General features: G+C 39.4%; 1 protein-coding gene and 1 non-coding gene across 2 annotated transcripts; one reads left to right on the plus strand and one right to left on the minus strand.

Moving 5' to 3' along the window:
* Positions 1-160940: 160940 nt before the first annotated feature.
* Rfx3 (regulatory factor X3) lies at positions 160941-410875 on the minus strand. Its single transcript, XM_038310780.1, has 18 exons — positions 410677-410875; positions 321263-321321; positions 294761-294885; positions 265641-265738; positions 252917-253175; positions 235243-235317; positions 225378-225559; positions 221018-221137; positions 210432-210553; positions 208537-208649; positions 201585-201700; positions 200988-201142; positions 197161-197258; positions 192787-192936; positions 186301-186509; positions 179958-180111; positions 163503-163545; positions 160941-161327 (listed from the first exon to the last, which is right to left on the minus strand). The coding sequence occupies exons 3-18, from the start codon at positions 294875-294877 to the stop codon at positions 161089-161091; spliced, it is 2250 nt and encodes a 749-aa protein (XP_038166708.1). The 5' UTR covers positions 294878-294885; positions 321263-321321; positions 410677-410875; the 3' UTR covers positions 160941-161088.
* Positions 410876-548527: 137652 nt separating this feature from the next.
* Positions 548528-548688, plus strand: LOC119806140. Its single transcript, XR_005284167.1, has one exon. It is a non-coding gene; the product is annotated as a U1 spliceosomal RNA (small nuclear RNA).
* Positions 548689-576716: the final 28028 nt, after the last annotated feature.

Genomic DNA, 576716 nt, shown 5'->3' on the forward strand with positions numbered 1-576716 from the left:
GTTAATTTTTCCTCTTAGTGCTTTGTCTCCACTTGGAAAGGTCTTGTCAGCATTCTTTGAAAGAGAGTGTCATACCAGATTCTCCTCAAACAATGGAACCCAGGAGCTCTGAGGAATGGAAAGCATTGTTCCAATCTCTTATCTAAGTCTTCCTTGCTGTAAACAGTCAAACCTGACTCAGAATACTCAGAAGGACTGTGAGAGAGTGTCTACACATCTGTCCCCGCTCCAAGACAACTTAAAATGACTGGACTCATGTCCTGTGGAGTAGAGACACGTTCTGATGGAGGAAGATACAAAATAATTCCACACTAATTCAGAATTACGTATAATAAAGGGTTATTTATTTAGGGAAGACTTACAGATCACTGTACTAAATCACAATCCTCTGCACAAACTGGGAACAGGAACAGAGTCTAGCAACTGGAAGTGAGAACCGGAAGCAAGAAAGCAAGCACAGGCTTTACAGCTGCATTTATAGTAATAAGAGACCACACGCAAGTGGGATGGTATCTTAAAGGCTATTGGCTGAAGGAGCTGAAGGAGCCGAAGGAGCTCCCACAGCAATGTTCCATGGTTCCATGAATGTCTCGACAGTAATGTGAATGGTTACCAGGTAAGATAAACAGCAACCCAAGAATTGGTAAAAAATAGTAATCCTCCGCATTTAGGGAGGCAAGAAAAGTAGTTTCCATTTGAATATTGAGTCAGGTTCAGGTCTCTAATCCCTGGGAGCTCCTACCTAGTATACTGGTTCTGATGCCCCGCCCATGCAGGGGAAGACCAAAAGCTTAAGAATGTCAGAGTCAGGACAGACATGGTGGCACATGCCTTTAACCCCAGTATTTGGGAGGCAGGAGCAAGTGGATTTCTGAGTTTGAGGTCAGCCTGGTCTATAGAGTGAGTTTCAGGACAGCCAGAGCTCTACAGGGAAACTCTGTCTTCAAACACACACACACACACACACACACACACACACACACACACACACACACACATATGCTGGAAGAACATCAGAGTCTCCCATAAGCTGATGGATCAGGGGTCAACGGTGGACAGAGAAAAGTGGGGAGCAAGAGAAAGAGAGAGACAGAGAGACAGAGAGAGACAGAGAGAGACAGAGACAGAGAGACAGAGAGAGACAGAGAGACAGAGAGACAGATACAGAGAGACAGAGAGAGAGACAGAGAGAGAGAAAGAGAGAAAGAGAGGATAAAGACAGGACAGAAAAAACATCTGGAAAAGCTACATCAGTGAAAACCGTTTTGCTGGGCCAGTGATAGAAAAGTGAAGTCTCGTCGAAGGAGAAGGAAACTCGTGGTACAAAGCTGCAACACACAGGATCAAATTCCACTTTCAAGAGCGGCTGTGGCCAGGAGCGCTTCAGCTGACTGCTGTTACAACTTGATCTACCTTGCTTGCTTGCCTTCGGCCTCCTTCCCCTTCTCTATTTCTCTTTTATCCTGGGTCTTAAACAGGTTTCCTCTTCAGAGTGCAGAAAACCACCAACAGCTTTAGGCTTCCACCAACCAGCTCATCAGCTCAGGTCTTTTGCTATGTCCCAAGACAAACTCCAGATTGTCTCGTTGATCCAGATAAAGTTATGGCTCCCTCTCTGTCTCTGTTTTTATGGCCAGGGATCAATGCCAATTGATTAGAGTTGCACCAACCCTATGTGAACCCAAAAGGAAATTTGGGTATTTCACCAAAAAGAAAGGAGAGATTAAAGAGAAAAAAGAAAACAGTGTGCAAAGTCGTCGTTGACTGCTACCAAAAAGAGGTAGAAACATTACAGAGAAAATAAAAACAGAGAAGGTAGGAATGAGAAACCCTGTGTAAGCTGAAGGAGACTGATCTATGCACAAGAGGTTTGGCTTCTTGGCCCTTGACTCTCAGAGTAACCTAAGCCCACATCAGCTCGCAGCAGCAGGGGCCATGGGAAGATGCCACTACAAAGCAATTGATGTACCATGTCTGCTTCTGTGCCATGACGAATCTTTGACCCCGCCACAGTTTTCAGCTCTAGTTCCGCAACCACACCAGCAAGCTCATGGCTCCGTATGCTGTTAACACTGGTGGACACAAGCCAACCAATAGCAATTGTCCAAGCAGTGGATGAGTTAAGGGTCAACTGTTGACCAAAGGGCAACTCAGCCTGGATCCAAAGACATAGGCTCTGTGATTAAACAGGGAAAAACCCAGGGCTCTAACCAAGGCAGTGAAGATTCTGTCTCCGTTTGCCTGGATGTCATAATTGATGCCTCTTTTCCTGGTGAAATGATTGACCCCACCCTTCACACTGCACACTGAATCATCCTGGCTAAGGACTATGAGGTAGTGACAGAGGAGCTGGTCATGCAGGGTAAGAACAAGACAAATAACTGAGGAAAACAGTGAGAGCTATGGACGGGGAGATGGTGTGAGGGCCAACAGAGAGTTCGAGAGAAGCAAGACCTGTGTTCTCACCGTTGTCCAACTGTACCCTGATTCTTGGTGGGTAAGATCTGGCATTCCGGAAGATATTTTATTACATATTGCTGTCTCATTTTGCCTTGAGCTCTTGTTTAGACTAATACAGATAGTTTCCAAATTAAAGTTGGTTTCAAGTCACTGACAATTATCCTGACTTGCTGAAATTGTCTATGCTTCCCATTGATAGTTTTGTGTTTTACACATGCTGAATGCTTTCAAAATCCAGACAATACTTTACTTTACCTTTACAGGTGAGAGTCCATAATCTCCAGCCCTTATTTTGGAACTTGACGCAGGGCGGTCTGCCCTGACCTTTGCTCACATCACTGGGATCAAGATTGCATGTCACCCATTTGTGTAATGACAAATGCTACCTTAGTTCAGTAAGTGAAGCCAGAACTCACCTTCTGGTGCGTTTGACGGCTGCTCATAGAGGGAAGAATTTGTTTATGCAGCAGCATGTTCCATTATTCAATTAGCAGTCATGGCTGCCTAAGGCTTCCCCCTGCCTCCCCGAAAGAGCAGCAGAGCCGGTGAGTACCAAACAGTGGCACAGAGGCACCTGTCCAAGTTCATTAGAACAAAAGTTCTTAAAATGACACCTGACAAGTGAAATCAGCATTTTTAGGACTTCTGGTATCATGTTCCCTACATTTCAAACAGATAACTTCAAGGAAGCCACAGTAATCCAACATAAAATTTAAAAAAATCGCAACATCAACTTATACCTTCGCTACATAATGTTGGGGCTACTTTCTTTTGCTGAGTGAACACTTTGCATAATAGGTAGCTTTAGATTGCTCCCCGGAGTTTCTCTTTATACTTTATCCATTGGCACATGAGACAAAACACCCTTAAACTAAGATAAAAAGTCCTGTTCCTGTTCCAGTGAAGAAGAAGGTATTTTGAACTTGGAAGATGAGGAATTTCAAGTCACATGAAGTATAAGTTTGGATGACAAGTACCTGTTTGTTAAGTTTTGTCATTTGATGTTTAAGAACCAGTCTGTTCTCAAGTGCACATTTAACAGTACCCCCCGATTAGGAGTACTGCATCCTGCTCAAGAAACAAATCTCGCCTTCATATCTCTGAGCCCCAAATGCATCTCTATATTTCTCGCTGAAATGTATCTAGGATAATCAGGTAAGAGCATGGATGCTCATGGACCTTAGCTCATTCCTCTTTAGCTTTCTCTTTCATATTTACATAGGTTATTGGCTGGGTGAAGATGGGCAGAGGTTAAATTCTGTCTATAGGCATGCTTTTAACATGACCATTTGTGTTTCAAAACTCAGAAAACACTGATAGTAATAGTAACAAGTGTCTGCCTAAAGTCATGTGACATGGAACACACCACTGGGCTTCTATGTCGGCTCAGTTCCTCCGGTGGCATCTTTGGAAAGGTCTGACATCCCCTGCCATGCCAGTTGTCCACATTCCCGGTTATTTGTGGTCAGCCATTTTCATGAGTTTTCTTCCCCTTCCTACCTTACCCTTGAGGCATCTGAGTCTACACCTCTCATCTATGCAAGTCCTTACAAATCTCAGTAAGTCTAAAGCTAACCGGGTCTCCTGTCCCCTTCCAAGCCACGTGAAATCACAGAAGCCAGCAGGAATTCTAGCTAAGCCCACCTTGTTACCTGTTCTCCTTTCGATTTAATGAGTAGTTTGTAGAAGTTGTAGAGTTTCTCGTCAATGGCTTTATTTAGTCATTTTGTGGGCTCATTAAGGGAGCTTCATCTCTAAAGCTGTGTGATAACTCTTAGACAATTGGCCGCCATCATTCGCAAACAACTTACAAAGTGACTATGTTGACCAGTGCTTAGTGAGATTTCATCTATAAAGGTCCCCAAGTCCTCCCTATAACCAGCAACAAACTATGGAGATTTGGAGTATGGCATCTACCACTACAGATGGATTAGAGAAGATGACCATAGCATCCACTGTATCGCCATCAGCCTGATTAGAGAAGATGCCCACAGAATTCACTGCATGATCAGCAATCCACAGACTCAACAACCAATGGACTCAACAACAGCTCAATTAATTCCTGGTTGACATCCACCTGTGTTCTCCTCTGTGAACCCAGGAAAATTAACCCAAAGATATTGCTTACCATTCAATATTTTAATTAAAAAGTTACATTTGTTTATGAATTTTTTGACATGCGTGTTTTGTTTTGTTGTGTTGTCATTGGGGGCTGTGCGCACGCATGCGTCATGGATTAATAATAATCCTCATGGGTCCTTTAATATTCAGGCTTATGTTTTAATTACCTCTTAGCCCCAGCCTTCTGTGGTTGCTCTATTTTATTGGACTTTAAACTTCATATTTTATTATATAGGTGTATGAAAAGCCTCAAAATCTCTGTGGTAGAAGTTAGGGCATGGTTACATAGCTGGGTAGATGGTTGGATAGATGGATGGTTGAATGAATGGGTGGAGAGAAGGCTGATCATCTACTTCCCTCTACAGTAAAGATGATACAGACCATGCTGCAAGTTTTTGCCTCCCTTCCACACAATAACCCACCCTGCTCTGAGCAGCAAACAGGAGGACTTTGGAAGCAACAGCCTTGGTCCCATATGCTGGAAGCAGATGGGAGCTACACTGTCTTCACAGTAGCAGCTGCCCAGGAACCAAAGCGAAGAGGATGAGGCCAGGGGAAGGAGGACCGAGGAAGAGAACACAAAAGAACAACCAGGAGGAAAGGCGAAGAGGAGTCCTGCTGCCAGTCTCAACCAGGGTCAGGAGTAGACACGCCTGGGCCAAATGCTCCTTAAAGCAACATTTGCACATTTATGGTACCCTATAATTGGATCCACTCTGCAGAGTGCCATGACACTGGAGAACAGATACAGGCTGTTCAGAGGGAAATCAGGCCAGTGTTCATTCCAGCACCAGATTTCAGAAAGTGGGAAATTCTGAAACATAGATGTCCCCAAGGGGACGGTTCTAACTTACTGATAAGCTGTCTGAGTATCAGAGAAGGATGGGGGAGAAGAAAAGCCTCAAGGACGAAATTAAAGTGTAGGAAAGCTAATAGGGATGTGTCTTCAGCTCCCACCAGAGGAATCAGCCAGACAGGGAAGAGCTTTTGATCAAAAGTGTAAGGAAGTGAACACAGCAAAAGGCTCTCGGTGTGGAGCGGCAGACAGTCCCTCTTCAGGGGTAACTCTTTGGACACTCGTTATCTATTATTCTAGGCTGGCCAAAATTTGCCAGGAAATTTATTTAAAAATATTCTCCATCTAAACTCTTACTGTCCTTAGAAGCCAGGTGCCTATCAATTGCATGCCCTGATCGATCACAAGTAAAGCCATGGAGGCATTACGTTTATATATAATATTAGACTTTAAAATGGTTTGTCTGTGGTCTATACACACACAAACACAAGAGAGAGAGAGAGAGAGAGAGAGAGAGAGAGAGAGAGAGAGAGGTAATGCAAAGTAAACAACTCATACTCCAACCTGGCTGTGTGGTTTGGGATAAGTTACTGGCCCCCACTTTTGTCTTTTCTAAAATGAGTATGATAATACCTATGCTATGTTTGTGAAAATATATTTACACATAGGCATGTACACACACATATTTACACACACAAGACATGCATGTGTGTCATATAGTAAGTAACCAGGTATTAGCTTAAATTTTGCTAAATTATCCAAGGGCCCCTAGGGGTGCCATCTACTGGGACTTTTTTGTTTTCTTTCTTTTCTTTCCCCCACAATTAACTAAAGTAGATTTTTTTTCCCTGTGAGTTTTTTCCTTTGAAGGTCTAGCATTGAAATTCATACCAGCTCTGTGGAAGAAAGCCAAGGCAGCTTTCCTTGGAAGGCTGCGTGCCACAGTACAACTGAGCCAAGGGCCAGAGCGCTGGCGGTGAGTCAGCTTCAGCTGCTTATTCAAAAGCATTTATTGATCACCTGCTGTGTGTGCTAGGCACAGGAGTGGGGGCTATGGAGGGGGCTACAAACAAAATTAGACATGGAGCTACCTCCCTCCAGGAGATGGGAGGAAGAGAGAAGTGGGGAGAGAGAGAAACTTATTTTATACAAACACTCCGACATGTAGGGTACATTGTATTCACAGAGTTGGAGGCCTTGCCTCTCATCAACATAGGCTGCTTAGAGGGCATAAACCTGAGTCCCGGACAGAGGGGCAGGCAGAAAGGGAAGAAGAGGAAAGTGGCCGGGGAAAAAAGCCTTCAGCAGGAGATCTGAGAATCTCTATGGCAGAAGTGTGGCCTGCTCTTCCAGTGTCAGCTAGCGGATAGCTGGAGTTTCTGAAGAAAATTTAAGGTGAGCAGCGAAGCCACTCGGTGACATGCTAACTGTGTGGTCATGCAGGCAATCTCCTGCAATTGGAGGTTTGTGTGGGTTTTCTGACAGTGATTTCAGCTTTGCATTCATTGCGCTTTGGTTCTGGCACACAGACCACTGTTGACCTTTTGGCTGATATTCATTAGGTTACAACTGCTACGAGGGAAGGACACCTGCTGCTGGCTTGTTCCACCATTGCATAGGGCAGTGACGGGCACATTGTAGGAAGTAATCACTCTTCAATGAATAAACACAATTCTCCCATCTCATATTTAAAATTCTTGGAAGAGGACTAGTGTCGCTGCCCCTTTATGGCTTCTCATTCTTCTCCCTTTCATCCTTATTCTTTTTCATGAGAGTGTTAGGATGCTTACCACTGCTAAAACAAAATGCCCAAGACTGGATCATGCACCAAAGGGAGAAAAATGCCTATTTAACTCACAGGCTTGGAGGCTGAAAATTAAGGACTGGAGAGCTCTATTGTTCAGCTTCTGATCAGCTCTTATATGGTGGACACTGGGTGAAAGGAACATGCACAAAGAGACCACATGGTGATACGGGAAGACAGAGGAAAGGTAGGGGCCAGTGTTATTCTCTTCTACCAATGCATGCTCGTGGGAACCAACTGGGATTCCACAAGAACTACTTACTGCTTTCTAAGGGCATGCCTGCCAATAACCTGCCAATAATCTAGTCACTCTACTCTAAATCCTGCCTCAAACATGTTCCACCATCTCTGAACATCATCACAGTGAGGACCCACTTTCTAAACAGGAACCCTTGGCAGGCATGGAAACCACCCCAGGGCTCAAAGGAGCCCTGAGCATCGGTCCAGGTTGGCTGCATCTTATCAGGCAAGTTGTACAGTACCCAACTCCAGACTGCAACATAGGCTATGGAGAGAATGGTATTCCTTGGAGTGGTGTCACAGAGCAGCCAAGTGCATCTTTTCATGCTGTCCCCAACCTGGAAGTTTCTTTCATACTTCAAAATTCTAGAATAAGCTCAAAAACCCATCCTGCCATCCCAGCAGAAGGCCCATCAAAGCGTCACTCCAGTAGAAAGGAACTGTAACAGTTCAAAAAAAAAAAATGAAGCAATTCCCAAGGTAACTGGCAGCACTGGGTATTTGAGTGTTAGAATAAAGGAATTTCCTAAAGAGTTTACCAAGAGAGAGGACAGAAAGATCACAGCTCTCAAAGCTGAGCCCGAGTAACGCTGTCAAAGGCAGAGACGGCTCTGTGATAGGCATAAAACACCCAACTCCAGCGCTTGAGAGGTCAACTCAGCACAGAACAGTGCAGGATCTGAACAGTGTGGCACGCAGAAGGAGTCACGGTGACGCAGATTCAGGAAGAACTCGGGAAACAAAGGCACGGTGGGAATGGGAAAGGTATCTTCCTGGGGAAGTCGTGGGCTGTTGGTATTTCTACATCACTTTTATAGCAATGGGTTCAAATGTCTTTTCTGTAGTCTACACATTATGTAAAAGAAAATGATGTAGAAATCTATATGCCATTAAAATATTTGTACTTAATGTTACATTAATTTATGGCACTGCACACTGTTATCTTTGGTCTTTAAGGGCTAAGGTTAAAAAAAAAAAAACTCTGTAACTTGCTGGACATGGTGACACATGGCTTTATCCCCAGCCTTCAGGAGGCAGAAACAGAGGCAGAGGCAGGGGCCTCTCTGAGTTCGAGGCCAGTCTGGTCTACACAGTGAGTTCCAGACCAGCAATGGCTACATAGTAAGACATAGCCTGTTTCAAAAAAAATGAAACTTCTGTAATATAAGACCAGAATTATTACAGGAGGTGTCCAGGTGATGAGCTCAGTTAGGATCCTGATTGGTAGTCAGATGGGTAGAACAAACACCCACACCCCAAATGAGAAGAGCAGCACTCACGTTTTAAGCAGAAGTTATGCAAATGAAATCGTAAATCGCCATGTCCGCCACCTTGTCTGCAAACAGCTTACCAACAACAGAGTGTGCGCGCTTTGTTAGAAGGCCTTTGCATCTGACAGAAAACATCAGTGGCGAAATATTCTTTGACAGAAACTTAGCAAGGCTGGGCTCCCTTCCAGAGTAAAGCAAAGCTGCACCGTTGTGACATCCCATGGTCTGGGAGCTGAGGGAAGAGCCTGGGGTGCTGGCAAAGGTAACTAGAAAGCCAGACTGGCCGTGGCAGTATGCGGCTGTGGAAATCAACAAAAGAGCCAGCATGGCCTCTCAGCGGCAGGCCTCAGCAGCTAGGATCTGTAGAGACAGAGCGCTAAATCTCACAGCCTTGCCAAACCCCAGGAAGCACCGCTGTGACAGGGAGATGACAAACTCTCCCTGCTGTGCCTTCCTCTCAGACCACATCACTCTCCTAAGTACACAGTGACTGAGGCTTAAGGCCACCCCCCTGCTAGTCTCCCAGCTCCTGAACAATCTGCTGTGTCTGGTTCACTTAAGAATCTCTCACTGTGTCAAGTCCACTACTGGGTCTACAGTGGACCCTCGGACTGTGTCAGGGCATCTACTTTCCCTTCCGTGATCTCATTAATCTGGGAGCTGTGTTGTGTATGCAAGCAAGGAGACCTGGGTTGAGCAAGATGGAGGGGCTGGTGGTAAGTTACATAGCTGGCCAGCAACAGTGCAGGATTTACACACACACACACACAGCACACACAGCACACACAATGCAAAACAAATGCTACACTTAGTTACCACATTATCTGTCTTCTAGATAAGGGGTTGATGGACAATGGCCTTTGGACCAAATCCTGTGCCTGTGTTCACACCACCTCTGAGCTAAGAATAGTTTCTATGTTTTACATGATCTGAGAAATTGAAACAAAAATATTTTGTGACAGATTAAAACCATATGAAATTCGGATGTCTGTGTCTCTAAGTGACGCTTCGTGGGAACACAGCCCACCCTTTTACTTACCAATGTTTATGCTCCCTTCAGCCTGCAGTGGTGAAGTTGAGAAAATGGAACAGAGAGCAAGGACCACAGAGCCCGGGGAATTTATTACACAATCCTTACTCCTAAGATTTGCCCAGCCCCGCCTTAGAGACAGACACACTCAGAGGCAGGTTTGCCTCTCTGCTCAGCAGTGTGGACTCAAAGAGAGACCCTGGAGGGCTGAATTCAGGTTAATCAGAAGCATGCCTAGTCCAAGTGCCAAGGCTGCAGACTGCCTACACCTGGAAGCGGTGAGGCAGGCAGCCTGGGCGTTTGACTTGGCTCAGCCCACTGTTGGCAACAGGGGGAGAACCGATCATAGCTCTGAAGGTTAGCGTGGATGCTCAATAAGCCACTGATTGATCTGGCCAACGCGCAAGCAAGACAGATCTTGCGGTTGAGTAGGCTCTGCAGCTGGTATGAAAATCAAACTTAGCCTTGAGTCAGCAACCTCCTTCCCCAGTGAGCCCTCTGAGGAGCAGCTGACAAGCTGCACAGTTGACAGATTTGAGGATCAGCACCTCTGCTAGAGATGCTAAATGAGGGGCACCATTGCCAGGAGGCAAACAGCAGAAAGGAGAAGGGAGGTGAGCCAGGTGCCTGAGTAGCCCAGGATCTAGAGATGAGAAGGCCCAGCTAAGCCTTCTCTATGGCCAGCCGTGACAACCCGAGGTTTCTGAAGATAAAACACCAGCCTGGGGTAGGGCTAAGGAGAGGAAAAGGGACACTCCCCTCTTTTGCCTATTGTTTAAGGTCTTGTGACAAACTGCAGCATCAAAGGAGTCTATCTAAGCAGAAGGTGGAACTCCTCACACCTCTTCTCAGGAGATGTCCCCTATAGAACATCAACCATCAAGCACGACAGCTACCTCTAAAATATGTAACAACAGAGAGAGGAGGCAGTGGAAATCACACCCTTAGATAAAGCTATCCAGCACACAGGCATGAGTTCTCAGCTTTGTTTCTGACACTATCCCCTCCTTCTAGAATCTTACCTAGTGTTTTCATTTTTTCAGATTCTCAGTAAAAGCTTCCATAGATGATGGCAGTTCCCTCTGCCATCAGCAGGAGCAAGTCTGTGTATATAACACAAAACAACTGGCTGAAATGGGTTAATAATTTCCGTTCATATGCAATAGGTCTAGCATCAAGTGACTCAGGGCTAGAACCACAATTGGATAGACGTGGGTGCTGTGAGCCCTTCTCCTCAGACACCTGTAGTGTGGTCTCCAGTCACAGTGTGTCATCTGTCACAGAGGATCTGTAGCTCTTATCACCTTATCTATCTTCCAGGCAACAAGAGGCTGGAAGGGGCAATGGATAAATGAGACTTTCTATCCAAATTAATTCCTGTTATGGCAAGTTCCCAGAAACATCATCCTGCTACCTTTAAGTGTGGGGTTGGATAGAAGACACCAACCTGGGTGTCTCTAACAAACCCAGGGATTCTCTTAGAAAGAAAGGAGAGAAGGAAAGAACGAGCAGACTTGGCTACAGATGTCTACTCCCAAAGCTGATGCTATTCTCATTGACTAGGGTACAAAGAGGACATCATGAGCATGCAGTTATGACACAAGGAAAACTCTTACCTACTGTGGTCTTTCCTATGATGGCCTCCCAGCCAGTTCCCATTCTGTTTCTGCCCAGCCTGGCCCTCTCCCGCTAGAAGTCACTTTGGAGTTCCAGGTTGGTTTAGAGTCTCTTTGCTGGACTCCCAGAGTGCTCTGGGCATTCTCATCATTCTTCTCTAATCTTGAAGCAACCAGCTCGTATCTCACTCCTTCCCAACAGGCACGCAGTGGCAAGTGCCATAGCCTCCCGCCACCTATGACAATGGCTCCCACAGCTTGTGGCTGTCTAGATGTTCATACCCCATTAAGTATAAAAATGAAATGACCCAGATTTCAGAAACACAGTACAAATGTAAAATGCTTTCATTTTCTATGCTGGTGTCATGTTTAAGTAATAACATTTTAGATGGACTGTGTTAATGAAGTATGGTATTAAAATGAGTTCCCCCATCATTTTTGACACTTAACATACATGTGTATATGAATGTCCAAATGTGGCATATACTTGTGACTCACATTGTATTTTTGGACCAGTACTGCTCTAGTGGTGGTTTCTTAAGGGCAAAGGTAAATTCTACTGACACTTGTCTCTAGTATATGAATGGTATTTGTTAGGCAGTAGTTGGCTCAACAAAATCCTATATCATATGATAATCCTGATGCCACTTATGGCAAAGGCAGGCAAGAGAGAAAGACAGCATCAGTGAAGGATATCAATCCATTGGAAATCAAATAGACCAAGAGAATTTCAGAGGAAGACAGCCATGGTATCTCTCTATAGACAGATGTCTATCCTAGACAGTTTTACTTATCAACTTGACACAGGACCTGGAATTCCTGCTGCGGGCAATGCTCTGTACACTGTCAAGATTTGTCACTCATATTAGTTTAATAAAATGCTGATTGCCCAGTAGCCAGGCAGGAAGCATAGGTAGGGTGACCAGACTAAGAGAATTCTAGAAAGCGGAAAGGCAGAGAGGCAGTCACCAGCCAGATGCATAGGAAGAAAGATGAGAATGTCTCACTGATAAAAGGTACCAAGACGTGGCTAAACATAGACAAGAATTATGGGTTGATTTAAGCTGTAAGAGCTAGTTAATAATAAGCTCAAGCAATAGGCCAAACAGTTTATAATTAATATAAGCCTCTGTGTGTTTGTTTGGGACTGAAAGGCTATGGGACCAGGCAAGAGAGAAACTCCCACCCACAAGTTACCAAGAAATATATCTCAATTGAAGGATTGTCTTGTTCTGATTGGCCTGTGGAAATGTCTGTGAAATATTGTCTTGGCTGTTAATTTATATAGAAAGGACCAGACTACTATGGGTAGCATTAATTCTCTGGGCCCATAGCCCCTAAATATATTAGTTACTTTTTGGTTGCTGTGAAAATAAAACCTCATGACCCAGGCAACTTGTAGAAGGAATAGCTTATTTGAGGCTTACAGTGCCAGAGGGATACGAGTGTATCACCGTCATGGTGGGGAACATGGCAGCAGGCAAACCAGTGACTAGAATGGCTGAGAGCTCACATCTCAAACCACAAGCCGGGAAGAGAGAGGGAAAAGTACAGATAGGCTTTGAAACCTCACAGCACTGTGGAGGGAGTGGGATTGAGTATTCAAATTCCCAAGACTATGATGGACCTTTCATTCAAACAACCCCCTTAAATGCAAGCCTGAGAGTGAGCCAGCCTTTCTCTCTGGTGTCTGCTTCAGGTTCCTGCTTGAGTGCCTGCCTTCACTTTCCTCAGGAAAGGATTGTAAGCTACCGGTGTAAGCTAAACAAACTCTTTCTTCCTCTAAGTTGCGTGGTATTTTTCACAGCAACAGAATGAAGCAGCACAGTGTCCTTTGTCACTCAGTGACTGGTGCCCTCCCGTTCCGGAATTCCACACAGTGTGATTCAGATCCTGATGCTGCTATTAAATAGTAAGACAAATGGGATTCATCTTGAGCCTCAGCTTCTTCATCTTAAACTGGGCATGGTTTACTACTGACCTCATCATCTTTTGAGGAGAAATACTGGAGACTATATCAGTAAGATGCTTGGCACAGTTCCTAACATATAATGAATGATCAATAAATGTTAGCTCTGTTTTATTAGTTTTTATGGGGTTGTTGCAAAGGAGAAGCAATTTTTTTAAAGCTGCCCGAAGCCAGCCAGCATTAAGTCGTTTCCATGATGAATATTAAAACAGAATTTTTAATCTGTGATGACAAAAATAATTTGAACTGGCAGATGGCATAGTGTTGTCACCCACTTTATTGCTCAGAATCAAATGGATCCTACATAAATACCATGCAACTCTTCCCGTGTTTGGAAAAGCGCCTACTCGGAGGGGCACTGCAAGGCTCTGGGTGTTAAAATGGCCCTGTGCTCAGATCCTGGGTAATATAGCCTCTCAGGACGGTGTTGGCCAGGTGCTGGCAGTCAGCATCTCTGGTTTGGTGGCCTAGGACTATGGATGAAGACTAAAGGAACAGGGTGATTCCTGCAGTCACTCTATGGTGTCTTCTACAGAAGTGACAGTCCTTGCGTTTATTGACCAAAGCAAACTGTGTCACACCTAACTTCAAGGCAGCAGGAAGGAAAACTCCCATCACAGGACTAAAGGGGCTGCTCTGACTGTCCCTGCCACAGGAGGAATCCTCCTGATGGTAGACAGATGATGTCCAATTGATGTCCCACGATCATACTTTGATATGCTAACAAAATCTTCCTTTGATTTCACACTAGTAGAGAAAAATGAAACTCAAATTTAAATGATATTCTGGCTTTGGGGTGTGTGTGTGGTGGGGGAGGAACCTGGGCTAGTAGACAGCTTTAAAAAAAAACTTTGACATCCTTTTTTTAATTTTAAAAATTTTACTTTACATTTTTTTTCAATGACACACCACACCTAATCATGGCTGGATGGAGTCATCACAGCTCACAGAGCAGAACCTGTGTTTTAGACAGCAGCTGGCTGTGTGCAATGGAGCAAGAAGCACAAGCCCATGCCCTCTGACACTAGCTCAGCTCTCAGGGACTGATGCGATGAAACCACCCAAAAGCTACAGCTCAAGGACGTTTGTCTACAATACACAATGTTACTTATTGTGATAGCAAAGAAATACAATAATTTATATATATATATATAAATTGCTTATAATAGACCTTTAATAGACTTTATAATAGACTAAAATGAAAGCTATTTAAATCTTCCACCACAGAGGATAGGCTAGGCAAATGACAATCATTCTCAAATACATCCTCAGGGCTGTTTATCAACTCTAATGGGGAAATAAGCTGATGGTTCAGTGCGGAATAAAAGGAAAAGCACGTAAAGAATGACCAAAAGAATTCCCAAATGCCTGCAAAACAAAACAAAAAGCCATCATCAAACCGAAGTGCTAGTAGTAGTTGTATTAAAATTATTTTAATCTTAAATGTAATAATGTAAAGGTGACTTTAAAAGGAACCCAAATAAACGACACTTCTCCCCAGCATAGAGACTCTGTGAAGTGGCAGTCTGAAGAGAGTGAATATTGGGAAGCCTTCATTGAGCACTTAGACATATCGCAGGGCCACATCAGGTCGGTGCTCAGAGCAGCTACTAGACAAACTACAAGGAAGGGACAAAGGAAACAAAGGAGAAAATGAATGCTGAACTGAAAAGAACTGAAAACATGTAAAAGGAAGGACCATCATTTTTATTTATATTTTTTGGGAATTTTATACATGAGTGCACTGTGTTTACATCATTTTACCCATTCCCCTCTCTCCCCCAGCATCTCATGTTATCAGACTCCCTCTTGAACTGACTCCTCTTCCATAATCCATTCTCTCTCTCTCTCTCTCTCTCTCTCTCTCTCTCTCTCTCTCTCTCTCTCTCTCTCTCTCTCTCTCTCTCTGTGTGTGTGTGTGTGTGTATGATCTATTAAGTCCAGTAAGTGTTACCCATATGTGCATGTATTTAGGGCTGACATTTTAGGACTGGGAAACCTATCATGGAGCCCAGGGGACCATCTTTTCTAAGAGCCCTAACTTGGTGATATTAGTCACTACTAAGTGAAATGGTTTCATGCCTATGAACAATAGTTAACCAGGGTGAGTTCTAACTGATCAAGAAAGTGCTAGCAGTTAAGAGTCTGGGGGGGGGGGTGTTCTTTTCCTCTCTTGACTTTCATTGCTCTATAAAAATCCAGATTAAAAAAGACAGGTCTCTTCTACATGCCTTCAAGCTTAATTTGAAACAAAATCACCCTGTAGGTCAAAGTATGACTCCTTCTGATAAATGTATCTTTTAGTCTGTCAGTTTGCAAGCGCTAGTGCTTGGTCAAATAAATGATGGGGGGAAGTGGGCAGGCTAGAATTCACCTGCTGTGCTTTCAACTTTATCTTTACATTGAGAACTTAAAACCTACAGAAATCTCAAAACCTCTCTAGAAGAATGATTCTCAGTCAGGAGTAGCTTTGCTCCCCATATTTGGTAATATCTGGTGACACTGTGCTGTCACACAGGGATAGGATGCCTCTAGGGTCTGATAAGTTTAAGTTAAGAATGAGGCTCATAGCCATGAGGACACAGAGGAGCCTCCACAATAAGGGATATCTACCCTGAAATGCCAGCGATGCCTAGGCTGAGAAACTCTGGTGTGAGTATTGGTGTGGAGATTTAAAACAAAAGGAGAACTATCAAAGCTTATAGCTTAGTGTGAACAGAAAGGTAAGGGCAGGAGATACGAGAAGGGTTGCCAATTTCTTGACTGAACACATTGAAAGGGAGAAGCGAGGATTATGAGAGTGAAGAATCACTAAGCAAATGCTCCTTGCACTCCACATTCCCTCCCCACCTCCTGACTGTGCCCACAGACTCCCAACTTCCTACATCTGTGAGCTGCGAGGAAAGGTTTTCCTAGCACATGCGCCATTGGATGAAGGGTTTTGGCATCTTAAGTCCTTGCCTCACAGGAATCTTTACCTGTCATACTATTTTTGCTGCTAAATAAGGACATTATGAAAATACTTGCTTATAAAGAGGCTGTGTAGTTTGCTTCAGGTCTACTGTGCTATTTACAGACTGGCCTGAATACGTGTCTTCAGCAAGTGACTTCAGGGGAGAAATAATTGATCGATTTCAAACTACCAGGAATAGATGTTAACTCCACTCTTTCCCAAGATTGGCAGTGACCACACATCCCAGGCAAGGCTGGGTACTATAAGTGGACACACAGCAGATTGCTGCATCAATAAATTCTTCGTGGAGAGCATCTTCTCTGAAGGGTTCATTTAAGCACACTCTCTGTTCATATATGATAAGTGGCCCACACAAACCATAATAAAGTGTCATGCAATTGATGAAGTGGTTTTTTCTATGGATTCCCACCATACCTTGGAACCAAAGGGTAGTATCTCCCACAAAGAGAAAATAAAATGCTTGCCAGATATGCTGGTTTGGTTAAAAAAAAAATCCTTAAAAAGAAAAGAAATTGGGGTGCATGCCTGTAATTGCAATGCTTAGAAGGTTGAGGAGAAGGGGTTACCACAAGTTCAAGGCCTATCTGCACTCCAAAGCAGACTCCTTTCTAAAGCTACCACCATCACCATTAAGCTATAAGAATAATGAAAAAATGGTTTGTTGCTGCCTCCCAATACAGGGATGAGGGCTACAGGTCTTTCAAACACTGGGTATATTATTGTCATATGTGTTTAAATTGAGAGTCTGCCTGTAAGTAAAAGCATGCAATATTATTTAAAAATAAAAAGCTCCATTCTGCAGGACCAGGCCCAGGCCAGTGACCTCAGCAGAAGCAGGCCCAAGCCAGGGACATCCTGTGGGACCAGGCCTGAGCCAGAGACCTCCATGGGAATAGGCCTGAGTGAGCAACCTCCACAGGACCAGGACCAGGCCAGCAACAATCTGTGGGAGTAGGCCAAAGCCAGGAACATCCATGGGAGCAGGCCTGAGCCAGTGATCTCCACCAGAGCAGGCCAGAGGCAGTGACTCCCCTGGAACAGACCTGAGTCAGTGACTTCCACAGGAGCAGGCCCGAGCCAGTGACCTCCAGGATTGCAGAGCAGCCTCTGGAAGCACTGAGTGACCTCCAGGAATGCTGAGTGACTTCCAGCTTGACTGGAACCATGACCCTGAATCTACCATGAGGAACAACCATCTGAGCCTGGATCCACTGGTACCTGGAAGAGGGATCACCAGAGACATGACCCCAACTACTCCAATCAGAGGAAAAGATGGGTAAACAAGGTAAGTCCACACTCAACACCACAAAGAGCAACATGACACCAACAAAAACTAGTGGCCCTACAAACAGCAAGACTTAAAAACCTCAATACAGATGAAACAGAAGAAATTTACCTAAAAATAACTTTAGGAGAATGTTTGAGGCCCTTAAAGAGGAAATGAAAAATTCTGTCAAAGAAATGGAGGAAAAGACAAACAAAAAATTCGAAGAAATCAACAAATTCCTTAAAGAAAACCAAGAAGAGCAATCAAACAGGTGAAAGAAACAATTCCAGACTTGAAACCAAAATGGAGACAATAAAGAAACACAAACCAGAATAAATCTGGAAACAGAAAATAAGGAAAAATGAGCAGGAGCCACAAGTTCAAGCATAAACAGCAGAATACAAGAGATGAAAGAGAAAATCGCAAGCGCTGAAGATACAATAGAGGAGTTAGACTCATCAGTCAAAGAAAACATTGAATCTAACAAAAACATAACACAAAATATCCAGGAAATATGGGACACCATATAAAGACAAAACCTAAGAATAATAGGGATAGAAGAAGTTCAACTCAAAAGCACAGAATGTATATTCAACAAAATCATAGAAGAAAACATTTCCAACCTAAAGAAAAATATGAATATGAAGATATAAGAAGCTTACAAAACACCAAATAGACTAGTCAAAAGAAGTTCCCTTGCCACATAATAATAAAACCACTAAACATACAGAATAAAGAAAGAATATTAAGAATTGCAAAGGAAAAAGGCTAAGTAACATATAGAGGCAGACCTATCAGAATTATGCCTGACTTCTCAATGGAAAAAATGAAAGCCAGAAGGTCCTCGTCAAGTATTATGCAGACAATAAGAGACCACTGATGTCAACCCAGGCTACTATACCCATCAAAATTTTCAATCACCATGGATGGACAAAACAAGATAACAGAACCAGATTTAACCAATACCTAGCCACAAACCCAGCCCTACACAAAGTACTAGAAGGAAACCTCCAACCCAAGGAAGTTAGCTACATCCACAAAAACACAGACAATAGATGATCTCATAGCAGCAAATCTCAAAGAAGGGGAAAATGCACACAATAACATCACAAATAATAAAAACTAAAATAATAGGAACTAGCAATCACTGGTCATTAATATTCCTTAATATAAATGGACTCAACTCACCTATAAAAAGACATAGGTTTACAGATTGGACATGAAAACAGAATCCATCCTTCTGTTTCATACAAGAGACACATCTCAAACTCAGAGAAAGACATCACTTCAAAGTAAAGAGTTGGGAAAAAACTTTCCATTCAAATGGACTAAGAAACAAGCTGGTGTAGCTATCCTAATATCTAACAAAATAGACTTCAAACTAAAATTAATCAAAAGAGAAAAAGAAGGACATTTCATATTAGTCACAGGAAAAATCCATCAAAAAGAAATCTCAATACTGAACATCTATGTCACCAACCCAAGGGTATCCTCATATTTAAAAGAAAGACTACTAAAGCTTAAATCACACACTAAACCCCACACACTAGTAGCGGGAGACTTCAACACCCTATTCACACCACTGAACAGGTTTTGCAGACAGAAAATTAACAGAGAAATAAGGGAATTAACAGATGTTATAACACAAATGGGCTTAACAGACATCTATAGAACATTCCATCCAAACATAAAAGAATATACCTTCTTCTCAGCACCTCATGGAACCTTCTCAAAAATTGACCACATGCTAGGTAACAAAGCAACCTTCAATAGATACAAAAAAAATGGGATAACTACATGTATCTTATTGTATCACCATGGCTTAAAAATAGAATTAAATAACAACACTAATTTTAGAAAGTTCACAAACACATGAAAATTAAACAATGCTCACCTGATTCACCAATGGGTCAAGGAAGTAATAAAGAAAGAAATTAAAGACTTCCTATAATTCAACGAAAATGACCATATAACATACCCAAATTTATGGGACACAATGAAAGCAGTGTTAAGAGGAAAGTTGATAGTACTAAATGCCTACATAAAGAAGCTAGAAAAACCCCACAGTAGTGAGTTAACAGAACATTTGTAAACTTTAGAACAAAAAGAAACAAATTCATCCAGGAGGAGTAAAAGAAAGGAAATAATCAAATTGAGAGCTAAAATCAACAAAATAGAAACAAAGAAAACAATACAAAGAGTCAATGAGACCAAGAGTTCTTTTTCAAGAAAATCAATCTAATACACAAAAATTTATCCAAACTAACCAAAAGGTAGAAAGAGAATATCCAAAGTAACAAAATCAGAAATGAAAAGGGGGACATAACTATAGACACCGAGGAAATCCACAGAATCATTAGTTCATACTTTGAAAGCCTGTATTCCACAAAATTGGAAAACATAAAGGAAATGACATTTTCTGGATAAATAATACTTACCAAAATAAAATCAAGACCAAATAAGGAAAGTAAATAGGCCTATATCTGCTAAAGAAATAGAAACAGTCATCAAAAGACTCCCAACCCCAAAAGCCCAGATGTTTTGGCACCAAGTTCTACAAGATTTTCAAAGAACTAATACCAATACCCCTCAAATTGTTTCACATAATAAAAACAGAAGGAACATTGCCAAACTCTTTTTATGAGTTTACAATTTCCTGATACTCAAACCACACAAAGACATTCCTAAGAAAAAGGATTACAGGCCAATCTCCCTCATGAACACTGGTATAAAAATACTCAAAATACTGGCAAACGGCCGGGCGGTGGTGGCGCATGCCTTTAATCCGCACTCGGGAGGCAGAGGCTGGCAGATCTCTGAGTTTGAGGCCAGCCTGGTCTACAAGAGCTAGTTCCAGAACAGACTCCAGAAACTACAGGGAAACCCTGTCTCAACAAAACAAAACAAAACAAAAATACTGGCAAACCAAATCCAAAAGCACATCAGAAAATCATCCACCATGATCAAGTAGGCTTCATTCCAGAAAGGCAGGGATGGTTCAACATATGAAAATCTGTCAATATAATTCACCATATAAACAAACTGAATAAAAACCCCACATGATCATCTCTTTAGATGCTAAAAAAGCCTTCGATGAAATACAACATCCCTTCGTGATAAAGGTTTTGCAGAGTAGCGATCTAAGAAACATACCTAAACATAATAAAGACAAAATAAAGCAAGTGAACAGCCAACATCAAACTAAATGGAGAAAAATTCAAAGCAATCCCACTGAAACCAGGAACAAGACAAGGTTATCCACTCTCTCTATATCTATTCAGTATAGTACTTGAGGTTCTAGCTAGAGCAATAAGACAACAAAAGGAGATCAAGGAGACACATATAGGAAAAGAAGAAGTCAAACTCTGACTATTTGCTGATGATATGATAGTTTACATAAGGGACCCCAAAAATTCTACCAAAGAACTTCTACTACTCATAAACACCTTCAGTAATGTAGCAGGATACAAGACTGACTCAAAAAAATTAGTAGCCCTCATTTATACTGATGATAAATGAGCTGAGAAAGAAATCAGAGAAATATCACTCTTCACAATAGCCACAAATAATATGAAATATCATTGAGTAACTCTAACCAAACAAGTGGAAAACCTGTATGACAAGAACTTTAAATCTTTGAAGAAAGAAATTGAAGAAGACACAAGAAAAATGGAAGGATCTCCCATGCTCTTGGGCAGGTAGAATTAACAGTAAAAATGGCAATCTTACCAAAAGCAATCTACAGATTCAATGCAATGCCCATCAAAATTCTAGGACCATGAAAGAACAGTATTCAACTTCATGTGGAAAAAGCAAAAAACCCAGGATAGCCAAAACAATCCTGTACAAGAAAGAAACTTCTGAAGGCAGCACAATCCCTGACTTCAAACTCTGCTACAGAGCTACAGTATTGTAAACAATCTGGTTTTGGTATAAAAATGACAAGAGGACCAATGGAACCAAATTGAAGACCCAGATATCAATCGACACACCTATGAACACCTGATTGTTGACAAAGAAGCAAAAAAATCAAATGGAAAAAAGAAAGCATTTTCAACAAATGGTGCAGGCATCATTGGATATCAACACGGAGAAGAATGAAAATAGATCCATATCTATCACTATACACAAAATTCAAGTGCAGATGGATCAAAAACCTCAACATAAAGTCCACACTGAACCTCATAGAAGAGAAAATGGGAAGTACACTTGAACACATTGGCACAGGAGACTACTTCCTAAATATAACCCCAGAAGCACAGACACTGAGAGAAACAATTAATAAATGGGACCTCCTGAAACTGAGAAGCTTCTATAAAGCAAAGGACATGGTCAAAAGACAAAATGGCAGTCTACAGAATCGGAACAGATTTTTACCAACCCCACATTGGAAAGAGGGCTGATCTCCAAAATATACAAAGAACTCAGGAAATTGGTCATCAAAAGAATAAATAATCCAATAAAAATGAGTACAGACCTAAACAGAAAGCTTTCAACAGATAAATCTAAAATGGCTGAAAGACATGTAAGAAAATGCTCAACATCCTTAGCCATCAGAGAAATGCAAATCAAAGCAACTCTGAGATTCCATCTTACACCTGTAAGAATGGCCAAAAACACTGATGACAACTTATGCTGGAGAGGTTGTGGGATAAATGGAACACTTCTGCATTGCTGGTGGGAGTACAAGCTGCTTCAGATCCTTTGGATGTCAGTGTGGCAATCTCTCAGAAAATTAGGAAACAACCTACCTCAAGACCCAGCAATATCACTTTTTGGTATATACCCAAAGGATGCTCAATCATACCACAAGGACAGTGCTCAACTATATTCATAGCAGCATTGTTTGTCATAATCAGAACCTGGAAATTACCTAAATGCTCCTGGACCAAAGAATGGATAAGAAAAATGTGGTACATTTACACATTGGTGTACTACACAGCATTAAAAAAAATAATGACACCTTGAAATTTGCAGGCAAATGGATGGATCTAGGAAACATCATATTGAGTGAGGTAACCCAGATCCAGAAAGACAAATATCATACGTACTCACTCATAAGTGACTTTTAGACATAAAGCAAAACCAGCTTACAATTCACAATCCCAGAAAACCTAGACAACAAAGAGGACCCTAAGAGAGATATACATGGATATAATCTACATGGGAAGTAGAAAAAGACAAGATCTCCTGAGTAAATTGGGAGCATGGGGACCATGGGAGATGGCAGAAGGGGAGGAGGGAAGAAGGGAAGGGAGCAGAGAAAAATATATAACTCAATGAAAACAATAAGAAAAAAGCTTCATACTCACATGTGCTCCTCCTTTCTTTGGGTCCCTCACCCCACATTGCTGTCTCTCTCCTATTTTCATGTCTCATATATGCTATTTTTATTAAATCTAGATTCTGCCCATGAGATAAATAGGATTTTTTAAGAGTCTTGTTTATGCTGCTTTACACAATGTTCTCTAGATCTATCCATTTTCCAGCTTAGAAATAATTCATTATTTATGACTGTAGAAACACAACTGGGATATTTCTTATATGATCTGAGGTATATCCAGTTAAAAACTCTTAATGAAAACTATTTTTGTCAAATGTGGGATATTCTCAACTGCCTTAATTGCCCATAGACTAAAGATAGATCATTTTTGTGGCTTTCAGCATTTTCCTACTACAGATGGTATGGGATTCCCCTCTGTATACTGTGAATACCATTGGTTAATAAAGAAGCTGGCTTGGCCTGATAGGGTAGAATAGAGCTAGGTGGGGGAAATTAAACTGAGTGCTGGGAAAAAGGAGGCGGATTAAAGAGAAGCCATAGAGCTGCTACCAGAGACACACATGCTGAAATTTTGTGTTAAGCCACAGCCTCGTGGCAATACACAGTACTAGAAATGGGTTAAATTAATATGTAATAGTTAGCCAATAAGAAGTTAGAGATAATGGGCCAAGCAGTGATTTAATTAATACAGTTTCTGTGTGGTTATTTTGGAAGTCTGGGTGGCCAGAAAATGAACAAGCGACCTCTCCTACAACATACATACAGTATTTAATGGTAATATTTTATAGAGTTATTATTTTAATAATATGGAAACATGTACAAAGGTTAATTTCATAGGCTGACATCCAAGAACACACCCATTTCTCTTTTGAAGAATCTCACCAGATTGCTCTCCACAGAGGCTGTGACAATTTCCATCTTGTAGGTTGTCACTAAGGTATTCTGTTAACTCCTTTTATATGATTAAATAAGTTTAAACAATATTTTATTGACACATTTTCTTTAGTGCTACCTTGTCATATAAGCCCCTTTTTCACTTAGACTGTTTCAATAGTGGAAAGATGTGTGCTTACTAGTGCTGGTCTGTTCAAAAGCAGACAGCTATGCTCAGGGTAGTCTAAGGTCTCTTGGTTGCGTGCAGAAGACCCTGTCTATGAGGATTTTAAGGTTCTATTACTCAGCCATACCAGCCCTCTACTGTAGCTGCCATAGTTGCAATGGGGCCTTCCTATGCTCCAAGATATTGCATTGTGAATGTCAGATGACTAGCAGAGGGTCAACCTGCCATTCGATGTGATTTGTTTTTCCATAGCTCATTATACACTTGTATTTCATGACCTTTCCAAATATATATGATTTATTATTATCATAAAATATTTAAAACATACATAAAGTAGAATAATATTGTGGTTATATTTTGTTTGTGCTATAACAAATAAAGCTTGCTGAAAGATCAGAGAAGCAGAGCAGTCAGCCACTAGTTCTTACCTCTACAAAATCCTCAGACAAAATGGGGTACTTTGTTTCTACAAGTCCTCAGACAGAATGCCTTGAGCTCCTATCTCCCCCCACCTTACATTCCTCTCTCTGCCCAGCCATATTCCTTCCTATCTCTGCCTCCCTAGTGTTAGGATTAAAGGCATGTGAATACCAAGAACTAGGATCAAAGGTATGAGTCACCATTGCCCTGTTCTGGTTCTCTTTGAGACTGAATCAATCTAGGGTAGCCCAGGGTGACCTTGAGCTCACAGAGATCCACTTGCCTCTGCCTCCCTGAGTACGAGTACTGGGATTAAAGGTGTGTGCCACCACTGCCTGACCTCTATGACTAACTAGAGGCTTGCTCCACACTCTGATCTTTAGGAAAGCTTTATTTGTTATTGTACAAACAAAATATCACCACAAATATAAAGACTTCCATTAACAGGATTTAAATTTTATTAAGATTTTGTCAAAACATGCTACCTCTACTGCCATGTACAATTATGATTGTGTGTGTGTGTGTTGGGTTATTTTGAAACTAATTCTAGCCAGCATGTCAAGTCACCCATAAATATTTCAGTACAATATAAATGTTTTATTCACATGCCAATGCGGGAACAGGGATTACAGTACATGGTTACTATAATAAACACCCAAATCAGGGGAACACAGGGTAGCCATGCTCCAGTTGGGATTAAGCATGGTATGTGTATTCCCACAAGAGGAAAAACATTAGAATGCAGTCCCTAGAAACTAGAATGGTTACTTTTGCTTTCTTGAGCCATTATCTAAAGTATAACCTGACAATATTCAATGGCACCAAACTTCTGCATATCAAAGGGTGTAAGGGGTACACAAACAGAGCTAGAGCTGTAATTTCAACTCTTGTCTCTCAATATCTTACAGAGAAAGTAAAATAAGGTCCATTATAAGGCATAACCCACCTGACTTTAGAGAATATTTCAAATATTAGAGAATAGTAAAAGTGCTCTATCCAAACACTCATAGAAGAGCAACCAAGATGGACAGACTTACAACTAGAAGGGAATAACAGTTTCAAACCCACTGATATCCTATGAACCATGTTCTCAGACAACTAGAAACCATGAAAGGTCAGTATGTAGAAAAACTCACATTTATTTGGAAATCAAGGAAAACACTTAGAAATAATATACAGTTCAAAAAGAATTCACAGGTCAAAGAACAAACACCAACCAACAAAATAGGCAAGGGATAAAAGATAATATTAGAACAATGTTAGAAGGGAATGGAGAGCATTAATGTATATAAGAAATATAAAAGAGCTTAGATTAATAATTTAAGCATCAGCATTTAAAAGGTAGAAAAGATCAAGTATGCAGTGACCAGAGGAAGGCACAGATATTACCATCAGTCTGTGTATTAAATGTTTTCTAAACAAGCCACTTGACATCACTATTAAATATCCCCACTGCTTTTGAAAGTATGCTGAGTCAAATTGTGTCTCATGGGCAAGCTGCCTTGTGGGTAAAGGCACTTGATGGACCTGAGTGGGACTTCCGGGACCCACATCAGGAAAAGGAAGAAGCTGTTCCCATCAGTTGCTCTGCCACATCCATGTGTGAAGCATGGCAGTGTGCACCTCTGGTGTGGGACAATGGTCTGTATTCTGTCAACTATATTTTAAATAAATGCTGATTGGTCAGTAGCCAGGCAAAAAGTATAGGCAGGACAACCAGACAAAAAGTAGAGGTGGGTCAATTAGAACAGGAGAATTCTGGGAAGAAGGAAGCCCATTCCTCTGCAGTCCTGGCCTAGCCACAGAAGAAGCAAGATGTGACTGCCTTACCAAAAAAGGTATCGAGCCACATGGCTAACATGGACAAGAATAATGGGCTAATATATGTTATAAGAGTTAATAAGAAGCCTGAGCTAATGGGCCAATCAGTTTATAGTTAATGTAGACCTCTGTGTGATTTCTTTGGGACTTACTGATTGCGGGAACTGGGCACGACAGAAACCCCAAGAACACACCCCTGCTCTGCCACATAAACAAAATAAAAGAAAATGTAAAGGAAATTGTAACATAGGTTTCAGTTTTAAGTTATCACAATAGTCTTTAGGATTACCATAGGTTAGTTATTTAGCATGTGACCCAGTCAGGGTTGAACTCACTGAGTCACAATCCTAAAGGAGGGAGGCTGGGAAGAGGCTCGCATTACAGAGATGAAGACCTAGTGGGATAGTAGATCGTTTTTCTCACCATGATCCCACATAATTCTCAATATGGCCACACCCCTGCGCTCATCGTACTGTTTTTCTCTAATCCTAACTTCCATTCCAGATGCATGGCAGCTGTTCCTTTGCCTGTAAATAAAATGAAAGCCTCACCCTTCAGGCTTGGCTTTGTCTGGTTCCACGAAGGGGGAACACATCCTGAAAACTCAGCAATTATATCTGATAGGCAGTGACACAGGACAGCCAGCCTCTGTCAACACCCCTGCTGACAAATGACAGTCAAGATTCCACTGCTGCCTGGGACCTGGGCCATTTGGGACCTTCCAAGTCATATCTCAAGATAAGACTCATCCTGGTTTTCATTATGGAAGGAGTTTCTTGTCTTTATTAAGAGCGACCCGAACATAACCCCCTCAGAACTACAGGCTGTCATATCTGAAGCACAAATACGGCTTTCTGTCTGGGAGTCCGTTGTGAAATCGGGACTCTATCACAGATTTTATGATTACAGACAAGACCCCACTCCATACTAAAAGTGTAGTTATTAAGTTTTCTTTGACTTTTAACATGGAAGCCCAACCGGAATGCCTACATAAATCTCTCCACTCAGGGCCACCAATGATGCTACTGTGGGATCTATGCTTAAAACATCCCTTATCCCAGACTGTCATCTCTGGCTTTTGGCATTGAGTCTCTGGGGTAAGTGGGATTTTGTACTTACTAAATCTCCTTCTAAATTATCTCTAGTTTATTGTAACCTGGATTTTTCATTTCATTTGTGCTTGAAACACACTAGAATTATTTTTGCATAACGGGTACTTGGTTCCCGCCAATAAATGAAAGCTTCCTAGAATTTGTGATTTATCCTAATTCATTGTTGTTTGGCCACAATTTTCAGGATATTTTGAAGGCTTAAAGTCAGAGAGATTTAAGTCTACCCAAGCATGAGGCCTGACCTAACTATTCTGCTGTGAAGTGGGCACTGTGTGATACTCACACCACCAAAACAGTGGAGTGTTCACTTGAGAAGAAACACTGGATTGTTCTGTCTGTTTTTATTAAAAAGACTGTTAACATATATGCTTGTATTTGATTTGACATAAGAATTATATATGTGTGTATATATATGTATATATATAATATGAAATTGGAGGTATATACATAATATCTCCCATTTATAGAGCATGGATTTTCAGCTAGTAAAGTCCATTTTTTAAAAATAGTCATAAAATCTCCAAAATCCTAGACATTTTTGGCCACGAGCATCTCTGATGAAAGGCAGTAACAGGTACCCATACTCTCTCTTGTGTTTATAAATGACAAAGTGTTCTCCCTCTCTCTGACAAAACAAACACATTCAGAGACATTCCTTCATGGGTTTATTACATCATTTTAACATATTTTTGAAAGTATAACACCATTTCTTTCTTCCCTTTCTTCCCTCCTGCCTCTCCTACTGGTATTAGATATGGGAGCTTTCCCAGGAAAACAAGTTCTTCCTCTCAGCATTCCTTAACTGCCCGTGGTTCTTTGTCGAGGGTTGGGGCCCTGCAAATGTCCTCCTTCCGTGTTATCATGTCCCTGGTACTATTCATGAGACTTCATGGGTTTAGGAGACACAGTCTCACAGAAAACTTTATGTTCCTCTGGCACTTACTACACAAGCTCTTGTTCTTTGTACTCTCTAAAAATTAGTTTTTATTTTTTGTAATTATAATATAACTTCATTATTCCCCCTCCCTTCTTCTCCCTCTAGACTTTCCCAGGTCCTCCCTTCACCTACTATGCCCTCTTTCAAATTCATGGTTTGCTTTTCTTTAATTGTTGTTTATTATATATAAATATAAATATATATACCCTATATAAATAAATATTATCTATATATGTATATTCTCTTTATACACACATATAGAGAGAGAATATTTATTTATATATAGGACATATACTATATATACATAAATACTATATATAAACATACATAGAAAATGTTCAGTTGTATAATGTTACTTGTATGTATATGTTTTTAAGACTGACCATTAGATACTGGATAACTAATTGGTATATTTTTCCCTGAGGAAGACTATTTCTCTAGCTCTCTGCTTTCCTTAGTTTCCTATAGTTCTTTGTCTAGGGATGAGTCTTCATGAATTTTCCCCCACCCACATCAGTATGTTTTATTGGCGTTGACCTTGTTCAAGTCACGTTTAGGTAGACTGTTGAAAGCTCATGGATGTAGCTTTGGACATTTATAGGAGACATTTCCATAGCAAACCCCATTCTCCTGGCTCTTATAATCTTTCTTCCCCCTCTTTCAAAATGATCCATAAGCCTTAGGTCAGGAGATGTGTTGTAGATGTATCAGTAGGGACTGAGCTCCATAACTTTGCATTTTGATTGGTGGTTTTCTGTAATATCCTCCATCTGTAGCAAAGAGGAGATGCTTTCTTGATGAAAGGTGAGAACTATACTTATCTGTGGGCATACAGATCAATAATTAGAATGTAGTTAAGGATTATGCTGGTTTAATAATGTGGTGGTTGTGGATTCTCCTACAAGATCCATGACTTCACTAGCTCTGGTTTCCAGTGCCAGACAAAATATTTAAATTATATATGTATGCTTATACACTGACTGACATGTATCATAGGTATTTTTAGGTAGATGGTTAATAGTATAATTCTTTATGATATTTTCAGACTTCCCTTGTATTGAGTGGATCTTAAGTTCAATTAGAGAGCTGTAGATTACCACTGAGGTATTATCACAATTATGAGACCCTTAGCATCACTGGGCCATGCTAGTGGTTGATGTGTTCCATAGGTATCATATCTGGGAAGGACTGTTGATTGATTTCCTCCTTTGGAAACTTGCATGCTGCCTTTTACTATCAGGAGAGTTAGCCTTCAAGGAGGAAGCATTCTGGTCAGTCTAACTCAGGACCTCTGAGTCCTGTGTCCAAAGTGCATGGTGTATTATGAAATGGGTACTTATCTTCCACCTCTGGAGGGCATTCAAGGGCAACAGCAACATCTTATAGTATTCTTGGAGTCCCTTGAATAACTCTGACCAACAATTCAGAAGAGGGTTTTTCATACCCGATGTTGGGGTTTTTGATAGATGGTCTATGGCTCTTGGGAGAAGCACTGTTGGCCCAAATGACAAATATTTGAACTATACACACATGTTTATACACTGACTGACATGTATTATAGGTATTTTTAAGTAGATGAGTAATAGTGTAATTCTTTTTGATATTTTAAGATATCCTTACCATTATTTTACCTCCCTTTTCTGTATTTATATCCCTTCTTCATCCCTAATTAGATCCCCCATTTTTTTCATATTCCCCTTCAGATCACTTAGGCTCTACCACTCCCCTCTCCATTGCTCATCCTACCCCTCCCCTGCAATGGTACCCATCTTTGTTAGGGTTTTTATTGCTGTAAAGAGACACCATGACCACAGCAACTCTTACAAAGAAAACATTTCATTGTGGTGGCTTGCTTCCAGTTTCAGAGGGTCAGTTCATTATCATCATGGTGAGGAGGATGGAGGCATGCAAGCAGACATGGTACTGGAGTGGTAGCTGAGATGAGATCCTGCATCTTGCATGCAACGGAAGTCAACTGAGACATTGGGTAGTATCCTGAGTACAGGAAACCTCAAATCCCACCCCCAAACAGTAAAACACCTCCTCCAACAAGGAAAACCCACTACTACAAAGCCACATTGTGCCACTTCCTATGAGATTATGGGAGCCAATTACATTCAAACTACCATAGTACCCTTTTACTTTCCTAGTTTTCGTGTTACTCCTGATTATATACTCAACTCTACAGATTTGTAACTAGGGTGTAATGTTTGTCTTTCTGGGTCTGGGTTGCCTCACTCAATATGATCTTCTCTAATTCCACCCATTTATCTTTTGGACAGCCTGAGAGATGTCTTGCTGAGCATGCTGGGAATACAAGGCTTTGGCTGCTTTTTGCCTGAGCTATTTCTCAGGTTTGCGTGTGTGAGAGACGAGCAACCTTGAAGGATAGAGTAATATCTTCATCTGAACAAAGACTATTGCTTGCTGCAACGTGGTCAGTTCTCAGGCTCAGTGTCTCACTATAAGGCAAAGGATGACACCAGCCCCTCCACAGCTTTTGTTCTCTGATTACTGTTCTTTCCTGAGTCACAAGCTCTCTCATTTCTGACCCAGGACTCTCTGTCATTTGTCAACACTTGTAACATAGCAGTGACCTAGTTCATTAACTTGCAGATGGGATACAGTAGACATCTCATAGCTCTTAGCTTATTTGATTGAAGTATGTATGGGGTGGTATAATGTGCATGTGAGTACAGGTGCCTGCTGAAGCCAAGAGAGGGCCTTAGATCAGCTTCCTTGGGGCAGGAGTTTATGGGTGGCTGTGAGCGCCCTAAGGTGGGTATGGGACCGGAACTCACGACCTCTGCAGCACTCATTCTTCAGTACGTACTCGTTTCTTCATTCCTTAAAAATTGAACTCTAGTATGATTTGAAATTATGGCTCCTGTGTGTTGGTAGGAAATAGTCTAAGATCATAGGATGATAAGAGCAATATCTTTCTACACGTGTCATAGTAATATTAAAGGTAAAATGGTAGATGCATGTTTTTGAAGAGAAGAGCTGGTAAATACTTTCTAAATGTGAATTCATCTGGCCCAGATTGGAGAAAAGATGCTTCTGGATTTTGGATTATGTAACAGTTACACAAATGAGATGAAATGTATGCCAGCATGAGAATATAGACGGAACAGACACATGGATTGCTTTATGACTGCCCAGGAACCCAAGAAATTGGGGAGCCAGGTTGGGGGCAGGACACACAAGTAAGAAGTTGAGAGTGAGTGCTGCTCTTGTAGAGGACTTGAGTGTGAGCCCCAGCACCCATACTAGATGGCTCCCACTTCACTTCCACCTTTAACTCCAGCTCCATGAGATCCAACACCCTCTTCCTGCCTCCATGGACAGCTGTATCTATGTGCACACATCCATACTCAGATACACACATACACATGATGAAAAACAAAACATAATCTTGAAAACCACAAAAAGACATCTGAAGTGTTGAGGACACAAATTGCTTTCTCTTTCACACACACGGAGGATTTCTGCTTATAACCGAAGGCTAGTTCCTACTATGCTTTTGTCATGGTTTGTAGGTAAAATGTCCTCTACAGGCTCATTCATGTGTTTGAACACCTTGTCACCGGCTGAGGGAGATCTGGGAACTTTAGGGACATTGGATCTGGGTGGCAGATGCAGGGTCCAGCCCTACTTTCAGTCCTGTGTTGAGCTTTCTGGTTGACCGCATTGTGACATAGTCCTGTGATTTCAAAACTCGCGCCACTGAGGCAGGAGGGTCGTGAGTGCAAATCCTCCTTGAGCTACATAGCGAGGGCACATATGGAAGGGGCTAGGGAAAGAGAGGAGGCTGCTAATGCAGCCATAGCTTCTCTCCACTGCTCCATGCTGCTAGGAGGCTCTGCCTTGCCCTCCCCAGCGTAAAGGACTGCGACCTCTGAAAGCATGCACCAAAATCAACCTTCTTCCTTTTAGTTGTTTTTCTCAGGTGACTAACATATTTACCACCCTGGATTGGGAAAGTTGTACTCTTAAAAATAACCTGTCTCAATTTTTACAGGGTGGGAAGGAGACTCAGTGAGGCCAAGAGCCTTTTCCTGGATCATACAATCAATGTGCACTAGAAAAACTGCAAGGCAGGGGAGCCTTTGCCAATCCACTTTCATCCCATGGCCAAGGCAATCCATGTGGAATGAGACACGATGTCTGCTCTTTCAAAGATCTGGACTGTGAAAAAGCCTACTTTCTCATACGCTTTTATATTTTTAATGCTACTAGTTTCTTTACATGTTTATATTCAAGTATAACAATAATATGAAGAAACTTGGTAAACACTTTAACCAACATCCCCCTAGTGACATTTCACAAAATGACAACACAGTGTCACACTGGATGCTGGCATCCACCCATCCTATTTGGATTATGTAAGCTGGTTTGTATTCATGCATACATGCCTTTGGGTTTAATGTATGACTCCCACTATCAAGAGACTGAAAAGTTTTTATCACTGCAAGTGTCCTTCACGCTGCCCCTGCTAACATCACTTCCTTCCTTACCCACCTTCTTCCCTAAGTGCCATTACCAACGGTCTTCTTTCCATTTCTAAAACACTGCCATATCACAATGTATATAAATGGAATCATCCAGTAGTGGCCTTTCAAGTTTGCTAATCTCCCTGGAGATTCATTGAAGATGTTGCGGGTATCAATCATTGGTTCTCGTTTTTCTCTGTTAAGTCCTATGCTATGATATAGAAGTACTACAGTTTTAGTACCATTCAAATATGAATTAGTCATATTTAAGTCATTTATCTAAGGCACTTCTGGCTTGGGGCTGCTAATACTAATAAAATCGTCATGGATATTCACATCTAAGTTTACATGGGTGTAAAATTTCATTAGATAATTGGGGTTCAGTTGCTAGGGTGATTGAATATAGATCTATCTATCTATCTATCTATCTATCTATCTATCTATCTATCTATCTATCTATCTATCTACTAAATCTGTCCACTTAGTTTCTCAAATGACCATATTATTTTTTTCCCTGCTGCAATAGATGCATGGCCCATGGATGTTGCTACTCTCTCTCATGGTAGACATTCTGATAGCTGTGTGGTAGAGCTTCATCGTGGAATGAGCTTGCATTTCCATGAGGAATAATAATGACAGACATCCTGTTATGATGGATAATGATGACGGATATCCCGTCATGAAGGATAATGATGACGGACATCCTGTGCTTTTTTGCCAGCTACAGATCTTTAGCGAATGTCTGTCCATTCATGTCTTTTACCCTCTTTGGGCTCGCATTGGTTCTAGACTATGGTCCACTGTCAAATATGTGGTTTCTCAGATGTTCTCCACTTTGTAGTTTGATTTTTCATCCTCAGGACGGAAACTTTCAGAGATCAGAGGTTTTAGTTTGGATGAAGGCCAACTTTGCAGTGTTTCTCTTTGATGGATCATGCTTTTGGTGTCAGGTCTAGAGAAGCCCACTCACTGGACAGTTGGGAGAGTGTCTCCCTCACTCCCTGGTAACTGCTTATGCCACTGAATGTGAGCTCAAGCCGCTGCAAACCTGTAGGTTACAAACAATGCAGCATGGCTGCCTTTACTCTGTTCCTCCCCTGAGGAGCCACTCCATGGCACTTTGACAAATATCTAGTGAAGTCCTCCAATAGTCTCACCACACAGAAAATGCCAGTGTCTCCTGCTGGAAGGCAAGATACCCAGCAACTTACACTAATTTTGCCAAAGCAGTTCCTACCCTCTAAACAGCCTCCCTACTCTGCCCAAAGCAGCTGTCAAGCACATGCAAATGGCGCGTAGTTACAGTAGTGACAAGAAGGGTGGCAGAGAAGTGGATCTGAATGCAGAGCACGTGGGTGCTCACGTGTGTGTATGTGTATGAAGGCTAGAGGTCAGGTACCTTCTTCTATCATTCTTAAGCTTACCTTTTCAGATGGTCTGCCACTGAGCCTGGAGGTCACTAATCCGGCAAGAACAGTCACACACCGCGTTCCAGACTCTCCGGTCTGTCCCTCCCCAGTGCTAGGAGCATAAGCACATGCTGATGTGCCTGGCTTTTTAATGTAGATAGCATGGGTTTGAACCTAAGCCTTCAGGCTTGTGTGGCAAGTACTTTACCAACTGAGCCCTTTTTCTGCCACAGAAAGTGTTGCCTAATTTAGCCGTCTTCACTCGGCATACCACCACCTCCAGGGAGCCTCCTGTGATTGCTCCTAAGTGCCATGTATTTGTCTCCTCATCTCACTAACTCAATAGTGCTGTGTACCCATCTCCTGTACCACTTGGTTTGTTCTTGCCTGGTCTTATCCATTTCCTAAAATGCCTGGATGCCCAAGGGCAAACATTGCATTCTTTTCTTCCTTGGTACCCCTGAAAGATCTGGCACACAGCAAAGACCAAATATCATTGAGTTAATAAGAAACAACATGGAATCAGTGCAAATACACATCCCACCATGCCCACTGTTCAGTCAAAGCAGATGCAAGCAGAGTTGTCTCAGTGATGTCTAATCAGTTTTAAGAGCTATCTTTCTAGAATCCTTTCTTTTCTTGGGTATCCACCCTGAACACCTGACAACAGCAGAAAGAAGGGCAACATGGAAACACTGAAACTAATTCCATCCTGGATACTTAAACTCTTCTGTGATCAGTATTCGGTGATAGCCATTCTTCCCATAATGAGCTGGCAGGCCGCATCCCCAACAGCTTGCTGAGGAGATACCTGACCCCTCAAATGTAATACCATGTCACGATATCAATTTTCCAGTGTTCTCTGAAACTGAAAAGTGACAGAGTCTAACTGTCGGGACTCCTCGGGAAAGGAGTAGCTCTTTTCAGATGGCAAATGTTTTCTATAAAATGCATGTCAATTGTTTACAACACATGGAATATACTTTGTATATGCTAGCTACATGAAACACCTAGATCAATACAGTCATGAAAGTCTTGTTAGCCTCCTAAACCATTTTATAAAGACAAAAAAAAAAACTCAGAGTTTTACAGATAACACAATGTTATTCAAAGCCCTGTTATATTTTTTTCTTAGTTGGTATTTGTTTTTTTCCACTTTGGCAAATGGCTTTGGATCTCCTGGTTTATTAAAATGTTTCTCTGATTATAATGATCAATAAAAGCCAAATTCCTCATGTCTTTTTAGAAGTTTTCATTTTATATATTGTTATGAAAATGTGTGCATGCACACACACAGCACACATATACATGTACACTTGCACACACATGCACGCATACATACACATGTACACATATACAAGCACAATGCACATGTTGTGGCATACGTGCAGAGTGTAACTTCGGGGGGTTAGTTTTCTTCTTCTTCCATGTGATCAAGTCCAGGTCATCATGCTTCTTTACCTGCTGAGTTATTGTACCCACCAATCTCATTCCTCCTTCGCTTTTCTTTTTCCTTTTTTATTTATTTCTTTTTTTTTCCCCAGACAGGTCTTGCTACATAGACCAGGATGGTCTCAAATTCAAGACAATTCCCGTGCCTTGCCTCCTCTAGGCTTGGGTTATAGGTGTGCATTCCGTGCCTGGCTCTCTTCATTTCTTTGTAGGGAGATAAGTAAAACTCTCGACTTTCCCACAAATGTCTGTTTTTCTCAGATTTTTGGGTGTTACCCTGAAGGTCTCTGTAAGGTAAACAAGTACCACAGTCTCTATCTTGTCTGGGTAAGACTTTCAGATCACTAGGGTTCTTGCTGCAGTTTCCAGATACTAGTAACTATCACCGCATAGACCCCAGTGAAAGAGAATGGCACTGATGCAGGTCCATCAGCCGCCATTCGAGGCCAGCCAGGTCTACAAAGTGGATTCCAGAACAGCCAGGGCTGTTCCACAGAGAACCCTTGAAACCCTGTCTTGGCAGAGGTGTGCAGGGAGAATACACAGTGGGAGCTTCCGCCAACAGATCACGAAATAAAGTCTGTTGTCAAGAGTTTCTCCAAGCTAGGCAGTGGTGGTACAGGTCTTTAATCCCAGCACTCGGGAGGCAGAGGCAGGCAGATCTCTTTGAGTTCGAGGCCAGCCTGGTCTACAAGAGCTAGTCCCAGGACAGGGTCCAAAGCTACAAAGAAACTCTGTCTCAAAAACAAACAAACAAACAAACAAACAAAAAAGAGCTGCTCTGGAATTTGTTCCCACCCTGCAGCAGCTGTGCACAGCAGCCACCTTTATTGGGGAATCATTTCATACATGCACTCACAGCTAACCGTTTTGAACATCTGTTATCTGCTCTTCACTATTTATTGCCACTAAGGGAAGATGCAAAAATAAATAAATTGTAGCCACAGCTTGCAGAGAGCTCACTCTGCAGAAAAATAAAGTTCTGAATGCTATGAACCCCCAGCAAAACACAAAAGCAATTTTAGCAATTTTGGCCTGGGAAGCCTTTCATTGGCATTATAGCACTGGCACTAAGTATTAGAAAGAACGTGAATGCTTGCCAAGTGGGAAGCAAAGAAGGGAGAGGGGTCAATCCAAGCAGGGGAAGCTGCTTGTGCAAAGGGCACTGAAGGAAAAAGTCATGACCAAAATGGCCAACCCAAGGATAAGGCTGGTGGAGGGTGGGGAGGGTGTGCCTGTAAGACATCCGAATGCACAGGTAGATTGGAGCAGGCATTTTAAAAGACTTTGATTTGCTGTTACTAATGATCCCATTTTGACCAACAACAGCTAATCACTATAACGGAATTCCCCTTGCTCTCTGAATGAATGGGGTACTGAGGCTTGGTTGTTCCAGGACTGCTGAAGCCTGCCCTTGTCTTTATTGCTGGGAAAGGCTGTTGGCATTACTCTCCATAACAATTCCCTCTCAGAGATGGAAAAACAAAAGGACTTCCAAAAATGTCCCATCCTCTGAGTTCTAGGAATCTGGTTGGTTGTTTTGTTTTTGTTTGTTTGTTTTGTTTTTGTTTTTGTTTTTTTTTCATGACAGGGTTTCTCTGTAGTTTTTGGAGCCTGTCCTGGAACTAGCTTTTGTAGCCTATGCTGGTCTCGAACTCACAAAGATCCACCTGCCTCTGCCACCTGAGTGCTGGGATTAAAGGCGTGCGCCACTACTGCTTGCCTAGGAATCTGTTTTCCATGTGTTTTGTTTGTGACTAAGTACAAAGGCTCCCTCCTCAACTCCATTTCAGCTACTGAAATCCCATTTTAAAGCCTTATTAGAAGGGGCTGGGGTCAATGGCCCACAAGAACCACCTTGTCAGGAGTGAATTAAAGTCAGTTTTCTTGGTAACTTCATTTGTTCCCTACACCCTTTAACTCCCCCTGCCCTCTCCTTCAAATCCAGCCTTATCTGCTGGCGATCCTACAGTGACTTATTAAAGGCCTTTGCTCCAACTCCCTTCCCTATCCCTTCCTATCTCATCGCTATACATAAGGAAAATGATGTTTCCATTATTCAAATCAAGACTCTGCCCTGGTTCTAAGAGGAAAAAATGAAATTCAGTAGAATTTTATCTAAGAGAATGTTGGAGCCCAAATAATTTTACAAGAAATATTTTATTCAATGTTTAAGAAACAGGCAATTTTTATTCTATTTAAGCTCTTTCAGAATAGACAAAAAGATGGAACATTCCCTAAATCATTTACTAAACCAATACAGCAGAATGATAAAATGATGAAAAACTTTCAAAGTAAAGTTGAACCTCCTCTATGAAACAGAGCAAAATGAAGACAGCCTAGATTTGAATCGGGGTTATCAAACTCACTTGGTTCATCTCCTCAGAAACACTTCTGTTTCATAGGTATTATTGTCATTAATAAGACAATAAAACCCAACAACAGAGCAACATAATATGCATTAAAGATTAAGAAAATTGATGATAATAATGCTTCAATTGGCTTCTTCCCAAGCAATGTACTAAGACCTTGCTATGCATTCATCCCGAATCTTTCCAATGCCCATGTAAGGGACTGTTATGTCCAAATCCACAAAGTCCCCCAAAAGCCAACAAGGAGACCTAGTGTTATTCTTTTGGCCCTTTAAGGGGCAAGCCACGCCCACTCCCAGCGGACCCCCCCCCCACCTCTTGCCGCCATCTTGAATCTCTCTCTTCCTGTCCTTTCTTGGCGTGTGCACATATATCTCTCTGTCTCTCTGTCCCCCCTCTCTCCTCTCTCTCTCTCTCTCTCTCTCTCTCTCTCTCTCTCTCTCTCTCTCTCTCTCTCTCTCTCTCTCCTTTCTCTTCTCTCTCTCTCTCTCTCTGTCTCTCTCTCTGTCTCTTTCTCGCTCTCCTCTAAGTAATAAATGTCCAGTTCTGTCTATGCCTGCCTACTGTGCCTTTTACCTGCCACATGTCCACTCCCGCCTCCCCCCCACCCCCCCAGCCAGCCGCTCCAGGGTTCCGCCGGGGACTCGCTAGCATTTCCCACCACGGGGCTCCCGCTGCTCTGTGAGCTCACTGCCTGCTCACATGGCCCCTGGGGATCTTGCAGGGACCCACATTGTCTCTGCCTTGGGACTGGCTGCTCCTAGAGTCCACTGCTTGCCTACAGCTGCCGCCTGGGACTTTATAGCATTTTTTAAAAAACAACACCTAGTCCTGTATGTAAAAGGCATAGTGCCTTTTTTTAAACGCAAGTTTGCAAACTCGGTCTCTCTGTATGTCCAACATATTGGAATAAAAGGAGAGCCCCGAGCTCAGTTGGAGTTGGGTTTTTATAGTAGTAAAGGTGGGGGTGAGGGATTTCTAAGGTTCAGGACCCCTGATTGGCTGACTTTTGTCTAGGGGTGTCATGGTGAGTATGTGCTGGCAAGTGGTCCTATCTACAGAGGTTGCAATGTTGCAATGTTAGGCATTTCCTTTGGATGGTCTGTTCTTGTGTGGTGCTCAGATAATCTCAGTTTGTGGTTCTTCCTGCAACCAGGTGTTGCTTCAGAGTAAACTACTGAGACTCAGGCCTCTATTAAACTTATCCATGGCTGAGTTCTACTCTGGCAGGTGAAAATGGTTGGAAGTAAAGAACTTCCTTTGGGTGATCTGTTTATATTTAGCTTATCATGGCTGGCTCCTACATGGACAATATGCTAATCTTAACTTTACAGGTGAATTAACCAAGACAGAAAGAAGAGAACCAGCAGAGTAACACAGCTTGTATTTGATAGAGCTTGCCTACAGGTAGAGAATATCAGTATTCTCCCTAAATACACATGCTGAAACTCGAGGAACCGAGTTGATAGTATTAAGAGATAGTGTCTATTGGACGTGATTAGATCATGCTATAATCTAAAGAAGAGACTGGCTAGAAGTCTGTGGGCAGTGAGAAGTGTAGGCAGAGGGTTGACTGCAGACTGTAGACTTTTGTTCTGCTTACTTTAAAGGCTGGTTCAGTCACACATGGTCCTGTGGTCAACAAAGCATTGTGAGGACTGCAGAAAGATTCAGCCCAGCCTTGAGAAAACACTTCACATTTTAATGCATATAGATAATCATCTATTTGAAAGTTGCTTAGCAATGAGGATTATGTTGTGTAGTTGGACTTTATTTTTGTCGGGACCGTCGGCTCCCCAATAATGACATGGAGATTTATTATTAATTATGAAAGCTCAGCTGATATCTTAGGCTTATTTCTAATTAACTCTCATAACTTAAATCTTTTAATCTAGGTACTTTTATGTGGCTCAGTCACCTTTACTCTGTATTGGCCATGCTGTTTGTTCTGCATCTTCTGGTATCTCTGTCCTTCTTCCCAGCATCCTCTATGCCTGGAAATCATGCCTAACTATTAACATTTAGCTTTTTATTAAACCAATCAGAGTAATACATCTTCATAGAGTGCACAAAGATTATTCCACAACAGTATAGCCTGTGCTATCTGGAGTAAGAAAAATTGAGCCATTTACTGGAAATAAAGGTCGTTAGTTATCTTCCTTTGGTAGTTTTATTCGCTAATTTTCCTGAAGGAAAGACAACATTACAAAAGATTTGCTTCAGCATGAAGACTTTTCTCCTCTCTGGAGACGCTAAGTGCTGAGTTTCATGAGCAATCCAGAAACAGGATCAGAAACTCCGTATGACATAAGGAAATCAGGGAATGACATCAGGAACTCAGGGAATGGCATTAGGAACTCAGGGAATGACATAAGGAATTTGGGGGATGACGTAAGGAACTCAGGGATGACATAAGGAATTTGGGGAATGGCATAGAAACTCAGGGGATGACATAGGGAACTCAGGGGATGACATAGGGAACTCAGGGGATGACATAAGGGACTCAGGGGATGACATAGGGACTCAGGGGATGACATAGGGAACTCGGGAAATGGCATCCACTACTACATGTCATAGGGAAACAGCTGGAGTGCATCTTATACTCTGAGATGGATGATACAGTGCAGACATTAAAATCTAGTACCAAAGAAACAAAGACAATTTAGAAAGTGGAACAAAACAAGATCTCTCGACTGGCATCACATTCAACTTCAAATGTGAAATGAATATAGTATCTGCAGAGGATGAAAACCAGCATAAACATAGAGAACATCAGGAAATAGGTGCTGTGTCTTCAGTTCCAGACAACTCAGAGAGCAGAAAGAGAGGTTAAATATCAAGAGACCAAAAACACACAGCAGAGGGAGGACTGACCATCAAAGAGATGAGGGGAACCCATGGAGACTCAAAGCACAATTAACACTGGACTCATCACTGGACAGTTTTACAGGCTAACTACACAGGAAGCCTTGGGTCTGCACTAAGTTCAAGTGTCAGGAAAAATCTTTCTTTCTTCCAGCATCCCACCAATAAAGTGCCAAGAAGCCATTATAAAAAGACCCCTAGTAGGACTGAAGTTAGGTGGTCTTGCGGTCAACAATCCCTCTTTACATATCTTACTCTGGGAATCTAGAGCAAATGTCTGACAATTGTTCTCAACTGATTTGCAGAAGCTCTCTGTCATAGGAGAAAAACTTTTGATTCAGAACCACGGAAAGACCCACATACCCTCACTTCCCTTCCCCAACATTAAAATAGGGACCTAGCTACCAAGCAAGAGGTGGAAGGGGGTGGGCAAGAAATGGCCAAGGAATACAGTCAGCAAAGTTTCAGAACCACTGTGCTCTAGCACAAGCAAGAACATTGAAGTAACCCCTCTGGTCCAGGAGGACAAATTATATATACCTCAAAGCTACATAACAACCCAACCACATAGTATATTGCAAATATTTCAACTGAAAGGATACAGTGATTTAAAATCCCACCAATGACTTAGTCCCAGATGTGCAGGTGCCAATACAGAAACACCCTAGGTGTGATAAATTAAGACAGTGTGACTCCCATAAAAGCAGGGTTGTGGTAATAGATTTCAAAGAGTATGAAGTCAACAAAATCCCAGGCAAAAAACTCAAAGAATGATTAAATGTTCAACAAGAAATCACAAATCGACTCCTGAATGTATTTAAAGAGAATGCAAGTGAACTACTGAATGAAATGCAGAACACAGTATAGGATGTTATAGTTATAGCCTATAAACATAGAAATACCAAGGAAAAGCCAAAATGAAATTTTGAAAATAAGAAGCTCAAGAAGTCAAATAAAAAGTTCAGTGGAAAGTCTGACCAAAAGAATGGATTAAGTAGAAGACAGAATATCAGAGCCTGAAGACAAGCCATGAAATAGAGCATTCAAAGAATAACATAATATAGTATAAGAGAATATGTAAGATCTTTGGAAAGCTTCTAATAGACAAAATTTATGAATCATAAGCATAGAACAGTGGAGGGGGTACAAACTAAAGAGTCAGAAAACATATTCAATAAAATATAGCAGAAAGTTTCCCAAATATGTAGAAAGAGATGTCCATCCAGGTAGAGGAATACTTTAGATACCAAAGTGTTAAGAGTAGAAAAGAATCTTCCTATTTCATAATACACTAAATATGCAGAACAGAGAAAAGAGCTTGAAAGCTATAAGCATGACATTATAAGAAAAACCCAATAGAACAATAGCAGGATTCTCAAGAGAAACTCTAAAGGTGAGGAGGGTACGCAATGATATATTTCAGTGTATATAAGAGAATAATTGTTTCCCCAGATTACTGTATTCAGCAAAGCCATCCCTCATAATTGAGAAAGAAATCTTTCACTATGAACAAAATCTAAAGAATTCATGATCACTAAGCTAACACTGCAGAAAATACATGAAAGAAGCTGACAACTGGAGAAAACAATAAAAGTCCATTAGGCCAGGGAGAAAGGGACCAAGGGGTGGGGTACATCGGAGGGGGTGGGGGGAAAGAAATGGAAAGAAGAAAATGACATATTTTTATAACATTTTAAAAAGAGTAAAACATATATGCATAAATAAATACTTAAAATAAACACTAAAAACCAATGCAATAAAAAAAGGATAAATTGTGCTAGATCACTAGGTAAGTACATGGTCATTAGGGTAATACTAAACAAAGACTACAGAACAACCAAATGACAGGAATAATGCATAACTTTTCAATGATAACTCTGAGTTTGATGTTCTTAATTTTTTCAGTCAAAAGATAGAAACTAGCATTATTGGATTAAAAACCTTGACCCACATTACATTGACATAAACAAATACAGCTGTAGAGTTAAAGGATGGAAAAAGATATTCCCAAGAAGTAGAACTCAAAAGTGAGTAGATGTAGATGCATTACTGCTTGAGAAAGCAGACATTAAGCCAAAATTAGTCATACAAGAAAGATCAGAGGATATAACAATTCTAAGCATGCATAGCAAATGTTAGTGTATACATTTCCACAGAAACAAATATTAATGAATGTAAAAGTACACGTTGACCTCAACACTATAATAGTGGCTGACTTCAATGTCCAAGTCACCAATAGACAGGTAATTCATACATAAAAGGGACAAGAAACATCAAAGTTATTAAGATCAAATGGATTTAATTGATAGTTACATAATATTTCATCAACAGCCACAACATACATTCTGTTCATCAGTACATGGAATTTTCTTCAAAAATAGATCATATTCAAGAAAAGAATAAACAAGTACAAGAAAATATCAAAAATAATATTTATGCAATAATAGCATGTCCCAATTTTAAAAAGCCAAGTGAACTGCTGGATCCTACCAGACACTTATGTAATAATTGTCACCAACTGTTTTCAAATTATTTTATGAAGCAGACAAAGAAATAATGCTACAAAACTCATTTTATAAACTTAGTATTATCCTAGTACCAAAACTGGATAGAGATGAAGCATAGAAGAAAAATACAGACCAATTTCCCTAATGAACATAGGCTCGACAATCCTCACTAAAATACCAGCAGACTGAAAAGTGTTCATCTTTTTCCATCCTAGGGATACAAGGATGGTCTAACACATAGAAATTAATTGCATTATAATATCCCAATAGGTCAGAAATCACATGACCATCTCGATAGTTTTATAAAAGGCCATCAACAAAGCTCAATATCCCTTCTTAATAGAATCCTTGGAAAAAAAATCAGAGACAGAAAGAGCACAGCTCAAGACAATAAATACTATCTGTGACAAATCCATAGCCAGTATTTCACTACAGGAGCAAAAGCTAAACGCATTTCCTCTAAAATTCGGAGTGAGACAGGCTGTCAGCTCGCTCTACTCTTATTCAATACACTGCTTGAAGTATCTGCTAGGACAATAGCAGGATAAAGAAACAGGGCTAGGAATAGGGATGAGAGAAGTCAAACGATCCCGTTTTATAGATGATGCATTATACTCAAGAGTCTTTACAGGCTCCCGCAGAACATGCTTAGAACTGATAAACACTTGCAGCAAAGTAGCAGCACACAAAAGCTGCAGCTTCCCTGCAGACTCGTAACAGCGATGCTGAGACAGAAACCTGGAAAATAAACACGTTCAGGATCATTTCAGAAAAGTACCCAGGAAGAAGCATAATTCAGAAAGTGAAAGACCTTTAAAATAAAAATCACAGAATACTAAAGGAGGGTGAATGAAGCAAATAGAGGAAAGTGGCACGAAAGTGACAGAGTTACTGCCATGAGGATGGCTGTCCTACCAGCTACAGGTGCAGAGCTAGGGCTCCTCACAGTCTCTGTCAAAACCCGGTGACATTCTCCACAGACTTAGAAAAAGCAACACTAAAATGCACATGGACGCAGAGACCCTGGAGGGCCAAAGCAATCCCGAGTGAAAGGAGCAAGGATGGAAGTATCACAATCCCCAAGTTCAGATTATACGCCTGAGCATAGTACCAAAAGTAACATTACAGGTCATAAAAGCAAAAGTACAGACCAAAGGGATAGAGTAGAGGTCCTAGAAGTAAATCCAACAGCTACAACCTGGTTTTTATAATTTGGGTTGAGAATTTCGTACACAAAATATGTGTTTTGATCAAATTCGCCCCCATTACCTTCTCTCCAATTCTTCCTTTACCTCCACACTTTTCCTTCTGAACTCTATGAGCTCCTTTTTAGAAACCACTGAGTCTATGGAGTGCTGCCCAGATGTGCATGCGTCCAGAAGAACCTCCTGGAGAGTGGGCAGCCTCTTAGTGACTACATCCCTGAGAAAACTTGACCTCACCAGGAGCCTCCAATTGTCAGTCGCTCCCCAGCAAGGGGAGGGACTTCATGAGCCCCTTTCTCATCCCTGCTGGGATTTTCATTGGCTTTGTTAGAAGATCATTTTTCTGAGTCACCTAGAGTGTGAAATGTAGAGCACTTTCAGCGTCCTTTCCCATTTAGGGGACGCTAGGAAGTGCTTTCCTCTTGTCCCCCACACTCCAGGTCTTTTCTCAGAACTTTCCAAGAAGTTCTAGGCTTGAAGGAAGGGTGACGGTGACCAGATGGCTCTCGGAGGGTCACACTAACAGCCAAATGATGTTTGTGCCACTTTTCACTTTAGAAGGGAATCGAGAGTCCTTTGCAAATGATTTCCTCTCCTATAGCACTTGGGTTTCCCCACAGCCACGAAAAGTTGCTTAACCACTTAGATCAGTACATTCTCACAGAACACAATCTGAGGTTCGCAGTGACTGGAATCACCTTTCAACTTTATAAAGTACAGATGAGATTACTTATTTAATTATTATGATGTGGCAATTGGATAATATCTGAGGAGTAGAAATTGTCACGTTTCTACCCATCACTGTCCCCCCACAAATACATAGCAGTAAAGGCTTATTGAAGAAGTTAAAAGTATTCCCCCCCCCCATATATATATGCAAGTAGCTATAAAACTGCAATATTTATATACAATTTGCAGGCATGGTAATACGGGAAACAACCATGAGAAACAAACCAAATGCATTGGCAAACATACTCTTGACAGTACACACATGGCAAGTTAAATCCAAAGAAGACCCTGAATATGTAGGCAGAGTGAGAGCTTTAGCGACTCATAAGAAATAATTCTTGTCTGCCAAATATGTAAAGATATTTTCAACGTGCTAGTGAGTGTGGTTAAGATACAGAGAGGCAGCACTCAAGTAGGAGGAAGGGCATAAAGTCAGAAACTTCCAGAAGGGCAATTTGCTAATATATATTGAAGGATTTTTTTTAAATAACCATGCCATTTGACTTCATAATTTCGATTTGGCGAGTGTATCCTTGGAATATAAAAAGATGTGTGGAGAGATTTAATTGCAGTTCTATTCATTACCATGTTGCTTGCACTTTTGAGAAATTGGAAAAAAATTAAATGTCAAGCAATAGGGGATTAATTAAATAGATTATAGTTCATGTGCATAAAGGAACACTATGAAATTGTAAAAATATGAACATGGAGAGTTGTTTCTCATGTGTTATAAAAGTAAAAAATGTTTTATGTAACCTAAAGTTTATAAAAATACATATAGTTAGAAGATATATATATTTATAAAATTATCTGGAAATATAGATGCTATAACTTTAATAACATTGTGGACTTTTAGTTGTAGAATTACAAGAATTACAGGTTATATTCTGCTTATCCCCATATTTTTATTTTCCTCAAGTAATTAATATGCATTGTTTGGTGGCAAGAAAAGATAATAATTTTTTTATGTGAAGCATGAGCACAGCATACACATCAGACGCTCTGGCTTGCTAATGACTTGGGACTGTCTTAAGCTGGAAACCACAGGAAATGAGCCACACGCATCCACCCAGCCCCATGGATCCTGAGTCTGGGGAATTAGTAGAATGTATTGGCACTGAATTTGCTAAGTGTCTCATAAAAAATGAGGGCACCAATGCTGTGTATGCCTGACTTCCTACATCACCCCAGAATTTGCATAGATTCCCATAGAAATTAAATGAGTGTGCATTCAAAAATACTGTTATATTTCTTCCAAGCTCACTACTATAAAAAATGGCAATGCAGTGCTATGTTTGATCTGCCTACTTTCTCTCTATATATCTTTTTAGTGAATATTTATCACAGAATTAATTCATCAGTCTAATACACAATCTTACTATCAATAGGAAAAATACCTTTAGTATGTATTTTATGTTTGACCTTAAGATCAAATTAAATTAACTAGATCTGATGATAGCCTCTCTAATCAATAATATTTTTATTTAACTGATCATCAAAATTGTATAGGTTCATGGCATATGCCATGATGTTCTGAGGTATGGTTACATTGTGCGCTGGATAAAATAAGCTGTTTAATGCAAGCATCATGTCATCATAATTATTTTTTTTGAATGCGGAACAAACATTCTTTTGAATATTCTTTACTCTCAACAGTTTTTACATATATACCACATATACATATATTTTACATATATATATATACATTCTGCATATACATATATACATATTTATAAATATTTATACATATACACAATTTTCACATATACACCAACACTGTTAGCTACAGTCACCTTGATATCCAACAAATCTCTTGAACTTGTTTCTGGAGGGGAGGACTGAGACAGTGTCTTATTCTGTAGACCAGGATGGACTCAAACTAACAGCATACCAAGAGCAGGAATTACAGGTATGAATCACCATGCCCAGTCAATACACTAATTGTAAACGAAAATTGATCAACTTTTCCCCAATGTCTCCAGTCTCCAGCCTCTGTAACTACCATTCTATCCTGAGTTTTTGAGACTGATTCTTTTGTTTGTTTGTTTGTTTTTGTTTTTGTTTTTTGTTTTTCCAAACAGGGTTTTACTGTAGATTTGGACTAGCTCTTGTTGACCGGGCTGGCCTGGAACTCACAGAGATCCACCTGCCTCTGCTTCCTGAGTGCTGGGATGGGATTAAAGGCCTCATACTTATCTACAAATCTTCCTGATAAAGCCAGACCTACTTGTGCCACTGGAAAGCCGTTGAGTATTCAGCCAAGCACAAACCAAAGAGCCTGGGTCGTCAGCTTGCTGACACTGTCCTGAAATACTGTCATCATCAATTTTTAAAGAAAAAAAAAGGGATTATTTTGACTAAGATTTCCTAGCTTCCATCCCATAATCCATTGGCTCTGCTGCTTTGAGTTTGTGACTGGTCAACCTAATCTTGGCAGAAGCATGGGGTTGAGAGAACCTATTCAGTGTGTGGCCAGAAAGCAAAAGAGATCAAAGCGGGGTCCATTGTCTTCCAATACCCTTGAAGAGAAGGCCCTCAATAATTAAAAGGCCTCTGACAACACCTACTTTTAAAGGTTCTACCTCCTCCCAACTGTGGCTACAAGGGGACAAAGAATTAACCCTTTAGCCTTTGGGCACACTCAAGATCCAAACTCTAGCAGCCACTGTCACAAATACTCCTCTACCCTATTTCCTCCTCTATGCCTTATTTCTGGTGAAGATTCTCTTTCATCAGGGTGACATATTGTAAAGACTAGGATATAAACACTAGATCCCTAATACCTGGAATGATGTGGTTTAAAAAATATATGCATGCATTAATATACATTTATATGAATAAAATATGCCTCTTATATAGGTCTAAAGTACTATTCAATAAATCAGAACTGACTGATAGAAACTTTGGGCATGTTTGCCATTGTTGAGTCATTTGAGTTGTTTTGAGATAGGGTCTCACTGTGTAGCCCTGCTTGGCACGGAACTCACTACTTAGACCAGGCTGGCCTAAAACTCACAGAGTTTTACACACCTGAGTAGTGGGGTTCACTACTATGCCTGGCTCACACAGACTTTTAATTCTAGGTTTCCTTAATATATTAGATGCTATCATTTGAGTAACTACATTAAATGTTTGATCTAATTTCACCCTATTCATTGATTGGTTGGAAACACCCCTCTTTCCTCATTGTAATTAGATTCTAAGTTACTCTAGAAGGAACAGATTTAAAAATATATATCTTTTTGACCAGCCCTACAAATAGAGCCTACACTTGACTTCTTTAACAGATGTTCTGGGGTTTTAATCTACTTTCTGGAAGTGGTCTTTCGTCTGTCTGTGACAGTTCACACACAGTCATAGCAATGCTCCCAGTCCAAGAACTGTTCTGGAAAGCAAGTGCTGAAGCGTCAGAATGCATCAGGTTTTGCTAAGAAGGACCGGGAGCAGCAGCAAGAAGTTTTGTCCCTAATCTAGTGTTACACCAACAGTGCTTCAAGGACAGTATGCTCAGAGGAAGCCACGCCTGAGTATGGAAAGGATGGCAGGCACCCCAGGAAACGACTCTAAATATAGGCTTAAAAAAAATGAGTAAGCAGGGAAATGACAAAGAATTTAGTCAGAATGGTAGTGGGTACAAAGGCAGAGCAGGCTGTAGGGGGCAATACCAGCACAGTAGGGAAGCAGGAAGGATGCCTATGGCTGGGGCAGGGAGGGATGTGTTAGTAGGAGCCTCCTGCACTGTGTTCATTTGTCTGACTGTAGTTGAAGGATGGGAAAACTTTCTAGTTAGATTAAATAGAGATACAATAAAGAGAGGGAGCTTTGTGTAAGAGTTATACAAGCACCTCCAATGCTCTGTTCAAGCATTGACCCCACAACTCCCTCTCCTTTACTCCCATGTACCCCCCCAGCAGAGCTCCCATAATGATGACCTGTACAATTCAGGGACACCTTCTGTAGTTGATGGCTCCAGGGCTGCACTCTTAGCTGTATTAGTGCCTGCCAAGTGGGTGCTTCCGTTCTACCTCCCAACACAGAAACTGAAGGCAAGAATCTGGGAATACGGTTGCCTCTATCACCAAAACACATACTGAATTTAAATCCCCAAATCTTCCATGATGGCAAAATTGGAAGGGATGACCTTGCATCATCTCTGAGTCCCCCAAACTTTCTCAGGTCCTCATGACTGAGGAGACTCCAGTCTTCTTGATGTGGAAGCATGCTGCAATCCAAACCATGATTTTCACTGCACCATGAAACATCCGGGTTTCATGCAGAATTTTTGTTTCAAATGCAATTCACCTGCTATAAAAGTCACCATTCTGAGCAGACAGCTCAGTGGAGCTTTTGTTCATAGGCTGTCTACCATCTAGCCCAATAACAGACTCCTCATGTCTGGTTACCCCAGCTCCTACAGGCCTCTCCCCTTCGATGTCTCTGTATGGTCACATTTCCTGAAAATTTCATGTCCGCAGAGCTACAAGTTCACATTATAGAATATTTGTGCCTGGCTTATTTTCACTTAGCATGTTGTCAAGGCTCAACTTTGACATATCATGTACCACCACCTCATTAATCTATAGCTTAATGTAGTAGTCAGAAAGAGACTGACCTCCTAACACTCATATGTTTGAATAGTTGGTCCCCACTCAGTGGAACTGTTTGAGAAGGACTGGGAGGTATGGCCTTGCTGGAGTAGGTGTGTCACTGGGGGTGGGCTTTGAGGTTATAAAAGGCCAGGCCATTTCCAGTGGGTCTCTTTCTCTGTCTTTATCCCTTTTTTTTTTTTTACCAAGATGTAAACTGTAAGCTGTTCCTGCTGCCATGCCTTTGCTCTACCACGAAGGACTTGACCCTTCTGGAGCCAAAAGTCCAAATCAAACATTTTCTTTCAGAAGTTGCCTTGTTCATGGTGTCTTATCACAATAGAAAAGTAGTATCTCATTACTTTACACAAACAATTTAAACTTGTTTCAGGATCACTTTGGGAGTCCTTGTAGTTAGGAGATAGGGGTACCCTAATGTGACGAACTTTTTGACCACTTCCAATAGTTTGTGGTTTGGGACAGAGACTCCCTAGATTTTATACATACACACACACACACACACACACACACACACACACACACACACACACACTGACTTCTTGTCAACATAATGCTTGATCAATTTTAACTTTTTTATCTGGCTGTCCTGGATGCTATCTCCAATATAATATTGAATGGAACAGGCAAAAGCAGACACCCTACCTCTCTCTCTTGGTCTTTGGGGAAATACTTTCAGTTTTTCTCCATTAAGCATGATGTCAACGGCAGTCACCAAGGATTTTCGCAGGAGATTGACAGGTTGGAAGATTAGGAGCGTGAAGAGTCAGGTTATTACCTGGGAGCTCACTTTCTCTGCTTCACAGACATCACGGGTTTGGCATGTACAGTCTTTCAAGTGTGCTGTATTTCTGCTCATCCTACTTATATACTCTTTGGACATTACAACATTATCTATAAAGTTGACACTTGATAACCACACAATTGAGCTATCAAGAAATAAACACACACACAAAACAAACCTCTTATCTTTTTAAGTCATTTCATGAATTTTTTGTGTTGGCTGCATTCATAACTATCCTAGCGCTCATGAAACCTGGGTCAGTCACAGGATGAACGTGTTTATGGGGAATCTATAAGAAAAGAACAATTCCCAACTTTCTGCTTCCAATGACATAATTTCTTTCCTATCCTACACTGCCTTTCCAAAACAAAAACAAAAAAAAAAAACAAAAAACCCCACAAAAAACAAAAAACCCACAAAAACCAAAAAAACAAATAATAACAAAAACAACCAACAACAACAACAACAAAACAACTAACAAAAGCGAGAGTGGTCCTGAAGGACTTTATGTATAATTTTGCCTGTCCATTTGCCTCACATTCAAGATCCATCTCACCACACATCCCATCCCTGTCCCTTCTTACATATTGGAATTTCAAGTCTCTTTGACTGTTCATCAACCTGACCCATCATCCCACAATTCCTAAGATTCTACTACCTTCTGGTACACCAGTGGCCTCTTCTTCCACATTACCATCATTTATCTAATGTTCTTTTCTTATTTTGTACCAGAAATCTGGCTGACTTGAACAAGTTAACATCTCGAATAAGCCCTCAAGTAAATGGTATTTTCTCTGACACTCCCAGTATATTACTTTTCTATTTCTCTGAAGCAAAGTGTTACAAACTCACCATTTTAAATCAATATAAACCCTTTTAATTGAATGCCATTGTTTCCTGGAGTCTTTGGTATATGACTCCCTTATTGCTACACAAACAAATTAATGGGGACTTGGCAGTCCATGTACCAGTGTGAGTTTCTTAGCTCATAGTTTTGTAGATGCAATGTCCTTTTCTATCACACATGACTGCCTCCTTTTTCCCCATTCAGATACAACCTTAACCACCAACCCTAAACGAAGACCCTCCCTGCCAGTTCGTTTGCAGCAGTCTCTCCTTTCAGAGTCTCCGTAGTATGTTGTAGTGGCGTTTCAATTTGTATTTTAATAAATGAAGACTGCCTGAAGATCTGAGATTTAAACAATCCCACTGGTCAGCCTTACCGACCAGGTTATAGTGACACATACCTTTAATCCCAGTAACCACAGTGACACGCAGCTTTAATCCCAGCAGCCACACTAGTTGCCATAGAAATCGGGTGGTGCACGCCTTTACTCCCGGCCCTAGAGAGGAGTATAAGACAGTCAGGGAGACAGCTCTCAGAGACAGTCTCATTCTGAGATTCCTGGAGGCAAGATTGCCATTTTCAGACTGAAGTCGAGGTAAGAGCCAGTGATTGGCTGTTTTGCTTTTCAGATCTTCGGGTAGAACGCCAGTTTCTGACCCTGAGCTTTTGTTAATAGTGCTTCAGTTTGAAGTCTCCAGGTGCCTTTATCATTATTCAATATCTTTAAATCATAGCATATGATAACGTCTTAATCATCTTAATCTAAGCTTCTGTGTGATCCTTTTATACATAGCATTGTTTTCAGTTGAGGCTCATGTTTTATAAATTAAAAAAGATCTGATCAAGCAATCATGATTTCTTTTCTACTTTTGCTGTATTACCTAGAATGCCAGCAACTATGACAAAGTCAGATTGTCAGTTTACTGACACAGCTGCCTATTTATTACCAATGCCTCTGACTCTAACCTCTAATCTTTCCTTATAGCACAGAAGTGCTATAATAATTTAATAGTAGTTAAAATATTCAGACTTAATTGATAAAATATGTAAAAATAAAAATTCATATTAACAAACATTTGTAATTCAATTTAATGAGAAAACAAACAACTTAAAATAACAATATTGGGACTGGAGAGAAGGCTCAGTAGTTAAGAGCTCTTTCAGAGGGACCAGACTTTGGTATTTACATCTGCAACTGACAACGCCTGTAACTCCAGCTGTATGGATTCAACATTGTGTTCTGGACTCTACAGGCATCTCACTCACATACACACATACCCCCTACAGACAGACAGACAGACAGACAGACACACACACACACACACACATACACACGCACATACACACATACGTGTATGTGCGTGTGTGTGTGTGTGCAAAAGCAGAACAAATCTTTTGAAAATAGCAATGTTGCTGGTAGGAAGAAAAATTCCCACAAAATAATAGCATCTTAACATGCTGAATTATATGTAAATGTGTTTTATATAATTTTGAACAGTTTTCTTGATTTTTATAAGCTAAACGTCACAAAGCACTCCCTTTAAGTCACAATGAATTCCCTCCCCCCACTTTGTCACAATGTACCCCTCCTTGATCACAATACACCCCCTTTAGTCACAATGCATCCTCCCGTAGACAGAATGCTCCCCCTTTCTCCAGAGTCAGGTCATAGTGATATGTTTGGGAAGGTCCCTTTGTTTACTCATATAAAATTCTCAAAAACCCACCGAGAGAACGAAGAGACAAGCTACAGACTAAAGAAAATTATTGTGAATGGCATATTTGAAAAAGGACTGTTGCCTAAACACACAAAGTTATCATAAGGTTGAATAGCAGCAGGTAAAGTATGTACCTGATGTCATTAAATAGTTTCCTAAGAAAATAATGAATAGCCTTACCTGTGAAGAGGAACTCCATGCCATGTTTTAAAAAGAAAATCAAACTAAATTGAGAAGGGGGAAGATTTATCCACTCCTCCTCTATTAGGGAGAACAAACTCCAGAGTCCCGACTGGATAGGAGATGGCAAGGCAGTGGAGCAACAGGAACTCCCAGTCTCTGTTGGGAAGTGTAAGAGACTACAGCCACTTTAGAAGGAAGTTCAATGACGTCACATGAAATGAAACATGCTTTCAAGAATTGCACTTCTTAGTACTCACAGAGGACTTGAAAATTATATCCACATAGAGCGCACACACAGGTGTTTGTACTTGGAGGCTAACAAAGAAACGTTTTAGGTGATCAGACAAATGGACTCTAGTGGATCAGCGAAGGGACCATTTACAGAGCTTTTAAAACAAAAACAAATGAGCTATAGGATTGAAAGATATAGTAGAAACTGAAATACTTATTACTAAGTGAAAGATGCCAGTCTGAAAGGGTTCCTTATAGCTCCAAGTAGACAGCAGTGTGAAAAGGCAGAAGGAACAAGAGCACTAGTGAGAGGGGAGAGAACAGAAAGAACGCAGATGGTTTTTATTGACAATAAACATATTCTGCATGATACTCCATATTCATTACACATTTGTCCCAACTCGGAATCACACCCCCAAGAGTACACTCTACCATGCACACTATAGATTTGGGGTGATGATGCAGCAATTTGGGGTTATTGGTCACAAACACTCTGGAGGAGAAGGTAATGGCAAGAGGACCTATGTAAGATGGGGCGGATGGCATACAGGAAGTCCCTGGAGTTTAGACCCAGTTCTTTGTAAACCTGAAAGTGTTGCAAAATATTGTCTTCAATTTAGAAATGAGAAGTTTTACACTAATAAAGAGCAGAACCAGCACACGAGGTTACAGAATGCTTCCCTGCATTATGAACCACAGTTCTACCACCTGAAAAACCAACAGCAAAATAGCAGAAACAAAGCACAATTCAATGACATCATGAAGTTACAGTTCATTTGCATCATATTTTAATATTACATTGATATCCGTTTGCTTAGTTTGCTATTCTCTGAAGGTTTACAACATAATTGTACTATATTATGCATTTATTTAAATTATATAGTGATTTGTCTACAAGAAGAGTTTCATAAGATATTTGTGAAAAAATCTAAGATTTAATATTTTAGATATAAAAGAAGAATGCTTGATTAGCTGTTGAAAATTTACTTAATGAATTTAACATTCATTTATAATAAATTATTAAATCTTTTTAAATTACATAACAAAACACTATATAATTTCTGTCTTAGCTGAGAGCAAACATGTGCGGATGAAGGGAAGCAATCCTTTGTAATTTCATAGGAACTATGAAGTTCTTCGTAGCAACTGTCTTCCTATGAAGGTAGTTCTATGCATTTTCACATCTTCAGTTCTGCTGAAGACTGGCCCGAGGTTGCTTTATTCTCCTATGTGATTCATCTAGGACTTCTCGTTTCTCTCTTGAGGATAAATTTGTGTGTGTGTCTTAGGAAGTTGAGCAAATGCCCGATGTAGAATGATTATAACAACACTGGTGTTACTTTTTCCTTAATGATTCTATGAAATATTCTCCCAGTAGACCCATTGGATCCAGTAAAAAAAAAAATAGCATTTAAAAGTTTCTTCAGAGTTACAGTCTTTTGTTTCATGTTGGGAAATGCAGCCTGATCTATATGATGATGTTGGCTTTGATGAAGTGATCAATTAGAGAGAGATTCTCCGATCAGCATTTTACCCAAGTGGAGAGGAGGAGGTGAGGGACAAGGAAGAAGAGCATGGTTGGTCCATAGAAAACCACGGTGTACTTTATCATCTCCAGAGAGTGTAAATGGGCAAATGTGGGGTCGCTGTGACTCCTGCTGCCTTCCTGGAATTGCCTTTTGGTCTAGATACCCAGATTAATTACAGGTTAAAAGTTACTTACTTTTTGTGCAGGGAGCTGGTTTCGGGTCATTTTGTTCAAACAACTAGGAGAAAATAAGGGTGTGAACAAGAGATTCCACTAACATATTTCCATAAATAAAAATATTTTTAACCTGGTTCTTTTTCAATTTTAAAAATCATGCCAGTTTGAAGTATCTATGTTTCTTTTTCCCTAATTATAATCAAGGTAGATGCTTTAATGAGAAAATGGTTGTGTGAAAAAATGCCATCACAGAGAAGCTTGAAGAATTTATGCCAAATATTTCTTTGGAGTACATTACCTATTTTGGATGGTTTGGTATCTGAACTTATATTTCACATCGGGAGTCAAGTCTGCCCAAACTTAGCCTTCTGTATGTTTTCATAAGTTATAGCCATTTTGTTACACCTACTATTATTTTTTAGACAAGAATTTATTTGGTCATGCTATACTGAATAGAACTTGCTATTTATCTGACCATATTAGCTTTAGTACAGTTGGAAAAGTTGATTCTTACAATAATATTGACCTACCTAAGGTGTCTAAGCCTCAAGTCTGTTGCATAAATCACCCTCAAGCAAATACACGTGCTTGAATGCACAGAAAGACACAGGACTGTTTAGGAGATTCAACTTTCTTTCTCATTGCCATTTTTGTAAGGAAATTTCAGTTACATCCTTGCATCAGTTGACAGTTAAACCATGGACATTTCACGGGATGCCATGCACCTCAGAAATTATCTTAGGAGCCCTAAATCCAATTCTCTTCAGGACCCCCCACTAGCTAGCCTAGATGCCGAATGAATGGTATGGAATTATTGACGTCAAGTTTGTGCCATTCTAATGTCTAGCTCTATACCATGCAAATTCATCAGAAATGTATCAACCATCCACCATTACTCCACTCTCCTTTCCTTCTGTTCTCCATTTCCTCCGTGAATTTGTTTTGTTGGTTTGTTTTTATCGTATATGGTATCTTGCTTGTACAGATGTGTGTGTTTGTTTGTGTGAGAGAGAGAGAGAGAGAGAGAGGAGAGGGAGAGGGAGAGAGAGAAAGGTTAGCTGCGAGGCGACCTTTCCGTCTGGATCGATCTTGTTTTCGTCCTTGTCTCTTTGCCTTCTCTCCTCTTGTCTTTTTGCTTTTGTCCGGTCTCTCGTATGTCTCTTTCTCTCTTTCTTCTTCTTCTCTTTCTCTGTCAGCTGTTGCTCTTTCTGGCTTTCTCTCTTTCTCTCTTTCTCTTTTCCTTTCTCTCTTTCCTTTTCCTTCCTTTCGTTCTTGCCCCTTCCTCTTGCTCTTTCTCTCTTTCCTCTTTGCTCATTTCCTCGCTCTTTCTTCTTTTTTTTCTGTCTTTCTTTTCTTTCTTTCATCTCTCCACGGCTCTCTCTCTCTTCTCTCGACTTCGCTCCCTTCTTGCCTCTACCATTTCTTCTCTCTCAGAGAGAGAACGCGCATGTGCATTGTAAATCTCATTAAGTTAATTTTGGAACTAGACAAGAGACAGGTGAAACAAAGAGCTTATCTGCCTGCTTTAAAGCAGCTTCCTAATAGGTCCCCTCCCCGTGGATGCCGAGTGCATTGCTAACACACACTATTTATTGTTACACTGCCCTTCTTAAAGGTCTCAGAAAGCTTTCTCTTATATAGAGAGCTGAGCTCAAGTTCATGGCACAGAGCCTCCAAGATCTTTTTCTCCAAAATGTTAATAAGATAGGAATCCAAATACTGGTATCAACAATGACCGTATCCTGGCAACTGTAAAAATTACAGTTCTTAGGTTTCTCTTTCTGTGAAAAGGCAATAACAGTAGCTACCATAATAGACTGTTGGGAGGATGAAGGGTTATGGGGGGCTGGGCGGTGGTAGCGCACGTCTTTAATCCCAGCACCCGGAAGGCTGAGGCAGGTGGATCTTGTGTGTTTGAGGCCAGCCTGGTCTACAAGAGTTAGTTCCAGGACAGGCACCAAAGCTACAGAGAAACCCTGTCTGGAAAAACAAAACAAAACAAACAAAAACAAAAACAAAAAACCCAAGAGTTATGAGTGGAAAACAGTGTCAATTTCTGAGCCCTTTCTCCACGCAGTATGGGCTATTGTTGCTGGACTTTATGCCTTTTCCTACCCTTTCCAATCTGTCTGTAACAGGCTACTCGAGTTCTCATTATGTTCATTCCTACAGGATGCCATGCTATCACCCTGGCCTTCCTACCACCATAACAGGTAGATGTCTACTTGGCCAAATTCAACAGAAGGCATTTACCTCTGCAAATATGCAAACACTGCCTGACTGCCTTGCCTTCCTGACCACCCCGCCCTTCTGACCATCCTGGCTGGGAAGCCCAGGTAAACTCTTTCTCACCACTTCACTTCCTTGATAAGTTTTTGTTTTTAAAGATCTTAGCTCACTTCACTTCAGTATTCATTTATTGGCCTCTATTACTGGACTTGGGACTTTCAGAAGCCCAAGACTGTGACCTAATTCCAATTATCTGCAGCAGCTTGCACTATTACTGGCACAGAATAAGCTATCAATAAATATTTGATAAGCTATGAATAAATAAATTAATAGATGAATGGTTTGGATGCTCATTCATCTGGTATTCTGTTAGGAATAAACAAAAGAAGGAACTCCAGAGAAAGGGTTTGGGGAAGGGTAATGAACGGTGTGAGAGGCCGCGAAGCAGATTACACTTTAACAAGCAGTTCAAACGTACACTGAGGCTTATGAAGATCAATTGCAGCCATGGACGTTTCGTTTCAAAGGCAGCACAGTCTTAAATGTGCACATTGGCTAAGTGCCTGCTCCCAGGTAATTTGAATTTGTATCTTGCTATATAGTACACATGATATGAGCTCTGCCTATATTAAAAATGTTAGATCCTTAAAAACAACTCAAAAATGCATGCTTAGAAATGTTTCTATGGGAAATGGAACAATTAACTATGACACGAGCTCATCTTTATAGAACTCTTATACAGCTACTGTCCTCAAGGGGAGAGTCACCCCAGCTTCACCCTGAGGCATAGATGTGTTTGCTGCTCCTGGAAGGTCATCATCTTCAAGGGAGATACAAAGGTTACCTACAGTCAAAACTAATTAAGATCATTGTTCCACCCAAGAACACAGTGTTCTTCAAACTACAGCCAATTTGTCTCATCCCATAGAACACCCCCTCAACCATCTACTGTAAAATCTGTCACAATAAAACCTTGGCTACCAGTGAGAGAACAAAAATATCCTGAGAGAACAAAAATATTGAAGAAGAGATAAATAATGAAAGGAAGATAAAAGAAATAAGAAGGTAAAATTCAGTCAAAAGTCTATCTTCATTTTATTAGCAGGATCAAAATACTTAATCTGGATCATGAGCTTCAAAGAAATCAATTATTAAAAAAAACAGGAAATGCAAGTACTCAAAATTGATCATCTCTATGGGAAACAAATCTCTATCAAAATTCATGTTGTACTTATTTATTTCTTCCATTTTCTGACTCGGGCCATGCACATTTCCTGAGGAATGAGAAAATACTTTTCCACAGAGTTTGAAGAGCTAAGAATTTCATTATCAAGCGAAAATTCTGAAAACATATCTCATCTTCTAGTCTAAGTAAATCCAAAATGTAACAAGAAAGAAATCCCAAGTACACAGCTCAGTGAATTTCCATGAGCTATGCCTGCCCCCATGGAGTATGTGATTGGCTAAACTGCCCAACAGTTTTCCTAATCAGGAGCAGCGTACGAGAGGCTGAGTCATTTCAGATGCGTGCTGCTCTATGTCACCTGTTGACATTCATCAGTTCCTCTATGTGCGCAATGAAATATTACTCTTGGCAATTTTTTGTTCCCTCAATTATTAGTGAGATGAAAATATCTCACCCCTTTGTTAGCAATGTGTGTCACTTCTTTTGTGAACAACCTATTGATGAACCTATGATCATTATTTATCTATTGAGGGGTCCACTTTTCAAATCAATTTGCACTTCTTCACAAACTTCAGACAAAAGACCTCTACTGGATATGTGGATTGCAAACACATGATGGTCACTCCCTGCTGCTGTGCCTAGGCTGCCCCTGTAGCTTGATGGATGCATCTCGTTGCTTTCTACCCACACTTTTGTGTCTCCTTACAGGGTAACTTGACTCATAAATGTGGTCAGTCCATGCCAAGGGTCAGCTACTGCAAGTGTAGATCAGCGTGGATGTGGGGCCAAGACAGCAGCTGTATCACCTCTCAGTCCTCAGAAATAAAATGCGGAAACATAGTCACTAGAATTTTTCACGGCATCTTGGGGACAGAATCAGACTTGCATCAGGAATGTTTAGCTTTCCCCTCTAGTACTGACCCTAACCCTAACCCTAACCCTAACTCTAACCCTAACCCTAACTCTAACCCTAACTCTAACCTAAACACTGGACAAGTCAAATCCAGGGCCACACACACACACACACACACACACACACACACACACACACACACACGGTGCTCTACCATAGACACCTCAGAGACTACCACAGGTTCTCTGTATTCTCTGGCTCATTTCCTAGCGCCACTGTTTGGGTTGCTTGTGTGTTCACTTTTGCTTTGCTCTGTTTTGGCAGAAGCTCGGTCCTCTAGTCAGTTTCCTTTTCCTTGTCTTCATTTCATCCCCACGTTCAGAAAAACTCACCCTAGGACCTCTTGCCTCTTCAGCCTGTTGGTGGCTTCTTCTACTAAGTTTTCAGTACACGTCTGTATACAGTTTAACTTGGTAAAATTGTTAGTAGCAAGTGTGGTTACTAGTTTTCTAACTTTTCTAATTTGCTTCACTTTCAAGTTTTATCAAAAAAAAAAAAAATCCCCACCCCAAATGCTTCCACAAAGACACTCTTTTGCTCATTCTCTATTCATAAATTGACAGTGTTCTCTCACACAAAGTAACTTACACTTGTCATTGGAAACATCAGGACAGAGTAGCTGACATAAGATGGCTCGTGACAAATAAACATGGTGTCATTGCTTCTCTAAGATCTCAGCAACAAACACCACAGCGACCACCAGCACTCAGTGTGGCGGCACAAGCAGCCAGCATCCTACTGGCAACCACTGCACCAGCAGACAGTGAGCTCTAATCTACACCCAGAACAGTTGCTTCCCAAGGCTGAGGATAGAAGCAAAGCCCCGTAGATCTTGAAGCTCTGCGATTGTACCAATAGTGTCAGCCTGGACTCTCATTTCAGAGAGAGCAGTGCTGAAGGCAGAGAGAACTCTGCAGCTTAATAACAACTCACTAATGACTCGAGAGAACAGAACTGTTTGTGCAATACTCTGTGTTTGTATGTGTGCACCAGGTTTGTGCACCCATCATGCACATGTGGCGGCTGGAGGCCCCTTACCTGTGTCTTCCTCTGTTGTGCTCCGTCTTGTTTTTTGAGACCTCTCACTTAACCTAGAGCTCATGGGCTGACGAGACTGGCCGACCCCAGACCCTACTGTCCTCAGCTTCCCAGGGCTGGGGTTTCAGGCGTGTCCTGCCACACTTGGCGTCTTGTGTAGATGCTGAAGATCCAAACACAGGTGGACCTGCTTCCTCAGCAAGACTTCCACTCACTAAGCTATCTCCCAGCTCTGGAATCACAGGTGTTTCTAACAATTTTTATAGCATAAGTAACAACCTAGACAAAAGGGTACTGAGTTTAAGATGAGATGCACAATTAAAGACAGTCTAACAGGCAATGTAGTGGATGAGAAGACAGGCATGTGTTTGTGAATCAGCTCCTTTTTCATGTTCGCATCCCCAGAATCTAGACTAGCTAGGTAAAAAACAGAAGATCCAAAAGAGATCTGTATTTCCAGTGGTTGCATTCTACAACTTACTTTGAAATGCCTAAGAAGAACAAAAAGATAGATTGGTGAAAAGCTATGGAAATGAATGCATAAAAAGGGATGAGATTTTTAAACATTATAAAATATTAATGATAAAAATTGATTAATACAGGCATTGGTTATAAGGATGCTCACTCATGATAGAAAACTGTTCTTATTTAAATGCAGGGGGAAAGAATTTATTGGACCAATGGAAATTTAAGTGAAAATGGTGTCATTTTTAAAATGTGAGAATTTGGGGTTTTCACAATTATTTTGCAGTCAAGGCATATTAATCTAGAATAAGCCTAAAAAATATATTTTAACATAGCTATGCTAGAATTATCTGACAGTTTCCCAAACCCATCAGAATGCCCAGACTGTATCTGCTGGTAGGAAGCAAGTTTGAAAGGAGTCATTTGGAACCCAGCTATGAATTGGTTTTGAAAAACCCTCTTTAAAGTAGGTAATTATTTACCTCAATTCAAACTTTTGAAATGCTTGTGTTAATTTTATTTTAAGATGCTCATATGCACAGGGGAACAATTTCTGTGTGTAAACATGTCATCTTAACAACTTTATCCTTGAGATGACAGGGAAAAGACAGTACAGATGTATAGTATATGCAGTACAGATATATAGTATATGCAGTACAGATATATAGTATATGCAGTACAGATGTATAGTACATGCAAGATGTGATGCTGTTTTTTCTCACATTTCCATGGCTGAGCAAACTCAAAACCCACCTGCCTGCCTCTCAGGATCAGCTGAGGGTCTGTTCTCTGGTTTACCCACATCACTTGTTCTTACTCTGAACCCTTATGTCAAAGAACAAGAAAAAGGGGGGAAGGATTATTTTTAATTCTTATACCCCTAGGGCTTCAACATTTTTTTTAAAAAAAACTTGAGACAGATTTTATTACTTTCTTATATATTTTTATTTTAAATATTTTTATTTGTAAAATTATCATGCAAGTTATTAGATATTACAGCATTTTAAATGGTTTGGATACTTCAATTAAAAAAAAAACTTAAAGATAGAAATTTATTGTACCCAGAACAAAGGTCAGACATTAGGGCATGCTCTGGGAAAGCATCGTAAAAGAGAAAAATCTATAGTTTTTGAAAAGTAGTTTTACAGAATCAAAAAGAAAAGATAAAAAGAAGGGAGAGGGGGAGGGGAGTGGGAGAGAGGGAGAAGGGAGGAGAGAAAGGGAGACAACAGGGAGAGAGAAAGTGAGGAAGGCAGGGAGAAGTGGTAAAGGATTAGAGGTAGTAGGGGAGGAAGAAGAGGAGAAAAAGGGAAGGAGGGAGGGCGAAAGGGAGGGAGGGAGGAAGGGAAGGAGGGAGGGAGGACCTACTGTAGAAAGAACTGCACAAGTCACAGCGTACACTGTTTTACTTGTAATGCACACACACACACACACACACACACACACACACACACACACACCCTCAGGAAAGATTCTACAAGTTCTTCCCCTAGAAAGATCAAGTAACTGGACTACTAATTCATCCAAATTCACACAGTTAGCAAATGAAACATAGGCCAGGGAACCCAGGCTTCCCACTCATATATCAGTTGGCTGTATGGCTCTTCTCTGAGCCAAGTCAAGTACACAAAATTGCATCTTACATAGTATTATGCCCTTATTATATATTTCCTGGAAATGGGCAATCAATTTGTATCAGATCTCTCTGGTAGATAGGCCAGGTATACAAAACAGGTAAACATAATCGGATGCTGGCACACAGTAGCTTGAAGATAAATATGTATCAGTTCCTTGTGGAAAGCAGAAATTCATAGAATAGCTTTTGAATTTTCACAAAGAGAACAGAGAGTAAGGAGGTGAACGAGACTTCTCGCACTGACGCAGACACCACCAAAGAAACCTTATACAGATTGTTACTTAGCATCGTTCTGCTGAAATTGGGGATTTCAAGACAAACTAATTTAAAAAAAAAATCTGTTACCCCAGAGCTCAGAATAATGTCTTCCAATGGTAAGTAACCCAATTTTACCCCAGACAAAGTTTAGTCTGTCTAGAACAGAGGATGGACTATTTTAGGTCCTGGTCTCTGTGAGTTTTGTTTTACATTGTTAAGTGGTGTAAACGCTGGGAATCTATGGTTGTAGATTTTTCTCTTAAAGAGATTAGAATGCACATAACTTTCCTGCTGAGAAGAGTGAAAAAATATGCATTAAATGGCAGACCAACAAAGTTGAAGTTGATGATGGACTGGGGCAGAACAGATGTACACAGAGGAAACAGCATGGTATTTGTTTTCACATAAAAAAGCAAACAAGGGCCCATATTTTTTCCAGAGAGTTTGGTTAAGATTGTTTCCGTTGGATACTTTTCAAAAACAGATGCTATCAACTGCAAGGGATGTAACTTCCCACCGAACACACTAATACGCTTGAGTTGTAAAATTAACTCTTCTGCAAGTCCTTGGCTTGACCTTTATAAACTTATGAAGTGGGAGCCAATTAAACAGTATAGAGTCTCTGCTAAAAATAATCGCCTTGGCTAAGGAGTAATTGATTGCAGCCATAGTAGATTCTAATGGTAATTAGATACCTAGAGGTCCAGCTGTCAATTAACTCTAGTCCTTCGTAGCGGTAATAAAACCATCTATCTTATCTTTTCCTTTGCTACTTAAGAAGACATGATCTTAAAATTGCATCTTTAAAATCAAGTTAAGGGGCTTGAAGTGTAGCTCGGTGATGGAGGGCTTCCTCGCATGCGTGTGGCCCTGGGTTCAAGTGCTTATCCCAAAGGGGCGCAGGATTCAAGTTAAAGAATTGACCAACAATTTTCCCAATTTTACAGCATACAGAAGTTAACATTTCTGTGTCATGGAGGCTGCTCTTTGTTCTGGTGTTTTGGGGGTGTCTAAGAGACATTGGTGCGCTCCTCAAAAGAACACACATCTTGTAGACATTGACTGCAATGTTTTGACCACCTAGGAACATGGTGCCACTGAAGTCGGTGTTGTTATTTTATTGCTGGATTACGATTTCTTCATTATGTCCTCGTTTTCTTCCTACATTTTAGGCCATTCAGTGTTAGATGCATATGTATTTATAATTTCTCTGTTTTCCCAGTGGGCTGATATTGTTTCACCATGAAACGTTCTTCGTCTCTGCACGTCTCTGCTATGCTTCTGTCCCCACCCATACAGGATATTTTCCCCTTCCTTTCACTTTAAGTTTGTATGTGTCCTTACATCAAAGTTAGTTTCTTTTGATTTTTAATGTCATTTTCGCACACATGTCATTATGTTTGGTTCCCATCCCCCCCCCCGTCCTACTACCCCCCAAGCTCAGTTTCTTAGCGATGTATTATTGAAGTCTTGCTTTGTTTTACGTATTGCATACGTCCCTTCTGCCACCAGATGTCTTTAATCGAATAGCTTAATCAATTAAAATGCAAACTCCTTATTAATGAGGAAGTGTTTACTATCGGCATTTTTGCCGATTGTCTCCCTGTTTGCGTGTGTTTTCTATTGCAGTTGTATATTTGATATATATAGGAAACTCTCATGGATACTCAATCCTGTTACATTTTAACAAACCATTGTGGATAATTAGTTGCATTGATGAGCATCCACAGATGGGAGAAACATCAGTCTTGGGTGTAAAGAAACACAGTTTCTAGAAAGGTCTTCGAAAAGGAGGCAAAGCTGCAGTGGACTCTGCTGAGCCCCAGAATTTCCAGTTCACAGACATAGCTCCACTGCAAAAGAGTTCAGTCTACCCCAGCTCTCCTTCACCCACCCGGATCTTCATGGAACATCCGTGATTCAGAGATATCTAAGGTTAGATGTGGAATGGTTGCTGGTGATTGTGGGAAGGTTCAGTTCCAATGGGCACTTCTGCTGCCGGCTGTTCTGAGTCTTGCTCAGCAGCCAAAAGAGCTCTGAACCAGAAGATTTTTACCTTGGATTCTAGTCATTTCATCTTCAGACAGACTGTGTCAATAGGATGGATAAGTAGTTTTAAAGCGTGTGTGTTTCTTGTGTTTTGTTGGTTTTTTGCTTGTTTGTTTTGTAAAGAGAGAGAAAGAAAGGTGTGGAGTTCAGCTGGTTGGGAAAATAGGGAGGATCTGGGAGGAGTTGTGGGGGAATGATCAAAATATATGAATTTTTTCAGTAATAGAAAAGGAAACAAAAAATGAGCTGAGTCATTGCACTAGAAACTACCAAGCAAGATGTGACCTGCCCCACTGAAAAATGTACCAAGTCATGTGGCTAACATAGTTAAGAATAATGGGTTAATATGTTATAAAAGTTAATAAGAAGCCTGAGCTAATGGGCCAATCAGTTTATAACCTAATGTAGACCTCTGTGTGATTTTCTTTGGGACATAACTACTGTGGGAACTGGGCACGATAGGAACCCCAACAAGCAGGCCTTCATGTTACACATCTGCTGTATGACTGTGTCTTCTAGAAATGACTTGATCTACACCCATGAAATCTCAGTGATATGGCTTCCCAACAGAGATCTAAACAGTGACAATACCAGTTGATATGTCAACACCTGACAGAAGGGGAGTTACTATATATACATACACACACACACACACACACACACACATATATATATATGTATATATATATACATATATATATATATATGCCATGCATTTGAGAAAAGACATGAGAGGGCTTAGAGAGGGCAGAAGGAGAGGGGAAAGTGATGTAATTATATTTTAATTAAAAATAAAATAAAATTTAAAAATAATATCTACTTATTTCCTTTTAAAACCTATTTTTTCAATAAACACACACAGTTCTTTAAGTCAGATATAACTATCAAATTTCCTCACTATGTATCAGTATCTAATTAGAAAAACAGTAAGAGAAATAGCATGAACTGAGGGCTTCTGGCAGAGTCCTAACAGTATAACTATTCGTACAACATGATGAAAAGCTAGAGAAAGGCAAGATTGGTTCATCAATAAAGCTTATTGAAGAGTGTGAAGAAGAGGACAAATATTCCTCTCTGCACAGCACATTCTTGTAGTTTAAAAATAGACAAAGGCATGATTAGCGATCTAACCCTCTCATTGATACTGGAGAAGGAGAAGAAAGAGACAGCCTCGTGTAAGCCTTACATTCACAGGGAAGGTGCATTTCCACACAACAGATGCCTGGGATGTCTCTGTGTTAGAGTCATTAGTGGTAGTTATCTGATCACTGATTATTCTTTAACACGAATTGCATCAACCTCCTCCATCATTCTCCTAGAATCAATCTGACATCCTTATTCATTGGAAATCATGGTTAATTTTTACCTTGAGAATTATTTCTAGAATTTCTAGAATTGCTGCTGGAATCACTGAATGTCATCTGCATATCACACACTAAGAATTGCAGTTGTGAGGTGATGAGAGAAATGTCACTGTTCATCATAGATCTCCCATCTATTCCAGCGGGTGTGGGTTACATGGTATAATCAATCAAATGAGATTACAGAGCTTCCTAGAGGGCCAGTTCCTCTTCCAAAGGATTCTTGGGTGATCTCGGGAAGTCCTGCATCTCAGAGTGTCAGAAACTTTGCAAACATCTCCAGTTACTTGGTAAGAGTTAAGGATCTACACAAACCCTGTCGTCCTGAATTGGGAAGTCACAAACATATATGTGAGTAGACTCCTTTCTACATCAAACCGAAACATGAAGAGGACACCTTAAGCTTCTACAGTATATAAGAGAGAAACGAAACACAGGAGATGTGACAAGCCAGCTTGGGAATCTAAGGACCCTGAACAAATTCCACAAACTCTCTACAAAATATGAAAGACTTTTCCCACATAGAATAATTTTTAAATGTTCTGTATGAGCCGGGCGGTGGTGGCGCACGTCTTTAATCCCAGCACTCGGGAGGCAGAGGCAGACGGATCTCTGTGAGTTCGAGGCCAGCCTGGTCTACATGAGCTAGTTCCAGGACAGGCTCCAAAGCCACAGAGAAACTCTGTCTCGAAAAACCAAAATAAATAAATAAATAAATAAATGTTCTGTATGGATAAGAGAGAGAAAAACTATCCCAAGCATATAATATTATATAACTATCCCAAGCAGGAGAAAGCTAGGAATAATGAAATAAAAATCACCTTTCTAAAATGGGTTTACTGAAAGAAAAGACTTTTAGCTATATACTTGCAAGTCTCAGTAAGATTAAAAGTTAGTATTACTCCTTCAAAATATAGCAAAGCATCTGTGATTTGAATAAGAAATGTCCCCCACAGTTTCACGTATAAAAACATTTTGACCCCAGTTGGTGGTGTTGTTGGAGAAGGTTCTGGAATCTTTAGGTGGTACACCCTTGATGGAAGAAGTGTGTCATTGGGAGGATGGGGACTAGGCTTTGGGGTTTTATAGCCTGGCCAAGATACCTGCTTGCTTCCCTCCTTTCCTCTTTCCTCTCCTCTATTAAATATAAAGCAAGGGCAAGTATTTAAATTTCTTTTCAAAACTTTGAAAATCATTCCTATTATCTGTTCTTGAATATACATCTTTGAAATCATTTTATTAAGAAGAGTTTCTAATAAATTTGGCTAAGGTCTTTGTTGAAATTTTACAATTGCTACTTAGCAGTTTTGAAAGTCAAATGTATATCTAAATGACATGGAGAATGTAGGAAGACAATAAAATATGAATGATGATAACCTTCATTCCAAATATTCTAAATTTCTTCTTGTGACTTGTATTTATGTCTCTTCTTCTTCCTCCTCCTCCATCTTTTTCTAACTTTGTACCAGATACATTTTTCTGTTTTAACTAATCTGCATGCGATCACATATTTAACATTAAAACAAACAACTCATGCTATTCTGCATTTAACTGAAGTATTGACATACTGGCCTTATTGCTTAGACAAATACAAACCCAGGATTGGATGACAGAATTCATAATAACAAATTTAGAGTAGATTGTGGACACGGAACAGTTGTTACATTAATTCTCTTACATTTATAAAATTCACATAACATTTTCTTTAGATTTGGCAATTATATAGTAGAGTTAATACATCTTCACATCTTAAAATGTGTCATTAAACACTTGAGATTTCTAATTTCCTAGATCTTTGAAGATGAAATATTATGAAGTCTTGCATGTATTGCCTACACTCCATGTATAAATTAAACATACTGAGCTATTCAATGAGACAAGAATCATTGGCTCCACATTGTAATTCTGAAGAGAAAGAACGATATTTTCTCTTCATATTTGAATTTATTGAAAAATATTTGAATTTGCATGTGTATGCACCTGACTCATTGACCTCCACATACTCCTATACACAAAAGTACCATAGAACAAACCACAATAACAGATGCACTCTGTGAAATCAGATACAAGGGTCTGTTGCTAAGGTGTCAATGCACTCCCATTGATGAGTCTACTAGCTATGGTTTGAAGTACATTTTAATAGCATCAACAGCAATGGATTTTCCCAGTAGACACTGGGCAGGTTGTTAATCAAGGGTTTTAGGCTTTTTGTAGATATGTAGACATATTTCAAGCTATGCCCAAAGATTTCAGTAGGAACGTAGGCAGAATATATCCACTACAAGCCCCAATACGTATCTGTTTATTTTTTTGTGCCACCGTTCGCTTTTGTCTATCAGTTTGAATCTGGACCCTTAGCTGAACTACCATAAAGATTTCTAGAATTGCATTTAAATGGAGCTGGGATTCTTTTTTAATCTTTAACTTTCTTTTTATTTATTGCGTCTTTCATGCCATGCATCTTGACCCCATTCTTTTCTTGTCCCTGCATAATATCTGCCCTCTGCCCTTGCAGCACTAACTCCTCATTCCAGATAAGTTAAGAGAAAAAAAAAGGAACAAAAATCTCATCACAGAAGCTGTAGTGTGACATGGTGCATGATACAATAAACACTTGTCCATATATCTTTACTTGCAAGTGTCGATTGCAAGGAGTCATTGGTTTGGTTTGAGGCCTCTGGTTTCTGCCACAGTGGTAATGCTGGACCCTCACTGGGACTCCTCTTGGTTATCCTGCTGTTGTTTTGTGCTGTGGAGATCCTGCAGCTTTGGATCTGCATGACCAATATTTTCATGTGCTCCAGCAAATCACAGATGGGATGGATATCGGTGTGGGTCAACCCATAACCCTGGTTCTGGGCCTAGATAGTTGCAGGGTTGGTCAGCCTTACAGTTCTCCCTTGTCCTCACCATCAGGGCTAGCTCTCCTGCTCTTATGACCTCAGGGACAGCTCTCCCACCTGCCTCAGACACTCAGGGTGCTTGCGGGGTTGGGGGGGAGTCTTGGGGAGAAGTCTCTCTCCCATTCATGCTGCCACATAACAGATGAGTAATGGTTACAACTCTTCCATGCTCACAGTATCGGGACTGATTTGCCCACACCTCTGTCAATGGGGTTGGTTCTAATGTGTTGCCCATACTAGGTGCAAGGCCTGCTCTCCGGAGTGTTGCAGCTGGTGGCAGGCATGGGCAATTCTCCTGCCCTTCTATCCTCAGGGACAACTATCCTACCTGCCTTAGGCATTGATGGGCAGAGGGTGGGGGAGGAGGGCTTCTCTCCCAGATTCATGCTGCTACATGATAGACGAAGAATACAGACCACCCTCCCATGCTCACAGCCTCAGGGCTGGCTCAACCACCACTCCACCACCAAGACTGGCTCTTTGTGCTGCCCAGGCAAGTTACAGGACCTGCTCTCCCGAGTGTTGGAGCAGGTGGTGGGCAGAGACAACTCTTGGAGCTGGGATTTTTTAAAGCATAGAAGAGCCATGCAATGACAAGGACAAAAATCATCTATTTGATGTACCTTCTAGAAACAAATATGCAAAAATAAATTACTTGCATCATATATGTACCAATTGCCCAGCTGGCTGGTCTTGTGTCTACCTTTTACCTTTAGTGTTTCTTAATCTCATTAAGATAAAATAGCTTTGTGTTGAAAATGAATCTAAATCAATATTCTCAAAAATGTTGAGGTTGTTTTCATATATGCAAATGATCAACTAGTTTTTAAAAGTAAAAAAAAAAAAAACTAAACTAAAAGCCCTGTCCCTGAAGTACAGCAGGAAGAAGACAGTGAAGGTCAGAGTCTTCATTCAGCACGGGTCAGAGGTTCTGAGAGCCCCTGTACATACCAAGCTCCACAGATGCTGCAGTCTCCTATTAAATGGCCTCACACCCTATGATGTACTGTGAATCATCTTGGATGACTTTATTATCTACTACAATATAATTGCTATACTATATTATATACTATATACTATAATTACTATACTATATACTATATATAATATACTATATTATACTATACTATATACTATAATTATGTACTATATTATCTAGTGGTAGTACCATAAATGTTTGTGTTTGATACAGGTGCATTTTTTTCTGATTGTTTTCAGTCCATGGTATGCAGAACTCATGGAGAGAGAAGGATACCAGTATTTATTTGTTATTTATACCCTTTCTTCCACATAATGAAGATTTAATGCTGTTTGCAAGAGGTCAAAAGAGGATAAACAAGGAGATGTCCTTGGAGAGCACAGGTGAACTTGGCATCATCCACTACAACGCTTTCATGATGTGCTATTTCCCTGTGTCCCTATGAATACCTGCCTCTCGTAACTACGGCAGGGAGTTGAGAGTCAAGGAGATGTTAAATACTGGCAGTATTATGAAAGTAGTAATTGTGCTGGGATGAAAATCAAACCGGCATTGATACTTGACATCACCTGAACTCGCCTTTTCTCTTTACCTCCTGGTTGGAAGGCTGGAAAACAATGTCTAATGAATCCCTTTTTTCTCAGTGTTGGTCTGCAAGTACTCCCGGGAAGAAATAAAGGTTTCAGGCTTCTCTGAGGCTTTCAGGTGGAACAAAGGGAAGAAAGGGACTATTCTCTACTTCGGAATCACAACACATACTTAATAGCCAGCAGGGGCCACGTGTTTCACAGCGAAGGGCTCTGGGCCCGGCGTACAGTCACTGCACACAGACAGATACATCAGCAAAAGCTCACAGGGAAGCCAGCCCCGAACCCAAGATATCACAAAATGACAGCTGAACTTCACAAGGCAGTCATGACATAATAATAATTTAATAAAAGTCATACAATCACATTGTATAAATACGGCATATTAGATTGTAAGTGTGCTTATATCTGAAAATATACTGCCATGTAACTTGTTTTTAAACCTGCCAAGTGGGAGTTAACTGAAGATTACTAAGCCATAGAAATAAGCTTTTGAGAAACTTGAGCTATTTTACTTTTCAATGATGATGACGATGATGACGACAATGGTGACGATGACACCCCCCTGCATGTACAGAGTTTAGCACATTATCAGTGTGTGGTTTCATAATCACAGTACAGCAGTGTGGGCATAAAGATCCAGACTATGCCATCCAACCAGGTACTTCATTTTTCTCTTTATTGTGGAGAACATTCTAAACAAAGTGTTTCAATGCTAGCCAGTACCCTTTCAAAACAAGAAGAGAGCTAGCTTAAACCCAGCAATCTTACAAAAACATTTCAAATTACTAGCAAATTGCCAAGGGAGCTAGCCAGGCAACTTAGAGGAATTGATGGCAGAACCCAGGACCACCGCTCCTTAACAAGCAGCTGGAAGGGCCAGCCGGATAATATGCTTTAAATGATTGGAGGTCACATGAGTAATGCGATTTTTAAAATGCTAATGGGAAAATGGGAAGCGGATGTATGTAACCATGAGAACTGACCAGTTGCATAATGTTCCTAGGCAAATGATCCTCCAAAAATCGAAATCACACCCCATGAAGCTATGTCCATGTGACTCAGGACACGTATTGAAGAAGCAGAAAGGGGCTCTCTTCTGGAAATCCCACCGCAGAGTTCTGCTTTCTGCACAGTCAGTGAAAGGCTGACCCACTAACGTCCCAGGGGAAGATGTAGCAGAGGACCCTGAATGGACTGGTGGTTTAAGAGCCTTGCTCTTTGCTGAGATATCTATCAGAGCTGCAGACTGGATTTCCATAAATAACCTCATTTTAATTTCACACTTGCTGTAATTTTCAGATCCCAAATCTAGAAGAGACTGGGACTAGAATCAAATCCTTTCATTAAGTCATTTGTTCACTCTTTATAAAAGCACCTGATGCTTTTATTTTTATTTTTTTAAAAAAGTCTTAAATTCAGGCAATAGCAGTGGAATAAGGATAGGATGGTGGTGTGGTTTGGACCTTGAAGCCTGTCAAATTCCCAGTCTGATGAAGGCCAGCCACCAGTCTGTAGCGCTACAGAGAGAAGGGGGAACATCCAAGGTGTGGCTTAATGGGAGAAAACTGAGTCACTGGACCCTGGGTTCAGGACCCCAGCCCCTTTTCTTCCTCAGGGATTGTCAAGCACCACAGTGAGCTGAATGACTCTGTTTCATCACCTGCTCCATGACGGACAGCTCCACCTCCGTGGAGGCTGAAAAACAGACCTAATGAAATCTCTGAAGTCAAAATAAAATTTTCTTTCTTTTATATTGATTTTACCAAGTATTTTGTGAAAGTAATGGAAATCTGACTGCCAAAAATAATGAAATAAAGGGCCTGATTGGGGAATATAAATTTAAAGAGAATATACCTAAAATGTAAAAGGACTCATGAAAAAATAAGCACCTCTACTCAGGACACTACCCTACTCGTTGACTAATTAAACTTTGCCATCTATGCCCTGCAAAGCAAAACCATCAGCTTCATTTTACAGAACATAAGAGAACAGATTCAAGAGATAATCTCCCCAGAGTCACAAACTCCTCTGGAGAGGAGCCTACACTCAAGCTCAGACCCACCTGACAGGCATCCAAGTTCTGAGTCTCCATGCTGAACCATGACCCATGTACACGGCCTACTTGGTCTTCCCCCAAAATCAAAGAACTTAAACATGATCTATTGTTTTGTTATCTTAGAGTCACCTAAACATGGTGTCTGCATGTTGTGAATTCCATGTCAAGAGGAAAAGTTATGAAGAAAGGTTTGCATTTGATGCTATAATGGGCAGGTGATTCTCTTTCAGTGGCTTCTTATTTAAATCTCATAGTAAACAAAGTTGAGTTCTCAGATAAAGAAATTGAGATTCCAAGGTTAAATCACCGGCTGAATTTCATGCTTCTCTGAGGTCAGACAACTGGAATTTCACAGGAGGTAAACCACTTCTCCATGCTGCTACCTACATTCCATTCTAAATTTATTTATTTATTTTTGTGTTTTTCTCTCTCTCTCTCCCTCCTTCCCTCCCTCCTTCCCTTCCTCCCTTCCTCCCTCCCTCCCTCCCTCCCTCCCTCCCTCCCTCCCTCCCTCTCTCTCTCTCTCTCTCTCTCTCTCTCTCTCTCTCTCTCTCTCTCTCTCTCTCGTGTGTGTGCATGCATCTACACACACACACGTCTTGATAGGCTTGTGGAGGTCAGAGGTCAATAGAATTTGAACTCATATCATAACATTTTGTGGCAAGCAGATTTACCATCTTACTGACCCGACACATTTTTTAAATTAATAAAATACTACAGCCAGTGAGCTGTCTCAGTGCATGAAGGAATTTGTCACTAAGCTTGATGACCTGAGTTCGATCCTCAAGACCCCCATGTCAGAAGGAGAGAGTCAACATTCATAAGTTGTCCTCTCACCTCCCTCTACACAAACATCATGGCAGACTGTCCTCACAAGACACACAGTCTAACATTCACAAATAAAATAAATAATATGATAAAAAGGGAGAGCTTGAATCTTTCGAGCATTGTAGAAATACTGGCTCCAGCCCATATTTACAAAATGACAACATATCAAAATCACCAACCCTGTTAGAATGCTCTCAGGCTGCTAAGGAAAACTGAATGATAGGAACAAATCCACACAAAAAAAGAATGAAAGAGAGACTTCCACTGAATTAGTTCCTGTTCATTTTCTGCAGAAGTCAGGAACAAACCTCATCGAGTTACTAGCTGGTAACACATTTTTCCAAATAAATATATTTCAAATCAAAGTACTACCCCCTGGCCAATACTTAAAACTTTTATGATTGATGGCTACAATGATTTATGCAAATATAGCCGAAGTTCTCATCACATTGGGTTTTGCACATTGTAAGCCATTCTAATCAATAGATTCATTACAATATGTTTTGTATCAGTAATTATGAAACTGCCACCGTATTAGTACATTTCATTATATTTTCAAGCACTAGCCTCTCAGGTTATTAAATTAGACACACTGCCACTGGGGAATCTGGCAATTTATCCCAATTAACAATGACAAAGAGAGATAAAGGGAAATATTGTTTCATGGTCCAAACACATTCCGAGAGCAATGTCTTCAAAGATCTACTTCCATGGATAATACTCATGAAATCACACACACACACACACACACACACACACACACACACAGAGAGAGAGAGAGAGAGAGAGAGAGAGAGAGAGAGAGAGAAAGAGCTCTACTTCTTTCACCCAACAGTATGCATAAAGCAGGCATTCAATAAAAGAGTTACACAAAATTGCTCTTTTTCCTCTCTTTGTCCTGCGGATGCTATTTTAACACAATTGCCACCAAAATGATCACTGAAGGAAATGTTACCAGTTGCATGTGATCTCTGACAAAATCAATGAGCTTCTTAAAGAGCAGCTCTAGAGAAATAGGTTATGCACATTTTTGCCATTGCAGTTCAATGATGCTCGAAACAAGAGCCCCATATGCATTCTTTACACAGGTATGTCTAGGTAGCAGTTAGTGACTTCAGAAGCAGGTTTTTATCAGTGAAGTTTCTGCTATTGTATGTGCATCTCAAAGTAAGGGGTTAAGACATGCTGTATAAATACATTGATTTGCTTAAAGCACTCAGGCTACAAACAGACTCTCCTCTCTGGGTTCTTCTGCCAATAAAGAAGGGTAAGGACTGAGGAGAAAGTCATGCAAAAGAGAGAGTTTTAAAACTATATCCAAATGTCACGAGTCTCAAAATGAGTTTTAAAATAAAAAAAATAAAAAATTACCTTTAAACTTCTTTTCTCTCCATACTTTTCAATGTAGTGTATCTTTCTAGGAATTTTAACAAAATAGATGTGAACAAGATTAAAAGTGAGGGATTGTAGTAGAAGGCTGCTTGTTCATTCCAGCCACCCAGAACCAAAATAACAACACAGAAACTGTATTAATTAAATCACTGCTTGGCCAATTTTCTCTAGCTTCTTATCGGATGACTCTTACATATTAATTTAACCCATTTCTATTAATCTGTGTATGGCTGCGGCTTACCGGCTAAGGTTCTATCTGGCTCCAGCAGGGCTACATGGCTTCTCTCTGGCACCACCCTTCTTTCTCCCAGCATTCAGTTTAGTTTTTTCGGCCTATCTCTGTTCTACACTATCAGGGCAAGCCAGTTTTCTTTATTCATTAACCAATCGTATTCACAACATACAAAGGGGAATCCCACATCAAGGGATTACAAGTTATGGGATTTATTATAAATTCCTCTAGAAATTATTATTATGGTACCTAACAATTTCCATGGGTGCTAAAAGCTAGGTGCTGAGACTTTTCCAAATTCTCAGTACACATGTGCTAGTCAGGACACAAGCACAGGCAGTGTGGTCCCAGGGTCTCTGCTCTAAAGACAAGAGTTGCTTAGTCCAGCCCAGAGGATGCTCTATGTTTGCATTTCCACTTGCTTGCCTGCCTCTCTCTCCCCCATGCTGGCCAGTCCCGCCTTCAGAGAAGGAGGATACTCTTGCCTATGGAACTGCTAATAAATGTCAGGTTCCTATGATGACAAGTACTGGTTCCTGGCATGTGGCTGGTCCTGGGTGAACACATAGAGGAGAGAGTAAATGTGACCATCTCTGAGCAGATCAGACATTCAGAAGGCCGTCTCTGCCTTTGAAGCACAGACATTGTTGATACATAAAATAGGACTGAAGAGAAAGAAGTCACCAAGAAACGAAGGTCAGAGAAGGCAGGAACTGGGCTTTACTGATCCATTCAGCTGATAATCATGCAGCAGCTCAATAACTGCTTAATTATTAAGCGATGTAAATGCAAGGCAAAGGCTCTTCTGGAAGAAAATAATTTGGCTAGAAGTCACCAAACAAATGCAGTACAATTGAGTCAATGTACAAAGGGAGAGAGACACAGAGATGAATCAACTTTGTGGGCTTCAGTTAGGATTGCTTCCAATAGTGCAGACAGCTCTTGCTCTGAGTAGGAGGTTGTCTTAGTCAATGCTCTATTTCTATGAAGAGATGTCATGACCACAGCAACTCTTACAAGAGAAAGCATTTAACTGGGACTTGCTTACAGCTTCAGAAATATAGTCCATTGTTCTCATGGCAGGGGTGGGAAGTCATGAGACCCTGCTTGTCATGCTAGGATTGATCTTGTGCATGTCTCATGCATGCAGTCACAGTCACTGTGAGTTCATGTGTGCAATGGCCTTATTGAGTCTAGTGAATACTGTTTGACCATATATAGATGTACAGACATATACTCCCCATGACACTAACAACCCTTTTGTTTCTTCTTCTGGAATCATCCCCGAACCTTAGAGGAAGAGGATGCCAATATAGATGACAGATTTAGTGTTGAACATTTTACAATCTCTCTTCTCTGTATATAAACTAGTTGTAGGTCTCTGTTGAACATTTTACAATCTCTCTTCTCTGTATGTAAACCAGTTGTAGGTCTCTGTTTTAATTACATCTACTTCAAAAAGAAGTTCCTATGAAGAGGACTGAGAGACACATTAATTAATGGGTATATAGATAAAAGTTTAGGGAGCCATTTAATACTATATCCATGTAGAAGAATCACAGTATTAGTGTCTTCTTTAGGTCCTGTAATCTAGCCATAGAGTTTTGGCCCAGTGAATAGTATCATGAATGATTTCTATCTTAAAGCATTGGAAACACAAATGACAGATGAGATAAATCAAGATCAGAAAAGAAATTAATGAAATAGAAATGAAAATAACATTACAAAAAAATCAATGAAGGCTTGAAGATCTGATTCTTTGAAAAGATTAACAAGATTGACACATCTTTGTCCAAATAAACCAAAAGAGAAGAGCCAAATGATTAAAATTAGAGATTACAAAGGAGATATTGCAACAGATACCAATGAACTCAGATGATCATAATGACATACTTAAAGCTGGAAAACCTTAGGAGAAATAGATCATATGAAATACCAAAATTAAAACAAAAAGCTATAAAAATGGAGTTAAACAGATTTCTCAAAAGCAACAAGATTGAAAGAGCAATTTTTAAATACCTCCAACCAGGGGCTGGGAGGTATTAGCTGTTCCTAGACCCCATATGACAGCTAACAACTGCCCAGAAAATCTGACTCTATCTTCTAGGCTCCATAGGAACAAGATAAGCTTGTAGTGCAATACACACACACACACACACACACACACACACACACACACACATGCAGGCAACCATGCATCCACAAAATAATACTAATGAGCCTCCAAACTGAAAAGAGATAAAAATAAATCCCATGTCCAGGTGGATTTACTACAGAATCCTTCCAGATCTTTAGAGAAGAACTAAAGTCAATGCTTCTTAAATTATTCCATTAAATAGAAAAGGAAACACTGCTTCTAAACTCTTTATAAGATGTTAATATTATTCTAATAACAAAATCAGATAAGGACACAACAAAAAATGAAAATTACAGACCAATTTCCCTGGTGAACATAAATGCAAAAGTTCTCAATAAAATAGTTTGTAACCTAAATTCAAATACACATTAAAGGGATTATCCACCAGGATTGAGTTCAGCTTCATCCCAGAGATGCAGGAATGATTCAACATACATAAATCAATGAACGTAACCCATAGGATAAATGAACAGGAGACAGAAATTTTGTAATCATCTCATTATACAAAACTCAATATCCCTTTGTGATAAAAGTCCTAGAGAATATAGGGTTACAGAGGATTATTTATCAACACAACAAAGGCAGTATACAGGAAGTCCATGGCAATCAACATCCTAAGTGGAGAAAAAAGTCATTTATACTAAAATAAAGAACAAGGCTGTCTTCATTATTGCTAATTACATCACTTGAAGTCTTAGCTAGAGCAATATGCCAAGATATGGAGATAACAGAAATAAAAAGGGAAAAGAAGAAGTTGAAGTGTCTTTATTCACAAATGATACGATTCTCTACATAAAAGACCCCAAAGACTCCACCAGAAAACGTCTACATCTGATAAATGCACAAAATAGCAGGATACAAAACTAATACACAAAGATCAGTAACTTTCCTATATACCATTTATAAATATAACAAGAAAAAAATTGGGAACAACACCATTCACAATATATAGATACACAAACACACGCACACACAGAGGCTCATTTGTATGTGTGTCTCTGGGTGTGTGTGTGTGTGTATGTGTGTGTGAATAACCAAGGAGGTAAAAGACTTGTGCAATCAGAAGCTCAAAAGACCTTCCACATTCATGAATTTGTAATATTAATATTATGAAAATAGCCATCCTACCAAAGGCAATCTATATGATCAATGTTGTAATAAAAATTCCAACATAATTCTTTACAAAAATCTAAAAATAATGTCAAAATTTATATGAAAACACAAATGACCCAAGAGAGAGAAAAAAAGACCAACTGAAAACTAACCAATAGGACCATGTGATACCCTAAAGAGTCTGTAAAGCATGCTATCATTCAAATGAAGAGGCAGCTTTCACCATGGGAGAATGTCTTCACCATCTATACATCTGAAGGGTTAGTTGCTAAAACATACAAAGAACTCAAAGAAAAAAAAAACGAGCACCAAGAAAACATTACAAGCAAACTCTGGGGCATGGAACTAAACAAAAAGTTCTTGATGTTCTCAAAGGAGTAAATAAAATGTCTGAGAGATGGCTTTCAAATATTTCAAATGTTCAAAATATTTAGGCATCAGAGAAATGCAAATCAAAACTACATTGAGATTTCATTTTAGCAATGACAGTGGATGCTGGTGTGGGTGTGGTGAAAGGAGGGTCACTTAGTCACTGTTGGTGGGAGTGCAAATTGGTGCTGCAACTCTGACAATCAGCTGAAGTTTCTTCCAAAAGGTAGAAATAGATGTACCATATGATCCGTCACTTCAGGGAGTATCCCCAAGGGACTCTCCTTCCTACTACAGAGATATCTGCTTATACATTTAGATCACTGCTGTCGTCAAAATAGCCAAGAAATGGAAACAGCCTAGATGTCCATAAGCTGATGACTAGATCATGAAAGGGTGGCACTTACGTACAATGGAATACTATTCAGTGGTTAGGGGATCATTCCTTTAAGGAAAACCTACAGTGTGGGAAGAAAAGAACCGAGAGAAGTCATCAGGAGATTGCAACTAGAAGTAATGTCAATCATTCTGTAGGCAGAAAGGATTATTTTGGAGGTTTTAGTATCCATAGAGCGATGAAAAAAGAGTATTATATCAAATGTTAGCCTGTAGTGATGAGACGAGCTGCGGGCAGGCCTGCTTTTCGTCCCGCCCAGCTCCCGACTGCCTGGCTAGCTTATGCCCCAAAATAACAACACACAAACTGTATTCATTTAAACACTGCCTGGCCCATTAGTTTCAGCCTCTTATTAGCTAATTCTCACTTCTTGCTTTAACTCATATTTAGTAATGTGTGTAGCACCAGGAGGTGGTGTCTTACCGGGAAAGATTCAGCATGTCTGACCTGGTGGCTGGCTCCATGGCGTCTGTCTCAGAGAGGAGAGGCATGATGACTGCCAGAGACATCTGCCTCATGCCCAGCATTCTGTTCTGTCTACTCCACCCACCTAAGGGCTGGCCTATCAAATGGGCCAAGGCAGTTTCTTTATTAACCAATGAAATCAATACAAACAGAAGACTCTCCCACATCATTAGCCGGGGTTGAATCTAGTTGTGTATTGGGAATTATGTTTACTCACCTTTTAATACATTTCTGTATTTAAAAACCTTTCATATCTAAGCACACAGCTGCAGTACCAGCTAGGTGATTGGCAGAAGACTAGGCCAATAGATCTGGAAGAGAACAGGAAGCCCAGAAACATGCCCACTTTGCTAGAGCCAGCTAACTTTGCAAAGGAACAAAGGCAACACAATGACAAATGGTGCTAGACCCATGGGTGTTTCCATGCAAAAAGAAAACCTAGAAAGACCTTAAACCTTTTTTAAAACCTAAAATAGATCACTGGATTAATGCAAAATATAAAACTCCATAGAGTATGAAATCTGGGTCTCTTTGAGTTTTGAGGATGACTTGTTAGTTGAAGCCACAAATACATGAAAGAACTGATAACATGGACTTTGTTGAAATTAAATATTTTTCCTTTAAGAAGCAAAACATAAGCCACAGTTAGGAAGATAATAACATCAAAGCAGAAGTCTGAAAAGGGACCGTTATTCAAAATACACCCCCCCCCCAAGTCAGAAAATTCAAAAATAAGAAATCAAGTTTGAAGTTAAGCAGAAGACTTTAACAGGCAATGCATGAAAAATATACTGAGGGCAAGCATATGAAAAGCTGTTTAATGGACTGAGAAGATTGCTCAGTGGTTAAGATTAAGGGTACATGCTATTCTTGCTGAAGACCTAGGTTTGGTTCCCAGAATCTTCATGGTGGCACACAACCATCTATAACTTCAATCCCAGAGGATCTGATACCTGCCATAGTCTCCTCAGTTACCAGGTACACATATGGTGCAATATACATATAGGCAAAACACATACACATATCATGAGAAATAAGGAAAGAAGGGAGGGAGGAATGGAGGGGGAGAGAGGAAAGCAGGAAGGAAGGAAGGAAGGAAGGAAGAAAGGAAGGAAGGATGGAAGGAAGGAAGGAAAAAAGCAAGGAAGGAAAAAAGCAAGGAAGGAAGGAAGAAGCAACCTATTTAATCTATGTTATCAAAAAAACCAACAGAAAATCCAAATGCAAGCAGATATGCTACTTTCTACTTACTAGAAGCGTCAAAAGTCAAAATCCTGACGCAACCAAACATGGTGAGGACAGGAGCCAAGGAGAACTCACACTCATTGGTGAGCAAAATGGGGAAAGGTCCACCACTCTGGAAGGCAGTTTGAAGACTCTCACAAAACTGGTCACACTTTATAGTGCCATCCAGTAAGAGTGTCCCCAAGGCTTTTCCAACAGAGTTGAAAACTTATCTGTACCCAATATCTTCACCAGATGCTCACAGCTACTTTAATTATCATTGCTCTGATGTGGAAGCAGCTGAGGTGTCCTTCAGTATGTGGACAATCTGTGGTTTCTAAGACAACGGCAATGAAAATTATTCAACACTAAGAAGAAATGAGCCCTGATCAGTAAAATGACTCAGCGGGTACAAGTGCTTGCCACTCAGGCCTGATGACCTGAGATCCATCACTGTGGACCCACCGTGGGAGGAGAGAGCTGACTTCCCAAAGTTGTCTTTGATCTCCGTACATTTGTTGTACATGTCCGTATACCACCTATGTTAATAAGAATTACCAGTAGAATGAATTTAAGAAATAAAATAGTGGCCACTGGAGAGATTTCTCAGTGCCTAAGAGCATTTGATGCTCTTTGCAAAAGACCTGGGTTCAATTGCTAGCACCCACACAGTGGCTCTCAACCTTCCATAACTCTAGATACAATGTATCCAATGTCCTATTCTGACCTCTGTGAGCAGTAGGCATACACATGGTGCATATATACACATGCAAGAAAAACACTTATACACATAAAATAAATAAATAAATAAATATAAAAAATTAACCCTCAAGACATGCATTAAATTCAAATACATATTATTAAATGAAATAGCTCAACTCTCAAAGAGAGAGCTCGTAATATATGACTTCAACTATACAACATTGTGAAAAGGCCAAAGATTGATGACTGTATGTGTAGTATGCATGCATGTGTGTATACATACTAATATGCACATATACACACACATATATGTTGTTGAACTAGAGAAAAGGGAGGTGAAAAGATGAGTCAGTAGAACAAAGAAAATCTTTAGGAAGAAAAATCTCTCTGCGTGATTCTATATTGGCAGGCCCACACCATTACACTTTTGTGCAAACTTACAGACTGTTCCCCACAGAGAAGGTGCCCGAGTGAAAACTATCAACTTTGGGTGATGATGTGTCAATCCAGGTCCATCAACTGTAATAAAGGCACCACTCTGGCAGGGATGTTGGTAATTGGGGAATCTGTACATGTGCAATGACAGGAGATACATGAGAAACTTCGGTTTCTTCCAATCAGCTTTGCTATAAACCTAAAATTGCTGTAAAAATAACCTAATGTAACAAAAGTCAGCAGGCCAAAGGATGTTCCATGCACAAAACAAGGGCAAAGACAAGCCACTGCTACTAAGGATCAGAAAACAACAGAGTTCTGAAATGTGACGATATGGTTGGTGCAATCACTAGGTCGAAAATACCCAAGGAAGCAAGGCCACCAAATGCTAAGGAAGAAAAGTTATCAGAATACGAACAAGGGAGTTGGTCTCATTAAAGTGAGATTTTAAAATGCTAAGTATAGAAAAAAAAAAAACTACAGAGGCAGGAAACAGATTTCCTATTAAGAAAGAAGATTTTGCAAAGCTGAGAATACAGTTCTCAATTTAATACTGAACACAAGAGCATGATGGGAAAAAGGATTCCAACATCTGAGGAAAAGAAGCCAGAATTCTATAATCAGTAAAGACAGAAATGAATTTGAGGGGAAAATAAGACTGTTTTGTCATTTGAGGCTCAGATAATTTGCCTCACAGGTATTTAGCACAAGACATAAAGGCAGCAAGAACTGAAGAAAGCAAGCTCAAAAGAAATGAAAGACAAGCAATGAGATCTTAGCATTGAGACATCATCCCTTGGTTGGCAAGGTTTACAGATGGAAATTCACATCTTGGTCCTGTTTTGAGTGAGTTCAGGTACTCGTAACACCATGCTTTTACTGAACTTAGAGACACAGCAAAGGGGAGCAAGGCATAAATGACCAAAGCATCAACGATAGGGAGAAAATACGTGCTTAGGAAAACAAATAGATTAAAAACATCTAAGCTAAGATCTTCCATAGCAAGCACTGTGAACAAAAATGAAAAACTGGATAGATGGCTCTGGGGTTAAGCGTGTGCACTACCTTGCAGAGGACCAGAGTTCGGTTCCCAGCAATCACATTGGGCTGCTCATACCTGCCTGTCACTCCAGCTCAAGGGGATTTGACACCCATTTCTTGCACTTATGGGTACTACAGTCATATGCTTAAAATACACACATAAGTTTTAATGAAAATATTTCTTCAAGAATTTTCTATTCATATCCATAGCCTTAACTTTATGCTTTTAATTACTTGTGTATTATGGATATTAACCCTCTATCAGATGTACAGCTGGCAAAGACTCTCTCTCACTCTGTAGACTTCCTCTTCACTCAATTGTTTCCTTTACTGCACAAAACCCTTTAAGTTTTATGAGGTCCTCATCCCATTTGTTGACTTTAGTCAGTAGAGTCTTATTCAGGATGTCTTTGCTAAACCTCAATCTTGTACTGCCAATGTATTCTTCTGGTTCAGCATTTTGGGTTTTAGATTAGGTCTTTGATCCATTTGGGGTTGATTTTTGTGCAGGGTGATAAATATGGGTCTAATCTCATTCTGCACATCTAATACATCTGCACATCCAAGCTTCTTGGGCACAATTCTATGGAGATGCTACTTATTCTGTAGTGTGTATTTGGGGGCATCATTGTCAAGTGTCAGAAGGCTCTAATGTACTCATTTTTGTGCCTTCTATTTTGTTCCATTGATCTACAAGACTGTTTTATGGCAGGACTATAATGTGCTCATTGCTATAGTTTAAGCTATATAAGTCAGTTGAGAGCTTGAAATCTGGTGTGATAATTCATCCTGCATTGTCCTTTCTTCTCTGGATCTCATTGACTACCTCAGATCTTTTATGACTTCATGTGTATTTTAGGAATTTTTGCTTTATCAGTGAAAAAAATGTTGTGGGGATTTAGATTAGGATTTTGAATTGTGAATTTGCTTTTGGTAGGATAATTATTCATTTCTACAATATTAATTGATAGAGGACTCTCATTGGTTAATAAAGAACTGCCTTGGCTTTTTGATAGGGCAGGATTTAGATAGGTGGAGTAGACAGAACAGAATGCTGGGAAGAAGGGAAGTTAGTCAGATGCTTCAGGCTATCGCCATGCCTCTCCTCTCTGAGAAAGTTGCCATGATTCTCCTCTCCGAGATGGATGCAGGCTAGAATCTTCCCAGTAAGCCACCCCTCGTGGTGCTACACACATTACTAAATATGGGTTAAAGCAAAATGTGAGAATTAGCTAATAAGAGGCTGAAATTAATGGGTCAGGCAGTGTTTAAATGAATACAGTTTGTGTGTTGTTATTTTGGGGCATAAGCTAGCCAGGCGGCCGGGAGCAGGGCGGGACCAAAAGCAGGCCTGGTGCCTCCTCACTACAATTAATTATATCAAGTTGTGAGCCTGGGAGGTCTTTAGATCTTCTAGTGTCTTCTCAGTCTCTTTCCTGAGGAACATAAAGTTTTCATTGTGGAGATCTTTACCTCTTTGGTTAGGCTTACTCCTAGATTTTTTTAAAAGGTTATTATGAATTGGAATGTTTTCATGATTTCTTTCTCAGCATATTTGATATTGATATATAGAAAGACAGCTAATTTATATAAATTGATTTCATATTCAGTCACTATGGTGAAAATAATCATTATGTCTGGAAGTTTGGGGATATCTTATGTATAATATCATATCATCTGCAAACAGGAATAATTTGACTTCTCCTATTTGCATCCTTGTAATTTCCTTCCTTGTCTTATTGCTCTAGCTAGTGATTCAAGCACCATGCTGAAAATGAGTGGAGATAACAGACGATCTTGTCTCACTCCAGATTTTCTCCATTTATGATGATGTTGGCTGTAGGAAATATCTTTAAAAGTATTCAACATCCCTAGAAATATAGGAAATGCAAATTAAAACTATTTTGAGATTTCATATTACCCGAGTCAGGATGGCAAAGATGAAGAAAACAATTGACAACAAATTCTGGCAAAAAGGGAAAAGGGAATCTTTGTTTATTGGTGAGGTTGCAAACTGGTGCAACCAGTGGGAAAATCAGTTTGGAGAATTCCCAAAGAGTCAAAAATAGATCTACCATAAGTCCCAGCTATACCACTCATTGGCATAGGCTCAAAGTACTCACCATCCTACTAAAGACACTTGTTCAGCCACACTCCTTACTGTTCCAGTCACAATAGCAAGGAAATGGACACATCTAAATGTCCTTCAGCTGATGGACAGGTAATTAAAATGTGATGCATATACACAATGGGATACTATTCTGCTATAAATAAAAATGTAACCATGAACTCTGCAGTAAATGGATGAAACCAGAGAATACTGAACAGAGTGAGGAAACCCAGGGCCAGGAAGACAAACACCACAGGTTCTCTCTTATTTGCGGATCCAACTCTGAATCTTTGGGTCTAAGTACATGACATAGTAATTGCTGAAATGGGCAATTGTAGGACACAGTTCCTATGACTGCTGAAATAGGAAAAATCAGAAAGAAGGTTTATTTGGAAATTAGGGAGGGAAGGCAACACAGAGGAAGAGGGATGAAGTGGGGATAAAGAATACCAAAGATGATTGGAAACACTATAGGGAGACATTATTTTATTTTGACTTAGTATATATATATATATATATATATATATATATATATATATATTATGCATACATGCTTGTATGTGTATACATATAGAAATTATTTAAATGAAGTAATGCCACTTGGGGTGTGATAATGCTCCTCTCAAGACTGTCTTACAGAATCCCAGTGACAACATGGAAAACCCTTCAAGGTGATGGCCAGGAGAATCCAGGAGATTCCTAAAGCAATACGCACTACTACCATTGCCCTGGTAGCTCTATCAGTTTAAGGTAAGAATCTATTCCCAAAGAAATTACACATTTCAGACACAGGATTTGGAGGAATCGCATTAGAACTGAACCCAAAGCCTCCTCCCTGAATAGTAACACACATAGTATCTATAGGCGCTGTTCAGCTGCCAAAATCATATTAAGCTAGAAAGCCTACAAACCACAACAATGACCAGCATAGCAAGGTATTCCCAAGAGTGCAATAGTGGCATTTACACATTGGAGGCCACCAACAGCTCTCTAATCAGACTTAAGGTCTGCTCAGTAGGAAGGAATTCATGCCTGGTACTGTAAACCTAGCCAGCTATCGATGGCTAGTGAAGGAATAAACCCTGGAAGAGAACCTATTACTGTATTTTCCTGAACCAGGATAATTCCCAAATTCATTCTAAATACAATATTCACATATAAGTGCATCTCCCACCTCAACAAAGAAGTTTTTTGTAGCATATGGAGATCATCACAGAAATTCACAAAGTGGTCAGAATGCATAGAATAACTGACCACTGGGGCCTATTCCTAATTGATACATCTAAACTGAAACCCCTATACTCAGAGGCTCAGAGAGTATCAAAGAAGAAAAGGTAGAAAGATTGCAAAAGGACAAAGATGCCTTCTCTAAGAGAACATCTTCTATAACCTGGCAGGGAGTTATGCTTAATGAAATCTTAACATCATGGTTTCCTAAACAAGACCAGCACAATGACAATACCAGCTGACATCCCAAAGTAAATGAGGAAGATCTCACAAAGCCACACCCAGAAATGAAGAGCTACAGGCAACTAAGGGTTGTTAAGAGAAAGGGAATTAGTCTTATTCAGGGAGAAGGTGCGAGAGGTTATACAGACAGTCCCAAAGTTGTCAATCCTAAACACATATATGCATGAACAACACTAAATGATCTCAGAAGGTTGCATTTACATATATGTATGTATGTATGTATGTATAAAACAATAATAATCATGACCTTAAGAGAGGAGAGCATGGAGTGTTAGGAATATTTCCTAATGCAAGCTCTCTGCCGATGCAAAATTCCCAATCAAGCCAAATCAAAACAAGCCAAATTAAGAAATATCCAGGTTTAGTGGGAGTTCTGCGCTCTCAGGTGGCCCTGGGGGGTGGGGGGGGGGGACTGGGAAGCCTCGGAAATGCAACTATCACCAGGAGGAAGGAAAAGGGACCATGTGTTCCTCTTTTGGGGGAATCACTTAAATACCCTGGGGAGTGGTCCTGACCCCCACCCCCAGGGAGGGGTCAGAACCTGGCCTGCTGGGATTTGGAGTCCAGACCAGGCCTGGGGGGTGGGGCCTAGGTTCCCAACTTGACAGAAGAAGATGAGAGAAATGATATAAATAAAAGACTTATGAATGAAATTCTAAAAATAATAAAATCAAACTAAAATGATACAGCTTCTGATAGTATTTTTAAATTTAATTTTGTTTGATCAAGGATAGTAAAGCAATTATTGTTTTGATGGGTTATTTTTATCTTTTTATCATGGTACCCTTTAGTATAGCATGACTAAACACAGGCTTTGTTTCACTATCTGATACAATTCATGGTAATATTAAAAATATATCCACAAATAAGTAAAAAGCAAAATCTGATCAAGAAATTTAAAAATTCAAGTTTGAACAGAAACTCTATAGATTTAATGACATTAAAACCATGAATTTTTGCTGTAATAGTGGGATGTGGACTATCAATTACTTTTAGTATGGTTTCATTATTATTTGGTTTTCCAAGATAGGGTTTTTCTGTAGACCAGGATGACCTCGAACTCAGAGAGATTCACCTGCCTTTGCCTCCCAAGTGCTGAAATTAAAGTCATGTGCCACTACTGCCAGGCACTAATTTTATTATTGAAACATGTTATTTTGCTTTGGACTGATTTCTGATGATCCGGGGGAAGGAAAACAGAATGAAGAAATAGAGAAATCTATTTGGTAATACTAGTGAATTGCTCATTTTTGTTGCCACTCAATTCAATTTAGGCATGCTAAAAAAATTCTCTACATTAAATGTACTATTTCCTGTAAAATATAAAAGTAGATTTATTTCCTCAGGCAAAGATAAAATAAAAATGTCTAAATGCAATAACCAAGTACGTGATTTGAAATCACAGTAAACGAAGAAGTTTGCCGATCAGGCATTAGACAAAGTGAAGGGTTTTATGATCATAGAGCTTGGAAGACAGTTCACTTTTTCAGATTTTATATGAAATGGACATATTGTAAAGTGAACTTACAAAAGAGAACATGAAGTGTTCATTTAAAAATATTTTCTCTTTTTTATATTTTTCATCCCAGGAAGTCTCAACACATTAGCAGGTGTATTTTACATAAATGACCAAAATATAACAATACAAGTACATCTCACATCTTGATCTCCATCTGCTTCCCTATTAGAACCATTAAACATTCTAGTGACAGATAATCCTTCCATGAATTATTCCTTCAGATGGCCTCGGTGTGTAGCACATTCCTGGGAACCGGCCGCAACTTCAAGTCAAATCGACCTCTTTAGATCTGGCTCTCAGGATGTCAGTGTTTTTCCAGCGTTAGGCTGCTTTGTGTGCTGCCAGCTGCCTACGAAATTCACCTGACTGCGCTGAAATCTGGCCTTCAAGAGGAGTTCAGGAGTTAACTGTTACTGAGAAATAAAATGTCTGTGGGAGGAACAGTCTGTCATGGTTAATGATATGATTTATTGCAATTACAGAAAACTACCCTGATTGTTCAAATTGCGGTCTGTAGGCCTCAGCCAGATTAAATGCCAGGCTGTGACGAGCACCAGGGAGGTAATCAAATAATTGCCTGTGCTAAATAACACTGTGCTTAATTCTCGCGGCAAACTTTTAAAAGTTTAAATTGATATGATGTGATTGAGAGAAACAAAACACCAGGATCTCAAAAATTAAACTGTGCAAAACAAAAAAATAGGTGTTTGCTAACTGACCCTAAGTGCTCTTTAGAACAATTTTTCAGATACTTGAAGCTTAGTTGTTTATAAGGAGCCGAAGATTATTCACGACCCCAGAACTGTAGTCTTTGCCATGTGCTGGAGTGTCAAGGAAGGTCATTGGTTAGGAAATGAGGAAATGGCAGGGATTTACCAAACTCCCCCTAGAGAAGAAAAGGAGGAAGCAACAAGCAAGGGTATTATATGTGCCGCAATGAAGGTCAATCCCAAGGTATCTATCTGGCCTAACAGGCCTAAGGAAGAGGGTGGGGAAACATAGTAGGAGGTTTATCAACTTCTGACAATTAACTTTTTCTAGATAACGAATCCAGTTCTTAGCAAAACATGGGTCTTAGCAATGTTGCTGCATGAGCACAGTTTTCAAGGTTTCTAAGATTCCATTCCCACAGTGCCATGCTCACCTCTGGTAGTATCTGTTTCCTGCCTTTTGGGTTCTTCTCCCGAAACAGCGTAAGTGGGCAATACAAAAGGTTTGTCTTCAGGAAGGCCGCAGGAAAGAAACCGGAGCTGACTGACTTCTCAGAAGTGCTTCTTGTTTAGAGACTTGGTGATTTTTCCCCTTGAACTTTCTTTAATAGAGCAATATTTATTTGCCTCCAGGAGGAGTTATTTCTGTTCTTCTGTGTGCTGGCTTATCAGTTCGAGTCTCTGTTGCAGCTCTTTTTATTCCTTGAGGTACTATCCGATAATTTACAAATAAAGACTCTCAGTGCTTTAAAAATGCTTCCACTAGGGAGTAACCAAGAGTAAATACTGAAGAAATCTCTGAACATAGATGGGAACATACCTTCTCAGGTTAAGGTAACTTAGCATGTCTAATTTTTCCCAATGAAGATGCTGTTAATAAGCAAGGTTTGTGTTCTCAGTTACAGAAATATATTGAATAAGTCACAATATCTGAATTTACTATGAAAAGCATCCAAGAACATCCCTGTAATCTCATTGCAGTGATGTATATATATAAATCATGTTTATTAAATATAACATCCTTAGGCATCCGGGCTTCAAGGGCCAAGTAGCTACTGGATTCTCAGCTTCTTGGGTCTGATTAAAATGTTGCTATAGTTTTAAAGCTGACTTAATAAGTTCTTATACACATTCGATGAACAAACCCATTGGTTTTGTTCCCCTAGATAGCTCTGACTAATACAATGTATTTGAACAGTTGATGCTGAAGGCAACCTGGCAAACTGGATTTAAGATGAAGGCTTTGGAGGAGAAATGAAAGACACAAACTGTTTCACTCTTGTCTTTCCGTGACAGAGTCAGGTGGCAACCTCAAAAGCATGAGGAGACAGTAGTGAGTGAAGTTTTAAAGACTGAAGGTGAACGATGCTGACGGACAACTGAGACCCCTCAGACGCCAGATGTGCAGCATCCTTACCCATTCAGCAGCTGTTTCCAACCCCTTCGCAGCCCCTAGTGGGTGTATCTGAGAAAGACGGCGAAGACCTTGTGACGCAGCGGTGCCATTCACTGCTCACGTGGGTGAGGACCTGACAAGCCATGAGAGAAATGAGCTGGACTGTTTGTACTGGGGGCCTCGTATGAGCACAGCATGTGACCAAGACAAACACAACTCCATCTGCACCCCAGATGTGGAGTAAAAGCCATCTGCCCTGGGGGAAGCAGAGGAAGAAATTCTGTTGATGGAAGGGATGTAAACACCTGGGGGAAAGGTGATGTGGGATTCTCCTTCTGGATGCTGTGAATATTATTGGTTAATAAAGGAATCACTTTGGGCCTACAGCAGAGCTACAGGGGAACAGAGCTAGGTGGGGGAAAACTAAACTGAATGCTGGGAAAAAGGAGACGGAGTCAGGGAGAAGCCATGACGCTGCCTGTAACTTTGCTGGTAGGCCACGACCTCGTGGTGATGCACAGATTAATGGAGATGGGTTAAACTAAGATGTAAGAGTTAGCCAATAAGAAACTAGAGCTAATGGGCCAAGCAGTGATTTAAATCATATAGTTTCTGTGTGATTATTTCTGTTCTGGGCAGCTGGGATGAACAAACAGCTCCTTCCTACAGGAAGGGACACGAAGTCTTAGGCAGATCATCTACCACTGCAGTGATGGCAAATGAGGGGAGGAGTCTATACAATGGCTGAAGCGAGACACTGGCGCTGGTGGAAACCATATGCAGACCACGCATCACCAAAATCCACGGGTACACAGAAGACTGTCATTGGTGAGATAAGTACTAAGCAGAAAGAAAAATGGTCTGACCCTGGTACAGGAGAATGAATGTTCTATACGTCCTGCCCCTGGACCTTGCTCAGCTTCACTCAGACCAGTCTCAAAGTCCGAGGCCGAAACAGGAGTGCTGGAAATCCGCCTCTTCACCCCAACCTGTATCCACTGCATCCTCCTGCTCACCCTACCCTGTATCCACTGCATCCTCCTGCTCACCCTACCCTGTATCCACTGCATCCCTCTCCTCACCCTACCCTGTACCCACTGCATCCTCCTGCCCACCCTACCCTGTACCCACTGCATCCCTCTCCTCACCCCACCCTGTACCCACTGCATCCTCCTGCTCACCCTACCCTGTATCCACTGCATCCCTCTCCTCACCCCACCCTGTACCCACTGCATCCTCCTGCTCACCCTACCCTGTATCCACTGCATCCTCCTGCTCACCCTACCCTGTACCCACTGCATTCTCATCCCACACAGTTCCCACTGCCTCATCCTCCTCACTACCCCATTGCAAAGAGCAGAGAGCAACAGCCATGCAATGAGATGCCCTCTGTGACACAGCCATGAGGCACAGAAAGCAAAAGATAAAAGACAATGAATAACCCATTTTAAGGGCTGCAGAAAAGTTTCATTTGGTGAAGTACATGCAGGGCAAACTGGAGGTCCTGAGTTCAGCTCTCCAGACCCGACATAAAAAGCCTTGATGGTCCATGACCATAATCTCAGCTGTGAAGAGGCGGAGACAGGAGGATTTGTAGGGCTTGCTGACCAGCCAGTCTGGCCAATTCACGAATTCCGGGTACAATGAGAGGTTTTGTCTTAAAAAAAATAAAGTGGAAAGACAGTTTGGACAATAAAGATCTGGCTCCCACATGAAGGCAAACACAGAAATTCTTAGTCACACACATGTACACACACACAACACCATGTGCAGACACAGTCAAATGACCTATTTCAAGGCACAAGAGCACCAGACTCGGGAACTACAGCCACACACTTCCACGTGGCCATGATGGAGACTGAAAAAGGGAGACATCAAGAACAAACTACTGTGAGGTGCCAGATGAGAGATGGACAAACAGAGCCCTGGAAAGAACCACCAAGTATGTCTATCAAGAGAAATTATCTAAATTCAAATACAAACTTAAAAACTACAGAGCACCCAAGAACAGAGAATGCATGGATTTGTATAACCCATGCACAGAGTTCAAAGCCAGAAAAAGAACAAACAAGGTCCCAAAAATATTTGAAAATGCTATGATTTCTCAATTAATCTAATAAATTAAAAAATTTAATGAAAAATGAAGATAAATTTAAATAACATCAAACTGATAAAACTATATATATGGAGCTAGAGAGATTGCTCCACAGTTAAGGGTACTTCCTGATCTTCTGTTTTTGCTGCTTTGGTTTGGTTTGATATAGTTTTTTAAGATAGGGTTTCTTTTTTTATTTTTTTAACCATTTCTTACTTATTTATTTATTTTTCCATTCAAAAATTTACACTTCCTCCCCTCCCATGCCCCTCCCGCTACCCCACTCACTCTCTTCCTTCCCCCTCCCTCCTTAAGAGAGGGCAGGGAACCCTGCCCTGTGGGAAGTCCAAGCCCCACCACCACATCCAGGCCTAGGAAGCTTTGCATCCAAATAGATTAAGGTCCCCAAAAGCCAGTACATGCAGCAGAAACAAGTCCCAGTGCCTTTATCAATGGCTTCTCAGTCAGCCCCCATTTTCAGCCACATTCAGAGTCCACTTTGATCGCATGCTCATTCAGTCCAGGTCCAGCTGGATTTGGTGAGCTCCCATTAGAACAGACACACTGTCTCAGTGGGTGGACCAACTCCTCGCAGTCCAGACTTCCTTGCTCATCTTCTCCCTCCTTCTGCTCTTCAACTGGACCTTGGGGGCTCAGTCTGTTGCTCTGATGAGGGACTTTGTCTGTAGCCTTTGGAGCCTGTCCTGGAACTAGCTCTTGGAGACAATGCTGGCCATACAGAGATTTTCTTGTCTCTGCCTCTGCTGGGATTAAAGGCGTGTGCCACCACCTGGTGAATACTTCCTGATCTTGAAGAGGAGCTGAGTTCTCAGCAACCAAGACAGGCAGATCACAACTGCCTATGACCCTAGCTTAGGGGGTCTAATGCCCTCTTCTGACCTTCATAAGCATCACACATTTGGCATACATTCACAGAAACGCACACATGCATATAAATAACAATTTTAAAAATTAAAGATAAGGTTGGTGAGAAAAGTGACTGTGGGGTAAAGCAGAAAACAGAATACAACAGATTTCTCAGCATGAATTATGAAGTCTAGAGGATGCTGGGGAAACATTGTAGTCTCTATACAAAACACACAACAAATTTGTCCCCTACGTATTTAAATGTTTATAGGACGAATAAAAATACATTTTAAAAAGTGTGTGACTTTTTTTTCTGACCCACAAAAGCAGAAATAATTCACTGCCAATATAACTGCATCATTAAAGTTCTCCAGGCAGAAAGAAAACAGCATGGGCAAATTTTGATTGACACAAGGGAGAGCACTAGAAATTTCTTTTTAAATATGAAGGACATCTTGAATAAAAATACTTCAGATGTCTTTTTAAAAGATAATAACAGTTTTCATAGCTAGTCATTGGGAAAAGCCAGCTGAAGAATTGTTCTAAGGAACAAAGCAGATAGCTCAACCCTAGCCTTTGTGTTCCCATTAACATCATGATCTAGCTTTTCATTTAAAGAAAGGCCACTGTGGGTCTGGAAAAAGGGCTCAGCAGTTACGAGCATTTGCTGTTCTTGTAGAGAACCCAAGTTTGGCTCCCAGCATCCGAGTCGGGTAGCTCACAACCGCCTGTAACTCCAGCTCCAAGAGACTCAATGCCTCTGGCCCCTGTGAGCAACCCACACAACTGTGACATTCATTCAATAGACTCACACAAATACCTAAATAAATCTTAGAGAGAAGATAATTGCTAATCCTTATGCCCAGCAAGGTATTGGCGTTATAGAGAATGATGGATGTTCCCACTCAGAAGAAAATTAAATTCAAAACTATCCTTAAGAAATTCATTTACCATTGAACAAAAAAAATAGTGAGACTAAATAAACAAGCAAGTGCATTCGTGACTGCCTTTGCTGACTGCTTTGAGCTCCTCTAGGCTGACACTCAGCACAGAGGAAGTAGGCATAGCCAACTCCCGGATGAAGGTAGTGGGTACAGAGAGCAAGACCACCAAAGCACCTAGAGTTGATAGTCTAGATTTCCAGAAAGCTACAAAGAGTAGGGAAAGGAGCCATAGGGCCTTTGTTAGCCTCACCTCCACCCACCCTGAGTTTTTGCCAGGTAGTCATTTCTGGAGGAAACCGCTTTCGACTCAGACAACAACATCCCAAAAGTCTCTGCGGCAACTGAATAGAAACGGGGCATGGCTGAGAGCTGAGAATAGGTTCTAATCTCACAGCTCACATGAGGAAAGCACAGTCTGTGGAACAGCGAGGAGAGTATTCAGAGCTCTCCCTAGTTAGTCACTCATCTCTGGCAGCTTTTGTTCCCGCCACCCCATGTTTGCTTAGCAGCAAGCAGAGGCAATGGGCAGGTGGAAGCAGCCGCAAGCAGCGCCCTCTAGTGTTACAGTCCTGGTGCAGAGGCGAGGTGCCAGGAACCAGCCCTCCCTGTATGTGCTCAACTCTCCAGGGATTCCGGGTTGCAGCTAGCATTGCGGCTTGCAGGAGGATCTTGCTTGTTATTGGAATTCCTCCACAGCCAGCAGTGTTAGAGCTCTTGTGTAGGTCTACAGTGTCAGGATTTCTTACCCCTTAAAGCCACCTAGTGATACAGCTCTTGGCCATGTGTCTGAAACACTTGGCCTCAATGACTGGACAGCTCTGTAAAACTCTTCGAGCAGCCAGAGCTTGCGGCTTCTCTTTTCTACCTCATCACAGCCTTAATTCTTCCAGGTCAGCTCTCTGCCCTTCCGGTTCTCTCTTTACATCTGCTGCCCACACTCCTTCTCAGCCTGCCAAACCAGCTACTGCAGCTATTCAGCCACCTCAGCCACAACTCTACTGCCACTGCTGTTTCTCTGTCATAACAGCACAGCCTGCACGACTAATACAAGAAAATATCATTCTAGAGAAGTACTTCGTTGGGTCTATTGCTACACCAGCGGAGAACACACAGGAGGGTCTCCCAACTGACTCATCAACTCCGCAGGAATTGCCTGCTTACGTAGCCTGGGAATGGATGTTTGGACACATCCAAACCTTCTCTCTCAACATCATTCACAGGCACTTCCATGAACACCAAAGATATTGACACTTTTTCAAGTATTTATTGGCTATTTGTATTTCTTCCCTGAGAATCATCTGTTCAGTATATTGAGCCATATACTGACACGATATATATATATATATATATATATATATATATATATATATGTTACATATATAGTATATTAATTCCTCATCTGATAAAGTTGACAAAGACTATTTTTCACTCTGTTTACTGTCTGCTCACTCTACTGATTGTTTCCCTTGCTGTGCTGAAGCTTTTTAATTTCATGCGATCACATTTTGACTTGGGGTTGTGTGTTGGGATATTTGTATACTATGTGAAAATGCATTGCTGTGATTGGTGTAATTAAAAGCCAAACAGCTAGGCAGGGAGAGGTTAGGTGGAACTTCTGAATTCTTTCTGGGGACAGAGAGGACTCAGGGAAGAAGAAGGCGGGGTCATCACCATCTTAACGCAGAGAGGAGACATGGAAAAAGCAGGATGGGCAGAAATTGGCAGAACATAGATTAATAGAAATAGGTTATTTTAAGTTATAGGAGTTAGTGCGACAAGCCTCAGCTAAGCCTGAGCTTTCATAGTTAATAATAAGTCTCCATGTTGTTATTTGTGACTGGTGGCCTAGAGAAAATTTTGATTACAGGGATGTTTCCGATAGTATTGGGGTTCTTTCAGAGAGTCCTTGCTTATGCTTCCATCGTGGAATGTTTCACTGTGTTTCCATCTAGGAGTTTCAGAGTTTGGTCTTACCTTATGATCTTTGATCCATTCTGAATTGAATTTTTTGTAGAACGTGAGCTATGGATCCAGTTTCATTCATCTACACGGGAAGATCCAGCTTTCTCAGCAGCATTTGTTACGTCCTTTTCCCTGATGTATTTTTGGCATCTTTGTCAGAAGATAGGTCCCGAATCTGGGTGGGTTTAGTGTTGGGTCTGCTGTTCTATTCTGTGAGTCTCTGTGCATGTTTTATCACTGTGGCTCTGTGATATAACTTGATATCAGAAATGGCAATATTTGCAGTATTGCTCTATCTGCTAATACTTTCTTTGGCTATCAAAGGCCTTTTATGTTTGCAAATGAATTTCAGTGTTTTGTTTCTAGTTTTCTAAGACTTGTCACAGAATTTTGACTGGGGCTGCTCTGTATCTGTTGGTCACTTTTGGTACCACAGCCATTTTCATCATGCTAAATCTGCCAGTCTAGGATCTTGAGGGGTCTAACAATTTTCTAGGGTCTTCAGTTCTTTCAATGACAAATAATTTTTACTGTAGAAATCTTTCGTCTTCTTGATTAGTTTTATTCCTATGTGTTAAAAACTGTGGCTTTTCTGACTCGCTAAGCCAGCAAATTTCTTATTTATTTATTGAAAAGTTGCTATGTTTTGTTGTTGTTTTCTTCTTAATGTTGATCTTGCATTGTGATAGTTTTCTATAAGTGCTTATGGGCTCCAGGAGATTTCTGATGGAGTTCTAAGGGCATCATATGTATAGGATTATGTTGTCTTTAAATATGACTAATTTTGTCACTGTGTCCTCAGTGTGTGTGCATGTGTATGTGTGTGTGTGTTCTCTCTATTCCTATTTTTCCAGGTTTTTATCAGATATGATTATTAGACTTTGACAGAATTCTTTAGTGCATAGATTAGGATGATCACATAATTTCTGTTCTTATGTCTACCTATACATTGTATTACACTTACTGAGTTATGTACCTTGAACCATCATTGCATGTCTGGGACAAAATCAGTTTGATTGGTAATGTATGAACATCTTCTCTAACTTGCTTTGCCAGAATTTTCCTGAGGAAATTTATACCTGTATTCATTTTAGCATAAAGGTTATGCTAGTTCCACAGCATGTTTGGTTCTATTCCTTTCCTGTCTGTCTTATGGAAGAATGAGGGATGTTGTCTCTGTTCTTCTTGAAGGGCCTGGTAGCATCCATCTATGAATTTGTCTGTAAGCAGAGACTGCTCATTTGTTTTCCAGCTGCACAGACCTAAATAATCACACAAAACTATATTAATTACAACACAGTCTGGCCTAATAACTCAGGCTTCTTATTAACTAGCTCTTACATTTTAAATTAACCCATTTCTATTAATCTGTGTATCAGCACAAGGCTGTGGCTTTCTGGTAAGGGTCCAGCGCCTTTCTTCCTCTGAAGCTATATGGCATCTCTTTGACTTTGCCTTCTTTCTCTATGTATCTCTGTTCAGATTTCCTGCCTTGCTATATTCTGCCCTGCCATAGCATAGGCCCAAATTAGCTGTTTTATTAACCAATGATATTTACAGCATACAGAGGAGAATCCCACATCATCTGTCCAGTTCTGGGCTTCATAACTTGTGGGAGGCTTTTACTTACTGTTTTCATCTCAGTGATTATTATATTTTTTCATTAAACTATTCACATTTTGTTGATTTAATTTTGGTAGGTAGTGTTTATCTCAAAATTTAACAATTTCTTCTAGATAGTCTATTTTTTATGGAATATGTTTCATTAAACCGTGTATGGCGTGGGAGGTCCCTCTGTCTATGTGTTGCTTTTATTGGCTAATGAATAAATGAACTGCTTTGGACCTGTAGTAGGGCAGAACTTAGGTAGGCAGGGAAGACAAAACTGAGTGCTGGGAGGAAGAAGACAGAGTCAGAGAGATGCCATGGAGCTGCCAGAGTCAGACATGGCTGGATCTTTGCTGGTAAGCCACTGCCATGTGGCCATATACAGATTAATAAAAATGGGTTAAATTAATATGTAAGAGTTAGCCAATAAGAAGCTAGAGCTAATTGGCCAAGCAGTGATTTAAATAATACAGTTTCTGTGTAATTATTTCAAGTCTAAACTAGCCGGGCAGCCGGGAAGAACAAGCAGGCCCTCCCCCAACACCTGTGGGCAGCCTCCCCTCCCTTCTCCAGTTCTATCAGTTTGGGTCTGCTTTGCTTAGCTTGTCTATTGTTTTCTCCATATTATTGTTCTTTTAAAAGAAACAATTGCTTTCTCCATACTATTGTTCTTTTAAAAGAAACAATTAATTGCTGTGTCCCATGAATTATTTTGAATTCTATGTCATCAGCCTCTGTCCTGATTTTATTATTCATTGCCAATGCTTTTTAGGTTTGGACTGCCCTTGCATCCATCGCTGTGTTATTTGAGACCTCTCTAATTTTGATGTGTGTACTCATAACTATAAATTTTCCTCATAGAACTGTATCAACTGTAGTTTAAACATCCTGGAAAGTTGTGCCTTTATTTTTGTTTGAGCCTAGAACATTTTAAATGTCTTCCCTGTTTTCTTTAATGATTTAATGACTCACTAATCACTCACTAATTTAATGACTGGACTAATATTGTCCAGTCTCTATGAATTCATATAATTTCCACAGCTTTTCTTTCTATTGACTTTTAGTCTTATTACACTATAATCTTATAAGATTATACAAACCATTTTAATTATTTTCTGTTTGGTAAGACTTGATTTGTGGGCTGGATGGTGGTCTTCTTTAGGGAAAGTTCTGTGGATTGCAGAGGAGGGTCTGCATTCTTCATCTGTTAGCAAGAATGTTCAGTATGTATTCCTAACTCTACTTCATCTAAGGTCTAGCTTAACTCTGAGGTTTCTTTGTTGATTTTTAGATTGGACAACATATCTAGAGATGAAAGCGGAACATTTCAATCGCCCACTATTGTTGCATTAGGTATTTTTCCCTGTTTGGGAATATATCAGGTTTTTTTTCTATTGTAACACTCACCTTCAGCAGTTCACGGGAGTCAGTCCCTACTTACCTACTTTCCCCAGAATCCTCTCTATATTTTTGTTTTATTCTTTTAAATTTAATTAATTGTTTGTATCTGTGTGCGCACATGTATGTGCCACAACATGTATGTATAGACATCCTGAAGGACACAGATCTCTCCTTCTATCATGTGAGTTCTGAGGATCAAGCTGTGATCTTCAGGCTTGTTAGAAGGTCCCTCTATTGAACCACCACACAAGCCCATTGCCTCTTGACCTTTGAGCAGTTCTAACCAGTGCCCTCTTCCCAAGGAAGTTCTAAGAAAGCACAAATGAAGTTCACTTCATCTTGCTAGCTATGAGAAGTTTTGAAAATAGCGAAATAAGGAAGAAAATATAGCTGTCAGCTAAACGAATTTAACTCACTAATTAGGTTAATGTTTCCTAAATACCTCCATGTGCTGTGTCTTGTTCCATGTGTGCCTGGTTCTAGGCAGCTCAACTTCTTGTGTCTGTTTTTGCCTTTTAGCTGCTGCCCCTTGGTGTTCTGGTTGTTGAGATTATTTACAGACTACTCCAACACCATGTGCTTCTATGAAATGCATATATGGTGGCCCCAAAAGGAAATGCCAACAGGAACCAGGCAAGGGATGCAGAGCCTGAGCCAAGACCCATGCAACAGACACAGTGAAGAGAAAAATGGCAGCAAGGGAAAACAGACCATCTCCTTCACATGACAGCACAAAAGCCAAAAGCAAGATGGTGAAGTTCCCAAGAGAATCTGCAAAGCTGGATTTGGGTGTGAAATTTCTCAACTGCTTTACATAAGTTCTACTTTTTGGAGCATTCAGTGGGTCAAACAAGACTCATCTTCAAGGGGCAGGCTGCCAACTGTAGTTGTCGGATCTCTGCATGACTTTTAAATTGGCTTTACATGAACACTCTCATATGTGATCTTTCTCATTGATTTTTTTAATTTGAGATAATTATAGATTTATATGCATATATTATAAGAAATATTATGAATAGAACCCATATACCTTATACCTAGTGCCCTGAAATGATTATAACTGGAAAAACAATGGTAAAATATCATAGCCAGACATTCTTCTGTAAGAATTCATACTTATATTACTTTAAAATACAGCAATTACCATGCAGACAAACAGATGATAGATATTCTGATTTGCCTAGTTGAATGATGACAGCGTTTTTAACAATATAAACTTTCTTTTCACTTTATTTTTAGCTAAATATACAACAGTGGGTATCAGCCTACAAAAGTGTGTGTGTATGCATATATGTATGCATGCATGCATGTTTGTATGTATGTGTATATGCATGTATGTATGTATTTGTGAGTATATGCATGCATGTATGTGTGTATGTATGCATGTTTCTGTGGGTGTGTATTCTGCATATCCCCCATACTTCTTGGTAGCTGCTTGGTATTCTTCTTTAATAATGTAGCTTTTCCAAGTATGCCTGTATTGATGACATTAACTTTTTTTAGCCACTTACTCTTAAAATAGTGCTGTGAAAAGTAGGTTAGGAATATGTCTTTTTAAAAATTGCCACTGTACCTGCCAGATAGATCTGTGTTCTGTGTTAAATCTGTATACTAAATTAGATGCACATGACCACTTCCTGAGCCTGTAGTCCTAGCAGCATGCTGCAGCTGCTCTCCTTTCTCCAAGGATGTATGTATATGTCACATTCTAGTACCCCAGACAAGTTGTGGGCATCACTGTGCACTGGGGCCTTGATATTTTCTTTTATACGGTTAACAGCACTATGGAGTCTGGATTAGTTACTTTTATAAAACACCATAACCAAAGCAACTTACAGAAGAAACATTTAACTTTGGTGTATGGTTCTGGGGGGGTGGAGCGCAGAATGGCAGGGCAGAGCCAGCAGGCAGACATGGGCTCAAGCAAGATGGCAGGAGATCACATCTTGAACAGGAAGCACAAAGCGGAAGGAGGAAAATGCAAGTAGGAGGCCCCGAGCCTCTCAAAGAAGCATCTGAATGCCCAAGGCTGTGGGGGACACTCCTCTTTCAAGCCAGAACCGAGTCTGCCCCTCTGGTTATTGTCTAGTTGCTTTAGTTTGCACGTGTGCTGGTAATCTATCTTTGGGCATTGTCTGACCTGCCAGCTAATGAGATTCCATGGATGGCAGCTATTCTCCCATTCATTCTGCCATGCTTTAGAGATAAGGGAGGACACCGTTTTACCTCCTTATTTCAGATGGTTATATTTAGACATCTTTCTCAGTTATTCTCATTGGCAAACACACTACGCTCATGATGAAGAGCCGTGGAGACGATAGTCATTGTCTCTTTCCCGGCTGTTACGGATCTGCCTCTTGCGTGTCCACATTCTCTGGTTTCTGAGCTGCAGTTATATGGGTAATATAACACAGGTTCTGTTTTATTGTATCTAGAAGGTTTTGTGTTGAACACTGTCTAATCTGCTCACTACTTCTGTGTTGACCATATAACTGCCCCTCAATAGCTCTATCAAATCAACAAGTTAATTATTTTATTTTCTAATACTCCAAGAATGAAACTTGTGGAACAATTAAAAATATGCCATTGGATAAAATCTGACATGTTGGCAAAAATCTTTAATCCCAGCACTGATGAGGGCAGAGGCAGGTGGATTTCTGAGCTGGAGGCTATCCTGATCTAAATTGTGAGTTCTAGGTCAGGCCAGCCAAGGCTACATAATGAGACCCTGCCTCAAAAACAAAAAATTAAACAAGAACAAATAACAAAAACAATAAATGTTTCACTGGAGTGTATTAAATATCTGTACAGTTTTTTATATCAGTAGTTATAACTAAGACTGGCTTACAGTTTTTAAGGACTCTTTATATTATGGAGGTCGATGATAATTTGTCTTATAAAGTTAACTTGTTTTAGTTACTAGAGTGTGGGAGTAGGAGGAGATGGGGGACACCAAGAGAACAAGTCTCCCTAAATCAACCTTATCAAAGCCCATGTGCACACACAGAGACAGGAGCAGCATGCACGGGGCCTGCATAGGCCTGTACCAACTTCTCTGCATATCTACTATGGCTTCCAGTTTAGTTTTGGTTTTCTAATAGGATTCCTAAGTATGTGAATAAGTGGGTCTCTGATTCTTGTGCCTTCTCTTGGGCTCATCTGTTTGTTTTGTCTGATGTGCTAGTGTTTCTTTTATCCTCTTTTATTTTATTATAATCCCTTAGAAGTCTGTCTCTTTTCTGATGAGAGACAGAAAAAGAGTGGATCCAGATGGGAGGGGTGGGGAACTGGGAGGAGTAGAAGGAGGGGAAACTGTAATCAGGTTATGTTATGTGGGGAAAAAAATCTATTTTCAATAAAAGGAAAATGAGGGTGGATGTCCAGCTGAAGCAACACTAGGCTTCTGTTCTTTGGTCTTCATGGGAAGCTGTATCCCCTTTATGTTCCTGAGCAACTTCCCATGTTAGAAGTTACAGGATATGTTTCCCCTTAATTTTAAAACAGAATTTTGCCATGTATCCCAAGATAACCTTCAGCTTGCCTCCTGTCGCAGCTGCTTCCCAGGTGCTGGGACTGCCAGGGTGTGTCACCACAACTGACCTACGCATTACAGGGAGCTTTGTGGAAATGGGTGCTAGTTACGAGCTGCAAAATTGTTTTGTTCCACAAGAACTGAGGTAACCAAAAGCACACGAACACATTTAGGGAAGAATGGGGAGGGGCACCCACAGGTCTTTTATAGCATCAAATGATACTTAGTGAAGGAGATGCTGCAAATTAGCATAACTGCGTCTCCTTGTTTGTCATATTATTGTTTGAAAGTTCAGACACATGTTCTAATTAGGAAGGATTTATCCCCAGAGGAACAAAATTAACTAATAAAAGCAAGAAGAACTTGATTAATTTATGAGAAAGGCTATAGACCAATTAGTTCATTACAATAGTGCTAAATAAAACTCCTAGAACCATATTTTCCAAGGAACAAAAACCTCCTTTCTGCTCTAAAAGTTGCACAGTTACTAGATTAGAGTATATGGGCCCTCTTGTGCATCTTCCTAGGAAGACAGAAGTGGTGGGGGCACAATCTCAGACCTGAAGAACCCGATGAGAAAGCTGAATCAGAATTCAGGGGTGTGCGAAGGAAGCAGGCAGTACCACTGAAATGTTCATCACCAGACAGCATATAACCCCTCACCCCCAGAAAGACCCAAGTCTTTTAGGGTTTTGGCGGAAAACTCAAGTTCATTCCCCAGCCCCCACAGGGGGCAGCCTGTAACTGCAGCTCCAGGGAGCCAACACCCTCTTCCAGCCTCTGCTGGAACCTTTAGTCTTCTGCACAAATCCATACATATGCACATAATCAAAAATAAAATAGGTAATTTCTTTTTAGAAATGCATGCATCTGAAACATATTTTCTGAGTAGTCTTTTGTAAGGTGGTGAAATCTGGATATTTAGTGGCTTGAGCACTAGTTTGTATTGTTTATGAACTATGTGATTCTGGAACTATCTTCCATCTCCTTGAGCCAAGTCTTCTAAAGCTATTATCTCATGAATTACAAGTTTAATATTCACATCCCCAGTTGTCTTGCTCTCTTTTCTCTGTTCTTTTGATATGCTATCCCTACAGCCTAAGGGAATAGATTCAAAACCAGTGAAAACAGGACAATAAAAATTCCCACTCAGAGAGGAGTGTCCTTGTGAGGAAAAACCAGCTTCATCAACAGAAAGTTCATAAAGAAATTGCATAAAGCCTTTTGTGTTCTCAGCCTAGAGCGGCATTGTCAGGGGTGAATCTGCACCTTGGCAGCTGGGGTACAGACTATCTTTGCTTTTTTTCTTCCTGATGTCTCAAGCCAGCTGCTTGTCTGGACCTAGGTCTTTTTCCAGACATGGCAGGAGTTTATAAACATAAGTTTATAGTATTTACAAATACCCTGGTATCTGGGGTGGGGCATCAGCTGGATATCTAAGCTGTGAACAGTGTTCACTATTCATATCCACAGTCCTGCTTATGGGTTTAACAATTGATTTTTCTGCCACCAAAGATCCAAGATAAGCATACTCTTCAAGCCTGTAACACAGTCCATCACTATCTCTTAAAATAAAAAAATAATATAAATCCATACTGGTGCAAAAGTCAAGATTTGTTGAAATAGGTTTGGGTTTGTTTGCTTGGGTGGCTTGTTTTTGTTTCCTCAGAGGAAAAAGTCTAGTGAGGGACCCAATGTCTTTGCCCCCTTCCTTCCTCTCTCTTTCTCTTTTTCCAGCCTGTACTGATTCCTATTGCAGCCTCTAAAGTTTCGCTTCAATGTCCAGGTTTCGAAACCACAGCTTATTCTGTGTCCCCGGCGAGTCACTTAATAAAAGCATTTCACACTGTGTTTGAACGTAAACACAAACCAAAACCTTCTCCGCAGACCACATGAAGACATGAGACTGTAGTGACATAAATCTGACAATGAATTAAGCTTGAGTTCCCTCAACATGGTCACTCTCTGCGTAAGCAAGGGCCTCCTACGCAGATCTCCAACTAGAGCAAAGGCAGGGGAACCAAAGGGATGCTCAGGCTCATTTTCTGTTCCGCTGATCCCTGCAGCTCTGTTGAGAGATACTCTGAGGGCTCAATATGCATCCTTTGGTTCTGAAGCTCAATGCCAGACCCCTGAGGGTCTCAGGGTAGACAGAATCTGATTACTGACTTCAAAAGAATGACTCTGCCCATGGCACTCAGCAACAGTTCTGCTAGAAGTACGAAACATGTTTTTTCTCAAATGGACTGGTAGGACGCTGTTCCCGATAAATGATGCTAATGCAGTCTGCATGGCTCTCGGACATAAGCCCTATAGAGCAGGTGCTTTGTTCCGTTCAATGCTCACAGCGGGTAGACTCTGAAGTAGTACTCAAAGAGCTAGCTCCTACTCAGATGCCCTTCCCAGTGAGTAAAGAAGAGAAAAAGGTTCTAGGATGATACTTTCATGATTGGGCTAATGTGGAACATTAGCTGAAGATGTGTTACATTTGTTTATGCTGAGGAATATTTGTTTGGTGATGCAAAGATGTGTTGCATTCTTTTATGCTACATTTGTTCAACTCTGTGAATCTGTGTTACTTTGCCTGTCTAAAACACCTGATTGGTCTAAGATAGAGCCGAACAGCCAATAGCTAGACAGGAGAGAACTGGGCAGGGCTGACAAACAGAGAGAATAAATAGGAAGAAAATAGAGAAGAAGGAGGGGAACAAGAAAAAGAGGAGAAGAGGTCACCAGAGGTCAGCCAACCAGCCACACAACCAGCTATGGTATAAGAAGTAAAGAACGGTATATAGAGTAAAGTAAAAGGCAGGTGGGATAACTTAAGAAATAGTGGCTAGAAACAAGCCAAGCTAAGGGCACATATTCCTAAGAAAGGATAAGTCTCTATGCATTTATTTAGGAGCTGGGTGGTGTGCCCCCAAAGAGTCAAAGAGTAAAAACAAAACCAAAACCAAAACACAACTACTGGCTAAGACCAAAGCTTCATGCTTGTGTCCTCAGTCTCTTTTAATCTCAATACCCTCCTTCCCTTCTCTTCCTGCCATTTTCCTGGCTTTGGTGAAAGAAGCTCTCATGTTGAACAAACCTATGTGCCTTAGTTAGGGATTCTAGTGCTTCATTGGTAATGCAAGGTGAGGTGGAAAGAGGTTATATCAGCGTACAATTTTCATGCTGTACTCCATGTGATGTTGGGGCAAGGAGTCAAGGCAGGGACCTGGGAGCAGGGCCTGAAGCAGATGCCATGTTGGAACACTAGTTGTTATCAGTTTGCTCTTATGGCCTCTTCAGCCTGATTTCTCATAGCGCTCAGGGCCACCTGACCAGGAGCAATATCACCCATACTGGGCTAGGTCCCTCCACATCAACCATTCATCAAGAAAATGGCCCCACAGGCTTGCCCATGGGACAGTCTGGTGGGCCATTTTCTCTACGGAGGTTATCTGGACTCTAGAGTATGTCAAGTTGACAAAACCCTAATAGATTACTATATGTTAGGATCTATATGTACTAGCAACCCATCAGGAAAAGCATTGAGACCCGCTCCAGGAAATAATCCATGAAACACTAATTTAAGTCAATAGCCACACCTACTCTTTCCTAAAGTTTACACAGACCTCACCACCACCTTCAACTTATGAGAGACCCTGCCACAAAGGATCCAGCTAAGGTTTGTCTAGAGTCCCTACCTAGAAACTGAAGTAATTGTGTACTGCTTTAAGCTTGTAGGTGTGTAGGTATTTGTGACCCAGCAATGGATAGTAACACATCACTCTTTTCAAACATAGTGTCTTAAACTGAGCCTGGCTCATGGTAGATGTGTATCAAGTGCAAGTTACAGGAATCAGGAAACGAACTCCACTCTGTCACTAGCTCGGAGTCCATACCGAAAAGCATTAGTAAGCTGTTCATCACAGCCCTGCAGCACACAACACAACAAGGTGATTAAATCCAATTTTCCACCACAAACACCCTAACACAGGCAATTTTCTAAGATAAACATGCCATCGGCAAATAGAGTTCCCCATCACAAACATGGTGAGCAAGCTTTTCAGTCATGAGAAAAGCCTCAAGGTCATCCTGTGCTTTCTCAGAGACAACAATAAACTTCTATAGTTACATTCAAAATACAGATGGAGACCTTTTTAGCTCTTTGTGCCAAAGAGACTGACCAGGAACTCAATTTCATCAAGACGACCTTCCAAATATGCATCGCGCGAGCCTTCGTGGTCCTTCCACCTCACCTGCTCCTGCCCTATTCTTTCTGCCTTTCTGGTCTCTAATTGAAAATGTGCTCCAACCTTGTTGGCAGCCTTTGGGTCAACCTCTTCTCTTTCTCTCAAGGTTTCTCATTACATGCACTTGTGATTTGTGGCTCGTGGTACTACAAGGTTTTAACCAAGCATGCATTTTTAAAAACTACTTTTCATGTCTCATTGCAAGTTGGGAAAATGGTTATGGAAGAAAAATGTCTGCAGTGCATGGTGATGAGGACAGCAGGAGCCATGCTTTTCATCCTGAGGGGTCCTTTCCATATAAGAAAGGACCGAAATTCACAAAGGCCAGGGAGAACGCATGCGCCTAGAACAGCACTGCAGACAGAAGGAACAGTACAGTGAAAGGACCAGAAGAAAATGGCTTCCACGGAGCTCGAATGGCAGCGATGGCCATCTGGCGAGTGTGGAAGAACTATGCACAGCAGGTCTGTGAGAGTCACAGATACAGGCACAGTGAGCCTAGTGCCACTCTAGAATCAAGCACATGGGTACTCTTTGAGTGACCCTAGAATATAAGGTCCATGAAAAGATCGAGATTGGGTCATAAATTGCACATAAATTTATCTTTACATTATTTTTATTAGGGTAACTTTTACTCCACTCACTTTTAAAATTGAAAGAAGTCTTTTGCATATTCACTTGTCATTATCCTAATTTTTACCTAAAAACTACACCAGTTTTCAAGAGAGAACTGATTTCTGGAAGGCTTTCTATATCTTTCAAGTTCACAAAGCTAGTCAATCTGACCTGCTGAGCTGCCCACCAGTTCCATCCCTCACAAAACAGGAGAGAAACTGGAGATAAGCCATTAATGTTGGAAGAAGTTAAGATTGGTTGTTTTCCCCTTCGCTATGATAAAACACTTAAGGAAGGAAGGAAGGGTTTATCTTGGCTCAGGATAAGGACATAGTCCATGATAGCCGGGACAGCACCATGGCAGGGAGTGAGGAAGCTGGTGATATTGTCAGGGAATGAGAGAGATGAATGCTCAGTTCAGCTCACTCCATCCTTTGTGTTCTGTCTGAGAACCAGTCCATGGATGGCCACCTGCGTTTAGAGTGGGTTTTCCCACCTTGGCTAACCCCACCTAGAAACTCCCTCACAGACACTCCATGGTGATTGCCGATCCTATTGGGTTGGCGGGTTAAATATTACAAAGGTTGTGTAAACGTTTTTGAATTGTAATGATATGTAGATTAGAAAACATGAATTCTGTCCCCAAATGTCAAGAGAGACACTGTCAGTCACTCTACCCTCTCATTAGGTTTCTAAGTACATTAGGCATTCCAGACTCTCCAAACATAGCCAGGCAAGGTTCTCTCAATCTGTGGGCAAACCAACTTTCTTGGGGGGGGGCAGGGATTATTGCCAAAAGCCCACCTCTATCTCAGGCTAAATATTGGGTGAACACAGGAGGTATTATGGAAAGGAAAGTGTAGTCAGATTTTTTTTTTTTTTTTTTTTTTTTTTTTGGTTTTTCGAGACAGGGTTTCTCTGCAGCTTTTTTTTTTTTTAGAGCCTGTCCTGGAACTAGCTCTTGTAGACCAGGCTGGCCTCGAACTCACAGAGATCCGCCTGCCTCTGCCTCCCGAGTGCTGGGATTAAAGGCGTGCGCCACCACCTCCCGGCTTTGTAGTCAGATTTTGAGGACAATATTCATGGGAGCAATGGACCAATGAAATGGTATCAATATTAGCTACTTTCCTAAACTCATGGAAGTCAGAAATAATGTGTCTGCCACCTAATACAAAGAAGTATCTTTGCTGAATGAACACAGATATGATGGTGTAAGAGTGATTTGGGGCCGGGTGTGATGGCACACACTTTTCATGCCAGCACTTGTGAGGCAGAGGCAGGCAGATGCCTGTGAGTTCGAGGTCAACCTATTGTACACAGTGAGTTCCAAAACAACCAGGGATACACAGACAAACCCTCTCTTAGAAAGGGGGAGGGAGAAATAAAAGAAAACAAGAAAAGAATAGAAAAGGAAAGGAACAAAAAAGCAAGAGTGACTTGGGAACCCTAGAAATCCCTCACACTCAAGAAAGAGAACTTCTTCAAAGACACCAGATCTTCCTTCTGAGTGAAGTTTGTCCCCCACTGAAAGCTGCTGCCCTGGGATACAAGTCCCTTTAGCCTGAACAGCAAATTTGGAGTGCAAGGCCTTGGCTACAGTGGAGGGGAATGGAGCTAGGTATGGCTTGATCCAGGGAATAAAAGAGGGGAAGTCACAAGGGAGATGAAATTGACGACAGCTGTGTCCCCGTGTACTTTGTGCGCATTACCTCCAACAGAAGGCTACGGCAGAAGGCCTCTTCATTCTCATAATTCCATATAATAAGTTAATTTTTCAAAAGTTCTTATGCAACTGTGAACCCTGTGAACAGCAGTAGTGGCCAGCATGGAGAGATAGGCACTGGGTACTATCGTGGCATGGATGATACGAGGAATGGAAAACATTTTCTGATTGGATTTAAGTCCCACTCCCTAGGAGGAAACACCAGTCTAAAACTGCTGGTCTGGGCAAGAACCCATAGCTGGCACACTCACAGGCCACAGGGGCAAATTGACGGTTATTATTCTACTAAGTTGGCATAGTACTAAACTATTCTCTAAATTTGTATTTCTCTATTCATAGATCAGTGTGACTCTCAGACTTCATCACAGAAGTGCTTTTGCACAGTGGTCAGTGGTTAATACAGAAATTCACACATGATCAAAACAGAATAAAAGTCAGTGGAGAGACAAGCCACAGATGGGGTACCTATCACACACACACACACACACCCAAACAAGACACACACACAAACAATACAACTCAGGGACCATCTCAAAGGAGGGGACAGAAAGGACGCACAAGTCAAAGATTAGGGAGGACCAAAACAATGTCTTCAGGACATGACAGACAGGAACTGGGAATGCCAAAGATCAACCACTCAACATTCTAGCCTGGAGCTGGGAGCTTAGAAGCCCCCCAGCCCTATCCAAGAAGCTTGGCAGGTGATACCTTAAAGGATAGATTTTTCTTTAAGCAGCACCTAGTAGATCCACAATGCTGCAGTGGCTAGTCTTACACCCACGAGTATATGGGCAGCACAGAGTGGGCTAGGTCGTTACTGAAAAGTCACACAAAGCTGGTGTGGGTGGACAGGTGGAGGTGTGATTGGAGAAGTCAGGGGAAGAAATAGAGGGTAAATATGATCAAAACATTTTTGGAATGACCAAAGAATTAATAAAAGTATTAGATTGCAAAAGTTTAATTGTACCTAATAAATCCTGAGGTTGAATTTTTTAAAATTATTCTTTAGTTCAGATACCCATGTAAGCCCCAAACTGCAATGTACATGAGGAGTGTACAGGTTAGTTTTTGTCAACTAGAGACAAAGAAGAGTCATTTGGAAAGAGGGAACCTTACATGAGAAGATACCTGTAACAGATTCACCTGTGGGCAAGTCTGTGAAGCATCTTCTTAGTTAATGACTGGCATGGGAGGACTCAGTCCACGGTGGGTAGGGCTAGCCCTGAGCAGACGCTCCTGAGTTATGTATAAGAAGCAGGCTGAGCAAGCCGGAGAGCAAACTGTAAGCGGCACTCCTCCATAGCGTTGATTCCTTCCTCCATGTTCCTTCCTTAAGTTTCTGCCCTGACTTTGCTTTGTGATAGAAGCTAAACTGGATCCTTTCCTCCCCAAGTTTCTGCTTGTGCTGTTTCATCACTACAGCAGAAACCAAACAAGGACAAGGAGTATGGCTAGCAATATTACTTAAAATTCACAGAGAGACTAGATATTCAGGACAGTTCCCCCCTACACACACACACACACACACACACACACACACACACACACAGGGAACTGTGGTAGATGTGCTCATTTGCTGGAGAAAAGTAATCATTTCACTGGATTGAATATATCAAACATCATGTTGTATACTTTAAGTACAAATAATAAAAACGAATCAAAACAATATCCCATGATCTCTTGTCACACAACGCACACATGCCTCACCCGATTGGTGTTTGACCATTTTGCTCAAATAACTTGATTTCCAGCAGTAGCTGTTAAATTGAAGAGAAACATGGTGATGCTAGCTTACACTTCCCATGAGGTCCCACACTGCTTTTCTCTTTCAAAGGGCATTTACTTACTGCCTGGCTTGCTCATCAGTGCTGACAACAGACCACAACTCTGGGCTTCTGTGGAAAATGGGAAAAGAAAAGAATTCTCAAGGCTCTTTATTTGGCCAGGAAAAACAAGCTTTTTAAAAACCTATTTTCCTGTCAATGTCATTAGAGTTGGCCACACAGGGCTTTGAACAGGCTTTCCTTTGTCACCCATTCAAGGTACCACTGCTGCCTGATGGAGGAAGAAAGGCTTTCTCATCCCTGAAACACATCCTGTAAGTCAGCACACAAGACCACGTCTGCTGCAAGTCTTGGCATAGCCACATTAAGCATCCTTCTTGGGAAGCTGTAATAAAGCCTGAAAGTATTGCTTTTTGTAAGCTAACAATAAAGGAAGAAACTTGCTTGGCAGGATTCTGGCTGCATTTCACATCCTTAAGAGCTCAGCTATGTCACGATGCCATCTAAATACTCCCTGGGATTAAACAGTAGCAAGGGACGAGAGACATAAGGAGCAGGAAAGTCTATGCAGATAATGACAGTGTTTTCCATATAGTTCATATGGAGAAGTGACAGTTGGGACTGAATTTGTGACTATAGAGGGAGAAGGGCTCATGGAGAAGGGCTCGGAGAACATGACTTGCCTTTACCCACACGGCCACATACTCAAGAGAGTTCTTCACTAAGGCACCAAGAGGAGTCAGAAGCCGCTGGCCTGGGCCCTGCAGTTAAGAATCACAGTAAAACCCATGTTCTCCCATCAGCTATTTCTGTTATCTTCATATGATATATTATGGGATATGTACGTGAGTGTGCATGTCTATTACATCATATATGAATTGGTTGGGCTGTAGCACTTATAAAACATGGGTCTTCACTCTTGGATTTAGCTGCTGAGCTAAACTTGACCTATCTAGCTAAACACAGTCTGCTCTGGCCTATGGAATAGGATGGAGATGACAGTAGTTGACTTCTAGTTAGGTCAGAAATAAGCAGTGCAGTTTCTGCCTTGTCTCTGGAAAATGCCACCTGAGAAGTACATGTGGGAAGCAGCTGTGGAGGGAAGAAGCCATGAAGGGGAAAGAAAAGTGTGTGAAGCTACATGCAAGCTTCCTATGAATAGCCGAGGCTCCCATTCACCTCAGCTCTATTAAGGTGGTGACAGGACCAACAGGAGGTGCGTATCTGTACAAAGAGACTTATGTAACAAGTGAGTTGCTACGGTCCTAAAGGTCGGCCAGTCTGAGCCCCAAGAAAGAGTAGTGCTGTAGTTCTTCAAGTCTTAAGGCCGACAGAACCCTTTCTTTTTAGCAAAGACCAGTTGTTCCACTGAGGCCTTCAACAGAAGGAATCAGGCCCACACCCACGATGAAGGGCAGAGTGAATGATCAGTCATCCACTATGAAGGGCAACCTGCTTTCACCTGACGTCATCCACTGTGAAGGACAGCCTGCTTTGCTCTGACGTCATCCACTATGAAGCAGAGCCTGCTTTCACCTGATGTCATCCACCATGAAGTTCAGCCTGCTTTCACCTGACGTCATCCACTGTGAAGGACAACCCACTTTCATCTGATGTCATCCACTATGAAGGACAGCCTGCTTTCACCTGATGTCATTCACCATGAAGGACAGCCTGCTTTCACCTGACATCATACACTATGAAGGACAGCCTGCTTTCACCTGACGTCATCCACTATGAAGGACAGCCTGCTTTGATCTGACGTCATACACTATGAAGGAAACCTGCTTTGATCTGACATCATCCACTATGAAGGAAACCTGCTTTGATCTGATGCCACTAAATTCAGTGTTAATATAATCCAAAACACACAGTCAGAGGAACACCAAGAATGTTTGACCAAATGCAAGGGACCATGACCCAGCTAAGTTGGCACAATAAATACCACACCAACTAAAGAGCAAACCTAAGTGAATAAGGCATTGCCCAGCTCCCACTAGACCAGCCACCAGATGAATCCAATAAATGACCCAGCCAATACCAAAAGGAATTGCCAGCCAAACCTTGCCTGGTTCCTGACTCACAGAGTTCAAGAATAGGCCAAGCTTATTATTTAAACTACCAGACTGTTACACGACTTGTTATGTTGCAGAGTAATGAGGACACTGGCTCCCATCACAATTCCTGTGGCCTTATTTCAGCTACCTAAACCATCTTGGGTTCACCAGCTCCTGCCTTTGCTTGGGGACCATCTACACGCCATTATCTTTTTTTTTTTTTTTTCTGCCTGCAGTATTTTCCCTCCAGCTTTTAGCTCCGCTGGATCTTTTCATCCATCCTACCTGCCTCAGGCCCAATACTAATGCCTTAGAAATCCATTCCAACTTCCCTAAGCTGGCCTCGCTCATCTCTTCCTCCATCCCTATCCCAGCTCGCTCTCTCTCTCTCTCTCTCTCTCTCTCTCTCTCTCTCTCTCTCTCTCTCTCTCCTGTCCATTTTCCTCAAAATATTTATCTTATTGTAAAATGAACTTGCTGTGTCTTTAGATCTGGTCCTGCTTACGGGAGAGGGCTTCATCTTAGCTCATTTACTGTTCCCAAAGTGTTCTGCACAAAATGTGTCCGGTGGGATATTTGCTGGACAAAAACCAAAAACCCAAACGATAGGCCTGTATCCTACATGGGTGACAGACTTCAGACTCCTGTTTACAGTCCTCAGTTCCCCCGCCCCCACCCCATGCAATGCCATGAAGGAAGATCACAGCGCTCCTGCCACACGAAGAATGTTTTTGCTTTGACTTTTCCTCTGCTGTTTTTCTCGTCTAATGAGATGAGCATTGGCGAGGGAATGAAAACCCAAACATCCCTGTACAATACCTCAGAGATAAAAACACTGCATTTTTATACTTGACTGTGTGCAGGAGGCTTATGTACACATGTTTCTAACTCTTCCACATTAATTAAGAGACCGTGCCAAACAGACAAAACGAAGAAGACATTTTCTCCCCCCTCTCTTAGAAACACAGGCCAATCCTTAGACACTGTGTTGAAACAGCTTCAGCCCTTGCTTTCTTCTGGAGCTCTGCAGCCTGGGGCTTACGGAGAGCTTTCGAGGCGAGTAGAAAGGCAAGCCTGCCCACTCGCCCAGTTTTGCCCCCTCTCTTTTCCAGGACTGGCTTGTTTACGCTTAGAAATATTCTTATCTAAAGCCTTTATCCACAAGCCTTGCTGGCACGTACTCACCCTGCTCTGCGTGGTACTGTCTTTCTGAATTCTGACATTCCCACATCATCATGTTGCTCAACATTCTGTAATGTGATGCCTTAGACCACTGGTACCTGGTTGACCCTGGAGACACTGCTGCTCCCCGAATCCTCCAATTCCTGGAGGTAAGGAACAGCTCTCCTTGGAAGATGCTTGCGAAAGGTTTCTCCTCCCTTGGGGACTCCCCACGCTCTGGACTGCTTGCCATCTGTTCTAACCACTCCGGGACCAGATCACTAACAAGCAGAGGCAGGCCGCGTACTCCAGAGCATCCCAAAGGCATCTGTGCTAAGCCTGCTTGCCCAATTTCACCTATAGGCCTTAAATCACCTGACGTTCCAACTCCCAGCTGACCTGGTACTTCTTCCCAGTCCCTTTCTGGCAGAGTGCACCTCCCTCTTGGCGCTGGGGGCAGGGTAAGCTATGTGCTCAGCAGAAAATATCCCCTAATCAATTGGCCTTTGCCATACCTCAAATTTTTCTATTAATACACTAAATTTTAAAACATCCCTCTAGACTGGAAGTAAAGCCAGTGTCTTAAACCTCTTTGAGAAATTCTGTTCTGTACTCTCCTCAGAGCTTTGGGTATTATTTTAGCAAGATTTTTTAAACCCTGACTTAGAGCGCCAGCTCACTAAGAAACAGTTACTGAGGCTTTCTGTGTATTCGTTATTCTTGAGAGTGCCAGGAATGGAAGGATGAATTAAACACTCTCTCAAGCAGGCTCCAGGCAGGAGCGGGACTCAAAAAGTATTTAAGAAGCAAAGAAATGACAGAGTGAGTGCCTTCCCAGAATTCACAAGCTAGAATGTCACTTGATGAATATCCTATGATGATATGTTCTCATCGTGAAATTGCTACCAATTTCATAGGGCTCCAAATTAGAAAAAAAAATCACTTTTTTCTATTTTATTCTTTTATATGACAAGCTATTGAATTTGGGAACCTAAAATATTCAAATTTTACAAGTTATTATTTACCAGATTTAATTATCTCTTTTATAATGTCTTCACAAAACAGAGCCTTGCTAGCCCTTCAAAACAGCCTAAGGGAATTATTATTTCAGGGGCAGAAAGAAAATATAATATGAATAACAATAGCTAGCATTTATTCAGCTCTTAATATATGCCAGGCATGGTCTCCAACAATGTTAGCATCACTTGTTCAATCATCATAATATGTATCATCTTCCTTGTTTTTGCAGATAAAAAAAAAACACACTGGAGATTAAATTAAATTAGGTGAGCAACTCTTCGCATGGCTCAAAAGAGGCAGAGCCTGGATTTGAGTGCAAGCAGTTGTCAGCATCCACTTACATAATAACTAATTCTAGATTGAGAAGATTCTTGAGTTAATAAATTGTAACTTCTCAAAATGCACTGCTTAGACGCCCTCCTAAAGTCCACTAAGCAGTTTGGAGCAATCTTCAGCCTAAAAGACAACCTAGCTATTTGAACTTCAGCCACTCCATCAATAACACTTGAGTGTACCTGGACTGTTCCTCTCGTAAACAGTTCCTTAATTTGCTCTGCCTAGCCACCACCCATAGGGTTGCCAGTACAATATGACAAATTGCTTTAAAGAAAAATTCCATAACAATTTTTTTTCTAAAACTTTCCACGCAATGGCACTAAATTCGAATAACTGCATTAGACTGCAGGTGTATCCTCTGCTTATATTATTGGTGAATACTTCTCAAGACATTCACTCAAAATCCATGGCTATGACAACCTACCTTAGCTTGAATTATCTTTCCTATTCCCACAGTCTGGTTTGAATTCCATTTATTGTACCAAGTGTAAGCCCATTACTCTCTGTAGAACAATCCTGTCCTCATAGAACAACGACTCTCAACCTTCCTAATGCTGTGACCCTTTAATACAGTTCCTCACGTTGTGGTGACCCCAACCATAAAATTACTTTTGTTGCTACTTCATAACTGTAACTTCACTCCTCTTATGAATTGCAATGGAAATATTTGGTATACAGGATATGTGATATGTGACCTCCGGGAAAGTGTTGTTTGACCCTCTAAGAGATTGCGACCCACAGGTTGACAACTGCCGTCACAGACAAAGTCTTATATATCATGTGGAAAAATCTACACCTCCAGTCACCTTGTGCCTCACATACTTTTGCTCTTACCACATGTTCATTACAAAAAGACACCAGGTGATGTTTAAATATTAACTAGTCTTCTGGGTTTCCATGTAGAATACAGTGACAGAGACACGGGCTTACTGCAGCAGACACACCCAAGTCGTCTCTGGAACCCTTAATTTCAGGATTTCCTGTAGAAACACCTTTGAAAATCTACTCCTTCCCTTTCTGTACTCAGGAGAAGTCTTTGAGCCCATGAGTAAAGTGAATTCCCTGCCCAACCTCAAGCTTCCTAAAACAGTAGTCTGATAGCATGCAATACTTATATTTCGGCAGCCAAACATTTGTATACTGTCTATGAAAGAGAGAGAGAAACACGCCAGGATGCTCTGTCAGCCCACAGGCATTAGTGAGTGTCCAGTGTGTGGTTTGGAGATTTAGCAGTTAACTTATGTACTATCTTCACTGGGGACCAAAACCACAATGCCTGGTATAGTTATTTGAAACCATCTCTAGGACCATTTGACAGCACACACCCTCTGCTCACACTTCGAGGTTGGCATGTAAGGAAATCCAGAGAGTTTTGGCCCTGTGACCACATAGGAAGCTCTGCTTCCCACATTCACTAGAAAGATGTCTACAATATTAAACTTAATACTGTAAAAATAAAAAAAAGTGTTGTTGCTTGTTTTTCCTGGACAATGACCCGAGACTCTTTGCTATGCCTGGGCTGTACTGCAGCTCACAGACCCAGCATGTCTGTTACAGCTCAGAACACGTCTGCTTGTACTTCATTGGTGAAACCTATGATTTGGAACTAAACTCTGGCCATGCCGTATCTTCCCAAACGTCACAGCTTCACGCACAGAGCATTTTAGAAATGAATGCCAGGAAGGCTCACTGCCCAGCAAAGAGAGCTGAAAAGAAATAGGTTGGAGTCCTAGTCCTGAGGACTGTTCAGTTGTAAAGTGGACTCACGGCAGGGAGATCACTTGTCATCAGGATGGGATCTCAGTTGGGGAATCTCTAAGCTGAGGCCAAAACTCAAGCCATTCATCTGCAGCTAGGAAGTTCTCTCAGCAACAAAGACACAGCTGGATGGACGTGAATTTTCCAAGCTGGAAAGCAGAGCTGTGTTTATTTTCAGAGATCGGTTTGGGGGCACACACCTGCCCCAGAAAACCAGGTGTTCGCAGTCCTTCTATAGGAACATGCCCCACCCACACACCCGAGATGCACGTGCGTGTGCAAGGCACACACACGCCCAACCCTGCACCCACATGCAGGGCACACAACCCTTGCTCATGCACTAGCGAGCCAGGCACACGCTCTCACCCAGCAAGTGCTGCAGATCTGTGGCTCCTCACCTCCCTCAAGTTCGCAGGAGACCTGAAGACTGCCCTGCCACCCCGCAGGGCAACAGCCCTGAACACACAAGTTTGGAGGAGCACCAGACACCTGAAGGCAGTTTAAGGATGGAAGGAGAAGAGTGACCCTTGCTGTTCTCTGAGACCCCTCTGCCCATCTGGGTGGAGTGCACTTGGTCATAGGATTTGGGGCCTATTGGCACTTGAGGATGAGTGATTTTAACAAGCATTATGTTCTTTCCTTTATATGGGTCCTCAAAGCAGCAATGATACAGTGGATCCACCTGGCCCATGTGCAGGAAAGACTAGGTCTGTCTGTCTCTCGTCCCTTAACTCAGAGTGGAAGTTTACCATGAGATTCTGGACTGTTTACCTTGAAATGTATCAAGAGAGCCAAGGATTCTGTCCTAAAGTGAATAATGCCAAGAGTTACTATGGCTCAGCTCCAAAAGGTGGTCTCCACAAACACATCAACCTGTTCGTACACTGTTAGCTTCTGTGGAGAAATTGGTTCTCTACGGCAGAGACCCATTAGTTCTTTTCCAGAGTCGCCCATGCTCAGACAGTGCTCAGACATAAAACCATTCTCAAATATGCATAAAACATGCATAAAACCATTCTCAAATTCTGAACCAGTTGTCACGTGCTCTTGTCTTTTCTATTGCTGTGATAAAACACCAATGACCAAGGAAGTGTTTGCTTGCGACTGTTTCCAGGGCTAGAGTCCACAGTCATCATGGAGGTGAGTTTGGGAGCAGGCAGGCAAGCATGACATTGGAGCAGTAGCTATAACTCACACCTTGAGTAGGAGATAGAGAAACTGGGACCAGTGTGAGCCTTTGAAACCCCAAAACTTCCCACGTGACACACCTCCTCCAACAAAGCCATGCTGTCCTAATCCTTCCCAGTTTCACCAACTGGGGACCCAGTATTCAAACCTAGGAGCCTGTGGTGCTGCTATTCACATTCAAACTGCAATTATTCTCCTCTGTGCCCTCATAATAGGAGGCATTTTAAAGAAGTTTGGTTGTTAAGCATAATGGCTTCCAACACTCACTTCCCTAGTGCTCTGGGGTCCCTAACTTCAGAATTCACACAGAACAATGTCAAACTATAAAAATCCCAGCTTTTATTCTCTCCTCATTCCTGCTTCTCCCACTTCCTCAATTCTTTGATGCCCTCCCCCACCCCTCCCCCACCCAGCCTCTCTTTCCTGGTTCTCCTGCAGCACCCCATCCTGTTTTTCATAGACCTTCTGTGTACTATCTGTTGCCTCCTGGCTTTGATGGAAGGAACTGGACTCTGATATTCTTTGGAGTTGGGGCTGAGGTTCTGGTCTCTTGCTGTGGCCACAGGACTTTACACCCTGGTCCTCCTCGTGCTGACCTTTCCCTCTCCTGCTCTGAGCTCCTCAGAGCAGTTTCCTGCCTTCTCTCTTCCCAAGCTCCGCCTTGAAGGCGCTAAGTACCGTCATGCTACCCTAAGTAGCTCTTGGACCTATTTATCTTCCTATCATGAATCCCGTTCATTATTTATATTATACTAATATTATGTTATATTAAAATTTGATTGGTGGCTAGAATAAGAACCATAAGCTTCTTTCATAGGGCTCTATGTTGATCTTAGAGGTACTCTCAGGAAACAAGTAAAGTTCTGTTGCTTAATAATGATTGTAATTCTCTCTCTCTCTCTCTCTCTCTCTCTCTCTCTCTCTCTCTCTCTCTCTCTCTCTCTCTCTCTGTTTCTTTTTTTTTCTTTCACTTCATTGCAAGGAATAAAATCTCAACTGTCCTGGTTAGCTTTGGCTATCAATTCGACATTTGAAGTCATGCGAAAGAGTCTCAACTGAGGAACTGTCAAGATCAGCAGTTCTTGCGCTGTGGGTTGTGGCCCTTTTGGGGGTCTCATGTCAGATAATCTGTATATCAGATATTTACATTATGATTCAAAAAGTAGCAAAATGCAGTTATGAAGTAGCAATGAAGTGATTTTACGGTTGTGGGTGACCACAGCATGAGGAACTAACTGCATTAAAGTGTCACAACATTTGGAAGGCTGAGAACTACTGGCCTACCTCAACCAGATCTGTCTGCTGCCACGTTTGTGAGAGGTTATTTTGACTGAGGATTGATGTGGAATAGCTCACATCAAACAGAGTTCATCCATGGCTTCTGCTTCAGTTCCTGCCCTGACTTTCCTGGAACAATGAATTTGGACCTGAACATGTAAACCAAATATGCTATTCCCTCCCCTTGATCAGAGTGGTTACTCACAGCCACAGAAACCAAACTAGAACACCAGCTTGAAGGATCTACCTCTCTCAGAGGTGGGAGATGACACTGTATCCATGTGTCCTGGGGAGGAAACTGGAATACAGGCTGATGACTTCGGCCAAGGTGACAGGTCAGAGTCAATGTTGATTCCCTGCAACAGTTCACACACAAAGCCAAACCCAGAAAAGGTATGCACTACCATGGTACAAAGGTTTCCATCCACAATCTAGGCAGACTAATGACTTTTAGGCCTCGGGTGCTGAGACACGTCACCCTAGTTGAGACTGTGACTTATGCAGCTAGTGAGAGACTTCCAAACGAAGAGACTATTATCAGTCCTTTCTGCATCTCACACAGCCTATGAAGCAACCCAAATTTTCATTATTGGCAGATTCCACATTTGCAAAGTTGCCTACTAGCCAAAATGTGTTTCTAAGTCCCCAAATAGAGATTAGTGGCACTGTCGTGGGCATTTGTAGAAACAAAGCAGGTGAAAATATCTTGAGTCACGTGAGGTTTGGGTCCCCAGAGGTAAACGAAAGTGCTTTTGCTTTCCGGTTATGGGTCTCTGAAGGGTGAAGGGTGTTCTTACCAAAGCCTCTTTACACATTGGTCTTTACACGCTGGTGCTGTTCATTGGTGGTTTTGCTGCTGAAAGTGTCCCCATACAGTGCATAAGTGCTCACTAGTATTCCTACATGGGACAGTGGCACCTGGGTGGGGGACCCGTGTGCCAGAGAAGGTTTGCTCAGGCACGATTTGCAGCATGTTCGTGTGGTGCATGACCCAGCGATAGAATAGATGAAGTGTCTAAACAGGAAGCCACATTAAAGGAGCTTTCGCATTGATCCGTTAATGCAAACGTGACCAGAGGTGCACAGGGGTACAGTCCCATTTTTCCCACTGGAGAGACACCATTGGCAGCTTCATTGGCAGAGCTGCCTCGGAGCTACTACAGTATTTAACTCTATTGTGGAGCAACTGCATTCTGCAAGTACTAAAGAATCTCTCAAAAGTTCAGAGTTCCAGCCTTAACCCCAAAGGACGGCTCCCCCGTGGCTAACCAGCTCACACAGCCTCAATAGGTGGTGTCTTTCAGCCCCTGGGCCTCCCAGGCTCCCAGATCAATTCACCAAACGTGACTCCACATAGTTAGATCTGCTTACATGGCTGTGGGCTCCTCACTAATACAGTTCCAGGCCCCCACTGGCAACTCCAGTGTGTGGTTACTGTGACCTCTCAAAACCCAAAACAATATAGGTGATTCAGAACCTATGCTGGCTTCCCCCAGATGTCCCTGACCCTCCACTCCTACCAGGGAGGCTTAGAGCTAAATCAGGACAGAACGTCTTTCCTCTTGGGGGTCTCTCAAAGCACATCGTTTACAATTCTTTAAGGTAATGTTAGCCTTATTCATTGATGAGAAAACTGGCTTATTGTATTCCATTTATTGTTTCTTTAAATGGAGGAACTGACTTCTGTAGAAGGAGCGGCGGGCTGTGTCCCACCACCCGGCTAGCTTTACCCAAAATAATTACACGGAAACTGCATTCTTTTAAATACTGCCTGGCCCATTATCTGTAGCTTCTTATTGGTTGATTCTCATATCTTGCTTTAACCCATATTTAGTAATTTATATAGCACCACGAGGTGTGGCTTACCAGGAGAGATCTTAACCTGCATCCATCTTGGAGAGGAGCATGGAGACTCACTATGGCGAGTGCCTGAAGCATCTCCCCAACTCCTGCTACCCAGCATTCTGTTCTGTCTACTCCGCCTACCTAATTTTCTGTCTCTTAAAGGGCCAAGGCAGTTTTCTTTATTAATTAACCAATGAAAGTAACATAGACAGATAACTCTCCTCCATCAGACTTCCCAGTAGCATGACTTTGTTCTCTGCCTCCTTTTGCCCTCCTCTTTCAACATCACTATCTTCCTTTCTTCTGGATCTCGTCGGGACATCTGTCTAGAGCTCATCTATGCACAAAGGAGGATCTCATCCAAAGATCCTTGACATAATTCCATATGCAAAGATGCTTTCTCCAAATATGGGCACACCCATGAGTTTGAGGATATATCAATCTGTTTATTGTCGGTTTTGTTTGCTATAATGAAATACCTGAAGCTGGTTAAATTTATTTTTTCAAAAGAGTTTTATCATCACACAGTTCTAGCGATTCAAAATCTAAAGCCAGTTTTAAGTTGAAGATGAAGAATAAATACAATTTCTGATAGTAAATGAGAAGCTTCGGGGCTAGAGGGATGCCTTGGTCTGCATCTGCCATGCAAGCATGCAAGCATGCAAGCATGGGGACTCGGGTTTAATTTTCAGACTACACAATAGAAAAAGCCAGGCATGGTTGAACATGGTGGTACATGCTCTGTTTGTAGATTTTGGCAGGCAGGCAGGAGGAGCTTTACAGCTCACTAGCCAGCCAGCTTAGCATGTTCAGTGAGCGACAGGCCACTGAGAAACCATGCCTCAGAAAGGAAGGAAGGAAGGAAGGAAGGAAGGAAGGAAGGAAAGAGAGAAAGAGAGAGAGGGAGGAGAGAGGGGGAGAAAGAGACAGAGAGAGAGAGAGAGAGAGAGAGAGAGAGAGGGAGGGAGGGGGAGAGAGAGAGAGAGAGAGAGAGACAGAAAGAGAGAGACAGAGAGAGAGAGAGAAGGGAAGGAGGGGGATGAGACAGGGGAATGGCAAAGTTGCACTCTAGCATCTATGTGCATGCACGCATCCTATCTATCTGCACACACATGTACCTGCACACATATATACACACCCGCATACATATAAACACATACAAAGAAGACATTATTTACACATTTTAATTACTGGTAAATATCGCATAAACCATATTATTTAAAGTCACTGGGTCCTTTTAAATGGATACAACTGGGCTTTATTTGTTTGTTACTTTGTTTAAGACAGCATCTCACTATGTAGCCCTGAGTGGCCTGGAACTCTCAATATAGACCAGGATGGCCTCAAACTCACAGAGATCTGCCTGCCTCTGCTTTTCAAGTGCTAGGATTAACGGTGTAGGCCACCACATTCTGTCCCAGCCCTGCCAAAAAAATAAAAATAAATAAATAAAAGAGATGTGAGCCCTGACTTTTCCAGCAGAGGACTTTTTTCCTCGAAGAATGTGTCCAGGATTTCTGTTGTGGAGGAAGATTACAAGGGAGACGTGGCAGGGAATTCCCAGTGGGTCGGAGTGCAAGGCATGGACCAAAATCACACTGAGGAATATTCCATAGGCCTAGAGAGAACAGATTTCTGCTTCAGGACCAGGCCATTAATATTTTGAAAGTATGGAAAGTTTTACAAGAAATCCTTTAAAATTCCAGAAGATCATGATGCAAAATAAACAGCATTTGCTGTAGAATGGCTCATTGTGTAGCAGCTGTCCTTGGCATCACTCTCCTCAGAAACAAATATGGAAAAGTACAAAGGCAAAGCTTGAATAGGGCACTTCCCTCACCCGAAGGCAGTCAGTGCGGCTACTGCCTTCTACTGCTATAGAATAGTGACTTCTGCTTTGCATTAGTCAGTTAATCTCTGCATAAAGTCCATTTTATTCAGTGAAAGCCCCCCAAAAGTGTAAATACCACATGTATAAGAAATGAATCTGGAACCATATTTAGTTTCTCCTAATGATAGAAAAAAGACTTATGAAATATGAAGTATGTGAGTCTGGGCTTTTACTTCTCTGTGCATCTGCTATTCTGTCGCTTTTTCGTCTTGTGGTTTATGCTATATTCATGCCCACAGGCACATGGTGTGTTTGTAAATCTACCAAATAAGTAAATAGCAAATCAATTTCCAGGTTTATTTGCGTGGAGGTGGAAACATTTTGGAAAGTGATGTGATTTTTATTAACCTGTCAATCTCCATTTGAACCCAGAGTGAGATTACCTTCAGGAAAGATCTACGTCCCTGAGTCTCAACTTTGAGTTCTCGAGAGAGGTGGTGAGTTTATCCGCAGTCTGTGCAAGAGTTTTCACAAGGCTCGTTTCTACCCCTCTGAGTAAGAATTAAGAGAGTCACAGTAAGCTTGGCGATTTACTTACTTGATCATCAGCTGGCCATAATCTAGAGGGGCTTTGCTTACTTGATTTAGAGATCATAGAGAAAGAAATACAGGTCCTGACTTAGTTCTTTTCTCATGGCTACAACATAACACCTGACAACGGCAACTCAAGGGAGAGGCATCTCTTGGCTCACAGTTTGATGATGCCTGAGGCCTCTGGTCACATTGCATCCGTAGTTAGCAAGCCGAGTGATGAGCACCGTCACACTTCATCTGCCGGCAGAAGGCAGAAGGATGCAGACAGGTGCTCAGCTCACTGCTCTTCATTCTGTCCAGCATCCCCACCCAACAGAACAATGCTGCCCACAGTAAGGGTTGGATCTTCCATTGCAACTAACCTGATCTAGAAACTCCCTCACAGACATGCGCAGAGGTTGGTCTCCAAGCATCTGAAATCCCATCAAGTTGGCAAGGTTAACTATTACAAGTACCAAAAAGGGAGACCACATCAGCATATAGTTCACTATCTATAAAGTAGGAATACATTGACAAGGAGTGTTGCTATATTATTCAATCTTAATACGTTCTTGTACAAATACCCTGTATATGTAGAAAGTAGTTGATATTCATTCATGTTCTGCATCACCCCCTTTGAACATATCACATACTACAGATTTACCTTTAAGCCAGTATCAACACTAGTCCAAGGCCAGTTAATATTTATCACATAAATGCAGCATCTAAAGAGACTGTTAAAATAGACGATGCTGTATCTGTGCACAGCAAGTTCTGATTCGGCATACCTAATGCTCGGTCCCAAAACTTTTCCCTTTTCTCTGGGGTATGGGGTGTGGGTATGTGTGTTTACTCACACACATAGGTGTTCCATCTGCAGGTGCTCACAGTGACCGCAATACCGCATCAGATACCTTGGAGCTGGAGCTACAGGCAGGTGTGAAAGGCCTGACTTGGGTGCTGGGAGACAAACTCAGGTCCTCAAGAAGAGCAGCAAGTACTCGCATCTCTCCGGCCCCAAGAACCTTCATTTCTAACTTCTGTCATCATCTTGGGTGCTACTGGTGCTGCTGTTTTGATGTGTGTGTGGGAGGCACAAAGCAACTCCTGCATAAGGGGGGCACTGTGTGTGAGGTCAGCCTGCATAAATCCTCGCAGGAGATGATTCAAGGGAACCGCATGTGGGTAGATCATAACCACCATGGTCTAGGTGTTTTCTCCATTTCTGTGTTGAAATCCTCACCCCAAACCAAGTCAGGCCCTCCAGGACAGACCCTGAACATTCTCTCCTATTTATATTTTTCGCTTTAGCTTTGGCATTAAAGTGAGAGAGGTTTGAGCATCATCCACTTCTAACAACTCTGACCCAGCTTTCTTCAGCGGAGATCTAACTGCTTGTGTGGCGTCCTCCTTCCTCCAGCGTTTGTAATAATCAAGCCCCAGGCCAGAGCACAATGGCCACAGGGCCTTGAGGAAGGGCTGTGGGGGCCTCTAGCTTCTTCACACAGCTGCAAAGACCAATATCCCTTGTTCTTCACGGTAGTCCTACCAGACAAAGAAATGCTTATACCCTGCTGAGCTCTTAGGTCAGCCTTCAGTGTTTAGGAATCTAATTTGTCTCTGATATTTATTTTGTAATTTGTTGCCACAGATTTTTTTTTTAATTTCTATGGCTTGATGAAAAGTTTAAGTAAATAACCATGTTAGAATTTACAAATGCAGATTTACAGTTCAATGACTTCTATTGATCCGCCAAATTTGTTAACTTTGATGTTGACAGAGCAAAGTAGGGGATTGCTCCTTTTGATTGCCAAGAATGCTGTCACGTACACAGAATGTCATGGCACACCTTCCAAGGAATAAAACAATTTTTGGTATGACAACATTATTAGTAGGTAAATTTGACTGTCCAAGTTAAAAATAAGGGTCACACAATAGGCACCATAGTCTTGGTTTCAGGAGCAGGCAATATGGATTTTTCTAAAAGTAGCCATTTCAGTTTCTGGGATAGAAGTTGCATAAGGCACATATACGCACATGCTAATTACAGAAATAAAATGTAATTTTAAGGCAGTTTTTACATTCACCTGCATGCTAAGTAGGCCAATGTAGACAACGTCCCTACACTTTGCCATCAGAACTAACGTTGCTGAGTCTGTGCCATTTGACACATGCTACATTCATATCTGAAGCTTCCAAAAGAGATGCACATCTGCAGTTATGTGGGCTTCTACTATTCATTTTTCACTTCTTAACTTTATAGATGTATGCAATTTATCTTGGTAATATCCATCCCCCATTGCTCCCTCCAGCTCCCTGCACACCCAGCACAGCTCCCGTCATCTGCCCAATTTTACATTGTTTTTTAGCGTCCACAAACTCCAATTAGTACTTTCTATATATGCACATGTTGGGTCATCCAGTAGGGCATCGGCAGCCTACCAACCATCATGTGCCCTCAAAGAAAAGTGACTATCCCTCCGCAGTCATCAACTCTCGTTAGCTCCTCGGGGCCTTCCTCCCCTTAGTGCTGGGATTTTTAACTCTCACGATCTTGTGGGGGTCTTGTAAGAAATCACTTGGGTTGTGAGCCCACGTGTGTGACAGCCATGCCATGTTTAAAGGCCAGCCCTCCATAGCATTCCTCCGCAACCTCCAGCTCTCGAGATTCTCTCAGTCTCCTTGTCAGAAGTCCTCCTTGACCCCTGGGTGGCAGGGCAGGAAATGATATAGATGTTGTCTCTGGCTGGGCACGCAGCCATGCACTGCCAACAGTCTGAACATTTCTAAGTCATCATCAACCACTACCCTCTGCAATAACAAACTTCTATGACCAAGGTTGAAAGCAACAATCTATAGCCATAAGCATAAATACTTAGAAAGGAGTTTGACAACAAGACCATTCAGCAAAACATCATCTATGGGTTCTCTCCTAAGGCCTATGACATCCCCAGCTATGGGTTTGACTATGTTTTCAGTACCAGACACAAGTTCCCTCCTGAGGTGCAGGTTTCAAATCCAACCAAGAGAGTGTTTGGCTATTCCTGTAAGCACTTTTGCTACTATTGAACCGATGGCCACATCTTGCTTGGCAGGTCTTCATCGTACCCTGCAGGATCTAGTGCTGGTTCAGACCATGGATGTCATTTTCCCCACAGCAGCCTACATGGCCATTCCTAGCTCTGTGAAAGCCAGACAGTAGGAAGATGGTTTCCCAGTCAGTTCAGGACACTTCTCTACCCTGTGATGGAGGAGTGTCTATGTGTTACTTTCATTATTAATAAAGATACTGCCTTGGCCCTTTAAGAGACAGAAAATTAGGTAGGTGGAGTAGACAGAACAGAATTCTGGGAAGGAGAGGGGAGACACTTCAGGCAGTCGTCATGCTTCTCCTCTCCGAGATGGACACAGGTTAAGATCTCTCCTGGTAAGCCACCCCTCGTGGTGCTATATAAATTACTAAATATGGGTTAAAGCAAGATATGAGAATCAACCAATAAGAAGCTACAGATAACGTGCCAGGGGCCAGGCAGTATTTAAAAGAATACAGTTTCCGTGTAATTATTTTGGGTAAAGCTAGCCGGCAGCTGGGTGGCGGCACACAGCCCCGCTGCTCCATCTACCCAAGTATGTTGTGTCTTCAGTAATAGAGTCTGGGCCTCTTCTTCTGATGGGCAAGTGAGAGTTATGGCAACAGACTGCCTTGTTTTGGGATGTTTCTGGGGCCTCCCTGAACAATAACTCCCAGGAGAGAAGCTTGTGTTTGTCACTGAGGTTTTCATTCAATAACCCATGTTTCCTGGGAGCAGCATTGTCTGCTCGTGCTGTGTGACTCTGTTCAGATCATCACTAATTAAGAAGAGGATTCCTAGGATAGGTTAAATCACACATAAATTTCAGTGATTATAAAATGCAAAGAGATCACTACGAAGGTAGACCCCGATTTTTCTCTTGTTACACAATACCTTCCTACCTCTGTAGGCCTGAAGTACACTCATCTTATAAAGGGAGGATAGCAACAAACAAAACAATAAAACAAATAGAGAAATAATTATAATAGAGAAACATGGCCTAGACTATTGTCTTCATTTTATTTATTTGGGTTAATTTAAAATCCGTTTCTAGTTCCCAAATAAGTACAGTTAGGTAAAATTAAGTAAGACATGGTAATGGTGAGCAAATTTTAAAAGTATCTAGTAATACTAAGAACCACACAAATAACTTTATTGATGATAGATATTTTCATCCCTCTGCAATAAGGAAGAAACATAACCACGGGTCCTCAGTAGAAATGGCTCAAATGGTCACTTGTGCAGTAAGATCCCTGCAGGAGTGCGGAGTCTGGGCCACCCGAGGTCTTTTAGAGTGAGCGGTGCCCCGTGTTTTGCATCAGCCTTCAGGAGCACCTGCCAATTATCTGCCTGAGGTACCTGCTAAGAGGGCCTCTCTCCAGAGCAGCTACAACCTCTGCTCTTTAAAAATAGAAAAGCACTTTGCCTTGTGTGGGCTTAACAGGGAGATGGGGCAGAGAGGCGCCTCCGCCGTGGTGCTGTCTAAGCTTCCTCCTCCTCCGCAGCAAAACAACCTACAGTTTTTCTAAGACAACATGGACCTTGTTCTCTGAAAATTGAAAAATGTGCTAATGACAATTAGCACGTTTATAGATGACAATTAGTCAATGACAACTAGCACATTTATTGGCAGATCAATTACAATGGAAAATTTGGAAAAGTGCTATTTTTTTAGTCTTCATTACCATAATTGAGAGAAAGAAGCATCCTGGAAGGTGATTTTTCCACAGGCTAAACATCCATTCACACAGCAGAGAGAAATATAAGGTCTGATGTGCAGGGCCGGGGAGGTGGCTTGGTGGCTGAGAGAGCACACTGCCCTTGCAGAGGACCTGAGTTTGGTCCCCATCATCCACATGGCATAACTGCCTGTTATTCCAGCTCCAGGGGCTCCTATGCGTCTGGCCCATAGGGCACATACTTACACACACACGTGCACGTGCGCACACACATGCATGCACACACATATATACATGTTAAACATAAAATATCAGATGCTCAAGCTTATTTAGTTTGTAAAATATGAAACAGATACTAAGAACTGGCTTTCCATTTTATAATCACACTTTCTGCACTGCATTGGTTAAGGACTGAAGAGTGACCATCACATTCAACATATGGAAGGAAAACTAACGAACCACTTCAGGGGATAGGAGCAGCCGAATTTCTGAATATGCATATCCTTTTTCCCAGCAGTCCCTTTGAAAAGGGACTACAGATGGACCTCGGTGAGAAGGCCAGGAGTTAAGGTGCAAATTAAGCAAAAGCAAAGCATTGTCCTCGGGTCCCTTCAAGGCACCCCAGAGACCAATGTCCCTGCACTGTGAGACTGTAACCCACAGGTAAGAAAGAGATTAATGGGCACAAGCGGGGCTTGCAGCGCGGTTGAACGGCGCTCCAGGTATCAAAGAATGAGACTGGAATAAAGATAGAGTTGGTCTGTTATTTCAGCGAAGGGGCCGTCTGTGGCTACGGAGCCTGCTCTGGTGGAGCGGGCTGCTGATCTCACTCTCTGCTCTGAAAGCCTTTAGTTCCCCTGGCAGGTTATCACAAGTGCTGCTTCCTTCACTGAAGGCTGATTCCCTCATGGAGCCTCACTGGGATGTAGGGATCTAGGGTCAAGTTGACGGAGTGAGGGTACCCGTGGCTGACTTCAGGAGGGAAAGGCTGTCGTCTACCAGTCTGCTCGGGAAGTCATGCTCTGTGTTGATCTCTCAGAGTATTCGGTTTCTTTAGTTATTCTTCAGAGATGGTGCTATTGTGAGCCCCTCTCGCGGCTCCTTGATTTCATGGCTGTAAAACTGTCTATCTTTTCCCGAATTTTGAAAAGAATCCTATTTTTATTTCTTGAGCTCAAATTAGGTTTGCATACTTGCTTGTTTGTTTGTGGCAGGGTCTTTCTCCTAAGTTTTCTGACTTTTAGGATTATAGGCAAATGCCACCTTGTCTCCTTGTTCAAATTACCACCCATCATCACTCACGTGTGTGTGTGTGTGTGTGTGTGTGTGTGTGTGTGTGTGGTTTAAGACAAGGCCTCACACTGTTGCCTGAGTGTACCTGGAATTCCCTAAGAAGCCCGGGATGGTCTCAAACTTATGGTGATCCATGAGCCATCAGAAGCCTTTCAGATGCCTTTTGACACAATCTGGTAAGCTCATGAAGGCAAGTGTAGACAAGGTATTCACGCCGAACAACCGGAGGAAGCCGATCACATTCCATTTATCGATTTATTTATTAATAGACCATGGAGTATAATGTAACTGTAGAAAAGGAGGGAAATGGCCTGAAGAGATGGCTCAGTGCATGAGGGCTTGCATAAGGACCTGAGTTGAGAATTAAGTGCCTCTATAAAAGTTGAATGTGGGACACACACATGCTATAACCTCAGTATTATAGGGGGCAGAGAAAGAAGGACCAGTGTGGCTTGCGGGCCACTAGCCTAGTTCCAGATTCCGTGAGAGACCCTGTATTGAAGAAATAGGGTGAAGTGTGATAAAGCGGGGTACTAAACGCTCTCCTCTGGCCTCTGCACATTGCTCCCAGTCATGCACATATGCATACACATGCGCTCATACACACATACTCATGCTGTAGTGTGAGGCTGTTATTGAGGAGACACAAGTGTCTATTCACCCCAGAGAGTGAACCATCACCCACACACCAAGGTAATGATTCTACCAATATCCAGCTTGGTGAACCAATGCTTCCATGAGGTTACTTAGGGACTGACGGAGAGGGGTTACCTATGGGAGCAAGGATGACTCAAAGACAGCTGTGCCACCTCAAAGTCCACCCTAACCTGGGTGACAGGTCGTGAAAGCTCTGTCCCTGGCACTCTGCAGGACTTGTAGGCAGTTTGACAGGTCAAAGCATCCCCTAGGCAGCTCGGCTGGTCCAGACAGGCTTCTTCTCAGCAACTGTTCACTACTTCTGTAACCCAGGAGAGGGGCCACGTGAATCTTGTTTTAATTTTTTAGGATCTAGTAGGCCATTTACTTTCTGAGTCTCATGGGCCTTTCTCTTTCCATGAGGGAATGTTTCATTTCCATGAAAATTGCTACTCAACGTATACATACACACACACACACACACACACACACACACACACACCAAGAGAGGAAAGATATGTGCTTCTACGGAACAAAAGAAAATTAATGAGAAAATCAATCAATGAGAAGGAAAGACAGATGGGGGGCACTGACTTGCCAAGGGTGCTGGCCTTCTTCCTTTGGGAAGGGAACCTGCGGGGTGGGGCTCTGTAAGAATCAGACCCACCCTCTTACAACCTGGGGTAGTCATAGGGCAGAAAGTGGCAAGAGGTCAAAGAATTCCCTTTTGGGCTAGCAGTTGACCATTGCTGGGGTAAACAGTATCCAGTTGAATACCGTCAGGTAATCCATAAATATCCCTCATGGCTGGCCATCACTGTGGTTCCATGGGCCGGGGCAGTCAAGAATCTAGAAGAGAAACTTACTTTCATTCTGGAAACTGAATGACTGTAGTTTCAGGAATTTTCAGAGTTCAACCAAAATAGAGGAGCTTTACGACATGGCATGGCCCTGGCTAACAAGAACAATATGACACAGGGGTGAGTAAAGGATTGTAAGGTGTAGTGCTGGGGAGAGCATGCTTTCCCGGCGTGCAGGGAGCATTGGTTTTGAGCCCCAGCACCATGTAAACTGGGCGTAGCAGGGTGGAGGTTGGTGCATGCTCTAATTCCTGGAAACAAAGGGTGAGAATAGGAGGATCAGAAGGTCACAGGAATCCCAAGGTTCATAGTGAGTTCCAGGAGGCCATGTCTTGAAAAAGAAAGAATACACGTCCACACGCGCGCACACACACACACGCCACGCACACACACACGCACACACATTCACGAGGGCATGCATGCACACAGGCCACCAAACCCAGCTCCTGTCTGTGCCTAGAAGGACTGGGTGGGAGCAGGGAAAGACTAGTCATTATCTCTAAAGAGGCAGTGGGAGGGAAAGCTGGAGATCCTTCTCCCTGCTGTGTGCACAGCAGCTGAGGACCTCTCCTCAGGGGCCTCCACTCAGGTGAAGCTGGGATCCTTGTCTTCACAGCAGGAAAGGATTTCAGAACGAATGGGTGGGAAGCAAGTTGGAGTTGATTAGGAAAAAGCTTTGGCAGAGATTTCAGCCCAGGTATTAATAAAAGGAGATTAGAGACACACCTAAAGGTGGCTGGCTGAGGGCTTCTCAAGAGAAAGTCATACTCAGGAGCCTTAGCAACAGCCATATGCTTTGGTGGCTTCTGGAAACGATTCTAAGGAACTCTTTTTCTTTATTTTAGAAATGAAATAATAGGGTAGTTCCTCAGAGGCACCGGGGAGACTGTCGGATTTCACCTGATACGTTGAAACCATAGGCCTCAAAGGTTGCAAAGGGACTCAAGATTCGTTTTACTAAAAAGAAAATGTATAGTCTTGTTTGTGAGGTTCTCAAAAACTTAGAGGTTTATGTCTCCGGGAGGAGAGGGCCATACCGGAAGAGCATACACATCTGGGCCTTGTACGTGGACCATTGCTACTCTTTTTTGACCTATCTCTATAGAAGAGGGATATTTTTACGAGACAGTCTTCACAGCATATTTTGTTAACTCTACTGGAATTCTTTATTTAGCTGATGAGAGGTTAGTGACTCATGTCCACCCCACTTAAAGAGGACCTAGGAGGCTTTGAATGTGGAGAGTAGAGGACCCCTCCCCTTTAAAAATGGGTGATACATAATACAGGACTGGAGAGATGGCTCAGTAATTAAGAGCACTGGCTGTTATTCCAGAGGTACTGAGTTCAGTTCCCAGCCACAATGGCTCACAACCTTCCATAATGAGATCTGGTGCCCTCTTCTGGTGTGCAGGCATACATACAGGCAGAATACTATATACATAATAAATAATAAATAGATCTTTTAAAAACAACTTACATGTATTTGTGGGTGATGCAATGTTTTGATACAGGCATATGTTGTGTCATGTCTAAAGCATGGCATATCTATGCTCAGCGTATCTACGTATCTATCTCCTTCAACACTTATCATCTTTACAGTGGACACATTCTGAATCCTTTCCTCTGGGATGCAGAAATGTGCTGTGTTGTCTCAGAATCAGTGGCTATAACAGGGATGATGTCGGTTTATAAGCCCGTACCCGCTGAAGTTAGTCGGACTGATAGAGGAAAATTAATTTACTTGCAATTTGGCAAAACAGAAAGGGAAAGGTCTCTAGTTCCTTCCCCACTCCCTCGGCAGCACTGCTGGAATTCCCATGGGAAGCTGAAACAAAAGCCAGGTCAGGTGTGTGCTCATTGTAGCCACCTGTGCCATGTGAAGTCTCTGCCAAGTGAAGCACGGGTATTAAAAACCCAGGGATAGAAATTGGGGTTCAACCTGAAGGTCAGAAAAAAAGATAGCTAGCCACTGGCTCTTACCTCTACCTCAGTATGTGATGGTGACCCTGCCTCCAGGAATCTCAGAATGAGACTGTGACTGAGAGCCGTCTCCTCCTGTTTTATATTCCTCTCTAGGGCTGGGATTAAAGGTGTGCCCTACTACTGCCCAGTTTTTATGGCAACTAGTGTAGCTACCGGGATTAAAGGTGTGTGCCACCACTGCCTGGTCTGTAAGGCTGACCAGCACAGCTGTTTTACTCCCTGATCTTCAAGCAAGCTTTATTTATTAAAATGCAAATGAAATATCACTACAGCGGAGAGTCAGGTGACTCCTCTTGGTGCCCCAGCCTTTCTGTTCTCCAGACAGGGAAATCCTGGAGGTCATTTTATTTTTGTTATTTATTAGTTAGCTAGTTAGTTAGTTAGTTAGTTAGTTAGTTTATTTTGAGACAGGGTTTCTTTGTGTAGCCCTTGCTGGTTTGGAACTCGCTCTGTACACCAGGCTGGCCTTGATCTGCCTACCTCTGCCTCTACCTCTGTGTGCACCACCATCACCCTGCTCTGGGGCTCATTTTAATACAATAGTCTGAAAACTGTCTGGAATATCTCCTCTCCTGCCCATGCAGTCACAAGCTCGTGCTATACTGTAATACCACACAGGGGCTTCTACTGCATGTCTAGCCTTAATGCATGCCTACTGCTGTCCTTACAGACCAGCCTATGTCCAAACCCCACAGGAAGCTTTAACACCCACAGGTCAACACATGTTTGGGGCGCCTTGGAGGGAGTTCAAGGGCAGTTGCCTGTTGTTCTGGGTCACTGACAAATTAGAGATGTGAGCCTCAGCCTAAAAGGAAGCAGTTATGACACTCATCTGGGGCTAAGGAGGGAAGGCACCTGTACTGAGACGCACAAGCTCCTGGGTATCTGAAATGGTACTTTAGGACATGAATACGGGTCACCTAATCTGATTCTCTCGCCTTTTAGAGAGGGAAATTAAGGCTTATGCATGGGCAGCAATAAGTCAGAAGAAAACAGAAGGTCAATATTCATAGAGAGAAATCTGGCTGGAGACATGGCTCAGTTGGTGAGGCGCTTACCATACGAGCATGAAGACTGAGTACCAGTCCCCGGCACCCATGGTAAGGAACCAGGCGTGGTAGCCCATGCCTGCTATGCCAGCTTGGGATCCCTGGTCACTGCTGGCCAGTGAATCTTGCCAAACTGGTAAGCTCTAGATTCAGTGAAAAATCCCATTTCATCATCATCGTCATCAGAATGATGATAATAACAATGATAAGGATAAGGCAGGGAGCTACAGAGGAAGACACCCACAGGGATTTCTGACCCTCCCCACACATGCGTACACACACAAATATGCCCATGGCCATAAACCACATACAACACAACAACAATAGAGGCATATATCTTCGACTCTAAATCTCACCTCTCTTGTTACTCATTAAACCTGCTTTTTAAATATGATTTCAGCTTGATTTCCTGCTTGCTTGCTTCGTTCACTTTTGTTTTGGTCAGTTTGACAAAAGCTGGTCAGCCAGGAAGAAGAAACTTCACTTGAGATGACACCTCCATCAGATTGGCCGGTAGGCAAGTCTATGTGTATGTGGGGGCATTGTCTTAATTAATGATTGATGGGGGGCAGTCTACTGGGGGCAATGCCACCACTGGGCAGGTGGTCCTGAGTTACATAGAAGAGCAGGCTGAATAAGCCATGAGGAACAAGCAACATTCATTCAAGATCTCTGCTTCAGTTCCTGCTTGGAAATCCCTGCCTTGAGTTCCTGGCCTGACAGCTCTCAAAAATGAACTATGACCCAGGATGCATAAGCCAAATAATCCTTTTTCTCTCCAGTTGCATTAGATCATAGTCTTTCTTACAGCAACAGAAAAGAAGCTAGAACATACTGTTCAAACACCAAAAAGGCTCTTTATCACCTCACACCATCAGGCCAAATCTCTCTCCTCTCATTCTCTCGACTGCCCTTGCTAATCTTGGGCAGAACTGTCCCACTCAGAAATCTCTGTATCCAGGGCTTTCCATCCCAGGACTGTCCACACCTGCGGGGGGTCTCACCTTGGGAATGCTCTGGGCGTATACAGTCTTCACAAATGTGAAGTGTGTTTTCCCCAAACAGCCTATTAGTTTGGTTGACGTAGTCACAAGTGTGTCTGTCAACACCTTCGGAATCAATGCCTCAAGGCTTCCAGCTACCTCCTCTTAACTGCTGCATGAGGCTGAGAAGCTAGGTAGGCTCTCCAGAGAGCTGCGGTGCAATTAGGACCACACTGAGAAAACTCATTAACTCAAAATACAGTGGAGCAGGAACAAAGTCTTGTCAGAATGACTGAAGTTTCCGGGGCTGCTTGAATAGATACAAACATTGGCGAAACAATATTGACAAGGTGTAAGCCCCCGTTAGATTGCCAAAGGTGCTGGAGGAGCAAAGTTTGACCAGTTTTCCGTTGGGTGTAGGTGGGCTGGATTAAGTAGGTGGATTTTTTTTTCAGTCTTGTTTAACTTTTAATGATCACATTGCATGGGCACTGTGGAAGAGGGGATGCTACCTAATGCGGAACAAGGCAAAGGAACGTCACAGTCTGTCTGTGCAACCATGTGCAATCCTTGTTAAGATTTTTGAATATATAACTTCACATCAGTCTCTGCACATCTGTAGATATGGCACTAAAATTCATTTTAATCATCAGCACTGACCTTTGGTTATTGTGATCATAACCCATTTCTTTAGTAGCTGCCTGCTGATTGCAAGGATGTTCCTGTAGCCCTTGCTCAGTGTTGGGCAGTTGGTTGTCCACACTTAACCATCTCACGGTAATGGCGGCTGTATGGCTACCCCCAAACGCTTGCTCTGTGCATGTGCCCAGTTACTGAAGAGTTTTATTGCCACTGTTCCTTATGTCAGGGGGGACCTGTCATTTGAGTGTGTGCTGGCTTGCCTCTGCTTCTGAAAGGGATTCTGGTTACTTTGGAAAGAGGGACTTTCTGATTTGTAAATATTATCAGGTCTGGTCTTTGGTGACAAAATAAATAAATAAACATCCAGAGTCATTCTTTGCATTAACCACAAAAGTTACCTCCAAATCTGGACGGAGATACTGCAGACTCAGGAGGCAGGCACCTGGCATTCTGTGGGAGCTTTAGCTCAATTGCTCTAGTTAGGCAAAATGTACTTGTAACAAATGCAGTTTATCCTGAATGACAGATGTATTATAGCCAACAGCCAGAGCGCAGATGACTGGAACAGAAGGCTTATGCTCATAGCTCCCAAGACTAGAAGTCCACAATCAATATCCTAGCCATTTTGGTTTCTGGTAAGGGTTCTCTTAGAGGCCCACCATGGTATCCTGTTGCTGAGACTTTACTTGGCATTTCCAGGGCCCCTGTATGTAGAGAGTATGAGATCTCTTATGCTCTCTGAGACGGGAATGTTAAATTGCCCAGACTGGCTTTGAACTCCTGGACTCAAGTGATCCTTATGCCTCAGCTTCCTAGAGGTTTGTCCCTATGCCCTGTTTAGGTGTCCCTCTTTTAATAAGGACATTAGCCATTTGATCCAGGACCCATATTTGTGACATCATTTAAATGAACATGAACATGGTAGGAGTTGGGAATCAGGGAAGGATGGCATCAGACACAACAGCAGATACTTTTTCCACAGCCTTGTTGGTACTGACTTCTTGGAGCAGAATCAATATTCTGATGCCTTTCTCTGGACTGCAGAAGCTTTTCCTGATAGATGACTATTCCAGTCAAGCTCAGCTGCTAAGTGGAACAGAGTCTGTTCCCTGCCTGGAAGTGGCCAGATGCTGAGAGTGCAAGAAACTCACTTTGTCTGTGTATAAGAACTCAGAAATGCCAAATGAGGCTATGAAGCAAGGGAATACCATTGGCAAGCCATGAAGAGAAACAGAATTATATCTAGAGTTTATGACATTGTTATTGATAGTCAAGAGGCACAGACATGTATTGCCATTGTTTCTGCCTCCTGTGGTATCTGTGAACATAGTCATTTGTCAGCTTACCAGATACCAGCTGAGGTCCCACTCTGGGTCCTGCATTGTTCTCCACCCTCTAAAGTCATCTTGACAAAGCCTAATACCATGTCCCACTGAAGCTTCCAGGGTAGAGGAGGAAACAAGCAGAATAAACAAATAAATCCTTGAAAGATTAGGGCATCAAAAGGACTGTGGGATAAATGAAGCAGCAGGAGGAGAGGGTACATGTTAAGACCATGTGGGCAGCCAAGAAAATATGTCAAGTACTGCTATGGGACAGTGGACTTGTACTCTGTAAAGATTTGTCACTTGTATTGGTTTAATAAAATGCTAATTGGCCAGTAGCCAAGCAGGAAGAATAGGCGGGGTGACCAGAACAGGAGAACTCTGGGAAGAGGAAAGGCTCAGTCTGTAGTCGTCACCAAGACCAAGTGGATGCAAGATGAGACTGTCTCACTGATAAAAGGTACCAAGCCACATAGCTAACACAGATAAGAATTATGGGTTAAGATGTAAGAATTAGTTAATAAGAAAGCCTGAGCTACTAGGCCAACTAGTTTATAATTAATGTAGACCTCTGTGTATTTCTTTGGGACTGGATGACTGCAGGCCCAGGAAGGGCTGAAGCCTCTGTCAACAAAGTACTAGCCCAAGCTTTTGGGGACTAGTGTCTCAAAGTTATCCTTCTATGTTTCTTCTTTTAATATAATTTTTTAGGTTTGTTTTATTTCATTTTGTCTTGACACAGGTATTATGCTATAGACCAGGCTACTCTGTAACTCACTACATAGCCCAGCCTGACTTCAAACTCAAGGTATGAACCCTCAGACTCAGGCAGTGAGATTATAGGTGTGTTACCAGGCTAGTTGTTATATTTTAAAAGACTCAAAAAGTGTGTTAACATGGAAGGGAGGAAATTTCATGGGGTAACACACCTAGACAAAGAACCAGAGGGGACTAATGACTGCTGGAAGAATGAAAATTAGTCTCTCCCAGAGATGAGACCTTTTATTGGTTATCTAATAAATAGAGTGGTCAACCCTGAAGCCATGTACAACAAAAATGTACTCAGCAGGTTTTATATATGTGTAATGTATATGTATGTATACATATTATGTATGTATGCATGTGTATATATGTCATATATATTTGTGCATACACATACATTTATATATATGAACAATAATAATAAATGAAAAAGGCTATAAACTTGAGAGTTGATGGGATGACATGGGAGAGGTTGGAGAAAGAAAAGGGATGTGGGAAAGTGATGGGTTCTATTTCAATTAAAAGTAATTTGCTGAGTGGTGATGGCGTATGCCTTTAATCCCAGTACTCGGGAGGCAGAGGCAGGTGGATCTCTGAGTTCAAGGTCAGACTGGTCTGCAGATCAAGTTCCAGGGCAGCCAGGGTTACACAGAGAAACCCTGTCTCAAAAACAAAATCAACAGTTTTTTTAATTCACATAAAATATTCATGATACCATTCGTGGAGTTTAGCTACTAATCACAGAACAAATATTGGCTCTCTTATTACCTACTAACTCAGATTTCCTATGCCAATGCTGACTTTTCTAACAGTGATGTGTGTGGAAGAAGATTAAAGAGCAGGAGAAGATAGTCAGGTAGAAGTATTAGGTAAAAAATGCAGGCAAGAAACCCTCTAAAATATGTCCTTGTTAATATAATGAATAGAGACTGACAATTACATGCAGAGTAGCCAGGAGCTGATCGTGTGTATGTATGTCTGTGTTCACAAGGTAGAAATGCTGAAAGTCTTTAATTGCTCTTCCTCAATAGGAACATCCTCCAGAGTAGCTTTGCTCTTCCTCTAGATTGCCCATATTTCTTGGACCTTCATAGTAAACACACAGCACTTTGCATAAGCTGCAATTTAAAAGTGATTTAGAGAGTAATGTTTTTTCATTAGCAAAAAATAAAGGGAATTCCCTTTAGGCTAGGCAACGATCCCTGTAGGAACCATCAGACACAACAGGCCGAAGGAATTCTGGGCAATATCCAAATACAGGTGTGTAAAAAAGTAGTGGCAGTGTGTGTGTGTGTGGTGTGTGTGTGTGTGTCTGTGTGTCTGTATGTGTGTATGTATGTATATGTGTGGTGTAGTGTGTGTGTTGTATATGTGTGGTCTGTGGTGTGTGTGTGGTATATGTGGTATATATGTGTGTGGTGTGTGTGGTATGTGTGTTTGTGTGATATGGTCTGCATGTAGGGGTCATGTATGTGTATTGTGTGTGTCTGTGTGGTGTAGTATGTATGTGTATGGTCTGTGGTGTGTGTGGTCTCAGTGTGTACATGTGGTGTATGTGATATATGTGTGATCTGTGTGTGGTATGTGTGTATGGTGGTGGGGTGTGTGGGGTATGTGTGATATATACGTGTGTAGCGTGCTTGGTATGTGTGTATGTGTATGTGTTTGTGTATTGTGATAGGTGTGTTTGTGTGGTGTGGTATGCATGTGGTGTGATGTGTATGTATTGTGCATGTGTGTGGTCTGTGGTGTGTGTGGTCTGTGTATGTGTGGTGTATATGTGGTTTGTGGTATGTGTCTATGTGTGTGTGTGGTGTGTGTTAACATTGGGACTAAATATTGGCCAGCAGCTGCATTTACCTGGGAGGAGAGATCAGGGCAGCTATACCACATAGCTCTATAGCATTGTTCTCAAGGTAGAGAAGGAAAGGAGGATAAAATGAACTAAAAGTTTGGGGTAAATGCTCCTCTCAAGCCATCGAGATAAAGAAGAAGAAACAGGCAGTGGCTGAGCACATCTACAGAGATCTCGCCATTAAACATAAAGCCAGCATTGATGGTCTAGGACAGTCCACTTGAGAATGGTATCTCTCCAGGACTGAGGGTCACGGAAACAAAGAATGGGATCTGACAAGTGAGGTGTTTAGCAATCAGCTCTTTTCATCGTTCATCCATCAGAAAAAAGGCGCACAAAGAAGTCTTCTATAGCTCACAAGGAACTGCCAGTTCTCCAAACAAAAGCAAATTATCTCATTGGAGGAACGAGCAGCACGTGAGAGCTGTGTGGGTTGTTTCACGGTATCCCTAGAGCACAATGCTGAGGTGTTTCCACAGGGAACGCAGAGTTCTAATTTTATGGGTTTGGACTTGGATATGACTTAGAAAAGAGTTTGTCCATTTTGTTTCTGCTCTCCATCATTTGCTGATGTTGTTAAGTTGTGGTGAATTAAGCTAAGAAAAATCCTTGGTCCTGCTTAATTCACCTGCGGTTTATCGCTATGTGGACTTGGAAGGAGAGGAGCCGCATACTCAGATAAGAGCACCCTTGGATGGCTCTTCGTATTTAATACTTACTGGAGTGTGGGGGGGGGGGGGGGAGGGAGGAATGAAGGGATATGCAAATGATTATGCAAAATTGTGCAATTTCCCTGCCCATCCTTTCTTGTTTTGTTTGTTGTTTGGTTGGTTTTGTTCTTGAGGGCGGGAATTGCCTTCTCCACCCTGTCAGCTAGTCCCAGTGCCTGCAGAGGGACTCTGTACAGAACTCTTTTCCTAGCTGACTTCCCAAAGAAGGACTTTAGGCCGCCTGTTCTTTCTCAAGAGCAAGTGCTCCGGGCCGTAGCCACTAGGCTTTTCAGGGCGCTGCCCTGGGCACCATCCTTGGCTTCTGTTCACTCAGGCACTTGTGCAGGTGGCCTGAGGCCTCACATCTCACGCTCAGAGGTGACAGTCCCTAATCGCTTCCATCTGACTTTCTAAATCAGTATCGCTTCTCTGTGCAGGAGCTGGTTACCCCTTCCTGTGGTATGAGGAGGATAGCCTGGGAAAGGATGAGGTGCCACGCAGAAGCGGGGAGCAGGCCGATGGAGAGAAAGAGGTTTTAAAAGGCTCTGATGAGGCGCAGACATGAGTCCTGCTCAGGTGCTTGTTCTTCATGAGCCGCTGCTTTCAAGACAGAAGACCGAGAAGTGTAGACTCCCAGAAACAGGCTGTGCCAAAGGACAAACAGATCCAAGCCCTTGCTATAGAGGCTGGAAGACAGAAAGTCTTTCCTAAGATCATGCAAGAATGTGGTTTCAAGAAGAGGTGATCCCTTTCTTCTTCAGTATAAGGGCGGGACGGTGGGAGCCAAGTTAGGGTAAGGCAAAGGCTTTATGTGTGTGTGTGTGTGTGTGTGTGTGTGTGTGTGTGTGTTTGTGTATGTGTGCGTGTGTGTGTTGAGGGGAGAGACTGATCACATAAAGGCAGCCATAGAAGTGTCTGCCTATGCCTTCTGTTGCTGTTACTGTTGTGTGTGCTTTGCTAAGCACAGGAGTCATCTCATTTGATTTCCAAACCTTATATTGTGGGTCTTACTAGTACCCTGTTTTTAGAAAGGATGAGACTGGTAGCTCAGCAGGTAAAAGAAATTGCTGTAAAAGCCAGAAAACCCAAGTTTCCTCCCCGGATGCCACGGTAGAAGGAAAAAAACTGAATTCTGACCGTTGTCTTCTGACTTCCACCTTGGCATCTGTGAATGGCGACTCATGTATACCTACCAGTCATCTCTCTCTCTCTCTCTCTCTCTCTCTCTCTCTCTCTCTCTCACACACACACACACACACACACACACACAGACACGCACGCACGCACGCACGCACGCATGCACGCACGCAAGCAGCATATTTTAAAGCCACACAGCCCCATGTGGGATAAGAGAAATGGAAGACAGGCAATTGCGCGGGGAAAACAGACCTGTCTTCCAAAACTACACCACCGGTTGCAGCAGTGAGTGTCCCCACAAAATCACTCAGGAACACTTGCTTCCCACAATGTTCTTTGTCCTTGGCACAGATAAAACTAGCAAAGACAACCTCACAGAAGCATATGGCACCAAGAATGACCTTTGGATAACTATTTCCAGAATGCCAACGTTCTCAAGTTATTGCCATCAGTCTGTCTATCTCAGGCACTCAGCAGGGCCCGTAACTGACAGCTAGAACAGCACTTGGCAGGTGTTTAGCTTCTCTCCAGACAAGAACTAATCCATAGGATATTCGATAGATAAATAAGTTAATACGTGAGGCTTCCTCAGCAACTAGGAAGCCAGCACTCAGAAACCGTCCCCATAAAACAAACACTTTCCCTCCTCCTCCAAGCAGTGCTTGCCCTGTTCCCTGTGTGTGTATCATCAGCCTCATCTTAGCAGAAAGAGTTGTCATGGTTTTCGATCCTCTCGGAGAAAAACTTGCCCAATTCTGGAGGTGGTGGGTGACCAAGCCAAACACACCTCACTACCGTTTACTTGGCTTCACCATGAGTATAACTTCCTTTAAGAATAAATAGCCCAAGACTGGGGAATGGAGACAAACGACTTTAATTCCAGCACTCAGGAGGCAGAGGCAGGCAGAATTTGAGGTCAGCCTGGTCAACACAATGAGTTTAAGGCCATCTGGAAATACATAATGAGGCCCTCTATCAAACTTAAATAAATAAAGATCTCCAGGCTTCTGGATTTTCCAACAAGATGACAAACTAAAGGGGGCTCTGTGTGAGCCTCAGTGAGTCTGCAAGGGAGACAGTCAGAATAAAAGAATAGCATTCCAATCCAAAGAGAGAGAGAGAAAGGACGATGTCCATTCCAAAGAAAGAATAGAAACAACAATGTCCAATCCAAAGAGAGAATAGAAACAACAATGTTCAATCCAAAGAGAGAGACAGACATGACAATGTTCAAGTTTCTTTTTTGTTGCTGTGATAGAGCAGTTTTATTAAAAGTAATTTAGTGGAGGAAAGAATTTACTTGACTTATGCTTCCAGGTCATACGGGGCAAGAACTTAAGCAGGAACTTGAAGCAGAATCCATGATGGAATGTTGACACCAGCCCCATGCTTAGTTAGTTTCCTTATATAGCTCAAGACCACCTGCCTAGGGATGGTGCTTCCATACTGGGCCAGGTCTTCCTATATCAATCAACAGTGAGGACAAACTCCTACAGACATGACCAGGCCAATCTACTTCAGGCAATCCCTCTGTCAGATGATCCTAGGCTCTGTCTCTTTGACAGGCCAAGCTAACTAAAAGAGAGAAGCTTTAGCAATACACAAAATAAAGAAAAGGAAGCCTGCAAAAAGACCAGATTTTTTTTTTTAAAAAAGATGGAAATTGCAGAGATGTGAGTTCAACAGAGTCATAGTCACAAAACCCCTGCCTAGGGGAGATCAAACAGAAGGCACATTTTTTTTTTCAGAAGCCACTTTTAAAAAGTAAGCCATATCAAAGATGCATGGTCCTAATCTCAGGGCAACTCATTGCCCTTACAAGCCTCAAAATTGGGTGGGAGATCTGGTGAGACAGTGTTTGCTCTCGTGGATGAGTCAATAGGAGGAGAGATCCCAATTGCTCTGCTGTGTGACTCCAAGTGGCAGAGCAAATCTGAGCCTGTCATTTACAATACAGCTAACTAAGAAGCCTGAAGATGGCCAGGCGGTGGTGGCGCACGCCTTTAATCCCAGCACTCGGGAGGCAGAGGCAGGCGGATCTCTGAGTTCGAGGCCAGCCTGGTCTACAAGAGCTAGTTCCAGGACAGGCTCTAGAAACTATAGGGAAACCCTGTCTCGAAAAACCAAAAAAAAAAAAAAAAAAAAAAAAAAAAAAAAAAAAAAAAAAAAGAAGAAGAAGAAGAAGAAGAAGAAGAAGAAGAAGCCTGAAGATTAGGGACCAAGAGGCCTGGGAGCTTCTGTTGGGTCTACGGCCTCAGGGTGCGGGAAGGTCCAGAGACAATGCTAGGAAAGCAGGAGGGATGGACCAGCACTGGGTACAAGGCTCATGCAGCAAGAGCCTGAGCTCAGGCTGGAGCACAAGGAGACAGACAGCTCTGCCTCAGTGCCTGGGATCAGGTTTTATCAACTGAGAATAACCCTTGAGTTTGGCAGCAGGGAACCCAAGATCATGATGGGGGATCAAATTGCATCATTCATTGTTGGAGATCCTAGGAACTTTGCAGTTCTAGGGAAGAACATGACGCCCACAGCTGTATGGGTGATTAATACTCAGGAGGCCTGGAAGAAGAAGGATAGGCTCTCTGCCTCCATCTATCTCAGTTGTGTAGTTAAGTCTCACTCCCCTGATGCACGTATCCCAGCTAAACATTAGCCACCCTGGGAGGTGCAATCTGGGAAATCTCAGGGTAAGTACACTGCTGAGTCCATAGACTCCATGGCAAGTATCCAGCAGAGGCCCTTGCTCCTTGAAGAAGGACAGCTGTTCAGTGAAGAGTTCTGGAGCCATCAGACACCTGTCCCATCTGGACTCAGCAACAGAAGGAGACGTAAGGGAGGCAAGAGCCCACAGTTCTATGTGCCCTCCCTGGATTCAGATAGACAACTTGCAGCCTCCAATTCCAAAGACCCAATAAGAAATTTCTCCAGTATCTCATTAAAATTATTTTCTGTATACATATACATTATACATACTATATATTATATAAGCCAGTGTTTATTTTGGAGGTCAACTTGAAAATAAGTCCTGCACAGAATCCCCCTGTGGGTATTTGGGACTAGCTGAAACAGTGGGAAAGATCTCCCACTGCACCCCACCCAAAAAAAGCAAGAAAAAAAAGAGTGAGCAGGGAAATTGTATAATTTTGCATAATCCCTTCATTACCTCTTAAGCATTAAATACAAAGAAACATCCAATGTTGCTCTGCTCTTGGGATCCACAGAATGCATATTTTGTCTTATCCAAGTACATATTTTTCTCCTTCTTCCATATATATGTGTGATATATATATATATATATATATATATATATATATATGAGACATGGGAGATATTAGAGAGAGGAAAGGAAGGGGGAAGTGATATAATTCATTCTAACTTAAAATATATTACAACTAAAATAAAAATTTAGTTCTCAGGTTCTTACCTTGGCTTCCTTGGACTGTGTAAGTCAAATAAGCCCTTTCCTACCAAACTTGCTTACAGTCATGATAGTTTAATCACAGCAATAGAAAACTATCTAAGATACCACTTTAATTAGAGGGGGTGGTAGAATATAAGCTACATGAAAGTAGGTGGGGAGTATTATGGGCTAAAGATTTAAGTGGGGAATCAGGGAAGGGGAGGAGAGGGGGAGACTTAGACAAAACTTCAGGGTATGTGAAGAAGCCACTGCTTGTATGATAATGCAATTATACTATATATTATTAGTTAAAATATTTTTAAAGGGTTTGAAGAGAAGTAACCTGCATGAGTAGATGCTACTGCTCACAGAGATGTGGGTTATTAGATGGTAATCGCAGTAATAAGCATGGGTTCTTATCCTACCAGTAAAATGATCAAGGATGTTGTAGAAAACCCCAAAATATAACAAGCTATTGCCAGTGCTCTTGGTTACCCACCATAACTGCATGGTAGGATGTTAGTGATGGAGATACTGGTTTTTTTTTTTTTTTTTTTTTTTTTTGATGAAGGACATGCAGATATAAGCCTCAACTGATCAGGAAACTCTCTCTCCACTGACTATCTTACATAAAGCAAGAAGGTGCTATGCAAGCTGTTGGGAGGGACCATCCAAATGGATTCCTGCATGCTACAATATTGGCTTTCTGTAAACAGAGTTTTCTGTACCAATCACCTGGTCCCAAATAACCTACTCGGAGGCTGACTATGAATTATATGCTGGGCTGATAGTTTAGGCTTATTACTAGCTGACTTTTACACTTAAATTAGCCCATAATTCTTATTTATGTTTAGCCACGTGGCTTGGTACCTTTTCTCAGTATGGCATTCTCATCTTGCTTTGCTTTGCTGGCAACTCTAATTCTGCCCTTTCTCTTCCCAGAATTCTCCTCGTTTGCCTCTTGTGCTCAACCTCTTCCTGCCCAGCTAGCAGCCAATCGACTTTTTTTTTAAAAAAAAATTAACAATGAGCATAATCCACAGCACTTTCCCAGCAAAAATCCACTGAAGCAATAATGGTATGGTGGTTATGGGGGCAACTAACTGTTTTCTGCTTGGAATTGAAACTTGAAACCCAAGAGGTATTGCATGCCTTATACCATAAGTCTTGTCAAAAGCCCACGACAGAGGAGAACACAAACTCTAGGTAGTGGTGGAGGTGGTGGTGGGCACATACTGTTGTTCTGCAAATGCAAAATTGCTTTCTAAATATTTATATTTACAATCACAGATGTTTTGTTCCTTTCAGCTTTGGTCAAAGAAGCTTCCTTTTTCAGTGGATAGCGGTTAAGGCCGAGACTCATAAGTGGTCAAAGTAGAGCATAAATAACTGAGAGCCTAGCAGCGGATGATTCATCTATATTAATCCTCCCCATGCAAGGCTGAGGGAACATCTCAGAATAGAGGTATGGTGGTTTGAAAGAAAATGGCCCCCAAAGGGAGTGGCACTCTTGGGAGGTGTGGCTTTGTTGGAGTAGGTGTGGCCTTGCTGGAGGAAAGAAGTCACTGTGAGGTGGGCTTTGCGCTCCAGCTTCCCTCAGTGTGACACTGGGGCTGTTTCTGTTTCCTGCGAGATGGCGGACTCTCAGGTACTTAGCCAGCACCGTGTCTCCCCGCCGTGATGATAATGGGCTGAACCTCTGAAAGTGTAAGCGAGCCACCCCATCAAATGCTTTCCTTATAACAACTGCCATGGTCATGGTGTCTCTTCACAGCGATGGAAACCCTAAGAGAAGCAGCAGAAAGAATGCAGGAACTGGCAGATGGGGACGAGGGCTGTGAAATACTGACTTCTGGGCATGATGCAGCTATTTCAAGTATCAACTTAAAACAGCTGTGCTTCTCTGTATAAGACATGCTCAAGATCAAGCCAGTCAGAATTCCAGTGTGGATGTGGGAAGGTCCCACTGTCGGTGAAGTAGCTGTTGGCAGTTGTTGGCTGCTGAGGGAGGAAGAAGCAGGCTCTTTGGGGTGCTTTGGCCACTAGTAGCTGCCTATGTCCCAGTGCAAGGCCCACAGCTATGTACATGCGGGCAGTACTAATTGTACCCAGGAGGTTATTAATAACAGCAACACTAGGAGGGCATGAAGTTGGGAGGGAGGTGGAATGGGGCCAAGAGGAGGAGTCAGAGGATGAGTGCTGGGTGGATGTGATCAAGATACATTGTATAAATGTATGAGATATTAGATTAAACAAAACCAAATTATTTTTTTTTAAAGAAAGAAAGCATAGCATACTAGAACCCTTGACATATAGCTAGGACAACTCTCAGAAGAAAGTTTATAACTGTGAATGCTTACATTTAAAAAGGAAGAAAAATGTCAAATAAATAACACAACGATACATTTTCAGGTCCTAGAAAAACCATCACAAACCGAGCTCAAAAGCCATGGAGCACAAGAAATAATAAAGATGAGAGTAGAAATGAGTGAAATGGAAAATAAAAGAAAGTTACACACAGTACATCAAAGAGTTGATTCTTTAAAAAAAGAAAAGAATGGCACCCCCCTACCCCCAGCCAAATAAATCAAAAGGAAGAAAGGGAAGACACAAATTAATAAAATTAGAGGTGAAGGTGGGCGGGCAAATACTCCAGGCTTTAATGAAATTCAGACAGTCATTAGGGAGTATTGTGAAAGGCACCCAGAGGGAGAGAGGATGTGGGAGAGGGCACGAGGCAGAGGACTGAACAAAAGTAAATTATAATGACGTATCCTTACGCTCGTGTGAATGGCATGGCGAAACCATTACCTTTAATTCTAATGTAAAAAATTAGAATTCTGTGAAACATGCCTGTAGATTATTTCATCCTTGTGACAATATCACCTACACAAAGACAGTGTCTACTGTACCACTGGACAATACATCTGCAGGACAATCATTATAGTTTGGTTTGTCATTGCCCAAAACATGACATGGTGCATGTGTGTATTTGCACATATATTCCTATGGTTGAAAAACTGTGACATATCTGATACTAGCGAGCCTGCCCTGGGTGGGAGACTAGAGGCTTTAGGTCACAGCAAGGGACTGTAACATACAGAAATGGCAGACGATTTGCATTCATATCTGTTCCCACAGTGTTGTGTCCTCCATCCCCCATTCCTAAACCCAAGGAAGTATGGAAGTCCAAGCAGGAACTGCCTAGGCTAGCTGTGTTAAATGTCACAGATGAGAAATGTCAAGATTAGGAAACCTCAATGACTTTAAAATGGAGTGGCAACAGCCTGTGTTTTCTGGTGCATCCCTGACTAATAACTGATAGTGAGCTATCCTGCACCCAGTACTGAGATTTTCATTTAATAACTAATATTTTCTGGGAGCAGAATTGCCCACATATGCAGGATACTTATTTTCAAATGTGTGGGTTTTTTTTTTTTTTTTGTATAGCATGTTTTAAAATTAGCTTACAAACTACTGCATTCCCATAAGGCCTCTTCATATATCCTTAGTTTTGGCTAACTTACACTTTCTGCTCCCCATCCCTACTTAAAATCTCCCCTTGGGGGCATATTATGGATCAAGTGCCATCTGCCCTAGAGGGAGCCATTATCTCTTCCAGCTTTCTGCTGAATAAATATATTAGGAAAGATTTTTTTTTTCCAGAATAAATGTGGCAATAAGCTGATACAAAGCAGGGTTCATCTGCATAGGAAAGCCAGGGTGTGAAGGGCACTTGAGCCGACACACTGTGTTTGCCATTCAATGTAATCATTCTAGAGCAGGGGTTCTCTTCTCTAGCTGCGACTCTTTCTTCAATACAGTTTCTCTTGTTGTGGTGACCCCTAACCATAACATTATTTTCGTTGCTACTTTGTAACTGGTATTTTGCTACTGTTATGAATCATAATGTAAATATTTTTGGAGACAGATGTTTGCCAAAGGGGTCGTGACCCACGGATTGAGAAGTGATGTTCACAGTATGGATAAATCTCATGCTTTACAAGTTGCATGATGAACAATCTTTTTGGCAAATACAACAGTTTATGGGACGTTCTTGAATTCTGTCATCTCAGAATACATGCCAAAACTGAAGGAAAACCAACTCCTAGTTGCTATTTGTCTCTTAGCAGTGAGAAAAAAATTGAAGTTTCTTTATTTTATGTGTATGGACATCTTGTTTGCATGGCTGTCTGTGTACCATCTGTTTGCATGGTGTTTTCAGAGACCAGGAGGCTGCATTGAATCCCCTAGGACTAGAGTTATGGATGGTTGTGAACTGTCATGTGGGTGCTAGGAATTGAACCTGAGTCCTCTGGATCTTAAGCACTGAGCCGTCTCTTCAGCCCCCAAGAACTTAGTTTTGAAGTAAAATCTGTCAGTTTGATTTTTCATACATTATATTTGAGGTTTATCTATTTTCCCAGTCAGTTTTCATACCTCACGCCCTGCTTACAAGATTTATCATTAATTTTTCATACCCTGTATTTGAAATTTTTTCCTCTGTGTTTTCTTTTCCTTTTCCTTTTCTGAACTTTTTTTACTTGGACACAGTATTTTCTTTTACACTTTTCCATTAGCATGCTTTTCCTTTTGTCTGGAGGACACATTATGTCTTCATCTCTGAGGATACAACACATATACAGCTTCCCATGTCCCCATCAAGTCTGGGATGCTTCCTACTCCTAGACCGGCAACACACTGATGTGAACCTGGTTTTATCAGCGCAGACAGCTATTGTGCTAGGAGTCTTTCAACCTAAAGACTGTTTACCATCTAAGTCCCATCTGTAGTGTGGATAAATCTTACGGGTTGCAAGTTATACACAAAACAATCTTTCAGTTAAATAAAACATTCTCTGGAACATTCTTCAATCAGAATTTGGTACATGATAAGCACTATTGTCATATTTTCTCTATATGTGGATGTCACTGACAGTTAGCCAACAGCCAACCCTTTAGCTGGAGGAGAGATGTTGCGAACAGCTGTTAACCCTTTTCTCCCTGGAGCACTGACATCAGAATGAACAGATGGTAGGTCACATAAAATTCTTTTGCCTTGATCTCTTAGACATAATTCTCATGATGAACTTTTTACTGAAAGAAAAGAAACCTGCTCACGAGTCCATAGACTTGAATCTGAATCTTTCCCTCTCAACCTTGTCAACGTTGTTTTTCACCAGCATTCAATATCCTATTTTACTAGATTAGATATAAAAGGAGGCCTTTGAACGGCAGTCCTATTTCTAAGAAATCAAGCTTCTCTATAGGCCTTCTATAAGAACAGAAGGACACCACCCCTTTGGTAGTGTTTCTAAAATATTTTATCCTAGACTCTTTAGACCTAGGATGAAAAGACTCAATTTATTTTTTTTTTTTAAAAAGAAGAAAAAGTTGTCCACTCCCAAGCCAGTAGCCTTCACTTTGAGACTTGTTTCATGACAAAGTTTCTAGTTCTGTCTTCTATGATAGACACCTGCTTTCTTCCTTGAATTAAGTAACAGCATGGCATAAACAAGGTACCCCATCTTTATCATATGTCTCAGTGAAGGACCAACTTTCAGAAGAGATTGTCAGACTTGTGAAAAACCCTGCGTTAAACAACCCGGACCTCTCTGTGAATCACTCCAGTGCAGCTAGCTGAGGTACAGGGAAATTCGGATACCTGGAGTAATAACAGTCTCATCCAAGGCAATTCATTCAGGTTGCCCCACCCTTAAGAGGTTGCCCTTCTGCAGGTGTGGAAGACCGATTCCTCCAAAACGCCCTAACTCCTGCCTTTGTTAGAACCGAAAGGACATATCAAAAGGCACCAATTTCAAATGCTACAGACTGAACCTTGGGCAGTAGGATGAAGGAGGAAGCATTCCGGGGAAGGATGTATTCTCCCACCCAATGGAAGCTATGGACAGAGAAGTCTCTTTTTCACCCGCCCATGCTGCTGGTGGATACCGGAGCCTAAGCTCCCTGCGGGGGGTGGGGGAGGGTTGGGGCTTTCCTTAACTACGCAGCTTAAAGCACACAGCGTAGGGCTCTTTCTCATCAGACACTGTGGATGTTACCTGTGACGATGACGGGCACCAAGGAGATCACATTCCTGCTCTCTCGTAGTGAGGATCGCACTTCAATCCTTGCTGGCTGAAAAAACAACAAAGCACACCTAGCAAAGATGTGCCAGCACCCACAGAATGTGAGCCATTAGCCAAAGCCTCCATACCTGAAGGGCGAGGTACGGCCAGAGTGAAGAGAAAGCAGCAATTGATGATCAACAGGTGTATGGAGGCAAGGCGCATAGAGACCCAGCTGCTCCGCCTTTAGGAACTGCCATGCAGTTAGTATTGTCAGGTTATCTGACTTTCCAGCATCAGAACTTCACAGCACAGAGGTGGAATTACCGTGAGATCTCCAGGCACAGGTATTTAGATTTTTCTAATAACAAACTTATTTTTTAAAAACTAATCTAAATAACTGTCCCTCCTCCCACACGGACACCTCTGTTTGTTCTGTCTAGTACTGCATAAGCTTATCACACTGTCCCGTGGTCCAGAGCCCTAATGCAGACCTGCTATAAAGTTGTGTGTTTTATGAGGTGCAGACAATCTGAGTGTAGAAGCAAGACAATTGCAAAGACAGACGAGCCGGCTCTAAAAATAGTCTGCAGAAAGCAACGGAGACACTCTATCTCAAATGTTGCTGGAGTATCTGGAAGTTTTAAAAGGAACTCTTGGAGAGTCGATGGCTATTTTTTGAATGCATAAAGAAAAAAAAATCCCAGGAGCATCTGTGCAAGTAGAGGAAATAATTTTACCTCCTGGAAATTTAAAAATGAGTGAATGAGAAAATCCGCATTGCCATTGACAGTTCTTTTGAGGCTATTAAAAAGAAATTAAGATCAAGGATAGATTTTGTTGGCACAACTTACTTGGTCATGGATAAATATGACCCCAGTTTCGTTGACCAAACTCCAATCTAGTGATGTTGCTCCCTGGAAATGACAAGACAAGCTCATTTTACAGGGCCACACTATTGTACAACTAGTAATAAAAACAGGCCAGGCACAGGATCTAGGTGAGAGGCACCTGCCACACACCTAGCAAATACTGCACAGCCTCATCCAGGTAACGTGGAGTTGGAGGTAGGTGGGGCTCATACCCACATCAGCCCCATGAATTCGGAAACTAAGTAGAAACGACTTGTTTCTCATTCGTTATTCTTTGGGCCAGCCATTGCGGCTAGGCTCTGCTGTCCGGTGTGTGGCTCATGCTGCTTTGCAGCTCTGACTCAGAAGTGCTCTGGGAAGAGTTGCTGAAAGGGACTCCCCCAAGTGGTGGTCAGAGCTTATGAGTTGTTTTTCTTCTGGACATGGACTGGAGAACTGACTTTCAGGCAGAACTGTGAATCCATGGCTAGCGACTCAACGGTCAGGGGTTTGAGTGAAACAGAGGGAGAGGCTGGTGACAGGAGGGTCTGGTAGGAAAACATGTGATAGGACCGCTCAGAGGGACAGTGGGTGGGAAGTACTTCTATGTTACATCAATGCCCAGCCCAGAAAGTATCCACCGCAGGAGAGACTTATAACCAGAGGGATCAGGGTAATGATCACCTCAGCTATCAGGGTACTGTTTCCATATTCTCTGTATGAAGGGGCCATAGCTGCATGCATGAGACGCAGCAGGAACTCCACAGCCCAGACTTCTTTCACCGAGACTGGCCTGGCAAATTGACCACTGAGCTGGGGAGGAGAACGTCCTGACGAGATACAAAAACGCAAAGATTCTGATACGGCGGTGCTTCTCAGGGGAGCACCTGGCAGCTCACGACATAAGACCTTGCTGTCCACTAAGGGGAAACTGCCGATGACCAGCTGGGAGCAGAAGCCTCTCAAGCTTCGCACGAATGATGGTGAACAAGAGACCCTGCCTCAAAGTGGAATGCTTGGACAGCTAAAGCTGTCACTGACCTCTGTGCGTGTGCTCTGGTATGTAAACCCACACAGCCATGCATGTACATACACATGTACAAGCAGGCACACACACACACAACACACACACAAACACACTGAGCAAGCGAGCAGTAGTCTAGATACGCTACGAACTAAGGTGTCAATTTTTTACCATCAACTACAGTTGATATCAAGCACGACGGTAGAGTCCCAAGAAGATATTCCCTTTTTATTTCTCTTTTACAGAACCCCTCAAAGTTGGCTATTCCCCACTTTAGAAGACTCTAGATACTATGATCTAAAAACAACCAAATGTCCAAAAGGTAAAAAAAAAAAAAAAAGTAATTTTGACCTTTCTGATGGCAGCGGCTACATGATCATTTTCATTCATCACCCACAAATGTACATCCAAGAAAATGTTTCTGCACATATTCAAAGAAAAAGATGGGCAGGGTATCTTCTTAAGCGCATTAAAATGAATTTTAATAAAGCTATTTCAATTTAAGCAAGGAACTTGAATGCCAAATATCAATGGGAAATGACATAAAACAAACACATTATGAACATGCAGAAATCTGGAACTACAATGGGAATGTTGACAGCGTCTAAAATCAAACAGCACTCAATCACTAATCTTCTCCGAGAGTAAGATTTGTCCCCTGCTGGGCCTATAATTTTGTTTTCTCTTTTTGTGCTGTTCATGTGTAAATATTGCCAATTTCATTTGACACAAAGAAGGAAAACAACTTAATTTTGTTTCTAAGCTAATGAATGACACAGAGTCCCCTCTAGGGGAGGTGGTGTGATATACGCTTCCTGACAATGGTTTGGGGGGAAAGACAAGCCATTTCAAATGTTTGTAACAAGGAAACAAATTTATTGATTTTTAAAAGACAAGACACCATTTTGTTTTGAAAAACACAAGAAAGCTAGCCTGAGTTCAAGTCTGAAATATTCAGAAAAAATCCTACTAATATCTTTAGTATGTTCCAGTCATTTGTTTAAACAACACACTAAAAGTTAATATATATTTTTATAATTATAAAAGTTCCCCAGTTATTGTACAGTACACAATACAAATCGCCCACAAACTAGTATTTAGCTCCTGCCAATCTTGAGAGGACATGGTATACTAAAAGATTTAGCGTTTCTCACAAAAATCACATCAGGAAATACGTATTTACAAAATCAAATACATTATACAAAAACCATCACATGTTATTCGGTAAAGATGTTTTTAAATAATTAAAAAGTTTATTCAACTGTAGTTCAAAACCTGGAAAAGAACATTACATTATCTCACGCGTACAATCTCTACAAAAGTTGCTTACCTCATTTACATAATATATTCAGTCGATTGTAAAATAAATGCTCAAATATCTCCTAGTGTTACTATGTTGTGTGCTTGTGGGACTGAAGAATGTAATCTGCCACTTACTAAGTGAAATTTAAATGATGGCACTTAAAAAAAATACAGTATTTAAAAAAAAAAAAAAAACACAACGAAAGAAGTTTTACCTAGAAGGTACGAAAGCCCTGAGTGATAGTGGAGTCACTGATTGGTAAGCGCTACAATTAACCTAATTAAAAGTTTCCCACCTCAGGCACAAATTCCCAAGTGTTCTCAAGGCACTCACTTAAGTTTCTGGAGCCAACGCATTGGTCGCTACCATAGGTCCAAATCGATGACGGAGATGAGCAGAGGAAAGAATCTGCTTTGGTACAGAAGATGCTTTTTAAACGAATAAAATTTAATACCTTCCTTAGCGGGTCATAGAAAATTGCGTATGGTAGGCTAAAACAAGGCAATCGTTTGCTCAGAAATGCTAATTTATTCCAGGAAAATTTACTTGGTCACCAAAAGTCAATCAGAGTTTTATTTTTGCTTTCCTCCCCCAAATCAAACTTCTCACAGAGATTTGTTATCATCATTACTGAACTACATAAATGATTCTTACCAAATATTTCATTACTCAGGGCTTCCAATCCCAACGTCATACTTTATTTAAAAAAAAGAAAAAAACAAAGGAAAGAAGGGGAAAAGATTCAAATATCAGAACCAAATAAAAGAGACAAAATATTTATTTTAAGAAGACATATCACCAATCCCTTTAAACAAAAGGAGAATCAATCCTAGGCAGTCACTTTGTAAGCGGCTTTTACTATTTAAGTAAAATTGGTAAACTAAACTCAGGTCTACTGGCACATAAAATCACTAGCAGCAATGGGCAAGGCATGCAAACTGAGAAGCATTTACAGTAAATCATCATGAAGAGTCAAAAGAAGAGAGCTAAAGGAAAACCCTTTGAGGATTGCATGTTGACACACGAGTAATTTGCATGGTCTGACTTCCTCAACTGCCTAAAAAGCAACGTGCGGACACTTGCTCTATGCTACAGATGTCAGCAGACATCGGAATAGGTTACACTCCCGTTTGTGCCCAGCGAGGGCAGTGCGGGCACATATGCAGACAACACTGCTCTGTGGTCTGTCACACAGGGGAGGACCAGATCAACTGTCCAGAAGTTCCCTCAGAGAAATCAGCAATGTTGTAAGCAGAATGACATTCAGAGATATCTGAAGCAGTAGTCACAGCATCTCCCGACAGAAGAGCTTAAAGCAAGGGAGTGCCTTGCTCGCCACTCTGTCTCTCTCTGACTTATTAGTATTAATGCATTGGAGCATAGATAAAATCATGCCCCGTAAGAATTTCCAAACAATATTTTATGACAGATGCAACTTCAAAGGCCTAACTGTCCCAAGTTCAGTTGTGTTTAAAGGAACTCATTTCTTCCTAAGGCTCCACTTACATTTGTACTTTCTAAAGCTAAATAAATGAGATCTTCTGTTTTGGGAAAAAAGAAATGTAACCCTTTCTTTTATTTTACCTTTTAAAGGCTATCAGGTACCTCCAGTGTGCAGAAATCAGTTACAACACAGGCCTGCACAGGCAATGTCTGTGGCCTCCTTTTCTAGAGAGTCACGTGATACTAGAAAAGCTGATTTTGTCTTCTGTAAACAGTACACTTACTTAGATGGCAGTGAATATTTGGGAATAAATATATCAAGCCCTCTTGAAGTAAAATTAAGAGTTGTATATAAAATGCAAGTGTTCGGCATGGAGACACTTTCTTTTCTGACCCCCCCATTTAAAAAACAGTGTAATTAGACATTTGGATATAGAGGCTATTTTACTTTTTTAAGTCTAAATAAATGATCTGAAAGGCTTTCATCCCCCATTGTATATCTTACAATGCTCAAAGGGTTAATACAAGGCATTACAGCAAAGGGCTTTTCTAAGACTAGAACTCAGCACCGAATTAATGCTTCAATTCCAGTCTTTTAAAAATCACCAGACTCGCAGAAATACTAGGGTTCTGTTAAGGGGTTTGCTGTGCCGTGGACGTGGAGGTGGCTCTGACCCAGTCACAGCCCAGTGTTCAACAACACTGCACGCCAGCCCTCCTCCCCCATACTCTGACATGATCCACAGAGATCAGAGAGTTCTGATTTTCATTTCTGGATGGTTTGATTTGCTCAAAAGAATTTGGGGAGAGGGAGGTTATGACAAAGTCAATCTGTTACAGATAACCACTGCCTCACCTCGTGTACAAATGTGACTAGTCAAGCTTTTGACTTCCTACTGTGTCCACGCAATGAGGACCATCACAGTCACACACTTGTTTGCTTTTACACCAATGCTGCAAGCACAGTGTTATTTTAGACATCTCAAATAATAATAATAATAATAATCTTTTAAAAACTGAAAATGCATTAAGCACTTCTAGAGAGTGTGTCCATGTAAAAAGGCCCATGAGGACAGCATGGGAGCAGTACTCACTCCTGATTGACATCTCCAGCATTCCGCAAGAACGTGCTCATTTCTGCACATCTACTACAAATCAAAGGCAGTTAATGTTGCACACTACTAACTTCATGTATGCAGCGCAAAAACCATCTGTGTATTTTACCTCTGTTTTTAAAGTACACCATCTAAAGAGAGGTGCATGAACCGTGCTATACAGTACAAGGGAAATCATGAAAAGGAACGCAGATTTCTGAAAAGGCAGTAAGACTCACACAGTCAATCCAAACAGGATTTGGATGCAAATCCTTAGTAACTTGGTATCCAAAGGAAATAAAACATCAAAAACTGGGCCCTGTGTTCCCAGGAGAAGGTTCACCCATTCCACTCATTGTTCACTGGTTTTGGAAGTGCAATCTTTTGGCTATAATTCTCCAAGTGTTTGCTGATACTAAACTATTCCTATAATATTCGATTGTATTACATGGAGATAGCTCTTCTGCAATGCACCAACAGCTCTTGCACCTCCTTCCCCTTTTCCTCACCAGAAGTGTAGCACTTAGTTCACACTCATGCATTTCAAGACTATCATTTGATTCCATTGTCAAGAAATACCAGAAGTCCTTAAAATCTGTATCATGTCAATAAGTCTACAATGAAGTCTCATTGTAATGCAGATTTTTAGAAAAGTCAGTTTTGGGGAATGGAAAATGGAAACAAATGTTAAATGACTACAACACATGTGATTGTTCTAGCTTATGCCTGCATATCAATTACTGTTTTGTTTGTCTAATATATTTCACAATTCAAATCCAAAATTGATGTGTGTTCAAGTGTGTACTACACATAGCTAGAAGTTTCATAAGCCATTGGTGTTCTGTTGAGTGCATTGGTTAAAACTAGCTACACTAGTGTAAAAGGATTAATGATCCTAAATATTTATAGAAGATTTCAGAATATTTTTGAGTCAATTCCAACCATAACAAGGCTTATTAATATCTACTCTGTCCTAATTTAGAACAAACCATGAACATGTGGAAGAAATGTGGAATTCTGGAGGGCCACTCAGTCCCTCACTCTGATGAGTCTCTATCTATCCATTGTTAGCAGATTCCTTTCATGATACAAGTATCTCCAACATTAAATTAAACTAAATGAAACAATGATACAAATACATTAAAAAAATCAACCAATAAACACAGTGAAATAAGTAAATACATTTGGTCCAATACAGACATGATGTCATCTGTTGATGACAGGTAGAGACAGGATACTGAAAGACCTCAGGAGGGAGAATTAAAATGAAGAGAGCTATGTGATGATTTCAATTTTATGTGTAAACATTTTCTAACTCACAATGAAGTAGATCCATGGTCTTCTGTAGCTTATGATGGATTATGCAGGGAGGGGTTTGCAAATTCATTGCCTTTGGGAATCTTCAGTAAATGAAGTGGCGCTTGGACGCCAGTGAAGCCTCAAGTGTGAGGAAGCTCCTCGATACGAAATCAGAACCCACTAAAAACTGTATTTATGACCTTCTAATTTAAGAAATGCTGTTGATCTTCAGAAGTTTGAGACAATGAGGCAATAACAGTTTCAATGCACTGTGTTTCCTGATAAGCCATTTGGTATTTTTAGCTTTCCAGATTGGCGCAGCCCTATCTCCTTAACCACACTCCTCACCCAACTCAACTGGAAAGATGAAGTCTTCAGTTTAATATAGGCCTCAGTAGTGACCTAAACATCATTTTGTGCTTTCCTTTTCTTTTTTGGCTTTATTGATTTCTTTATTTATTGACTTTCACTAATTAAACAAAAGAATGTGTCCTATTTTGATGTTGTTGTTGATAATTTGAGTTCTGAAAAGAACCTTGGTTTTTATGCAAAATAAAACATGATGAGCCTGTGCTCTTTAGGGTCTCGCCTTCTGACTGTAGCAGACTCCTGCTCCATGTGTGTGCGTGCATGCATGGGTGAGTGCGTGCGCATGTGTATGTGCATGTGTGTATGTGTATACAGAGACACACAGACACACAGACAGACATTTAGACTGAAAAGATGCACTTCAATAAGTACCTGCTCATTCTGTTAGCTTTCCAGAATTGTAACTAGATAAAAATGGTCTACAACATATGACCTTTATGTAATATGTTTGTATGAAAACTAGCCTGTCAGTCCACACCCTTAGCAATCTGATTTATAATCAAGTGATATTCAGCTCCAAGGATAAAACATAGACAAGTCCACTCACAGTCACTCAGAGAGAAACTGAAGTTTTTGTCTCTTTGTGTTGCTTCATTTTCCCCTCAATTCCCCTTGAAGAACATGCGGCCTGTTTTTACTTCAGGAGTCTGAGCACAACAGGCACACTTTACCAAATGGGTTGAAGAGTTATTCACGAACAAAATAAACCTTACTAAACCTTAGCTCAGTTCTGTTTTAAGGCACCATGTAATAGCCGAGGTACGATGATCCCTGATGTACATTCTTCAATGGCAATGGTCCATCCAGCCACCTATCCAAATCCTACAGAATCGGGGTCAGCAACAGTGAGGTGTGCCAGTCACACTGCCTTCAGGTTCTGTGTAAAATTTAAATCCATGTACTTTAGAAACCAGGAAATAACAATATGCAGGTCGCTACATTCCTTGCATTCTATACATTTTTTTTTATAATAGCAGCATATTGAACTACTATTAGAAAAAAGACCTGGAATAAAAGAAAGTCATCCAAATGGAATGGTTTCCTGTATGTCCAGCTCAGTATAAGTAGCATGTACACTTAAAAAAAAAGTCAAGTCATTTTTCAGCTTCAGTATCTAACTATAACAGCCCCACTTAACAGCAGAATCCATCTGTGCAGTGGTCCCAATACAGAATCAGTAGTCTTTAAACAGAGGAATTGGTATGTAAATAATAGTTAAAAGTCAATGTCTAACGGAAGCTTGCATTGTTAACATGGTTTAATAGTTATGTACACAAATTATGTACATATTAGCATAATCTCTTGCCATTCTGTCATTTACCCTGAACTGATAAATGCACAGCTCAATTTTTTTTTCAGAGAAAAATAGATGACCTTTCCAACCCTCTACCATTATAATAAAAACGCTCTGTATTCTCTCCATACTCCAAAATGTTATCAAAATAGTGTCTTATGGTTCTGTCCAATGAAAAGCACCTTCCAGAAGCAAATTTGATGCATCTGCTGCCAAATGGGCATGCCTCCAGTGTAAATCAAAGAAATTCATTTCTTTTGATATTTCACAGAAGTGCATCTAATTAAAAAACTTACACACAAAATCATACACCAAGACTAACAATCAACAATAAAATATTTTAAGCTATAAAATGTAAATTACTTTTTAAGTATGAGAAAACAAAAACAATGACATCACGTGTTGTAAAAATCCTTCTTGACACCTGAAACTAAGGGGGAGTGGGGGAGAAACTCCTATTATTAAAAGGCAAATAATTTGTGTTAAAAAAAAAAATCTGGAAAAACACATACACCCATTCCATTTCACAACTCCAAAAAGGTAATGTTCAGCACAGACAGACTTTTGACAACAGTCAACCTTTAGGCTTGTTAAAATTTCAGCTTAAGCCCAGGATAGTGGGGTAAAGTAAGCTGGAGACATTGTTTCGTGCTGTTAGACTGCCGTGTAGGTGTTGCCCGTGGCGCTGCACTGCCGGATCGTCTGCGTGCTTGTGACGATGTGTTCGCTGTGCACGGGGCTCAGGAGGCTGGGCTGCACACCACTCTCCAGGACTGGCTGCATGCAGCCCACTGGGAATGCCTGGCTCAGCTCTGTTTTCTCTCTTTTGGCCTGAGGCTCTGAGGAATCATCCAGGTCTTCATCCATCTCACTTTCTACTTCACTGCCTTCATCTGCACAAACACCACCAGAAGACATCAACGCATGGTTCAGGGTCACCCGAGTATAACAGCTCACTGAGAAACCTCGGCTTTCCCGAGGGGAGGAAACTTGTAGGCCCTCCTCTCGTGGGATTTTATTCCCATCAGTGCTACAGTGAGACAGCCACATTTCTTTCAGACATTTGGAATTTTATATAAAATTTATGTATTGAATAATAGCATAATTTGTGCCATCATAATATAGTCACTTTGGCATCTTAGGGCATGCAAAAATGTTTACTGTGTTTGGTCCATGCTGACTTAATGTAGATGAGGCCTGTGCTGCTCCACAGCACCACGACCACATTATGACTCATCATCTAACTACTGTGTAACGATTGCTCTACACATAGCAAACATCAAACTGAATAAATTCTTAATTCATATGCTAAGAAAAGGCAAACGAATGAAGTGGTAATGGGAGATTTTAAACATGCACAAAGGACATCTTTGCTGGCAGCATGAATTCTGTAAATACTTGTAATTTGTTTCTGGAAATTAAACATATATATTATTCAGTTGTGTTTCCAAATTTTATTACACTGATATAACTCATTTTTATGGAAAAACCCCACCAAACTTCATGTTCCACTTGTAGCCATGGGAAGTCCCAGGGTTAAGAGTAAATAGAACCAGCTGCACCCCATCAAAAAGATGATGGCAGATAACAAATTCTGGCCTCCACTCTCCTGAACTGAAAAACTCAACTGGAAAACATTCAAACCCATATAGGAGGCAGTAGCAACTCCACCATGAACAGGTCAGGAAAGGGATGAATGAAGGGTCCCTTTATCAATCTTGCTGTAGATAGAAATAGCTCTGCGAAAACCGTCTGAGTCAACTCCAGAGTTCTAGGTCTATCTGACTTGACCCTGTCATCTCTGGGTGACAGTGTTCCTTAGGAAGAACAGCAAAGCAGGCCCGTTCTCCAGGTCCACAGTGCGCTTCGACAGCCAGTTGTGCTCCATTCTGGAAACTCACTTGAGTTTTGTTGCACAAAAGCTATAGTGACGTACTCTTGGGGTTGATCAAATTCTTTGACTCTTCACTTTATGAAGAAGGCTGGAAGTAAGTGATCACCCACTTAATTTTCTGAGGTTACCACTGCAATTCCACAGGTTGTACCTCTGCAGCAATAACATGCTGGGGGAGACTAACCTTCTCATTTTCCTGCTCTGGTACTAAAATGGAAATTAAGCAGAGCAGTGGTAAGAGCATGTCAGAGAGGGATGTCCAGAGAGTGCTGATGCAGACAGGCACAGAAGGGGCACTCTGGGAATTCTGGGGCAGCACATTTGGGGAGACAGTGCTACACGTTTTTGCAGACTCCCAAGCCCTTCCCCTGACCTCAGTTTCTCTAGAGGCTCTCTGGTAAGAAGGTATAAATGTACTTCTTCCTAGAAAAGCCAATAACTATAACAGTTCTTCAAGTTTCAAGCAAGAAGATAGCTGTATTACTATGGTGTTGCTTTCCTGAAAGAAATGTTATGATTTAAAACTACATTGTCATTTTAAGAATTGTTCTTTTAAAGTTGGAGTGGATTTATGTGTTTTAGTCTTATTCAACTAACCTTTGACCCTTCTATTCTTTTTACTGCTTTGTCTTATTGACCATTAGGTTATTCAGGAGGGTACACCATGTATACATGGCAGCATACACTAGACTGACAACACCATCATAGAAATCTATTTACCCTTCTCAATTGAACTACTTGTCACTGTGGTTTTACAATACACAACACTGCTACCTCTGAGTTCTTTGCCATTGAAAAGTTAGCTGACTAGTAGATGGGTAAGCTAAGGGGTCTTTTTCTTGCCTGGCTTTGAATAAAACCCTCTGGTCCAATTTTAGAATATTCTCTCAGAATTATGGCCATGGTCAATAATTTTTTATTTATACTGAACTTCTGTGATGAAGTTTAAAGAAGTCTGGAATTGCATTTAAATTCAATCTTCTGCATTCAGTGTATTTCACATGAAGAAGACGCGAGGAAACACCCAGCAACATCACAAGGGATGCCCAAGACAGCTAGCTGCTGCTTTCCTCCGGGTCTGCACACTATGTCCAGAGGATCCCAGTGCTGCAGCCATGCTGTTTCCCCTCACAGGATCTCAGTCAAAAAGTCCTTCAAAGTTCTCAGTTCTTACCTTTATCCAGATTTCCAGGAGACACAGCATTTAAATCACCAAACTGCGGAATAACAGACATTTGTGCAATAGTTATTACTTGACAGAATAAAAGAACATTCTATCAGTCTGTGGTCAAAACACCACTCGGTGACTTTTTAAAAGTGTGAACTGCTGACCATTTTGCTCCCTAACTAGAAAGGCCACACAATTTTCCAATCAAATGTGTCAAATTTGAAGCTTAAAATATGTTGCAATTGAGCTGTCTTCACCTCTTTGAGAAAGGATAACAATTTTCTTTGGCTTCCATGCTCCATTTTACTTTTATTTCAGTTTAGCAATGAAGAAAGAGGCCTGGCTGACCTGGATGGTGATGGGTGTGATGAAATCATTTGGAAGCCCCAGTCAAACAGTATACATCAGCGTCTTTCCTTATGCTTGGCCAGTGAGTCTGGCTGGGACCGTCATGGCTGGATCACAGCCTTGCAGTTGTGGGGACTCTCATCAGTGAGAGACAGACACAATGGGAGCTCCAGAGCTGAAATAGTCTCTAGATCACATTGTAAAATTTGAGCCTTCTCAATTAATTGATACTCTTATTTACCAAGATACAATGGCTCCATTTTTTTTTTTTTTTTTTTTTTTTTTAAGAAAGGAAAGGCATTTGCTACAAGCAATGTGAACAAGAGTTCTCAACACTGTGGAACAATTAATAGCCACGGGCATAGATGTTCCTTTCTACTTTGGTTCAATAGCTTGATGATAATTTAACAGCAAGAAAGTACATTTTGAGTCTCTCAGGGGGAACAAAGATAGATACACTAAATAAAAAACTGACTAGCAGAGGTACAAAGCTAATCCAAAAGAAGCGACGTGAAACGTAAAGCGTCTGCTTTTAGAAAAGATTCCATGGCATTTTTTTTCAAAGCAGTTATTAGAAATTCAGATTTCTCAACAGACTTAAAAAGGATGAGACAGAAATTCTACTTACATTCGGAAGTTTGCTTATAAAGAGTTCCATGATAGGAGTATATTTTTCATCTACAAGGAATGTCTATAAAGTAATAAAACTGATCTTATTTTGCAAACATGTACATGTTGTTTCTTTTCCCACTTAAACAAACACTATGTCCACAGAAGCTACCTTGGGAGCACATACATCTGTTCTAAGGTAAGGGTTCTGGAACAGCCCTCTTTGACAGTCACTTTCAGAGTAAGTTTGTGCATAATTCCAGAAAGTTCGTACTGTCAGCTCACTTCCAATTATGACTCCATATTTATGTTCACTACATTCGGTCTTGGACTTTATTTGCTTATAAAGAGTTCCATATTCAAATCAAATTCATCTTTGTCACAGTTCAGGGTATTTATAATAATATACCCCTTACTCCTTGTGGTTCTTAGCATTACAAAATAAGATTAAGGAGAGGCATTCCACTCCATCGTTAAGCCACTGTTAAGCAGCTTTACTGGAATAAATGCATAGCTTTTCCAGGTGGCTGCTTCTAAGGGAAGGGGCCTCCTGAACATGCAACTCCTACTCCATTTGCTGGAGATGCTGCCCCACTACTTGACAGTTGTATTGTACTGGGCAAAAAATCATAGCTACTGAACTGCTGTTTTGAAGAAGACCCTGAGTACATGGGCCAAGGTCCTATGTACACTTAAACAAAATTCAAAGTATAAATTATATATGATTTTTGAATCACAGAATATAAAACAAGTAACAAATATTCAAAGGGATTATTTATCCACTTTGGGTCTTAGTTAAACATTTAGAACTATAGATAGAGGACATTCAAAATTAAGAATCAGTATATTATCATTTAATAATTTTTAGGATCTAGTTCTCGAAACGAGCTGGCAGTCATGACTCTAAGCACATCTCTGCTTATAAAAAGACGAGGATAGGTTGTATATCCCTTGTCGGAATGCTGGGGAGCAAAAGTGTTTCAGATTTCAGACTTTTTACAAATATTAGAATATTTGAAAACATAATGATTATGGATGGAACTTTACTATAAACATAAGATTCCTTGGTTTTATGTATAATTTATATACCTAGCCTGATGGCAATTGTACTATTTTTAATGCACATAATTTTTGAGTGTACCCCATCACATGATACTTGCAGTATTACGGTGGTACTCAAAACTGTCATATTTGAAATATTTTTAAGTTTTGGATTATAGTAGTTCAAATTATAATGTATTTGTTAATTTAAAAACCTTAAAGACACTTGTTACTACATATAAAGGTTTTTCTTAGAAACTCTGCTTAACTTGGATGTGTCTGACTATTCATAATGATGAAAACAAGCTGTCCAACCGGAAACCATCTACTGTTACTGTCATTAGCAAAATAGCATGCACATGCGCGCGCGCGCGCGCGCGCGCGCACACACACACACACACACACACACACAGCTTTTCAAAATGCTCCAGGCTGGATGATGTACAAATAGCAGCAAAGACACTGCCAATGTCCTCAGATATCTCTGGGATTAATGACAAAGTTGTACACACATAGCAAAAGGAGACAATAGATGAGAAATCAAAGAATCCAATGAAGAAGTGAAGAGATTTTAATAGACTAAAGAGAGAATTTTTAGGTGTATTTCATTTGTGAGAGCAATATACATGTACATATACATATGATATATAGAAGGAATTAATTTCAACCCTATAGCTAGGCTGGGTAAGATTTAGCATCAGTTCATCTGTTCAGTTATTAAATAAATATTTAATGAGCACCTACCACATTTTGAACACTGACCCAAACATTATCAGTCAGATCAAGTTAGAAAATCCTCTTATGGAAGTAACTATAAGAAGTTGCTTCCGGTATGAAGGCTGGGTAGGCTAGCAGGAAAAAGAGGCAGCCCAAGAAACCTTAGGGGTCAAAAATGAGAAATGGAAATCAATTGTACGGGTTTAAGGTTTCAGCAGCCGATCAAGGAAGTGGTAGAAAGGCATGAGAGGGTACAAAGAGGACAAGTATGGGAGAGCAGGCAGATGACACGGACCCTCATCAGGCCCGAAGAGAAGGAAGCAATACAAGATGTGAATAGAAATGAACAAGGGGACTCACGAGAAAGCCTGGGTTTTGTAAACCTCGAGTTGCAGAAATTGGTGAAACTTCTTTTGTAGAGTTTTCTGCTGTAGAAAGGACTGGAGCAGAGAGGAGCTACCATGCATTGATACGACAGTACATACACACAGAGTGCATTAATTAGTCCAGTATGTTTTCTTCCAAATAAGTGTGGCCTCATGGGTCACTTTCTGAAGATGCTTCCGTGAAGAAGCCTTTCCCAGAAGCTCTACCTAAAGGACCTCATTCCCCACCGCTCCCAATAACTGTACCAGATGCTTCCTTCCCAGGGCCTTCTGCGGGGAGCCTGCGGTGCTGACCTTGTCTGCTCATAGTATGTGTTTGAACTATAACATTGGTGCCACAGCATGAGGACTTTATCCTGTCACCAATTCATTCCAAACCTTAGCGTGGTGTCTGATCCCCTGTGAAGAGGAAATGAATGCTTACAGACACATTCACCCGTTCCTTCACTTTAGCCTCCCAAACAAAACTCAGTATGTGGCAAGGCAGAGGAACTGGATTCCATCCTATAACTACACACACACCAAAAAAGTGAGTTGATTTGACTACCACCACTTAGTAAACATGTGATGTTACATTTGAGGCCAGGTATTTTCATTTTAAAGTTATGAGAAAGAAAGAGATTTTGGAGGTGGGGGCAGCGAGAGGGATATAGAGATCTCATATTTTTTGTAAGAAATATAAATATATAAATTAAGGGATTTAAAAAGTGCTCTTGTAGAAAATGCATGGCATTCAGTGCGCAAAGGAATTAAAATTATGTCAACCAGACAAACAGGAAATTCTGTAAAGTCAAAACAAGCATGGATTATAGAAAAGGCATGGCATGGATGAAGGCAGAGTCTGCCTCAACTAGTTTTGTTGTTTATGAAGAGAAACACTTGTCTGCGAAACCAATTCGGTAGTAGATTCTAACCAGAGGTCCCAATACTGAATCCCCCAGAGAGGCACAGAAGCCCAAGAGTATATCTAAGCACTGCAGTCCGTGGCAGCCTGGCAGCCCACAGGGATATGAACAATGGTTATGCAGTGTGAGGGGCAGCACGGCAGGGGTACCTCTTCAGTAGGCCTCCGAGAGCCACTAAGCAGTTGAGGGGTCAGTGGCTCTTTGCAGGACACAGAGGCTTCATGTACCCAAGAAGTTTATTAAGATCAGAGGTGAGAACTGTCCGTGCAACACAAGGTAGTCAGTCCGGAGAATGAAGGAGAAACTAAAATTGAGACTGTGAATGTATGGGGCTGAAGACGAGAATACCTTTAAGTTCCTCATCCAGGGAGGGTCTAGAGAGCAACTCTAACACTGAAGCTCCACATTAAGGGATAGGACAGCCTGGTTTGTTAGCACCACCCCATGGTTCCACGAGGTCTATACTGTACAGAGGATGCAGTCAGATGCCCAGTTGCTGGCGTGTGAGCAGACCCAGCACTCCTACTGACCTTGAGCTTCAGCAGCTGACAGGCCCTGGAGTGAGGAAAGCTTCAGTTACCGAAGCTTCTTCCTCTACGAGTGTCAGTTACTGCAGGGAAATCTACACAGACCCAGGATGAGGGCATGCTGGCCTAGGGTGCAGGCCAGTCTTGAGCTATTTATCCGACGTTGGCCTTGAACTTTCTGCTGCCTGCTTCTACATCCCAAGTGCTGAGATTATAGGCATGTTCTCCCATGCACTCCCTGGTCTGTAGATAAAGTCTATATGGACTCCTTCCCTTACTCCTGCCATTTTACAATCACGTATGAAATTTTTCAATCATTCCTATTAGTTAACATTGGATTCAAGCCTGGCTATGATTGTCTAAACCTAATTATATTGATGCTCTTCCCTAACACTGGCATTTTCTTTCTAATTGACTTATTTCTCCATTCTATTTTGCTGGTCATGTTTTTCAAATCACTGAATTAATTTGCCTCTGATTATCACTTTGGCTACATACCAAAGAATGCTGCCGGATTCTTTGTGATTCTTTGGATTATTTGATTCAGTATTCAAAGACTGTAGGTTATTTTTTTCCTGTTACAATACAGCATTATTAAAGACTGCATTATGCTTTGTTATTTTTTTCTGTTTATTTTAGCGCCTGAGTTCACCTTTGTTGGGCCAAAAAGTGATGGTCTAATTATACAAATCATTGCTTGAAATTATAAGTACACAATCAATTAAATCTTAATAAAAGACAATCAAATACACTTTTGGGTAATGCATAGAATTTCAGTGTTTATAAACTTCTGCAAAAGGGATGGGAATGGAACTAAGAGCAAGTACTGTCTGTGTCTCTATCTCCCCTATTTACCTCACAATGCCAGCAACAGGGCACCTGGCTGCAGGACTCTGACAGTGCAGACCTCGCGGCATCACAGGGCAGTGCTAACACAAACAAGCTTTCCAAGGTCTTTGTTGCTGCAGCAGGTGATGTGGGGTGGTCCTCACGGAACTGGAAGCAAAGGCTGTAGTATCCTACTCCTTACTGTATGACTCCACCTTCACCTTACCGATTTAACCCTTGGAGTGGTTCCATAAATAAACTGTCTTCAGGCTTACTTTACAGATGACAAAACTAAGACTCAAGCAGGAACAAGCAGAACTTTGTAACTATTAATTTAAAGCGATGAGCACAGCAGAGCAAGAACACACAGGAAACGGACCAGCTTGACTGGATATAAATCACAATTCTGACACTGCAATCGATGTGATTCTGGGCCAATTATACTGTTGGCACTTCTGATTTCCTTATCTACGAGTCAGACAGGGTTAGCATCAAGATTGAATATGCACATTTACCCGAAGGTCTAGAACAGAGCCAGAGCCAGACTGTCTTCACACCCAGTTTCCTATCGCTGTGAATAGAACCCTAAACTTCCAGAACCGTTGGAAGATGATCTCGAAAGGAAGACCTCTCGGCTGAAGAGGGCTGTAGCAATCCCAGTCTGTTAGGCTTTGGCTTGAGGCTGCTGATACTATCCATTCCATGTAGGGTAGGGGCTGGAAGTGATTGTTTTTAATTATTAAGATTTTTATGTAAACAAATGCCATGAGAAGGGCTGTCCTGCAGAGGGACAGGACGCACATATGCTGAGTGTTTGCAGGGAAGGTGGAGATCATGCAACCCAATATGGCAAACAGCTCAGATGAGTTTTGGCTAATTTATTTACTTCCACTCTGAGAGGCGAGCAAAAGAATAAGACCCTTTAAAGTTTCCCACATTGAGGTAGGGAGATTGTCTACATGCAGGTTTAGAACTTCCAGAGTCAGTCATAATCTTTTCAACACTCTGATGCTGGTTGAATTTTGGAACATTCTGGATTTTACAAGCCACATAACACTCAACAATGGTTGTTGGTTTGTGCTTTGTTAACCAAGGATAGGGTTAGGTAGTGGCAACTATTTCTGATGCATTTGATGGGGGAGAGAAATGGTTTAAAATTTGAATTTTAAGATGTTCTGAGCATTACTTTCCTTAAATATCTCCCAAATGAGAACAAAGGTCATGAAGCCATTCTGCAATTAGCACTGGTACAAGGTTTCACAACCAGTGGGAGGAGCTGCTAATTTACAGTAACTTCCAACTTTATTCTGCTGGGAATACTGATGTTTACTGGGAAAGTACTGAGCTCCTTGGTGGCTTTCTCCTATGTGCACTTTTCTGTATATTTTCTTTTTTATTTTTGTTTTTTTTTTTTTGTTTGTTTTTCGAGACAGGGTTTCTCTGCAGCTTTTTTAGAGCCTGTCCTGGACCTAGCTCTTGTAGACCAGGCTGGCCTCGAACTCACAGAGATCCGCCTGCCTCTGCCTCCCGAGTGCTGGGATTAAAGGCGTGCGCCACCACCGCCCGGCTTCTGTATATTTTCTAATAGTTTTCACTGAAACTAGAAAACAGGATCAAGATTTCTGTCCATTTTCTCTGTATAAAGACAGCTTTCACTCTGACATTGCTAATGGCCCTGCTCTCTGGGGCTGGCCTGTTGCCCTGGCAATGTGCATATATGGCCCCACGCACTTGCATATTTAAGATGCAACTTTTTCTATTCAGGCTTTTTGTTCCCTGGGGATACAGCAGCATACTTATCTTCACACTGTTTCAAAAATCACTAAAACAGAGTCACCAGCGAGCAGCCAGGTAGTGAAGTATACAGCGATACAGGCGTAGCTGCTTTGGAAGAGAAGTAGTTTCGAACGTAGGAATGTTCACCATCATCATCAAGCCAAAACCAGAGCAGGGAGCAGTCTGCCCTGAGCTCACTCCAGTGTCCTGGTTTGCCTTTCCCTAGGTTGTTCCTCCCACCACCAAATTTGGGTAGAGGTTTCTTTTCCCTCCTAAAGTCTACCTTTCTGCCAAATTGCTGTTTTCTAGAATCTGAGAATTCCCTGCCCAGTGGCCCTGAGTTCCTTCCCAGGCCTGTGAAATCTCTTCAAGGCAAGTGTAAGTTTGTGTGTGCGCGCATGCGGCAGCCAATTCATTTGCAAGGTGCAAGAAAATCCTGACCACTGGGCTGAGGTGCTCACAAATGAGTGCACTAGAAGAGAAGTGTGTGAGGGTAGAGGTCAGCTGCATATGGGTCTCTGTTTCCTGGCATGGATGCTGGAAGAGGCAGAAAGTTAAATGTAAGCCACATGTCCTGAGTGATCAAGATATATCTGTTAAAAGTAGATGGATGGAGCTGACTTTATTTATAGTTGGCTCACAAACTCTCAAATATTTAGGCATGTAAAACCCCTGATCTTGTAAAGACACTTTATAAAAATAAAATAAAGAAAAACTATCTATAAAAGAGAAAGAACCCTGCTCCTGACCTGACTGGCTCCCACTGAAACCAGGTACAATGTCTAATAGCAAAGAACAACCTTACCTTTTTATAGGAGAAGGACTGGAGATGGTTAATAGCTGTCTTAGTCAGGGATTTGTTGCTGTAAAGAGACACTATGCCTACAACTCTTATAAGGGAGAATTTTAACTGGGGATGGTTACAGATCAGAACCTTAGTCCATCATCATCACGGTAGAAAGCATGGTGAGGGCAGGCAGACAAGGTGCTGGAGAGGCACTGAGAGTTCCACATCTGGCTCCACAGCCAGAGCCATTGATCTTTGAGCATTGGAAACCTCAAAGCCCACTTAAATGACACACTCTCTCCAAAAAGGCCACACATCTTAATCCTTTCAAATAATGCCTCTCCCTATGGGCCTGTGGGGGCCATTTTCATTCAAACCACAACACCAGCATTAATGATGCAGAGAGACAATGAGATTGAGCAGGAATGGAAACATGGTCTCTTCAAGACAAATGTGAGTTAGATTTGTAGAGCTTTCACAAGCTTCATTTTTGGCTCATATTCTTGTTGAGAACATCTTTCCTGACATTTTTAGCACTGTATTTTATTAAAACAATGGCATGAAGAAAAGGAGAAAAGAGTAGTTTCCCTAAGGAAAGAACTTTCCCACTCTACATCTGGTCTATATCTGCAGTCATGGCAGGAGGAGTGCCATAGCTGGAGGCCACAAAGCAAGTTCCTATTAAAAAACGGAAGAAATAAAGACATGAAGACCTTTCCCACACTCAACAGGGGCCGTTTACCTTTATCAGTGGACTAGTTACCACCACCTTCTCTACAACACAGACCCACAGAACAACAAAGGGTCACTTGCGTTAGCCCCAGGATCAAAGAAGCCAGTAGGTGGCACTGTCATGCTTAATCTTTCTTTCTTCAAGCAGTCACAGGTCAAAAGTTCTCTAAACAACCTAGGGAGAGGTACGCTGCAGATGTCTTTGGGGTCTACAATAACTAATTCAGATGTTGAGGTGTTTTAAGTAATCTTGAATTTCTATTTTTATTCCTTTTCCCATTTCCAGATTTCCAGGTTTAAGCATGTAAACAAAAACCTAACACCATGGAGAGGGGCTCTAAAATATTCTAGAAGGTACAATTGGTCTGGGCACTTTACTTTCTTGAGTGAGGAATCTCATCTATGAGTCATGAGAGCCAACAGGAAGTCCTTTCTTTATTCTTTTGCATTTCCCTCAGTGATTATTTTTCAATACTTTCTGTGGGATTCTCTCTGTGCGCATAGAGGAGGGAATGGAGAGGTTGTAGCTAGTAGCCAGCAGAGGAGACTGAACATAGGAAGCAGGCTGATGGGGGAGATTCTGAGGGGAGGTGGTGACTACACCTGGACTCGTGCTGTAAACAAAATTAAGCCCTTCCCCTGGCTGGACTAAACAGACAATAGTACTATATGCCAAGAGAAGAGGAACAGAATGCAAGCCTGGAGAAAGGCAGGAGACAATGGAAGAGCTTTCAAAGAGTCAATCCTAGGAATCTGGCAGATGGCCGTCCCTAAAAACAGCTTCTTCCATGGCTTCTCCAGGGTGTCACATTCATGATGTATTTTCAGGTTGTCTGAACTTACACTAGTATAGGAAAGCAGACTTAGGGCTGAAACCAAACTACAAAATCTCAAAATAAAAAATTTCATTTAGATCTGGTGTATTTGTGTGTGGGGTGCAAAGGAGGTGAGAGGTATAATTTGTTGTTTTCTAATACATTTGACCTTCTAATTGCAAGATTGCTTCAATTAATTCTGCATTTAGCTCACATATTCTAAATATCTAAGAGGAAAGAAAGGGCAGGGAATCAGGATGACCAAGAGACATCCATGAAAACCCAAGAAAGAAGCCCCGGAACAAAATGATAAAAATCTTATATACTAGGCATATGGCTTACATGTTATGAGAAAGAGGACGTGCACACGTTTATGTTTGGGTGCTGTATGCTATGGATACAAGGTTAATATCATAATTCCTACTTGGAAAACCATGAAAGCAGTTTATATGATAGCAAATTTAAGCAGGTGTTAGAGCCCTGGTTATTGGAGTGTGGCTGAAGCACTCTTGATGTAGGTGTGTCTTCTATCTATCTGATGATTTCATTGGTTAATTAATAAAGAAACTGCTTGGCCTAATAGGTTAGAACATATGTGGGTGGAGTAGACAGAACAGAATGCTGGGAAGAGGGAAGTGAGGCAGATGCCTCGGGCAATCACCATGCCTCTCCTCTCTGAGCCAGTCACCATGAAGCCAGCCACCAGGTCAGACATGCTGAATCTTTCCTGGTAAGACACCACTCGTGGTGTTACATAGATTATTAGATATGGGTTAAAGCAAGAGATGTGAGAATTAGCTAATAAGAGGCTGGAACTAATGGGCCAGGCAGTGTTGAAAAGAATACAGTTTCCGTGTAATTATTTCGGGTGTAAAGCTAGCCGGGTGGCGGGATGCAGCCCCGCCGCTCCATCTACACACTCTGTGATTTAACTTCAGCCCTTGCCGTTTCTACCTTGTGACTTTCCACTCCTGTTGGTCTTCGTGGTGAAAAGTGACACTAATACATCTTTTGCAAGGTTTGGAGCACTAATAAATGAGAATCTGAAACATCTAGCAAAGTGACAGGATCTGACTTCAATTAAAATAACAACATAGCTTTTGACAAGATTCCATAATTTCTCAGTTACTGCTATACACAGGTGTTTCTCCCTGCAAAAACTTCAACTTGTGATACAATTCCTTTTAAAATAGGTTTTAAAGTAAGTCTACCGGTCCACCGGCGTATATTCAGAGTACCAGTAACTGCCCTAGCATCCTGTGCACTGACATGGTTGTCTTTGGTTGACTTGAGCTTCCATGCTTATGTACATAGCTGTACTTCCTCCAAAGGGGACCCTTTCACTTTGTGATTACAACGTCTGCCAGCTGAATTCCTACCAATCCTTTGCTTTTTAGTTTTTCATTCTGAATAGATTAACTTTGATGAGTCCAGGAAAATCTTCTCCAGATGGTGTTATTATTAGATAAGTTGTTTTCCATATTTATGTTCAAACTGGACAATTAAAGAATCACTTTGTTTCTATTTTTAGATTTTTGAGTTAGGATTTCATTACCATAACCTAGGTTGACCTCAAACTCACAATTCATTGCCTCAGGCTTGAAATGCCACATTACAGGTATGTGACACCATGCCTAGGTCATATTTTCTAATATTTCTTTTGAAATGTTGGCTACAGAGGTGGTTTAGAGCTAATAATATCTGGGTATGGTTATGATTAAAAAGATGTCAAATATATTAATTTCAAATACATAATATAAAATGCTTGTCATGAAGAATCATTTTATGAGCCAACCCAAATTGTTTATATTCAGTGAATATGTTAATAAAATATATATTTAAGATGTAACACACATACAAACACACACCACAGACTACTAGACAGATTCTAAACAACCAAAAAATTCTTTTTTCAAAAAGGCTATTTTCTGCTCAATTTGCCTTGTCAGAGTTGCATGGAATACTTTATGGTTTTGAAATTTTCATTTGCCAGGTTTCACAGGTGCGCGACAGGTGTAACACATTTGTCTCATGTCCACTCCTAAAATCTCATTACTGTCAGAAAACCAATGGGCACTTAAAGTACTTACATAAACGTGAAAATTTCATGAATTCTGACTGTAAATTGTTTTCTATCATGTAGGAAAGAACAAAAATGAAAATCAATCAAATAAACAACAAAACAAAAGGGGGAAAAAGGAAGTCTATGATTGCTAATGTTACAAATGATATAGTAGGGCTATTATTCTAGTTGCAGACTGCCGTTCTGGAAGAGACTTAGAGGGGCTAGGTGGCAGCTTCTGTCTGGCGGACTAATTCGTGGTGGTCCTTACTGAAGCAACCAAAAGTACCGCACTAAGGGTGAACGTTAATGTGTTCAAAAATAGGTTTTGTCTATTTACTGTGTTTGTTGAAAAACATGTTGATCTCTAACCTGCTCAAATAATGCAACAATAATTTTAAGATTTATTTACAGAGCTACTATGAGTAAAAAGGTACACTGATTTGTTTTTCTCTTGTTGTTTTAAAAGGCTTTCCTTTTTTTTCAGACCAAGTTAGCGGTCTGAATCCTCCTCCCCACCGCCCCAAGGAAATCAGTAATAGAGACAAAGCAAATGTGCTCCAGAGTTGCCCTAGTGACTCTGAAGCGCCTGCCTTCCACCCCACCCAGCCCAGAGCAGGTAATGAGCACAGCATTAGCTGTGGAGTCAGTAGCACACCCTGCACTTTCCTAGCCATGTGGCTTTGGGAGATTACTCAACAGCTCTGGGTCTGACTTCATCACCGGCACAACAAACACAGCGTTTGTGGGGGATGGAGTCACTTGGAATCTTTGGCTCCTGCATGGCCCCAGTTCTCTCCACTTTGGAATGTGACAGTGTTTACCTGATATTTCTGCTACCTGAACCTCAGATTTCCCAAGAAAATTTCTCACTGGCCATGATCCCTGTCTCAGTTAGGTCTTCTATTGTTGTAAAGAGTCACCATGACCATGGCAATTCTTATAAAGAAGAACATTTAATTGAGGCTAGCTTAGAGCTTCAGAGGTTCAGCCCATTATCCTCACGGTGGGGCATGGCAGCGTGCAGGCGGACATGGTGATGGAGAAGGAGCTGAGAGTTCTACATCTTGATCTACAGGTGACAGGAAGTGAACTGTGTGCTACACTGAGCATAGTTTGAGCATAGGAACTCTCAAAGCCTACCCAACAACACACTTCCTCCCCCTAGGCCACACTTCCTAATAGTGTGGGGGCCATTTCCTTTCAGAGCATCACAGACCCCATTTCAGTTGTTCCACGTCACTTTTCACTGGGTCTCTGGGGATTGACACCAGGTTTCCAAATTCTCTAACTTCTTAGAATATTTTACTTCTCATCTCAATATTATTTCCTTGGGAAAAGCTTTCATGGCCTTCCCAGGCAAGAGTAACTGCCCCTTGCTTCAAGTACCCCCTAATTCCCTAAATTCTTTATTGATAGCACCAAGAATGTATAGCTATACAGTTACAGACACTTAATAAGTATGTATCTGCTATTGCAATATAATCTCCCTGAAGACATCCCTTTTGTTTACTGTCATAGTCAAATCATAATAGAGTTGTTAAGTAAATGAGTCAACTAATTCCAGAAAGAAGTAGTTTAGTTTTCAACACAGGGAAACGTGGCGCATCCCAAATTCAGTTCCTTTGACTTGAAAGTTCTGTGTTATCTTTAGGCATCAAATTTTCAGTTATACAGATCCTATGGAGAACCGTGCAATCACTACTGTGTAAGCTTTAGAACAAAAAGTGAAAGTCCAAACTAAAGAAAATAGTCTGTGAGGATTGGGCTCACTGAAAAACTGCTATTTAAACCATGCAGTGGGAATTAGAATGGGCACTGAAAGGTGGTGTGAGGGCTCCAGGAAGAAAGAACCACTTACGTAGTGGTCTAATGATGGAAAGGTACAAAAGGCTAGCATGGTTAAAAGAGGGGCAAGGGAAGTGAGAGGCTGAAGCCAATGGGGAGCCAGGCCCAGAGTTTAGATGCCTCTTGTACAAGGGGAGAATTTTCTTTCTTAACTAAGAGAAGAGTGATCTGCTGAGGAGCTTTAGATAGGGGATATCACAATTAGCTTTGTGTCTGCATAAGACAATATTGACTACACTATGAGCAATTTGAGATTGGGAAGGCTTGGTGAGTGGCTGGAGATGGGTCAAGACAGACATGCAAAGATGATGCTCAAGACAGTGTCTTATGCAGCAGAGGCTAGCCTTGAACTTGTTATAGAGATCAGGCTTGACTTGATCCTCTGTTCTTCCTGCCTCTACTTCACAAGCTCTGCCATGTCTAGCAGCAGTTTGTACAGAGTAATTAAGGGCAGAGAGAGGGTAAGTTTAGGGTACCATCTGAGAAGTCCATGAGGTGGCAGTGTGTGTGTGGGAGGCTTCTTGACTACCCATCTTCTTTCCACAGGAAAATAATTTTAGATAAGATAGTAGGATTAAGGCCAAAAGTACGTGTTAGCTAAAAGGCTTCTAAAGTATAGTGCTATGGAGGTTGAATAGAGAAAATTAGCCTTGGTTTTCTTTGTGGACTGAATGGTGTAATAATCAAGAAAGAAGGATTTTCTTACAGACTGGGTAAGGGTACAGTATGCAAACAGACTAGGATGTGCATTTAGAGCTCTGGTTTTACAGCAGCTAATTTATGTCTTATTGTTATACCTATATTTTATTACTGTATCTTTGCATTATGCTACAATTTATCTTATTCATTTACAACCTGTTCATGTAGTTAAGTATTTCTATTACAATGATTATGTGGCAGTGTTGAGAGTGTACCTCACTGGAATTTTGTAGAGCTACACTATTGGCTGCAGGCTCATGTGAGGAGGTAGTTAAAACTTCGCAGTGTGATGGGCTCATGCCTTTGTTCTTTAGACATGCAAGGGAAGCAAAGACCATGCAGAATACACCACATGGTGACAATAAGAATCTGTTTGCATTATCCTGTTCACTCTGGTAAAGATCTAGAACACAAGAGATGTCTGGCAAAGTATTCAATACACTAGCGGGCAGATCCATTTCAGAGTCTAGAGCCCTAAGGCAAGAAATGTTTCATTCCAACTGGGCATCTTGTAAGAGGATTATCTAGACAGCTAAAGGCCAAATTGAAGAAAAATCCAGATTGTTCTGCCTATTATTTAAAAACAACAGCAGTTCTTGCTCCATCTCACTCATATCTTTTAAACGCATTTAAACACAATCACACAACAATGTACGTATCAGAAAACTGCAAAGGATTCTCTAAAAAATGGAAAAGATTAATATTACAAATGATGTCAGAAATAACTGACATCAGGGCTGAAGAGATGGCTAGGCCATTAAGGGCACAGGCTGCTCTTCCAGAGGACCTGGATTCCATTCCAGCCCCACACGACAGCCGACAGCTGTCTATAACTCCAGTCTCAGGGGATCTGACCCTCTCTTTTGGCTTTCTTGGGCACCAGGCACACATGCGGTACAGAGACATCCTTACAAGCAAAGCACTCACTCACATACAAAACATTTAAGAAGGACTGTTTAATGTACATTTTACTTATATTAGAATACTTGTGGTTTACAGTGGAATTTACAAAGGTGCTTAAAGTATTTTAATGACTTGATTTCTTTTTTTATGCTTATTAGACAGCAATTTAGCAGCATTTATCTTCAACAACTCCTACCACCTCCTCTGTGTGTGTCTGTGTGTTCACGTGAGTTTATGTAGGCCAGCTCAACAGCTGATGCTTTCCACTAACACTATCTACCTTAATTTTTCCAAGCAAGGTTTCTTACTGACCTAGAGCTCACAGGTCAGCTAGACTGGCTTGCTAGTGAGCCTCTGAAGACTCTGTTTTCCTGTGTCTCAGCACTGTGATGACAGACGCACACAACCGTGCCTGGTTTCACATGCGTGCTGGGGATCTAAGCTCAGGTCCTCAGTCATGCACAAAAAACATTACCGCTAGGTGATTTCCCCTTATTTTCTTATCTTGAAAAAACAAACAAACAAATAAAAAATCCTCAAAACTTAACTATATAAACATAGATCAAAAATAAATATCTGTACTGCTTTGGGTATCTTGTGATTTTATGTCTGGCCTGGCATAATTTACTAATGTATAAAGTACCCCAATTCAATATAATAAAGTGAGCCTGAGCTGAATTATTTCAGCATTTGTACCTATTGTTCACTATATCAACTAATTCTCATTTGTATTATTGTAAGAAATACCACTTTCTGACACTAGGTATGGATAAGTCATTTTTATTATTACCTAGACAGGCTAGAAACAAAATTCACCCCATATTGTTAGTGACAAAGGCGTGGACTTGAAAATCAAACTGTTTTTTAGCAAAATGTCTCCAGGGTTTACTAGATACCATTGAATATCCCTGTACCCACGCTCTCTGCATTAGCCTCTGATGTACACTAATAAAGTAGAAAAAAAGGGAACTTCATCTCAACAGATTGTAATAAATTGTGAAGTGTTTTATTATATACACAAAGGGTGTAAAGCCATGCTTGTAGCACAGTAAAAAGTATCAGTCAGCATTGCCATCATCAGAGCCCTTCTGAAGCAAAACCATTCATTTCCTTCTTGAAGACTAGGGGAGAGCCCACAAAATAAACATTTAACTCTTTGTTTTATTTTTCTTGGTCCTTAGCTTTATCATTGGTATTGGTCTTTCTTGTCTCCTACTCAAAAGTTTTTCTTTTAAAACTTTTTAAAGTCTTATGTTCTTCAAAGTTTTATTTATTTACCTATTTTAATATGTGTACTTATAAAATGCAGCAAAGCATTCCGCTGACATGACAGATCTTCAATTTTAGACTTCTGTGATTAAAAACACACAATCAGTCCATTGTGGGACTGATGCTGCTTTAGTCAATCAATTACGTTCATAATTTGAAGTGTAATTAATAATCAAACGGTAATATATAGTCCTTGAAGCCTCTCTTACCTCGCCCATCACTGCTATTGGTGTCTCTCCTGTCGCTTGAGCCACACGATGCTCTACCAAGTAGAACATGTACTCATCATAGAGTAGCCGGATCAGGTGAAAGGAGCCAAAGCTAGCAGCACTGCGTAAGGTTAAGTCCCGAATTACCATTGAGCTGTTCAAGAGAAAGGGCAGATATGAAGCCAGAATTAGTGACAAGGATTAGAGTTAGTACTCTTAAAAGCCGTTATGCCAGGAGACTATATGAAAGCACTGGCGTTAGAGTATAAGATGCGCAATAAAACAATTTCATCGTTGAAAGAAGTTGGCCCAACTCATTTCAGTGGTGGGAAAGAGGTCATTCTCAGTAAGGTTTGACCCTGATCTTCACTAGAGCCAGGCAGGCCTGCATTAGAAAAGACCTTTCATTATTATAGGAATGTTTGCTTCCCCTTGTACTCATGAGTGATCACAACTGAACAGAAACAACTGTAGAAAGGCTGAAGACTCGTCCCCGCAATAAGGAAAATCAACTCAAAGCGAACATCTTATTGGTGATGGTGGATATTCTGTCACCTCTAAATGACAGTGAGTTTACTTTGTGCCAGATTTCATACAAAGATACGAAGCAAAGCTCCCTGAAGCAGTCAGTCTAAATGAAGGTGACTAGTGGGATTCCAGCATGTTCTGTTGGAGGGTAAACTTAATGATTCCAGTTTCTAGGTAAATTTCATTTAAATTAAGGCTATTTTTCCCCATTACAGAAGGAAATCATAGATGAATTAAGAAATGAGTAAAATTAAAAAGCATGAATATTAAATGCATGTATTATACAAATATGAGCCACATTGAAAGAATAATAACAATAAACTCTGTTATATTAAAAATAAAAATAAGTCCATATAAAACTGTGGCTTTACTAAAGTTGTATCAACTAATAAACTTCTTTTATACTTCAACTATAGATGTGAATCTGTGACTCACAGTGAGAATAATGTATGTATGTATTTATGCATGTGTATTTTATGCCAGTTTCTACTCAGATGCCTTTTTCTACAGCTTTTTGGCCTATAAATACTAAAATTGTCATTATATTCTCAGGAGGAAGAGGCAAAATGTCACAAATGAGAGCCTTATTTTTGTAATGACCAATTATAAAATTCCAGGCAATGAAAGAATAGTGAGTAGGCTTTGCTTTTGTTTTTCTGTTTCATTTTCAACCTTTTAAAAACAGAGATTTAAATACATCAGATTCCATACATCCACGGTGGCCAGTAACAGATCATGAAGTGACAGCTGAGGACAGAAGCTCTGGGTTCTGATGCTGGCTCCATGCTATTTGATTCTTAACCTAAAATACACAATTTCCTGGGGTTGTTTTCTCTAGGGAAAATGAAAGCAGTATTTTTTAGCTAACTTCCACAGTTATTCCAAGGGGAAAATAAACTAAAGAATATAAAAACAACGTACAAAGAATAGAATGCAACAAATATCATCATTATGTTTATAACATAACAGAAAATGCTATTTCAATTTGTATATAGAAGAATGAAAATCAGCAGGGCAGTGATGGTGCATGCCTTTAATCCTAGCATTCAGAGGCAAAGACAGGTCTACAAGAGCTAGTTCCAGGACAGCTAGGGCTGTTACGCAGAGAAACCCTGTCTTGAAAAATGAAAGAATGAAGATCATTATATGGAAAAGACTTTTTTCTTTTTTTCTTTTTAAAATCATTGTACAAACAGAAGAAAAGGTAAACCTTGGATGTCTAGGAGGCTCATTTATAGTATGCCTTAAGACAAACAAACATACAGAAAACCAAACCAGGGCCTCATTCTCTAGTCCAGGCTGGTCCACATCTCATCATGTAACTTAGACTGAATCTCCAGCCATCTTCCTGCCTCAGTCTCCTACATGTGGAGTTACAGGTGACCTTTGTAATCTGGCCTACAACCACACAACCATTTTTAGGGCTTAAAAGGTAGTGTGAGAGTCAGCTGATACGATACATAGTAGTTCCGTAGATCTACAGTTTTGATTTTCTTGGTTTCAGCCACTGCAGTCTAATAATGTGAAATTAAAATTCCAGAAACAATCAGCAATTTTCAGATCACATGTCCTTTTGTATAGAGCGATGAAATCTACTCTCTGGTTCCTGACCTCTGGGATACAGCTCATCTTTTTGCAAGTCCAAGCTCTATAAAAGTTCCCAGAGTTGACTACAGTGATGCTGGGGAACTAATAGACCAAATTCCTGCAAAATGGCTCCTTCAGTAAGAAGGTGGAGGTTGTTGACTTTAGGGGAAAATACTGAATTCCGAGAGGAGACTAGTGATAAGAGTGTATCTTCTACTGTCAACTGAGACGAGTGGAGAGAGACCCACTCTAGGTTTTCTGTTATACATCAAACTGCAAAAGTTATAGACACAACTTGCGGTAGGCACTGACATCAAGGTGTACAAGGCATTAAATCATAGGTCGAGTAATGTTGGTGGTTTCAAGCATCCACTGAGATGCTGGAATATAGCCTTTATGGATAATGTGGGTAAGTGTGTTCCAGCATAAATGAGCATTCAAAACATGGAAATGGCCATGTCAAGGATGTGAATACCTCAGGTTCAGGGAAGTGAATTGCAAGGCCTTGTCTCTGACTCAGGGGAAACAGCAAGACATTACTGAGTCAGGCTCAGGGAAACGGCAAGGCTTTCCTGTAGTCTGAGTACAGATGTTGGTTAACTATTGACTTTAAGTTAAAAAATAGTATGTTCAAAGAGTACTAGGCACAGTTTCCTCATTCTAGATAACTTCATGTTCATGTCCCCTGAGACTGCTCCCCCACAGAGACCCTTTCCTCCATATATATATATCTGAGTATCTGGGCTACTGGTGTGTCTGCATCTAAGGGTACAGTCTAACCAATCACATGTTTCAATTACTTGTGTCTCTCTTTCTTAATCTCCCATTGTTCCCAGTAAGGTTTCCAGGAACAAGCCATGAAGGTCAGGGCATCTAACATATGAGGGATCTTAACAAAACTGGTCATCACTACAGTACTACAGATGCTAGAAATAAAAGTATATTCATTACAATAAACAATTTCAGATAATGGTTTCTTTCTGTCAATTAAATACCTTAAACACTCCTTAAATGTTTGTAATGCTAATGTATAAATGAATTATTACAAATGGAAGAATGGTTTGATTTATGTGCCAAATCCGTAAAATTCGACGATACATCATCAACTTGTAAAATAATTTACAAGAATGTAATACAGTAATTTTTAAAAAGTATTTCTTTTTCCATAGGGAAATTTTAAGGCAGAGAATTTCCTATATATACATGTACAACAAAAACCCAAAACAATGTAACATAATGGTTAAACATCAAATACCACTGAACTCAAAGTCAGTAATCTTTAAAAGTGACCCAAGGGTGGAGTAGTCACTTATAACTCCATCCACCTTGCTGACCAAAGACAGCAGCTATCTAAAGTACAGTCCGGGAATGACAAGTGGTCAGCAAAGATACAAATATAACACTAATCTTATTCAAAAGGAAACATGTTCAAGCTGAAGAAAACATTTGTTACCTATTGCTCTATGAGATTGTATTATAGCCTGTAGGGGGTTGAGAAAGCAACTCTACTGTCTCTACAAGTGTTGAAGGAATGGGGCCATATTTATCTAAATGCCAGATCACTGAATGGTATAATTCTAACTCAAGAAATTCAGAGAATGAGCAAAGTTAGTTTTAATTGCATCAACCTCTTCCCCAGCACATATACCAGGAAAGATCGAATGACCTTCACTGTAGTTAGCAGGAACACTCTGTTGCCTTATTCACAAAGCACAGAAGAAAAGAAACAGTCCACATAATTTTTTTCATTTCTTGGCTTTCCAAAATCAACATCAGCCATTCAAAGCTATTTTAAGGTAGCAGACGGCTCTAGATGGAGCAGGGTTGGTCTGCAGCAACGAATCAACTGCTGTGATACTGCCAGTTTGTTTCTAAGCGTCTGGACAGGTAAATGCAAACACTATCTTAGAAATTACTAGATTAAATATCTGATTTTTAAACATGAAAGGACTGTATATATGGCTGTCAAATTTATAATATTCTTTGCAAATTTACAATTTACATTCACAGTGCTAAAAAAACATAAGCGCTCTTCTTCTGCTTCTCTGATGACTTATGCATCAGTTTTCATTACTCACCATGCTCTTGTGCCTCAGCAAACGGCAGTTCAGATATTGCTCTGCCTACCAGCAGGAGGTATGCATCTGCTTAAATGTCTCTTTCCTCTGTGGCCCTGAACTGTAAGCCTTCAAATCTTTTTGAAATGAAAATAATAACCATAATCGTGTCTAATAATAACAAGCCAATTATCCCCAACTCAGGGAGGACAGAGGGCAGGCAAGTGATGATCTACTGGGTTTGTGTATCTGCAGAGAACATGAAATACAAGCGAGTAATTTTCTTTCTTTTCAGGATTCCTGCAATAGATCTCTGTGGTGACAAAGGCTCTAGGGGTTTATTTCTAAAATGATTTCAACTAAATGCAGAGGAAAAAAACTCACAGGGAGAAGTGAGAGCAAGCCTGCCGCTACCACTCAACACAATAGGAGGAGGCTGAGCATCTTCTTTTCATGGCTATATAAGGTTGGGCACTCTGCCTCTGTCATGTGAGGCTTGGAAAGAGTCAGATAGTATAAGTGATGTTTGATCCACTCATCATGGGCACACAAATCACTTATATAATTTTCTGTGAAAATTCAGATGAATAAAATATTGGCTCTCAAGCAATCAAGGAAACATATTTTTGCTTTTAATCCCAGCATTCAGGAGGCAGAGCCAGACTGACCACTGTGAGCTCAAGGCCAACTTGATCTTCTCTATAGTCAGTTCCAGGAAATCCAGGGCTATTTAGACAGACCCTATCTCAAAAATGCCAAAAATCAAAACCACCACCAAAAAAGAAAATATATTTCCAAATTCAAGCCTTGAATTATATGACAGATGGACTCCTATTTCATGAGACAAGTTAGATAATTTAAAATTTTGACTTTGGCATTTGATCCTGTAGTTAAAATACAAGAGTTTGCTTCTTTGTTCAGGGTAATCCCACTGACTTGGGCCTGAAACATCTTTTTCTTGAGAGGTATAACTCGTTCCTGATATAGATTCCATAACAGAAATCTATCTAACCATTCCATCCTATTCAAATATTGCACAAGTCCTCATTAATACAGCTCATAAGTGCTCTTTTCAAACCCTGTTGTAGATTTGGTGTCAACAGCTTATTCCAAATTTGCCATTATATAACATATAATTAGTAAGCCCTTTCCATTTAGGGGTGCGTCTATGTCTACAAAAACATGTATTTCCTTCCATATTAAGTATTTTAGTCTAAAAGACATGTTACTACCTACTAGATACTAGCCATGCAATATAAATACCAGAAAGTGACTGATTCAAATTATCCTCCTAACTACTAACTACCTCCTAACTACCAAGAGAATGAGTTAGTGGATCTCAGAAGTAACCAAGGGTTAAAAAGAACAAATAAATTCTGCTTTCTGATATATAGCTCTGATATATTCTGAAAGTTAACAGAATTAAGAAATTAACTATGTAGTTCTGATTGTGAACTGGAAATACCCAGAGGATGTCAAAGCTTAGATTGCTAGGCTTTCCTCTATGGATTCAGACTCAAGTAGGCTTGGGAAGTGGCCTGTCGATGCATTTATAATGTATCTAAGTGGATGTGAGGCCATGGTCTAGTGACTGCAGTTTGAGGGCCATTGGAAAGGGAACAAAAGAATAGTAGTCATAACTCCACAAGAAGGCATCTCAATAAGGTAGAAGCAGAGGGAGGACAAGATACCTTTTCTGATTGTTGCTGAAAACATCACCTAGAGCAGTGGTTCTCACCCTTCCTGATGCTGAGACCCTTTAATACAGTTCCTCAAGCTGTGGTGACCCCAACTGTAAAATTACTTCCATTGCTATTTCATAACTGCAATTTTGCTACAGTATTGCAAATACCTGTGTTTTCTGATGGTATTAGGTGACCCCTGTGAAAGTGTCTTTTAACCCCCAAAGGGGTGGTGGCCCACAGGTTGGGAACTGCTATTCTAGATGGACTCTCAGAGATTACTATCTGAACATTTCTTGGCTTTGAGCGCAAGAGGGTCTCCTTTCCAAGCAAAAACTTCATTTTCATAATTTTTCTGCTTAGTTTCTATGCAGCACAATCATAGTTGGATATCCCACCAACACTAAGTTCATTTCTTTTTTCTGTGAATAGCATGCACACACACACATTTGCAGGACAGGAAGAAATGCAGTGAGCTTGGGGTGCTACCTGTAGAAAGACCATTTGAGCAGGAACTGCCTGGCGGCTTTTGGGAAGCTGGGTCTCCCTTCGTAGGGCTTCAGCGCCTGCATCATCACATTATCCAGCCACGCCGCCCACTGCTCCAGTGTGCTCTGCTGCTGAAGCGTCATCTTGAAGTCTGTCTCCAGCCTCTGAACCATGTTGTCGTCACACTGGCATACCCAGGAAGCCTGCTCCTGGGACGCATCACAGACAGAAAGGAAAGGTCAACTCAGCAGCCTCTCACTGAGTGTCAGCACAGAGCACATGTGGGGTGTCACACGGAAAGCCTCAGTGGGGACATGAACCAATCATGAACACGAACAATGGTTAGGCACACAATGCCTTTGTCATGTTTAGGGCTTAGCCTTTCTCCTTGATTATTACGTGAAGCAGTATTTAACTGTGACTTGGTTTTCTACTTGGGCTAGGCCTTGTGAGGGACGAGCACGGTTACTTAAGGCAGACAGATGTCGGAACCAGCAGCAGGCACTGTCCTGTTTTCACACTGCTTCAAAGTTTCCCCACCCCACCACATAAAACCTTAAAACCATTTTAGAAGACTTAGAATAACTCAGAGGAATAAATGGATTCAATTGGCCAAAAGTGGTCCCTAAAGATTAAAACAAAAACAAGCACTGACTGGTACCAGGAAGAAGCATATGCTGTGTGAGCTTGTAGATCAGGAGCAGAAATCTCCAGGGCTATCAAGGCAAACCAACTAATGCAAATTAATTCACAGAACTGAAAACAACAACAACAACAACAAAACCTCTTTTGAGAAAATGTAGACGTGCTACCTGCCAAGAAACCTGATTACTGTAATTTCCCTTCTGCTTCTGGTTGGGAAGTTTCATGTTTTGTAACAACAATGAAAATAGGAACTTTAAAGTTACTTTTCAGTGACGGTGTAGGTTTTATGATGTTTCTAGTGCTGTGCTGTATTTTAAGATTAAAAGAAAAAGATCTCTTCTCTCAGGATCAAAATGTAATTATTTGACAAAACTGCCTGATAATCAAAAGGCATACATTTTTGCTCAGGCCCTGATTTGTCAAACTAAGTTCAAACAGCTAATCAGATCAGTGAGGGCTTCAGTTTCCTAAGCACAAAATTCAACAAATGAGAATTATTGCGAGTTTTTAAGTATGATTCATTATGAGTTTCATTATGAGTTTCTTTGAAGGAGTGTCTGTAAAGTTCCAATACAAAGATATAGAATACACTGATATTTTCATGAAAACACTGTCTGCAGCCTTAATTCTATGCTATCTCAAAGGTCAAGCTGATTCAAATTGAAAACTTCAAATCAATACACCTCTAATCCCACCCTTCCAGCTCTAGCACCTCTGCTGACCCTACATTTTACCCATTCAAGGCTCACTTAATCTTAGAGGCACTTCAAATGCAAACTGTACCCACATCACTCTCTAATCTTCTAGGGAAACCTAGCTTCTTCCTTATCTCAGTTGATGAAAGCCTATCACCTCTATCTTCGTTTCTACATGCGATCTCTTAAACAGTACTTATAAATAGTTTAAATGGACTAAACTACAACCTAAACAAAAGCGACAAGAAAAGAATGTGAGGACAGAAGTTCAAGATAGCTACAATACATGGATACACTTGTCCTTCAAGTTTTCCACACATATATGCCATATTTTCTGTACATACATATTTGCATGTTTACATTTTCATTAATCATTTATTCATGCTGATTTGTCTTGTCATTTGTGCTTATACATAAATAGTTCTAATATAAATATAAAGTAAGTATATAAATATAATAAATACTATATATTCTACTCAATATTCTGCTTAACAATGATAATTCGTCTACCCTTCCAGATAGATGAATATGGAGCTGTACTTATTGCTCACTAATAAGCTTGTTTCATTGAATAAATATGTTATCATATGTATAATCATTTTCATACAGCTAGACATTTGTTCTAAATTTTTACTAGTATGAAGTTTGAATTAGCTATGCTGTTAACTACATTTTGCTCATATTTTCACTTATTTCTGTATAATAGACTTACATAATAATAATGATTAAAATCTTTTAATAGTATCAAATGGTTCCCAGGAATTTTGTATCAACTTAAGAGTCCCTGAGAACCAAGATAAGTTAAGCATTACAATAGTTAACAGGAGAGGATTTTGGTGCCCACCCCCCCACCCATTTAAGCTTTTATTTTATTACTTTTGACCCTTTCTCTGAATACAGTACAGCAATGTTAAATATCAGACTGTGTGGACCAACAGAGGTCTAGAATCTTTGTTGTGCAAATGAGTCTGTGCTCCCTGTATAGGAGATTTTTCTTGTTTGCACGGGTTCTAGAAAGAGGATCTTACCGATACACACAGAAGAATTTCACTTCTTAACAAAAATTCGAAATCACTATTTATGTGAAAATTATTTTTGGAAAGATAAGATGATAACCAGAAACCCAATTTGAAAAATAAGAGCACAGTTCCATAAGCCACTCTTCACACCTGTTTTTGATATACGTCAACCTACAGAGTTCACCTAACAGAGCCTTACTCCATAAACAGTCCCATTGTCAAGAAGAAAGCAGAAAACAAACATAATATTCAACATGTTACATAGTAAGGAAGTTCAAAATCATACTGTATCTTCAATAAAGAAACCCAAGCACCTGGGTGTGGTGGCACACACGTTTAATCCCAGTATTCAGGAGGCAGGAGGCAGAGACGATGGATCTGTGAGGTCAAAGACAGCCTGGTCTACAGAGAGTGTTCCAGAACAGTTAGGGCAAAGCAGAGAAACCTTGCCGTGAAAAAACAAAGAAAAAGACAAACAAAAAAGAAGAAAGGAAGGGAGGAAAGGAAGGAGGAAGAGAGGGAGGGAGGGAGGGAGGGAGAAAGGAAGGAGGAGAGAGAGAGAGAGAGAGAGAGAGAGAGAGAGAGAGAGAGAGAGAGAGAGAGAGAGAGAGAGAGAGAGAGAGAGAGAGAAATTAAGGAAGGAAGGAAGAAAGGAAGGAAGAAACTAACTCAAGTAATCAATGATCAGGTGATCAGATAAGACCGTCCAAATCTAATTCATTATGTAGAGAAAACACATCCATTTACACAGAGCATTTACAAACAATACCATTGTAAGATTATCAGTTAAATGAGAAAGAAAGCCCATTAAACTGCAATAGAAACACATGTCTTGAAATGCAAAGATATTTGTTTCCACAAGGATGAAATAGTGAAAAGAGATTTATGGATATACTGACAGGAACAACCAAGGTCTTGGTGTACTCTAATAATAATACTTGGAACTTATTTCAGCCCAAAGTTTCTTTTCTTTTTTTTTTTTTTTTCGGTTTTTCGAGACAAGGTTTCTCTGCAGCTTTTTTTTAGAGCCTGTCCTGGAACTAGCTCTTGTAGACCAGGCTGGCCTCAAACTCACAGAGATCCGCCTGCCTCTGCCTCCCGAGTGCTGGGATTAAAGGCGTGCGCCACCACCGCCCGGCCCCCAAAGTTTCTATATTGCAAGAGTTTTATCCTTTTATTTGTTAGTCTCACTAAGATTCATCTTAGAAGAGGCAGGAACAAGTTCCAAATGACAGGAAAAGGTCATGAAGAAGGAATGGGTAGCAGCACACACTAGAGAAGCCTGTCAGAGCTTGGAAGAGAAAGGTGCAAGAAAGGTAAAAAGCTGTGCTAGTTTGGGTATTCATCAGAATGTACAAAGAAGTAAAGTACAGGGTGAACTGAATGGCTCACCACTGTATTTATGATCTTCTGAGGAGAGGAAAGATGTTTTGGAGGACAGATGCTTAATTATACAGTTTCCAGTACTAATGACTGTCATGATGGACACATGACACAAAATTGACAGTTGACAACGTAGGAAGACCAATAGTGTCAACGTTGCTGTGTAAGGATGAGTAATAGATGTACAGCTGACTATTGACATTCACGATGTCCTCAAGAGAGATGTTTCTAACCAGTGAGTGGGCTCATTTGTATACAGATTCAGATCAATACAAATATTCATTAAGCCAGGATTGAGAAGACATAAATACATGTTAAAACAAAAACAATTAACACTTTTTTTCAAATATTAATTGAAATAGATCATTCTTTACAAAAATTTCTGTTACTGAGTTGAAATTATCAAGGAAACTGAAGTTGTCTTACTATTCTGACTTCAAGATTGTTTTACCTCAGCTTTTCTTAGGGTACTTTTCAAAATGAAGATCTGAAGAAAATATTAGAGTGCAGATCTGAAGGTGATTTGATTGCTTAATAATTTTGGTAAATGAGTTATTGTAACCCTATTGACATACACAGACCATTTTATAAATCCAAGAGTTTGTTATTGTAAAGGTTATATGATTGCATGTACGTATACACAACTATGTCTGTTTGAGTTTAGACTGTTTGTAGGTAGATGGATGGATACATGGAAAGAGACTGAAAAATTAGCTATCAGAAACATGAGCCTAGTTTGTGAAAGTCAGAATGAACACAGTTAATTTATTCTACTATAAATGAGCCAAGCTCTAATATTATTATGAATATGTTTTAAATAATAAACATGTTATGGGGGTTAAATTTCTTATAAATAATGATTTAACAGACAAATTAGCTACTTAAAATATTCTTCTTTACAAAAGGAAGTCCTGTATCTCATTCTCTGCACTATCCCAGCTCTACCCAGTAGGAATCTACTGTCTCTATTGGCTATCTAGGTCATCCCATGTAAATGGAAACATGTAACAGCTTCCCTTCACTTCACATGTTTCCAAGGCTCAATCAAGGCTTCAGAAGTTCCCTCCACTGCCCAGCAATGGTTCAGTGTATTGTTAAAGCATATTTCAGTTTCCAGGTAGACTCCTAGGCTGTCTAATTTTAACAATGATGCTATGAACACTGAAGTACAGATTGAGGCTCTCTAACCCGAAAATTCAAAATCTGGAATACACAGAGTGCTGAATGCTCAAAACTTTTGCATTTTAAAACATTTTAGAGTAGACTTTAGGGATAGTCATGTGGTAAAGTCTAGTAAATATTAAAAAATTCTCAAAAACACCCAAACATTCCAGCCCAAGGACTTTAGACAAGGATAGGTCAACTTGTGTGGCCATGTTTCCCTTGCTCCTGGATGTGTGCCAAGCAGTAGGCTGCTCAGTCACATGCTGAGTTTATATTTCTCTTTTGGAGGAGATGCCAGCCTGTCCCAGTGGTTGTGGCACTTTCCATTCCCACCATCAGCTCACGAAGTGTTAGTTTCTTCAGGTCTCCAGAGACCAAAGCTGGTATTTTCTCTCTTCAATCACATCCATTTTAGTGTGCACGCAATGATATTTCCTTGTGGTTTTAACTCCTGTTCCCATGGTGATCAATGCTGAGACTCCTTTCATGTGTTTATTGGGCACTTGTCTATTTGCCATTTTAAAATCAGGTGGTTTTTGATTAATGGGTTGCAGAGTGGTTCTTTACAGCTTCTGTGTATAGGGCATTAACAAGACATGAGCTTGTGACTTTCTTTGCAGTGCTGTTTTATTTTATTTATTTTATTTATTTTTTATTTTTTTTTTTTTTGTTTTTCGAGACAGAGTTTCTCTGTGGCTTTGGAGCCTGTCCTGGAACTAGCTCTTGTAGACCAGGCTGGCCTCGAACTCACAGAGATCCGTCTACCTCTGCCTCCTGAGTGCTGGGATTAAAGGCGTGCGCCACCATCGCCCGGCTTTATTTTATTTTTTTATGTAGTCTCTTGTTAACTCCAAAAGTTTTAAATTTTAACTGTGCTGAACTATGCATTTTTTACTTTGTTGCATATACTTCAGGGCATTATCATTTTTACACAGTAACAATTAACTTTGTTATTTTAATATTATAAATAAAATACTTGTTAGACTTTAATAAGGAACGTATATTAGTCATTTCTAAGTGTAAAGTACAGAGCAACAAGGGTTAGCAAAGAAATATATATATATATTTTTATTTGATCCAAGGTGTCCAGACTTACTTCAGTTAATTCTTTAAGTGAAAGAATTTTCTCAGGTATCTGCAATGTACATTGCAATAGAGGTGCTTAGCTCTTCAAGGTGGGTTACTGTAATAAAAGAAGTACCTGCTTGAAAGGGCACAGATCACTATTTAAACAACCTAAGGTAGTTGGTGCAGGTGGGAAAATGAAATACAGAGCAGTTAACAGTTGTTCAAATTCTCACAGACAAAGATTGTCTTATTTTTGGCATAACTTCAGTGACTGATATTTATTATCCTTTTAACTCCATTGCAAACATAGATGCATTCTATTACCTACTAGTTCATAAGCCTTAGCTGACTTTATCCATAAGACGAAGGGTTCAGTTTAGTCTGACGGGGGTAAAACCCCATCTTTGAGGAGATTGTGAACACAGATTCAACCATTGCATGTATCGGATGGTCCTATTTAGAATAACTGGCACCATTCTTTAAAAGATAGGATTTGCAAGGAGGCAGAGTACCTGGACATTGGCAAAGTCAACGCGATTGAGGTCGCTGAGCATCTGGTTGATCTGGGAAGTGTTCTGAAGGACGGCACGAGCTGCCTGGGCCAGGTGATTGAGCGATGTGTATCTTCGCAGAGTCTGGGCAAAGGCACTTACAGCGGCAACCTACAGAAACCCAAGCAAAGCAAGCTTCCCTTAGAAACATTTAAATTCATTTGGTAAGAGTTGACTTATAAGTTATATAGGATTTATCTGTGTAACAGTCCTAGCTGTTCTGGAACTAGCTCTTGTAGACCAGGCTGGCCTTGAACTCACAGAGATCTAACTGCCTTTGCCTCTAGAGTGCTGGGATTAAAGGCATGCACTACCACTGCCCAGCACATTTAAGATTCTTAAACAAAGAAATATTTGATTTTGAGTATACTGATGTCAACACTTACAACAAGCTCCCACATTTTTTGGCATTTGAGTACAGTAATCATTAAAGCAGTCTTGGAAGTGAATTACTCAACCACAATATGAAATTACATTGTCTACAAAAGTAGAAAATGTTTGCTTTCACCACCTCTCAACCCTTTTTAGGACAACTAGAAACTAGACAAGTAAGAATATTTCTTTCTATTTGGAAAAGTAAACTGTACAGAACTATTATTGTTAATTGAACAAAAACCACTTTCAGAGCAGCACCATCCTGGCTCACTGTTATAACATTTCGTTTACAAGTTGGCAGACGGGATGGTGAAACATGAGAGTTCAAAGTTTTTATGACCAGATACATTTATCAGACCAGCAAGTAGAAGAACCTATTTTTTTATTTAAAGTTCTTCAAGTGAAAAATTTCATTTACTCTTCAGAAATCACCTTTTCCTTTATGTCCATCATCCTTTCTGGCCAGAAAGGCCGTGTGTGTGGGGGGGGGGGGGGGGAGGGGAGGAAGGATATGACAGGAGCGCCTCCTTTGTCCTCCAGCTTCCAGCTGGATTTAATCAGGGATGGTGCATTGTTAGGAGATGGAAGCAGAAGACAACAGTGGTCAGAATGTTCACTCCTCCCAGACTATGTTCTTCCTTTTCCAAGGCTACCACTGAGGAAACTTAGAAGGAGGATTCCTGATGCTATGGCACCCACCCCTTATCTATTTCAGACCTAGATTGGGTGATGAGTTCTCACTATTGTAGCTGCGGGATGCGTAATCCTTGGTTTTCTCAACTCTGCTTATATGTTCAGAAAGAAATTCAGCTTTCCCCCACACCTTTGCCTTAAATCTTTTGTTTCTTTTCATTTTTTCCCCCACTACTCTAATGAATTGAACTTAGGACTTTTGTATACTGATCAAGGACTCTACCCTGAGCTCTGTCCTTCTAGCAGGGGAACATTTGTTTTTCAATGAGATACCAAATTGAATTAGCCTATGTTTGAAGATATGAAAGATAATTTAAAAAAACCTCTAAATAAATATCTATTTTTCATAGAAATTTTTGGCATCCAACTCGGGGCATTTGGGAGCCTTTAGCTCCAGACCCCAACGCCAGCCACACAGCGTTGGGCTTTTGATTGATTCAGCATTCACCCCAGCCCTGCTCGTACAGAGCACAGGACGCGCGCATGACTGCCTGCGTTCTGGTGTTCGAGCTTGGGCAGCTGCTTAATAAGCGCTGGTACTGCTGACTAGGTTTGGCTTTCGCCCATATTCCCAAATATTGTTTATATATGTTCTTTTACATTTAAAGGGGGATATGATATAGATATGAATAATTTACATTGGTATAAATTTTTGCTGTGTTGATATAAATTTAAGGTCAATTTTGTTATATATATATGTATTTCTGATATTGATTAAGGTATTTATGATTGTGTAGTTCATTTAAAATGCAATGTATAATTAGGAAATATAGGTTGTTAATGGATAATCATCAATAATAGTCAAGCTTGTTGTCATGTTAGTTAGATTTTCTAGATATATAGAGATATAGTTCAGTTAGACAGGCATTCTTCATATCTTTCAAAGACTACAGAACATGGCATTTAAGATGTTTTAATAACTCGGCTTTTCATGACAATGAGACACTTCTGCTCCTGGCAGCACCAATCTACTTCAAGAGGAAGATGGGCATCGAAGAGGCTTCTTATGGAGTTTGATAGCCATTTGAGCAAGAAACTGCTCTTGCCTGGACTGTTGCATAAACTGGACATAAAGAACCCGCAGAGAGAGGACTGCTGAACTTGCCTAAAGGTGAGATGGTCTTTCGGGGTTCCTGATTCGTGAAAGAGTCTGTGAGACGTTCTGCAGGACACAGCAGAAAGTGACTAAACTGTCTTTGGAATTTCCTGCTTCATGGAAATGTCTGCTGGACACTATGGGCCTGACGGCCGAAGATGGATGCCCCAACGGTACAGAGGAACTTGGGTGACTGTCCAGGCAGCGAGTTGTCTCTGTCATTTTTAAAGTTTGAAAGTTGCATATTTCTTGTTTACTTAGGTAGTATTATATCCTTCTGGAGTCTTTGATGGAGTTGAAGAATAAATAGTTATAGCTTTCCTTAGTTATGATAAAAGATAAAATATCTAAATATTGTAACTGTAATTCTTGCTTTATAACTGTTTTGTTATATGTAATTTTACTATGTTAAAGTTAAAGCCTTCCTTTTTGTTTAAACAGAAAAAGGGGAAATGATGGAGGAGAGTCATCTGTCTATGTGTTACTTTCATTGGTTAATAAAGAAACTGCCTTGGCCCTTTAATAGGACAGAAAATTAGGTAGGCGGAGTAGACAGAGCAGAATTCTGGGAGAGAGAAGGCGGACGCTTCAGGCAGTCGCCATAGGCAGTCGCCAGGCCTCTCCTCTCTGTGATGGACGCAGGTTAAGATCTCTCCTGGTAAGCCACCCCTCGTGGTGCTACACAGATTATTAAATCTGGGTTAAAGCAAGAAGTGAGAATTAGTCAATAAGAGGCTAGAACTAATGGGCCAGCCAGTGTTTAAATGAATACAGTTTCCATGTAATTATTTCCGGTGGAAAGCTAGCCGGGTGGCAGGATGCAGCCCCGCCGCACCATCTACAAATGTTAGATACACAGTAAATATGACCCTAGTCTTTCAAAATATGCCAAAACTCTTAACATATTTATAGGAACATATCATATTATACTGAGTTTTTTTGGGTACATAAATAGCATATACTGAAGAATCAGTTGGTTGAGTAGAATAATGTGTTGACGTTGCAAAAGTGGCTCATTTAAAAGTGACCTGTATTAGGACAGCCTGAAATATTTAAGCAAACTCACATACCCTTGAAGAGAAAATGTTTTTCCACTTTTGTGGTTTATATTTGCTGAGTACATATCACATGCCAGGCACCAGGTTAAGTGTCTCATATGTATGCCACATTGTTCAACTGTCATCTCAACATGCTGTGAGTTAGAGAGCTTAATACCTTGAGTAAGGTTGTACAGAAACTCATTTAAGTGGTAAGATTTGAACACAGGTATTTTAGTGATATTGCCACTGACCAGAAAGCTCTTCCCTAAGTCAGGTAAACTGTCTCAATATTTGAGAGCTCCTCAGAAATACAACTGCATATCAGCAAGAGCAGAAGAGCAGAAGTTATTCTCTGCAAGGGCAAACACCAGACTATTTCTGAAATTCAGCAAAATGACCAATGTTGCAGGCAATCTGCTGAGGCGTTCACCTTGATGACACGGAGAAGGGCAGTGATGTCAGCTATCAGGGGCATTAGTAGGACTACAACTGATTTTATTAATTGGAAAGGTTGTTCTGCCATAATCAAATAACATCTTTTATTTCTGTGATTTTTCAGACTAGAATCCAGGGTTTTGTTCATCTTACCACTGAGCTATTTTCCTAGTTTCTGGTTCTTACTAAGTAACTTGGACTCTCCTTGAGCTCCTTACATAGCCCAGGCTAGACTTGAACTCATGGTCCTCCTGTATCAGCCTCCACTGTGCAGAGCTTAAACCAAGATAGGAAGTGCTGGAGCTATTGTGGCTCCAGAGAGACTTGCTGGCTACAGGACCTCAACAGAGCCATACTACACACAAAACAAAGGAAAAGATATACTGCTGGAGTCTAATGGTGGATACAGTTGCTTACCAAAAGCCATAATATAAATTTTGGAAGCAGAATGAAAGTATAGTATCTATTCAAACTTGCCATGGGCATATACTCACAGATTAACCTAAACTAACAATGTGGAATCTAGGATCCTCTAGGCATGAAGAACAGCTCTGAAGCACAATATACATATGTTAGTTCTACATAACCTTGTGCTACTTATATATAAAGATCAGTTATGAGAAAAATAGTTGTAAAGAGATAGTTTCTTTAGCAAGCATGCACATGTGCCCTCCCCCATCAAAGGACATGACATACCTTGGTTTGTATCATTCTCTGTGGAATATTGTTCATGGCATTTGAAAGCCAACCTTCAAGGCTTTTTGCAAAATTTCGAATGGCTTGGGTCAAGGCACCTAAATAATAAAAAATAAAAGCAGAACAATAAAGATACCTAAGACCATTAATTTTTATGCTGGAACAAGGAAAATACATGTTTATACTACTTTTATAGCACTGAGCAGAAACTATATTATCTTCATTGATTAAAAAGAAACATCATTTCTAATTTCTTACAGCATCTAAAAGTAATATGTTTGGCTTCTAAAACTGTTTTGTTCTCAGACACTGATGACACCTGTGGGAAAATGAAAACATTCAAATCTGCCTGTTTATGGCAACATATACCAGTTGTGAATATACTTTATGGGGTTTTCTACCACGGACAAAACATCACACAGTGTTTTGTGATCAAGGGCTAAGATTTTCCATTTTGGTTTCAAACTTAAAGCTCATTTTACATTGTTAGCTAACATGAAATACAGTGCAAGGCTTTGTTTTTCTCTAGTTGATGTTTTACCATAGAACCTATGAATTGAAGTATTTATCTTTGCTGAAAGTAGAGGAAAAATAATTGTCGGAATGAAAGTTTCAGATGACTACTGCAATTTCACATGGAGAAGCTGAAAGATCAGTGTGATAAGATTGCTGTCACAGACAGCCATGTTTCTATGACATTATCGAAACAGCCAGACCTAACTTGTTAGAGCCTGGAATGGAACAGGTCTCACGAGAGAACTTTACAGTGGCCATGAAATGGCCACAAACATCTTCAGTCATCATTGCTAACTTTGTTACAAGAGAGCTGCTGCTCATTGAGTCTGCTCAGGGTGTTCCCCAGTCAATGGTCTTTTAACTTCTCTGTGCCCAGGCCTTCACACAGTGGGGAAAAGATTTAGGTGTTTAACAAATGTTTAAAGCACCAGTAACACAAACTACTCTCTGCAGATTCCATAGGGTCTGGGAGATACCCAGATCTGGGATATATTGTCAGTCAGAAGTTCTACTTAAGTCAGCTGCCCTGAGAACACATAGCAGGACCCAAGTCTTGGGTTTTCCTTTCTCCACTCAGGCAGGTCTGATACTTTACTTACTTCTGTTTGCTAAAACAAGTTTTAGAGGGAAACAGCATATTCAAATTATTTACAAAAAGATACAAAATTTAACACCTAATAATAAAACAACTGAGTCTTTTTTTAAAAAAAAAACTTATTTAACTGGATAGTAGAGCTGAAATTGCCTAAATATTGGTTAGGAGAGACTGCAGACTCTTAACCAGGCGGAACTGGAAATTTCTTGAGGGGAAATCTGAAATTTCCAAAGCATCCCACCTTGGTCAAAAGAGAAACACATCTCTCTGCTGTTTATGTCCTAGAATCATGGAGTACAAGCATGAATGGAAATGAAAGGAGTGAAAAAATTAACAGTCTTTCTTGAAACTCAGTAAAATTTTGTTCAAGGTTGAACTTGGCAACCTATATTTTCCATTTTGGTCTATAATTAGTATAATGATGATTTAATTTGAAAAGACCCCAATAACTTCTTATGTTATTTTTAAAGCATTTCATATATGCCCTATTTTATCTAGAAAAACTTGATGGAAAGGAAATTATAATATAAAAGGAAACACTGTGCATGTTAAAAAGTTTAGGTATTTACTTTTTTTATACTAAGTAATATTCTGGCCCACCTTTTATTATATTCCCAGTTGCCCATTTAAAGTGTTACCAGTCGAAATCTTATTCAATAATTCACACTTAATTTCCTTTTTCCATGTTTCGGGTGAATGTATTTTAGAATATAGGCATTTCAAGCTGACTTTAAATTAGTACGATGTGCAGACTTTTAGCTAAAAAAAGAAATCCCATCTGGACAGAAAATGGTAGAGTGAAGTACTAGTAGCCAAAAAATACAATTTTTAAAAATAAAATTAAGTTTGTTCTCTCTGTAGGGATTCATATAAAATCGAAATTGTGCAGACTGACTCTGACAGCTTCTAAAGACTCATAAATGGATGGTTTGATATTTAAAAATCTATTCCAAAGTGGAGCTCCTCAGCCTTCTCAAGATCAGTATTAAAAAGCATATAACCCAGCAATAGCTATCTACATTGTATTTTAAGCATTACATTGTTGAGCCTAATTGTAAAATGGAAATTGAATTTCCCAAATTTCTTTTGTAGCCTAGTACATTAATGTATCTTGTGATTTCAGAGAAATAAAATCATCCCATTTTCTGGTAAATGCAGAGAAAAACTACTGACAGAATAAACTATTCTTCTAACCACATTTTTTAAAAGGCAAAGGTCAAGTGAATTATATACTTAAAATTATAAGGCTTAAAGTAAACCAAAATTGATGCATGATTTAAACCAGGGACCTGTTAAATTCGTATGATGCTAAGACAAAAGCATATGGTTTCAGAATTGTTTAATGAATACTGATGCTGTTGACTTCTCTTGAAAAAGCAAGCACTCCCTGACACCTCCTTGTATCTCATGAGAGAAGCTGTATGTTGGGAGCCAGATGTCATAGGCTAATGAGCTAGCCTATGCAACTTCTTCTAAACATCTCTAGAGATTAACACTCGGAGCACAAGGAGCAGGGGCGTAGAAAAAAGGATCAAATTCTGAAACAAACGCCAGCAGAAACTGACATGGTGGAATTTCTATGACAACATCAACTTTATCAATCGTGTTAGTCAGGCAGCCTGGTGTAGACAGAGTGGAACATTAGCAATTTATAAAGTGTTAAGAGAATGCCGGTGGGACTTCTTTTGTTTCTGCTTTCTCCTCCATATATTAATGTAATTGATTGACATACTATGTAAATGTGTATAAGCATCTATTCTAGGGTAATGAATATATAAAAGAATTTATATTTTCCACTGTGTCTTTGTATTTGCAAGTATAAACATACAAACGTTAATACCTTCCTTTTCCCTTCTACTAAACCCTATTTATATGTTTTCCATAAACATAACAAATAATTGTGTTGGCATATTTAAAGTATATACTGCCAATGTCACTAGCTAAAATATCGCTTTGAATGTCAGAGTGGAAACAGTCCCATTTCTTTAAAACTTAAGGTCACTAGTATGGCTCATCCAGGTATAAGGCAGCTCCAACATCCTCTAACAATATGTGTAGTGGAATTTATACCAATAATTACAGAGAAAAGTTTATTTACTACAACTTGGTTACTGAAAAAGGTAAATGGAGTTCCCATTCACTTCATAGTGGGTCAAAATACTTGTGTAGTTATTAGATTCTTCTCTCAAAATACTAATTAACCAGTAGTGTTAATGGAAACTGAATTTGCAGTTCTGAAGATGGCACAGGTGACAGAGTAAATAATTTATAAAGGAATTCAACTCAACTGGAAACCACAATCAATTTATTTCAAATCCCAAGCAACCATGAGAGAGAATGGTCTGCAACTAGAGACTTGAATATTTTTTGGCTATATGCAGAGAACTTCAGTAGAATAATTCTACTTAAGTAGAATAATTTTGCATGGTTGGCTGAACTAACATTGTTCTTACAATTGGTTTATTGAGGGTGTCATAGCTGCACGCTGACTTTTAACAGTAATAGTAACGTAGAAGACTAGAGCACAGGCCATTTTCCTTCCACCGCAGTATCCCTGTAGGTTCTCTGCATGCAATGTTCTATATGCTGCATGTTTTTTTATCTGACAAATTTAAATGAAACTAGGATAATTCCTGATTGCAACATCAATCCCCAAAATTGCTTGGGTGGTATGTATGAGAACAAAAACATCCGTAGTCGTCTCCATTTAACTTACTAGGAATGGGTCTAAGGACGTCGGGGATGAGAATCTCCACCAAAGCCTGGTACATCCCATGGTCACAGTTACACATCCATTTCAGGATAGACTCATGTTTGCACAGAGTTATCAGCTTTGCTTTCGGAAGTCGACTTTCTATTTCACTCAGATTGCTGGTGTGAATAAATGTCGCAAATGAATAGATGGCAAATGAGGATAAAACAGAAAATGGACTTTAAAAATAGTTTATCAAATATTACTGAGGTTAGAACTATATTGCACTGGTGTCACATGGCTGGACATATATGTATGTATGTATATATATATATACAAACACACCCCCAGAGCTACCTATGTACATTAGTATTTTCTTATGGTCTGAAAGATAGGATAGTAATCCACTAGCATGACACAGATACACCATAGTCCCCCAAATCAATAAAATGGGAGCTACACACACTAAAACCTCAGGAGAGCAGTCTGGTGTCTTCCTGGGATGGTCAATCTACTCAGTGTTACCAGGTAAGGTTCACAACTGGTATACATATCTAACTTAATTAGCTGTGACATCTACTTCGTCATGAAAATGAATCAGAAAAGCATAGTGATCCTGACCTTGATTCAGTAATGGTAGTGCCGTCAGTTGGAGTAGAGGGAGAGTAGCGCCAGAATGTTTGCCATAATTTTTCTATCAGGCTAAACTGAAGATTCACAACAACGTCCAATATTGCCTAAAAACAAAATGACCAAACCGTCATACTTCCTTTACGTCCCCTTGTTCTTTCTCTTTAGCACCAGATGATTCTTCCACAGCGGCTACAGTTCCTCCATGGTCTGAAAAACCCCATACACATTTGACCCTTTCCACGCTGCCTTGTTTGCGGTGATTCACACCAGCCATGTGTGTCTACCGAGCCTTAGAAATCTGGTGACTCCAAAACAGCATCTAAAGATTGTAAGTACTAAAGAAACACTGCATAGCCAAGACATAGAAGACACAAAAGACAGACAATTAAAATAACTAGCTATTATATTAATTACATACGTTAATAATATATTGCCTTTCAAAGATATAGTAAAACAATGCAAAATAAAATAATAATTTCTTTAATCATTTGCAATCTGAAAAACTAACACTACTATATTTCAATAAATCAGCAACAAAAGAAAATAGATAGTAATGATTTGTCTATATGGTGTGTTCTTGTTGAAATGAAAGCAGACTGAATTTTAACAACTCCAAAAGTACAAACATTAGCTACTAATGTTTATATCATTTCTGTGTTGAAACAACACACTGCATTTCAGACTGCGTGGTGGTTTGTATTATATGCCCCGTAGTCTTGGGCACTTGGATACTTGGTCCTCAGTTGGTGGCACTGTTTGGGATGCTTAGGAGGTGTGGCCTTGTTGGAGGGCATATGTCACTGGAGATGAGCTTCTTCATGTTAAAGACTCGTGCTGTTACAAGTTTTCTACATCTGTTCCATGCTTGCAATTCAAGATGTGAGTCCTCAGCCCCTTGTTTCTGCTGTCCTGCCTCCTGCTGGCTTCAATGTCTCCCTGCCATGGCTGATTCTTAGCCCTTGGGGACTATAAGCCCAGATAAACCCTTTCTTCTGTAAGTGTTCCTGGTCGTGTTTTTTTTTTTTTATCACAGCAATAGAAAATAAACTAATATAGACTAATTAGGTAATCAACTGAATTTTATGTTTATTGTTTACATAGTGTATCAACTATACTTTAGAGGCCCAGAAAATAGAAAAATAATAATTAGTAAAAGAATACTTTGCTCTTATTCTTTCCATATTTTGGTGATACTAACTGCTCAGATTTAGAAAAGATGATACCATAACTGATAGAGTTTATGTATTGCATCTCCTTTATTGATATGGAACATTTCAAAGTTGGGAAAAGAAATGGAAAGTAGTAATCTGCTTTTATTCTTCATATTCTAGCTTTTAAATGACAAGGCATAACACAAGCAATGAATTAATTTATTTATTTATATTGCATTCATATTAGGTTACACTATTTTTCACACTCTGTTAAATTATTAAAATATAATCTAAATCTAATGTTTTCAGGACATTCCTACACAGACACTCCCACAGGACAACCTGTTCTAAACAATCCCTCAGTGAGACTCTTCCTGGGTAGTTCTAGAGGACTTGATAAGTTGACAATTGAACCAACCATCACCTCTCTCTACTCACACCTGATCAGCAAGGACACAGCATTCCAACATCTGAGTTCTTGGGTGGACAACCATTGCCCATCCAAAAAAACCAAGGGTTAAGAATGGTAATGCTCAAGTGTGGCAGATGGGGGTAAGGTTGATCTAATCTTCAAAGGCTGCTGATCATGGGTCCTAGTCAGGAAGAGGTAACCTATAAACTGGAGTCAAGAGGTCTCCAGACACTGATGCCTTTCTGGGAAACAAAGGGATAGGCATACAGTCATATTTGACTATATAATAACGTGAATTCCCTACCACATCATACAATTTTACTTTTGTATACTCCTATATAGATTAGTTTAAGATTACTGTTTTTTTTAACTGTGGGTCCATCTTGCCTTGAGTTTTAGTTTAAATTTAGTTTCCAGAACCATTTTCTAGAATTACCAAGTGTTCTTTTTCTTTTGTGATGATGTCAGCTTCTGTCACTTCCTCATCTAACTTTTGATGACCATATTTATTTTTAGTCTGTCACTCTAATCACTTTATAATAGGGCCTTCGGCTAACAGCAAACATGAAGCCAAAGAAAGTTTAAAGCTGTGATTATATTGAATATCAAAAGGCTGGTGTGTAGGCAGTATAATGGGTTTGATTCCATCAATAACTGAGAACTAAGAAGATTCCCATAAGGATCTATAGAAGTTCACAGAAGGCAGAGAGAATGGGGACAACCTAGAGTCCATCTGAGGATTTTAGGAAAAGTCAACTCTAACTTCACACCACTTGTCTAGATCTGGGCTGAAGCATGAGCTAGAGGAAGCCTTGAGGCTCACAGAGACACAAAGCACATGCACGAGGGACATGCTCTGAGAACCAGCAGGGGATGCTGCAAGTGGCAGACAGTGGAAGGGAAGTCAGTTCATTATAAAACTTTTCAATACGATTAAAATTTGCCGAAGGCAAGCTCTGGAAACAAAGTAAGCATAGTTTCCCCTCATCTCCTTCGAAACCAAAACCCTCTCCAGAAGGAAGTGTTTATATCTGCTTCTTTAGCTGCAGCTTAAGCATATTCCAAGTGATGTCTCTAAAGTATGAGGCAGTTAATACTTTACGTACCTCTGAGAATAAAACTAGTGATACTTAAAAATAGCTTGATAAATATATTACAAGAATTCCAAATAAAATAATCCTACCGTAAAAATATAAACTATAGAAAATATGAAGCAAAACGAGACAAGAATTTCAACACATCGCAAATCCAGTATCTTCAAATTAATCTCAAATAACTCTTTGAAATTGATACCAATACCAACATCATTTAAGGCAGTTTTGTAAGTGACTAAAATACTATTATTTTTAAATACATAGGCAAATAAAAATTAAAATAATCCATATTCTACTGACTATGGCAAATGACTACAGGATTGAATCTGAGAGCCAGGCAGCTTTATTTAAATTGTTCTGAGATGTAACAAAAAAGAATTAGAATTTTAATTTTCTAAATATACCACTCTGTTCTATGGGAGATGGCATGAGTATTGATAACTGAGAAACAAGTGAGGTTCATTTTTGTGAAGTGTCACTTCCTACACAGATTAATTTTTGAGTGCCCAATCTCTTCACATAAAACATATTTATTCATTACAATCAAAATTTTCATGAAAATTGTATAATCTATAGACTATTTTAATCTTATTGGAGGCATCTGTTGCTTAGCATGATCTCACTGTACACTCTTTAGCAATGTAAATAATTATACTCCAATTTACACTCTGAATAAATATGAGTCACTCAAAAAATCTGAATTATACTTGTACAAGCTAAGCTGCGTACAGAAGGCTTTATTTGGATACAGATAAATGAGGAATTGTTTAAAGAATTTTCACATAATTTTTATTGAACATGATAGGTATAATTTTTTTTTCATGTGTACAATGATAATGTAGAAATATTCCAATTCTCAGAAAAACATACTATTCAAAGGGTAATAAATACTAACTGGCTTATACCATGCAGAAGTATTGGCAATGAGTAAGACAGGTTAAGACCACTTTGTCAAGCAAAATGTTGAAAAGGAGAGGGCTTGTCCTTGGTTGTCAATACCTAGCATCTCTGACAACCTCTTGGGTTCACTCAAGTAATCTTATTTCTGGAGCAATGGGGAAAAACCTATATAATGCTTTAAATGAAAACTTCTTATTTCATTCTTTGCTGTCAACAGGCAAGAGGACTTGTCTAGAAATCACAGGTTACTCCTTAATTTGCCTGCTGACAGGCCACAAATCCTGAGATAAAGCTACTTATATCCTAAAACCACTTAAGAAAACTCTGCACAACATATTCTCCTTTCTACCAGGTAACAGATGCATTAAAGCACCGGAATGGAGAAACTTCCCTCCTATACAATGTCACCAATTCTGACACAAGAAGAAGAGTAGGAGTAGGGTCAAAAACATCAAGAGAAGCCTTAAGTAACCAAACCCTCAAACAGTCTTAACATGTTTTAAGCTGAGACTTATTATTTCATCCTTCACTGTCAACAGCCAAAAGAAATTCTCTAGAAATCACAGGGCAATCCTGAAATTGTAGGCAAATCATAAATACTCCTGAGATAAAGCTACTTCAATTCTAAAAATCAGTCGAAAGGATCCCTAAGAAGAACAAAGTTCTTACTAAAGTATGTTTAAATAGCAGCACATGTTTGTGGAATTCAAGAGGGTCCACTGAAAAACTGACTTTCTACTGATCATGGCCTCCAGTTTTTGTTTTGTGTGTATGTTTGTTTGTTTTTACAAGGGCACTGCATTAGTTACTTTTCTCTTGTTGTGATAAAACACCATGACCAAGGCAACTTACAGAAGAAAGTCTATTTGGGCTGATGGCTCCGGAGGGTTAGAGATAATAATGGCAGTGAAAAGTCACTGCAGCAGGAGCAAGAAAAAAAGGGCTAATTTGAAATGCAAGCACAAAACAGAGCAAAATCAAAATGGGGGGGAGGCTTTAAGATCTCAAGGCCCACCTCCAGTGACATATATTCTCCTAAGTAGCCTCCACAAACAAACAAACAAACAAACAAACAAAAAACCACCAACTACGGATCAAGTATTCAAATGCCTAATACTACATACAGGGACCATCTCACTGAAACCTATTCCCTGGCTCTCACAATAGCAGAGTTACATTATAAAGCAAAGTCCATTTAATTCAACTTTTAAATTCCCCATAGTTTTTCAGTCACTATACTGTTTCAAAGTTCAGAGTCTCTTGAGAATCAAGGCAAATCTTTTAATTTTAACACCTTATAAAATAAAAATTACATATGCATAACATATAATGGCACAGAATATACATTGCTATTCTAAGAGGAAAAATGGGATAATAACAAGGAAATATTGAACCAAAGAAAGACTGAAAGAATAGCAGGGGAAACATCAAATTTTCTAATGCCATATCTGATAACAAAGGGCTTAGATGGCTCAGCTCCTCTAACTCTGTGGCCTGAAACATACATCTTCATCTCTTGGGCTGGTTCCATGCCTCATGTGCAGGTATCTCATGGCTCTAAAATCTCTAACATCTTAGAGTCTCCAAAACAACCCAGGGTTCATTTACACAACTTCATTCAATGAACTTTCAGGGTATCTTCCCCTGTCAGAACCATTAGGCATGGACTCCCCTACCACTTGTTGCCTGGCCTCACTAAGCAGTCCTGTAAAACCACCTCCTTATCTTTCATGGCTCTGAAGCCATCACCACATGGACAACACTGAGGAGTCTGGCTGTCAGCTTGGGATGTACCGTGGCCCCTTAATCCACATTAGCAGCAGCTTTTAATTGAAGTGGCTTTCCAGAAGCTTAAGAAAACACCTCATATTTTATTTACAAATTGGAAGCTTAGCTGGATGAGGTCTTGCCCTGAGGGTACCTTCCCTTTATTGGATTGCAGATCTGACCTATCCTTAGTGGCCCCAATCTCTTTAACAACTGTAGCCTTGTAGGACAAGTCTTGACAACAGCATTAAACTAATCAGTATCCTTTGAATTTCTGTACAGTTTGTATTTACTTCTGAACCATTTTTATTATAGATCTACTTAAGAGTGACTACTAATAAGTAAGAGATTGAGTTGATATTAAACTGTCATGAAATATCCTCTACCAAAAAAAATGAGTTCACTACTTTTAAGTATTTATTTATTTATTCTTAGGCAAGTTCACAGGGTATGGGCAGAAAGTAGCCAATTCTTTGCCCAAACATCACGGGAAGAGACTATAGTCCAGTTACTAATTTTGTTCCACTCTGAAATCCTTTTCGCTGGGCCTCCACAGTCCACTCATCTCTCAGCACTACTGTCTTCCTACATCCTATTGGATTGGCCCCATCAGGCCCTATTTACAGCTTTCAACCATTTTTCTAGTGCAAAGTTCCAAAACCTTCCATATTCCTCCAAAAAACAACATGTTACGGCTCTTCACAGTAATAGCACACAGTCTGGAACTAATTTCTTTATTAGTTATCTTTCTATTGGTGTGATTATACAACATAACCAAGGCAACATATAGGAGAGTTTATTTGGGATTGTGGTTCCAGATGATTAGAGTCTAAGATAGCTGTCCAAAGGTAAGGAAGCAGGAACAGAAAGTGAAGGGCTCACATCTTGAATCACAGGTACAAAGCAGAAGGAACAAACTTGAAATGGTACAAGTCTTTAAACACTCAGAGTCCATCTCCAGTGACATACCACCGCTAATAAGGCCATGTTTTCTAGGCCTCCCTAAATAGGGCTATATGTTCATATACCCAAGAATATGAGGGATTCAAACAAACACAGATATTATTAACAATTTACTTTTCCTTGTGGAAATATATTTATGTAAGTTCAAAGGTCAATATGTTATATAAAATTTCTGTATCTTTTTTTTCTTTTTTGCTTTAACATTATACCTTGGAGCATATTTCCTTTTAGTACATTTAGAGTTTTCAGTCCTATGAGTGTATAGTAGTCCAACCTATAAATTATAGAAGACTTAATCTTTCTCAATTAGATACTATAAGCAACCTATTAAAGAATAATGCAATAAACTCCCTTGTACATTGGCTGTGTCACACATATGTACAATTTTTTTGTAGACAGACAGACCCAGAGAAGAATTGCTATATCAAAAGACACAAGGATCAGTTTAAGAAATGGATAATAAAACATGTTCTCACTTTTTTGTATTCCTTCACTTTGCACTGAGACAAGAAGGATTTTATTAGTGTTCAAAGAAATGCTCGAAATAACTAGAACTTCTCTATTCTCTAGGAAAAAAAATCTTTATTATTTTGTTTTTAACAAATTATGTGGCTAAACCTAGCATGTGCTCAGACTATGTTTGAAGGTCTTACCTCACAGTGCTCTCGATAAAGACTCTGCAGTGACTTGACATCTTCGAAGGTAGTTCCATCTGGCAGAGAAGAGATTTCAACTTCTCCAAACTCTGGAAGTGCTCGAGATGCATCTGTTACCATGACAACACAACAGAAAAAAGCTATTGTGGATGGTGTCAATTACAGATTAATGAGGGAAATTTTCAGAAGACTAAAAAGGAAAGAAAATTTAGAGATCAGAGTGCCAAAGATCACTGACTTTCAAATTAATATTTTCCAGCCAAACTTAGTAACATTATCAGCATGTAACATGCGAATGAATGGAGTATACATGTGAATTTCGTATAAACTAAGCTTTACTCTAATTAAAATGGGCATTGGATAGGTTCTTAGTAAAAGAAAAACAACCTGAGCTTGCCAGAATCAATTTTAGTTATTTTTATTATTATGCTATCCAACCATATAAAAATAAACATAGCCTTAAACTCATTATGTTCATACCTTTTACACAATCATAAAATGAAGGTTATAAAACTAAAAGCCAAAAAGTTAAAAAAAATAATATTAACAACAATAATTTGATGTGATGAATGATGCTATCCTATAATCAAATCGTCTCTAACACATGAATATGGTGTCAGCTGCTGTGCACCAGTCTTCTGATTATAACACCTACACCAATCTGCTCTTCCTGGGGGCTACCTGCCCCAATACAATTCTGCACCCAAATGACTATGACACATTCTGCTGCACAGAAACATCATGTATCCCTCTCTTGATGACACTATAATTCACACATCACACATGTTCTCTCGCTTTTTCTCTCCTTTTCTCATTAGCCATTGACAATTAGTAATGTACTTTGGTGAGTTCCTTACCATAAATTCAAAATTAAAGGAAGAATAATATTCATTTACAAGCTCTAGGAAACTTATGTATATTTTTAATTTTTTTGAGACAGGGTTTCTCTGTGTAGCCCTGTTTTTAATTTCTTTTTAAATATTAAACTCAACTACCACTACAAAAGAAAACATGATATTGTTTTAAAGCTCAATGGGGCACTTTGGCTTAGGAAATACTGCTATAACAGTGTCAAGAGCAGGAGCTTTCTAACCTGAAAGTCTATGCCAGCTGTCTCCATTGGCAAGTGCACATAAACACATACACACATGCACACACACACAGACACACAAACACACACATATGCACACACACGCAGACACATACATGTACATACGCACAGGCATGCATACACAGAGAGACACACACATACACACAGATACATAAACACACACACACATACATGTGTGCATACACAAACACCCCAATAGCAGTTCTATATATTGGCCTACTGTTTGGAGACTATGCATACTAATCGATGGAATAGCTGTCAACTGAACTACCACTTTTGCTCCTCTGGCTCCAGCTTAAATATTCAAATGTTCAATTTCTGCTTCTAAACATTTTCAGTATCAAGAAACGTGTATTCTTTCTATACAATTATAAAAATAGGAAGCACTGTAATCGATTTAAAAGAATAAGTTATTTAAAATGTTCATAATTTTTCTTATCTAAGACTATGGATATGTAACTTTGTATACAAGGAAATAAGAATTCGTTTGGACTGGACATTATTTCTGAAGTAAACACAAAAAAGTCACAAAAGTCAACTGTAATATAAACTCTTGAAAACACTTTCATAGCCCTGAGTTTTTAAGGCAGATGCATTCAAGATTTCATAGAGCTTAATACTTCAATAAAGATGAACTAGAACTATCATTTAAGGTTGTAGTTTCAGCACCAAACCTCCCCCTTTAAAGGAGTTAACATCCGAAGACATTCTATTCGGAGAATGTTCTCTTCAAGATCCTAAGAGCAACGACTATGCAGCTAGGCATTGCACCTTAACATACCTAAAAACTGTTGATGATGTTGACTTTGGGCAATTACAGTTTGCTCAACAGATGTGCCTGTCTGTTGGCCACTTCCTGTGAAACCATCTGCAACCCCATCCACTTTCTGCATAGGCTTGTACCTAAAAATATTAGACGGGAAAAAACAAACAAACCAAATTATTCCTTGCTTTATTGTACTCCCCAAACTTTTAAGGCATTCGGTTTTAATCTAGTTCTGTCAATGTCTCAAGATAACTGTCGAATGTTTCTTCTTGATACTCTCATGAAGTCATGTAGAGACCTTTTTTCCCAATTGGAAAAAGAAAAAGGGAAAGAGAAATCTGAAAGAAATTCATTTGTGAAAATCCAGAAATTTACATAAGATTGAAAGAATGAAAGAATTATGAGGCATTTCTTTGGACAACAGAGGCAAAGTTGCTCATGCCTATAGTCATAGTATATATTGTGAAAGAAACTTGTGGTGGCCATTGGCTTAAGGTAAAAAATGTAAATACACTGGAACTTCACTCTGAATGAAGATAAAAGACTTTGCAAAGAAATGAAGGGCTTTCAGTTAACATATTTAAAATAAGATCAATTTACAAATCTTATCACACTGCTCTTCGGATTTCTGAAAGCCTCTTAGGCATCTGAACACATTCATCGCCTTTGATTCTTATCAACATCTGCAAATACAAATGCCAGGCGCTTCAGTGTGCAACAAAATAATAATTCATCTACAAACCTAGTATATCTAATTAGAGATAAGAGGACTTGGTGGGATTTAACTCAGTGTAAGGGCACTTGACTAGCAAGCACAGGGCCCTAGGTTTCCCCCAAGGAAAAAAAATTATACCCACAAAAAGTATTCAGTATCAGAGAACAATAGGCTTTTAGGCTCTAGTTCTAGACTTCATGTACATTCGTTGCTACTAAAACAGAGAAAATGTGCTATAGTGTCAAAAAACAGACTTCTTGGAGGCCAAACATCACAAACATCATCACCTCACTGCCTCACCGGCACCACACCACCAGCAGAACCATCTCCATACCATCACACCATCTTTACTACCACCAGCAGCAACACGGCCATTATCATTACCACAGGCATCGGCGGCACCACCACATCTCCATCATACCAAGCATAAGCAAAAGCACACCTACCACAGCACCAGCACCCGTACCATCCGCACGTGCACCACCACCAGCACCACCAGAAGCCGCAACATCACCACCAGCATCAGCACCAGCACCTGCACCACCAGCACCTGCAACCATCACCATACCATCCTTACCAACGGCACCACCGTACCTGCATCACCATCACAGCATCAGTACTACCCAGTACTACCACCAAGAGCCCGTGCAAATCTCCCCAGACACTAAGCACAGACTAATATGCAGCAAGTATATTTTCTTTTGTTCAAAATGTACTTTCCTTCATTTTGGATATTTAAGAAAATGTGAAAACTAAAGATTATGAAGTTAAGTAGGAAGATCCTCGTTTACATTACAGTGTTTGTCTTTCAATCCCCCCCCTTTCTAACAGTATTTAAAAATTTGCATTTTCTCCACCCTGATATGTGGTCATTATGAATGACAATGTACCTAACACATGAGGAGGACACACTTAGAGACGTCTCAATTCTGTCTAAAGATAGTAAGTGATTGGACCTAGTGAGCACCATACACACAGTGCTCAGATGAAGTCACTGGGAAAGGACGCCACGGGGGCGGAGGATGAAAGAGGACACAGTAAGCGTCATCCTCACTATAGTTTCAGTCCTAGCCTCTTCAAGCAGAAATCACTGGTTGCTGTCCTCTAGAAAGGAACTCAAACCTGGTCTCATATTTAATGGGAAACCCTTCTGCTCCACAGTATCCTCCTGATACTTTCCTCCCTGCAGATCATGTTAGAGGAGTCTAGACACTCTTTTCCTGGCTGGTGGGCTGTGTACCTGAGTGGGGCAGCAGTGAGCTCGCCATTTTGTGCTAGGAGACTTGAATGATTTCATGCTTATCTCATGAGGAAAGTTTTGTTGGTTTGTTTCCTCATTGATTCATTTAGGGTTTAATTTGATTTTAGCTGAACTTCTCCATACACAAAAATTCATAGCAAAAATAAAATAGTATATTTGTTTAAGCATGTTTCCTCATGGTTAAGTACATTACCTTAGATAAAAATAGTTCAATTTCAATTATTTAATCTGGCAATATTTCCTATAAATTCAAAATTATTAAGTTTTAATATTAGATTATGAAATGACTGTGATTTCTGTCTATTTTTAATCATGCTCTTTTTATTCTACACAGCATTCAGTCCTATAGACATGAATATAAAGGGCAAGTGAGATTCAACCTGAAAGGAAATGCTGACAGCAACTACCCTTGTGCATTTTCCAAGGATACATACTACATCCCAGTCCACCTTCACAGACTGCATAGCAAACCTTCTACCTAAAGGCAAAATTATTTGCCTCCTTGGGAAGAAAGAGTTGACCAGTATCATAAGCAGTGGAGGGCTCTAAAATAAAGGGACATTACATCTTAAAATATGCAACCAAACTACAATGAATTACAATTAACACATGATTATGTACTAATAATGTTATTGAGTTGGAAGCACTATACAATATTATGTGGGAGATATAAAATCCATGAAAACAGCTTACAGGAAGAATGGAGCTATATATACATATACGTTCTAAAAATACTTTTGAGTCAATACTTAGAGGAAAAAAAGAGGACAATCAGAAAATGCAGTTAGAACTGGACAATGAGTGTTCCCATATAACCATAATAGTAATGATAGCGAGTGTTCCCATATAACCATAATAGTAATGATAGCAGAATAAACAGTGGATTGAAAGACAGACAAAGATGCCCTTCACATACTTTTCTTTCATTGTAATGGAAACTGGGTAAGCCAGAAACTCTGTGCCTCAGGCTGAAAGGTCTGGGGACAACTCTGGGAGGAGTTTGTGCCATGAGCTTCTCCAGGGCACCGACTGGCTTCTGCTCTCCTCATGTCTAAGGCAATGACCTCACAGTGCCACAGTCTCAGTTTATTGCTGAATAGCATTGGCTTGGTACTTGGAGGAAATCCCCAAAGTCATAAACTTTGGATTCAGGATGACCTGATGTTCATTCTCTTGATTCTAAGGGAAATATCCATCAATTATCTTAGGTGCCTGAGTTTTCCCAAAGCAGGAGGACCAAACACACTCAACGGATGCTAGACAAACACTCGTGATTGTTGATTCTTCCTAGAAGAGATGCCTAGAGGTGACATATATTGGTCATTCTGAAGCTTTATAACCAATAGCTAGGAAGTAGCCTTCCTACTCAACAGTACTTGAGTAGGGGGATTGGAGCTGGCTTTAGGAAAGAGATTTCCTAAGTAGCTTGCATATCCACAGGAACCTCTTATCTCTAGGCAGGCACCTTTAGCCCCATGTTGTAGAAATATATCCAACATTAGACACTGCACACTTCTCAAAAAATTCATAAATTAAAATATTCCTATAATATACATTAATTTAAAATGAACAACCAAGATCACACTATTAACTAGTCTTAACAGATAGTACATCAATTTATCACGTAGTCATTGAGTATTACATATGATATGGCCTTGTGCATGCTCAGTTTTAGCCAGATGAAAGGCAAACGTAATATTTTTAAGTTTTTAAATATTTTATTGATTTAACATAATAATTCTAAATTATCTTAAATCTGGATAAATTTCGTTATCCTTTTATTATTAAAAGATGATTTTTTTTCTTTTTTCTTCCTCAAATAAGCATCAAAAATACTACATTGTAAAAGGTAGGAAAATTGATTGAAAGCATAGTACTAGCAAAAGTGCATATTGAATCCTTTTGAAGTAAAGAGCTCTCAGTATTTAGAACTATACCCTCAAGTAACCCCATTTACTTTGCAAATTACTTCTAGGTTAAGTTTTCTCATAGTAGACTCAGGGTTGTTGGGTTATGCATGTTCATAGGAGAGACCAGCATTTTATTAAATGAGGCAGCAGCTCTTGGTTTCAAAATTAGTAAGGAGCAAATGATCATTTTAACAGCTTGCAGCTCCATGGGCAATCAGAGCTAACATTGTTAATGATTAAGAAATGAAAGACGCTCTGATGTCTTAATAGCTGAGTGTATGCTTGAAACCTGTCACTAACACAGAAAACTCGGGAAATTGTTAGGAATCTGCCCCCATGAGGTTAGCTGTAGCTGTTATTTAGGGCTTGGACAGCTGTGCTCTACTGTAGAAGTAATATTCTGTCAATATTCATGCAAGCACAGACACTGAAGCAGCCCAGTGAAGGCAGAGAGCATTACATAGTCATCATTACTGGAAAGAGTTTTCAGCACACCAAATGAAACAAAAGTCCTTTCAAAGCTGCTGAAAACTGTCCAAGCAAAAGTCAACAGAAGAACTACCTAGACAGTTATAAAAATAATTTCCATGAAGAAATAAAAATGCCCAGCTAACAATAATAGCAAGAAGTTAGAATATTCTCCTGGTTTCTTGTAATGTTCTTTGGAAAAATTTCCCTATATATTGAGATATATATTGGAAATGAGCCAAATGACATAAACATGAATGAATCAGAAGAAAATAGAATGTGGAGAGATCCATTCTTTTAGAGGAGCAAATGAATCTTAGAAGTCACACTAAATATTTAAATGACTTATAACACCACCCTCACTAACTAAAGATAGGATTTCTTTTCTCTTCTTCTTGGTAACTCAGAAAACTTGGCTATTCACTATTTTTACATTTGCAATAATGCAAAAAAATATAACAAATTCAAATGGGATGGTTGTCTTAAATGATAATGAATAATGAGGACCATTCATTTTTTTTTCTGAATATGGTCTTCTAGGTGTTGAGGATGTAATGTTTCAAGAAGTAAGCATAATCTACTGAATTTATTTACTGAGCCCTCCTAGCATCAGGAACTTACACAGGTAGAAGCCTAGAACAGTGATTCTTGCAAAACATAAATGTGTGTGTGCATGGGTGCATGCATGTGAGTGTGTGTCACTTCATTTCCAGCTAGCCCATCCTGTTACAGAGATTCTAAATATATGCCCTCCATCTCTTCTTCATTTAGAGAATTACCACCATCTTGCTCCACCTGTCTAGGAAAAAATGGATTGATAAGATTCTTGTATAAAGCACAATTAATGGGGCTAGTTTCTTGTAAGTAAATGAAATATAATTTCCAGATGAAACTTACCACATAAAATGAGACTGAGGAGCATTTTTAAGTTCAACAGACACTCAGAGCTGTATTAGGTGGTGACTATGACTATTTATTAAACTTTGTGTACATCCCTTGAGTTCAATAATTCTTGAGGAGTTGTTCTTTAGGATCCTCTTGACTATAGTGCAATGTGATCATGATGTCATGAACTAGAACGCCGGCAAACCAATGATAACTAACTACTTCACCAAGCAGTCTCATGCTTCCTTACTGATGTTCCAGAGTGAAGTGCACAGTTAGCAGTATCTGCTCACTAAAGAGTTCTGTCACTCTTAACCACCTCAGAGAAATGACCCGGTCCTCCAAGCATAGCTTTGTAATAATCCAAGATAATTTATGGTCTAAAAAAAGTACGATGAACTATTAACACTGACCAAAGCTGGGAACTAATATATTTGAAGTATATATAAGCCACACACATTACATTTTGAAGGTGCCTACTCTTCCAAATTTTGAAAAGAACTGTTAAAAGAGTTTTCTGTAGTGCTTATAACAGCATGCTATTATGAAGAAAAATAACACTTGAATGTTTCCAGCTATAAAATATTTTTTCCACTTGAACTATAAAATGATCTCTGAAGTTCATTTCCATTTTAAAAGAAACTGAGGCTCAAAGTCATACAAAATAGAAGTACCACTTTAAATAGAGCGCTTTTGTTTCACCTGTCCGAAGCTCCTGGCATTAAGAACAGTCCAATGACAAACGTCTTTGGATGTCCTCCCTCACATCTGAAGTAAAGGAGTCTTGCCACCCATTCCTACTAGACCTCTCTTATCTACTCATAGTGCCATAAAGGCTTATTCCTCTTCCTAGCAAGGGACCATTCAAATGGGTAGGTGACACATCTTCCCCTTACAACATTGTGATTTTGACCTGGATTTCATGTGCATTTTTGGCAGAGGTCTCACTATGTAGCTGAGGTTTGTTTGAGCTTGGAGCAATTCTTTTGCCTTAGTCTCCCATGTGAAAGGGAGAGGGAAATTCAAAGAGACGTGGAGAAGAAGGGAGGCAGAGAGGGGCATAAACCACCATACTTGGCTATCTGCTTTCTCTCGTAAATGCATATTTTTGTTTTTGTTTGTTTATTTGAGTTACTTGTGTCTTCAAAGATAGATTCCAAACAAGAATGGAGATGAGAGGGTCAGTTCTTGTCCAGGCTGCTATATGATGACTTACCTATCCCATATAGACACCATGTCCTTAGAAACCAAGTGATATCCTCTTCCTACCTTTCTGTCACCCTGTGTTCTTTTTTACATGTGATGTAAGCAACTGACGACTGTATGAAATTGTTGAGAAATTATAAATGTATTTTAATATTTTGAGAGTGGCTATTGGCACCAGATATGGTCAGGCACACTGTCAAGAGCACATGGCTCCTTTCCACCAGTTCTGAAACAAGAATCTAGAAGAACAGTTAAAATACACATGTCAAGACTTCTTATGTATTTCCTTAAGGGTTAAATATAAATGAAACAAACACTTTTGCATAATTTATAGACCTGGAAATTATTGATCTCTTTATTTTGGTGCTTGATGACCTATGTGTTGTCTAAATTAGTCAAGCAATTAGTACATGAGTAAATATTCTTAAAATCTGGAGATTACCTCATTTAACTGTAATGTTTATTTTCAACAGAAGATACTGTATACATTACTCACTTTTCTCCTTTTGATTACCCACAGTTGACAATATTTTCACAAGGCAGCTATCGTATTTTGTTATGCTAACTCTGATCATTAGAGTGACAGCACAAAGGGCTGATGGGAGTGCCTTAATTCATTTGTCCATTCACTGTCCACAGACCATGGTACAGAATAAGCCTCAAGGGGAGGCAAGACTATTATAATTTTTATGTCAGTAGTTATACCCCACAGTTGCTTGGAATCAAGCAGGCTCTAATCTGATCCTTTACTTTAGATAAATGATTTGAAGATGGATTCATCTTTGAAATATGGGAAAAGATATCTGCTCCTCAACCAGAACTTTTTCCATTTATCACTTGATGCATGGCTATGCTCCACGATAGCTTGGAAAGGCATCTGATTTACACAGAAGTAGAAACTGTCTCTATTGCCCAATCGAGTTTTCAAACTAGATATATAAAATCAAACACCCAAACTTAAACTATCAAAATAATCAACACATATACTTGACTTCTAATTACAAAAAATATGTGAAACATGTAGTTTAAACCATGTAAGATATGGAACTACAGATGCAGACAACGAATCATGGAATATTCAGTCCAAATATGCTGAAATATTAAAATCTACTACCTGTTATAAAATAATTTAAACCTTTCACATGCCATTTGAAGTTTAACAAGAGAGTATGTTTTCATAAATAAATTTTGATTTCATTAAAATATTCAAATCTTGGAATCATCCAGACATTAAAAACTTATCAGATAAATGATGAAAATAATTATTTTTCATCATTTTCACCAAATATTCTTAATGTGACCCTTATATCCAGACAAAAGGAAAGAAACACTGTGCAGTGGATATGCTCCTTCTGCAAGCTGAAGCCTCTTGAGAATCCCAAAGCCCACGTACTAAATAACAACACTGCCATCATTCATCGGGATGCCATCTGGAGAAGCAAGAGCCTAGCCAGCTGTGATGGCGCACACCTTTAATCTCAGTACCCAGACGGCAGGGACAGGAGGATCTCTGTGAGTCTGAAGCCAGTGGGCTGCATGGTAAATTCCAGGCCAGCTGAGACTAAATGGTGGACCCAGCTTCCAAAAAAAAGTGCTATCAGAAGAAAAGAAAATCCAGTTCTTCTTTGGTATTGTAACGCTTTTCATTCATAAGAAAGCAGACCCCATAAGACACTGGTATTGGTAGATTTTATTTATATAATAAGAATTCTATATCTCCATAAACATGTTTACATTTTATCTTTTTCTTTTAGCAATTGTCACCACCTGGAGATATGTATCAAAGGGTTTCATGGCCCCTTAGCCTTTACAGCTCTTGCATCTGTTTAATAGACGACAATAAAAAAAGGAAAAAATGAACAGAAACAGTATTTGCTTACCTAAGTCAAGCTTTTTATAAAGATCGTTTTTATGCAAGATTACTACATTTCCTCATAGGTAAATCACAGGATGAAACTGGCTTCACTTAGGTACAATTAATCAAGCTTTTGTTAGTACTAATGTTTAAATATGTTATTTCTTGATTTCATCATTATCACATTCTGCATTGCTGCTAAGCTTCGGGGAGGAAATCACATCAGAAAGTATATTCTATAAATTATGTTCTTAATAAGTGGAAAGATAGTAAAAACTTAAGATCATCATAGTTTATTATAATATAAACTATTGCTACCACGTATGGTACTAACCTATGTTTTATTTAACAGTCCTTCTAAATTCATTTTCCTACCTACAGACAAAAAATAACTAGCAATTAAAAACAAAACTGAGAATCTGTGGGTTAAAAATCTTCAAATAATGACCAGCCTTGACTTGTATCTCCAGGCTGGGACACACTGGAGGTTGTGAGCACACTGAAACTACACAGCAGGAGTTCATGTCCACACCGCCATCTCTTCCCATTAAGTATGTCTTGCCCAAATCAAAAAGTTATCTATCTAAAAAAATTCATTGTTTTGCTTCAAAGCTTGAAACAGCTTTAAAGCTATTTTCTACACACACAAAAGCAAACTTATTGCTTTCATGTAAACTAAATCATTTAACATGTGGCTCAAACTACTATATAAATTGTATCTCTCACTAGACAACTTGGCATCTTTTCTACTTTCCTTCTGCAGTAACAACTTAAGCAGTTCATGGGCCACTACAGACAGCATCATCCTTCACCTTGTGTGCTTTTGTGCACACTTCCCTTCTGCCTAGGCAGTCCTTGTTTTTCTCACTCTTGGTCCCTACTCAAATACACTTTGTTTCGATGAGGTTTTCTAGTCCTCCCTCTCCCAGAGTTTGCTTAATTACTCTGTATTCTATAGTTCATTGATTAAAACTGAATTTTGCACAACGGATTGCATTACTTTACCCTCTCATTCTTCACACACTTTGTCTTTTTAAAGGCAGAGACTGTCTTATCCTTGAATTTAGAGCCTAGCACAGAGTAGAGCTTCAATGAATATTTGCTGACTAGAAGAAAAGCTATTATGTAACATTTTCTTGCTATGACTTAGAAGTCACTGTGTGTACTACACTAGCTTGGATGAAATCTTGCCTATACAAATAACTACTCGATTGAAGAAGAACCTAATGAAATCATCCCTTTTTCTTAATTACTTCTACCACTTCAGTTGAAAAGAACAGTTGTAATTACAGAGCATAGGTAAGCTACACTAGCAAAATCAAAGTTTTTAAAATATTTATTTTCTGTAAATTGTGACAACAGTCATAAGTGACTGGAAGGGTTAACAACAGTGTAGTGGTATATATATTCCATCTGGCCTTTGTGAGACATTTGAAATCATGGCTGCTCATGCTTTCATTGTCAAGGATTATGAGCAGAGACCAGACAAAGTTGCTTTTTTAAATTCCAAGAAATATAATTCTGTCTACATCCACCTATTCATTCATCCACCCATGCATCCATTCATCCATCCACGAATGCATGATCTATTAAAGTTCTTACAATTCTATGTTCATAAAGATTAGATTAAAAATGTAAGAAGTCCCAAAGATCCTATAAGAACTCAGACTTAGTCAAAAGAATTAGTTGGGACAGGTAGGACTGTTCACAAAGTAAAGCTGCATGCTGTGCATGGCTGATGACCTCATTGATTGGAACCCATGGTGGAAGAAAAGAACCAAATCCTGAAAATTATTCTCTGACCTCCACCCACCAACCCTCACAAAGACATCAGACACAAGCATGCCCAGGTGTGAGTGCATGTGCACATGCGCGCGCGCACACACACACAATCTCTTTCTCACATACACATTCATACTTGCAATGTACAATAAATAAAGCTTGAAAAATGATTCGAAGGATGTAAAAATACTATGTCTTCTGAACACTAAAATTAAGTTTCTCCAAAGTACAACTTGCCTATGTGCACTCCTTACTCTTCATGTGTCATTCACTGTATGAGAAGTAGTTTGGGACATCACATTTAACTTTAGGGGCCCAACACATTCAAGGATAAGCTATGTTTTAAAAACTGCAAAAGGATCACTGAAATTCTCAATGACATTTAAACGCTATCCACAGTGAAAGCATGTCAACGGTAGCAGCAGTCCCGTGCATTTGTCTGTTCTATTTGTTCAGAAATAAGAAGACTATGGAGTTAAGATGTGTGGAGTGTTGACATAACAATAACTCAGAATGTACCTTTGCTTCTGTTGCATGGGTTGTTGTCTCATAGCCATATACTGCATATCTTCTTGTAGACGATTAAGAGGAGAATCTGGCTTCACACGAATCCCATAGTAATGGTACTTGGAGTTTCCTCTTCATAAAAGAACATTAAATATAGAAACACGAAAAGTCAGTAACAAAAATATTAACCATTAACTTCACACAGAAGAATTTGGTTGAAACATGCAAACACTTCACATTTAGAATTTATCTTTTCTGGATGCCTGTTATGTTTCTCTAGTGACATTCCAAAAGTCAAAATAAGATTCCAAAACGATCACCTCAAGGCAAACCTTTCCTTTAAACTTTAACTTCAATATTCACCACATAGCCCACTTGTCCCACTTGCATTAATTTATATTTTAACATCCACTTCAAGCTTAATTTAGAAGGGATAATGGCGGGGAAAGAGTTTGGGTCAGTCACAATTCAACCACAAAGCACTGTATACTGACAGCAACTTGCTATAAATACATTGAGAAAAAGTCTTTATTCTGTAGTCTTGGATTAATTCTTTGTGTGTTTATTTTAGAAATGATGGTGTAATAACATTTTTAGATGCTATGGTGGTTTGTTTAATGTTTTGAAACCTAAAAAGGAAGAAGGTACTTAACATATGTCTTTTAAATTACATTTTATTATTGATTTAATTGACTCATATCTGTTTTTAAAGATTAATATCTGTTGTATACTAATAAGATATACTATAAAAGATTAGGACATTTCCCTGTAAAAACCGTGAAGTCCCCCTGGCATAAAAGTTTTGGAACTTTTTAGTGTTCATGAAAAATACCATGCTTGATATTAGAAATGACAATTTTTATCCTGAATGGAACTTGCAAATTCTTGCAAAAATAACATTTTAAATATGTAAATTCTTGCAGAGAGACTAGTTTTCACAAGTCTATATATAGCATATGTCAGTGAGTGCTCTTCCAATTTTTTCTTTCATTTACAAAGAGAAATGTAAGTGGTGTGTGGATTAAATATTTTTAATGAAAATAGATAATTTTACTTCCAAGACTAACAAACATACATTAGATGAGCCATACATTTGAAGAGATATTAAAGCCATCAAATCCCTATGCTTGAGGAAAACGAAAGAAACAGAAGTGAAAACTTAATAACGGCAGAGAAACACCTTCTACCTGAGAAATTAGATCTTGTCTACAAAACCTACCAAGATTAGAGCAAAAACCTACAACAAAACCTACCAGGAACACACTGGGTAGTGTGCTATATGAAGTAGACGTTGTAGAAAGTAAAGGGAGGGGCAGGGAGCAGGAGGCATGAATCATAGGGAAGTTCACAAAGCAAACTGATGCTTTACTTCTGAGACTCAGTTTCCTACCAATCAGCTTCGGGCTTGGAGTAAGAGGAAGGTCTTTTATTTCCCCAGGAATGTCCTGGGAAGAGACCAGGGCCATCCTCAGTCAGATGTACTCTGCAGATGGGATCATTGGAAATGCAGCCTTTGCACTGCTTTTGTTAGAAATGCGCTGGGTTTATAGGCTTACTGTTTACATGAACGCCAAAAGGAGGCATGGTCTGGTTTGGATAATTTCACTAGACAATCCTCTTGACAGATAATGCTTCTAGAGACAGTTTACTTAAAAACAAACAACCAAACCCCATTCTCCCCCCCGCCAAAAAAACCCCATGAGATTTAATCTGCCTCTTGATCTATACTGATCTTCCTTCCATTCCTTGGAGCAAGAGTGAAAAGCTGGTATTAGTTTCCACAGCAGAAGAATCTCTGAGATTTCACCCCAACACCATGGGCTTCCTCTATTAGTACTCGCCCAGCTTCCTAACACTCTATTTGTTTAAACCCAACCCATAGCATTTATGCCCTCCTTATTCTCTTAGGCTTTCCTTTCCAACTCAACTGCAAACACCACATGCAATGTTAAAAGGATTAGGAGACAAAATCCTTGGGGGTAGGAAATCGAAAGTAAAAATTGCAATACTGCAGAATGTACTTGTAGAATATGGATTCTACTCATTCACAAACCCAAACAACCCCAATTTTGTCCCTTTCTATTTTAAAGATGTGTTTCAAGGTTTGAATAGAGCCTCAAAATAGGACCCATTGAAATCCTTTCTAGTAACAAAAGCAGCACAACAATACAGCTATTAGAATGTTGACTAAAGCCTAGAGTTTCAAAATATTGGCACCATATGTGTAACTACTGAGCCATCAGCTAGGAAATACTAGGTTAGGTCTCCAAATAATGATTTTCCTGGTTTTGGGGGGAGGATATACAAGAGAAACAAAAGTTCTTTTTTTCAAAGGAATGAAAGCTAGTTTCTTCAGTCTGAATAGACAATCACATTCTGCAATTTAAAATATACTACCTTTTGAAGTACCAAAAGAATATATTTATGAAAGAACTGAACCTCTGGCAATTTGAAAGTTGCACATTTGCTTCAAAGCAAGCAAAAGGAAAAATTCACAGTTCAAACACATACAAACTCTCCTAAAACTAACACAGTAATGAGTTTCTGGACATACTATCCTAAAATATGGTACTCAAAATTGGAGAAAACAGCAGAAACAGGCCATGGAGTAAAAAAAATTCTCTCACTTCTTCGCCAGTGAAATGCATGATAAACACAGCTGCTCCTCCTTGTTCTACCTTGATGTTTCTTAAGATCCCCATGCCAGAGGGACCTTCCTGCATCAGGAGGACGGGGCTACCTTTCTGCGTGAGGACACAGCATGGAATCTGAATGAAGGGCCTTCCTGGGCCACCACTCATCCTGTTTATAACTGCAAATCACACCACTTTGTCCAATCATGCTTCTCCAGGTTTGCCCACTTTTTCAGAGTTTGCATAAAATCACATCTTTTCATTTCTTTGATTCTTTATATATAGGCATCGTTTTTATAATTTTCTATAAAAATTATACTACAGAAATGGGTTCCTGCTTAACCTTTATTTTCTAGTTGGGTCTCCTGAAAAGAAAGCCCTCACTGAGAAACTGCCTAGATCAAATTGGCCTGTAGGCATGTCTTTGGGAGGATGTCTGGCGGGTCCAGTCCAGTGTGAAGTGATACTATGCAAAGGTAGGTGTGGTCTTGGGCTAAGCAAGAGCCTGTGAGTTAGGCAGCAAGAAGCATTCTTCCATGGCTCTGCCCTCCAGGTTTCCGTCTTTAGTTCCTGGTCCTGAATTCTATCAAAGGTGGATTGAGACTTGGAAGTGTAAACCAGCTAAGCTTTTTCCTCCCTGAGTTGTTTATCACAGTAACAGAAAGGAGGCCGGAGCTCATAAGTATGTGTTTCACATGTTAAACTGTGTTCTGCTATGAAGATCTGAGCCATTTGTCTGGAAATGGGTACAGGCAGGTTAATCTTTTCTCTCTGAAAATGTTCACTTCTCCCTTCCACATAATGTGTAAAGATGGTAATTACTAGTGCATTGCTTCTCTCACAGAGAGTAAAAAGAAAACCCTTTGTACTGTAAGTCTTGGAGGCCGTGCCCTATAACTAAAGGTCTATCACCTTTACAGCTCAGCATTGCTAATTTAATGTTGTGTGCATGATCCCTGTATGAGTCAGAAAGCCAACGGGAGCATAGATCTCTTCCTAACTGCTTAAAATATTAGTCTTCAACTTGTAAAAATCATTGAGAATAAAAATGAAGCTCAAAGGCTCTAAATTTTCTTTTCATCATAACGCTTAGTAGAAAGACTCATTGTTTCTGAAGGAAAGAAACCCATGAGACTGAGAGCTCCTCCACATCGCTGGTCTCTAAAATGGAAATATGACATAGTTTACTCCCACATATGACTATTTTCACAATCAAGAGCAAGAGAAATGTATAGAAAGCTTAGAAGGATATTAAGAGGTAAAACAGAACCATCAGCAAGGACTTCAAATATTCACAATTTGTAAGTTTACCAAATACCTTTAATTTGTCCCAGAATTACAGGATAAAGTGGAAACTTCCACCTTAACTACTTCTTTGAGTCAAAGTTTTCATAAAAATAATTAAACGTGTTTTAAAGCAGTAAGGAAATGCTTAGTTTCCCATTTACTATGTCACTTTATTCACATTTAATAGGTTTATTTTCAAAAAGCAATGGCAGTGGTATATGACAATTTTTAAAAAAAATCATATGCAAATCCTGCACAAACAGGTTGGCCTTCTAATTTCTATGTAGTCTGAAAACCAGCCTGATGATATTCACTGAATAGTAAGATTCCTTTTCCTATGAACTTGTAAAGTGACTTCATGCTATATTTATCTCCTTTATATTTTCTATAATCAAGTACATTTCTGCTCTCTGTATAACACTGCTGTAATTGTGTTGATTTTCAGTACTAACCTAGTTCCTAATCTCCTAGTTCGTAGACCCATAAAAATGGACCTTATGAGTTTTCCAAACGAGGCAGCGTTGACTGGGTCCAGTTTGTGCTCCTGACAGTGTCGAAGGTAGTGGTTGTACAGAGTGCTCCTTGGAAGGCTCACTCCTTCTGCTGTCTCATAATTGTCCAACAGCCACTGGAGCTGTTAAGATAAGAGAGAATAAGCAGAGATTTCACATAATTTGCCAAAGCTTCGGCAAGACACAGTATGTACAAATACTTGGAAGTACTTCCATTAACTGTCAGGATAAACAGGGATTATCTTGAAGTTGGTAAATCTGACTTTCTAAGCTCTGGGAAATGTCACAGCAGTTATCAGTTTAGAAAATATGTTATATTCAAATTTTCAAGCATAAGGAAAGATAATAATTTTCCCTATATTGATTATAATCCTGGAGTAACATACTTCTTTAAAAATTCAAATAATAGCATTCACTGGTCAAGATTAATAACATAAACATATCATTTATAATGTTATAAAATCAAGCACAGTACCTAAAACATTATAAACCTGGCAACACGGTACCTAACAACTAGCATGTTGGTCTGTTACAATAAGTAAACAGTAGACTTACTCATATGAAGTTTTATATTAGATTATATTCATTTTTACAGAAAATGAATTTACTTATCTCAAATTATCACCACATAATACAATAACATCATTATCTACTGGGACAAATAATTTATATATAAAACAGGCACTAATTTTTACAATCATCTCAATTTTCTACCTCAAAGTTGAGGTGTCTTTTTTCCTCAAAATTTTGGAAAGCATACTACCAAGATAAGCAGTAAATAATGTTTTCTCCACCTATAGTCTACATTTCAAAGTTTTATATTGTACTTTGTTTATTAAAAATATTTAAATTTAGAATGTATGAGAAAAATACCTGCCATATATATTTATATATATATATGTTTATTTATATATATGTATATTTATATATGTTTATATATATATATTTGTTACTAAATTTCGACTTACTCATTTACTTACTTATAAAAGAAGTGAAAGAAATGTAAACTGTTTTCCCAGGGTTATATAGTGTCTCAATGCTTGAGTATGGTTTCTAATTCTTGCTTTCTATACTCTAGACCAACAGGCAGTCAAAGCAGCAAATGTTTTATATTATTTGTCTTAACCATATCCATGGCATGTATAAATGGAATAATAAAGAACAAACATTGAACAAAAGATTGTAATTAAGTGTCAATTATGGAAGTAAAATAATTCAAATATGAATGCGGTTCCACCTGTCCTCTGGATATTTACTCAAAGGCTAAAATGATGATGGTCTAGACATTCAAGTAAATCAAAGAATTATTCTATCCTGTCTATAAAGTTTATGTGTCTCATTTAAGACGTTTCCGGAAACTTAGAAGCAGAACTTTTAGGTTTTTATTTAAAATATCAAAATATTTTGATTATTTTTAAACTATAACAGCTGAATTTCCCAGAGCATTTCAATTTCAAACATGCCTAAATAATCATTAAACAGTTAAACATATCACCATACTTGTAATAATTAATGGCTTTGAAAATATACCACAGGGCATATAAGATACTTTTAAACATAAAATTATGTCCTGTTCAGGAAGGTCTTCTAGTTCCCTAAGGAACATATATCTATGTGAGCACACAAAACACATATTAATGCTGTGCCACAAATAATTCAACACTATAGAACACTAAAAAGATTACACAAATTAGCTCTCCTTTTTAGAGTGACAGAAAAGTAAAAAAGTAAGAAAGTAAAAAAGGTCATAAAGATTTTTTCATAGCATTTATTTTTAAACTTCATATCAGTAAAATGTTTTCTAGAGACACCCAAATATGAGTGTTATGTATTGAAAATAATACACAAAATATATCCTTGATAAACATCTGTTTAGTATAAAACATCTGAGATAAACTCACACATGCATTAAGTCACTGACATCAAAACCAGTACTCTACAGTGGGCTGGCATGCTTCTTTTGAGATTTTTTTTTTAAATTTCAAGAATTTTAAAATATAAAACACAAGTAAGAAAGACAAAATACAGCAGTACAAACCTGACTCTTATTTCATCCATGAAACTCTGTAAAATGACCAGGATCTGAAAGCACTTCAAGTGGAATTCAAGTAGCCATTGTGAACCATATGGCATAAAAGTGAGCTACAGTCTTTCATACAGGGGCTAGTTAGAGCAAGACACAACTGCATTCTATGGGTGTTTTTAATATGTTAAAAATAGGAACATGGACCCTTGATAGCAAGGGTTAACAAGGAAATACTAAAAAAAAAAAAAAAAAGCTATTAGGAGGATTTGTATGAGGTGAATATTTTTAGCAGTTGCTCATGATGTAATATTTTTCTCATATCCACAAGCATACATCATAAAAAATATTTAAAAGTAGTGAAGGTGTATGTGTGTGCACGTGTGTGTGTGTGTGTGTGTGTGTGCGTGCATGTGCGTGTACCCTTATAAAAGGCATAATAAAATGAGTAAGAATAAGGAGTAAAATGACTCAATGCTCTTTTTTGTTAATGAGCAGGTGACAAATAGAAAATTTTAAAGGATATTTTCCCCAGAAATGAAGCAGACAACTTTAAAATGTGAACTTTATAATCTTAGTATGCATATAAAAGCAGATCAATCCAAATCAATAAGTCAACACAAATAAAAATTTTAATTCTACCATAGTTGTATACTAGTATCATTATAACATTTAACTAATTAGAAGTGAAAAATAACCAGGTACATTAACTTACTCATTTCTCACCGTCAAGGATAGTCTTTTAGAGATAAAATATTTTATGAAAGATTTTGAAAAAAATCTAAATATTTCATAAAAATATTTTAAAAGGTGTGTTTAATAAATGTGGAAACTAGCATAAGAAGCAAAGGTCAACATAAAATGTTTCAAGTTCAACAATGTGAGAGTTAATCAGGTCAATTATAATAACAACTTTTAAATATAGTAAAAAAATCTTTCTTTATGGCAAAAACAGTCTCTTTAATTATAGCAAAAGGCGGCATAAACTACTTAGAATCCTCAATGATGTCACCTCACCACAGCTGGAGAGAAGTCAGAGAAATGGAGCTTTTCTTCAGAATAGCTACTTATTCCTTTTATATACAAGTAAAAACTTTGGCTGGTTTTAAAAACTTGTTTTCTACCTATACTGTTTATATTCCTGCCAAATGTTGAATTTTTTTGTTATTTTTTATTTATGTGTGTGTGAGAGTTTATGTGTGCCAAATGAAGGTGCCCGCTGAGGCCAGAGTGTGTTGGATCTCCTGGGACTGGAGTTATAGGTGGTTGTGAGCTACCTGCTATGGGTGCTGGGAACTGAACCCAAGTCTCCTGCAAGAGCAATCTGCACTCTATAGTCAGGCTTTTTTGGGGGTCCACCAGCTCACAAAAAAAATGACATGGAGACTTATATTAATTATACAAGCTTGGTCCTAGCTTAAGCTTATTTCTAACTAACTCTGATAACTTAAATTAACCCATTTCTGTTTATTTTCTTTCTGCCTCGTGGCTTTATTATGTATCTCCAAACTGCCCAGCCTGAATAGTGAAGGGAACCCTGATGGCTCTTTGTCTTGGAGAGGGGTGGAGTGGGAGTATGGGTGGAAGGGAGGGGAGGGAAGGGGGAGGAGACGGGAAGGAGATGGAAATCTTTAATAAAAAAAAAAAAAAAAAAAAGAAGCTGAACAGCCAGCAGCAAGGCAGGATTTCCAGGCAGAGAGGATGCTGGGAAGAAGGCAGAGAAGCTAGGAGATGCAAATGTTGAATTTTTAAACAAATTTTGAAAATATGAATGTGACCAGTGTGAACACAGAAATAGGTACACACATGCACACTTCACAACACACAGCTATGGTCCAGAGGACAGCTGTCTTAGTGACTAGGACTTGACAATAGCAAAGCTAAATTTGTTTCTACCTCCATCTTACCAAAAGGAGGAACTTTATTCCTCCAAGAAGCAAGGAGAGCATGTGAGAGGAGAGAAGAGGTCAACAGAGACAAAACCCCTGAAAACAGAGGGGCCTGGTCTGCTGACATGGGGTCCCAATCGGAAGCTGGTCAACAACCACATCACCTGTGGTTATTACCCAAGAAACTTAATATATAAACAATACACCATCTAGAATATGCCAGAAAAGGCTTTGGGATACAGCTGGTATATCTAATCAACATACTACATACTAGTATTTAATTTTCTGATTTTGACTCATGATGAAACAAAAAATCAGATATTACGTCTAAACCATAGGATTAGATAGCATGTTTTTTATTATTAGAGGAACTTGGAAGTTACATTTCTGTACTGTAATGTAAAGATTATGCTTTGTCCTACATGCTACCTACCCAAAGGAAATGGGTATCTCTTATAAGGTACATTATTTCTTGCTATTAACAGAATGTAGTTGGACATTAGAATTCAATCGCCTTAACAATTAGTAGTTCAAAAAGCAACTATCTCTTTCTTATTTTATTCTTTTAATAAAGTATCTTATATAAAGTGACTATATTTACAAATTTTACAGCTTCTAAAATATCATAGAAACTTGGACCATTATCTTTAAAACCAAATTATTCTAATTAATAAGCTAAAAATACTCATCTAAGGGTAGAAAGCAAGGTAACTGCATCTTTCAACTTTGCATGTAATCTGTATTAATCAGAACAGATTATAAAGGATGAAGAGTTCCTATTTTTCCTAAAGGGAAACATTAATTGATAAATAAAAATAAATAATCTGCTGCCCTATTAACATCTAAATGTAATATTTGGCCTTTTACAGATGGGTTATTATCAATTAGGAATCACTTTAAGTTCAGTGAACCTAAGCTATGCATTTGACAGGTCTATAGTAACTTTTATTTAGAATAGCATCAAGCCAGTGGTGGGTGAATGACTATTAACCAAGATTTTATTTTAAGCTGAATATATTTCAGTAGCTTAATCTTGTAAGAATTATGAATCAATTGTCTGCTATATTGTGAAAATTCTGACCATAAATGCCTAGAGGTTTTCATATACTTTAAGTGGAATTAAAAGTGTACTACACAAAAGCAACAATTAACAATAACTCTATGTGGAAATTTAAAATCCAAAATATCCTAAATTAGATACAATAAAATACTAAGTGAAAATGTGTTTTAATTACAGTTGAGAGTACAAAGCAAGCGGGAGTCAGTAACTAAAAGAACTAGATAATATTTGGACTTAGGCATATTATAAGATTATTAAGAGCATCTTGACATATATATAAATTAAAAATAAAATACATGCATAAAAGTATTATATAAAATAATATAAAACTAAAATCAAAGCACATTATAAAATACAAAAAGATGAATCATATCACTCTGGGGTACAACTTTTTAAAGGATTAAACAGGAAGAAAAGAAAGCTACTCTGAATCTTAAAGATGAATGTAGGAAATTATAAAGTGACCCACATATTCTTCATTCAGTTAGAATGACATAAGAGAGAACCCTGTACTAATACATATGCACTGATTGAATATTTGGGGACAAAAAGAGAAATTAATACAGTCTTTGTATGAGTTTCAAATAGACATTTATGTTACTGTGAAAGGAACCCTAAAACACTAAAGATAGGGTTTGTCCCTTCTACTGTTTCTGATATTCATCTGCTCAGCAAATATTTAGTATGCATCCACTATGTACCAGCACTGTTCTAGGCACTAGGGCTGTGTCAGAAGACAAACCATAAAAGTCCTTATTCTTTTACATCTTTTACTAGGCAATAAATATTTATTGACTGTCTATGGTTCTATTGCTGACATAATGCCACCAGGTTATGGAGACTAAAGCACTGCACGCAATATAACTAAGCCATAGCTGGAACACAGTATCGTGTACCAAACATAGAAATTTCACTTGCATTTTAATTTGGATGATAATAGCATATTGAAATTAACAAATAAGGCTTGGTAGCATAAAATAGCCTTTAAAATACACTGGAAGGGGCTGGGAACATACTGTGGTTAGAATGCTGGCTGCTGTCCTAAAGGACCGGGGTTCAGTTACCAGTACCTACATGGGATATCAGAACTGTCTTCAGTTTCAGGGGATACAGTGTCCTCCTCTTGCTTCTCTGGGCACCAGGAATACATGTAGCACACATACAAACATTCAGGCCAACAGTAAACATAAGCAACTCTTTTAAAAAAGATATACTCAGAGAATGGATATAAAACGAAATATTGCTTCATCATCAAATGTGTGAAACGAAGGGGAAACGGAGACAAGCTTGATTCTATTAGAAAGGGATTATTTACTTAATTTGTATGCAATAATATTTTATGAATTACTGTTAATATTTAAATGCATATGGATAAATCAGGAAATAATTTCCAGACTGTATCACCAAATAAAGTAATATTTATGCTCAAAACTTACTATTACCATCCATTTTTAGAAGTTTGAATATGCATGCACACTAGATAATGTTTCCTAATTCCTTCCTAATGAGACTGATCTTTGCAGAAACTGACAATTCAAAGAACTAATCATCATAAAGTTGAACTCCTCAACTACCACAAAGAATCCTATAATCTCAAATAATTCTTTATTATATTCTCATGACGGGTAATGGTAACAGCTCATTAGCATTTAAAATGTGGGCAACAGAAGATATGTACTAAGTAGCATTTTATTTATTCTTTATTATTTTTATTTCTATATTTTACTTTATTATACATTATTTTGTATTTGTTTGTTCATTCAGCAGTTGATGAAAATCCAATGAAAGTCAGGAGCATCATGACCTTTCTAAGGGAAAGACAATGCAAATATTTCCTGAGTTTAAGAAGAAGGTAACCAAATGGGCATCCGTAGAACTGACCCTGCTTGCTTCTGTTCACAAGCCGTCTCTAGAATTATTCCTATTCCTAAAGACTGAATTATCAATGCAGTTTTGAACAAAGCTGACCACTGTATAGATGTAATAAAAATGAGAGAAGCCAGGAGACAAAGATTATCACCACACAAGCAACATTTGTGTCCACTCTTCCTACAGATTGAAACACAGCTAGTAGGTTCAAGCATATAGATTTTCTATAGTACACAATGAAAACACAAAACCAGGGAAGACTATGTAATTGTGTTGTTTGAGCAGGCTCATTCATTCAGTTATTGACAATAAATTTTAATTCACAAGTTCTAATTGAAGAAAATTATTTTTTAAAACATCCCAAAGTATCTCAAAAGTTTCAAACAAACAGAAATATTAAAAATTCTTAAACATACATTATTGTTCAGGAAAAAAATCAATAAAGTTGGGTGATTGAAGTTAAATTCAAACAACATGTTATAGCATATTTCATATCTCAAAAGTGAAATAACAATTGACTTTGAGAGCCAATCTAGAAATCTGAAAATTTGAAAGGAGCAACTACAAAATTCTATTTATTTTTAAAAATACTTATATTCCTGCACACGTCTGGTTGGAAGTGATAAGCATTTTCACTTGCTCTTTTCCATATCCTAACTGGCAAATGCATACTAATAGCATATGGTAAACTGGCCTTTAGCATGACCACAGACTCATTCCAAGAAGCAGGATCTATTTAACAACGAAGAGTGGAAAATTGTGTTCAAATTGTTTTTTAAAAAGGTGACAAAAGGGTGGATATGAGAGCAGTGAAGCATATATCTGAATTTAAGGAGCTACCTGAGGGTTGTCAAGAGACTTGACCCTAGAGGGGTTCCCAGGTTTCCAGGGAGACGCCCCCAGTTAGTTCCTTGGGCAGCTGAGGAGAGGGAGCCTGAAAAGGCCAGTTCCTATAGCCATACTGATGAATTTCTTGCATATCACCATAGAACCTCCACCTGACGATAGATGAAGAAAATGACAGAGCCCCACATTGGAGCACCGGACTGAGCTCCCAAGGTCCTGATGAGGAGCAGAAGGAGAGAGAACATGAGAAAGAAAGTCAGGACCGTGAGGGAACCTCCAGCTGGCGACAGATGGGGAAGGTGACTGAGCCCCACATTGGAGCACTGGACTGAGCTCCCAAGGTCCCGATGAGGAGCAGAAGGAGCGAGAACATGAGGGAGAAAGTCAGGAACGAGAGGGGTGCGTTCACTCATGGAGACGGTGGGACAGAACTAATGGGAGATCACCAACTCCAGTTGGAATGGGACTGATGGATCATGCGACCAAACCCGTCTCTCTGAGTGTGGCCAACAGCGGGGGCTGACTGAGAAGCAAAGGACAATGGCTCTGGGCTCTGATTCTTCTCCATGGACGGGCTCTGTGGGAGCCTTCTCAGCTTGGTCGATCACCTTCCTGGACCTGGGGGGAGTTGGGAGGACCTTGGTCTTAGCATAGAGTGGGGAACCCTGATGGCTCCTTGGCCTTGAGAGGGAGGGAGGGGAGGTATGGGTGGAGGGGAGGGGAGGGAAGGGGGAGAAGGAGGGGAGAGAAAGGGGAGAAGGAGGGGAGGGAGGGGGGAGGAGGAGGGAAGGAGATGGAAATTTTTAAATATAAAAAAAAAATAAACCATGAGAGAAAAAAAAAAAAAAAAAAAAAAAAAAAAAAAAAGGTGACAAAATATATATCCTTATTTTAAAGTTTCTATCTATAATTTTCACCAAAATTATAGGCCTTCTGCAAATTGGCTAACATGCTTGTGTTTGCCAAGAAACCTCTCTTGAAAGAACAAATCAAAACGCCTCCTCTAAAACCAAACATTAGAACATCAAAAAGAACTGTATTCCAGAATACAAATCTTAAATAGTTCAACGTATAAATATATTTTTAAAAAATCAGTAAGACATTTTCTATAAACCATATGATTGTTAAAAATACTACAGTCTTTTTGAAAATTAATGAAATTTAATGAAAATATTTCAGTGATCTTAATTTTAAATCTCTTAGACATAAAAATATTACAAAAAATTAAGAAATCACAATAGATTATCCCTAAATTTAAAAAAGTACAGTTTTAGAAGAAATTTCTAATTCTTACTCAAATGTCACTAATACTAATTTAGCACATCTACCTACAACAGGCTTAAGTCATGGATCTACGAACATCCCCCATACATTCAGAAATCACCTTCTAAAAATAACTGTAACAAACATTTTCATTTGCTCAACTCTGAACAGACATTGAGAAGGTTTATTTCACACCACTTACCAGTATTAGGGTGACGCTGTACCTGGTGACAGTGACAGCTCCAAGAAGTAATGAGGCCACTCTGCTTGCCTCAGGTACTAGCAACTGACAGCTTACACACAACTTCACTTTTGGCCCATTCTCATTTCTCTTCATTTAAGACTTGAGTTCATCCATGACTGTGACCTGCCTACCTTACAGTCTTACCAGAAAATACATTTTAAATAGTTTCTTAGTGCTTTTGGTACTAGTGACTATGTCTTCACTTAAAGACTCATACCAATTATACGGTGGACATGGTTGCTTCAATGTCTCGTACATAAAGATGTGTATTACAAAGTTTTACTTCAGAGGAAATAAATACGTAGCTAAAAATCTTTAAATTTCTAAAACCACTATTAATTACATTTTAGAAATACATGGTGGCTTCTTGTCAATTTTTAATTTTGTTTATATGAACAAAAATACAAACACCCAGTAAAGCAGTAAACTGTGGTTCTGTTTTGGGATATCCCACTGCGTAAAATGGGCAGTAAAAGGTTAGAGTCTGAAGAAGCTTGAGAAAGGAAGGTTAAGAAGCAAAATAAATAAGTAAATAAATAAAACAAGCACTTAGAGGCAAGCAACACATGCAGAACAAGCAAGAGATTAGTGTACACAAACAGGCAACTTACATGGCTGTTGAGAAGAGAGCTCCTGTGAGTGGACAGACCGTCAGACTTTTGCAGCGTCTCAATCGCCATTTCAATCTGATAATAGATGTCATTAAGAAAAGGGCTCAAGACAAGATAGTAATAAAAGGCTGACCAGAGAATTTTTGATCGATTCTTAAAGTCTAATTCATTCTTCAATGATGGTTACTGAATAGCTATCACTAAATGTGTTTTCCCCAGCTTTCCCATCCCTACAGAATGAAATATAATATGCACATTAATAATAAGCTCAATTATAATAGTAAACCTTTCTGAACACTTTGTAATTTATATTCAGTTTGGAGATCCAAGGATCAAGAACCCTGGTAGATTGTCCTAGTTATAAAAATTTATTTTCACTTGCATACTTCAAGATGTGGGATATTGGCCCCTCTTTATATAGCCTCAGTCCTAACGCATATTTAATACTTGTTCCATTCTGTCACAAAATAAAAATCACAAAACAGAATCTGAGTTTAATATGCATTAGTATTTTAATGCAGGTTACAAAACCCTTCATTACACCTAAAAGCTAGTAAATCTACACACCCCTCTTCCACTCTTGCATTAAAATTTGGAAGGGAAAGGTCAGTCAGGGGAACATCCGGATGTGACGATGGTCTCTACATTATATTTTAGGACAAGATGATGAAGCAGAAATATTAGAATTAACAGCAGAAAAAAAAAGTAGAAGAGAAAATAACTCAGAGCAAATAAAAAAATGGCCAAGAACAGAATCAGTTACATTCGCTGTAATCCCAGCACACCAAGGGCAATCATAAAAGTCTTCTTAAGCAACAGCGTCCAGGAACAAACCTGAGGCACTTTTGATGACCTTGCATGTAAGAGAGCTGTCCTTCAGTGCTGGGAGATACTGCACATCCTACTGAACCAGGGCCTAAATAGCACGCTTTTGGGAACTGAGTGATGCTAATATTAACTAATTAAAGATATCATTATGTAATTTGAGAAGATGAATTTCATTACTTTTAACACTATGAATGCATCAACAATTCAGTATAAACAGTTATCAATTCATAAAAATATGCAACAATTTATTCTATAGTTAGATTTTTTTTTTTTTTTTTTTTTTTGGTTTTTCGAGACAGGGTTTCTCTGTAGCTTTGGAGCCTGTCCTGGAACTAGCTCTTGTAGACCAGGCTGGTCTCGAACTCACAGAGATCCGCCTGCCTCTGCTTCCCGAGTGCTGGGATTAAAGGCGTGCGCCACCGCCGCCCGGCTTTTTTTTTTTTTTTTTAAATGTGTAGCCCAGGCTGGCCTCGAACTCGTGATCCTCCTGCCTCTGCCTCCTTCAGCAAATCCTACCGGCGTGCGCCACCACAACCGGCGCTGTTTTTGAGATCATAAAACTATGCAAAGTGGCTTTTTTTCCATTTTCTCCATCAGCTGAGATGCTAACAGTTAATATTAAACTCGAAAATAAAGAAAAAAGTGATCCTGTGTATGCTAAAAATGATTACATTTTAGAATACACAATGTAAACGTAAGGAGTAAATGTTTTTTGCTAAAATGCTCAACTAAAGCAGTTTAGTATTGTATCTCATAAAAGGGATCAGTAAGTTTTCTTGTTTTCAAAGGGAAAGACAGCATAAGATAGCTGAAAACATTCATGTAACAAGAATTTCTCAGAAGAATTTGCTCAAAATTGTACTTTGCCAAAATGTCCACAATTTCTTTAAAGTCTGAGAGTAGAAATTTTGAGGTTAAACTGCATTTTAATAAACAAATATAAAATGATCCATAATTTTTAATTTTATAGGATTAATTGAAAGGTAAAAAATACCAGAATTCTAACAGCTGAATCACACTTAGGAACAAATCCTTTCAAGGGGTTTGTGAGGCAGCAGTCTTAGGTAGATCAGCCAGCATTGGGTTTCCTGGGGAACTATTTGCGTTACTGACATGGCTACAATGGTGTCACCTGATTTCCAGCGGATGCCCTACAGGGTCAGGTTGTCAGAAAATGAGTCATTCCTCTCTGACTATTTTCTGGTTTTGTCTGATAGTCTGTGTAGGTTGAAGATTGCTCCCAGCCCTTCTACACAGCTATATAAGGTCCCCTCAAGCCAGTTAGCAAGGAACTCTGTTGGAAAGGAGGCGAGATGACAAGGGGAAACATAGGTCCAAATGCATCCACCAGGACAGATAAACGGGCTGTCTAGGTGGTACTGGTCCTTCAGAATACAACTTCTGAGAACATGATCAAAACTGTGAACTCTGTATTCAGACAGACTGTATTTAAGAAAAGTTATAAACCTGTACACATTTTTTCATTGTTTAATTTTCCCTGAATTTAAAATTCATATTAAAAGATATATATTCCCTAGTGAAAAGCTTGAGGGAAATATTGGAGGAAGCAAGAGCTGAAGTAAGTTAGGGAACAAAACAGCAAAGGGTGTGCTCATATTAGAGAAAAGAAAATGAAGGTAGCACACACCCACTCAAACACAAACACACACACCAACACACACACACACACACACACACACACACACACACACACTTCTATGAGTGAAACCGAGAAAAGTCATTAATATTTTGAGGGAAAATCTATGACTGAAAGACAGTTTCAGATCAAGGCAGAAAGAGGGTTGTAATGGGAATACCAGGTTTTGTTAGTCGTGGGCTAGTCATACCTTTCAAATGTTAATGAATTGAACAGAAACATTAAGCTCGACTAACATGGAAAGCTAAATTCATATTCCTGATTTCTAACACATCATGACAGGAAAACTGAACATTTTCTTTATATCGTGACATTAAAAAAAAAAGGCAGGGCACAGTTAGAGAACCGAAGCTATCTGAAAAAGCAGTTAAGACTGGTTCACAAGGATCCCAATCAGAGAAACTAGTCTCCAACAGAAAACACCAGCATAGATAGCCCCCCACGTTAGTTTTATTGTGACTGACTCAATTGGTGTGAAAAGAGAAGTTTCATAAAATATTGTATTTGGATTGGGGTACCTGGAGGATCAGGGTTGGGGGATTTATGCACATACAGGTGTGACTTGCCTTCTTCATCAAACATGAATTCTCAAAATACACGACTCCACTGAACACTTCAACAGGTTTTCCCTTGAGTTGGAACAGGAGCCATTAGGAGCCTGGAGCACTTGTCAAAAGCTACACTGGTTTCTTTGTTTCCAGGATAGAAACCCGAACAGTTGCCGTGATGGAACCTTGACTGTTAACTGGCTGTACTGAGAAGCACCTGGCATAGTCAAGTGCACCTCTAGGGTTTCTGTGAGGCTGTTAACAGAGGAAGAGCCAAGGAAGAGACAAACTTGAACCTTAACAGGCAAACCATAGTCCAGATAGAATAAAACAGGAGAACTGAGAAAGCTTCCACTAACACAGGCAATCTTTCTCTCCTGTTCACTATAAGGAAGATTGTTCAAACACACTCTCCCACACACGATCAAATGCCAACACTCACACAGAAAGGCAGGCATGGCTGCCTGTCACTCTAGTGCTGTCAGGACTGGAGACCCGAGGATTCCTGGGTTTGCTGCTGAGAAACTGTTTCTAAGGAATAAGACAAGAGAATGATAGAGCAGGACACCCAGTGGCATTTTCCAGCCTATGTGGGAATAAGAAGCACTCACACTTGAAAACACATGTGCGTATATACCATACATACGAACATAAACCCACACACATACATACATACCCACGTCACCACCATCACTACCACCAGCAGCACCAAACAACAACAATAATGACAACAATAAAATTGAAACACAAAAACAAAAGAAGCTATGCATTTTCATTTGGAAAATAGGATGTGTGAGCCCATCTAAGGAATTAGCCAGACCCCACCCATTCTAAGGCTCAAGAATAGGAATGCTTCAACTCCTTGAAAGGTGTGAGGACACAACTCCAGTGCCCTTGCAGCACAGGACTTCCAAGGAAAGAAGTTTGGCTTTTATCCAGTCCTCTGGGCATTCTGAAGCTACTATAACTGCAGTACAAGAGACCCAGGCCGGTATCAGACCTTGATGCTCCCACATGAGACTAGCTTTGCAGGCATACAAAATACAAGAGTTCCAAAGTCATGGAGGATTCTAACCAAATTTCAACCAGACCTGGGAAGTCAGACAAATGTGTAGCAGGGTCAGAATCACTACAGGTAGCTCTTGAGGGGACAAATTATGTGAAGCAATGATGGAGAAGATGAAATGGGGACCCTGAAAGTATGCTATTCTAGGAACATGAAACGTCTACAGAAGAAAGCTTCCAGCCAATGAGTCAGCAAGGAGCGAGGTTGTAGGGTCAAGGTTACTTGAGTGCTTTCCAGCTTACATCATCATACAGATGCCGAAGATGATGGATATGGGAGCTACAGGACTTGATGTTTGCCATGCTGGGTTTCAGATTTGTTCGGGTCCTATCCCTATTTTCTGTGCTCTCATTTGTGCAACTGCATGCAGAAAGCAGTTACTTCAGAGTTCAGTCACAGCAAAGAGTTTGCCTTTAGCCTCAGAGCCATTAAACTTGGACTTTTGAGCAATCTTAGAACTATTGACTTTGGAGACTTTTGTGGCTAGAGTAACTGCATTTCAGATTATGAGGCAGCCGTGAGCTTTTGGGGAACAGAGACAGAATGTAATAATTTGATTATAAAATGTCTCCAGACGCTCAAGTGCTGACTTCTTGGTTATCAGCTACTGGCCTTGTTTTGAAAAGTGGTGGAAATGTGAAGGAATAGAATGTAAAGAAAGAAGGAAAGTGTTCATTCTTGAAGGTGTTAAGTGGTTTTGATTGCCTACTCTTTCTGCTTCCTGGCCATCATGAGGTAATTTCCTCAGTCATAATCTTCTGGCATCACAGGACCAGGGGACCGCAGGCTCAAACTGTAAGTTATAATAAATTTCCCCTTGTTCTCTATCTCCTTTTCTTTCAAGTGTTTGTCATAGCAACAAGATTTTTACAACCATCTCATAAAATAGGATAGGCATATTTTCATATTAGATGGGCATATTTCCATGAAATATGTTTATTTGCTTATAAGGAAACTAAGGCTCTCAGGAACTGAGGGACTGTCTTGAGATTGTGTGGGCAATGAATTTGATTGGAATCCAAGAACTTATTACTCTAAATTCAAACTATTTTTCTTTATATTTGTGAATTTATGTTGATTATCAACTTGACAGGATCTAAAAACCAACTGGAAGACAAGCCCTGGGCATGTCTATAGGGGATGATCTCAACCAGGTTAGCCCCTTGGCATGCCTATAGGGAAATATCTAGATCAGGCTAGCCTCTGGGCATGCCTTTAAAGGGTCATCTAGATCACATAATGGAGACTCTGTAACCATGGGGAGCACCTCATAGGTTGAGGTAATGGACTGAGTGAAAAGAGGAGGTGGATCCGGAGTGAGTGTGCATCTCCATTTGCTTCCTGACTCTGGGTGCAATATGATCAGCTACCTCAAGTTCCTGCCATTATCACTGCCCTGGTATGATGGACTGTGAGTCAAAACCAAGCCTTTCTTCCCCGAGCTGCCTTTTAAGCTTCTGGATGCTGCAAGTAAAGAGTAATGCGCTGTTTGACGGCAGCTGGAGGATAAGATGCTTGGGACAGAAAGGTGGGCTGGGGCTGAATCAGGAGTTAGGAGTACTGGCTGCTCTTCTAGAGGACCCTGGCTCAATTCCCAGACCACATGGCAGCTTACAACTGTCTGTAACTCCAGTGTCAGGGAATTTGACACCCTCGCACAGACATACATGCAGGCAAAACACCAATGCACATAAAATAAAGCAATTTCTTTTTTTTTTTTTCAAAAAAAAAAAGGATACTTGAGAGATAGGGGAATAGGAGATTCCTGGATCATGAGATTTCAGAGGTTGTAAGGACTGTACTAGAAACCACTCAGGTTATATGCTAAAAAAGAATATGACTGTATTTTGCTTTAGTAGAGAAACCTTAAGCAGAGATAAATTTAAAATGAAAGGCTAATGTGTTTGGGGTAAGAAATTTTAAGGTAGGAAAGAATTCAGTTTGAGGCATGGTAATTATTCAGCATACTTAACCTCCGCTGACAGTGAGAAAGCCATGGGGCTAGAGAGGGGGCTTAGAATTCAAGAGTAGACTCTGCTATTGCAGAGGATCTGACTTCAGTTCTGAGAGCCCACAGCAGGCAGCTTTAAATCCTAAGTCTAGCTCTGACTTCTCTGGCCTCTGTGGAAGCCTGAACTCATGTGCATACACACCCACACACAAACCACCTACATACACATAATCAAAAGTAGAAAAAATAAATCTCAAAATCCAAAGCTACAAGAGGGCAGAGAGGTCTTTTTTAAATGTGCAGCTTGTCAAGAAGAACTCAAACTGGTTTAAAATTGCAGCCAAGGCATGCAATAAAACAAAGAGGCTGTAATAATGAAAAGAAACTATCCTCCAAGCACTGGGGCAACAGCAGAGGTAACCTGAGGATAAGACCCACCAATCAAAGAATAGAACTTGGGAAAATGTAAATGCATTTGAAAAGATCAGGACTAAACTCAGAAAGACACTGAAGGGGCTCCCTGACCATAGAAAGTGTTCCCTTAGGGTCAGCACACAGAGGCTGACACAGCTAGGTTCCAGCCAAAGTCAGCAGCAGAATGCAGTAGCATCTTCTACATGGCAGTGGTATTCCTGGCATGAAAGATGTAAGGATGAGGGAGCCAACAAGTCTTGTACCATTGTTCCAGATATCTATTGATTACAAAGTGTATGGCAGGGTCAGACTCCCTTTAGAGAGGCCCGAAGAGAGCACTAGGTAAAGATGTAAAAGCAGAGCTTAAGGTGCCATGGACAATCAGAAACTGGAGGTGCCAGCACCATGGGATGTCTGCCAGGAAAGCCACAGCACAGAGTAGAGGATGCCCAGCAGTGTGGCTACGTGTTTAAAGAGAGTAAACGGAGAAAAAGCAAGCATGACTCTGCACATGATATAGGAGCTTTGATTTTGGTCATCTAGGTGTCCACACTGGCATAGACAGTCATAGATGAGGGCATACTGATATGCATTCATGAACACAAGTCCTGGGTATCAACGTAAAGGCATGTCTCACAGAAACTGAAAAGTTGTAAATGCCTTGCATGAAGTAGTTAAATCATCATCAGTTTAGGTCAAGTGACTGAGTATTTTCTAAATGTCTATGCTGAGTCTTTTTTTTTTCTCCTTCAAGAGGCCCGAGAAATGCACAAAGGACTACCTACCTTCATTAGGGAAAATGTTAATCAATATTCAATACTGATAAGATATTAAAAGGAAGCCTAGCTGAGAGAGATTCAAAATAGGCTGTTTAACTCTTTTAAAAAATAGCCTGAAATTGTCCAGAAAACATCCACACAGTTTTACTTTACATCTTGGTTCAGAAACAATCAAGGGTGACAAAGTGACTATTACAGTTAAAGCATTTAGAACAAACAGATTTTAGGGTTTACAAACAGTGCAATATATAAACTCTTCCAATTCTATTCATTGATACTTTTAAATGACTTTAGAGAATCTGTAAAATTTATGAACACATTTTGGTGGTTTGAACAGATATGGTCCCCACAGACTCACGTCTTTGAATGCCTGGCCCATAGGAAGTGGCACTATTAGGAGCTATGGCCTTGTTGAGCAGGTGTGGTTATGTTGGAGGAAGTGTGTCACTAGAGGCAGGCTCTGAGGTCTCATATAAGCTCAAGCAATGCCCAGTGTGTTAGTTCACTTCTGCTCCCTGGAGATCAAGATGTAGAACTCTCAGGTCTTTCTCCAGAACCATATCTGCTTGCATGCCACCCACCATGATGATAATGAACTAAATTTCTGAACTGTAAGTTAGCCGCAATTAAATGTTTTTCTGTATAAGAGTTGCCATGTCATGATGTCTCTTTACAGCAATAAAAACCCTAAGACACATGTTTGACCTGAAAGGTGATATTATTTTATTATTATTACCTGAAGTTCTTCTGAAAGTATTAGGAGAAAAAGAAGAAAATATTTGGATCAGAAATGTATATAAATCAGATGTGTTCTGATAACAGTTGGTGTTTAAATTTAGATGGTGGACTGGAACCAAAGCATTGTCTTTGCTGGACGTGATTACTCTGTGAACTTATAGCTTCACCTTCTATGAGGCTGATATATATATAATCAGTTTATGATGATATGCCCACTAGAGAAGCCAGGGGCTAGAATTACCCTTTAGGACTCTGCTGAGTTAGCATTAAGTGACAGAGTTAAAGATCAAGCTTATATTTGAAAATGGACCTAGCCTTTTCTAGTTTATTCTAAGTGGTAAGAACATCTTCACTATTGTATATAGTCTATATAATCCCTGCAATAGCAGTGATTACTATAATTTGTTAGGACTGCAAATTCTGGGCCCTTTGCCAACAGTCATTAAGTCAGAACTCTGGGAACAGGGCTCAGGGATGCTCCCTAGAGTACATACTCACATTTGAGGACCGCTTCACTAAAATGCAGTCAAAGGTTGTTTTTCCCCTTTGCCAGAATCAGAGTGTCACTATTACCGAAGCAGCATAAATGGGCAAGTGCTCTATTTAAAGAGAGACTTTGAAGTCTAAGTATTATTTGATTTTTGTGCCTTTCTAAGGCAACCTTGAACTTACATTAGCAAAATTACTAGCAGACAACCAGGATTTTGCTGACTCAAAAATTAACCAATAAAAATTTTAAAAAATTAACATTCTAATTTTAAAATGATTTGAGGGGATAAAACTAACCAAAAATACTTTTAAAAAAATAAAACCTGAGGTGTTAGCTTTAGATTTTAACTCTAGTCTCAAAGGACAAGCTTTCAGTGACAGAGCCAGTTCCATTGACATATTCTAAGGAAACACGCACCAGGTCATTAAATTCACGGTTGATGAGAGCAGCTAATAATAATTCAGAGGTCTATGGAGAGAAAATTGTAGGATTGTTCAGAGGTAGTGCACAGTTTTATGCATGTGACCCTAATTCCAGAACACACACATACACATGTCTCTCTGAAATGATACAAATATGGAATAAGAGGATAATTCAAACTCAGATACATGAATACAAACACATAACATTCACTGTCAAGGCAAAATTTGGGGTACAAATAGTTTTAAGTCTGTAATTAAATTAAGAGCTCATTTCATTCTCAAAACTTCCAAAAGTCTGAAACTTGGGATCAAGGTTTAATGTTAATCTTAATACCTCAGAGTCAATCGCTTTTTTGTTTGTTTGTTTCTCTGTAGCTTTGGTGTCTGTCCTAGAACTAGCTCTTGTAGACCAGGCTGGCCTGCCTCTGACTCATAAGTGCTGGGATTAAAGGCATGCACCATCACCGCCTGGCTGAGACAAGCCCTTTTCAACTGTAAACTATAACTTTGTTCTGATTATATTTGCTAACACTGCTTACATCTAGGAACTGTTAATGCCAGAATTTGAAGCTACCTCACTAAATCTCTTAAATGGTTTCATCTGATTCTCTGTAATGTATCAGATACCACCACATCAACTCAAATTCTGATTTTTTAATTTCTCTTTAATTTTCATGTTTTGTGGCAATCTCTTGCTTTTTGCATCTTTCCTGTACTTTTGAAAGCATATTAAGGAAATCACATTATGTACGTGTATCTAGATTTATACATATGCATAAATCTAGCATCCAGGGCTCTGAAGCCAGGGGATCAATAACCTGAGGCCATCTTGGCTATACAATAAGTATATTAAGAGAAGAGTAATCTTATCTTTCTTTCTTATAAGACAAATGGAAAACTCATTAAACCTACACCAAAAAGTTTGAAAATGAATGTTTAAAATTATTTCTAATAATCTGTGAATATATAACAAACCTTCTAGCCTATGAAATTTACTGCAGTTAGAATTGAACCCGGGCTACAGAAGGAAAATATCACAGAATAAGGAGCTACTTCTGCGGGTGGCAAGCACAACTGTAACTATGTACACAGTAAATGGAGTCGCACTCGGTGTTGTGGAAGCTGAACTCATAAACATGAGCACATGAGAAAATCCCACTCTCTGGAGAACTGCTAATTATTCACATGTGTGCGTTGCGTTTCTCCCCCAAATCAGGAAGAAGTATTAAGCTTTGTGGGTCTAACATGGACTTAAATGTTATAAAAAACAGTGTGTTTTAATATATGTATTTCACACTTTAGCTATATACCAAATTTTTATGAATGAAATATTAAGTTAGTATTCAACAAGTAGATTTGAAGTTTGATTTGTAAATTGAAGGAATATCAAGACAAAAACAATACAAGCAGCCATGAGGGACACAACTTACTTTACTATTTACCAGTGCTAATAACCTTTTTAATTCAGAGTTTATACAAAATAAAATGTAGCTATTTCTGAAATATTGCAATAGACTTTGTCTGAAATGCAGCTACAATATGAAATACCTCCCTCCCCAAATAAACTAGTCATTACTGTAACGTCTTTAAAAATTCAGGGAATTGTTTCTTTAAGAGACCGGAGGCCATCATTTCATTTGTCTTAACCTTCTGGTTTATCAAGATCTCTAGGAGTGGAATGGTCTAAGCCTTAAGTGGAGAATTACTGCCTCTGGCTCTTATGTGCTGGAGGAGGGAGCTGCCGGATGGAACACAGAAGCATAGATGGAGACTACAAGCAAGCAAAAGTCCCCTTTAATTAAAAACTTTAAAACGAGGTCCCAGAGCCTTCAGTCATTTTATGATTTTGTGCTGGAAGCAGAAGATTCCTGGTATTCTATCTGAAAATTTCACTTAAAAGCTCAGTTTGGTCTTAGCAAAAAAGAAATGCTAAGATTACGTGTGCTTCTGCTCATATAAGTTACTGCTTTCTTAAACACGCTAGCTGGGACGCTAAATCATTTTAATACAGTAAGAAATTTGACTTATATACAATTATACATATTTCCAACTTTAAAATTATTTTCTCCCCAGCTTACCATTACAGAAGACAAATAAAATTTGTTGTTATGTGACTACATTGTTTTATGTAACTATAAAGCTATAGTTCAAAGACCAATAGGTAAGACAGACAAATCAGCTATTTTTAACCTAATTATTTTTTAAAAATGTAAGAAAGTCATCGATACACATGGTATGAAAAAAGTTCTCTTGTCATCGTTAGAGGTAAAAAAATTCAAGATTATTTTGTTTCCATTTGTGTAAAAAATTGAACTATTTTGCTTGTATATTTATGGGAAATTTCTAGAATGAAACCTAAAGACTTAGCAGGAGTGACTGCTTCTGAGAAGACAAAAAGGCCAGAGAAAGAGAGGCAGACATAGCATGCTTGTTATTTGACCTATTCAATGTACAATTTAAGAATGGTTGAGTAATTCATATAAAAATTAACAAAATTTGAAATAAAACAAATGGCCAATACTACAACAGCCAGAAGGGACTAAGAAGGCAAATGGTTTTCTGTGCAGTTAAAAATACTCGTTTAGAAAGAGCATACGTTACATGGACTCATGAACACTTAAAGCACAGGAAAAAGAAATAAGAACACCTAAAATTCTAAAATGAATCAGAGTTCTCTACATTATATAAAGTAAGCTAAGTTTTATTCATATCAAATAGTTAAGGTATATTTTACATTAATTAGAAGAGATATTATAATCAACATATTTTATTTAGCTTTTTTGGCAGAATGTAATTCTACTAAAAGCTTTTAAATGTTTATCATTATTATTATATATAGGTCCTAAAAATTAATTTTATAGCACAGCCTCAAAATGCCTAATGCAATGTTATATATTTATGAAGAACAAAAATAACTAAATAAAAATTACAAATAATATTTTGCTTAATAGAGGACTGAGTAACGGTTCTTAAATCATATTGCCATTTACTGTCTAGGAAGGTTTAAGATATAATATGCTGTTGTGAGCAAAAAATATCACTGCAGTCACAAGTTTTAGCTTTGTACATGAAAATTGGTTCATTTTCAAAGTTCTTAAATTCTATAAATGAGGATGCTATCAAAACAAGCAAACAAACAAACCAAAAATTTCCAATAAAATGAATGAAAGAGAGTGACACAGCCAGAGGGAAGGAGTGTGATGAGTCCAGACTCACGACAGTAACAACTCCCATACCTTACAGTCCGTGACACAGCAACAATAGATCCCTAATTTCAGTTGAATTAAATCTAAAACACTTATCTACATCACTACTCAATTAAACTAATATCTAATGGTGACCCAACAAAACGGTTAATATTTCTTAAAATTCTTAGTATCAGCATAAAATGTCTTATGTATGTTTTTATAATATATATATATTATATATATTACATATAGATATACACATATATAATTTATAAAAATATAGGTTCTTTATGTTCTTATTGGGTTGTTTTGTTTTGTTTTTAGTGACAGGGTTTCTCTGTAGCTTTGGCACCTGTCCTGGAACTAGCTCTTGTAGACCAGGCTGACTTTGAACTCACAGAGATCCGTCTGCCTCTGCCTCCCGAGTGCTGGAAAAAAAGCCTGTGGCACCACCGCCCGGCTGATATGGGTTCTTAATAACCACATGATATAATAGGTAAAAAGAAAAGTACTGTTGTCATCAAATAGGAATACTAATAGTTTGCCACATAATATATTTATAATATAAAATTCATTACCATTATAGCAAGCCATATATGAAATATTAAATCACCCTAATAAAGGTTTTTTTCGCTAAAGTTATAAAGTTAAAGCAAATAATACTTGAAATAAAAATTCTGCAGATAATCCAGATGTCTGTAGTAGAGCAAAGATGATTCTGATAAGATGTTTTAGGCTAGGCATCAAAGTATTCCAGGAGATGATCTTTGATTTTTCTCCACTGGGGTTTTTATGTAAAATCACCAACCTTCTTCCATAGCATGCCAAAAGAGGCTGTTTGCACATTAAAATTCTGAGGACACAGTGTTCTTCCTAACAATTCTAAGTACAAATATTTCTGTACAGACACAAGTGAACCACGTACGAGCATCATCTGAGGATGGAGGTAGGACACTCCCAGCCTGGAAGTGTGTTGTGGTGCTCAGCTGTCTTTCAAGGACCTTGATCAGTTTCTTATCAACTGAATGAGGTGAGCTGGTGGCTCCACAGCACTTCTTGCTCTGCTCGTCAGCAATGCCAGGCTGACTAGGGCTGCCCCTTGTTTTTCATGAATGTTCATCAGATACCAGATGTCCCTTATTTAAGATACAATCTATCAGGACACTTGTGTACTTTCTTTTAACAGAAGTGAGGTGTGTGGGGGTGTATGTATGTGCATGTTCATATATGGAGGTAAGAGGGTAACTTCTGAGAGTCAGTTTTTTCTCTCTCCGTGTGAGTCTTGAGGACTGCATGCAGGTTATGAGGCTTGGTGGAATGTACCTTTATTGTTGAGCTATCTTGCATGCCAGAATGCTTATATTGTCTCTAGATTATTGATAAAACCTAACACAACATAAACATGCTTGAAAATAGTTAATATTCTACATCTTTTGGGGGAAGAATGGCAAGCAAAAAGTATGTACACATACTGTAATTTTATCCCAAGCATTTTCTGTGAGGTTGGTTGAATCCACAGAAGAGAGATCTGCAGATGTAGAGAGGTCTCTCTCTTTTCTGCACTCAGGCATTTTGGCTAAGACACCAGCAATTTCTATAGTTGATTATATTAGCTATGCTACATGTTAGAGGCACAACAAGACCAGTCAGAGAAACTGAACTTAAATGGCATATAGCATATGGCCTAGTGTGGAAAGGCATGCTGCCAGACACTGTACTCACAGACATGCCTACGGTTCTACGGGGACTGAAAAAGACACATGGCAGCAAGAAGCACCTACTGGAAGCATGCTGATTTCCAGTCATCAAAACAATGAAGAAATGTATTGATTTTCAGGATTTGGCAAGAGAAGAATAGTTTGAAAAGTTCCAGGGGTAAATAACACTTAATTTCGCTAATTTGCTATAATAAATAAAACTGAAAAGTGATAAAAGAAATCACACACTGTGATTTGAACTAACATGTTCAGCATTATTGAGGTGAGATGTAAATTAAATATATAGCTTGTTAATGCATTTCAAGAAACCTAGTAAACACTGACAGATGTATACAGATAGGTTTAGATAACTCATAACTAAACCTATCAGTGAGGGCCCGCATACACAAAATTTCTCCGTAAACTTTTACATGTTTTCAGTTAAAAAGAAAGTACTGATGTAAAAAGAAAACAACCCTAACTGGAAACACATCAGACTCATAACTCCCCAGAAATGGATATTGAGTGCAAATCTATACCTATATTTATTTATACCTATAATAAATTGCTATTTTAAAAATAGTACCAAGCATTCTTACTTGCTATAACTCAGTTATTTATGGGTCCATTTGATAAACTGATATAATAATAAATGATTTCAAAGTTGTATAGTGGAAGAACTAGGAGTAATGTCATCTTGCATATTCTGTATACAAAAACAAAGGCATCCACTGGTTAAAAAATTATAAAATTAATCATTTTAATGCCTTTAAATACATAAATGACATAAAATATAATGTTTAGTTAATTTAGCAACAGAACTTGCAAATTAAGTAAACATTAATCAATTAATATATATTGGGTAGCTAGAATTGTTGTGAAGGCAAATGGGAATGGCCACAAGAGATGAAGTGGGAAAGGATGAGGTCAGAAGGAAGGCATTTCAGCATGAGAGAGTAGATGAAGTGAAAAAGAGACAGCTCACAAAGCCTTGAGAAATCATTCCCTGCCACTGGAAATGACATTTAACATGTATCGCAATAGGCATCTATAAACTACCAGTACCATTTTTCTTTTGTGATAAATATAAACTTACTGTTTTTCTTATGCTATTTCATAATTTTTTGTAATTGTCATGATTTTGAATAAAAAAATTACTTAGTATAGCACTTTGTTTTACTGATAGAGTAACAAGGCTAGAGAGGATATGGCTGATTATTCTGATATAGATATGAATAATTTGCATTGGTATGGATTTTAAGGTCTATTTTGTTATATGTATATGTATTTCTGATATTGATTAAGGTATTGTGATTGTGTAGTTCATTTAAAAATGTAATGTATAATTAAGAAATATAGGTTGTTAATGGATAATCATCAATAATAGTCAAGCTTGTAGTCATGTTAGTTAGATTTTCTAGATATATAGAGATACAATTCAGTTAGATAGGCATTCTTCATATCTTTCAAAGACTACAGAATATCACATTTTAAATGTTTTAATAATTTAGGGTTTTTCATGACAATGAGACACATCTGCTCCTGGCAGCACCAATCTACTTCAAGAGGATGATGGGCATCAAAGAGGATCCCTATGGAGTTTGATAGCCATTTGGGCAAGAAACTCCTCTTGCCTGGGCTGTTGCATAAACTGGACATAAAGAACCCGCAGGGAGAGGACTGCTAAACTTGCCTAAAGGTGAGATGGTCTTTTGGGGTTCCTGATTCAAGAAAGAGCCTGTGAGACATTCTGCAGGACACAGCAGATAGTGACTGAACTGTCTTTGAAATTTCCTGCTTTATGGAAAAGTCTGCTGGATACTATGGGCCTGAAGGCTGAAGATAGATGCCCCAACAGTATAGAGGAACTTTGGGTAACTGTTCAGGCAGAGCGATGTCTCTGTTATTTCTAGAGTTTTGGAAGTTGCTTACTTCTTGTTTACTTAGGTAATATTATAACCTTCTAGAGTCTTTGATGAAGTTGAAGAATGGTTATTTATAGTTTTCCTTAGTTATGATAAAAGATAAAATAGATATAAATATTATAACTGTAATTCTTGCTTTATAACTGTTTTGCTATATGTAATTTTACTATGTTAAAGTTAAAACCTTTCTTTTTGTTTAAACAGAAAAAGGGGAAATGATGGGGGAGGGTCATCTGTCTATGTTACTTTCATTGGTTAAGAAAGAAACTGCCTTGGCCCTTTAATAGGACAGAAAATTAGGTAGGCAGAGTAGACAGAACAGAATTGTGTAAGAAAGATAGTCAGGCAGATGCCTCAGGCAGACGCCATAGCTCTCCTCTCCGAGATGGACACAGGCTAAGATCTTTCCTGGTAAGGCACCACCTCGTGGTGCTACACAGATTACTAAATATGGGTTAAAGCAAGATATGATAATTAGCCAAAAAGAGGCTGAAACTAATGGGCCAGGCAGTTTTTAAAAGAAGTCTGTATAAACATGTATATGATTGAAAAATTTAGAAATATAAGATTATTAAAAGCAAGAGCCAATACATATAAAAAAACTATGTACAAAATGCAAAAAAATCTACTCAGAACAGCTGTTCTGGTATTAAAAAAAACACTGAAGTCAATAAAAATAGAGGGTTCTAAAATTTGATGAGGGAAAGGTCAATAATGATGAGAGAATGGACAAATCAGTACACAAGTACACAAGAGTAACGCGAAGTACATAGAACTTCCTGAAGAAAATCCATAAGGTGAAAACTAGAGGCCTCATTCCGCCATTGTTTTCTCTCTAATTCACTACTTCCTCATTTCACTTCAAGAACAAAATACACGGTAACAACATGAGAAAAGTGTGTATGCACTTAATTCAAAATCCTGTCACTACACTCTCCACCGTTTCGCAGGCTTAGGGGTAGAACTCAGGACTCTGAACACACAGCACTGTCACAATGCTACTGAACAACCCTAGCCCACAACCACTATTTCATATGAATCAAGTAAGAAGTCAATTCCATTGCTATTTTGACTTAGGTGATCATTCTCCCTTTTATACATAGTTGACCTTACAGCTTGATGATATCAAATAGTATAGTATGTAACTTCCTATATTCCTGAAACCACTTCAGCAAATTAATACTCTCATCCTGGCAAGCCATCCTTCTCTGTCAAAATGCATGTTCAAATTTAAATGTTCGAGAAGTGCTATATGAAGAGTATCTTCATCCATCATTTGGTCACGGCACCAACACAAGTGTCTTACATATGAATCACTTGTCACAGGGCTTCCCAGAGCTTTCTTTGGTAGATGCAATGTGACTCTGACTAATTAAATTAGCGCAGGGCAACACATCTCCTGACAGGGCCACACAACATAGCCCTGTCTGGCCTCAAACTCACAATCCTCCCCCTGCCTCTCATGAACCAAGAAAACAGGCATGTATCCACATAATTTTTTTAAAAAAAATTAAATACTAGCATCAATATGAATTTGATAAAACAAGTACATGTGATTTTCTATTGTAAAAGCAAACCAGTTTTTTAAATGGATAAACAAACTATAGTACAGTTTATATAATTCAGTCTGGCCTTGAATTCACAACACTCCTTCTGCCTCAATCTCTGTCTACTAATATTCCAGGCAGGAGCCCAAAAATATAGCAAAGTCAGTGTTCACATTAGGAAAATTCATTTCTCTGTATCTAGCTTCCAATTACTGATAAAGACTTTCTAATTACTGAATTAGGGCATACATGTCAGTAACGTTCTTCATAATGCTTCCTGTTACACCCTGTAAAGTGGCAGGATATGAAAACTGCATAATACAATTTGCCCCACTTGAGTCTGTGTGGTTTGCTTCCCTCCATAAAGGAAAACATTACAATACAAGCCACAGAAGCTAACGGAAATAAAATGGGAAACACTTACTGTCGCTGGGGAGGCCCGAGTTGTGTGTGTCACTGAGTGACCAGAATTCTCCATTGAATTGCCAATCAGATAGGTTCCTCCAGAGCTGCTGATGAGCTGTCCTCCCGTGACGCCCATCTGAATACCACCAGTACCCACCATACTGTGGGAGGATACCACGGTTGTCACCTGTGCTGAACTTCCTTGAGTATCAAAGTAATTTCCTCCAGTGTTTTGGCTGTACATCTGTGTCTCTGTATAGGGGTAAGTTGTTGTTCGGCTTTAGAAGGAAAAGAAAAACAAAGAAATTTACTAGCTTGTTTATATCAAGATTGCGCTCTCTCCCTCCCTCCTTCCCTCTCCCCCCCCCCTCTGGTTTTTCTGGTTTTTCGAGACAGGGTTTCTCTGTGTAACAGCTAGCTGTCCTAGAACTAACTCTTGTAGACCAGGCTGGCCTTGAACTCACAGAGATCCACCTGCCTCTGTCTCCTGAGTGCTGGGATTAAAGGCATGCTTGGAAAGATTGTTTTAATACAAATATTTTTAAAAACACATTATTAATGTCCTGCCTGTGAAACCAGGTACCTTCTGTATTCTTCTATGAAATACTATACCCACCAATAGATGGAATGAGTTCCTCTCCCAGAACCGTAACTTGTTTCTGTAGTGTAGCATATCTACCCTGCATAGGAACTCATCTCCATCCCATCAACAGGTCAGCTTGCTGCAAGAAATCTGTTCACAAATTCTTCCCTTGCATTCAAGTATGAGCTACTGTTAGGAAGACTGAGATCTGCCACGATTGGGACCTGACCAGTCAGTCTCTCGTGCCACTTCCCATCCATGGAAAACTAGTGACTACCCTTTATGTATGAAGAAGTTTCTGTGGGTTCCTTCCTTAACAACAAAGAGGTCTTGAGCTAAGACACTATTCATGTCTTTGCAGGAGCTCCCCCCTTCGTTAATGACTGTGCCAGCTCTTCACGTACTCACTTTCCACCTCCCCCAAAGTCTGGTCAAGCTTCTGCCCTTAGCCTTTCAGTGAAGTGGCTTTTAATAAGGTCACTCGTGATCAAATGCAAATACCAGGCTAAAAGGCTCCTCCAGCCCGTGTCTCTTTTTGACCTCTTTGCAGTATGATGCTGCTGACCACTCCATGTTGCCCTTTTCTTCTGTCTGTTCTGATTAAGTTTATCCGATTTGTCATTTTCAGTTGATGACATCTTACATTATAGGATGCCTTCAAGCTTTTTAAAATTTTTTTTTAATGTGTAAAAGCTCATAAAAAGTTATAAGGCTACAGAAATATAAAAACGTAGTGACAAACACTTCACTTGCTTATGTCTTTAAAATTTCAAATGATAAATTAACATTTCCAGGACTTGCTGTTCTCTAACTCCACCCCCACATGTGGCCAAGCCTGGCACCTGGGTATCAACTAGCCTGGTGCTTTACTTTCTGTGGTATTTCATTTCCACTCTTTACTCTCACTGTTATCCCTCAGCCCCCTTTGCTAATCATGTTTCTGGTATGTTTGATATGCCAAGGTTATTGTGGTACTGCTTTTCTTGTTACTTTAACTTAGACCACAGGCATTCACCATGTACTGCATGATACATGTATGCTCAGGGTACGCTATCACAGATATGGGATACTATTCTTTTTATTTTCTAGTTCTAATTTAAGAATTTTAACATCTGAATTTCTAATAGCCAACAGTTATTTATAAATATCTACACAACTCATTGAACCTGGAGATGTTGTGCTGGTGCCAATATGGAGCCTGGATCTCTCTATTCTATCTTTGGTGTGGTAACGCACTCCGAAGACTACTAAAGGAGAAATGTAAACACCAGTCCAGCCACAAACCCTGTCTCCTACAATTGCTCCTGCATGCCACACATGCTAGGGCAATGGAGCCATGGAACTTGTCAGAGTAGCCAAACAATGCCCTATTTTATGTAAGGCCCACTTCATAAAAATGAACTTGACAGTGCTTGGTGAACAAGGACCAGAGGCTAGATAGCCCAGAGACCTAAAGTAATCTCAAACACAGCGGATCTTTTAAAAAAAAAGTATCAATAAATGACTCCTACTGATATTCTGCAATACTCATAAATCAGCGTCTTTTTTCATCATCAGAAAAGCTTCCTCCTGCAGCAGATGGGAAGAGATGCAGAGATCCATAGCCAGACATTATGGAGAGAGAGAGAGAGAGAGAGAGAGAGAGAGAGAGAGAGAGAGAGAGAGAGAGAGAGAGAGAGAGAGAGAGAGAGAGAGAGAGAGTGTCTTTGGAACATGCAACTCTAAATAGGATGTCTTCATCAAATCTCTCACCTCAGAGCTTAGGGATTTCCATTGAAGAGGAAGGGGAAAGAGTGTAAGAGCCAGAGGGCATGGAGGACAGCAGCAGAACAAGGACGTCTAAACCAACTGAGCAAGGCTCATATGAACTGAGAGGCTGAAGCAGTAAGCTCTGGGCCATTGTGGGTCTACATCAGGTCCTTTGCATATATATTATATCTTTCAGCTTAGTATTTTATATGGGACTCCTGAGTGTGTGAACAAGAGGTCTCTGATTCTTGTACCTGCTCTTAGGGATCTTTTCCTTCTGTTGAGTTGCCTTGTTCAGCCTTGATGTGATGACTTTTGCTTTATCTTAATATATTTTATTTTGCCATGTTTGTTATCTCTGACAAGTCTGTTCTTTTCTAAAGGGAGACAGGAAGGGAGTAGATCCAGAGGGGAGGGGAAGTGGTAGGAACTGGAAGGAGTAGAGGAAGGGGAACCGTAATCAGCATACATTCTATGAGGGAATAATCTATTTTCAATCAAAGGAAAAATGAAGAAAAAAGGAATGGTATGCTACACGGGCAGCTGCAGAGGTTTTTATTCTTCTATACCCTTCACCTGGGCAGAGAACCACACTTCCACCTCCAGTTTTTGAAATTAAAGCTAATGCTTCTCTTATATTGATCCAAGCCAGTTAAGTCTAAGAATTCTCTTCTAAACAAAATGTGAAACTCTACAATTCTCATTTCCGTTCTCATAATCTTTAATTCACAATGTTATTTATTATAGTTGTACTCTGATGGGTTTTCTTTCTTCAAACCTGGCTCTCTTCCAATTTGCCTTCAATTTTGCTGCCATGGGAATTTTTTTAAGATACAAATGTGGAAAGAAAATTTTGCTAAAATAAATCTTGTTATGATTCTTGCTTTCAAAATTCTCCTTTTCCTTCAAAAATGCTCAAAACCTTATAGGAAGAACCAGGGATGGTTTGTACATAATCTCAGGACTTGGGTATGGTCACATTCTTAAAAGCTTTCTTCAGTAATAACACATTGGACATTTTGTGCATCAGTTTTCTCTAGGAGATACCAGTTTCTCCACCCTTCTTGCTTTACTTGGAAAGCTTTCTTATTATCCCTGTCTCTCTTCCTTTGGCCTAGCCTTTAGCAGTTCACCTTAAGCTCTTCATCTCAGATTGATTTCATGTGTATGTCCTAACCACAGGCACTTCTCACAGGCCTTACATTTCATTATCTTTATTTTCCTAACATTCTTCTGCACTGCTAAAATATAGCTTCCAATATTCTTACTGTCAAGTTCGTCATATATCTGTAATCCCATGAAACTGAACTCACTTCTATCTATTATCGCAACATAATCCAGTTATATGTTCATAGTGAGTACAAGGAATAGCCAATAACTTAAAACACAATTTCTATTGGCCATAGAACCCAGCTTTATAAACTTTAATAAACATTTTTTATGTTTTGTTAAATCATGAGAAATTGTGTGAAATTTTCTAAGACTTAAAATTTAAGTGAGAAAATTTAAACCATCAAAAGACTTGCAATTCACAACATAAATTACAGTAAGATAAGAGTTTTTGTGACTCCTCATGACATTCTGCTCCACCATAGATCAGTGTCTCACTTAGCTAGCTTCAGAGGAGCTTTTCCTTGTAGTAGAAACTACTGAAGTTTATGGGAACTAACACAGAGACTGGAAAATATTCAACGAGTGACTTTGCAGCAGTCAGTACTACATGAGATGTCTTCATCAAACCCTCCAGCTCAGGGCCCAGGCACCTATGCGGAAGAGGGTGCAGAAAGACTGTAAGAGCCAGAGGGGATGGATGACCGCATGGAAACAGTGGCTTCCAGACACAACAGGACTGAGGCACGTGTGAACTCACAGACTGTGGCAGCACGCACAAGGCCCTTAACAAGTTCAAGCCAGTTGGGGTCCAGCAATGAGAAGGGAAAGTGAACACAGGCCTGCATCCCTAACCAAGAAGCTATCCACAACCAGTATCTGCTTGCAAAGAAAAAATTAGTTCTCATCAATAGCGTCTCATTGGGCATATTAACTACACTTCAGGGTAGGCCCCATGCCCATGAGTAGAAAGCCAACATAAAAAGAACTCAGTGGTATTTCTTTAGACCTTTTGCCTCATATTGCTTTCTTTGTGTACTTTTTGTCTCATTTTGGTAACTGATTTTGTGCTTTTGTGTGTCTTGTCTGTTTCCTGGTTTTTGTTTGTTTGTTTAAAAAGTGAGAGACAGAGAGAGAAAAGTGTGGCATTGGGTTGATGTGGATGTGGAGGGATCTGTTGAGGGAGGGCAAAAGTTTGATTAGAATATATTATATGAAAACACTTTTCTAATAAAAAAAACAGCACCAAAGAGGAATAACAGTCTTCAGGAAGTATTCCACACTAAAAAAATTATACCCTCCACAAATAACTACAAAAGATCCAGGTATAAATTTTAGTTTAGGACAATGATATAAACAATCACAGAACACATTTTCAAAAAACTGAAAAAATACTATTAAAAATATATGCAAAATTCTTATCATTGCTATAATTTCCCAAATTAAAAATCTTGTTTATATAATAAAATAAAAATAGCCATTTTAATATCACATTTAGATTAAAAGAAAAAGGAGTTCATGCTAATTTGTGTTCACTAAATACACAGTAGCTTCATTTAACAATAAATAAAATAAGACAATTTGAGGTTGGTATTAAAGTAAAGTTGAGTGAGCTGTATAAATATGCATAGGGTAATAAATATCAATACATGCAAGACATAGTTCTGGTTCTCTTTTAGGAACTCGGCCCATGTTCTGAATTATGTCAAATGGAAAAAGCAAGGTTCTAGACACATCCATAGTATCTATGAACAACTAAGAAGGAATCATCCTGAAAGACAATGAAGGGGGTTTAGGTTTTCTGTTGCGATTTAAAATTGTATTGCCTCAACTTATTAGGACCACACTACTTGTCTTAGAGTGGGGCCTTTGATGATGAAGAAGGGCTGATGGAAAAGCCAAAGCCACGTCTGAAGAGACCAACCAACATATGTTAATTTCAGCAGTTCTATCAATGAAGACATTATTAGTAGAGATTAAGAGAAACATATCAAGGGACTGGAATCATTCCATCTTCCAGATGTGCCTTCTTCATGCAATTCTCAATAGACATCAGTAATATACATGCACTGCAAATAAATCTATGAAATCCACATAACCCCCAGGCAGGCATGAAAAGAGGCAGTGAAAAGCAAGTTACTTCAGTTTTCACATTTTCTTCTAGTTGGAAATGATTCATGAACTAGAAAATAAGCACAGAGCAAGAGAAGGGGACAGGCACTGGAGATCAAGCTAAAGCCGCAGAGCATCATACTCCGAACTGTACAGTTGGCTTAGCTGTTTCACAGATGCACCATGGCTATGACTGTAAGAAGGGACACAATTAGGAAAGGCGGGATGTGGATTATCTGAACTTGATTTTGACAAAAAATCTCATATATTTAAATAGAAAATGGAGGAGACTTTCAAATGCTGGGTTGATACGAGAAGTAGGCCATGATAGCCATGCATGGCTTTTAATCTTTGGGAAGGAAACATTACTTTGATGGTATCCCTGGAGCCCTAGTCAAGTCATACACAAGTAATGCTTAAGCTCCTGAATCAATATCAAAAATATATGATTGTTATTATTATTATTATTAGTAGTAGTAGTAGTAGTAGTAGTAGTAGTAATAGTAGTAGTAGAAGCAGCAGCAACAGCAGCAGTAGTAGTAGTAGAAGCAGCAGCAGCAACAGCAGCAGTATTTGGTCTGTATAGTTATGGTATTCATGAGACCATGCATGTCTCACAATGCAGTCCAGGATAGACCGGACTCAAGAATCTCCTATCTCAGCCTCCCACCTGCCAGACAGGCATGTGCTACCACACCCTGCTTTGAAGAATGTATTTAAAAAAAAGACACACCAAGAGAAAAGCAAAGAGTTCTTGTCACTATAAACACTGAATGCATCCTTCATTTCTTGTTTCAGTACTATTTTCCCAGAAATCTCCTGAACATTCTGCAAATAGCAAACTTTCTAGGCAGTTTTATGCATATTTAAAGAGGTGCTCTGTGTTCATTTTGTTTGTTTCACACAAACTGCTAAAGGTTAAGAGTCATGAAATTATTTGTCATATTATTTCTACAGCCAAAGCAAAACTTTGCTATTATTCTCCATATGCATGAGTAATGGATGTGGTTGCGGGAATATGTACATATTTGCTGGCAGAAGCTTCTTCAGAGCTGAACTAACAGTTCTATGTAAATTCCAGGACTCTCACCCATTTAATTCAGCTAGTTAATGTTATCTGCAACCATCATGCCTTGGTGTGCACGCTGTGGCTAAGTATAACCCTGACTATTCTCTCCTTTTCTTTTTCATTAGAAAGACTGAGATAATCGAGCTAAACTTTAACCATAACCCTGAATATTCTCTCCTTACTTATTCATTAGGATGACAGCTCATGGAGCTCAACTCTAACCACTTCGCGTCCTTCTTTCAGCATCGAGTGCCTCATGTATGAGGCCATACACACAATCCCTCTCATGTGTTTTGCATTTTATCAAGGTGTTTGGATATCACATCAACAATAAGCTTGACATTATAAAATCCAACAAGGTTATGGGAGGAATAAATTAAGGAAATAAAATAGCTTGTAAATTTTACACCATAAATCACATTATAAAAATATAGTAACATGAGAATGTATTACATTACTGTATCTGATGCTGTAGACTCAGTAAAGGTAGGCTTTCCTGCATATTCTAATTCTACTTAAATAATGCATTCATTTTCCTTGAATATGTATAAAATAGATCATATAAATATAAAAAATTAGACTAATTTAATAAAAACCATAAAAACATTCATGGGAATAATAATGAACTATTTAATAATTAGCCATTAAAATTACAAGTTTCTTTTCTTTCTACAAGAACTATGCAAATACTTCATATAATTTTAAAAAGAAACAAAACAAAACAGAAAGCCTGGCAGTGGTGGTGCATGCCTTTAATCTTAGTACTCAGGAAGCTGAGGTAGGTGGATCTCTGTGAGTTCAAGGCCAGCCTGATCTACAAAGCAAGTTCCAGGACAGACTACAAAGCTACAGAGAAATCATGTCTCAAAAAAGAAAGGAAGGAAGGAAGGAAAGAAATCATCCCCCTCCACACACACACCAGAAACCAGAATTCTCCTCCTCTAAACTCCAAATAAGGTACAATCAAAAGGCTGCATTTCATTGAACAGCACTGCATGCTGGAGGTAAGAAAATGTGGATTCTATCTATCTGAGCTGCACTTTATTTGTCTGTAAAAGAAATGGGGATAAATGCTGTCTATCTTTCCACCTTTGACATTCTAGGAAGCTACATTTGAATGTCTTTCATCTTTGAAGAGACAGGAATTTTTTTATGTAGCTAACATTAGAAGCCTTTCTTTAATTAGAAAGAAACACCCAAGCTCCTTTCCCAGACGGTCAATTTTTTTCTCCAAGGTCTCCTATGGAACCAGCTATGCTGGGTGAGCTCTAAATGGGAAGTGGATTTGACACCCATTCCTGTGCATCAGTTGAAGGCCACTGCAGACAGCATCCTCACTCCTTAGTCACGGTGAGTCTACAGATTCATTTTTTCTAAGGAAAGAGGATTTTAAAGATAATAAGAAAACATAATTTCACCTGCAAATTCTGAAACTTAGCTGTGTCACTTGAGGAGGAAAAGAATAACCTGAAGTGGTTTCTTATTAATCATCTGAAGTATATGAGAGAAGGAAGTGGAGGCCTTCAGAAAATGTACTAACCACAGGATTTTCAAGAAGTGACTTTTAGAAAATTGAGTCCCAATTCTGTTCACATGCTTATGGATTTTGAATAAATTACAAATGTCAAACGTCTCACCTCCAAAAGTGTAGTGTGTAAAAGTTTTGGAAATACTTAGTTTCTTTCCTAAATTCTGACTTTCTTTTGTCCTAAATACAGGACTTTAAAAAAAACTTTTTAAAACCTCGAAAGCTCTATTAGGAACCGGGATCCTCTCCATCTATGTAACCACAGTATGCTTTTAAGGGACTCAAATTTTGTGAAACATGGTTTGGGAAATTTCACACTTGAGCTGATGATAATGTACCCTCAAACAAAAAGAGCTGAGAAGGCGTCAATCCACATACTGCACAGATATGAACACACAGACACCTCTGTGTCCTAAAAGCTGATCACCTCTAAACAACAGATGTTCCACTTAACGGCTTACACAGAAAACCCCTTGTAAAACAGACGTCTTAACTTTGACATAGGATAGGTTATATCATTCTTTCCTCTCTGACGAATGGAGTGTAGGAATGAGCTGGAGGGGTAAAAGTCAGGAGATGTGATGAAGAAAAGTAACTGTATTTTTAAAAACCTGATTATGAAAACCGAGAGATTGTGAATGCAACGGACTCTCCTTTGGTATGTGACATTCCTCAGTTAGTTCAACCATGGTAACACATACGACTAGAACATGAAATTGTACAAATAGAGATAACTAGGACCTAAATTTTGCAGAAATGTCTTTGGGAGAACCACTGCAAGGAAATAAACAAATTATACAACTTAGGTACCTAAAGAACAAGGATAAAACGAGCAGGAGAGGAATGAACTGTGTTACCTTTTCCCTTGAGTAAAAAGTGATTCTGTGCCAACACCCAGCACTGCAAAGTAGTCTCAATTGTTCAACTGAATTATAGGCCTACTTACTAACCCACACCGCTAAGCCTGTTATGCTAGCAGTAATTGTCAATATTCACAGCGAGAACCAGGAAAACACTTTAGTTTCAGAAATGATGGTGATTACACATTCTCATGAGTGATTACTCGCATCTGAGAGTGCTGTCATCACCTCTTGAGTGAGACCCCATGCTTATGTCTACACGACACGGGAGTGCTGGTAACACGGGCATAGAGAACCAGAAGTACTGAGCATGTGCGGGTTGTAGGGTCATGTACTGGGTGCTTGAAAGTTCATGACAATGATCAGAGTCCCTCTCCCCTAAGACGATCATTAGCAAAATGTGGTTATTATCACACAGAAGTGGGGCTCTGGGGTCTAAGTCAGAGATCAAATATTAGCTGCCTATTAATTCTGTGTGACACATTAGAAGAATAGAGATTTTCCTTCCTAATACATAAGGAAATCTCCTGAACACAAAGAGAGAATCCAGGTATTCTCAGATGGGCATTGGATACACAAACTGTGTGCAGTCTAATGGCAACAGTGTAAAAGGACAAAACAGATTCTAACAGCTTATGGTGAAAAAGTAATTATTTTGATGCCTGAGAAAAATATTCGTAGTCATCTACTCACTACAATCCTGAATATAATTCATAGCAACATAATGATATTTCCTTATTGAGTATAGAAGTGATACTTTAGAACTTCTATTCAAAGTGTATATTTGCCAGTAACAAGGGATCTTAGAAGCATGTCTTATCTATCTTGACCAAAAGTGCTCATTGTCACGATACTCGGAATTGAAGATGCAATCTAGGCCCACACAGTCCAGATCAAAGCTAACTAGACTTTGTAGCAAGTGAACTCATGACCTAGATCTCATTAGTCATGATCTAATCAACTCAGCTAGTGGCCACAGAAAATAAGTGTTGGCACTAGACAGTTCCTGGGGAATCATTTCTGCACTTATACAAGTCCCACAATTTTAAAGAATCAACTTCAGAGATACTGTTTTTCTAAGGCTTTACAAGTACACAAAACCATTAACTCATATTTATTACGTGGGACAGTTACTTATATACAAGGAAGAGCAAAGGGCCAAGGTGGTTTAGCAGGCAAGGGCTATGTCTTCATGCTTGATAACTAGTTCAATTCCTGAACTGATAAATGGGATCTGAATAGGACTCTAATAACAAAGGAAACAACTCTAAGAGCTGATAAAATCAACTACATGGGATTAAAAAGGTTTGAAAGCCAAGAAACTGTCAGCAGAGTGAACAGACAGCCTACAGATTGGTAGAAAATTCTGCCAGTTATACTTCACAAAGGGTATTATTATTACTTAGAATATATAAGGAACTGCAAAAATTAAACACACACATATATGTGCAACCAATCAATATATAATCTAATGAACCAAATACTCATTTCCAAGAAGAAAAAAATTGACAACAAATATTTTTTCATGTGTTTCAATATAATCAAGAACCAGAGAAATGCAAATCAAAGCTACATTGAGAGTCCCTCACCTATCAGTCAGTATGGTTATCACTAAAAGAGCAAAATATATCAAGTATGATCAAGAGTATGAGAGAATAACATTAATTCACTGCTAGTACAAGGTACCCTGACTCAGATACTATGGAAATTAGTGCTGAATTTTCTACAAAAAATCTAAAACTACCATGAGATAGAGCTATTCCACAACACAGCATACACCCGAAGAAAGAACTCTACCTCAGTGAGACATGCACACAAATCTTGCCAATTCTTTTTTTTTGGCAAATTATTAAAATATAAACAATGGTAAATATACACAATGGCATTTTATTCAGCCGTAAAGAATAGCAAGTTACAAAACCTACAGGAAAAAAAAATAGATTAATTTGGAAGCATATCAGATAAGATAACCTGAACTTGGAAACAAAAATGTTGCATAGTCTCTCTCCAATGCAGATTCAAGTTTTATTTTTTTAATTAAATTTTTTTTCTGCATGTGAATGTTTTGGATTTATGTATCTTGTGCATACCTAGTGATCACAGAGGCTAAAAAAGGCCTTTCTCCTGGAATGCAAGTTATAGAAGATTATGAGCTGCCACTTGGAGAATGGTAATCAAACCTGATTCTATGGAAAAGCAGCCAATGCTCTTAACTGCTAAACCTTCCCTTCATCCCCTAATTGTGTGTGTGTTGGTGTGTGTGACAGAGAGCGTGAGAGAGAGAGAGAGAGAGAGAGAGAGAGGGAGGGAGGGAGGGAGGGAGGAAGTATAATTGAGTGTGAGAGTAAACACAAACCATCAAACCAGGAAGGGGACAAGATGAAAAACAGTTTCAGAAGCAGGGAAGAGTACTGCCATATATGGAAAGGTATAAGGGAGGGTACCGTCACAAGAGAGAAGGAATAGGGGATGAGTACAAATGCCAGAATGAAATCGTGACTTTGTATTCTAACTAAAAATAGAAAAAGACAAAGAAAAGCTTTCTTTCCGTCTTCCACTCTCTATCATGATGCAGACCCCAGGTCATGAACACTAAATGCATCCTGGAATCTTCTGACAACTAAATTTGGTTAGAGCATACCCCACTCTAATTTAAAGGAATAGCAACAAGTTCAGAATATTTTACATGTATCACTCATAATACTAACACACAATTAAGCCAAATATAAGCTTTTAGTCATAACAGCATGAGACATGACTTCAACTGTACTCTGTCATGCATGCTCGTCTTTTGACAGTTACTGTAGTGAGTAAAATCCAGGCTTCCTGAGAGCTCACAGGGTGATATCATTGGGATCAGTGGAAGTAACCATGGGGGAAAAAAAGCAAAGACAGCAGCGTTATCTTGAGGAGCAGTCACACTGCAGAGATGCAAGAAGCATCCACTCAGCAGTGATGTGAGGAGTGCCCACCCTGTAGGGATGCGAGGAGCAAATTTCCTGCAGGAACACACATACTCCAGGGATGCAAGGAACAGAGACACTACAGGGCCAAAAGCAAGACACTAAGAGAATCTAAATTCACTTAGGGACATTCAGAAACTCTGCTAACAAAAACCCAGGATGAAATCACTGATGACAACTTGGAGAAATTTTTAGTTTCTTCATTTATAATAATACACCAACTTGCAATTCAAAATGGCTGAAAAAGCCAATAAATTTGCAAATTGCTACTACTGCTGAGTCAAAGAAGATAAGACAGTTGTGAGTGGACAGACTTAGGTAGGAAAATACGATTCATAGAAGATCATTATTCTCATACAGATTTAACTGTGAAGAAGTCTACAAAATTCCCAAAATGATTTTTTAAAAATTTACAGATGAACACACTTTTCATCTTAACATTTAGAAAATCACAGATGTTAAGGCATTATTAAAGCATGGCCATAAATAACAAGAAATACAAGCTTTTCTTAATTTACAGAAAATTATTAAAGTACATGCAATTTCAACAATCTAAAATATTCTGGGAAAGCTAAGTAAGAGGAAAATATGAGTGCATTTAGTAACAAATACAGACAAAGTTTTAAATATCAGTTTAATTGAAATAACTCTGCTCTGGTTTAAAAAATGTTAAAATCATGCAAACAATCGCTGGAGCAGAGGACAGTGTTAGACAGGACAGTATTGCCCTGAGCTGGAAGAATTAACCCAACCTCAGCATCCGACTTACATTGCTCCATTGGTATAGACTGTGTCACTTCCTTCCACATACTGCACCTGAGCTGGGTAGACATGTTGGACCTGCTGAACTGTCTGTACCTGCTGCACCTGAAAAAAAGTATGAGTAACATGTTAGGTGGTAGACATAAAAAAGGCACAGCACACTAGATCCATGGGAAGTGGTAGACATAGAAAAGGTATGCAACACTAGACCCACGGGAAGTGGTAGACGTAAATCCATGGTAAACAATAATCCTAGAAAGGGTATACTATATTAGACCCATGGTAAATACAAAGAGTATATAATTATTAGATCCATCTCAGATTTTCCAGAATATTGGTTAGCAGGAGATGGCTAGGGATGAAATCTCTTAGGTTTATGCTACGTTCAAGTTAAGAAACTTATATGTTTAGATCAAATATAGCACTTACCCAAATAGTTCATCAATTGCTTGTCAGTGTACATGTACACACAGTTTTATGCTTAACATCCTGCAAGTTTCTCCCTGATTTTGATGATTTATAAAATTCTACTCCACTTTAATTGTTAAATAATTATAAAGCTAAATTTATTTTTGATTAAAATCAACCCCCTTAGTCTGTATAATGTTACTCATACATATTCTTTTCAGAGCTGATCATTTGGTATTGGACTGATAAGCTCTTTAGACCTGAAAACATATCACATACAAGGAACATTACATGAGCTAAACAAGGTTGTATTTCACATATTTAGAAATACATATACACATATGTGGAATATTCCTTTACACTATGTGAATATATGTTACTGTAATTGGTTTAATAAAGAATCTTTCTAGCCTATAGCTGGCAGGATAGGTTAGGCAGGAGAATGAGACTAAGAGAATTCTGGGAAGAAGGAGGAACTAAAGGTATCTCAAGGAGCCTCGAAAAGAAGGAAATGAACCTGCTGTGCTAAGAAAAGGTAACAAGCCCCATAGAAATAGAAAACAAAACATATGACTGTGGTGCCTACTAACTTATCAAAGGCATGGAATCCCCTAGAAATGAAATTTCAGGTACTAGGGTGCCACCCAACATGGGTTCTTTCTTAATAAATATAGATTATAAAGCCACTGAAATACTCCTCTCCACCCAACATCACAGTTACTGAAATCAAAGGCAAAGTGAAATCCACAAAGGTCTATTCCGACCAATGAACACTGTCATACAATGCAAATTGAGAACTCAGCCCATTCCATTTTATTTGCAAATTATTATTATATTTGCCCAAAGATCTAAACAGGTTAAACCAACTGTAAATGCCAAATAATTGCTCAGTAGTTAAATAATGCACTGTACCTGGCGAATGAATTGCCAATAAATATTTATGAAAAATATATTATTTTCTAACTTTTGGCATCAACTTTTTATTGAAGAATAATGAAGTTACTAAGGAACACATATTTTTCAAAAGCAAACAAGACCACTTTATAAAAGACATATTTTTTTATATTTATGTAGATATATCTGTGTGAATGTATGCCATTTGCATGCAAGTGTCTACAGAGGACACTGGAGCTGGAGTTACAAGCAATTGCAAGCTGTCTGATATGCGTGCTAGGAAGTAGACTCAAGTCTACTGGAAAAACTGCACGTGCTCTTAACTGATAAGCCATCTCTCCATTCTCCCAATAAGACCACTTTAAATGCTGTTTAATGCAGCACTAAAGATGAGAGGTGAAATTTTCATATTACATATTATTTTCACTCTCTAAAACAACCAGGATTCAAAATTATACAAATATCATTTGATATTCTATTAAACATCAAGTGATGTTTGGATCCATGTTAAAAGGTTATACATTAGAAGCTGATTTCCTATTTTAATTTTCACTAGTTTAATGTGGGAACATTCGAGTAGGTATTGAGAATGTTCATCTCCAATAGCTTTGTTTCCTGTACGTTTTGTGAACTCTCTAACCCGTATCATCTGTTGCTATTTGTCCCCACCCACGTTCTTAGAAAAGGAAATTATCAAATAAAGTCTACATGAAATTGATTATATATTTTGATTTTATTTACTTCACAAAATAAATCCCCAAAAAATGTTTGTAAAAAAATAGTAAATATTTTTCACCATTTTTTAATTTTAGTAGAGTTAAGTTGTCAAAATACAAATTAGAAAAAAGCAAGAAAGGTAGATTTAACATTTTTAAAGGTAGAATTAACAAAATTTTTATAATTAACTATTCATTGAATAAAAGTGACTCTAAAATATGAAACTCAAAATGGCCTTGGATCAGCTTTTAAAAGCTTAGAAAGTTGGCAGTAATGAGGGTCTCATTATAACAATATTCAACACCAGAGAGTTATCCTGTCCATTAATCAAAAATATAGTGCCAAAATGTAAATATATGAAATAAAACATTTATATTCATTGTGACTAGGTGTAGAAAAAAACCTAACACTTTCACATGAATATATATTTAAAACAGAAGTACTCATATCACCATTCAAAGCATAGCACTCTGAGCTTATTTACTTATTTAATGTACATGTTTTATGATTTGAATTATTTACAATAAAAGTGAATTTCAAAGCAAATTACACACCACAGGAACATGTGCTAGTTCAACAGAATCAATTAGTATATTTTAAGGACAAATTTACACAATATGTTATTTTGGATATATTTCAAGAAAAAGAACATGAATCATACTTCAAAGCAGAAATCCTTCTCAATGGTAAATGAAACCATGTATAATTGTTAAGTTCATTATTCAGCTAAGAAGCTTTCTAGTATCTTTGTAAAACAAAAAAGTCTTTCTCCTGTCAAGATAATTATCTTGCTCATAATAGCATTCCTTATACATTTAGTTGGCGCCAAGTGTTCTAAGTATTCAACCTAAGAACTACATAAAGCTGCATTAACAGCATACTCAGGCCTACAAGAGACACAAGAGAGCTCTATGCAGATTGAAAAGGTGAGTTGGCACCGGACTGAGCTCCCAAGGTCCTGATGAGGAGCAGAAGGAGAGAGAACATGAGAAAGAAAGTCAGGACCGTGAGGGAACCTCCAGCTGGCGACAGATGGGGAAGGTGACTGAGCCCCACATTGGAGCACTGGACTGAGCTCCCAAGGTCCCGATGAGGAGCAGAAGGAGCGAGAACATGAGGGAGAAAGTCAGGAACGAGAGGGGTGCGTTCACTCATGGAGACGGTGGGACAGAACTAATGGGAGATCACCAACTCCAGTTGGAATGGGACTGATGGATCATGCGACCAAACCCGTCTCTCTGAGTGTGGCCAACAGCGGGGGCTGACTGAGAAGCAAAGGACAATGGCTCAGGGCTCTGATTCTTCTTCATGGACGGGCTCTGTGGGAGCCTTCTCAGCTTGGTCGATCACCTTCCTGGACCTGGGGGGAGTTGGGAGGACCTTGGTCTTAGCATAGAGTGGGGAACCCTGATGGCTCCTTGGCCTTGAGAGGGAGGGAGGGGAGGTATGGGTGGAGGGGAGGGGGGGGAAGGGGGAGAAGGAGGGGAGAGAAAGGGGAGAAGGAGGGGAGGGAGGGGGGAGGAGGAGGGAAGGAGATGGAAATTTTTAAATATAAAAAAAAATAAACCATGAGAAAAAAAAAAAAAACAAACAAACAAAAAAAAAATAAAATCTAGCACGATCAAGAACGTCAAAAAAAAAAAAAAAAAAAAAAAAAAAAAAAAAAAAAGAAAAGGTGAGTTGGAAGAGCAGTTAGGCAAAAGGCTGCTATGCGACCGGCAATAAAGATGCCAAAAAAAAAAAAAAAAAAAAAAAGGCACAAAGGGAAAAGCTGCTTGTCTAATGAGCAGAGAGTTAGGAAAATAAAAATCATAAACATGTAACACACGCACAAACACACACATACATTGTCTCAGCTCTGGTTAAAAGTAATATAAATTCTGCCAGGTGGTGGTGGCGCATGAATTTATTCCCAGCCTTTGGGAGGCAAAGGCAGATGGATCGCTGTGAGTTTGAGGCCAGCCTGGTCTACATGAGCTAGTTTCAGGATAGACTCCAAAGCTACAAAGAAACCCTGTCTCAAAAAACTAAAACAAAACAACGAAAACAAAAAAGTAATATAAATTCTGCCGTAAGCTTTTTAATACATCTTACCAAGAAGACTCCTACCATCATTGTGACTATCAGAGTAACTGTAGGTAAAGAGTATTGATTCATGAGCACCAAATGACGTTGAACAGGACACTCTAGGGGGGGGGGGGGGGGGGGGGGGGAAGTTATTTAAATTCTCTCCTGTTGCATTTTTTGAGGAAAAGGACCTTCTCCACAATGTTAATATCTACAGGCTTCATCCTAGGACAGTCAATGTTAGCCAAAAGAAGACTTTCAGTCTCCTTAGTGTGGTTGCCCCTTCACAAAGAAGACGGAAAAATGGACGGCAGGAAAACTTGAATTTGTTTCCTTATATCATAAATCTACTCTGTGGTCTGAGGTTGGCTGGCTTGTCCACTCACACACTGTGTAGCTTCTCGTTGGAAGGAAATTTCGGGTCTTTAGATACAGTTTCTTGAAGTAGACTTTAAGTGAATCTTCTTCAATTCAACCCAGTAAAATTCCCGAAAAGCTCATTTCTGTGGCAGGACTAGAGAAGACGGAAGCACAAGCTCCAGAAGATTGTTTGCTAAACCATTCAACTGCTATGGTAAACCTGGCGAAGTTACATTTGGGCTTCAAATACAACCAGAGAGTAGTATACTCCTGATGAATTCAGTCTCCTTCTGACTACACAAGAAACTGGGAAGTCAAATAGTAGAGAATTAACTTCATAAGATAATCCTAACTGCCTATCATCCATCACACCCTCAAACAGACTAACAGCAGAACATAGAAGCCACTAGAAAGAGATGAAGTGTTCAAAGGCAAGGAGGAAAGCTCAGGGAGTAGAGATGAAAGGCAGGAAAGTTCGTTTACACAATTTTCAATCATAAAATACAATGGATGTTATGTAAACAAACTTATTTTTTGTCATTAAATATGAATATAGTAATTGCTTTCTACAAAGAATAATATTTAATCATGGTTATAATAAGTTCTTAAACATTATTTCTCTCAAGGCCCACTAGAACACACCACTAACATCTACAACAAGTAATATTTTTAAAAATGAGAATATACTTTTTACCGTAATTCCTTGTGATAACGCCTATATACAAATTCCTCACTGGATCCAGGATCTCCTGGAGTGATGTCTATGCGGTTCCTGTAGGGTTCTTGCGCTAAGAACATGTGTTATTAAGCTTAAGTGTTAACATTCTAGTTTTCCTCTAGTGTTTTTCCAAATTTGGGAAAATCTAAATAACTAAGATATAATGTGCTTGTACTAATTGGGTTTCTTTACTCAATAATATATCTTAGAGCTGGTGTGTGTATGTGTGTGTGTGTGTGTGTGTGTGTGTGTGTGTGTGTGTGTGACTGTATGTACATCCACCTAAAGCTACTGTTAGTTGACTTTAGAGTATTCTACAACATAGATTATTTAACTGTTTTACTTTTAGGGAGTATTTAGGTTACCTTTAATATTATAAAGTACTCTAAATAAATAAAGGGCTGTGGATATAGCTTAGTGGTAAAGTGTTTCCCTAGCATATATGAGACAGTGAATTCCACCTCAACACTAAAAAACAAAACAAAACCCACTTGTTTTAGAGTGAAAATTATATTTATGTTAAGTTGTGTTTGGTGTAATGGCTGCAATTCTAGGGCTAGGAACAGAAAGGAAGACCATAAGAACAAGGGCTACACTTAGCAGTGTGTCTGGCTACATTCTCTCATAGGTTTACTGGCCATTTGTTTTCATGCTTTGTGAAGAGTTATTCACAACCTTTGTGCACTAATCAATGGCACTGATTTCTCATCCATTACTGATTTTGAAGGTTCTTGTAAACAACGCTTCTCTTTCCATATACTCAATGTCATGCTACCTTTAGATTTATTTGTGTTGTTTGCTAATACATGTTGTTATTTATAATGTTGAGGATGGCCTTGAATTTAAGAGTCCTCCTGAATCAGCTTTCCTAATGATGGGATTTTAAGGGTACACTACTATGCACAGTATGTCAATAGTTATCAGATAAAATACGACAAACTAGTTCTTAGATGCCTAGTGGTGTTTTATATTCTATGTAAGCCGATTTTCCTTTTCTAAAATCAGGACATAGAAGTTTGCCTTTATATTTTCATTCTTTTGAACACTAATTCTATAGTCCTTTAGTGCTATCAAATCAAAGGTAAAACTCTAGCTTTTTAAAATGCAGGCATTTATTTTTTTTCTTAAAATGATCCCAGTAAACAAAATTCTAAATTTATACAAGGATGTGCTTATTACTTACTGGTCTGTTATTGCTCATGTTTGTGTGTCTATGTATGTGTGTGTGTTTAGTATTATTCAGGTTCGCATAGGTAAATATGCATATCTATGTGGAAGTAAGTCAGAGCACAACCCTACGTGTAATTCCTCAAATACTATTCATTTCATTTGTGTGCTCATTTTCTCTCTCTCTCTCTCTCCCCCCCCCCCCCCCTCTCTCTTTCTCTCTTTCCAGGCTCTCCCACTGGTATGGAACTTACCTAGTAGGTTAGACTAACTGACCAATAACCCCCAGGGATCAACTTCCCCAATGCTAGATTTTAAGCAAGAATCACCCTGGCTCCCCTGTGCATTCTTACATGGATTTTTGGATTTTGAAAATGGAACTCATATTGTTATACTTCAAGGCATGAATTTAAAAACAGAACTACATCTCTAGGCTACCATGCAGTTTTTATTACCATAGATTTTGTAGAACAGGTTTTTCTCTCAACACTATTCCATTTTGAGCAAACATTCCAGGAATATTAGAATCAAGAGATTCTTCTTTCAAGGAAACACTGAAAAACTTCAGTTTAATAATACTGAAACTAAGACAGGCAATGGTGGTGCATGCCTTTAATCCCAGCACTCGGGAGGCAGAGGCAGGTGGATCTTTGTGAGTTCGAGGCTAACCTGGTTTACAATAGCTAGTTCCAGGATAGATTCCAGAGCTACAGAGAAACGCTGTCTCAAGAAACCAATAATAATAATAATAATAATAATAATACTGAAACTATACAGTGATTTGGAACAGATATAAATTACTTGCAATACCGAATCTTCCCATCCTCTTCCCATCCAGGAGGAAAGTATTTTTATTATATATCCTCTGCAACAAGGCTCTCTTTTTAGTTTTAGAATTGATAACTCCTTAATGCAAATTTTCATATGTGAGTTGGGCATTTCATTCTAGAGTGCAGTAATGAATGAACTATTATGAAGACTTCAAAGGTTCTACTAGGCAGAGTTGCCAAAAGTATCTTCCCACAAGATTACAAATCCTAATTCTTGCAACCTGAGAATGTGATGCAAATGAGGGTACAGGTATCTGCTGCCAGGAGTCCTAAAAAAAGATGAGTGCTGGCCTAGCTGGGAGCAGAAGAGGAAGTGAGAATCTGAAGATGGAATGAGAGGAAGGGAGTACAGGGAGCACCTAGAAGCACAAAGCAAGCCCAGCAGATGTACAGCAAAGAAACAGTCAGCCATACAATTGAAAAAAAATGCCAGAAATCTGACAGCCACCTAAATCATTTTGGACTGATTTATTCTCCAAGAACTCTGTAAAGAAAACACCCAATGTGACAGATGAAATTCACTGTGAGGGGTATGCAACAGAGAAATCAGTGCAGCCCAGCCAGACTTACCTACAACCTGCAGAAATGGAGATAATGGTACTACCATGAGCTACAGAACTTGCTGCAATTTCTTACAAGGCAAGTACCTTAGTTAGGGCTTCTATTGCTATGATAAAACACCATGACCAAAAGCAACTTAGAGAGGAAAAGATTTGTTTCGGCTGACAAGTTTTCATTCTCATTCCACGATGGAGAAAAGTAGAGCAGAAGATCAAAGCAGGAACCTAGAGGCAGGAACTGAATTAGAGACGGTGACAGAAAACTACTCGCTGTATTGTTTCCCATGGCTTTGCTTGCTTTCTTATGAGACTCAGGTTCACCTGTCCAGGATGGCACCGCCTCACCCACCCCCACACCCAAGGCTGAGGCAGCACTCACCAACTATTAATGAAGAAAATACTGTATACACTTGCCTATGGGTAATTTTCACAAAGGCATTTTCTGCACTCAGGTTCCTCTTTCCAGGTAACTCTAATTGGTGTCAAGTTGGCAAAAGATTAGCATTAGCCAGTACAGCAAGACAAAACGCATTCAGACACGATCCAGACCAATTAATCATTGCCAGGATTAGGCAAGTGCATGGTTCTTTGACTCATTCCTGGAAGAGGGGTGAGGGGACACAGGACATGACAGGACCCTTTTTCCCCTTCATTTGTATTCTCATTGCTGTTTCCTAATTAGGACTAACACATACAGAGCTCATCACTGAAGCTCCTGTTAAAATTAAGGCTTTGCTAAGATAGAAGGATGGTTTATTCTCAATTCGGGTAACATCTGAATATTACAGGTTCAGAGAAAACTGACACAGCTATTCAGACACCACATGTCACATAATAAGGCAAGAAAAAAATCTCAGCTTCACTAACTAAAACCTGGTAAAAACTTAACATAAATAATAATATGATCAAGCTCTCAAACTCCAAGCCAATTTCACAAGTGGGAAAGATATATAGTAAAGAAGAATATTTTAATATTTTACCTAGATACATGCAGTAAATATAATTTTTGTAGGAGAACTCAATATTTTGGTAAAATAATAATTAAGCAGTATTCTCAATCTCATTAGCATAAACTTCCCCATTAATATAACACCTTATATCTGGAAGGGAAAAATAATTTATTTCATAATATATTAAATTTCTAAATTTTTTCTTACTCTAAGAAACACTAAATTATATTCTGATATATAGCTGAACTAAGCAAACTTTTAAAAATATATTTTGAAAGGAAATTTATAATAGTAGGATAGCAAGACTTAAAATAAGCTTTATGTTTTCCCTATGGAATCCTCTTAATAATTATGCTATACTTAGCACTTGAATACAGTTATCTTTAAGGGTAATAAGTTAAAGCCATGAAGCCAGCCACCAGGTCAGACATGCTGAATCTTTCCCGGTAAGACACCCCTTTGTGGTGTTACACAGATTATTCGATATGGGTTAGTCAAGATGTGAGTAAGAAGCTGAAACTAATGGGCCAGGCAGTATTTAAATGAATATAGTTTGTGTGTTGTTATTTCGGGGCATAAGCTAGCCAGGCGGCTGGGAGCAGGGTGGGATAAAAAGCAGGCCGGCCTGCAGCTCTCACTACAGAAGGATAATTATTTCATTTACAAGAAAATTGTAGAATTTGTAAAAATACACAAAATAACATAGACAAGAATTAGGGTTAAAAAACAACAAAGAATGATTAAATACTTATTTGGATTGTTAAAACATTGAGCTGTCAAAAAAAGAAAGTATATTTACTTCAAATATTCATTGATTAGATGGAATTGGATCTCTAGACCTTAACTGACTTTCTTGATTTTTTTTAATACTTGTCCTCATTAACTTCTAATAGCCTAGATCACACGAAAAAGAAGTCTCTTGGTCCTGACTGTGAAGGACTGTTTTGAATGTTAATTAATGTAGGATGGATGGTAGTACCATTCCCTGGGTATGTGGGCCTGGGCTATACAAGGAAGCTAGTTGTTCATGAGCCAAAGAATGTGCCAGCAAGAATGTGCTTGCAATCCAGCAAGCAGTCCTTCCCTGGTTTCTTCTTCAAGTTCTTGAGTTGCTGTCCTGACTTCCTTCAATAATAGGATGTGATCTGGAAATGAAATCAAATAAAGCTTTTCTTCCATAACTTGCTTTTGGTCACAGTATTGATTTACAAAGAGAAAGTTATCACTTACCTAGCTGTCATGGTACCCCTAAGTGTGTCCAGCATGTGTTTCAGTTAAACGTCATTCATTAAGAAAGCCTAACTTCTTACTATCTTTTGCCCACTTGCCTGCCAGTGTTCCTGAAGCTCACAGTAGAGATGAATTTTTTTTTAACTAATGCTTTCCTCATTCATAAACACTGTTTTATAGATGAGGATTGCATGGAGAGCCAACTCCATATCTTGTCATTCACTTGCATCTCAATATAAATAGCTTTCCCTCATAATCAATGTTAGATCTAAAATGAAGGAAAAGAAAAATTTTGTATCTGTGAGTAAGCTCCAGGAACAAAGGAATAACATCTACTTTTTTATTACTACAACCACAAGAACGTAAGTAGTTAAAGCATGAGTACAGAATTGGGAAAGGAGAGAAAGTAGTCACAAACAAAACATAACACACAGCTTTAAGGTTTCCTGAAAAAGATATAACTCAAGCAGATGACATAGCAAAGCAAGAAGATAGAGGAAGGACAATAGTGAGGGAAGAAGGAAAATTTCGTTCTCGTGGTATTCCAGCCTTAGTCCATTTGGGAGAAAGAAAATATAAACTGGGGCTCTTAAAAACAACAGAAACTTTTTCTTAAGAGTTCTAAAGATTGGGAAGTCGAAGATAATGCAACATCAGTAACCGATAAGAACCTCTGATTCATAGATTGTAACTTCATGCTGTGTCCCCAGCTAAGGGAGTTAGCTGTCCCTTGGCATTCTTTTAAAGCACACTGATGATCTCCACAAGGGTTCTCCCTTTGCTTCCTGATCCCAGGATTGGGGGAGATTTGCTTCTAAACACAAAGAAACATTTGGATCATAGCAAAAAACCCTTTTATTCCTCTTTATAGCCATTTAATAGCTCTACTCATCTATAAAAATACATAGTAGAATTAAAATTCTACTAGGATTGCTTCCAAGCAATAATTATACAAAGATCACTGTAAAAAGGTGAGTAGGGTAGATAAATACTTACTTAGATGAATTAACTTTTACACAAACAGAAGCAAGCCTTTCTGTTCTAAAGCAAAGAACAAATGACCAAAGAGAGGTCACAAATTGTTGATGACTAATTTCAGTCTGGACTACTAACTAATTATAAATATACATAATTCATTTAAGAAACCAGTTAAGACACTGCAAATGATCAGATGTTTTAAGTGACCATTACAGTAAATTATGAAGTAGAGTAAGTTAGAAAAGACAAATTATTATATTAGATACTGATTTATTGATTTGATTAGTGATTTACTTAAAGTACTGTTTGTACTGCCTGTCTGCCAAGCATGACTTCACTGGATACATGAAACGGAATGACCTGCTGAAACAATGGGTCGTTGCCCTTAACAGCCTGCTGACTGTCACTTATGCTTTGTAAAATCTCACTTGCTTGTTTGTCCCATCTCGTGGTTTTAGATCATAACATGAGAAAACAAACTGGACCAGCACTGAGACCTTCCAGGAGCTTTACTAACTTTGGTTGACTGGTGACCTCTCCTCTCTTCAACTCTTATTGCTCTTGAAGTGCTTATTCCAGAAAGACTCCTGAGCAGTTGTCCAGCGAGCACATGGAATTCTGGTTTCAATGTGAAATTAGTCAAATTTCAAACACCTTTCTAAGGCCAACAAGTAAATAAAAATAGATAAAAATTAGAGTGTGCTTTCCTGATTACATTACGGAGTTATATCAGTTCAGCCCTTTACGTAACTAGTGGCTCAAGGCAGTATTTAAGAAACCAACAGAGGGATTGGGGCATGCATGGATCCACAGGTAAATATTTGTTTGCTTCAAAATCATTTGGACTTGAGTTCAAACTATCAGCACCCAAACAAAAAGCTAGATGTTCTCACCCCCTGGACGGAGCATCTCCTGCACCAGTCTTAGGAGTCAACGGCAATGACTTTGGCAGCCTCCAGTTTTCAGGCTCCTGCCGCTAGATTCAGAACTTGCTAAGACTTCACAGTGGCATGAACTTATTCCTATGCCATCCTATTGGCTCCATATCGGTGGAAGGTTCTAACAAATCTATTTCCCCTGTGCTCTCTGCCTCAAGATTGGATTTGTGAAAGCACAGGACACTGGGAGCCCTTGGACTGCTTGCCTCCCTTTGCATGCCTAGCTGATGAGCAGGACTTCAGAGACTAATTACAGTGTGCTTTGCCCATGGCTTGCTGGTGAGTACAACAGAGTAAAGATGAAGAGGCCAAATAGCACATGGACCCAGGAAAATAAAGGCCAAGGTTCCCCAAGAGAGAAGAGCAAGGCAGCGGGATAGCAACATTTCAAAGCTGCCACACCAAGGAAGTCCTCGGGTCAGTGATCCTATATAGCTCTTCCTTTTTTTTTTTAAAGTTTAATGTTATTTTTTCCCCTCAGCAATGTTCTTGGTGTTGTAGTTTTTGTTTTTCTGTAAGTATTGGATTTGTTTACCAGACCTGAACAATTTAAATATTTGCATATGATTTTTAACAGTCCTAAAAATATTTTCTCATTTCTTTCTCTTTTACATTTATGTTACCAGCATCATAAGCTTTGCCCACATCAGCTGGATCTTAAAATTTAAAGGGATTTTTGTTTTTGGCTTTGGTGTATTTTTGTTGTTGTTGTTGTTTTTAAGGGTTTTGGTTTCTTATGTAGTCTTGCTATTTAGACCTGACTGGCACAGAACTCAATGTGTAGAGTAGGCTTGCCTTGTTTGAACTTAGAAAGATCCTCTCCTCTCTACTGGAATTACAGAGCGATGCTACTACCACACTAAAGGTTCTGATGATCTGCTTTCTTTTTCTACTCTTAAAATTTTTAAATTATCTTTTCTCTTAAATTAAATCAGTTATGTTTATCTTGTTACTTATCTTTATTTTTTTCCTCTTTAAACAATAGCAACAAGAACAAAAACCGAAGGTGGTGCTGGACATAACTTAAAGGTTAAGAACATTTGCTGCACCCTGAAGAACACTTGGGTTCAGTTCACAAGTGTCTGTAGCTCTAGTTCTTGGAATCTAGTGCCAATAGTAACCTACCCTAGTGATAGTGAGGGACTCCAACGAATGAATATAAGAACGATCAATGCCACCCACATTCAGAGGTTCTAGTTTGGTCCCTGTCCAGTTGGAATTGGTGAGCTCCCATTAGCTCAGATAAACTGTTTCATTGGGTGTCCCCATCATGGTCTTGACCTCTTTGCTCATATTCTCACTCTTCCCACTCTTCAACAGGACAGTGTTTTGCTGCGTGTCTCTACTGTTTCCATCAGTTGCTGGATGAAGGTTCTATGGTGGCATTTAAGATATTCATCAGTCTGACTACAGGGCAAAGCCAACTGCTTAGGGTCTTAGCTGGGGTCATTCTTGTGGATTCCTAAGAATTTCTCTAGTGCCAGGTTTCTTGCTAGCCCCATAATGGCTTCCTCAATCAAAATATCTCTTTCCTTGCTCTCATCTTTGTCCTTTTTTCATCTGAACTATCCCATTCCCTCAAGTTCTCCTCTCCCTTTCCCTTCTCCCCTTCTCTTTCTCTTCCACCCTCCCTTTTCCCTTCACCTCCATGTTTCCAATTTTGTTTGGTGATCTTGTCTATTTCTCCTTTCCAGGTGGATCTATGTATGTTTTTTCTTATGGTTCACCTTGTTACTTAGGTTCTCTAGAATAATGAACTATTGGCTTGTTTATCCTTTGCTTTACAGCTAGAATCCACTTATGAGTGAGTACATACCATGTTCATCTTTCTGGTTCTGAGTTACCTCACTCAGGATGATTTTTTTCTAGTTCTATCCATTTCATGCATATTTCAAGATGGACCCTCCAAATGTGGGTGACAGTTGCATGGCTGGGGCAGACTACGGGGCCACTGGCTGTGACATCAGGATTTATCCCTAAGGCTTGTACTGGCTTTTTGAGAACCCATTTTCTTTGGATGGATATCTTGCTCAGCCTGGATATGGTAGGGAGGACCTTGGACCTTCCCCAAAGCAATGTGCCCTACCCTCTCTGAGGAGTGGATAGGGGTGGGGTGGGTGGAGAGTAGGTGGAAGGATAAGGGAGGAGGGGAGAGAGTGGGAACTGGGTTTGGTATGTAAAATGAAAAACAGATAGTTTTATTTTTTTAAAAAAGAAAAGAATGATCAATGATCAAAGACCCAAACATATGAACAAAACCAATGAGGATATTAATAAATGTTGGAATGAAACAGGGAAGACAAGTCAGGGTAGAAAAGAATACAAGGAAATTACGTTCTGGAAAAATCAGATGTAAAATTGGGAAACAAATTCAGGAAGTCAAATAAAAATGCTCAGTTGAAATCCTTAACCAATGCACTATATTATTGGAAACAGACAAACGGGGCTTGAACACATTTCAATGACTAGGCTGCAAGTTGTGCACAGAGAAAGGAAAAGTACAAGCTAAAGCAGTGTTTCTCCACCTGTGTGGAGACTCCTTACCAGATCAATAGATCTTTATATTAAAATTTGTAACAGTAGGAAAATCACTGTTATGAAGTAGCAACAAAATAATTTTATGGCTAGTGGTCACCACAACACGAGGAACTGTATTAAAGGGCTGCAGCATTAGGAAGGTTGAGTAACACTGAGATAAAGGCATGAAAAACATATTCACAAAGTAAAAAAAAAAAAAATCCTCAAATCTTGTGAGATAAAGACATTGAGAGGACTCTTGGGACCCTAATCAGATAGGACCAGAAAATATTTTCTACTTGTGATTTTAAAGTTACAAAAGCTCAAGTATACAAAAAGCAGAAAATGAAGGTCTGAGTGAGACCTCATGACACACATGCAGACAAACAGAATAACAGCAGATGTCTCAAAAGAAAAAAGTAAACACATGAACACTAAAATGACATGGGATAATGCCCTTCATGCCCTGGAATGAAAGAGCTGCCAACCAACTACTTTATCCACCAACATTATACTGGGGTAGTCAGAGGATAAAGAGGTATTTTTCATGAGACGTACAAACCAAAGGAATACATGACCATTACTCTAGTCCAGTGGAAGACTCAGAAAGGAATCTGTAGTGGTTAAGTTTAATTGTCAACTTGATGCTATTTAGAATTTCTAGGAAAACAAATTGCTGAGCATGTATGTGGAAATTTTTCTATATTAAGGTAATTGAGGTAGGAAGACCCACTGTAATGTGTGCAACACCATCCCGTGCTCTCAGGTCTTGAAGTGACAGAATAAAAAGAAGAAAGAGAACTGAGCAGCAGCGTTCATCTTACTCTGCTTCTTGACTGTGAGTGCACTGTGAGCTGCATTGAGCACAGGCCCTCATGAGCTCACCGCCAATGTAGACTACACCTTTGAGAAGCATGTCAGAATAACCCCTCTCTCCTGGAGATCCTTTTGTCAAGTCAGTGAGTAAGACAGATTCCTACAGACAGAAGGGAAGGTAAACACCACATGAAATGGGAGAGAGTAACTCTTCCTAGAGGTGTAGAGAAGCAAACACAAAAACAACAAAAATGAAAGAAATTAGTACATATCTTTCATCCATAACAGTTAATGATGATGCTCTCAACTCTTGAATTAAAAGGCTCATACGCTGGGCCTGATGAGATAGCTCAGTGGAAAGTGCCTGCTTCCAACCATGAGACTCTGAGAAGAAATCCCCTGGAAACGTGTAAAAATAAGAAGGGAAACAGCCAGATCAAGAGTGTTGGTGGGGCAATGAGGTGGTTAAACATGCGATTATTCTATATACGTGTAGCAGTTTCAATGTAATTGGCCCCACAGTCTCAGAGGGAGTGTCACTATTAGGATGTGTGGCTTTGTTGGAAGTTTTTTGTTGTTGTTGTTGTGGCCTTGGTAGAAGGAAGTGTGTCACTGTGGGGTTGGAGAGGAAACCGCCCAGTGTCTCAGTCGACTTCCATTGCCTGCAAGATGTAGGACTCTCAGCTATAGCTCCAGCACCACACCTGCCTGCACACCACCATGCTGCTGCCATGATGGCAATGGATTGGACCTCTGAAACTAAGTAACCCACCCTAATTAAATATTTTCATTTTATAAGAGCTGCCATGGTATGGTGTCTTTTCACACAATAGAAACCCTAAGACAATACATGTATGAAATGTCATAATGAAACCTGTTAATTTTTTAGCACATACTAGTAAAAACCAAAAAAGCAAATCTGATATTTCTCCACTATGTATAAAGCATATTTATTGAATCAATTTCAAGCTGAGATGCAACATTTTATTTTTCATGTCCAGATAAGAAACTCACTCTGGTAAGTGTCTTTATGTGTGGGACGGTGTACGTGTCTGCATGCATGTGCATGTAAGAAAAGCATGTTTCCCTGAGAAAGGTAAAATAATTAAGTTTCAAAAAATGTCATTTATTAATAATTGTAAGATAAACACTGAGATGATGACCAAATATATAATGCAAAGAAAGATTATTTTAATATAGAATAAATCTTTCTTAACTAGACAAAAATTATTGAATTATTTTACTCTACTTAAGAGAAAGTCTTATCAGAAGTAGTCGATCAGTTTATTTGCAACTGTGTGTGTGTGACTGAAATGTGATATTATTAGTTGTTATCAGGACAACAATACTTTGTGACAGCTTTCACAGATTGGATTTTTAAAGAGTCAGATAGTTCTGTTTTCACAGTAGCAAAAGTGCCCCTCCTACTGCCAATGGAGTTAATCAGATAAAGCAAATGAATTTAGAGACTGGTAAAATAATTCAATTTCACTAGCAACATATTCAATTCCTACTGTTTAATTTTAATACTTTATTTATATTAGAGCAAAGTGCTTAGGATTAAATCAGTGTTTCCACTGACACAGCTTTAAGATATGTTATAACTTAGGTGATTGATGCAGATATACTACGACTGTTAGAATAATTTCAGTGATTTGTAGATTCTCATATCCTTTAAATTTCAACTTGATGAAGTAATGATAAATTATTAATCAAGTATAAAGTTTTACTGATGACCAGAAATTTAAATTATGTAGCACATCTCTTTAACAAATGTATAATATTGAGAAAGTAGTTAAAGAAAATAGACCATCAACTTGCAAAAGATAAACTGGAGAACATCCAAGAAGAAGTAGCATCAATTAGTAAGTGATGGAAATAGTTTTGCTAAAAAAGCCTAAACTAACAGCTTATAGAGGACAGAGGCTAAGGAGGAAGTGTCAGCATGAGAGCAGAGACTGTCAATACTCTCTGCCTTGATGAAAGAGTCTAAGATAAACTTGATCAGCGAATCAAAAAGTTAAATTTAGGCACTAAAATAATATATATTTGCAGTTTCAATACTTCAGACTCTGCTCTCAAAGATGACTGTCAAGTGGCATCTTAGGTTGTTAAGCCACAGTCGAGATTACGAAAGGTAGCCACGCTTCTGACAAGTGCACAGAGTAAATGTTGTGCGCACTGTATTATAGACTCACCTAGACCACCCGTGTACATTTCACCGAGAAGCCTCAAGACAGCACCTACTACGCTCCCTAGCACTGCACTTCACTGCCTGCATTATAGCCCCAAAAGTCAGGATATTATGGACATCTAGAAATATTCCTCTGGACATGACTGACAGGAGTCAGACTATGAATGAACCAGGAGTCTTCTCAACTCAAATAAGTTAAATGAAATATCTTAGGTATTCTTCCTCCAGGTACCTTGGGCTAACATTTTATTATGAATGTTTTTTAAATGTTCTGAATATACTGATGCTTATTCCTAGGATCTGTGTTTAGATCAGATATAGAAGTTTCAAGATTCCTATTTTTTATTTGACACTTATCTTGATCAAATAATCCTTTATATTCCAGGTGTTATCATTTACTTTATTAGTTTGGCTGAGGGGATTGTTAAAAAAATGCATGGAGATTGGTAGAGCTAGAATTGATCCTTGACATAAATATACCATGTTCTTTGCCACAGGGCTGTCATGTTTAGCCCTTCAGTGTTATTGGGTTTATCCTGCTTAACAGTTTATCTTGTTAGTCATCTGATTACTTTATCTTTAGGAGTATAGCTTAAGAGCTCCAGTCCCGAACCCAGATGACATGAATTGAACTCTTGGTTTTAAACAATCATGGCTGTACTAACCATCAAACTCAGGATTCAGCACTGAGCTACTAAGCAGTAATGACAAGAAAGTGATACCGTTTTGCCTTAAACACGTTTTGAATAAAATGAAAAGGTATATACCTTTCTAAAATATTTCGAGATAAAAGAAATGGCAAAATAATCACTTTTTACGGATAAAAAGATATGCAAATGTTCTAAAAAACTAACCTTGTAAGTTTGTTTGATATATATAATTTTGCTTGAATAGTTTTGCTGAACAATTCATCTGACTACAAAAAGATACAGAAAGAAGATGATTCCAAAACTGTGTCCTAAATCCTTACCTAGTTCCATCAGGAGCTGCTATTCAGAGAAAGAAGAATCTACCAGATGGATCCGTTACCCCTTTCTACTCCAACACAAGACTTCACAGAACAGTCCCTATGTTTAATTATTAAGTACATTCCTTCACTATATATTGAGGAACTTACTATTACTTGCCAAGAATTTATGGGTTTTATCAAATAAGTTTTTGCTGGGTTGATAATACAGATATGCCCCAATCTTAAAAGAACTGTACGTGAAGAACAAGTTGTCATGGCCAAGTGACTATTAACAAAAACAAGTGGTTTCAGTTTCTTGAGCCCCAGTTTGGCTGGAAAAGGAGGTTAAATCCATTGACCCTGAACAGTTGCTTCAAGTTTAGAAATATTCACAAGAAGGAAAGAGCACCTGCCCAGTGGGCAGTAGCTGGCAGCTTCTGTCATGGTAGCTGTAGGGAAAACGGGCCAGGAGAAGAACATCCTGACACTGACTAGACTCCAAGCACCCATGCCAAGGGAAGAACACACACACACACTATCCCTGACTTGACCTGGAGCTCTGAGACTTGAAAATCCCCACCCCCATGACTCTGCATTAACAGCCAAACAATGTTTCCGATCTCACTAACATGCTCCAAAACCCCTAAAAAAGCCTTTCCCTTTATCCAGTCTCTGCTGTCTCTCTGCCCATTTGGAGGCAGCCGCACTTCTGTTTTTCTACCCAATAAATCGTTTGTGTGAGGTTTGTTGAGTGGTGTGAGTTGTGGTATTACTTGGCTCCTGATTGCCAAGATACCCCTGTGCCGGAAAACCCCTTACATTGATGTCATGATTCAGATAGACTCTCCTGGTGCCTGTGCCCCACTCTGGTCTAAGCCACACCAGGACCCTATCCCTCACCTCTAGTCTACCTGCAACAAACTCCCCTTCCAGCTCAACAACTGCTCACGATTCCCATCCACCAATGGTAATTCAGTAAGTTTACCCTCCAGTGGGTATAAATGTTTCCCTGAGTCCAAGGAAGTGACCTTTGAGTGTCCAATATCCCTCTGGTACTAGCCCCAGGCATAGTCTTTAGGGCTGGCCTTCTTCACCACACCCACCCCCCACTCTCAGAGCTGCTCTTGCAGCTTCCTTTGGCCTGACTGAGCTGAGACCCTTTCCTCCCTCTTCCCTTTTCCACCTCCTCCTTGGATATGCCAGTATTCCCACAGCCTCTCTATTAGCTCATAGTTTTTACTATGTAATCCCATTCCTTGTCATCTCCCTTGATGAGCTCAGTCTTTCACCACCTTCTGGCAAGCCATGGGGGCTCGTCAAAGCCCTGGTACCAGGTGCCAAGCCTTTTCAGGCAGCTAGACCTGACTCTTGTTAAGTATAGTGAAGACCACTAAATAGCTTGGTCTTGGTTGCTTCCTCTCTGAGTCCTGGAACATCCTCGACTACAGGCAGCTGTGACCTTCTTCCTCCCCACTTTCATCCATGGGATTGGTGACTTCTATACCTTCTCACTTCTCCTTGGGATAACCCTTAGAAAACCTCCAGCCTCTCCACTCAGACCAGACCCGAAGAGCCCCAGAATAATTTGCTTTTGTAATCAAATTTTGTCTCAATATTCCTTAGATAAGTAATCTAAATGGCCACCTAATGGCACCCTAGATCCTAATATTACAAGGGATCTCTACAACTACTATGAGCGATCAGGGAAATGGAAAAGGATTTCCTATGTCCAAGTTTTCTATTCCCTCTACTCCAAGCCCTCTCTCTGCTCTTCCTTTCCCCACACCCAGCTGCTCTAGCTATGAAGCCCGATGACTGCTTTCAATTCAGCTAGCTAGCCTCCCCTCTATGGCCTCAACCCACAGCTTCTATATCAACCAACTGCATATTGTAAAAGACAAGATCTGACAACTCCAGACGGGTCTTTAGAAATGTAAGAAACAGCTTGAGATCTCTGGCTGGTGGATCACTGATGGTACAATACGGAATGGGATACTGCCTTTCTTAACTCATTTTCTTCTCCTTTTCCTAATTCTATTAATTGTACCCTGTCTTATAAATTTTTTGCCTGTATTTTCCTTTTTAAAAATAAAAATAAATAACAACAACAGAAACCCTTTCTTCTAGTCTACCTAAAATATTAACAAATCTTGGCTTAAAAAATCATTCCCTCTGGGAAAATGTCCTTGATAAGTTCTAATATGACAGGTACTTTGAAACTATTTTTTGCTTGAAAGGCATTGATTCTTCACTTGAACCCACAAGATAACAAAAAGCAGGATGAAAGCCTGGCATGTCTACTCTAATTTCCTGTCTCTCTGTCTGTCACCTTGAATAAGATCCCTGCTTGATTCTTAATTCCGCATAAACATGTTAAATACTCAAGGATTATGTGTGTCACCTCCCCTATCATATCGCTCTTCAAGGCTGTAGGTACAGGGCTCTGGCTTTTGTCCTAAACCTGCTGTCACCATGCATTTAAGAAACAGCAAAGCCTGAACCCCCAAACGAGGTCAAGCATCTGTGATGATGTGGCTACCCTTCAGAGTTGATCCTATTATAGGAACAGGATTGGTTCTCTAAAGGAATAGGTACTTCTTCAGATTACCTAGTAGAATAAAGTCAACTACACCTTAATCAGGGCTAGTTAATTATGCATACTTCTTTCACACTTGCCCTAATTATATCTTTATTTAAACCTAAAGCTAATTTCAATATACTAAATATGAACATAGGGTCACTGGATCCCATTATTTGTTTATTTTCCAAATGTGCTGACTCAGTCTTCCCTATTTGTTTTTACTCACTCACCTCATTAGCAGGCATGTTGGTCCAGGTGCTCCAGTGATGTGGGATGTCCTTCTTTTATATGTGCTGCTTTTATTGACTAATGAATAAAGCAGTTGGGCCAGTGGCTTAGAGAGTAAAGCCAGGCTGGAAATCTGAACAGAGATATATGGAGAGAGTATATGGAGTCTAAGAGACACCATGTAACTGTGAAAGGAGAACCTTACCGGTAGTCCACAGACTCACAGTATTTCACAGATTAATAGAAATAGGTTAATTTAAGATGTAAGAGCTAGCTAGATATATGCCTGAGTCATTGGCCAAGCAGTGTTCTAATTAATATAGTTTCTGTGTGATTATTTGGCTCAGGATAGCTGGGAAACAATGAGCAATCTCTGTTTACATAATATTGCCCAACATGGGTCATGGAGCCACAAAGAACTGAAAACAGCTTAAGAAAAAAAGAGGACTTCTAGGTCCACAGAAACGGGAGCCAAGTACAGCTTCTTGAGAGCCATAGTTTTTGCAGATAGGCTCTGTTTACTGGCAGCAAGCAGAGGCATGGCTCCTTTAAGAGTCTTAGCATTAGCAACATTCGCATTAGCAACATTTGCATTAGCAGCAAAAACTGCATGGCTTCTTTAAGAGCCGGCTTCCTGGTTTGTACTGGCAGCATGAATTCTTGCTCTTTTGGGAGGTTCTGCACTTAAATGAGTGTCTATGAGTAGCATGCTACAAATTGTTTAATGGCAACATAGACCAGTTGAGTCCCTGAACCTGGGGTGGTGAACATACCTCCAACATGTTGGAGGGAGTGGAGCCAATAGGCAGGGCTGCGGAGTTAGTTCTAGTCATGCCTGCTTAGTAGTAATAATTTTAAAAAAGGTGTACCAGGTCAGAAAATGATTACAGATACAGTTATGCAATAAAGACAGATTCAACCATAAAAGACCTCTAAATAAGACACAGCATATTTAAAAATATACATAGGCTTGGGAAACAGAAGAAAAAGAGTAAAGAGACAATAAAAGTAATGTAAAAGATTAAGACATAAATTCAAGGAGTAAAGATAATTAAATATTAAAAAGTAATAGAGTAAAAAAGAAGCCACATAAAAATGGAAAATACACAGAGTCTGGGTTTTGTATTATTGTGCTTGCTTTGAATTTTTTGACTGCAGAGAGACATTTGATTCTGGGGACTGCTAAGAAAAAACCAACATATATATATTCAAGGTATCTTGACTTCAAATTTTGAGTTTAGGATCTGTTACTTTGGAAAAGAGGTTCTAATTTTGTTTCCACAGAAGATGAGAACCTGTGGATTCCTTCCAGGCTAATGTGGTTTGATGGAACAACACCCTCCCGAAAGATCTCCATGAACCCTAACATACTTTACCCAACAAACAGCAGGAAGCAGTTTAGAGAAAACTACACCCAAATTCCCAAAAATATTGTTTATAAATGTTTGTTTACATTTAAAGGAGGTTGATTATAACTGTTTAATGGTCAGTTTCTAAAAAAGGGGGGATTAGATATGATATAGAGATAAATATTTTACATTGGTATGGATCTTGGTCTACAGATACAAATTTAACATCAATTTTGTTATATGTATATTTCTATTCTTGTTTAAGGCTTATGTATATACATCTCAATTAAAATGTAATACATAAGGGCTGGAGAGATGGCTCAGAGGTTAAGAGCATTGCCTGCTCTTCCAAAGGTACTGAGTTCAATTCCTAGCAACCACATGGTGGCTCACAACCATCTGTAATGGGGTCTGGTTGCCATCTTCTGGCCTTCAGGCATACACACAGACAGAATATTGTATACATAATAAATAAATATTTTTAAAAATGTAATACATAATTAAAAATACAGATTAATAGTCATTTAAAATAATCAAACTTGTCATGTTAATTAGGTTTTCTCGATATACAGAGATATATTTCAGTTTGATAAATAATTTTCAACACTTCAAAGACCTACAGAATAGGGCATTTAAGATGTTCTAAGAACTTACACTTTTCTCAACAGTCAGACATGTCTGCTTCTGGTAGCACCAATTAGTTCAGAGAGGTTGATGGCACTGAAGAAACTCATGGAATTTGTCTTCTATTTGTCAACAAGGCTAGCCATTTGGGCAAGAAGCTGCTCTTGCCTGGACTGCTTGATGGTTGCTGTATGAACTGGACATGGAGGACCCCAGAAAAGTGACTGCTGAACTTTCCAAAGGAAAGGATGGTCCTTCAGGGTTCCTGGTATAGGAGTCCCTTCTGTATTTGTGTTGCTTTCATTGGTTAATAAAGAATCTGCTTTGGGCCTAGTGATAGGGCAGAATTTAGGTAGGTGGGGAGACAGAACTGAATTCTGGGAGGAAGAAAGCAGAGTCAGAGAGAACCGCCATGGAGCTGCCAGAGTCAGACATGCCGAGTCTTTCCCGGTAAGCCATGACCTCAAGGTGATAGACAGATTATTAGAAATGGGTTAAATCAAGATGAAAGATTTAGCCAATAAGAGGCTAGAGATAATGGGCCAGGCAGTGATTTAAACAATAGTTTCTGTGTGATTATGTCAGGGGTTAAGCTAGCTGGGAGGCTGGGACAAAAAGCAGGCCCTCCCTTCATCAACAGGTGTTGTGGTACATTTACACAATGCCATATTATTCAGTGGTAAAAACAATGATGTCATAAATCTGTAGGCAAATGAATAGAACTGACAAACATGGTATGTATGCATTCATAAGGGGATATTCGCTGTAAACTAAAGGATAATCATGTTATGATCCATAGCCCTAGAGAAGCCAGGTAAGGAGGGCCCAAAGAGAGATGCATGGATCTCACCGGGAAGGGGAAATAGAACAGATCTCCTGGGCAAACTGGGATGATGTGGGAGGGTCTTCTGTTTGAGTTGATTTCATTGGTTAATAAAGAACCTGCCTGGCTCATTTGATTGGCCAGCCCTTAGGTGGGCGGAGTAGACAGAACAGAATGCTGGGAAGGGAAGTTAATAAATCGCCATGCCTCGCCTCTCTGGGGCAGACTGCCATGCCTCTCCTCAGGGAGAGAGACGCAATGAAGCTCCAGCCCAAGATGGTACACTAGAATCTTCCCGGTAAGGCACCACTTCGTGGTGCTACACAGATTATTAGATATGGGTTAATCAAGATGTGAGTAAGAGGCTGGAACTAATGGGTCAGGCAGTGTTTAAATGAATGCAGTTTGTGTGTTGTTATTTCGGGGCATAAGCTAGCCAGGCGGCTGGGACCCGGGCGGGAATGCAGCCTGCAGCTCCTCACTACACTGCTTCATGAAACAGTCTGCCAGACATTCTGCAGAACACAGAAGAAAGTGACTGACAAACTACCAATAGAGGTGAAAGAGTCTTTCAAATTTCCTACTTCATGGAAAAGTCTACCAGATACTATGAGCCTGTAGGCTGAAGATGGATACCCTAATGTTACAGAAAAAAATTGGGTGACTACCCAGGCAGCAGGATGTCTCTGTCAATTTTAGAGTTATAGAAGTTGTTTACAATGCACTTCCTGTTTACTTAGGTAATATTATATCCTTCTGGGGTCTTTGACAGAGTTGAAGACTAGATAGTAATAATTATAGTTTCCCTTAATTATGATAAAAGATAAATTATATATACAACTTTAGACTCACAAAAAATAATATAACTGTAATTCTTGCTTGACACCTGTTTTGATATATGTAATTTTACTGTGTTAAAGTTAAAACCTTTTATTTTAATTAGACAGAAAAGAAGATTATGTGGGATGTCCTTCTGTATATGTGTTGCTTTTATTGGTTAGTAGACATAGCTGTTTTGGCCAAAGATTTGGTAAAGTAAAGCCAGACAGGAAATCTGAACAGAGATATAGAGAGAGAGTAGGTGGAATCTAAGTGATGCCATGTAGCTGCCAAAGGAGAAAGACACTGTTACCTTACCAGTAAGCCACATCCTCATGGTGATACACAGATTAATAGAAATTGGTTAATTTAAGATGCAAGAATTAGCTAGAAATATGCCTAAACTGTGGGCCAAACAGTGTTGTAATTAATATAGTTTCTGTGTGATTATTTGGATCTGGGCAGCCAGGAAATGAACAAGCAACCCCCATATACACTCCAACCAAGCCTTTATAATATGTATATATGTACATATGCATGCATTTCTTGAACTCATTTTAATCCCAGGACCCTTCTAAAAGGTACAATTAAGTGATGACATGTAGTGATGAGGTGGCAGGCTGCATCCCGCCACCCGGCTCCTGCACAGCTAGCTTTACACGCGAAATAACAACACACAAATTGTATTCTTTTAAACACTGCTTGGCCCATTAGCTTCAGCCTATTACTGGCTAACTCTCACATTTTGATTAACCCATATTTAGTAATTTATGTAGCACCACGAGGGGAGGCTTACCGGGAAGATTCTAGCCTACGTCCATCTTGGGTCAGAGCTTCATTGCATCTACCCCACTTCCCTTCTTCCTAGCATTCTATTCTGTCTACTCCACCCACCTATGTTCTAATCTATCAGGCCAAGCAGTTTTCTTTATTAATTAACCAATGAAATCAACAGATTGATAGGAGACACACCTACATCAATAACATGCTTGCTGATTTGGGGAGAAAAAGGTATGTACATGCCTTTCTCCAAAGAAAATATAAGACAGGGTTAGAGTATTACAGCTGCAAAGGTACCTGGGAGATTTGAAAGAGGGGGAAACCTTTGTGAGTCTTACATCCAATGGTTTAAGAACATCATCAAGGTCTGCAATGTTTGTGGATAACTAGGATCCAGGAGTAGAATAAGGATTAAAATTCTGTCTTTTGTTATGGTTCTAAAGTTAAAAAAATCTGATCTGGCTAAGATACATTCTCTGTCGTAGAAGTTTAATTCTGTTAGACTTAGGAGGATTAGAAGATCTCCTAGAAACAGATATGAAATGACCACTGTGAAGAACAAGCTATGAAAAACTCTCAAACAAAACTTCCACAGCAGAAAGACAAAGATGACAGAAGGGCAAAGTCCATCCACATCTAGCCATAATTATAAAATATCTACTGGTCAAAGCAGCATCCTTTTAATTTTTGGTTTTTTGAGACAAGGTTTCTCTGTAGCTTTGGATCCTGTCCTGGAACTCACTCTTGTAGACCAGGTTGGCATCGAACTCACAGAGATCCTCCTGCCTCTGCCTCCCGAGTACTGTGATTAAAGGCATGCACCATCACTGCCCGGCACAAGAAATATTTTTATAAAGACAAGATGGGTATTTTAAAATTTTCACTCTAATCAACTTACACTAAAAAGTTAAAACAGCAGAATTAACTATATTTAACACCAATAACCTTATTTCTGTATCCCTCAATATCCACCAGAGTCACAAACAAAAGCTAAAAGCATTCAACAGCATTATAATACAGTTTGCAAACTCAGGAAACATTAAATTTTTAAACATTACAGAGATGTTAGAACACTGGGAAATTATCACAGTACTATTATTATCAGTTATGGATGGTTGCATCCCTGTCCCACAAGGACAACCTCAAGGAACTTCGAACCAAAAATTCTTCTAGTAGGCCAGGAGAGAAGGAGAATAGGAAAGGAAAAGAAAAAAATGACAAAGAAGAAAAAATTCCTTCCAAATAGGGCCAGCAGGAAAATATAACAAGTGTTTCTAACAAATCTAACACTAGCCAACTATGTGATATAAAACAGTGTTGACAAAAAGAAAATGAGAATTCTCACCTTTTCTGCTCTGTGCAAGCAAAAGGAAGGTATCACCTGCCTTGAGCACCCCAGAGGAAAGCACTTGAGGAACAGAAAAATATGCCTGCCAAAGGAGCCACACAGAAGTGCTCAGCAGTTTCTAAAGAATGGTCCAGGCATACAAGAGACTATTTTTTTCCTGTAGGATAAGAATGAAAGGTTTGTGTGCATGAACCATCCAAGTGCTGGGAATACAAACACATTTTTTGTTTTTGTTAAACACACACACACACACACACACACACACACACGTTCTATTTAAGAAATAGATCCTATGAACCCCATGAAGTAAAGTCAAAGATGTTCCTTACTTTGTTGAAATGTTGAGAGGTTTATTATTTTGTCTCATTATCTACACTGAGTAAGACTCTCACCTCTGATACCACATCAGCCTTGTCTACACTGAGGAAGACTCTCACCTCTGATACCACATCAGCCTTGTCTACACTGAGGAAGACACTCACCTCTGATACCACATCAGCCTTGTCTACACTGAGGAAGACACTCACCTCTGATATCGTATCAGGCTTGGAGGTTTGGAAAGGAAGTGCAAACACTGGGCAGTACATGTGAAATAGAAGTTCTGTACACCAGAGACTGCAGTCCTGCTAACATACTAGAAGAAGGCTGCGGATCTACATCATTGGTAAAGTACTAACGCAGTTCTACAATCAGTACTGCAAAATCAAACAAAACCAAAAAACATACTAAAACACTAGTAGCATGAAGAATGGGAAGTGTGTAGGGGCTGTGTGTGTGTGTGTGTGTGTGTGTGTGTGTGTGTGAGAGAGAGAGAGAGAGAGAGAGAGAGAGAGAGAGAGAGAGAGAGATCATTTATTGCATATCCAAATGAAGCAGCTTAACATAATGCTAAACACAAAAAATTCAAGACATAGCAAAGTAGTAAGAGTAAGCTATGTTTAAACCCCATGAAAGTACATATAAAATAATGAATTAAAAGAGATAAAGCACCCTTTGGGAGATGGATGGTACATGCAAAAAGAGGGAGGCTGAGTTCCGCTACATTTATTTCAGCAACAAACTCACTGAATTATTGGATTCTTTCCTCTATTATGTACACTCTTTATAAACTGTAGTAAGCATTGGGCAATATACAAGTTTAATAAAAAAAAAAAACAAAGGAAAGAAGACAGGAAGAAAGTCAGACATATACTACAGGCCTGCCACTATCTTAAGAGGGTACGTTCTGGAACTAGGAACCTCTGGCACATTCTATACTCACTCGAACAGCCATTTTTCCATGGGTAAGATTGAAACTTAATCAGAGAGCTGACTTGCTCAGCAATTGCTTAATAGTAACAGATTAGTGTCAGCTTTCTAAAGGCAGAAATACAGACCAGGGTCTCAATAACTTTTGGAGCAAGCCCTGCTTCTCTGAACAGTGTTAAATTGTGAAGTTGGTAACGGTGTCAGTAATCCCAGTGGCTTTCAAGGCACTATTTGTGGAAGTTCCTTTTTAGTAGTAGTGGAAAAAAAGGTAAGAGGGGTAGGGAGGGAGAGAGGAAGGAAGGAATAAATTACAAAGAAAGATAAACATAACTAGTATATTGAAATACGCAAGTTCTTGCCACTATTTGGGAAAAAAATGACATGCCAGTGTGCTCACAATCCACACACAGAATTGTTCATTGGCATGGATAACATTACTTTGTCTTTCCAAAACAAGCCAAATTCCCTAAGCATGAATAAGACCTGTACTAAGCATCTGGTGATTAATTCTTCTGTACTTCTTTAAATGGGATGAGTCAGAACTCCAGACCTTTAAGATAATTTTATTTTCATTAAATAGTATTTAACAGCCAACTAGTGCAAAGGCAATTTCTAAAGCACCACAAAGGCAAAATCCTTGCCTATAAAGTATATTATTCTTTCCACTATTAAGTACAACTCTAAAGCTATGTAAAAAATGCCATCGGTTTGGAAGTTCTACTAAGCAGTGGGAAGAAAAGAGAAGAAAACAGGTGGACAGGTCAGAAAAGTCACCTCCCTTTAAGAGATGGGAGGAGCTCTTAGAAGAGGAATAGGGCCTGCACATATGTCCCATTAGCTCTGCAATTCAACAAGGAAAGGACCTGGTACAAACACAGGAAATATCCAAGAAATGTTTGCCGAGCTGACCCAGAAGGGTACGGTGCCCATCTCCATCCTCCAGGAAGCGAGAAAGTAAAATCCTCATGATGGTGAAGTAAGCTCTGTTAGATGACATAAGGAACAGCACCTCTCGGGATGCCATGTGTCCTTACCTGCTGCTGGACGGGCACTTGCTGTACCACCTGGGTAGGCACCGCTGCTTGGCTAGCCACAGATGTCTGTAGAGTCACTGTCGAACCTGTGTCTGAACCCGTCTCTGAAGTCTGCATGATGGTCTCTGGAAAATACAAAAACAGTTTATAATGTTGCCCTTGCATTATAAGCTCCATTGCAGCATTCTTAATATCAAAAACTGAGGCTTGCAAACATGTAATACAACTCAGTCCAACACTGTCACATTAACTCATGCATGTTTTAGTCATTTTGATAAGTTTTTAACTAACTAAACGGTAAGAATATAAATATTAATAAATTAATAATATTTACTTTTATAAAAGTCTTTATTAGTGCCTCTTGACCTGAGACTAAAGAGGCAGAACTTCACTAAAAGCTACTGTCCTTTGATCCCAATTGTTAAAAGTATTTCAATTCTTTTTCTTTTTAAAGATTTATTTATTTACTATGTATACTGAATGCTGTCTGCATGTAGCCTTCAGGCCAGAAGAGGGCACCAGATTTCATTACAGATGGTTGTGAACCACCATGTGGTTGCTGGGAACTGAACTAAGGACCCCTAGAAGAGCAGGCAGTTCTCTTAGCCACTGAGCCATCTCTCCAGCCACTAGTATTTCAATTCTTTAATGAACTATGAACTTAAATACTAAAGCTACTCAATCTGAAATAGATGCTCATGTAATGTACTATACTTTCTAGACACTTTTTGAGGCTATCAGGTTACAATAAAAAAGCATAATATAGACTAAATCATTTCTAAACTATAAAGTAATTATTCAAATGTTTTATATATATCCTAATATACTCTAAATTCAGCCACAGGATCACATTGTCTAATTTTCTTAGGCTTCCATAGTTTGATGTCTTCTTTTTGCCACTTACAAATTCAATAAAAAATAAATGTGAACTTTATAATGTGGATAAAGGTAGGATACACTATTTAATTCTTACCCTATGAAAAGTAATATATTGCAATTTAAACCAGTAAAGAACACCGTGAGCATTTATGTTTCTTAAGAAAATTAAATTCTCAACTATTCAGCTATCTGGAGGAGACAATTAATTCTAATCAAAATCTTTGTCACAGTGTGATCAATCTAATTCTTTTTTCCACAACAGGTTTAGAAATAGACCTTGGAAAATAACAAATCCATTCTTATTTTATAAATGCAAAATGCCCAAAGATGTTAAGAAACATAGTCAACGGGCAAGAGAAAAGCTGCGGCTGTGCTTTTCATTTTAACATCAGTGATGTTCTCGAGAGTTTCATAGTGGCTCTTCTGTAGGTGATGTGTGACTTTCTCACCGCTTTCTCTGTCAAAGTCCTAAAGCTACACAAATCTCTTTAGATACAAAAGTCTGGAAGTGATAGCTGCCACCAACTGTTCAAGACATGTAAAGGGCTCTTCCGAGGGTTTTTCATAAATACATTTACTCTAGAATAGATTAACCCATGAAACAATCTGACTTTCACTTTTAATTGAGTTATACTGAGGAAGGAGAAGGTGGGTGAAAGGTTGAGACCGAGGCTACGGCATCATTTGCACAGAGAGGCTAACATTCAGCTCCAGGACTTTCTGGATACATGGGAGGCCAAGCTGTAGAAAACTGTTGTGATTTTTTTTTTCAAAAGAAGCTGAAAAACAATCAAGATTTTTATGTGCAATATTACAAACTGTGGGTCTATTAAATGTAACAAGTGTGTTAGATAAATGTGCATCTGGACTAGCATTATAACCATGGAGATACCTAAGATAAATGAGAATGACATCATTCACTACACAAAATTCTTGCTTGATTAGGGTGATGGAAGACACTAATGCTCCACATTTTGGGAGCCAAAGCCAGGTTACAGTGCAGTGAAAGAGTGCTTAATTATGCCTAGGGTAGATCCCAGGACTGGCCATTCTCTTCAAAATTATCCTTTCTTTAAAGAATAAATAAATTAGGAACAGTATCTTTTCCTTTTTTTTTTTCTTCCATGACAAATAGGGAGTTAAACAGCAATCCAAAACTGAAAGAAAAACCTTTCAGGTCCTCTGATTTATTAAGTATACAGAGTATTGATTACATTTTGTGCTACAACAAAGGAGCTAAATATGTATGTAAGGCTTGCTTCTGTGCAAGGAACAAGGAATGGACCAGATACTGGATAGCATCTGCTACGAAGGTTTTCAGTTTCATAAGCTCCAGGGTGAGCAGTAGACCTTTGTTTGATGAATACATACAGAAGCCACATGTAGCCAACTAGTGCTCCTCCTTTACTCTGCTCCATCAGTAGAATGTGGGTTCCCACAGTGAGTCTTTTGCACTAACACTCCCTCTTGTTTACCACAGAGCCAGTGGGAAGCTTTGCCAGGACTAGCTTATGTGCCAATAATTTATGATAATGATTAAAACTACAATGTTCTTATTTTATAGGAGAGTAGTGTGCGGCTTGGGATATCAAATCACACATCACTTACACACACATAGAAAACAGAAAAGAAGGATTTGATGTCAGAATAAAGTTTATGCTCTTAACTTCGCAGGATACATTGGGAGCTGAGTTTAATAATACGTAGTGTACAGGTAAATATAATGAGACTAACAGAGTGGTAACATTCTAGAATAAAGAAACAATAAAGGAAGCAAAAATATGTCAACTATTCAACAACAGTAAACTAAATAAGTACTGGAAAATGATTGCTTTTAAATTTAAAGCTAAAGACTAGGAGAGAACTTTCTATTGGGCCTCCAGCTGTCTATTCAAAATCAAAACTGGCACAAAGAGCCCTATCTAGTATACCCAAGTATTAATCAAACCCCAGAATACTTTCTGCTAATTCTAATTTCTGTTCATTTGACTAGTTTTTTTTAAAAAAATATTAGATTTGTGTGTATTAGTGTTTTGCATGTATGTCTATCTGTTGTCAAATATATGTCTGGTTCTCAAGGAGGTCCAAAGAGGGTTTTGAATCCACTGGGACTGGATTTATGGATGGTTGTTGGCCACCATGTGGAGACTGGGAACATCCTCTATAAGAACAGCCAATGTTCTTAAATGTTGAGCATCTCCCAAGACCATCTGACAGACACAGTTTCATTCCTCTCTAATCCCACCACCTCCATCAGCCCTGAAGAAGGGACTCTCTAGCAGCCTCCTGCCTTTCATAAACATCCTTGAATGGCTATGACTACAATTTGGTCTATCATTTACTAAGTCTTTTCCTTATGCTAGAAACCAGTCTACTTAAACTGTGTTAAATACAACTGGCAGTTTAATTTCCAAAGGAAGACCATCATGCGATGTTACGCTTATCAAACAAGTGTGGAAACAGACCTGGATGGATTTTAAAATTTGCTAAAAGCATGCAGCTAGAAAGAGGAGAATCTGAATTCACTCTAATTCTGTGTGGCTTGAAAACCCATGCTTAGAACCACTGGGTGTACTGTGTTGCAGACTCATGACAGAATAGCTTCCAAACAAAAATCCAGACACTGGGAATGAGAACAGTAATTTGGGGTTCTAATGTATGTTTTCTTAATGTACATTTCCAACAATCATGGAGAAAGATCCATTCCACCACTATCCCTAAGACATGAAATTATTTCCTTTACTGAAGCAATACTAATTCCCAACTAATAAATGTTTTTCCAGAGCCACTTTACATTCCCTGACTCTGGAGACCTAATCTTAATGCAGAACAGTGACAATATAAAGCATATTGAAAGACTATAATCATCTACACAAAGTCTGTTAGACACACTGACATACTAAAAGTATTCTGGGGAATCCCCAACATTTGTGCAAAGTGAAGCTCATTCCAGGAGGGCAGTGTCCAGAACCTGCTACCCTAGGGAGCTGAACAAGAGTTGGGTGCTTATAAGGCATTCTCATTCACCAGCAGAAGTTTCTGAGACTTTGTTTGTGTCTGGGGTAATTTGGTTCATTTTGTCCCTTTGGTGCCTGTTAAATGATATTTGTTTATCAATCACAAGTGTAGTCACATTAATCTATTTTGATAAGCTAAATAACCCCCTGCAGTTTGACTCTGATGCAGCCCACATGTAAATGACTTCTTATAGGAGAGACATGCACAATTTCCGTCTAGTCATCCTTGCCTAATGTGACTGTCAGGTGTGTCGTGAGCAACAGATGCTTGTTTGACAAAGGGCCTTTTTATTCTGGCTAATTAAGCAGTTGGACACACCCGCCTGCTAAGGGTTCTGCTTTGTACAGCCAGCTCTGGATGAGTCATGAGAATCTAAGGCTAAATAGGCCACATTTTGAAAGAAGGTTAATTAGCCCCTAGGAGGAGGAGAAGAATATTGCAAAACCCAGCTGCTGAATGCAACAAATTAGCATTTTTCAAGCTGATGGGCAAACCTAGGCAAATCAAGTGTGTTTGGTACAAACATGCCTTATTGCAAGTTTCAAAGCATTCAAATGTCCTTTGGGGAACTTCCTGAAATTATTTAATGCACATAAATTCACAGTTGGATTCTTTTTAGCACATACAATGTGCATGCCAAATTAATTGGTTTAATAATCTGACCTCGTCAATCACTTATCCAGCAGAACTTTATAAGCTTATACCAAGCTGGATTCACCTGATGCTTACTGGGATCTTCCATTTTGAAATACTTTCTCTTCCATAAAGCAAAGCCTCATGTCTCCTTCCACTAAACTGACTTTTAGTTTTCTATATGAACTGTGATAAAGAGCTACAGTTTTCAAATTGCTTTTCCTTTTACCTTACCATAGGAAGACCAAGATGCTAATTCCACTTTTGGCTTAAACCAACTTAACCAAAATTATTATACTCGTTACTTTATGGTAAAATAAGTTATATCTAAATACAGCTGTACTCAACACAAATTATAAGAATTTTAGAAGCCTAATTCAACATAAGATCATAAGAATGCTATTTGATAATTTTAAATTACTATTTTTAAACTAGAGAACAAGTAGTTTAACAATAGTATATTTTTACAAGAAGAAAGAACCAAAATCATTCTAAAGATTCTGAAACATAGAACTCTTTATTACTAATACTCAAATTCAGTTAAACCTCCATTAACTAAAATTATGGTATAATGGGGCTAGAGAGATCGCTCAGTGGTAAAGCATATTTAGTGCTCTATTTATTAGAGGGCTGGCTCCTAGCACCCGCATTGGTCAGTTCACAACTCCCTTTAACTCCAGCTCCAAAGGATATGTCCACACCTTTTTTTGCCCCCACCCCCACAGACACAGAGAGAGAATAAGAGAGAGACTGACTTGAATAAAAATTAAGATTTTAAAAACATAAATTTAGAGAATTAAAGTGAGCATTACTTTTAGAGAAAAATATTGTTAACATTTACATTCCTGAACAGAAATCTTTGAAGTTGATTATTAAAAGATTATTTCAAAACAAATATGGCTATTTATTTTCAAAAAGCATAATACAAAATAATGCATTAAATAACCACATAATTTTTTAAAACCTTAACAAAACATTCTTAGATGATTATTTTACCTGCACAGACAAAACAGAAAAGTTGATTTTTCACTTTTCTGTGCAAGAAGAAAGCAAATGGAGGAAATATTTACTGCAGTCATAGCCCACATTTTCCCTCTTTAAAAAAACAAAAACAAAAAGCAAAAAAAAGCAAAAAGAAAGTATTTCTAAGGAAAGTTTATACACTGCAAAATGCAACCTTATCACATTAACAGATAATGTAATTGAGGGATATAAGAAGAAAATTCATGACTTTCTCTATGATGACAGTCCTCCTTTAGGTTTGATGTATTAATTCTTAAGCGTGTGTATAGTAAATCTTTTATGCTAAATTCATTCTTAGAAAAGGTGAGGATTGATAGTAGTGGATGCAGACTGTCCTGTGTCCTGTAGTCATCTTTCTGTGATAATCAATGACAATGATTAATGCTGGAGATGGTTAATCAGCCTACTTGTCGCATACACAGGTTGCCTGGGTAACTTTTATCACTTTTCAACAAAGGCTTTCATTTATCTAATTCTTCCTGTGACTCAGAATAGATTTCAAAACATGGTTTCTTCAAAAATAAAATACAAAAGTAACTGTTAACAGTTTTTATCTTGAAGAACTAATTACCTAAGAATTAAAATAAAACCACCCATGAACACTGAAACCAAAATGATGAAATGATGTGAAAACTGTTTTGCCATTTGTTTTGCTCCTGGTTATCAAGAGAAGCCGTCATCAGGCAAAGGTGGCTCGGCAGCTTTTTCTCTCACTTGTGTTCATGAATTAATAGTCAGGTCAGTCTTGTATAGATGACAGAAGCCAAATAACAACCACAAAACAGTGTCCAGCTAACAGTAGGGGGCAGAGAAGGGAGGCAAGCCAGAAAGCAAACAAACTCCCTAAGGATGCTAACTCTATTCTTGTCCCTGGAAACAGAATAGCATAATATACAAAGATTCCTACAAAAATTTATGAGCCAGAGTAATACATTTCCCTACTGAAAAACCCAATCTTAAGAATAACCTGAATCTATCAAATTAACAATTCCTGTTAGAAATCAAAAGAAAATGAACACTGATTATTTTATCATAAACTTATTATCACTATTCATGCAGATACCAGGACAAGTTACTATGTTTGTCACTTATGGCATAGGTGATTTGTATACATTTAATTCTAATTTTGCCCATGAAATACATATTCCTAGTTATAGCACTGGGAAATTAAGTCTAAAGAGATTAAATAAGCTTAATTATTTAATAATTAATAGCAAAGAACTATTAATAAAAAAATTTCAAGTCCAAGGCTGCCTCAATTTGATAATAATGGTCAGTCAAAATTTGGGCACTAAAGGAAAGAATTACAGTTTTGAGCACATGAACATATCAAAATAATTGAATATGTATCATGCTTCATGGAATCAGTCAATACAATGTTTTATAGTTATAAATTTTTTTATTTAGGAAAGCATATTGTAGCTGTCTCGGAGACCCTAAAATAATATAGGCTGTTGTCATTGCTTTAGGCTGTCCACCAGAACTTGGAAATATAACTCCATTGCTAAAGATACTATACATTTTGGTCATAGGATTTGGCAAGACCAAGGAGTTAATGAACAGGAAGTTCACCCTGTTGGCCAGATTTCATAGTCCTGGAGGGTACTATGCTGGCTATTCTAAGGAAAAAATCATTAGCGCTCTACCTAGCTGTAAACCCCATGAGTCACAACAATGAACACTGTAGAAAGATATGCCCAAGGGAGCAAAAGTAGCAGGAATGTTATGGAGTTGAACAACGCTTTCTGATTGAATGTAAGGCCCACTTAACAGAGGAAAAAAATACATGCCTGGTACTATAAATCTGACCCACATGTTTGTGGCCTGAGAGGGTTCTCTGCTAAAATTCTGTTAATGAACACAGTATCAACCTGCCATTTAAATTCCTATCTCTATACCTTTAGATTAATGCAGCTCTCAGATCTCACCATACAAGCTTCTTTGTGCAAGGATAACAGTCAGTCCAAAAGCTCACAACTGGTCAGTGTGCAAACAGTGTCTTTGGAATACTCAGCTGTAACTGTGACTATTACACTACTTCCCCAAAAGATGCAGGTAGAAGGGAGATACCCAGAGAAAAACAGTGTCCTCTCGACATGACAGAAATGTTGTACTCATGTACTCATGACTGTATGCAGAGGACCTGTATAAGATCAAGCCAGTCAACATTCCAACATGGGGGTGGCGTTTATATTTCCTTCCATGCAGCTAAGGAGCTACTGAGAGCTGAAGGCTGCTGAAGAAACACAGCTTTATGTGCATGTGTGATTCCCAGTAGGTGGACAATGTTCCAGTATGTGGGCTGTATAAATACACTGAGTGGTTAATTTTTAAAAAAGAAAGAAAAAATAAAAGCACATGAAGTTAGGAGGGGTAAGCAGCAGGTCTTAGAAAATATTAGGATCCAAATATACTGTGGATGCATGAAATTCTCAAAAACTACACAGATTTTTAATATATATATATATATATATACATATATAATCTTTAAAATTTTGTTTAAGAAATACTTATCTGTATGTTTTGGGAGCATCTTGGGTACTATACTGCATAACTGCTGATCTCTCACACTCATATTAATTGGTGACAGGAAATAAACTCATCTCAACTATCAAAAAAACCCTCTAATATCCCAGTAATAGATTATGACAAGGGTATATGAGACAGCACAGATACACTACCATAAGCCTAAAAATCAGTTTCTCAATTAGTAGGCAATTATTATGCAAATTTTTCAGATACACAATCACTTACTTAATGAAACGTTCTTGACATATATATTATACATGATCATAGGTGAGGACAATGTTATCATTGTAACTTCCAAGAGACCAATGAATAAAAACTTGGAGTAGTCTCAAGCTAGACCTAGAATTGCTGGTCAAAAACAATATGGGTTGTGCAAGGGATGGTAGCACATATCTAAACTCAATGTTTGAGAAATTGAGGCAAGAAAATCAGGTGTTCAATGCTACAGAATAAGTTCTAGGTCACCTAGTCTATAGGAGACACATGTATCCAAACAATAGATCCTAGAAACCTACCTCAGCACGGACTGATGAACCTCCCCAGTATGGAACAATGAACTCTCCTCAGAATAAACAATGAACCCATCTCAACATGGAACAATGCAAATTAGTCTGTCATAACTTCTGTAACCCAACACAGCTTTTCATATCAAGTAAATACCTATTAATTTAGTGGTTCTGATATGTTCAGTTTCTGGTCAAGAGTTCTGCCTCTGTCTTTTTACTGCTAAGAAATTCAACTCTCTCAAACACTTCTTAAGAAACCCAGGATAGCCAAAACAATCTTATACAATAAAGGTACTTCTGGAGGCATTACCATCCCTGACTTCAAACTCTATTACAGAGCTACAGTATTGAAAACAGCTTGGTATTGTCATAAAAATAGAGAAGTCGACCAATGGAATCGAATAGAAGACCCAGATCTTAACCCACAAATCTATGAACACCTGATTTTTGATAAAGGAGCTAAAAGCACACAATGGAAGAAAGAAAGCATCTTCAACAAATGGTGCTAGCATAACTGGATGTCAACCTGTAGAAGAATGAAAGTAGATCCGTGTCTATCACCATGCACAAAACTCAAGTCCAAATGGATTAAAGACCTCAATATCAATCTGAACACACTGAACCTGTTAGAGGAGAAAGTGGGAAGTACTCTACAACATCTGGGCACAGGAGACCGCTTCCTACGTATAGCCCCAGCAGCACAGACATTAAGGGCAACGTTGAATAAATGGGACCTCCTGAAGCTGAGCAGCTTCTGTAAAGCAAAGGACACTGTCACTAAGACAAAAAGGCAGCCTACTGACTGGGAAAAGATCTTCACCAACCCCGCAACAGACAAAGGCCTGATCTCCAAAATATATAAGGAACTCAAGAGACTAGACTTTAAAATGTTAATTAACCCAATTGAAAAATGGGGCACTGAACTGAACAGAGAATTCTCAACAGAAGAAGTTCGAATGGCCAAAAGACACTTAAGGGCATGCTCAACCTCCTTAGCAATCAGGGAAATGCAAATCAAAACAACGCTGAGATACCATCTTACACCTGTCAGAATGGCTAAAATCAAAAACACCAATGATAGCCTTTGCTGGAGAGGATGTGGAGTAAGGGGTACACTCATCCATTGCTGGTGGGAATGCAAACTTGTGCAACCACTTTGGAAAGCAGTGTGGAGGTTTCTCAGGAAATTTGGGATCAACCTACCCCAGGACCCAGCAATCCCACTATTGGGAATTTACCCAAGAGATGCCCAATCATATTACAAAAGCATTTGTTCAACTATGTTTATAGCAGCATTATTTGTAATAGCCAGAACCTGGAAACAACCTAGATGCCCTTCAGTGGAAGAATGGATGAAGAAAGTGTGGAATATATACATATTAGAGTACTATTCAGCGGTAAAAAACAATGACATCTTGAATTTTGCATGCAAATGGATGGAAATAGAAAACACCATCCTGAGCGAGGTAACCCAGGCCCAAAAAGATGAACATGGGATGTACTCACTCATAATTGGTTTCTAGCCATAAATAAAGGACATCGAGCCTATAATTCATAAAAAATCCTAGAGAACCTATATAAGAAGGTGAACCCAAAGAAAAACATATAGTTATCCTCCTGGATATTGGAAGTAGACAAGATTGCCGGACAAAAAATGGGAATATGGGGGTGGGGGGGATGGAGGGATTGGGGGATGGGGAGAGAAAAGTGTGAAGTGGAGGATGGGAAGAGCTTGGGGGAATAGGATGGTTGGGATATAGGAAGGGTGGATATGGGAACAAGGAATTATATATCTTAGTTAAGGGAGCCATTCTAGGGTTGGCAGAGACTTGACTCTAGAGGGGTTCCCAGGTGTCCAGGAAGACGCCCCCAGCTAGTTCCTTGGGCAGCTGAGGAGAGGGTGCCAGAAATGTCCAGATCCTATTGTCATACTCATGAATATCTTGCATATCACCATAGAACCTTCACCTGGCATTGGATGGAGAAAATGACAGAGCCCCACATAGGAGCACCAGACTGAGCTCTCAAGGTCCTGATGAGGAGCAAAAGGAGGGAGATCATGAGCAAGGAAGCCAGGACCGCGAGGAGTGCTTTTACCCATTGAGACAGTGGGACAGATCTAACGGGAGACCACCAAGTCCAGTCGGAATGGGACTGATGGAACAGGGGACCAAACCGGACTCTCTGAATGTGGCTGACGGTGGAGGAGGACTGAGAAACCAAGGACAATGGCAATGAACATGAACTCTACAGCATGGACGGGCTCACTGTGAGCCTTGTCAGTTTGGTTGCTCACCTTCCTGGACTTAGGGGGAGCTGGGAGGATCTTGGACTAAACATAGTGAAGGGAACCCTGATGGCTCTTTGTCTTTGGAGAGGGGTGGAGTGGGGGTAGGGGTGGAAGGGAGGGGAGGGAAGGGGGAGGAGAAGGGGAGGAGATGGAAATCTTGAATAAAAAAATGAGAAAAAAAAGAATACTTTACATGGTCTTAATAGAATAGGCTATGTTTTAAAAATATTGCCAGATGCCAGAAATAGTAGTGCTTGCCTGTAATCTAAGGACATGACCAAGGCAGGAGAATCTCAAATTCAGGCCAGTTTGGACTATATGCTATATTATACAGCAGTCTGAAACTACATCTGAAAACATAGTATCTGAAGAGAGTCCCTAGAGTCACTCTTGGTAGTTGCCCAGTCATTGTCGTTTGTGCTGAAGGAAGGAAATCTATATTTATATATTTTCAAATATAATATAACCCCTTTTATGATACTGTCCAAACCTAATGTCCAATTAAGAATTAAAGCATGAAGTTAATATCTGAACACATTAATAACAACTGATAAGAGCAAAGATACCTCTAACAAAGGTTTGGATTGTAATACTGGAAAATACACAACAATGTACTTAGTTCCATCAAGAAAATGGTTTCTGATTTGTTTTTGTAGTTCTGGGGATAAATTACATTCAGGACTTCATGTATGCAAGGCTAACATCTCCAGCCCTCAACCATCTCATTTCAAAACTGGCATTGGTGTCACGTGTGCATTCTTCCTACAAACTCCACACACAATAAGGATCCATCCTATCTCATGTTTTGGGTAGATGACCAAGAATATGCTTGCCAAGTAGGGCTTCTCTATGTTAGGATGGCAACAAAGGAAAGGCAAACATTGTCTTAAAAGGCACAGAGACTACAAGAACCACTGGAGAATTATGCTTGCAATACTATCCCCAAACAGGAAGGCTGTGGTTGCCTTTTATAGCGACTATAAAACAAGAACAGGAATTCTTACTTTTCTTCACACCCCAATGACAATTTTCCTCCTAAATTTCTTGCCCACACAAGAATTTTCCCCATCTTTTTTTCCTTTTATAAAGAGAATAGACTCTTTTGCAGTTCCTAACTATTCTAATGACAGGCTCAAAGAAATCAACACCATCTAAAAAGGGAAAAGAATACTGTATAATAACACTGATAATAATGGGAACAATATATCCCATTTTAAGTGTACAATATCTTAACTGAATTCTCATCACTGACATTTTTGGCAAAAAAGTGAATATGAGTGGGTGGAGTGGGTGGATCCCCTCAAAAAAGCCCTCCCTTTTTCACCCACCCACACACACACACACAGACACACACACACACACACACACACACACACTAAAACATTTGCTGCAAAACATAATGCTAGTAATCAAACAAAACATTACACCATCTTTCATTACAGAAATGCACTTGGAATACACTGAAGTATTTAGCCAACTTCAAAATATCATTTAGATATTTAACATCTAAATAGATATTTAAATATAGATAGACATGATGTCTTTATATAGATAAGTAAAATTTATAATAATTGCAATTATCATGTCCTCATGAAGTTAACATTTTGAGGATTGGCAATACACTCTCTATATGGTTGACCTTACAAAAATGACCTTAGTCTAAAGCATTTTCTTGACTTCAAAACAATAATTTCTTCTAAAACTCCCTTTTAACTAGTACTACAACAAGAAGTGATTTCTTATGTCATTTTATAAACGTTTAATACCTGTAACAGAAATAAATGATGTTTAAGATCAACTCAATTCTTTATGATTGGCAGAAGCTGATGTTAGACAACATTTTAAGAATGAAAATCCACACAAATGAGTTTCATCTCTCTCCCTCTTCCCATCACTAAACTTTGCTAGTCTTTTGTGGGAGTACAGTTAATGTAATAGAAGTCTTCATCTTTTATAAATACATTGATGGTTAAATATTCTTAATCCAGCAATTCTTTTCCTAACCAAATTTGTTCACAAGAGTAACCTCTTTTTTCCAAAGATGTTAAAAGAAACATCTTATTCTACAAATTGCATGGCTTTTCTTACTTTCAGTCTGGATTAATAACAACCTCTTATCTCTCAAACAGCTCTTTCATGACATTCTGTATTTCTGCTTTTATCCCAATCTGCCTGCCCAGTCTTACCTCCCTCAAAGGTTTAGTTTCTTCCCCTTTTAACACACACACACACACACACACACACACACACACACACGGGGGAGGGGGGCTGGGTTTGGGATATATGTTCTACATTTCTACATTTCCAACACTCAGTTTTAAAGGATTCAACCATTTATAGCAACTGTAAGCAATTAACTTCCTTATAATTAGGCACAGTCAATAATTCTACTGAATTGTTGTTCTAAATTTTCAACTACCTGTTGAATTATTTTTAACAGCATATCATCATTACAAGTCTAAATTTTAAAATTTAATCATCAAAGCGAAGCTTAAATTTTTATCATACTAATTAAATTCCTGCTAATAACTGCTCTTATAAGATGTGCAACTTAGTCAGTTCTCAGTGAGTTCAAGATCAATTGATCCCTTCAGACAAGAGTAACTACCTTGATTTTAGTAACTTTGGTATCTCTATTTCTCAAAGAACATTATAAATAAGAGACAGACTTTTCTCACATACCCCAAGTTTAATCAATTACCCACTCCAAAGATTTAGCTCTAATAAGCCCTCAAATCTCTCCTTAGGCTCCATTCTACCACACAGGTGACTGGAGTTCTACTCTCGGGATAAACTGCAAGCTTCCTATCAGGACTTCAGGGTCTCTAGCATGCAGCTCCAGCTTACACGTACCGAGTTTCTACCATCTAAGTAGATGGGGTTTCCTCAGTGCTACAACAGTTTACTCTGCTTCAAATATTGTTTTCCTCCTCACTTCTCATTTCTTCAACTTTTAGGGCTACAATAAATTCCACTTCCTTAATGCTCCCAAACAACTATCACTTTCCCCTTCCTTTTAACAATTCTGGGCCTGTGGTCCTCCCAGTGTTCATGTAGAAATGTGTCATTATTCCACATGGGACAGTTATCATATTGTGGACATTATTCATCTTGGCATGGACAGAATAAAGGGTATGAGCACATAGAGTATGATGACCTCATCACCTACAAATATGCCACAATGTCTAATACACACAGGATGTTCAATAAGTTGAATACAAATATGAATCTCCAAAGATTGTGATTTTAAGACCCTGTTGAGACACTTCTATGCTTTCTCAGAAATATCTAATACTTAAAATTCTGTAAAAGTATAATTGTCCACAAAAGCCATCTGCAATAGTGGCATTCATTAAGAACGTACTTTTATGTTCATAGCCACATTGTTTGTCATAGCCAGAACCTAGAAACAACCTAAATGCCTCTCGACCAAAGAATGGATAAGGAAAATGTGGTACATTTACACAGTGGAGTACTACACAGCAGAAAAAATAATGACATCTTAAAATTTGCACACAAAAGGATTGATCTAGAAAACACCATATTGAGTGAGGTAACCCAGACCCAGAAAGACAAATATCATATGTACTCACTCATAAGTGGTTTTTAGACAGAAAGCAAAGAAAACCAGTCTGCAAATCACAATCCCAGAGAAACTAGACAACAAAGAGCCCCCTAAGAGAGACATACATGGATCTAATCTACATGGGAAGTAGAAAAAGACAAGAGAGGGAAGGGAGCAGAGAAAAATGTAAAGCTCAATAAAATCAATAAAAAAGAACATACATTTATTTCTAATATGAATTTAATTTCAATTGCTAAATTATTATTCTATTGTATAAATCATTATAACTGCCTTTTGTTTCAAATGAATTTGTATATAATTTTTAAAATAAAGAAACAAGGATTAACTCAATGTTAATGAGCAAATCAAATCTTTTGCTACTGCTCTGAACCTTCTAGCACACCATTTCCGGCTCTAGAAAGCACAAATGCTTCCCTGAACTGCAGTTTCAGACCCAGGGCTCTACCCATATCATCACAGAACTGCTGGCCCGACACTTACAGAACTTAAATTTTCACAGAGGAAACGTGAAGATTATGTAGTAATTGTCTGACTTCATCAGTAGTTAATCATTTGAAATTTATTTGAGCTTAGTAATACTCAGCTGATATTATCATAAGTTTTCTATGTAAATACTGAAACTTTCTACAGGAAAAGGTATTCCAGGAAGATTCTAAGTACTAATCAGTTAACAATTTATCTACAGAATTTAAGTACAAAGAATCTTAAAATAAATAAATGACAGATAGAAAAAGAATTAAAGTATATTATTTTCATCTTTCTGGAAATCCTGGGAGGAATATACAATTATTATTCCACTTTTTCTATGGAAGAAAAAAGTATATAGTATTTAAATAATCTTACCAATACCAAGGTTGTGTAACTAGGAAAGAAAAGAATGAGAATGTAATGCAATATAGGATTCCCTATGGTTTGAAAGACAAGTTATCTTGAGTTCCTTTTAATTATCTATCCATATGTCATATTAGGTTCAACATATGACACCAGAAATGTTCGACAGATCAACAGTTCTGTTCCTGCATTATAGTAACTGCACATGCTGTGAGTTTTTAACTCAGTTAATAATCTTCCACGATATATCACCCTCTTAAACAGTCTTCATCCTAGTTCAGCAGCTCACAGGACCTAACAAGGTGGTTGTCTGTTCTATTCTATCTGTCTCAGCTAAAACTAATAAAAAATAACTAAATCCAGGGCTGGAGAAAGGAGCTTGGTAGTAAGGCACCTGTCTAGTAGGGTCTTGAACTCCAGCATTACCCTCCACCCAACACACACACACACACACACACACACACACACACACACACACACACACTACACACATAGAGAGAGACAGGCACACACAGGCTTTAATTGTGTGGCTACTATAACCCTCTGCTGGGGCAGAAACCATTGGAATTTGAATCAGGGCTTGAAGACATATTTTTTTTTCTGAAATCACAGCATCGAGCTCTCAATTGCCCACTTCAATCCTTCTACAGGAAGGAGACTGACCTGCAGTTTCTTAAATGCCAAAGCAAAGGAGTCTCAGTTAGTGGTCTTCAGCATAGGCACCAAAGTCTGTAGCTCCTCTTTTCTTCAGTAACAAACTGCCTACCAGCAAGTGCCAGAGAAAGATACTTAATGTCTACAATCTAATTGCATTGCAATTAAAGGTAATAATTGAGAAGCTGTAGGATATAGATCAATAATAGATAAAACCAAAAAATGAATAAAATGACCTCTAGAATATCTAGCTGCACTGCAATGCCACAATGAGGTAGTCTATTTCAATTTTGTCTCTCCCCTGTTGAGCACAAGCCCATCTTTTCTTGTCATATACCAAGAACTTCTTGCACAGCTTACTATATTGATTCAGCTGTCCAAATGCACAAATAGAACATATTCACAGCAGTGGTAAGACATGGGAAGTGTAAAAAGGAATTTTTTGGTTCTCATCCAGGTCTTTTTAACCTCTTTGGTTTAGCAAACAGTCCATGGTAGTTCTGTCTCGTACATATATCTATCGACACACAAATACTGAGACACAGACATAAAACTTAAATATGGTTTGAATTCTAGTTACATGTGGCTGAGGGAAAAAAAAACTCTTTTATTCTAAAGACAGGAAGGGTCCCCTAGCTCTATGCCACACACCCAGCCTGCTCCATGTCAGGCAGAGATGATAATAAGGAAGCGAGATGGCTAGGTTTACAATGCCAAACGTCAACTCACTTCGTTAAACAACAAATTTACCAGTTAACCCAAAACTTTTAAAAAAAACTTTCTTTAAACTATGTGTGATATTGTCAGTTATCTGTACTAAATTACTAGCTTTAATGATATTTGGAGTAGTTATTTGGTGTTTTAAACTGATAAGTCCAAGGTTTATCATGAATGTACTGCAATCTTGCTCTATGTCTATCCAAGACTGTATCTGAGAAATATGTTATTCTTTGGTACAGTAATTTCTGGGAATGAGGATGCTTATTTTAGATCAAATTATAAGCGAACTTATTGAATACTTATGAGTTTATAAGTGACAGTATGTGTGCCTTGTTTCTTTAAAAATATCTTTTTTCAACTTAATTCTTTATGACCCTCAATTCATTCCTTTCTTACTTAGTTCAGTTGGTCATAACTTTGTTTTAAGTGACTAAAAAGCATTAAAATTACTACATTCAGTTATCAAATACACATGATAAACTTAGCATATAGCTGAGGAGAACTGATAAATAATTCTATTATAAAATATCTGAGGTGAAACGGTTATGTAAAGAAATATTAAAAGCAAATTGAAACTTAATACTTGCCTACTTGCCACTAAAAATTCCAGTCTTTTGCAACTATTCTATACAGAGTGGTTTGTGATAAATTTTAAACAGATTTAATATAAACACATTTCATGAAATTAATAATTTGTCATTAGGAAAATTGATGCATAATACTAGTTGGTACATTAAACAAAATGAATAGTGAGTGAATTCATGCTTCAGTAAATTTATTTCAAGGGAAACATTCATTGGTAAATGAATCACTCAATAAATGTTCTTTGGGCTAGGAGAACAATTATCAGATAACTGACCTCTTTACCAATAGCAACATTTAAAGTTAAGAAGTACTCAGGCTCCCAATTCAGAGTCTGAGACCAATATTCAAAATTATCCCTTTGGTTGGTATTAGAGTTGGCATTAAAACTCAGGACTTCAGTTCCCAGTTTGTTTTGTTTTTTGTTTTTGTTTTTTTTTTTTTTTTTAAAGCTTTAACAGAGCATAGCTTAGAAACAGCAAGAAGACTGTCACAAAGAACAGGGAATGCTGCCAGGAGCTCCCGCACTTATTGCATAGTGGAAGAAACACTCATATCACATGGAGAATAGAATCCCACGATCAGAGGCTCGCCTAGAAGTTTCCAATTGTCTTTCTTACATAAATGAATCAAGCACTTTTTTAGGGCATTTAACAAAAACTCAAGTAAAGCAAACTACGCAAATGTGTGTGATAATGCCAACTAAATGCTTATACATTGTATATACTCGGAAGATTTTTATTTGCTATGTTGTGTTATCCCAGATACTTGGTAATCTGGGTTCATGACTTCTGAATGTAGCCTACAGTATACATTGTGTTTTTATTGCAATAAAGAAACCTAAAAGACTAATTTCTAGTTCACCAGAAAGCAAAAATCAACACATCAGTAATTGCAATCAAAATAAACAGGGAACAGATTCTGAATTTTCTCTTGAAGCGAGTAAGTGTAATTTCAGGGTGTGAGAAGGAAACCTTTCAAATGAAATGGTTTGTGTAACAGCTTTTACAAGGTGTACTTTTCACTGTCAAGCTGCATGAAATGCTCGCAAGGATAATCGGTTTAGTGTGGCAATTTACAGGTTCCCCACAGCACACACTAGATGTCCTTATTTTGAAGTTGCTTCTATGCTTTATTATGCTTAGATTTATATCTTCTATTATAAATAAGCACATTTTATTAAAATTAGGTGTCTTATATGGAAAAATGTGCTCAATTAAAAAACAAATTCCAACCTGAAAGATAAAGGAAACACATTTATATTACTAAGCAAAGAAAACTATAAATTTCCTTTCTGAAAGTTCAGCTGAAGTATGGCTAAAGAAAGTGTGGCACATTTACACATTAGAGTACTACTCAGCTGTAAAAAAAAAAAAACTGCCATCTTGAAATTTACATGCAAATTGATGGAACTACAAAAACCATGAGTAAAGTAATCCAGATCCAAAAAGATGAACATGGTATGTACTCACTCATAAGTGGATACTAGCTGTAAAGCAAAGGATACTGAGCCTATAGTTCATGATTCTAGAGAACCTAAGTAACAAGGTGAACCCTAAGAAAAACATACATAGATCCACCTGACAAAATTGGAAGCATGGGGGTTGAGGAGTAGGGAGGGCAGAAGAAATGAAGACTGGAGATGGGAAGGGTGGATCAGAACTTGAGGAAAGGGGTTGTTGAGATGGAGGAAGGACAGAGATGAGAGCAAGGAATGAGATATTTTGATTGAGGGAGCTATTATGGAGCTAGCAAGAAACCTGGCACTAGACAAATTCCCAGGATTCCACAAGGATGACCCCAGTTAAGACATTTGAGGAGAGGGTGCCCTACCTGGCCTTGCCCTGTAGTCAGACTGATGAATATCTAAATATCACCATAGAGCCTTCATCCATCAACTGATGGAAATTGAGGCAGAAACTCCCAGCGGAGCACTGGACTGAGCTCCCAACGTCAAGTTGAAGAGTGGAAGGAGTGAGAATATGAGCAAAGAGGTCAAGACATGATGGGTACACCCACTAGACATATTTTTAAAGGATTTAAAATTTCTACTGTGTGAGAGTAATGTCTGACCTAACATAGATAAAAACTATTGACAGATTTTAAAGCAACATTGAAACAAATACATTATAATTTTTTTGATGTACATGTAGTATTTATTATGAAGATATTATCAACTATTCTTTTGTTATACAGCAACATTAATCTAATTTATATATCTAAAATCTCATGTCAGAGATAATATTTAAGCCATAGTTACATGTGGTCATTTTTCTTATACCTAGATTTATAAAACTGTTTCCTAAACACAACTGAATAGCTAATTATGGAAAAACATATTTCTTTTCATTATAATAAATTTTGTTACACTTAACAAGAGTTTTCTTATTGTGAGAATGACTAGTCCTTCTTCCTCTTTTTCTTTACTCCATCTCTTTCTCTGCTGCCCATTCCAAATAAAAGGACTCCATATAAATAAACAGTAGTGACAAGATAGCACCTCCAAATTGTTCCATGTAGATAAACTGTCACTAACACAGCTTAATTATACCATTTATTCTATTCTTCAAATATTTTGGCATATCCTGACAACTAATTTTCACACTAACTATAGGAACCCAGTCATAATCTGAACACTGTAGATATTAAAAATCCAGGGAAAGCTCAAAATAATAGGAACATGTGTAATGGCCCTCCCTATTTGGGAGGAGAATGAAGGGCGACCAAGAGGACAAGCTCATCTTCAACTTTATAATCCAGTCTGGGTTATATGAGAATTTATCTCAGAAACACAAAACTAAATTTAACTTACACAGGCAAACTACAATGTTATATACGCAAACATGCCACATTAACAAAATGTTTGGTTCTGTAAATAACACTATCATCATGATATAAAATACACGGTGTTATATATTCTTAGCTTGTACAGTCAGCACTAGGGCAGAACTGCACTATAGCAAGACCACTAAAGGTCAAAATTCATCTTGTGTTACTAGAATTGACTATGTTCAGAGAAACACAAGGTCAGAGAGCAGGGCTAAACATGTACTTCAGGCAATGGTCCCGAGTCATGGTTTATACCCGGATTAATTTGGACCTCCACAATGAAAAATCTACTGTATCATGTTACGAGTAATGCTATGAGTTGCAAAATTTGCTCTCAACATGACCCGAAGATGATTCTATTTTTGTTTCCAAGTCCATAAAGAGTAATTAATAGGAGAAAGATAAAAGCAAAAGTTTCTAACAAATTAATAAGAAAAAATTATTCACTAGATTGTTTTCTTCTTGAGAGTGCCCTAAAGTATTTTTAGAAAGTAAACATTTTTAGTAAAAAGTTAATGAAGAATGGTGGGGAAGACTGGCATTTCTGAAGCTGCTTCTCTAAATCCAGCCAACTGGGGAAGCCTGAGGAGCTCTCGGGCCGCTTCAGTAGATACAATGATATCTGCAGAAACCACACAACCGGATCAAAACCCAAACAAAAGAAAACAAAAGAAATCAAGAGGCAGTGTATACTTTAATTGTACCAGACATAAATTTGTATAGATAAGGAATTTTATGGTTATCTGAAAGTCCAGGAAAAAAAAACGCAAATCTCTGAATTGGCACAGAAAATTCTACAGATAAATTCCTTTTTTTCTTCCAAATTGGGTAATTATTCATACAAATGTTGGAATATCTGTTTATTTAAACATAAGTGGAACAAAGACTTGGTAAATAAAGAATAATGTAATTTAGAAATAAGATTCTAGTGTGTTTTACACTGATGAGTCTAAAAATCTCATGATAAATGAATAAAAGTTTCCCCAGTTTAAGAGAAAGAAAGCAAAATCTACAAACCAAAACAACAAAGGAAATGCAAACAAACCAAAACCTTTACTTCTGTAAAATGCATATATTTATTGAAACATCAATTTTTTTCAGTTATAATAACCTTTTTTATTATCTAATTTATCAAAATGCTAAGTTTCTTTTTAAGTAAACATTATAAAAATTCTTCTTAAAGCACAATTGTGCACACATTAAGCAAAAGTCTTTAAAAGCACACCCAATTCATCTAAGGAGTCATACTGTAAAATTTTATTAAAACTCAGCAATTATTATTGATGTTGCTTATGTTCTCCTCCAAGAATATTTAATAAACTTATTTTATAAATATAAGTTTAAAATTTGGAACATATTATAGCTAATAATTTTTCTGTGTAGCTCAAAAGTGAACACTTAAAATTTACTTTTAAATACCCTACCCTCCTTATTTAGATTATGCCTTGTTTTGATTAAATTTACAAAAGAAGAAGAAAGGAGGAGAAGGAAAGGAAAGGGGAGGAGGGAGAGGGTGAGAGGAAGGAAGTGGGAGAGGGGGAGAGGATGAGGAAGGAGAGGCAGAGGAGTCTAGTCCTAGGCCTTGGATGTGGAGGGTAAGCTATCTGAAGTTCAAGGTCATACTCAGCTAGGTGCTCAGCTACCTAGGGTATGCCAGGAAAGACTGGGCTATTGCGACCCTGTCTACAATCTACATCTAAACAAAACAAACAGAAACTAGCATTTATTGAGCACCTACCATGCAGCTGCCAGACAATTAACACATTATTTGTTAGTACAGTCTTGTACAATGTACCTTGCTCTCCACTGGGAATGCTCAGTTCTCCGTTCCCAAGACACACTTAGGAATAAGTAACCTATAAAACTACACGCTTAGCACGCTCATCTCTTTACACATTTTCTTGCTTTTGATTTCAATGTTAATAAAAAAATTGCTTCATATTTGAAATTTGCAACAAGAATGAGGGCACTCTTAAGAGTAAAATCATGTTATTGCAGAGAGACAGTGGGAAATTGGTAAAAATGCTTTTTTAAAATGTACTTTTCATTAGTTATGCCAACCTGAATGGCCCAGTGCAGATTTGCTATCTTACTGAAAGAGATAGGAGCATTAACTACCACTAACATTTCATAGGCAATTATGATTTTAATCTGTTTAGGATAAACTTTTAAAAATTTACATCAACTCCAAATTAAAATTAACTCCCTTAATCTAAGTCACTGCTGAGAGACTCAAGTAATGCTCCCTAGACCTGAAAAGCATGGCTGCCCTCGGCTGCCTCTTTTGTCTTCACTACAGAAGACCCCCCCCCCCTTGCTCTTCTGTGTCCTGAGCATGCAGTGCCCCTGAAAGAATATTTTAATTTTTAACTTTCACTAGTAAATTGTGAAGACTTTTAGATCCACTCTCCGAGGTCCTTTTCATTTACCCAAACTCCAGTTCCATTAATATGACCTGCTTCCTTTTGAATGTAACACATGAGACCCAGATGACCTTCCTTCTCACTGTATCATAGCTGCTAGTAATCGTCACATTCTCCTTCCGTGGACGATAAAGCAGTGATACTCCTGAACGTCTCCACCACTTACAGTAGGTGAAGTTTCCTTAATGGCTGCCACTAGACTTACAGGGACTTACTTGATACCTGTATCTCCCCAACTCTTGAACATATTTGGATTATCAAATTCACACACAGTAATCTCATCTACATTAATGATCTTGTCTAACATGTGAGAAAACTGTCTCAAAGTGGAAAGGAATGGTCAAAGTTGGAAGAATTTAAAAAAAAAAAAAAAAAAAAAAAAACAAGAGCACAGACTTGTGAGTCAGCCAGTAATTTCTAGAATCTTTACATGACAAGTCACTATTAAATACTACAATCATTTTTTATTTACAAATAAATACTAACGCACTGAATTGTGACAGCCAAGATAGGAGTCAAATGCTTAAACACACAGGACAAGAGTTGTTTTGGGTGATTCATATCCACTTTGGAGGTCTGAAAACTGGCAGGTGATAGAGTGCCAGAATTTGAATACAAACCTAAGAGATTTCAATAACTGTATTTGTTACATTATGCTGTTTGGCATATTTCTGCCATTTAAAGTCATTTTAATCTGAGCCTCATTCAGGGGAAGCAAAACAGAAGTTACCATTATGCCTATAAAAAGAATAAGCCAGTAGGAAAATTTGTGAAATCAGTGTTCTTCAAAATTCTCAAAAAGTACACAAACATAAATGTTCCCTACTGCCCAGAGCCGTTGACAACCACAGGCTAGTCTTAGACTATACATGCAGTAGCATGTATGAGAAAGAATCCTGTGGCAGACTAAAGAGGCAGAGTCCAAGTCTATTCTAACCAAAACCAAGATAAAACAATAAGCAAAGAACGTAAAATAGATTACAGAAATTACTGCATTTAAATAAGAATATAGTTCTCAAAGCAATAACTATCGGCTCTAGTTAACTAACTCTAATGACAAAGGAGTTAATTTATTAAGAAAACACAGAGATCATAAATGTTGTGTACCTATTTTCAGAACTACTAAATAATGCAAAGAATGAGATGTGAAAATAGTAATATTCTACGATAAATGGAGACTTTAATACCTTCCGTCAAAATTAATTAACAAAAAATCAGCAAAGACAGATGGACTGAACAATATTAACCATACTAACCTAGCAGCATTGATCGGACACCACAATCAACAATACCCACACATACACCCTTCTCAAGAACAGATCACAATGTCAAAAACTCTATCGTATCAAAATTAAGTTGAACGTCAGTAGCATGGCTGGTGTTAACCAGTCAAGCATGAGTGAGACCCTGAATTTTACTCCCAATACCAACAAAAATTAAAAAAGAAATTGATCATTTGAAAAAATAAATATATATACTCCTAATTAATTAAGGTGTAGTCAAAGAAGAAATAAAAGGATAACTGAAAATTCTTTTAAACTGAATAAAAATGAAAATATAACATACTGTACGCTGTGAAGGGCAGAAGCCTTCCACAAACACGAGTAAAGATAGCACAAATAAATGACTCATTAACTCAATGTTTAGCAGTAAACTCGAGTGGATTTTAAATAAAAAAGGTTTGTGATCAATAAAATGTTAAATATGGGAAAATTCTAGGGCTATTTCTAAACAGTAAAACCAAAATATTTACAGAAATATAAAAATCAGTTCTAGAAGGTGTACAACTTGCTTAATAGCATTTAAAATAGTAAATATTTTTTAAATGAGCCATCTCTGCTATAGGAGTTATATATTAATATCTGAATACTTATAGTTTTTATTTCTATCTAATAAAATCAGATACAGATGTACATATGTCAGCCTTTATCTAATTAACTTAAGAAATCTGTGTGTTATCAATTGTCTGTATTCATATAAGTAGCATAAAGGTTAGGAATGCTGAATTCTCCATCCATTGTCTGGAATCATACCCTGGTTTATCTGTACTGGTAGCCATGAGAATGAGGAAGATATTTAACAATCACAGCCTGAGTTTTCTCAACAAACAAGTGGAGAACCAGTAATTCCTACCTCCTCGAGTGATCGTAAGAACTGGAGACAGAGCATTTTGGCTTACAAATTAAGAGTTAAATAAGTATCAACGACTATTAGGTTGTATTGATTTATAATTACTTGAAGTTTGTAGTCATGGCATGGCTTGAATAGTTTAAGTAAAAATAGGATATAATCACAGAAAACTGGAAGCTCTTTAAGTAATTTAAAAATCAGTGTCAAAACAAAAAGAGGTAGACTTTCTTTCCAAAGTAAGGAAAATGAGTCAATAAAGAATTCCATATTTAATGGGCTGTTTTTGGATCAAAAATGTAACAATTCAGCACTTCAAGCAATATGGAAGTTCCTGTTAGCTCTGGCCTGTTGCCTTCAGCTACTCCTTCCTATGTACTGCATTCAACCAGCCCATGGGCTTGAATGTTACATCTTACAGAATAGAACGTTTGTTTCTAAATTGGTTTTAAATGGATAAGAAGCCAGCAATATAGTACCTGAACATTTTATTTCATATTAAAAAAATAAAAATAAATGTGAAAGACATGTATTTTGTATGCTTCATCAGTACGAGTATAAATGAATTTGTAAATAAAATATTAAATAAGGTAGGTTATTGTAATAAACTATTTTAAGTACTAAGTGGAGGGTCTTGTTAACTGCACGCTTCATAACTGAAAGTTCACCCACAACCCTTTCTAGGATATGAGGAAGTTTGCCACTGTGAACCTGACTGCAAGGAGACAAACTATCAGAGAGAGCAAATCCATGTGATCAGAAACACAAGAGGTCGCATGCTGCCATACACATTTGCCTTGAACTACACCAAATAACAGCATTTAGCCCTTGAAAGAGAAGGCCAGAACAATGTGAAACATTAGTTAAATATGAATGAGATATTTGATATTCACAGAGCCTATTAAGAAGACAGAGGGTGAATACTTAAACCCAGAACAAAATAAGAAAACCAACAGTTTTGAAAGCAGACTTAGGTCATCAATATGAACATCACCAGAAATTTACCTGGGGCTACTTAGCAAGACTGATGTAAGACTACTTACATCAGAAAGCATAAAAAATTTTTGTAATACTTGTAGCAAATACTTCACACACAGAAAAATTTACTATAAGCCTAAAGTGTCAGCTTGAACACTGATTTTAAGCTTTATAACATCTTTGGTTTTCATGTGTTTGTTCATATGGGTATGTATGGAAGTGTTGTGTGCTAACCCAGGACACCTAGATCCACAACCCTGGATATTTTATTTTTGTATATGTTTTTGATTCCTATAAATGATTTTGTCAGTATCAATAAAATCAATAAAGCAATGAAATAAATAAATGTATTACTCCAGTTCTCTTATTTCATTACAATGTTACATTCTTAACTTTCGAAAGTCCTATCTTCTTTATTTCATAACTATATTAGTCTTCAATTTTTACCCACTCTTTTAAACTTTTTAATATTTTATAAAGACTTCACTTGGATCACAGATTACAAGATAAATGTGGATTCTAATTCTTGAATTGGTGAGGTAAGAACAGGAAATGCCACCTTTATTGTCAGTCTAACAAGATCGATTAGGGCAACACATCAACTTTGGGATGTGGTTTGTTTATCTGGAAAAAGATGGGGCCAGGTGAAGAGTGCCATGAGGCTAGCCTCCTGCCCGCCCACTCCTTTTATTGTTGACCATAACTCCAGGTACTAAATGAATCAAACACATTAGGAACACAAACACAGAACTGCTAATAGCCAGACTCTAAAATTATCAGATGTGTAAGCACTGGAATTGATGTCGCTTGTCATTTTAAATATTTCAGTAAAGAACTATAGAGAAAAATTACAACTAAATATTGGTAAGAAAAGACTTAATTGGTCTCACTTACCACTTTGGGATTTTGAGAACCATTGCAGATTCCAGTCTACATTCCTCTGATAAAAATCTCTGGATGAAAAAGAAACAGGAGGCTGTCTTTCGGTGAACTTCAGGTGCAAAAACACTTCAATTTCATTTTTTAAATATCATTTAAATGAGAAAAAAATTAATACACATAGGTGTATCCCTGAAAATTTTTAGCACAGCAATCGCTTCAAAGAGTGGAAAGAGTAATAAACATCAACAATTCAGAAATTCTAATACATAACTGAATGTCTTATCAATTGAGATAGAAATTCTATATTCAGGTTTCATGAAATAGAAACAGAAGGTAGAAGCAATTTTTATCTCAGCAATTCATTTCTCATCTAAACTGGCATAGCTTCAAATATACACATACATATACACACATTTATATATTATATTTAGGCTGAATTTACCATGAACTTTTACCATAAAAGAGATTTTAAGATCAACTTAAAATAAAAATTACATGTAAAGATCAGATTTTAAGGCTTATTTTATTATGTGATAGCCTTAGTCACAAATAGTGGTCCATGCCTGTTATCCCAACGTCTGGGTGATAAGAGGCAAGAGAATCACCAAAAATTTTAATTCGCCTGGGCTACACACAAAGACCTTGCCTCAACAATAATAATAAATTGTAATTAATAATATGGTTATATAAAATAGTAGTATGCTCCCATTAGAAAACTACTTTTAAAAATGATACTCTATTGCCTAATAAATGAACAAAATAAAAACATGAGATCAAACGGTCAAGAGTCATGAGATCCAAAGCAACTTTTCATTTTATATCTACATGGTTCTGTATGGTTTATCTAATGGGCCTGCATGCTTCTTATAATCTGAAATATCATATTATTCTTAAATTAACACATACATGCAGACTTAATGACTCAGTATTTTTAAATACATAAATTAGAGAAAGTTGGTAGCTTCTTCGGGAATGGTAGTATTAACACTTAAAAGTTCCTTATTATTTTCTTCAAGCTGAACAAGGTGGCACATATCTTTAATACCAATACTTTATATGAGTTTGAGGCTACTCTACACAGAGAGTTCTAGGTCTCAAATTTTTTTTTCTTCATTATCATTGTAACGGTTATTAGCTATTTTGGCAGTTTAATATGAAACATTATATACAGTCATTTTATACTTGGGGCTTGCTAAGCTTGACATTTTCTTATTTAAAATGGTACATTTTCAACCTAAGTATTTTATATTCCCCTCATGCTCCTCTCTTGCTATGACTGCAGTTATTATACATCTGTGAACCGTCAGATGTGTCTGTTCAGCCCCCTCCATCGGGCACTGCCCATTCCCTGCAACCTCTTATCCCTAGGTTCTCCAGAAGGATACGAATGAAATTAGTTTTCCTTAATATCTTAATGGAGATGTTAAAACAAATACATTTGATTATTGTTCATTCCAATTTGAGAATTTTCACTTATTTTAATTATTTCATTTTATGCCTATGATTTTTTACCTTTTCGTTTACTAATATCACAATTACCCTACTGTGTGTTTTTGTCTTTAAGTCTTTGCAAGGGTGCTTGCACATGACCTTTTGGCCACTAAGGTCGGCATCTAGGCCATCTTAAGGTTCATTCTATACTTTTTCTCCTTACCAGAGGCTACACTTTCCTTTGACATGTCTAGAATAATGGTTTTAATTATATATTGAGCATTGTAACAATAAAATGTAGGTAACCTAGATTCTAGACTTATGTTCCTTCAGAGAGTGACAATATTTGGTCTCAACCAGTAAAATCATCAGTTGAACAAGTAGAACTGATTTTATGATGCTGGGATGAGTTTGAGAAAGGCCCAATGTATTTATCAAAATTCTTCCAGTTTGGCAGGTTAAAACCTATTTCTCCTCCAAATTTTGTTGAGATTTATTTAAATTTTGTTAGGGTAAAGAGAACGTGAGCTGTACACCAGGATGCTGCTTTGGTTTGAATGGATGGCCTATAAATTTCAAGAGATGAAAATGTAAAAGATAGAATAATGGGATAGATAGTCAATCAACTGATAAGGGCTGTCATGATTCCGACTATGGACTGTATGGCAATGGCTCCATAAATGAGGACGGTCCCTTGCATCTTCTGCCATGTGGAGACACAGAACCCTTCTCCTCCAGGAAGAGGAGCATTCAAAGCACCATGTGTGGGTAAGAACAGACTTAACCAGACAACTGAATCAGATGTGGCATAAATCTCAGACTTTTCAGAATATACAACTTATGAAAATAAAATTAAGTTCCTTATGAATTTCAGCCTTGGGGATTTTCTTATAGTAGCAAAAACAGACTGAGGCAGGGGTCCTTGCTTATTTCAACTGGATGGCTAGAGCGTCACAAACGGTGCTGGGTACAGAGCGCCAGAGTCCAGCAGGAACCGTTAACACAGATGTAGACATTCACAGAGCCCATGCAGATTCTCGGTAAGATCAGCAGTCTCAATGGCGCATGTGCAGACAATCACTTAGCCAGAGAATTCGGAACCTGGTTCTGGACAGCTCTTTTCTTCCACACTTTGCTCCACACCTCAGCCCTCTTCAGAGTTCTAACATTTGATCTCTGCCGTCTCCGCCAACAGACACCAGTTTCTTCTAACACTCTCAGTCCTTGTCACACAGTCAGGACAATGACGTTAAAAAGAAAGCCAGAGTAAATGTGAGGCTTTTCTTTTTCTCCCTGCCTTTACCTCCCGAGTGCTGAGATTAAAGGCGGGTGCCAGCACTGCCAATAAATGTGAGGCTTTTCTTACAAATGTCTTCTGCACAGTTTCCTGTCCAACTCTTGAAAAACCTACCTCAAAATTAGGAGAATTTGCAATTTTCTGTGGCAAGGGGATTCCAATACCAGCAACAGAAATTATTCTCAACATTGCTTTAAACTGTTCTGCTCCCTCCTCATTCCAATTCATAGTTCTCTTCTCTCCTAGTACCCAGTTAGGTATTCTGAATCTGGGTTGAATACACACAAAATGCTTCTTAAAACTTGAATAAAGTTAGCTGGGCACGGCATTGCAAGCCTTATCTCAACATTCAAAATCAGAGGAGAGAACATTTCAGGTTCCAGGGCTAGCCTTGCTCTATGTTGAGATCCTATGTTAAAAAACAAAAAATCTTAAAACTTCAAGTATTGTAATCATGATGATATGAAAATATTTATTGTAAATCACATAGTTTCTAACATGAAAAGAAAACTGTCTTCAATAGAACCTTCGGTACATCAGTGCTGACTGAACTTTTCGTAACCTTTAAGGACTTAAGTAAAATAGCACCGCAGCCTGCTACCTACTGATCTGCCTTCGTGTCCTTCCTTCCTGAACTTTGCCTTCCTATTTTCCTTCATGTCAAATGAAAATAGACAATTCAGAACACTTTAACTTGTCATAATTCTCTTCTCTTGCCAACTATAGCATCCATTTTTTTCCCTTGTTAAGTATAAATATCATTATATTTATATTTAAAATTTATAGAAACATCTCTTTCCAGGGAATTATGAGAGATTTAAATGAGAAATCAGTATAAAGACAAACACCTTTATATTTTAAAAAAACATTTTGATAAAATTGATAATATCCCAAATAAAAACATATTTGCTGAGCACCAACTTCTCAACTGACCGATATTAGATATACTTATACAAACCAAAGCTTAGACATACTCAAGGCCCAGGGCCTAGAGACCATGGCTTTTTATCTTAAAAATGTGAAGAATAATTGAAAATGAATGAGTATTACACAGCTGACGTTAATAATACAGTATCAGAGCCAAAAAACCTAATTATGTGTTTGTAGTATGTATGGATAGATACAATCGGTAAGTATTCCCAGAGTTGCTGCTAGGAACTTCACTCTTTGACTATACCTGGCTGATTCTAGAATGTGAGACGCCAGGTATTTCCCACCAGGAGAGATAGGCATTCTTTTCTATAGGTACTCTCCAAGAAAACAATCTACCCCTAATACTTCACACACACACACACACACACACACACACACACACACACACACACACATTTTGTATTCACAAAAACTTCATTCACTTCCAAAGTACTCATGTGAGCCAACATTTAGAAACTATTGGACAAGCAGTGCTCTGGGTCCCACTCATCTCCAGATGCTTTCACTGAACTTGTTAGCTCAGAGTCCCCAATCTGTTGAAGCAGTTTATAAAACCACAAGTTCCTGTCTAGGTGACAGCTTCCAACCACAGCCACATGCAGAAAAGAGATAAAATCATTCTGAGAACCCACAAAGTCCCCAACCTAGCTCAATTAGACTCTTCCAGATTTTTTTTTTTGAAGCAGGGTTTCTCCATGGAAAAGCTTGGTTGGTATTCGTTCTGTAGACCAGGCTGGCATTGAACTCAGACATATCTGCCTGCCACTTTAAATTTTTTTCTTTAAAAATAAGCAAGATAGATATATATTATTTCATTTTTTTTACTTCATTATAATCCTGAATGCTGGGTTTAAAGGCGTGAGCCGCTACTGTCCAGCTCACCACAGCTTCTTAGTAAGAATAATATTCAGTGTTTTAAATGACCAATATTTTTATTTACAAAGGAACATTAAGACAACAATATGTTTTCAACCACACAAAAGAAAAGTGATGTGCTGTAAGCCTTGAATGTTGCAGGGATTGCATTCCTTTAACCACGAACGGCGTATAAATCCATCCCCTTGCTTATGTTCAACATAGTTTAATCAGAAGTACTGTCTTCATTCCAGCTCCACCGCTGGCATATTCTCATTGGCAGATGCCTTTGCCTAAGTATAGTCTCCTAGGTACATATAGAAGTAAACTGATAGGCCATTACAGTTCACAAAAGACAATTACTATTAAATGACAAATTTGCCTGAGAAGAACTGGGCAACTTTTATAAATATAATAAATTATTTCAATGTAGCAGCAGACACTTACAGTGCCAGTTAATTGGTAGGGTGGAACAGGAAGATTATTTGACTATATGATTTGATGCCACCAGATTAGGAAGTAGCATGAGGCCCTGTCTATAAACATTTTTCTTTAAAAATAAGCAAGATAAATATATATTTTTCCATTTTTATTTCATTATGATAGTCATAATTTTCTCAAATTTCATAAGTATGATCTCCATTATCATACCTATATTATCATTTTTACTCATTTTTTAAATGTTTAAGTGTTTTATATGCTAGTCTTCCAAGTATTTAACTTGGATTACATATTGAAAGGCAAAAATGTGTTAACTCACTACTTCCCAGAGCAATTCAAACACTGATAAGACCTAAAGCTGCTTATAATCAATAAGGTAAAGTCAGTTTCCATCATGCATGCCAAAATCTGCTTATGCTCTAGAGGGGGCAGTGCAACAATGCCATAAAGGTTTGAGCAGTAAATACCTTAGGCTTTGTCGGCACAAATGTCTCTGGGGCAAACAGTAAATATCTGCTGTGAAAGCGGTCCCACAGAAGTTGTAAATAAATGTAAATGGGTAACACATGGATGAGAAATACATGCATACTAAAGTGGTCTTTAAACAATGTGTGTGAATATGTGTGTATATAACACATATATAACTATATATATATCAACATTAATACATATGCATTTTTCTGTTTTTAAGTAGTAAAATATTTTTAGGTGCTAGGGATCAAGTCCAGGGCCTCAAAATTGCTAGGGATGTATGCTTCCATTGAGCCACATCCCCAACCAACTTTTTTTTCAAAATAAATTTTAAATACTATTTCAAAGAGGACTGTAAAGATATCTCAGCGTTAGGAGCACTTTCTGCTTTTACAGAGGACCTGGGTTCATTTCCCCAAACCTACATAATGGCTTATAATTATCTCTTAGTCCAGATCTAAAATATCCAATGCCCTCTCTGGTTTCCAAGGGCACCAGGAATGCACCTGGTGCACATATATACACGCAGGACACTCATGTTAATAAGAATAAATCTTCAAACATTTATCTAAAACAATGAGCTATCAGTGGAACTCCCCCACCCCAAACCATAAGCCACTTCTGCTCTAAAATACTGCTTCTCAACTACAAAATGCTTTTTAACTGCATGGTGCTCTTAATGGAGAGGCTGATTCATTAAGACCACGTAGGATCTAAGAGTCTGAAATTTCACTAGTCTCCTACTTGAGTAAGATTAAAGGGCTGAAGAAAAGGCTCAGCAATTAAGAGGAAAGGCTACTCTTGTAAAGGACCTGTCTTAGTTTCCAGAACCCACATAAGGTAGCTTACAACCACATGTACCTTGAGCTTCAGGGTATCCGATATCCTCTTCTAGCCTCTGCAGGCAACAGTTATCATGTGCACATACCCCCGTAGAAACATATGTGCACATGGTTTCACAAAATCCTTTTTTTAAAGTTGAAGCTCAGCACAGGATGTTTTGGGTAGCAGAAATTTGATAAAGTCCATGTGAAGGGGCCTCCTAGCTATTTATTTGATAACCATGATGACTAAAACTTTCTAATACATAATAAATTGCTAAATAAATATTTGTGTAAGTGATCACATAAATAAACAAGGGAGAAGCTTTGAAGGCAATGCTAAGCTCTTTCTTATAACATTATGATGTTATCCTGTATGAGTTTACCACTCAAATGCCCATCTTAATATTATGTTTGCTGAAAATAACAGTGCCTTTAACATTCATTATACATTTTCTTCTAACTATTACTCAGATCACATACTTGGTATACAGAGAGAGTACAAACACTAGTCCTTAGAAATTGACAAATAACTTTTAGGAATTAAAAAATGTATTCAGATTATTTTTCTTTGTTAATCACAATGGCCATCTTCTGTTTGCATCGCTATGCCATGCTTATTGCACATCAAGGCCTTCACAGATTCTGCTTTTCCAGATTAACACATAGCCCTCACTACTTCAAGTTTAAACAGTTTCACCTGTTTAGCAGGAAGAGCGTAAAATAAGCAAACTTATCCTCTCCAGACCTACTTCCCTCAGGAAAACACTGTTTTCCCTTTAAGCAGTGAGGCTTCAAAGCACTTACTATATTTATTTATATTATATAATTCATTCTTCGGGGCTAATTCTTTTATTTTTCTCTTATGTGTATGAATGATTTACCTATATGTACAGCCATTCTCCAGTGCATACAGTACCCACAGCGACCAAAGGAGGGTACTGTAACCTCTGTAACTAGGTTACAGATTTTTAGCCTCCATGTGGATGCTGCTAACCCAAACCATGTCTACTCCAAGAGCAGCAAGTGTGGTGCACTGCTCAAGCCATCTCTCTAGAATGAATTAATTTGTTCAAGGCTGTGGACTTTCCCAATATCTATTCAATGCAGTACTTAAAGTTCTAGTTAGAGCAATAAGACAACTGAGGGAGATCAAGGGATACAAATTAGAAAGGAAGAAATTGAAGTATTGTCATTTGCAGACAATAAGATGGTATAATAAGCAACTCAAAAATTCTACCAAGAAACTCCTATGGCTGATAAACACCTTCAGTGACGTGGCTGGAGACAAGATTAATTTAAAAAATTAAATAAAATAATTAGTAGCCTTCCAATATACTAATGACAAACAGATCGAGAGAGAAATCAGAGAAACAACATCCTTTACAATAGCCACAAGCAATATAAAATATCTTCGGAGTAACTCTAACCAAGCAAGTGAAAGAACTGTAGGACAAAAACTTCAAGGATTTGAAAATGAAATTGAAGAAAATATCAGAAGATAGAAAGATCTCCCTTGCTCAGGATCTGTAGGATTAAAATAGTTAAAACAGCCATCTTACCAAAATCAATCTACATATTCAAAGCAATGCCCATCAAAATTCCAGCACAATTCTTTAGAGACCTTAAAAGCACAACATTCAACCTCAGATGGAAAAAGTTAAAACCCAGGATAGCGAAAACAATCCTGTATATAATAAAAGGAATCTTAAATGGCTAAGAAGCACTTAAAAGGAATGTTCAACACCCTTAGCCATTAGAAAATACAAATCAAAACTACTTTGAAATTCCATTTTACATCTGTCAGAATGGCTAAGATCAACAACGCAAGTTACAGCTAATGATGGCAAGACTGTAGAACAAGTGGAACACTCCTCCATTGCTGGTAGGAGTACAAACTTGTACAGCACCTATGGAAATCAATATGGCAGTTACTCAGAGAATTGGGAATCATTCTGCTTTGAGAACCCAGCTACACTACTATGGTGGTTTGAGAGAAAATGGTCCCCATAGTGAGTGGCACTGTTAGGATACGTGGCTATTTTTGGAGTAGACAGCCTTGATGGAGGAAGTATGTCACTGTAGGGATTGTCTTTGAGGCCTCCTATCCTCAAGTTACACTCAGTGTTACACACAGTTACTTATTCTGCCTGTGGATCAAGATGTAGAACTCTCAGTTCCTTCTCCAGCACCATGTATGTATGCTGCCATGTCCCATCATGAACATAATGGACTCAACCTATGAAACTGTAAACCAACCCCAATTAAATGTTTTCCTTTATACAACTTGCTGTGGTCATGCTGTCTCTCACAGTACTAGAAACCCTAAGACAACCAGTCTTGGGCATATACCCAAAGAACACTCCCTCCTACAAGGACACTTGCTCAATTATGTTGATAGTAGCCAGAAACTGGAAGCAACCTAGATATTCCTCAACTGAACAATGGATAAATAATATGTACATTCACATAATGGAGTACTACTCAGTTGTTAAAAAAATCATTATAAAATATGCAGACAATTGGATGGAACTATAAAAAAAATCACCCTGAGTGAGGTAACCCAGAAAGACAAACATGGTATGTACTCAGTTATAAATAAATATTAGCTGTAAAGTAAAAGATAATCATGCTAAGTAACAAGGAGGGGAGTAGGGAGGATGCTTGGATTTCCATGGGAAGGGGAAATAGAATAGATTCTGAAGGTAGACTAGGGGTAGGTAAGGATGGGCACAGGAAGGACCAAGTGAGGGGGATGATGAGAGAGTATGAGGAGAGATGACTAGAAGTAGAGGGCATGGAGCGGGGGAGCAATGTGGAAACCTAGAGCAATCAAAACTCCCTGGAATCTATGACGGTAAGGTGACCCTATTGTGGACTCCTAGCAATGGGAGATACCAAGCCTGAACAAACCTTCCATCTTCTGTTACCAGGCAAGGCTTCCAATGATGGGACCGAGACTCTAAACCAACCACAAAACCTAAAATCTACAATCTGTTTGCCTGAAAGATGTGTTGGAATAATGGTGGCCCAGAACTTGTGGGAGTGGCCACTCAATGCCTGGTCTAATTTGAAGTCCATTAAACAAGAAGGAGCCTATGCCCCAGACACTTCCTGGATGGCCAAGAACGGGAGGCTATATAGCCCAGAGACCTAGAGTAGAACCAACTATGGTTGCGGGGAAAAACAGTGAAATGATTCCTTAACGATTACGCTATTATCATAGATCAACGCCTAAACCAATGGTCACCAGAGAGGCTTCAGCTGATGGGAGCAGATGAAGAGACCCCACATATAAACATTAAGTAGAGAGAAACTCATGGTGAAGACCTCCAGCAGGTAGCCTCCCCTTGGAGCTCAGGGAACCCTGTGGAAGAAGAGGAGGAGTTGTGAGAGACAGAGGGGTAAAGAATATCCAGGAGAGCATGGCCCATGGAATCAAATAAACAATACTCATGAGGGCTCACAAAGACTGCAGCAGCGATCATGGAGCCTGAGTGGGTCTGGGCTAGACCCTCTGATATATGTTATAGTTGTTGGCTTAGTGTTCTGAGGGGACTTCTGATATTGAGGGTTGGGGTATCTCTTACTCTTTTGCCTGCTGTTTGGACCCCTTATTCTCTACTGGGTTTCCTCATCCTGGCTTGATTTGAGGGTTTGTGCCTGGTGTTGTATCTTATTGTGCTCTGCTAAGTTGATGTCCCTGAGAAGCCTGCTATTTTCTGGGAAGAGGAGATGGGTTAAGGGGGAGTTAATCTGGGGAAGAGGAAAGGTCAGCTGGGAACTGGGAGAAGGGAAGGAAAAGGAAGTAGTAGTTGTGATGTTTTGTATGAGAGAAGAGTAAATAAAAAATAAAATAAAACTCCACATTTACTAGTGTGTAAGCTTCTCAATATTTAGAACTGCACTTCCCTTATTGACCACCAAATCTCTGCCAATAGCAGTTTCCAAGCATATTTATTGATTGAATAAACATATTTATGTTTATACACCCAGTAAAATAGATGAGTCCCCTCCCCGCTTAAATTCCCCATCTGGCACAGGATGGCCTTCAGTTTCTGAGTCTCCTGCTTAAACCTCCTGAGTGCTAAAATTACAGGACTGTGTCGCCATACTTTGTTGTTGTTGTTGTTGTTGTTGTTTCTAGTGAGATACCAAACTCAGAGCTTCCTGTATTCTAGGCAAACACTCTACCAACATTTCCAACCACTTACACTGCCCTTAACTGGGAGGGCAGCAGACAAGCTTGTCATTTGTGACACTGGCCTTGGACTACTGTATGTTTTTACAACCAGTTACAACACTATGCAGGATGAGCCACATTCTCTTTTCCAGGACTGTTGGAGCCAGAACTAAACTCTAGCCTCTCCATCCATGCTGGTCTCTCTATCTCTGCTGGTCTCTCTATCTCTGCTGGTCCCTCTAGCTGAGTAGTGGTGGTATGATGGCCTGGTGTATCTGAGAGTGCTAAGCATCGAATGTACAAAGAGTGAAGAAGAAGGAGCCTAAATGAAGAGAAGGGCAATACCTGAGCTCCTAGTGATGGGACCTAGTGATGGGACTGAGAGCACACTTCCAGCACTCCATGAGTCAGTCACGTGTTTTGGTGGGATTTCAGAAGTTAGCACAAGAGTCTTCTGCACTTGGATTTTGAGAAAGACTGAAATTGGTTTCTGACAGTTAAAAAACAAAAGAAAGTTAAAATAATAATACTCTTCTGGGTAAACTTGTCCAATATTATAACCACAAGATGCCTTAAAACTGCAGAAGGGAAAGTACTGTGTAATAAAGAGCTTAGTCAATGTATGACTATTATGAAAGATTATTAATAAAAAGTATTAAAATTAAAGCATTTATATGAAGACTAACATATCATGAAACAAAGACTTCTACAATGACTGTAGAAAAAAATTTACCAACAATAGCCCCTTCTAACATTATTCAAAATACTTCCTATAAAATGGTTAGCAGCAAGTACATTTTAAGCTAAAAAATTAACAACTGAAATGAAATGATTAATATAAACAAATATAATTTAACCCAAAATAAATAGGAGCAGAGCAGGAAATGGTATATAGCATAAAGAGCAGAGGTGAGCTTGAAAACACTACCTGCCATCCTACTACTTACACACGCATGGAAGAAAACAACAAAATAGATCAGAGCCAATAGACTCTCCAAGAGTCTCCTACAAGACTGTCGCTTCAAAATGTGAATCAATTCTAGTCACTCCTGTTGTCAATTAATCCTATTAAATTAAAAAATAAACCCTGCTAATTGAGTGATCTACATTTTTAAAAAGTTATAATGGAAATTAAAAAATTTTCTTTCATAGTGCAATTCAAAATATTCATTATTTTCGAAGCAGAAAATGCAAATGTCAAAAACAGTTTTGCTGTAGATATTTAGTTGTTTTCTGCCAAATTAATGAAAGGAAAATATTGCACTTTGAGTTGGTTAATTACCATGAATCCTTCTGCAAAAGGCTCCTGTTTGCAGAACTAAGCCAGCTTCAGTTGGCACACTTCCCTAATATTCATGGAGACTAGGCTATAGGCTCCCCTGTCATCATGCACCAGCTTACTAATCAGCCCTAACCACTCTGCACTCAACTGTCTGGATCTACTGGGAAAAGACAGCACCTGCACGATAGGGACACAGCACATTGATGTTTTGAAAGCTTAAGAACTAGCTTTGGAATATGTAATGATCAAGGATACCATGATTTTTAATCTTCTAGAAACTAGAGGCACTTTAAGAAAAATTCTCTGTGGCAATGCTACTTAAACAAACCCTCCAGGCACAAAGCAGTAGATGGAAGGAAATTCCTAAATCAAATGATCGTTATATACCAATTTCAGTATTTATATCTTTCACATCTAAATATAATAACCAATAAAAAATTAGCAAGGAGAGATTAAAAAACATAATTCCTAAAATATCCTAGCCAAAATATTTTAAAACATTACTCAGACAATAAGGCAGTGACAATGTCTGACACAAAATGTCATATATGCCTTTAGATAAATAGTAGCTAGCCCAGGGGCACAGGATGTTTAAAAGGGCTAGTGATTATGAAGAAAATCGGAATAAATATAAGCAAAAATAAAACGAAGAAAAAAGTAAAGTAGGTTTAAAAAGGTAAGACAAAAATGGAATACTCAAATAAATGACTATAATAAATGTGAGTGATCAAAATATTCAAGTTAAAGTGCATAGATTAACAGACTCCTAGGAATAAATGGCATAACATACTGGTTTAAAATGTATATTAAGTATAAACCCACAAAGATTAAAAGCAAAGTATAATAAGACGTAACACACTAACACCAATCAGAGAAACTTTGAGTCACTATAACATCAGAGAAAAACCACTACAGAAAGAACTGTTACCAGAAAAAAAGAGAATTTCATGACAAGACTGTCAATCTATCAAGAGCTCAAATAATCCTAAATCATTATGCACCTAAATACTGAGCTTCAAAACATGAGTACAGGATGCAAAACAACAGGTTAACATATTTACACTAGTGTCACCATAAAGCAAGCCTCAAATTTAAAACAGGTTAACATATTTACACTAGTGTCACCATAAAGCAAGCCTCAAATTTAAAACAGGTTAACATATTTACACTAGTGTCACCATAAAGCAAGCCTCAAATTTAAAAAGGCCTAAAACAACATAGAGCATGGTATCTATTAACAATTATCTAGATTAAAATACAGTACAAAAGGTTGTTGAGAAACCATAAACTACTCAAGCTAAATTACCAAAGGGTAAAGAAAAATCAAAAGTGGAATTAGAGAAATTTTAAAATAAATAAAAAAGAAAACATGTCACATCAAAATAAATGCCACTGAAACAATATTGACAAGAAAATTTGCGGCATTAAATATCTATAACTCTGTGTCCTAAGAAATAAGAAATAAACCAAATCAAATTAAGATATACCTTAAAGAAAATGGATCATAGAGTTTAAGGGATAAGAAATATAGAACAGAAGAAAACAAACTGAAGGTGCAATTCATTCTTTTCAAAGGTCAGCAAAATCCCTAACCTCTGAAACAAGCAGACCAGAAAGTAAAGCTGTAAATAAGCAATTTCAGAACTGAAAGGTGATATGACTACAGAATCTATATATAATGTAGTTATATTAGAAAAATTCTATGCCAATAAATTTGACAATGTAAAATAACTTCTTGTAAACTTCAGATTAAATTTGTTTATGAATAAGCAAATAAAAACCCCAGGAATAGACAAATTTACTCTACATTCTACTACACCCTTAAAAGGAATAAATGTCTACACTCCTCAAACTATTCCATAAAACAGTTCATTCTATTAAGCCAGTTATGTTGATGCTCAAAATGTAAGGGTGCAACAACAACAAAAAAAATGTATCATGATTGGGCATAGGAAATGACTCTAAATATGAACAACTGTATGACAAATAGGATTTTGACAATTTAAACGGTTTCTAAAAACACTAAAAAATATATAAATAACCAAGAGAAGGGACAACCTACAGGAAAGATGGCCTAATATCGACAATATAAAGTCAAAACATTAAACCCCTTAAGCCTATAATCTAATCCAACCAACAACTGGCCAAATGAACTAAACAGACACCTTTCAAATGAACTACAAATGACCAATAAATTCATTTTTTTAAATGCTCAAAAATCTTAGCAATCAAGGAATATCCATGAATTCGTCATTGAGATCCAACTCACCTCTGTCAGAATCGCTATTATCAAGAAGGAAATGGGGGAGATGCTGTTGGGTATGTACTAGTAAAAAAAACCTTATTCATTGTTGGCAGGAATGCAAATACGTTCAGTCATTATGGAAATCAGTATGAAGAATCTCTAAAAACACAGATACTAGATAATTCAGCTATTCTACTTCTGTTTATGTACACAAAAGATTCAAAACTGGTGAACTTAGATTCTTGTATACCCATGCTTATCAGGGCCATATTCAGAACAGTAATGGCAACAATCTATGCGCTCATCAACCAATTATCAGATAAAGACAGTGTGGTATATATACACCAAAGACTTTCAGTTCTTTATAAACTGAAATTATGCTGTTTGTCGAAAACTGAATGGAACTAGAAAACATTATATTAAATAAAATAAGCCAACAACAGACAGACACACATGCCCTGTTATTTTCTGCGTAGGTGAAATGTGTGCATGGGGGGAGACATAAAGAAGGTATAGCAAATGGCAACTGAAGCTATAAAAATGAGCTATACAAATGAACAACAATTAAGGGAAAAAGAGGCCATGAATTTGAAAGAGACTGGGGAGGGTTTTATGGGAGTGTTTAGAGGGAGGAAAGGGAAAATGATATAATTTCATATAATATCCAAAATAAAAAAATTTAAAAATTAATTGGACCAAAATCCTTATCCCTGTAAGCTTTTAAATTTATTTGTGGTTTTTTCAATCTGTTTTCTGAGACAAGATCTCAAGTAGCTCACTCAGGCAGGCCTCAATTTGCTGTGTAACCAAAGATGATTTTCAAATCCTTACCCTCTTACCTCAACTGGGATTACAGACAGAAGCCATCAAGATGGCTATTGGCAAGCTTTCCTGAATAGGTATTGGTATGCTAATTTCAAATTCCAATTGGAAATCCTGATGACTTTGACTACCAAAACAACTTCAACAGAAAAAAAGAAAATTAGATTACCACTACCTGACTTGAAGACTTTTTATAAGTCAGCAATAATCAAGTCAATATGATACCAAGATAGAAAAATACAATAAAGAATTCCAAAACTGACTCACACAAAAATGAGCAACCAATTTTCAACGAATATTCAAAGGCAAGACAGTGAAATAAAGATATTTTTAAACAAATAACATGAGAACTAGATATCCAAATTTTTTTTAAAAAAATAAAATTTAAGTATAAGCATACATGAAATTCTTAAAATCATTGTAGTACAGAAAATAAACTTTGATAATATCTTATATGATATATAAAAATTAACCAAGAAAGGGATTTCATGTTACATATTAACAATTCTGAAGCTGAAATATATGTTGCTGAGATTCAAAGCCTAAGAAATGGATTATAGGGGCTATTTCTATCACTATTGGAAACTGACATCACAGATAATCAATCATGATAAAACAAAATCCCTTGTAGCAAATTAGAATCAGAAACTTAAGTAGCCATTCACATTTAAATAACACAAATGCCATAATAACCACAAATATCAGTATAGAAGAGTTACATGTATGTTCTGATTCTGTCAAGAAACTAGACATATGGCTTCAGCAGCAGCAAACCAGCTAACCATCCAGGCTGCGGACCCCGGTTGTAAAGAACATGCTCAATAAGCAGGAACCAGGGGTCCTTTAAGAAATGTTTAAAGCAGTAAAACACAGAAAAGAAAAATAATCGTTACTTATCATCATATAACGTCAGAATGCAAAGAAATCCTCAAATCAATAAATAAAAGAAGCTAGTAAGTCAAGGAAATCTTGGAGCCATCAAAAAGGGCTCCCACTGACAAACTGAGCAATAAAATAAATATTACCATAGAACATGTATATGACCTATGGTATGAAATAAATATATATGGTTTCACACTGACATAATAAATAAATAATTAAGGTAGAAAAGATAAATCTTTCTTACAGAATTTCAAATAACATGTTGCTGTTTCTCTATATATAATTACCTCCTCTTCATTCCCCTTATTTCTAGGCTAGATTTAATGACTTGCTTCCAAAGAACATAATATAGAAAGGGTAAAAATAAATTAACTTTATACTCAGGTAATCAAGATCAACAAGAATGACAAGGCAAATTGATTCCCTTGCACACAGCTCTCAACTTTCACCCTCCTCAACCCCCACAGATATACACACACAAACACATACAGATACACATACATACACACATACATGCCCACACACACACACACACACACACCAGCCTCAAGTACAACATGACGAGAATGACACTTTGTCAGGTAGGTGGGGGAATATAGTCTCACTGTATCACACATGCTGGGCTCAAAATCCTGTTGCTTCTACCTCCCAAGTGCTGGCATTCCTGGTATACATCATAACACTAGGTGAAAGAGTGTACCTCAAAGTTCATTTGGATTATGAGGAAAACATCACATAAACCCATCTTAAAAGAAAATTCTCCCAAATGCATAGTCAATACAACTCAAAACTTCTATAGTCACGAAAAACATATAATACAAAAATGAAACTATCATGGTTCAGAGTAGAAGATGGAAACATTAGAACTAAGACAAGGTGGAATTCAAAACGGAAAGATGAGCTTTATAAGAAACATTGGTGAAATCCAAATAAAGACTGCAGTTAATTGAAATGTACAATTCCAGTGCTTGGTTTTGATAAATTCGTCAGGGTTATGTAAGGTGTTAATAATAGGAGAAAGTAGGTGAGGGGTATGCAGGAACTCTTTGTACTACCTTAGCAACTTTTCAAGTCTAAAATTATCCTAAAGTAAAAAGTTTATTATAATAATGGGTTACAAACTTGAGTGTAAAAAAGCAAAGCTACAAATCTTCCTGACTATAAGAAATTACATTTGATGTTTAGTTTGGCAAAATGCTAGCAACAGTAAAACCCATAAATGATAAAAATCAGTAATCCTGATTGAATCAAATGGAAAATGTATATCCTCTGAAAGGTACTTTATAGGAATTGAAAAAGTAAGCAAAAAATAATAAATAAGCAAACTAGAATCTAGAAAGCATAATACCTAACAAAGGAATTATATTTATAATGTATATAGAACTCCCAAAACTCTAACAATTTGATTAAAATTTCATAAAATATTTGAACAGCCCCCAAAGAAAATACACAATAAAACATGCCCCAAATTACCAACTACAAGGAAGAATGCAATAAAATATCACAAATTGAAGTCATTACACACATGGCTAAAATGTGAAAGACTTGGGAAGTTTTGGCAAGGGTGCCCAGGAAGTGAAATTCTCTTCCAATTATGGGTAGAATATAAAATTCGTATGTTTAAAAAGCAGCTTAGGAGTTTCATAAAGATTTCAACATAGACCTGTCATTTAATCTAAGCCTGATACTTCTAGGTACTTACTCAAAGGCAAACAAAAGTTATTACTGGTCATAGCGGTCTTCAACAAAATAGTTAATAATTGGATGACTGACATTTTATACTCATGTTGCTATTAACAGATACAGGATAAAACAACTTCAATATATGACTCAGCATTTAAACAAATGTTACAAGCAAAAACAAAGATGAATCTTATGTTGAGGAAAGAAGCAGACATGATGAATAAATAATGCATGATTTCATTTCTATAATGCTCTAGGAAATTTTTTAAAAATCTGGTGTTAAAAAAGACAGGCAAGTAACTGCAGGAGTGAAATTGGGCTGTCTGTGACCAAGACAAGCAGGAGAAAGACAGATTCAAACACAGCAGGTGAAATGCTGATTCAAGGTGTCTTATGTAGAGTCTTAAGTTAATTAATATTCACAGAAGACACATTCAAAAGAACACTGCATCAACTACAACATCAAAATATACTACAAGGTTTATTTTTTACACAAAAAGTTATTTATTACACAAGGTTAAACACATAAGAATTTACTAAAATAATAATGCTTACTAATTAAAATTGAATAGTAGGGTCTAGAAATTTGAGCAGGGAATCTATTTCACACATGAACTTTATAACATTTCTAGATATCTATTATCTCCATTTTACAGATGAACATTAGATTAAGGAACATTGGGAGGCCATCATAGAGAGAACTCTCAGTCACTCTTTGTGGCTCACAATTTAATGCTATTTGAATGCTTCCTGGTTTGCTGAAGAAATGAAGGCCAACTGATGACTGTTACCCTGAAATACTTCCTATAATCTCATCTAATTTATTACTTTAAAAAATCGTTAAGATTCATGTTCAGTTCTTTTGGTGCCTGCTAACTCTTTACAGTACATGATAAACAAGGGCTATACCAACCCACACCAGAAATTAATGGAGAGGTGAAGATGATATATGTAGTATATAGAAGGGATAAGCTAGTTAGCAAAATAATAACATAGCTATATCAATTCTGTAGGATTTAGTCTCCGTATGTCTTAACTGAAGCAACTATTTTTACCTAGACTACGTGATTGTACAATCTGTTAAAGCAGTTTATTTAATCAAAAGTAAAAGCAATATATAATTTGATACAACATTTTTCAAGTCTTTAAAATGGTTAGAAACCAGAAGATCTGTGAACTCCTCTGATTGCTTGTCACAAAGAAACCAGAGAAACCTTTCCATGACCTCCTCCTACAAATAAAACTATTCACAGATCATACTGTTTCAAGACACAACCTTGTTTAGTACTTTCCTTGGATGGATAATGAAACATCACTAAATGAAGAAGGAAAAAAATCCATCATCTGATATTTTAGGTTCCTTCCTCTTCATTCTTGGTGATTTAAAATTAAAATATTCTTACACCTAGACAAAGTATGTATCAATAGTTTCCTTAGATCATCCCAAATATAGCTGGAGTAATCCACAATGCACTTTGGTTTAAGGGCTTCTATCATCATCTCGTTCTCTTGCCCAGACTTGACAAGCAAAGAGCTTTGGTTCTTTTTGGATACAGATGCTTTATAGTAAAATTTATAAAATAGGTGTGATTACTTATAACACAGAAAAAGGTAAAAGTAGAAAAATAATCTGTCCTCGGCCAGATGAACCATTCTCTCAATGCACCAGAACTGTTCAGGAGTGATCTGCACCAAAGAAAGCATCTTTTCCACCACAGGGAAGGCCCCCCTAAGGAGGCATTCTCCTGATGGAAGCACTTCCAGGGAATCCAATCTCCTATGCATGGAGGTAGACCAAGACAGTTCACACTCTAGCAATTTTACTTCGAAACGCTGTCTCGTGATAGCAATAACATTTTGATTTATTCTATAAGGGCTCCATTCTAAAGAAAAACCAAAACTCCGTTTAAGACACCAAAGGACAGAAAAAAAGCCTTTGGAGTAAGATACACACAGCATGAGCAGCAGGGGACATGGCTTCCAGAGGACAAAGGAAGGGACAGATTGAAACCATGTTAAATACATCCACTTTTTCTGAAACATGATAGTAAAGTGGGAATAACTGAATAATTTCAGAGCAGAGAAGTGCAAACTTAGGGAACTAATAAGGAGACAAAACTAAAATCTTGGGCTAAGAAACCCACTAACCAAAGAAAAGTACCTCTCCAAAACTGATAAACTTTTCTCACATTTGCCTCAGAACTCAGAACATACAATTTGCTTTAATTCTTCCATTTCTATTTTGAACCTGACTACTGAGTTTCCTTCCATAAACAAGCAGGTTAACATAGAAGGTTAACTGATTTTTTTTTAATGTATCACATTGAGATCTTTCAAGGGAAACATTTCATTTTTTCAAGACCTGGCTCCTCTAAGCAGCTTTCGCATGTCCTGCACAAGCAGATAATATTCCATAAACAGATGCCATGAATGAATTAAGAAGGGCTTCTTGAGAGAACCAGAATCTAATTACATAAACACACTTCCCTACAGGTAGATATAAATTTCAAAAATCTCTGAAATCTTATCTTTAAAGGCTGGCAGACCTTTTTTAATTATGCTAAAAGTCCCTTGTCTGCTTGATCTCTTGTGAACAATTTTAATCAGGCCAGCTTAATACACTCTGTCTCACAGACAACTTAACAGAGCTCTCAACTATGAGCTAATGGGAAGGCAAGGAACCACAAGGATTTTTACAAAAAGGAAAAAATGGCTAGCCTAGAGATTTGGCCAGCCATAAAGCAAGATTAAATCATGCTTTCCCCTCACCTAACCTACTTAAATTCAAGAACTACAGACATTTAATTAATTTGCTCTTGAGATTTACTCTGCAAATGTAAACATGCTGTTTTTGTAATTATCTTAAAATTCAGTGAATTTGGTTATTTCTTTTTTTCCCCCTTTACAAATGGACTAGTGTTCTAACAACCAGTTTGTCAGAGTCTAAAGCAGAATCCAAACCTCACTTCCAGGATCTGGACAAAGGATCCTGTGTCAAATGGGTGCTCAATAGCTAACCCGACTAAAGAGCCTCGCGGGCACGCTTCTCCATCTGCCAGCACCTCCGGAGACACAGGTGAGTTATCTAAACCTAACAGCCACTACAACCAACTTCTCTTAAACAACTAGACACAGAAACTCCTACCGATATCAATGGTTGCCCCGACCCGAAGAGTCTGCGCCTGTGCTTAGTTAGTTGATTTTCTGTCGACTGCCACACTACCCTGAAACTAAACATGGTACCCCGGTTTTATCTCTGATTTCTTCAAATGAGCTTGGTATCATGTTCTCCACTCCTCTGTGCCCCATTCCTTGATGTCCCTCTGTAATAGTTAAGAGCCACTCCTCAAAGGGTTGACAAGAATTAAATGATATAAAACACTGGAAAGAAGGCACACCGTTGACACACCCTGGGCACACAAGATGTAAGCTTTGCTGAAAACCACTGTTCTAGACTTTAGACGCACTGGCTTCAGGATTTATGTACAATCACAAATGACATACTCAGGTCCCCATGTTTTCCCTGACAATGCGGGCCAGTCTCAACACACCTCTACCTCTTTTCTTCTTTTCACCTGATACTCCGCACCATCCAGCTGTTCTCATTACAGGGCTCTGGGCATCTCCTCACACGTCCCATGCACCGATTCTTAAAAAATGAGTTGTTTCTCTGATTCATGTTTATTCCTTGGGTCCTATAATTTTACTGCTTTCATTTCTAAGCTTCACAGATTCAGTCAGTTTGATGAAATGGTGTACACCAAAGAGTAAGAGAGAAAATGTGATCCCAAGGTATCTCAGAACTGTTCGGTTTTTTACTGGTATTGCAAGGTTACAAATACAAACACATAGGTTTCTATCGAGCCTCTAAACAGTTATCTGCTCTGTGTAAAACCACCCAGGTTAATAAACTCTCCATTCTAACAATGGAAGGCAGAATCTATACAGATAACGTGTAGAACAATAAAAACTAGTTAGTGATACTGTCCAGGTATTTTAAAATGTTGGAAGCTTTTCTCTCTTTTTAATCGTTTTCCCCTTTTCTCAGCAAAATATTCTCTAACCTCTTTTGAATATAAAACATAAAGTGATTACTAATATAAAACAAAATATTATCGATAACCACATATATATTTTTCCAGAATCTATGCCTGTTAATTTTCCTAATAGAATATAGAGTCCATTCAATAGCACAGTTAATCTCATACTCTTCAAATTACCATGTTTTAAGGTTTTGCCTCAGATTTTCTGTTCAAGAACACATACACAAAAAAGATGTATATAACAAACTGACGTTAAAAAATTAAAAGATGTAATAAAATTTCTGAGACTTTTTCATTTAAAAAATCTTACTACTACTTCATTTAATTAAGTAAAGCAAATTTACTGAAATTTACATTTCAGAAGAATTTAATTATTACAATGACCTAATTTAGTATTACTTGCAACAATGGCTCAGCATTTGGATTTAAAGAGCTGCAATTACATCTGGCGCTGGGTTTTTGGCTTCCAATATTTGTTTTCAGTAAAAGGAACCAGGGCTCTTAGGAGAGAGAGCTGATTCTAGAAGTGGGTTAGGATACAATCACATAAAATTTGAAATATTCTCTAGTATCAGAAAAAAGAAAGTTCTCAATAAAAATCACAACAATGAGGGTATATCAGTGAGAAACAGAAGACAAAAGAGCTTGTAATGAGCAAACAGGAAAAATTTGAACATTAAGGAATTAATGGGTGATGACTTAATAATCTACAAAAGTACACGTGTATAGATAAATAATTGAATAAACAAATAGAGAAGCGATAAATCCCTCCTGTGGAAGTTTTTTAAATAATTTACTTTTACATTCTACTGCAAGAGATGCAACATCTCTGCCTATCCCTTGAGCATGGGCTCTACAGTGACACCCTTCTGGAGAACAATACGGGGTGTATGGTAATATGCAGCTGTTCACCCGAAGCAATCACTGAGGAAGCTGTAATACAAGAGGAATACGGCGTATGAGAACAGCATACTAGCCACACAGTTTCTGTAAAATAACAAGGGTAGAAGGCAGAAGGGAGGGAGGAGAAGAGAGGGTAGGTTGGCTTTGGTTCTTTCATGTCTTCTCCTAGTACACCTGTAGAAGTTTAGTGAATTCAGATCACTTCAACTATGTAATTCTTCCTAATAGTCCAATTAAGGCACTCACACTGCATCAGGATGGAGAGGCAGCATACTTATACGAGTTTTTTCTCTAACTGCAACCATACATACACCTTAAATAACCTATTTCCTCATTGATAGTGCAGGACAGGCAAGTCTGCTAGGAGGCCTTTGTTACCCTATGTAAAGAGGACCTAGTCTTCCAATCATAGGAATTTCATCAAAGAGTTTTCATTTAGATAAACAGACATGATGTATCGCAGTCACATCTGTGAAAGCAGAAGACACACGTGGCAAGTTCCGGAACAAGGCACTACTGATTAAAGCACCAGAAAGAGGGCTAAAAAACAAAAACTGACAGAGTCACTGGGCCCTTGCCACTGTGAAGACAGTATTTCACATTAGATGAAGAAAAACAAGAATAAAATACAATCAAAAGCAACAAGAATGTAACATAAAGCATGGCTACAACTGTTGACATGAGGATCAGGCATGTTGTCCCGTTTCTCTGGTTTTGGTCTGTACTTCAGCACTCAGATGGGGAGTCCTAGTTTTCCCAGTCTCATCAGGAGATAGTAACAGGTTTCTCCCCATCATCATCATCAACATCATCATCATCATCATCAACAACAACATCATCATCATTATCACTACTTATCATTATTAAATAGCCACATAGTGGCAATATTGAAGGGAAAAATCTATTAAAACATGTTGACTTAAAAACATGGTAAGAGATCAAGTGGAATCTCATTTTTGACTTCTAGTATCCTGGTATGAAAGCAAAACTTTACCAGCTTTTTTACAGGGGCTGTGACAAGCCAGATGATGGAAGATACAGGTTAAGAAAACCAAAAAATATGAAGAAAGTTGATGTGGGAGTCCCCTCTGTGTACTGTGATTACCATTAATAAATAAAGAGAAACTGCTTTGGACCTATAGCAGGACAGAATTTAGCTGGGCAGTGAAAACTAAGCTGAATGCTGGGAGAAAGAAGGGCAGAGTCAGAGAAAAGTGATATAGCCACCGGAGACAGACACTGGAAACTTTAGCCAGTAAGCCACTGTCACATGGCCATATACAGATTATTAGAAATGGGTTAAATTCAGATGTAAGAGTTAGCCAATAAGAAGCTAGAGCTAATGGGCCAAGCAGTAATTTAATTAATACAGTTTCTGTGTGATTATTTCAGGGCTAAGTGGCTGGGAACCAACAAGCGGCCTCCTCCCAACAGAAAGTAGAAGACTATAAAACTGAATCTTAGTACAGTAACTATACACATCAAAATTCCAATTTTTTATAATGAAACCAAAATCAAAATAAACAAGGATTCAATTATATCACTAGAGACAAAAATTGTTATGCCTCAATGAAACTGGGTAAAACTAACCTATTTGCCATCAGTGTCACATAAAAATATACTTGTGTTCTCCTGCCTCAAAGCAATGTGATAGACTTTGTTGACTCCCCATAGGAAACCTTACCCTCTCTGAGGAGTAGATGGGAAGTGGGATGGGAGGAAAAGTGGAGGAAATGGGAGGAGGGGAGGAAGTGGGAACTGGGGTGGTAAAATGAGGAAAAATTAGTTTTCTTTAAAAAATAATTAATTAGTTAATTAATTAGAAGAAAATACTCATGTTCAGTCATCATCTTGATATTGTAAAGTTTCTCGAAATCTGATGTAGTCATCAGATAAACATATTAGAACATTTTTGAAAACCCCAAAATAGAATTTTCAATGCTCAATTTCAGTTTCCTCGGCAATTAAACTTGAAATTGACATTCTAAAATCATGATAAACTGTTTTATGCATCAATTAGTCATTTTACTCTTGTACACCTTATGCTGAGGCAAGACTTCACAGAATCTCTTTACCTCCCTAAACAAAGGTGGGTTCAGGAAGAATATTAGGGATGTGGTAAAATTCTCATGCAATACTTTGCATTAACAATTAGTTTCACTAATTAGGATATACTAATTACAAGTCACATATACCAAAAAAAAAAACCCAACTCCAAAGCCCAGCTAACTGCTCACCATTCCCAAAACACGCGTTTGTTTCTACAGTGAGAAAGGAAGGAGATTTGTGATCATTCACATTTGTAATAGAGTCTATGTGTACTATATATACAACAGAGAGCTATGCACGTCTTTCAAAATCCCAGAGTCTGACTTTAATGCTCGCTCTCACGGATGAGTTTTCCATAAGACAACAGGTTATAAGATAGATGACAGGTTATCAAAATTTATCAAATCCAACACTTTTAGTTAGAACATCCAGCTGAGATTTACAATTTCTTTCTTATTTCTTCCTCTTTATTTATTTAAAATACGCAGTATAGTAGTAGCCCCATGTCTGCCATTAGAAGAGTAACTGGTTCCTGGCTTTTTAAGTCACTCCATATAGTAAAGCAATGCAAATGCAGCTCATGCTGTGAGATACTTCATAAAACGTAGCCATGCAAAGTATCAACAATGCATTTAATGATTTAGTTACAGGTGCTGATTCATATTATAGCATTATGTAGGTGGTATCCACTTCAAAGAGAACATTAGCAAATTTACTCAGGAAAGAAAATTCAAGTTCATGGCTGTTATAAGAAGGAAAATGAAGAATCTATTTAAGCACCCTATGAAATCCCATTTTATGTAATTTAAAATTTTCACATAGTTTTAGCTGCTTGTTATTTTATTATATGATATTCAATATTTATCAAAGCAAGAATGTACCATAAGATTTATGGGGTAGAAAGCTTCTTCTGGAGGAAGAATCAAGCGTCTCAATAAGACATAAACAAAAATGTAACTAACAGATGTTTACAAAGCTCTTGGGAAAGCTTAATTTCTAATATTTAAGTGTGTTAAAAGCAATAAATTATTTTGTCTCATCAGTATACTTTATTATCTAATATTTCTATTCATTTAATCCAAATTTAAAACTCTACATAAGAACATTAACAAATATTAGCTCAATCAATAAGTAGTATCCATCATCCTTATTCAAAATTTCACAAAATGTGTTTTGAGTGTGAATACAATGGTCTTAATATCAACATGTAAAAGGCATCCCAAGAGGTCAAGGCAAACTGGTAACGAAACAGTGGAATATATCTACAAGTCTTCTCAATAATATCACTTAAAACTAGTTTTAAATGTAAAGGTTTTGTTTATAATGGGGTAAATTTTGGTTGTTGTCTGTTTCTTCTGGGGTATATCATCCTGAACTTGAACTTGCTATGTAGCTGAGGGTGACATGAACTTCTGATCCTCCTGCCTCTACCTCCCAATTACTGCAGTTACAGGTGTACACCTCTATACTCAGTTCATCTGATGGCAGGAATCAAATCTAGGCCTTATGCATTGTAGGCAAGCACTCAACCAACTCTGGCAAATTCCAACCAACAAATATTTGTTTGTTTGTTTTTATTTTTGTTATGTAAAAATGTGAAGAGAATTGAAGGGTTGTTTGTTTGCTTTTGTTTTTTGAGACAGGTTCTCTCTAGATAGCTCTGGTTGTCCTGGAACTTACTCACTGTGTAGACCAGACTGACCTCCTATTTACAGACATCCACCTACCTCTGTATTCCAAGTGCTGAGCTGAAAGGCATTAGCTACTATGCCTGGCAAAAGGGAATATTTTAAATTTGTTATACCATAATATGAACAATCAACTCCTTCCCAAACTACAAACATACCATGGGAGCACATCCAGTGCTTCCTGGCTAGTCTGGTGAGTCCTGTGGACACTACCTTGCCTGCACCTTTTCTGGTGTCCAGGCTTGACCGGGGCCACACATCTTGTGTTTGCACTAAGCCAGTCTGAAAGTCTCCCTGAACTTAGCCCATCTGTGCAGTATATACTCACCAAGCCTATCACAGGACTTAACACCCAGTGCTTCAATGTGTTCCCTGACTCTAATCTGCCTACATCTTCCCAAACCACAAAATTTAGCCCTGATTGCACATCTTGCACACTGAACTAGTCTAGTGAGTCGTTTGGATTCTACTCTGCTTGTCCCTTTCCCAATATATATGCTTAGCACCTGTCATCAGCCCAACCTGCAGAGTCCATGAATTTCACCTGCCCATGTTATCTCAGGCCCTCAGGCTTAGCCTTAATCACATATCCTATCTAAAAGAATATGAAAAAATTAAACCATATGAAAGAACATGTAGGTATTAGTGACAACTAAGAGAATATCAAATTAACAAATTATATGCATATAAGAAAGAGAAGAATCACAAATCAATGGCATAAATATGGCTTTCAACAGGATCATAGAAGAAAACTCTCCCAAATTAAGTAAAGATAAACCCATAACTTATCAGAAGCACTCCAAAGAGATAAGACTAGAAGAGAATCTCTCCACAGCATTCTAAAGCAAAAACACTAAGTACACAGAACAAAGAGAGAACAGAAGGCTATAAGAAACACACACACACACAATTTGTATATAGAAGAAAACCAATCAGAATAACATCTAATTTCTCAATGGAAATTTTTAAAGTCAGAAAACCCTGAAGCAAAGAACTTTGAGCTCTAAGAGAATACATTTCCTAAATGTATGAACAAAAGTACACCAAACAAAAATGTTTAGTAGACAGTGGTGCGGGAGAATTGTCTGTAATCTGTCAATCATGTTTTAAATAAAACACTGATTGGCCAGGCAGGAGGTAAAGGTGGGAAAACCAGACAAGAAGTAGAAATGATGTAATGAGAACAGGAGAATTCTGGGAAGGAGGAAGTTGATTCCTCCCACTCCTGCCCAGATCACCGAAGCAGCAAGATGTGATCTGCAACCACTGAAAAAGGTACTGAGCCATATGGCTAACATAGATCAAAAAAATGTGTTAATTAAAATGTAAGAGTTAGCCAGTGAGAGGTTAGAGCTAATGGGCCAATCAGCTTTATAACTTATAGAAATTTCTGTGTTATTTTCTTTGGGGTTTGCCGGCTGTGGGGTACCAGGCGGGACAGAAACTACCACAAACAAGCAGGCCTGGCCCCTTCATGTTACAGATAGGAAAAAATAAAAATAATCTTAGAAGAAAGAAATGAAAGAGAAACTGAAAACTAAGAGCTGATTCTGTGAGCAGACAGATGAGACTGATAGACCCATGGACAAGTTGATCAAAAGAAAAAGAAAACACAAATGAGCAGAATCAGTGATGGACAGAAAGCATAACAACAGACAGTAAAACAGTCACAATATTACACAAGAATCATCATAGCCTGCTTCTCACTAGATTTAAAATCTGAAAGAACTGGACAAGTTTCTAGATCAATGCAAACCAACAAAGGTAAACCAAAAGAGATCAACAACACAGACCCAAACCAAATATGGAGATTAAAATAGTAATGAAAATCCTTCTGACTAAAAGCAGACCAGGCCTAGACAGACTCACAAAAATTTCTGTGAGATTTTTTAAAAAAGATTTACAAGCAATATTTTTTAAATTATTAAAAATAGAAACAGAAATTACACTTCCAACCTTTTTCTATAAAGCCAGTATTACTATAATACATAAAACAGCTAAATGCACAACAAAAAAGAAAATTACAGGCAATATTACTAATAAATATGGATGCAAAAATCCTCATTAAAATATTTCTATGTCAAATAGAAGCATATATTAAAAAAAATCACCCACCATGATCATGGTGACTTTATCCCAGAGATACGATGATGGTTCAACATATGTAAGTCAATATACATAATAAACCAGGTAAATGGACTTAAAGAGATTAAAAAAGGAAAGAAAAAACATTATCAACACAGCAGCTACAGAAAAGGCCTGACAAGATCCAACATGTCTTCATGATAAAATCGCTAGAGAAAGTAGGACTGGAGGGAATATACCTCAATATAATAAACGCTATATATGACAAGTCCACAGTCAACATAATCTTAGATGGAAAAAGAAAAGAGAAAATACTGAAGCAATCCTATTAAATTCAGGACAAAACAGGGCTGTCCACTATCTCACTCACTTTCAACATAGTACTTGAAGCACTAGCTAGAATAACAACAAGAGAATGGAATTAAAGTGATACAAAGACAGAAAATATAAAATTATCTTTATTTGTAGATATTATGTTATATATAAGAGATACCCAAAATTTCACCAGAAATGTCTAGAAATGATCAATATTTCAGCAAAGTAGCACTATATATAATTCACTTACAAAAATCAGTAGTTTCTATCTATTAATAACCGCACTGAGAAGAGCATCATGGATACACTCACATTCACAACAGCCTCCAAGAAAGTAACAGAATCAATGAAGTGAAAGTTTCTACAATGAGAACTTTAACTCTGAAATTGAAGATTACACTACAAGACAGAAACGTCTCCCATTCCATGGATTTGGGGAGTTAATAGTATGAAAACGACCGTCCTATCAAAAGCAATTACAGATTCAATGCAATCTCATTGAAAATCTACATGACATTCTTCAGAGATAGAAAACAAATATTAAATTTCACAGCAAATAACAATATAGATAGCCAAAGAAATCCTGCACCATTCCAGGACAGGCACCAAAGCTACAGAGAAACCCTGTCTCAAAAAAAAAAAAAAGAAAGAAAGAAAGAAAGAAAGAAAGAAAGAAAGAAAGAAAGAAAGAAAGAAGAAAGAAATCCTGCACCAAAAGAGCATGGATCATTAGTCTAGATTTCAAGCTGTATTACAGAGTTATAGCAATGAAAGTAGTATGGTGCTGGCAGAAAAGCTGACATGTAGAACAATGAAACAGAGAAAACAAAACATGAATACACACAACTGCATCCACAGTTCCATCAACATATACCATTCAGTATATCAAACACAACAGGGGTAAACATTTGTGGAAATACATTCAGTAAATTTATACTAAAGCCGGACGGTGGTGGCACACGCCTTTAATCCCAGCACTCGGGAGGCAGAGGCAGGCGGCTCTCTGTGAGTTCGAGACCAGCCTGGTCTACAAGAGCTAGTTCCAGGACAGGCTCCAAAGCCACAGAGAAACCCTGTCTCGAAAAAAACCAAAAAAAAAAAAAAAAAAAAAAAAAATTTATACTAAAGACTTCCAAACAGTGAGAGATACTACAGAATATTTAAGTAAATCAGGAAATACAACATTTTCCTGGATCATTACATGCAGTCCTGTGAAAAAATGAAGCATATCTATAGTAAATAAAATAATAATAGACATAAATTTTTATATGAAACTAACCTTAGTGGCATAGACTTTATGAAGGTGAGAAAGAAGATTATCATTGAAGACCTGCTTAGGCTACAAAATGAGTTCAAGGCCAATCTGGACAATTTAGGGACTCTCTCTAAAAATAAAGCATAAAAACATGGCTATGGATATAATTCAGTTGTAGAGCATTGTGGGGCATATGTGAGACACTAGGGTGAATTCCTATTACCATGGTGTAGGAGGTCCTTCTGTTTATGTATTGCTTTCATTGGTTAATCAATAAAGAAATTGCTTGGCCTGATAGGGCAGAACTTAGGTAGGTGGAGAAGACAGAACTGAATTCTGGGAGGAAGAAAGCAGAGTTTGAGAGCAGCCATGGAACTGCCAGGAAAGACATGCTTTCCCGGTAAGCCTCGACCTCGCGGTGATATGCAGATTAACAGAAATGGGTTAAATCAAGATGTGAGAGTTAGCCAATAAGAGGCTAGAATAATGGGCCAAGCAGTAATTTAATTAATACAATTTCTTTGTGGTTATTTTGGGTGTAAGTTAGCCGGGCGGCCAGGACCAAAAGCAGGCCCTCTCTCCTTGCAACAACCATAAGAAACTTAACTAAAAATTTATATGTAAAATTGCAAAATGTTAAGGTAAGTAAAACAATTTTGAAATGCAAGATAAAATAGAGGCATTTATACACTACCTAATGTTAAGTATATAAAACTTCACAGGAATTAAGGGAAAACGGTATTGACACAGAGACGGTAACAAAAATAGAGAGAAATAAAGCCACATGTATTTACAGTCAATTTTCAAAGACAATCTCAATGTAATTAAATGGTGAAATTATAAACTTTTCAACAAATGGTCCTGTACCTGGATACCCACCCATATCATAATGTCATAAACAATGATTTGTTACCTAATACTGTATATAATAGTCAACTCAAACAATATCTACTTCTAAGAACAAGATTATAAACTCCTAGAAAAAAATAATACAATATAAATGACACTGGATAAGACACAAAAAAATTTAATATAAAAACCCAAAGGGGAAAAAACTGAATTTCACCTAAATTAAACACTCTTAGCCTTTAAAAATACAAGTTACATAAATAAAAACATGCCCATAGATTTGGATGGAAGGCTGGGAGATGCTTTTAAAATATGATTCTATAAAAGAACATGTACCCAAAATACATAGAAACATGCACACAGACAATAAAGAAACAAAATCCTATTGAAATATCAGTTATTTCAGAGAAATACAAATTAACACTGTAGTAAATTACCATTGTGCTTCATTGGAAAGAATGTACATTAATTACAACCTACATATTACCCATGACAATGCAAAATAGTACAGGTACAGTGGAAAACATTTTGGAAGTTACTTGTTATGATAAGAACTTATTATGATAGGTTTTCTTATCATAATACTTAGATATTTGTTTTATGAATTGATCTGGGTGAGATTAAAAAATATGGCCCTATAAATACTTATACTGAATTTTGTGTAACAACTTTATTCATACCATTATAAACAGGAAACAATCTAATTCCCATCACCTACTACAAAGAATAAACAAATCGTAGTATTGCCATACAGTGAACTACTACCCAGTAATAAGAAGGAACAAATTACTGACTTATGTATGGGAAAGAGTCAGAGAAGAAAAGTATAAAAACTACATACTGTATACTTCTATACTCGGGGTCAGTGGGAAGAGGCTCACATCAAGCATATGTGAGGCCCTTAGTTGGATTCCTGGCACCACAAAAGAAAAGCAGAATAACCCTACATTTATATGAAATTTCTAAAATGGGCACAAGACTAGCGGTAGGGAAATGGGACACAAGATCAATCTTTTGGCAAGCAAAGGAAATGACATCTCTTCCCACCTCTCCTCTTCTCCCTGCCCCCCACAAAAACTCACTATTCTGCCCAAATAGTCAATCCTTCCACTCAGCTCCCGAGTAGCTGGGCCTGCAGACACATATAACCATGTTCAGATATGAACATTATGTTGACTAGGACAATATTGACTATGCCAATTGTGACAATGTGCTATAATTTACACACTTGTCAAGATTCATTAAATGTATAACATTAGTAAACTACACTATAATTATAATCAAAAAAAATCAACAAATAAAATAAAGATACAAGTTGTAGTGAATTACACTTCTAAATCCCAGCATTTGGGAGGCTGAGACAGGAGAATTATGAGTTTAAAGTCAGTCTGAGGTACACATGAGGATTTGTCTCAATTAACTAGTTACAAGCAATCAAATATACAGTGAAGACAAATGCACTGGTGAGAATGCCTGATAACTCACCTACCGCAATTTGTGTAAGAAAAGACACAGTGGAAAACTAATGTGAACCTGTCCCAGTGGCACAGCCTCTCCCACCTCTACCACCTGTAATACCTTCTTACACGATCTTTGCGTTTCTTTACGATGAGCCATGCATGGAAGCACATAAGCGCCTGGCTGCCAATCAAGGTATTTTAAAGGGGTGTTTCAATAAAATAATCACTGCAATGAAAATAACCCCTGGGTCATTCTTTTCCAAAGACTTTCCTCAAAGGCCTTAAAATTTGAATTTCATCTCTATACGTCAGAACATTGGTGATTCATCAGCAGGTCAATACCCTTATTCTCTGAGTTCTCATTCAAATTCTATAAACTCAATAAATAAATCCTTAAGTAGTAACTACAAAAGCAAAAGTATTATCCTATTCTGCAGAAGTTTGCATTACAAAGAGAAGATATGCACAGGACTTTTTCATCGATAATAAAAGACATCATATGCAGTAAAATTGAGTGGCAAGACATTGCTGTCATGCATGGCGGCTGGAGGGGAGCAAAATTAAATTAGAAGGAGAAAAGACTTGATGACTTTTGAACAACACAGTTTGAGAAAGATAAACACCACTTTAGTTTCTGCCAATGTTATAAACATCATGACCAGAAGCGATATGGGGAGGAACTGGGCTTGTTGGCTTACACTTGCACATCCCAGTCCAACACTGAGAGAAGACATGACAGAATTGAAGCAAAGACCAGGCAGGAATGCTGCTTACTGGCTCGCTCTTGTTTATTGCTCAGCCTGCTTTCTTCTACAACCCAAGACCACCTGCCCAGGGTGGCACTGATCTCAGTGAGTTGGGTTCTCCCACAGCAAGTGTCAATCAAGAAAATTGCAATCCCATCACCAACCCCGAGGAATTTTGAATATTTGAATAGAAAATTTTAGTTGTTTGTTTCGATGGTTAAAACTTACTTGCCTACAGGGCAATATGATAAGGCTCATTTTCTCAGTTGATCCTCACTTGCTTCACAAAAACCAACCAACCAACAAACAAACAAAAACCCTAACCAGCATAAGCACAGCTGAGCAGAGCAGAGAGAAAAGGATCCCACCGAAGAGAACATGGGATGAATAGTTTTCAGTGGGAAGAAGAAGATGGCTTACTTCAGTTGGAAGACTGGAAGACTATGGAAAATAATAAAAGTTTTTAAATATAAGACACATGTAGTAGGTTTTATTATATGCCAAGAGCAGTAAGATATGGTACTGTTTAAAAAGATTCTAAATTGAAAGCTTTGGCACTTCAGACTGTAGCTGAGAAACGCAGAGAATACTGCACAGCTAATAGCAATTCTGCACACCAACAAATAATTTTCACAACAAATACTCTTTATAAAGAAGGGAACAAGAGCAGCAAAAGTGTGATTATGACAGCTATAGGAGTAGAATGAGGAACAGACTCTACATGTTCCTACTCTTAGCCCAGTGTTCCCTGCCTCCATTCGCACACCACTCAACTTTCTTTTTTCTTTTTCTAAAGCTAACAAAAATTAAGTTATTGGGATTTTTTTCTCAATGTAAGATGTAATAAAAGCAATGTTTTATGAAATACAGATAGTCAAGTTATAGAGTCTGAATTAGAAGTCAGCAAACATGAAGAATAGAAAACTAGAATTCTATAATATTCAAGAAATATTCAGAGAAAGAAATAAGAGGTCTTATATAAAAAGAATTTATCAGGTATCTTTTATGAAAACATAAAGTCATTCAGAATTAAGTATATATTAACAAGGTAACTAACAAAATTGAAATAACAAAAGACAGACCCAATTTTGGGGGGAAGTTATTTATTATAATCAAATTAGTCTATAAAAGAAAAGTTCTCAGGTTAAATAGCACAGAAGTCTCTAATTTTCAAAAATTAAAGCAACCTAAAATTTGCTGCCATTCTTGGATTTTGATTTAGTTTCCTGCAACTATCTAGACTGAAACTCTAAAGCCCACTTCCCCTCTCAGAGTTATTCTCACTCATAAAACACAGAAAGAATTTGTTCCCACTTTCTAAAAACACCTGAAGTAATTAGTTCATATAAATCAAACATATAAAGTGTTTGTTTAATCAACTCTATCACTGATCAAAGCTTTGCTTCAGGGGATGAGGGTTATCTGTCAATCACAAGTCAATAGCTAGTCTCTGGATTGAACCAAAAGACTTTTAATGGAGAAAGTATTATAAACTTTATGAATATCAATTTGTCTTACCTATTAAAATATTTCACAAGCAGAGTTATAATCACAACTCCTTCCCAAAGTTCTAAAACTACCCACCAATTATAGATGTTATTTTTTGAAAAAAATTAGAAGAGCAGCCTTTTTAATAACTATAGATGAAGTGATTGAACCGATGAAGCAGTCTTCCAAAGACAACTATAATGAGAGCTAAGAAAAACAGCACTAGCAGGGCGGTGGTGGTGCAGCCTTTTAATCCCAGCACTTGGGAGACAGAGGTAGTGGACCTGTGTGAGTTCAAGGCCAGCCTGGTCTACAAAGCCAGTTCCATTTAAGCCAGAGCTATTACACAGAGAAACCCTGTCTCTAAAAACCAAAACAAACACAAAACAACAATAAAACAAACAAAAAAAATTGATAAAGAACACAATCCTGATATAGGAATGGAAAGAGGAGAGGTCAATGCTATATTTCAGACTGGTCAATAGAGGCTGCCAGCACAAAGGGCCGTCGGTTTCCCTCCCTTCCACAGCCACACAGAGCACTGACCTGATAAGCTATGAAGGCCAACACCCTGGTCTCTTACTCAACACCAATCCTTCTCCTTGCATCTCCTAGGTTTGTGCCACAGCAACTAAAAACATGTAGACAGTTTTGAGGATTTTCAAACATGATTACTTAGCTACTGTAACCAAAGAAACCACCAACCACATGTGATTATCTGCACAGAACTTAAGACATCAGAAAATGGGTATTTTCACTGGAGAATAGCTCAATTTATGTCCCTCAAGTCCTTCATTGAATAATTTGGTTCTGTTCCTTTAAATAGTAACTCAATTAGAGATGAAGAAAACTTTCAGTTGCTGTAAATAAAATCCTAACTTGCTGTAGAATTTGGATCAATCGAGCTACAACCCTAATGTATCTGAAATCCTTCCTGTACACCAGTCAGGTGACAGTGTCCAACTGAGCCCTCTACCTAGAACCAAGGGAAGAGCGGCACCAACACACACCAGGTGACAAACTGCTTTCTAAAACTCACTCCAGGAATCTGCACCATGGTTTTAGGAATTGTAAGTCTGCCCTCTGTGCTTCACAGCACAGCACTGTGGTTTCTTGGAGGAAAGCTTACTATCAGTCCCTGCACTCTTCTGCTACACAGAGATGCTCTGCAGCTCTCACTTGTCACCCCCATTGTGTGCATTGTAGGCGGCTTAGCACCGAATCAACTTAAGGAACTGCAGAAGTTAAATACATTCATTATTGTTATGATGACAGAGAAGGCAATGAACTACTTGCAGCTCCATTTGGTTTCTTTGTTAAAGAGAAAAAGCTAATTATCTGCAGCTGTCAACCATGAAAACCTAGATCTATTTAAGTCAATATTAGCCTTGGACAACTGAAAACATTTCTCATATTTTTGTCTGATTATTTTCTTCTTGCAAAAAAAAATCCACATAATTTCATTATAAAACACTAAACATTCTGAAGGACAAAGTAAAAACACAGTAGAAAATCAAAACCACACACTTGTATTATAACTAATTCAGAAAAACTGCCTGCCGTTTTTTGTGATATTCATTTTGTAATTAGCAAAGGCAAAACTTAGACAGATGCAAGGCATCTCCATATAAATTTACATAAAAAGCATCCAAGTGAAAGCTCAGACTACTGACCATCAAAGGAGAAGTCTGTTCCTTTATTTAGCAAGAAGAGAAAGAAAGGAAAATAGACTCCAAAGTTGAATTGCTGCAGAAAACCCCCAGACTTCCGGACTCCCATGCTTTACTACAGTCTACCACCAATCTTCCACTTCTAGTCTGGCCCCATTAGAATCCAAGGAAACAACTCAGCACTTCTGACTTTTTTTCAAACATAAAGAGCAAATTAGATTTCCAGGCTATCAGATGAATAAAAGATTTTTTTTAATAAGTCAAAGAGAGAGTCAATATAAAAACTATAGAACTGACCAGAAAGATGGCTCAGTAGGTTAGGATGCAGCTGCTCAAGCGTGCTACCCAATGGAACCTACATAAAAGCTGAGTGTGGCTGCCTATATCTGTAATCTTAACACAGCAAGGCGGGAGGCAGAGACAGGACAGTCACCGCGAAGCTCACTGGATAGCTGGCCTGGAGCATGCAGCAGAGCAACAGAAGCATCGCGAGAGGTCTCACCTTAGTATGGAAGGTGAGAACCAACTCAGGAAGGCTGTCCTCTGAGAGCCACATATATCCTCTCTCTCTCTCTCTCTCTCTCTCTCTCTCTCTTTCTTTCTCTCTCTCTCTCTCTCTCTCTCTCTCTCTCTCTCTCTCTCACACACACACACACACACACACTCACACTCACACTAAACAATAATATTTAAAAAGTTCATGGACTCTCTCCAACATTGTATTCTACAATGTACACAAAAGTGATTGTTCATAATTATGATTATAAAAGTTCTTTGATTCTGATTTTGCTCAGTGTTCGGTTACTAAACACTATTTTGAGCAAGAACTCTTCTGATAGGAGCACACTTAATTGTATTTTTCCACATAAAAGTCCTTTTACTTTCTAGTTAATATTAATACACATGAAACTCTTAATTACAAGGGAATTAACAAAGGTATAATCAAATTACAAAATCAACAAGGTAAGCAAAACATTGATATCCAACAAGATTATGGTTTTAAAGTTATAGCTCTCTCTTGGGGACCCCCAGTCAGCTTCACAGGGCACACTCCTGCTGACCTAGAACACCAATACTTTGACTCTTCACAAACAGCCTCTGCAATCTTGACTAAGCGATATCACATTCTCCTATCTCAAATTTGCTCTAAAAGGGGTTAAGGTCAAGAATTTATCAGTATATCGTAAAACCAAATAAATCCTAGATCCAAAGATCATGTGTGAAAATGGAATGTCAATCCTGTTAACGACTATACATGAGCAGGTAAAAAAAGATGGGGCTAAGTGGTCACAATACAGCCAACACTAAGCCAGTTCTCATTGGCACAAACTGGCAGCATCAATATTTCACCTAAGCTTCTGCAAATACAACCAGAGCCGTGTACTACCACCAGAGCTCTTACATCCTCACAGTTCCCATGAGTGTGATTCTCCACTCATATTAGCACAGCAGAAAAAAAGCAAATAAAACACTAAAAAGCAATCGCAGCTTTACATTTTAGAATTCTACAACTTATATGGTTAAGATATTTGACGACAAATGTCACAGGGCACTTCAGAAGTACAGCAGGCAGTGCCCACAGCAACCCTGCCGCCTTTGACAATAAGCGAGAAAAGTCCCAGCTTTATGGGCCTTGGTGCTCAAGGAGAAACAGTCCACTGTGGACAATGGAGTTCTACTGAAGCCACAGAGAGATGGATAAGTTCTTGGCCCATGATGCAAAAGTGGATGTGGCCTGGAGCTAGGCTGGATTTCACTCAGCCTACAGATTCTTGGATAAGACTACCAGGGTCTTCTTGCTGGAGAAAGGCCTATTGGTCAAAGTAACAGCTACAGGATGTGGAGATAGTGTCAATCAGTTTTGTTGGCATCCAAGTAACCCTGACCCCTTTGTCACTTCATCTGGAGATACATTCCCATCTGGGATATGAGGACTACAAAATGTATAGGCAATGAACTTTAAAGGAGAGAGCATTAATATCTGCTAAAGTCCCAATGGGTAGACCGTTGCTGTAGGCAGCAAGGAAGAAGTTGTGACCCTTAATGATGACTTCCAAACCAGAAACACTCTTTGAGTTCGCAGTCATCAAAATTCCTGGAACAATGCTAATGACGATACCCCTGGCAAACAGCAAGAGCCATATCACTGTTCTCAGCTATGCAGAACTTATGCATATAAACCCTATCGATGCGCATCCTTCTAAATTCATCTGTTTCAGCTTTAAGCCCATGGGGAAATCCTTTGGGAAGGAAGAACAGGTGATTTGGTCAACTTCAGGGGCATGGATGAATGACTGTGCGGAGTGCTTTTCCACTTCCACAGTGCAGAATACTAGCACTGCCATCAGAGGGTCACATGAACACAGCTCAAGTCCAGACAGGAGCTGGGAGTAAAGTCTGAGTCCCAGACAGCCACTGTGACTTAGCTTTCCTAAAGGTCTCTACTGGTATCTGCCTATGACGACATGGGCAGCAAATATGACCCCAGTCAGGAAGCTGGGACTGTGAAGAGGAGAACCGAACACAGGAGGAGGCCGGATATAACCCCCCTGCCCCTCAACCCTCACCTTTTAATAATTTTAGTCTCTTGGGATTTGGGGGTACCCTCAATGATTATAAACTGGTATAAAACACAAAAATCTCTGGTCAAGGTGTCCATCCCTTACCCACTTTGTGGTACTTAGGATTAGACCAACCTTGTGCATGGTAAGCAGGTACCCTACCACTGAATTACATCTCAAACATCTTTCTGGATTTCATTTTAGTGTACGTGCATTATTGTTTCCATCTATCCCCCAAAACAGTTATCTAAAGGAACTCTGCGAGTACAGGTCATGACTCCAGCATATCACGACTTTCAGGAGTCACCTGGTCTTTACAATTTTCTATACACAGCAGTGTTTATTAAACATGATGTTGCTTTGGCAATACCTATTTAAAGGGAAGGCAGGACAGAGTTTTTTTTAATAATTAAAAACATATATGTAACCTTGAAACTTAATCATTTAATAAAACTTACCTTTTATTATGAGTCTTCTGGAACTTTTAAAATTACAATATTACTACTCTATTACCACAGTAGATACTGCCCATATTTGGTTTGGGGGACTATTTTAGTTTGTTTTTGTTGAAATCAGAAGTAAAGATGACAATTATAATTCAACTTAATGCTTTAACCAAAAACTCTCTGAAATACTGGACAAAACTATTAGCATGGGCTATGCAATCCTTTAAAGTTACTTGTATACATAGTGTATATAGGCCTGCCCTCATTCTATATAGATTTGAAAGCTAAAAAAAAGTTGTAAAAACAGAAATAAACACAAAGTAGGGTTAAAAGAAATATAAATTAGAATAAATAGTCAAAATTGTGAAGTTAAGGAGAAATATGTGAAGAAAAAGAACCAACATGAATGATTTAAATGAGTTTTGACTTCACGTTCCCTTTATGGCAATAACAAGAAGATTAAATCAGTTTACTAATTCTTCTTTTCTGTTTTGTTTTGATAAATTCTCACTATGTTGCCCAAACTGGCCTGGAACTTACTAAGTAGGCTAGATTGGCCTTGACCTCACAATCCTGCCCCAGCTTCCTGCATACTCACCTTACAAACATAGCACATGCCTAGCTTACTTTTTATTAGGAAAAAAACGTAGCAGAGCTGGCAAGAGGGTTCAACATGTAAACATAAATGCTTCCAAGCTTGACCATCTGAATTTAATTCCCAGGACTAAAATTTTGGAAGGAAAAAAATTTCTAGGCTCTAAAAGTACTCTACTGTAAGCAAGCTAACACCCCATGTATGTGCATAAACATGCACACACACGCACATGTGTGTACACACACACAAATAAAAAATGTAACTTACTTGAAAAAAACCATGAGAATTATTTGCTCTTAAAGAGAACTCACTCAGTTCTGGTTCCTAGTGCAAACACTGCCTGTAACTCGAGGTTCGGGGGATCCAACACCCTCTTCTGGCCTCCACACGCACCAGGCATGAATGTAATACACTTACATACATTCAGGCAAAACACACACACACATTCACACATGCACCCACACATATAAACAAATCTTTAAAAAACAGAAAAGGATACGCAAACGCCATACCCAACCAGAGATTTATGAATTGCTGCTCCAATTATAATAGCAATGAAATTATAACAGCCTAGACATCCACCAACAGACACGGAATGAAATTTTACATATTTACTATAGAATATCACTAGCTATAAAAAAATCAGATTAGCAGGAAAATGGATGGCCCTGGAAAGTAGAATGTTAAGGGAAGTGATCCAGACCTAGAAGAAAGCCACATGCTCGCCCTCATTTGTGTATCTTAGTCTATGTGAGAATACAATATAACAATTAGAAAGGAGACCAAGAGAGGGTATGGTGGGGTGATGAGGGATAGAATGCAGGCAAAAGAATTCTCAAAAAAGGATGTAATGCTAATTAAATTCTAGTTTCAACTCCATAAGATTTTTCTTCTTTTTGATGCGTGTATTCAGCTTTCTGTGTAGTGAAGTAGCAACAATTACATTTGCATCCAAAAGAATAGCTCTGATAATCCTCTGGGGCAGTTGTTAGGAAAGTTGGGCAAATACTTTTTAGTTTCATTGACCATTAATAGAACAGACATTTGGGACACATCACAAATTAAACACTACTATATAGACAGCACATGATGGTAATATAGTGATAAATTTATCATGTCCTTAACTTTGCCTCAGAATAACCTGGCAGTGTAACAAGGCAATAATTATTTAAACATTATTTTCAAATAACAAAACTAAGATCTTGAACATTCTCATTACATGCTCAGTGTCCTGTATTGATCATGTATTCTGCGTGATAAGTACGGATTCTTGAACTCTTTTCATCATTTCTATGACTACCCTGTGTACCTCCATCTCTCCCAGTCTGAAATTCTCTAAGAGTGACTGAGCTTGTAGAGGTGCTGTGTTTGATTATGCATGACAGACCACCTTAGGTAAAATTATTTTTTAAGTATATCTGCATAATATTGCCAAGAAAATTCCCATTTACATTTTGAATGGTCAAGAATGAAATTTTTGTGCTGGTAAAAGGTTGAGCAGGTAAAGGCCCATGTGATGTAAGACTGCTGGCCTAAGCTCAAGCCCCTGAACACATGTACAGGTAAAAGGAAAGAAGAAAGCCCACAAAGTTATCCTCTGACCGCTACATATATGCCCTGTCATTCATGCAAGCAAACATTATGCGTGCACACAAAATCAAAATAATTTTTAAAGAATGAAATTGCTGATAATTAGAAAAATCCTCCCAAATCCCTAAAGGAAAAAACACCAAAAAGAGAAGTATAACATGCAGGTTTATTAAATTATAAATCTGCCATCCCCTTGCTCACATCAACTTAACAAAACCACAGGATTATCTGTCAATTCCTCAAATCTTTCTACCAAATCCATAATGATTACTAAAGGCCAAAATAAATGCATGTAGTAAACCCTGCTTCTTGCCTTTTCATTAGACTCTAAAGTGTGGTATAAAGACATGGGCTATCTGCTTCTGACTGGCTCACGATAAAGGGCACTGGCTGGCCATGAGGCCTGATGAGGTCCTGGGACCCAGAAGCAGCTTTTTTTTTTTTTTTTTTTTTTTTTGGACGTTATCAAACAGAGAACAGGCAATTTATTTTGAGCCAGAAAAATAAAATATAATCTTGGGCCATCTGGTTCTGTAACACTCTATATTTGTTTAGAAAGGTCACTGTTGTCAAGTTATTGAATGTTATCTCTGGAATTGACAGGAAGAGGGACGGTTTTGAAAGAAAGCCAGGAATACTAAAGCACCGGATATTAATGTGTAAAATTGTAAAGTAGTATTTAAAAGGTTGGTCTTCAGTGATAAACAGACCACAGTTCAAATCTAAGCTTCACCACCTTTAAATGACCTGAGGAATGTTATCAGATTTCTTAATTCAATGTTCCCATCTATAAAGTCTAAATAACAGTACCCTGGTGGGCGGATACAAACAGAGAGAGAGAAAGAGAGAGACAGAGACAGAGACAGAGAGAATAGACACACATGTATGTGATTACCTCAGTTACCATTCAAAATATAATAATTACTAATTTAAATATAATTCTGATATAACTTTTCCTTAACTTTGTATGGCATTAAATATTTATATTTATCTACTTATTATGCATGTATGTGTATGTCCACTCCCTTGTTATTTTTTTATTATAGATTTGACCCACCCCAGAGTCATCTAAGAAAGTCTTGATTGTGGAATTGACTCAATCAAACTGACCAGTAGACATGTCTCTAGTGAACTGTCTTAATTGAACTGATAGAGGAAGTCCAGACCACTGGGGGTGGGACCATCCCCAGACAGGTCCTGAACAGTAAAGAGCTAGTGACCAAAGAGCTGGTCAGCAAGCAGCACTCCTCCACAGTTTCAGCTTTAAGTTCCTAGCCTGAGTCCCTGCTCAGATTTCCTTCGTTGATGAACTATGCCCTAAAAGTGTGGGCCAAATAAATCCTTTCCTCCCCTTAATTGCTTTAAGCTGGAGTGCTTTATCAGAGAAACCAGATAAAACTAGAACACTATGCTCGTGTAGGGAGGGCGGGGGACAACATGCAGAAGTCTGCTCTCTCCTTCTAGGACATGGGTTCCAAGTATTAAATTTAGGGTGTCGGGCTGGCAGCAAGCACCCTTACCTACAGAGTCAGCTTGTCAATCTGACATGTCAAACATTAAAAATTTTTATTAATGCTATGAACATTTCCCCAGAGAGCAAAATAGATTTCAAATATAGAACCACAGTTTATGCTTACATACCAATTATATGGGTTTGGAGTCTATACATGAAAAAACAACAAACAAACAAACAAACAAAAACCAAACAAAATAAAACTTTTTTAAAAATGAAGAAGGAAAAGAGAAAATCAACTCTATGAAAACTTCAACAATCTTCCTGTTGGCAAAAAGTAAAGTTTTTACTTCACCAGAGCAGAGTGCGAGCCAATGATGGATCTCCAGGGAGGATAAATACTTCTGTTTCACTTTACTAGGTAGGACCACCACACAACTGTCCCCAGTACCAAAGCAAGCTGAGAGAAGACTGGAGTCAGGCTAGGAAAGGCTTTCCTCTTTCCCTTCTCTCAATGGTGAGCTGGTACACTTCTCCCCAGGAAGTGCTGGGTTATCTAATTCCTCCATAATACTGTCCAGGGAGATCTGAGAATTATTACAAACAAATTTCAAACCCTGGTACCTAATGGCTAATAACAAATACCTAAGACACATACACTAGACTAGATAAATGAATCAAAGAAACGCATACACCTAAATATAAAGAGGAAGAGTGGTTGATCATCCTTCATCTACCCAGCATGCTATGTGAGCTCAAACCCACCACTTCCTCTTAAAGCACACTGACTGAAATTCAAAGTCTATAGTCTTTTCCAGTTTGCTTCTCATTTCTGATCCCAGATGCTCACATGTATGTTCAGTCAAAAGAGTATTATTTGCTTCTAAACCTTGGGAATCTTGCTTTATTCTTACCTTCTCTGTACAGATTCAAGAAACAAAGCATAAAACTAGACCTATAAGCACATCTTTCTGGCCCTTGGTCCCAATCAAAACAGTTAATTCATACTTTAAATTAAAATGCTAGTGGGAATGTATGTTTTATTTTTGTAAGACTGTTTCTGATTTTTCTACATAATATTCAAGAGAGGGAATATCAGAGCCAATCCCTTGTCAAGGACAAATGGTGACGGTGCAGCTGCCGTTTGAAAGCCCCTTTCCCTTCAGCATTCCTGAAGAACACGGATTTCACAAGATGTCCACATTAAACTGAGGATAGAGCTCTGCGGTAGAACACCTTAGCACGTGCAAGACAATGAATTCAGTTCTCAGCATCAGGCAAAAGACTTTCACCAAACACAAATTCACAATAGTAATGAAGCCTTTGAAATAGATGTCAAAATAACAAGTATTACTATCTCCAGCTCACAAGTCAGGTTTCACTCAGAAAGAATAAGAAATGCAACTCAAAGCAGATCAGCCAACAAAAGGCAGAGTCGTGACTACAGATGTGCCTCCAAATGCACCTTTCCTTTCTTAATTCTCTTCCAAACATACAACACTACAGTTCAGTCCTTAAGATAGTTAAAAACAAGCCAGAAACCATATCATACTAGACGGACAATAAATGTAAAGGCCTGAAAATCTTTAAATGGCCAAATTTAAATATTCACAACTACATGAGTAAAATCATGACCTTCAATGTAAACACCATAAATACCACCGATAAGCTGAACTAATTAAATGGTTAGAAAAGTTCATAACATATAGAATACCAGGTGATAGCAAGTCTACCACAATTCTACAGCAAATGTTTGAGAACAGAATCAAACTCTGACAAAGAAACCCATGAAGAAACAGGTTCACAGGAAGACACAGAGTTAAATGACATGGAGATTACCAGGTTCGGAGAGCACTGAGGCAGTGGCACAGAGTGGAGCCTCACAGGGGGGGCATCTATGGAATGCGTGGAAACAGAAGCAGAAAACGGGCTCCAGTGATGCAAATCACCATAGCGAAGCTAAAGGCATAGACGCAACAGCAGCTCTCTCTGCCTACTGATGTCTCGGGTACAGTCTCATAGATTCTACAACAGGACCACTGCTGTTAAACTGAGAAGAATCCACATGTTCAGTCCTACACATTCATTCTAGTATGTTTAGAATGCCCAGCTCCAATATTCTACTGTAGGGAGCCACTTCTACGTTCCTTAGACAGGAAAAGGACTGCTGGTCTGCAGCATGAGGATGATGATCTGAGTAACGGCTGAGGGGCCACTATCAGAACATCAGGAAAGAACGACGCTGATGAGGACCTGGGCAAACTGACGCTGGTTTACAGGACACAAAATTATGCAATCACCATGCATTTAGTGTCATATTTTTAAATCTATTGAGAAATACCTGACAAACTGCTGATCTATGAACCAATGTGTTCCATGGGTAGCTTTTCTCTTCAACTATTATCTGAGCATTTATTAATTTAACATGGAATTCACATATTAACATTGCTGTAAACATATGCTGAAGCCGTGACAGGAGAGGAGGCAGTCTAAAGCAAGATGCATGTGATCCCCACTTCCACAAACCCAAAGAACTAAGTTTTCTCCATGTGCTCCTACTGGGAAAGAGCCTAAAGCCCTGCACCCAAAGAGGCTTCAAAGAAAGAGATTCATAGTTTTGACAGAGTAACTAACATGCATATTTCCTAAATGTGGTTTTGTCTTTTCCAAAAACTGTGACATTGTTTCAGGAAAAACAGAGAAATAAAAGACTCTTCAGGATTGACCAAACTGTAATACATTCCATTTCCTTACAAATTTTTGTTTCCTAATTTGTCTTTTTTTTTTCAATTTTTTAAAGATTTATTTATTATGTATACGATGTTCTGCCTGCATATGTCCCTGCAGGCCAAAAATTGGCACCAAATCTTATTACAGGTGGTTGTGAGCCACCATGTGGTTGCTGGGAATTGAACTCAGGACCTCTGGAAGAATAATCAGTGCTCTTAACCGCTAAGCCATTTCTCCAGCCCCTTCTAATTTGTCTTAATCAGTGTGAAAGGCACGGGATATATAACTCAGCAGTTAAAAGCATAAACTACTCTTAAACCAGACCTGAATTTGAGTCCAAGCACTCATTGTACCACAGTTACCTATTAACTACAGTTCAAGGGGATCTAGCGCCCTCTTCTGGCATTCACAGGAAGCTGCACTCATCTGCACATACCAAACATAATTTATTTATTAAAGGGAAATTCTATATTTATAAATCGAATGTCCTATATGCCTACTATCTTAGTTTATGAGAATACATCTGAGCTATATAAAATCTCCAATTCCAAATCTTTTTTTACTGTGTCAAATACTTTCAGATATATTTTTATATGCCTATGTTGTTTCTTTTACTGTATTTTCTTTGATTTAGTTTCCTAGTGGTCCCCTGAGGATCACAATTAGTATTTTTCCTAAATTATTCCTTCCTGGGTTGAAACAAATTTATTAAACTATTACTAAGACAATTTTATAATTTTGTGTTAGCTGTAGTTTAGAGAAAAATAGAAGGAAAATTATATTTCATGTATTGTATTTTTATACCTGTCTTTCATAAATCTAGTGTCACCTTTACAATTTCCCTTTTTTTCACGTGACATCTTGTGACTTGTCATTTGAACCATTGGGTCTCCCCTTACAATTACTTAGAGAGGTCTCTTAGTGACACTCTTCTAGTTTTGCTTGTTTGGAAATATCTTCTAGCTTTTAGAGTTTGGCTAACCACAAAACTCCTGGATGACACAGTCATTTCCATTCAATTCAGCAAATGTCTTCTCACTTAAGCACTGTAAATCAGCTGATTATTACTGAGGACCTCACATGAGGGAAGCCACATTTCCCTCCTGCTTTCAAGACTTTGCTACCACTCACTTCCATAAAAGTAAATGTGCATCTAGATATGGTAGCTTGGTATCTGTTCCATTCAGATTATACTGAATTCTTTGAATATATAAATCAATATAGTTTAACTTGCTTTGGAAATTTTCTGTAATCATCCTTTTATCTTGCCTTTCTCTTCTGGAGCTGTTTATGCACATGTTGCTACACGCGATGGTGTCTCTTGAGTTCCTTGTGTTCTGCTTGGGGGTTGGTTTCTCCTCACACTAGGTGGTCTCTATGGGCGTATCTCCATGTGAGTTGGCTGCCTCCCCTGTCAGCTCATGTATGCTGCTGAGTCCCTCTAATAATGTGCTTGCTTTTTTTAAACTCCAGAATACCTGTGTGGCTATTTTAAAAATCTGTATCATTCTATTCTCTCTTGATAAAACATCATTTTTCTTTCATTTAGTCCTTTAGACATGTTTCACTAAGTTCTTTGAGGTTCACAGTTATAACAGCTAACTTTATAAATCTTTTAAATATAATATGCCAGAGCCAGGCATAGTAAAGCACACCTACAATTCCAGCACTCCAGAGGCAGAAAGAGAGTGATGGCTGTAAGTTCCAGTCCAGCCTGATATAACCAGTAAGATCCAAGTCAGCAAAGGATACATAGGAAGACCCTGTCTAAAGACATTAAAATCAATTTTTTAAAAAGTCAATGGACTGGCTAAGAACAGGTTTCTGTTGGCGGTGTTTGCTTAGTTCTTTCCTTTTGTCCTGTGTGTGTTGTGTCCTGTGACGAGGCCAAAGCTGAGAAGCCAGAAAACGCCAACCCAACCAATGCAGAATGGCGGGACAGACCAGAATTACTGGATACCACAATGCCACTTCATCTGCATGGCACAAGTGCATGGGTAGGAACTGCTCCCCTAAACCAAATTACCATAGGCAAGCAGTTCTTTGATTACTGCAGTGCCTGCTGCTCCAGCAGGTACACGAAACTTTTTACTTCTTGTCTAAAGGGTGAATTCTTTCACCATAGGCAAGACAAATTCCCTGACATAGCTTCTATTTCTTTGAAGTTTAAATATTTTGTATGAAACTGAACATTTTATATAGCATATTTCAATGCCCTGATGTATTATACCCCCAGTGATCTGGAATTTTTTTCAAAAGTTTCTAACTTAGCACTTACATAGATTCTACTACCTAAGAACGGCTATCAACTTTTCTGCTCGCTTTTCTTTTTAAATTCCAGAGTTTAATTTGTAAGCTATGTAAATACAATACCGTGTTCAACGACTGTTCACATGATTTCCTCAAGTGCCCTGGTCATGTATGTTCTATCCTTTGCCAAGGGCATCTTTATGAGGTGCCAACTAACTCCAACTTTAAAGAGCTTCAAAGGAGCCCTTGCTTTCACTTTCTAATGACACAGAGCCTCAAGATCGCACAGAGGTGCGATTTTTCAGGTCTTTCCTAGGCAAGTATCACAGCCTTAAGTATTAGGCAGACTTAGATATCAAGGCACACACAGAGCCTATGTTCTATGATTGGCTAGTTCTCCAAGACTTCCTTTAAAATTCTTAACCAGGCTCTGGTTTGTACCAAATCAAGTTATAGCCTTAAGCAGTAGAAATCTTGCCAAGAGTTGGCTATTGTCTCTGTAATAGCCTGGAAAATGAGCTTTTTCCTTCTCCAAGCACAGTCCAAGTCAACCAACTAGCTAAACGTTCTCTGAGTTTTCCCAGGGAGCTGCCAGTTCAGACAAAACACTGACTATGCTCTTGGGACGAAGATTATTTTTATGATGGAGTTACAAAGACAGTAAGATTCATATTCATTTATATTCTCCCCTTCCCCCTCATTCACACCCACTCAGTTGCCAGGTTGTGGCTACACCACTACGGTGGCACAGAGGGGACATGGGAATATCATTCAGTTCCACAGACCTCATTGTCTTCCAAAGGTTCCCTCTTTTTTTTCAATTTCTCTTTTTTTTTTTTTCCAGTGCATCCTCCAGCTTTGAAAATTATCAGAATCCTAAAGGTAGCTTGATTTTCATTATTTTACTCATATTTTGTTATTTTCATTATCCATAGTTCTGGATGTCAACCATGCTCTTATTCTAAAGCTACCTTCTAGTTTTGGGAAATCTGGCTGTAACTTTTAGAATATTGATTCTAATCTATAGACAAAATTATGGGGAAAATTTCATTGTAGCGTTAAAAACAAATAAAAAATAGAAACACTGCCCTCCAAGGGAGTAAAAATAGGACTATGTGTAAAGCCTTACCACACTCTGATTTTTTTCTATTAAAATAAATGTTATTTGAGGTCTTTGCTCATTAACAGCATTCCGAATCCTTTCTATAAAGTAGAAAAAACTCAGAGAAAGAAAAGCTGCTCCATCTTACCTTACTTGGCATATCCAATTCAACTGTGACAGATAGAAAGAAATTGAAAAATACAAAAGAAAAAAGGAAACAAACAAAAAGCACAGAAATCTGGAGTGGGAAGTTTAAAAGGAGAGAGAGAGAGCAAGAAGAAGACATCCCTAAGCCTGTTCGTGGACAGCTATCCCTCTCCCAAGACTCCTCTGAAGAGACTCAATACAGAATACTTCAGATTCGCACAACTTTAGTTAAATCTGTGGCACTGAAGTCAAATAATAAAGAACTTCTGAAGAATAATTATTCATCACTACATTTCTATTTAACATCACACTTATATAAGCCACGTGAAGATCACAACTATCCAAGGAGGCCAAAGAAAATCAACGCCTGCACAAGAATCATGCTGGGCATTTTTTCTGTTGTACAACACATGAAACCAAGACTATCTGGCTCAGGATGACTCTCATATATTTCTCAGTTCCCATATTGGGGCAGAGAGGCCTCACAAGAGACCTTATGACTGCTTGCTGCCTGCAGGTGACACAGGCGAATCAAGAGACAAGGCTAGCTATCTTCGCTCTCCAGATCCTTATCAAGCCTATCTCTTTTCATTTGGCCAGTTTTCCACGTGGTCTTTCCAGAAGGCTAAGGAAATTTGTTATAAGACTTGGTCTCCTAAACACACAAACACTGAAGCTGCCAGGCCCTCCTAAAGATCACATATAGACCCAGAGCAGCTTTTAATTCTATGTTGTGTTTGTGAAATATTCTTGTGCATATTTGTTAAAGCTCAAATGAAAAAGAAAAGGACTTTGCAAGAGCTCTGAATACTATCAATGTAACCAATTACTGCAACAGTAAGGCAGATGTTCACATGATCAAAATGGAATCAAATATAAGAAATGCAGGAAATGGCAAAGCTGAATGAAGATCAGAAATTATAGTCAGAGGCTATGTTCTGTTCCTTCTCACAGGGAGGGTCAATGTAGGTTCAGCTAGTAGCTTAATTCTAAGTGAGTTCATAAATCACTCATAAGCTGAACAACCTTGGCCAAGTCGATTAATCTCTCCACATATCAGCTCTTCATTTATTCACTAAGCAAAATCATATTGCTGCATTTTACAGGAATGTGGTATAAACAAGTAAGGAAATGTTTTAAAAGCCACAAACTGTTATACAAATATGAGATGGTACTATATACCTGAGAACATGCTAATTTCAATATATGTACACAGATTCTAACAATAAATTATAATTATTTCATGCAAAATACTATGTTATTAGCTAAAATTACACAAAATTTTACTACAGATAATCAAGAACACTATAATTTCCTGTCCAACTATACATCAAGTGATATATATCCCATATATATATATATACACATATATATATATATCACTAATATATTCATCAACAATCTTTAAAATAATAGGCCTTATATTTGTCACTACACTAAGCAAATAAAGGTAAGATTATGTGACTTAAATGCAAGATCTTCCAAATAAATTTCACCCATATTTGTGTTCTTTTTTCATAACTATATTTTCACATACATCTACGAAAACTGTAATCACAGTGTTGTGGTTTGAATGTGTAATGATCCCCATAGGCTCTTGTTTGAATTTTTGATCCCCAGCTGAAAATGATGTTCAGGGAAGTGTGGCAAGAGGTGGAGCCTCTCTGGTTGAAGTGGGTCACTGGAAATGGACTTAAAGGACACTCTTGAGGGAGGGTCACTCTCAGCTTCCTGGTGTGGACATAATGTGACTAACCAGCCTAATGCTCGTGCCACCATGCATTCCAATCCTGAGTCAATGATGGACACATCCCTCTGGACTGTAAGCTAAAATAAACCCTTTCTCCTTAAATGACTCGAGGTCATCAGCGCAACAGAAGAGTAGCTAGACAGAAATTACAAGTGTGGCTGCTGTCCGGTTAAACTTCACCAGGTGGGTCTTAGGCTCTAGGCATGGTTTGTGGGGGAAATGTAGAAGAGTTTGGGACTCTGGGGGGAAAAAAGCCCTAAAATGCCATAAGCAGAGCCTAAGTGGGCCATTCCAGTGGGAGTTGTGAAGACAAGAAAGCTAACAAAAATGCTAACTGTGAAGGCCTGGCTCATAAAGTTTCAGAGGGGAACAAGGACACTATTGGGATCGAGGCCAGTGGCTAATTGGGTTATATTCTGTCGGTGAATACTGGCTGCAATCTGCCTGTGTCTTTAGAACCTGACTGAAGCTGAATTCAAAAGAAATGGCCTAACTATGTGACAGAGAAATTTTCAAGTTACAATACTGAGGCTGTGTCATGGTTATTGCTCACTGCTCTCATTCACATGTATAGTCAAAGACAACAACAAATAGAAAAAAATTTAATGACAAAGCATCTGTAACTCCTTAGAAATATTAGCATTATTAAAGAAACCCTCCCTGCTCGGCACTGGGACAATAAGGAGACCTTGAAGGCAAGACACAACCAGGAAAGGCTCAGCTGCTAAGGAACACACAGAAACTCAGAGCGCCACAGGGCAACCTGTTCCTGAAAAGCAAGAAAAAGGAAACTACAGCAGACAGCAATAGATATTCACTACTACAACGTGTCACCTTTCTCATCTATAAAATGTCTTCACATCAGAAAGTAGCCTTCTTTCTTTTAAAGGCCTAACTTTGTTGGGTGTGGTGGCAAAGGCCGGTAAATTTAGCACTTGAGAGGCTGAGGCAGAAAAACTGAAAATTTTAGTGCAGATTTAAATTTAAGCTACAGAGTGAGTGTTCCATGCCAGTCAGGGCTACCGAATGTGACCCTGACTCACATAAAATATGATAAATAATAATGTCAACAAACACACATACAACTAATTTTTATCCCACATGGTTTTCATAAGTCACAACAGCCACGTTATGAGAACACCAGCTGGGAAAAACAATAAACATCCACATTTACATGCAAAGAAGTCATGAGAACAAAACCACAAAAGAGCAGAGCAAAATTTGTGCTCCTGTAGCTATGTGTCCTTCTGCACACAGTCTAGCACTGAGTCTCTAGGTACAACTTATTTTAAGTGTTTAAGAAACATAAGCAGTTTTAATGACATTCTGGCTGGCAAGTATTAGTTGGTGGGGAAGAAGTGCTGCACGAGGGACTCTACACAAGCCAGCCATCTTGAAATTTAAGAGGGGAAAGAAGAAAGAAAAAATCTGCCCAAAAGACAGTAAAATCAATGAAAGAAATATTGTCTTAGTATATTTGGTACTATTATAGACTATTACAAACTGGGTGATTTATAAAGAATTATTTCTGGCCTGTGAATGGCTTAAAGAGGAAAGGCTGACAATCCCTGGGATCCACCTGGTGGACCGGAGAGCTGACTCCCATCCTGTAGGTTGGCCGCTCACCTGAATATCTGCATTATGATCTGTGCATATATATGCACACACTCCAAAACACACACAAAATCCACTGACAAATTATTTGTAATTTGAAAAAAAATTACTTCTGATGGTTCTGGGAACAAGGTAGTCCAAGGTGAAGAGGGATGAATACAAAATGTTCCCCACAGACTCAAGCCCTCTTCCCGAGACATCCCAAAGGCAGAAAGCAGAAAGGCTGGACTCTAAGAAGCAACACGGTAAGGTTCAAACTCACTTTTATTTTAACAAATTCTCATAACTGTCCCATTTCTGAGATGGCATAAACATTGGGCCTATTGTCAATCATGGCTCAACATTGGGAGAGCCATTCAAATGACAGCAGATGTGGCACACCTTCGAAAGTCATTTGTCAGTTGTCAGAAATACAAGTTCATGATGTTACTTTTCAAGTGATGTGCAAATTTTTAATTAAAAAGATTGATCACACTTAGTATCAAACAACCAACAAAGAAACACAAAATTAAAGTAGAATTATTGGTAGTAAAGAGTGACATGTTTGCTAAAGCAATATTTCAATTGATTAAAATATTCCTAAACCACTTACCTTTATGAACTAATTCTATTCTTAAGAATTCTTATTAACAATTAGATGCACAAACTTGGTGTGCAATTAATAATTAGTACCAAAATATGTAGGATATCATCTATATGTTTAGAGGATTGCTTCAATAAATGATATATTCATACAAAGTCATATATAAATAATAAAAAATTTACTTCACTCTCATGGAAATATAGTGATGATGAGTGTTTAAAAAATTGTGGACAAAAGATACAGACAGGTGTAAAAAAATCCTTCTTTATAGCCCATAACATATATATATCCATATATATGGATATAATACTCAAGAAAACTCAAAATGTTGATGATAATGTTATCAGTTCAGTTCTAAGACTAAAGACTTAATAATGCCAATGTACAATTGCCAAGACATATTATACCAGTATTCTAGCTTTCATGTGGTAGATGATTTAATACCCTTTTAATTTCTTAGGGGATTTTACGATCAGAAATATGTTTACAAAACACACATACAGAAACATTCAAAGGCAGAAAGTAGAAACACAAATTAGAAGATAATCTTCCTTTAGAAATATCCAAGTATATGCTTTCCCTACTAAAGATCAACAACTGTGTCAATCAATTCAAGGCATATATACTGGTATTCTCCCTTACCTGGCAATTGGGTGGCAAAACCACCAGAGTTAACATAGTATGGGCTTAAAGTACAAATGTTACATTTGAGTTTTACTTTGTCATGTGCTTAACTCAGTAAATTGACATCTTAATATAATATTTATATTTAGCAAATTTACCTAACATTTTCTAGGACCAATCTTCAACTTAAAAATGACATGATGAACAGGATTGTAACCTGGTCTAGAGCTTTACCCAGGTGTCTCACGGCTGAATTCAATGAATTTTAGAAAAAAAATTTAATATCTCTGAAGTCCTAGGACAACCCATAAAAATGCATGTTGGTGTTTCTGGGGCAGAATAAACAAATGTTTCAATTACAGGTAAAGAATATTAAGTAGTCTCATGTTATTTACTTCAGGTTTGACAACCAGATTAGTTTACCTAGAACTCAAGGAAATGGGATTTTCAGACCATTTTCAATATGAAAAATAAAAAGTAAAGAACCTAAAATCTCAGGTATCCATTTCATTTGGAGAGTTAATGTGAAGATTATAGGAGTTTAACAAGGTGTGTTCCTCAGGGCCTGACATACAGTATCTGTTAGTGATCAATGTTATGAAATGTTAACTAGTTACCAACATATGATGCAAGACTATCCAAGAAAGCATCATTCTTGACTCATATTTCATTTCGTCTATATTCTATTATTTTCAAAAAATACTTATAGTAACATGGATTTTATCCTTTTAAGTTTTTCATAAGGATGTGTGTATGAATGTTAGTCTGCATATATGTAATGTGTACTACATGCATACCTGGTGCCAAGGAGACCAAGGAAGGGAGTTAGATCCTCTGGAACAGGAGTTACAGACAGTTGAGAGTTGCCATATGGGTGCTGGAACTGAACTTGGGTCCTCTGTGAGAAGAGCATCTCTCCAGCCCCAACATGAAGTTTCTTTCACGTAACAAAGGAATTTTAGTACCATAAATCAAAAGTACTCAGTTTTTAATCTTAATGTATCTGTAATGGTTTGAAAGAAAATGGTCTACAAAGGGAGTGACCCTGTTGAAGGAAGTGTATGGGGGCAGAATTTCGGGTCTTTTACCCCAAGCTTCCCTCAGTGTGACATTCAACTACTTCCTGCTGGCTTCTGCTCAAGATATAGCCAGCTCCATGTCTGCCTGCATGCTGCCATACTCCCTGTCAAGATTATAATGGGCTGAACCTCTAAAACTATAAGCCATTACCTCAATTAAATGTTATCTTTTATTTTTTTTCCAAGACAGGGTTTCTCTGTAGTCTTGGAGCATGTCCTGGGACTAACTCTTGTTGACCAGGCTGGCTTTGAACTCACAGATATCCACCCTCCTCTTCCTCCCGAGTGCTGGGATTAAAGGCGTATGCCACCACTGCCTGGCTTAAATGTTATCTTTTTAAGAGTTACCATGGTCATAGTGTCTCTTCACAGCAATCGAAAACACTAACTAAGACAAATCTAAGAAAATAATTTATACATCCCCATAATTTGCATATATAATTCTTAGTTATGATCACAAAAGGAATACGGCATCAAATTATCAGCATGATCATAACGTGAACTATAAGGCTGGCAGAGACTTAAAGAATACACATATTATTTAGTTGAACAACTAATCGTAGGGATACAGATTTGAGTCACCACATTATGAAGCCGTGCAGTGGTACAAACCTTTGCTCACTCCTATCAAGAGCATTTTGTTGTTACTCTGGAGGCCCTCCCAATAATTCCATGTCCAGAACAGACTGTGGGGGGGAGGGAAACGTTGAATAGTATCACCTAGGGGTGTTTAGCTTAGCATGCTAAACTAAAAGCTCATTAACTAGTTTGAGAAAAACAGATGTCACTGCCTTCTTAGAACATAAACTCCAGACACACATTCAATTTGTACAATGAATTGAGTCTAAACAATTCAATTACATTTCAGTCTAAATAGCTATGTTTAACTTCAATTTGTATATTTTATGATTAATTCTTATTAAATTTCATGTTTTTAAAGAACCACTGATTTTAGGATTTCTTCCTGTGTTTGTAGGAAAGAAACTTCATAGATTACTACAATACAGTAAGAATTAATGCATATTTGTATATCATGAAAACCCAACTTGAAACTTACATATGAAACTTACATATGAACTGTACAATTCTCTGATGTGAAGGAATCATTCCTAGTAATTCTACTACTATTACTGAAGATTACCATAACCCAGCGTTTTTACTCTAGAAACAGACATAGGTCATAAAAATTACTTTGACAAACCTAAATGTGTTTAACTACCAGGGTTAGTGTAATGAAATTCAATAAACATTACAAATACCAGAAAGAATGATATACTAACTAATGTTACATTTTACTTCATTTAATATATTAAATATATTTAATAAGGGAGTCTTATGTATTTAACTTTTTTGTATTTTTGAACTAGTATAAAAACAAACTACTACAGGGCCCGATTTTTTTTAATAATTTTTATTTCCTGTATAGTGTGTAAAAATCCAGAAACATTCAGAGAGAGACAGAGACAGAGAGAGAGAGAGAGAACATCAAGTCTAATTCTTATTTCTAGATCCACAATGGGCAGTAAGAAAAGATATAAACCTGATCACCACTTTTACCAAAATAAATAACAGAGAGATATAGTTATCTACTCTTAGTTTACAGACAACCATTGAGAGCTGTGAATAGCTGTGAAGCTTTGTAACTCAAGGCCCCAAGTGAAAGAAACCAAGATGAATCTGTTATACAGACCAGTTTGACTTAACAAAAATCCCTGTGACCATAGTTCCCACAGAATGTCTTTAATTTGAAAACAATCTGAAACTTCCTGACATGATGGATAGAATATTTCAGAGCCATATCAGAGTTCACAGACACACCATCAACATGAGAATTACATTACTCGAATTGTGTTTCTTTACCTGTCAGTCAATGTTTCCCCATTAACATCAAGGAGACAATGGCTACACCATAAACTTACCAATTAGAACAAGTTCTTACAATTACTAAACACACACACACACACACACACAAATCACATAAATTGTGGCCTACTATGTAAATGAGCTACATTATAATTGCTTACTTCTATACAAACTTGCTTACTTTCCACCAGTTCCCCTTTCCAATAACCTCATTCATTTTGCATATAACAGAAGAGATTAATGCTACCCAAACTCAAGGAGGTCTAAATATCAGAATAAAGGGAAAAGTGGTGTAAGGAGAAACACATGTGAAAGTGTTCTCTGCTGCTTTCCTTGGGATGACGGAAGGATGCTTCCTCCACATCTTTTCATAACGAAAAGTTTTACCAGCACATTCACTGTTTTATTTCCTTTATATTATTTCTAAAAATATACTGCAACCACCTTTACAAATTCACCTAAGTTTATATAATTATTAGATATACAATGTCTATAGTCACATACTCTCAATTATGGAAATCAGTCAGTAAAATGAGTATCAGATTGATTTGATTAACAACTTTAATGGTTTGAAAAATACAAGAAAATTGTGATATTTCCTAGGAAACTATCTGAAAGAAAAAGCTGATACTTTAAATATACTTTGATAAAAGTATACTCTTAAATTATAACTCCTACACATAAATGCATGGTTATGTTTCAAATCATGTTGTGAGGGCTTAGACACAAAATTAATCACCATTCTTAAAACCTTATTGTAACCTTATATCCATGATAAAATTTCGAGAAATGCACTGGGGAACTTTTGGTGCAACCTCTGGAGGACATTTACAAAAACACAGTCTGAAATGGAGGCTACAGCATCAGAGACTACAACTGTAATCCCAGCAATTCCAGTATTTGGGAGGCAGAGACAAAGTTCTCCGTGTCTGTCTCTCTCTGTATGTCTCTATCTGATTCTGTCTAGCTTTCTCATTCTCTCCTCTCTCTCTCTCTCTCTCTCTCTCTCTCTCTCTCTCTCTCTCTCTCTCTCTCTCTCTCTCTCTCCCCCCTCTCTCTCTCTCTCACACACACACACACACATATGTGGGTGGGGGTGGTGGCGTATAGTTTTGGTGTCTCTTTAGCTCTGAGATGATGAGAAAGTTCTTATTTCTCTTTGGTCTTGTTCCCAAATTAGCAGCCAGTACATTCATTTTCCCACAGAAACTGAAGATTTTCTTCAGTAAGCAAGGCTACTTAATGAACCCAGAACTTTCATAGATTCTACCTTATCACCACATCTTCCAATGGAAATATATAAAGGTTCATAGGACTATGAAATAAACTTGAAAGGTAGCTTTTAAAGACTAATTGAACGGGTAGTGTAACTCAGAGACAGGCCATGTGCTTGGGCCTGAGAGACACTAGGTCTAATCCACATCACAGCAAAAGCAAGCATATTAGGACAGAATCAGGACAGAGAATTTGCCTAGTATGCATGAAGCCCTGGGTTCAAAAACCAGCACCATGGGGGAAATATAAACTACATTTAAAACCATTAAAACACATTTAATTAGTAAATCATTAGATCACCAACTACAAGGTAAACCATATAATTATTTGAAAATGCTAACTTTAAGTTTCCTTTTGAAAAAGAAATGGCAAAATAATGTTTTATCAACTTTAATGGGCTGGCAAATGAATTTCAACAATTCAGAAAGGTAAGAAAATAGCTGAATGCAAACACCGTCTCAGAGAGCAATGATGAACTGCTAATAAGTGCTCAGACACTAAACCTATTCCCCAACATCACGCATCCACCCCTGCTCGTTTTATGTTTCTACACAATAAAGGAAAGGCTCTCTTTAAAGAACTGTTTGCAATGAACGCAAAGGCTCACATAACCCAAATGCAGTAACCAACCCATTAATGAGTGGAGGAATTATGACATCATCAGTAACATGTTAGCCAATTACTCACCACATATTCATACCCACTGGTCTAAGTGTTATCATGTCATTGAACTTCAGAAAGTGACTGCTATTTTTCTGCCTTCAAGTAGATTCTGCTATGTGCACGATGTCTGGTAATTTAACTAGTATAGAAATGCAGAAAGTATATGCAATTATTTGGCTACCATTTTAGAATACCCAATCCAGACAATACGGAGGTTGACACATGGGTACCAAAGCAAAGTAAAAAGACTGCACCTTCTATTTTTTGTCTCTTTAAACTGGTCTAAGCTTCTAAAGTACTTGATTATCTCACAAAAAGGGGTGAGGATGCTTTCTCATTACTTCCTAGAAACTGAGTGATAGCTATATGAAGTTTCAGTACAGCATGCCTTTATTCCTACCTGAGACAGCTGGAGGTGACAGAGGGGCTAGGTGATAGACAGCAGAGAGCAGTTCTCTTATAGTTTCCATAGCACCACGGACAAACAGGGTTCCTGAAGCATTTAAAAGAATTACATGACACAACCTAATGATGACTCCAGTACATATAGTTGTGAAAGAATAAAGTTCCTCACCATATCCATTGTCAACCACCAAGAAAAGCATATTTCAAAATTTTAAATATACACTTTTGAAAACTTTCAGACATGAGATCCTGTACATGAAAGACTGTAGTACTTTACTCTTCGTGTATCTCTGTGTTACATGGTAATAGAGGACGTGATCAAGTTAGTCCTAGTCTTTCAACCATCCAAACTCAAGGTATTTGTTTCATAAAATGTCAGAAATACCAAAAGTTCAAATATATTAAAAGATAAATTAGATTAACATAAAAATTATTTTTAAAAATCTTGAAACTGTTGATTATTTTAAATTACTGTGCTTGAGGATAAATACTACTATATGTCTCAATTACTTAAAAGTACTCTCTGTAATTAAATCTCTATTTTTTAATTTCTTTTTAAGACAAAAAGAATATTGGTTTTGATTTTACAGGAAACAATGGGAATGTCTTAATAAATTGAAATTCAATGAATAAATCTAATGTTTTAATTATCAGAAAAATATAAATGAGGAAAAATAAGAAAAGGCGGTTTCTTAAATGTTTGCTTTACAACATGAAAAGGAAAGACCAAACAACTCTAAAAATCATCTGCTAACTCTCTGTATTTAAAGAAATAAAAATGAGACAAGATTAACAGGTAACATATATTAGCTCAAATCACAAAATCAATATGATTTCTTGGAAATAAAGAAGCAAAGTGGAAATGAACAGACCATAAAGCTGAAATATTAGTAAAATACACACATAATTATATATATATATATATATATATATATATATATATATATATATATAACTTCTGAGATAGTATCTTACTATGCATATTAAGTTGGCCTCAGACTCAACACAACAGACCATCCCACCCCTGCCTTCTGAGTACTGGGATTAAAGGTGTATTACTGTATTTTTTCAGAGGGTTTTGTTTTGTTTTGTTTTTAAGAAATCTCTGGTTCATAGTAAAAAACAAGAAAGGTTACTTTGAAACCAGTAATCTTTATTTCCAATACAGTCAACTTACAGTGACAAGCACAACACAACACACACTTATGTATCTGTTTATATTCCTATTCAGGCTATTTTTTCTGGCCTAACTTTGTTCCATGATATCACAGGTCAGTTTAGCATCATGTGTCCTTATCGTCAACTAGAACAGCAGTACAGTTCTCTAGCATGGTTCAGTTTTGTTTTCATTTTCCTTAAAGGTAGAAGTGACATTAACTGACAGTTGCCATAAATTTTTATATTGGTCCATTAAACTTGGAAAAATAACAAAGCAAACAGGCACAGCTGGGTCTATATGAACAGGCAGCAAATCTAAATACATGTATTTCAGACTATCAAATGACAAAGCCCAAAAATAATCACAGGTGTTTGTGTATCTAGAAGATTACAAGTCAGACTCGGCAAAATGAAATAATCTACACTAATTAGTACATCCACTTTCTCTAAAAGAACTGGACATTTAAACTTTATTATCAGATATGTCTGTTACACTGTGACTATTTCTGAAATGAGTGTTTTGAATATATTACAAATGAAGTGACTACAAGTTTCACAATGATTTTAAGTAACATAACTACGAATATACTATAACTACTATGATAAGCATATAACTACATATTTTTAGCCTTCTAAGTATTCCTTTAATTATTTTCTCCAACTACCCTTCCCTGCATCAGCCTTGTGATCATCCAAGTCCAGGATAAATAACAGTCAATTTATCTTTGCCAATCCCTCCTCTTCAAACAGGCTAAACACAAACTCCACTTGGAACAGCTGGTTCTGTTTCCCACTAACTCTGATACAATTGCTCAGATCTTTGAAGACATTGCAAGTTCTTCAGCTACCACACTAGTTCACTGATACAAGTGTGCCTTTACAGTGTGTCACTTTAACATCAAACCTAAGTTCTTCCTCGAGAGCCTGTTCATATACAATGATTCAATTAAAAAGAACTATGTTGGGTATAATATACACACATTAAGCATATACGATAATGAACTACCATGTGAACAAAATGCCCTCCCTGGGTTCTTAAGCTCTATGTGGACTTTCAATAATTTATTTACCTCTTGCTGTATTATTCTATGATGACTTCATCATCTCTGGTAAAGTGGTTAGCAATATGTGAGAAAGTGACTAGATGCAAGCAAACATGGTGATAAGCAAGACCTGGCTACTTCCCATTCTTACTGCATCCAAATACAGTCTTTCTCAACTGCTTTACAAACCACCAGGAGCCCAGCTGTCTTTAGCTTTTTCCATTCTTATGGTACTTCACAATACAGTAAGTCCTGCTGATCTGTCACCATGTCAAATGGTCACTTCCAGCACCAACTTGAAAACAGGCAAGAGAAACTATTGTTCCAAGTTCTTGAACTTGTGTATTGGGGTGGGGGGTGAGGTATTCTGCCTGCATGTGTGTCTGTGCGGCACATGCGTGCAGTGTCCAGGGAGGCCAGAAAAAATTCGGAACCTCTGAAACTAAAATTATGGATGGTTCTGAGCTGCCATGTGGGTTCAGGCACATGAATCCACCACCTCAGGAAAAGCAACAAGTATTCTTAACCACTGAGCCATCTCTACAGCCTCTCCTTGCACTTCTGGATGTAGGTTCTGACTATCCTGGCATAAGCTCATGGGACAAGAAGTTTGTTTAGTTCAGTGTCATGCTGAGTTTTAAAACTCTTTACTTGAGCAGATCCCGCGGACCCAGAGTGCAGTCATGGACAATCATTCCCAGTGCAGGTGAGAGAGACGTACTTACTGACTTCTAGCACCAAGAGCTGTTGGGAAGAGAGCTTGCAGAGGGCAGAGCAAGGCTAAAGTAGACTACACACGTGGGCAAGCTATAAGAAAGCACCTGGGCCATTGAGAAAGAGGTGAACTACAAACTGGGGGCAGGATGATGAATCAGTTCTCCTTTTGCCACGGTTCTACAAAAGAACTGGTCAGGTTACAATGCTAAAGCATGTTCCATCTGCTTCTTGGTAAACGGTCAGATATCAAGAAATATGGTTCGCAACCTTTGGCTTTTGCTCTTTATTGATGTAGGGCAGTAGTTCTCAAGCTTCCTAATGCTGCAACCGTTTCATACAGTTCCTCATGTTGTGGTGAACCCCATCCATAAAATTATTTTAGTTGCTACTTCATAATTGTAATTTTGCTAAGGCTACTAATACTTTTGTAGACACAAGTTTTCCAAAGTGTTCACGACCCACAGGTTGAGAACCACTGATGTAGGGCTTAGCATGATTCCCGTATCATTTTTATATAAATGTTTCCACAGCCTCACTCTTTATTACAACACAACTGATAATTATGGCACCATCACTTGTGTTAGTGCCAATAAAGTGCTACACTGGCAATATAGTTCACTGTCATGGTACTGGCATACAGCTGGAATCATGCTTGTTCAAACTTTGCAACACAACTTCAATGAGTAGTAGTTATCCGTATCACCCATGAACTCATGTGATACAAGGACAAAAGGCCTTACCTTTTTTTTCTCAACACAAGGTTTCTCTGTAGCTTTAAAGCCTATCCTGGAACTAGCTCTTGTAGACCAGGCTGGCCTAAACTCACAGAGATTGGCCTGCCTCTGCCTCCCAAGTGCTGTTAAAGGTTTGCACCACCACTGCCTGGCCAAAGGGTATTTCTTAATTAAAAGCAAGAACCCTGGTTTACGGGTCTTTATGCTCGATGTCTTATCTATTCTATCTATATCTGCCAAATTCATCTCAGTGAAGACCACTTTCATCTTCACAGTGGATCCTTTCTTAAATGTACACTGGCTGGTTGTGTTCTAACCATGTTTTAAACGCTATGTCGTTTTCTTGTCGATTTCATCTGTTCCACTATTTCAAATGAATGTCTCAACTCTACATACTTGGCTCTACATCTATAGTGTGAATAGCCCTCACAACTATAAAATACAAATCATGGTATTACCTTATCCCTTAAAATGTCTCTACTCAAAACACAGAATCTTTCTTTTTTTTCTGTTCTTCTCTATTCACACAGTACTAAGGTCTTATCTAAAAGTAATTAAGCTATGCACTTAGTATGATAAGAAGCAGAGAAGATATCTTTTGACTTAAAATCTCTTTATGTTGTCAATCTTGTAGAAAGGCATTACAGGAAAAATACAAAATAACTCCAGAAACACAATACCTAGCAGTAGTTTTGTGAGCGTGAAGGAGTTTGGAGCATTCGTCCCTAATTGTGATGCCTATCAAACCCTTCCTCTCAAGGCTTGGGGATCTATTCATAAGAGCCAGAGTTGGTGGACAACGCCAATGAAACAGCATTTTAAGGATACAACAGGACTGAAAAACATGACTCACAGGGACTGTGACAGCATGCATGAGTCCTGCACAGGTTCAAACCAGGCAAAATTCCAACACTGAGGAGACGAAGCAGACACAAATTCCCACCCATGACCAGCTGATACCTGCTAGGAAAGGAAACTCAGTTTTCTCCAAAGGAGTGTCACTCAGTATATCCCACACTCCATGGAAGGCCAGCACAAGACAGATCCCATGTTTTTGTTTTGTTTGTGCATGTGTCTGTGTGCTTTTTCTTTTGGTATTTTGAGAGAGAGAGAGAGAGAGAGAGAGAGAGAGAGAGAGAGAGAGAGAGAGAGAGAGCACACAAACATAGCTGGATGGGTAAAGAGGTAGGATGGGACTGGGAAGAGTTGGGAAAGAGAAAAGAATATTATCAAAATATGTTACATGAAAAGTTTTAAATAAAACATTAATTTTTAAAAGTTTACAATTATAAAACATTCTGAATTTAGTATTTTTAGCAATGTTTTATTCTTTAAAATTTCAGTAAAGAGTCAACAATATTAGCATACAAATTGTTCTTGAGAAAAAATAACTTGTGGTCTACAGAAACCACAAGTAACGGTTAGTGGTTTTACTGCAGACTTAATGCTACTTCCTAACATTAAGTGTTCTTTGCACTGGCTCTAGATCATCACTTTATCCATGTTTTCTTCTTACTTGTTAAGCAAATCCCATACCCTTGCCTTTTCTTAAACATGGGCAGGAATTACCTTCCTCAAAAATATGAAGTCAGACAGTCACTTCCTATACCTAGTATAATCTGACTAGCTACTTCTATTATATTTCAAGCCATTTGTATTCATTGAATACACTACCTTCTCATTAAATCAAATACCTTCATCACATTTATAACAGAATACGGCATTAACAACAGAATATAGTAAAATATAAATGATTTTTAACAAATTAAGTATAAAAAAGTTGAACATTCTGTGAACTAGATCAAACAGTACCAAAGGTAATCAATGAATTTACAATGCCTCCAATGTTGCATTAATTCTTAACAGATTCTGATCACTGTCAATTCTCTTACCACCACAAAAGACACTAAACCTAGCCAGTTTAGGCACATCTTCACATCATTTTCACATGGAAAAAATGTTACAGAGAAGTTCTTTGTACATATTTACATATTACGGAGAGGCCTCACTGTACATATTTACCAAAACAACAAAAGTATGGCCTGTTCTTTGAAATTCTATCAAAATTGTGGATAGGTTAACATTTAACATGTTAGCATACACTTTTCGGCTCTCATAATTTTTAAAAATGTGGCCCCAGGGTGTAGACAAGAGAGGTCACTTTATCCATAAATCTTCACTACTAACCAGTACTGAAGCAATGACTTGCTGAAGTCTAGGTCTGTGGTTACCTTCAGCTACTGCTCTCTCCTAAAAACTTTCCTTACAACGCAGCACACTGATGAGACACAATGCAAATGATGATATCGGGGCTGGAGAGACGGCTCTGTGGTTAACAGCACGGGCTGCTGCTCCAGATGACCGTTCCCAAGCGCACACACAGTAGCTCACAAACATCTATAACTCCTGCTCCAGGGATCAAATACCTTCTTCTGGCTTCCATGGGTACTGCATGCAGACGGACCACAGATATACATGGCAGGCAAAGCACCCATACACACAAAATAAAATGTAGAAAAAATTAAATTTAAAAGAAAGATTATCAATTTTCAAATTAGCTACATGGACCTAAGTTTTTCTATTCTTAATTTATGTTATCTTTTACTTATCTGTCATTTTATAGCCCTCTTGAGTACATAGCATGCCCATTTTTACATTTTTAAAAACCTGAAATCAAAGGAATATATACTTAAGCAATCTGCTACCAAACAACAAACTGGGGCTTAAGTTTCTATTTAAAAACAAAAAACAAAAAACAAAACAAAACAAAAAAAAAAACAACTAGGCCTTACTTTCTTCTCTTTGAATTATGTAAGACAGCAAAACACTTCCAACTTGGGACAGATATTTATTAAGCTGAAAACCCAACTTGTTTGCAACCAGAATTAATCATGAGTGTCTTATATAGCTTAGTTTAGGTATTTATGGAAATTACACAGCTCCATATACATACAACAGCTTTCTATTAATACTGTGAATTCTAACAAGTCATACATCTATTTCATTCAAAGTCTGTGTTTGTGTCTTCAACAGTGAAATATAATTTGGTATTCACAGAATTTTCTACACAGTGATTGTCCCATACATGATGGTATAGAAGACAGAGTCAAAAAAACAAAAACAAAAACAAAAACAAACAAAAAAAAAGAATTGGTAGGTATACTGTGTTTTCCAAAGCAAGCAGAAATAGTACCAAAGTTAAAAAGAGCCAAAGAAGGGCTGGAGAGATGGCTCAGTGGTTAAGAGCTCCGCCTGCTCTTCCAAAGGTCCTGAGTTCAATTCCCAGCAACCACATGGTGGCTTACAACCATCTGTAATGAGATCGGCTGACCTCTTCTGGCCTGCAGGCAGAGCACTGAGAATACTGTATACATAATAAATAAAGAAATTAAAAAAGAAAAAAAGAGCCAAAGAAGATGAAAAAGAAGAGAAAGCAAACAAATCATTACTGTGAAGGGGATGCCTAAAGTTCAAGTATTGAACTCATTGGGGCTAATCTGGCTTGAAATAAAGAACACTTAGAATATTATAGAAGTAACCTAGTAATGGAGCTTCTAAAGTCTGAGTTGTGCTTGGGGTGGGGGCAGAAAAAAATACTGCTTACTTGAAGCCATGCTGCTCCCTAGACTGTCTAGGAGAAAGCTAGTGTGATCCTAGATGAGCGTTGTAAACATCTCAGTGGAAAATCCCGTTGGGCTCTTCCAAGATGAATGCTAACGCAGTGCACTACTTAGCCACTGACAAACATTTCTCCCAAAAGCAAATGTATTGTTTAAAAATGACTTTATTCTATATCATTTATTTATTCTAAGCTATAAGCTTGCTTAAGAGGTTGGTTTTACCTTTAGCTGAAACTGTGTGTTTTCTAATCTGTTTTGGGCAGCTGTCAAGTAATCAGAGTAAGCAGTGCCATTTTAATAAGGAAGTCTTTTAATGAAATATAATAGGTCACAAATACCTAATTTCTGCTCTTTAGTGTAATTGCTAGTCTTTACTACAACTGCCACTTTAACCATCTTTTCCAAATGCTGACACAAAAGATGAACAAATCAGGGGTATTAGCATGTGTGTATATTTACAGCTTATTGCTGTCAAAGGCTGTAGTTCTACCCTCAACTCCAGCAGCTATATGAGCCTCTTTGATGGCAGCATCCTTCTTCAGACTGGGAATGTAAAGTTCCTTTACACAGCGACATTAGTAAACACACAACTAATGGCTGAAAAGAAAGAATGCTGAGAAGTTAGAAGACATTACATTTTTAGACAAACCACAGTGCTTTTACTATCACTGCGAAAGATTAAATACTTTACTTCTTTATTGTTTCATTAATAAATACTGTGCTTCAGTTCGTTTACATCTACAAAGCAGTTCAATTAACCTGGGATTTTTTTTAATGTTTTGAAGTTTGTAAATGATCAGTTTTATATGAATGTTCAATTATATCACAACATAAAACTACAGGTAATTGCCAACAAAATAAAAATAGAATATCAAAAAGAGAAAGCATAAATAACATGTTTTTATTTTTAAAAGGGGTACTAGGATTATTTGGTTCTGATTCTAATTTAAGTTTATGATAATGTGCTTTTAAAAACTTCCCCTGAAAACTTTAGATAATAATTTTTGTAACATTTATTTTATTATGGGCATATTATTAATCCATGACTCTTAAATTTTGGTATCACTATTGCTACGGTAATACCAAAAGTCCTATGCACAAACAGTAAAAGTTTTATTAGAAGTTTGCCCATTTGTGAAAAGCTTAGCTTCCCTAAATCAAACTAGCTTGCTGTGAAAAGAAAACCATGACAACTGTTTGTACCTCTTGCCTTATTATTACATCCGGCCCAGTCACTCTTAGAAATTCAATCTATTATGGTTGCTAGGAGTCTGTTGCTGTGCAACCTAAAAGGGTATGCGGTGCTTTCAGGCCAAGCAGTGCTAATAAACCTGTAGGCTTCCCTCTGTGGGGCTGACCAGTGTATTTAAAGGGCTTAATACTTTTCAAGAGTGATTGGTCTACAATTCAAGACACATCCTATTAAAAACAAGTCACACTGAGAGATTTCTAACAAAGAGATGAAATGCTAAAGATACACAAATATTCAAAATGTATCCTCAGAACCCCTAACTAATTTGGTAAAACAAACAGAGATTATGATCTACATTTCAATTATACCACCTACTACTCGAAGTTTTTCTTTCCATATAATCACCTAAAAAGGATATAATTTATATAAAAGAACTCAGTAAGCTTTGGCGGGGAGGGGGGGTAGAATAGTGCCAAGTCTGAGTTTTCAAAATCTACTATAGGTCCAACAATAGAAAAGTAAACTGAGCAAGCCAATAGTTACAAAAGTAGTAGCAATGAATTATAAAAAAGAAATTCTAAATTTCACTTTACTCTATTCATCTCAATTGATCAGTAATGTGTTTACATTAATTCCAGAATCTACTGTATTCTATCACAAAGTTTCTATACTTTTAAGATTAATGGTGAATAAGTTATTCACACAAATTTCACTGCATTAGACAACATCATTTTATTTACATTCAATTAGAGAAGGAAATCATGGAGTCTGTCAATAAAATTCTACTAAACGAATTATGTGAAGCACACTGAGAAGTGGCATAAAGTAGGTAAGCTATCAGCACCCTCAAAAGAAGACATTTTACTACCTGTGTGCTTACACGTGTGAGGCCTTTTTCATGAAGTATTGGGAGAAAAATATAAAGGTGTAGTATTAAAAAATAACAAAGACTATACAGGAAAAAGTAAGTTACTTAATAGCAACCCAACTTTTAAAAATGTATTCAGGCTTTTCCAGTGACATTTTGGTTAAATTAATATTGCCCACAATTTTTTATCCTTAAAAACAAATTTGAAAAACTTAAGATGGGCACTTTCTCCATGTTCATCACAACCTCGGTCCTTCTACTGACACGTAGGGCTGGGAATGTTCCCATCTGTCAATGCCCCACCTCACTCACTCTCAGGATTCTGCCACGGTTCTCTCTCAGGATTCCTTTCATTTCTTCTCATTACACACTACGGGAACAACACAAAGGAAACTGTTTCTCTCAGAGCATCCAGAAGCAACAAGCAAGAGAATGTGGAACAACTGTCTCAGAACAAAGGACGGTGGATCCAGCAGAAGAGCTGCAGGAAACTGAGATGGAAGAGCAATGTCTGACCAAAGAATTCTGCCTGAGCCTAGAGATGAGCTAAGATTTAGAACTGACAGTTTGTAAATAGAGCCAACCTGAAAACAGAACAAATGAGAAGTCAGCCAAAAAAGGGTGATAGAGACAACACACACTAGGAAGGGAATGAGGAAAAGAGAACTGGTAGAAAGACACACAGAGATTCGCTTTACAAACATGAAGCTAAAGGAAAACAAACAGAAAGCATACATCCAATAATGTGATATTTCTTGTGCCATTCTTACTTCTTAAGGTACAACAACTCAGATAATCCTCATTTCCAGGACTCAGGGATATCAGGAGACACATGATATAAAAACCAAGTATAGACTCTACTTAATTTCCAAAGAAATAACTGGAATGCTTTCGAACGGTCTTGCCTAATAAATTTTTAATTCTAAAGCTAAAGAGACTGATAATATGAAAATATTTTTGAAGATATTTCAATACTGATTCCATAAGTAAAATCAAAACATTAAAATACATACATTACAAATATACATACATAGTAACCAATAGTTACTAAAGCCACATATGACTTAGAAACATATAATTTACAGGGCATGTGTTAGCAAATTTACTAAGTTCCAAAGCAGTTATTTAATTCTTGGCCAATTATTTGACAAATATAATACATTGTTCCAATCTGTTCAGAAACAAAAAAACTGATCTAATGTAGACGTAAATGACAAAATAATCCCACACCAGTTTGGAATTATGATTAATAAAAGGGTTATTTATTTAAGGGGAAAGCTTACAGAACACTGTCCTAGACAACAGCCCTCTGCGTGACCAGGAACAGAGTCTAGTAACCGGAAGCAGAACTGGAAGCAAGAGAGAGCAGGGCTACTACTGCTTTTTAAAGCAAAAGAGACCATGCCCAAGTGGGCTGGTATCTTAAAGGCTATTGGCTGAAGGAGCAGAAGGAGCTCCCGCAGCAATCTAATAGAAGTGAAGTTCTAAATTAGGTGTATGACATTTTGATATTCAGGATCTTGTTAAGTAGAATTAACGAAAAGACAGTAGGATCAACATAAAATAAGTGAGGTACATATGCTGGAGAGTGTTCTCTGGTACTCCCTGGTCCCTGCCTCATGAGGCGATACAGCTGTGGTGTGAAACTTGACATCATTAAAGGAAACTAAGCCATGAAGCTTTGAAAACATGGTGCACTATGCAATTCTCCCTTCTTTTATAAATCCTGGCTTTGTCACCCTATCATATTTCATACCCAAATATCTACCTTTCTATTTTACTTTCTATAAATCAAATATCTTCAGTAAATGTTAACTAGAACTAAGTTCTACATGGATATTGTTTTCATAATTGTTTTTAAATAGAGAACTCTCTGCCTTTGATAAATCACCTAAGTACGGTGGGTGACCAACGAGTTGAAGGTGAGAGTTCCTCTCAGTACTAATTATATCTTTTCAACTATAAAGAAAAAAGAAAAGACATCACAAGGGACATACATACAAGGTTTCTCCTTCCTTCTAACAGTTGTGAAGCTGAACCCAAGGTTTCCTATCTCAGAAAACAATGTTTCCTCAGTTTGCTTCTTCAAATTATTTCACTAGGACCCACATGGTGGAAGGAAATAACCTACTCTCTCAAGTTGTCCTTTGACCTCCATAGCATGCAGGGGCATGTACATTTGTAGGTACATAAACAACAAAATAAAAATGTAATAAAAATTTAAATAATATTGCATATATAATCACAGAAGTTCATAAAAAGGCTTTGGTTTAATGTTGAACAAAAATTCCACTAATTTTTACTTACATGCTATAAAATACATATTTCCCTCATATTAAATATATGTACCGAAGCTGTGTATTTCACAATGGCAAATAATGCTGAATATTTTCCAATGAATTAAATGAAAATATGATTTTAACATGAGCACACTGAAAATTCTACAGTTAAAAATATCAAATGACTTAAAATATCTACACTTAAAATTATCAAATGAAAATCATTAGGCAAAATATCAAAATTCAAGAAAACATGCCTCCAAAAGTAACAGTAACTTTTATGTCTAAATAATCATTTGTCTATTTGCATATCCAAAGTTTTATAAATAAACTTATCTCATGACTGTAATTAAAGATGAGATACAATGGCTTTACCACATAAGCAATGATCTTAAAATTCTAGGACAGGAGTGGTACTTTTAACATAAATTCATAATAAACAAACTTTTTTATCCAGGTTAAAGTTATATATAAGCAAATTGAGGAAACAACCAATCAAGTTGTAGACTGGCCATTGTAGTACTCACAGTTTTTACATTTTCTCCTTTGCACATGAGTTCTGTTTAGGTATTTAGAATACATTTTAGCAATAGTTATAGGTTTTTCAGAAGAACCCTGAACTTGGATACATGAAGGATTTATTTTTCAAGTCTCTCAAGTGCCAATTTCTTTAAAAACTTGTATTTCTAGTAAATAACCACACACACACACACACACACACACACACACACACACAAAACTTTTTCAGAGAAAGACATATAAAACTTTAAATCAAAGGCCCAAACGGAAAAGCAAAATATCATGAGAACAAATGAAAGACAAAATAGAACTGCTAATACAGCAAAAAGTCTAACATCAATCAAGCATCAATAGTCTAACACACAGAGTCACATTTGAAGAAATACCCAAAGGCCCACCTCTGGTGTCTTTGTTCAGAGGTCTGCCAAGTCTGCATGGCCCTATTTAACCCAGATGGTCTAATCTGTCTAATCTGTCTCTAGCATCCTTCCTTACCATATCCCTCTCCATAATTTTTACAACCAGCCACTATCATCTATTCCCATTAACTTTCTTTCTCCTTTAACTACAGTTGTTTGATAACTCTTCCATGACAAGAGGCCTAATCAATTTTGTTCACTACTCGATCAACAGCAGTTCATTTCTTGATTCACTGTGTCAGTAATTGCTCAATAGATGCAAGGATATAAAGTGGAAATGAGGGCTAGGGAAATGATTCAGTAAGTGATGTGGGATTCCCCTCTGCATGCTGTGAATGTGTTTTATTACCATTGGTTAATAAAGAATCTGCTTTGGGCCTATGGCAGCACAGAATAGAGCAAGGCAGGAATTCCAAGCAGAGATAGAGGGGAAAAGTACCAGAGTCAGGGAGATGCCATGTAGTTGCCGAAAGAGACGGAACTTTACCCCATAAGCCACAGCCTTGTGGCAATACATAGAATAATAGAAATTTAAAATATAAGAGTTAGTTAATAAGAAGCCTGAGCTAATAGGCCAAGCAGTGCTGTAATTGATATAGTTTCTGCGTGATTATTTTGGGTATGGGCAGTCTCTGTCTACATTAAGTGGCTGGGGGACCAGAGCTGGATCCTCAGAGCCCACACAAACCAAAGAGCACAGAGGTGTACACTGACAATGCCAGGGATGGCAAAATTCTGGAACCTACCCTGGCAACATGCCAGGCCAATGAGACCCTGTCTCAAACAAAAGGTAGGTGTCTCAGGGATGATCCCAGAGGCTGTTCTCTTACCTTCACACCCACTACAACATATGTACCCACACCTGCACACAAATGTACATTTTACACACATATTCTTCATTTTTAAAGACTAAAAGAGGCTGGGGAGAAAGTTCAAAGGAAAAAGCACTCGCCCTACAAGTGCATAGCTGGAGTTAGGATCCCCAAATTCATAAACAATACAGGCAGGCATGCTCTGCCTGCAATTCCAGCAGTGGAGAGGCTGTTTCTGCTGCTATCCCAGTGGATACAGTTAAGTTAGGCAGCAGAGAGAGACACAGAGGGTTGGAGTATACAGAGTGGCGTCCCAAAGGCAAAATCCCCCAATACCCCAAATTCTCATATGGTAAACAGAATTAGAAATATATGCGCCTACTACAACCAGACTTGATAAAGCATTCCATAACTGCTAATATTTCTTTGCGAAGATGCTATAGAAAACGCACAGGCAGATGGAATTCATATGTGCATATAGAGTGAGGGAACAAAAAGACAGAAAGAGACAAAGTCAATTCAAATCTACTGTTAACTAAGTGGTATTGTATTTAACAAAATGTCAAAAATTTATCCATTTATGCCAAAAGTAAATATATAAATGATTTATTTATCAGAAAAACTAAACCTATGAAATGATATTCATACAAATGTATTATTCTAATAGCAATTAAATGTTTTGGATATAATAAGTGATGAAACAGTTGATTACAAATTACAATCTGAGGCTTAGCCAACAAACTAATGATTGGCTTCTACTAGGAAAGAACACTACAGAATCAAACTTATAGAATTGAATATATAATCTTTGCCCTCAAGAAGCTTACAATTTGAAAATGTCAAATATTTATAAAACAAAACTATAAAACACAATTCCTAATTAGCACCCTGGAAAACAAGTTTGTTACAAGTGAGCCCATTAAGTTAGGGATCACTCTTAACCGTCCATAAGAAAAATTAATTAGGGAGCAAAATACATTCTAGACAAGATGAAGACTGAGAACAAAGTGTTAAAGAGAAGAGAATTAGCAGAACACCCTTCAGGAGACCATGCAGGCAGGGACAGCAACTCTCCCTCACTTGCTCCCTTCCATGTCAAGCACAGTGATTTTATTTGCATCATATAATGGGGCCCCCTAAACAATCTTTCAAGGCAGAACTGTCAGTTCTATCTCAGACATGAAGAAGTCTGCCATGGGTTGGACTCCTGTCAGTAGTGGACCCTGGAATTCTAATGCAGGTGTGTTCGTTTCAAGATTCATGTTCCTAATCAGTTCCTAGTACAGTTGAGCCAGGCTGGCTGGGGAAAGGGCACTGCAGGGCAGAGTGGTAAAGTGTCGGCTTGAACGCACAGGAGACTACTACTACCTCCACATGGCCAAAGCTAAGCAGTTCTGAAGCACAATGTAGAATGGAATAAATGCTTTGTAGTTATTCTGGTAAATAGGTAAGGAGGAATCATTAAAACAGTGATTCTCAATCTGTTTTGTGTCATGACCCCTTTGGGGTTGCATATCAGATATTCTATAGATAGGTATTTACATTACAATTCATAGCAGTAGCAAAATTACAATGAAGTAAACTTTTTGGTTGGGGGACTTCACAACATGAGGAGCTGTTTTAAAGGACTGCAGCGTTGGAAAGGTTGAGAACTACTGCCTTAAAAGATTCTGACCCAGAGAAATATAAAACTATAAGTTATATTTTAAAATAAAGAAAAACTGCTGGGCGACAGTAGAGCATGCCTTTAACCCCAGCACTCGGGAATCAGAGGCAGGAGGATTTCTTTGAGTTTGAGGCCAGCATGGTATACAAAAGGAGTTCCAGGACAACCAGGACTGAGAAGCCCTGTCTCGAAAAAGGAAGGAAGGAAGGAAGGAAGGAAGGAAGGAAGGAAGGAAAGAAGGAAGGAAGGAAGGAAGGAAGGAAGGAAGGAAGAAAAACTGTTAACTGTTAGAAGACACACTAATATAAATATGCACTAAACTGAAGAAAATAACCCAGGTTCTAAATTAATGATATAAGAGCACATTTCCTGTTTTAAACTCTCCCCCTGTATACATAATAGACTCAACAGTTTCGTATGAACTCTTTTCTGTTTAGACTTTAATTCACTGCCTGAAAGGATCTGGCCCTCTTTTCATCTGAATTATACTTCTAATTTCCACCTTATGGCCCAGTAAATACACTATCAACAAAGACACATTTAAATGTAAACATAAATTGTTCTGATCACTTTCCACAAAACAAGATCATCAGTTAAGCACAAATCAACATTGTGTACTCTATTCTGAGTCCCACTTAATTCATATGAAATGGTACTGTTTTAAACCTCAGAGAGTAAGAACTGGGGACTTTCCAACAAAAATGCAAGAGCTCACTAATATTTCGTCATACCTTTGTTTACCATATCTCCCTTTTTATTGAAGGTGAGAATAAATCCAATGGGAACCATTTTACAAGAAGGTCTGTCTATGGGGATTTACCTTGTTAAGAGCAAATGACAAATGGTTTTCCCCCATAGGAAACCTGCTCTTGCTTTATATAAATGTATCTTTCAGATTTGGTGCCACAAATTAGACTGCAGAGAAATCAGTTTGTGCTGGAAAGCTCACTTGTCAACCTTCTTGGTGAATCTTAGATGGAGTGTTTCATATAACTAACAGTACTAACACTCAAATTATGCACCTTTATTACAAAAAGGAGAGCAGATTCAGTTCAAGCTCGAGATCAAAGATTTAATAATTCTACAACAGGGAGGCAGGAGGAGTAATCCAAAGTCTTGGTAATGGCTTATTCCTGCCATACTAGTCTCATACTAGTAACTGGTAAACAAAGTATTCTTCCAAAACCTCAAGTTACAAAAGTAAACATGAGAAAACACTTTGGCTGAATACGTTGCTCCCCACTGCTGTGGAGCTAGGGCAGTCTGTTCACAGATGTATTCTCTTGCTGTGTTCATTCATATCTAAGAGTACTGTGACACCTTTAAAGCCCAGCTTGGCAAGTCTCAGCATGTGTGAACTATATCAAGTGTCAAATAGATAGATAGATAGATAGATAGATAGATAGATAGATAGATAGATAGATAGATAGATAGATAGATAGATAGATAGATAGAGATATAGATAAAGAAATAGAAATAGAAATAGATATAGAGATAGAGATAGAGATATATCAATAAGTCAAAGTGTCACTTTGGCTTCACTATAGAGTAACCCACAAGAACAAGCATTTCCATTTTTTAAATTAACAAACTGATTTTCATACTAATCCTCGGAATGATTCGAATCAGAAGAGCTGGCGGAGGGGAGGGAAGAGTAACTCAGTGACAGAGAGGATGTGAAGTGGATGAGATCCTAGACTCCACTGTCATGTGCAAATGTGAAAATAAGCACACCAAGCTTGAGAACTTCACACACAAAAAAATTTACAAACAACAGGGACAAAAGTATAGTTTTCAATACTGTATTTTCCTTTATTATGTAACATTAAAGGGACTTTAAAAGATATAATTTACTTCCAAACAATCACAAAACAAAACAACTAAATGATTCTTATACCCAAACTTACAAATGGAATTTTTTTAAGTACTCAAATTTAGAATGTAGATTTCTGAATATTTGCATTCTCTAGAAAATAGGGAAATGAAAAATATAAAGTATAAGTATAGAATTTTAAAAGCACCACACTTGTGGTGTTTGCCTGCAAGAAAAGTTTTACACTAGCTATAAGAAATGTGTCAGAGCAAAGTGTATGAGATTCATCATAGAAGTCACTTACTCTTAGCTTTTCTTACCTTTAAAGCACCTGGGAGGAGATAGGGAAGGGGTTCATCCAGATAACCTTTGAAGTGCACATGAAATGTACACACTCCGATTTTAAGATGAAGATATCCTAGCTATGTCTCTAGCAGGACTGGCATATGTATGTCATCTGAAAACACGTGCAACTGTATTAAGAGACACATTCACTGGGCAGTGGTGATGCACACCTTTAATCCCAGTTCTCAGGAGGCAGAGGCAGGCAGATCTCTGTGAGTCTTAGGCCAGCCTGATCTACAAGAGCTAGCTCCAGGACAGCTACAACTGTTACACAGAGAAACCCTGTCTTGAAAAACGAAAAAGGGAGAGAGGGAGGGAGAGAGGGAGAGAGAGATTCATCTCTTGTCTTCACTATAGTCCACCTTGTTTCTTAACTTGAAGAAAATGACAGTAGAATAACTAAACTGAGACGGGACTCAAGTTGAGCATAAAAGAAATAAGGCATTCATCATATGGCATTTGAGGTTCCAGATACAAAATCTGTCAGGTTCTAAAACACCCAAATGAATTTTTTGACTAATGTTCCTCTTTATATATGAAAAGAAAGTAATTCCTCCAAATTACAGCTGTTTGGTGTTAGGTGGTTACTCCAAAATAGAATAAATATCCATCAGTGTTATTCTCACATTAGAAACACCTGCCTTTTAAATTATATCACATCCCAGTAGCAGTCATATTTAAAAGAGAAGATGGGAGAGACTTGTAAAGGTTAATCAGAATAAAGTTTCCTTCCTATTCTTTTTTTTTTTTTTTTTTTTTTTTTTTTTTTTGATTTTTCAAGACAGGATTTCTCTGTAGCTTTGAAGCCTGTCCTGGAACTAGCTCTTGTAGACAAGGCTGGCCTCGAACTCACAGAGATCCACCTGCCTCTGCCTCCCGAGTGCTGGGATTAAAGGCGTGCGCCACCACCGCCTGGCTTCCTTCCTATTCTTTATTGATATTTCTGCAATGTAAAATAATAAAAACCAAATAAAATTATGCTTTCTGTACCTGGTTTCCAAATGCACAGAAAGTTACTACAACTAGTGCTTCTGTTGGCACTGCATTACTTTCATAATGAAATCCTCTAAAATACCACATTAATTAACATTATAATACATGATCAGTTGTTTGCTGGGTTATATTACACAAGGCAAATATTCTATCCATGAATGGATAGAATATTTCTATCTCTAGCCCTAGCTATTTAAATTTTTCCTTATGGAAGTTTAGTTACTGGACAAGATCATGTAATCACAACATAGCTTTAGTTATTTTGTATCACTGTACTACATAGCCTGGATACTTACTATATAATAAATATATTTTAAAAGATGCTACAAAATATTTTAAGTCATAGACATTTTCACTAAAACCTTTAGATCAGAAAAGTTTAGCAATTAAAGTTATTATGTAAGTTAAAATATCAAACCTTAGTCAATATATGTATTTGATAATCTGATACAAAAAAATCAGCTTTTAAATAAAGATTCATGTCTACATTTTGTATTGTTCATTCAAATGTCAATAATTACAACCTGTAACACATGTTATTCCATCACAGATTATGTTCCAAAAGAAGGGTAATCTAGAGATGGGAAGCAGCTTTTTGTTTTTGCTCTAAACTTTAACATGGGAAAATGTTTCATTCATGACTATATTACCTCAGTCAAATAAAAACATATAAAAGAAAAAATAAGCCTATGCATTATATGAAGATACGGAATTCCAAAAACATCACTGTTTTGAACCATACCACTAAGTAGTACATCAGTTTCTAGATGTCCCTTCCTTCATGATGTACCACAAATAATTTAAAACATGGCACTGAGTAGCTAACTTCAGTCTTCCAAAACGGAGTATCATGTACCCAGGATGGTCTTAAAACTCACTATATAGCTGAGAATGACATCAAACTTCTGATCCTCCTACCTCTACCTCTCCAGTGCTAAACAGATCCCAGGGCTTTGCACATACTAGGCAAACACCCTACCAACTGACATCACAACGGAGCAACACATCTGTCCCAGCATGTTGAGTATTCCAGAGAGCAGCTGCTTCTCTTCCCTTGACAACTTACAAATGGCTCTTAACTGTTTAATTCAAACCTTCCCATAAACAAGTTGGAATAAGGACAGATCAGATATGAACTCCATCACATCTGGAAGGTTTATCTCAAGACTTTTCTCTACCTTTAAAACATGTGCTTCTGTCCTTGGGCTCACTCCCTTTCCACTAAATCAAATTTCAAGTAGAGAAGCCTGGTATTACTAAACAAATTACTTAACCTAACAGCTTAACAGCAAGCAAAAACAAATTTCCTAATTTTATGTTCTTGGAAGAAGCAATATGAAGGTCAATCATGTTAAAATACTTTGTATCAGTGTTTCAAAATCCATTGAAACTGTTCTTAAATTGTAAATTTCTTCTAAGCATCAAAGAATAAGGAGGGGTTGGAGTTACTTTCAGTAACAAATCTTTAAATTATGTACCTTTAATTTACTGAGCTCAAGTGAGCCACCCACCTCAACCTCCAGGGTAGCTGGGACTACAGGCATGTACCAAGGCACACTACAATTGCATAGCTTTAATAACAGATAATATTAATTGTAAAGTCCATTGTGAAGTGATAAGTACACAAAGTTCATTATACTCTTCTACGTGGATATCTTTTACATATTCTGAAATATAAAGTTTAAATATATTTATAATACATATACAATATACTATATTCTCAAGTGCACAGTTTAATATGAGATAATCAGAGATTCCAATTGGAGATGTGAATTTTGATTACTTTGTATACTAACACTGTATTTCTTTTATAATAATAAAAACAAGATGCTGATGCAACACCTTAAGCTGTTCCTTTTCTATACATAACTTTTAGAAATAGTTCAATTTTACACAACAAAAATGAAGGTACCAAAGCCTTATTGTAAGTAGTTGTGAAAAAATTTTAAATGTGGTACCACACACACACACAAAAAAAAAAACCCACAAAACCTAGGGACTCTCTTCCTCGCCTTCTCCTACTAGTTAAAATTCATAGTCTATATCTATAGACAAATCTACCTATAGATATCTCATTTAACTGATTATTCCACTATTCTTAGTGATTTATTCACCTACCTTTGTTTAATCTTTAATTATAATTTTTCTACTAATTTCATCCATTTTTCATTACCTCCTACCATTTTTATCCTGTCATATGCCCAAGCATCATTCATCATTTTTGTAGCCTTCTATAATTTAAACAATAAAACTATATTCACATAATTGGAGAAATGCAATTTTGTATCTAACATACTCCTTTATTGACTTTTCAAACTACATCTTAAAATCTAATAGAAATCTAGGCCAGTTCATATTTCCTAAATTAACCAAAATAATAATGGCACCAAATATTCAACTTACATAAATCCTTTATTAAACAACTGATAAAGATTAAAAACTGATATACTGACATATCCAACTATGTCTTATATTCTGAGAGAATGTTTTACAATCAAACACCATTGGCAGTATTAGGTTTGCTGTATATGGCAAGCTGGGAATCACATACAGCCCTCAAATGAACAACACCTCTTTTCCTCTCTGTATTGCAGTGCTTCCAACTGCACAATCCCATTCCCACTTACTCTCATTTTTACTCCATTTCCTCAGACCAAAGTGGTGTTCTGAGCACGGGGTGCTGCCTATGGGCAATCATTTCAAAGGTTTTTAAATCATAAGGTAAACTACAACATCCAAAGTTTTCATATAATGTATCCAAGGGAAATTCTAGACAGCAAGGAAACTGACCTAAGCACAACTTTACAAAAAGGCTCACACTGTGTACAAAAGAAATCTTACTTTACTGCTATCTAGGACTACAGGAAAAAGGGGGAGTTGGGTATCAGGATCAAAACACTAGCCTCCTCTCACAAATTACTCTGATCGTCATCTCCAGTCCCTGGTCACTTGCATTTCTTTAAACTCCAAATAAAATAAGTCTGCTCATGCAATCTTAAAACTAATCAAAATATTCTCTTTCCAAATCAAAGACAAAAGAATCACACCCCACGTGGAGGGCAGCTGGCCCCAGCCTTTTCTTGGAGATAAGACATCTATCGTAGTTACTCACTCAGTACCATTTAAAAGTTTCAAAACTTCCACCACTCAGCAAACTTCCGAAGCACAGAATGGTGGGATGTTAATCCAGCCACATACTGTTGAAGCCTACTGTAACTGAAATAAACTGTACTTTTCATCTCTATCAACTCTGCACACGTACCCTTAGCCAATAGAGCCTCTAAGATTTACCACACAATGGGAAACACTAATAAAAACTGGTACCAACCTCACACAGAGGTCACCTGGGAAACTTAACATCTGTCCTAAATCCTCTGGCGTGACTCCGAAATGACGACGGGACATGGGGCAGTGAGGAGAGAACTACCGATGGGGTTCTGCAGCCCGCAACAAAATGTGGATTAAAACAACTTTCTAAATCTGCACAATATACGCACTCATAAAGTATCTAAGCCAAATTCCACTTTTACTAGCATCTTAAAAATGTAATTTTTTAAAACAAGACATTTAAATGCCCTTTAGAGATATGCAATATAATCACAAAATCAAAATTTATTTCATCCTTCATATATTAAATGTACATAATATACATTCTCCATACCACATTAAAATATGTGCTGTAAGTACATTTAAAGTTTTAAAGGAGACTGCTATTATAATAACTTTTTTATTAATAACCCTATGGATGATACTTTATCAAAACTTGTTGTCAAGATATGCATCAGACATAACCAGAAGCTAATAAGTAAAAGTCTCATGTTACAGACTCTTTGGCTCTTTGAAATGTCAGCACAAAAAGCTGGGTGGTGGTGGCGCACGCCTTTAATCCCAGCACTCAGGAAGCAGAGGCAGGCGGATCTCTTTGAGTTCGAGGCCAGCCTGCTCTACAAGAGCTAGTTCCAGGGCAGGCTCCGAAGCAACAAAGAAAAGCCCTGTCTGGAAAAATTAAAAAAAAAAAAGTCACCACAAATAGAAGAAAATGTTACATTGTGTTATTCAAAGATATATCCACAAATGCATCTATACAAAGTATAAAGAGCTAGATTAAGAAATCACTTGCCACTTGGAAACAGGTGTGATAGCACACCATACCTTTAATCCCAAATCTTGGAAGGCTGAGGCGGGATGTTCAAAAGTTCAGTGCCAGCGTTCACTTAAAATGAATGAATGAATGAATGAGTAAATAAATACAAAGACAAAAACTAAAAAAAAAAAAAATCACGCATGAACATTCCTAAAGCACAATGCTAGCTCTTGAAAAAGATTTTTTAGTCTAATAATGTACTAATGAATAGAAATTTTCAGATACTTTATCTTGAAGATAAAATAATTTAATGAACTAAAAAAATTTTAGTAAAGTAATATTTATCCTCAAGAAGTATATGTACGCTGTACAATACTGCAACAGAAAAGGTATAAGATCCAGGAGAAATCACACTGCTTTGACCACTTCTGACTCCCATCTCCCCAAACACTGTGCCCTTGCAACATCCACCCCAACCAGGACTTCACAATGTAGTAAAAAATGGGAAATATACAAGTCACTGGTATTTAAAAAAATGAGATATGGTCTCTAAATGTGCATGTTTCTTGTTCCCCTTCAGCACCCACTCCCATTCCTCCACAGTTACAGTATGAAAGGAAAGAGAATTTTCAAGACATGCTCCCATTGCAGCCCTATCCTCCCAACTTCCAATTCCCCTACCTCAACTTCCTGGGGCTTTGGATTGCAGGTGTGTGCCACTGTACATAGCTTGAAGAAGCCCAACAAGCAAAGAGTCTCTAAACTGATTTGGCACAGTAAAATAAACTGTACAAACACAGAGGGCAGAAAATCAGATCCATTTTAGGAATAATAGCTATGTGACATATACACAAATGTTAGTAAGCATACAAATCCAAATGAGAGCCAGAAACTTGAATCTGCTTATATTAACCAGTTAAAATATCATTCAAAACGTTTAAATAATAAGAATTACACTCCCTATCTTTCACACACTTCCCTATATAAGCTGGTGAGAGTTGTGATACAGCAAAATATATGCTCTTTCCTAAGTACAAAAATGTTTCCTGCCTTAGCGCCTGCCTCTCCCCACACCCTCCCACCCTGTCCTCTGTCTATCCACACACTGGGGAAATTATGTCCTGTTTTAAATATCTCACTGGTGAGCAACAGGAGCCCCAACTGTCAGACACTTGTCTGGCACACATACTTAGAGAAGCTAGTTCCAGCAGGAGCTCAAGCTGTGAGGCTCAGCTCAGTCTCATGTGGGTGAGGAAATCAGAGCACTTGGCCACCAGTCTCTAAAGAAAGCACCAAAATGGTAGAACTTTGAGACCTTGCCATAGCATTGCATTATCACTGGGCTCTGGGTTTCCTTTGTTGCTCTCAAAAAAAAAAAAAAAATGGCAAGCCTACATGTAAGTAAAATGCTACATTTTACACTTGAAGACCTTAGAGAAATAGCACACCAATTCCTGGTTCCATGTCACTGGCATACTGTCTTCCCAGGCTAATGCTGCCATGGACATACAGTTTGCAAAGGGTTTTGGAGATCACACAGTCTCACTGTTTATCTCACAGATGGAGAAACTGAGATCCACATATTTTATGTAACTAGCCTGCAGTTTCAATAATCAGCAAACTGGGTACTTCTGTCCTCTTCTTTATGCTACTCTGGCCACACTCTGAGCCCTTTGCTTCCCAGACTAGTAACCGATTTCCTTTCTTCTCTATCATTGCTGAATGTATCTGTCTTCCCTAGCTTTTACTCAGGCTGTTGCCTCACTGTTTTAATGTTCCTGGTTAAGTGTCTGTTACGCCTTTACTTAGGTTTGCCTAAGCAGGAAATATAAGAACCCTTGGGAATCCCTGACCAGGCTCTATAAAACAAAGGCAAGCAGTACTGACTGGCCATACCTGCTTCTATAAAAGAAAGAACACTGGAGTTAAGAGTCACCATAGGCATTGGCAACTGTGTAAACATATTAATTTTGGATTAGCCTGAACATTTAACCCTTAAGTACTTTGCCAAAGGACAACACATAACCAGAAATAAGAAAACTTCCCCCACCCCCAAGACATTTGCTTCTCTGTATTGTAGCCCTGATTATCCTGAACTAGATTTGTAGACCAGGCTGGGCTTGAACTCACACAGATCTGCCTGCCTCTGCCTCCCAAATGCTTGGGATTAAAGGCCTGTGCTACCAGGCCCAGGGCAAGAAGCCTTTTAAAGAAAAACAATACCCAGATTACATCACTAGTAAAATAATGTTACATTTCTGTTCAAGAAGGCAGACATTTTCAAGAAGAAACAGATGTTTGGAAGGAATACAGTATATCCATTTAAATCACTTTTCCTAGCCTTCCTCCAGGCTCCTTTGAAAGTCTGTCACATCTGAACTGGGCACAGTAGCAAGGCATAGCTCATCGCCACACCCAGAAAACTGAGGCAAGAGGATCATGAGTTTAAGGGTGGCCTGGACTACAAAGAGAATAAATAAATCATATTTCCAGTTTAAGATTAGTACTATTTAAATAACTCTAAAATGAGAGAAATACTTTATTACTAGTCAAATTGCCCAGAGAAGAGAAATACAGCTATTCAATATAAGTACTGAACAGCCCCATTATATGTGGCAGCCAACTTGGAAATGTTATTTGAAACGTCTTAACATCTAAAGAGACCGAAGATAGCATTTTATTGTGTAATAGTTCACATTTTAAGTTATCCTGTTATCCTGGGTTACGTTTCGAAGTTACTTCACTACCTAAGTAGACTTAGTAAATTATGCATCAGTGCTAAATGAATGTATCAGAGGTAACCTGTATTCTCTCTAGTAATAGAGTTAAGCAGCACATTAAGATTGTAGAATAACTGCTAATGAATTCATGTTTTAAAACTGTCTAGACTATTTATTGTCAGTACATATAAAGATTGCATGTAGCATAAAGCTGATGAAGAAAACTCCAGATATTTTCAAATATGTTAATATGTAACGTGAAGAGAAAATATAAATGGGACAATGAAATAAGCAATGAAAGAGTAAGACATGATGAAATATTATATCATTAGTTCTACATAAAAATCTCTAGGCCAGAAAAAGTGTGTGAACAGAGTAAAGGGCCATTAGAGGCCTGAAGAAAAACTAACACATAGATTGAAATGAAAAAAATGAAAAACTGATTATGAAATGGTAATCCAAGCCTTTGGCTGATGGCTTCAGATCTTTGTTTTAATTTTTCAAATTAAGAAAAGAGGATAATTATTTAATGACAGTAGATTAGTGGGGAAAGTTTTCAAAACTCAAGTCCTATGCCAAAGGAATAGTTAGATCAAGATGATTCTTAGGAAGCAAAAAGACTGGAAGAAATATCTTCTCAATATTTGCTAATTGAAATATCCAATAGACATTAAGTATGTGTTCTCAAACTGACCAATATCTCTGACACTGCATATATGTCAGGGGCGAGTCTAAATGAAAGCAACTAACTTGTCCCCAGTCACACAGTTAATGCGATTAACCGAACTTTGACTCTAAAGCCTCTGCATTTAGCCTAGAACACGATGTCCCATCCGTCTATTATTCTAATAATACAAGTTATTTCCTCAACTTTCATTACATATACTTTAATATGAAATATAAGAATTCAAATACAAAGAGTTTTAATATATCCACAAATATTAAAACATCAGTTGTATAAAATGGCAAACTACATAGATTGTATCTTAGAAAAATGACTAAACTATTGTAGTTTAAAGAAAAAATACTAAACTACTGTAGTAAGACCCATGTGTGGGGAAAAATGCTACTCTCTTTTGAAGTTCTGGGATCAAGGTGCTCCTCCACACAAATTGTTACTTATAGTTTCTTTTCAAAAATATCACGATTAAATATCATAGCTGAGTTGGGGATAGAAGTGTATCATTACCCAGACTGAAGTTTGTACAATTTAACTATACTTTTCCAAGCTTTCTTGAATAAAATACTACTGTTTTAAAGACTGCCACTGAGTATATATTGTGTAAAAGTATATTCAGTAAGGGAAGAAGCCACTCAAAAGATGGAAAATGACACTAAAGAAAAACCTCAGGGTAGGAGGGATAGTTCAGCATTGAGAGCACAGGTTCAGCTTCCAGCAACCACACGTGGGTTCTCAACCATTGGTGACTCTAGTTCCAGGGCATAAGACTGAAATAGCCTCATAATATAACCAATGTTAATAACAACTATAAGATTAAGTATTAACCTTAGACTGTGCCAAGACTGTGCTCTCAGAGATCATCTCCATAGCTCATTACCAGACCTGATGTGTTACACATACTCTCTCTGTATAGACAAGTTCAGCTTTCCCCAAAAAACTGCCAAGAAAAGCAGTATATTAAATGTTAAACTTCATAAAAGTAAGCCAGATGCTTAAATGCACAAGTGGCTAAGATTTTCTTTACATAACTGTTCTAATCAATTCACATTTTAGTGAAAATAATCTTATACTGCAAACAGCACAGCACCCTCTGGTGTATCCATTATAAGATATATAAAATTTCCACAATAAAAGGATAAAATTGTAAGTCAAAAATAAACTTATGAGATCAATAGGGTGATACTTTCTGAATTTATTCCGGCACATATACTTGACATGTTTAAACAAAAACAAATTTAATTTTTAAAATAACACTATAAAATGTATAGCAATTCCGGTCAGAAATTTTGTTTCAGCTTTAAAATACTGAACCAACTAAAATAATATGTTTTCCGATATGTTAAATTAAGATAATGCTATCAATAAAATTCTTGAAGTAAGGAATGGTAAAATTTTAGAAGTTATGTAAGCTAAATATCATTTTACCCAAACCCACCTGTTTTTGCTATAGATAAATTTGACTTGAATATATAGTGTTGCTATATGTTTTTTCTGGATTCAAAGTCAACTTATCATTAGTTATAAGGATGGAAAGATAGATGCAAATGAATCTACAATTTCTACAGTTTGAAAAGCTAGTGAGCTGGGTTACAAATCTGAAGCACTTCAAAGACCAGGAGTGCTCAAGTTTCCATAGAAAAAGAACCCTCTCCCTATGAAATAATTAACTAAAAGAGGCTATAACAAACTCAACATGATGCCACCTGCTTTGGACAGCCCTTTGTGACCCACTGCAAGTTCCAAAACAATGCAGAAAAAAAGTGAGGCTGACACCTGTTTAAAGCAGCCATCTGTCTCTAACAAGTTAAATTTAGTCAAATCCACTTAATCTTGCTTTTCCAAAATAAGGGAACACTATGCACCTGTGAAGAGAAAAATAATTTAAAATCTATTTTGTGATTGACAACTGAGAATACATACTTAAAGAGTTAAAGAGCTAAGGCACAAAATTCGTAAGGGAAACTATGTTTAATGTACCTGCAAGTGAAATAAAGGCTATTTAGCCAAATGCTCAGCATAAAAACAAAGTAGCAAATTTCACAATTTAAAACGTGACTGACTTCTCTGTTTCTTGTAATAGAGTCTCCCTATAAGGCTCAGAGTAATGCTACTGGAGTATTCAGGAAAACTGAACTCTTCCCACATATCTGGTTCTATGAGCCATCCTTTTAAGCATGTGTGACCTGAAAACCTTTGCTTTTCAGGTTTTTAAAAAAGAGCCATAACTAACCTATTTAGAGTTTTAAAAGATTGTTTGAGGAAAGTTAAAGAATATCTCACTATCTCACTTATAAACTATAAGCCTTGTGAGAGCCTTCACAAAATACAAGAGTATTTGAATATTGTATTTAAAAAAACAGTATTTTAGAAATTAGGTCTAAATACCTCATGCCAAGAAAGCAGTGTGAAATGATAAAAAAGCTTCTGGGAATGCATTCATTTATTATACATAAATATATAAATTTACTATGTCTAGTCCCTATACAGTTTAATAGAAGTGTATATGGAAAAAGGTGTAATTTTAAAAAGCCTGAGATAGGCATCATGGCACACGCTCAATCACAAATAGTCACTCAAAATGTTAGTTTAATATGTTTAATTTTAAAGCTCGCAGATTCGTTAGTCTAAAAAACTGAAAACAAAGAATGCCGATGCAGAGTACAGTCCCTCCTAGGAAAAATAGTATGGAAAATGAACTAAATGGTTTTTAACTTTGCATTTAACGATCAATTATTACAATTCCAAATCAATCCATGACACTAATTTTATTTTATCTGAAGCCAAAGCATATGTAATATCAACTCTTAGAACACAAAGATTTGTTTCAAATCCAATGTTACATTCATTTTTAAATGAACTTATGAACAGAAAAAATATATATATATATTTGGGGAAACTTGACAGATGCTTCATGAGTGAAATGTCTCTGAAACATTCTCGGACATTGCAAGTCAAAATATTAAGCAAAGACATTTTAGCATAAACAATCTATTCAGCCGAAGGATATATATATGGCATAAGATCTAAACTGTCCCAAGACAGCAAAACTCTTTTTAAGTTCAGAGCCAAGAGATTTACCATCCAAAAGTATTCAGGCATTTGACACTCATGTGAACAGGAAAAAAAGAAAAAGGAAAAGGAAAGGAAGAAGAAATAAAGGAAAGGAAAGGAAAAAAATACAAGTTAGAATTTGAGATGTACATTGAAGACAGGTTGGGGAAGGGATGTACCTATTGTAGATCCAAACAGACTTCTTTCAGAATCTAATATCTCCTTCATTCAAAACAACGATCATACGGAAATGAATTAAAAAGTAGGTTTTTTCTAATCCCCCCAACTCTTATTTTACAAAATATTAGCCTTAATGGCATTATAATTACTCAACCTCTTCATTGACAACCTCAAGAATAATTAATACTGTCACATTATTCACAGGCTGTTCTGTCAGTTAAATCAATAAATGTTTGCTGTTAAAAGATTATTTAAATAAGCACTTTAAAATCTGAATTGGAATTTCATATGTATAACTATAATAGTACATTTTATTTGTTTTAGTTCACAGTCACTATCAATTTTTTGTTGTTGATAATCTATTAGGTATTAGGCTGAAAATGAGCAAAATTAAAGGATCTGTAAAACCCGGTTAGCTCCAATCAAGAAGACACTACTTGAGAACTGGTATTCAAATATACAGGGGGCAACTATTTTCTCCAAAGAAATACTTTAAAAGGAAGTTTTTTCTCCTGAGCAGGTTTAAATCATTGTCTAAAGAAAAGCAGAAAGTCAACAAAAAGACTACGTTAAAAGCACACACAAGCCTAGATCTTAACAGTCACAAAGAAAGTGAAATATACACACGTTTCAAGTTGAGAAGCTTCATACATTCTTTATGAACAACTTGACTTCAATTTCAACTCTCCAAGGGAAACGAACAGAGATGAAGATTGGAGAGAAAAAAAACTCTCAAAGTATCATAACTGTCACAAATAGCGTTGTGAACTGAGTTCTCACAAAGCTTCCTTGTGTCCTTTTCCTGTTCATCACAGACAAAGTCTCAAAACCACAATGAAAATTGCTAACACTCTCCTGTGGGGAGGGAGGTGCATCAAAGTGAAACAGAACCTCAGGACTACCCCTCCCATCTCCACATGAAGGATAAAGCGCTGTCAGGAACCACTAACCCAAGTAGCACAGATGCCCTGCATCCGGTTTAAATCACAAGCGCGCGCGCACACGCACACATACACACACACACACACACACACACGCCGAAAAGGAGGGGGAAGCGGGGAGAGAGAGACAGAGAGATAGAGAGAGCGAAAGGAGAGGGAAGAGAAACAGAGACTTAAAAAAAAATCTCAGAGCAGCAGAGGCCCCTGGTTTCAATGTGTGTGCAAAGGGGGGGAAGGGGGGAGGGAAGACTGCTGAATGGATATTAAGACTGTTTGCTGCACAAAGAAAAATACAGTTTTAAAAGAAAAAAAGAATCCCGTGAGACCAGTGATGGTCAAAGAAGTGCAGCCCGTTTAGCGGCAGGCAAAGAGGGGCCAAGACGAAGGGAGCGGGCTGGCTGCGGGAAAAGTTCACCGAGCTACGAGGATAAAAATAACAAAACCCCCAACAAGGCCCCGCAAGTGAACAACAACAACAGCACAGCACCTTTCGGGGTCCCCCCTGCTCACTGCTGTCTGTTTCGATTTGGACAAGCAGCGGCAGCCACCAGGCAGCTTTGGCAAAGCAGCGAAATTAAAGAAAGAGAGAGGGAGAAAGCAAGCCCCTTCTCTCCACCTGCCCCTCCTCCGGAGTGCCCGCAGACCCGGGGGCGACGCTCCGACACCCGCGACGGACAGCGGCGGCTTCCCAGCCTAGCCCGCTCTCTTGCTCGCTCGCCCCGCAGCCCCGGCTCCCGCTCCATCCCAGAGCGCCGAGGCCGGGCGGGCAGGCGCGCGGCGCCCACACCCCCGAGCCCGCCGCGCGCGGGTCCATTGTAAACAAGCCCCGGGGACCGAGCCCCTCCAGCGGCCGCAGCCGGTGTCAGGAGGGAGACCCCCGCACAGCCACGCTCGCTCGCACACACGAACACACGCACGGACACACACGCTCCCACACACATGTAGAGACCGAAGAATATTCACCTTGGCTGTGGATTATTGTGGTGTTGTTGGTGGGTGATGGAGGTGGTGGTGGTGGGGAGGAGGAGGAGGAGGAAGAGGAGGAGGAGGAGGAGAGGAGTAGTTGTTGTTGATGGGTAACAGTCGCCAGGACTACGGTGACTATGGCGCTTGATTCACAAGGCAACGGTTGCTATAACTCACAAAAGAGAGAGAGAGGGAGAGAGAGAGGGAGCGAGGGAGAGGGAGACACTCGCGCGGGGAGGGGCGGGGGAGGGAGGAGGAGAGAGGGCGGGCCCGAGAGCGCCGGAAGACGCGGCTTCGGCGCCGTGACTGACAGCTCGGAGCCCGGGCGGGGGGCCGCGGTCGGGATTCCGACGTCGCTTCCCCGAGGTGCGCTTAGACTTGGCGGGCCCGCCCCGGGTCAGTGCGCGGCGGGCTGCAGGAACGCCACTGCGGACGCCGGACGGCCGGGGCCGCTGGGGCTCTAGACGCCAGGGCTACTGTCCGGGAAACGAGCCCCGCCTGCCTCCGCAGCCAGCCCTGTGCCCGGGAGCCCCGCAGCCCCGAGAGGGAAACCGCGAAGCCGGGGAGGGGGAGTGACGACGGCCCCAGCACTGTGGGAGACGCGCGCTACTGCGGGGGCAGACCCCGCTTTCAGGAGCGGGCTCCGCCCCTGGCGACGTCATTTCCGGGGCGTGTCAGAGGAAGGGCCCGGATGTGCTGCGCTCCTCCCCCTTATTTCCACCCCCCCCCTCGCGATTTTTTTTTTTTTTTTTTTTTCTTCCTTCCCCCTTCTCGCCATGCTCGCCGGTGGTGTTCCCCGGTCGTTTGTGCCTCGCGGGCGATCCCTTTTCCCAGGCTCTCTGCGGCCGGCGCGGGCCCCGACCATGCTCTCCCCTCCGTCGCCCGCGCCCTCGCCTCCCTGCGCCTCCCGAGGCCGCAGCTCCGGGAGCGCGGGCGGCGGGGTGTGAGCGGTGCCTCGGCCGCCATCTTAGGGAGCGAGAGCCTGAGCGCGCGAACCGTGGCTCGTCCGGCTCGGCGCGGCGGAGCCCTCCCTGCGGTACCGAGAGGCCACGTTATCACCCCGCAGGACCTGGAGGAAGTGCTCACGAGAAGGGGATTTGTGCTTCCCGGGGATGAGGGTCCACGCAGGGGTGGGCTGGACCTTCCAGGGAAACGCTTGGGTAGTCCGTACGGTGCTCGACCCCCCCCCCCCCCCTTCAGAGTTGAGGGCAGGGATTTGAGCAGGACCCAGGACCCTATTCCTGGTCTCCGGTTCCCCTACAGCCTAGGCTAGCCAAGGCTCTTGAGCTGTTTCTGGCCGGTTTTGAGACAGGCATGGCTTCCGTCCATGAAGAACATGATAAGCACACAACCTGGTACCTCAAACTCCGGTTGATAAGGCACAGCTTCTAATACCTCCTGGTTCAAGCATATTCGTCCAATTCTCGCGCTGGAGTTCAGCAGGCACGTGCCCCCGGGCTCGCCAATACCCCAAAGCTCCAACATTTGCAGCTAAGCAGCTTATCCAAGACAATAACATATTGGAAGTAGAGCCTTAAGAAGTCAGTTCTCTTGAGGCTTAATTTTTGCACCTGCAAATAAGGGATTTGGGCCGGCATGAGTTCACTGTTAAAAGAAAAAAAAAAAAAGACTGAGCTCTTTTTCTGTGTCCTGGACCTTGTGCTAAGTGTTTTACATACATTATCTCATTTAATCCTGACACCTGTTCCATCGGATACATACTATTCTCATTTTAAGGAAAACAAGCCGTCGTTTTATCTTGCCTCTGAGTGTGCCATGAAATACTAGGCAAAGACATCCTAGGAACCAACTATTAGAACAATAGGTTTAAGAGTAATACTGAAGGCTTTGATAATTTCATAATGATGTGGAGTCTTGTAAGTTACAACACAGGAGCTAACAGTACAAACAAGCACGGGGCTAAAGTTACACGAGGTCCTGAGCCTTTGTGGTGGTAGACAAAAATGACATCGTGGTGACCTAACAGCAGTTAAAACTCTTCCAATTTAGAATACTCCTTTTGCAGCATTTACAGCTCAAGTCCTCTGCTATGATGTTGGTTAGGACTGCTGGATGACAGCTTTGCTGCCGTAGCCCATTGTCTGTTAGGGCGCCTGTTTCCCCACTCAGCTGTTGCTTCTTACTGCTGTCAGTGAGCAGAGTTCTATTATCCTCCCCACCCTTTTAATTTACTGCTTTTAATCTTCACGAAAGGAAACCACATAATGAAGCTTGTGCAAAACTGTCTCGAGGGTATAAATAGATACTTGGAGGCAGTGTCCTTTAGGAAAAGTGTGACCTTTGCGCTTAGAACATTGTTAACATCAGTTTCAAGCAATTGAGAGCCTTCTTTATTCCTGGCTTCTGGTACTATCTTTTTATGCTTTCAGATTGCATACTTTTATTTATATGAATTGTTACAAAGTTAGGATATTTTTCCTTTTATAATAATTAGAGGTATGTCTTCCAATTGTAGTAAGGTTAATATTAAATTCAGTCTTACCATTATACTAGTTCAAATAACCAAGCTACAATGCAAGCTATAGAATTCAAAACATGTTAGATTATTGTTTGTATAGTTTATGTATATACATGCAATGTATGATGTGTATGTGTAAATACACACTAAGTAAACCCTTTGCTTCTCAATTGTCAGTTGACAGGAATTCTTTTCAGATCGTCTTTAAAGCTGTGTGGTTGTATCTTATGTATCATACATGTATTTCAGAAATAACTTGTTAGGGAGTCTTAGGAAAGACACAGCAGGGGTTAACTACTACTGCTTTTAATAATGAAACATATAATCTGAACTCAAGGAAGGCATCTTACATTTCTTGACAATTCAATACACTATCAATACATTTCTTTAACTGAATTTCCAATATGAGGCAGACATAGTTCCTTTCCAAATAATTCTCAGTTTTTCTTGTGATTTTTAATCATTTCCTTTGAACTTTGTTTCCACTCTAAGACTGTAGTTATTGGGAAAGACATAGGTGAACACGGTCATGTCTAAAACACTTGAAGAAAAGCTGATTTTTCTGTCTATACAAATTGCTCTAACATATCCTTAAATTTAAACTTCATTTTCAATATCAATCTGTTAGGATATTTCCTCCTGTCCACACTCAAGAACTAATAAAGAACTTCCATATTAATGCTTGGGAAAGTGTATACAAAGATAAAATGCTGACATGCCATGCGTTGCTTCCAAAAAAAAATTGTGTAGGAGAGTTTTCAAGTGTACAGTATAGTAGCTTACCATTAAATTTGCAGCAAATCTTTTCTAAAGCAGAAATCACACCTGTTTTAAAATCGTGCATTTGGCTGCCAGTTTGACTGAGACACACAATGGAATCTTGCTCCCATATGAGAAATGAAGGTTTCCTTGCTGCTAATGTTCACTAAGTAATACAGTGTACACACTGCTAGTGAGGCGGGAAACTGAGCGACTTCTCTGGATCCAAAATTCTGTGACCACATGATAATTATCAATGACAAGAGAGCGCTAGAGGTCAAAGTGATTCAAGCACGGCACAGTGGCTTGGGGTCCTCCTCCAGCAAATAAGTATGAACATCATTTCTAACCATCCTCTGGGGCACCCCTCAGAAAGCATGCTTTTATTTCGAAAACAGTGCAGTAAGTAACTGTTTTGGTCAATTGCTCTTTATAATTGTGTTTTCATTAAGTACTGCAAATCAGCTGATTATTCAGCCAGCCTGAAGTCCGTCTATTTTTGTATATCTTGAAATTAGACTTTCACTCCAGTGCTAAAGATGATCACAGAATTGTAAATTGACTACCATTGTTCAAGACTAAAGTAAAATTTATACATGCATACAGCTTTTCAATTAATTCAGATCAAGTACAGCATTTGCACCATTAAACCCAAATATCTGGCAACAATCCAAATGTCAGATGTCTATCAGCTAAAGGATGCATAAACAAATTGTGATATATAGTCACACATGGTAATGCAACAGTGGAAAAGACTGTTGCTATACAAAACTACATGAATACATCTCAGAATCATTATGTGCAACAGAAGAGGCCGGGTGCAAATGTGCAAACCCACTTATACGTAGTCCAAGGGAAACTGGTGTTTCCCTGTGATGGCAGCGCCAACAGAGAGGGATTTATTGACAGAGCGGGTGAGAATTTCTAGGGTGACAGGAATGTCCCACACACTTCAAGTTGTTTGCCACTCTCCATGTGCTACTTAAATTTAATTGTAAATTAATTTCTTGAAAAATTGATACAGCCACATTTTGAAGTTCTCAGTAACCACATGTGGCAAGGGCAACAAATTTGGACAATATACACACAATTGTTGTGTTTCAGAATTTCTACTGAAGGATGCTGTCCCTTTTCTCTTTTAAAGTAATGGGTATATAGATGTTTATATTTGTCAAAATTGTGATTAATGAATATTCTATGTTGATTTTACCTACCCCCTAAATCTCAAAAAATCACTAGCCTACTTTTTAATACATCACTAATTTGATTAACCAACCTTTTCATTGTTTTTATTCAGTTCAGGAAAAGAATAAGAAAATTATCCCTGGCAATTTTTTCAAAGATGTAGGTTTGCCATGAAGTAGAGGATGTTGATTTGCTGCTCAGAGAAATAAATTCTGACACTTTAAAACCGGCAGTATCCTGAGAAAAAAGGAAACACTTTTGATGACTCAAAGTGCACTCTAGAATACTGTGAAGAAAATTTTCCTTTTGCCCCCTGGGAACCTTGGTATATGGAAAGGTAATAAAGACCACATAACCTTGTGAGGTAACATAGAACAACTTGGGAGAAGCAGGTATTCTGATTACATTATAAAAGTCAAGTAAGTTCTTTAGATCACTCTTGAGAGTCAAAGGAGGCCAACAAAATGGCTCAGTGGCAAAAGCGCTTGCCAATCCTGATGACTTAAGCTTGATCCCCAGCTCCCACATGGTAGAGAAAAAAAACCAACTACCACAAATTGTTCTTAGATCTCCACACACAGGCAGTGGCACTCATGTAACTATCCCCTCTACTGCCACACACACACACACACACACACACACACACACACACACACGTAAAAAATAAAAATCCACGGGTTTTTGTGATTGAAGGAAATTAAGTTTGCATCACAGATCAAAGATTTCTGATCTCAAGCTCTGAATTCTAAACTCCATTTACCTTAAAGATATAAAAAACAGATTCAACATATTCAGTAGAAAAATACTCAGTAAATATGTTAAGCTAATACTTTTAAAAGAGAGAAAAATGGATAAAAATATTGTCTCTAAATATAGATAGTAAGTAGGTCCACTGGAGTTTAAGCAGTTTGTGAACACCACGTAGATTTTTACGAGACGATGAATATGAATTATTAACAATTGAGTCATAGCCATCAATTAATGTCAGTATTTCATAATGAAAGTCACTTTAATTTTATCAATTATCAGTGGTCAAAAAAGAGATTTTAATTGGGCTAAATTATTTAACTGAACTAAATTATTTAACAGACAAGTTCTTAAATTGTCTTCCTCTTCCTCCACCAAGCTGGAATAAAATCTGAAAGAGACAGCTCGCAGGTCTGGGCTGGGCCATTATGCCTTTCAAGTATACAAATACTGCCTCAGTCTTCCTTTAGATTGTTATTTAACAATTATGCTGACTGTTACAGGCTGGAACTTCAGGATTTCATACCTACAAGTATTTTTAAACAGTGAACCATAGATAGCCATGAGAGAAGAAAAAAAAAATCACTGATTCAAAGTGTATGTATTTATCTATTTTTGTATTTTTCTTTTTATGCCTTCCATTTTGTTTTGTTTTAATACAGTTTTATGCTCATGTAATATTTTTCTAAACTTTTGTTTAGCATATTATCAGCTTTGTTTGGAGGAGAAACACACGCATGCACGCACACGCACACACAGTTTGCTGAGGGGTGATAGCCCACGATCTGAGCATTGTTTGAAGCTTTATTGACTACTTTCATTCATAAAAGATCGTGGTCATTTTTTAAGACCTTCATGGATCTAATTTTGGATACCTTTAACCCAATATAATAGGTCATATGCCATATTAAATATATACAACTAAGAATTGTTTACAAGTAGCCTGTGATAGGTTTTTCTAGACATCTAATATTTAAATTGTATTTGCAGCTATTCATGGTCAATAGTTTCAGATATCTAACATCTTCAAAGGCTCTTGAGATACATGTAAATCCTATAAAGTTTGAGATATAAATGACCTTGAGAGTAGATTAAAAATTCAAATTTGATATAATTTGTATTTACTTTGTTTTTCTCTTTTTTCTCTGTGTGAGGATTAATTAGAAAGCCTCGAGAGTCACTGAGATGGAATCATGACAAACTCTGAGTACTGCTTTCACAAAGATCAGGAAAATAAATTATTTTCCCAGATGATTAGTGCATTTTGTTCAGTACTCTTGTTTGGCACTACAACCTTTGCCTCACTCTGAAATTATAAAATAAGCTACAGACGATTTGAATATGCTTTATAGGATTGCCCTATTTGTAGCTTCCAATGTGTGACATGGTAATTACAGACTTCTTGTTAAATGTTATATCATTCTTCACTCAGAAAAAAAATAATACTTAATGAACACTAATTTGTGCCGAAGATTGGTGGAAGAAGAAATTTTGATGTGAATCATTCAGAAAAGATACATAAAAATGTATGACAAAGAATTTTTAATCAGGTTAAGCATGCATATTTTGAAATTAAGTATTTTTTAAATTTAAACTAATAAGGCTGCATGAACAGGTCATGTCTTTTCCTTGATGTCAACACTGGCTCAGAGACCCCCGACTCACAGCATTGCTTTTCTAGAACACCCAAACTGCATCAGTTTCTGAGGATCCAGCCACAGAGGGGGAAGCACTGAGTGACGCCTGGCTAAGTGGATGGAAAAGGGAGCCTAATGTTAAGTGGGAGTTCTGCCTGCCGAAAGCGAACCAGAGAGCACCCAACAGAAGTATGAGTAATTTCATAAAAATATTTTAAGTCAGTCGTTTAATCAAAACATTACAACTTGTTAGCAACTCTTCAAAAATCCACACCTCTATATTTGGCAGTTGTGTTTGGGAAAGAAATATAATCATATAATTGTGGAAGTTTATTGTAGACTTCAGAAGCTGTAATGCTTCTGCATCAGAAACAGGTAAGGGAGGCTCAAGCTGCAACACTTTAAGGAAGCTGACCGGGCACTAGCAAGTCTCCACAATCTAAATAGGGAGTAAAGGCTAACAGTGCAACATTATGAGAAATAGGGAAAGTGTAACCATTAAGTATAAGCAGTTGAGATGGCTACTGCAGAGTATCGATGATGTTTTTGAAGCTTCTGGTTTAGCGGAGTTCATTGGCTGAGATTGCTTTGGTTTTGTTGGGTTGTTGCTGCTGCTGCTGCCGCTGTTTCTGCTGCCTGTTTTAATTTGTGGAGAATGATGAAAAGAAGCTGAGAAGGGGACAAAGCAGTCATAGAGGTAACATTAATTAAGGTACAGTTAAGGTTCTCCAAGAAGAGGAAGACAAAATCTAGATGAAACATCGATAATCATTTCAAATTACTGAATCTAAAAAATACTGAGCTACCTAATATAAATGGTGCTTGGCTTGTGTGTGCAGTGCTAGCTGCCATGGCCACACGGGGGTATGGAACATGAGAGGGAGACACAGAGGAGCTGAAACTCAGTCTCCCCATACCAGCTTCTCTCTCTCTACAGTTTCACTCTCTCTACTGCCTTCCTGACATCCATGGGCCACACCATCGCATGGTCTTCCGTGGGTAGGACGGGCACAGAAATTACTGTAAAAGAAGAGTGAGTAAGGCCAGGTCATTTATTAGAAGACACTGGGCTAACCATTCTATTGAAGTCTCCTTCCCCTCTGCTGCTCTCTGAGCTAACACACTATTCTTTCAGTTCTCCTGTACCTACACATTGGTAAACAGACCCTTTGAACTTAAATCCCATCTCCTTATGTAGATGGATTTTATATTGGGCTGCCAGCTCACAAATAATGACCCAGTGACTTATTATTAAGAAAGCTCAGCCTTAGCTTAGGCTTCTTCTAGGTCTTATAACTTAAATTAACCTGCTTTTATTAATGTACATTTTACGATGTGGTTTTTTTACCTTTCTTTGATTCTATACCACTGACTTGTTCTGCATCTTCTGTCATATCTATGCCTAGATTTCTCCCCAGTTCCTCTATTTGCCTGGAAGTCATGCCTATTCCTTCTGCCTACTTACTGTTTTGTTTTTTTTATTAAACCAATCACAGTGATACATCTTTATAAGTGTAATCAAATGTCTTGAAATATTTCCCTCTTTTTGTCTAACTGAATAATGAAAGGTTTTAACTCTAACACAGTAAAACTATATACAATAAGAGCAATTATAAAGTAAGAATTATATTCACAATGTCCAGTACATTTGTATTTGGCATATTCAGAGGAAATAGTCTATTACCTATATTATCTTGATGAGTTTAAAGTTTTATACTAAACCATTTGTATCATAATTTGAATTACCATCCTAAAACTATCTTTTTAGAACTAACAACATTGTCTTAGAAAAACAATTTCAGTTTTTATGTCTCTTTACCTTGTATACTTCATATTTCTTTTGTAATTTTTTTTAATTTAGTAACATGGAAAACTGTAACTATAACTTGTCTTCAACGCCATCAGAGATCCAAGAAGAATATAATGTTATATGAGCAAACAGTAAGAGCAGAGCAAACAACTTCCCAAACTACAGAAATGACAAAGACAGCTGGTGGCCTGGACAGTCACCCAAGGTTCATCTGCAACATTGGGGCATCCAACTTTGGCCTATGGTCCTAGAGTATCTGATAGACTTTTTTGTGAAGCAGAAATTTTGGAGGATTATCCTACCTTGTTTTGGCAAATTTCAGCAGTCTGTTTCTCTGTGTCCTGCTTATTCAGTTTAGACAGCATACTGTCAGTAATCAAGACAAGGACAATTTCTTGCCCAGTGGCTTACTTTGCCACAATAAAAGCAAACTCCATATGGAGGTATTTTAATGCCCATCATCATTTTTTGAAGTAAATTGGTGCTGCCAGGAGCAGACATGTGTCATTATCATGAGACTCCTCAGGTTATTAAACATCTTAAATGCTATATTCTGTAGGTCTCCAGAGTGTTTGAAGACCATCTATCTAAAATATATGTTTAACCCTGAAAACATAATTAACATGACTAGAAGTTTGATAATTTTAGATGACTAATTACTAGACTGTATTTTTTAATAATACATTACATTTTTAAATTAGTTGCATAGGTACAATACCGTACACAAGTGTAGAAACTTGTATATGGTATCACAAAAATAACCTTAAATTTGTATCAATATACAAAAATACCTTAAAACAAGAATAGGAATATATAGAGAGTATGTTCAAAGAAAAATAACATTAAATTTATATCAATATACAACAGTCCATATCAATGAAAAATAATTTAGATTAATAATTACTTTTTAGTTTAAAGTACACTCAGTAATCTCCCCTTTTATTCTTTATCCTATCTTTTCCATACCCCCTTTCCTTGAATCCAACTTCCCTTGCTTAGTTTTAGCTCTCAGCATAACTAGTAACAATTTGCACCCAAGCCCACTAAACAATGACAAACATTCATAACACACCAAATGATCAAAAACCATTTATCTACATCTTGGGAATATGAGTATCCTGTTCTCTAGGCTGCTTCCTGTTTTCTGGGGGCAAAAGCATCTTTAGGGAACTCTGAGAAAATTGGGATAATGGTCAAGTCTGTACTATTTTTTGTTTAGTCTCTGTGTGATGGAAAAGTGTAAAGTTTATCTGAAGTCATAGCTGGATAGTCTGTGAGGCTGGACCATCTCAGCCAGCAGCTTTGAAGTTGTTCTGGATGCAGAATTTTGTGGAAACTGCAACAGGGGCATTCTGAGAGACTGAAGTACCTGGGCTATTAGTCTTGTCTTTGTTGGTTTTTGGTTCTTTTTTTCCTGAAAACACACAAATTTTTAAAGGTAACATATACATCTGTATTAACACAAGTATGGAATGTGTGGTATGTACAAGTTAAAGACAATTTTTTGTCCTATGTTTGAGCAGATAAAAGGCATCTGTTAACTTTATAACTCAGGTTGGACTATATATCCTAATTGTAATATAAATCATTATCCATGTCATATGAAAGCATAGCATGTAATAATAAGTCACGGGGATTCTGTAGCCAATACGATCTATCATGTCTCATCCAGTCTCAGAGCTGTTGAGGGATCACCATATTCGTTGTCTGTTCTGTAGTCTTTTTGACTTTTTTCCTCACGTCTGTAGCCAAGATCCTCAGGAGGTCTCCACCAAACAAATTTGATCTTCATTAATTTAAAAGAGAACCATAACCTCTTCCCCAACACAACATATAAATTCTTAAAAAATAGATAGGTTGGTTTACTTTAGCACTTTCCATAATTCAGTGTCTCGGCAGTTATTTTTTTATACATTAGCATTTTAAAAATTCCAAGTCAGTGAAACAACGTACAGGATCCATGCATATTTCCCATGTATGTGGCTCACTTTTTATATTACTTTAATCTCTCTTTAAAGATTTTGTTATTGTAAAACTATTTACTCTATGACTGTGTATACCTATTTTCTTTTCTTTCGTCAGCATATAAGTACATATTTTTAAACATACTATATCTCTTTAGAGGTTTTCTGTGTCTGGATCTCGCTTTACTAAGCACCTATAGTATTCTCTGGCCAAGTGACAAGTGAGACAAATCTTAACCATGTCAGTTGCCTCTCTGCTCACCTTAGCACACGGCACTGACATTGGCAGACGGCTCCAGCCTGCAGGCAGAAGCCAGCAGCCATGTTTATGTACACCACTGCCTGCCTGAGAGACTGCAGGACTAGGAAGCCTTGTCTGGCTCCATGTTTGTGTGTCTGAAACTTTTTTTTAAAGGTTTCTCAGGTCCTGTGTGGAAATATGTGCCCCATGTTAGACACCATATGTAAACAGATTTTTCTTTGGGCCAACAACTCACAAATAATGATCTAGAGACTTATTGTTATTTATGGAAGCTTGGCCTTAGCTTAGGCTTGTCCCACTAGCTCTTATAACTTAAATTATTATTAATCTTTTATTAATCTACATTTTACCTTATGACTTTTTTACCTTTCTTTCATTCTGTACCTCAAACTTTTTTTTTTGCATCTCCTGGCATCTCCTCTGCACCTAGATGAGTTTCCAGTTCCTCTCTTTACCTGGAAACCCCACCTATTTTTCCTGTCTAACTATGGCCATTTAGATTTTATTAAACCAATCACAGTAACACATCTTTATACAGTGTAATAAAATATCTCTCAACATCCTTACCCTCTCTCCATATCTAATCTACCTTTTTTGAGACCCTAACGGCATCCAGCAAGCTAACGGATTACTTATTCTACCAGTTAGGATTGTCTTAACAAAACACTACATACTGGCTGGCTTCAATAGCAGAAATTTTTCTCACAATTCTAGATACTAGATTCTGGAGATAAAAGAATGACAGAATTGTTTTATTCTTCAGCATCTCACTTGGGCTTGTAGACACTCATAATGTACCCTTGACTTCATATGATAATTTTTCCGTGGGTTCTTGTTCTAATAACAAATTCCCAAAAGACTCCAAATGTAGTGAATAAGGGCCCTAATAATGACCTCATTTTAATTGAATTATTTCTTTAAGTACCTTGTCTCCCATGCCAATTACATTCTGGAGCACATACAAAGTAGGAGGAGGGGCTATAATAAGACTTGCTTGACATGTTGATAAAAGCACAGATTGAATTATAAATATCACCCCAAGATTATGTGTGTAAACATAAGGGAAGGATAGCATTGCATTTGCCCTAACACAACATGTTTAAAAGGAGCACAGCTTTATAAATACACAAATTCCAATCACAGAGCCAAGCGTTAGAGAGACTGAAGTGGGTTCCATCTAAGCAACAGAACAAATGTAAGAACTAACAGCAATGGAGCATTCTGATAGATACTGGTTACCTGTGTCCTTCCTATATGAGTAAAGCAACCTGTGTTTGAGGCTTGCCCTGAAGATTTCCTTTTCCTTTAATGTAAGATGAAGTCTCGTGACAAATCTGAACAAAGATATATACTAAGAGACAATGATGGGGCAGCTTCCAGTAAATCCTTCTTGAAAAGCAGTTTATATCCTTTACCTCTTCATCCTTTCATTTCCACACCCTTCTCTATCGTGCCCCTTAAAGCCAGGGTACCACCAAGCCAAGTGCATGGAATGATGGAACAGGAGACTAAGTCCTTAATTCCAAGATCAATACACCGCTCTGCATTTTGTTCATTGGTAAAAGATACATCAAACACGCTAGCTTACCCAAGTCTCGATTAATGTAACCCTTGTTTTTACTACACCCTGCTTTCAATTTTTACATGATTTGTTTAGCTTTTTCTTTGTAACAGTTCTATAGTACATTAACCTTGCCATTGTTTATTTAAAAAAAAATCCTAGCTGGTATACCTCACATAAGTAGTAATTCAAATTTGAACCAGTTTACCAGATCCCTAACCAGCCCTTTTAACCACAAGCTAAGTCCCATCTCCACTTTTTAATCCCACAAGAAATCCAAACTCATCTGGAAAACAAGATTTTTTTAAAAGGTACAGCTGAACAAGAGGAGCACACTTGGTTTTGAGATAGTGTCAGAATTATCAAGGGAAGAAAGGCAAACTAAATGGGAAAACTCTAGTAAAAATACCTATATTCCAGAGCCTTCATTTTCCTTCTTAAAATGTAGCCTAAAATTTTCAAAAGTTTCACCTGTGCTTTAAATATCAACAATTTTCCTTTAAATCTTTGAAAAGATTTTCCTCCTAAGAGTCTCTTGTGAAGCTCTGTCAACCTGAAATGCATTTGCTCCCGAGTTATCTGGCCATGATCAACTGCATCTGGCTAAGTAAGATATCTAAGATCGGGGCCCCAAAAGGGGCTTCTCTTTGGCCATATTCTGCCAGAGTCCATTTCAGAACCCCAGCTGGGATAATCTTTGGTGCAATCTGGGGACACGTTCTGCACTTAATTGTCAGTTTTCTCTTGAGAAAGACGCAGCTCTCAGCCAGGAGCCGATCCTTATGGCGGCAGGCTCTGTTGCTCTCCTGCAACCAGCAGGAGAGCTTTAAGAGTGTTGAGGCTTTGTTAACCCTCTTAAAGAAACTACAGGGAAGGAGATTTTTAAGGATATCTTGATCTTTTTTCATGTTTAGGGGCACAACCCTCCCTCTCCCCTCAGAAATTTGGACCAGTGGAAATTTTCTATTTCCTTCCCATCTGGCATATAAACAGCTTTGGAAGGGCCATTGGATCTACACAAAGAATGTGAATGCATTCAAATCCCTTAAAATAATAATGTAATAAAGAGGACATCCATTTATTCATGTGCAGTGGAAGTTTTGAAGGCACAACACAGAAGGCAAGGACTTACAATGTCTCTGGCATGATTTACTTCCAGGCTATAACCAAACCTGGCTATCATGCATACTTTGTTAGAATGGAGTTGTCAAAATAATTCTATCCTTGTGTTTTTAATTCCTACTCCCTGCAATCATTTTTTCAGTCAATAAAGACAATTCAAATGTATGTTTATTATCGATATCATCATGCCAACTTGGGATAGAAATAACTTCCCATTCCTTTTCAAAAACAGCTTGACTGAGGATAATTCACAGTGAATTCACTCATATTAAAAAATATGCAATTCAGTAAATATTCACAATGTATTGCAGTCTTTTGATGACTACCTTATCAATACAATTGACATTTCTATCGGTTATTGTCAAAGACACCCCCCTCCGTGGCTTTCTAGTTTATTCTCTTTTATCCTTCTTCTGGTGCTATGAAAGCCTGGATCTATTGTTAATGTATTTATTTCACTTATTAGAATGTCATAATTAAATGGAGCACATTATTTAAGACTTCTTTTTGGGGTCTGGTTTCTTTTATATGACAGAATATTTTTCATATTGTTATCAATATTTGCAATACGGGGCCGAGCAGTAGTATATTGAATGGATATACCACAATTTCTTTCCAGGTTTTTGAGATAAACAAGACTGCTATAAGCATGTATATATAAGCATGTATATATAAGCATGTATATATAAGCATGTATATATAAGCATGTATATATAAGCATGTATATATAAATGTTCTTGTAGACAGCCATTTTCATTTCACTTTGGTAGACACTGGGGAGTGAAATTGCAGAGCCCTGACTTCATATGACGTTGCCAAAGTTCTTTCTCTGTGCCTTTATTGTATTATGGTTTCTACTTCCATTGACAGCTTTCATCGCATGTTTAATATGTATTTTCCTAATGATTAGTACTGTTCAGCATCATTCAATGAACTTGTTGGCCATTCTCTTATCTTCTGTGTGAACTATCTGTTCATATTCTGGCCTTGCCCAATGTTTGCAGCTGTCATCTTCCTAGCAATGGGAGTCATTACCATAGATGTAAATCTTTTCTTTCTTTTTTTTTTTTTTTTGAAAGAGGGTTTCTTTGTGTATCCCTGGCTGTCCCGAAACTTGCTTTGTAGACCAGGCTGGCCTCACCTGCCTATGCCTCCTCAGCACTGGAATTGAAGGCATGTGTTGCCACCACCCAGCTAGATTTAAATCTCTCGCCAGATGCACATTGCACAAATATTTCTCGTACTGACTCGCTTGCCTTTCAAAGAGGAAACGATTTTAATTTTGATGAAGTTTAACTTAGTGATATGATATTTCTTAGCTTATATCATTTTTATTTTATCTAAAATATGTTTCTTTGATTTAACCTTTTTTTCTTTTTCCTGTTTTTATACAGAGTTTTATTATTTTTGCGCTTTAGTTTAGGTCAATACACTATTTTGAATTAAGTTTTGTAGAAGATGTGAGATATGGGCCATGGTTCAGAAATCTCACAATTCCACTTGTCCAGCAGTCTGCTGAAAGGACAGTTCTTCCTGCTCCAGCTTCTGTCACGTCGACAAAACACCCAGCACAAATGTGCAGTCCTTTTCGTCTCGGTCACACTTAGTCCTAATGCCACGAATGTGCAGCCTTCCCATCTGGGTCACACTGAGTCCTAATGCCACGAGTGTGCAGCCTTCCTGGGTCACACTTAGTCCTAATATCTTGGTATTTGACACCATAGTAAGTGATGTGACTTTTAGATTCCTTTGCTTCACTGCTGATATGCAGGAATATAATTGATTTTCATATTGACCTATGTCCTAGGTCTTTGTGAATGTCACTTATTATTTCCAGTAGCTTCTGTGAGTCTTTTAGAGGTTGATCATAACCATATCAGTCTGTCAGTCATGATTAAAGATATATATATATATACTTTTGGGAACTGAACCCAGGTCTTTGGCCAGAGGGCTTGCTAGCAAGCACTCTACCATTGAACTAAATTTTCCACCACCAAAGAATTTAATTTCACCTTTTCAAAAAGTAAAAGGTTTCCTTTCCCAGCATGTAGTACTTAGTATCAGAGATAAACTGTTTTCAATTTTTTAATGTTTGGGTTTAGTCTGCTTTCAGTTACTCTATCATTCACATTAGGCTTTAGAATCAGGTAGTATGTTTCAGTACTCCATAAGAAAAAATGAAAAATTGTAACATTTTTCCTTCCTTCCTCTTACTGTTATCTCTCTGATACCTGTTTTTCAAACTAGACCATACTTTTACATTCTCTTATATTTATAAGTGTTTCTGTTTAGGACCCTTAGGGGGTGTAAAGAAATTGAATAACGTTCCTTTAACAAACAGGGGCATGTTTTGGACAAAGTATTTGGACAGCTTGTTAAGCACATCCCAGAGCTGGTTAGAACTGAAGGGAATCTCATGAACAAGAACATGCCTAACCAGTGCTGACCAAGGCAAGCGACTACCAGTAGTAAGTTAGACTTTCTATTTTGATGCTCTCTTGGAACTTGCATACACACATTACATAAATAAAAATGTTTAAAAATAGATAGAAGTGAAGCTTTGCTTCAGTTTTAGAATGCTTTTGTACCTTCTGAAGAAGTTAGAATAATATCGCTTGATTTTTTTTTTTTTGCCAGACTGAAAATCTGAAATACGAAACAGAATACATCATTCATTATCTACTAATATATGGCCTTTGATTTTATAAAAGCCTTAGTTTCTATGACATAAGGCAAATGAAAACTCAATTCTTAACTACTTTGAAAAATATGTTAAGAATTAAGAGCAAAGAAATAAAATACTAAAAAAAATTTTAATTGATTTTTTTAAAAAAAACTTTTTCTTCCTTTGAAATTTGCTTCCTTAATGCTTGATATATTTTTAGTCTTGCTTCTCCATGATTTGATTTATGAATTTTCCCCACAGAAATTCTAAGGTTTTTTTTTTTTTTTTTTTTTTTTTTTTTTTGTACCGGGAACTGAATCTAGCATTCCACTCCCACTAGGCAAACAGTAGTATCACTCAGCTGCACTCCCCACTCTCCCAGCCCTTTTATACCTGTTCGTGTTAAGAAAGACTGTCACTAAGTTGCCCAGGCTAATCTTGACCTTTTTACTACCCATCCTACCTCAGTCTCCTGAGTAGGAAGGACTGTAGGACTACATTACCAGGCCAACTGAAAGGTCTCTTAATTTCTAATTTCTTACTGTTCTGTGCTGTATTTTTTTTCATGAGGCATTTATATGCTTTGTGAACTATAAATGAGTTTTAGGGAGTCATAGAAGTTACATCATTAGATATTTTTCTGTGTCTAGTTCAGAACTACACAAATGGGAGCCTCTGAAGGAAGAAGAAAACATCCTTTTCATCTGAACCATTTTAACTTGCACTTTTTACCAATGCATAACATAATTAGAAACTTCTTGTAGTGCCACAGCTGTTTTCAGGATCGTGTTATTGTGAGCAATGCAGCTATGAGCATGGCTAGCTAACATCATGGGAGTCTAACCAGCTTATTTGAATGTGTGTTTTAGACCAGCTTTAGTAACATGATTTTGAGGAAATCGCTTCACCTCACTGGGCTTCATTGTTGAGTCTATAAAAGGATTAGACTTTCCTTTAGCTGTAGGAAGAGTCTACTTTGATGTGGATCACTCTGAGAACCGTGAACGATGCTGCTGCAACCATTTGTGGCTTGAAAAGGGCTGTTTAGTTGTTGATGAAACAGCCTGGAAGCAATGGTGTTTGAGCTCCTGAGTGGATACATACATTCCAGTGAGATTTTACTGTTAATAGCATTTCAATTTTTATTCGCCATTTGGGATCCACATTCCAGTTTTTATTAGTAAGAGTGAATTTTAAGAAGAAAAAGAAAAAGTGATACAGCGTGATATGGGTGGATGTGGAAAACAATGTCCAAGAACCACGATAAATAAAAACATGATAAATAAAAACCATGATAGATAAAAACATGATAAATAAAAACACAAGCAGTGGGAAAAAAAAGAGGCTATGGAAAGACTGGGTCCGGGAATGAGTTGGAGTGTCGGAGGGTATGCTCTCCATCTAATATAACAATTCAAGCTTAGGAAAAATTTTGTTGATGAAATAATTATTAAAACGATGAAAGAGAATCTTCATTTCTCCCCATAAATAAAGCTCAGATCTACCTGATGTCACTGAGTTAAACTGAAGCAAGCTGTTTTTAGACCATCATTTCTTTCTGTAATGTTTAGCTTAAGCAACCACATTTGAACATTGCCGTAGGATGGATTTTGAAATATTACTGAGACCATTTAAATGTTCAGAAAAAAATAGACTAAGGAAGTGCTTTGGACCTTTAAAAATATAACAAATAGAAATAGGATGTGCCTTTAATCCCAGCACTCGGGAGGCAGAGGCAGGCGGATCTCTGAGTTCGAGGCCAGCCTGGTCTACAAGAGCTAGATTCAGGACAGGCTCTAGAAACTACAGAGAAACCCTGTCTCGAAAAACCAAAAAAAAAAAAAAAAAAAAAAAGAAATAGGATGTGAATTTGAAAGAGACAGATGTAAGTACATGGAAGGTTTGGGAGGGAGGAATTGAGAAATTACACTCTCAAAATATAAAAAAAATAAAATATATATAGGCTGCTGGTATTAGTAGAGTATTCTTAACATATCTCCACCTTGGTCATGCTTGTGGCTGTGTTTCTCTATGTTTCTACTTCTCAGTGTGTATACTGCTATTAATGTGACATACATGTTAAAACTTTATTGTTAGTTAAAAATTAGTGCTTTAAAAAAATTCCAAACAAGGTTTAATTTTATGTTTATGATATCTGTGATTTTAGTTAATTGAAACAAAATTTTTGCAGGAAGAGTGATGCTTCACTCTGCGCTCTTATGGATTATCATAGGTACGGTGATATCCATGATATCATAGAGATGGTGATAGCTCATATTTACTGAGGTTTACTTTACACTTGTGATTATTCTATAAACTCCCTGAATCCTTATAAAAACAGATCTTACCTTAATATCTGTTTTAGATATTGAAAAAACATGTATCTAAGAAACTGAGTAATTTTTGCTAAGTCAGAAATTAGTAGATAGTAGAGCCATTATGCCTTCCGAGTTAATGGTTTGTACATACGTCACACTTTCCCTGCAGGGGAACAGTGATTATAAAGTTGACAGACTTAGAGATCCCCTTCTGTCAAAATAAATGCACAAACTGACTTCAACTATAATAGCGCAGATCTTTGAAATACATATTTAGCTATGTCTACAAATGCAGTAGAAAGCAAGAGTATGGTAGCTGCCCCTCTTAGAACCGCTCAGTTAGTCGTCGGCTGTAGTAGCACATGCTGGGAACCTTACCACATCCTCTCTCTCCAGCACCCTTGCAAATGGGCATGATGTGGGAGGGTCTTCTGTTTTAATAAAGAAACTGCCTTGGCCAGCCCTTAAGTGGGTGGAGCAGACAGAACAGGAAGAAGGAAGTGAGGTAGATGACTCAGTCAGATGCCACGCCTCTCCTAAGTGAGGCAGACTGACGTGCCTCTGCTCAGGGGCCAGATGCGATGAAGCTCCAGCCCAAGATGGACGTATGCTAGAAACTAAACGGTAAGGCACCACTTCATGGTGCTACACAGATTATTAGAAATGGGTTAAAGCAAGATGTGAGAATTAGACAATAAGAGGCTAGAAATAATGGGCCAGGCAGTATTTAAAAGAATACAATTTGTGTGTTGTTATTTCGCGTGTAAAGAAAGCTAAGCATGCGGGAGCAGGGCGGCTGGAAGCCGGCCCACAGCTCCTCACTACATGGGCACACAGTGATTTCTAGAACAAAATTAGTGATGCTTTTGTTCTTTGTTTTAAAGGCAGAGTCACTTTGCTTTGCTGGCCTTGAACTCAGAGATCCTCCTGCGAAATCCTGGAAATAAAAGTATGCATAATGAGAATAATAATAAATGATACATGGAGAGAGAAAGTTTGTATTTCAAAAACAAGAACTATCCTCTTCTAAAGCATATGTTTTCTCTTTTTTGTTAAAAAAATCTAAACATTCATCTAGATCCCAAACTCCATACTCCTCTGACGACTTCTGTCTCCATATAGATGTCCTATAACCAACTTCAGTTTAAAATACCCCAAACTGGTATCCATTACTTTCATCCTAAATTTTAAGTTTTGATGATGCTTTCCTTTTTTTTTTTCAGTGATGACAGCATCCCTCCCTCAGCGTCTGATCTAGGAATCTGGTCCACCCTTGGCACTTCTGTCTCTTACTCTGCTACACAAATTATTTATCACAGAATGCAGGCCATCTTCTCTCAGGGATGCCTCTCATACCCACAGTTGTGCTTCTCCATCGCCACTATGGGAGGAGTTTCTGGATCCCAGGAATCATCTCAGGAGTACCTCCCAATGCTTCGTCCTGCCTCTGATAAGAAACTTTACAGGAGATGTCATCTGGAAGTGAAAGTCTGATCATGTCTGTTCTTTATTTAATCTCTTAGAACATCTTAGCATAGCTTTTAGGGAAAATATTTAATTCCTAAACTGAGCACACAAAACTCATTTCTATTTAGCTCTGGATGCTCTTATAGAAGATCATCATGTCATTTTCCATGTGTGGTGACTCAGTAGTATCATTGCAGGGACAGGCAGGGGAACACACAGGAGGAGGACTGGGGTGCCTATGCAGAGCGTGTCTCAGCCACGGGTTAATGCAAAGCTCCAGTGGACAAGCACCAGACTGTGTATCCTTTGGTAGCATCCAGTCTGGTCTGCAGGTTTTTGTTTGGTCTTGTTTGTTTTCTGATTTGGTTTTGTTTTTTAAAGGTGGGGTGGGTGGTCTGAGAATAGACTAAGGGCAGAAGCCAGATAAAGAGCCAATCTCAATTAAAGAAGCAGAGGAATGAAACGAAGGAGCTATAGTTGAATGAGTTTCTGAGGTGGGATGCAAACTTTTCTATGCCATCCATAAGCAAACCGGGAAGGCATACTTGGTTTAATAAAAGTAAATCATATTAGAACATATCTAACCACTTGCTGTGACTCAGAGATCATGTCTCTCTGCCTGTCACAGGTCGTTGCCTCCCCTGAATGTCTGCTTCTACTCCCTTAATCTCTAACTCTATTCATTCCATAAATTGAGTTCAAATATCCTCCCAACGCAAATTGAGCATTTACAGTCTCTAGGCGTTATGCTAAATACATAATCTCACTTAAACCTCGTTAGGAAAGGTGCCTCTGTTTTCCTCATGTTGCAGATTATGAAATTGATGCCTAGAGAGATGACTCAATTTGTATAAGATCAAATAACAATTATGGAAGAAAGAATAAAGCTCAAAGAGTCAGACTCAAGATTGAGCTTGTTGTAACCATTGGCCTCCACCAATTCCCCAGGCTCATTTGAGATTCCTTTCTCTATGCTTGTATCACCATACCCCATCCCTCACTAATATCTTCTGTTCGTCCATTCTCAGTGGTTGAGAAGGGACTAACAATTAGGACTCAAATGCTGACTACAAAAGGAGAATTCCAATATATGTGTTTATGTCATGAATTTCTTATTATTATACATCAAGTTGCGTGGGAGTGCTATTCAGAACGTTGAGTGCTGCATTAAGGAAAGCCATGCCATTCATACCAGTTACATTTGACTTATTACCTCAGTTAATCTTCTGTCCTTCCGAGAAGTTTCTTTCATAAAATGTGGGGTCAATGAACAAGAATCATGCATGATATCCTCTCCCAGAGATAAGTACACATAGCTAAAATATTTTCTGTGTCTTTCTTAATCTCTACGTAGTAGCTGTTTGCTCCTCATAATCATCATACCACAACTTCAAGATAGTTCTCATGTTGTATGCAGCACATTGCAGAAAAACCTTCTTCACCATCCATTCTTGGTTTTTGCTCATGTTTGCCTTTGAGATTTTATCTCTTATCTCCATTCTCCTTGTGCAGTTATTTTGGTGAGACCTTAGAGACCAATGCTACTTTTCAACTTACAGGTGAGTAACTATATTAGACGGAGAACATCTGTGTCTGGAGCAAAGAAATTTTTTACAACCCATTATTTAAAATAGATAGATTGAGGTTTGTTCTGTCCATCAGCAAATACCCCTCAATCTTTGAAGGGAAATAAAAGAGGGAGGAGAGAAAGCTAAAATGTACTAAAGAGATGTGTTCTCACTGTTTCAAATAGGCCCAAGAAACCCGACTCTGTCAAATGCTGCAAGACACTGATGAATGAACCAAGAAATTCTGCCACAAGGAGACCAGCAGAAGGTCTGCCAGGCTCCACCTAGCTTCCCATCCATGAATCTGGGGTAGTGCAAGCTGCTTTATAACCTGCTACAAGACAATTAGAAGAGCATGAGGAGCTTTGTCTTATTTGCTTCTAGATCACCATCAGCCAAGTTCCAACAAAACAGTATGGTGAAGCAGGAATAGTGACCCAGATAAACTTCAATAAACAAAAAGAAAATGTCTTGACCATTCTGAAAGCGAATTACAGCACCTCCATTAGTAGAAGAAATTGAACGATAGAAGATAGTCAGCTGAGAACGCCTGTAATCTGAGCATTCTGGAATCTGAGACAGTGGAATTGCAATGAGTTCCAGGCCCATATGGGTAACACAGTGAGACTCTTGTCTCAAAAAATAATGAGAAAAGAATAAAATAATTGAAGATAACCAGTTTCACGAGGACAACTTGCCACATTTTAAGGTAAGAAGAATGTAGCACCAGCTACCTCAATGTGGGCTACAGTGGATCCTGCCTAAAACCATAGGCTTCGTTTATCTTCCATCTCTGCTCCTGTGTTTCTAGCACTCTCTGTCACAGCAATTGTAATATGGTCCATCACAATCCTCCAGCCTTTGATGCACAGGGATTCCTGGCTCATCCTGCAGGCTGCATGTAAACACTAACATCTAGAAGGGTATGATTGAGGGACCAGGTGAAATCCAGGAGCTAGCAGGGAATCCTCATTGATTGTGTCTGACTTCTGAGACTTTTGTTTTCCTGATACAGCACTTATCTTACCCTGCTAACACTGGGTTTCCATGTTAGCAATAGTTTTTGAATCAGATCATCTAGGTCTCCTTCAATTATCTATTCTTTGAGAAAAAGCATTTAAGAGAGTCAGTCTTTCTCCGTTTTGTACCAAAAAGATCACAGCTTTGGGTCTGCTAAGAGTGAAACAAATTTGTGGGAAGAGCATTAATTGGAGACAGACATCAACAGACCCGTGACTCTTGTGGGGAAAAAAAGAGAACTACACAGTCCAGCTTTCTCCCAAAGATTTCCTTTTGAGTTTCAACCCTGGAAAATATATTTTTTTGTTTTTATCAATTTTTATTATTAAAAAGATTTATTTTGTGTGGATATATGTGTATATATTTATGTGTGCCACTCATGCAGTGCCCTTGGAAGTGAGAAGATGTCAGATCCCCTAAAAGTTTTAAGCGATGGTGATGTATCATGAAGGTGCTGGGATCTGAACCTGTGTCCTCTGAAGAGCAGCAAAGTACTCTTACCCACTGAGCAATCTCTTCCGCCCCTATTTGTCTTAGAGTTTCTTGTTTCCTGAAACTTTTATTTCTATGAAGGAAAATGGAATGCTCTTATTAAGAGCCTGACGTGACTTTATACACACCTTAAAATGTAAATACCTGGCTTTGAAGCATCGCTGTGCATTACTAATGACAGGGATATAATTCTGAGACGTGTATCAGTCAGTGGTTTCCTCACTGTGTAAACATGAGAGTGCACTTACTGAGACGGCTTCTTCAACATAAGTAGTGACATCTTCTGCAACACAGTGTATTCAGTGGATGACCAAACCCTCATACAACACACAACTAATTTTACAGTGGAAGATAAATATTTTTTTAAGTAGGTTACATTTGTATTGAAATAATTTTTGTAATTTTAGTCACACAGCTCAAAGATAAACACTTAAAGATGATATCTATTCATTGTGATTTCTGGTAAGTATTTAAGGAAGAACTTGGGATGGGAGTATAACGTCATGCTTTTTTATCATTAAAGAAAAGAGGATCATATGCCCCTTTAAACTCCCAAAGTACTAGACTTTTATTTCACACAGCTCATCTTTTCAACTGAGATATACTACAAGTTGGTGTGGTTTAGTCACTTTGTTTTCAATATGACCAACTATCACCAAAATACTTTAGTATTGGTTGTTCAGATGGTTCTGTGTCCAACAAAGACTGATGACCTGAGTTCCACTCTATAGTCACACATGGTAGAAAGAGAGAACTGACTCTTGCAAGTTGTGCTCTGATCTCTACATGCATGCCATGGCATATAAATGTACACATGTACTCACCTATTTATTCACACATGTGTGAATAAATGCTTTTATTGCATGTATGTATGTGTACCGTGTGTGTGTGTGTGTGTGTGGTACCATGGAAGTCAGAAGAGGGCATTAATCCCCTGGAACTGAAGTTACACTTAGTTGTGAGCTATCATTGAGGTTCTAAGAATCAAGCACTGCAAAAAATCAAACTACCAAGAGGTAGTCTAAACCACTGAAGCATCTTTCCAGGTCCTAATCAATTTTTTTTTTTTAAAAAAATCTTTAGTATGAGATCAACAAGGTAGACAAATAAATGTGAGAAATTAATGAACCTTTATAATAATTATATGAAAGTTAGTTGGCAAAAAGTATAAAAAATGTGTGAACAAAATGTAACTTTTGCATACAAAATTAATGTGGAAGAATAAAAAAAGTCAGGGGAGGAGAGGCTTCCAGAAATGAATGATAGCTGTGATTCCTCAGCAAAAGGCAAAGTCAACCAAATGGATAACAGAAAGAATGTGTGTCTTTAAGTTAAGGCTGAAACGGGGTAATCAGGAAATGGAGCAGCATCAGAACTACAAGTTTACAGAGGAGAAAGCATGCAAGACTCAGACAGAATCATGAAAAAGTTACCTCCTGGGCAGCAAACATCTTGCAAGAATAATTTTCTTTTCTGAGGAATTAGAAAGAACTAGTTCCTGACTTTCTACAAAATCTTTTGATTTGGAGTAATAATGCTTCTCCAGAGCTAAACATGAGCTAGAGATATTTCAGAAAGGAACAGAAACATTCATTCATGTCGTCCAAGAGATAGTCGCTTGTACCAGATGCACAAGTTGACCAGTGCAAAGTAAGACCTGACATAGTGAAGCCTCGGGCTACAGCGTTATTTTCTAATGGACAAATCCTGAATGCAGTTAGCTGCTTGTTTTCGGGTTTAAGTCAGGCCCCTCCACTTTTTCAGAAGACACCAGCAGCCGAAGCAACCGAGAAAACAAGAGACACTCCAATCTACACAGATTTCCACTTAACGGCAATGGTTCCTTTGTCTTTTATACATCCCTGAAACGAAGAATACTGCTAATTAATGGTGAAGCATGCTCCAGCAATCTATTCATATTTGCTGGCATGCTGCTCCGGAGGTGGCGAGCAGGAAAGTGTTGATAACTGTATTGACTCAGTTTGGAAAGAGATTAAGAGTCTCAGTGGGCCAACAAATACGAATTTTCCTGCTATAGAAACATTTCGCTCTTCTGTTCACAGTCTACCGTGGTTTTCTCAGTCTTTTTTACATAAGACTCAAGCCCTGTTACCCATTGTCAGTTTATACCTATCCATCTCTACTTGTTTGTTCAAGATTCCACTACATTTTCTACCTCCACCCTTCTTCCCTCTCTGTCCTTCTGCCCCTCAATTTCTCATCCCCCTTCTCCTCCTCCCTTTTGCACAAATCCCTTTTGTATAATCAAGTTTCTTCCAATCTCTCCTTCTATTAATGTCCACTCCATCTATTCTGTGAATTTAAGCCCCAAATCAACTAATCAACTGTCCTTACTGCAATCAGTGGAGGTTGCTAGCCAGAAGTAGTGAATGACCCTCTATTGTTTACCTAATGGCCTTTAATGATGTTTGCGGTAGCCAACACTGGTTGCCCACCTAATAGCACTCTCTCTTCTTTCTTGATAGCAAGATTCCAATTTTGCTAGAGTAGCAGCCACTTTTCTAAATATACTTCTCCTGACTCCCTGATGCTAAGGGCCATCAACTGTCACAATCATGGACAAGGCATAAGTTAAAGGCTACATAGGATGTTGCGGTTTTTTGTAGTGAGACCCTCTTACGTACTCCTTCCTGTCTTTGCCTAGAACATTGATGCAATACCTAGAGTTGTAGTAACAATGAGCTAAGACCACGTTGGGGCATTAATAACACGGAGAACAAAAACCGAATATCTGTCTATCTATCTATCTATCTATCTATCATCTATATATGATATATATATTATATGGATATGTGTACCTGGGGAGGCTAGAAGAGAGTGGTAGATCTCCTGGTTCTACTGTTACAGGCAGTTGGGAGCCACTTGGCATGGGTGCTAGGAACTGAACATGGATCCTCTGCATGAGCACCAAGTCCTCTCAACTCCTGAGCCATCTCTGAAGCCCCAGAAATTGCATCTTGTTATCATTGTTGTTGTTTTGAGACAGAGTTTCTCTGTGTAGCCCTGGCTATTGTGGAATTTACCCTGTAGACCAAGCTGACCTGGAACTTAGAGATTTGCCTGTGTCTGCCTCCCGAGTGCTGGAATTAAAAGCATGTGCCACCACTGCCCAGCTTCAGAAACTTCATCTTTACTATGACTGTTCCCACTGTACAGATGAGGGCATAGACACCAGGATCTGTTGAGTAAGTTGCCAAAGGACAATCAGTATGCAAGAAAATCTGTACTCCCACTTAGTCTCTTGTGAATCCAAAGATCAACTCTTTTATGTTTCATTCCTTCCTTCCTCTTTCTTTCTTCTTCCTTCCTTTCTTTCTTTCCCTCTTTCTTTTTTTAAATGTGCATTGGTATTTTGCCTGTATGTTATGTCTGTGTGCGGGTGTTAAATCCCCTGGAACTGGAGTTAGAGACAGTTGTGGGCTGCCATGAGGGTGTGGGAAATTGAACCTGAGTCCGCTGGAAGAGCAGCCAGTGTTTTTAATGTTTTTAATGGCTGAGACATCTCTCCAGCCCCTGTGGGCTTTTTTTTCATATTCAACATGTCATTATTAGTATGTCACTGTGAAAGGAACATGTTTGTTTGGGTTGAGAAATTCTAAGCATGCTACCATAAGGAATGAGCTTGTCTGAAATGGCACCTGCTGTGTCTTTTAGCATTTGGGCTTGATTTCGACGAGGATAGAAATGCACTTGGTTTATCTAGAGATAAGACTAGGGGTGAAGGTCCGATGGGAAAGGTAGAATTTCTCATCTTGAAGGAAGCAATCTTTGACAGATTAAATGGGGCAATATGAGAGTACGTGGTATATGTACAGCCCCCAAACCCAATGCCTGCAATAAATCATCTGAAGGATTTCTCAGGGAACCACATTGTTCTCATGTCTGAAGTTTCTAATCTCTTCAGTGAATTACGTTCCTAAAGAGTCCCAAATACAGATGTTGGCACATATGAAGCTAGGACTGAGTCTGACAGCTTTATAAAAGACATGCATGAAAATTTCAAGCTCTTTTGCTCTTAGCTCATGTCTTCTAGCCTTCCTTACTGAGGCCTCACTTGGCTTCCCAGGGTCCCCATTTTGATGGTCTCCAGGCTTATTTTCCCTACAAGCTGGGTCACCACAGCACTTCAACTGTCAGATCTCAAGCCTTAAGAACTCTGCTGAACGGGGGAGGGTTAGTGGACTGAGAAATGGAACCCTTGTGAGTTCCTAGTCTCTGGTAAAGGCTTAATTAGTGCATCATTCCTTCTTCTAAGGTGTTCCGTTTTGAACAGACAGTCTGGTCGCTTCTGTGTTCCCACCCTACTCCCCTTTTCTCAAGATAGGGTTCCTCTTTTTAGCTGTTCTGGAACCTGTTCTGTAGACAAGACTGGCCTTGAACTCATAGAGATCCCTCTGCCTTTGCCTCCTGAGTGCTGGGGTTAAAGGTGTGAATCCCCACTACCTGGCAAAGATTTATTTTTCTGTTCCTCAGTGTTTCACCTCCCTCTATGTGTGTCTGTGTGAGGGTACCATATCCCCGGGAACTGGAGTTGCAGACAATTGAGAACAGCCATGTGGGTGCTGGGTATTGAACCCCGGTCCTCTGGAAGAACAGTCAGTGCTCTTAACCACTGAGCCATCTCCTCAGTACCCCTACCCCCACCCCAGCTTTTGTGCTTTAACTCAAAGAAGTTATTTTTTACAGTTGCATTATTACGCTTGTATGTTAATAATGAAAATATTTAAGTTTTCTAATAATGAAAGAGTTAAGTTCATACACTCAGTATATGCTTTTGGATCCCGTAACTTTATCCTCAGATCGGTCTGCTCTACCAACACAGAGTTAACTGTGCTCAGAACAGTGTAAACACTGGTTTCCTGGAGACCTGGCCATGTTAATTCACCTCACCATGCAGAGGTCTGGGGGTAGAACAAGGCGTTATAAGCATAAAACCAAACAAAGCACGTTTAGTAAGTGGAAATAATGTAGGAACACAGACCCACACTTCTACCCTCAAACCTTGCCTGGAGTTGTACCTCTTGTGTTGGGAACCTAAGAACACTTGAAAGCGGCCATTTCACAAAAACATGTAGGCAAATCTGCACTCAGTGGGAACATGCTGGACTTGTTCTTAGAAAAAGCAGTTTCATCCAGCGGTGGTACCCTCAACGAGAGTTTGTTTTTTAAACAAAATGACAACAGAGATTCAAACTGGTCTTACTACAAAGTTTCAGTGCGTAGCATATTTGTTCTTTATGGGAATACAGATGCTATGGGGATTCCCTGTATTGCTCTTTTATTTTAGATGATTTAGTTTACTCAATGTGTATGTTTTGCCTACCTGTATGTCTGCCCACCACCTATGTGCCTGGGGCCCTCGGAGGCCCAAACATCCCATCAGATCTCCTGGAACTGGAGCAGAGGATGGCTACGAGTCAGCACATGGGCACTGGGAACCCAACCTGGGTTCTTTGAAAGAGCAATAAGTGCTGTTAACTGCCGAGCCACCTATCTAGGCCCTGTCACTTAGTCTTTACAGAACACCATGTCCCTTCACAGAGATAAAATAGGCAAGCACCCCCTCCGCCTATGCCTCACATGTAGACCATACTGTCAGGCTACAGGAAGCCTGCTGCCTCTTTCTGATGAGTTACAGACACTATATATGTGGAGAAAACCAAAAAGCTTAATCCTATATCTGACCCGGGGTATCACCACCTTACAGTACTTGAAAACCCCTTTGCTAGTTGGGAGCCCCCTCTCTAGCCAATGCATAAGACACTATGCTAAAAAAAATGTAGTGGACACAAAGAATCACTTCATTTCTGAAAAGTTCTTATTTCTCTGCTGGAAAGGCAAGGTAGCACAATGTGGTGAAGGAGGTGATCCAAAACATCAGGCTGTCCAACTCCAGCCCAAAAGTCAGCTACGGGCTTATATTTACATTACTTGTGGGCTAAGAAAATGGAAAAAAAAGTGTTTTTATAGTAATGGATAAAGAATATACCAAGGATATATGACAGAGAGAGGGACCTAAGATATTTGCCATTCGGCACTTTACAAGGAGAATCAAGCTTGCTTATCCGTGCTCCAGACAGTTCTAGATAATGCTAATAGGACACTGTGTTGCTAGGAGCAAAAGCTAGGCATTTTCTCATGGTCTTCAAAGGGCACACATACTGCACAACTATCTTCATTGTTTGTCCCTAAGGGTCGCGTGTGCTTCCCTACGAGGGGAAGGAACTTCAGTCTGTCCGGGTTGTCTCCCAGGGCTGCAGGGGGCAGGTGTAGGAGAATGGTAGTAGCACTCATGATCAGTAGCATAACCTAAAGCATAGAATCTCAGTGAAAGCAGAGCGAGAGGGCAGTTCTCAGCATGAGCCCTCTACATTCTGCCACGGAGGAACCCAAAGTTTCAGAGTCTTCGCCTTCGGCTCCCACAGGCTTTGTCAGTATCTTCCAGCTATTCCAATTCTCACCCTCCTTCTGAGAAAGGATTCTGTTCATACTTGAGGACCTATATTGGCATCCTTTAAAGCAAAATCTAGTTGCTAAGAAATGTTGGCTTGTAATAGATTCTGAGCTTGAATTCATTACTCAATGCTCAAAGCACAGAAGTATTTGTATAATGAATTAAGATCCCTCAGAACTCTGATTAGATGGAGCTGAGTGAAAACTACCAATTACTGAAGGCATAAGGCTTCAAATGACCATTTCCTATCATCTCCTAGACCCCGATACTTAGTGTGTACATTGCTACAGATCATCACAATAAGGTTCAGATAACTAGTTTGAGTTAGTTCCTCAGTCCATACAATTGACTTTGCAACTCCTGTTTAAAATTCAGGACAGGAACAAGATCCACTTCAGACCCACTGCGATAGCTGTTGGCAAACCCCAAAGAGAGAGAGTCAGAGGCGAGAAAGTTGGGAAGAAACGAAAACATTTAGACACAACTGGTGTCATACAAAGAGTTGTGGCCATTATGTGAACAGCACGACAGTTCCTAAAAGCTTTCAAATAGAATTATTTTATGATCCAGTAATTCCACTTTTATCTACATTCCCAGAGGAACCTCAGGCATAGACTTGAGCAGATATTCACACACCTATGTTTATAATAGCCTTATTAACAATGGGCAAGATGTGGGGACAACAGGTCATCACCAGCAGATTGTGGGTATACAGAATGAGATACGTACATAGGATGGAATATATGCTTCAGTGTGAAAGAACCTTTCACTGTGCTAGTGAACCGCAAGGCAGCCACAACAGGAGAAACGCTGCATGAGTTTACTTGGGTGAAGTTCCTAGCTGAGTCTGATTCCGAAACAGAGAGAGTGGTTCTCACAGAATTAGAGAAAGGAGGAAATGAAGAGTTACCAGGCAGTGTGGGTACCAGTTTAAGCTTTGCAGAAGTTGAAAAATGTTCTGGAAATAGACGGTGCTGATGGCTGCCAAACAGGGAGAATATATTTAATGACATGGAACTGTATACTTAAAATGGTTAAAATGCAAGTATGATTTTTTGCAATTTTAATAAGAAAGATTGTCTCAAAATTCATACCCCTTTATTTGAAAGTATTGGATTGATATTTGATTGATATCATTTGATAATTTTATGATTCTGGACCCGAAGTAATCCTAATTTTAAAAACTGATTTATCTGTATATGTATTTGTGAGTATGTTCATGCGTGTGTGTGTGTGTGTGTGTGTGTGTGTGTGTGTAAGTATGACAGGTAGGCCTGCTCTTTAGTGAATAGTCAGTCACACTCCAGGTAGAAATAATGCCATGGGACTGCTAAACTCAAATGCAAAAATTGCATGGACTTTGCCACTTCTAGTGATCTTTTGAGAAACATTTGAGCTGAAGGTAACGGCACAGGGAGACATTTGAAGCAGAGGGAGAGACCTCTTTAAAGTGCTTGAAATGGATAAATAAATGGTGCATTTGAGAAAAGTGTTTGAGAAAAGCGACAGGTGAAAAAGCGAGACAAAGAAGCAGGGGTCAATGCTTGGAGCACTCACCTAAGACACTTAAACTTTCATTGAGTAGTGAATGGGAATCTCTCTCTCTCTCTCTCTCTGTGTGTGTGTGTGTGTGTGTGTATGTTTTCTCTTCCTGTCTTTCTGTCTCTCTCTCTCTGTATCTATGAGTGTGTGTGTGTGTGTGTGTGTGTTGTACGTGTGTATGTGCATGCATGTGCTTGTAGAGGCCAGAGATCAATATTGGTTGCTCTCTCCAATCCCTCCCCACCTTATTGTTTGAAACCAAATCTCCTACTGAACCTGGAGTTTGCCAGTTTGACTAGAATGGCTGTAAGCTGTAAGCCTGGGCAGTAAGCCCAGGGACCCTCATGTCTCTGCTTCTTTAACATTTGGATCACAAGCACGGACCACCATGCTTGACTTTTAAGTGGGTGTTGGAGGTGCAAGGTCAGGTCATCATGCTTGAGCAGTAGGCCCTGTACTCACTCAGCCCTTTCCTCCAGCCCAGCCAGGGTTATTTTTAAGCCTAGTAGAGCCTTGTCAACACTATTGCAGACATACGCAAGTAACATTGTACTACAGACAGACAGACATAAGAGCTTAATTAAAAGTTATGAAAGTGTTTAAGTCATGACCTCCTCCTGACTAAGTTAATTTGACAAAGAAAGTCGAAAGTATCTGATTTGAGACATCAGAGCAAAAAGAAAGCCTGAACAGTTTATATTACCCTGTCATTGATTTAAAGCCTTGAGGAATTCTCAAACTAATAAGTGTTGCTAGATGATCAGACACCTAGTCCCCAGGACTCTGAATCATACTTCCTCCACATTGTCCATGTTTCCATTTGAGTGTTCTTCAGGCTCTCTAATTAAGTGGTCATTCTTGACTTTACAAACTTATTTATTTTTAAGATTTCTGATTTTTTTTAAAAGAAATAACAACATTTATGCTTGTACACACACAGAAACATTTAGAAATGTCATTGCATTATCAAAAAAACCCCACAAAATAAACCTACTTTTAATACTACTTAAAAAATTTGACAAATATATTTCATAAACCTATTTATGGTCTTTAACCATATGACTAACTTTCAAATAAAAAAACTACCATTAAATCTACATGCTACATTGTAACTCAGTTTTATAATTTTCATAAGCAACTTCACCAAGACCGTTTTACGCAAGTCAATCATTAACCATGTGATCTTGAGTAAACTAATCTTTTAGTTCTATAATCTGAACTCCTTAATGGATATGCTCATTCTTAGCTCATGTGATTGCAATAAGGCTGTGGTTCCTAAATTCTGCTGCATGTTAAGAGTTGCATGAAGAACTTTTATATTTTTTAGATTTTATTGATCTACTTATTTAATGTGTGTGCGCGTGTGTGCATGTGTGTCTGTACATGTGTGCGTGTGTGTGTGTGTGTGTGTGTGTGTGTGCATGGGTAGTGGTAAGAGGAGAACTTGTAGGATTCAGAAACTGATTCCCTCCCAGCGAATGAATCCCAGGGATCTGCCTCAGGCTGTCAGGTGCCTCTACAAGCACCGGAGCCTGCTCAGCCATTTCAACAGCCTGGTCCAGAGCTCTTCTAATGTCCCAAACTATAGGCCGTCATTCAGAGTCTGAGGAGAGCAGGCAGGCATTAGTAATACTTGAGCTTCTGTAAATACAAATTTAGAGAAAGTCAAAGAATCACGTGTGTCCGAGTGATGCGCGATCACATACAGCAAGCTGGTGGTGGGACTGGAGAGATGACTCCAAGTTAAGAGCACCTGGGGCTCTTGCAGCCGATCTGGGGTTCGATTCAACCCACATGGTAGCTTGCAACCATCACTAACTCCAGCTTCAGAGAGTCCGATGCCCACTTGGAGCCTCTGTGAGCACCAGGTACTCACATGGTGCAATACATATATGCGGCCAAAAGCCTACACACAAAAAAATCCAATAATAGCTGTTATGAAATGACTTCAATACCAACCTCTGTGATGCCCCGAATGTTTCCTGAACCTCTGCACCCCCACCAGCTGTAGGGAGTGTTTCATTCACCTTTAGCCATCTCCTATGCTGCTCCACTAGCCTAATTTCACAACGAAACTGAATGTTTAATTGTGAGCTTGTACTTTGTCACACAGCTCCCAGTTAAGGAAATCGGATTCAGCCCAGGCTGGCCAGACTACATCCCGGGCCATTTCGCGAGACCCAACTTTCCATTTCCTTCCTAGCTTCCTCCATCCTTTTTAGACCATTTCATCAGCACTACTGGAGCTGGTTAAATTTCACGTTAAGAAATCTAGGATACGCATTTTTTGTGGATTTCTGGTCATACGTTTTACAATTTTAACAATTATATTTTTAACCAAAGAGAATGGGATTCATTTATATGACAAGAGAAAAAGTGTGAATGCCTTTTTAAAATATATTATGTTAACTTTACTTAATATATAGGATTTGTTCTTTTATCTAGCGTTCCATTAACAATGAAAGGATAGGACGCGCTATTCACAGATCATAGCCAAATCTAATTCAGCCATCATTCACATATGTGACGTTTACTAATAGGGAACCGGCACTGCTTACACTCAACTAGTCACCACTGTGGCGAAACTAGCCACAAGCATACACATTTTATATACAATGTAATTGTTTTGCAACAGACAGAATTCCTGGCTCCAGCCAGGCTATTCTGGGCCCCTAACCATGTCTCTGTTCTGCGAGCTGTTCCGTTCTGTTCCGTTAGCAGAGCGCTTCCATCTGTACATGCTTAGAAACCCTGTCAGTTTTTATCATGTAGTAAGACACAGTCAAATTATTTCCATAACTTTGGAAGTTACTCATTCCACATTTTCTTTATTATTTTTTTTTCCTCCTGGCATTTAAGCCTATTTTATTGCTCCGACCAAATGTCTCTGTCTCGATAGCAAAAACATTTGCTTTTATCCCATCTTACGTGATATTTTTGGAGGAACAACTTGACAGCTCCCCAGCATGATTGTGAGTTTAGTAGGGCAGCATCTGTTGTAGCTAGCTCTTCCTCCTCTGATGATCACTGAGATGCCGAGCTCCTCATTTCAAAGCCAAAGTGTTGCCTTCTCCAGCATCAGTATCTTCATCGTTCTCCCCCAGGAAACCTCCAAGTGTTAATGTTCCATTGGTAGGGGTGTTAACAAATGCTACCTCCACTGATAATGCACCCCCAGAAACAGCCCCTGTACCGTCTGCCCTGTCACTTATTTGGGACTTGACATTTGTGTTTGACGGTTTGCTGTCCAGGGTGACTTCTATTTTAAAGTTTTGTAAGTAGTGGGCAGAGGCATACATTCACTGCATTTGATAAGACTCCCATGCACTCTCAGGAAAGGAATTATTTTCTCAAAGGACTTATCATCCCTTAGTAATGGCAAATGGATTCATTTCTCCACTGTGCTTGCATTGAATTTTCGTCAACCATGATTTAATTTTCTCAGCGTTATTTTACTGGTCCTTTTACATTTATTCTATTGACTGGATTTTTTTTAGAAAGATAAAGCTATCGTTAAATATCTTTGGGAAAATGTTCAAAAATGTTAAAATGATGGGCTTCGTAAAATTATGACAGGCAACATAAGCCAGATTGAGAATTATCCTGCCAAAGAGTATTTCTCAGCAAGCCATTTGGAGAGACTAAACATTTTTTAAGTAGTTGATACCTTGATAAAAATTTATATATAATTTCTCTTTTCTTCATTTTTCAACATTAGCATTCTTGTATGCATACTAATCTTTATGTGGCTATAATTCTAAAATATTCCTTTAAAGACTATTTGATAATTAATTAATTAAATATAAATAATGGTTTTTGGAGAATATAAAGAAAGATAGAAATTCACAGTGGCACAAATCTATTATCTTTAGGAAATTAATTTCATATTATATTCTACTCTTTGGGCTCTGAAGCTGCAGCGCATCACGCCCATCTGTGCTCTATGCGCTGCCATACAGTTCGTGAACCGGGCAGGGGGCTGGAGATTGAACACACAAAACTCACAGACACAGACACAGGTTATCCTTAAAACAGAAATGCCCTAAGAATGCCCCCTTTATTGTGTCCAGAGCAGCTTATATAAGGATATACACGCCCCAGCCAAACGCACCAGAAACCATTCCCCTGCCATCAGGGACTCCTGAGGGTCTCATGCTCAGAGCAGCTGTAGGCACTCAGATCAGTGGAAAACAAGGTGTTTACAAGAAATTCAGGATCTGGAGGATCACAGCTCCCAACAGAAGCCATGTACTCTTAACACTGATGAGAAGAGTAGATAATTCTCTTGACTGATCAACCAGATTTTTACCTTGAGAGGAAAATATGTTAGCTTGGCTTCTGGCTTCTATCTAAAACCTCTCTGACAGCTGGATGAGAATGTCTCTGCTATCAAAGGTGTCGGAGAAATCATCTGAATAGGGCAGTCAGGGAATGATTCCTATGTGCAAATTTTGGAACCCAAGCTCTGAAGCAAGAAAAGCTTGAAGGGACAGGAAGGGACAGCACAGGGAATATCCCCTGTACCTGAGGCTTGGGCAGTCTCTCTACATGTCTAAGATAAAGTGTTGAAGGAAACACGGAGCTGCAGTGAGCAACACAGACCATTAGGCTCCTTTTAGACACAGTTAAAGAGGTTGCATTTTATGTTTTCATTAGGTTTAAGAGAACTGGTGGCATAATTTAACTTCATATTTAAGTAGCTTAGCCACTAGATTACACACAGGAGGAGGCAAAACCAATTCAAAAGCTATTACAAAACAAAAATGACCCTTACGGATTCTACAAGTATGAAAAAAATCACAATGGTTAAAGAGTCTACAAGAATAATGTTAGAGATGATTTCTTTCTCACCACCGATGAGTATATATTTGCTTTTGGTTCATAAATTCTCATCTAGATAATATCATAAAGACCTTCCAACTGAGTTTAGAATTGCCTTATAAAAACATTGTTGGCAGAGTTTTCCTGTCCCAACCACCTGCTCCCAAATAACCACCAGCCTCTTCCCAAATAACTGACTTGGAGATTTAATATAAATTGTATATGATTGGTCAATGGCTCAGGCTTATTACTAACTAGCTCTTACAACTCAGCCCATTTCTAATAATCTATGTGCTGCCCCAAGGCTCATGGCTTTTACCTATACCCCATTTTGTGTGCCTGGCTCATTCTCCATTTGGCTGGCAACTCTCCTGACTCTGCCCTTCCTCATCCCATCATTTTCAGTTTGGCTTTCCCGCCTAACTTTATCCTGTTCATCGATTGGCCAGTCTGCTTGTTTAGTAAGCGAATCATAGTGACCTATAGTCACATAGTGTACAGAAGAATTATTCTACAGCCAAACATGATGAAAGATAGCAGACCAAAACCTCTGGGGTTGGGAGTGTAACTCTGTGGTAGTTACATTGCGTTTGCGCAAGGCCCAGTTATAATAAGCAGTGTAACACACACACACACGATACACACATACATACATACATACATACATACACACACAAGCACAAATGCACATACACACATGCATACATATATACACATACACACACAGAGCAATAGTGCAAGTGAGCAAGAGAGATTTTTCTCTTTGGAGGGAAGGCTTCCATCAAGATAATGCAACACATAATGGTTAGAGCAAGTAAACCATGCTGACTACATCAATGATTATCCTTGAGTCGTTTAATAAAAATTCATCACCTATTCCTAAACAAAATCTGGGAATACTGGGAATAAAAGAAAACTCCCCAGTTTTAGGAGCCAGAGGAAGAGGTGGTTTTGGGGAGTTTACTCACTACTATGAGAAAATACTTTCTTTCTCTGTCCAGTCTGTTTTACCTGTGGTCCCTGCTGTGAGGCCGACAAGTCTGGACACCTTCAGCTCGACAATGACTCCAGTCCAAATCTAGCAGAGCCGGCACTGCCACTCCCAGCTGCAGGGCTACAAGAGCCGGCTCCTTGCTCTTCTCAGCCTGGCCAGGCCCACCTTCTCACACAGGGCTTAGATTTTCTTCAGTTAGGTTCAGAGCTCCCTTTCCTGTGCCGGGCAGCTTCTGTTACTGTAAAAAAAAAAAAAAAAAAAGCAAAATGCTGAGACAATCCACTTAAAGAAAGAAGAGCATTTTCCATTTCAGAGGTTTTCATGTATGATTGTGCGGCCCCACTGCTGGGGAGGATGGCAGAGGAAAACTGCTCAGTTCATGGTGATCATGGAGCAGAAAGACAGGGCAAGCTGTACCCCAAAAGGTAATGCTCCCAAGGAGCCATCTCCTGAAGTACAGCCGGCCTTGTAAGTGTCCGTCACTTCCCAGTATCCCATCAGATTATAAACCGGTCACTGGATGAATTCATCAGTGAGGTCATAGCACCCATAATACAATTCCTCTAAGCCCCACTTCGTCATGGATCAAGTCTTCAACACATGAACTTTTAAAGCCTACTTCATACTCATGCTCCCATTGTAAGAGTTTTCAGGGTTCGGTGAAGCCTAGCTTTTCAACTTTAGCACTACTAACATTGGGGTCACATATTTATCATGAAGAACTGTCTCCCCATTGTGGGATTTTCAACGGTACAAGTGGCTTTACTGTTAACTACCAGTAGACACACACACCTCTCCTCTTTCCCTACTTCCATTCGTCCTACCTATGACAAGCAAAAATGTCATCAGTCATTGTCAGTCAACAGGGTTGAGAAGCGCTAAATAGCAATGTCATGATTGTGCCATCATTTAAGGTTTTGTAGGACTGAGTTTACCAACAAACTCTCAGTTGTAGGAGGGTGACTGCATTAGTCAGTTCTACTGTAGCCTGGGTGGCTTTAATATCAAACTCAATCTGTCATTTTCTGAAAGCTGGAAACCTGAGATCAGGGCAGCAGCATCGTTAGACTCTGGTGAGGGTCCCCTCCCTGACATCCACACGGACACCCTCCATCTGTGTCATACATACATGGAGGAGAGGACGAGAGCTTTGGTATGAAGTCCCGCTGGACACTGACTGACCCACTCTCTGAATGCATTGAACTCTAACCATCCCCTTAAAGGTCCTGTCTTCAGTAAAGAAATATGGAGGTTAGATAACCAAAATATGAAATTCAGGGAGACATGATTCATTACCTAGAACCATCTAAGTAAGATTTTAAAAGTTTCTCTCTACCTAAACCTAGCAATTACATTATATTTGGCAACTATTTCTTATTTCATAAGTAGTAAGCCAGGGGTTCCTGATATTATCACTATTCTTTAAAAAGCTGTGTAGATTATAAGAGCCAAAAATAAAAAAACAGCTTAAATATAAAAAAATGAGAAAGAATTTCATCTTGACATGAAGTTTGTATGATAATATACTTAGAATATACAAGATTAACTACTCAAAATCTTTTTCAGTTAATAAGAGAATTTGTTCATAAGACAAGACAGATAGGAAGTTAATAGCTTTTCTTCCTATTAATATTATGTAACTGAAATTGGAAAGGAAAATATCCTATCATAAGTATAATAAAAAGGAAAAATTACTGGAAATAAAACAAGAAAACAGGAATTAGGCCGTAGTCTGGGAGTTCCTGGTATGAACCTGACCAGTATCTGTGGACACGGCCACGATTTAAAAAAAATGCTTCAAATTTGACTCAAAAATAAAAGGCAAGAATTAGATCTAAATGAAGAAAATGATAGCATTTTATTGAAAGACATAAAACAAGACCTGTGACCTGGAAAGATGGGTTTCTTACATTAATACATAAATTTATTGTACTTCTAATTAGAATTCCATCAGAGTTTTTCCCCCCAAACTGATCAAATTATTTTTAAATATTTATGGAAGGATATATGCAATTAATTTCCACCTAGAAATAGTATCAAGGATGGACTTTTCCAGATATGAAAATACTATTTTCTACTCTCATTAAAATATTATTTAATAATAGTAAAAACATAGTTGATTAAAAATGAAATAAAATGATAAAGTTGACATTTTGATTTGATAGAAAAAATTTCTCCTCTTAGATGATAGTAACATTTCTGGCTAGTTACCTAAATGAACACAAATGCTTATTATTCTGACTATAGATATAAAATTAACAAAAATTATAAGATAAAAATATCAGAAGAAAATTAAAAACCTTAAAAAAACCCTCAAAATTTTCAAAGTAAGGAAGTAAAGTCTTGAAAACATATAGAAACAGCAACCAACTTGGCTACATGAAATTAGATTTTTTTTTTTTTTCAGGACAGAGAGGCAAAATCAGTTGCCACAACAGTGGTGGCAGTAGAGATGGGAAGAATAGAAAATATTGAACTATATTTTGAGGTTGAAAGTACAGAGTTTTTTCATAGATCAGATAGGCATGTAAAAGACAGTGAGAAGTAGGACTGCATCCAGGTTTTGTACGATCATTTTAAAGAAAGAAACTCAAAATTACTCATGCCGAATTAGATAAAGTTTTTCTTTCGAATGAGAAAAGAAACCACAATAAATTACGATTTTTCTCAAAGCTGCCAAATACTATAAACATTACCAAATCCTCAAAAAAAAAAAAAGCACACTATTTTTAATCAATCAACTGCTTTAAATGTTTTGGCAGTAAAATTGATTTTGCCATTTATATGACAGTGATCTTGCAAGTTCCTTTAGTAAATGAAGACTGGAGGAATGACTCAGAATTCATGCTGGCCTGGTTATCAACATTTGTGATTTTACCACTGAGATTTGGCATGTATAAGATTTGTGACGTCACACGTAGAAACACTTGCTCTCTGGTGGTGCAGCTTTCAACTTCTATTAAAACAATTTCGATAAATTCAATGCCATATAATTTTCATCTAAAAAGTATGGAATGCCCACCACTATATATCTGACAGTACTGAATATACAGAAATCCATATTGAACAGGCATTATCTATCTCAAGACTGGAAGAATCATTCTTGGATTTACTTCGAGAATGTTTGATTGCTAACATTTGTCCTCTCTAGACAATACTAAGTGAGACTCGTTGTGTTATTTTTGCAAGACAGCCAGGGGAGGTCCTGAACCTTTGGGGTGGGGCTTCCCCCAGAAGCTGCCCCTGCAAGAAGGATGAGCCATAATTCAACTGCCTACAGGTGTGACTCTGAACAGCCTAAGATCATTCTGCTGGACCCAAGGTAAAATTATCTCTAACATGGCTTCCCCTTAGTCAGACAGCAAAGGTGCCTGGTGCAATGTCTTTAGGGAAATGGGAAAGAGCAAAAGTCAGAACAGGAAAAAAAAAAAGGTATAATCTAAACTAATTACAATTCAAAGGTGCTATCGTGGCAAAGTTTTCCGCATACAAAACACAGTGACTACGTGAATGCACTTAGATTCCAGGGTCCTAAAAGCGTGTTGACCCAGAAATTTATGATTCATAAATTCTCAGTCAATTTCCCTCAGTTTAACAGTGGGAAAAGCTGAGGATCGTCCCAGGCTTCAGACCTGGTCAAGTCAAATCCAGCTTCTCTGTAAATATTGCCTTACTCATGGTTCTTAACATATAACCAATATGGTTTCAGGAAAATAAAAAAGCCAGGCAAAATTAGTTGTCTGGCCCAAGAAGCTTTTTCTCTTGGGCTAGAGATTCCCTTTTCCCTGAAGGGAGATCAGACTGCTCAGTCTAGGGACAGGTTTTCTCTCTCTACAACATCACTCGTGAGATGAATCAAGTGAATGAAATTTTCATGAAAGCTATGAAAATTAAATTGCCATTGGAGGCACAGCCCACAGAAGCAGATGAAGATGTTCGTGCTAAACCTAAACAGGATTATTTCATATTGCCAGTGTCCTCTTCCTTGCCTTTCTCTAGTCTGGTTCCACACTAATATAGACGACTTCATTAAGCAATCAAAACCTCATTAGTCTCTTTATGCCTGCATGATTACAAGCACCAGAAGGGTCATTGTTCCTTCCCTAGTTCCGCCTCTCCATCTACCACCTCCTCTCTTTTATAAGGAACTTTTACTATCATGTTTTCTTTTTCTATAACATTATCAGTTCCACTTGGTTGGATCCATCCAAACTGAAACATGCTTTAAATTACCCATTGAGACAACCCAGAGAACAGGGGACAGATGACTGTGTCCCTTTGATGTAATATTTCAGTTACCTTTTAGCCCTCTGCTGTCCCTTGTAGAAATAATGGGACACTGTGCGTACTTACTGTCTCCACTTCTTTACCCATTGTGATCTCAAAATCACCCTGGTAGGAATTCCTTCTGACCTCACTGATAAAGAGGGCCTTATCTCACCAATGATCTCATCTTGAGAAAGCGAAAGGCTGCTTCTCTGAGATCATCTCCCTGAAGGCTTAACAATTGATACCCTGTGCTCTTTGCCCGGTCCCTTCACCCCACTGGTGATGTGGTTTCCTGAATCTCGGACGTTTGCCGCCTTTGAAGCTACTTCACCTCAGATTCCCTCACCTTCTCCCTCGACCTCTAAGTGTCTTGATGACAAAGGCCACTCTCTTTGGCTCTCTCACCCCACTATGATCTCATGTGGACCATTTCAATGGGTCCCAGGCCAGCCTTGGCAGCTAACTCAAATTTGTATGGCCAGCCAGGAGAGGTCCTGAACCTCTGGGGTGGGGCTTCCCCCAGAAGCTGCCCCTCCAAGAAGGATGAGCCATGATTCAACTGCCTACAGTTATATGGAGCCAAACGTCCATATACTACCCCTTTTCACTTTGAATATCTAGTAAATTTGCCCTCACAAGAAAGTGACCAGTCAGAATTAGTAACTTCCTTTTAAAATTGGCTGTTCCAGACCCTTTCATTTCTCAAAAAACAGATTTACCATCTACCTTAAAAGAAAGGTAGGTTTCAGAATCCCAGATTCTTCTTTCACAATCTATAAACAGTCCTTAGGTAGTATTATCTGTGCCGCTCTGGGATGCTCCACATCTGTTCAGTCACTACTGTCCCCATGGCTGGGATGCATATCAGCATCATCTACTTATCTCACACTTAATAATTAACCTAATTTTTGAAGTTAGGGAAATATACATAAAATATAAGTATCAAACATAATGTGGAATATATTGGATTTGACAGGTTTATTATAAGGATCGGTTCACAGGATAATGAGGGTAAGAAAGTCTCAGTAAGGCTTGTGTGTTTAGGTCCCCGTTCAAGCCTACAGATCTGCAAACAAGGGGAACTGATGGTGTAGGTTTTAGTTTAAGGGCAAGAAAAAAGCAAAACAAACAAAAGAAGGGAAACAGCTGACTTCCTTATTGCACTTAAAGAGACAGGACGGTAGGAAATATTAAAATAGACATACGTTGAACTTCTCTAGGGTGGCATATTGTGCTGGAACTTTTAAATCTGGGTTTTGATGATAGTTCATGGAGAGACAATTTCGAACATTAGTTTAGAAATATTTGAAGGCATGATTGTTTTTAAAAGGAATGGGAAACATAAAGAAGAATGGATAATCAAGGGTGAATTTAACATATTTTAATGAGTGTTTAAAAATAATCTAAGACATATGACTTATGGAGCCAAGGCTTGTATAAAATCACAAGGGTAAAGAAGGATTTTAAAAGTTATGTTCATGATCAAGAAGAGCAAGCAGGAAGGGGGAGGCCCTCTGTTTGAGACAGATGGCGGTAACAGACGACAAAAACAAAGCAGGGTGACTCTGTTGCCACACTGCCTAGCTCCTGCGTCAAAGACAATGCTCCCCAGGATGGAGAGGGCAGAACAAGCTCAAGAGGGAATGGGTGTCAATAGGTGGGCAAGAGAACATGGAGTGCCCTGGCTGAGATGTGCACCCTCACAGGGTGGAGGAGCCAGGCAATGAGTTAGCAAGGCAGAAAGGTGCTGGGGGTTTGGGGAGGCAGAGAGGAGGTGGAAAAGGGGAGATGGAGAGGGAGAGAGAAGCGGGGAGTAATCACAAAGCACAATTTAAATGAAATGGAAGTGTGAGTGCTCTGTGTGTAGATCAGTGAGCCTGACATTAAACTCTGCACAAAATTACAGAATGGGTTATTAAAATGGATGGTTACTCCAAAGTGACGAATGGGAGCATGGAAATTCTTAGGCAGAAAAGTGGTGTTTCCCAGGACTGTGTACAGGCTCCTGAGGTTTGAGCCATGCCAGGTTAACCTCAAACTCTTTTCAGGGCAGGTTAACAACCACTGTTAACAGCCTATATCTCTCCAACCTGTTTTAATATTTGGTTCTAGGTCAAATACCTTACATGTGTTTTCTCATCTCTTCTTCAGCGCTATCCTCTCTCATCTCTCCCTTAAACACATGAGACACGATTCATCAGCACTTTGGGCAATATCTAAAGCTGTTCAAATGTGCTATGAATTATAGGACAAAAAAATTCCCAGAATCACAATTAATGATCGCAGTGTAAAAACCAAAGAGGCTAAGGTGAGTCAGTGCCACAGTAGGAAATTTATAATGCACAGAAAAAAAAAAAAAACCATCATTTGTCTACACACTCAAGCTCAGTGCAGACGAAGTCTTGGTTCTGACCAGGATAGTGGAGAATTTGAAAGAATGTCATAATAGAAACTCTGAAAGAGAGGGACATTCCCTTCCTGGAGAAGATATTAGTTATGGTTTGCTAATTTATGAAATTGGCTACAGTAATAATTGTTTATGAGAGCAAATAGAAAATTCTGAGTGTTTACCAAAAAGAATGCAGTGTGGGAGCTGAAAGCAAGGGCTCTGGGATTAGCCAGTCATGCTTAGAGGCCAAGCTCAGCACTTACTAGCCATTTAGCTGTATCTAGATTACTTAAACTGCCCTGTACAGCAGCTTCTCCATCTATAAAATGATCAAAATAACAGCACAACATTAGAATCAAATGAGTTAACTAAGATAAAAGCACTTACTATGAAAAGTGCTTAGTAATTTTGCCTATGGATAACATAAAATATAAAAACTTCCTCTGGCTGAATAGCAGTGAATTAGTGAGTCCACATTTGGTGATGGTTAATTGGGAAGGAAATGATGAGAGAGCCAGCCTTGAGAGTCCATATTTGGTGATGGTTAATTGGGAAGGAAATGTCAAGAGAGCCAGCCTTGAGAACTGGAGTTGTATGTGCTGATCATGAGTTAGATTTAGCTAAGGAAAGAGAGCACTGTAATCACTTACATGACAGAATCTTCAAGCATCTAGTAGGGCTCCATCTTCTAGAAAAGCAAAGCACAAACTGATTACTAATTTATTTTAAGAAATTGAAGTGTCACAGATCTAAGCAATCAAAAAAGAAGAAAAGAAGAAGAATATAAACTATACAGCAGGCTTCTAAAACCTCTTGGGCTTAACATAAAAATCCAAGTTAAGAAGACACACGTTGAGAGCATTCTCCCAAAAGTATCCTAAAGCTACTTCTCAACCATAGACACATATCACCCTGGAGTTACTATACCTGTGTGTTATCTGTAGTAGAAAAATGTGCATAGAAAAAATGCTTCTACTATGACGTTAATTTATTTGATGCCTAGACAATTGATATTTGGTCCCTTCTGCATGTCTTGTTATAAATATTCTCCTCTCACACGTCACATTTTAGAAACAGGCGTTTCCTAGTTGACAAAGGGTGGGAACTAAGAGTTATATCCAAGTAACTGAATTTAGTTGTACAAAAGAATAATGCAACTTCAAACAAGATTTTAACAGCTAAAACAAGGACACAAATTTGAATGATGAGGAAATTGATCTTGACCAGCTTGACTATTTCTTAGAAGATTAGGTCTCAGGATCTCCTTCATTCATTTCTTCAGCAGATTTCGAATGAGCACACACTACGTGGCTATTTCTTTTCTAGGCTTCAATGTGGAGTAAGAAAGTGTGACGTCAGCCCTACTGGTTTCATATCAGTGGGAGGCAAATTCACCAATAAGAAAAATCCCAGAAAGTGGTCAGCGTTAGTAATCCAGAAGGACATAGGTGCGGGACACCATGAGATGGCTACTGTGAACTGAATGTCAAGGGAGGTGCCTCCCTGAAGAGCTGATGTCTCAACTCAGAAATGACTAAGACGTCAGAACTGGGAGGATAAGAAGAAAACACTACCTCAAGAGAAAAGGGAACAGCTAACTCAAAGATTCTAAGATGACTGAAGAGTTGAGGGCAAGGTACACGATGTTTACGAGCTGATCAGAGACATAGGTGCTGGCGTCCATGATGCAATGGGACAAGGTAAATTCAGGGGAACCGACATGAGGGGATTTGTACATCTGGTTGTGAGTCCAACCAGGTGATCTTGGAAGTACCTGTTATGTAATGATGTTCTAGGATTCTTTTACTGTGTGGCATTATCTAAAATTGCTCTCTTACCTGTCTAAATTGTCAGCGCTCTGGCCTCCACTTGCTCTCTTTGCAACCTTATCAACGATAGGTAAATTATTTCATTAGGCTTCATAAGATACTGGAAATAGCTCTTGAATTTTTATTACTCTCTCAGTAGACTCAAGATTGGGGAAAAATTGATCTTATTCAGCTGTCTCATAGTGGAGATAAGACAAGTATCTCTGAAAATTGAAATGATTGGTCAACATAAAATTCAAAGATAATAACAAAGCTTGGACTAGAACCTAAGTCTCCTGGTTTCATTTCAGATCATCTTGGGACATCTTTATTTTTGCTTCAGATAATTTTCTATCTGAAAAAAAAAAACAGAAACAAAAACAAAACCTTTACTTTTCAAATTAGTTGTTAAAAATCTCAAAACAAACCTAAAACAAGACCAAAGAGTAGACACTCCTGTGTTCTTAGCATCAGAACATTGGTGATGGTCTCTTTTCAAGAATGAGCTGGAGCATTCATTTCTTCAGGTGCTGAATACGGGCAGGCGATGGCTGTCAGCCCAGCCCTCTGAACAGGCAAGCCTCACAGTGAGGCAGACATAGCTAGTCATCCATCATAAGACAGAAGTGTTACATCTGGGATCAGGCAGACACAGGGTGTGAGGGTACAATGAAGCCCAGTGTCACCTCTCCCTCAGCAAGGACTTGATCTGTTTCAGGTTTTCCATGTGATCTGCTGACACAGGAAGCAAAAAAGACAGATGTGATTCTCACAGTTGTCCAAAAATGGGGTCAAGGCTAGCACTGGACAGATGTTGCACTGTGACTCCACTTAGGATGTTTATGAAAGCAAAATCCTCACAGTGGCCAAGCTTCAGACAGAGTACCAGTTCTCAAAACTCTAGCGGAAAGAACAGTCAACCAAAGTAGCAAGCTATACTTATTCATGAGCAGAGGAAAATTATTTAGCTTATTGTCAAGGGACTAGGGAAAGAAAACATGAGAAAATAGGCAGCAAGCATCCTTGGGGAAGAACGCTTGTGGGTGGCCTATGGGAACAAACCCAAATGGGAAAACCTTTGGGTGTTAATTTACACCAAAGCACATGCTACAAGTTACCAAGAAACCCTAAACAGAATGGTTTGACTGGTCTCTGTGTTAATCATTTAAATGCTGGCCCAATGGTCATTTAAACAGAGTATGTAAACACAGTGGCCAGAACAGAGCATATGCATAGGCCCAACAACATGGATCTCACTTACCAAGGCTAATCTAGCTCTGTCTATTGCCCCAAATACTACCCACAAACAACAGAGACCAATGTCAAGCAACAGTGTGGTATAATTTTCAAGAACACAAACCAAATACTCGGTGGTTACTTGTGTTCACAGAACCCAGATTTCAACCTTGTAGCAATCTCAACTGGTAGAAAACCCTCCATAGGTTCCAGGTTTGGGTTTGCTATTAAGGTCTACATCCCCACCCAGCACCACTATGCAAGTCCCCAGAGAACATTAGACCCACTGACATGAGATACTGTTGTACACTGAGACCCAAGTGATGGCTTATGACAGTGAACACATTCCCATGAAGTTCTCTGCTCCCATCACTAAAGCCAACCTGGAGTGATAGAACAACCTTTGCAAAGTGTGAGACACCATCTGCATATAAGGTTCAGTGACAATGAGGTGCAATATGATACCCTGTCCCCAGTGATTAGAGCGGCTGAGACCGAGATTCAAAGGAAAGAAGCAGGTGTACCCTGTAGCTTGAATTCTAATTGTTCTTAATAAAAACTCAGAGTCAGTGATCATGGAGTAAAAGCTGAAGATCAGAGAAGCAGTGTGGACAGTCACCTTTTACTTCTACCAACACTCAGACCAAAGGGGCAATCTGTCCTCAGACTGCATCCTCAGACTGTCTCCTCAGACTGCATTCTCAGATTGCAGGGATGATCCTCAGACTGCACTGAGCTCTTATCTCCTCCTGCCTTACATTCCTCTCTGTGTCCAGCCATATCACTCCTGTCTGCAACTCCCTAGTGCTGGGATTAAAGGTGTGGGATCCCAAGGGCTGGGATCACCTTTGTGTGAGCTCTGTTTCTCTTTTAGACAGAGTCAATCTCATGTAGCCCAGGGTGGCCTCAAAGTAACAGAGACTTCTCTGTCTCTGCCTCCCAAATCCTGGGATTAAAGATGTGTGCCACCACTGCCTGCCTTCTAGTGGTTTAGCTCTGCACTCTGAGCTTCAGATAAGCTTGATTTGTTAAAACACAAACAAAATATCACTACAGTACCCTGTCTAATATCCCTCCAAGAGACTAATTTGTAGACTTTGTGTTTAACTCTAGACAACTCAGATCTATATATTCTGTTTCCCATAAGGGAGAATGTTTATGTTTTCCTTAATGGACACAATAAGAGTCTCATTCATTACACTTTACAATTAGAATTGCTGCTTTGGAGTGATCATGATAAGAAGAATTCAAAGGGAATTGTATATAGGAAGAGGCCGCCATCGAGCAAGGATGTTTGTCTCTGTAGAGCTCCATTTACAGTAAGGACAGGGCAAAGTAAGTTTGACACCTATGGAATTCACTGGAGCATTGATTTACTCTACAAGCCATAATTTTGACAATGACAGAGTAAGTAACACAGCTACCGTGTGAGAAAGTCATGATGACCAAGAATCAAACCATTAAAAACTGAGGGTTCACCTCACCCCACCTTGTAATGCTTTTAGAAAAGCAATGAATGCAATCAAGAACATTTAGATGAGAACTGAAATCGTGAAAACCTAGCAAAACCTGCAAGTGGCTTCCAGTGATGTAAGGGATGGATTCTAGAAAACAGTGTGCTATTCTGCTCTTCCTCTTCGGGACTGAGGATTTCAATTCCTCGGGTTCTGGGAGCATGGCTGACTGACGACTCTCACCCCAGTTCTTACTGTGGAGTTTCTTTCAGCCCAAAGGAGCTACCTAGCTCAGGCCCATAACTCTCCCATAGGCCCAGTTCCTATGCGGAGGCACAGCCGCCTTGTCTCAAGAAGCAACAATTCTTGAAGGGCTATCTCAACTCCACATTGAATTGAGTATTATCACAACTTCATAGCAACTGCACTCCTTCCTCTGCACAGCCTGACTACCTTCACCTGCTTCTGAACCCTAAAATTGGCCATGCTCCTGCTTCGGCCTCCCCAGTGCTGGGATTTCAGGCTTGAGCCAGCACACTCAGTTTAGGTTTTACCTTTGACTCAAACCTTTTCTTTGCGGCATGTAGTGTTTGTCCCAGGCTTTCTCTCTGCCAGACAGGCGCTCTACAATGAAGGTACATTTCCCCCCTCCTTTTTATTTATCAATAAACTATCCAGCAACACACTTGCCACAACCAGAGTATTTTGGTTGCATTAAAAATACAATATAATTTTTATAAGATGCCCTGAGAATAGACACCAGGAAAATTACTACACATAACATACATCTCTTTCTAGAATCTGTCTCTCAGAAACAACTAGTTCAGAAAGCATCTAGCTCATCAATATGAGATAAACATCTGTGGTCAGGAGACTGACATTGCAGTGGTGTTTTTCATGAAATCAGAAATATCAAATTAAGAAAACTGTGCAGTGCTTGCTTGTACTTAAAATAGATGTACTTAGAAATTTGAGAATATGACTTGAGAAACATAATAAAGTAGCAAAATATTAAGAAGTGATAAGATTTGCCTATTAGGATTGATATCTCTCTATATTCTAAAATATCACTAATCGTAGGCAGAGTTTTCCCATCCTAACAGCCACTTCCAAGTTACCATGCTGAGGCTTATTAGTATTTATAAATGCTCAGCCAATAGCTGTGACATATTACTACCTAACTCTTACATTTAAATTCACCCATAATTCTATTTATACTTTGCCACGTGACTCATGGCTTTTTACCTCATTTCCTACACATCCTGTTTGTTCCACCCTTCTTCACGCAATCATTCCCACTTTGGCTTTCCCACCAAACTTTATTCTGTTTAGCTATTGACCAGGCAGCTTGTTATTAAACCAATCACAGTGACATATATTCACACAGTGTAAAGGAATATTTATTCCACAGCAACTAATGCTAACACTTAAATATGTTATCATTTTCCATTTAGCACATCATTAGTAAAAATGTTAAATGTTTATAATATACTATACAACTTTCTGAGGAGCGGATGGAGGGAGGGTGGGGGAAGGGAGGGGAAGCAGAGGAGGGAGGGAGTAAGGACGGGGATAACTATGTAAAATGAGAAGAGATTGTATAGAAACTTCTTAAGAAAAAAAGAAAATTAGAAAGTTAAGTCTAAAACAAAAGTGGAAAAAAACTCAGAGTTCAATGTAATTAGTGTAGTCCGGAGATCTTAATATAAGAATGACAGAGGATTTGATCTCTTTCTCCTAATTCACTCTCTGGACTAATTAAAGCTATTAGATGAAGTGGACAAAAAGGAAATAAATGTCCAGGGTCCAACTTGCTGGGGTGGTAAATGTATTTTAGCGATTGAAACAGATGTAATGATGTATCCTCAGGCAGTGTAAACCAAGGTTATTATAAACCACTTTAGATAGCTACCTAATTCAAGCAGGCTTTTCTAAGAGTCTGCATTTTCAGCAAGAAGCGAAATAATTCTCTCTCTTACGTGGTTCCATGCAGGGTCCTAATCAAGCCAAAGACTAGAAAAAGCCAAAGCAACTGAGTTGTTTCCCAAGATTTCAAGTCAGAGTAAGTCACCTGTATCAGTCGTAGACACTAACACTAAACCCTCGCAACACTTCTCCTACTGTTCTGCTCATCCCTACTGGTGCCATGTTGATTGGCGCAATCCACTCAAGAACCAAGAACCAGGCACAATGGTCCAGACCTATAATCCCAACCGCTTGAGCAGGTGAGGCAGTGGTTGGGATATTAGGTCTGTACCAGTAAACACAATGGACTGGACAGTGAGTTCAAGGCAGGCCTGGATAGCTTGATGGTAAATAAAATGGAAGACTGGGGTGTACCTTCATTGTAGAGAACCTGTCTGGCAGGTAGGAGGCCTGGGACAAATACTGAGTGTTGCAAAGAAAATGGCTGAGTCAAAAGTGAGCCCTGAACTTGGTGTGGTGCCTCGTGCCTGTAATCACAGCACTGGGGAGGCCAAGGCAGGAGAATCACTAGCATCCAAGCCAGGATGCTCTATGAGCCCACCCAAGCCAAATGGACGAAGGAATAAATAAATACACCAAAATTTCCTCATTGGCCTCTTTCTTTCGTAGACCCCCTCCAAGGAAGGTTCATTCATAATTGTTATTTGCTCAGTTACTTTACCTCCCACAGAGAGCAAATTTTAACAAAACTCAGAAATTGTGCAGACTGCTATCCAAAACAAGAGTATTTTGGTTGTATTAAAAATGCAATTTAAATTGTGTAAAAGGTGATATTCATCTTCCTCTTTTCTCAAGGCTAGAGGACCCCCCAAAATTGGTAATAAAAAAAAACCTATATGCAATGGTTGAATACTATTTTCAACCCCACAGTTCTTGGCAGCAATTCTCATCTGACAAGAAGCATACATTTAAAAAAAATACATTTTCTGTTACAAAAATTTAATGGAAAATTATGATTTATACAAGTGCCTTGAAGGAGCCACTTCTATAAATCAATGATCACCATGTTTTTTAACAGGTTTATAGAAAAATATAGACGCATTCTTCAAGTGGGTGTTCCTTGATCAACTCTAAACAAAGCCAGATGAAAAACACCAGAGTGTATTTTCTGTGAAGATTATTCTTTGAAGAAGTTAATTGAGTGAAGTTCAAGAGCAATGTGGCCACATTTAATGTGATTTTGAACTTTGGTGATTTGAAGTAGTGTGGCATGAAACATTTTAGAAGTCTTTAGTTATATATTCTGAAATAGTTTATTTCCTCTCCAACCACAAAACACAATGAAGAGTTACATAATTCAAGGCTGACTAACTGAATAAATCGTGAACTCTGCCTTCGCCATTTCCATTAAGAGATAGTAAACTTGCTTCCAATCAGACACCACCATCTTCTGTCGGAAAAGGGAGGTTTTCAGAAGTGTATTGATCATATGGTCCAGTGGCTATGCCTCTAGCTGTTTGGTACCATCTCTCTATAAAACAAAAATTTGTTAATCCCTTAGCAATAAGACATGTGCGTGTCACATGCCACCTCTTTGCATGCTATATTATTATGTTGTATGTTTTATAGTTCTTGGATGGCAGTTAAAATTCTCACCAGAGTCTCACAGTTATTATTTAAAAATGTTTTGACATGCCCTTTATAGAGATACTACTGTCTTTAGTTATTTGGAACACAGTACTTTTACTAAGCTAAAATTTCAAAAGGTGCAAGCAATGTTTACACAGGGAAGTTCTGTCTCCCAGCATCCACTTCTTCTCTCTAGAGCCAACCCATTACCATCAGCTGCTTGTGTAATCGTCTGGAAATATTTTGTGCGTATGGAACTGAGTATGTATTTGCATCCTTTCTCAACAGTACTGTTAAATATGTAAACACTATTTGTCACTTAATAAAAACATCTGGAAAACTGGCTCCTATCCATACATAAAGAGGATTCTCCTTACTTTTTTGCATATGAGTTGCACTATGGATATACCCAACTTTCTTAATCAGTATACTTGAGAAGTTCTAGGAATACACACACACACATATATATGTGTGTGTGTGTGTGTGTGTGTGTGTGTATATATATATATATATATATATATATATATATATATATATTCCATTGATCTGTGGGATAAAAATGTATGGGCCAGAATTTAAGGATATATTTTTAAATGGCTCCACTTGAATGTTATCCAAGAAGTCTGAAATCTTTTGACAGATTGATTTTCAAGAATCACTATGTATTTCCTTTTTAATATTTATTTAGTTTTATCTATTTTATATGTGTGGGTGTTTTGTCGGCTTGCATGTCTAAGAGAATGTCTGATCCTCTCTGGAACTGGAATTAGAGACAGTCGTGAGATGCATTGGGGATGCCAGGAAGTGAAGCGCAGGGAAGGTCCTCAAGAAGAGCTGTCAGTGCTCTTAACGGCTGAGTCCTCTCGTCATCCCCCACCATGCATTTCTTAAAGAACCTACCAATTAATCTGAGCAACCCCTGCATTTCATTTTGTTTGGTCAATATTTTGGATAGACATAGATCTGAACTTATACAACTTACCTAAAAAAAAGAAAGTGGGAAATCATTTGAAAATATACAAAGGGTAGTTTTGATGTGTAGCACGTGCAAGCTATTTGTGATTCTTCTCGCACAAGCTCCACAGCTCACCAACCCTCGGCAGAACCCTTTCATGTCTTTCATGTTTGCTTGCTTCAGTTTTATCAGGCTCATTATCAATGGGAAAGCAAAAGTAAAATGGCTCATCAACTGGGTTTGCCTGGAGGCTTTGCAAGGAGAGTGTTAGCGATCTGCTGTAATTGATGTGTTGTTTTGGTTTGGGCAATTTGAAAACATGAATCAATTGTTTAAAACAACTGAAATAGAAGATGGAGTGCTCCTCACTGCTTTGGATGCTAATGGGGCATGGAGTCTCAGCATTTTAATCAATGATCGTCACTTTTCATAAGGATTTCATGGAAGTGGGCAAGGAAGAACTAACCAGCATCGATTGTATTCTCAATAGATCAATCACTCAGAGCAGCTGTACAAGGAATAATCATAGGCCTCCATCTGATAGACAAAGAAGCCGAGACTCAGAGGTTAAATAACGTACCTGAGTTGCACAGCTGCTAAGAGGTGTAACTGGGGCTGAAAGCTAGCTCTGACTCCAGATACTATCCTAAGCCATATTTAACACTCAAACAGCACAATTTAGAGCCACATTTACGAGAGAATTATCAACAACTTTAGATAAAACTTATTTGACATTTCATTATGAATCTATAAAGCTAGAAACTGAAGGGATTCAGTTTCCTAGGTATTTCTGCTGCTGTTGGAGGACTAGAAAATCACGAGTGCCACCGGATCATTTTGGTCATATGCTACTGAAGAGAGGGACTATGTGTGATATTGTACCACACATACATATAGTACCACAAAAGAGTACATTCTACACCATCAAAGTTACTCTTATGACAATTTGGTTGAAACAGCATATTACTTCATGATGGCATATCTAAGTTAAAAATAATTGACCCTTATTATTATTATTAATGGGTTGCTTGTCCTATTCCAATCAATCCTACATGTAGATATGTATAGGTATAAATATACTAATCACTTCCAAACACACCTGAAATGTGTTTCATTACTAGGGGGAAAAATCTGGCCTAAAAAGGACTAGGTTTTTCAAAGAAGCTGCCTTTCTATTCTGATCTCTCTGAGTTTTAGAATATTCACTGAGAGTTTGTCCAGGCTAAGAATGTATAGCAAAATCTGGAGCTGTTATCAGAGTTTCATGAAAACAAGAAAATAACTCGTTCCTAAGAAAGAGCCAATCTATAGTAATTTGTGAGAGCAATGCATATTCTAATTTCACTATATGTATGCACATATGTGCATGTGTATGTGCTTGTGAATGTGTTACACAACGGGTAGTCTGTCACTCCACCCTTGGTTAGGCCAGTGAAGCATCTATGCTGTAGTCTGGCCTGGATCTATCTCCCCAGTCTTCTAAAACCCCTGCCTTTCATTCTGAGGTCTTATTTTCATTATTTATTCATTTAAAATAGTTCTCTCGAAATACAGTCACACAATTTTGCAATATTTTGACATACTTAAAATTATAGGGTATAATAGAAATCTTGTACTCAGTTTCTAGGTCCATTGTATTTAATATTTACTTCATGTTCTTTCCCCTCTGAACTGAAAAATGTAATGGATATAGCCGAAGCTCTGTGAAACTCTTCAACAAGCCTGTGCCCCCCTCTCGTCCTATGTGCCTGTCACGAGCAAGCTTTAACTTACTTAGCAGTTTTAAATAAAGGCCCAAGTCAAACATGCCAAGCTGAACACACACATTCATCTTCAGCCTTTCCAGGACACCCATGTCAGAGGCCACGAAGGCCTAATCGCGCCGAGAGAACAGAAGAGGGTATATTTTGCCCCACTGACGTGGAGACTATATGGAGGAAGGATTTACATTCCATCAAGACAGGACAAAGGAGCACGAACTGTCTGTCTCGTCTACCAATGATGAAAGCTTGCCCAGATGTGACCTGTTGACTTTTTCTTCTTTGTGTCATTGGTGAAAACCAGTCATGTGACCACCACCGTCTAAAAGGATTCTAGGGTTTGTAAGGATAACAAATATTTGGCTTCTCTACCATCAAGGCAAGGCATGCCTGGTGGATCTGTGCCTTTTAAGCCAAACATTCCGATTTTCCATATGGTTCAAGTACCCTTATTTGTTTGAGAAGAGGAATTGGAACTAACTGGGAGAATCTAGGAGGTGCTGCCTTCTGTAAGTTCCATAGAAAGTTACATGCCTGTTTGCACGTCAGCATTGTCTGGCTCAGATTCCCCAGTGTGTTCTGGGAATAGGGATTCAGAAAATATTTTGCATGCATGCTTTCAACAGGATTTGGTCAAATAAGCTTAAAAAATTTAGAATTGACCCAGCATACACTTTTAACCATCTAAATCCTCTCAAATTCAAAATTCTGGTTTCCAGTGTATTTCTTGGCAGGGAGTTATTCCTCCTTATTGATTTTCTTTTTTTTTTCCTTTGGTCCATGAATGTTAAATTAAATCTTATATGAAATTATAGCATGTCAAACCTCTTAACTCCAGTTTCTTTCCCTTTATTCCAATTCCCTTAAGTAATATAGAAGCAATCAATGATTTTATTACCATTTGGGATTAAAAGTATAGAATTTTAAATATCTTTTCAAAAGCTATTGTATATGTGCATTTTATTGTAATAAACATCTTACGAAATCAAACCGTTGCCAAGTGTTTACAGCGATCCCGTCAGGCCTCCAGCTCACCTTCCATCTTGTGACTCTCACCTTGGCATGTCTCTGCACCGACAACACGCACGTGTCACTGTCGTCTTTCTTACTTTCCAACTCTTGTTTTGATTTATATTTTGGGAATTTTCAAACATTATTAATAGGAAAGAAAGTAGTGAAAACAGAAAACAGTCCGCTCTTGCCCATCACTACATCAGCCGTTCCCTTTGTGACCGAGCTTGTGGCATTGAAATTCTTACCCATTTTCTTTTCTCCGGGCTGTTTCTTTTTCTCTGTAAAGAATTTCTCTTGAAGTAGAATGTATAGATGGAAATGCACAGGTCCCAAAGGGATGCTTCTTAAATTTTCAAAAGAACACCCCACCTAAGCAGTACCCAGGAACTCAGCGTTCCCCGGGGCTTCTACCGTGTTCCCAGCTGTTTATCTCTCCGCTGTCTTCTAACAGCATAGGAGAGTTTCTTCCATGTCTGCACATTCCATAAATGGAATTATTCACTGTATACTTTTTAATCTGACTTAGCTCATTCGCTGTTATATTTCTTTTGTTGACTGCTACGGCTGCCACTGAAAGCTGGCCTTTTCCATTACTGCTTAGTGTCCCATCTTGTAATCACACCACACTCTATTCAGACACACGAAGGTCGGGCATCTCAGGAAGTTCTGTCTTTAGTTATCTCAGCGTGCTGGAACTTTTCCTTTGATATTGTCAGTATTTTTATTATGAACAGCAGGCACAGCAAAGACAGTGATACAGGTGTGTGTGGCTGCTGTGAGAAGCATCGGGAGTGAGAATGTGCCTTTCTGTTTCTGGATACGCGCCTAGGTTAGTATCACTGGGCCAAAGAGTAGGTGGCCAATCCCCTAAGTACACACACTTGTAAAAAAGACTTCCAAAACTCATTATCCAAATATAAATTCTATCAGTCACTCCATTTTGGTCAACCATTTCATTATTGCCAACACTCGGCACTTTCTGCCTCTTTATTTTAGTCACTCTGGTGGTCTTGCCATGGCACGGGGTCATGGTTTTAATCTGGACTCTGTGGGCTAAGGCTGTCATACACGATTTCATTGTTGTGGTAGGCATGTGGCCATCTGCTCTGATGCAGTCAAGACTCTCATCAGTAAGCAGCCTTTACTGACTTGCAAAATTCTAATCTACTTTACACGTGAGCTCCTTTTCAGACGTATGTGTTGCGAATACCTTCCCCCACCGTGTAGGTTGCCTTTTTATAACCATAATGATATCTTTTGATGAACAGAAGTTTCAAATTTTAAAATAGTAGCATTATTCATATTTTAAACTTGGCTAATGTTTTCTATGTTCTGTTGAAGTAATCTTTGCCTTCTCTAGTGTCTCAATGCACTCCTCTGTCTTATTCTAAATTCTTTATTTTTTTGCACATTTGGAAATGAGATATTTTCTAATTGAATATAGTTCATGATGTGGGATTGGAAGAAAGCAAGACTCGCTTTTTTTCATGGCTATATAACAAACTTCTCTGGCATGAAATGTCATGCCTTATGTATTTTTTTAGTGAATTAGGACAAATTATTTGTCAACTTCAAGTGTTTTCTGCGTGAGTCTATGGTTGTCACCTTCTCCAGATCCAGTCAGTGCCATGAATTCTTTTATCACACATTGTAACAATGGCATCAGGCAGTATACATTCATTTGTGCCTAGTGTGTCATTCAGCATGGCTTTAGACAGTCTTCACACTGTTGTACATTAAAGTATTGAATTCCTTCCTTTTCGTGACTGAATAATATTTCACCAAACAAATCTATTACCATTTTAAAAATCTATTCAAAATGTATTCTGTCGACAAACATTCACTTATTACAGACAAACCTGCTATGAACATTCTGGTTTGTATCTTATGTCCATATGCTTTTATAGCTTTTGAGTAAGTACAAAAACACTGACCTATTTCATGATGCCACTAGATTATTATGCAGTTTTCAACAACTTGTAAGAGTTCATGCTGCCCTTATCCTCACCAGCAGTTGGAATAATGAATTCATCCATGTAGCCATTCTGGTCATGATGGTTGATCTTATATATTAACGAGATGAGTTCATGGGATGTCCAGGTAGTTGGCTAAATATTATCTGTGGTTTTGTCTCTGAGAGTAGTTATGGATGAGATGAAAATCTGAATTGGTGGATTAAATGAAATAGTTTGACTAATGTTGGAGGGGTATATCATACAGACTCATTGAAAGCCTTAGGACAGTAAGAGGCTGGGGGGGTGGATAAAATCTTTTTTGCATGTGAATTCTGACTAGAACTTGTACCATTGCCTCTGCCCTGAACCAATTCTTTATAAAAAAAAAAATCACACAATCACACAATCACTGACACACCCGCACACAGGTCAATCACGGACACACATGCACACCTGCACACAGGTCAATCACGGACACACATGCATACCCGCACACAGGTCAATCACGGACACACATGCACACCCGCACACAGGTCAATCACGGACACACATGCACACCCGCACACAGGTCAATCACGGACACACATGCACACCCGCACACAGGTCAGTCACGGACACACATGCACACCCGCACACAGGTCAATCACGGACACACATGCACACCCGCACACAGGTCAGTCACGGACACACATGCACACCCGCACACAGGTCAATCATGGACACACATGCACACCCGCACACAGGTCTATTGGTTCTATTTCATAGAGGTCCCTCATTAGCTCCCTAGTGGATGTGTACTGCTATTTCATTGTGCTTTTAATATCTTCGATAACTAAGGACACTGAGCACATTTAACTCTTTTTCAAAAAATTGCAAACCTTCCACTTGGAAATGCCTCTCAAATCTGTTGCCCGTTTGACCTTTAAACATCGTTTGCCCACAAAATTGGGACTGTTTTATTATCCCCTTATTATCAGATTAGAGGAATTCTTTGAGACGTTTGTTCATTCTTGCATTGCTGGGGGCTGAACTTGGGCTACATGAATTTTGGGCAAGCTTTCTACTACTGAGCCATATTCCCTTCTCACTCCTGTCTTTTTCCTCCCACTCCTCTCTTTTTGAGATAGACTCTGACTCTATTGCTCAGACTGACTTCAAACCACTCCTCAGGCCCTGGTATCCTGAACAGCTCAGACTACTGGCATGTGCCACTGAGACAGGTTGCTACTTAATCTATTAATGGTGATCTTTCTATTGATTTTTATTTTGATCAAGTTCCATTTTGCTTTGTGGTTAGTAATCTCTCTGCCCTCTGAAAGGATCCCATACCTATCCTAAGGTTAAGATGATTTTCTTCCAGATTACCCATTGGTGTATTGCCTAAGTGGAATATTTTTGAATAGCGTGAACTAGAGATCAGCGTCATTTCCCCTTACCGATACCTGGTTATTTCAGTGCTGTTTGTTGAAGACGATTCTTCCTTTCATTGAATTTCTTTGATACCACTTAAAAATCTAACATGATCGCTAAAGTATAAATCTATTTTTAGGCTCTATTCTGTTATATACCAGTCCCCTTGCTGTTGTTCAGTTTCTATCAATTTGTCTTTCTTTGTTGTCTTCAGATTGGATATTTTTAATTAGTCTATCTTAAAGTTCTGTGGTACTTTCTTCGTGGTTATCAAATTGGTTTTTAAGACCACTCTGATTTTTTTTTTTACATTTCAGATACTATATTTTTTCAGTTTCAAAAATCCTCATTTGCTTTTTTCTTTTCTATTTCTTTACTGAGACTTTCAGTTTCCTTTCGTTATGCTAACATTTTACTTTGTATCTTTGAGATATTCATCTTAACATCCCAGTCTGATAATACATAGCTTCTATCATTTATATGCCTTATTATTATTGAATGATTTTCTGCTAAATTATAGGCTTCTTTATCTGACTTCTCTCCATATCCAGTGGAGACTAATTTTTTTCAAGTTTGATTTTGGACAATTTTATAGATTTGTATAAGCTTTCATATGGCAGGTCTAGTCCAAGGCACATGAGGTTTATTTAGCAGATCTTTTTTTTTCTTCGGCATCACATGAGGGCTGATTTACTGAGGGCCCTCACGCTGGCAGAACCCCAGCCTCCCCTAGCTCCACACCAGCTCTGGAACCCCCACACAGCTTTCCCTGCCTAGACACAGTCTTTCTCCTCATTGGCACTTGAAAGTCTTAGGCAGGGATTTAAGGGCATCAAACTCAGATTTGGAGAACTCAAGCCCTTGTGATTTTCTTCTCTCTGCTTAGGATTCCATCCATCTCAACAACAGCTATTGTTTTCTTTGTTTCTCTCTTGTCTTACGGTAACATTAGGTTCATCTGTGGTTCTTGCTTATTCCTCACTGTAGTGAAAAGCGTTCGTTAGACTCTGGAATGCACGAGGGGCTCAGAAGTGGCTGTTTAGCTCCCAGAGCCCCTTTCTATTTTTTCCATGAGCAAAAGACACACACGCCCTTAGTTCTCATCTCTTCTCCTATTTTATCAAGACTTTCTCTTTCCTTTCTCCACTGCCTCAGTTGGGTTTAAATTGGTGTCTAAACTCTTATATGTGACCTTGTCCCAATAGCGGCTTGGGTAGTTTAGTCTTTAGTGTCCTGGAAACCGTACAAATCTAACATCTCAGATTCTACTGTCTTCCCTGTCCTTAAGTACTAAGCTCAAGCTTTTCTGTTTCAGAGTGTGTTTTCAGAGCCTATTCTGGCCCCTTCCATGGGGTACCTGCTGCTGATTTTGCAGTTCTAGTCTAAGGGCCCCCACTACCCTCTCCAACTTTCTCCTGAACAGATGTTGACAGATCTTGCACAGTGTGTTTTTTATTTTGTTTCATTTTGTTATCACATGTTTGTATTTTAGGACCTGAAAACACTTACCATACTTCATTATAGATGTCATGGTTGGGTTTTTCCCCCTATTTCTTTTACTTTGCTATTTCTATTTTATTAACCACTTGGGCATATTCACTACCGAGGCCAATCACCTTAAACTCTTTATATAATTCTTAACACAAATACATAGTCTTTGTCATGCAAGAACAGAAGATAGTCATCAATTCTTGCACTAAATTTTAAAACCTCCAACATTGCACTGAGTAATTTTTAAAATTCTATCTAGAATTAAAGATAAAAATTGTTTAGCAAGTATTTTAAATTTATATTCCCTATCAGGATTGGAATGTATGTACATAAGAATGAACATCAGTTAAAAAAGACACCGACCATTGTCCTTTTTACTGGGAGATCTCTAGAGGCCTGGGAAGTCCTGACAAATCTCAGTGTCTTTGTTTGCCAGGGGCTTTCACCAGCAAATACTCTGACAATGTAATTTGTGACTGGAATTTTGGAATACTTCACTTTGGACTAGACTTCCTGAGGGATTAGAGGTTAAGGTATTAATGGATGCAAGATGGGATTAAGAAAAAAGAAAGCCACATGAATAGTTATCTAGTCTAAATAATTATTCTAGATACCAGCGATTTGGAGGAGGTTTTCTGGTTGGCCGTTCTGTGTCCATTGTGGCCTATTGTATGCTGGGAGGACAGTGTGTTCCAGGGGATGATGGAAGTCTGGAGAACACAGCCCTCAAGGATCTTGCCTGATGCATTTTCCTTTAGCAGGTTCTGAGTTGTATCCCTTTTGTTACAATAAAACTGTGTTTTGTGAGTCATCCTAGCATTTTATTGAAACTTGAATAGGTAGAAAAGAACCTCGACTTTTCGGGCAGCTGCCACAACAAAGGTTCCTTGGTGCTATGGTTTGCTAGCAAACCTCCAGAAAAAGTTACAGTCAATGTAATGGCACTTATGAAAAGGTGAGGCCTTCGAGAAATTACTAAGGCATGAGGGCTCCTCCTACATGAATAAGATGAAAGCCCTCTTCAAAGAGGCTCCCCATTGCATTCTGCCTCTCTTATCCTTCTGCCTTCAACTGTATGAGGACTCAGAGTTCTCCACTCCAGAGGATGCAGCAACAAAGTACCATTTGGAAAGCAGAGAGCATCCCTCATAGGACAATTGATTCCACCATCCTTCTGATTCTGAGCTTCCTGCTCTGCAGACTGGGAAGAAATAAATTTCTGTCCTTTGTGAATTACTCAGTCTCAAGAATTTTCTCTCAACAGTACAAACAGAACCAAGACTTTTGCAGAGTTCCATAGAATGATGAGAAAGTGGAGTCTCAAGCTAGGTCATTCTTGCAAAATATTACACCAGCTACCTGTGGAATGTGGCCTTATTCCTGGGCACAAGGTGTTGTAATTTTAGCAAAAACCTTTAAGCATATTTGACAAATAAACATAGCTATATCATGTACTGATACAAACCAATTTAAAAGGTGTGCACTAAAATGACATATTGGGACAAGAAATTTGCAACAATGAGAGAATTTAAAGGACACAGAGATTACAATAGGATTTGCCACTGTGATTCCAAAGTGTCCAATTCTTTTCCTGCCACACATCTGCCCAGAGTTCATGATGTGGCTTCAGCAATAAGGAACAATGGGATAATGAGACTCAAAGATAACAGAATGATAGCTTAGCATAGATCTGAAGCAAAGCCTTGCTGGGTCACTATCTCCACAGCCGCCTGCAAACAAAACATGCCAGCTTTGTCTAGGCCGCCATCCACCTGGGGAGACAAGGCGGGAAGTACAAAGGCAGAGAACACAATTAGACTTAGGAAGACTTGCATTCCACAGTAGGGAAGAGATTGCGTCCCTCTCTCCCATGCAACCCGGCAGCGAAGGGATTCTACTCTTGTAGCAATTTAGCTTTTGAGTTGTAGGCAGTCACATCAGGACAGAGATTGCATCACAGAACAGAGAGACAGGAAGAACAGGGATCCTTGGATAGTGTGGTGTGTGGTATGTGTGTGTGTGTGTGTGTGTGTGTGTGTGTGTGTGGTGGTATGTGTGTCTGTGTATGTATTTGTGTGTTTATGTGAGGTGTGGTATGTCTGTGTGGTGTGTATGTATTAAGAGTGTGGTGGGTGTGGTGTATATTTGTGTGTGTGTGAGTGTGTGTATGTGTGTGTGGTATATTTATGTGTGGTGTGGTATGCCTGTGTAGTATGCATATATTTGTGTGTGTGTGGTGTGAGTGTATGTGTGTGTAGCGTGTTTATGTGTAGTATGGTATGCCTGTATGTATCTCCAGTGCTGTGTGTATGTGATATCTGTGTGTGCATGCACATGTGTGTGGTATGCATTGTAATGTGGTATGTGTATCTCTCTGTGTGTGTCTGTGTGTGTGTTTATGTGTGGTGTGGTATGTCTGGGTGATGTGTATGTATGTGCAGTGTGGTGTGCGTGTGTGTCTATTTATGTGTGTGGTGTGAGTGTGTGTGTATTTGTGTGTGTATGGTGTGAGTGTGTGTGTATAGTGTGTGGTATATGTTTATGTCGGGGGAGAGAGAGGAAGAAAGAGAATAGGGTATGTATCTATCTTGTACCCACATTCTAAGCTACCAAAAAGTTACCTACTAGTCAACCTAGTCAACACACAGTTGTGTTTTTTTTTGATTTGTTTTGTTTTGTCTACTTCATGATGTTTTCTTCTGCCTGCATTCTCTTTTCTCTCTTTGGCAAGTATGGCAGGTCATGAACAGACCCACCACACAGACTACTCCAGGAGGCACAGTGATTATATTATGGGCACAAAATGGAAGCCTGACCTCTGACATAGCACAGATTTTGCTATGAAAAAGTTCCTATGCACCCCAAACAGCATAAAAAACAACGACTGGATGAGCTTATATCTCATTTGGGGTCACATCAATCATCAAATCTCCATTTTTTTTAAAAAAAAAAAAAAGGAACAAGGAGATTCCAGGGAGACAAGTGTGCACCTAGAGGTTTTCTCCTGGACACTTCAGCAGGGTGGGCAGTTTACAAAGTAAAAATCACTTTGGACCAAGCCCAAGTTGTCATTCTTATCGCTATTCTAAACTTGAGCAGAGCGTGCGGTCTGGTGGAGGTGTGCCTTGCTGTTCTAATGATGTTGGTGACTGTGGAGCATGGGTGCTTGTGCTGCAGCAAACGGCAGGGGATCACTTGTCCAGACAGACTGCAGCTGCTGGGGCCTGTCTTCATATCACACGGAAAGCCGTTCAGGCTTTAGTCTTAGGATTGGTTACTTTCTGTTAGAGTGCTCTATTAGGATAGAGGAGAAGAAGATGTGAAATAGAGAGGAGCAGAGAGATAAGGCAAGGGCACTCAGTGACCATCGGAGCTCATCTGGCATTTAATGACATGCTCTGCGCCAGCTGTCAGTCACCTACATGCAGGGTGTGGGCTGTGCCCAGTGGAGAGAGGTGCACGGTCCACTAGCTGGCTTTAAATTATTACACTTCTTTATTTGTTTGTTCACATGCATGAGCACATGTCTGTGGGTATTGCTGTGCCATGGTGCATGTGGTCAGAGAACAGCTCGTGAAAGTCAGTTCTCTTCTTCCACCACATGGCACACAGGCATCAGACTTGTGTCGTTGGGTGTGGTGGCAAGCGCTCTGACCTGCTGAGCCATCCCACCCACCCCCAAGCCCAGTTTCAAATGTTTGTTTCTACCATACAGAGTCATTGACTTTCCCTTGTCCCCGAGAAGTCACTCCTGTCCCCGCTGTATGAAGCCAGCCATGGTAAGAATAGCTCACTTCTCTGGCTGTCCTGAGCTTTGTCGGGTTTTGTCTGACTTCCCTGTGTGTCTCTATAGTGCCTATGTAGGTGCTGTTTCTGTATGGTGTTCCATTCATCTGAAGACCACTGTGCTTTCTTATCCTTATATTTCAGTTTAGGCCGGGAAAAGGGAGGGGGAGGGGGTTGGCAGACTCACAAGCAAGATGGGCAGAGCCTCTGGTTTTCTAGAGACAAACTTTTCCTTACCGCTTTGTGAGGAAGCTCTTCTGCTAATGCATGTTTTCAATTACAAGTAATGTATCCCTTGCCTTGATTTACATATGGCACCTACACTTCCTTTCCCAGAGGATAGGAGTCAAACATGGAAGGCAGTGGTTCTCAACCTTCCTAACGCTGCGACCCTTTAACACAGTTCCTCATGTTGTGGTAATCCCCAGCCACTAAATCATTTTTGTTGCTACTTCATAACTGTACTTTTGCTACTGTTATGAATCATAACGTAGATATTTCTTGGAGATAGGGGTTGGGCAAAGGGGTTGTGATCCACAGCCTGAGAACCACTGATGTAACACAAAAATACTTTCCTCTGTTGGGGAATTCAAGCAAACCCAGTAATTTTATCCCTTAGCCTGTTCTGTTTAACGCAAGCGTTCACAGACCCCACAGAACCCTTCATAAGCATAAGAGATAAGACCCTGACCAAGTGTCAAGCACAAATTCTATTTTAAGTAGCAAATAATAAACAGATGAGGATGATAAAATTGCAGCAGAAGCCCATCACAAATGTTGATCGTCTTATTGTTTTAGACCAAGTCTATCTGTGTTAAAGTCCACAGGCAAGTGGACTTTTAGATGGGAGACTGGACATTCACCTGGTGCCAAACTGATAACACACAATGGTTTCTAATCACAGGAGGGCAAATAGAATCGCACAATGGGAGGTTCTGATTGCTTAGGCTCCAGAGGAAGTTAACCTCAACAAATTAGTGAGGAATGAGTTAGGAGTTCTGCCCCAGACATAATAAAACATGAAGTATACAATTCTATACAATAAGCTTCATGTATTCACCATGGTCTGCTTGAATCTACTAAGCTTTTCAAAATTACTCTCGCAGGGCTGGGAGTGTGGCTCAGTTGGTAGAGAGCTTACTTAGCACGCATGAGTACTGTGTAAACTGGTTCTGTTGGCACATGCCTGAAATCTCAGCACTAGTGAGAATGAGACAAAGTTCAGAAGTTCCAGGTCCCCTTTGGTTATACGGTGAATGAGGTCAGCCCACATCAAAACAATAACACAAATTCTACAAGGAATAAAACAAAAGAGATTCAACCAGAAGGCTATAAAATAGGATATTGTCAGGCAGTGGTGGCACATATCTTTAATCCCAGCACTCAGGAGGCGAAAGCAGGCAGATCTCTGTGAGTTCGAGGCCAGCCTGGTCTACAAGAGCTAGTTCCAGGACAGGCTCCAAAGCTACAGAGAAACCCTGTCTCAAAAAGCAAAATAAAACAAAAATTAGGACATCTTGGAAGTCAGATCTTCAATAGTGGTTGCTCTTCAATAGTCATTGGAAACAACTGAGCAATGGAGCTATTCTGGATTAAGCAACACATACAACATTCAGAAGATACTCAGTAGATGCTAACGGTGGTGAATGGTGCGACAGCATTTTCCTCCTGTAGTCTATTTTCTCCATTTTCTTCAATTCTCAGCTATTTTTTTTTTCCATCAAACCTCACCAGTATTCTGCCTGGATGCATAGCTTACCCAGCCTGTATTTTCTATTGTCCCATCTGAATCGTGAACTCTATTGTTTAGCAATATGCCTCAGCTTTAATCTTATTGGCTAAAGTAGATTTTTTTTTTTTTGGTCCAACCAGTACTAAAGCCATTAAAGTCTTCTCTGGCTTTTGAACAATGCAATCATATTGTTGACTGTTAGAACAGTCTGTTGACTGGAATAAAGATTAAGGGCATGGGCCCTGGAGGGCTTGGGAAAATCACTTAATTTCACTAAGAGTCAATGTTTTCATTTGCAAAATGAAAGAAGTACAAGGATCTGTTTCAGAAGGGTGTTCCAAGGACTAACTGAGATAACATGGCAAGAGCTGAGTGTGAGGCTTAGTTCACAGAGTACAAGCATCAATTAGGACCAGGATTGTCCCAGTCGTATGTAAGCATCAAAATGAAAACTGCACTTTTAGACTTTAAAACTTCAGTTATTTCAATAAAAAGTGGTGCATTTTGCTACCTTCCTGATAAAATGTACCTATTAAAACTAGGACCAAACAGGCTAGGCATTGGTGGTGTATGCCTTTAATTCCAGCATTCCAGAGGCAGAGGCAGGTGAGTCTCTGTGAGTTCAAGGCCAGCCTGGGCCACAGAGTGAGTTCCCAGGGATACACAAAGAAACTCTGCCTCGGAAAAAAAAAAAAATTAAAAAAAAAAAAAACATAGTCTCCTTAGCTCACAGTGTTGTTATATTTCTAGTTTTTCTTTCCTATTTTTTTTTCAGTTTTTCAAGACAGGGTTTCTCTGTGTAACCATTGTTGTCCAGGAACTCTGTAGACCAGGCTGACCTTGACCTTGACCCCAGAGATCTCCCTGCCTCTGCCTCCCCAGTGCTGGTATTAAAAAGTGGGTACCACCACCACCTGATTTCTGACTTTTCTATACTGTGAATTCAGTAATTAGCTTGCTGACATTATATTATTTGAATGTTTGGGGCCAATGGGGACACAGAAGGAGCTTGAGTGTAGTATCCCTGAGATTTCAGGATAAAGCCGAGGGGTATCTCATGAAAATAGAAGGTGAAGTTTCACTGACTCTCCATGAGAATGTGCAGAAACAGTTGTATCGTCTTCCTAACTGATGGCGCTGGACCCCCACAAGGGCCACTGCCCCTCTGTGTAAGGATGTGCGTTTTCCTTCAGCTAGTGAAATCATAGTCCTGATATGCAAGAGTCAAAAAACCATAGGGTACTATGAGAATATCAATTAAAATGAATAAATAGAGATGATTGTCTGATTGGCAGCCAAAGTGACGAGAATCTTAAGTTTTATAGCAATGGTTTCTCTCCAAACCCAGTTAAGCTCAAATACAGAGAAAAATGTAACAGATGAATTACTTCAATGTAATCCATTTCTTCAGTTATACATGCACTATTAGTAATTCAATCAAAAGCGTGGATTCCATCATATATTAACTGAGATTCTTTCTCTTTTGCTGGAATTATAGGCTCTCCAGAAATTGAATTCAATGTGTTGCCTCAAAGAATTGGAAGTCTAGAAGCAGGCCCAGCTTCAGGGTTGCTCAGCTCTGGCATCTCACCACTCTCCCCCAAAGGCAATTCTCTGGCTCTGCTCATGTGTCGACATCACGAAAAAGCACCCATAATTCAACCTGCCCACAGCATCTTTCCTCACCTCTCACAGAAATTCTCCTTCTGGAATCTCTGGATGTGGTCTTGACCTCGCTGATCAGAATCATGCCTTTCCCCTCATCCTTGAATGATCTGTAAGTAAGATAGTACTTACAACCCATGCTAAGAAAACAAAGTGTGCATCAATGAAAACCGGGGTGCCTTTGGAGGGAAAGGAAAACATGATTGTAGTCAATGAAGTTATCAGAAATCATTCTGGAAGTCTGGTGAAGCAAGGATCCTCCATATTATCTGAAAGTTTCTTTTTCCCAACAATACTTTGTTTTTTAAATAATTATGAAAGAAAACAATGCAAGCTTTCCTCACCTGATTTTCTCCTTTGCTGAAACGAGAACAATAATTATAAGTGGGCGTAGTAATATTGATTCATACACTATCTATCCCCAGCTAGGTTTGAAAATTTGAAAATGGCTCTAAAGATTTTTGGGTTGTTTGGAGTTTGAAAGATTTAGCTAACAATTTCCTCATAGTTAGGAGGGCAGAGGAATTTTTTATGGAAATGCAATCTGTATATAATAACCCAAACTTCAAAATGTTGTTATAGAGCAGGGATGTGATGTTTGACACGTTTTTGACACTCCTTAATGAGCTTATTTATGTCTTTGAGAAATAAATTTACCAAGCTCAAGTCTGAGCGGGAGTATCCTAAGTGAGGCATTTTATTCTCGAAGGGGTGGACTGCCACCTAAATCCAGGAAATCAGCTTTTAATCTTCTTAAAGGGAAAGGCATCTACATGTCTAACCATTTCCATTTCATTGCTTTTTCTTTGGCTTTTGGCTTTTGTTTTAAGAGACCCAAACAAGCTAAGGAAGTGAACTGAACTCAGAGGAACTAGATTCCAGTCTAAAGCTTGTCAAGATGACACAAGAAAGCCATCTCACCTACCAATACCAGATTCTCTTCTCAGATCGTCAGGGTCAGTGAACCATTGACTCATTCTTATTTATTCACTTATTCAGTGAATTTTTTGGTGGGCCCGGTAACCTAGAGAATTAGGAAAAAAATGTGTTCTTTGCTTTTAAGGTTGTCACAGTAAGATGACACAGATGAGACTCGGCCTGAAGGGAGTTTTATACCGAGTTAAGTGTGGTGACGGAATTAGGTATTTCGGAACAGGCATTTTGGAATTAGCTACAAGGCATACTTAAGTCACCTGATGACTGGAGATGGGGGAAGATAGTTTCCTTGGAGATGATGATATGGGAGCTGAATATGGAAGGATGAGTAGGCATTCGCCAGGCAAGGCTCAGGAGTGAAGACATTCAGAAAGAGGAGACATCAAGAGTAAATGACAAAGACACAGCCTCGTGTATCAGTGATCCATGCTGCTGGAGAAAAATCTTGAAGCAGAAAGTGGGAACAGAGAACGCTGGAAAGATGAGTGGGCGTCAGAAGGCTGTGAGAGGCTTTGTTCCTAATAGGTGATGATTCATCAAAATATGTCACCTTGGGGTCAAACAGAAACAATCTCAGGGTTCTGCAATGTCTCACGCCAGCCTTCTTTAATTGCATTTTATCCTGCTGTTGAAAACGGTTCAGGGGATATGTCCAAAGCGTTTCCTCTATACTATCTTGCCTTCCCAGTATCACTACCAACACTAATAAATTCAATGTACATTGAATCCCTTTGTGTTACTGAATCGGGAGAGTTGTGAATCTTTTTTTTTTATTTAAAAAGAAAGTGTACATTTTATGAATGAGGAAATTTTTGTCAAAGACGCTCACCCAAGTCCCAACTCCTGCTTTCAAGTAAAGAGCCCTCACTCAGTTTTCTTTCTGTTTCATAAGGGTAGCTGTTTCCTTCCACAGCACAGACCTTAGAGCTACGAGAGTACTCTGTGGCCTGGCATCTGCTGTCTGCCATGTATAAAACTCTGGATATGAAAAATGAGCTTTCTCTACCCCAGTCTCTCCTCCTCCACAACCTCCTCCACCTCCTCCTGCTTTCACCTGGAAGAATTTCCTATTAAGATGCAAATCCTTGGAGTGGGAATCATTTTGCTATTATCCTGTAATGGTAGTGCGAATCAACTGACTATTAAACAGCCAGAGGAAAGAGAAGTCTTCCTGTAGTCCAAGGTTGAGTGTCCACGGGTAGAAAGGAGCCTGGACATCTGAGAGGAAAGGCCCCTTATCTCAGTTCTTCCTCTTCAGGGGAGAGAGCCCTTTTGAGCCTGATGGATTAATCTTTTCTATAGCAGCAGTCAAAGGTCAGGAACACTACATAATATTTCTCAATAAAGTAGTAGACAGGTCCACAGTGAGCTCTGGAACCGCCAGAGAAGAAAAAAAAGAGAAAATCTTTAGTCACTAAATAGCAGGGCATTTTCTCAACCCAACTGTAGAAACATGGTCTTAGATAATAATGGGATGCTTCTCTCACTAATGTGCTGAGATGCTGAATAGAGAAACATTCTGAGGCTCTCTGAACAGGGACACTGCCTTGAAACTGGAGCACCCACAGTCATTCTCCTTGTGTGGGGTAAATTTCTACTCCATAACTCTGTTTGTGTTGCTGGAATGAACAGATAAGAGACACCACGTAACCTGCAAATAGTAGAACGCATTTCTTTCAGGATTCCTTATGGTAGCAGCGGTGATGGTGGGGGTTAGAGGGGCTGCTGAACTTGAGGAGGATGCTGTGTGGCAGTCCAGAGACGAGGGAGAGCAGTTCAGAAAGTAGACAGGGAGAAAGTATGCAGAACCGTCAGCCTGAGGTTCCCATCTGGAAAGACCTTCCTGCAAGCTACATACATGAGTAGTTCAGAGACCACATCTATGACTGCTATGCCTCCTCGTGGACCTACAAAGCCAATTTCCGGGATGTACAGTACATGTAATTATACATGTTCTCAGGGGCTTTCACTTGGTCCAATGCTTTGCCCTTTCTGTGCAAAATTCTTGTGTCCTTTTTTTTTTTTTTGCCAGTGAAGCCCAAATGGGACCATAGAGCATGAGTATAGGATGCAACACAGTGTGCTGCCCTTCTATGCCACTCCAATTATACATCATTTTCAAGACACCCCAATAGCGCAAGATTTCCCAGACCTAAGATATGTGGAAATTCAGAAACTCAAAGCAAGCCTTTGATATAGGATAGTTGCTTCCTCCAGATGAAGTAATACCACTATGGTCTCAAAGTCAAGCAGCTGCCATGACCCACTTGAGACCCTCAAGGAATCAGACTTCTTTACATCTTCTTGTGGAGGGATGGAGAAGGCTCAGGATATGCATGAGGATCTGTAAACTGATGGTCTTCAGAAGAACATCTCTATGGATCTCCCACTTCCAGACATTTGTCTTAGAGTTTCTATTGCTGGGTAGAGACATCATGACCACAGCAACTCTAATAAAGGAAAATATTTAATTGAGGCCATGGTTTGCAGTTTCCAAGGTTTAGTTCATTATCGTTGTGGTGGGGAGCATAGTGGCATGCAGGTACACATATTCCTGGAGAAGGAGCTGCCACATGTTGACATACAGGCAACAGGAAGTAGACTATCTCACTGGGCATGGCTTGAGCATATATGAGACCTCAAACCCATCTCCACAGTGACACACTTCCTCCAACAATAACACAACTACTCCAACAAGGCCACACCTTCTAATAGTGCGACTCCTTTGGGAGTCATTTTCTTTCAAACCACCACACTGGGCATCTCCTATCTCCAGACATTACAGTCAAACAGTCACAACTGTGTAAGAGGTCAACATGAGACTTCTCCAGAGTAGCTGCTTATGAGCTATCAATACTCCTGCAACTGACCCCACAAACTGATTGCTTCACCAAGATAGACTTGAACAGAATCCTTTTGTTTGTTTGTCTCTTGATTTCCCTCTATTTAGGGTGACTAAGCATGTCTGTATGCTGTCTCCAGAATAGTCCCTCAGTAGCAAGTTTGCTACACTCGTGTCTCAGTTAGCCAAGGCTCTGGTGGTCACAGGAAGCTCTGCTTCCTGTTTGAGAACACACATTGAGTATAGAGGCAAGGTGACAAGGAAAAGATGAACCACACAACAGCAGATGTTAGTTTTCAAACAATACATCTGAGAAGTAATTAATATAAAAAATATATAACAGACTCAAATATGTTTTTGTAGCATTAATGGTAGTCACTTCTTATTTTGTGGTCAAGGACCCTACATTTTCATTTTGTAGTAGAATTCACATCTTATGTGTTTCTCCCTATGACAAAAATACCTTTCAAAAATATTGCATTTTATTACTTTGTGCATGCATGTGTTAGTGTGCATGTGCATGTATGCACATGATGGTGCATATATGAAAATCAGAAGACATCTTGTTGGTTCTTTTCTTCTTCTGTGTGGGTCCAGGAATCAAAGTCAAGTTGGTGGGCTTGGTGGTAAGCCCCTTTACTCACTGAACTATTTTCTAGTCCTGCCTCATCTTCTGACACCTATCTGAATGCTCAAAATAGAATATTTATGCTGTGGGACAATGGTTTAACCCTGTAAAGATTTGTTGCTTGTCCTTGTTTAATAAAATGCTGTTTGACCAGTAGCCAGGCCAGAAGTATAGGCAGGCAACCAGGCAGGAAGTATAGGTGGGGCCACAAGAACAGGAGAATTCTAGGAAGAGGAAAGATTCAGTCTACAATTGTCACCCAGACACAGAGGAAGCCAGACACAAAGCAAGCAAGATGTGACTGCTTCGCCTAAAAAGGTAGCAAGCCATGTGGCCAACACAGGCAAATATTATGGGCTAATATAAGTTATAAGAGTTAATAAGAAGCCTGAGCTACTGAGCCAATTATTGTTTATTTAAAATACAAGTGACAGGGTACACACCATTGTCCTACAGCATATTTATATATTTATACCTTAACAGAATGTGTTTAATGTAGTGGGATCTTTGATATCCTCTTATCAGTCATCCTTAGCATTATGAACAGAGTAGAGAGAATATTGTATGGAAAACCCACTCATTGGTATTGAACTATTGGAAGAAAGACAATACGTCCATTTTCTTGAAGGCCTCCATGAGTAAAGCTCTGTGAGTTCCTTAAGCTAATAAAAAAGGAGAGTTCAAAGTGAATATGAAATCAAATCTGTTCTTAACACATTTGATTAACTATCACATACCATTTATATTTATGTCCAAACAGGCTTGTCTACAACAAAATTCATACTTTCAGCATCTTGCCTTGAAATCTAAAAAAATCATATATTATAATTTGCTTCAAATTCAAGTGACAGAAAGAGGCCCTTGATCTTATCAATCTGTGATTTTTGTTATATGCTCTTTCCACTCTGACTTATAAGCCTAGAAGGAAGTAAGTGGGGGTTAGTATGTCTTCTACAGCTAATGACTCTGGTCCCTTCTATTTTATGACTCAGCTATAGTTAACCTCTGGCTCCAAACTACCCAAGATATAGAGATTTAGGTTGTGAACATGAAGTAAGGAGGGAAGGAAGGAAAGAAGGTAAGAAGGAAAAAAGGAAGAGAGGAAGGGAGGGAAAGGAAGGATGGAAAAGAGGGAAGGAAAATGGAAACAAAAGCACGCCTCCTTTCCTTAAAAAACATTCAGAAATTGGTACAGATACCACTATTGATCTATTAGCAAAACTATAAGCCTCTTGCTATATTACATAATAGAGAGACTAATAACTGTAATTCTACAATCTCAACCAAAAGCACAGTTATCAAGGAAAATCGGAAAAATGGAAGTTGTGCCAATCATAATTTTAAGTCACTCATGACAATTCTGCAAGGTTTATCTTTTCAGTAAACGATACTAGTATGCAGCCCTTATACATAGTAGGTAATCAGTGGGTGTTGTTCAATTGATTTGTAAATTGTCAGACTTACATTTATATGATTTGCTAATTTTGTCTAAAACATACTTTTATGTGGTAACTCAGGAGCTAATAAAAAACACAAGTTAATTGTAATATAGAATGCTTTTTTAAAAAAATAAGCATACACCAATTGCAAACCATACATCTGATACATACATCCATCTTAGAAACAAGACTTACTTTTCTGGTGTTGGCTGGTATGATGGATAATTCGGATAGTGACAAGAGCATCTGAGTCTACATTGCCAGGCTCAGGGCACTTCTTGGAAGGCTGGTGTGGGGATTATATTCACAATGCTTTACATTGGGAATCTGGGTCTTCAGTGAGTGGCCAGGTGAACGTCAATGAGAGATGCTGATGCAGTCCACAAAGTTTGGACTGTCTCTCCACGAAGCCTGTTTCCCAGAGAGCCCAGTCTGGGATCAAATCTCTAAACCTGCAAACCCACTCTCTCACTGTTCTTCCTGTATCCTCAGGCAGTCACTGCAAATCCCAGGCCCTCGTGTTTGTCCCTTTCCCTTGTCACTTAGACTTCCTGTCTCTGCTTCATCTCTGCCTTTTCCCTCAACTACAGCGTCTGACCTTCTCTCCTGCACAGAAAGAGCTGCCTGGGGATAAATTTTTACCCAGCTGGAGGAGTACAAGGTTGGTAAGACAGGGCAGAAGGGAATGTAAGCCATCTGCCATTACATTTATACATATCCCCAATAGGCAGGTAAAACATCAATTTCTCTACATGATATTTTAAGTATAGTTCATAAGGGTAGGCATTAATCTCGTAACTGTAAAACGATTTTTAGGTAAGCTTCCTTTGATAGCGAATTATCGTATACTCCAGTGTTTTCAAGAGTGTTCTATGTGTCTTATACACACAAAGTAATGAGAAGGGGCACCTTTGTAGATTCCCAGCTTGAAAAGTTTCTACTTATTTTTTGTTCTGACTCTGCATTATTGCAAGCCACTCTGAACTTCTATTAGCGGTAATGATGTCAAGTAAAAGCATGAGTTAAATTAAGGAAAGATGTTAAATAATTGAGTCATTTGGGCAAAATTAGAATCACATTCTAAAAGTTTATAGCTGGATAACCTTGGAATGTAGTACTGATGTGTCTAATCCTATTGCTTTGTTTGTAAAATATGAACTCAGAGGGCTTTGCATTCACATATGAACAATAAGTATTCAATACACAATGAATACATAATAAGTACTCAATATTAATTGCTATAATTCTTATTCACTTCTATAGGATTTCCATGAGCATTTTCATAATGTTTAGTGTGATATCTGTCTAGTTACCTGGAAGAAGATTATATGGTCTTTTACGTAGGAAAATTGGAAGCTCAAGGACAACCTCAAAAGTTGCCCATCAATATGAACTTTGTTGAATAAATCATGATTTATCCATTAAGTAGAATACCATACAATCATTTAAAATAGTTAGAATTGGCTAGGAGGGAGGTATGACGAGAGAGAGGTGGTGAGGGGATTGGGAAAGTATCATAGCGTCATGCATGCTAGAAAAGGTTGTAGAGGAAGCAGAGGTTGAAAACATCTTGGGACTATGAAGGCAGAAGTCTGACCAATGAACATCAAGTATCCCAGACAAAGGATGCAACAGGGGCATAAATATAGGTAGGTGCAAGAAAAAGACTGGCTTCTCTGTAGAAAGGCAAGCGGTTCCACGTGACAAGAGCGTGTTGTGTACACTGACTGGGACATGGCTAGCTCTGACTCTAGACTAGTGAGTGGCAGACTGCAGAGAGCTTTGGTCATGATAAGTCAGGGTCATGGGGTCCCATCAATGGTTTCAAGTTAGGCAGCAACACCACCATGACAGTGACTTTCACAGATGAAGTATGTGGGGGGGGGGGGATGCTTACCCAGGAAGAGGCCAGCATCGAAGGTAGACAGAAATGGGGTCTCAGAAGGAGGGGAGAAGGAACCAGCGCAGCAGCAGGTAGTGACAGCTGAGAAGAGACTAACTTTCAGGTCTCTTATCTGTTAGAATGCAGCCAGAGACTGCTCGTTCATTTCCCGGCTGCCCATACCCAAATAGTCACACAGAGACTCTATTAATTACAACACTGGTGTATTTCTGGCTAGCTCTTATATACTAAATTAACCCATTTCTATTAATCTATGTATCACCACGAGGCTGTGGCTTACCAGGCGAGGTGCTGGCATTGTCTCCTTTGGCAGTTACATGGCCTCTCCCTGGCTCTATTCTGCCCTGGCATAGGCCAAAGCAGCTTTATTCATTAACCAATAAAAGCAACACCTACAAAAGGACATCCCATATCATTAGAAAAGGAAAAGGAGACATGATGACAATAATCTGTAATTTACTCTGTGTGGGGTTCTTAAAACTTTTTTAATGTCCATTAGCTGTGTAAACCTATTGGGGAGACAGAGACGAATAGCTATAGTCTGTCTGCCTTAATAACATCTTACATTGTTATATTTCCATCATTCTCTGTGCATGCATGCACACACATGCGTGTCTGTGTAAGTATGTGCATGCATGTTTGTGGAGGCCGAAGAGAGATCACCAACCTCAGATGGTATTATATCTCAGGAGCAGCGCACATTTTTAAAAGAAATGATCTGTTTATATTTTTATCTTTAGGCCGAGTCTCTCCCTGGGACCTGGGGAATCCCTGATTCAGCTAAACTGACTGTCTAGTGTGTCCCAAGCTAGGGCTCCAAGCATATGCTGCTGTGTATTCCTTTTGTTCGTGTGCGTTCTGAAGTCGGGTCCTTGTGCTTGTAAGCATTTTCCCAACTGAGCTGCTCCCCGCCCACGACAAAGTATCTTTACCCATGAGCCCCTTGTGTAAGTACCCTGTTCATGCCTTGGGTTGTGTTTTCCCCCACGAGTTTGGTCTAACTACTTGGAGGCTTATTCATGACCGCTCTCACTGCAGAGCCCGCTGCTAGGCATTGGTTGGTTCTAGTCTAGTTCCTTCCATCAGACCAAAACGCCTCAGCCTACCCTATAAGTCATGGAGAGCTCAGAGATGTCGTTCCTGAGAGCAACATGGGCCTGTTTGGATGCGGTATCAAAAATAAATGAAATTCTAAAATGCAGACCAAACTACTCCTTCTTATACCTTGCTTACTGAATTTGCAGAAACTCGATTTTGTGAAGAGAGGAGTGTATTTTTAAAGCGACAGTAAAACCGAGAAGCCCCCCCCCCCCCCTTGAAAGAGGCCCGATCCGTTGGAGGCGAGCAAACAGTGCCGTGCCTGTGAGGCTTACAATAATACTTGGCTTTGCCTGGTGTTGAGAGTGACCAAAACTAATCAGGTCCAGAAGAGCGGTCCACAAAACTGCTTTTCTGACTCTGCCTCTGCCCTGCCTGCTTTTGCGGCTGAGCAGATTGCAAGAGCTGGTGCCAACTCTACATTGCTTAATAATAATTCTCATTAGCATGCTGCCTTGGATGTGGATCGCAGAGCAAAATTTAGCTTTTTTCCTTGGTGTGAATCAAGAGAGAAGCATGAAATTCTCAGCCTAAGCAAAGGGTTTTTAGGACCTTGGACGGGGCCACCTTTGCATAAACAGAGTAGCTGGTCCCCAGTCAGGGGGCTGGAGAGACAAAGAGGAATTTTACTCCCAAATGGGGGAACTTTGTGTTCTTTCTGCTTCTCCACTTGGAGCTTCTGAGATTGCCCTTGTTTGTGCCTTGCTGTTGAATAGGCTGATACATTCCAAACACCCGGGGCCTGTCCAAGTCCGGTGCCTCGTGGAGTGAATGCTCCCAGCTCTGATCCGCGCATCTCTGCAGCGTGGCAGCTGGCCCAGTATACCTGTAGGTTCCATGACTTTCCCGAGGTCGCTCACATTAGCTTTAGTTACGAAAGTGAACAAGAGGCTGTTTACTCTCCTGCAGATGCCAGGGTGACTTGAACGGCACTCTGAGGAGACACGCACAACCTTGCACATTCACAACCTGTTTAACAGGGGCCGTATTTCCCACCACGGCTTTCACATGCCATCTGCTGTCACATGGTACCACGTGCCAGGTCCTTATAAGAAATGTATTTGCTCACTCGCTTTCTCACTCCTCCTTTAGAAACAGCAAATCGAAGACAACTTTAAGCAAGGTTTCACACCGAAGGGATTATGTGCGTATCAAATGTATCGCATTAAAAGAGGATTTTTATTGTCATTCCCGGCTGCAAAATGGCAATCAGACACCCTCATGAAAAATTTAGAGACGTTATCAGACTCAGTGGGTAGCGGAAAAGACACCACTGAAAAGTAATCTCTTTTTGTGTGGGAATCTACTTGCCAAAAGAATGACAACTCAAAAAAAAAAAAAAAAAAATTGGGAGGAAAGAGTCCAAGGTGCTTTATAATTCTATACTCTTTTTTCCTTTGGTGCCGGGACGGGACCCAGGTTTCCATGCCCACAGCAAAGCCACTGAACCGCTGAGCTGTCCATCATCACCCCTGCCCCGCCCCCCAGCCCCTCATGCTCTCCATTCTCCCTCTGGCATGTGATCCCTTTCTCTGATCCGGTCTAGTGCTGAGCTCAGTGGTAGAAGAGAGCCACTCTCTGAAAGGGTGAAGGGAATGGTAGGAAGCATAGCTGGGAACAAATGATTTAGCACATCCTGTCACGGCTTCCTCTTGAATGATGGCGCCTTCTTTGTTAATTGAAAAGAAACGTAAAACGGGAGACAGAGCAAACGGGAAACAAAACAAAACACAAAACCCAATAGAGAAGATCTCAGTCTCCTCCTCCGTCACGACCTGTGACAGCACACTGTAACGTCCCGGTCATACATCTTCATGGATTATTCTAATGCTGTCTGTAGGGAGCCTAGAACGGGAGGTCTGTAATTGAACGTTCTTTCAGGAGAAGCCTTCTATCAGGCCTGCTAAGGGAGTCAGCCGCACCTGCTGGCTTTTTTTATGTTCAGCGGCTCTGAAAGGATGAAAAGCATAAAGCAATTGAATGGTGTTATTTCTTTTATAATTTCTCAGTGGAAATACAGTTTTCAAAAATTATTGATAAGATGTGCCAGCCTAACCAGGGTTTTTAAGATGAAATTGCAGTCCGTAGCTTGTTTTAAGCATGTGGATTGTGTTTGGCTTTCTCTGAGTTGGTCTAAACGATTACTGTAATCTGTAACAATGTATGAATTCATCAGTTGCTACCACCGAGGCTCTTAGGGGAGGGCTTGGCTTTCCAGGTATTGCATCTCATAGCTGGAAATACCCTGCCACTGGCCTGGGTGCCTGTTGTTTTAAGATTTAGTCTCTTGTTATGGGCAGTTTAGAAGAAATGCTAGCTATTTAGGATCTGTGGAACAGAGATGAAAACAATAGAATTGTAACCAGCATGGACATTATCTGAGTATCACCGTACATTTCTATGTGTAGCGGTGTATCGCTCCCATACAGCGGCTCCACTGTCTTCGCCTTGGAGGCCATTGCCATTCGGACACATGGAATGCATTCCGAGTCTGCTTGACTCTTAATTCTCCCTACAAGGGGATCCCTGAGGGCAGGCACATGTCCCTAACACTTCCAATCCCCCACTCGGTGGATTTCACTGCCCATCTAGATTTTGCTAGTCGGTAAAGGGTGAGCTACATTTCTTGCTGGATCCAACTGGGAGGGTAAAATCATTTTTGTTTATGGATCAGGTTTAGTGCTTAGAGATCTTTGTACTAGTTTTATGTTGCGGTATTTTAAGTCCTATTGAGTGTAGAAAACGTTATCAACACAAGCATCCTCTCAGGCCCTCTGTAGCAGAACTCACTATATCCAGATGATTTCTGTGGGAGTCTCAGCTTGGTTTTTGTTGTTGTTGTTTAGTTTTGGTTTTGTTGCTGTTGCTTTTGCTTTGGCCTTGCTAGCGAGTTTCTCCAGGTTTCGTCATCTGGTAGGACACTATGCAATCCTACAGTTATCACTCACGTGACCCAGATCTGCCTGATCTGTTCCACCCCCAGCCAATCAGTGGGATCTATGCCCACTCAAGAAGGGAAAGATCCTGTCTTCTTCCTCAGGAGCTGCTACCTTATAGCCGCTTGAAGCCATGTTCTCTTCTAGGTAAAAAGCAGAAAGAACCAGGCAGACTTCAAAGCAAAGGTTAAGACTGGAGGAGATGTCAATCGCAGTGAAGAGAAAAGCCCAACAGCGCTTGCCTGTCTGTTTCAGTTCCCAAAGCCTGTCTTCCTACAACCCTTTCTCAGCTCCTGGTGACTCCATTGCTGGATTCCATGCGTTTATGCTGAGTTTCTGTTATTTGCAACCTGAAGAGGCCAAAGCATTCCTCTTACAATAGAAATGAAGGTATTGTGGCTAACACATCCTTACCGTGAAGTGAAGGGGCTTTTCACCACCACGGCTGGAATTAGGATGTGAAAGAGTGGTTCTCAAGATCGCCAGGTATCAGTAGAAACTAATAATTTCTGTGTCCTGCTTTCCACTGTTTCAAATTAGTTCCCTAATCACTGTTTCCTGTGGCCTTACCTTAGCGCACGGTGGGGTAGCATGCCACAGGGCAACCGAAAGGAGAGTGGATGTTTGCGGTAAAGGCCCATGGCGGAGAACAAAGGACCCTGTAGTTTTCCTTTTCAATCTGGGGCCCACAATTTGGGGCCCAGTTTCTCTGTTTACAGGTTTACCTGTAAGGGCCAGTTCAGAGAACTCACACAATTGATTCCAAACCATTGTGGTGCCGAGAGACTCTTGCGTGGACATGAGATATCTATATGAAGCGGAGGTTCAGTTCCCCTGTGGGACTGCATTGTTGCCCTGAGTGGTGCAGGCAGGGCTAAGGAGATCAGAGAAAGGAGAGTAGAAACCTAATGCCCCAGGGGCATCTCCCCAGGCACAGCCAACTTAGAAGTTAGGTTAAGGTTGAAAAATCATCAGGGAGGTTCACACTTCATGCTTCAGAAGTACCTGGTGGGGAAAGCACAAAATAGAGACAAAGAGATTGCTGGATCTGACCCCCCGAAGGCCGGCTCGGCAAGTCTAACCAGCCCAGGAATCTGCATTTCCGACATGTTTCTCATTGGCACTGATAGACTTGGTCTTTGGCTCTTTGGAAGGGAACTGCTCACCCAGGCCACCCCTCTTCAAATCCTGGACTCCACATTCGCAGCCACACCGCATCTTTTTTATAACAGGCAAGGCACCTCCTCTACCCTGTCGCAATGCTGACATCTTAGCAATATTTCAAAACACGTGAGATTCCGGGGAGTAATGGTTCATATCAAATGCTCACTTTCTGCATACTTCGGCAGTTTTGTGCTAGGCATCTGAAATCTGACAAACATTATTCTGGGTCCAGGCAACAAAGGCCGAGGCTGGAAGGAGTAAGATCCTAAACCTTGATGCCTACGGTCCCTTTAAGTGTGTCTGAATTGAGAAGAGTGTGGTTTGGGAACAGGACTGAGCCGCAGCAGAATATATGGGAAGTGGTAGCTTCAGTTCCTCACATAAAATGTACATCAGGAGAAAAAATAAACAAGACGAACTCAAAATACTGTAGCAAATGTTGGGCTGAAATACTGCCAGGTGTGGAGGTGTAGAAAAATGAACACACATTTTGGTGGCGAGGCACAAAACTGTTTAAATCCTTTTACAGAAGTTTCAAAGAACTATAATTTTGGCATGGATTTATGAGCATGGTACTAGGTTTATCAGGAAGGCATGCCAACAGGATCTGTTAGGAGTACCTTGTCCAGTCTTGGATATTTCATAACGCCTCAAAAACCACCTTCACATGCACCAAAGAACACAACACAGAGAAGGAGGCCAGAACATTTCTCCATACCATATATAGACCAGAAGGTGTAACTCCCCAGTAAGTGGCAGCTAGCTTGTACTCCCTTCACAAAGTAATATTCTTACAAAGGACTCAAGTGGATTTATTTGGGTATATGCAAATATGTGTGTGCATATATATATATATATATATATATATATATATATTTACTTACTTATTTAAAATGTTTTAAGTTTAGCTCACTATAAAAATGTAGCATTGATAACTTCTGCTCATTGCTGATGCTGAAGCAGAAGTTTGAGATGGGAGAACCCAGGGTGCACATCTGTGATGATGACTTACATATTTCAAATGATAGAATCTGAAATATGTAATGCAGTACCCCCAAAATGATAAAGGGTAGGGATGGAGACTTATGTACCCTGATACATGTATTCTAAAATTGACAAGATCTGGTAGGCATAATCCTTATTGCTTCTGGGTAGTAGTAATTGCTACCTGTGCCATGTGTTCCTATCAGTCCCCAGTTTTAATAACAGAGCTGAAGAGCAGTCTGGGTGATCCGAAGCTTGGGGACTACGCATTCTCATATGTGTCTCACACCCTTACTGTCTTCCTAACCAAGCGGTCAAAACCCAACCACAAACACACACACATGCAAAGAAGACAGTCACCCCATTGACAAATCTAAACCCTAGCTGCAAGGTTCATTTCATGAGGTAGGATTCCTAAATACTGAGATTATTTTGAGGGAAGAGAAACAGAAAGAGAACCAGAAGATTCTAGAACACTGGTATACCAGTAAGGAAGCAAGCATTGCGTACTAGTAAAGCTGTTAAAGCAATGCCTTTGAGTTTGTTAAGTTTTCTCCTTTACCCCATCCCAAACTGAAAAATTTGTCTGTCTCTACATACACGTCAGACTCTTACTAACTTCTAGTCATCGGCACAGTGCTCAGAGAGAGCTGCTATTGTCAGCTGATAGGTGAGAGAGCGTATGGGAGGGCTGCACTCGGTTAGTAAATGCAGGAAGCAGGATTGCACACTCAGACCCGGAGAACTGGTATTTCCACCTGCCTATTGCTCCCTCACACTGGGACTCTCGTGAAGATCGTTGTTGGAGGTTGAAATCGTGTGATGGATTTGATCATAGTGACTGGGATTTAGGAGAAGCACAAATGCAGGGAAGAGAAGGGCAGGAAGGTGAAAGAGATTTAGGAAAAACTGGAGATAGCTCTTTCAAGAAGAAAGATGCATCAAAAGTTTGCTAGTCTTTTTATTTGGCTTGGGAGTGTCCCTGGCAATCAAATAATAAAGTAGTCAATGCAGATGGCACTTATTTATCAAGTGTTTGTCATGTATTAAGAACTATACTTGAGCTGGGTGGTGATGGTGTATACCTTTAATCCTAGCACTGGGGAGGCAGAGGCAGGTAGATCTCTGAGTTTGAGACCAGTCTGGACTACTGAGTTCTAGGACAGCCAGGGCTAAACAGAGAAAACCTGTCTCAAAAAACAAATACAGAAAGAAAGCTATACTTGGGTCATAGGAATTGTCTCCAGTCTTACAGAGTTCATGTAATGATTCTGAAGGTCTCACATCCACAATACTCTGAACACTTCTAAAAGTTCGGGCGAGAGCTACCCACCTCTAAGTAGCGCATTCACTTTCTGTGGTGGTTTACGTGAACACGGCCCCTCTGGGCTCATATATTTGCGCGCTTAGTTCCCAGTTAATAAGTTGTTTGAGAAGGCTTAGGAGATGTGCCTTGTTGGAGCACGCATGTCACCAGGAATCAGCTGTAAGAACCTGTAAGAACCTGTTTAGGGCTGAGGTAAGGCAGGAATGACAGGGGAGATGAGTTTTGTAGGAATATCGAGCCCTTATAGAGTTTATGCAAATACCGTTATGTCCTCCTATTTCTGACGCGGCATGGAAAAACTGGGAGACAATGAAGTAGCTAGTCAGTAGGTCATTCTGCCTGTGATGACATGGCATGGATCCTGACTTGTAAGTGGGCACAGGGCACAGACCGTGCCTTCATGTGCATGTATGTACAGGCACACATGTATTTCTATGAAGAGCTAATGAGAAATCTGGAGCACAGTCAGAAGTTCTAAGTAGGTTTTTTTTACTTCTTTTTTTGTTTGTTTGTTGTGGGTTTTTTGTTGTTGTTTTGTGGGGGTTATTTTGGTTTTGATTTTTTGTTTTGTTTTGTTTTGTTTCTCAGAGTTTCCTTCAGTAGAGCAAATATAACTGGTAAAATCAGAACACCAAGAGGGATCTTAGAACCATCTTCAAGTGCAATCTCTTTTCTCTCTGGAGAAAGGAAGCTACTTAATCATAGACTAAGACAGGGAGGGAGTTTGGCACAGAACCCACTCTCTCAGACGCTTTCTGGGTCGCTTGATTGTGGATCCCATCCCTGCACAAAATGCAACACTTAATTGCATCAAGTACAAAATCAAACGCTGCTTCCCAGCTCCGTCTCACGATGCATAACCACACAAAGGATGTCTATTTTATTGTTCCAGACTCTGCATAGTAGGTAAAGTGACAGTCCGAGAGACATTCAAGGCAAAGGTCTCCAGAGGGACTGATTAGTTCCTAACGATCCACACCGACACAGAAAGAAGAAAAATGACATGCGAGCTTTTCCCCAGGTAGATAAAGTGCCACGCGCCTGCCAACCACTCTTCCTCTCTCGGGGTCGCCTCCCCAGGCCCTCTGCCTGCTGCTGTTTTCATTGCTATCATCATTTCTGTTTCTCTGAGGACAGAGAGTGCTGGCAGCCTGCTCTGTCCTTCTCGGTCGCTGTCATCTGACTGTTCTCTAAAGTCCCCTCCATCTAGCTCAGCTCATTTCTCCCTCCAGCTTGTACAGTGTGCCTCTCTCTCCCTGAGGTGTTCACCATCCTATCACTCGCTCTCTGCCACGGCTGTTATTGCTGCTGCTGTTCCCAGCTGGCTTTGTGGCTTTGATCCCCGCTATTTCCAGAAGAAACTCAAGCTGCCCTGATTATAAGATTCTGGTCCTCCACTCCAGTCTTGTTCGGTGGACGTTCACTAACTGGCAAAATATATTGGCTGTAAACACTCCGGTCTTGTTCCTGCCTGCTGTTCCCATCTGTTCCCAAGACAACCCTCCGGTCCTTTGCCCCTCCCTTCTCTGTCCCACCCTTCCTCAATCTCTTCTTCCACATGATATCCCCAGCTTCTCAAGAGTCTCTACACTGTTTGATAGCTACTCTGTCATAGTATTATTGACACCAAAGGCTTTGGCCTCATCATCTTGCTGCCAGCTGCCACACACTAGGTATGTGATGTCATACAAATCACTAATTTTTTTGATCCCTAATAAAGGGAATAATAATGCTAATTAGGTCATGATGTTGTGGACATCAAGGGCAATGGTGCATAGGACTCACATAGCATATATAGCCTGTGGAATAGTAACTGCTCACTGCCATCAGCTGCCATTGTTTGATTTTAACTATCAACTATGTATCTACAGATCCTGCAGTCTCTATGCAGTGGGCCGCACTGTTATAAAAGCCTGGAAATGTAGTTTGTAGCTATTGAATGGTTTATTGGCAAGATGTGAAGGGCAGAAGAGATGAATTTGAGCGATCTCTGTCATAAATGATTGGAAGTTGAGTGCGAAGAGAAAGGCATGTATAAGAATGATGGGGATCTGCTTTGCCCTTCAGATTCCCTCATCTTAAATATTACCTCCACTCAAAACCAATACGTTGCCCAATTCTTTTGTCTTTTAGCTGTTCTGATGGTCATTTGTTTACCTCTAAGCAATATTTTACAGATTCTAAGTAGTCTATTTAAACAAATACCCAGTACATTCTATAGTAGCTAACTAGGTGACTTGAGCCAACCCTTTGGTAAAAGGCAATGAAGGAAGTTGAAGTATAAGAACACTTTCCTGAAAGCATCAAAGAAGGCAAAACACTGAAGAAATTTGGGAGTAAAAAAATAAGACAATACAAGAAACTTGGTGTGGGAGAACACAGACCTGAAAATAAATTTTCTTCCTGTGGGCGTTTATCAAGTCTGGAGGAGTAGCTATATTGCTAAGCAGCTTTTGTGTTGTCCTCTGATTGGACAAACAAGCTGGAAACTAAAATGCTTTGGAGATAATTTCCGATAAGCCAAGAACATGGCTATCATATCTATCAATTAACTATCTATATGTCAGTCTGTCTATCATCTATCTGTCTGTCTGTCTGTCTGTCTGTCTGTCTACCTACCTACCTCTCTTCAGGGATAGGCAATGAACCCAGGGATTTGCCCAAGAACTTTGCAACTTTTGCCGCCCAAGCCAAACTGTTAGTAGGAAGAATGACTTCAAGTGCATCCATCTTGCATGAATTTGTAATAAGCTCCACATCACTTTGCATCCTTTAATGGTACAAGCGAACTCCAATGTTAAAATTATATTACAATATTCCTGGAATGATAACACGCACTGCTTCTTGGAATAGATCCTTGGAATGACGATATCATCTCACCAGGTCTAAATCTTCTTCCAAATAATCTGTAAGCTAGAATATCCAGCATGTGAGGATGAAAACCTACTAGGCTTATCAAGCGACAGGACACAGTGAGTGAGTCATGGGAGAACAGAAATCACAACAAGCTGTCCCCAACACATGCGTTATCATGCTTATCCGATGGGCTGCCCAAAAGAGCTAGACTTGCTACATTTACGGAATAAATTTCAATTCTGAAAATATCAGAAGTAAACTCGAAATTCTAAAGTTTAGTGTAGCATAACAAGAAAAAATAATTAAAACTTGAAAACTACTATTCCTAAAATTAAGATGTGCTTAAGAGAAAGTTTAAAGTAGCTAAATTTTAAATTTATGAAACAGAAGGCATTAAGAGGGGGCTCTCTAGAAAGCAGCATGCAGAATCAAATGGATAGAAGTCACACCAGACTAGATAAGAGCTGTCAGGGACTCCAGTGAGAGGCTCCGGTCTAGAAAGCACAAAGAGAGAGAAGGACAAAGGTAGGAACAACAGTTCTGAAGTTGTCCACACCATGAAGGGTTCAGTTAAGGTTTCAGGATCCCCAGAGTGTCTCCAGCAGAGGAGATGCTAAGAAACTTACACCTGACCATTGCAGTGAGCCTGAGGAGGACCAAGGACAAACCCCTCACATGAGGAGACCACAAAGTCACTCTACTTCTCAGTACTAATAGATAGAAAGAGAAAGGGATGAGATGTTATTTCAAACAACATTAAAATACACTCTGATAAGAAAACATGTTCTTATCTGTACTTGTCTCTTTTTTAAAAAATTAAAAATATTGTAACTTAGAAACTAGTAGAGACAAAAATTTAAATGGTATGAGAGAAAATCCAATACACTGTTTGGTGTATGTATCAGAAAATAAAGTGGCAGCTTTAACTCAAGCAATCAGTAATTGCATTAAATATAATAAGGTAATCAAAAACTCAATTTGAAAATATGTACAAGTAACATTATACAGGCTGAACAGATTATATTTAGGTGTATATATATTATCATCTATATATAATATTATTAATTGTTATATATGTATATAACAATAATTAATAAAAAGAGGCAGTTAATTTGAAAGAGAACAGGAGGGGTATATGGAAGGATTTGGAGGTAGGAAAGGGAAGTGGGGGAATGATGTAGTTATCTCAAAAATACAGAAAAAATTTCAATTTGAAAAGAAATATGAAGGATGGATTGAAAACAAAAGAAAATCCAATTGGGTGAGAGGTAGAGACAGGGTAGATCTTTGAATTTAAGGCCAGCCTCATCTTCAGAGTGAGTTCCACGACAGTCAAGGCTACATCATCGAGATACCCTGTCTCAAAATAAAATAAAATTAAATGAAAGCAATCAAACAAAAAACAGGCCAGGTGGTGGTGGCATATGCTTTTAATCTCAGCACTCAGTCGGCAGAGGCAGGTGGGTCTTTATGAGTTTGAGGACAGCCCAGTCTCCAGAGCAAGTTCCAGGACTGCCAGGGCTACACACAAAAGCCCTGTCTCAAAAAAAACCAAAAACAAAACAGCCAATAACAAAAAAAAGTAAATGATGATTCTGGAACAAATCAGAGCTCCTGGTTTGCAGCTCACACAGTTGCTTAATGAATATGTTAGAAAAGTAGAAAGCCTAATTTAAAAATCAATGGTTTAAAGCATCTACTGTCAGGAGACAGAAAGCTGAGCCAAGATAAACTGGACAGAAGGTACTTCAGCAAGAAGACAAACACATAAGATAACTGGCAAAGCCAAAAACTGGTCCTCTGCATGGGAAAGGGAACAGATAAGGCCCTGGTAGGGTTGCTGTAGGGGGAGAAGAAAGATGAATGAGTAGTGGCTATTAGGAATTGCAATAGATTTCACTGACATTAAGATGAAAAGGTGTTGGGTCAAGACTTTTAAAACTTCCACGTGGAGAAATTCCTAGGCAAATTAACTTACCATTCAAAACCCAGAGAATTCAAAACTGATTGGGCAGTAAAAATCCTTCTCACTAGAGGGAAGAGTTGAAGTGGGAGAGGGACAAGGGGACCTGGGTGTGGGAATATGCGCATAATACATTCTGCATATGCGTGCACAGAATGCCAAGAATCTTACACTAGATCTAACCAGAGACTTTTACTGACGTATTTGCCAAATGTTTAAGGATGAAATTATTATAGGCTTTTAAAAAAAAAAAAAACTTCCAAAATGTAAAATACAGGATGCAGTCCTCAAATCACGGTGTGAAAGCAGAATAACCTGACCACAAACTCTGACAAGTGCAAAGGGAGAAGGCGAAGTTGCCAGCCACTCTCGCTCGTTAACACAGATGCCAGTTCTAAATAAAATATAAGCACGGTGATCAAGGCATGCTTTCTAAGGAATGGAGGGACAGTGTCAGCAAAGTCAATATCCGACACTCACCGTGAAATGTTAGAAGTAAACAAGGGCATTCCCACATTCACGAAGGCATCTGCAGGAAGAGTGACCTTTGGGACATTCTCAGAGTAAGAAGTTGACATTTTCCCATCTAGCCATATAACAGCAGGACAAATATACTCTCAGTATTTTATTTCACCTTATCGCTCCGTCAAACATATCATCATTGTGCATCCTGGAGTGTGTGTGTGTGTAAGCACATCATGGCCAGTATGTAGAGGCCAAAGGACAACTTTGTGGACAGAGTCTCGTCTCTTCTTCCACCTTCACAAGGAATCCAGGTAACAACTGAACTCACCAAGCTTCAGCGGCAAGTACTTTGCCCTTGAGCCGTCCCACAACCCCTTTTGTGCATTTGGAAAGTTACTTGGCAGTATTTTCAGTCAAGACAAAGGAAAATAGGAAGAAAACTAGAGGAGAAAAACATAATTATGTACAGAATATGAAATTGTTCATGTAGAAAATCCAAAAGAATAATACAAAAATCATTATAATTCACAGTTGAATATAAAGGTTTGCTTGCTAATAATATTCAACATAAATTATCAAATTCTGTACATGTCATCAATTAAAGAATATTCAGTATTTTAGAGACTCAATTTTTAACTACAACAAAATATTATATGCTCAAGAACACTCCAAATAAAAGATGCCTGAGACTTTTTTTAGATAAAAATATAACCATTTATCATGAGATATTTTGGAAGGTCTAATAGATTAGAAATTGGGATCATAATTATAAAAATATGTAAGTTTATCATTCTGGATTTAAAAATGAAAATGCTACAAGGGGAAAATTCTGTGCCATGAAACTTTGTAGTGTGTAGAACATTATTAAAAACATGGTATAAAATGACCTTCAGGCTATATGTATAAGGTGTGCATGAAATATAAATGCACTTGGTCTTCAGACTGGGATGCCAGACCTCAGGGCAGCTTATTATATGTAGACAAACTATAAAATCCAAAGCACTTTTGATGTGAAGCATTTTAGGTAAGGGATAAACACCTAATAATTCTTCTAAAATAATGGATTCAACATAATCTTCCTCAAAAATTCCAAGGGATAAATTAATAGAATTGCATAAAGTGATTCTAAAAATTGCTTTTAAATGAAAACTGCTGAAAATATTTATGAAAGACAAGGAGAGAGAACTTGTTTTCTTGGTACTGTGCGAATGTGCCAGCGGTAGAAATTCAAATCAATAGGCCCATGAGTAAAGAGAAACTGAGTAAAGAACCAGGCACACACACACACATTAGGACACTTGGATTGTGACCTTGGGGAAGAAGCATCACTGTGGTCTTTCAATAAGAGAGAGAGAGAGACGACAGAGAGAGAGAGAGAGAGAGAGAGAGAGAGAGAGAGAGAGAGGACAGAGAGACTACAGAGAGAGACGACAGAGAGAGAGAAAGAGAGAGATGACAGAGAGAGACTACAGAGAGAGACGACAGAGAGAGAGAAAGAGAGAGATGACAGAGAGAGACTACAGAGAGAGAGACGACAGAGAGAGAGGGAGAAATAGGACAGAGAGACTACAGAGAGAGAGACGACAGGGAGAGAGAAATAGGACAGAGAGAGAGACTACAGAGAGAGACGACAGAGAGAGAGAGAGAGAGAGAGAGAGAGAGAGAGAGAGAGCCAATTAGATAGTCAGTCAATAGGGAGAAAAAGCTATCAGTAAGCCAACTGTGATGGGCCATCTTGACTGTCAACTTGATTGGCGATGTATGATACCGTCTGACACCAAGACAGACTGTCAGTGGTCAAACATTCACTCAGTCTGTCCTCACATGTCAGGAAGCTTTCTTTATCACCCTTTGGTTGTATGCATCCTTAGAAAATACCTTCCCACCATGTCCAGCTGAGGCCATTAAGACCACCGAAGCCACTGGAACCTAGTGTGATGAAGATAGGCTTGGCACTTTTTTTATTTTAGGACGGAACTGGTTCTTTCTGGTCTGCAAATCCGAGTACCAAATATCAACTGTACAGCAAAGAAGTGGCCCCGAGAAAATAATGGAAAATGGTTATTCCTCATAGACTTTCTATTTTCTTGATACTAGCTTACTGTATGCACATTTATTTGGGGTTCCCAAAGTAAAACTACAGAAACAGAAAATATAGCATCTGCTAAATAGTTTTTTATATAAAATGTGCTACAATATATAATATGTAGTATCGTTTGATGTCTTACCTAACTATAATTTGTATTACCTTTAGGCAAGAAAACCTCAGCATGTAAACAAAGCAGATGAAATTTAAACAAATCTGGAATGCAAAGCAGGGAAGAGCCAGGTGGGTACTGACGAGCATTCAGAGGTTGGGCAGCCTCTCCACATCGCGAGAGAACTAGTGAATGAAGACAGGCAGAACTAACAAGGCCCTGTTGGTAGGGCGTAAGAGTGTTCGTAAGCATGTATCTTCCCTCATTCTTCAGCTCCCTTCCGTTAAAGTTCTGACCTTTCTCCTAATGTTGAAATTCTACCCCGGTGGAGTTTCTTTAGGTTGTAAACGTAAACACAAGGAAAACAACGTGGTTGCTACTCACGTTGTATTAATAACCTGACAGGGATCGATTCTGGAAGCAGCAAAGCATAAAGCACTCGCAAGAGTGGAGGAATGGCTTTGCCAGCAGCCAAGGTCACCAAGTCAGAAGCAAAGGACAGAAATCCCAAGAGAGGGGTGGATGTAGCCCAAGCTAGGGGACAGGAAGGCAGAGTAGGTTGGAACGGCAGATGGTCTAAGCAAGTGACTTAGCCAATCTTAGCCCTACTTTTTCCAGCTGTAAAATCTAACACCTGCTTTTGTCTGAGGACTAAAGGATTCTCTCAGCCCAGGTTTTGTTTTGTTTTGTCTGGTGTCTATGTTACAGTGTTTGTTTGGTTTTCATGAGACCACTCTGAGTCCACACTTTCTTCACAGCCTATGTGGGCATTACCGTGTTTTCTTTTATCTGTAACTATTGCATGACTTGGGAACATATTCTTTCGAAAGCAGTAGAGTGAGTCTACTCTCAGTTTCTCTTGCTATTTCGGGAGGCTACCTTTTAGAGGACCTACCAAACATTTGGGGAAAAAATTGCAAAAATCATTTATTTTCATGTGCTTTGTTCTGTTTGTTTGTTTGTTTGTTGTTTGTTTTTTACTTAATTTGATAATGTTTTATAACGTCTGTCCCAATGGAATGGATGAATGTAATGCTACAAATGAGTTTTGATCTGAAATAATACTTACGTAGCTTGACACTGACTTGAAGATAAGGCCCTTGAGATGAGAGTTTGTGGTCCCTAGAAGCAACGACTTTGTTGTTAAACAAAACCAAGAGAGAATCTTAGTTATTGGAAAGGAGCTTCGATCCTTCCTTGCTTTTTAGCAGTGGGATTTAAACTTTATGTCACAATTCACTGTAGCAAGGTATTTTACATCATGACTTGACATGCACATCTTTATTGTCACATGACACAGCTTATCTTTACTCTGTGTCCAATTCTATCTAATTTTCTCAAGTGCCTTTTGAGACGATAGCATTAAGTTCTGCATTCCATACTCCCAGGGCCACTACTCGCTTTGCTTTTCTGAGTGACAAGACTCAAGTTGGATTTTTGTTCCCTTCTCTTTTATGAGGTCTGCGTCTACAAATATAAATATGGTGATAGGAATAGGTAAATGGAAGAATATTGAAAATAACTCACTTATCTTGGTTAATTTACCTGACACAGAAATTAATGCACCAGGGAAACAAATGTTCTCCATCTTTCATGTTCCCGTACCCATCCAACTTCTTCTACTCACTTTACAGATTTCCCACAAAGACTGGCCTTTCGAAATTAGGCACAATAGGTAACTTAGATGCATTGATCAATTAAGCCCAAGTCACTTTGCACACACACCTTGTTTCCTCTCACTGACTAGGACCCTAGCTGCAGAGATGATTCAGCCAGTAGAGGATCTTCTGTGTCAGCATGAAGACCTGAGTTTGCATCTCTGAACCCCCACATAAGAGCTGGGTATAAAGACATGTGTATGTAATCCCAGAGCTGGGGGGGGGGGGACAATGACAGAAGGATCCCTGCAATTTCTTGAATGTCACACTGTTTCAAAAATAAGGGGAAAAAGAAATTGAGGAAGACCTCAAACACTGACCTCTGACTTCCACACTCACATGGGGAACACGTATAAAACACACACACACACACCTAACAACTCAGAAGTAAACTAATTCATCCTAAATAAAAAACAAACAAAAACAAACAAACAACAACAACAACAAAACACCCAAAGCTAGTGTGTGGGAGAACTGAGCTGCAAGTCCAAGACAGGAGACATCAGAATCACTGAAAGGATACATCTCCTTGTTATCAAAGTATGTTACAACCATGGAAAGGAAACAACAACAAAACTGAAAACAGTAGACCGTATGTTTTTAATCTGTTAACTCCAGCCAAGCTTGTTTGTATGCTTCTCTTTGAATTGTTTTTTTGCTGTTAGGCTCTTGTGTTTACCAATCAGCATGTGGAACATATGTTGAACTTTAGAACACGTATTTGTGTGTGCATTCTTCCCTGCACACCATTTACTCATTAGAGCACTCTAGAGTGTGCAACCAACTTAGGGGATTTTTCCAAAGGATTCCTTGTTTTCTGTGTCTTAACAAAGAAATTTGGGATTGCAACTTCCCTGTTTGACCTGTTTAACATAGCACTTTGCTTTTATTAACTTCCTTAATAACTGAAGAGAAGATAAAAATAAGTGTTCTCATAAACGTTAGTTCTAAGCAGAAACCATTAGTGACTTCAACTACTTTAAATTATTGCTGTTGTTGTGGGGAAGGACACACATGCCACAGCACATGTATGTGCAAGGAAGCCAGAGGACAAATTTGTGGAGTCAGGTCTCTCTTTCCATCGTTACATGTGTCGCAGGGACTAAACTCAGATCAACAGGCTTCCACAGCAAGCACCTTTTACTGGTTGAGCCATCTTGCCTTGCGATTATGTTTAAAGTAGACACTATGATTGGAAAACATCTTACATGATCTTAACTCGGTTTTGCATGCTTTAGAGGACAGTGGATTTAATTAAAATACCATGAGAGATGAGCAATGGCATCCACTTCTCTATGCCCAATAAGCTGATGAAACTGGACTGAAATTCCAGAACACCCACTAAGCTTCAGCAGACACTAATTCTAGAGTCAAAGAAAGTACCCAGTGTTGTTGCTTTAATTATCACTTTCATTGAGGCAAAGTTTACATCCTCTATTATAACCTAGCACTGTTTTCATCTACAACAAAATTCCCAGCCCCAAAGCTTGGAAGGTGCTAACTCCATCTTCATTCATGCTTTTACTATTTGCATGCAGCTAATCTCATTTATAAATTTGTTCTCTCCCCTAGCAGGGCTCTCCCCAAGGACCCTCAGGAACTGGATATTGACACGCAGATCCAGGTGTTTTCACACCCAAGCTTTGAGTGGTGTGTTTGGTTTCCAGGCAGGAACAAAGGGAGCAGCATCATGAAGCTTCGAAGTACCATTCCTGAGAAAGGATGTCTGACACCTTCTCTCCAGAGAAAGCAAAGTGGCTCAAACAAGGATGTTGAGGTTTAATTCAATAACACTATTAACATTGTGCTCTCCTTACAGATGCAGACCAGCTGCATGGGCGGCTCTGACAGAGATGCCCCAGTTCAGTGAGAGTCCCATCAGCCTGTGATGATGTCAAAGTGAGAACACTAGAGCCATTTTTCTGAACAACGTCTTCAAGGATGGGAAGACATTCCTCACACTAATTCTCCAGTGCATCCAGGATGCCAGGTACACGGACATTGTTTTTTAATATCAAAAAAGACCATAGGAAGAGTAAAAATAAACCATGGCGTCTTCAACAGGTCATTCTCAGGTGACAGTGAAGATGCACAGCAAAGTGCTGTGCTGGGGATGGGTTCGTGTGTGCTTTTTACTCCCCTGGGGAGAAATGTGCCAAAGAGTTGACTTGGGAGCCCATGTTCAGGAGGAGGGAAGAGAAGAGAACGGAACATCATGGAAGCTGGATCTTCTTGAGGACTGCAGAACAGGCAAGGGCTCTGGGGAAATGGTCAGGTGAGGCTACAGCACCCAGCCATTACCGGGGACAGATGACGCACAAGCGCATCTTGGAACAGGCAGGCTTTTTCCCTTATAGAGGAAGTATCATGGCAGCCTAATTATTCAAGTTAGAAAAGGGAGGATTATCCAAACTTGAATGTGGTTTGCTGGTAGAAAACAAACAAAACAAAACCCTCCTCCATGTCGCAGGGGTCTTTTAGCTGAGGCCAAAGTGGCAGGAGCAGATGGTGTTTCTTAGGAGACCACAGAAGCTGGGATGTCTAGGTAGCACTGCGGAGCAACCAGCATCCTCCCTGGCATGTAAGGACCAGTTCACACTAGCAGCATGGCAGGGAGGGAGCAGCCTCGTTGATGTTTAAGCTGAACTGGCAGTTTTAGCTTACATAAGGCCCAGGATGGGGTGGGATGGATATATATATATATATATATATATATATATATATATATATATATATATAATTTATGGGAACAAGATGTGTTAATTTGTTCTCACTGCTATCACCAGTCACCACAAAAATCTGTGTTGCTTTAGTTGCTAAAGGAATACAAATGGACTAGCTTACAGTTATGTAGTTCTGAAGTATAGAATAGTTCCTACTGGGATTAAAGTTCAAGTGTTGTACGGAAGCATTATTCCCTCAGGAAACTCTCTGGAAGATTCCATTTCTTTGCCTTCTTCGGCATCCTGAGGCTATCCCAGGCTTGGCTAGTGATCCCCTTCCTTCAGCAACTTCAGGCTGAGTCTTTCTCACAAGGCCATCTTTCTGCTTTCCTTTCTCCAGCCTCTCTTGACCACTCATAAGGACCCCCAGGGACCACATTGGACTCATCTCAGTAACTGTCTACTTTTAGGTTAGCTGATTAGAAACATTAGTGTTAGTTGTAACCTTACTTCACCTTTGACCTGTAAGCTAATGTACTCAGTAATTCCAGCAATACTTAGAGAGAGGGCATTGTTTAGCATGCCATGCAGAGGAACCCTAGCAGCTTAGGTTAGAAGTTCCTGGTAAGGATGTAGATAGGTAAACAGCACACACAAGCAAAGGGACAGATCTGGGGCTTGTTCTCAAAACTAACTGCTGTACCACTATGGGAAAGGCCTTAGCTAATAGTCATGCCCAGGACATACCAAAATTTAACAATTCTCGGATGGGCTCCAGACACTGTGATGTTAGGAAACCGATCTGCATGACCCTGGAGAATTTTACATGCCACCAGGACCGGAAACCACAAGTACCCTAATGTAGGATGCAAGTTTGCATCTTAGCTCTAGAGCATGAGAACAGAAGCCCAGATCGTGCACATCTGAGAACTTTTATGATCTTTTCTAAGCCCCATCAGTAACTTTTACAAAATATGCCTTTCCACTTCTTTATCTCTTACTATCAAATTTAGTAGATGGCTTTAACACACCCCTGGGAAAAATAATATTCTAAATCGCGCTTTATGTATCTAACTCATTCCCTCAAGCTATCTAAGCTTGTTTCTCAAGTCTTATAAAGAAAAATCACATCATTAAAGTTCATTAATAGCTGTTTATGTCACAATACCTACCATATACTGAAGAGTTAGCATGTGTTACTTCACGTTAGTAAGCTCTGTTTTCTTAGACCCCATTCTGTAGTATTTACTGTGAAATGCTTCCTCGTATTTGAATCACTTTATGCATCTTTTTTTTTTAAAGTTTTGTCTCTTTTCTTATTTTATTTCCTTCTTGCATATGAAATTGTTGGTAGTTACCATGGTGATTCTAATTGATTTCTTTCGGCTGTTTTTGCAGGGTTTAGAAAAGATTTGCACAATACATCCTTCATATTGTTATTTTTATCTTTGTAAGTTTGTAATGGCCTCTCAAAGGATAAATAAAAGCGAGCAGCAAGAACATCCGATGCTACCTTGCTTGGTGTCAAAGGTGTTGAGGAACGAAGGAAACCGAAGAAGAAGAAGAAAAGCCAAGCCAGAAGAGACAATGAGGAAAGGGCAGGAGATCAAAAGTAAAAGTGTGTGTCGCACAAAAGAGAGAGTTCAGGCACCTGAACCATCAGCCATGCCTGGCAAGAGATGTGCTTTTAGAGAGAACTGAACTTGTCAACGTGACTGGAGTCTGGAAGACCTCTAAACGATGGAGAGAGACCCACGAGGGAAACCAGGCAGATGTCACTGTTTTGTTGTTTTTTATTCCTGGTAGATCAAAAACTTCTGTACACACACACACACATGAGCGCGCGCGCGCACACACACACACACACACACACACACACGAACACATACATTTGAGTATGGGCTTAAAGGATCTATCAGTATGTCTGTAAGAACCAGCTTACAGTCTTATTTCATGAAGCCGGATACGTGTCCTTTGACATAATTATTGCTTAGCTATGTCTTTGGCCATCTGCCTTCTGCACAAAAGAGACTGACCTAAACATTTGTAGTCATAGAGATAAAGAAAGAAATGGAATGGGTGCTGGGGTTCTGGAAAGAATTGGTTGTGTTTTAGAATTTTGTAAACCTTCAGACCATTTACATTTTTAACAAAGGCCACATCTTTTCCCAAAGGTAATGGTGTCAAACTTGGAAAGATGCAGTCGTATCAAGGCCAAGTGTGGTGGCACATTCTGTAACCTCGGTTCCTGGGAAGAGAAAGTTGGAAGATTAAGAGTGCAAAGTCATCCTCAGTGACACAGGAGTTCAAGGTAGCCTGGGCAATGTGAAGTCTTGGCTCAAGTAAATAAATAAATACCAGACAAAACAGCAGGAAGGAAAACAAGACAATTACAGAGACAACAGAAGCCTCTCCTGGAAGTAAATTCAAGATGTAAACATGCAGGATGAGTTCTATCTAAAGATTAATGACCCCCTCATAGGTTTTCCTTTGAGCTTCCTACTGGCCAAAACAAAAAAGAAACATGCTCATGACTGAGGCTGACATTTGCCAATGAGCCATACTGATGGAGGAATAAAGTATTTCCAAGAATTGAAGTGGGTAAGAAATTTTCTTAAAGAAAGGACGTTTATTTTATTTTATTTTTGAGATTATAACTCAATTACAATACTTTCTCTTCCCTTTCCTCCCTCCAAACCTTCCCAGATATCCCTCTCTACTCCCCTCCCAATTCGTGACCTCTTTTTTCACTAATTGTTATTGCATGAATATATAGTTTAATAAACACACATATATATATATATATATATTCCCAAATATAGCCCGTTGAGTACATATAATGTTACTTGTATATATATTTTCAGGACTTACCTAGCATTAGACAACCAGTTGGCATGCTGTTCCCTGGGAAGGCCACTTCTCTCATTCCCATTTAATTTTTAATTGCAAATTAAAGGATATTTTAATCTACAATGACCTCAAGAACATTCCTGCAAATGTAAAACAGCAAGTTTCACAAGTTACATTTTAAATACTTCCACCAGCAGACATCAAAGGATAATGTGAGGATGAAGCACAGCAAATGCCCTTACAGGATGCTCAAGAGCCCCAAGGGCCAATGGTTCTGCACATGAATGGTCTCTGCCAGAGAAATTACTCTACACCGAACTCCAAAGCCAGCATCTCTAATTTGGAGGACATTTGAATCCCATGTGCCCTTCCTTATGTGGTAAAATCAAGATGTTTAATGATGCTGTATCTATAAGCCGTTTCAGATTCTCAGTTTACAACAAAGGAATGCCACCTCATCTCCTCCATATTTAGATAAAAAAGATCTGGGCATAGTAAACATGATTTATTCAAGAAACGCATTGTAAAAATTACATTAACAAGGCTTATGTGAAATATGCAAAGGCTTTGGGAGATAAATGCATAGAATAATTCACCAGGAAACTTCTAGATAAATTCTATGACCCTGTTCTTCTGGTGCAAACAGAAATGTGTTTCCGATAAATGTATTTTATTACATTTTGCTTCATAAGACCACCCTATTATAAATTCAGGACGGTTAAAAGAAAAATTTAAGAACCTCTCTTCCTTTGGCAGCCAGAACAAGATTTTTGAAACCAAAAACATATGTTTAAATTTAGCTCCACATGTGCCAGCTAGCTATTGACTGAACACTGACATGTGTTTGAGCTCTAGGGATCTCAAATCTCTCTCTGTTCTCTGCTTCACTTCTCAGTTTCCCAGCACAGTCTCCTCTCTCCTCTCTCTCTCTCTCTCTCTCTCTCTCTCTCTCTCTCTCTCTCTCTCTCTCTCTCTCTCTCTCTCTCTCTCTCCCTCCCCCCCTCCTTCGTCTTTTCCTCCCTCCTTCACACACACACATGCACACACAATGCGCACACTATACACATACATCATTCACACCACACCCCACCCATGCCCTCCATCTCAAGAATCCAGGTATCTACCTAGTAATGTAGCTAGTACTCAGATTACACTTTCCTTAATGGAAGAATAGTCTGGGATACTCCCTGTCACCCCTCATCTTGAGAAGCACAAATGAAGGATTCTTAGCAAACCTGAATAATCCCCGAGCTTGTTCATTAGCAAATTCTTTTGCTCTGCTTCTCAGTTGTATGCAAGGCACACTGAAAAGAGTGACATTCTTGACCCATTCTCTACTTGTGGGTGAAAATATTTCACTGGCAGAGTTGAGAATAGCCAGGCATGGAGACCTGTCTGTCAAAGACCCCAGTTCGATCATTCCGAAGTGTGTCACTATGACTCTGGTTTGTGCCGAGGTCACACTTCTCAAGGTTCTTTCAGTCACTATTAATCAGGGCTGGATGCTAAGGCAAGTTTGTTTCCCAGTGCAGCAGGACTCATAGTCTTCCCAGGTCTCATCTTAAAAATTTGTGATGTGTGTGCATGTGGGTGGGGGTGTGTGGTGTATCTGGGTGGTATGGTCTGTGTATGTGGTCTGGGTATGGTGTGTGTGTGTGTGTGTGTGTGTGTGTGTGTGTGTGGTAACTGTGTATATGTATGTGTGTGGTGTGTATGTGGTATGGTATGTGTATATATGTGTGTGGTGTGGTGTAGGGTGTGTGCATGTGTGCAAGGTGTGTGGTCTGTGTATGATGTATGTGTGTGTGGTGCATGTGTATATATATGTAGGTGTGTGGTGTGTATGTGTGGTATATGTGTGTGTATGTGTTTGTGTATACTGTGTATGTGTGGTGTGTATGTATGTCTTTGTGGTGCACGTGCGTGTGTCTGTATGTATGTGTGGTGTGTGTATGTGTGTGTGGTGCATGAGTACGTATGGGAGGGGCACGAGTGTGTGTGTACATGTGTGCTGGTGCGTTCATAGAGCTCAGAGGAAGATGTGTAGGCATTCTGTCCTATCTCTCTCTTGCTGTATTTCCTTGAGATTGGATATCTCAGTGACCTAAAACTACTCCAACAGCCAGCAAACCTCTCCTGTGAGCCTCCTGTCTCCACTGCTTCCCACCCCACACTTGGCCTTCTATGTGGATTCTGGGGATTTGAACTCAGGTCATCATGCTTGCACAGAAAGTGCTGTTAGCTGCTGAACCTTTTCCCGGCACCAGGCCATTTCTTTCTAACCTTTACTTTTTCTCTCCTTTCCTCTCCATTTGACAGGCAGATACCCTATCAGATGGCTCTCATCCTTCTCCAATTCCCTCTCCATTTGCTCTCATAAAAGGCAATCCCCCCAATCACCCCTGCTTGTGTAGTTCTGTCTACTGACTCCGCCTTAGGGATCCAAAGCAAACCTCACATTCAGTAAAGGAGAGTCATGCTGCTACTGAGAGAGCAAAGCCTTCATCCGGGGGAGGGGGAAGACTGGCTCTAAATTACTCCTCTGCGGGGAAAGAGTATGTCAGTTTTCAATATCAGATCACAGTTTGGGCCAACTCCAAGACCTTTCTAAAAGATTTTCAAAGTAAAAGTCTAATTCATTATCTTGTCCAAGAAGCCAGAATGCTCCATTCGATCCCAGAGCCGTTGGCGACCTGTTCTAATAATGCTGGAGTTTTTGCTCTCTGGGACTCCACTTTTGAGTAGATTTTACCTATAAATTCTGATGATTAGATTGTTTCCTGACTAAATATGTTCTGTGGCCTAAGCCTCAACCTCCATCTTGATGGAAGTATGTCATCGTCTATTGTTGCCGTATGAGAATTCTAGATGAAACAGAAGGGTGAGACAATGTGGACCGAGGACTTCTCTGGAAATCCAGGCTTTAGGAGATCGCCTGATGTTAATAGTACTCCACCCCTACTTTATCCAAATCAGGAACCACTGAAAACACAGAATGAAATTCAATAGAGGCCAAAATGTCTGCCTTTAAACCTCATAGACCTTGCCTCCAGGCATTGAATGAGTTTTCCCATCTAATTTGATAGAGCAGAGATAGAACTGCGGGGTTGTGGTTGAGCCCCAGGATGGCCATGGAGAAACTGTGGGAGGAAGCAGATTACAGATGGAAGAAGAACACTGTCTGAGACCAGGACAGCTCAAAAGTTCAGTTCCCAGCAAATGACCGTCGTGGTATCCACCTCTCAACTGAGATGAGATGTTCTTCCCCTGTCTTGGGACACACTGAGGGAGGAACAGAAAGAGACATTTGGATTCTTCTGAAATGACAGCAGTCTGACTGAGTGGGTTGCGCCCAAGGCTCCAAGAGAGGGAAAGAGCTTGTCATCAAACTCCGAGTCCAGGGCTACCCATGTTGGTGAGTGGCATCAGCTCTGCATGTTAAGGCCATAGCATCCCCCCGTCCACCCCAACCTTGGGTCAGCCAGAGCAGACGCTAGCGAGAAAAGCAAGCGAGCCCTCTTCTCTCCTCTGTTTCATCTTCCCGTGTTTCAGAACAGTTCATTCAAGATTCACAGAAAGTTAGCGATGGGCTTTTCTAAATAGAGCTCTTACATCTTAAAAATAAACCCCAGGCTTTTAAAGCACTGCAATTATCTTGTCTATTCTCTCATCTGCTGCTTCATCCTTCACTCCCCCCCCCTTCTTGATCTTCTGTCTGGATGGGGTGTTGCCATTTTTGCATAGCTTTTAAAGCAAATGCTGGATATTTTCAGAGGTGGGGGAGGGGCAGGAGAATAGATAGGTCATGATTTGTGTTACTTACTCTTTTTTTTTTTTTTTTTCATTTTTGGAAATTAACTCCTTAAGCCCAGTGTGAGTTCTAGAAACCTGGACATCAGCATTGGTGCTTTCATCATTTTATGGCTGTGGTCAATGTAATGTAATGTGTGATGAATGTAAACTTAACGAAGAACACGCATCCCGTTCCCGGCCCCGGGGTGTTTTCCCTTTGAAATCATACCTCTAAGGCACGTATCTTAGGGATCCTGTGATTCGTGGTTTATATCACGAATTCATATTTATATTCATGACTGATATCATGAACTTGGAGCTGAGGGAACCCTTCACAGATCACCCACTTTTCAGACGTGGAAAATGTGTAAGAAGAGTAAGGAACAAGAAAAAGTTCTTTCTGTTTGACTAAATACTAGATAAAGAAATGTAAATTTATGCAGAGAATTGGGTTTAAAAAGGATCAAACACTCCACGCGAAACTTAGAGATTACGAAATTTATAAAGTAGGACAAAAACATAAACCAGGGGAAAATCTTTAAGTTATCATTTGATAAGGCCATTGTCAATATTCTACTGTCTTTGTGATATTTTATAACACACACATATCATGTTTATAAATTTTGCATCTTAGAAACTGAAGTTGTATACCTTTTCATATATTACTGTATTACTGTAATAATATGTAGGGGGGTGCTCACGAGTGCAGGTGCTTTTGAGAGACCATGGTTAGTACCAGACTCCATTCCTCTGCAAGTACACTCTCAACCACTGAGCCATCTCTCCAGGCTTATGTCACATGATTTTGAATGGCAATATAGATAAGAATTTCTTTAGTTTTTTATTAGGATATTTTTATACATATAGTATTTGTTATACCAAAATTTTATTGGTTACAGTGATGAATGTTTGGTCTAAGGATGACTGAGTGTTCTAAGGCACCAAACTCAAGCTCAGCTTCTACATAAATGATCTTGTTATAAACGTTACTATATAAAAATTTCGTTGTATTCCTGGTTACTTCCACAGGAAACAAAATTACTAAAATAAAGGAATTAATGTCTAGAAAAGAAAGACCTTTTGATCTTTGAAATGATAAAGACAGAAGTTCACACGAACAACTACAGACTTCCATCAGGAAAGAGTTGTAGAAGCAGGATCACTTGGAAGCCAAATGAAGAGTCAAGGTGTTTCTTCAGGATTACAGAAGCAGGGCAAGAGCTGACGAGTCTTGAATATTTCCTCTCAGCCACAGTGAGGCCTGACAGTTAGGACTTCTTCAGTTCAATTGATGTCTTCATGCTAAAACAATTTGTCAGGACCATCCTTATTTATATTGCAATCCAGATTGTTCTTGGCTTGCAATATTTGCCATCTTATGAAGCACTTCAGTTCTCTGCATGTGCCCAGATGACTGCATGGTTAACAAAGAGCATCATTTTCCCCAGCTGACGGGCCACTGCTGAGCTGGAGCTGTCAGAATGAGGACATGTTCCTGGGAAGCTGGAAGAGGGGTGACCCAGCTCAAGGGAACTAGAGAATTCAATGTTCCTAAGAGAAAACAAAGCATCTTGAGAATTGAGAACGACAGTTTCACATGTCAGAAATTGAAGATGACAAGGAGGTATTGATTGCTTCGATGTTGTTATGATAGTTTGTTCCGTTGAACTGATGGTTATTTCTATTCTCCACATCCGACACATACGTCTGATTTAATACATACATTTTACTGTTCTATTATTCTCCTGGTGGCTTTGAAATGTTTTCATTTCTCTCATGAATTGACGGGGATATGTACCTGTCTCCTACTCCAGTCCTCTCTCAAATATGTAGATTCAAGTGTGAATCCAAACTAAGATTCATGTACAGATTAGAAAACCAGCAAGGGAAAGAGTCCAAGGTGGCACAGACCTGAAAAATTTTGTAGTTTACTTGAATGTTTTTACCCATCTACAAGACTGCGGGAAAGTCTGGCACCCTGACGTGAGCTATTTGGAAACAACATTAATTTTCTCCTTCCGTCATTGTCTCTTGAGAGTTTATAGGCTATAGACAGATCCCTCAAGGAGACAGTCTAAAGCATGCAGATAATAAAATAAATATTATACAAATGAGAGGAAGCAACTACATGATGGAGTGGAGAATATTCAAAATTCTGAACTCAACGGAGTGACACCTCATCCACTACTTCAGCAAATATTTATTTTAAAAAATCTGGTATATGATGATACTCTAGGAGACAGTGTGGGTGTAAGGATGAGTGACCAGAAAGATCCTTGTTCTGTTTTTGAATTCACAGCATGGTAGACAGAATAGAAAACCAACACGCACAAAGAGGGTCCAGTTTTAAGGGATGCGTGCTAGAGGATGGAGAGAGCTGTGCCAGTGGATGGGGAGGGATGGGATGTTGTGTTCCCTTGGGGATACCAGAGCTGAAGGACGTCAGGAGAAAAGAATGGGAGGGGCAGAAGAAGGGAACAGAGGGGAGCCGAGGAAGTGAGTTGAAATCTGGCCACATGCCAGCATTTAGAGGTCATTAAGAAACACTTGAAGCATGTTGAGAAAGAACGGAGAAGTAGCCAGTGAAGTTTGAGACATGGAGGTCACTAGTTGGATGATTTATTGCCCGTGTAATTTGTAGTTCAATGCACAAGTTTTTTTTGAGAGTGAGAGGGAAGTTATTAATAATTTGCCAAGACCGTGTGCAAACTGGGACTCTCATAGCAAACAAGAACATATGTTCAACCCCCCCCCACCATTGTTGACCTTGATAAGACTGGTTTCATTTGGAGGTGGAGTGATGGCAATCTGATTTGTGTAGGCTGAGAGTGGAATAAAAGGTGAAGGAAATAGGAAACACTTCTTTAAAAGAAATTTCACAATAAAGAAAGGAGAGGGAAACAGGACACAGCTAGAGAGGATACAGGAGCACTGGAAAGATTGTCTTAAAATCGAGATTTTAAGCATCTATGTGTGCTAGGGTGAAAGATCAAGTATTGGAGAGTCTCTGGACAGCAGAGGGAGAAGAGCAGAGCTGTAGGTTTTGTGAGTGGGATTCTGTGATCGCTGGAGTGCTTCCAGCAAGGGGAGGCAACATGTGTGAACATGGATGGGCACAGTCACTACATTTGGCAGGGAGAAAATGAAGTTGCTTCTTAGCCAAAGCAAGAGAGTCTACTTTCCGTGGAAAGCCTCCTTTCCCTCCCAGGAGGAGTTATGGCTCACCACTTGGGGGACAATTTTCCTTACAGGCATTAACTAGACACGTGTGAGCTATGGCTTCTCTCAGAAAAATGTCCCAACGTGGAGCCTTTTATGCTTTAGCAACAAATGGAGTAATTCTCTCAGGTCCAATTTAGAGTGGGCAAAGACGATGAATACTATGCTGGTCAGCAATTGCCTACCACAGAGGCTGTGGCTGAATGTGGACATCCACAGTCGTAGCTGTCTTTTCAGAATTATAATTAAGAGATAAAGGAAAGAGCCCAGGCTGACACATGGAGATCCAGGTAAAAACAAGTCTTTGATTAGAGACACATAGCATAATTTCTATTGGAAGCTTTAGCGCTCAGGAATTCTGTGACCCTGGGGAGCTTGCAGGGTCTTTGCTGCTTTGTGCAGTAAAAGAAAATATATGTCCGGAAGAACAAAGACTGTGTGGACACAGGGAGTCACACACACACACACACACACACACACACACACACACACACACGCCATCTTTCTCCCTCTCTCTCCTCTCTCTCTCTCTCTGTCTCTCTGTCTCTCTGTCTCTTTCTGTCTCTCTCTCATAGGAATTCTAGGAAAATGTAAGCTTTTCATAGGGGCAGAAGAAAATAGAGCAAGTGGATGAGTATTTCCAGGGATTTAATGGTCCAGGGTTAAAGTAGTTTTTAACTCAGTAAAGAAAATCAGAATAAAACAGTTTAGATTCCAAATAGCATTCTTTTCAGAGCTAAACCTCTTGAATCTACTCCAAGGCAGGGATAACAAAAAAGTCTATTTTCTCCAACTTTTCTGAGATAAACTTTCATTTCCTCAGTCGGTCATGTAAAGTTGCTTAAAGAGAGTTTATTCATCTGGCAAGTGGTACCCGAGTAGCCATCTCCAGATGTTTCTTTTGCTATTACAGACATTGGCTCAGCACAAGAAAGTCACAGTGTGGTTCCTGCTGGCATCCTCCAGTTAAGCCATGCCTGGGAAGGTGCTGGAGGACTAAGGCCACCACCCAGGACTTCCAGCAGCGTGCTCCTCCCCATCACGTGCAGTGCCTTCCGGGGTAATCAGCCACCTGTGAGCAAGATCTGGACTCTCTAAATTGGTTCTTTTCATTGTTATGACTGAGTTCTTAAGAATAGGCTTTGAAAAATGGGATAGAAACACCAATTTATGGGTACAGGGTTGCAAGATTGAAGAACTGGCTACTATTCCTCGTGACTGATCATCTGGACCATGCTGACAGTGACCAACTTCACCCTTGGTACTTGATGTTATTGCACTCACACTTGTTCCTTGTCAGTGGGGACAAAATCAAAAACATATGTAGACAAAGCCAGTTCATCTCGTACTGAGAAAGCCAGTTACAAAGAAATGTCTACTATGTGGCTATTTCTCAGCAATATCTTTGGTTTAAAAATTGAATGAGCAGGTGAAATCCATCAAGGAACTGGGTGACCACGTGACCAACTTGCGCAAGATGGGAGCCCCTGAAGCTGGCATGGCAGAATATCTCTTTGACAAGCACACGCTGGGACACAGTAATCAGAGCTAAGCTGACTTCCCCAAAGCCACAGTGACTTTACTGGTCACTGAGGCAGTGCGTGCATGTCGGTCTGCCTTTATCTTTTCTGTAAGTCGCACCAAAACATCCGCTTAAGTTCTTTCCTTTGTACCATTTCTTTAAATAAAGAATTTTGGTACCCCCCCCCAAAAAAATTGAAACGTGTTTATTAAATTTTCCTCTACCAACACAACATAAGTGACATGGGGCTCTGGCAGGCAGAAGAGAAACCTCCAGCTAAACACAAGCTTGGAAAGAATACAGTTCCTGAAGGATGCAGGGTTCCATGTTCAGCTCTCAATTGGGATTTATTCTTAGATGCTTAAAACCTGACACCTGAAGATGTTTCCAATATCTCCCGCCTTTCAGATTTTCCATGTAAGATAGAGAGATTAAAAACCAGCATGATGGGAGTCATTATGGAGTGTGGAACTAACAGTATTGATGGTTCATAGGAGCTATGACCTCTCATTTTCAGAGACCTCTTTACCATTTATTCCATGTCTTAAAATACACTTACGTTGCTAATTAAATGTAACATACATGGAAGAATTGAGTTGGATTATCCTTAATTTGCTGACCTCATGTCACAATTCAGACACATGGAGTCAGCAACTTGTTAGTTTCAGCAATGTTATCTTCATTACTAGAGAATTAATAAGTATTTATTTGTTTCAAACATTTATTAGAGGTTGAATTAAATACTCATGGGTCTTAATTTTGCTACGTCCTTTTCTAGTTTCGGGGTCAATGAGTTTTCACTTTTTCTTTTATAAGCTCTTGAAATATTCATGGCCAGGATTTACGAAGGACCTTGGGATTGAAAGATGTGGGAAACCCTGGCTTTCTAAAACTTCAGAGAACTTGCCACAGAATATAAATGTTTCTTTCCGACGTCCAAACTTTGAGTTGTCAGGTTCAGTGTAACATTTGTTTTTTAAAGATTGATTTAGTTTCACTTTTGTGCATAATGAGTGTTTGCATATATGTACAACATGTATGTGCCTGGTACCCACAGAGACCAGAAATTGTCTCAGATTCCCCAGAATTAGATCTATGGATGATTGTTAGCCACCATATAGGAGCTGGGAACTGAATCCATTCTCTGCAATAGCCACAAGGGCTCTTAACCATCAAGCTACCTCTCTACCCAATATACTTTTTTTAAATGTAACTTTTTCATTCTTAATCTGAGTATTCTTCTTCAACCATGTTTTCACAGATGCCTGTCATGTCAAATACAAATTTGACAATTGATTTTTATTTTGTCCTACTGTCTGAAGGTCTTTCCTTCACTAGAGGAACAGGTTACCAGACTTGCTAAAAAAATAGTCAATCAAACATTATAGATAATTTAATTAATCAATGGAATAATTAAGCAAACAAAATCATGGTTCTTTTGCAATAATTTACTATGCATTTTTGCTGTTTGCTTATAAATACTCGGCTTTATCTACACTGTCTCCTAATTTCCCAACAAAACCACTCTTGTTCTTCTTTTTGGACTACACTTGGAATACTTCCCCACCCTTGTTTGTCCTTTAATTTAGTCATTTAACAAATATATTAAGTACCCACAGGGTTTTAGACTTAGAGTTGCTGTGGGAACTCCTTCAGCCAATAGCCTGTAAGATACCGGCCCACTTTGGGCATGGTCTCATGTACTATAAATGCAGACGAAAAGTATGAGTGGCCCTCTGGACTGCTGGATTTGGTTCCAGTTCCCAGAGCTCACAGAGGACTGCAGATTGTTAGCCTGACTGTGAATTTATCCGCAGATAAATAAACCTCTGTTGTACTCCAATCCAGGCTATTGTGGAGCTGCTTTGTACTCCAACAAACTGGCATCCAACATGACAATACATTTTCCTGCAATAATCTTTGAAGTCTCAAGGAAGAAGATGGGGCCCCACAACAATGGTTCCACCTGGTTGGTATGATGTCATTATGCTGATAGCACCATCTGGTATCTAAGGGCACAACTCCTTGCTTATTTCAGACTCTAATAGGAATTAGCAGAGCTCTCTCGGATCTTTTTTTCTTTTCCAATTCTGAAGTTTTGTTCATTACAGGTTTTGTTCATTAATTTTTATTTTTTGGCAAAATTTCATTTTGCTCTTAGTTACTTTGACACTTCCCTCTTCCAACAGCTCCTTACATTTTACATCCACGGTGAATCCTCCGCATGCTTCTTCCCCTTCTAACCCTAGAAAACGACAGATCTGAAAAAGTGGCGGCAAAATTCAATGGCTCTCGTCCGGGCTGACATGGAAACTGAGAGCTGTCTCAGCCAAAGCAGCAAAGGGGGTGGGTAGGAGGCAGTGAGAGTGGTACCCACGGCCAGGGATGAGGAAAGCTGGATGGAAACCAGGCGTATAGGAAAGTTCTCCAGCACAGACACCCCCCCAACTCACTCTGGTTCCCAAGGGTGAACACCCTTCTCCACGTGTGTTTCAACTTTCCATCTGTGATGCTGGCCATGACCGTGCCACATGTTTATTCCCTTGTTTCTCTGACCATGCTACAAGCACAGGAGATGCTCAGGAAATACTTGTTGAAAGGTCCAAGACCATCAGTGGTTTTTAACAGTGCCCTAGGGAGTATCTGCAATAATTAAGCCAACAAATGAAGAATTTGAATCTTCTTCCATGGATATATTTTTTAAGGTTAGGACACTCATTTGTCTGTCCAACATGGCACAAACGACTTCTTAGGGCCCTTTCCAATGACATGATTAACCACCCCTTTCTGGGGACAGTTTTATATATGTTGCTGCTAATAGCGAGAGAGCTTCTCCTGGGGCCATTTTCCCTTTTATGTGATTACACTGATATTTTAGAGTAAATGAAATTGCCACATCCTAGCTGGGAAGTTCTTTTGAATTTATGAAATGCAGAGATTGCTATAAGGACTCTAAAGTTGAAGAAGGTCTCTTATCCAATCATCAATAGACAATTTTGGTGATTATAACCCTCCTTAGAAAAGTTCCACTGTGGTTATCAAAGTCCAAAATTTGACATTAGTGTTGCCCTTGACAACTGCATCCAGACAGCTTCCCTGGGAAATACTCTAGTTACAGTAAAAGATAATTACAATTGAAAAAAAAAAAGAAAAAAACTTTAACTTAATATGTCTGAGTGTGATTTTATTAGATTTCCTTTTGTGGTGCTCTCTTGATCCATTCTACTAGAAATTACTATTATTAATGTCATTACTATTATTTTGGATAAGAGGCTTGCAGTAAGGATCTTTAAATAGCGACTGGATCAATCCCTGACATTCTTGTTCTGCTCCCCCTTTACACTTCTGTGAGGGACACAATACTGAAGGTAGAGGGGACCTATCTGAGTAGGCCCTATGTTAGCCACACCTATGCTTCTCAAATAGAACTGTTAATATGGTTAGTCTACTGGTTCTCAATCATTCTTTCTGATAGAGAGCTGACTGCAACATCTGCCTGAGCAGCATCCAGTATGCAGGAGAAGGGTGCTTTGTGGAGAATTGTGCGGAACCGACTTTGCGAGAGAAAGGACTTGCAGAATACCCAGCGGGAAAAGCAGGGATCATCCCTAAGTATTTCATGGAACTGATGCCTGCTTTTCCAGAAAGCTGGGGCCCCTTGAGTAGAAGGAACTGGAGCAAAACCTTCAAGTACTGGCCTGGGCTGGTTCCAGCACTTTCAGCAATTCCTTGCTGGAAAGACAATGCCCGACTCATAACTGGGGCTGCCGGCAGAAAAGGACGGCTACTGCTTTTGTCTCTGACATCGTCTTTCCCCACCTGGCATCTCCACACATGATGGCAAAGATGCTCGAATGCAGGCACTGGGACCATCATAGTGACTGATACACAGTAGTAGTAGTCCATGGGAAAGAGATCCAAAGCGTGCTGCTGCTTCTGGTGGTGGTGGTGGCTGCAGTGGCGGTAGTCAGCAGTGGTGGTCATGGCGTGTGTATTGGGGAGTCGAGTGTGTCGCTTCTCTGGAGATGACTGTGACTGATTGACTCAAAGCAGAGCCACTGTGCTTTTAGCCAGAAAGGAGGGCAGGGGACCAGGACCTGGAGCTAAGAGAGGAGGTTCCTTGGGCTTCCTCTCTATAACTAGACAGAGAGCTGGGCTGTTCTGCTAGCTTGCAGTTTGTCATAATCAAACAGAAAAACTGAATCAAGAATAGAGGAAAGTATCTATCCAGTGTATGTCCCTTGCTTTTAAACAGGCCCTGGAAACACCCATGGCTAAGGTGATGTCAGTGTTAATAGTCAACTTGAGGAAATGAACAATTACCTGGGAGGTGGGCCTCAGGGCATGCATGTGGGAAACTGTCTTGATTGCATTAAATGATCTGGGAAGACCCATCCTAATTGTGGTCTAGGTCCAGGCTGTAGAATCAGAGACGGCAAGCTGAGAACTTGTGCAATATGTGAGCTCACAAGGCTGTCTTGTTCTGCTCACAGAGAGAATATGATCGGATCTCTAGTTCCTGCTGCTGTGAGTTCTGCAATCTGGAACTGGGCGCTAAAATGTGCCCTTTCTCTCTGAAATCGCTTTTGTCAGAGTATTTATCACAGCAACAGGCAAAGAAACTAAGGCAAGCAGGAGCCTCCAGATAGTTCCGGGTCCCAAGAAACAAAAGCACCAATTTGGCTGGGAGAGCTATGTAACTGTAAAATTATACCGGTTCCGGTCTGCGCTCTACTTGGTAAGCGCTATGGAAACTAGGCTGAAAATTTTAAATCACACAGACACAGAAAGAGGCAGACAGACAGATGGGGCCATGGGGGACATCCTTGAGACAAGAATGCCAAGAATGTCCACTTTATTGGGCTCAGGGGCAGCTTATATAGGGCTCTGGCCACGCCCCAGCTCTCGTGATCTTTCAACTGTAGACCCACCAGCCTGCCACCAGGGTCTGGTGCTCAGAGCAGAAGAAAACAAGTTCTTTACAAGAAATTCAGGGTCTGGTGGTCCACAGTCCCCAACATGTAGCCATGGAAAGGCATTTTAACAAAGAGAGAATAAGGGCGAGGGCACAGGGAGCCTAGTAGATCCTGCCAAGGAGAATGCCCAGGTCCTGTCCAGCTGGCTGAGCAAGGGAGCAATTCCATTGAAGAAAGAGAGCTGGTACTTCTACTACAGGAAATTGCTTCATCTCCCACCACCATGGAAGAGCTACTGCTCCCCTTCCATCACAATGGGAGCATAAGATAGTAGTCTGTTCCTTCTGTCCACCCTAAGAAGCCATGGCTTGCCCTTTGGTCCACAGGCCAGCTGACCCATAGCAAAGGAAACAGATCCCTCCCCATTTGTATCTCATTAAAGCCTGTATACCAGTAGAGTGTACGCTGTATGAAATCAGAAAGGAGAAGACCACGGGTAGAAAGGATTAGGGAGCAGGGAGATGAGAAGAGGGTAAGGAGAGGGTTGAACAAGACTAAGTATATGTGTATTAAAAGGCCATACAGAAATCTGCTACTTTAAATGCTAATTCAAAACATAAAATTCTAAAAAATAATAAAAAAAATACTGCATAGGGTGCCAAGAGCCTGCAAATCAGGCTGGAGCAAGAAATGAGACAGGCTTAGAGGTTATCTCATTTGGGATGGTCTGAGTCAGAAAATAAGCTGTTACTGATAAAACTTTAGCAATCAGGCTGGAATCAGGTTGTGTATGTTTGCATACAGATATACATTTATTATAAGTTTTACTGGCTAAGGGGAAGCAGCACATAGTTTATAAATAATGATATATAATAATTATGATAGTAATTAATATGTGCTGGGCTTTACTGTAAATTCCTTATAAGCAGCTGGTCCTCTCAAGATTTTGTTTTCAAACGAGACAAGTGACAAATGGGCCTCTTGCCATGGGAATGCTACTGGATACGTCCACATGTCCATGAGAAAGAGGAGACTGACACAGGGAAGCCACATGTCACCATTTCACCTGTCAATGAGATGAGTAGCCTTCCCAGATCCTCCTTTTCACACAAGGGGGCCTGTTTTCTTCCTGCAGCGCTGTTTGCATGGCAGGGCCTGCAATCACAGCGTGCTTTCAAGTCTAATCTGTGTTAGCAGCAACTTCGTCATCATCCTAAGTGTGACAATCAACAAGCGCTGGTTCAAAGTGTTACTTGATTCTTGCAGTGTAACACCCCCACCCCCGGTCCCCCTATAATCCCCCCCCCACTGATTTCAGTACTCACACATGAAGGCAGAACTGGGAACACAAAGTGCCACACCTCTCCCCTATGAAGAGATGACGCAGTCAAAGCTTAGGCTCTCTGAGTGTAAGTTAGTAATTAGGAAGAGGTAAATTTTAAGTATACGTTATGCTTTTCTTGTGATTTATTAACTGTACATTTGTATAGTTTAACTATTGTTTCAGTCTAACCACCCAATGTGCAAAGTCCTGACCTGTAAACTTCTGGCTTTTGTGGGTGACAACAAGCCCCCTTTCTGTACCGCTATTTATGGATATAAATCAATAGACATAAGGGTATATTTGAGTGAGGGGAATGAAGGAATCCTTTAAGGCACACCCTGCCTTTCTGCCTAGCAGCCGTCCTTTCGTGTCTTCTTCCTAACAAGCTCCAGTTGTATTAGGTGCATGAAATGCCAAATTAATAGATGATATTTTCTCATCTTCTGTTTATATAGCGGTAGCCTATGAAAGAATGTTGAGTAAGATAAATTAATAACATTAAGCGGGACTTCCATAAACTCTCCCTAGGAGTGGGTAGGAGGACACAGATGTGTGCCTTCTGTAATGCACCCATACATTTGTATCTGTCAGTTTAGCTTGCAGTAGACCGCGGAGACAATTTAATCCCTGAATCTCAAGTTTAAAGAGAAGCATATTCCTCACTTTGTGGGCAAGGCGGGTTGTGTGGGCTGCTCTGATCCACGTGCCACTGAGGGACACAGTGTGACAAGTCCAATATGTGGAATAGGGGCTCACGCATTGCCAAGGCTGGTCTATCTTTTCCACTGCAGCCCGGAACCGAGACACTTCATTCCTACACAGTCCATTAGTTCAAATTATTCAAACAGCTATGCTAACTGAAGGGTGGACAGGGACCCTACCTTCATTATGTAGGAAAAACAAACATCTAATTTGTGTAAAGTCATTATTTTTAGATTTCTTTTATAATCAAATGCAATTCCTAAGGGACAAAGAGGCCCTAAATTGTCTAAGGGTGCTATGTAAAGTCAGTGGCATACAGACTATGACATAGTCAAATTCTGCTAGATATATATACAAAGGCAGTAAGTAGAGCCAACATGAATGATGGAATAAACCCACCTTGTATGATAGCATGGCATAGTGCTAGTGTACAGTTTACCTTCTGGATCCTTGGGACCCACTTTGTGGGTTCAATTAGATTGAAAATACACTTTTGAAAACTTGTATCTATATTGAATGTAGACTTTTCTGGTATTGTTTTCTAAACAATGAGGTATAAATGATTTTGAATATTTATGTAGTATTAGTTATGATGAATAATATAGAGATGATTTTAAAACATATACAGGGGCATGCCAAGTCTTTATAAGCACCTGGAGCTTCACAGATCTAGGCCTCCTTAGAGTCCTAGAATAATTATTATGGATGCTTAGAGACCACTGAACTTTTAAAGAAGAGGTAGGTGTAACCGGGCACACCTGTAATGCCAGCACATGAGAGGACAAGGCCAGGCAAACTAAAGGAGGACTGCCTTTAGTTCAAAGCTAGCCTGGGCTACACAGTGAGACTCTGTCTTCAAAACAACCAGAGGAAAATAAAGTAAGTCATGAGTATTACTGCATTTATGTAAGAATTAATTTTAAACAGTAAAGTGGTTTTCTCTTTTGCCTTCTGGAGTAGAAAACATTTACCTTAATATGCCCTGTCAATCCATCTGTGAGAGGAGATTAGCAATTAAAGCAGAGGTAACATTCAGCTCTTGACATTCAGAATCCGATGGTACAGCAAGACAATGCTCTGCCAGTCAGGTTACTTTTTCTTGAGATAGGATTTTTCCAAATTCCTGCATGCTCATTTAGCAACTGTAAGACTGATCTGAAGTTAGAAAACACAAACATATGCTATATAATTAATAGAAAACTTACCCATGTGACCTCTGAAAATATGAAAAAGAGAGAGAAGGAAAGGAATCAAGAACAGATCCCTGGACAGGAGTGTTCTGTCTTTGCCCTCCTTGGGATTAGTCTAAGAAGCAGGCAGCACATAGGAAGGGCACAGGAAGTACATGCATGCACAGGAAGCATGCAGGTATGCAGGAAGCATGCAGGTATGCAGGAAGCATGCAGGTATGTAGGAAGCATGCGGAAAGCCCACAGGACACATGCAGCTTGAAGTGTCAGGAAACACGCAGGAAACATGCTTTACAGTCAAGGATGCAGTGTTTGAGGGTGCAAAGGTTACCCATCTGCAGCCCAGCACTGCAAGGCTGTTCTAGATTCTTACACCATCCAGGCAGATGTTGAGCGACAGCATAAAGGCGTCCCATGGGTCAGCCGGGCAGAGTGAACTGCTGAGGGAAAGAACAGGAAAGTGACAGCCAGAGACAGAGTAGGACCTGGGAGCACAGGAGCTGGGATGACAAGACAGGAAGAGCACAGAGCAACAGTAGAGTTAAAGAATGGATTGAGGGGAAACCCGGAAGAAGGGAGTAGGGAAACGATTGTGGAAGAGGCCTAGAACCACTTCCCAGAGTCCTGAGCATCACCTTCCACAAAGACCATTTTCCTGACCCTAAACACAAAGGTGCCATCTGAAATGGAAGAGCAGGGAAAGTGGTAGCCTCTGAGGCCAAACACAGTTCATCCAGGGACTATACTTTACTTCAATAGAGTATTTAAACTATAGAGCTGTATTTACTAGAGGCCAGAATATATAGTTAATCTATGTTCCTCCCATCTGGCTAGTAAGTATATAGTTCATAGCGCTCTTCAGTAGAGCACAAGTTACCATTACCGTAGAGTCAAAGAACTCATATTCTGGCTAGTGATACTAAATTTTGTGATCTCACTATGGAATATGTCTGTCAGGCCCTCCCCCTTTCTCATACACTTAGTTTTTTATCTAATTAGCATGCTGAGCAAAAGGTTTACTAAGGCATTTTCACATATACTTTGTTTTTTATAATCTTCTTCTGTCTTCCTCATTCTTCTGCATATGCCCCTAAACACAATCAAAATCTAACTCCTGGAGGCTTTACTATGGGAGAAATTAACCAGAATTCCCTTCTCATTCACAGCTGGAGAGAACCTGGAAATTTTCCTCAGAAGGAGACCACTGGTGACCACAGGACTGCCTGTGCAGAGCAGGGACTGGCCATGCAGCGGTCTCCTGCGTTAATGGGTGTAAACAAAGATCCCTTCTTTGGAATGCAGAGGACACCTGGTGCTGTTCACTTGTTCCCTCACTGACATTTCCTGTTTGGATGGCTATAAAGTAAATAAGTCAAAACAACAGCAACCAAAAGACAGCAACGAGCAGCCAATAAATTCTTTCAGCTGTCGTGGCTGGTTAAAGGGCTGGTGTGTGGTAGAGAAGATCAGAACAAGAAACACAAGTCCATAAGATACCTGATATGATTATGGGGAGGAAGGACTAAGGGGTCCCACTACCCAACAACTTGTGTCCTGCAATGTCTGGACGGGAAAGAAGACAGCAGCAGGATGGAAGGGGGAAGAGGGAAAGCTAGAACGACTCTTGATTTTGCTGGTTATGTGCACACTGTCCTGATGATGGCCTTTGTCTTGCTTTGCTGGAGCCATTAAGCTTCCCCTTGTCATCATAGCTTCTCGTGTCCTTAATTTGTCTCCTTTGTCTCTTTGCCTCAGCGCTTCAAACTTTAAATGAACTCATTTGATCTTCTCAGAGTCTTCTACACACATACACCCACACACACAGACACACACATTTCCACACACACCACACACACATACACACACACACACACACACAGAGCATAGGATATTATGGTTTTGAAGATTTTATTTTTGCTCTATAAATTATACTTAAATAAATATCCAGCTGTGTATCCACCCCTCCATTGATTAATATTGAAAAGTTGGCAGTAAGAAAAGACAGATAAAGGTATGGGCCATTTAAGACAGTACAAGGGCATGGGGTACTCTGTAAGAACCAGAGCATACTACTGTCTGCTTACAAGATAGGGTTGTGTAGAGCAGAAACTGGGGTTACAGGGAGGGGGGGTGTCGAAAGGCTTCCCTTTCTGGCCTGTAGTTGACCATTGCCAGGAGTGACCACACTCTCATAAAGAATGCTAGGTAATTGATGAACATCTTTCCTGATTGACCACTGCTTGCGGTCCACGAGGCAGGACAGTTAAGAATCTAGAGAAACAAATCAATGAACTTCTAGAAATCAAATTGCTGGAGTTAACTATAGTTGTTCAGCCAAATGGAAGCGTTTACAAAATGCCGTGGCCCTGGCTAACAAGTATATCTCTTAATCTCTCTTGAACTAGACAACTGATCTAAGAGCGGCTTAGACACCAGTGAGGCTCACATCACCCCTTGGTTCTTCAACAGAAAGTGTCACAATAGTGACAGCCACTACTCTCCAGAGGTGGAATAGCAACAAGGTTTGACTTCTCTTCCTCCATGAAAATTGTTAATGGACACATGGTGAGGTGAGCATCCATGAGAGCCGTATAGGATTAGCCATGAAATGTGAACAACGTGAGTAAGTCTGGGTCAAATCATGTCCAGCTATTGTACTTGAAGAAACAACCACAGCAGAGGACCTCAGAAAGCCCCTCACGGGTCTTTGTTCCTCAAAACCCTTTCTGCAGAGACAGTGAGGATGTGAGACAGAAAGCTCAGACATGCCAGGGTTCTAGAACGAGTGGCTTGGGGACGGTACATAGCTCTAACCAAGTCTCTCTTTAACCAGATCCTCTCTTTTAAAAGAAAAATGACACCCCTTCTTCTGACATCTTCTCTGAAACGGATAAGAAGTACCACGTAAAAATTTACAGCCATTTCGAAGGGTTGTTTTTTTAATACTTCCAATTACAGATTTACGACAGAGTTCTTTCTCGGCCTGACTCGTGCGTTTAATATTCAAATGACTCTTGTAGGGAGCCATCTGTTACATGACCAGGCATGGAAATTCTTTCCAGGGCTTTACATCAGCCCGTGCTGCTGTTTGTCAGGCTTCAGATGTCCTCAGGCTCTTGGGTTTCCATTTCGGGGAACAAGGTGAAGGACTTGAAGGCAGGACACCATGTCTTCCTGATTATTCAGTGACTGCTACTGAAAACACCGTGTTCGGCATATGGCTTGCTAAACTGTCTTTCCCCCAACTACCCTCAATGTTTTCCTTTACAGTGATAAAACAATATTCTGAGAAAAGGACATTTTGTTAATCTTTGAATCTCTTCTAAGAATATGCTTTGCTCATTGCATTAATCAACATATTTTTTCCAAAAGTTCTTTATCCTTAAATATGTGTGTGTGTGTGTGTGTGTGTGTGTGTGTTCAGCTCACTGTCCCCTGAGTACCATTTCTCCAAGTGCTGCTATATTTAAACTGAATCTATTTTACTAAAAAGGTTCATCCTATGTACTCATTCTGAAATCTGCCCGCAGAGTGTATGGGAAGGACTGAGAGTCTGTGATCAGGCTCACTGAGGAGCAGAAAGGTTGATTGCTCATATCTGATAGGTGGAGTGGAGAGTGTGGGTCACACGTGCCATGGGTTTGCCATCTCTACCCTACGCTTTACTTCATCTTCCTACTCCTGCTCATTAATAAGCATTATGAACTGGCCAACCTTGAAGTGAGCATAGAGTAAAATTAACTTGTCTAGGTGGGAGATGAGCCCGACCTGACAATAACATGAACAACAGCAATAATAGCAGCTATGGTTGTGGAACATTTGCTGTGTTATAAATACCACCGTTGCTAACGTACAAGCATTCAATCATTTCATTTACTCTTCATGAACATCCCACGGCGTGGATAGTACTTTTCTAGTTTCCGAGAAGAGTGGACTAACGTTCTAAGGGGTTACATAGTTTTCATGAGGTCATTCCTCATGTATTCCTATTCTTCCTGTTCTGGGTCTAGTCTCCCTCACATGCAAATCCTAGCCCAGCTGCTGCCTGCACATGAATCTCCAGTGAGACTTCCCTGGTAAAGCAGAACTGTGGAGCCAGGATGGACCCTCTGAGTTGGAGGTGACCTGTTAGCCCATATGACTCATTTTGGGGAATTCATCCAAATTATCTGCCGATCCTCTTCAATGAAAAGTTGCTCTCTTTAATTTTTAGCAAATTGTCTGAAGTTTTCATGTAATAAAACTATTATAGTTCCCATTTAAGTAATACATTCAAGACGTTTAACTGGATCTAACATGCACTTTTCTGGAGTTGGTCACTAATCTCATGGTCCTTTAAAGTGGTAAAAATACAGCAAGACAACTCGGTAGTCACTTCTCTCTGTGTACCAGTAGGAAGGACACAGTCACACTATTGTCAGCGGCGGCTGTGCCCACTCCCTATGTGTAGTTCCTACTACCAAGAGGACCAATAGTTTGCCAATATTGATGACTGGCTTTTAAATTTTCCAGAAGGTGTTTACCAGTCCATAACACAGTCCCATCTAATTTGCCCACTCAATTACACCTTTTCAAGAACTAATATTTCACTCCTAGTAAAAGTGAACATGAATACCAAAAGGAAACACTGCTATGGTTTGGGGGCAGGATTGGGCAAATAGTACCTACTGGATATGCGCAGTCAGCTACAAGGAAGGAAGCTGACAGCCTAACACCCCAGGTGCTGTTTATGGGTCTGTTTGCTGTTCGTGCTATTTTGCCTAAGCAAACCTTGCATTTGCCATTGTAAGGTTTACTTTGCTTTGAGATGTTAGCACATGAAAAGGCTAGCCAACTTGCCTTTTTGAGGCAAGGCTTGAGAAGTCAGAAATTCAGACACTTGTAAGATGTGAAGATAGTTGCCTTTGCTAAAATGCATTTGGGGTTTAATCTAGACTCAAGCTCTTCAGTTCAACAGCTCAGATAGAAGTTCCCAGTTCCCTCCAGAGTCCCTCCACTCCCCAGGAGAGACAATGTCTGACATTTGGCCTACAAAACTCAGCAGTTGCCTTTACTATTAAGCTTGCCAGTTCTTCTTCTTCTTCTTCTTCTTCTTCTTCTTCTTCTTCTTCTTCTTCTTCTTCTTCTTCTTCTTCTTCTTCTTCTTCTTCTTCTCTCTCTCTCTCTCTTTTTCTTTCTCTCTCTCTCTCTCTCTCACACACACACACACACTTTGTGTGTGTTTTGAAGGACGTTAATGAAGGAGATCTTTATCCTTGCTTTCATCCATTTCTGTTTTCTCCAGAATAAATTACTATTTTTAACTTATTTTAGTGAAAAGTTTCAAACTGCATCATCCTGAGGACTTCAGTGAGGTGCCCAGTTCCTTCTAAAACACTACTATATTTTCCTAATTCCCCTTTTTAGCATAATCCTATAGGCTTTCCTCCCACCCCCTCACCCCCAATCCCACTTCTAGGAGTAGAGCATTCTTCTTCCAGGCCTGAATCAAAGCTGCCTAACATTTTGGATAAGAAAAAGAAAAGCCGTTTGGATGTTTGGGTCACATATTTGGATCTCATGGCAATTTATCTCATTTTCAAACTGAATTCAGGTAACTCTCCTTTCTCCGCTGCCCATAGCCTCAATGGTCCTACCCACCACAAGTCTGCTCCCTGTCTCAGCCCCCGTTCTTCCTCCATTCCCGCACACAGTATCTTCAAACAAGATTTCCCATCTTCCTACCACTCCGACTGGAACAAGTTTTTAAAGACAGAATGGCACCTCAAATCATGACCATCTGAAAGTCAAGTTGTCTGCCTCCAAGTGTTCTAGCTCATGCTGCTTCCCCCAGCACAATCCCAAATCCCTTTGCCTGCCAGTTCCCTTTAAATTCCACAAATTGGGTTGCACAGAGAAGGGAGGGGTCTCAACTCCTTCAAATCACCTTGACCTCTCCTGTTTCGCGTTTTTTTGCTTGTTTGCCAACTGGATTGCTATGAAAAGGATTTAATGTGAATGAGGTCTCATTCCTTCCAGGCTCTTCAAAGAACTAAAGAACTTTTGAATTAGTTTAGTGCCAGTCACTACTCAAAGATAGACTTCAAATCTCTTAACCTATTTTTATCCCTAATACTTTTCCAATAAAATCTTTGTCTAATATGTTAGTACAGTTGGTATGTTTTCTAGACTTAAGAACTAATTATAAAAATTAGAAGCCACTATTAGGTTATGCTTCAGGGGTGGGGGTGGGGTCTGTATTACCATTTTGGTTTTCAACGATACTAAGAATTCAGGCCAACAGCTTTCCCTTCCCAGGAGATGAAAGTACCTACACGTTCCTGGCATCCCAGAAAGTATCTGGTATAGCATTGCCTAGAAGAAAGAACAACACAAGTATCCACTCCTCTCACTGGCTTCTCAAAGGAACACATCGAACACATCCTTTAGCTCACACACCCTTTAAACTAGAAAACAAAACTCAGTTTTTGGCTCAGTTCCTACAGATGTCTCCTCCCTCATCCCACTACGGAGGTCATGGTTATTTTACAGCCAAGAATGCAGTTCACACTCTACTCAATATCATAGTTGATAGAAAATCTGTCTTAACCCATCTTTAGCAATTGTTTCTGTGGAAGGGTGAGGGGCCATGAAAAAATGATTAAACAAATATTTGAATGTCCCTACTAAACAACCTCTTTAAAAAGATTCAATGGTCTCTATTCTTCTAAAACAAGTAACCACATAGCAATTTCCTATGACCTACTGTCAACTAGATTCTTTAAGCATTGTATGGACATTTCGCTATAGATTTAATCACATTCTTTTTAAAATTTTATGCGTATGGTTGTTTTGCCAGCATGTATGTTTGTATACCACATATGTGCTTGGTGCCCAGTGAGGTCAGGAGACTTGTTGGATCCTCTTAAATTTGAGTTACAGATGGTTGTGAGTCACCATTAGGATGCTGGGAATCAAACACAGGTCCTTTAGAAACACCAGCCCATGCTTGGTGTGGGAGGTCCTTCTCTCTATGTGTTGCTTTTATTGGTTAATGAATAAAGAACTGCTTTGAGCCTATGGCAGGGAGGAACAGAACTGGGCTGGAAAGCTAGGTTGTATGCAGGGAGAAAGAATGGCGAAGTCAGAGAGATGCCATGGAGCGGCCAGTAAGTCACTGCCATGTGGAGATACACAGATTAATGGAGATGTGTTAAATTAAGATGTAAGAGTTGGCCAATAAGAAGTTAGAGCTAATGGGCCAAGCAGTGTTTTAAATAATATCATTTCTGTGTGGTTATTTCAGGGTTAAGTGTCCAGGAACGAAACAAGTGGACTCTTCTAACACCTGCTGTTACCCTCCTAACCACTGAACCATCTCTCCAGCCACACAGTCTTTGTTTTTTCAACTCTTGTTTACCTATATTTCTGAAACATTTGTTAGATCATAAGGTATCTTTAATTTCTGAAATAAAACACTTTTTGACTATAAATCATAGACAAATGATACTGAGTCATACATCAAGGCACCAAATGGTGAAAAGATTACAATTAGTGAAAAATTTCATAAAGCAACATGTACAAAGAAATCATTCTATCTATCATCTATCTATCTATCTATCTATCTATCTATCTATCTATCTATCTAACTACTATCTATCTACTATCTATCTGTCTATCTATCTATCTATCTACTATCTATCTATCTATCTATCTACTATCTATCTATCTACTATCTATCTATCTATCTATCTACTATCTATCTATCATCTATCTATCTACTATCTATCTACTATCTATCTATCTATCTATCTATCTACTATCTATCTATCTATCTACTATCTATCTATCATCTATCTATCTATCTATCTACTATCTATCTATCTACTATCTATCTATCTGCCATCTGTCTATCTTCATCATCATCATTTATCTACCTTTCTCACATATACTTAGAGAAAACTACTTATACTAACTCATTAAAATCCCAGAAAGGACTGGTTTATTATAGCTGATCTTGGTCTCTTCTTCTACAATTTTGTTTTACATGGAGCAGCAAAAACACTGCATGCATTAGAAGTGTGTTTTAAAGTCAAGAGTATCGCTTGCTCTCCTGCATGCGAGCTGTGGATGACTTCTAGCAGGACAATTGTAGAATATTTCATTGGTAATGGCTAGATGATTAAGACCATGGCTTTATCTCCTCCAACCTTTCCCTTTGAAAATTTTAACTGATAATTTTCCAAAGTCAATGAGGAAAACAAGTGAACAGAAGGACAAGAGAGAATCAGTTCACTTTTCTGGATGCACAAAACCATCAGAGAACACTGAGCTCTTGGCCAGCTGTCTACTCAAGCAAGGGGTGGAAGGATGCATCCTGTTCCCCACATGGAGAGAAGGTACATCAGGGATGCAAAGGATGTAGAAGCCGCTTCCCTCAATCACTCTGGAGCCCCTGCCCCAGAAATTGGTTTTTAAAAACCTCAAATTTATTAAAGGATGTTTAGCTCTTTTAAGTGATTCCCATAGTTCTCCCCCAAGTCTGTGTGAGAACGACACTTACCTTCATTTTCCAAATACAGAAATTATGATACAAACACATTACACTGCCCAACAGTTCCACCAGCCAACTACAAAATTGGGATTGGAGTCAGTGCTGTGGCCCCAGACTTGTGCTGGTAAGGGCTGTTCCTTATTGCTCTACACTTCCGCGGAAATGTCCCCTCACCACTATTTCAGTCTCTAGCAGTCATAAATGCCCTCATCTCCAGTGATGGCCAAGTCCATCTTCAAACTCTCTGTCCTAACACAAGTTGTATTGATATATGTGTGTGTGCCCGGCAACAAAGTAGAGGGGTGGTCCTCTCTGCCACCCTTCTTTGAGAAAGCAGGTTGGAGTAGGAGGTGATGATGCAGAAATTCTCACACTTTTTAAAAAAGGTATATCTAATTTCAAAGTTAAGTACAATAATTAATAATAAAATCAATACTTCTAACAATGTACTGTAGCATAAGCTACGTAAATAATACTCTCTTTCTCTCTTTCTTATTCTATCTCTCTCACTCCCTCAAAATATCCCGCTGTCCTGTACTCACTCTTCTTGTTGACTGTGGGGATATGAAACTCCAGAAAACAAAGCCACAAACCAAGGAAATACTGGAGGTGATTTGGAGGGCCTGGAAATAGGAGTGGGAGGCAGTAAAACAGAATAATGAAGGAAGAGAAAGAAACAGAGTAGATGTTAAGTTTATTGGACACAACAGCAGGTCAGTCTTCCCAGGAGGCTTTGAGGAATCACAAAGAGCTAGCCTTGGGACTGTACCACTTGAGGATGGCAGAGCTGAGGGCATAGACCAATGGACATTTCTTGTCACGTGAAGGTGTTCAGTAGGAGTGACAAGTTCCCAACATTTCTGCAAGCAGAGTGGCTGATCAAGAAGGCTTTGTGGTGCATAAATTTGTTGGTAGAGAAAGAGGAACTCAGAATACGTGAGAAACTGTTGACCTATGTGGAAACTACTTGCCAGAGCTTCAAGAGAACTGAACCTGGGTCCTCTGGAAGAAAAGTCAGGGATCTTAACTACTGAACCAACACCTGAAAGTCTTGAGAGTTAGAGTTTTAAAGGTAGAGAAGACACCATTCACAAGTCGGTTTGTCCTCTGGAGAAGACCGAGATCTGGAACTCTTCTGCTGTTAAATACCTAATATCCAGCTTTCTTCCAGGTCTGTGTGCAAGCTATGGCAATGTTAAGTTGCTATAACAAAAAGGACCTAATAAGTCAGGCATATTTTTTTTACCTCTGGAATAATGGTGTAGAAAGAATATGCTTGGGGGGGGGTGTTATCTGCTCTAGAAAATCCTTTAGGGACCCAGATACCTTATTTCGTTCTTTATTTATTTATTTTCAGATTCTGACATCATCTGGGGTGATTTCCTTAACTGGGTGACCAAAGCTAGGCCCCTGTCCTATCCAAAAGGTGATCAAAGGATGCTGGGGAGAGAGACAATACCCAAAACTTCCCTTATTTTGCAAGTGGCACTTGAATGGCTCACAGCTTCTAAAATTTGATTGTTGTAAAGCTGGTCACAGATGGCTTATAACTGCAGAGGAAGTTGAGAAGTGCAGTATCTGGCTTGACATATCCCCAGGAAAGGGGCCTCTAGGAGCTAACCAGCCGCCTCCACGAGCTGCAGTTCAAACTTTCCGAATGCTAGAGGAGGTGTCACTGCTGCCGTTTTGGTTCTGTGTTGTGCCTCCTTAACGACACCTGTTCCAGCAAGGGAGAAGGGAGTAGACTGAGAAGAACTCGGCCAGGTGGCTGAGTTAGGGAGAGAAACGTGATCCAGCAGGATCCTTTAAACAAATACACGCTGTGGCATCACAGTGAGGTACCTGCCATCCAGGAACGAGTCTCCCCGTGAGAATGGGAGGCAGTTAGAGCCATCCTGAAGAAGGTTTAGGTTAAAATTCGGCATCAAAATTTCTAAGTGTAGATAAGGGAAGGAACAAAGGCAAATAAAGAAAGAACCCCAAAAGAAGTTGGTAGTAGTCAAACCCATGTTTGACCAGACTGTCTTGGCTTGGGAAAGGGATAGATCTGCCTGTTCCTATCCCTGAGGTCCAAATACACACAGACAGGTCAGTTGTGCAGCAGGTTAATTCTAAATGTTGCCTCCCATAGGCTGAAACTGAATGATCGTAGTCTACATCCTCTGGCAAAATCAGGAAGAAACTGAAGGCCCAGTCAGTGCCGAATGCTAAAGGGTCCCAAGGGTCCTGCTACAGACACATGGAAGTCCCACAGGTTCAAATGTTCCAAGTTCAGCACCAGGCAGAAGGCTGGGTGAGAACGGCCCATCATTAAACAAGGTGGAAATGAAAACGAGACGGGCAGCTCCTGAGCATAGTGCTGAAGGTCACATGTAATCGACGAACAAGGTTGGCGGGTGACTTGAAACATTAAGAAAGAGTCAGGACCAGTATGGGAAAGGGAAGCCCAGACAGGAAGCTTCTCCAAACAGTGTAATTCTGAGAGCCAAAGGCAGAGAATCAGATCCCTATTATTTCTGGAGTAATATGTCAACCTCAATGTAGTCTCTGGGCATGGATTTAAAGTAACAATTTAGAATAAATCATAATTAGAAAGCTAATTAACCGAAGCAATGCATAATAAAAGACATAGGCCTTGAATTGTGTGTCTGAAGCTAGCTGACTTTTGCTTTTGTAGTTTTTTTTTCTTCTGGAAGGAGGGACTATAGATTATATCTAAATATATCACAGTAACCCTAACAAATAGGCATGGGCACAATTAAGCCACTCGACATAAAGCAGAAACTTCCCCAATGTCAGCAAGCAGCGGTGCTCTTTCAAATTTAAAGCTTCTATAAAACCTAAAAGAAAACACTAATCAGCAACCCTTTATCCTTTTAATGAAGGCCGGCAGCTCTCATATATATTTTTTTAATCTCTCTTTGCTTTACAGTACACAGAAATAGCCTCTGAGTATGTTGTTTTCTCTGTGCTCACCACAGAATTAGCAGAAAACCATACATCCAAACGATGCCTCTTGAGTCCCTTGCTTTTAAAAGTCTTTTCTTTTAATAGGTGAGAAATCTTCAGCAGTATTTGAATATGTTCACCTGTGAGGATAACATGCTCAGATTCATAGATGCAAAAGAGATGCCTTTACAGATATTGTTAAAGCCTTGTCACACTCCCTGGCTTTAAGGCTACACATAACTTTGTCCTTGACAGAACAGCAGATGGGTAGGGGTGGTCTTCATATTCCACCTCTCCGTTCATGTTCTCGCCAAGGTCATTGTCATCATCATAGTTCTCTGCATCGTCCTCGCTGTTCATTGTCCTCTCCACTCCCCAGGCTCCGAGACTTTCTGATGATGTGTGGTGTGGTCTGCATGACCTAGAGATTCATTGGAGTCACACTGCTTGAGGTCATCCTGTAGTGCTGTCCCTAATAAGCTGAATTGTAGAAGCCATTTAAGCTCTCAGATTCCCTATTCCTCATTTGAGAAACGGAGAGGAAATGGCTGGGTTGATTATGAGGGTTGTGCTAGCATCAATAAGCTTTTTGGAAGAGTTCCTGGAGCACAGGAGGCACTGTGTATGTAAAATGTGTGTTTCATCACGTCATCTGACTGCTCAGCACATCTCCAGCTGGACTCCAACCTCCCTAAGCTATGAGCACTTCAACCTTAGATTATCCTGCCTGTCTTGTCTACTGGGAGGCTCAGCTCCCTTTATGTCCTTCTCTCAGCCAGCTGTTGGAAAGAACAGGTTGAGCATATTCTGGAACAGGGCTACTAAATTTGAACATCCATGCAAATCACATGCTGACATTGTTGAAATGCAGGATAGATTTAGCTGGCCCAGAGCCTGGCGATGTGCTGATGCTGTCCTGTGGATCACACTGGGGAAAGGAAGAGGTCCAGTTCATCAAAAGCTAGGTCCCTATCCATCTGATGGCTTTTGGTCTTTATGAAGATTTCTCTACTTCATACAGTATATTAAGCTACAGATTCTTTATTGTATTGGTACCGATATTAAATTAATAAATAAATTCAAAATGTTCAGCAAAGTGTCCCACATTTAACAGCCATTGACTGGTAGCTATTAAGTTGTTAAGAACAAGTTGCTAGACACTAATTCCCAAGGGCAATTTTATTTTAAGGAAAGCTACCTAGACAAGGGGAAACTCACTGCTTTAATTCCCAATTGTACAATCAAATAAAGAATTATCAAGTGTTACTTCAACCAACTTCCAGGCTGACAAAGACAAAGGTATGCAAATAAAACTCTGTAATTTCCAAACAAAGACCCCTGCCCTCTGACTCCAGCATCACAGAATCTACAGCTCAAGGGCTGCTGTTTGGAGCCCAAATAAGTACTATAGAGAGTTATTTTCCACCTAAAATAGTCAAACATCTAAGCCAGTGGGTCATGATCCCTTTGGGGGTCACATATCAGAAATTCTGCATACCAAATATTTACATTATAATTCATAACAGTAGCAAGGTTACAGTTATAAAGTAGCAATGAAAATAATTTTATGATTGGGGGGTCACCACAAGAGAAAGAAGAGTATTAAAGAGTTACAACATTAGGAAGATGGAGAACTCCTGATCTAAACAAATGTGCACGTGTGTGTGTGTGTGTGTGTGTGTGTGTGTGCAGTTTTAAAGACTCTGACTCAGATGGCAAAGGGCAGTGCTTCTGAAGAGCAGGATGAATGACATGAAGCACACTCATTCACTTCACTAATTGCCTTCTGAGAATCTGGGCCACAGTGTAAGAAGTAAGATCTAGATATTACCTAGATGGAAGCCGGAAGACTACTTCTAGGGACGGGGGCAGAGCTAAGAATCTGCAGAAACCTTTTTGGCTTGTTTTCAGAGATGAGTGCCAGAAGGGACAGTTGTACATAAAAAATCTCTGGTATCTCATAGAACAGCGGTTCTCAGCCTGTGGGCCATGAGCTCTATGGAAATGGAACAACCTTTCCACACAGGTTGCAATATCCTGCATATCAGATATTTACACTGCAATTCATAACAGTAGAAAAATTGCAGTTATGAAGTAGCAACGAAATAATTTTATTGATGGAGGTCACCACAGCATGAGGAACTGTATTAAAGGGTTGCAACATTAGGAAGGTTGAGAACCACTGCCATAAAAGGTCATTCTGGAACACAATAGCATGTGATTTGGGGTATGTTGATGAAGTATCTGCCTGTGGCTGGGAAAGAGCCTCGAATGAGGGGACCAAAAAGTATAGAACTGTCACTCTCATAGGGACAGGAACTAATTCCACAGCTCCATGGACCACCAAGCAGTACACATAGCATCAGACAGAATACCCCAAAGGTTTACCTCTGTACTGGGTAACAGTTATAGCTTATCCAAATATTGCCCTCATCCTACCTTAAAACAATCACAAAAGCAAGACCTAAAAGGATCAAATGAATTCTGAAATAATTTGATTGCATCACAGACAAAAATATTCAATACTCAATGAAGTAGAAATTATGAAGTCTGGCATAGAATCAGATTATGAAGCATGAAAGAGAAAGCAAGGAAATACAATATATAATAAAGAGAAAAATCAGCCAATAAAAACCAATTCAGAAATGACATTAATGTTAGAATTAATGGAGAAAACAGTTATTATATGCATCTAGATGTTAAAATTTTTTATCACAGACACAAAAGAAATAAAAAGACCCAAATTAAACTTTGAGAGATGCAAACTATAAGTGTCTCAGATGAAAAATGTGCCAGATAGGATTAATAGCAACTTACATATTGTAAAAGAAATAATCAACAAAGCTAAAAATCTATGAGTAAAAACTATCCACACTTAATATAGAGAGAAAAAGAAACTTTAGAAAATAAACTAAGATATGGGACATTTTCAGATGGCCAAATGTATAGTTGGAATTAAGTTCTACTCACTGGGATGAAGAACAGAAACAGTCAAAACATGGGTCACTCTGATGAGACTTCTTATTTCAATTACTTTAAGGAACAATGGAAAGGGCTGGGAAGATGGCTCCATTGGTCAAGTGCTTGCCTCTCAAGCGTGAGAACCTGAATTCAAATCTCCAGCACCACATAAAAAGGTCAGAACTGCCAACTCCATCTGTAATCCCAGCCACTGGTGAGGTGGACACAGAAGGATCCCTGGGGCTTGCTATCTAGCCAGCATAGGCAACCAGTAAGCTCTGTATTCCATGAGAGATCTTGAACCAAAATTAAAGATGAGAAAGCAATTGAGGAAGACACACAATTCTGACCTCTGGCCTTCTTTTGGAAATACATACACACCCCTGTACACACAAAAGGAAACTGACAGCATGCTGTGGAATTTGCACTACTATAGATAAAATGTGACAATGTAGGTTGGAAAGGTGGAAATGAAACTATAAGGCTCATCTATAGTAAATAATAGAAGGTTATTGCGATGCCTAGGATGATAAATTACAGATGTTTATTCTAAGTCCCATTAACTGAAATAGTAAATGTTCCAGCCAATAAACTACACAGGAGAGTAAAATAAAAATTTATTTATTTATTTATTTATTTTAAAATATGGGAAGCTGGGAGATGGTGTCGAATGCCTTTAATCCCAGCACTTGGGAGGTAGAGCAAGCTAAGTTCGAGGCCAGATTGGAAGAAAGAAAAAAGAAAGAAAGAAGGAAGGAAGGAAGGAAAGAAAGAAAGAAAGAAAGAAGAAAACAAAAATGGGGCGGGGACAACAGAGAGACAAAGAGAAAACAAATTATTAGACAATAGACTTAAGCCTTAACATACTGATAGTTGCATGAATGTAAATGGTCTAAACACTACAAATCAAAGGTAAAAGATTATCAAATTGTATAAGAAGCAGAAACCACTACAAATAAAGAGAAAATAGAAATCATTTTAGAACTAAGTGAAAGTGAAAGCACAGCTTTACAAAACATATCAGTACATTAAATTAACATATCAGTACATTAAATTAACATATCAGTACATTAAATTAGTGCCTGGGAAAATTCTGTGACAGTAAATTTATATATTGGAAAAATAAAGGTCTCTAATCAAAGGTCCCATCTTCAACCTTAGGAGTTTTAAAAAAATGAGCAAATTAAACCCAAATAAATGAAAAGAAAATAAATTATAATGGGATGTCAAACTATGAAATAGACAACAGAAAGCTAGAATGCCATAGAAAAAAATCTATGTAATAAAAAATTAATTCTTTGAAAAGATCAATAAAATTGATGAATTTTAGCCTGACGAGAAGAGGCAGTAGGGAGAAAAGGAAGGGGTCATGAAGTGGGAACAATATATAGGACAGCACTCCTGAGCCCATTTTATGCTAAGAAATTCAACAACTTAAATAAGCATGCTCCATAAACAACAAACAACTAAACTTTACTCATGAAAAGAATAGATAAGAGAGATTTCCATAAATCAATTACAAAATTTGAATTTATAATTAAAGACCTCCCCATGGAGAGACTCCCATGACTAAATGAGGTCACATTGAACTCTATTAGTCAATGCCAATGTTACACATACACACTCAGACGATGAGGGGTGGACTAATTTCAGACCTATTCCATGAGCTAAGCACTACCTTCAGATCCAAACCAAAGCTACCATAGAAAACAAAGCAAAAATAAAACCATAGATAAATATCCATTACAAATAGAAATGTCAATCTGAACAAAGACTTAGCAAATCAAATCCAACCACAAAGAAAAGGGAAATAACTTTGTTATCAAGTGGAACTTGTCAGAACAATGTAGCATTGATTTAACATTTGAAAATCAATATGATTGTCATTGCATTAGCAAATGAAATGAAGAACTATAAAACCCCCTCCATAAATGCAGAAAGCATTTGAAAGATTGAACATTCGTTTTTGATTTACAAAGTATAACTTCTCAACCAAATAGGAAGAGCATCTATAAAAAATTAGCACCCAATGTCATCTTTGATGGTATTCTCCTCTCTCAGGATGCCGATCGGGATGTTGATGTACATCCTCATCTTCTCTTCTCAGTGGTGCACCAATGGTTCTAATCAATGCAAGAGGGTAGTAAAGAAACAAGAGCCATCTGATTGGCAAAAAAGAAGTAAAACCCTTTTTATTCTCAGTGGATATGACAATTCACATAGAAAACTCTAGGATTGTATAAAAAAGAAAAGCTTCCTAGATCTACTATGTGACATTTTCAGGATAGTTGAAAATTAAATAATTTTCAGCCTCAAATGATCTTAAGTAGAATTTAATAGTAATTCCATTTATGATGGCGTCAACATCCAAAGTAGTGAGGGATAATTGAAAATACATGCAAGGTGTGTTCATTGAAATTTTAAAACATTATTATGAGGTATGAAAGATTAAATTATTCATAGGTTAAGACCTCCTCTTTTAAAATATTGCTTCTCTATAATTTGTTTTCAGATTTAATGCAACTGCTATCAAAATATCAACAGAATTTTCTCCCTTTTGCTCTAAAATTCATGTAGAAATAAAAGGGATTGAGATTACCAACAAAAGAACTTTGAAGGAAGGCTAAGTTAGGAGGACAGATAACAATAGCTGATTTCATGATCTATACAACTGTACGTTCTCTAGCTTCATTCCTGAGTTATCCCAAAACTCTGACTTTAAAATAATTTTAAATTTAGTTTTACCTGATACTTTTGCCTCTAACAATAAGATTTATTTAACATTTAAATAGTTTTATTTAAAGTATTTTTATTTATTAAGTCTTTGAGGATTTCAAACATTATATTTTGACCATATTCACCCCTTCCCCATCAGCTTTCAGATTCACCCCCATTTCTTACTCATCCAACTTTGTGTCCTTATTTTCTGTTTTGTTTTGTTTTTAAACTTATCCATTGAATCCACCCACTTAGCATGGCCCATATAGTACTCTCTATGTGGCCTTCCTCTATCAAGAATCAACCAACCCCTTAAAGATAGGTGATTCTATCCTTCCCATCAGTTACCAGTTGTCAAAAGCTCCTCAGTTGGGCTGGAACTTTATGCCCACCTCCCAGCTTTGTATCACCTTCATGAGATTCTGTATGGCTTGAGCCTATTCAGGTCTCATGCATGCTGTCACAACAGAGTTCAGATGAGCAACTGTTCTGTGGTTTCTGGAAAATACTGTCTTTTCATTCTTACAATCTTTCTGACCTATCTTTTGCAATGATCCCAAGCATTGGGACAGGGTGTATGATATAGATGATCCATTCTGCAGTCATTTTTTCCCTGTGAACTGACCAGTTGTGGATATTTGTATGAGTCACTCTCTATTGCAAAAAGAAGCTTCTCTGGTGACATTTGAAAAAAATGCACTAATCTATTAGTATAATGACAAGTTGTTAGGAGTCAGCTTAACACATGGTCCCATTATAGAGTCAGAGAAATAGGTTCCACCTAGAACCTATGATCTAAAGACATAGTCTCAGCCCCAATATTTGGGCTTATATGCATTCTATCTTGTGGAACATACCTTAAAACAAATCAGAAAGTGATTGCTTTCCTGCATGGCATGTATGCCACTATCGCATCAGTGGGCATGTCTTGACTGACCAGTTGTTATTGTAACTTGCAGTGTTCACAGCTAGATAAGATTTATGAATGCTTCTATCCTCTGGTACCATGCATAGCACCTCCCAGAACTATGAAATCTAGCCAATAGAAATGAAGCATCCAGGTAAATCCCAGCTTAATTTCTCCATATTTTATGATTCAAGTATGTTATGTTTTCAGCAATAGAACCTGGAAGGTAACTAGAGCAATGGCATTAGCCAGTAACATTTGGGATCTTACTGACCAACAACTGAAATTAGAGGACACCTATTTCTGACACTGAGCTTTTTACTTGTTAGCCTGCTGTGTTTATTAGGGAATCAATGCTCTGTTCTATAAACTCTTCCAATGTTATCTTTGCTTAGATGTAAGACAATTTTGGAGGAGTTTTTCACATGACTCTTTCATAAGGTCTTTAGTGTTAGTTAACCCTTCCCATACTCCTTCCTCTACCCTTCCCTCCCATCACCCTACCACATTTAACCATTCCTGTTCCATTATTCCCATTTCCTTTCTTTATAAAACTGTGTTCTATTTTCTTCCCTTGAAACTTTCCCCATGACCCATTACCCATAATCCTTCTGCTACTCCGCCCATCCTCACCCTCCACCAACACTGCATGATGTCTACTATTTAAAAAATGACTATCACTAAAAAGACATTTGAACACCAAGAATAGGTTGGTTTTTGAGGTTAAAAATTAGTAATTCATCTAGAGCAGACTACCAAAGTTGTTTTTATATTGAGCTGACATAAAATATGGCTAGGTTCTCGTCTTTCTTTTGGATTCAGAAATTTACTGTTTGTATTTTACTCCTATTCCATCAGCCCTAAAAATATAGCTTGTTATCTTGTTCCACTAAATCACCACATAAAGACAAACAAGATAATTCATTCCATAAGAATTCACAATATAGCTTACTTATATTTTAGATAAGGGCTACTTCAGATGAAAAACACCTTTTATTTTGACACTAAGAATTAGAAAGCTAAATATATTTTTCAAATGTGGCTGACGGTGGAGGCTGACTGAGAAGCCAAGGACAATGGCACTGGGCTTTGATTCTACTGCATGGACGGGCTCTGTGAGAGCCTTGTCAATTTGGATGCTCACCTTCCTAGACCTGGGGGGAATTGGGAGGACCTTGGACTTCCCATAGTGTAGGGAACCCTGACTGCTCTTTGGCCTGGAGAGGGAGAGAGTGGTGGTATGGGTGGAGGGGAGGGGAGGGAAGTGGCAGGAGGGGAGAAGATGGAAATTTTTAAGAAAAAAAATTTCTCTGGTCTATTGATTTTGCCTTGATCCAAGCAACCTGCTCCATTCTTGATTCCTAGGGCAGCTTCATCATTAACTCTGTTTCTACCTCATCCATTACAGTCTATGTGCAGCCCAAATAACAGAGTCGTCCATCAAAGAGAGAAGTCAGATCTTGTGCTTCTTTCCCTTTTGTGTTATCCTTTTGGCTTCTAATTCTCCAGAGGTCGACACAACTTCTGACCTCACGTCCTGTCATTTTCCTCCACTAAATTCCCTGACCCCCTAGCCTGGGACTTCTTTCCTGGGACTTGCTGGGCACATTGTTCCTGTGGAGCCTTTGCACTTCCATTCAACTAGCTTGTTACCCCGTATATCAGCAACCCAGCTAACTTAGTCTCTCCCTCTGAGATTTCCCCACAACTGGATTGCCTCAGTGAGATCTAACTTCAACTATCATTTTTCAACTAAAATCCATCTCTCATTCAGCTTACTTCATTATTGTTTATCATCTGTCTATAAAGGCGGTGGTTTTTATATGTTTTCTTTGAGAAGAGTGTCTAGCATAAAATGGAGATTGATAAATATTTATTGAATCAGTGACTAATTCCATATTCCTCAAGCCAGACATAGGTGAAAAAAACTAAATCACCTTGTCCTGCCTATATGCAAATAGCCCAAAGTGACCTTTCCTACAGAGTAAAGAAGTCAGGGTGATTCTGGGTGGTCACTCCTGGCCATGTTTCAGAAACTGGAGCGGCCAAGCTCTTAGCATTTTAACAGTCTCCTTGAATTATCTTCACATGTTATTATTATTATGGCTCTATTGCTTGTTCTGAGAGAGGCCCATCTGTCTCCTCTCTCTTCCCCACTCCATCTGTCTTCTCATCACATGTTCTCTCTCTCGTTTTCTCTCTTTGACCTTATGATTTGAATAAGTGCAAAATGTCTTTGGCACTACCCAGAGTGAATTAAAAGCTGAAGGCTCTCTCTGTTGATACAACAAAGAGAAGCCAAGTAAATCAATTAGAGGAATGGGGTGGAAGAGAGTGTGGGATGGAAAGTTTGTTTGCTTGTATTAATATATTTGTGTGTGTGCGTGTATGCTTAAACTTCACTTCATCTAAAAAAAGAACTTCAGCAGAGCCAAGGATATGATTTGTTCTTTTTATTTTAGTCTAAAGAAGAGAATCAATATTTTAAAGCATCTACAATTTATGATTGGTGTCTGCATACAGATGTTAATATAAGTATTTGGTGCATATAGAACATAAGTAAAACTCCTTTTAACTTCTTACATTATTGAAAATACCTCAAGTAAACTGAAAAGCAGAAAAATCATAAAATGATCAATCGTATTTTTTAACAATTACCCATTTTTTTTTTTTTTGGTTTTTCGAGACAGGGTTTCCCTGTAGTTTCTAGAGCCTGTCCTGGAACTAGCTCTTGTAGACCAGGCTGGCCTCGAACTCAGAGATCTGCCTGCCTCTGCCTCCCGAGTGCTGGGATTAAAGGCGTGCGCCACCACTGCCCGGCCTTACCCATAGATTTAATCTATTTTGCTCCCTTTTATTTTAAAGATTTTCAAGAAAGGGTTTCTCTGTGCAACAGTCCTGGATGTCCTGGAACTAACTTTGTAGACCAGACTGGCCTCAAACTCACAAAGATCTGCCTACTTCTGCCTCTAGAGTTAAGGCTGTGAGCCACCACTGCCTTGTTCCACAAGTTTTATCTATCATTCACATAGTTATCTATAATTTAACTACATAATCTCTTGTTAAAAATCTGCTTAGTCATAAATCATTGGCATCAATATAAATGATTCAACTCTTTTAGGATTCATTCCTAAAATTCAAGGATATTCTCCTAAATAATCACAAGAGCATTGTGATAGCTTCCCTTAACTTCCTTCTCTATTGCTGTGATAAAACATCATGACCAGTGTTGTGCTTGCACTACAGGATGGTATGCGAGCCAGGAACTAAGTTGGAGACTTAAAAACACATGCACACACAGATAGACAGAGACATGGGGACATGGGTCGTCCTTGATACAAGAGTGCCCAGTTTATTGTGCTCCAAGGAAGCTTATATAGGGATCCTTAATTGATAGCCACACCTCAGCTTTCAGAATTTTTCAGCTGCAGGCCTCATCAGAACCCCCCCAACCCCCAACCATGTATGCATGCTGTGCTATCCATGTATGCATGTTGTGCTGTCCATGTATGCATGCTGTGCTATCCATGTATGCATGATGTGCTAGCCGTGTATTCAAACACATATCACACATGCACACACACACACACACACACACACACACACACTGTATCTCTGGCCTCCTCAATCTGTATTTACACAGAGCCAATGGCAGCGACCTCAGTCTTCTCTGTTGTAGCAGTTTCTTAGGAGTCTCAGAATCATGTTCAACAGTACTCTACATCTTGAACTGAATTCTATTTTCTTTAGAGTCCTAACCAGCTTCCGAGGAAACAGAAGGGCGTAGATAATATTTTTACTCCCCTGCCCTATACATATACACAGCACAAACGTGCCCATAAATAATGGGTACGCCCTTTCTATGGATACAATACAAATGAACGCACCTTGAAATTGGTCGTGCATCTCATTGCACCCCATGAAGCTTTGCACAGCATTTTATTTCATATATATCAGAATAGGCAATTTTGAAGTAATAAGAGGTTTTAGAGATAAAAGATGAGAAATAAATAAGGAAAATAAAGAAGAATCTCACGTGGATGAACATGGACATGAGCCACAGATGAAGGGATAAGGACTTGGTCAAATTTCACTTTTCAAGGTCATCTGCCTAGAGCTTTTGTCTCTTGTCATGTTCAAGCCACAGTGTCCTTGGACTCCATTTTCAGATCTGTAAAACGGGAGTGGTTATAGCCTGCCTCACATGTGATACCTAAGAGAAATTTGGGAGACGTACCTGGATGACAAAAGGCTGTGTAATTATAAAATGCCATGTGTTCTGCATTGACAATAAATTTCTCCAGAGTGAAACAGCAAGGCACAGTTTAAAGACAGCTTTTCACACCATATCCAGATCCACATCCAATCCAAACTAAAGCTGGTTTCTGCCAAGGAAACATTTTTTTAATTTGAAGTGCGTCAATGACCAGATTAGTGATCCTCCAAAGGAAGGCCACCATGGTGCAATTACCAGGATGATTTTGTCATCTTATTTTATTTCTATGTGTATGGGGTTTCTGCCTATATGTATGTTTATGATCCATGTGAGTTCAGTGCCCATGGATGCCAGAAGACAACATCAGATCCCCTGGAACTGGAGTTACAGATGAGTTACTGGAGTTACACCTGTGTGGGTGCTGGGAATTAAATCCAGGTCACCTGGAAAAGCAGACAATGCTCTTAATTGCTGAGTCCTCTCTCCGGCCCCCAATTTTGCCATTTTAAAGCACCTACGTTTTGCTATGATGAGGTTATAACTGACTATGTGGTCTCAGATTACACATATGTATGTTGGTTTGTTCTGTTTATATTTTTTCTGTGCACAGCAGACATGATATGCCACAACTATTCAGAGAGAAAGCATCTAAAAAGTCTGAAGTTTATTAGACGTGAAACCAGCCCCCTGTTAAAGCTCATCATTTGATGGTGAAGATGGACTATGTTTCTTATAATCTTAAGAAGGATTCTATAAATCTGTGGACCTTGTAGTCTTACCTGCCGTTCAAATTCTCCTCCCATTCACAGACAATCTGCACCCAGATGGTCTGGTGAAAATCTAATTCACTCGAGTCACAAGGTGTCATCAGTTACCTTGACGCTGATGACTCACAAAGTGACCATTGCTTCCACTTCTCTTTCTTTGACCCCACATATCTGTGGGCGGTCCCATCAAACAACAAGCTCAGCACACGCCCACCACGTGCTTTTAGACCTCTGACCTTCTGGCTTTGTTATTGAATGGCATTGTACTTCCTAGGTAAGACCAGGCCACTGCTTTGGTTTCTCTTGGATCACCAGTTGGTGATCAGATTGTTTCTTGTGCACCTTTAACATGTCACCTGAACAAGCAATCCATTCTGCTTATGCCTATGGTCTCCGTTTGGATAGGGGGCTTTGTTAGCTTTATTTAGACTTTTTATATAACTCTTTTCCTTTCTACGAATGTCTTCTTCCAGAAAATATTGAGTTATTGCAGCAAGAAATTCAGAGGCTTGCTCTGTACCCACCTCGTGTCCGAGCAGCTTCCATATACAATCTCACTGTGTCTTCACAAGACACAGATATCAGTCACTTCCCTTTCTATTCCCACGCGTGTCAACAGCTCTTTGTTGTTTCCTTCACACAATGCAAAGCTATTTTAGTACCTTCAACATAGGTCTTCAGGCAAGTCTCCCACCACTGCTCCCCCTTTCCTCCAAGTTCAACAAGACTGTTGTCATTTTCCCAATGCATCTTTTTTTGGGGGGGAGGGATATTGTTTTTACAGACAACTGTACTTAGTCTTTCCAAACTTTACTATTTAAGAAAAGCAAGTACTTAGTAAATAAATATATTTTCATTCTTACCGGCAGGAGAGACACCAGGATCACGAAGGTGGCTTTCCCAGGGCAAGGCTTATCCATTGCACTCTTGATGTGCTGACCTTGTGACTCCCCCAAATGCAGGAAACTCGACTGATGATGTGTGGTAGAAGGGGACTGCCTTCGCACTCTCGCCTCAAAGAAAAAAGAAAAAAAAAGCTAATATATATATTTTTTCAATAAAGATTTTACTACACTCTCAGACCACTGCACATCTCTATGATGAGCCTAGAAGCCGTCTTTGAGCAAAGGTAAACCTAATAAGCCTCCTCTTTCTTCACTGTTATTACCTCTTTGAAGATAAAGGCTGTCTTCATTTCTGTAGCTCAATGATCTGTCTCTTTGACACGAGGCTTAGAACTTATCTGCATATACATTCCTTCATTTTAAAGAGTTGACAAAGACCTCCATGACCCGCTCTACTACCCAATTGCAATGATTATGCTCTTTCTCATCCTTCCCCACTTCCTTATAGTCTGGATGGCTATAGAAACCAGTTTACAAAAGATTGAAATTCAATATGAAATAGGTAGAAAATAATGATTTATCATGCCTACTAAGGACAGAGGTGGGGATCAAAAAACATGTGAATCAGGTCTTCAGGAGAGAGGAGGAGCTTATGAGGAGGAGAAGGTAACCCAGGAAGCCGAAAGAACATGCCGAGGACCATGACAATGTGGCAATGGAATCTGTTTACGGAAAGAGCAACAATTCTAAATCCTGAGGGCTGGAGGAGAGATGGCTCAGTGGGTAAAGCTCTTGTTGTACAAGCCTGACAAGTCTCCTACCACTGTTTCCTCCAAGTTCAGCAAAATAGGATTGTTGTCATTTCCCCAATGCATCTTGGGGGAAGGGGCAGTTATTGTTTGTAACAATAATTCCACTCAATTTGGATCACCAGACTGTTTAAAAACTAAAAGTGATAGGTCACCAACTTGTGATCCCAGCACACCCACGAGTGGGTGTATAGGAAATGGGGAAAAAGAACCTCCTAAGGCTCCAGCTAGCCTGCCACATGCAATGGGTAACAGCAAAGAAAGGCCATCTCCAACAAGGGGGAAGGCAATCAGTAAGGCTCGAGCTTGCTTGTCCTCTGACCTCTGCATGTGTGCAAGTGTCCACAGACACACAACCATACCGCCCCACACACATTAATTAATTAATTGCACAAATCATTCTGAACCTCTAGCACTCCAAGTTTATGGGAAGAAGGTCAAGAGAATGGTGGGTCAAGCCAGATAAAGGGTCCTTAGTTGCCCTGGCAAGTAACATCACTAGAAATATTTAAGGTAACATTTACCAGTTATTATTGAATTAAATAACATATTTCCAGATATGTTATGAACCAGACCTAAATAGCATTTTCTTTACATTTGTGTGGTTCTTGAATTCTGTGCCCCATTATAAATCATTTCTTTTTGCTCAACTGTATCTGTGATTAAACCCAGCTTCTGCAAACCAGGATTTATTGAGTAGCTCCATGATACTCAGAGAACAACCCTCATCATTAGCAAAAATTGCCACCGTGAAGTTAAGTTGTCCTTCTAGGAGTAGAAGGGACATGTGAGAGGCATGAAATTAGAAAGGCAGCCTTCTCCCAACCCCCAAGGTTCTGATGCAATGCTACAGGAAGGGCAGGCTGCTGAGCACAGTGGAAATCACATCTGCTAATCACACTCCTAAGACTCAGCGTTCTGCTTTGTTTTTTTCTTTTTTTGTTTTTTCAATGTGGGAAGTGCCTCTTCTTTAAACTATTAGGTCCATTATTAATTTTTCTTAGCACAGTATATAAAGAATGAAAGTTTCAAAACAGTTTTTGTTTTGTTTTGTTTTCTTGACTTTTTGAGACAGAGTTTCACTGTGTAGTTTTGGTGCCTGTCCTAGAACTAGTTCTTGTAGACCAGGCTGGCTTCCAACTCACAGAGATCCACTGCCTCTGCCTCTCGAGTGCTAGGATTAAAGGTGTATGTAAGACTACCACCCAGTCTTATCAGTATTTTTTGAATCAATTATTAGAACCTAAACCTGACCTTCTAAGAAGAAAATCTAGGACCAGGAACTTGATACGTAAGTGTTCCCTCACTCCACACACATTCACCAAATGCCCAAGCACCTCAAAGACTGTTTAGACAGCAGAGAGGATTGAGAATCCCGGGTCTGGAATCGCCAGGTTTCAGCCAGCTCTGCATTGTGTGGTTGCTGAATCCTGAATTCTGGAGGCAAATGTTATCCCTATGAAGATACTACTCCTAGTTGGCCATTGTAATGAGCTCTACACTTAGATCTGTTTCATAATTCTCAGCTACAGGCCAGATCATCACTGCCATAGATCAGGTCCATAGAACATGAAGTCACACTCACAGACGACTACACATGTGTAGTGAGGAGCTGAGGGCTGTGTTCCTGCCACCCAGCTCCTGGCCGCCTGGCTAGCTTATGCCCCAGAAATAACAAACACAAATTGTATTCTTTTAAACACTGCTTGGCCCATTATCTCTAGCCTCTTACTGGGTATCTCTCACTTCTTGATTAACCCATTTATAATAATCTGTGTAACACCATGAGTGGTGTCTTACCGGGAAAAATTCAGCATGTCTGACCTGGCGGCTGGCTCCATCGCATCTGTCCCAGAGAGGAGAGGCAGGGCAATTGCCCTAGGCATCTGCCTCACTCCCAGCATCCTGTTCTGTCTACTCCACCCACCTATGTTCTAACCTATCAGGCCAAGCAGTTTCTTTATTAATTAACCAATGAAACAGCAGATAGATAGAAACACTCCTACATCACACATGCAGCCAGTCTTAGGCTCCTATGGTCTGCTCAAAATAATCTGTCTAACTAGAGAGGGAGAGAAGGTCCGTGCAAGTCCATGTTTCAGGTTTCTAGAGTTTTCCCCATCCAGCTCCACTACATCCAATTATGCTGTAGGGATGGACACTGGTGGGCAACTCTTGGTTTGATTACAAGAATGCACACAGGTTCAGTTGATCTTGGAAAGGAAGATTATTTGAGTCTGGGGTGGTGGATAGTCTCTCATAACTCTTGGTGGCTTTGAGTTTGAAGGCACTTTGGGAATGGCTTCCAATTCCTTATGGAAAGCTACTTTTCTGCCCCATTGAACAACTGGCGTTATGCAGGGAGAGACTTTTTAATGCTAGATTTGCTCAGTCAAGAACCATGCTTCACATACATGTGAGAGATTAGTGGACTTGGAGCACAACATAAAGATTTTTTAAATGCAGTGCTTGAAATGGGTACTCCAGAAAGCCTTTGGAACTTGTCCTTCGACTACACAGTAGACAACAGAAATATTCAGGCAACAGTAATGTCTCGACAAACTTCTGAAAGGTAGCATTCGAAATCTCTTGTCACTAAAACACAATGAAGCAGTAAACGTGGACAGGTTCTGGAATTAAAATCAAAACCGATTTTGCTAATTTGAAAGAGAAATGCTAATGATTACGCAGGCTGATTTCAAATCAGGTTGCTTCTCAAATCCTTATAGCTGTTTCCTTATTTTCTCTCCTCCCTCCCTTGGTACCCAACGATGTACTCCAGACTCTTAGGACTGACTCAGTGGGCTCCACAAGACTGCGCTTACTCAGTGTGCCTGAGGAGGGCGGTGACAGGGATGATAGACGTCTAGACCCGAAAGCAACAGGTGCATAGCTAGCCATTCTGTGTTAGAATTATTGCCTAATTCCAGACTTCAGGTGAGTTAACAACTGAATGAAGCAACTTCTAAGATTCCATTTTTGAAATTGTGAACCTCTGTCAGTTTGACTAAAACCTCAGGCTGCCAGCTTCTCAATCTCATGAACGACAGCTACTTTTCTCAGCGATGTCAGAAGTCACACAGGGAAACAAATGCTCCCCTCCACCTCAACCCAGTCATCCCTGTCGGGAGGCCACAGCAGTTCTATGCTTGGCACGGTGCTTTATTTTTAAAAGGGAAGCTAGTTTTATTAGAAAACAAAATGTTCTTTGGTTTGTGGTAATTAAAAAGGAAGAGAGAAAAAAAATATCCAATAGCCCAGCAATGAGAACACCAGTCTGAGAGTTTTCATTTCAAAGCTCATCTAAGCTGGTCTGGAGGTCACATCTTTAAACCCAGCCCTCAGGAGGCAGAGGCCAGCCTGGTCTACAGAATGTATTCTAGGACAGCCAGGGCTACACAGAGAAATGCTGTCATGAAAAGAAAAAAAATAATCCAATATTCAAAACAATAAATGCCAGTAATTATGGTGAACAGTGACTGCTAGGAGTAGCTGCACTCGTAGGATAATCTGTGGGTGCTCCCCTCCATGTTCAGGCCACCAGGTAGGTGTCACACTGGCATTGCCACTTTTATGACGGGATGCCTGGAGAATACAAGAAAATTGTGTACATTTTCTTTCCACCGTCTTTTAGGTAACAAACTTCCTCCATCCCTTGCAAGCTAACAAAATAAAGTCTGTTTTTTGGGGGGCTCACAATTACCCCATGCTGGTCACACACAGCTGTTTACAAAACTCCAGACTTACTGCATGAAAGAGCTGTTTCAGCGGGCACTCGGGGGAGAGACAAGGGACTACCTCTCAATCCCGACTTTAATTTGGGTTACAGGAGAAGAATGATTGAGTCGTCATAGCTCTTCCACCGAACGATATAAACACACACATAACGTGAAAGCAAGCTAGAGATCTGGCTTCAGGGAGGCCACTGTATTCTCTCGCGGTCTATAAATAACACTGCTCAAGCTGAGATGGGAAACAGTGCATGCGCACATATTTCATCTCCACTGACAGAGATTACCAAAGTGAGAGTTGTTTAGAGGGATACAGATGCCCAAAGTCTGTAAGGTACGTCCTCGGTGCAAGCGAAACAGGCACTCGGGGGAAAATATCTCTCTGGTTTCTGGCGAGCAGAAGCAGCCAGGGCTACTGCTCTGCCACCCGTGGCTCTGGCTGCACTGCAATGCAGTGCTTAGTTTATTCACCAGGGGTCATCAAAGGTCTGGGTTTTTCTTTGTCTACTTGTTGACTCACACGTACGAAGTATACTTAAGAACTCCTGAATGCCTCAGAATCGCTCCGAGCAACGTGCAGCTTCCTAGTCCCCACCCCTTCTACATCGCATCAAATTATTGTTCCCTATAGATTTTTACCAACACATTACAGGCAGCACATCCATTAGATTTTTCGAGGGAAATGCTTTTCCTAACTAAATCGACTTATTCAACACAGAGGTAATGTGGCATTTAATTAGATTTTGTTGTTGTTGCTGTTGTTTAAAAGAAGCATCTTTCAGAGTTGGGAAGCGAATGGTTTATCTCACTAGTGTTTTCCAGATTGCGTGAACCAAATTCTGTGCTTGGATAGCAAGAGTGTTGTAACTCTGTCTTGGGAGACTTCACTCAAGAACTCGGGCTCTGAGATCCCAGGTCTGAGCAGGTCCACGGGAGAACAGGCCAACATTATTTGCTGAGACTTTATTGGCCCTATAAAACAAGCAAAGAACGAATAACAAGTTTTCAGTGATGATCTTTGGAACTGGCTGGAGGGCAAGGGCTCACAGATTTTGGTGATCCTGGTTGGTTCCGGGGGAATGTTGTTGAGCAGCATGAAGGACTTAATCTTAGTTTTCCCTAAAGTTCCCTGAATGTCTTGACAATGAGCCTGTTGTGGGCAGTTTGGCTCTTTCTTATCCACTCTGCTATATAGACCAAATTGCACCCTTGGGAAGCTCTGATGAAACAATGCTTCCACAACAAGGAATGGACTCCCCTTACAGATGCTTCCCAAGGCTTCACAGCTCCTATCTAAGGACCAGACCCTTCCTCCTTCCTTGAAGGTTGTAGGCAAACCACCTTATGCAGGTGGAGGTGTTTAATCTGTACTCCTTTCAGACTCTACTTAAGATGCAATATCACACCACCCGAATCACCTGGTTTTAGAATGTGATAGTTGACAGTGGCTTCAAAATATAATTAAGCTCTTTTATGTCATGCTTTTGGAAGCCAAGGTAAGTACTCTAAGTCAGCTGTACACAAACACAGTCTGTTCATTTATTCTCTTCTACCTCAACCCTTTCAAATGAGATGGAAAAAAAAAACCTTATGATGCAAAATCTGCGAGGTGATGCTACAGTACAGGTGAGCAAGGAATGGGATGCGGAGGAAATCAACTAAGACCGACCATGCAGTTGAGGCACTTAGCTCCAGGTACAGAAATCCAGGCACCATTTTACGGCTCTGTTCGGTGATGCCGTGAAACCGTGGAACCCATGAGCTTGTGGGTGTGTCTGCAGAGGCGGGGCTCTTAAGGTTTGTCGTTGGGAGAGGAATTGTGAAACCGATACAAGGGGGGGGGGGGGACGGGGGTTAGACAGCAGTAAGAATCCAGAAGCTTTGGAAATCTCCACTCTGTCCCACGGCAGAGCAAACATCTAAGCCAAAGGAGCAACAGCAGCATAGCACTTGACTTTTAAGCTGCAACCTAGGGCCCCTTAGCCTCATGATGTAATGTGGATTTTACAATCGTGGAAAAAGTGAGCAGGGAAGGCAAGACAAGATTGGTTGCTTTTTTTTTAAGTTCCTGGTATAAAATATTTCTTAAAAGATGAATGAAGCGGTGCTTATCCACTGACCTTCCTCTGTTTAATGTGAAATCGCATAGCCCAGTGCCAACTCCTGTGGCAGCAGCACCTGTGTAAGCCTCCTCCAGCTAAATAGCAGGGACAGTTATTTCAAAGTGACATTTACACTGTCAATGGGGATCAGAATGGCTGACGGGTAAGATAGTGATCAAGAGAGGATTAAATCCCAGAACCAAAAGGAGGCAGGTACCTGTGAAAGAGATAAGGGAGCCTGGCGCTGTCCAGAGCTATGTCTATTTAAACAGCTGGCAAACACTGCAAGTTGCAGGTGGCTTTACCAGCTGTGTGTGTGTGTGTGTGTGTGTGTGTGTGTGTGTGTGTGTGTGTGTGTGTGAGACAAGAACTATTGTCTTGGTCCAATATTATTTAGTTCCTTCTTAATTGCCCATTCATTTGATGACGATCAATTTTGCCAACTCCAGATTCATTTTGGGTCCACTCTACATACCCAGAAAAAGGTTAGTCCGTTCAGAAGGATTGTATTGCATCCAACAAGTGACAGACACTGTGGGGAACAGGATTAATTCTTAAGCCCATAGGTCTTATCTCACTTTAGGCTGGGGAGATTAAGCATTTCATAATATATTTCAAAATTTGGTCCTGTTCATAGAATTGTATATTTCGTGTAGCTCTCCTGGGGTGGGGGCAGGGGAGTTTGGGTTTCTGTCTGACAGCGATTGGATCTTTTAAAGAGGTTTTTAAAAGAAAAGATGAGGAACCCAGTGAGTTTCTTGTGAGAAGAGGAGAAGGTCTCAGCGGGCAAAGACCGCAGTTACTGACTTCTAAAAGCATATTGAAGGGGGACTATGCCCTCTGCTTCCTTTAACGCTGAAACAATGCAATCTATTTTTGCAAAAACAAAAACAAAGGTGGCTGAGAATCTTGAATGTATCAGAGGTGCTGGAGGCATAGCTTAGTGACAGAATACTTGCCCAGTATGAGGAAGGCTCTGAGTTCAAGTCCTAGCACAGAGGCTGTGCTAGAGAGCCATTGTAACATGTTAGTGAGCAGCCATGTGGTCCAGCACAGGGGCTTCTGGGGAGCCACTGTAACATGTCAACATGTGATCCAGCACAGGGGTTGCTGGGGAGCCACTGTAACATGTCAATGAGCAGCTGTGTGGTCTAGGAAGTGCACAAACAGAAGAAGGATGGAAAGCTGTTACTAGAGGAACTTGACTAAATGCTGATACGGTGAAGACCACACGTTAGGAAGGGTTCATAAAAAAAAGTTCCTTGCATAAAGGAGGCACGCCTACCCTCAATGCTTTCTCACTAAAATTTTCAACAGAGGCCAGGTGACCATCTCATGGAATATTAGGTGCAGGATTCCTGAAGCAGTCAGATGTTGCATTAAATAATTCTAAAGAAAATTCTTAGCTAAGGCCTGCAGAATCAATAAAACAGCAGTAGGTGGGAGGCATTTGTGAAGAACATTAAACCAGAACAAATCAGGTAGGAAGCAACTGAACATGACTACCTTGTTTTGTAAGTTTACTGAACGTCAAAGTGAGACGATTTCCTTCTCCGTTGCCACACTGCTAATCTGTATCTTCCCTCTGTCCTGTCCAAAGTCAATGAATAAAAGTGAACTCCAAAGATCACTACTAGACTTTTAGTGAATTTTGAAGAACATACTACATGTGATGAAGCTGGCCTGACAAGATAGCTCAGCAGATAAAGGTGCTGGCTGCCACGCCTGATGAACTGAGTTCTGTGCCTGACATGTAAATATTGGAAGGGCAGAACTGTCTCCTGTAAGCTGTCCTTTCACCTCCAACAGAGTACCATGGTGTGCACGAACACACACACACACACACACACGAGAGAGAGAGAGAGAGAGAGAGAGAGAGAGAGAGAGAGAGAGAGAGAGAGAGAGAGTAAAAATGAAATGTAATTAAATAAAGTAATTTGCTAAATCTCTAAAAGAACAAGATTCATTGGGATATTCATTATCTAGTTTCCTGATAGATCACGAAGTCTCTCAAAGCAAACATCTGGAGTCTCATGTATGAGTGTCTCGGTGAGGTTGAGGAGCCTGGTATTCTTTCCCATCATTTTACATGTGTGTTTCTCCCTCATTGTCTAATGTAGATGCTGGAACGCCTGCCTTCATCCCAAGGAGCAGGACAGAGCAAGGAGAGAAACAAACCACTCCTTCCCTTCTAAGCACTTTCCCTGAAATGCTCACAGAACATCTTCCCTACCTTACCAGCTCTTTCCTGATAGATACAAATTCTAGGGCAGAGAGTGAATCAGCTCATCAGGGAAGCATGGGGCTGTTGACAACTTTGATTACAGCACGCTACTGCCTTGATTTCTGTTTCCTATGAAATGTGAATGGGTGTAGAGCTCAGACCCAAGAGTTAGAGCACACAGTGATGAATAGTGTAAATAGAATTTTACCTTGAAAAAAAAGATACAAATATCTTGAAAAGGTATTTATTTTAGTGTTTAAATTTTAACAAATATAGGTTATAGCATCAGTTACTCCTCACCGTTTCCAAGAATGAATTAAGTGCTGATTATTTCATATGATGCCGATCTACTGTGAGAATAATATGAATTTTCTATTTGTCTTTTGCTACATGATCCTGGGGTTCCCTTTGAAAACAGACATTATTATTATCAAGAATCATTCTTCAACTTTTGACAATCAAATCATTTTCATTCACAAGTCTTTCTCATACCAAAGTTCCAGATGTTTTACTTGAATTTTTAATTTTATTTTAGGTGGAGTTCAGGGAATCCTGGTTAAGAAGAGGGAAAAGTAGGAGTCACAAGAAAATTCACAGAATCAACTAACCTGGGCTCATAGGGGCTCAGAGTCTGAACTGACAACCATGGAGCCTGCACGATGTAATTTTACTTAGACCCTCTGCATATATGTTACCGTTGTGTAGCTTGGTCCTCTTGTTGGACTCCTTATAGCAGGAACAGGGACTATCTCTGATTCTTTTACAGGCTTTTGGGACCCTATTTCTCATACTGGGTTGCCTTGCCCAGCCTTAATACATGGAAAGGTGCTTAGTCTTATTACAAATTAATATGTAATGTTTTGTTGATACTCATGGGAGACCTGACCTTTCCTAAACAAAAATAAGGAGGCTGGATTTGTGGACTCTGGGTGAGGACAGAGAGGGCTGTGGGGAGAGACTGGGAGGGAAGGAAGGAGGGGAAACTATAACCAGGATGTAAAATTAATATAAAAAATAAATAAATAAATGTGAATTTGATATTTCACATGTGTTCTTATTTTCCTAGAATATTTTATTTTAAATGTTTTCATTAGTTCTTTGGGGATTACATATATTTTGATCCTCTTACCCCAACTCTTTTCCTAAACTCCTCCCAGATACACCTCAATTTCCCTACCCATCTCCGACTTGGCCTTGCTCTTACAGATGACTGAGTCTCCCTGCCCAGAACCTATCAACTTGTCTATAGCTCCTCAGCTATGGATGGAGGCTCATGAGCCCTTCCCACTCATGCTAGAATGCTGACAGACTTGATCAGGCAAACAATAGTGTGGGTTGATGTGCATTCAGGTCCTGCCATATCCAGGAGACATGGCTTTGCTCCGGTCTTCCCTGGTCCTGGCTGTGACAATCTTGTTCTGTAACTCTCCGTGTAGAGCGAGCTGGCTTCAGTTACCAGCAGTTCTATTTCCTCAATGCTGGAATTACAGTGCTACACCTAACACTTCCAATTGCTCATTTTTCTCTTTCCACTTTGTCCTTATTTATCAAGGACTTGGAGTATAATCAGGCAAAATTTCCAACATTATTTAACGTTGCAAAAATTTTTAAGATTTTTTAACCTCAATTTGCAATAATTTGCAATTGGGTTTTACTACCAGATGTTCAGAATTCACTGTCTGAAGTAGACTCGAATTCACAAATATGATGGATATGTAGAAATGCTGCTTAGTAGAGAAGGTGGTTAAAATGTAGTGGAAAGTTCTTTGTCAAGTATTTTTGTGTTTTAAAAACTTCTGTTTCTGTCAACAATTTGCTAAGTATAAGATTTTAAAGTCTTGAGTAATGAAGACTTTCAATTTTTATGTTACCCTAAGGTATTTAAGAAACTAATAAAAAATTATATATGTACATAGTACACAAGTACTTATCTCTAATATATAGCATATTACTTATAAATATAAAATTATATAAATACACACAATTATATAATTTATATACAAATATACATACACATTCACATAGACCTTAAACACTTATCATATACTAAGTACTATGCCAGAAGTATTTCATATTCTATTTCATAGAATACAAAACATAGAGTAAAATTTTAATTCCCATTTATAAATCAGAAAATCTGGAGACTATGAACAATTTCTAAGTACAGAGTATTATGGGGTGCTCCTGTAACCTAGGATTGTATGGCTCCAAGACCTTTGTTATTGACCCTAAAGACATGCTATGCTTCATGGTTTTTATCAATATGTTTTTAATGGACTGTCATCATTAATAGAAAAGAAAGATGCAAAGAATGTTTATTTTTGGTTAGCTTAACATAAATTAGGTTTGACGCTTCCTGGAAGGCAGAGTGTTGGCATCTTCAGGTGTTTCTCGGCACCTACACATATAAATTACGATGTTCTCACACTGTAATCCATTGAAGCCCTGTACACAACTGACTTTAAATCAGTCATTATCAAGATATAACCATAGGTCAGCAAACTCTTAATCAGCTGGGATCCTGGGTCAATAAGATGACTCAGTAAAAACACTTGCTGCCAAGCCTGACTATCTGAGTTCGAGCCGCAGGATCTGCATGATGGAAGGTACTAATTGCCTTTTGTAAGTAGTCCTCTGACCTCCACACAAGAGCTGTGGTCCACACGTGCCCATACACATATGCACATGAAGATAGATAGGCAAATAAAAAAATACATTTTGAAAAATGTAAACAGTGAATTATCTGGGGTCTTTCGAAAGGCACTCTCCACCTTGATCATACTGATCAAGTCTCCTGGTAGAGTCAGACAGAGCCTTGGCTTTCGCAGCCCTTCAGGTGGTTTTGAGGAGCAGAGAAATTTGCAGACCATGCCTGACTGGGTCCATGAGGGAACGGATTTGTTCAATGAGCCGCAGGTAAAAAGGCAAAATGTCTTTGGATATAGCAGGAAAGGCCATGTTCTGTCTCCGCTCTCTATGACTTCCTTACCTCTGTCTGTTTGGACAAGTCGCCCTTTCCTAAGGCTGACTTGCCTCAGGGCCATAACTGTGAGAAGCAGAAAATGAGCCATTTCTTCATTACCCAGAGTCCCTCCCAATAGTTTCAGCCATGTTGCAACTTTCAAAGTCCTGTTACCTGTCCAGATCTTCAGTCAATTACTGGAACAGAGTAAGACCAACCCAACTGTCGGAAATGCTCCAAAACTGTCGGTTCTCTGGTCAGGCTGAAGATGAAGACAGCAGAATCCAGGAACTGCTCAGGGTCAGAAGACTACGGAGCAAGGAGGTGGAACATTGAAACCGACAGTGCCTCGTCACCAGCGAATGTCTGGGTCCACACCACAGTGAGTTCTCCCACTCCATGAGGGCGTTAACTTGGCACCCCAAAACTTGTTCTAATAAACCAATCATTCTAAATTATTAGCCTTTGAAGGTTCAGGTCAGTGTCAACCGCCTAGGTACCACAACGCTTTCACATTTTGATGAGTATGGTCTAACTTTTAAAAGCACCTGAGCACGATAATACATTAAAGAGGCCTTAAGCAACATCATTTAGAGATCTGTTTCATCTATTTTAGTTAAATGTTCTATATTTTCACACCAGAGTTCTGAGATAATTATAATTAAAAGGACACAAAAAAATGCGACTAAAATATGTATTTCCTTTCTCCGAGTCTTTATGCTTCTTCAAATGGCAGGTGTTTCTTAAGAAAGTAAGGTCTATTCATTGCTATCTTTGCTATCTTTTCTATCGCAAAAGAAAAAAAAATCTTGAATTTTAAATAACGACTTTTTCAAAGAGAGAAACTCTGGAGTGATGAACAGATTGCTTTGAGAGCTGCTTCGCCCAACAACGCACACAGTTGTTTGGAGACAGGTAGGGATACATCAAACATTTCATTTTTGCTCGACTCGCACATGAGGCTATTAGCCTGGAAGATTAGTAATTACCAAATCCTCTACTCAATCAGACATGAATGCCACACAGCTCTGCAACTGTTTAGTCGTAATATGGAACCGATCTCAACAGATGTAGTAAACTAGAGTTCATATCCATAACAGACTAGAAAATATTCGCACAGCCTGCACTTCATTGCGGGGCTGTACTCCAGCCTTCGCCAGCACTCTCATTGCTGGAGTCTTTCAATTAAGTGTTTGCCTCATTTATATTCCACATCTGATCAAACACCAAAAAATGTGGATTAGTCACATTCCTACATAAATTTGAACATTATGTAACAAGTGTCCCAGCAGTTTGAGAACAACTCTCAGTGTGGTATTTTGGAAAGAGCCCTGGGCTGGAATACTGAAGCTCACACTGGTTCCATCAATGCTACCTCTGGTCTGCCTGGAAATTTGTGCTGACCTACACTCCCTTTAGACTCTGGGACCTTCGATTTCTGGGGCATATGTAGGGGGGAGGGGGCTGGCATTCATTGTTTCTTAATTCCCCATCTGTTCTATTGTCCTGGACACAGGATGATTGGCGTGAGAGGCAGACTGGCATAGTGTGAAAAACCCTGGCCTTCACGTCTCGGCTCAGCTACTTATTAACTGTGTGACCTTGGGCAGATTATTTAAAACCTCCGAGAGTGTTTTCTCATGGGTATAGAGATAATATCAACCTTGCTCTTGGGTTGTTATGAGGTTGAGAAAATACGCTGGGTGTATCTAGCATGACTGGTGCTATATTAATAGCATAATTTTAAAAGAAAAGAGAGAAAGCCACTTTTTTTCTTAATCTTCTCTAAAACATGTTGGAGCAAAAAAAAAAAGCCAAAAGAAATAAAAGGTAGTGAGGTGAAAGAAAGCACCCCGCTATTTATGCAGAAGGCCAACTTCAACACCCAGGACTCACACCATGGCTCACAACCATCTGAAACTCTGGTGTCAGGGGGTCCACTGCCCTCTTCCAGGCTCCATGGGTACCAGGCTTGCACATGGGACACATAAGTGCATGCAGGCAAAACACTCATACACACATACCACTTTAAGAATCTCTGAAAAATTAAAGATAAATAAATAAACAAATGGATGGTAGTGTCAAGAACTCTTGACTCCACATTAGGTTGCCTACTCATTCATCAGCCCCTTGCTGGGAAGAAACTGGTTGCTGCAGACTGTTTCTCCTGCACGGATCTGTGCATCTCTAATTTAAATTCAGAATTCAGGGCTTGCTAAAACTCGGGTTGCAGGGTTCAAGCTTTAAAAGACTTGTAGGGTAAGAGGTCTGAGAACTTGGATTTCTTTCATGTAGCTAAAGTTGCTGTTGGTGAGGATCGTAACTGATGAACAGAACTTGAAAAGTTTACAAGGCAATAAAAGTTCCAGACCTTTCCATGAAAGTTCTGCTTCAGGAAGAAAGCCTGGGTCCTATGAACCTACCTTGAAAACTATCGAGGTGACTCTCGTGTTCAGCCATTTTGGTGGCACCTACTCTGGCCAGATCTGTGTTACCAAAATCACAGGTGGTTTTATTGACACACTAGTTTTTCTCCTGACTTTTAATCCTTCTGGGCCTGCCTTCATTTTCACTGTCAAATATCTCCAGTCACTCTGGCCTCCTGACTACGTGATTTCTTCTTAAGTTGATCTGGGCTCTTGTCAGAAACAGGAATTCTGGATGCCTTATGACTCCAAGTTAACACACTTAAAGACACTGATCTTGTGTGTGTGTGTATGTGTGTGTGTCTGTGTTTTTTCTTTGACCCCGACCCTTTCCCTAACATAATGAATAAGATCCTTCAGTGCAGAGATTGCATGCTATGCAAAGCATGTTCTAGAACAGAGTGGCAAACAGTAAATGATCAAACTAAGCTGCTGACTACACAGTCATGACTACCAGTCATGACCAGCTCCACCATCACCACCATGAGCCTATGCTCCTCACTAATGTTTCTGTAGTCATAACTGACATTTATGGAACTAACTTTATGGCCTTTTGAGTGTGAGGCACTAGTCCGAGTACTTTCTCTGTATCAACAATCGTGTGAGATAGCCAAGGTGGTGCTGGAGAGCTTGCCCCAGTAGTGATGATAAGGGAAAGCTGGCAGACTATTCAACCCAGCTACCACCCAGGCCCAGAACCAGGGCTGTGAGTTGGCTCACCCCAGTATCTTCTACCAACGTTTGGAGCAGATGAAGGGAATGAATCTACAGATCCCAAACTGCAGGATCTCCATGACACAGGATTAGAAGATATCCAAGAGGAGCCCCAGTGAGAACCCATAATCAGTGGCTTAGAAGAAGTCAGAGGCCTCCAGCCAGACCAATGACTTTTGGCAATGAACACTTTCAAGTAAAGATGCATGGACTAATGGATAAATGGTGTGACTCAATGAGCCACACTACAGCTTCCATGACAAGATTCTTCTCTCTTTCTTTTTCTTAATTTTGTTTGTTTGATTTGGTTGGTTGGGTTTTTTTGCTTGTTTGTTTTTTTTTCTGTTAATTTTTTTTTTGTTTTGGGGGGGAGGTTGCAAGGGCAAAGGGCAGATGCAAGGGGACAGGGAGATAAGTGGGATTAGGATGCATGATGTGAAATCTGCAAAGAATCAATAAAAGTTAAAAAAAAAGTAGACTTTACTGCCCAGAGGAGGTTTAGATTCACAGCAAAACTATCCAGTAAGGTATGGAGAGTTCCCCTATGCCATGGCCAGCCCCCCAGCCCCAATTTTTCCTACCGTCCACATTCCTCACTAGAACAACACATTGTCACAACTGATGAGAGCAGGGACCCTCACAATCCCAGGGAGTCAGCCCTGTGTCCTGGGATTCACTCCTGGCGCTGTGTTTTACAGGTTTGTCTAAATAAGGGCATCTGTCTACCATTGTGTTCATGCCATAGCGCCTCCACCATCCTGAGCATCTTCTGTGCTACACCACGCATTCCTCCCTCCTCCAGTCTTCATTCCTCCATAAACCATAGGCATGAGGCAGAGCTTTAAACCAGATTCGATAGCATATAGCTCAACGCCATAAATTATAACATGCATGCACATTTAACCTCTATAAGCTTATTTATTTTATTCAGTAAGAAGGAGAGAAAAGAAGGATGGGAGGGAGGGAGGGAGGAAGGGAGGAAAACTTTAGAAACTAACCATGCATATAAGGAATTTGGTAGGGGAGCAGCCCTGAGTACGGGGGTGGGGGTTATGGAAGTTTGTAGGGTTTGTTTTATGGTTTCTGTGGATGCTCATGATTTGGGGAGCCCTTGGGGGGGATCAAAGGCTCAGTATGCTTTGCAATGGGCTGACAGTCCTGAACTGGGTATTGGAGGACTGTCCTATCTTAAGTGAATTTGCAGGTCACAGACCCTTTAGCATGAGTAACCAATCATGTAATTAAAATAGCTGTTTATGCTAAACCACACAAAGATTTCTACTTGCTTTAATATAAAAACATCAAGTAATTTTCCACGGTTATAATATGCTCTGAATCTTCTAGGTGAAAATTGCTATGTGTTATTATTCATCTAATTGGAGCTGTAAGTATTAAGAGGGATTTGTCTATTTTTATACTATATATGTAGAACATACTCATAAATACAGTGTATGCATACATACATAAAAACACGCATTTATTTGAGTACTAGGCACTATTGAATTATATGATGGATTTTTATCATATATTCATTTCACTTTTATTTTTAAAACATGAAAAATAACTTAAATGGAGTGATACTAGCCAAGTGCGACTCTACAACTTCAACCTTCTGGATCTGAGGTGCGTGCAAGCTTTCCGCTCTGCTATTATTCTCATTATGGTGGAGCTGTAGTCACACATGTACACACGAGGAAACCCTGTTTTCTTCTAAAGTCACCTTTGTACTGCAGTTAGAGTAGGATACTGACAGTTTTGAATCTGTGTTGCAAGAGAAGGTGTTTCACCGGAAGTTAATTTCAGAGGCGTGAAAGGGCTGACACAGAACAGTCGATCTCCAGAAAAGCCAGGGCCAGGAAGATGCAGAAGTACCGCACAAAGCAAGGCTAAGGTTTGCTGTGTGTCCTCACGCACAGAAAGCTGAGTTAGAGCCAGCTGAGGATGGAGGGTCCTCTGCACTTTATAATGTCTCATTCCACTTCCTTCTTCTGTCCTCTAGTGTGCACCCGTTAGCTGTGGTTTGCCATGGTACTCTAAGGACAGGACAGAGAGAGGATCCTCAAAGATGGGTCACCTGTGGTGTGACAGTGGCCCTACAGGACAGTAGTTGCTGGCACAATGGCACCCTTAGTTTGATATGCGTATGTGCATTTGTGTCTATGGACTTACTGAGATCCCTACCATTTCTCAGCACTCGGCTAAGTTCTTTCAGCATATATTGTAACACGGTTTAATGAGGCTGTGTGTACAAAATTGCTCTAATTTTAACCACCAATTAAGATACCTGTTCCCTCAAATGTGTCATGAGGTTTGCTGAAATGTGTTTGAATATTAAGAGAGTAAAGAAAACTTTTGTCATTGTTGTTGTCCTTGTGTAGCCCTGAGTGTCCTGGGAACTTGCTCTGCAGACCAGGCTGGCCTTGAACTCAGAGATCCACTTGCCTCTGCCTCCCAAATCCTGGGATTAAAGGTGTTCACCCTCACTGCCTAGCTAAGAAATTTTAAACTGAAAGTCAAGATGAGACTTGTCCCCCTTTCATACGTCAAGTGCGTACAGTCTGAACAGTGAATGACATCAGATCTTTTGAAGATATGGAGTTTTCCAGGGTGTAGACATGTGGAAGAAAAATATGCTCATTCTAACAATAGCTGTGTGAACAGGGACAGACTACCCAAGCTTACTTCGGAGAAACACAAAATCAGGCTCACATTTGGAACTTGGTAGTGCATTCAAAACTAGGGAATCAAGCCCGTATCCTGTGATCCATAGCCGCTGGCCTCCCCAGGGAACTTCCTCGCTGTCTCCAGCCCTCACAGATCTGTTAGTTTGTCCAAACAGTCTGATCCCTGAGCATGGGAAGGACACAGTAAAAGATGTGATCCTGGCTCTTCTTTTTCATATAGTCAACTAATTACATGACAAACCAACAAATATTAAAAGAGCATTGGCAGCCACCACCCCGCTTTCCCTATCTGGACACTCCATGCCTCACATTAAGAGATGGTGTCCACTTCTCTTTTCCTGTAATCTAGGCTGCCCTGATGACTGGTTTTGTCCCAGAGGTTATGACAGAAATCTGACTATGTCATCTCATTGTACGGGATTTAAGAGAACTGAGAACTTATCATTTTATTTTGTTTAAGATCTGAGTTACTCTACTGAAACTCTCAACCACCACTCTGGACAATGAGGTCGAAGCATCTTCTAGCTATCCCAGCTTCCTCAGCTGAGGCAGCAGGCATACGATGAAGCCATGTTGGGTCCTCCAACCCCAGCAGAACTGTTTCTAGATGATTCTATCCAGCAGAGATGAGTCCTGTTTAAATTCCTAGTCCACAGACCAAAAGCACAAAGTGTCTTATTTTTGAAGACATTGATTTTGGCTTTGCTCGTGACTACACATTAAAGATGGAAATATTGTGTGGGTTGATGGAAGAGAAAGAGTCCTAAAGGTGTTGTGGAAGAGATGCAGAGAAAGAGAGTTTGAACTGAACTCTGAAGGGGATGAAGTGCTCCTGGAGGCCACATTGCCATGGTCCTCTCCCCCACTCTCCACCCTAAAACAGTGGCGCTTGGCTAGAAGCAAAACATCACAAATGGCAACTGATTAAAGGGACAAGTGAAAGGTCCGATGGTCAGAATCTCTGTCAATGTACCTCAGAACCTTTCTTCTGCCTTCCCCTCCCTGGTTAGTCTCTGTTCTTCATTGACGTCTTCCCATTTCTCTTCAAAGGCCCCCCTCAGCCTGCCCAAGCATCTCTCCTTCCAGGCATAACAACAAGCTAAGATTTCCCCCCACGTATTAATGTGTTTGACTTCCAAAAGGAGGGCTTTTTTCCTAGCAGGTATCCTTGAAGGGGTTGTGAAGTTATATGGTACCCAGTGTGCAATTAATTTGTTATAAAGAGAGGAAAAAGGTGTGTGTGTGTGTGTGTGTCTCTCTGTGTGTCTGTGTGTGTTTTCCTGCAAGGGAAGCAATAAAAGGCAATGACTTTTGCTAACTTTCTTCTCACAATTTCTAATGAGTCAACATGTGTTGAGGAGAAATTAGTCAGAGCAGAATAGATCCTATTATGCAGTTCTACTTTGGTGAGCATGAGTCAGAGATTCCTACGTGGTAGTGCTGCGAACACCTGGCTCTGATGAGCAGGGCTGGGGCTAAAAGAGCTCTTTCTTGAACACTTATAAAAGTAGTAGAGAATCCTTCAGAGTGCACACAAGAAAAAGAACAAATACCGTGGCCTGCTGTAAGCTCCATTATGATGGGGGAAGAATGCATGGCTTTGTTTTCCCCTACCCTCTACCTATGGGAAATACATCCTGTCAAGCAGAGTTCATGGCCTTTGCTACTGCACATAGTTGCACATATTCCTAATGAGACTTATCTTCCCAGTAACTAATATTTTCAAGGTAGGGCAATGGTATATTTGAATAGTCACCGTTGGAAACACTCAAAATCTTTGATTTTTTAAAAACAAGATTGAATTAGGCAGTTGAAGGAGAAACATATGGGAGGGCACAGAAGTGGCAAGCAATTATTTTTAAGTTGGATATATCCAAGCCTCTCTTCGGCAAGGACCCAACTAGTAAATATCACTGTGGGAACGCTAACATGGAAACTGGTTTCGTCTTTGTTTATTTCGTATTGAATAAACATTGATGGGGAAGCTGTGTGCAGGGTATTGTGCCTCCTACAGACCTGTTCATCCATCTGCCTGGTCAACCTTTCTGTGGAGATGGAGTGCCAGGACCACAAACTCAGCGTGTCCAATTGAAACTCATCTGGCCCCAAACCTGTTCGATACGTCTGTGTTTCCTATCTGGGTCCATAACGTCATCAGCCTCCCAAATGCTCAAGTGCACCCTTGTCGTCACCTTTAGCCCTTGCCACCTCCATTGCAGCTCCCCACATACTATCTCGGTGGCCAAATATGGTCATATTACTCCCCTGTTTCTACTTAATAGTTCCAGCAACTTCTTGCCTGCTTTGTTTAATCACTTATTAGGTGGTCTTTCCATACAAATGGGTCTCGATGGGGTTTTGCCACTGTGCATTTATCTGTCTGGAGAACATGTTAACTATGGGGTTAGCTTTCTGTTCTTAGTGATTTGAATATGAGAAAGCAGGAGAAGCAGAGTCAGGACAGGACCCCCACAGCCTACTTGAGCTCTCAAAACAAAGCCAACACTCTTAGGATTTGTCCCTGGGTGATACTTAGATTTGGTAAGACAGTAATTTTTTTCTCCCTTCCAGTTAAATCCACAACACATGGCTTATTCTTACTGTTACAGTCTAGGGTGCACTGATTAGAACTGTAGTTAGTTATATGCCCTTCAGATAAGGAATAAATAGATTCCTTTTAGAATCTGAGCTCCATCTAATTGTCTTCCACTTGGTAAGATCTTTGAGAAGACAGCGTAAGTATTTACTGTGAGTCTAAGTCATCCATTTAGACTCACTTGGCTCATATTTCAGTAGCTGTTGCCTCGCCTCAAAGTTTTGTATCTCTAGTTGGAGCATCCTTTCTCCCATATTGATGGTTTTGAACTCCTCTTGAAACTCTGCTGATCTTCTCAACAGCTATTGTCAATATAAAGCTCTCTTTGCTCTAATCACTTGGCATCAGGGTTAATTCATAGCTTCCCTCACTGTATGAAACTGTGAGCACTTTAGGGTCTTTGGGGTACAGGTACAGCACCCTACCATCACTTTTAGCAACTTGGGGCATTTCCCTAGAGTTTTAGGAACCTTGCCTCAGTCCAAAACAGGATTTACAGCTAAGGCACAAAAAAGAATGTCAAGACTAGCTTGTTTAGGAAGCAGAGTAGGAGATTTTATTAATGATGTTTGAATACAGGCTGTAGTACAAGATTTAAGAGGACAAAGAATCACTCAAAAGAAAGCCAGACGTACCTAAGTGTGAGTCACAGCCTACTGATTTCGCAAAGAAGATACCATCCATTAGTTACTTTTGCATTGCTGGGAAGAGACACCACAACCAAGGCATCTTCCATCAGAGTTTATTAGGGCTCATAGTTTCAGATAGTGAGTCCATAACCATCGCGGCAGGGGAGCATGGCAGCAGGCAGGCAGGCATGGCACTGGATCAGTAGCTGAGAGCTCATAGCTTGATCCACAAGCATGAGGCAGAGAGAAAGTTCACTGGGAATGACAATGGCATGGGTTTTTGAAACCTCAAACCTGCCCCTAGTGATACACCTTCCGCAACAAGGCCACATTTCCTAATCCTTCCCAAACAGTTCCACCAAGTGGAAAACAAGCATTCAAATATAAGAGCATATGGTGGTGTGTGTAGGGGGACACATTCTTATTCAAATCATCTTGTAGGACTGTATCCTGTAAGAAAAATTCTAACACTCAGGGGCACAGAAATCAAGTGTCTTTATTGTAAAGAGTTCTATTTGAGATTCTCAGGCAATGTCTGGGCAACAAAATGAGGTCCCACCCAAAGTGGCATACAATTGGGCCTAAGGCATAGGTTATTACTTTATCAGAATGTATTTATATATGAAAATAATATCAATTCCATGTCCACAGTCCAACACTGAAGGTTGTTAAATGTGCTGAGGTACTTGCCTCTGAGATGGAGAGATGACTTAATGGCATTCCAGGTGACAGGCTCCTCTCCTTCTCATGTCCCCATCATTTCCCTGCTCTCCTAGGCTGCACCTACCATGTTGAGTCTTCTCCTTTGCATATCCCCTTTCCTCCTCAGTAATGCCCTCTGCCTTGCACTCTCTCCTACCCTAGGTCCTTCAATTATTGCAACAATAAATAGTTCTATTTTCCCTTTATTATATCATTAATTTTTCCCAACATTTGACCCTAGACATTCTGTTGTCTTAGTCATCACAATGATGTTGAACACAGTTCTCATTATCTTCCAGGCACTCCTCTGGATGCTGTGTGAATCACATCATTTAATATTCCCACTAATTCTATGATATTCACAATAACATTATGTACTGGGACTCAAGTTCAAACAAGCCGAATCCAAAGTCAGCACTCTCAAGTCCATACCACTCTTCCTTCTATAAGACGGCAAGGAAAATGTTGAGGCTTACTTTCATTGCACACAAAACAAATGGTTCAAATGCAGACATTGCCTGAGAATGCCATGTCTAAAAAGATCTGACAATCCTAAGCATGGTGAGGGCAACATGCTGGGCTCCTAGGGCACAGCTGGTGGCAATGTGGGCCAGAGGCCTCAGTCTGGGAAGCATTTTAGCCTTGTCAAATAAAACTGAAGCTACAGTAGACTTATAATCCAGAGATTTTATCACAGGAACCATAGGGAAATCTGTGTCCATGTAGCCATAGCACAGGGTACATGCCTGTCCATGCCAGTGCTGCTCCGAGGGGTCCCAACAGCTGAGAGAGAGAGAGAGAGAGAGAGAGAGAGAGAGAGAGAGAGAGAGAGAGAGAGAGGTCAGTGGAAGGATGGATGAGCATGCTGTTAGATTCGTGTTTGTGACTATTTCAGAACAATGAAAATTAATGAATTATATAGTCTGCCTACCCCCCCCCCCACCAAGTCACACAGATAAAATGCACAAAGAAAAGGCTGGGTGAATGAAGCCAGCTAGGACTGAACACCATGTCTGATTTAAATTAAAGAACAAAAGTGGGCAAAATAAGAACTGATTATGGAGTCATATTCCTATGATGAAGCTGCAAATTAGCACTAGAATGACTAATCCAGAAGTCACAGGGAGGGTGACACTGGGGAAGGAGGGAGTCTGGAGAAGGTCTGACAACTTCTGCAGGGTGAAAAAGAGACGACTTTCTGACTTGGATAGTTTTTGACTTGACACGTAATTTGCCTTAAAATAATTGGTTAAATTCTAATGAATATAGCACTTCTCTGCATGTCAATTAAATTTCACAATAGACAATGATTCCTTTAAAAGACAAATGGACTAACCTATTTTCTGGGACCTTTCTTAATCATTAGGAGTTGTCTATCTGTCTGCCTGTCTGCTACCCCCTTTCCCCTTTTCCTCCCTCTTAAGTTCCCACATATATATTTATAATAAACAAATAAGCAATTAAATACTCAATGAAGGAAGAGCCCAAGAGAAGGCAGAAGAAAGGCTGTGAGGAGACAATGGGGGGACAATAGCTGATTTCTCTTGCCCCTTCATATTCTGATATGCAAGACTGCCCTGGAATAATCCTTTTCCACACTGTGAAGATCTGTTGCTTTCATTGCTAGTAAAAAGCTGATTGGATGATGACTAAGAGGATTTTCAGGGCAGAGAGAATGATGGGAAGAAGGGCAGAGTCAGGAATGTTGCAAGCCAAGTATAGAAGAAGCAACATAGGAAGTTTATAGATGAGACAAACAAGCTGTAAGGCAGCGTACGGATGAATAGAAATGGATTAATTTAAGTTATAAAAGCTGGTCGGAGACAAGTCTAAACTGTTGGCTGAGTATTTATAATCAAGCTGTGTGTTTATTTGGGGAACGGCTGGTGGTCTAGGTGGAACACTCTGCCTCCATAAGATGATACCACACACCTGTCTATTCAAAAGAAGGAGAGGGAGGAATGCGCACTACTGTGAGGCCCTCACTGTCACACCAAGGAACTGAAAGGAATGGGTTTGAACATCAGAAGGTCCCCAACCCACAGTATCTTGTAAAAGTTGTAGAACGCCTGTAGTTCTGGAACAGGATGCAATCCTTCGTGTCGTCTTTTCTTTGAATCTGAAAGCCTTGCATAAAGCTGAAAGAAGTCTTTGACATTGCCACCTAGAGAGGATAGCCTAAGACAAGCTGTTATATTTTTGGTAAGCCCTGGAGGAAGCAAATTCATTTCCAGAGACAAGAATGGTTGTGGCCAAGCTGGAAGAACACACTGAATGGAAAGCAATTTTGAAAGCGAGCAAAGGAATGAAATTTAAATAAACGAGTTCAGTCTTTCTGTCCCTCCCTAGCACAGATCAATGAAGCCACAGGCTGGTGAGTTTGGGCCACTTAGCTTTGGACAAAACCACAGAAGCACATTGCCTTCAAATGTAGGGTTATGGCAGTGGCGGTTTTGAAAGCAGGAACCTGCTGCATCATCATTCCAGAAATCTTTCAGGGGCTTTGCCTTCCCTTCCAAGAAAGCTGGGGGACAACAACATTCCACACATTCCTCCATGGAAATGATTGACCAGCCTGGAGGGTCCTTTAGCCTTGCCACCTTGTCTGGTACAGATGTACTAGTAACACAACAGAAAGTGGAACCCCATGGTCTCACATGGGTACAGACTCAATACCACTTTCCAGAGGGTGGGAGGCTGGCCCCTTCTTTCAAGAGCAGTCCTCCCAGGGGATGAGGGCTTCTGACTTCCAGGCATTCAACTCTCTCTTCAGGTTCCTTTTCCACTCCTTTCCCTCTCTTGTCTTGGGCAAACTCTGCGGGCTGGCAGTGTGATCACCAGATCCAGGCCATTACCTCATTTAGAAGGAATGCTGTGAGAGAGAGAACAGAGCAGGCTGCCAGTGTACGAGAGTGATGCTTTTCATATTGTATCGCAGCACGGGTACAACAATCCCCCAGCAAGCATCACCCTTTGTTGTGCAAATAGACGCAGTTTAGGCATAGAGTCCTGTCACAATCTCTAAATGATGAGAAGAGTACTATCCGGAAAACGTAGGTGTGTTGCAGCGCTGGGGGCTTGCTAGCACTTAAAACTCATTTGTTTGCTTGTATTCTAAAAGCCCGTAAGTATTGAAGAACTTGGAGAATATTGAAAATGCAGCTCACCTGGGAGGATAAAAGCATCATTCATCACCCTGCTACCAGATAGCTACTTAGGAACATAGTGTGTTTGCTGCCTTCGTGTTATATTATAGTCATTTGCTTTATCCAATGTAGTTCACTGGAAGCAACACAATACACCCAAATAAGAAAGATGAAGAGGCCAACATTTAGACAGGCCAATTCATTTCATTCACAAATGTATAGAATTCAAGAACGTATTCCCTCATCCAGTTTATAGAAGTAAATTACTCAAACCACTCATCTTGACTGCCTCAGTTTCTCCTTCTGCTCCATCTCAGCTGATGGCTCTCACTGTGGCCTCATAGGATCAGAGTTTGGTCTGCTCCCACCACCAACGCCAGGGAGGTTGCTGTCTCTATTCCCATCCTTGTGTTCATTGGCGCTCTAGCCACCAGTGTGGAATCTGACTTCCTCACTTCCACAAAAGCAGTTTCTGACCTGAAAAGGTATCGCGACTTTGCCGGAAGGAAGTGTGGCAGGGACATCCCTACTGTCATGAGACAAGCACAGCACCCTATGGTGAGTTAAGAGCTCACTTCTTAGTGAGCCACTCCCGCTAGAGGTCCTACCACAGGAGATTCCTACACCACCGTCTATCAGGGCAACAGCTGGATGGTAAGGTCTCCCTGGCATCTAATGTGTCCCTGAAAAGTCCCTTCTCCTTGCCCAGTCACCTTCTTCCATTTTTAGACTGCCTTCCAAGTTCTGGTCCCAGAGTCACGGATGTCAGGTGAGTCCCCTTCCCCCTTCTTCTATTCCATATTTCCATTACAGATCTGTATTTGATTGGCTTGTTCCCTTGGTAACTCAACTCTTGTCACACAGTCCCTCCTCCACTATGTCCTGTAATCTCTTACTAGTCTTCCTTTTTCTTTTTTCATTGCTGATGATCAAACTGAAGTCCCCACAAATGTTGAGCTGCATGGCCCGTCCCCAGCATCCATTCACTTGGCCTCTGTTCATCTATTTCCCAATCCTTACTTCCCAGTCTCAGCAAAGGAGCCAATTACTTCACCACTGTGAAATCTTGAAACAGAATCTCTACCAGTAGAGGAGTTGGCCCCCCTTTCCCCCTACACTGTCATCTCTCTCTTCCTCTGAGGATTTTGGGCTGCCTACAACGGGGTCTCTCGCCTCTCAGTTAAGTTGGCTTGTGACTTCCAATGTTGCAAAGAAAAATGGAAGAAGACAAAAGTGCATTGATTTCTATATTCAAATAAGTTAAATAAAACCAGAAAATGCCATTATATAAAAGGGCTATCTTTAGAAAGGGTTTGTTTCTAGAGTCAATAGTAAAAATCCAGTAAGTCACCCAAGGTAGAATCACATTGCACACACTTAAGTTTGCTATTCACTTGGTAAAGGGAGGAAATACTGAATAATAAGCTGTTGATATCTAGGCATTCCAACTACTCTGTCTGTCGCATAGCAATGAAATCTCTAGCCTTAAACTCAGAAACAGGCAAAGAACACTGAAATGCTTCTGCTTTCCTTCCAGATCTGGTCTATAGAGCTGCAATGCCAAACAAAGAACTTTAATCTACACAAGGAGAAGTCAACAAAGGCTTGAGAGTGCAGATTGACATTTGTGGGGACTTCAGTTTGATCTGTAGCAAGGAAGAAAGAGAAAGAAAGAAAGAAAGAAAGAAAGAAAGAAAGAAAGAAAGAAAGAAAGAAGAGAAAGGAAGGAAGGAAGGAAGGAAGGAAGGAAGGAAGGAAGGAAGGAAGGAAAGGAGAGAGAATATTAAAAAGATTTCAGAGCCTAGTGGAGTGAGGAGTAGTTTGCCAGGACGTAATTTACCAAACGAACAAGTCAATCAAATACATATCTGTAATAGAGAAAGTTAGCCATATGCGTACATACACACATGCTGTATAAACTGCAATTAATTTGTTGCAGCTACATATTTTTCATACTCCCTAATTTTAAACTTTTTTGTAATACTATCTAGCAACCAAACTCTGAGACAAGGTCTTACTATGTAGCACTGGTTAGCCCATAATTTTCTGTGTAGACCAGGCTGTCCTTAAACTCACAGAGATCTACCTGCATCTGCTTCCTTGAGATTAAAGGTGTGTGCCACTAAATATAAATATAAATGTAATAGAATTTTTATTAGGGCTACGTTTTCAAAAAGAAAATTCCAAAATAAAATTAATATCAAACTTGTATCCCTTTATTAATGTTATTATGTGCTTTTCATATGCAACCCTTAAGATTTTTGAGCTATAAGGTGTTAGGCAATCAAACTTTCTTGAGAAGTCTTATCTGGTTCCATTGTCATTTTTTCCTTTTTCTTTTTAGTAAACATTTTTGAAACATCCCTTGTAACATTCTAAGTTCCTATTCTATTCTCAGAGGTTTGTGATACTCCAAGAACTTATTTCTATACCACATCATGTTGTTTTGATTATCAGAGTTTTATAAAATATTTTATATATAGGAAGTTTATATATTTCCAACCCCACCCCATAGTCTGTAGACTCCTTAGTAACAAGGCCTATGCTATTTAAATACTGTATGTATTGAGCCTGTGTATGGGCCTAACACAATAATAAACAGTAAAAATAACTTTCTTGAGGCTGGTTAGATGGCTCAGTGGCTGAAGTGCTTACTTCCAGGCCAGATGACCTGAGATCCATTCCTGGGAAATACATGGAAGGAGAGAGGCAGCTCCCTAAGGTTGTCCTCCAACCTCTGTATGTACAACATGGCAGGCGGGTGACCATACATACACACACACACACACACACACACACACACAAATATAAATATATAAATATAAAAATTGAAGGATTTTGTTTTTGAGACAAGGTGTGACCATTCAGTCAAGTTTGCCTTGGGAGCCGGTACACAGCTTCAGCGTCCCAAGTGTTATAATTATGGCATGAACCACTAAGCCTGGCTCCAAATGCTTTTGCTATGTATACTGTTTTGCTTTCAAAGCATTCTTTGTACGCTTTTCATCACATCCTAATTTCCTCAGAAGAGATAATAGGTGTAAGACAGGTTAGACTAAACAGGCAAAGCTCCTTTATGTCTCAAGCCAGAACACAGTACAACCTCAGAGAACCCCGTCTGTTGGCTCGTATTGCCTTCTGTTGCATTCAAGTAGGTACATGCTGGAAACCAACATGTGAACCATTATTTGTGACCAATAAGTTAACATCTTGAGGGAGTCAAGTATATCGAAGATAAAGAAGCCCAACTGTAAAGTAAATCAAGATGTGAAACCATACAATTAACCGCCAGGTCTGTTGTCCTGGAAGGCAACTGACCTGATAAATGGCACGAAGGTAAGGTGCCAGGAAGCAAGGGACACATGAGCATATCAGTTCCCTAAGGCTATTGACAGAAACCCACCACTTTAGTGTCCTAAAACAACAGGCATATATTCATCAACAGCTCTGGAGATGAGAAGTCTAAAATCATTG

The sequence above is a fragment of the Arvicola amphibius genome, chromosome 1, assembly GCF_903992535.2.
Source record: "Arvicola amphibius chromosome 1, mArvAmp1.2, whole genome shotgun sequence".
In the NCBI taxonomy this organism is placed as follows: domain Eukaryota; kingdom Metazoa; phylum Chordata; class Mammalia; order Rodentia; family Cricetidae; genus Arvicola; species Arvicola amphibius.

What these genes read in the sequence shown, in the direction of transcription:
- Rfx3 (XM_038310780.1), bottom strand. Translation starts at nt 294,877, where the DNA reads ATGCAGACTTCAGAGACGGGTTCAGACACAGGTTCGACAGTGACTCTA. An exon ending in GTCTATACCAATGGAGCAAT is followed by an intron (nt 253,176 to 265,640) that starts GTAAGTCGGATG and finishes TTCCTTCTAAAG; the next exon opens with CCGAACAACAACTTACCCCT. An exon ending in AGAGAATGATACAAACCAAG is followed by an intron (nt 192,937 to 197,160) that starts GTATGTCATGTC and finishes GGGTTTCTGTAG; the next exon opens with GTTGCCGCTGTAAGTGCCTT.